A 552805-nucleotide genomic window follows, 5' to 3' on the forward strand; every position below is an offset into this window, starting at 1 on the left:
CTCAGCATAGCATTAGTATGCTAAAAAATACATTTTACAATGTAAGGGAACAAAGGTATCGAGGTGTCAGAAAAGGATCTTTACTATCTTTAACTCTTTTTGACGAGAAACAGAAATTTCCACTGGAAAGTAAATATATATTCATGAAAGGTTCAAGCCACGAGATGAGTTTCTCTGATTATGACAAAATTTCCCAACCACATTATGATGAGACTGTCATCCTGAATATGAGAAGGGAGGGGAGGAAATATGGATAGAGGTTTATTCTCTCTCCAAGCCAAGGGAGAATCTGTTGTAAGCACCTTTCACCCCCTCTTGGTGTTTCTAAAGCAGCACTTTCTGCTTGACTACCAATAATGAAACAGAACTCATGAAAACAATGAAACTCCTCCTTCTCTTTGCTATCAAACTTGTTTTCAGCAAAGAACAAGGGATATTATTTTTCCCATTAAGTATCCCTAAAAGGGATAAAATTGTGGTGTAGAATTACACAGACTCAGGAGAGTGTTATAAACTCAACAGAACTTCTGAATTTACTTGTACTCCAATAATACCAAAGTTTAAATACATCCAGTTTCTGAAATAAAATCCAGTATGGGCATCCAATCTAAATCCCTCTCAGAGCTTGTATTTCCCCCCAGGGGAGAGTCTGAAATTTGCAGAACAGGACATGGAGTTTAGAGTAAACAAAGAGTAAAAATTAGCAGGAAAACAAGGTATGAACAAAGAGAAAGTTCCATTTCACCTTTCTTTCCAAGTGTCTTCACAGAACAGGCAACAACTCTCTCTACATCCTTTTCTCATTTGCATTCAGACACAACACCAATTAGAAATACGTTTAATTACATCAACAGATATCATCTGGGTTTTTTGTTCTTATACTTTAGACATACTTCAGTAATAAGGGCACCTCCAAATTTGTCTTTTCAACATAAAACCCTCAGAATTTCCTGGAGACAAAAGAAAACCATTTTTTCCTCAAATCTCTAGACTTAAACAGCAAATCATTTTATCCTAAAGTGCCCATCTCCTTTTACAGCAGGGTTTGCCAGTTCACATCTCATTGACTGAGGTAACACAGTAAAACTGATGTAACCCAGCATGAATGATCACAAAACACACCAGGCAAGGAACACATGGGTAATAAATATATAAAATGTGCTATGGGACTCACAGGGATGCAGCCAGCAGTGAGAGGATACAGAGCATTTCAGCAAAGAACCACCTTCATCATTTCCTTTCAGACAAGTTTCACTGGAGGTTCTACAATGAAAGAAATTTTACTCCAGCATGCAGTATTTTCTTAGACCTACACAATATTTTCTAACTCTTAATATCAGTATTATTCCTACATCTAAGGCACAGTAAAAGTAAATTCAGTCACGTCCAGCTTAACAGCATCACACACACATCCCCTCTAAAAGCACAATCTGTACATCTGCTGTACAAAGAATTCAGACACACAATAGTTTTTCACCAACACTTACTGCACACACTCTGTGCCTACATTGCATCATTATCTAAGAAATTTTTCAAGACCTGATTGCAATGTCTGAAAAGCCCACCCTTAGGTGAATATTATGTGTAAAGAAACTCCCCCAAAAGAAAAGCAATACAACAAAGAGTACAGATCAACAAAAATGCCTCCACCAAAAAATCTTTGACCATGATTCAAGTTCAGACACTCATTTATTTTCCTTTAGTTTGTTACTCATGCATAAAAGCCTCACTTAACTAACTTGAAAATAGCAGGGGAAAGAAAACCTAAAACACAAAAAAACCAAATGAAACTAACAAAACCTAAACAAACAAACAGAGTCACAACAACAAATCAACCCACACAAACAAAACCAGAAACAGCTCATGGAGGGCAGTCCTAAAATTTGAAATCTCACTGTGTAGTTCTGTTATGACTAAAATCCTTAGATAATCAATTATAGAGACATGTGAATAGGAATTAGCCTCCTTCCTGTGCCTTAAATCCTGTCCTGGATTAATGTATGGAACAAGGCAGTATCACAAAATACAGCACCTATAAACAAGCTACAGTTGAGCCATGTAAATGCAGGCTGTAGCAACGTTCCTCAGTAGCAACCAGCAGTCTGATTTAATGGGCCATAAAGCAATCTTAAATGAAACAAAATGAAAGAGCAGTTTAATTTTTTGTTGTTGTTGTTGTTGCAAAGCCTTAAGACATTGACAATATTTACAGCCCACACACAGAAACACAGATTTGTTGTTGCAAAGCCTTAATACACTGACAATATTTACAGCCCACACACAGAAACACAGATGGGCAAAAATTAATCTGCCAAAATAACTTTCCCCAAAAAAGTGGCGGACTTGCTTGAGTGAAGGTTTTATTATTATATGATTAATAATGGTATTGAGAAGTACAGGGTCAAACACTTTTACAGTGGTAAAGATGTGGCTAGAATTACCTCTTCAGAGTAAGGAAGCAGATCACTCATTTTTACACAAATCTGAAATCTATACATCATTGCATGTTGCTTTTCACATCTATTCTTTTCACTGAAGCAGTGGACACTTAATGTATACTGAAAATGCTTGAATAAAAGACTCTATATGGTACAAATATCATTGAGTTTACCTAAACTGCAATGGATTCTGTGTTAATTTCCATGGCAGGATGAAGGGAAATTGATTATATTCTTTTGCTTTATTTAATAAACAGTTTTTAATGCTTCAAAGGTCAGTCACTTCCAGCAACTAAAATTAATCATCAAGTACAGCGATTTTTCCCTCCTCATCAACACATTTACATTTGTCATGCCATAAGAGATATTTCAAACTCTCAGAAGAAAGTACAAATTCCCTTTGTCATTTGTTCCTGTTGTGTGACTGAGATTCAATCTTGCATCCACGTACAATAATGTTTATGAAAAGGTTGTCCTAGCAGGTTCCACTTAGACAGGAGCTTACAAAAGCTTTGCTGCAAGCTGCTCATGTGGGCTGTACCTGAACAGCTTCCTCTTTTCAGATATCATATTGCCTTTTCTTACTCTATAACTGTCCAGCAACCTGTTTTATAAACTCTTTCTCAAATGAGGCTGCACTTAGGAAAACACAAGGCAAAGTCCTTACCACGTGGACTTCAGGCCATTCTCTTCAGCCCCCCCAGAAATCTGTAATTAGCAGAGACAACTTTTCAGCTCTATGACATTCAAGGTCTGAATTCCTGGGGAAAAACAAAATGCAACAGCATTTTTATTTCCCATCTCAAGGGATGTAGCTATTAATTTTTTTTCTCAGTTTACTAATGTACTTCATGGATGCTGTTATTGTTATGGTGATAAAGGATGACTTTAAAGTGAAAATGAAGACAGCATGACTAGAAACTTCAGAGGAAGATTTCTCTACCAGGGTCAGAGAGAGCAAGTGAAATACAGAATTAAGTAGAGTGTTGTTATAGCCCAGAGATCTTCTTTTCTTTCCCTTTCTCTTCTTTTTCTTAGAAAAATAATAATGCCTTGAAATAAACTGCCAGATTTCAAACAAAAATCTAGTGCCAACTTCAACTGTTCAGTGATTTAGGATGCCAAGGTAACCTTGAAATACTTGCTACTACCTTGTTTCCCTTTCCCTACTTGCTTTTTTACTCAAGAGAGTGATTTGAGGGAGAAAAAATAGGAAAGGAGAGGAAGGAAGATTTAATGTCACATTTTGATCAAGAGACTACCTCTGCAGTGCAAATGAAGCAACAATACAAGAAAAAGAGGAAGGAACAAATTCACTATGATCTTAAGTCTAAATTATGTGTCCAATGTCTTTACTAAATTTGAATTTCAGCAGGAAAATATTTACACATTTAAAGCATGTACTTCTGTCCTTTCCTGAGTCAGGGAATCTATTTGTAAATTAGACCTTGTCTGTAAGAAGATCTACTACAAAAGTTTCTAACATTTCTTTTTCCACAGTGTGAAAATAACAAGTTTAGGATGCTCAGCTTGATCTGTGGGCTGTGCAGACACAATGTCATGGGAGCTGATAAGCAACAAGTTGCTCACAGGTTTGGGAAGCACCATCAACAGAATATCACAGATCTATATCCACTTCTAGTCATATCCTCACCCTGGTAATTAAAAAATTGTGTCTTTTGCATCGTTTTTCTTATTTAACAGAACTACACTTCTTACCAATCCACACGGGCTTATACCTTCAGGTCACTGAGAACATGAGGTCAATAATCCAGTCAGACTCAAAGCTCAAACACATCTAACTCCTACTTTGATAATAACCTCTACATATCAGTAACTATCAGTGTGTGTAGGTATATACATCAGTATATCAAGGATTATCAGTACATGTATGTATACATGACAGTCAATTATCAGTATTATCAAAACAGATTATCATAAATGTATCTAATTCTCTCTCATGCTCTTTTTCTTACTTTTCCTGCTATATTCACTTAGCAATAGCTGCATTTTCTAATTCAGATTTTTGATCTATACTTGGCAGTAAAAGTTTACACTGAGATCAAAATTGGTTTCTTCTTAACACACATCTCTATGATACAGAAAAAGAAAGCTCAGAAAAACTATCTTCCAGGCTCAGATTGTATAATCATTCTGTCTCACATTCTTGTACAAAGATCCTAATGGACAATCAAGCATCAAATGAAGATGCCTTGTGTTGATTGTGCTTAAAAATTACTTGATTTGGGCTCTGTCAGCAAAATTCTGAGACGTCTCTGGATGATTTCCTGAGTTTTGGAGCTATGAAGATTTACACACATTTTCACTGGGTGGAAGCCAGTTTCTTCTTTACCCTTAGAAACTCTGACTCTGGAGTGACTGGGCAGAGATTCTGCACAGAGCTCCCTCGTGATGAATTTAGGTGAGACTGAGCTGATACCAGTAAACAACAATTTCTAGTTTTCCTCCTACCCTCTTTAAGATAATAGACACTGAAAATAAAACAAATACAAAGCTACTCCAAAATGTGCCAGGCAATTTTGCAATGCTCTGAGTTGGTGTAACTACTCAGAGCACTGAAGAATACAGCAAAGAAACCTCGTAATCTAAAGACAAAAAATGAGGCTGCAAACAGAATTCATTCCCCCAGGACATAAATAAGACATATAAATACAAGCATAAATACATGTCTTAGTTTAGATAGATGGCAAGAAACACAATTTTCAACGATTCTAAAATTTCCCTGAGCTGTCTTTCCCCTACTATGTTTAAACCCCAGTTTTAGAGCCCTAGCCCAGTTCCAGGCATTCAGTGGTATGTCATGAACTCAGTATTAGAGAGTACAGCACATTTCAGCAGTAGATTTTACACCACACAGGAACCTCTGTAAATAAAGTTAATTATTAAAACCCCATTTTTCATAATACTCAGAAAATTACTGTCAGAACAGTCCAACAACTTGAGCAAACAAGGTGCTGCCAGAGATGAGACCAGAATAATACAAGCAGCCTGGTCACAGATGTTTGTGCCAAGCCACAAACAGTGGGAATAGGAGTTGATTCTGCCCCTGCAAAAAGCACAGTGCTTGAAAAACCTCAGCTGATAATTTAAAATGACCTGGCTGAAAGGCTCAGCTCTGTGGTCACGCTGACCTAACCCTTTTTTTTTAAACAAATGAAGGGTTTTTGGAGGAGTGTTGCTTCTTCAAAACAGAAAGGAAAAATAATAAATTCTTCTTTAGAGCCCTAGTTTAGGAAGAACTAGATTAAAAGGATTGCACTGCCTCTAATTCCCCCCATGATCGTGGGTGTTCAGTTCCTAAGGGCTGGAATAAATTGAGTATTGTATCACTTCTCTGCCTCACAGTGGGAGCAGAATATTACAGCACCTATCCCAGAGCCTGAATCCTGGCTGGGACCAGCGCAGCAGCAGATGCTTAAGGAACAGCTTTCACTGCTGTATTTCGCCAGTTTTCATCAGTTTCCTTCAATTGTTTCATCTTCCTTAGATCTTACACAGTGAGAAATAGTAAATAATTATTCTCTATTCACTCTCTCCAGGCAGCTCATAACATTGCATTATTTGCCCTCTGGTAAATTTTTTTTCCCCAAGCTAGAAATCCTGCAAATGTTTAATCTCTTTTAGCAGGGGAGCAATTCCACATGTTCTTCTGCTTTATTGTTCTCTCTGCACTTTACAGACCTATGCTACATGTCAATTTTTTCAACATTTTGAGCTGGTAAAGTAAGCAGACATTCACAGATGTATACAATAACATGACAACTATTTTCTGTTTTCTTCTTTGTTATTTCCAAGTAATTTCTAACACCACATTAATTTTTTTGGCTGCATTAGCAAGAAACATCAAAAAAATATTAATTTTTATTAAATACGTCCTCCAATTTTCTATCAAATGCCACTGCTGGCTGAATGCTCTCCTTCTATTGTACCCTGAGCATCCCAGCATGCTGAGAGACTCGAATGATTGCATTCAAAAAAGAAGCCTATTTGTCTCTGCAAATGAGTCACTCTGATATCCTGGGGGTAATTACAGTATTAAAAGTTAGAAATTAAATTAAATAAGTGAGAGACTGGTTGAGAGTTAGCAGCACCCTGCAATGCCAAGTGCCAGTTCAGGTCAGGAAATTGAAAACATTGTGGTCAGCTGAAACAGAGAAAGGGCTGTGAACAAATGAAGCAGGCTCATCAGTGACTCCTCTGAGGTGCAGTCAGGTGCTGTTGACTGATTTCATCGAGTCAAAGCCTCACCATTTGAAAAGATACATGAAAATGGTGTCTTTGGGAGCAGCATGTTCAGGGTAAAGAGCCATGCTCTGACCCACATTTCCTTCCAGCACCACATGCTACAAGTTCCATGAGGATGGGAACCATCTCCTGCCATGAACTTCATCCACAAGTCAATAAAATACTGGCAGTGGCACGATTCCCAGAAATGCAAGTGGTGCTTTCTGGAGGGAATACACAGGGCAGGGAGCTGCAGTTCCTAAATGGCTCTCTGGGGTAGCCTCTCACAGTGGGAGCAGAGATCCACAAGGAGCTGAGATCCTGCTGGGAAGAGGAAAAATGGAGGGGAAAATTGGCAGAAGCTACAAGTAAGCACATAGACCAAATAGATATTTATTTTGGAGTTATATACTCTATCATATAAACTTCTGAGGAAAAGAAATCGAACAGCTCCAAGCAATTTCTGTAGAAACCTATTAAATGAAAAATATTTCTACTCTTTTTTTATAACAATTTCTTTATCTCTGTATTAGCTGAAAAGCACAACAATCTGCACCCAGCAATAGCCTCTCTGAACTAAACCAGAAGTTCATAAATGGGGGGGGAGCATCTTGAATATAATTAGGTCATACAGAATACAATCTGAAGGGACCACAACCAGTGGGACAGTCTGCACACAGCAATAGCCTCTCTGACCTAAACCAGAAGTTCATAAATGGGGGGGAGGATCTTGAATATAATTAGGTCATACAGATCACAATCTGAAGGGACCACAACCAGTGGGACACAAGTCCAGCCTATTCATTAAACTGCCTTTACAGAAAGACAAGATAGCAACGGCACGAACATGCAATTCAGCAGTCCAGATTTTACTACTGGGGACATGATTGCTGGAAAATACTTCTGTGACCCTTCTGAACAAGGATGGCAATGAATACTTGATGGAAACTTTGGCACTGCTTTGAATGTCTGTGTATGGCTATACGTGTAACATAAATTAGTTCTTTTCTGCTTCTTCTTTGTCTTGCAGTTCACTCAAAGAGATACATTAGCACTCTTTTTACAAAACAGTGAAAAATTTTAGTATTAGGGACAGATATCTTCTTTATATAATCAAAAAAGTAAATATTAAAAATATGGATTGCCTGGAATTATTTATTTTCTGTAAATAAAGGTAAATATAGGTTATTTACCACCTGCTGCTCCATGCAGAGCTTCTTCTCTGAGACAACAGACTGCTTCTTCTTTGTCTTGCAGTTTACTCAAAGAGATACATTAACACTTTTTAGAAAACAGTGAAAAATTTAAGTATTATGGACACTTATCTTCTTTATATAATCAAAAAAGTAAATATTAAAAATATGGATTGCCTGGAATTATCTAAGTATTATGGACACTTATCTTCTTTATATAATCAAAAAAGTAAATATTAAAAATATGGATTGCCTGGAATTATTTATTTTCTGTAAATAAAGGTAAATATAGGTTATTTACCACCTGCTGCTCCATGCAGAGCTTCTTCTCTGAGACAACAGATGAAAACACATACTTGGTTTGTAAAAGTTATTAAATGGAGGTAATTAAACCAGCTACAGAGACATCTTGGAATATTAATGCCTTCCTACATAAACACAGAAAAGAAAAAAAAAAAAAAAAGAATTTCAGCAGACCTTGGAGCAGTTCTCTTTTTTTAAGAACTTAGTAATGGTGTAAGACTTTTTTGCTGCACAGAAGTCTTGTGCACACATGAAAAAAAATCAACTTAGTCTAAAATAAGCATGCTTATAACCTAAATTTAGTTTGAAATACTTAACTAAATAATGTTTGAGTATATTCTTGAAGAAGAAAAGCAACTTATGCTTAGCAAGCTTTAGTTTTGAACAGTCATTTCCAATATTAAGTACAATATCAGTTTTAGAACTTAATTCAGGACCTGTATATGATCTCACTTGACAATCTATTGTGCAATGTTCAGTTTTTAACAATCATTTCTCATACACAATAAAATTATTTTTGTTTTAGCTGAAGGACACTTCAGAGTCACCCAGTGCTGCTCTGACACATTTAAAAGGCTTCATCATCAATTTCTTTGAATCAAATTGAGACACAATATTATGAAAGATCCATTTCCTTTGCAAGCTATTATTATACTTTTGAAATAATAATATATAGCAATAAATGTTAGCATCTATGTCTGGCAATAAAGGGAGCAAATCCCCCAGGAGGGTGAGGGAAAGCTTGAAGTGGCAATTACAGGGTGAGGGAGAGGTATAAAAGTCTGTTCATAATTGTGTCTAAATAGAAAAAAAAAAAAAAAAGTGACCTTTACATACTTAAACTTTTTTTTCATTTCAATCAAATCTTTCTAGCTACTATCAATAACATTATATTTTAGAGCACAGAGTCATGCAGCCTACCATCACACACTGTGGAGAGGCCATTTTTGCCATTATAAATGCTTCATGTATGCCACAAAGTTAATTTTAGTGGGATAAACTAACTTTCATTTCTATAGACAGAGCTTATTATGGTTTCCTGTAATTTTAGTACTGAAATTTAAAGAAGCAAGAAAGTTTAAGAAGAAAGGAGATTACTAAATATGAACATTTTTAAAAAAACCTTTTCTCCCTTTATATTTTACATCAAAATAGGATTTTGCAATGAGAATGAAAAAAGAAAAGCTTACACAACATCAGCACCTTTTCACTATTTCACCTTTCACTGAAAGGTCCTTCTTTACTAAAAGCATAAGTCTTTGTCTAAAGACAATTTTTGAATGTTTTTACAAAGTCAAATAAAAACACTGATTCAAGTGAAATATACCTAATTTATTCTCATTTCTGACTTTACTATGAGTGAATGAGAAAGAGCAGGAAAGCTTTGTAAGAGCTCATAAAAGCTTTTATAGATTGACAGTAGCAAAACACTGAGTTTGCCTACTGAAAAGGTTTATTTTATCTAGCAGACAATATTCAGCATCATTGCAACAATCAGCATGCTCACATATGGAGCATCAGCAAAATTAATGACCAGAAGGTCACACTTCACCCCAAGAAACAACGGCTGCTGAAACACCTGAGCAAGGTGTGCACTGGCAACTCCTTTATTCAGACTTTATAAATCAAGTCTGGCTTTCCTTCTGAAAAATATGTTCCACTTTATCCCCCAAACTGGTTGAAGTTTATGACCTGTATTGCCTCATGGATCAGCCTAGATAACAATGACAGTCTGTATAGGCCTTTAACACCAAAATCAAAATATTTTATTGATACTAATGATAATAATGTGGTCAAAATTCAAGGAAAGAGAAGAAAATGTCCTAGTTTTCAGCTGGGCTGCAGCCACACTGGTATTCATGTAGTCAGTAAAACATGGGTGGATGTTGCTGTCCTATTGCCAAGGTTCCATACCTTCTCGGTGGTTTCTCAGGCGCAGCTCCTCACAACACTGACTACCCCTTCTGAGCACAGCCAACAAACTCCATCTCCCCACTCCATCAGCCAACCTGCTCTTTTATAATACCCCTCTTAATTGGATCCAGCTGTGGCCTATTAAGAGCAGGCTTGTTCTTAATGCTTGATAATTAGCACAGCTGTAACTCCTTAGGGGCCAGATTACCTTCACCACTGTCTCTATTCTCCTACCTTTTATCTAACCACAATTGCCCCTTTTCTTTTAATTCCAAGTTTCCCATTCTTTTGAAGTCTTATAGAATGATTTCCAAGTGGCAGCCAAATCTACAGCTGCCTTGCCCCCTTTTTGACACTATATTTCACAGGGGTTTTTTTCTCTCTTTTTTTTTTTCTTCCACATATACCAAACAAACAATCTGTTCAGCACTCAATATGTTATTTTTCATTGTGCCCCCAGTGGCTCACCTGTACCTCAGGTGTCAAAATCTGTCAGGTCCAGATCAGGCAGCTTCCCCTGCTGCTCTCAGTGCTACGCTGGGCTCCATCTCCGGCTGCACCTCACCCTGCAGCCCACTCCCAATCACGTTGGGTTACTGTGGAGATGGCCACTACACAATTTTAGAAGGCTTCTCTTAGATGTTGTCTGTGCAGCCCTGACTCTGCCTCTCAGAGCTCCATGTTGCTGTTGTTCCAGTGCTCGTGTTGCAGTGACTTAGCAAACCTTCCCCCATACTCCTTGGGGGCCGTGCTATTGCTGAGGCACCCCCTGCTGCTGTGGCTATGCCAATTGCCACTTCTGTCACACAGCTTGTGTCCTGCTGCACACACTGCCATTCAGGGGGAACCCAGCACCATCCTGGGTCCTTGATCATGTCAGGGTCACCAATTGTTACTGTCCTATTGCCAAGGTTTCATACCTTCTCGGTGGTTTCTCAGGCACAGGTCCTCACAGCACTGACTACACTTTCTCAGCACAGCCAACAAACTCCATCTCCCCACTCCATCAGCCAACCTATTCTTTTAATTGGATCCAGCTGTGGCCTATTAAGGGCAGGCTTGTTCTTAATGCTTGATAATTAGCACAGCTGTAACTCCTTAGGGGCCAGACGACTTCACTACTGTCTCTATTCTCCTACCTTTTATGTAACACAGGTGGACACACTCTACTGGTAGGTTTTTAAATATTTTTATATCAACACCATGTGTACAAATCAATGAGGAAAAAAATACAGGTCCATGGGCAGCAGTTTTTCTGCACAGCTGATCTTTAAGGCACAAGGTGCAGTAAGACTGGAGCGCTGATCTGCATTAGATCCTGATAGATTTTAAATGACACTTTTAGTTATTCAAAGCATGTTGTGATCCTGACATGTTTGAGAATACTTAGAAACATGGGTGAGAATTAGAACTGACAAGCCATGCAAAGAATCTAAGTGGACTGTCATTTTTATTTATCGTGCCATTCTTATGTTACTGACATCATGATTAAGAAGACTGCATGTCACCACCTCTTTTGTGCATTACACAAGTTGCACTGTACCACTGAATGAGCTAAAGTGATTGATCCATTCCTTTTAGGAAGGATGGAGCAATCCTAGCAAAGGCAACAAGCCACTCTTCTAAGTACTAATACTATAAATTAACATATATCAAGTATCTCTGTTAATGACTTACAGAAATCTATTACTTTAGTAGTGAACTAACACTACTATAAAAAAGCATATCTTATTAGATATATAGTAATAATGTCTTTATGGTTCATAGTCACCCAAAACCCCAAATAAAACTAGCAAATATTAACCTTGTTCCACATCATCTTCCAGTTCACAGTCAAAAGGCTTCAGCCAGTAACACATCTATAGGTTTTGTTTCAAGTCTCAAAATAAGTCAGGAATAGGTCTCGAATCTGTTGAACCCCCACACTACACAAGAAAGTCCCTCATTCCTCCAATGAAGATGCTGGGGCACTTTTAGCAACCCCCCAGTTCTTCAGGATATTTAAGTAGCAAACATCTTCAGATGAATTAAAGGAAATAAGGAGAGGAAATGCAATTATTGCAGCAGACTTAGATCTGAGGTTTAGTGTACTTTGCATGTGCATTTTGAAAAAGTTTCAGACTTTTTAAGATAAAGCTTGGAAGAAGATCCTAACCATGCAGAACTTAAGTTGAGATTTTTGTTGCTTCAGGCACATAGACTTACAAGAGAAAATCTTTGACATTGCCAAGCTTTCACTGCTCTGATTCACCTGCCTTCCAAGTCTACATACCCTGTTTCTGCTGGATTTGTGTGGCATCCTTTCCTAAACTCCTGCACTTTTCCAGCCCCAGTATCTGTCTCCTGTTGAGGAGAGCTCCTCTCTCTGCCCATGAATCTCTCACCACACCAAACTTACCTGCCTCCCCAACTCACTTGTGGCAATGCTAATTCCTTCCTGAGCTCCTATCACCTCAGCACACCCAGATGGGTCTGTCAGAGCCTATCTGGGGACAGCACAGGCTCGTACCCATAGCACAGTGCTGGGAGAGGAGCTCCAGAGGCAATCTGGCTTTAGCAGGAGCTCTTTCAAGATCCTTCTGACTCGTGGTGCAGACAGCAAGAGCGAGAGATGACTCTGCCTGTGGCTCTGTGCCCTGAGGAGCTGAGCTGAGGCTGGTTTGTCACAACTGTGCACCCAGCTGCAAGAATTTGAGTTCCTGGAGGGGAGGGAGGGAGCTATTTCTGTAACATGCCATGGCAATCACTACTGATGCATACAGCACACTGTCCAAGGAGACAGGAAATTTACTGGGGGATGGTTATTCGCACTAAATCCTGCCTCTCTGCACACGTGTGACATCTTCCCTAGTGCGAAGTGAAGGTGAAGCTGGAGGGCGTGGGGATGCAGGGGAGGTGTCCCCCAGGCTCGCTGTGCTCCCACCCAGGGCTGCTCCCAGCCCAGACGCACACAGGGGCTCCTGCAGCCCCTCGGTGGTCAGGCCTGTGGCAGGGCATGAGCACCAGGGGCACAGCTCCACAGGCACAGGGCCAGCTGGGTGCCTGCGAGCACGCCAAGGCAGCCTGTTCACACAGAAAACAGTCAGGAACACGGCTTAAAGACTGGGCAAGCAGTCGTGACAGCAGGCAGTGCTGACCAGCAGCCTGCTCTCGCTTGACCAACCTTTTTTATCTCCCTGCTCTCTCCTTTTTCCGTGCTCGTTCTTCCCCCCATTTGCATCTGCCTTTCTTTTTCCCTGGAGGAAAAACCCACTTCTTGTGTACTTTTCCCATTGGTTCCAATTCCGCTATTCCTATTCCCACGTTTGTTGTTCCTGATCCCATTACTAGGTCATCTAAGCTTTCTACTACATGTTGACAAGATTACCCCAGTTGTGTCGGTGTTGTAAGATTTCACTCCCACAAAGACTGCCTCCAATTATCAGTAAATTTCACTGTCTCTCACCAAACCCCCCGTTAACCTTGACAAGATTACCCAAATTCTGTCGGTGTTGTAAGGTTTCACTCCCACAAAGACTCTCTCCAATTTCACTGTCTCTCACCAAACCCCCCGTTAACCACCTGTGAAATGCAGCTAAGCTCAGGGCACTGTCTGTACCCAAAGCTGGTATTTCTGATCCCATCACCGAGGCCATCTCATATTGTATAGTATTATTATTATTATTATGGCTATCTAGGTGCTGTTACAGCTATCTAGGCTTTGAGAGATTTCCTCTCCTGAAAAGTCCCCCTTGCAATTATTGGCATTTCTCATGTAATTGCCCCTTAGCCATCTGACCACAGATCAGACCATTCCCCACTGCAGCACACACCCTCACTCATTTCTGCTCTCATGTCTTCTCACACCTCTCCACACCTTTAGTTTTCCTTTCTGCTAAATCTGCCTATTCTTCCAAGTGCTTATCCCACTTACCCTTCCCTCCTGGCTTCAAGTCTGAAGATGGATACTCAGAGAAAATGAGATGATTCACGGAATGTAAGCAGATTTGACTTTCCCTTGGATAGGGTTGGAACTATGAGGTTTTTTACATATATTTATTGTCCAGCAAAGGAAAAAGAAACCTTATAATTTGTATTGTTAGTTACTCCCCTTCAAGTCCAGTGGAAACAAAGTCAGTATAGTCTCCTTCCTTTCTTTTGCCCATCAGATTTTTGCCTCTGTTAACAGGAAAACAGTCATCCATAAGAACTCTCTCCAGCAGATGTCAGTTCCTACTTCTGATAATGAGAATTTTGCAATGAAAACAAGCAGAGAAAAGGGGATGATGAAGCAGGACTCTTCAGTGTCAGGAAGATGAAAAGTTTCTCTTCCCATTTACTGGTGGTGCAACAGCTGAGCTCCCATTAGTTTTAACTCATGCACTCGGGATTCATGTCTCTGCTCTGTTAATCACTTCATCTCTCACTGGGAAAGCAGAAAGGCACACAGGAGCTGTTTTTTCTGATCATGACAAGATTCCCTTGTGCAATAAATTACATAGAAATGGGTGAATAATGCATAATTTTAAACTGAAATTGGCAAGATTCATTCATATTGATACAAATAACTATGCTTTGATGTTTCGGGGTACTTGCATGTGGCTAATGCAGGTACTGAGGGCAGAGCCAATTCCAAGAGGTGTCAATAAACCCCTGTGGCCTCTATCACCTATTGCTCTGACCTCCTCACATCACACACCAATTGGGTCAATCCTGTCTCCCAGCTCTCCAAATTCCTGCAACACCAAAACACAGTTGTGATCCATTTACACTGCAGAACCACCTGGCAGAGCCAGGATCCATTAGGAGCTGGCCTCACAGTAAGCAGAAATAAACAGCAGAGCTCCAGCAGGAGCACCAGAGTTCTGCCATAAAATGAGTGTTTTTGTAGGAATCTTTCAGCATGGTGCTGCTGTGCCCGGCCTGGTCCTGAGCAGGAAGCATCACTGTCTCCTCCTTCCCAAGTGCTTTGTTGTGGCCCAAGGCAGCCTAGAATCAAGAAGGGACCCCCCTGGTCACCAAGAATTGCTGGCATCCATGCAGTGAGTACCTGAACAGGCAAGGTACACAGACCCAATGCCTTCAACTTGTTTGAAATACGTGCAGCTCTGCAAGTAAAGAAACATCAACTCGATAGCAGTGGGAAAAGTATAGAAGATAGAATTCCTAAAGAGGGAAATGGGGGAAATGGGCAAACAAATCACACTCTACTGTGATTGTTATTTGTAAGTCAGCAGGAGTTGAAGGTGATTCAATTTTGTAGGCCAGGACTTTGCAGAGAGATATAATTTTGATCACATTTAATTTTGGGTACATTAAGATCCCAAAAGCTGCTTTCCAAAGAAATTTTTACTTCTGATAATCAAGGTTCCTACTTCCTAATTAGGCATCTAAAATTATTTTTTCAAAACCACAGCATTCATTATTAAGGCACAGTCTATTAGTGATCAATTCACTATGTCAACCCAAATTCTAAAGAATATTCATTTATTCAAATGATTTCTTCAGAGTCAAAACTGACAGTTAGGAACTCAGTATTTACATATACCCTTAAGCAATTGCTCTCTAATTATTTTTAAAATAACCATAGTAACCAAGTGTAATCATAAAACTCATATTTCAGATCTGCCCAGAGTGAGGACTCAGTTTTGTAAACACTGTAAGAGATTACAGTGCAAAGAGCATGGAGCCTGGGCCCACAAAACAGATAAAATATAGAGGAAAGAATATCAACACAAAGCAGACTGATCAAGGAGTTATTCTTGTTTCTTTGAAAGAAAAAATAGGTTAGTAAGCTAGGAATAAGCCAAAGAAGTAGCGGGAAGAAAAGAGGACATTGATGCTAAAAGCAAGTGAGAGAGAAAGTAAGGGAGGCAAGTGGGAGAAAAACAGATAAGGAAAGGAATTATAGACTGGGAAAGTAGGAGAGAGAAGGGATTAGGTAAAATGATCAGTTGGCACAGAGCAGAGGACATCCAGCCAGAGCACAGGGAGGTATTAATATTTTTCATATCTTAAATGGTAGCAGGCTCTCATAATTATTAATTTTGTGATATGGTACTTGAAAAAGAAAAATATGCAATCACTAAACAATGGTTGTGTAAAGTATGCCTAGATCACTAATTTGTTATTTTCAAAGTCACCTCAAGATTGGCTTTTTGTTCCTTTTCAAATTTTCCCACTGCTTTTCACAAGCAAGTCTCTGTGTGTTTTACATGTTCTACACCTTGCTGTATGTTTGTTCTACATTCACTACAACTGAATTTAGTTCACATTTGTGTGTCACACGTGTGAATGCTTCCTGCTCTCTTTATAACCCCTCTAACTGGTTTTGTACAGCTCATAAGGCTGTATTCCTTTGCTGACCGTGGGTTAGCTCGGGTTTAGCTCTGGTGTCCTGGTGTAGCTCTATTTTTGAGGCTTCTGCCAATAAATAGCTCAGTCCCCACAGAATAACTGCTTGTGATGACTCTGCATTAGTTTAAGGAAGATTCATAACGTTTGGTGTTCTGCTACTCATCTTTACAAAGCTAAGCAAAAGGCAAAAGGAGGTAGGTCATGGTCCTTTTGTCACTACAGAATCATCTTCCTATCTGCAATTTCCTATTGTTTCCCAGTTTAATATTATGAGTTTAGGTAAAATTTCAGCTGTTATTTCTGCTCCATGGACCAGGCTTGCTCTAAAGAGCATCTGTATATCTGGCTTGATTGGATCTTTTTCCCCATTAATATCCACCTTTCCTTTCTTTTCATTAATCGATTAGTAGACAAATTAAATTAGTATGGGTTATGTTCCAAGCCCCTATGGCAGGGGGTTGGAACTACATGATCTTCAAGGTGTCTTCCAACCCACACCATTCTATGATTCTATGATTCTCAGAAATCCAGATTAATAAAATCTGAAGCATTCAAGGACTAAAATGCTTTTAGACTTTTATTAATGAAAGATTAAACTCCAAAAGTAGAGTTGATATAGAAATCCTGAGTAAAGGAGTAAATATTCAAGCATATGCTCTTTCAGCAGTAAAAATGTTTGTCACCTCCACATAGCTCAAATAGGAGTCAGACTAACAAAGAATAAGATTATCTGAAAACTGGGACTGAGTAAGCTTGTTTGGATTTTTCTGCCTGTGTAGTCCTACAAATTATGCCTCAGACTTATCTATCTGCAAGAGTATCCTCACAGCTACAATGATTAAAAATACTCATGAATGGGCCCTGGGAATTTGAAAGTTGTTAAAACACAAAGAGGCTCATATCAAAATCCTCAGAAATAACTTTCTAGGAATCACAAGTCTGTAGGACATGGAACAGGCACAGGAAAAGAGCAGGAAGGGATTCCATGAATTTTTCTCTAGAACTCAGGCCATAACTTTGACCATTCAGTAGCCTGTGTCACACCAGAGCATTTCCTGCTGAAATTCTTTCAAAGATTTTGAGTTTCTCATGCTCCTTCCAGTGCCCTCAGAGCAGTGTTGTCATTTCCTTAACTAATATTTTAACTTAGAGATTTCTCTGCAATTCTTTAACAGAACAGTACAATCATTGCAATTTTTTTTCCTAAAAAATGCCTTATATGCAATATCTTAGAGTGTTTTCCTTTTAACAAAGGCTTATGAATAATTGTCAGTACCCCCTTTCTAAATCTTAGGGTGAAGAGTCTATAGCAACTAAGTTTGGAAGAAATACCTTGGAACTGATTTATTGAACATAAACAGCAAACTGTTCTGAAGCTTAGGGAATTTTATATTTTGGGAAATGATAAAGGGAAAATTCATTTTAGAAGACAGAGACAAGAGCAGCTCAACAACAAGATACAAGAGCTGTTCAAAGAGTGATTTTTATTTGCCATCCAGGATGATAAGGATTCATCTTAAAAATTTTCCACTTTTGTTGGAGTAGGTGGGGGAAAACCAGCCCTAAATGAGCCAAAGCTAAACAAGGAAAAAGGAGTGAGAAGAACTCAAGGGAAAAAAACAGAACAACAACAACAACAAAAAGAAACACACCAAAAAACCTGTTTCTGTTTGTTTCGACTCTATTACATTTCTTTCAAATCAAAGTTCTTCTGTCTAAGCCTCATAAAAGCTGGTTTCTCAAAGTTACTGAAATTCCCTGCCTGATTTCTGATGGAAGCTCAGACAAAACCAAAGCACTCCTAGGGAATGTTACAATTCCAAGGATGCAGTGTTTTCCAGAAGCAAGACAATTTTTCCAGAAGCTGTAAGCATTTTAAATATCAATACCAGTGTTGATTCAATTACTTAAGGTTCACATTTCAGTCAACACTTTTAAATATTGTATAAATTAATTTTCCTGCTAGACCCATAGCTTTGAGGATTTCAACTTAAAAATTAAATTCTGCTTATATTAAAAATGTTTCAGAATTCTATTTAAAAAACTTGAAGGAGAAGGCAAAGAAAGAAACTTCCCTGCTAAGTTTACTGCCTGTTTAAAACCTTGTGGGTTGTTGTTTTTTATTTCTTAGTGCTGGAAAATGGAAATGGCAACTCATTGGAAGGTCCAGCAGAGAAGCATTGGCTGTATATACACTGGCTTATAGATGTATTGGTAAAGGTTTTATACAGAACCCCTAAAAATAACCAGAAAAATCTCTCCAACTTCAGTAATCTTTGTGCCTATGCCTGATTTTATTAAGATAACAGTTTTGCCTTCTTTCCTCTCAGGATTTATTTTGTTTGGATTTTTTTTTTTAAGTACTGCCTTTTCTTTATATTTCTTTATGTTGTAGAGAATATTTGCATATTTGCTCTTGTCTGAATACTGGGAGTTTTATTGTGCCTTAAAGGAGTATAAATAAAGCTATTAAAAGAACATGTCTATTTCTCTTCCTAAGTCTCAAGGTGAAATTTATTTTCCAACTAGGTTTGTCCTTCATTTCTACTATTGTTTGAATATGCTGATTTTATGCAGATCAGAAGCTCAGCACTTTCTAGCACTTTGAGTTCATAATACAAGAAAAAGGTGTATTTTATGGGTGACTGAAAAGTGGTGAGCTCAGTTTTCACTCCATAGGAAAAGAGTACTGGAAAAGCCACAGCTCCAATATACTTGGCAAAAGGCAAGTGAATGGATTGCAGAACAGAAACTGGATGACAAAATAAAGCTCCTTTTTTTTTCTTTCCAGAGATTACCTGAGAATTTCAGCTTGTGAAAATAAACCATTCAAATAACCTATTTTCCATTGTTCTGAAACAGTCATGCATCTCTGACAAGCAAGAAAAAATTGCTTAACTTCCACAGAAGTTTAGTGACATTAAATACAGGCAGAGCCAATAATATGTTGTGACAAGACACCATATTATGCTGAATAGAAACTGACCTCAGTTTGCACAGAGAGAGCAGCAAAAGGCACCTCTGGCTGGCAGAGCTGTTGTTAACCCTGCAGGCTGTGATGTCCCAGCTGGGCACGCCCCACTGCAGAGCCAGGCTGAGCAAGGAGAGACATTCACTCAGTGCTGGACCTTACCTCCCCTTCCTGGCTTTTGCCTGTCTCTGCAAAGGGATTAAAAGCACATCCTCTAAACATCAAATGGGGTTTTTTCAACCTTAATGTCATCTGACATGTGGATCAGTCGTGTTTGAGTGTGCACAGCCATGTGCTGCTGCTTGGTCACGACAGTCAGGATGAAAATGGTGTCCTGGGCTGCCCTTGGGAATTGCTTTGGCAGACTCCTGATGCTGTCCCAGAAGCTCCACATCTCCAAACCAACGTTTGGTCAGTGCCACTTACTTCCATTTGTCTGATTAGACACCTTGAAACGTTTAGAATTATGTCATTAGATTGGTCAACAAATATGGAAAGCAGTGTCACTTACTTAGTATCAGTAATTTAGTACAAATTCCAGACCCCTTGCGAAATTATTTCGGTATTTTCTCTTGCTTCTCTCTTTTTCACTCCAAAGATTTCTTCTCTGTCCTTTTTCCTTAATTCCTGATGTTTTGTTTGTGCTTTATCATGTCACACCAAAATTGAATGCCCTTACAAGTCACCTGTTAGGAATATTCTTGCATATTTTTTCAGACATAGAAAAGCAGAAATACAAGAGCTGTTCCACAAGTGATTTTTATTTGCCATCTTATCTATGTGAAGTAGAAGCATTTGTTCTAATTGAAATAATCAAATTATAAGTGCCTTATAAAATGGGTCATTCTTCTGTCTCCTAAACAGAATTTTTCCATGAGCCTGCCTGAGAGCTGGATCTTTCAGAAGTCAGACATCACCTCAACATGTATTCATTTATGTAAAAGAGTATGCATTAATGCAAGGCACACAATGTCTACATTGGGGAAAGACAGTGGTCAGATGAAGGTGAAGACTTGATATTTAAAGGCTGTTGTAGCTAGAAATGAGAGAAACTGTCCTTACAGTACAGAACCAGCTCACAGGTATAGACAGAAACTCTTCTGGGTGTTTGTGAGTTCTGCAAAGACTTCTGAAGCAAAGATGTAAATTGGGACACAGACAACCTCAAAGTCCTGAGTTTGGTGGTTTTGTGCATCTAGGTTGTTTGTTTGTTTTTTAATGTAGTCAGACTGCAGGGACAGCAAAGCTTTGCCAGCCTTTAAGTCCGCAGAGAAATGCACATGAGATAAACAGCTGTCATTTTAAAAGGTGTTGCTGTATGTCCCTTCTTTGCCCCTCCCCTGAGAACACAGTGCCAGAGGAAAAGCACTGCAGTTCTGGACTGCCAGCCCAAGGCGTCAGCAGTGACACTTTCCCAAGCAAGGAAAAACCCAAGCAGGACACAGCCCCCCCTCCATACCCCTTCTTCAATTTGAGACCAGCCTGAGATCTCAGTTGAGCTGTTTCCAGCTATCAGGATAGCAAAATATTGATGAAGTTAATTTTGGGTTCTCATGTTAGGATAGCATACAGAGTCTGACACCTCTTGAGAAAACTGAGTCACATCAAATCACTAGTCTCTGGCAGAAACTATATTTGAGACATATGCTGCTACCATAAAAAGCTGCCTTTATTTCAGGAAGAGACGTTTGAAGCGGTCTGCACTGCACGAAGAACTACCAATACTGCCATATGCCCCCTCAAAGAACTGGTCTGAAAGCTGCCTTAACTTGTGCAGGAAATACTCTCCATCTCCTACAGGAGGTACAGTAGCACCAACTGCTGCTAGCTCAACCCGTGACTTCTGGATCTTGTTGCTCCAAAGCAGGAACGACTGCCCAGCACAAAAGCTGCTTTACCTCATGGATCAGCTGCAGCCCATCTTTGGCCCTGGCTGCCAAGGAAGCTCTTTCATCTCTGCTCAGCTGAAACCTCCCCCGATCTGAGCAATGAGACAGAAACCACGCTGAGGAGGGGGAGACCCGGAGGAGAAAACATCTTCCTGATTACAAAACAATAACAAAACCTCTCCCCCTGAAAAGTCAGCAGAGAAGTATTTCCTCCTTGCAGTTAGACTGTGTTAGAGAACTCCCGTGTCATTCTCGTGCTTTGAAATGGCCTCTCCAGATGTTCTCTCTCTCCATCACACATTTCGGAGCCTGTCCCGCCCCCTTTGCCTTGCTCAGCAGTCACAAGCAGAGCAGAGATGCACCGAACAACCTAGAGCCGGCTCCAGGCTCCAACAAAAGGACGGTGGGAGCTGGGAGATTTTAGAAGCCACATTTAGCAAATGTTTTGAAAAACTTGGCTTGAACTCCTTTCCTAAACTCTCTATCCTAACAGAGTATTTGGGAAAGGAGGAAACGTTTTAAAGAGAGAAAAAGATTACACTTCTGTGCTCTATTCTTATCCAAAAAACCCTTCTTTCACACATGATGTTACAGCATCAGTAAAATACAGCAGATTGCATGGGCAGATTCTTTAATAATTTGAAGGTTAAACTAATGGAGCAATTACAACATAACATATACATAAAGAACCCTTGTGCTCAAATTTTATGGCTAATAATATCAACATTGGTAAGAGTTTAAATGTTATTCATAATTCCTGGTTGTCTCTGAAGTGTAGCAGATATGAGGACCTTATCACCTTATCACTTTACCTCTGGTCAGAGGGAATTGGCCATTTTCTAAGCATGATTGTCCTCTAATCTGTGCTAAAATGTGATAATTATTTTGATTATTAGCTTGGCTGTTTACCTACACTCTGATAACTACAGAATTCCAGAGCCCCAAAACTCTCTTGACTGCTGCCTTTGAACAATTAGAAATAATTAACAAAAGACTTGTGCAGAGGTCAGGGAGGAAATTTTAAAATATTATATACAAAGACATCAGACTGTTAATAAATGCAAATCTGTAAAGGCTACTTGGAAAGACAACACACCTGCTTTTCACCTCTAACATGTCTGCTGCAAGAACTAAGCAAATCATGGGAAGGTAGGAGCTCTAACCCCAAATCTAATGCCCAGAATCAAACCCAGTGTCCCAAGATAAAGTGTTCTTTAGCTGATAATGTGCTCTGGAAAGCCAGATAAGGGCCCTTCCACTTGCAATGTGCCACCACACAGGAATTTGTTTCATTTTAATCCACTGCATTCCCCTATAAAGACTGTCTTAATCAAGTGAGCAAACTCTGGCCCTGGTTCAAAATCTTTCAGGGGCAAGACATTTTCAGCAATTGCTATTTTTAACATGTGTGAACCTGCTGTACTAAATTTCCTTTTGGCATTGTCCAAATAAACCTGCCTGAGTATGTAAATGGTTCATATGTTCTGCTTTTTCCATTTTTGAGCTACTTTGGATATCAAATGACATTCTTGTGACAGTTACAGCAGATTGTATTTTCTGGTACAGTAAAGCAAACTCTCTTTTTTTTTTTTTTCTGTACAGTAAAGCAAACCATTTTAAATATCACTGCATTTTAAGGCTAGAAGAGACTGAGATCCTCACCCAGCTTCCCACAGAATAAATCAGAGAATTTCATCCTGTGATTCCTAAATCTAACTCATCTCTGAAACTCATTATTCCGTTCACATCTTGAAGAATCTCAGTATTTAACAAGCAACATTCTTTTGACTTAAAGAAATAAATTAGATCTCAATTTATACTGTGGATCATTGCAAGCAAGAATCCAACACCCTCATAATTATCAGGCAGGGCATGTTACTGTAGTTCATTAAAACTAGAATCCTACCAGTATTGAAACAGTCCTTCGTGCTGTAACAGTAGCAAAAAGCCTCATGAAAATGTTGAGTTTACTTTGAATGGTTCCTTTCATGTTAGGAATTGGGATGATTCCCATTGCATTCCCTCCCTAGACAGCCCTGGAAGAGGGATCTTTGCTGTTAACCTCCTCAGGAACTGTGAAACAACAGGGTGAAAAAACAGATGCTTCCTGGAATTGGTAAACTGATAGGTAACAGAGCTCGACTGCATTTCACTTAGCATACAAGGGAGAAATTGGAGCTTGCTAAACTTGATTAATCCAACATTCAATACTCAGTTCCAGTAATGAGAAACGCTGAAAACCTGGTTTCACTTGGCGAGGTAAATGCATTTCAGAGGTCTTTTTGCTGTTAGTGAAAAGAACCTTTACTGATGAGGAGCAATAACACTGAGAAGAGGATTGATTCTGTGAGACAAACCACAGTGAGACCAGATCGGTGAAACTTCAAAAACCTCTGAGATTTGGCAGGAAAAAATAAGCTCTCTGAAGGCTCCTAAGAGATATAAAACTGTCTGGATAACATAATTTTGCCTTGCATCTCACCAGCCCCAACCATCAAAGCCACTTTTGGTCCTGTCTCAGTCAATATCTTCAGCTGGAGGGGAAGAAGGAACATACCCTAAATTAATCTATGAAGATAACAGGCAGTGGCTTCTGACTACCAGTCTTCGTGTTTCATTAAAAAATCAGATTACCCTGTTAACCTGCCAGAGACAAACAGAAGTCTCTCAGAATAACTTGAAACTTAAAAAATACCTTCTTAAACTGACAATTAATTCACCAGTGGTCAGAGGATCAAGGAAGGAAACTGAGAGGCAAATTGGCTATCTTGATAACAGCAGGGAAAAAACATAGCTAACACTTGAAGAAAAGAAGTGATCATTTTTTACACAAAAAACCAAAACTAAAACCAACCCAAAAACTCGAACAAAAAAACACCAAACAAAACAAACCAGTTATGGGTACAGGCTTGTTTTTAAGGACATTACAAAAAGTAACTTTCTCCATCTGGATCTGGAAAAGATAGCAAGCAACTCTTGTTCTTTGCTGCAGAAGCTGAGATAGGTGTGAATAAAGCCACGCTGCTAATTGGCAGGGGAAACAATCAGCATATAAACCTGATTGTTAATATTTACACAGCAAAATCATCCTGGCCATTATTAGAAGATTACTCAGAACAACATTTAAATACCACCACCTTCTGCTGATTACAAACTGACTGATTAAACTGAGGAGACAAGTGAAACTCACTGCTTTCCTCTGCCAGGCACCTCATCCTCATGGCCACACAGGGAAAAGTTACCTGGTCCTTGTTCAACGATCAGGGGGGCAGTGGCAGGCCCAGCTCTGGGGGAGAGGCGTCCTGAGGCTCCTGGGGATGGGGTGATTCCTGAGGGTCCTGAGGCAGGAGCGGTTCCTGAGGCACCCGAGGGTCTTGAGGCACCTGGGGAAGGGGCAGTTCTTGGCTGAGGTACCTGATGTGGGGGCAGTTCCTGAGGGTCCTGAGGCACCTGAGGTACCTGAGAAGGGGGGCAATTCCTGTGGCACAGGCATTTCCTGAGGGTCCTGAGTGTCTTGAGGCACCTGAGACACCTGAGGCAGGGGCGGTTCCTGAGGCACCCGAGGGTCTTGAGGCACCTGGGGAAGGGGCAGTTCTTGAGGCTCCTGAGGCACCTGAGATGGGGGCAGTTCCGGGGGGGGAGTTCCTGAGGTACCTGGGACAGGAGTGGTACCTGAGGGTCCTGAGGCACCTCAGAGGGGGAATGGTTCCTGACGGTCCTGCGTGTCTTGAGGCACCTGAGACACCTGAGGCACCAGAGAGGAGGCAGTTCCTGAGGTACCTGGGGCAGGAGTGGTACCTGAGGGTCCTGAGGCAGGGACAATTCCTGAGGGTCCTGAGACCCCTGAGAGGGGGTCCTGAGGCACCTGAGAGGGGGGGCAATTCCTGAGGCACGGGCATTTCCTGAGGGCCCTGAAGCACCTAAGATGGGGGCAGTTCCTGAGGGTCCTGAGGCACCTGAGAGGGGGGGCAATTCCTGAGGCACGGGCATTTCCTGAGGGCCCTGAAGCACCTAAGATGGGGGCAGTTCCTGAGGGACCTGAGTGTCTTGAGGCACCTGAGACACCTGAGGCACCAGAGAGGAGGCAGTTCCTGAGGTACCTGGGGCAGGAGTGGTACCTGAGGGTCCTGAGGCAGGGACAATTCCTGAGGGTCCTGAGACACCTGAGAGGGGGTCCTGAGGCACCTGAGAGGGGGGGCAATTCCTGAGGCACGGGCATTTCCTGAGGGCCCTGAAGCACCTAAGATGGGGGCAGTTCCTGAGGGTCCTGAGTGTCTTGAGGCACCTGAGACACCTGAGGCAGGGGCGGTTCCTGAGGCACCCGAGGGTCTTGACGCACCTGGGGAAGGGGCAGTTCCTGAGGGTCCTGAGGCACCACAGGTGTGTCCTGAGGCAGGGACAATTCCTAAAGCACCCGAGGCAGGGGCAATTCCTGAGGGTCCTGAGGCACCTCAGAGGGGGAATGGTTCCTGAGGGTCCTGAGTGTCTCGAGGCACCTGAGAGGGGGGCAGCTCCTGAGGTACCTGTGGCAGGAGTGGTACCTGAGGGTCCTGAGGCACCTGAGAGGGGGGGGCAATTCCTGAGGCACAGGCAGTTCCTGAGGGTCCTGAGTGTCTTGAGGCACCTGAGGCATCAGAGAGGGGGCAGTTCCTGAGGGTCCTGAGGCACCTGAGAGGGGGGGCAATTCCTGAGGCACCTGGGGCAGGAGTGGTACCTGAGGGTCCTGAGGCAGGGACAATTCCTAAGACACCTGAGGCAGGGGCAATTCCTGAGGGTCCTGAGGCACCTGAGAGGGGGGGCAATTCCTCAGGTACCTGGGGGTCCTGAGGCACCTGAGGCAGGGGCAGTTCCTGAGGGTCCTGAGTGTCTTGAGGCACCTGAGGCATCAGAGAGGGGGCAGTTCCTGAGGGTCCTGAGGCACCTGAGGCACAGGTGGTTCCTGAGGTACCTGGAGGTCCTGAGACACCTGAGAGGGGGGCAATTCCTCAGGTACCTGGGGGTCCTGAGGCACCTGAAGCACCTGTGGCACCTGAGAGGGGGAGAAATTCCTGAGGCACCTGGGGGTCCTGTTTCAGGGGCAGTTCCTGAGGCACCTGGGGGTCCTGAGGCAGGGGCAGCTCCTGAGGCACAGAGGTCCCGAGGCACTCGAGGAGCCTTTCCCTGGGAAGTGCCAGTGTGTTGACACAGAAGCCATTGACACAAAGGAACATCAGCATGTGATGTTCCTAACTTTAGACGCTTCCTTTTAAAGGTAGATGTGAGATTAACTGGATAATATTGGATGGCAGGTTGTACATCTCTACCACATAAAGGAATGGTCAGTGGCCTTGAAACAAAGTGAGACAGTAATGAGACAACGCAGTGGATTTGTGGGCTCATGGAAAAGTCCAGGTTTTCAGAAATCCCTGGGTCCAACGACCTGTTAAAAGTAGGGTCCCAGACCAGGTGAACCAGAGCCCATAAACCAAGTCTGGAGTACTTCCAGCAAGGAAAGAAGTTTCTACTGTTTTCTGGGCAATCAGTTCCTATGGTTAATTGCTCTAATGAAGATTTTTTTTTCCCCTTTTCTTCATTCCAGACAGAGCTGCCCCTGAAGAAGCTTGTCCCTGTTTACTCTTGTTCTCTCACTGTGGAACCTTGTGAAGAAAGAATGCTTGTCTGCTCCTCAGCTACCTTTTAAGTAATGGAAAACAAGTAGACAACCCCTTACCCTTCAAAAATCCCACGTTAATTTCTCTCCCAGTGATGAAATGTGTCAACACAGGAGAAACATACTATATAAACAAACCAATCCAAACAAATGGCATTTCTCTCAGATAAAATGAACAAAAAATACATTGCTATCCCTTAAAGTGAAAACAGAATAATCTGTTTACATTGGACCATCTAAATACACTAGCTCCATTTTAAAAATAGTTTTATCCAACAGAGAAGTCCCCAAAAGGATTAGTTAGCAGGGCTTGTATTAGAGGCACCAAGTGGCCCTCCAAAACTCAAGATGAAGGCTACTAGTTAAATACAAGTTTTAGGCTAAGACTGCAAGACATTCACTTACCCTGAAGGCTTAGATCCTTCCACAGAAACTGAATTAGCAAGAGCCTGAATTTCATGGATTTATTTTCCAGAAATCTATGTTACTTGTTCTTGACCATTTTATACAGAATCCAGAGTGAGCCTCAAAGGATGCACCTACATTAGTGATAGGTTTGGGTGAAGCACATGTCCCCACAGAAAGCCTGGATGTTCTCTGCTTAATTTGCTTGCACTCTCTGTTGTTATATGCAAATTTCATGGATTTATTTTCCAGAAATCTGTTACTTGTTCTTAACCATTTTATACAGAATCCAGAGTGAGCCTCAAAGGATGCACCTACATTAGTGATAGGTTTGGGTGAAGCACATGTCCCCACAGAAAGCCTGGATGTTCTCTGCTTAATTTGCTTGCACTCTCTGTTGTTATTTGCTATGTAGACATTCCACATCTAATTTGAGAGAAACTTACTTTAATACTGGAAATACTTCATCTAGAATCAATAATTTTCTTTCTCCATGCTCTTTCACAAGCATAATAGTTAAAAAGACATCTGTGGAAAATTATAGGAAAATCATATTAGCTCTGCATGACACAGATAATTACATTAGACTTTGCACTTTACCCTGCAAGTTTGGTAAATCAGGTTCATCATTGTGTTAAAGACGCACATATCACTGCAAGTAATTAGAATTAAAAGGGGTGCACAGGAAGGTAGAAGTTAATAGAACAGAATGTCTTTCCAAAGGGCACAAGGCATGCCATTTACAAGTGTAAGTCAACAGCAATCATTCACACTCTCCAGCAGGCAGAAATTCTGCCTTCCAGGCACATATGATACAATGCTTGGACTTGCTACCTTCACAGGGAAATAAAGTTATCAAACACTAGTGTCATTGGGCAAAAGCACTGAATTTCTAGGAAATGTAAAGATTCCGAACCATGGACCTCAAAAGGAGTGCTTTACAATGTCATTTCTATCAGTCAGGCCATGGCACTGCTGATGCAAAATGAATCAGGTCCCATGCAAGCAGCTGCTTTCTGACACTGCTGAGGACCTGCAGCTTTCTCTTAACTTCAAAATATTTAATGAATTTTTCTACATCGTGATCAATTTCCAATAATAGAAAAACTGCTGTCTTTAGCAGTTATTAGCTCCATACTCAGCTAATGAAAAAGCAGTGTCAATTACCCTCATGACCTAAATTATGTTATACAGGGTCAGCTAGCTTACCAGGAATAGGATGCAATAGTTAGCTGAGTCAGACAACCATTTCATTAAGATTGTTTTAGTTCCACGTTCTAATAAAGGCAATGGCATGATGAAAAAAATTGTATCATTTTTTACTTGTAAATCTTAACCTAAAAGTTCACATATAGACTTTTTCTGACATATTACAGAGAATCTACTGATGGCTTCATCTAACCTCCAGAGCATAAAACCACAGCAAAATAAAGTTAAGCCATGATAAATCATGACTGCCTGTGGGCACTGCAGAAATACGACTCCTTTGATGTTCCTGAACCTCCTCACCTTATCATCATTTTATGACACAGCAGAACCCCCATTTCTGTCTGGATGCTAAAAGCTTCAAGGTTATTGCTGGTTTTAAGGAGTCTTTCAGTCTGCAGACAATGCCATCCACTGCATTGCTAAGTGTGGCATGGAACATTAAGAGCTGCATTAAAGAAAACCAGACATTTATCTCTGTATTTCAGATATAAACTTTATATCACCTTTTACGACTATAGAAAAATATTTGACACGGATATGAGATGGTCCATGACTGTTTATAAGGTTAGCAATACCGTTCTGGCCAGCTGAGTTATTTTTACAGAAAGTGGGCAGGTACTGCAATACAGTACAAAGATGGGAGAGCCTGAGAGAACAATGGGAAGCAACTGCTGTGAAATAGCACTGGACAGGAGGTGAGAAAAACTAGCTGTGGGTGGAGACGGTGTAGGAATGAATTCCTAAACATTTGGGTCCTGTGCCCCCTAAATCAAGCAGTGACCACAACCCACTTTTATTTTCCTGTTTTTCAATTAAGCAACTCTTCCCAGACACACTGCTACCTGCACTAGACTGAAACTCCTGTTTCAAGAGATACTGGTTATTTAAGGAGCTAAGAATTAGAAAGTATTATAAAATACCTGCCCCCTCCTCTGATGTGACTGGTAACACACCTGAAGGTATTAATCCCAGAAAAAAACAGTACAAATCATAATTTCCAGGTATAAGAGGAGAAACATTAAAAATATGTTGCACAAAGAACTGTTGGGCCAGTGATGGTGAATTTATTACCATTCTGCAGACTTGACATGTGAGAGATGAGACTGTTTTGAAGACACCTGCTTGACATTTCACATCTCGTATCAAATGGGTAAATCCTTGACATGTTCCATGTATTTCAAAGACTTCTGGCAGATTTTATTATCCTGCAATTCTCAAAGGCTATTTATTGCACTTGGAAATAACCTTCAGTCTGTATCAGAGTAAAAACAAGCCCCTGAGAGGCAAATTACTAAATGCAGAGTTCTCCTTACCTATGATTTCTCCTGTAGCTTAGTTAAGGAACTGATTATAGTTTCATGCTGTATGGCCAAGTGTCAGCTGTGTTCTGAAAGGAATTAACATGTGGAGAACACCACACTTTAATTTTGACACATTACAGCAGTCATGATATAAAAAATTACAATGTACATCATGATGGATGCACATTTCTCAATAGAACAGTAATGTACATGCAGATAAACACAAAATTAACTGTTACTTTTCATTTACTTAATCCTGTACTTACAAGATCATCCAGCTGCCTTGATATTTGGGTGAAAGAAAAGGCAAGATGAACAGACCATTCACTCACCAAAGCCAGAAAAATCCAATATGAAGTGAAAATAGAATTCAAGAGGAATTTTACTCCAGTGAGTGAATTTGTGGATCAGTCAACTTGACAAAGGCAAAACAAGATTATCTGGAACACAATTTAGGGCATTAATCCATACAGAACAAATTTGTTGTACACAGACTTCACAATGCATTGTTCCAAATCTATTTCAGTTTAGAAATTTCTGTGTTGTTTGAGTTTGCTGGTGTTTTTGTTAATTTGATTTTGTTGTTGAGCAGTTTTGCAGGTTGTGGGATTGTTTTGGTTTTAGTCTTTAATCCCATTGTTACCTTTTTGGCAACTTTTCAGCAACCAGCCTAATTGCTTCCATTGTGCATAAAACACGGGCTCTTTCCTGCAAGTTTTATTACACAATAAAAAGATGCCCTGTCTCCAGAGGAACTTGCAATGCAAGTGTGGACACTTCAGCTGAGAAGGGGCTCAGCCCAGATGTCCCTCTACAGACACAGACACAGCTGGTGAGCTGCTGTTCAGCTACACCCTCCCTTTCTGTGACCATCTCAACTTTTTAAGGGCATGCTGCAAAATTTACTGGTAACTCCTAGCCCTGGAAAACCATCAAATTCACAAGTATCAAACTTTTAGTTTTTCACTGCTCATAATTTTTTTTTTTTGATCTGTCTCACAAAATCAGCAACAAACCTAGTGTGGTGCTCCTCAAACCCTGTGCCAGCTGTGAACAAAGGCTGTCAGGTAATTAAGTGTTTAGATTTCACTCAGTCTCAGGTTAAGAATGACTCAGTGGAGCTCAGGGTAATCATTCTTCACCTCAGACTAATCTGCAGTAACTGTAGTTAAAGATCCTTGGAGAATAATTAGCGACATACCAGTAATTAAGGAAATACTAACAACTAGTATGCTTTTGGTATTTTTACGCTCAAAACTTCAAAGCTTCATTGCTCCAGGTCAAAACTAAACTAGAAAGAAGCAGGATGAAATATTCAGCAGGTCATACATGCATTTATATCAGTTTTGAGGTTTTGCTCGTTTGGGGTTTTTTAGTTTGTAAACAGATTTAAAACACAATAGGGAGAAGTTCGTGCTTCTTGCGCTTCCACTGCCCCGTCTGTGCCCTGATAGGGCAGAGGAATCACTCCTAGTGGTGTGCTTCCATAAAAAGACTGTGGGTTAGGGAACAGCTTGGCAGAAACAAGCAGGAAGAACAAGTCAGGGAGGCAGAAGAGTAGCTGGATAGGTCTCTGGAAAAGATTCCAAGAGGGAAGGAACAAGTGAAACATTAGAAGCTGTTTCTTTAAGATGTTTTTTTACATCCTATTTCACCAAGAAAAATACATTCAGTGTTCTGAAACTACATGTTTGGTCTTAACTGACAGGAACATGAAAAACATGCTTTGTTTCTTCTTTCAGGGCTAAGATGACTGCTGCAATTAGAAAGACAACCTACCTTTCAAAGTCTGTAAGATATTTTTCCTAGGAATTTTCAGAAGTTGGACTTGAGCTAATGCTGAACTATAACTCTGTAAAAAACATCATTAATATAGTTCAAATCTTAAATAATGGTCATGTGACAAGATATTTCCAAAAAATTAAATTTAACAGTCTATTAAACACAAGTTTATGACAGTTATGTTATAGTTTAAAGGTTTAGTCGCATGGAAAGTTTCTTTTCTCTGCCATTCAACAGTAGCTGTTCCCATATGGTTCTTCTGAGATTTCATTTGAATTTCAACCTTCAAAACCTCTATTAAAACTTGGGCCCACTGACACAGGCCAGAACTTATAACCCACACACTCATAAAATCTACAAACTTTCAAGCAACTGCAGCTGAAGATTTACCTCTGACAGTTTCCACTGATAATGCAGGAACCTTGTGAAGCAAGTAAACAGTTTTTCTGCATTTGAAATACACCAAAAGAATTTACAGATGGAAATAAAAAACAGACAGTAAGTTATTGTTCTTACAGATTTTCTGTACCACCTCATATCTTTCATTTTTACAAGAGAACTAGTATCTGCAATAAACTTTGAAACATTTGAGATTGTTCTTTGCATTTGCATTCTTATTTTTAAAATTATAAAATTCATGTTTAAAGAAAAATGAGCACAGTAAAAAACTGGATGCATGGCCTGCCACTGTGTATTACCCACCAACAGGGGCTGGATTAAACCTCCTTCTCAAACCTGCCCTGTGTGATAGCATCACAACCCAAACCTAGGACAGAAACCACACAAGTGTGAGTGAAGTATGCAACTGCTAGCAAAGGAAGCAGAACTGCCACCTCTCAAAAAAATCCATTCATTACAAATGAGCAACTCAGGGTATGACATTTGGAGATTCCAGTTTGTGGTAGATTTTTCCACACATTAGCTGAACTGTAACCTACTTGGCCAGCAGTTTCTTCAGGCAGGGATTTTAATTTTTCATGAACACATTGCTCTAATAAAGTACTTGGCATTAGTTATGGCTTTTGAATTAAAATGCATTCATGACATTAAATTTTAAAACCTCTAAGCCATTAATTTTGATCAGCTTTTTTTTTTCTTTTCTGGTATAGTGTTTGCAAGAATTAGCAACTAAGTGCATATTTCACCAGCAAAAGAATAAAGGCTGTACTAACAAAACTTACTTTTGCACGTCCCTGTAGAGAATGGCAATATTTTATACACCTACTGCACAGCAAATGAAAGCCAAAAACAAATTTGCTGTTCCAAATTTGCTGTCAAATATAACATAATAGTTTAACTTATGATGAAGGGCAACTTAGCACACAATTTGCTATCTACATTTTCTTCTGAATTCAGAAATAAAAAGGTTTACAGCATTGCAGAACAGTTCCATAAATTGTCTAGTTCAAGCACTGACTTTAGTACCTATTTGTAAAACCATCTTCCTACAAAAACTTCCAGGTAATAGCTAAATAGCTGAGCCTACCCAGCTGAGGATGCTGATCTGCAATTTCTTCAGGTATGCAAGTCCCTGCAGTTGCCCTACTTGATCTTACAAAAAAACTCCCCTTTGGTTTGCTTTGTTCAGACTAACATTCCAAAGCTCAAATATAAATCACAGGTATTTTAGTTTTTAATATAAAATCATTACTTCAGATACAACTACTGGCCCCGCTAACCCTGTTACTAAAAGCAATAATCACCTGCTGACAGCATGTGAGCCCAATCACAGACTTCAAACCAGTTCTCAACTTATCATGCTCCATCTCACTCATCTCATCCTCATGAAACAGTGCAGAGTTATGACACTGAAGGTGTAGAACAGGAACAGCCAATTTCATTCTATTGTTCAATAAACTGCAGTCAGGGAAGGAGCTCAGCTATAGTTGGGCATTTTAATTGAATACAATTTACACACTTTATACACCTCTAAGTAGTGTGTTGAATTTGCTCAGCAAAAAGAAAGCAGCTCAGTAAAACAGATGTCTGCTCCTCCAGCTTCCCCACTTAGTATCAGTTTTCTTTATTACTCTACATTAACGTGCAGACAAATTAAGCATAACATAAGTGTCTAAAATTCCAGCTGTGTTGTAAAACGCTGCTGTAAGGCTAAATTTTTAAGTCCAAGTAGTTTCATAATCTATGTGCAGTTATTTATGAAGGCAGCAGGAATGCTATTCTGACAACCTAATTAAACTTCCAATAATGTCAGCAGGAATCTGATTGCAAAATGGCTCATTTTATAAACATCACTACTTTTATGACTGACAAAAATATGCACAATCAGGTGCCAGCTCCTTCACAAATACATATTGTATAACTTGGGTCACAAACTGCTTGCCAGTACAAAATTTTACGATGTTAAAGGTCTGTCCTCAACCCATAAAAACAAACACAGGTCACACAGATTTCATGGATATTGCCTTTCTGCCCATTCCATGTCCACATAACTTGAGTAGTTTCAGAGGAGTTAACTGCCAATAAATACATAAATCTCCATCTAAATCAAGCCATCTCCTGCACACAGTACTGGATCTGGAATTACACCTGCATTGAGAACACAAGCAAAGTACAGGATACAGAGAAGATAACTATCCCTTGCCTTCTGCAAACCCACTCTATGGTCTGCACATCACATTGCATGGGAAGCACACACTTGTTCAAATTTTACTTTTCAAGCTGATTGCCTAGAAGTCTCTTTAAAACAGCACAGGCCATGAAGTACTTATTAAGTCTGAAAAAATGACATTTCTATTTGGAAATGCTCAAGTTGAAAAGGCATACATGATATCTCACTGTTTAAAGAAGAAATGAACTATAAATTACTACCACATGGTAGCAGCTACAATTTTGGAAGAAGCCATTACAGCTTTGCTCTGGACAGTACAGGTAAAACCAAGCACTCAATGTTTCAGCCAGCTCTAGTATGACATGGACACATTTCTAATAAGCTTAAGTACAGGGAAAACATGGTAACAGGGTACTGCCCAACTGCCTACACAAACAGGAGACTTCCCAGAGGTTCTGTAGTGCCCAGTCTTCCCAGTCACCATACTGAATCCATTCCAAAATCCAGGGTCAGCTGCTTCTCATCTTGGGATTCACGGAGGGTTGTTTTGGTGGTTTGAGATTTTACAGTTCCATTAAGACCATTTGAAAATACAGTCTCAATATAGCAAGGATGGAAATACACAATTAAAAGTCAGTCCTCATAAACTTAAGACATAGCTTTAAAAACCTCTTATGGATATATGACTTTGGGTTCTATTAAAAATGAAGTTAACATCAAATAAAAACCAAAACAGAATAGGTAGAACATTTTATTTTTGTCAAACCTTAAATGTAAAGTATATTAAAAAAACATGGTTTGGAATTTCAAGAACAGGAATATAAACATGTATTTTCTATCCCAGAAAAAAAATCATGCAGGTGTTACAGTATTTGATCATTCTCTACATTCACTGGTATGCAACATCAACTTAACGTTATTCCATAGATACAGAGAAGCTGTAAATTGGTACAAATACCAGGATCCTCTGGCCTCACACTGTAGATTAAGCAAATCTGTTCTTTGGTAATTTGAGAAGGCTGATTTTCCATTCCAATGCAGGACTCTTGGGAGGCCATATTAGCCACTCAGCTCAGAAAATCACAACTCCTGTTGACAGTCTGAGCTACTTTTGTCACAAGAAAATAGTATTAGAGGTATAAATGCACAGAAGTTAAAATTATTCATTCCTTGTGGTGGCTGTTCCAAGAAAAAAAAAGAATCCAACTCTCTCCTCCTCTATTCATCATTTAATCTAGGTAACATTTAGACTCATATGCAAAGGTATTTGCTAGATGGGAATGTACACATGCATACTTTCAGTTTAAAGAAAGAGACGCGTGTGGAGAATGGCAATTTAGAGATACCATGACTTGAAGGTATGCCTATAATAAATTTTCAAGATTTAGTAAACTGGGACATTACAAATCCAAAAAAAGACTTAATAGATTTTTGATCTTCCCTTTTTCAACAAAGACTGACAGAATATACATATACAGGTTGACATTTTGATTTATCGAAAACAACTTTCACTTTGCTCAGTTTGCAAGTCCTATTGACTAAAATGTAATATCATTCACAACAAAATATTTTCAGTAAGTGAAACAGTAAGCAAAGAAACCCCAAACTAAGCTCAGAAGCTAAGTGGTTTAGAAAGCCTGGGAACACCTACGTGTGCCTCAGTGTGTCTGTAACTTTTTTGTACACTCTATCTGCAGACACACGCACACATTTATTTACACACGCCCGTGCGCACACGCGCACACGCACACACACGTGGGGAACCCGCCGTGGAGATCCAGCTATCACCTACTCGGGAACAAAACACATTCTTTAAAAATGTGGCTAATTTAACAAAACAGAGAAGAAACTGCTGCTATCAAAATATACAATTTGGATTGCAGACTAGAAGGCTAACAACATTAAAAAAATAGTTTTAAGCAAAACCCCCTTTGCTTCTGAATAACAGGTATTAACCTGCCATAGCATGAATCATCCAAATAAGATTTTATAAAAAGTTTAAACTGTGACCCTTCCTCATTTGTAAAGTTCTTGACATATACAGTGCGAGCTCTGGTCTCCAAACTGGAGCCCCTTCCATTTTTTTCAATCCATACTTCAGGAAATAAATGGCAGCTGAAGGATTTAGAATCTCAAGTGAGATTTGTGCTTTACCATATACCTGAAAAAGAATTAACAGAAGACAGCATTACTACCGTTGTGGCATTTATAGGAATTTTACTTGGAGGAATAAAACACCCAGGCATTGTTAAAAGAGAATTCTTAGGGAATTAGAAAGTTGCCAGAGAAACCCCAACATAACAATGTGTTGTGTGCAGGATTTGTCCCACTAAATAACAGCCTTGCCTCAAAGAAAACTCAGCTTTCCACGGCATTGCATGACCTCTAACACTGAAAGACTGTTGTAAAGACAACTAGTTCACCTGAGACTTTTAAATAGAAAGCCATGGAAAGTTTGATGATTGGAATTATTTTGACAATTCCCACAGGATTTTTTTTTTTCACTCAATCATTCAAGCATTTCACTGTGAATCAACATGAAAAAATTAAACATTCATGAAATGCATGGGCTTCTCCCTTGCCTCAATATTTCTTCAACTGCTTCATGATAATAAAGTTTCTTGCCTACAACATGAACCAGGTATTGCAGTGAACTTCCCCTTCAGGAGGGTTCTGACCCAGAGAATCAGAGTCAGAAGGTTGGGAATCATGGGACTAATCAATGATAAAGGGTGACTACCCCTCCTTTAAATCCACACTTTGGAGATTATTACTTACAGTGTGTTAACATATATACCACTATATTTTATTCACTGCATCGTCAGGGAAAATATCCAAGTTGTAAACAATTCCCTGGCCGCCAGAACTTTTAATTCCCACCAAAACCATACAAGCATGAACATCAAGGACTTGCAGCAGGAGCCATACCTGTCCAAAGTTTCCCAGAAGCGTAGGAATACTGGCCTGTCCAAGTGTCTTTTGTGGTAGCTGAGCTCTAACACTGTCACATCCCATTTCTGTACGTTGGGATCCAGGCGCACTTCATCGTATTTGAGATGAAAAGCTTTAACTGCAGCAAACAGGAGAGCATTTGGTACAAACATGAAGACTTTAGTGTTTCCTTATTGGTCAAAGAAAATTCCCACCCCCTCTTCCTTTTTCAGAATGAAGCCTGAGAGTAAAATTAACAAGCCCATAATCCAAAGAAGTCAACTACTCACTGAAGGGCACAGTTAAATATAGAGGTCAATGGCTCCCAGGCTACTCCAGGGTGAAGGGAAAGGGCAGCCCCTGCTTTTAGATGCACAGATTCCAAGGGAATAGCAGAAACACACTGCCAATTCAAGTACGTTCTCTTTGAGAAACAAAGAGGTTCTTTCTGAAAATCTCTGAGCTGTCAAAGAATTAAAAATAATAATCAAAAAGGTATTTCTGAGACCTATGAGTAGGAAGCCTGGCTATCTCCTAAAATAATCTGTAGAAGATTGATAGTAGAATGCCAGTGTAACCCCCAAATGCTGCATAAAGCATTCTGAGAAATTTAGTAACTGCCAATTTCCCTGATCTAGTACTCAGTTAAAAATGGTAAAATATTAACTGTTATTTTTCTCTTGGGAAGTATTGTCACATGTGAATTAGGTAAAGCCTAAGCATTTACACAGTGGGCATAAAAACCAACACACTTAAGCCTTGTACAATTTCTACCTGGTCTGAGGATTTTAGGTAGGTACCCAATCTGAGGATTTCAGTAGTATTGGAACAGTAAAACAAGCCATCAGTCTTGTGGAAACTAGTTATTTTTAATGTCATGCTTGTATCTTCTTCGGATACCACACTCTTAATTTTGCCTTCCACAAAATCAGTTCTCTTTTCCAGATCCATTTGGGAACTTCCTAGATGGCTGGTATGTGAAATTAGCTTTTTTTTTTTTGTTGACAAACTAAAGAAATGATCATCTGACTTGTATCTCTGACAGATAAATTTCCAGGCTTTGTGATTAAGAATACATATACATTATCTCCACTATACATTGTTGCACGTATTCATTTAACTTCAGAAAAACAAATTAAGATATACCAGGGCCACGCATTTACAGAAAACTCCATCAACACCTGACAGTCTCTGCATTCAAATTAAATGTTATTAAGCACAAGAGGATCCATTTCTGAACCTGAAACGAATCACTGTTAAAGCTCCCTCATGTGCTCTGGGAGGAACACCTTTAAAATGGTCAAAATGACGTTCATGAAACTGACAGCATGCAAAACTTCATCACAAACATTCACTTGTAAATGTGAAATTAGGCTGGTTTGGTGCATGAACATGAAACAGACAGGACACCATGCACAAGGAAAGCCAAGGAGCACAGTTTTAGAGACTCAGCTAATGAAATGTTCTGGGACAAAGCAATTGCTCCAATAAAACCAGTTTGGCATGCTCTGGCCCAGTACATCTTTTATTGAGGAGTTCTTTCTGGTAAGCTACCTGCTTGTTTTCCAAGTGACTTCAATACTTGGTAACCACAACAGACCAGAGACAGAGGAGATATGCAAACTGCAGATGAAACAATGGACAGCTGCAAATCCCAGAAACCACATTTGTGAAGACTATTGAATATGGCAAAACAATAGCTTCAGACAAAAATAGATACATCAAACTGGACTGACACTGTCTGTGCTCCCTTCATTCACCTGTTTTCATTTTAAGGATGAGTAAAGTCATTGGGGAAATCTCTGAAAATACACTTTATCAGGAAAATATTTTAAAAATTCCATGCTTTGAGGGAACAGATTGCATTTCTAAACTGAAGATCCATTTCAATGTAATTAAGACCAGATATCCCTCTTTCACTTGAAAAATGTAAGAATTTGTACACCTTCAGCCTGAACTGTGCAGGCTGTGATTATGATCTTTTGGCATGTTGAGACCAGGAATGTCAAAGCAAGTCAGAATAACTCCTACAGCCCTCCATACATACATACATAAAAATGATAAAATTCATAGGAAGCAGCATGTAACTGCTAGCAAGACCTTCAATATTTCACTGCATTTTTCTTGGCTTTGCTTTTTGCATTTTCTCAGTATCTTTATTTTGAAGTGCTATTTCCTTCTTTCATTAGTCTCTTTTGTTAAACTCTCTCCTGTGGCATAGTTTTACTTTCACAATGACTTTCAGGCTCTTTCTTTCCCTGCTCATCCTCAATTCCCCTTTAACTGACTCATTTTATTCTCTTGTTCACAGACCCATCCTTAGCTTTCTGTCCCACCCTTCAGTTTTTTCCTTGCTGCTCACCAAAGTAGCATTTTCTTTCCAAATTCTACATCTGAAAAAGAGGGGCACACACAAAGAGGGGGCATACACAAAACCTGATCAAACCTCTTTCCTCATCACATTGACTGCAAGATGCCAGAACTGAACTAAGGTGGGTTTGGGTCTGTTGCCTGGTTTTTGGGGTTCTTTTTGTGGGTGCATGTGTGTTGGTTATGTCTATATCTGAAGCCACAGGACACATCAAAAGGTCTGTTTTCTAAGGCAACTCCAAACTGAGAAGAGAAGCTGACAGACTGCTCAGATACTATGGCTCAGCTCTCTGTCAGATGGGTGAACTGTGCCAGGGAAGTGCCTCAAAGCCCCACAGTTTTGGGGACCCAAAAAACCTGTTCAGATCTACACAATGCTAACATCTAGCTCACTGGAAACTTCAACTTTTTAAAACTGAAGTTTTTGTCACACACCAGATCATATTTTCAATGCTTTCTTAGTGGTGCACTAGGTGATTAATGCTCTCTTCAAAATAGCACTAGAATGTGCAGCCAGCCTGTAAACCTGTTAGCTATGAATTGTAGGCATACACATTGTCTGTTCAGCCTTTTTTTAGAAGATTGGAAAGCAGATTTGTACACCAGCTATTTGTGACTCTTGCAGCTGACAGCTCTGAGAAGATTTCCATGAGCTTGCACAGATCAGAGCAGAACAACCACAACGGGCATGGGAATATTTGCCAGTGAGGAGCCCAAAGCCCAAAATCTGCTCAGCCACCTCCACCCAACAGCACTTTGGCAGCACTCTGTCATGAGCATAAACACCCCAAACACAACAACAAACCCCAAACCAAGGAACAAAATAAATCCCTTACTTTTTGCAAAGATATCCACAGGAGATCCATCCGGCAGGAGCCAAGGCCAGCCCTTGAACTGCCAGGCAGGCCCCTGGACAAACACGGCCACCACGCGGTCCCTGGAACACACAGAGGGAAGGGCACGGACGTGGGCATGGCCTGGGACATGCCAGTCACCTCTGTCCTAAACAGGCAGTGTGCCTTGGCACAGCTGCTCCTTTTATACAGCAGGAGAGCACCATTAACAACCACACCTCCAGCACAATTGCTTTTCCTCTTGTAAAGAAAAAAAATCATTGCTACGATGCCTCTGGGCTTTCAGCCCTCCCTGCCCCTTTGCAGAAGGTAGCTCAGTTTCTCAGCTTACAATTTTTAGAAGGCAGTGTTTATTTGTGGTCATCATTAATTTGCTTTTGAAAAATGCTCCAACATTTTCAGAGATAATCTTCTTCAAACAGCACTTGAAACTGAGATGTGCAGATTTAAAAGCCTTTATTCTCAACACTGCTGACTTCCAGGCTGAAAATTAGTGAGAACCAACAGATGCTAAATTTCTGCAAAGTAAAATTTCAGCTATTTTAAGAGCACACAACCATTACCTGTGGTCTAAGAAAATAAATTTGTGATTAAAATTAAGCTTTTGCATTAGTAAAATTTTAAAAACTCCACCTTTAAGAATAAATGACCTCCCCACATATGGTCTTTCTCTTGAACATTTACATCATCCAACCACAGCTCTTATCTACCACAACAAGTAATTACCTCTTTAATCTAATCCCCAAATTTAATCTATCATTAAATCCACTAAATCCCAAATGAAAAAGAATAATCAAGGTGAAGTCTTGTGGACTGGGTTTGTTTGTTTGGGGTTTTTTTGCAGGTTTTAGAATGGCTTCCTTGCGTAAAACCAAGAGTAAAAAACCACATACCACTTCACATCTTTGGCCAGAAGTACTTTAGAAAGTAGTTTAGATGGTACTTAAAGATTTGATCATTAAACATTTTAAGTACTATTTAATATGCAGAATTTTAAATCCACTGATTTCTGATTAATTCAAGTCCTAAATACAGAGAATAATTGGTTTAGGGACAGAATCTTTTAAAAGTATTCCTTTCCATTAAAATGTAATTTGGAAATGACAAAACCACCAAATATGTCATTGTCCACGTCCCAGATCTTCTCACTTGTCAGGGCAAAGTAAAAATGCTGCATCATGAATGTCATCAAATAACAAAAAGATGTCAAACAACAATAAAAGCTTCTCCAGAGTTTTTCTGTTCAAAGAGAGCTATTTTTATAGCTTTGTAAAATGGACTACAGAACAAATAATCCATTTCCAGCTTTTTCATAAAAGTAAAAACTATCTATGATTCCCTTTCTGTAACTAGGGCTCTTCCTTCAGAAGTAAAATTCCAATAGTTCCAGTACTGGAATCAGAGTTCAGTCTTTACTCTGTGATGTATTTCCTTTCTATAACTATTAAAAAAGATGGCATTTCAGATGCTGATGGCCTGCAAAAGCATCTTCCCAACAGACTCTGCCTCAGAAAGCAGACAGGAGAGGAGGAGTTTTCTTGCATATCATGGTTCAGTGACTTGCATGTTATACCACCACAAACCAGAACAACAATATGAACATATCTACTGGAATTTCTGGAACATTTCTGGCAAACCAAATAATATTAACTGTGCTGCTCACACTGTTAAAATATGAAGTGTTGCAAGTTTTAAAGATCTTTTAGATTAATTTAGTTTCATATTATTTTCAGCTGAAGACTCTTTTAGAGTTAATAAAATGAAGACTATTATGTCTGTACCTTCACTTTTCAGTAGATTTCAGAGCATTTTATTACTTCCAAATTCTGCATTGTCTGGGGTAAGAAGTGTTTTAAAGGGAAAGTTCTTACCAGTCCTGTGGCATGAGCTTCAGAGGCTGGTCTACGACCCGGTAAGGGACAGTGACGCTGACTGTGGTTCCCCCCGGCTGCATCTGGTCCTTCCTCCTCTGTATTAGAGTCTCGTTCTCTCGCTGACAGCCCTGCTTCTTCTTCTCATCTGATGGTACAAACCTTAGGGAATAACAAACCCCTCAGTAGACAAGGGCAATTTACTTGACGGAATCAGCAGGAAAAGTAACAGCTTTATCAGAGCCTGGCGTTAGTGACAGCAGCCACTGAAGCCACCTCGTGCTCACGATCCCAAGTCTCCACCACCACTCTTTCAGAACATCAAAAAAATGTAAGAATAATATTTCAGAAGGCCTCATGATAAAAACAGTCACACTAAAAGGTCCTCTGTGCCTCAAAAATACAGCTTGAGCCATTCTTAGACATTTGGGGCCTTACACAAGACATTTGCAGGTGAGGAGCCAGACCACAACCTGCAAACTGACCACAACTCTTAGTTTTAGTCACCAAGGGTAACCTGGGCATTAAAGCAGTTGCTTCCAGGAGCAAATTTTAAGATCTCTTGGAGCCATTAGAATTATTGCCAATTAGAATTTTCTCAAGAAAGCTGAGATTTTTTGATCAAAAATGGTTTGAGTGAGGTTTTATTTTTTTAGAGGATGGTGATTTTACATTATTATTATGCATCTGGTTACTATGATGCATGACACTACAGTTTTTTGGGGTTTCTTTCTTAATAGATTCTGTGATGGAATAAGTGCTTGTAAAATCCAGATAATGTGGCCCTCATATCATACATTACCTCCACATGACAAAAATAAATGCTAAGATGTGACACAGCTTCCTTCCTCCAAATAATTACAGATCCTTAATCTTTCAACCCCCTCACCTTAAAAAACAACTGCAATCGCATTTCAAGGCCCTCCTCTTTATGGGGACAATAAAATACCCAGAACAGGTCTCAAAACTGGCACCATAAATGTGAGAGCAGTGTAGACCTTTTTATAGATAAACCTCAGTGGATTTTGAGATAGAGAAAAGAAAGTTGCCAGAGTCATGCCTTTCACAGAACTGGAAGTGTGTCATAGAAAAAGGGAAGCTGATGTGACCAGCAGCACCTTCCAGGGCAGCACAGGAACAGAGTTCAGGCCTGTGCTCTAATATTCTATTCAGAGCCACCCAGCTGCACCACAACCCTGTCTGCTGCTGACATTTCATTGCCAAAGCTTCTGATGAAAATAAAACTCTGTTTCCCTTAACTGCAGTAGTTAGCAGCAGGATTTGTGGTACATTTTAAAAGCACAGTACATAGCTGGTAACATTTCTCTTCATTACAGTGCACATGGTGCTTTTGAGCAGTTTACTACATTTTTTGGGTAAGTTGTTTGCAGCATTTCTCTTCAATTTATTTCTATTTCAATACTAAAGACTAAATTTGAATGTGCTTTAACAGGCAGACTGCACTTCCTATTGTTGGATAAACAGGAAAAAAGAATGGAAGACCGAATATGAAGAAAAGTTCATTATTCAGTCAACTTGAAAACACTAGTTTTCACTACATATTCAGTGAGAAAATGGCATTTTTGGCGGGGGGAAGAAACAAACATGTTTTAAGCCAGCAGGTGAAAATTGTCAACAAACCTCCAAGCAGAACTGTTTTACTTTCCCAATGTAAATTAACAGATGATATCCCCTCTTACTCCTCATGATTTAACAGTGTTTTAGAAACAAAGTCAAAAGCAATTTCTGAAATGTGTGTCCAAATGCATTCAATTGATACAACTGCACTAGGAAATTAAAAAAAAAACATCACCTGCTAATAACTATGAATGGTGCATTAAAGCTGACTAGAGCTGCACATACTGCAAACAGAAAAAGCATCACAGGTGTTAAATGAGCAGCTATAAATTAAATTATGCTTGTCTCTCTAGTACATGTGAAACACCATCATTCTAAAGGAAACAGACAAAAAAGCTGTACAGGACACTGGGAGAAAAGTACATACTGGCCACCTAGAATATATTTCTTCAGAAGTTAAATAATAATTTCCCTAATGGCTGAAGTAATTAGCAAGCAGTTAATATTTACATACATTTTATCCATCACAACAGACTGACACATACAAATTGCACACTACACAGAGGCGTTCAACTGAGTTCTGCACTAGGAAAAAGCTCCCAGTGTGGCACCAGAATTTCAGCATTTCTCATTAATTTGCTAATTTAGAAACTTCAAAGTGAGGTGCCTTTGTCATGAGCACTCCTAATGGCCTGTCCTGCTAGTGTGTCACAGGCTTTGCTTTACCAACAGTAACTGATAGGAAACTCTGTAACCTAAAATGAGGATTTGCTTGGTGGTCCTTCAGCTTTTAAGAAAACTACTAATGAGTTTCTTAGTAGAAAAGTACTAATGAGTTTCTTCTTCTCCTCACCCACTACAATTAAAGGAATCTGGACTGAAAAGAATGAAGATAAATTTTAAAAAAAAAGCAAGCCCTAAAACACCTTTTATCCAAATGGCAATGTTTATAGGAAAAGCCAGGGTCACCTGAAATGCTATTACAATTAAAGGAATCTGGGCTCAAAAGAATGAAGATAAATTAAAAAAAAAAAAATAAAGAAAATAAAAGAAACAAGCCCTTAAACACCTTTTATCCAAATGGCAATGTTTATAGGAAAAGCCAGGGTCACCTGAAATGAAATGCAGCTTGAGGAGAATTTTGTTATTCTCCATCCCTTACATTAAACAAGAAGAAACTCTTAGAGAATATGTAAATAAAAACCAAACAGCCCTACACACATTACAGCAATAATCAAGTATTCATCTGAACAGGGATCTAAAAGGTCACATTTTAAATTTAATTTGTAAATGTGAAGAAGCAAACACATTTTAAATGGAAACAGGAAAGCAAAGCAGCCCTGCCACATGAGAGTAGAGCAATATTGCTGTGCTACAGAGTAACAACCTCACCACTCTTGAGTCTTCTCACATTCTCTGCTTTAAATGTTTCTGTGTTTAAGAATTCATTTCAACACCAGTTTTTGGCAGTTTCTGCCCATTTCAGCTAGAAACTGTGTCACAGCCATTGAGGCACCATTCACTTGTGCCTCAGTTATGTCCCTTCTAGACAATAACTTCAGTTTTATTTCCTGGAAAAAAACCAATTTTTGAGAGCAATTCTCTAGGACACAACACAAAGATACCTTGTTAAGGACAAACTATCAATGAGCAGATTCAAATGGCACAGCAGAGAAGACAACTGTCACAAAGCAAGCATTGAAGCAAGCACTTACATCCAGATACAAACACAGAGTACAGGAATAAAGGACAGCTTACAGAAAGTTTATGGAATCTCTGCCTGCATTTCCGGGAGTCATCGACTCAGTAAGCACAGTAAAAGTCATGTGCTCAAGAACTGAGAATCAATAGAAATTACCGTGTGATTATAAATATATTTATGGCCTATGTCATCACTACTCAGACATAAAACACAAGTGTAAGAAACCTGAGTATTAAACACCAAAAATCCCATCTTCTCTTGGAGATTATTTATAGTATTACTATAAAATACTATAGCCAGTGGCTTAACTACACATTTGTACTTGACAGCTTTTTAAACATCAGAAAATGGGTTCTGAAACCTGAGTGTGCAGGAGCTTACAGTTTCTTGCTGCTTCTCCAGATTACTATTCCCTATTAAAAAAAAAATCCATATCTACTTACAATGCACTTTTATGCCCTTTGTAGGGGTAGGAAATTATTAGTCCTGGCTGTTAATTGCCAAAATCATTATCCACATGAAAAATGGTGCACTCTCACTTTGTAAAGGCAGCAGGTCCCTTCTCTAAGGCAACAGGCAAGCAAGTGCACACCATCAGGATGTGGGAGGTAACTGTAGGACACCACCCACTGAACTGGCACTCCATCCCCTGGCAGCAGTGCCTTTCAAACACCTTCCCTGAGGTCAGATCAGCACCTTCTGACCCCCAGCTCGGCACACTGAAAAATGCATGAAAGGAGAATAAGGCAACTTACCAGCAACTGAGATCACGGCAATACACAATTGATTGTGTTCAGAACTGGGGACTTAATTCTACCACCCTCTCAGTATTTCTGTTAAATTACAGTATCAAAAGCTCTAGACACCTATTTTTGCATGAGAACAAAGCTTTTTTACATCATGTCTGAATCTGTCCCAGATACTTCACTCGGTATCAAAGCTGGATAAATCTCCAGTGACTTGCCTGGCCACAGATGGTTAAATGTATCACAAGCAGAAGCACCATCATAATAAAAATACATCATCACCATTTAGTCATTCTCATCTGCCTGATGGAATTCCTGCTTCATTTTGGCTCCATGTAAAGCAGAAGCCTTGTCTCTGAAAAGCCTCACTTCAGGTATTCTCAAACACTGAGTCACAATTTCACATAGTAATTGTGATATCCAGTGCTGCACTCAGATAGTGACTAAGAATAAAATGTATTATATAAAATATTTTAAAGAAGCATCACAACATACCAGAACGCATTGCAGTTCTGATTTTAAATTAAATTTTATCTTTTTACTATTTTAGAAGCTCTTCACTTTATGTTGTACTTGGCTCCTTAGAAAAGTAACCTTTCAAAAAAATATTAGCAAGAATATTTGCATATTATTTAGCAGGTGAATTGTATATATTACAATCACATACAGAAATATCTCCCTTCAAAATCCAAGTTGCAACAAATATATTGAATAGAGAAACCAGGTATCTTAAAAATAAAATCTTAAACTAGTGCTATGCTTTGGGTTTTTCATACGTATTTCCTTCTAAACATAATAGTTTTCCTGCTTTCCATATTCTCTACCTTAAAACAGAGCCTAATATAAGTGATAAAGTAAGATGCTAAACGTCGTACAAATGTCAGCCAAATTTGGCATGAAAAACTAATATACTACAGGGCTATAAAAAGGCTTAGTAAAAATCTTGGTATAATTAATAAGTTTCTCTCAGTTCTTGGCAATTCAATCTAAGTCCTACCACAGAACTGGATGAAGAATCTCCAGTTTATTTTACAACCACTACCTAAAATATCAGGCAATTATACTACAAATAATTTTTCTCATATCAAAAGTGACAATGCATTGCAGCCCAGTTCCATAAATTTATTTTTTTTTAAAATCCAGGACTGTAGACAAGAAGTATCCTAAAAGACAGATTCTCACCTATGATTGTAAGTTTTGATCTCTCTTTATCTTTAATTTCAGCTGATTTTTTTCCTTATTTTGTTTTAAGAAACATTTAAATGAACAGAATCACAGAAGCTGATTTATGAAACAGAAATTCATTCTTTATGATCACACACTTCACAGACTGTGTTGCCTCAGGGACATCCATATCCCAGGCACCATGGGGCATCATCCTCCCAGGCTTCTGCTACATTTCTTCATTCTCCCCTACAATGGCTCTTACCCTTCCAGCTCCAAAAATCTCTCTTCCTTCTGCTGCATCACCAATCCCCTCTGATGGCAAATATAAGCAGGCTGACTATCTCTAGAAACACAAGAAATGCAAATCTACCTGCATCTTCCTCCATAAGGGTAAGAGAGGGAACATTGATTTAGGTGTGTCTTTTCTACCTGGACAATAATTCTTTATTCCATAACTTGTGGCAATGAAAGAAGTCTCTGAAATCTCTGCTCTTCTGTCAAATTTAGCTGCAAGTGGGGAACGAGTTAAAGAAGATGCTGACTTGGAGGCAGAAATTAGCTAAGTCTTCTTCCCTTGGAAAACCATCACATATCTATCCATCACACTCCACATCAAGGCTGGCTCTACATTCTGCATACCTTAACAGTAAAAACAAACCCTGAAGCCATTCCTGAACAAAGTACTTCCATAAATCTGAATGCAAACACATACAGGCCAGGTGGCATATTTTCCAGAAGAGTGCTAGACCTGTCATGGCTAAATTAATATTTTACTCTTCTGAATTCTGCTATTGCACTTCTGATTCATTAACACACCTTTCTTCTCCCCTTTCCCTTTCACATGGGCTAACTATTCAGTGTCATCCTCTGAACCCCTCAACTTCCTTTCAGCTTGTTCTGGATCATGTTCCTTGCACTCTAAATACGAGCATCCTCTTGGGACAGGCCTTGGCAAGCTGACTGCTGAAAACTCTGACTCCTGGCACAGATCACTCAGACATGACAGGCCGATTGTGCTGGGTTTGCCTTAATTGAATTTTTGGTGAGCAGGAAAAAGGGTCAGCCACAGAAGTGACTTTCCCCACGACAAACATCACAGCTGACAGAAACAATGGCTAGCTGGCTCTGAAAACTGATACGCTGCTAAGCCAATTGGAGAAGCCGGACATGCCTCTATAAATCATATTTAAGAACAAAAAATCCACAGAAAGCTCTTTCTTCCTTCCTGCTTTCTAGAGAAGAGAGAAGGAGCCGTGTCCCCCCTCCCCTTCCCCGCCCCGGCTGCGCTGACTCCCGCAGCCGGGAAATGCCCGCGGAGCCTGGGCTGGGCAGCGGAGCCTGAAGCAGAAGCACAGCCAGTCCTGTCCCCAGGCACGGCCCGGGCCAGATTAACCTCTTCAGCGCTGAAAAATTCCATCTGAGAATAAATTAATCCGTGGATGCCAGTATTCTCCCGAGTCAGAGCGAAGGAAAGGTGGAGGCACGTGAAGAAAACAACAGGGCAACACCAAGGTCAGTGAAGGAGGGGCCGGAGCCCAGAGGAAAGAAGGAGAGGCAATGCTCCTGTTCAGCAGCTGCAAACCTTTTGCAAGTCAAGGTGAGAATATAATACACCAAACCATTTCCCTGAAAGTCATAAAGCGTATGGGGAGATGCAGTGTTCATCTGCAGCTCAGAAGAGAACTGGAGAATACAGATGTTGAAAGAAGCTGTGATCCGACTTGAACAGAGAGAGAGAACCTTTGCTTTAAGAAACAGAAGAAGAGAACCTTTGCTTACAGAGACAGAAAAAGAACCTTTACTTCTATACTAGAACTGCTCATCCTTAAAAAATTGCACCCCCTAAGCCAGTGACCCACGGAGGCAGTTGTGAGAAGACTGACAAAACGTGGGAGGGAGTTCAGGATTGCAGCTTTCCGGGCAGGCTGCTGCTCATGAAAATTAAAACCATGAGAAACTATTTCCTGTAGCATGGCAGCAGAGACTCCTCTCCCCAAGTGAATTGAAGAAAGATTTATTTTTAGAAGTGGTAAACTGACTCAAAAATCCCATGTTTTTTCTCTTTATGTTGTAGGTAGGAAATAGAAAGAGGCTGGGGGGAGGAAAGGTGTTCTAAAGGTTTGCTTTAGTTCTTATCATTCTCCTTTTAATTTTGTTAATAAAGTTTTCTTTACATCCTTTGAAGTTTTGAGCCTGTTTGGCCCCTAAAGCATTTTCTCCTAATCCTTATCTCAGCCCCATGAGCTTTACTTTACCTGGTTATTTTTCCCTCCTCTGCTCCAATTGCAGCAGAGGAAGATGAGTAGATCATTTTGTTGAGTGCACTGGCGTTTGGCCAGCAGTCCAGCCACTACACAGGTGCTTCATCCCTTTCTGGGTACACCTGTGCCAGGAAGTCACAGATTATACACCTGTAAAAGTCAGGGCTTTAAACAAGCCAGGGCTATCTTTTTCCCTAAATACGAAAAACCCACATAAACAAACACCCTTTGTCAGTCCCATTGGATCAGTGCTGTGACAGCTTGCACACTGAACTGTAATGTTAAAGCCAGCCTTCCCTCAAAGTATTTCAGAGGAGACACAGGGAGCCCAGTACACTCACTGGGCCTTTGATGGCCTGTGGCACCAAGATAGAACTGGAACTAGCTGTGGATCAGCAGGCACCTGGTATCCCAGAGCACAGCTTTAAACAGTTCTAGGGCAACTCCAGCAGAAGCTGTACCACCACCACAGCCTGGTTTGGATGAAAAGAAGTGTAATATATCATGAAAAACGAGTGCTGGAGGTAACAGAAAGATGATCCCTCCATTTTTTTTGACAACCTACATTTTTTTGACAACCTACAACAGTGCATTTCTCTGTCAAAATGACTGTTTCCAAAAAATTACCTGATATTTACTTGATTGGCAAGTCTAAAAACCATGATCTGTTGGACAAGCAGAAATATTCCTTCACCCATAATGAATCAAATCTCAGAATCAGATGTGTGATGTGATAAACAAGTTTTAGTAACTCACTGCAATTTCCCTGGATGCATTTGCATCAATACTTAATGACAATATGTGAACTTCAGAAAAAGTTTTTTGTTTGCACAACCAGCTGGGATGCTTGGCTGATACAGCCCAATACAGCCCATCTGGTCACCTTCTCCTTTACAATAACTGAGGTCCTTTCCCAATATCTTTTCTGAGCTCCAGGAGCTCCCTTGGCCAGCTTCTCTCAGCCTTCTTCCATGGAAAGGGTTCACTTGCACATGGCTGCACAGATGTTACATCAAAGAACAGGACTGCACACATTCCAACTGCAAAAGTTTCCTAAATCTGCCCACAGGTCACAACTGAGCCAAAAGTCTGAATTAGGTTTTTGCTTTTTTTCCTACTAGTCAAGAGGAATTAATTTCTTTTATACTCTGGTCTGGAAAACTAGCTTGTCACAAGAGACTAAATGAACCCTCCTGCTTAATCACTAATTAGGTGCTAGTACAACTTTGTATCTGAAAACAAATTGTTATACAGTATGTTCTAATCAGCTACTTACTTCAGATCTTGCAGAAGGTCCTTTGCATTAAGCATTGTTATTAAAGAGGTCGTGGCTGCTGGAATAATGATTATGGGAGTTCTTGATCCTGTAGAGATAATAAAGTTAGACTTTGCCTGGACAGGGCTTTTTGTTGTGTTCTGGTTGTTGCTTCCTCCTCTCCTCCCTTTTTTCATTAAAGGAATTGTACATAAAAAAACTCTTGCTTAAAAGGTCCCAGTCATGAAAAAATAGTAAAGGAAAATAGTGGTAAAGCTTTTCTAAAGTCAAAGTTTTCATTCACCAAAAAAGCAGATCCCTGTATCACAAGTCTCTCAACATGTGTGGGACCCATATATAGTACAATAGAATGCTATTATGCTATACAGAATACATGCTATATATTCCACTGCTTGCTTATACTGTTGCTTGTATTGTCAGGAAAAAAAAAAAAAAAGGAAAAGTGGGCACAATTCACACAGAAATTAAAAGGATCATATAACCAAAATTGACTCACCTTTTTTCTGGTTTGGAGGCGGTCTTGCTTGAGAAACTGAGAAAAAAAAAATAAAAATACAGCAGAATGACTAGGACATCAATCCAAAGGTCACTGCAAGGCATCTGTTTAATTGCAGGAGTGAGTAGGGAAGAGTCACACTACAGTCATTAGATCATTTTTAGATGCAAGACACTAAGATGAAGTAGGGATTTATCATTTGGGTTTGAGCATTCAGAAAACAAACAGCTTTTGACCATCTGAAGGAGATGTTAGGAGAACTGAGTCAATCTCTCCCAGTTGTACTGAAGCTACTCATCCCCCCTCCAACCTCCACAAAAGGCCAGGACATGACACCATGGACAAAAACTCCCAGCAATCCTGAAAAAAGCTGCTTGTAGGTCTTTAGCTCAGTGGTGCTGAACCAGCAGGAAAACCTTCACAACAAACTGATCTCTACACCTCACCTTTTCATTAGTAGTTATTATTGCAATGACATCCGTGGAATTTAGCTATCCCAAACAGATATAGAGCTTTCAACAATCAAAACCTGAATTTCACGCTTATTCAGGTTAATTTTGGATTGCAGCTTGAGTTACATGAGGTCTTCAGGAGCCAGGCACAGTCAAGTCTGACACTCAAGAGGAAAACCACCCAAGCAACCAAAAAAAGAAAAAGAAAAAAAGCAACCCACCTGCAAACAAAATTACCCTCAACCACCAAAGAAACTCACAAAACCACTGTTACACTGGTAGAAACCAAAGGACTGCCCCCCACCTCTCCAGCAAAATGTTTCCCCTTCAGTTTTCCAAGTGGTGACCACCTCACTACAGGAGACACTGCATCCCAAGAGTGGAAAAGCCTCTTTGTTTCTTCACGTTGGTGCTATTACCTGGTTACCAGGTGACCTGCCTGGTTTCCCCAAATAAACATTTTATAGTTCAGTTTTCAGGAGCCCTAACTTCAGGAGAGAAGTGTAGCACTTGATAATCATCACCATCCATGTTTATCCTAATTCAGAAAATGGTGAGTAGTAGAGAGATTGATGCAGACTAACTCAAGCCTCAACTGCTACTATGCATGACAAATTTCATTAATTGACTTCCAATTGCTTAGCACCAACTTGCTCATGTTTATTTATGACCAACTGTTTCAGAAACTTCCCAGAACAGTATAAATATTCACAGCACATACTTGCCATTATTGAAATATTGAGACCATATCCTTAATTATCTTTTCCTGACACTGTCAAATGCACAGATATAATTGGCAACACTATATTGAACTACATGAACTTTACCTACCCAGTGATTTTTAATTTTTTTTCTTTAATTTAGGTATCTCCTTAAAGTAAAAATATTCTTGAAATTATGGGCAGAGTCAGCTGTCTTAAAGCAAAAACATCAAAATAAAAAGGAGGGGGAGGAGAATAAGCATCTGTAAGAAATTAAATAGCTGTACAAAGACAGGTTAGGAGAAAAGGTTGGTAATGCAAAACGGTGCCAAGAAATATAATTTAAAAATGCATCTCAAGTATTTTCTTCAAATCACTACTGTCCAACAGTTTAGCCTAATTTAACTAATGCTTCCTATGGGCAAAGCAGTATCCTCCTGGAAACAGCAGGTTTTAGTTGCTTTGACTGCTAAGAATAGAACAGCTGAATTCTTAAAATATCCAAATATCAAAATGCAAAAATATCCCAGGACAGGCAGAAAGAGAAACCTCTTCTGACTCCACCTGTCTTCTTTATTCTCGCTTCAATTTCCAATGTAGATGCAAGATAATGGATGGGGCTGGCCTCAGAGCAGGGCAGTGTCAGTGTCACCTCTACCATGCACAGAGCCCACGCTGCTGGCAGGAAATGCCCAGGAAGTCACAGCCAGCAGCAGGAACTGTGACAACTCAGTCACATTTCCTTTCTTGCCACTTCTACCCTTTTCATACTGCTGTCTGTCAACTCCATCTGCATTAGGATGCTTAACAGGGCTAGTGAGATAAGTATGACAGGCAGCATGACCTTTCCAGTTCCAAAATAACCAAACAGAAGAATCTGTGCACAACAGCATTTAGGCATGCTGAGAACATTCAATATTAGAATGGATTTTGGAGGAAGAAGCAGCTTTACAATATTAAGTCTTAGCATTAAATCCTGCAAACAAATCTCAAGGAATTAGCAAAGCACACATTGCAAGCATTTAGAGTCTCAACAAGGATATACAGTATTCCAGCAGTACTTCTAGAAAAAGTATTTTCATTTTAACTGGTAGCTTTGCTTCCAAGCCCCCCAGAATGTCTCCAGGACCTTAATAACCTTATCTTGTCCTGAAATAGCACCTTTCACTTGAGACCTTCTCCCATCAAACCACTAAGCTCTCAAAGTATGTAAACCAGGGGCAAATCTGCACATCAGTTTGCAAATATATATATTTCTCCTATATACTGTTCCTACACACTTCTGAAAACTCATCCTGAGGGTTTCTTATTTAAACAAAGTACATTTATCATCCCATCACTGCATCAAAACTCAAGATTCAATCTGACAGGAAAATGGACTTGGTAGCCAAAATTTACTGAATGGAAATTAAAAACCCAGTTGAGGATTTTGGCCCTGTTACAAATATCTTATGTGCTTAAGAAGTGTGAAGAAGTAATGATAACACATTCAGAGTACTACTTATTTCTGACATATTAATCCTAGAAATAATAATATATCTCTTTTTGAGATTAGGTATTCTGTTTGTTTATCCTTAGAGTATTAACCAGCTCTTGTTAGATATTTGAGTGGGGATTTTGTGAAGTTTTAACTGCTGACATACCAAGCCCACAACCAAGAGAGGTTCTGCACGTTTTAATTTCAGCAGTGCACGCTTTCAATGGGCTAACTGGGCAACACACTGAAGGGAACGACCCCAAGTCCCATGGTATAACATGAAACAAAAGGCTATGGGTTTTTCCCAACACATGCAGTTAAAGGCCAAAAATAAATGACCTGTACTTCACTCTTGAGCTAACTAAAGTTCTGAAGAGAACTCCTTAGAAACTCATGCACGTGTGGGACAGAAGCCCGTGTGACAGTGGCCACTTACCTGGTCGTGGCACAGGCTGTGCTGCCGGAGTTTGTGTTTTTCGAGCAGATGCACCTTCCTTTGAAAAGACAGAAGAGCAACATGATCAGCTGAGCTTTGTGTCAGGTACACAAGTTTTCAAATGAACACAGAGGTACTGACAGTATCATCATAATGACAGCAGTATGTTTCCACTAAAGAGATGGAAGAAAATAGAGAAAGTATTCCAAACTCTTTATAGGTCCTGTTTTAGGTTTAGGGAAGACAGACAACCTCAAAACTTTTACAGTCTTACATTTTAACCAGTCATAAACTTTTTTCATAAATTTTAAAGAAACCTTTCCTATTTATAGTATTGTTTCATTTTACCTACTACCACCTTCACCAAGAGTTAGTAACATAAATATAAGCAACTGGCTGTAGATATTTCCAATCAAGATCCCCTTATGCTTTGGATAGAAAACCAGGACCAAGAAATTGCAATGCATTCCTGACTTGCCCAGAAATAGCACTCTCATGATAATTAGTTCTGCTCATGCCTTATCCAATTACCTTAATGTAACACACAAAAGACCTGCACTACTGTTTATTCTTGTTAATTCCCCAGAGTCAACACAGCACCAAAGAAAACAGTGAGGTCACATGTCTGCTTCCAAAGCAACGCAATTCCTGCAAGAACAAATTTTGCTCTCCGTTTCTGCTGTGAAACCTCACTGAACATAACACATAGCACCAACATGCTAAAAAGCTGCAGCATATTCCAGCCACTTCTATCTATTTGCAGAGCTGACAGGAAAAAAAACCTTTTTAACATGAAACCATGGATTTCAGCTGAAAATTACTTAAACACTATGTGAGGTATCCTACAAGCATGAGACACAGAAAGGTCAGAGACCCCACTCAGAGGAAAACCCATTGGAAAGGACTCCAATACGCAGTATCAGACTTCTATCTCCATGCATAAATAACAGCGTGTTTTGTAATGCAAAATAAAAGAAAGCTCATGAGAGGGCTCACTGCATGATTTAAATAATACTTAGAGGAGCTGCTTTTAAGTTTCCATCATGAAAGTTAAAACTCTTTATCTCATGATCTCTGAAGTACAAACAGAAGCTCCCACACAAGCCCATAGAAAACACAAATTTACTCAAAGCCTCTCTTCCCTGAGCCTTAGTGAAGCCAGCCATGATTAGTTACAATAAGCTGGAGCTGACATTTGGTGCAGTGAGCAGCTTTTGTAACTTTTACAGGCAGCAACCTCCCATTAATCTTTAGTAGAAGGATTTAACCCTACTCTGCAAGTAATGGGTCTATCCCAAATTTTACTGTACTCTCTTCTGATTATTGAAATACCAACATTTATGTAGGGCAGTTGAGTCAGTACCTGTTATTTTAAGATTTACTTTTATAGCAGCAGAGGAAAGGTATTTTTGCCAATGTCCTTTCACAATAATTACTCAGAAAATTATAAAAATGAAAATACTACCACACTCTAGAAGAAGAGCAGCACTAAATGCTGACTGCCTTTGAGACAAGCCTTGCAACTGAGAAACAGCACCCTTCTTTTTACCTCCACTTTCCAAGAAAACAAAATTAAAACATTTTGCACCTCTTTCAGTAGAAAGCTACCATGTCCTGTGTCAAAGAATGATTCTGTGCTGCACTAGTTACTCATTTTGAAGAAACCAAGAATTCCCCCATAACACTTCCTTAAATTCACAGTACTTGATGAAATGTAAAGGAGATTATCAAGCTAAAGAAACATCAACTCCTGCAATGCCAAGTTTCAAGTTTCTAAATCCAGTTCAGATGCATAACCATTCCTGTGTGCTGTCCCACACCTTCATTCCTCCTTCCACCCCTATGGAATGAGCAGTGCAGCCTTGCTGCCTCCCCTGCCAGCGCTGCCCATGGCTCAAACACAGCCTGCAGTGAAGGAGGCAACCAGGAGCTGCTGCAGAGAAACTTGTGAGCAATTAGAACCAAATAAGAACCAAAGCCAAAGCAGTGGCTTGAGCCTAATGAAGTAACTGGCAAATGATCTTTCTGGGGGTTCTTCACACTCTCCTCTGAACTGCCTGCTCTACAGTGATTTATGGAAAACTTAGTGCAGGAGCCTAAAATAAAACATGGCTTTGAGAACATGGCAACTGAAATAAACAAAATATACTGCCCCAAATGAAAAACAATGTACAGGAATAAACCCACATAAAAGTACCTGATTAAGAGTAGGAAATCAATTCATTTAAATGAGTAAACACCACTTCCATGCCTACGACCATTCTGTTTGTAAGACCAAATTCTGCAAATCAATAAATTATGGAGGTCACAGCTTTTACTTGTACAAATTGGTACCTTAGACTATGATAATCTCAGGAATGAACCTCCCTCAGCTCACAACTCCCAATATTGAGGTATCCTCAAAGCTCAGCTGTCACCTGACTGAAGGTGTACCATCAATCCTGTGGAGGTGATTTACACCCCTTCTCTTTTTACAATTTTCAGTGATCTAACCACTACCTCTTGTTCTGTAAAAGCTGCAGCCAGTGTAGCAAAAGAAACTCTGATCAATATTTCACCCCCACATTTCTCAGAAGATTTGTAAGGAGAAATGTATACTAGCAAGGTGAGTTAAAGAACAGAAGCACAGAGCTGTGGTGGTTGACAAGACCTGCCAGTGGAGAGGAAAACCTGGGGTCAGTAAGGAAGTCATTATCAGGATCATTTTGTTAGGATCTTCCTCTGTCCTGCTAAGTTTAGATTTAAAATTACTGCTTTTCAAAAGCATTCAGATAGAGATATAAGCTTTTCCTATGACAACACACTGATTTAAGACAAGCTCTGCTCTTAAGGCAGGTATAACCACAGAGAACTCCATTCCAGGATTTCTCCCAGAGAAAAAAAAAAGAGTATTCATCTGGCAGAGTAACTCTGTAGCTGCTTCATCCAGCTACACAAAGGGGGTGCTGCTGGTGACTTTTGGCCTCTCAACTACTCAGACACAACTCCTGGTTTGCACACTCATTCCCTGGAAATGCCAGAGTTATTTCTCACTGAGCACACACAAAGGTATTTCAAATCTTCTCATGTGAAATTCTTAATCTAAAAGTTACTCTTAAGTAACCAGCACACTGCAAATTAAAACTCCAGCTAAGGGAGCTTTTGTTCATGCAGCTGTACCCTAAGCATCACAAGCAGCAGAAATCACTGTTTAGCTATTTAAAGAACATTCATTTCCTCAAAATTTCTGAATACTTAGACAGTTTTGCTCGAAAATGACATACCTAATTCTCATGCATAAGCTGTTTGACACTGTTAAGGAGCATATTATGAATATTCATAAGTTGAAACTAATTTAGTAACAAAACCACGTAATTTGAAAAATACAAATCTTCTTTAAGCCAACCACTTAACGTTGTATTTTAATCAAAAACATATTACTTGGTTTACTTCTGCTAATTTACCATAGAAGGTTATATATATAGAGTTTACTTATGATTTACATTTTAACTATTCAGAAGCAACACCCTGACACAGAATGTCATCAGCTCCACACTTTCCTGAGCCTCACTGCCTCGTTTTTCCATCGTGCTGGATCTGCTTCTCTGTGGGACTCATTTTAGTGCTTATGTTCCCTGTCATTTCAGACATTTAAAATATCTCTGCCAAACAACGGTTTTGTGTTTAGTGTATTCCTTTTGCTATTTAGCATTGCTGTACCTAGAAAATACTGGGTGCACAAAGCACTGGATGAGTGGAAAGCAGCTCAGTAGCTGTGGTTATTACAGCCACGGTTGGGTTTAAGTTTCCCAAGAGTGCCTGGTGGGGGTTTGTTTGTTTCTTTTCTTTTAGACACCTTTCAAAACCTCTTGGTTTTAAACCACTTTCTTTAAACCTCTTTTTTTTAACCTTTCTAAAAATAACAATTTTTTTAAAACAGCTATTATGTGTATATATTTTTTTTTAATTACCCATTACCAATATTTACCAGACATCCATCAGGACCCAGCTATTATTTTCCTGTATTTTAGAAAAAAGTCTGTATTTTAGACACTTAATGCTTTTCTTGGGTTCAAAATGAGCATTAACATCCACAGTTAGGTTACCCTCATTTCCCAACTGGAATGAAAAATTGCCTGAACAGTAGCTTCTGATACACTTTAGAAAATAAACTCTCCTGTTTAAAACCAAATTATTAAAGATATCTTATGGCAGCTTTACAGGTCCAAATTGTGGAAGGAAAAACTATTTCATTGCGTATTCCCGTTCCCAACTGGTTTCTCTGTAGAGATCATAAGAGCCTGTAGTATTTTGACCTTTAAAAAAAATACAGGAACAAAGGACAGAGTTGACAATTTGATGCCATCTTGTGGTTTTAATTTGGTAAATTTAATTACTATCTTGTTCATTAATAATATTTAAATTAGTTCCAGAATTTCACCCAAAAATCTGAACATTATTGGGTAGCCTGCATGCTCCTGCCCAGAAGCAGTAGAAGCAAAAAGTAACATTTGATTCTGCAAGGAGTGTTAGCAAGTGCTTGCATGTAAAACACAGAGCAGCTTCCAGCCACGACAGAATTCACCCAAAGCCAGCTCTGTTTGTGAAGAGGAACACAGCAAAACTTGGATTCAAAAGAGAAAGAAAAGAAGTACACGTGGATGGCCAGCCTGTAAAATTATTTTAAAGAACAGACTTCAATGTATCTATTCAATTTGAGGTACAAGAGACAGTAAAAACCCACTTTAATTACCAGCAACTGTATTATCATTTCCTGACTTCAAGTATTGAACCTTTGAAAATTTTAGTAAAGCCAGCCTAAAAAACTATGAAAAAACCTAAAACAGCTACATAGTTAAAAAGAATACAACTTTTCTGTAAATTAAATATTGCATTTTTCAATGTATGAACAAACGGCCAAAACAAAGGGTTGACTTCAAAGCAGGTATCTAAAAATTGGTCCAGATGCCCTACTTGAAGCCTGATAGAAACATCTATTTCATATAAATTGGATTCTGAAAACACAGAGCTTTGTACAAAAAATTTAGAGCCCATAGAAGCCTTGGAAAAAAATCCAAGCTTTTCAAAAAGTAATGCAAAATAATCCAACTCAGTGGCTCTGCCTCTGCAGCCTTCCCTGTAATTCTCTGACTTCTGTCTGCATCAAGAAAATTTTAATAATATTTTAACTAGTGCTTCACATCATCATTTTATTTATACATCAAACTGCTATCATTTATTTTCATATTTCTATGCACACACAAATCTGCATGCAGTCCCACAAGACACTTAAATAATAAATTGCAAGCTTTTAACTGCCTTCCTAATGCTAAACTTTACTGTAAAAAATAGAATTTATTGTGCAAATACTTCTAATATTATAGTTACTTTCACTTCCACTGTTTGCAATATTAATGAAAAGGTCATTTCTACTGTTTCTATTGTTTCAATTTCCTTATTTTCTGCAAGGGAGAGTGGGAGTTTAAGGAGAATTAAAGATATTTTTACAGAACAAATTTTAACAGAAGAACAGTTTTACCAGTATTTATCAAAGGACTCCTATACCAACTACCTTAAAAAAATAACAGCACAGATTCACTTTTTCATACCTGGACAACCAAAAAAACTGATCTGACAAGACAAGGAGGACTGATAAAAATTATATAGAGCGTGTTTATTTCAAAAGACAAAAATGGTCATAGAGTCATTAAATTTGGAAAAGACCTTCAAGCTCATTGAGCCCAACCTTTAGTGTATTATATTAAAATGTATTTTACTGAAGGTCATGCCTTACCCAGCATAGAAGGCTTCCTATCCCAAAATTCATTTTCATGCCACAAAACTCAATGTCAATCTTAGAAAGGTAATAGAAGCCTCATTATAGTTTTCCAAATACTGAAGTACATATACCAAATTTCACAAAAGAGGGAAATCAGAATGAGCCCAGCACTACAGGGATGGAGGAGGGGGGAAAGGAGAACCAGGGAGGGTGGCACAAATAAAACTCTGCTGGTTCCACCCAGGAACTACCCAAACTTTAACACCTGTTGTACCACACCACGCAAATTCAACTTTCACTTACAAATCTGGTCCTTCATCAATTCAGAACAGAATTAAAACTGACAGGATTATTCAAATTCGGAAACCCTGACACTGTTAAACATGATAAACAGAACTGGTGGGTGTTTGCAGGTTAGACCTGGCAATGAGTGTCAATGAATGAAAAATATTAATTTCAATTTCTTCTTCATTACCAGGTCAAATGAGCTTTAAACGTGACTGAATTAACTGGACTACTTGTTGATATCTTAGGAAATACTCTGGTTCTGCAAAGAAAACAAACCAAATCACAACTGAATCTAAAAGAAATTGTAGTGACTAGTCAGCAACTAGGGACAAAAGCACATAAAAAGGCTGCAATAACAAATCAGAAATCACTGGAGAAGCTTTTGGAAATAATTAATCAAAGCCACAACTACTGAGATGCTTTAAAACCATTACCCCCAAAGTTAAGCTATCCAGCCCCTCTGAAGAGTCCTCAGAAGTGTGTTAGAGCTCCTCCCACCTTTATCCTTGCACAGAATATCTGTAAAATTAAGAACTTTGTCTTCAATTTACATCAGTCACATAAATTCAAACTGTTGCTATAGAAATAGCAATTTTTGAGCAGAAGAGGGTGACAAAGATTAAACATGTAAACATTTCCATTTTCCTGGGGATAAGCTGTTTTCATCAAAAACAACAACTCTTAATCCTGAGAACTCCAGAGGACTTGTTTGTTTGAAAAATAAGGACTTGTCTATACCTCCCCTATGTTCATTTTAATGATTCATTTCCATGAACTGAGTGAAAAGACAAAGGCAGTTATCACTAAAACATTATTTTTGCTTAGACTTTCCCTTTGGATTAGTTATCTAAGCCAGCCTCACACACATTACTTGGCAGCCAGGGAGGGTTTTGAGAAGCACAGTTTGAGCATTAAGGGATTCTTTCATCCTTCTCTAAAGCCAGGTGTAAAGTTTCTACCCTACTGGTTTTCTGCATGCCACAATCAGCCCAGGATATTTGTATTTAATTGTGAATTTACTGCAATTGGGTCATGTTTGAGTCTCTAGCTTAGAAACTTGACATATTCATAACTATCTAGTTCCAGTCCTGCCTCTAAGGGCAGGCACTGGTCACTCACAGCAAGCGCTTTTTATCAGAAATATCACAGAATATGGGGCTCAAGCAATCCATTTGCCCAACAGCACAACTGGCATGCAAATCCCAAACATTCAGAGAAGCACTATTGGTTTTGTGATCAGATTCAGCTTTGGAAATGGGATTCAAGGGAACAGTCACATTTACATTACAGACAATGTTGCTCAGTACAGAGCAGCAGGAAGAGCCCACTTACAGCTGCACCCAGTGAGCAATACATAAACACAGGTCTAAGTGACCTCAGAGGTCTGAGTGACAACTTCTGGGAAGACTCATGAAATGCTTTGTGTGAGAAGAATATTTTTAAAAGCTCTGCAGGTGCATAAATGAATACAGATGGACCCTTGACTTCTGTATCAAAATTTATCCAAAAAAATCCCCAAAATGAATCAAGACCCAAGTAACTGAATAACTTTGTGGGATGCTGTCAAACATCTCAATGCAACAGAAGCTGCTGAGGCTCTTTCCAGCCTTCCCCTGCTTATACTGACTCCCATTGCTACAACACAGGGGATGCTGGATTAGAATTCTAATACACGGGCAGCTATTAAAAGACCTTGGGTTATTTCATGATTGCTTGTTCAACAAATTATCCAGCACCAGTTGTTCCCAGTTGTACTTCATCCTGATGTGATCTTCTCCTTTCTATTCACTAAAAAGTAGTTTTAATATTATTCTTCTGTACTTCACCAGCTTTAGCAATCCCAGCACTATGCTTATATATTACATTATGTTGCAAGAAAATAGAATTATCATGGGTGGTCATGGGCAGAGAGATGAAAGCAATTTTCCAAGTAATCGCCCATCAAAACTTAAAATATCTGGGGAAAGATCCTGACACTGAATTCCTTGAGGAACCAATGTGCAAGGCTGAACAGCAGAGCAATGAACTCCAAGTTGTTTGTGCTGCCTAGAAAAACCACTGCTGAGTTCAAAGATGTGCTCTCCAGGATCAAAAGCTTTAGCTGCAGCTATAACAAATTGTAACAAACAAGCCAAGAGACCAGGGCTTGAGTGATGACAGCAATGGATGTGAGCATACAGGGGACTGTAAGCACTTGGATATGGAAAGGGCTATTTTGAACTGCCACAGGCCAGAAAAAGGGCTAAAAAATGTTCAGATTGCAGAGTGCCTTGGACTCCAGGCTCCCTTGATGAACAACAGCTCATCTGCTATGCAAATTCAGCTGAAAAAGCAAAGATACTTTTTTAAAATACCCGAAAGGTGATGATTGTGAGATCTGCTGTAACTGTAATAAGCTGCTGGTAATACTAAACCAAACTTTGGCGGTCACCAGTCATGAAACTTGTGCTCATGTTTCTTCTCAACTCTTGTATTTTTTACTTTGTGACTTTTACACAAGCACACCCCAAGAGATTCTTGTGGGGTGGCCACTGCTTCAATGGCTACAGTAAAGTCAAGTGACAGAACAGTAGGTTCTGTCACACGACTTTACTGAAAAAAGTTAAAAAATAAGTGTATTATAGTAATTATCTATGTCATTTGTAACTAGAGCAGTGAAACCCCAGCATGACATTGGTCAGAGCCCTCAGATCAACAAACTGTCTTGTTCAGACAGAGCAGATTGACTGTCTTGGCTGCTGGTGATAAAACTATTGATAAGATACTGAGACACAAGAGAGATCTGTACAACATGAGACAAAAAAGTTAGAAACAGAGTGGTAATTCTCTGCAAAAATTTCTGAGTTTTAGTCGAGCACAAAAGTGTTAAGATTTCTGGACTTGCAAATGCTGCAATTATCCACTCCCTGTAATTCCCCCAGACAGGGAAAACTGGATATTTTAATCTGCTTACAAGATAACCAGAATTCTGTCTCTGAACATTTGTCCTGCCCCAGCTGTCTCAGTTCACAAGTTCAGTTTTAGCTGTCATATGGGGAAAAAAAAGTTAAAATTAACCAAAGGAACACCACATTCACATACCCCAGATCCTATTCTGCTCTCACTCTACAGATTTTATTGCTTTAACTCATTTTTAGAAAAACAGACTGAAAGGAAGAAAATATGTTGTCTACCATGAAGACAGAAAGTGAATCAAATCAGGATGCAAGCAGAGTTTTTTTTGAGGACGGGGGCGAGAGGACAATGGGTGAGCAGACTTTTTTTTGTCCTACAACACTGTAGCTAAGCACCCCTGATCACAGTGGCAGCAAAAGGTATCACTTCACTTTGGTCACTTCGCCTTTGCTCAGATGCTGAACTTGAGCTCTGCATTTACAGCTTGCACCATTGGAACAGCCCTGTGAAATGTCTGTCAGGCACTGCACAGACACACAGCGTGTGCAAGGTTAAAATGCAGGGAACAGCGACAAAAGCTTCAAGCAAAGCTTTCTGCACCAAACCCACCTCCACCCGGGGGTGGCACCTCTCCCATGCTGCCACCCAGACTGTGCTCCCCATCTCCTTTCCCCATGGGCAGCCCCAGAACAGCCACAGAATCACAGAATGACCGGGTTGGAAGAGACCTTAAAGATCACCAAGTCCAACCCATGCCCCAACACCTCAACTAAACCCTGGCACTGAGTGCCACATCCAGGCTTTGTTAAACACATCGAGGGATGTTAAACACTCCACCACCTCCCTATGCAGACCATTCCAGAACTTTATCACCCTTTCTGTAAAAAACTTTTTCCTAATACCCAGCCTATACTTCCCTTGACACAGCTTGAGACTGTGCCTTCTGGTTCTGTCAGTGCTGCCTGGAGAAAGAGCCCAACCCCACCTGACTACAGGCACCTTTCAGGGAGCTGTAGGGAGTGAGAAGGTCACCCTGAACCTTCTTTTCTCCAGCCTAAACACCCCCAGCTCCCTCACTTGTTCCTCACAGGGCTAGTGTTCACAGCCCCTCACCAGCCTCGTTGCCCTCCTGAGCATCTCAATGTCCTTCCCAAAGTGAGGGCCCAGAGCAGTCCTTGCTACCAGGCTGATAATGAATGTGTTCACAGGAACTGAGCAACGCTCAGATTTTATCACCAGTAGCTGGAAAATCTGCGCCAAACAGGAAGTTGCTGGTCATGTTGTGAATGAACTTTCATTTCACTAAAAACACTAAATCAGAGAAAAGCAGCTGTTGTGAACACAATACATTTCCAATGGCCAGGTTTGCTGTAAGGTGCCCCATGAAAAAGCCTTATTTTGAGAACTGCTGTACTACATACACGACACACTATATACACTACATTTTATGACCACAGCTGACATTTGATTGCAATGTTTCTTTCTGCCCCATGACTTTACACATTTGCATCAAGTAAAACAAAAGATGTCAACGCAACATATCTATTGTTGAATTTAAATGTTTATATTCCTATTTCAGTAAGATAAAGACATCCTTGGAATAATTTTCCCATATTTTAAGACAAGGCACGGAAGCAATCTGGGATTCAAACACAAATTTCAAACCTAGAAAGTTCCTAAGGAGTGTATGAGAGTACCTTGATCTTAATATTACACTTTAGGAGTTACTTACCTGCAGCTTCCCAGAGGTAAGCTTAGATATTTAACACAATAAAACATCTTTGAAAAAAAACCTTGTGCTCTTCAGTGTCCTCAGATGGCTGCTCCCACCTAGAGTCAACATCATTAACCTATTTTTCTCAGTACAATATTCTGAAGTCAGCATTTCCAAAATTTGCAGTAATAGCATTCCTCTCACACCAGTCACAGCAGCTGTGACAAAAACTGCCTGCTAGACTACCTTCTCTTGGCTGCAGGATGGCCAAGTTTCATATGCAGCACCACAATCAGACACCCCAATAAAAATGCAGAGGGTTTGGTGCTGTTCTGTGCCATTTATCACCCTGTCCTGCAGCTCTCTCTGCCTCCAGCTTTCCCTGGGAGACCCACTCCAACACATATTTTCATTGCAGAACTCTCATTCCAGAAGTCTGTTTTAATTAAAATATTCTTTTATTTGCAATTAGGAGGCAGCACTCAAATTAGACCAATACATTTATTATTCCCCCTTCTTGAAGAAATTTCCACTGAGTGCAAGTGGGTAACTACAAAAGGCCTGGAGTTTCCCTCCCTGGGTACAGATGTAAACAGATGGAAACATTATTTTGGAGGTATCACTAGTACAGATCACAAAATCACACTACTGTGCATGTCAGCAGAAAGCCAGGCAGCCACCTGAACCCAAAATTCTGTATTTCTTTAATTAAGGCTTTATACTTGTCCTACAGATTCCAAAACTAAAGAAAACAAAGCCCAACCTAATAATCCCCAAACACAACAAGGACTTAAAGCCTTCTGGTTTATACCCAGAGAACAAACAGACAACATACATTAAATTTTCAGTTGTCTCCATTTCAGCATGTTCTAAAAGCCTGGCTCTTGGCCAAAAGCAATGCAGCCTATGGACATGGCTGATTTCCTTCAAAAAAACAGAATCACAAAATTAATCATCACCTAACAAAGCCACCTGGGACAGAAAAGCATTCCAGTCACACATCACAGATTCATATATTGAGGACAAACAATACAATAACATATACTGTATTTGCATCACAGCAACAAAGCTTCCCACTTGTGTGCTTCTTGAGAAATGGAGATGTTTGAAGAAGTGTCTTCAAGGTTTTTAGTGCTAGCATGGCTTCAGCAGGAGCTGTGTATTATTGCTGTAATACCATATACCAAAGAGATGGTGCAAATGGCTGCTGGTATTGGTATCCTGAAAAAACACATCATTCATAGTACCCTGCTGGAGAATCTAAAAGCTGATGATGTTACATGCCCATATCAAAAACTAACTGTAGTGGCAATAAATCATGCATTAAGTTAAAATACAGGAAGGCTTCTGGCTGGATCACAAAAGAGGAATTTTTCCATTTGGCCTTCTGCCTCTACTTTCAGCTTCCTTTGGCATTATACCTAAATTCCCCATTATTCTTCTTTCTTTAGTATAGAAGATTAAATTAAGCCCTTCTCAAAGCTAAGATGACAGCATTCAACTTTAATTTTTTCATTTTACACACAATCCATACACTAGATAGACTATCTCCAAGCTTCTAGCATTGCATTAGGAGAACTGGTTTATCACAGACTGTTCTCAGCTGTATTTTTGGTAGTGCATAAATGCATTCTCTTAAATAAAGGTCAACTGGCAAGATCTCGCATAGTGTGGGGCCAGCCTGTTCAAACATGAGAATAAAAGCTCCACAAAACCAACATATTTTAGGATCTTCCTGTTACACTGTAACTTTTATACAGGCTTCATCCATGGCTGCAAAAAAATCAGCCCTGACAAATGAGCAAACTCCAAAGTGCATCACAAAACAGGTTCTGAAAGTTTTCAAACGGCTGTGCCCTCTCGCTCTGTACACACACAGACACACAAATTCACGTTTAGGAACCTCTCACTGTGAATAGCCCCTGGAGATGACAGCCTGCCAGTCAGCACATTCACAGGTGAGCTCAGTCCAGCCATCCCTTCTGCTCCTCACATGTCAGCAGCCATCAGTCATCCATGGTGATCCTGGGGATTCACAGTTCATCTGAAGGAAATCTGCCATTAGCAGCGAGACCTCCTCAGCTCTCCTTCAGCCCTCACATCTGTCCTGGTACTCCAAATAGCTGTTTCACCTTTGAAAAGTCTAATGTCAGTCAGAAAAAAATAAATAAGTTTTTTTGGGTTTTTTTTTTTTCCCCTACAGCAATGTGTTTCAAAGTAAAATCCCCTCAGCTCAGAAAACTGAACACTAAAGTGACAGGAAATAAAAATGAGTAAACCACTAAGAGCAGACAATGTTTTGGAATGGAGTTAGGCTTTCAATGCCAAGATTTCAATGAGAGAAAAAAAGCCCAACACAAAGTGTAACAAGATTCCTCTGTTATGACACCCTGGAACTTTCTGTACATGCTTAGGATGGCTTTACCAGTCACAAACAGATTCAATTTCATAGAGACTCATCCAATAACTTCCTTGCCTTAGTTGGGTCGTGCTCTACTTTTACAAGAAAAACACCAAAACAAAATAGCAGCACCACCTTTTGAGCAAGGGCAGCAGAGTAATTTTACATGTAGCTCAACGGGCTGATAATAAGTACACAGACCAGAGACCTCACACTTTTCTATTTATTCCTGTGCTTCCAAAAAGACATTTTGAAAATGTAAGAAAAAACAACTAATCAAGAGTTAATGCCAGAATACATATTTCTTCCTTATTTTGTAGGTTCTGCATTGGCATATTCTTGGGGCAATGAATGTGTGCCTATTCTGGAGGAAAAGCAAACTTCATCTCCTCCAACAGAGATTTCTGTCTCTGACTAGTGCTTAGTTGGAAGAAACATCTGAAGGCACCACCACTATGAAAGCTGTTCTGAGAAAAACCCCAAGTTACTATCACCCAGACCTCCAGCAGCTGGGATCAGGTATTTCCAGGTAGCACATTTTCCACCAGAGATGATGGAGGTGCCTCAGGTTTCACACTTGCCTTAGCTCAGGGCAGCTTCTCAGAAGCACTGCTCTCTTCCTTGCCAGCCCCAGCACTGCCACCCAGCCCAAGCTGCCTCAGCCCTGCTGTGAGAGCAGCAGGAAATGCTGCACACACTCACCAGCCACCCAGGACCCAGGGCTGCACCAGCCTGCTCCGAGCAGGCTGCTGCATCTATTCCCACACGGCTGCCATTCCACAGGGCTCAGGAGATTCTGTGCATTATCCTGTGCATGCACACATCCAATTTTACTCTGGCACTGGTCCCAGCCAACCTGCCAGGGAGAGGAGATCAGGGATTCCAGAGCTGCCCTAACCTTTCTGCTGCACCCAGCATTTCCCACTTTACTGACATATCTCCTTGCTCACTCCCTTCCTCCCCTGCACCTCAGAGAAGTGACATTTAATTACATGGAATAAACAACCTCTTGTCATTAGGCAAACACAGCACACGAGTACAGATTGTGGCACATCGTAAGGAAAAAAAGGAAAAGACAAAACAAAGAAAAAGGCAAATGTAAATTTTTCACAGTAGGGAAACCTTTTCCTTATGTAGTGACCTAGATTCTCAAACAAAGGGAATCCCTTTCTGTACTGTATCCAGTAACCTTATTAAATAAAGAAGGAATTTTTATTCTATTTATTACTTTGCTTGTTACCTAGAAATACAATAGAAGGGCTTTTGATATTTGGCAAAATAAGGAATGCCAAGGCAAAGACTAACATGGAGATCCAAAGGTGTGAGGGAAAGAAAGAAAAAAATCCAGAAAAAAAGTGGGTCAGATTTGGTCTCATCAACAGTTCAATCTTTTGATCTGCAGTGTAAACCATGATACTTGCACATAGATAAAACAAGCATGCATTAACCAAAATCTACAGAAAAAGCATTTGTAGGAGTCTGAATGATTGATTACACAAATCCTCAAGAGGAGAAGACTTCAAAGAATCTACAACATGCATCATCCAAGGTCACGAGATTTTGGGGGGTTTTTAAGAGGATGACAGGTTTCTGTATGTTTCCAAGAAGTGGGTTGCATTTTTTCAGATTACAAATGCTCTCTATAAATTCACTTTAGCAAGACAGATCAACAGTAGAACTCTTTGCAGATGCTGATTATGAATTGCAAGATTATAAACCTAACAGAAAAATATAATTGTGTATTTTAGGCCAAATTTTAAGAATTCAGCATTATTATATTAAATACAACCGGTATTTTTTTCTTTTACAGACACACTTTCCTACAGAATGCATTGATTATTCTTAATATTACATCTTGAGGTGGACAAGATGCAAGGGAGCTGTCTCTGATTTCTTCTTCTGTTAGAAGCCACTAAATTACAGAAAATAAACCACCTGGAATTTCAGTTTGAAATATAGCTTCAGATAGTAGAAAATAATAAAAATTCTCTAGTTCTCAATCAATACTCTGTCAATTTACATTATACAAACCAGACCCTGAGGATTTCCTCTAAAAGATAGTAGAAAATAATAAAAATTCTCCAGTTCTCAATCAATACTCTCTGTCAATTTACATTATACAAACCAGACCCTGAGGATTTCCTCTAAATCAAGTATTTGAGGACTAGGAGTCCTGGTTACTGACTCTGCTACATCAGTAATTTATGTGAAAAAAAATCCTCAGGCTCACGAAATTAATCTAGAGTCTTACACAGATTACAGAAGGAATTATGAACCCAGTTATTCAGACAAAATCCATTATTTCTACAGCAGAGCTTCCTTTCCCTTGGAAGTCACTCAAGGAATGGTATCATTTAAGTTTAATGTGAATTTTAGAAGTGGAAAGCCTGCAGCTTAATCTCCACAGATTGGGAACTACAGCAAATTGAGGGAAACCTGAAGGTGGAATAACATTCAGTAAAATGGGGAGTAGCTGGGACACGTCCCCAGCTGGCCAGGCTGAAGCAGTTCAGCCAGACTGGGTGATGTGCAAAGAGTTTGGAGAAATTTCAGTCTCTCCAACATGTCAAAAAAAGAGCAGTAGGGAATTGCTCTTAAAGGGGGATTTATTCTCCATTTTATGATCCAGGTTTTCTGTTGGCTATGAACAAATATTGCTGAAATTTATTACACGAATAGGACCTGTTGAGTCACTGGAGAAAGGATTTTTTCCACAGGTTTTGTTGGTTTTCCTAGTTTAAGCATCTGTGCTAGAAGGAAAGGATTCAGGCATTTAAGGCACTTGCTAAATCGCTGTTATTTCTGCTATAAACCTTTCATGTCCCCCAGAATTAGCTGTAAATGAAGAAACCTACAGGATGGAGCTGTAAGAATTAACATACTAAAGCTACTGAGGAAATGTGACAGATGGAAAGAGTCAGTACAGGTCTCAACCCCAAGACACAGGAAATTCTGACAGCTCTGAAAGTCCAGTTCTTCAATTTCACATTATTTAACGTTCACTAAACAAATGCCTCGCTAATTTCACTACTAAAAATTTTGGAGGCAAACAAAATGTCTCCATATTCCTGTATAAACCATATACATGGGGAAAAAAACTAAGTGAGAGGATGAACAGTTGGAGTTGCTAATCTCTTAATTGGCCCCACACAAAAGAAAAAAAATATCTAAGTAGCTCCTCCAGCATGGAAGAGTGCTGGGCAGGATAGGATGGCTGCATCCTTTGATCAGCCTAACAAGCCAAGTTGTTGGGAGAGAAGTGTGGGATGCCTCAAGAGCCTGAAGGAAAAGGGGAAGAAAAGGCCTGGACAGGTGGCAGCAACTGGAACAAGACATTTTCCTTCCTCAGCATAAAAGCTGGTGCCTATTACCTCCAACAGGATGCCATCTTCCTTCATTCCATCTTCCATGCTTTGAAACTGGATATTTACTACCAGTTCTTCCATAAGAGTCCCACTTTCTGTAAGAACTGGAGTTTTTATTTCTAATTCTCATGCTGGGGTGGGTGTTAGGGGTACCTTGATCATAAAGGATGAAACAACCCACGAGGTAAGGGGAAAAACACCAGCCCATTTCCCACTGTAAAGTGCCTGTGAATGCTGGTACTTCAGCTGCTTGGCCTCCTCTCCCCTGCGGTGCTGAATCAAAGCTTCATAAAGTCTCTGCTCTTCTCAGAATGCAAAAGCAACACTTGTGACAGGCAGAAAATATTACTGCTGGCACTGGCTTCTCAGTTCATCAGGGGAGAACCACACAACCAAAACTCCTGCACAATACAAATGAAATTATGTTGCCCATCCCCTGGAAGAATAAAATCTGCATCTAGCACTTGAGATCAGCAATAATTGCATGCAACACCTGGGGAAGATACGAAAAATCAGATTCTGAAAAATCAGAAGAAAGCAAAGATATGATAAAGCAAACAACACAACATTGAAGAAATAAACACATCTGGAAAGTAGTCCAATATACGTTTGAGTAATACACAAAACCAGAACTGAATCAAAGCAGAACAAAACTTTATATTTTGTACTTTGGCTTTTTGAGTGAATTTTCAATCACTCCAAACCTGTGATCCTCTAAGGAAGCTGTAATAGGAGAACAGAATGAATTCTAGCTGGACACCTGGAAGATCAGTTTACTTTATAAAAAAATACAAGCTCTAAAATTATAGAACATCTCCCTGAAATGTTTCCCAAGAAACACCCTTCTGACTTGAAAACATCACTTGGACTTTCCCACCTCTCACAACTTTGTGAAGTTGGGGATATGCTTATATTCCTTATGGACTAAAACATAATAATCAACTGCATAAAACCTGATCCATGTTTTTTAATAACCAGGAACATTTTCTAGTTCTGTAGATTGATCTGTATTGCTGCATTCAAGTGCTAAAGTTATGACACCCAGTGGTTAATGAAATCATCAAGTTTATGGCTTGGGTGTTATTAGAACAGAGAGAAAAATCTTGACCATTTATTAAAAATGCACCTAGTGTAAAAGCTGGGTTTCACTACCAGCTAAGCAATGGTGAAAATCTACTAAGCAAAATAAGGCAGGCAATACTGACACTTGTGGTCATTTCTAGATTGCTATTTTTCCTTCACTTACAAACATGTCTGGCATAGCTAAGAAACATGTTGGGATCTCAAAGTAGCCAAGCAAATTCCAAGTATTTGCCAAACCTGTCTCTACTTTAGATGAACTACTGGAGGAATATCATTTTTGAAGAAAAGAGCAGAATGGCCACTGGCCATATACATAATAATTCTCAACATGGAAAATTAAAACTAAGCATTTATGACACTCTGTATTAACACATTTCCAGAAGGCAAAAATAAAGCTTAAAAACAAGAATAACCAACCTTGAAAATGTTGCCATTAATCATTCTGAACTGTCCCTTGAAAGGTTTTCAACACATTACAGTTGATATAATACTCCGTTTTACTGTGATAAAATGAACTTTGCATAGTATTCATGGAGTATCCAGAATGCAGGATTCCATATGGGAATAGTGATAAGTCACCCATGGCCTAAGTGTTTCAAGTCTCAAGGGACTTGTGCCACCAGGCAGAAGATGCCAAGCAGTACATGCCTCAATACTGCAATTAATCCAGATTAGTTTGAGGAATTTCTGCTGATGTTGTCAAGACAGAACTCTACTGAATGGCTCAACCCAAGAGTTTCTTATAAAACCAGTTAGACAAAGCTCTGTTAACACCCTCTAAAAACAACACAAAAAGAGTTTAAAAGTTCTTTGAAGAGAATATTCCAAGCCACCACAAGTTTGCTTTGCATTGGTACATTTTGCTCATTCCGAGTGGTCAGGTGCACAGGGAATTGTGAGCAGCCCTCTCCTCTCCTCTCTCCTGGACTGGCTGAGCACTCCAGTTCCTGGTCACAGTAACTCTGCCTGCTCCTCACAGGCTGTACATCTTCACTTGCTCCTTGGAGCCTTAATAGGTGGCAGCCTTTCAAACACTAACACTGCAGCTTCTAATTTGGGATGTAACCATAGTAACATTACAGAACACACTACTCCCTGCATGGAGAACAAGCAGTCAACTGACCCTTCGTGCTGAGACTGGGCTGAAATAAAGCTCATTCCAACCTCCAACCCAGCAAGATTACCAAAACCTGCAGCTCCTATTCCCAGCCCAAAGCAAGAGCTGCCCTCCTGAAATACCCACAAATGCACAGTGCCCTAACAAAGTAGCAAAGAACCAAGTGCTATAAAAGGAAAGGAAATTCTTCCCAAAACTTTGACTCTAGAGCTGAATCAGTCACTCCCGGATGAAAAGCACTACAAAAACGAAAGTTTTTTCTTACTTTTCTATAAGATGAGCAAAGAACTGCTCATACTTTACTTGGGAAAAAAAAAGGGAATGAATGAAAGAAATTGGGCATTAATATTTGAGAATTCAATACTCAATTTGTTCACAAGGCAAGATGACAATTTTTACACATACCAACAGACAACAGCTCTGCCTGAACTTTAGAGGCTACACACAAGGGATATGGCTATTTAATTAAAAGCCAGAGCTGATGTCTGTTCCCTTCTAAATTTACTTTAAAAAGGATTCTCCTTAGAAAAACAGCCCTCGGGATTTTTGTACCTTTAATATTTACTAATGAGCATTTACAGAAAAAAACAAACCAGATCTTCCCCTTCCAATATAATATATAAGCATGCTGCCTATAGGTCCCAAGCTTTAGGAACCAGGTACAGTGAAGCAGTAGCAAATAAATTAAATCTCATTCTGTTGAGCTCTGAACTCATTTCCCAAATACAAGGTTACATGTCTCGTCTGAAAATTCAAAACTCAGAGGCAGATTTACATGTTTGTGTTTGACACAGGCATTCCTTCCTTCTGCCTGGATGCACTGAGCACACGAATAACCCACCTGGTTTCCTACCCCAGCCCAGAGTGCAGCCAGCTGGGAGGACTCCTGGCCACGCTCTCACACGTTTGTGTGCTTCAGCAACAGACTGCACCAAGTGCTGGATATCACACAGGGAGGCACAAGACAGCTCTGTGTGTCTAGGTGGGGAATTGAGCCGTCTGGGCACATATGGGACATCTCAATGCACTGGTCCTCAATTGTTCACAAAGGTCCCAGATCGGTACATGGTGCTGGACACAGGCACTCTCCTCATGCTCTACCCCCACACTGACCCCTCCCCACCATTTTTTAAGCACTGATTTGTTTAGACTGGAGGAGATACAAAGTCTTTACTGATATGCACTTAATATTTATAATTACTGTTTAGGAAACATGCTCATGATCCTAAAATGTCCTCAGATAGGATCAAAGGATTTGTGGAAATTGTTATTAGGTTAGGAAACTCATGCATTACAAACAAGACTAAATTAATAGAGAAAGTTAGTGTACATAGATGATTTAGTTAGGAGGATCTAAATCTGATTATGTTTCTAGTAAATTATCATATTATGCATCTAGAATAATAAAACACACTGAGTGCCTGGGGAAGCCTTATTTCCCAGTAAGGGACATGCCTACCCCCAACACTACACATCAGACACACCAGGTAAGTCACAGTTTCTTTACTCCTTGGCAAAAAAAGGTCTAAAGAGCCAGTCATTAGCTTTTCAAAACAGAGTGGGCAAACACAGTGACTAATAAATGCCTGCGTAAGTATGCTGCTAGGTCTCTTTTTTCTCAGGTATTATGGTATTTTATTTATATAGGAAATAGAGTAAAAAGCTTCAGCAGAGAAGGGTCAGTCATTGAAAGGAGAAAAATTAAAGGAACACAAGTTTCCTTAGGACCAAAAAGACAAATTTCATTACATAGGTATGTCTGTAACAGACAAAAGACATTTTAGGCTCATCAATAATTGAAACGAAGTGCCCCTGACTTAGCAATGCCAGAGCATAGCAGAAAGCTATTAACAGCAGAGAGGCAGCTTAACAGCATGTTCTTATAAATCAGTGTTGATCAGCCCAATTGAATAACCTCAGATAACAAAAAGCAGCTTTTAAAGAGTAAGCATGTGTAAAGGAAACAGGAGGAAAGGAAGGCACAGACCATTTGTACTCCAAGAGAGTCAAATGGGTTAAATCAAGCTTCAGCATTTAAATGCTTATAATTCCCTTGCACTGCAGAACAGCTATTGGAATACGGGACTAGAACGTCTAGCATTAAAAATCTCCTAGAGAATCTAAGTTGCAGTGTCAAGGAAAAGTGAAAATAATCTGTAAAAACCCTTAATTTCTCACTTAACGATCATACAATTTTTATACAATTCACCTATCACTGTGCTTGAACTGAGTATGTATCATTTATCACATAAGAGCTAGAGCCTGTAAAGCTTCCTGTCTGCCTTTGGATTTAGTCAAAATGAATGCAAACAATCACGTGGGATTCAGCCAAGCAGTGACGTTAAATTCTGCTCTGTCAGAAGACAGCATCTGTCAAAGCCCACATTTAAACTGCTGCCTGCCTGTGCAGCAGCCGAAGAACTACGGAATGGATTTTATACACCACAATTCTGGGTTAAAACAACTCCAAACCATTTCTATTACTGCCTAGCAACAATGAAGGAAGGAGCAGAGGGAGATCCTATTACTGAAGACAACTGAGGCAGCAGGCGCTCGCACTCCCGGCTAACATTTGCAGCAGGAACATGGATCCTGAGGAGAGCAGAGCACAGCCCTGGATTGTCCGAGCTGCGAGGCGCCAGATGTGAGAGCCGGAGCGCAGCGGCTGCGAGCGCAGCCAGCCCCGAGCAGCCACAACTCCTGTCCTTTTGTCTGCAGCATGAACAAAAAGCCCCGAGCCAAGGACGCCGCCGGCCAGCGAGGAAGGTAACACGGACAGACAGATGGACAGAGCGGATCCCGGGCACGGCGGTGGCAGGAAGCAGGGCTGCCGCGGGATGTGCGCATGGTCGAGAGCATCTTTTTTTGCTGAAGTGATGGCGTGCCCAAACTATTTTCTGTGGGTATAATCCTGCACCATAAATGGCCTGACCAAGGAAGGTATGTCAAACCCTTGTGTGTGATATTCGTTCCCTTGTCTGTTACCTTTCCGACCATTAGAGATAATGATCGCTCCTCATTTGCAGAGCCCTGTGATAACAGTGGCTCAGAGCAGGGAGAAAGAATTCTAGCAGGTTTTGCTCTCCCCCAGCACAATGTCACTCCCTTACACTGACTAAATGCGGTGCTCTCAGCCTGCCAAGGCTGGTGTGGCTGGAGAGGGAGGATTAAAGGGATAATGGAGCTCCTGTAATGATTGCTTTTAACTGAGAAATTAAAAACTCAAACCCCTCCAATACAGAAAAACCAGTTAGAAATCCTCTCAAACTAGGTCAGAATTAATCCTTATCTGAAGTAATCTTAAAGCACGGCAAAATGGCCATAATGTGACATACCGGGAGCACCGAACCATCAAAACAGACCACACAGTCAAAAGACATTATCTTAGAAGTCCCCTCAGCCCTTTTTACACTTGCTTTTCTGCCCCCCAAACACAAGCAAAATGTCACAAGGGCACTACCAGCCAAGCATAAACTGGGAGCATGCAAAAGACTGGGCACGATTTAAACCATCAGCAGTGCAATCAGGCACCACGATTTACAAGTAACGTCAGGCTCCCTGACATCCCAAAAGGAAACCTTCAAACACTACACACTCAAAATGGTAAGCACGTAACTTATCTCCTGCCATCACTGCAATTTCTGTTTAATATGAAAACACTGACTGTTTAACTTGGATTGTAAAATGACATTCCATCTAATTGCCATCCGTTCCTATTTTTTGTTGAAATTTAAATACTTTGTCACTAGTGACAAAAGAAAAGGTGAATATTTGCAATACAAATTCAAGACCTAATCTATAGCAATTCAATACACTACATAAAGAAAGTGCTTATCTGCAGAATCTTCCAATAAGCTATAATAAATCATTACATGTCAATATAAATGTGCTTTCTTTGCCCAAGGCAATGCCAACATGAAATAAAACAACTGCAGCTGGAAGGAGTTCACAAAACAAGGGATGCAGCATACATCAGACACCGGTTTCAAATCAGTTTTAAGACATTTAGAATATAAAGTCACTTGAGAGAACTTTTAAAACAGCAACAAAAAAATGTACCTTCAGGCAACACTCCAGGAGAAGCACACCTGGCTAATGTAAGACGTTGGTATCAGGCATTAAAAACCTGCACATCAAACCTTATCCCAAATACTGTTTTGTGCAGAAGATTAATGGAGCTCGTAAGGGAAGTCAGGCACATTAAATGAGGCCCAATATTCAACTGCTGTTCATCAGAATACAGACTCAGGCTGCCTTTTGAACTCTTCCCTCTAATTTAAGAGTTTGCCCACATAGCTAATCAAAATATGAAAATCCAAGATGTGTGAATAGGAAGTCGAATGCTTCAATTTTCAAAGCTGTAATTACAGAGCAGAACTGCAAGTACCAGGAACCAAAACACCAGCAGAGCACAGACCACAAATAAAAATTCAAGAGGCATTCACAGTTTATGTATTTGGCATTTGATAATGCATCAGTGACTGCAATACTAGGTGCCAAAAATGAAGCAGCATTATCACAAATAATATCTCCAAAATGCAGTTACATGAAACAACACACTCCCCGAGGACAAGGTGAGTGTTCTAGAGACCCTCTGCTGTACTTAGGTTTTCTTATTGACTGTCAATAGTTGGTGCCTGTTCATAACCATTCTCTGAAATGGAATTTTAAGTATTTGGGCAAAAAAAAGTAATGCTCTAGCCCTAATTAAGTGAGAGAAAATAGTATTTTTACTATACAGTTAGATGGTGGGTTTAATATCTATTGACAGTTTTATACATTTTTCTTAAACAATACACCCTAGCATGTAGTATTTTTTCAAAGGTGCCATTGTTGTTGCTGTATTTTCCATGCTTAACACCCCACTGTATATTTTGAAATGTTCTACACACAACTGCAAAGAAAATGAGCCCACGTTATTTGGGTTTTTTCAGTCAACAGCTCTATGAAGCTGAAATACAGATGCATTTCAGCTTCACAGATATGGGTGCTTCCCCTATTCATAAAATGCTGTTTTAAAGGGCAAACAGAGACAGATTTTCTAAGACACTCCTACCTTGAAAAATCAAGCAACTACATAAAAAAAAAAATCAAGGAAATATGACTCTCTTAAAATATCTTCTGATTCTAGTTCTGTCCCTCACTGTAAAACTTATTTTCTAATGCATTATGTAAGCAGACAGCCTAATAAAGCAAGGCTTTGGCCATCGCAAGTGCCTTTGTTGGGACATCAGAGCATCAGGGAAACAGCACCTGCAAACCGCTGTCAGCTCACACAAATATTTATGGAGCTTAACATCCTCACTTTTGCCTGTTGCCTTATGGAAGGAGGCGCTCATCAAAACACTGCCTCAGATTAAACAAAGATTAGTAGGGCAGTGCACTTTTTGCTGAAGCGTTCCCATCTAATGACTGTAGTTTTGTCAGGGGAACAATTCAGAGTGACAAAATTAATGTGAGTTCTAGCTGCTGCTCCACATTCGTGAAATTCTAGCTTTGATTTTCTCCCTAAACTGTGAATGCATGCAATGGAACAATAATTAATCAAACATTGCCACTGCTGCCCTCCAAACAAACAATGAACTGCCCTGAGATCTGGGCTATCCTTTGAAGCGACATTTCTGTTTGCTTTTACAGAGATGTTCCCGAATAGCTGAGCGTTCATCTGCAACTCACTGCACACAAACTAACAATTACGAGTTTTGAGGGCAAGCTTCTGTTTTTCCAGCAGGTGCAAATGGCCACAGAAACACGAGTCTCACACGTTTGGGGCACATCTTCTTTTACATTCAAGTTAAAGCAGCACCAGCATGGAGCGTCAGGTTAATTCCTGAACCAGTTTAGACACAAGGGTTTATGATTTTTACAGAGACACCTGAGTCTCCGGCAAGGGGCACCAGCCCCGAATAGCTAAATAAGAAAATCAGAGATACTTTAAACGCATGGAAGCAGCCTGAGGGCCGGGCTCGGCCGCTCCCGGGCCGGGCGCGCAGCGTCGCCCCCTGGCGGGGGTCACGGGGCGCGGCGGGCCGTGAGGCCACTCCCGCTCGCTCTCCGCAGGGTGATGGTAAAGATACGGGCAGTAAGTAAAATAAACATCAGGTGTACCCCTCTCCCCACCCTTCCGAAACACAAATTTTCCCTTTCGTGAACAGGGCAGACTCAATGTTGCATCACACACATTCAGCTTAATACCCTATTATTCGATTGACATCTCAAATGAGTCCCTTACAGTGTTAAACACTGTAATTTCCCATGTAACATATCACTTGGTTTTTAAATGCACAAATTAATCCAAATATTAGTTTAAGAAGATAGCGAAGCAATTAATAAATCGCATATTTCTATTAGAAACAGCATTTTCTATGGACTCTTGTTCAGCTGTCATCCTTTTTTCCTATACAAGACCCTAGGGCCCAGGAATAAATTAGAGCAAATTGAAAATCACAAACGAATTGCTATTGTACAGTGAAAGTTCATTTACGAGATGATGTGATCAGCTTTTAATATGCAGCATCATGAAGCTGCCATATTGACTCTGCTGCTGAATATGAACAAAAATTTAAGAGAAAATGAAGCACAGACTACTTTGGCACTTTTTCCTACAGCTACAGCTGCTGGTCAGAATACTTGAAATTTCCAACTGCTATGTGCAGTACTTACATATACTTTTATAGAGGGGAAAAAACCCAACCCAGTATCATGATCATCAGATAGCTGGCCAGAAACTTAGTCCTGAGCAGTTTTATTTCCAGTTAACATGATCACTACCCAAGATCTCTGAAAATCAAGAGCTTGATTTTAATTCAGCTGCCTCTGAGGCTGGCACCAGAGCCCAGTGTTCCACTCAATGTTTTCCTCCAGTGCAGAGTAGGAGGTGAAAGGTGTGTGAGAAGTGACCAGGAGCGCTGTCCTGCACTAGCATCTGAGGGCTGTGCAGTGAGCTCACTGGACCCTGAAAATGAATTTTGACAGGTGCATCTTCTCGCTGACCTTGCTGGCACAGTGGGGCCAGCGGAGACGCGCCAGGCAGTGTCCTGTGACTAACAGAGCTCTGCCATCGCCAGCCCCGCGCCGTCTGTCCCACCACCAGGCACGGCCGTCTGCAGAAAGGGCTCTGAGACTGTGAGCCATCCCAGCCTCTGCATGTCAAATCAATTTTAATTAATGCCATTAAACCTTCCATCTGCCAGCAAGGCTTTCTCATTCAGTCCTTCTCAAACACTCTACAAAGATTTCACAGTCATGGATGTGAAGCTATTTACATCTACTTCACACTTTTTGCTGCTAACATGATCCATTTTTTTTGCCTCTTTATCTTTGGTATCCAGGATGTTTGTCGAAACTTTACCAGGCAAAAAAGCATTTTTAAAAGCCAACAAATCAAGTTAAAACATAAAACAAGGTTGGCTTTTAGCCTAAGTCAAATCTTATTTCCACTGTCATGGGCTGTTCTTTGAAAAAGTAAATTTAACTCAATTCTATGTTTATATCTAGTTTCTATTTGTAACTGTTTATATTACGAGTCTGTAAAATGAAAGATTTCTGATTTTTTTTTAAATTCTTTGCAGAGTGAGCCATTTGCAGACGATTGCTCAACTCAAAGGAAAATGAATACCAAAGAATAGCAGTGGATTCTAAACCAATTGGAGAAGCCTTTTCCTTGAGCATTGTCTCATACCCCATCACTGGATCCTTACAACATGCTTCAGTGGAGAAGACGACACTGCTGCTTGGCAAAGATGACCTGGAATACCAAAAGGTCTCTGTTTCGCACCCATCTCATTGGCCTGGTCTCTCTGGTGTTGCTTTTTGCCATGTTTCTGTTCTTTAACCATCACGACTGGCTGCCAGGCAAGGCTGGATTCAGAGAAAGCCCCATGTCTTACACCATACGAGGATTTAGATCTACAAGAAGCGAGACCAACCACAGCTCTCTGAGGAACGTGTGGAGAGACGCTGTGCCTCAGACACTCAGGCCTCAGACAGTCACCAACCCCAACAACACGGATCTGTCCCCGCAGGGAGTAACCGGTCTGGAAAACACCCTCAGTGCCAACGGAAGTATTTACAACGAGAAAGGCACCGGGCACCCAACTTCCTATCATTTCAGATACGTCATCAACGAGCCTGCCAAGTGCCAGGAAAAAACCCCTTTTCTAATACTGCTCATAGCTGCAGAGCCAGGCCAGGTGGAGGCCAGACAAGCGATTCGACAGACCTGGGGCAACGAGAGCCTGACGCCTGGCATCCAAATTGTGCGGATCTTTTTGTTGGGCTTAAGCACCAAGGTAGATGGATACCTCCAGAGAACCATCCTTGAGGAAAGCAGACAGTACCACGACATCATTCAACAAGAATACTTCGACACCTACTATAATTTAACTATAAAAACTCTGATGGGAATGAACTGGGTTGCAACCTACTGTCCACATGTTCCGTATGTTATGAAAACTGATAGTGATATGTTTGTCAATACTGAATATTTAATACACAAGCTTCTGAAACCAGAACTTCCTCCGAGGCACAAGTATTTTACAGGTTATTTAATGAGAGGTTATGCACCTAACAGGAACAAGGATAGCAAGTGGTATATGCCACCCGATTTGTATCCAAGTGAACGTTACCCTGTATTCTGCTCTGGAACTGGTTATGTTTTTTCTGGAGACTTAGCAGAAAAAATCTTTAAGGTCTCCTTAAGCATCAGACGTTTACACTTAGAGGACGTGTACGTGGGGATCTGTCTCGCCAAGCTGCGGATTGACCCCATGCCCCCACCCAACGAGTTTGTCTTCAACCACTGGCGAGTTTCTTACTCCAGCTGTAAATACAGCCACCTAATTACCTCCCATCAGTTCCAACCTAGCGAACTGATCAAATACTGGAACCACTTACAGCAGAACAAGCACAACGCCTGCGCCAACGCGGCCAAAGACAAGGCCGGCAGGTACCGCCACCGCAGGCTGCACTGAGGGCAGCGAGCGCCCGGCCCCGCGGCACGTGTACATGCACAGCATGGACAGGCAACACCCAGCAGCCCCAGCCCAGCACACAGTGCAGGAGGGAAATTATTTTTTTAAGTTAAAAAAAAAAAAATTATAGCTCTTGAGTATGGTGAAATTATAACCAAAAGGTTTTCCCGGCGAATTCGAGGTTAAGGAAAAAAAAAATGACAAGGTGGTATATAAGGATTTCTGTGTTAACATGCAATAATAAGCATGCACACTTTGGTGGTACAATTGCTGATTGATGTGCCAGTAAAATATAATTGAACATATTTTCCACACTAAGATTTTTATTTTAAGGAGTGCATTCATAGCTCTAGTTCTCTTCCATGTAATTTCTTATTGTCCAGAACTGCTATAAAATGAAAAATTAAAAACTACGGAATTGCACAAAGGGCAGATCAGTTTTACCTTCAAATGCCACATGACAATTATTATACACTAATGTACCACACATTTAGCAATGTCACAATGTAGTAAAACACTACCAATAAATTCTAAAGCACTAAGAATGTACTCCCTTGAAGTAGGTCCAGTTTTCAAAGTTTGCTTATTTGGTTTGGAAGGAGAGATAAATGAAGTCAAAGTTGCCAAGTTGCTTTGATGATTCTGAAGAATCATCTTCGGAAATTCAAGTGGTGTTCTAGATGCAACTTTCAGTTCACAAAGAGCTGACTGAAAGTTACTTCATTCTCTAGAAGTCACAGGGCAAGCTCCTAAGATCTGGTGGCATTCCACTTGGAACCTTCATGCAAATTCATTGGGTCTGCTATTAATTGCCCTACATAACTTCAAGGTAACTCAAAGGCTGATGAGAAATGTAAAACACAAGTTCCAGTCTTGCACCGATCTTGACAAAATTTCATTTTTTGCAAAGCGGGAGAAAAGTAATCAAACGTGTTGTTTTGCTCTTTCCTGTCTGACAGAAAGCAAGAGTCAGCCAAGTGAAAGCACATCTGCTGGAGAAAATTAAGCCCCACACCTGAGTTTATAGGTGGGGAAAACTAGGTCACAATAAGATTGAGAGTTCCAGCCAGCAATATGGGCAGGAACAAAACCCAAGCAATTTAAAGTCACAACACGTACCACTGAAAATAAATTGTGAGAAGTGGGTTAAATCTATTTACAGGTTTGCAGTTTTCTAACAAACAGAACTTTTAAAGCTTATTTTCCAACTGTTACAGCAGAGTTGTATCAAATTCAGGTTATTACTGCTTGTCACAGTGCCAGGGTAAGCAATACCCACCTCTGATCATCAGCAAATGATCAAACTGCAATTAGTTTTCTGTTTGATTGGGACTTATTAATTGGAGAAAATACAAATATTTGATGTACTTTTATTATTTAATAAAATTTATTATATTTATGGTCTTAAGATTTTACTTTTTCTGGGAAAGCTGCTCAGGAAGAAAGTAATGCTAAAGTAAGAAATTTCTAGGTTTTTCTAGTGTTCCCTAGTCCTTGAAGCCTGGTTTTCGTGCACAGTACAGAGATTAAAGCAGAGTTTTCTCCTTCTAATGAGAAGACAAATCATATTACTGACCATTCTCAGCAGCTCTTGGGCTGTCTGCAGCAAGTCTCACATGTCAACAGACTGCAAGGCACTGGATGCACCTCTGAAGCAATTCCAGCAGGTCCTCTGGAAGGTGGAGATGGGAATTTGCTCGACACCATTTTTTTGCTGATCTTCCACTAAATCTTTTCCTCTGCTGTATTTGAGGTGTGCTAATTGTACATTTCTGCATTTCCAACACACCTCAAATCATATAAATGTCTGGTTTTGGGCAAAGCAAATACCTGTAAAAGTAGTAACTCTCTTCTGCAGAGATTTCTGCACTCCACTGAGTTTACATGATGCCTGTTGGCTGTCATGTGAGAGAAGCTGCCCTGGACAGAAGTTTTGGGAGAGTGCTTTCAGCCCCCAGTGCAGTTCTCCCCACTCCAAGTGCTGCTCGCTCCCAGCTGGCACAGGCCACAGCTGGCATGCAGCTGAAGGCACCTGGTGGAGGTCTCTGCAGGCAGGCTCTACCCTGCAGTGCCAGCTCTGGACCCCAGAGCCAGTGTGGGAAGCCAGCTGCTGCAGGGGACTGAGCTGTGGAAGATGGCCATTCCAATAAGTGGCCCCTCCCCAGGCAGTGCTGGCCAAGGACACAATCCAGCCTCCTGGAGAGAACTTCAGCCCTGCTCCCAGGCCTTGGCACTTCCCAGCTCCACTGTGTTGTACTTGATTTTACCAATTCTGGCTAGTCCTAAATGCTCTTTGGCTTCTGGGTGCAGTCCAAGAGGTTAATACTAAACCTTAAACAGTTTGGCACTGGAATCACCAAGTTTGGCAGCCAAGCCACCTCTTGGGTGCGGGGCTTTGGAGCTCCCACACGGTGTTGATCTGCCCAGGCTTGGCAGAACCACAGCACAGTGCCCGTGAGTTCAGCATACCAAACCTCCTGCTACCTACAGCACTAGTGAGGAGCACCAGAATGCTAAATTAAAAGCCATTCTTAATGCCCTTTTAGGGCTTGACGTGCTTTTTTCAATTTGTATTAATGTTTGGGTGTAAGTTGAAACTCCTTTATAAACATACTTGAATCTTTATCAAGATGGTCAAAGGCTACTAAAAACATTTGCATCCAAGTACTGTTTTCATACAGAGTTTGTTGCAAAGCTTTCAGAAACAAAAGGGAATCATTTTGTATGATGAAATATGCAATTACAGAATGAACGCTCTACATTCTTTTCTCTGAATGTTTTACTGTTTTCTAGCTTGTGTTTAAGCTATTTGCTCACTCTACTAGAATATAAAAACAGTTCATGTAAAAAATAGTGCAATAATTAATTATATCATTAAAAGCTTGGACAAGTTCTCTCACTTCCTTTCCCCATACAGCAAGGGAAAAAAAGCATTTTTCATTAGCAATAGCATACAAACTTGTAGCTAAAAACATGTCTGCAATGCAGTAAAGGATATAACTATTCATAGAATACAGAAGTACAAGAGTTGATATAATACTTGCTTTAAATGTTTTTACTTCTCTGTATGTCTGCTTCAGGTTGAAAACAAATATAAAAAGTCATAATGGCTCAAAAGTTATGATGGCAGAAAAAAAATCATGACATCATCAGCCATTATTATGGCAAAGAAAAATCTTAGAAAAGCTGGCCTGGTAACAAGAACCAGAAATTGGAATTCCATCACTTCCCCATATTTGAAATTATATGATTTTTATATGAAATTATATTATTTCAGCTTAATAAAGGTTTACACATTGATACTATAGGACCAAAATGAAGTTCCACAAAAAAAAAGTTGTTATTGAACAACAGAACTGTTCCTTTTACATCTCCAGTTAAATCAGTGGTATGAGATATTTGCACATCCCATACCAGTAGAATTAGGAATGCAAAATGTGCAACTACAGGTTTTGATGTAGTAAAAGTGATCCCATCCCCAGTCACTGAGATATCTTTCATGGGTGAAGTTTGCAATCGTTCTAAATTTTCAAAATTACATGTCAAGGTACTTCCAAGCATCAGTGGTTGTTCTGAGAGAAAATTCACTGCCCACTAAGATCTTCACTTAAATTTATAAACTTAAATTATGGGATGGCAGTGATCTAGAAGAGATGAGACAGACTGCTTTTCAGGTTAACCTTACTAGAACAGCAATTTAGAATCTGCTTTTCTTTGCGGTGCAGGAATATTAAACGTGTCAGTCCTCATTTCCAAAATATTTTCAGAATATATCAACATGTTAAGACATGCATTAACTGTCTCGAAGCCCAAGCTAAATCAGGCACTGGAGGGGAGGGAAGCACCTAAAGGCCATTACTGCAGACTGCCTCCCTCTTCCCACTTATTTTCCTGATATGTTAACACAGTCCCTAATCACACATCAATCTAAAATACCTACATAATCCCACAGGGCAAGAAAACCTTTTCCCTTGAATGAATTCTCATTGCAATGCATGGAAACTTCCAAGGAGGAAATGAAAGGGAGAGGGAAGATGCTAATATAGGAGCTACTACTCCTTCCATTTGTGCTTTTGGAAAGAACAGGCTTGTAACTAATTTGCAAAAACACCACTTGTTGTTGCCATATTTTCCCAGTTTTAGATGCTATTTCTCAATCCCTCTTTTGCTTCGAATAGCACAAATAAGCAAATATTGGACAATCACTCAGTTCCACTGTGAGAACTGCACCTCTCAATGAAAAGCATGATTGTCCTTTTTATTTCAGATTGTCCTTCCAAAGCACAGCATCACCCCCTTGCTGAGCACATGTTCTGGACATGGCATTGGCTGTTAATTCCTACAGATCCCGTCTCCAGCCCTGCCTCCCTTCCCCAGCCACTGCATGGGCAGCCCAAGGGAAGTATCACCCCCTTGCTGAGCACGTTCTGGACATGGCACTGGCTGTTATTCCTACAGATCCCATCTCCAGCCCTGCCTCCCTTCCCCAGCCACTGCATGGGCAGCCCAAGGGAAGGAGGGAGGCAGGGAAGCTGCACGGCCAGCTCTGAAATGCTGCACTGTGCAAATGTAGGTCAGCAAGGACAGGATGTGGGCTCTGCTTCGTACCAAGAGTGAAGGCAAAGGCTTTCCAGGGCAGGAGGCTGGGGGAGGGCTCTAGAAAACAACTTCTTGTAGCAAGTCAGTGAAAAAAGGAGCTTGAATGTCAGAAAACAGAAGAGTGAAACTAAAAATGCACAGCGGATAACACCACACAGGTTGGAAACACAGGGCAGGCTCAGTGGCAGGGAAGAGTGTTACAAAAGCGAGGCCAAATGAAAGAGCAGGATCTGGAATTCTAGTCATAAATGTTCACACTTCTGCACTTAGAGAAGATTTACATAGGAGGTAGATCCATTCTTCTAACAAAATGTTTAGTTTGTGACTGCAGCACATGTGTTTTATTAAAGCCCAGACCAAATTCCAAGTCATGACACCATGGCATGAACAGCAGATCAGTAACTCCACAGAGGGTCTTTTACACATACTACGCAAGCAAACCAAGAGTAAATCAAATTGGAGCACTTGTGCTTAGGATTTGTATTTCATCTTCACACAAAGAGTTAAATTCAGCCTTCATTTGTTCCAGCTCAAAAGAAACAGAGCCTGGTACAATATGGTACCTTCCTTTCACAGTTAAAAGACTGCAAAGGAATTTAACTGAATATGGGATGTGGATGAACATTACCACGTTGCTTTTCTGATATTACCATGGCAACAGCTACAAGAGCTCTCTTAAGCATTTAAATCTGACAGTTTTCCTGATAACACTAACTGAATGATAGTAATGATGCATTTTGGTTCATGAGCTAACTGCTCTATAACCACAGGGTACAAACCATTCCCTTCACTTTTCTCAGGACTGTGCTTTTGGTCAAAATGTTCTGACCAAGACAGTAACCTTGAATTACCACTCAAAAAAAAAAAAAAGTCCCTCTAGCTCAGGGAGTACTCATGGCTTAAAGCTTTATGTCCTCTCAAAGGTCTCCATTGAATGGACTTGAGCAGTGTCCAGGGTGGAGAAGTCAAGGCTGCTGAAATCTTTGATGGGATTTTTCTCAAAGGGCTTTCATTAGCCTGGGAAGGCTGGAGGAAAAAACCCACTCTCTGAAGGGTGCAGTGAATTGGTGCTGACCTTCAAGATGTCATTTGCTCAAGAAAAGAGGAGGAGGAAAAAAACTGGTGTTTTTATACAATCTTGATCAGTGTGTAACCACTACACGCTTTTTTAAATAACAAAACCCTGCAAGCTGTTCTACCTCAGTGAAGGGCAAAGGGCACTGAGGAACACACAGTGTGCTCTGAGGACAAGGGCATCACAGCAACGCCTCCACCTCCTATTAGCCCATTTAGCTTTAGCTAATAATAAGTGGCATTTCAACTGTTTAATAGGAATATTCTGTGAACCACTCACTCTGATCCTCCAGATGCTCAGTGTGGGCATAATGGAGAAGTCTCTCTTTCTTTACCTCATTAAAAAGTGAAGTGTGTGAAACATGTTTGTCATCCTAACATTTCAAGGATACCAGCTTTGACAATGTCTTGCAATATATTCAACTAAAAGAGATTAAGATACTGAAAACAGTGTGAAATCTTTAAAAATTTCCCAAGATGACAAGAACTCAGATTTCAGAAGAAAAAGTCACGCTTGCAAGGATCTAAAAGAGAAATCTTTTCAACACAAAAAAAAGTCTTCAGAAGGTAGAATATTCCCAGTTCTTTTGCTGTTAACACTTTTTAAAGTTTTATACTAAATTAAAAATTAAAAACATCCATGCCATCCTAAAACCACCAAATCCCTCCACAGTCTTGAAAAACCACAACCCCACCACATCTTTTCTTCTGGAAAGGCCAAGTGTTCCCACATCTCCATCAGGCTCAAAGTTTATAACGAGAAAATCCAACTGCCACAAGAAATCCTTTGTTAAATAAAACACCAGACAAGACACTGAAGGAAACCAAAACCTTCCTCGCTGCCTTTCCTAAATATTTAACATACCCTGCATTTAAACAAGCTGAGGTCTAAGAACTATTTTGAGAATAAGAATAACCTGCAATCTTGCAGGTTTCATTCAGGATTTGTGTCACTGTCATCACTTTCAAAAGAAGCATCAATTTACGTCACATTTTAAACCCGTTTTGCCTAAACATACAGGTTGATACAGGATGACAAAACAAAAAAAGAAACACTGGTACATACCATCTGTGACTCAGTCAAAAATTTAGTGCTGCTACTTAATGCAAATGCCAGTCCTTTTATAGGCATTCTTCCAAAGTCCACCTAGACATTGATTTTTGCTGCCATAAAAATTCAACTCAATTATCCAGCCTTCTGAATGAAGAGTACCAATTTCCCATTGTATCATCTTTAACTAATCTAAAATATTGTATTTTATTGACTGGTTTTTAGTGCAGAAAAGGATAACATTTTTATGTCGCAAGAATGTAAAGAAATGAAACAATTCAGAGGTACTCTTAATGTTAGTCAAGACTCTAAAATAAAAGTAAATAACTCACACATACCTGAGGGAACAACCACCATCTCTATTGCTCAAAAAGCAGATTACAAAGCTTATGCTGTACCCACAGTGAGGTATACCAAAGGGAAAAAGCAAAAAACAACCAAAAACCAGCAAACCCCCAGAAATCACATTGCTCATATATAGAGGTATCTTAAACAGTATTTTCAATAATACCTCTAATTGATGGCATGACAAAATTCTGTCTTCCAAATCTGAAATGATTTTTAAAACCTGATGCAGCAGTTTGCTTTTATTATTCGATCAAATTTTGCATGATTTAACTGTTTTGGAAGTTATCCACATTAACTGAAAAACTAATCTTTTCACTGAATTCTCAAAATGGTTGAAAAAATTAGGGCAAGGATGATAGATAATCACAATTCTTTTACTTTACAAACAGTAAATTTTTTTCAGAGTTAAAAGCCATAGTCACTACTTCCTACTATCCAGCTGTGAATGATCCCCTTTTAAAAAAGCAGGCAAATCTGTTTGCTACATCCATCAAAGGTATGGGGTTTTTTCTAACCAAATTTCAGTTGAGAAATGGATGCTGCAAACAACTTCAGATATCCAACTTTCATTAATGTTAATAAAGGAATGACAGGCCTGAGACAATAATTTGGAGGCACTAAGCCTGAATGAAATATAATGCTGTCCTAGTCATTAAGAAGTGCACTGCCTGGATCCCTCAAACATTTTAGGGTTTTGTTTTTTTTCTCTTCCACCATATCCATATCTTCTACTAATAGAAGTTAAGCAGTTTGAATGATTTATTACCCAAATTTCATGCTAGCAGAGCAGAATGGAAAAACTAGAATAAACAGCACAATGACATTTCTTCACTACCCATCCTCTTATTCATTAAAAAAAATTTACACCCATGAGCACAATTCTGCATACATTCCATAAATGGAGAATTTTATGAAACACTACTTTGGTTTTGCCTGCAAGTCCTCTTGTGACAACCAGCCAAGTATTAATGTTTTACCTCTCCCAATTCTGTAAGAAAAAAAATAACTATGAATTTTGTAATTTTTTTCATTGTAAAATAGTTTACATGGAATAGAGTGATTTTTTTTTTCCCCATTTCTTATCACAACATTCTCCTGGACTTACGAGTATTAGCAGCTGAAGCACTATAATAGTCCTCTAATTCATCAGACCCTGATTTGCTCACAGAACAGATAAATCATAGCATGTTCATGACAAAACAGACGCTCAGGAGCATTAAGTGTGGTTTCTTTTTTCTCACAACAATGGCATTGCAGCAAGCAGTCCATGCTGACAGATCCTGGCTAGCACACAGCAAAGTCCTGCTCCAGTTCCAAGCGCAGCCATTTCAGCACACACAACCAGAATCCAGTTGAAATGTAACAAACTGCAGTTGGACAATGCCCACACTCTGAAAGGATGGACACTTCTCCCTCAGCTTCTTTGGGCAACCTGTTCCAGTGCCCCACCACCCTCACAGGGAAGAATTTCTTCCTGACATTTAATTGAAATCTAAATCTCCCCTTTTAGTTTATTTAAACTGTTCTTCCTTGCCCTGTCACTGCGTGCCCTTGTCAAAAGACATTCTCCCTCTTTTCTACAAAGCCTCTTTGAGGAAGGCTGCAGTGGGGTCTCCCCAGAGCCTTCTCTTCTCAGCCTGTCCTGGAGCAGAGGAGCTTCCCAGCACTCACATGGGTCTTCACACTCTTCATCATGCTCACTTGTGTAACCCAAGGTGCTGGACAACTTCCTTTTTTTTTTTTATGACACTTTAAGACTTGGGCAAAAATAGCTTTACATATTTGCTGAACATATTTCACACTGGCTTTGTCAGTTACTTGAAGTGAAAAATGATGACAATGAGATGTGTTGCCATAGAAAAAAAAAAAAGGGGAAAAAAAGGCTGCCTCCCACCACAGCCAACAAAAATATTTGGCATTTCATTTGTTTCAGTGGCCAATACAGATAAGAATGTGTTTGTCCCTGGATTTTGGGAAGTCAGAAAAAAAAGAGAATTATTTTTCCAATTGCCAATAAAGCTTTCTCTTCTTGCTGTCCTATTTCTCTTTTACAACTACCTCTTCACAGCTAGAGGTTTTCTCAAGTTATCAGATATGCTGTAACCCACTAGAAGTGAGTCTTTGCAAGATGCAGGATGAAAAACGAAGCATTTTCTGTACAAACCCCATAACAATCTCCCTCCTCACCCCAACACCTCAAAAACACATTAAATATTCACTCCCAGAGAAATTTCTAACTAGTCTTTCTAAACAAGTGAACACTAACTCCCTAAAAACCAATGACTCCCAGAGATGACACTAACCTGTCTCTTTCTAATAAATACCAAACTACTGAACCTTCTGAATTTTCTATAGAACATTTTCAAAGCTTACTAATAAGATTTAGTCCTTTAGAGAATTTTTCATATATTGCAGACCAACTCTACTTAACAGTGGCATCAGATGATATTAGACCAAATCAAAATTACTTGTACATTACTAATAAAACCTAAATATAAATAAATGTTGATTAGGACCCGTTACTATTAATACTCCCTCCCTGAACAGTTGGTAAAATTTAGCCAACAAGTCACAGAAATATTACCCAAGTTTCCCTATTTACTGAAAAAATATAAGGACAGAAGACAGAAATTCACCTAGAGAGATTCAGCTACAGGGATGTTGTAATCTAGGACTGTACCATCCTCCACACATGCAGAAAGGGAGCAGAAATTATCAGTACATTTTTTTCTGCTGCTGCTAACTGCATTAAATGGAAAATATTTTTAAAAGCTGGTAGAAATCCTGCAGAATAATGGACAGTAATTACAAACTTTGTAAGTTGTGACACTTGAGTAAGTATTGCACAGTACATCTCTTTCTATTAAACAGGGAGATAAAAGACGCAAAACCCACAAACTCACACTTCAGGGGAAATACACAGGCAAGACAAGCACTTAAAAGAGAAAATATTCTGCCCTAAAGAGCTTATGTAAGTAAATAAGTGGACAAATTTTAAGTGGTAGGCTTCAATTCATCAGTTTAAGTACTGGAAATGAGTGTTTTTTCTTGTGTAATGACAATTGAAGTAAAGTGTGAAAGCACTGACTATGCCCAAAAATAAACAGCCTATTAAGCATCCACAGCAATTTAATTTCCTATTCCTTTCTCAACTTAAACACCCCAAAGATAAAACTAAAAGCAAAACAAATTACCCTTGTGCTTGCCAACCAAAATAAAACCCAAAGTTAAAAATACCTTTACAATTTTTAACTCTACATATCCACACAGATCAAGTGCATTATGGAAAGCTTAGAAGGTACTGGATGTACTGCTGGATGTCCATGAGATCTAGAGGATCCTGAACTGTGCCTTGTGGAAAACATTCTGCAGGTTAGTTAATAAATACTGGATAACCCAGCCATTAGTGCCTGCAGGGAAGAGCAGCAAGTGAATCTGATTTGTGGCCCTGGTGCAGATCAAATCTGTAATCCCATGGTGGCAGCACCAAGGACTGGCAGCCCAGCAAGCAGAGGAGCAGCAGTCATGTATGGCAGCCTGGGGAAGCTGCTCCCACACTCAACGGCAGAACAAAGATCTGAAGGTTTATCAAGATTCAAGGAAAGGTGAGAAGTCAAAACGTATTAATTTAAATGCACTGAATTCCCATGGGAGTTTTCCAATGCAGAAGTAAATTGGCCTTCACTCACTGTAAACCAAGGAAATGAAACTACATACAGCTCAATAAATTAATTTTATTCCTAAAGACATCACCAGCCAATGGCAATTTAATGCATTATAACTTATGAATGTTGATGTTGAACACTTTGGTAATTTGCTTTAATTTGCTTGAGTGCCTTGATCTAGATATAGCCTTAAGGAATGCTTGTATATTGCCATTTTAGATTGCATCATCCATTGTATTAAGGAGAAAAGGTTATTTGTGAATGGCAGAACTATGAAGTACTTGCTTGAACAGGAAAACACAGACCATTATTGAAGGCTATTAGCTTCCTAATGACTCCCAGCCATGCTCAGGTGGCTACAGCTCCACCCTGCAAAGCCCTGATGTGTTTCACTACAAATGAAATATTAATTAAGATTTTAACCCATTAAAACAAATCTTGCGTTGGGGAGCTCAGGAGCTGCAACAGAAATCTGGGAGGAAGTTCCACAAGGTCTTCAAGGCCCTGAAGGGCACTGACTGACAGAGACACCAAGGCTACCAGGAAGAACCACGGTCATGTTTCAGACACAGGGAAGGCTTTTATCACCCCAAAGCTTTGCACAGATGATATTTTTTAATTGTATTTTGTGTGAGCACAAAGGCACCTCCAGAAACCTATTTATTTGTCACAAAATCCCTTCACAAGCCTGGAATCCAGGAGGATCCAGAGATGGGAAAGGAAGTAACTTGTCATTTAAAAATATTTAATAGCTCCCAGGTCAGCACCAGGCTGCAGCCACCACAGAGAGATGAGACTTGAGGGGTTGAGAATCAGTTCATTCCAAGGAGGGAATTCTGTGCATTCTGCTAGAAAGCACACAGGGTCCACCATGACTTTCTCCTACAAGAGCTGGGTCATAAGGAGTAAGCCAGACTGCAGCCAGGGCTCTACCAATAGAAAAGAAAAATACTAGAATATTAAGCAAAAGAACTGAAAACTAACTAAACTAAGTAAAATGAACTGAGATATAAATAATGTAGGAAAATTGAGTTTTAAATGTTTAGAAGTGAAAAACAAAGACGTAAAAAGCAAATAAAATTCATAGTAACACCTAAATTTATCCTGAAGCATAACAGATTCACTACAAATCAGTGTTGGAGTAAATGAACTACTAATACATAAACCCAGAATACATCTTTCTTTTTCCATCAAGATAATGTCAAAGAGCACATGAAACGTATTACAGAGAGGTATAAATGCCTTTCTGCAATTTAACTAGAAGCAAAACACTGCCTCCCACCTCCATTATCTTCAGACTTGCCAAAGGAGCTCATGCTACTTCCTTCACCCCCGAGAAAATAAAACATCTGCCCACCCCATCAGCTTTTAATCTTCTTATGGACAGAATTAATTGAGCTTCCTTCTGAGGAATGTGATGGGAGAGAAAACTGGCCAAGCCTATTTGAGCCAAAGTCAGTCTTTTGTTTAAAGGAGAAAAAAGAAAAAGAGAAGGGAGGAAGGGGGAAAAATCATAAGCTGTGAGCACTCTTTAGTTATGCCACATTTATTAAGTACCAATAGATTTCTACGCATTTTACCATAGTTTAAATAGGACTTCACTAAAGACACTCCACTTTACTGAACATATGGCAGAAACTCCCTGAAGCACGCCAAAGATTAAATGTCAGGTTAATCAATCACTTCCATTTCACCTAGGAGAGGCATCAGAAAAAGTTCCACTATTTCCTTAAAGGTATAATTTTTATTCATAACTGAAAACTTTCACAAATATTAGTATACTAATATTGGTAACATTATCCTAGTGCTTAATTTTAATCCATTCTGGATCTTAACCTGGAGGATATTGAGTATTTATTACCTTTTATATTCTATTTCTCTCAGCTCCACATAAAGGAGTAATAAAACAGTAGTTGAAAATATATTCTGTGTACTGCAAATTTCCACCTGTAAAATGTTCCCTGCATATGGATTACTGTTCTGGTACTCATTCTTTAAAATTATCTAATAGCCACATTGATGTTTGAAAGGATTACAATTCACAGTGTTTGGCATTACAAGCCACGTGCAGGCAGCTTTCCAGAGAAGAAAATAAAGGGACATTAAGAGTCTTGCTGAGCCCTGCCAGGGGAAGGAATATAAGAGACATATTGAATCTGTGGTTTTGTTGTGCAGTACAATACCACACATGCAAGCTACCCATATTAAATATTTAGCTCACCTTAGGTGAGCAAGCTGCCTGATTAGGCACTTTCATTATTCTGAATGGGAACTGTAACAAACCAGCAAACGCAGTTTTCAAAAGATTTCAGCTATGAACAAGGAAGTTTATTTGCTTATTAAAACTTCACCTTTGAAATCTGAGCCAGCTATAAACCTACCCTTTAAAATCAGATGTAGCATTCAGGCAGTTCAGTCCCTTTAGATTTTAATTTCTAAGACAGCATTAAAATCCATTTAGGATTTTAATATGTATTTTACTACTTTAATCTGCATTTCACCTGCTGTTCATGTCCAGATATTTTTGGAAGCATTTTCTTGATATCATTTTCCAGACATCATTATATATGTGAAAGCTATTATAACAACAATTATTTGTTACAGCACACATCATCACCCTAAAACAGAATGGCTTTTATAGACCCAGATGAGGTAGCTGCATATGTCCTGTATATTATAATATATTCTATGCATTATTAGCTACAAAATGTTTGTCTTAAGTCATTATAAAGCCTTTCCATCCCCAGGTCTTTTGTTAGTTAGCAACATGATAAAACACAATTAATCAGGCAGGTTATCTGCTTTACTGATGACTGTAGTCCATTTTTATTTCAGTTATATGTAAATCTGTTTGCCTGATTTACACCCAAGGTAAGTGGGAAATGGGGCTGATGGATATTGCTGCACAATAGCTGCACCCAAGTCTCCAATGCTAAAGCAAAAGCAGAGTTGTTTTTTCCCCACCTCAGCAAATAGAGCTCTTCACAGTCTGCTTCAGTAACACTCCCTCCCTTCTCCCACAGTATGGTTCCCAACTACTTCCCAATTTCAATAAAACCTGGAGAAAAGTTATTGCCTTTGTCAACTTTTATGAAAATTGCTGGCCAGGGAAATTAAACCCTCGAATTACTGCTCCCAGGGAGTGAAAGGCAGGCAGTGCTTTCTCTGTGTCTCCTCAAACAGCAGCACAAGCCACCCAAAATCCCCCAGTGTAACTCAGCAGCTGCACCTCCCTCCAGGCCAAGGGAGGGCACGAGGAGACACCCCCCTCACTTGAAGAAACCTAGAATTTTTTAACAATATTCTAAATTAAAAGTACTATGAATTTACAGCCAGTAGACTGACAGTTAACTACAAGCAAACTTAACACATCACTACATCACTTTGCTTAGTCACACCAAGTTTTCCTTCGCACTTGAACTGAATTTTAAAAGCATATCTGTTGCTCATGCACAAAACTGACTCATATATCTTCATGGAGAGACAGAAAGGAAGAGATTTAAATTCCAAAAATACGTCCTGAGTTTCTTAAAGCAGCAAACCAGCTGAATAGTTGGACTTCCTCAACCTTAATGTGCCAAACGCAATGGAAATGTAAGATTAAATGAAAACATGCTTTGTTAATATTCATGTTGTATGAAGTCTAGCTAATAGTTTTATAGGTGTGAGAAACAAGTTAGTGGGAATTGGACTTTGCAAAGTATTATCTGAATTGCTATTATAATGTTGTTAATATTAAGATAATTTATGATATAAAGAGGTTAATGTTGTCACAATAGCCTAGTTGTGAAATTGGTTTTTGTGAGGACAGTATGGTTTGGTGTGCTGCAGTGTGGGTTCATGAGTTTGCATTGGACAGATTGCTGCCAGCCAAACTTCTGAGCCACAGCCTCAAAAGGAGGAGACCTTCATCCAGTGGGGACCCTGACAGCACAGTGACAAAAGCACCTCGGTACCAAAGAGTGCCATGGGGTGAGACTACGTAAAACCAAAACTAAATATGCATAAAGCTGAAGCAATCCAGGGGATAAAAGGTGAAGACACCACTTTGTGCAAGAGCCTCTGGTATTTTGCCACACACCCAGCACTGTCCCTTTCGGTTTGCTGATTTTTTTTGTTCTCAATAAAACTTCTATAACTCGTTCACACTTGGGGTCTGGGTCATTATAACAATAGGCCATCTAATTAAATGATGTATTTGTAAAAAACAGTTGTTCTCAAAGTTATGTATAAATTTATTTCAATTTACCAACTGCCTTAGATAAATTTGACATTTTACGTACATTGGACAAACCTTCATTATTCCAAAGAGATAAGTACTACAGATGCATAGATCCAAGGTTAGCCTTTTACATTTTAAAGGAAAAGAAAAATGTTTGTCTCTCCAAAAAATTTGCATTCAGGCTACACATTTATTGATTCACAAAGGTAAGGAACCAGATTTATTTTTACCAGATCACCTTCTTCAGTGTTAAGTCCCATTTGCATGAGGCTCATGTTACTTAGAAAAGTCCCAAACCAAAAATCTCCAGAAAATCCCACAAGCCTTTTGGGAACAATGAGGTCCAACAGAGAAAGTGGTGAATGAGAATTAAACCAGCCAATGCATCATTCAGTGCCTGCCTACATGCACTTGCACACACACACATCTCCCCTTTACTCCTCAGCTCAGCTGAGTTTGAGATGAATAAAGAGCCAGGACCCACCCTTGCAGCAGCAGTGACGTGAGTGGTGTCAGCACTGGCAGATTGCTCAGTGCAAGCACAAACCCAGCTCCAGATGGCAGCCCAGCAGCTCACAGGTACATTCTGGCAGGAATGAGCACCGCTGCCCAAATGCCATGTGAGTGAGCCATAATTTATGCAGAGTTCATTTACCTAACAAGGAAGCCTGCACTGATCAGAATGTCACCCAGAAACACCAGGAGGAAACCTGAGTAAATCAGGACTTTGCCTACAGACATCCTAAAAGTGAGGATGCTGATTCAACAGCAACAGTGTGGCTGCATGAAAGATTAAATCCAGATTAACACCTGGATTTAGATAGAACACTAAAATCTCAAAAATTTTGAGACCTAAATATAGTCACTCTTAATCAATTACCTTCATAAATAGTGCAAGAAGGAGCTGCCAAAAAAGCTTAAAAATATGTTCTATTTTGCTATTCTGACTGGATCTTCTCATCAGCTATATTGCTCTACTTGGAAATAGTGCCCAATGACATCACTTATAATCCACCCCCAAAGGACTAAGGACCAGGGCTCTTGCCTCAGCATTCCATTAACATTTGCCTCTGAAGCTCCGTCTCAGTTCTGAGCTCTGCAGGTTTAATGCACTTAGAAAAGACTACCTTTGCCTTATGTATTCTGACTGAAGAACTGAAGGACACCTGCCCATGCCACACTGCCGTAATAACTCTGTACCTGTGAACAAAATCTGCCACACTGAGCTACAGATACCCTCTGGTATCACACTCCCAGCTACATACTGAAAGAATTCAATAGAAGGGAAAAAACCCTGAACTAAACCATAAAATAAACCCACAACTGCAAGCAAAAGGAAAAGAAGTGGACCTTTAAAAGAACAACACGAGAACACAGTCCACAAATTGAAACAACAGTCCACAAATTGATACAACAGTCCTTAAGCATGTTCAAAGAGGGCAACAATAAGGACTAAGCACAGAATGTACAAAAATAATTATAAACACATCATAAAGGAGAGTGTGCTCTAGCTTAACTGAGTAGTAGTAAATGGCATGAGTGAGATGTACATGAGCCTGGGCTCTGAGGCAGTTCCTATGGATATTGCTAAGGTAACAAGCTACTTTCCAAGCTCAGAAGGAGGTACGGCTATGACACTAAGATATAAGCAAATACTCCATGTAGAAAAAGCAGAAAACTTGTTTTCACAAATAATGAATTCTACATTACTCTACTACGAGCAAACAACTAAGTAGTGAAGTGTCCCAGGGCCTAGTGACAATGGTATCATCTCAAAAAGTGACCAGAGAAGGAAATCTTGACTTGGTTCTCACATGAGTTACATTAATTACTTAGATGATTGTTCAATTCTTTAACTGTAATTTTGATTTAATTACTGTATCATGAACTGCAAAGTGTGCTAGAAACCTTCAAAACTTTGTTAAAACTCTAATTCCAAGACAAGAGGATGGCTACCCATAGCCTGCAGGGAGAAGAAGGTACATTAAAGTGAATTATTTTTTGATCCCCCATCTGACACATGCTCATTTTTACTGAGTCTACAAGACCTTTACACCACCTTCAGTAGGTGTGAATAAATTACCACCCTACAAACAGCAGAACTGTTCTTTCTCCAGAACTGTCAAGTGAAGATGCAGCTGTTAGACATTCATGAGATCTTTGGAGATAATTTGTAGAGGGAAAGGTGTTGACCCAGTTGTTTAAAATAAGCTTGTGCAGTGCATGATGTGTGATTGCTCAGAACTCTTAGGACACAGTATAAAAATCTGTAGTTAAGGTTCAGTTGGTAGCACTGAGCAGCACCCTATTAAACTTCGATTAGACACAAACCCAAAGACCTGAGAAACACAAATTAATCTAAGCAGAACCCTACACAGGACTCAAGTAAAGGTGGACATCTAATCCAGAGAACACAAATGAAGTGTCCTAGGCAGTCTTATTTGGGGCTGTGTTTCCAAATGAGGGTGACTCCTGAAACATTTTTAAGGATCCCAGTCCAAGCGCACACGGCGCACATGGGAGATGAGTTTCTCAGGGGATACCCCTAGGGCTGGCAAATACACTCCTGTCATGCAGCTTTGGATCAAGACAGGTCCAGGAGGTCATCTCAGAGCTCATACCAAGCGTGCCTGAGGCTCTCCAGCCTTTTTAAGCAAAGCTTGCTGGATATCTAAAGCTCTCATTGAATGCATACTGAGAAATGCTCTGGGTTCCCCTGTCTGGCACTCCTCCATTCAAAGGTGCCAGCCAGACCTGGCCATGTCCTGAGTGCCACGAGCACAGAGCACAGCCACAGCTGAGCTGCACACACAGCAGTGCCCCAGGCACGCTCGCTCCGGGCACGGCAGCACAGCTCCAGCTCTTGCTCCCTCTTGTTCAGCAGCACGCTGGTGCCACACAGCAACACCCAACTTACTGATTATAAAACATCCCTGTCTTCACTTGAATTTGCAGTTCTTAGCCCCAACCTAAAGGAAAAGCTATTAGAGGGAACAAACCAGGCAGTTCTATTGTGCAGTGCAGTACAACAGTCAGGTATCTTGGCACAGATTTACAACCCCAAAGAAAACGAGTGCACTGTTGTTCAAGCTAACACATTTTCTTGAAAGCAGCATTTGTACGTGATTTTTCTTGGTCTGTATCAGCTTCACTATTTACACTAAAACTCTTTAAGGGAAAGCAATTTGATATTTGAAACACAACTGAGGCAATGAAATGCCATCCACTGAAACTCTTGTGTGGGCCTTAAATATAAAATACAGGAATAGTTCTTGGTGGCATTTTATCCACTCTCATTAGAGTAATACAGACACACAAAGCTTTCTTGTCTGCTACCCCAGAGCACTGTTAGGTTGTTGGCAGACTTCTGGAGAAACATCCATTTCTCCAGCTAAAGGATTTTATGAGTTCAGTGTTAGGTTATTGGCAGACTGTTCTGGAGAAACATCCATTTCTCCAGCTAAAGGATTTTATGAGTTCATGGTCATGTCCCAGCCCTTAACCCTAATGGACCAAGGACCTCATGGGTCTGGATTAGTTACAAAGCAGTATTCCTATGGTGAAAAATTATTTACAAACCCAATAAAAACAAGTGTCTACTTCAAGTTCACCTAGGAAAAACATCTGCCCTCCATGCAAATCTATGTAACTTGATGATTTTATGTTATTACAGTTTTCCTCACCTCCTCTTGCTGGTTAAAAACTGAATAGGATGCACAGAGAATTCACAGAATGCTGCAGAGGGGAGTGGGGGTGTAGGCAGGCTGCTGTTGCACTCACATTGGGAATAATGACCACCTTATGCACAGGCTGCACAGAAATGATGCAGCACTTGAGAGCTCATTTCAAATATTTCAAAGAGTCCATTGTTTTGCTGACTCCTCCCTCAATCCCACTGTCTCCCAACATTTTAATGAGATTAGGACATGACACAGAAAACTGCTGATGTGGATAAGCTGGTATCTCTCTTCCATCAATATTAAAGATGTATTAAGTTTTTATTTCTTTTTCAAAATATTATTTATCTGAACACTGAAAGACAACGTCCAACTCCCGTATGCTTCTAAACAGCCATTCTGAATTTTGGCATTGAATCACAAATTACTCATGATCAATTATAAGATCCTGTGGATTTAGCTCCTCACACAGAAGCATATCAGTTTTCTTAAGTCTTTTATATAAAACAGATGCATACACCATGTTCATGGTTTCTGCCCCAACCACTTCCTCTCCAGTGGCTCAGCCTGTAAAGTGCCATAATTTAGTAATTCCATTTGTTTATACTACACACTATTCCTCTGAAGAGACACCAGAGGTGGTTAAACAACCCCTCAGTTAAAAAAAAAAAAAACAAAACTACAGAGGTTATACCAAACTCAAGAGGTTCTGAGGGCAATAACAGTAAAATGCTTTGATTAAATAATTCCCCAAATCTGATACTGACTGAAAAATGCTGGTGCTGAACCACTCTCCAATTCTCCTGAAATTAGACCTGTTTGTACTGTGGTTTACATAGGGACTCCTTTTTAATTACTTGGTTTCTGCTAGGATTATGAAATGTATTTGTTGTAACTGAAATGTAGTGCATTTACTTTAATTATTGATATTCTCATATGTTTACTCAGAGCACTTTCACCCAGAGATTGCTGTAAAGCTTGGCAGTGTACAATGGTAAGAGGGATGTTACTTTTGTCAGTTTGGAGGAAAATTCACTCAACTCAGAAGCACTGAAAATTTACATAGAATTTCTTACTTACAAAGTTTGAATACACCACAGAAATTTGCATTTGAGTTCGTTTTAAGTGAAGTGCCTCCAGTGAAGTCCTCACTAACCATACTGATCATCCAGGTGTAGCTCCAGACTCTCTGGGAAGGCCATCAGCTCAGTCCTACAGGAGCTCCTGCACCTGCCTGTTCACTGAACAGGAAGAGGAAGAAATGCCAACAGTAGCTCTGGCAAATGTGCAGATGCTCAATGACACATTCCATTGCTAGCAGCAAAAACCAAAGACAAAGGAAGCTCCCAAGCTTCAGCAGCCCTGGATGCTAAAAGAAACCCCAAGTTAAAACCAGATTTTTCCAGCAAAAAAATAATTTCTACAAGGGCCCATTGTAGTGCTATGCAGTTCTTGTTCACTTGAACACAAGTTTCCAGCTCCCTGAATCACAGCTCCTGACCAGCCAGGGCACTCAAACCCAGAGGAAATGACCCTACAGAACTCCACAGCCTTTCATGTTATTTCTTCCTTTCATATTAAAGCCATGAGAACTCAAGGATAAAAGCACGAAGATGAGTAAAACCAGCATCACCATGACTATTACTGTAATGGATAAACAAATATTATTTGCAAGTGCACACAGTCAATACAAAGCATGCCCTCAGCCTGGAAGAGTTCAGCTTTATCAGGTGCTCACAGAACAAGGAACTTCTTCCTATCCTGCCCTAGGTGCAGCTAACTGGTCTGTTCTGATCTTTACATCTTGAGCTACATTAGGAGTTAAATGCTTCTCATATCCTAGTTAGAGAAATTAATATCCCAAAATTCCATTTCATTGTATGTAAAAGCTGAGACCCACCTTCTAGGCTTCCAGCAGATGACAGTGGCCTCCAAGTTAACATCACCCTTTGGAACAGCAGGAGGCTAAAGCCTCAAAGATGTCAAATTTACACAAGGAACAAACAATGTTCAGAATATCAGCTTAAGCATCACCTCACACCCTGTGTGGTACAGAAATACAAACATGCTTCTCTTCCAAAGACTGATCCACCTCAAACACCAAACTTTCCTGGATAAAAACCAAAGTTGTTCTGCTACACAGGGGATTCTGCTTGGAAGGGAAGCCTGCAGGGAGACCTGCAGGTTTTGAAAAGTCATGCTGACCAGTTTGCTACCTGAGCTGCTGGGGAACCAGCAGCAAGAGCTACCACCATCAGCTGACTTACTAATTCTCCAAAATATCACCAATCCAGGCAAACAGAAGGTGCCACAGGTATTAAAATAAGGAAAAAATATTTTTTAAAATCTTTGAGGAAAATGACTTGCTATAAACAATTCCAGGTCCAGAATAATGAGATCATACCTTCACAATAAAAATTCAATAAATAAGTCAGTTCTTCCTAAGAGGTAGTGTGCCAATCAAGCAAAAACCCTGTTACAGGGAAGAACTGCCAGCAGCACAAGTTATTTTAGCTGACATTACTTCAGAAAAAGCCCACCATTCACCATCTGCTCTGGCACAAATTCTGAAAGCTAACAAAGTTTCCAACATCACTGATGAAAAGAAAGCAGTCAAGATGAAGAAGTTTTTGTTTTGCTGTTAAAAAGAACAAGCATCTAGGACAGCTCACATTTCAGCAAGAACAAACACAAAACATAAGTTTTGCACATTTCATTAAAATCATTACAGAGAATTACAGCAAGGCAGACTGGAAGTGTAGGGAATATATTACAAACCAAAAAATTCTTCTACAAAATTTGTATGAGAAACAGGTGGGCAACTCCAAACACTGGATCACTTTACATGGAGGTAAGAACTGTAAGTTTTAAGGGAATCTGACTACAGCCCAGAAATACATTAATGGAAGCAAACACCACAGGAAAAATGGAGCCATCATATCAAGGAGAACAATGGCAAAAAAAGAAGCTTTCAATATGAGCATCCAGCTGGAAATCAGAGGTTTGAAGTTTGAAGAGAGCCTCTAACCAAGAGCTACCAGGAACTCTTAATTCCTTTGCAATGTTTGATGAGTTCCTACAGGAATTATACCAATGCTATGAGGACAGCAGTGAGATCATGCAGGTGAATGAACTCCAGTGCTATCCTCCATATTCCTATGATTTAGCCAATGAATATATTGTACTTTCCCATTAAACACCTAGGGGAAGTAATTACTTTCCCATTCCCTCCCTAATTTTGTCTAGCCTTAAAAAAATATAAACTAACCACAAAAATACCTTGAGTAAAAGCAAAATATGAAGCTTGGCAAGTGGCAGGAGATTAGTTAATCTCCACAAATATATGATCTGACATTAAGGGTTAGAACTGAGTGGTCCATCACTATGACAAAGTTTAGACAAAACAGATGAACATATTTAACAGATTTATTTCTCTCCCATCTGAAACACAAAGCCAGGATGTCACTGCAATTTATGAATGAGCTAAATATTGAGGGTACCTTTTTAATAGTCTGGAAAATAAGGCTCCAAAAATCCCTCACCAGTTATCTCTTAGACAAAAGCTGAGTAACAGATGGAGTTTTAATATTTCTTATGACACCAGATGATGCTTTATGTGCAGTCGTGCACTCTTAAACAGTTATTTTAAAAAATTCTGGTTTACGTTAAAAAAGGTTTACTTGTAATTTAATATGTTATATTTTCTTCCTAAATGGAAGAAACCAACAAGGACAGTTTAATAACCTCAAAACCGTAGGCAGTATGCTCAATACATGAGGTAGGATTCCTAGAACAAGAAAACTTACTTATTTTTATAATCTTTAAAACAACATATAATTTTTAGGTTTACTGTGCATCCCTTCACTTTTACAGACTTTACACTTATAAGCTTAAAACATTTCAATATTTCTGTTATACTATAATCATGCTTTTTCTCTTTCCTCTTACTTTTTCCTCCCCAAAAGAGCAATTTAAACAGAACCTATTTATTAACTCATTTCAAATCCCTACCCCTTGAAGCAGGTATGACATCCCATAGAAACCTGGGTTTGGTATAACAACACTTTGGTTCCTCATAAAGCAGCCCAAAACTCATGCAAAGTTTGAGAACAAATCTTCAGACATAACAGATTCTCTTTTTTCTTCCTCCAACCAATTTCTGAATTCATCTAGAAATTGCACCCTTTACTGCTAAGTACATTCTTTCCTTAAATATTCCCTTCCATTTTCTTTTACAGTATCCTTAGTCACGAGGAGTTGGGAATGAAAGACTTGGGAAAGGACTTTTGTCAAACAAAAAACCTTTGAATGTTTTTCAGAAATTTCTACTCAAGATCCTATTTTATGTTCAAATGAGAAGTGTAAACTAGAAGTAGTGCATGGGTTTAGGAGAGTGTTTAGTGCTGTCAATTCATCACATGTACATAGGTATGCAGCTAGCAAAAACCTTAAGGAAGGCACTACAGCAGTTTACTAGCATCTGTCATAATTACCATCAGATCAAAATAGCATTTATTTGAGAGCCTTCAACCCACTTGCACAAAAGCAGACAAACATTGGCCAAGGAAGAAGAGAATCTGTTGGAGGGTCTCTCTCATCTGTGAATGCTTCAGTTCCCACTGACAGCACTGTACAGCCAGACAACAGAAGTCCATCTCACCAGGCCAGAAAGCTTTAACACTAATGCTGAGGTCTAACTCTTCCACCACCAAAAAACCTTATTTTATCAAACGCAGAGTAGGAAACAAAGCACTAGTCCAAAATCCAGGTTTATTACTCCAGGTTTTCTGAGTATAGTTCTATCACTTTTGATTAAGATCACTTATGTAATTTCCAGACACACCTAAGGTCAGCAAAAACCTGGGTATGTTAAGTAAAACAGAAAAAGGCTGCACCTCAAGAAGCCTTCCCAGTACACCACACCTTTTTACTGCAGACAAACAAATCCCTGGGGCACAGATCTTTAGAACATGCAGATCAAACAAAACACATTATTGCTTTTCATAGACAGGAACTGTCACCAATTGTTACTCAGCCTAAGTGACCTCCCAGAGCCTAGGCCAGGAGGACAAGCTCTGTCTCCAAACATACATTGTATATACATTTACAATCATGTTTATAACACACATTTAAGCCAAGACGTCCCACTCACCGTCACAGACTTCAGAGTCATCCCGTGGTAGGTGCCCATGGTGTCAATCTTGAAGCCTTCCGTTTCTGCAGAGAGAAAGAAGCTTCTGTAAATCCTTGTGAGCACAGCAGGTCTTGTCTGAACGGACAACACCGAATCTCTCTGGAGTCCTTTTGTCAAAGGACACATCTTGCTGGGGTGGTGGTCTGGGTTCTGTTCCCAGTACAAAACCTGGGCAGTCACTAAGGAATCTGCTTTGTTTAGACCTTTCTCTAACCATTTAACATGTCTTATATTTGAATTAGTACAGAAAGTTACTGTGCCATTATTTGCTAATTATCAAAACTGTTTTATTTGCTACCTGAGTAGCTTCTAACTAGTACTTTTCCTCCTGCATGGAATAATCAGAAGCACTTCAGAACAAGGCTATAAACCTTAATCTTTGTGAGAATATGTTACAACTTGCATGTGGTCTCAGACATTGTCCACACTGCAAGACTGAGAAGCCCCATTCATATTGCCAGAATACATTACAATGCAACGTATTCAACCTGTATTAACGGAAAAATATACCTAAGAAACCAATCTACATGCCAACTAGAAAAGTGTGGTCATTTTAGCTTGATAAATTCACTTCTGGAGTGCCAAAGAGTAACACTGTCATATGATACAGAGGACAGAGTCTGCATAAATACACATACCAGACTAAAGGTTATAAAAAGGGGTGTTCTTAGGGTGGCTTTTTAAAATTAGTTTTAATTAGATTGAATTTAGGCTAAGTGCCAGAAGCCTGCAACTGCCCAATGACTAAACCTGCTGTCAGCAGTCTGTTTGCTTTTGAAGACTCCTTCCCTGTCCCCTTGGTCTCTACTTTAAGATCAAAGTAAGCTCCTGAATAGTGCCACCAGGACTGGCAAGAAAATCCTTTTCCTTTTGTGAATTCCCTAGCCTCATGCACCTACCATCAACTGATGCTATCATACAACCATCCAAACAATTTCTACCTAAAATGGCATGTAATCACCACTCAAACCATAACAAGCATTTGTCTACATCTAAGCAATTCTGGGCTATTACAACTAGACTTGGGTAAAGGTAACTGATCCTGTGCAGAAACAGCTACTTGGAACTGGTATGCTTTTGTCATTTCTTACACCCTCTTCATTTTGTGCACCAGCCCAAAATCATGGTAGACAAAGAAATAAGGCAGAACCAAAGCATGGCTCCTACCCGTTTCTAAAAAAAGTCCAAGATGAATATTGAATTTTCAAAACCATTAGAGCTTCTTGCTCTTATCATGAGTAAATTAACTTAAACTGAAACCCAGACAACCCTGAAAGCAATTCACATGATCTCAGAAACATCTGTGGTTGCTCATCCTTTCTTCCTTAGATGAGGAAGATCATCAGGCACTCAAATGAAACGAGGCCAAAAAGTTTCCCAGATTTAAGAACTCTCCAGTGCCTATAAAAAGATACTTCAGTTTGGGCTTTCACCTTTTCCCCCTCACTCCCTCAATTATGCCACCAGACCTGCCACCTACTACCAAGTCAAGGTGCCCCATGGCACTGACCACGTTTTGTTTTACAGTCACCCCAGTTCCAGCTCTTCTTCAGCTTCACTTCTCAAGGCCACCCCTCCCCTTCTGCCAGATTAACATTTCTGAACTACAGACATAACTCTGAGAAAGTAAAATGCAGGTGCAGACACACATGAATCCTGTCCATCCTACAAAAAAAAAAAAAAAAAAAAAAAAAAAAAAAAAAAAAAAAAAAAAAAAAAAAAAACTAAGCCCCCCCCCAAAAAAAAAAGCCAAAGAAAGCAGTCTAGCCTCCCTATAAAAACTGATACTGCCTCCCTATATAAACTGGTAGGCATTCCCACCTTTCCCCTCAACCCCAAGCTGTAACTATGCCTTGAGTCTTAGCTCAGAGGTCACACCACTGATATTGAGCTGAGGATGGTCAAGATGTGACTGCACAAACACTTCATGGAGAACAGGCTGCTCTGTGACTATATAGGTCACTGCAGGGCAGGGAGCATGTTAATATTTCAGGTGGTGCCTGGAGCCTTGTAGAACAGTCAGTAGAACTCCCTAAATTGAAAGGATGCTTTTGTTGACTTGGAGTGATGTAAATTCAGATGTGTCTAATCTAGGCTGACATTTGTTTGTGAATTGCAGAACATCACCACCAGAAGAACCTTTATCCTTTCCAGACTGACCTACTAGGGGTTCCTCATGCCTGTGACACAGAGCATTTCCAATTATTTTGGTTAGATATTCTTTCCAAAGAATACAGACACCCCATAGCAAGACCAGCACAGCACCATCCTCTGTTGTGCCTGGCCTGCTGTGGCTTCTTTTCTCTCTGCACAAATCCTGACTTTGTAATTAGTTCTCCATGTTTGTTCCCTGTCTCCATCAGCATTGCAAAGGGAATAAAGGCCCACAGAGCCAGCAGCACAGTCAGAAACTAAATCAAAGGGGAGAGAGGCACCTGGCAGGGAACAAATCTCTGCTCAACTGCCACTGGTTTCATCTTTTACAAAAGTCTTCTCAAGTCTCTCACAAAATCTGTCCTGGTTCATTTAATGAGCCACGGGAGCCACAAACCTCAGCTCTGGCACTCATCAGCTTCCTGCTCCCAGCCCTGTCCTGACCCTTCTTTCTAGCAGAAGTAACTAACTTGGATGAAGAGCCACTTGTTGCCTCCAGCAAACCCCAGTTTCCTGCCTGATGAACGTTCCCCAGCAGCCACACAGGGCCCCCAGTACTATTCAGAAGCTACTCAGGTAGCAAATAAAGCAGTTCTGATAATGAGCAAGTAATGGCATGGTAGCTTTGTGCACTAACTGAAATATAAGAATGTGAAATGGTCAGTGTAGGCACCCACACACATTGCTGCAAACAGTCAGTGCAGCCCCTACAGGAGCTACTGCAGGGCCCATGCTCTGCTGTCTGCAGTAGGGTGGGACCAGTAGAAGAAACCACCTCCCAAACTGGCCAGCAGCTCTCCAGCTTCCTGCCTCAAACTCTCCAGCGACTGGTGAAGTAGATTTCAGCATCTCCAGCTCCCAGAGGGGGACAGAACCCCCCTGAAGCAGGAACAGCAGTGACACATTTGTCAGAACACAGCTTTATTGATTCGATCCTCTCACACACCATGTGCTATTGTACCTGTCAGCCAGTCACTGCTCTTACAGAAATAAACACTGCTAGAAGCACGAGCCCTGCCCCTTGCACGTCTGTGCCATTTTTTTAGCTCTCAGTAGTTTGTGCATTTGGGCACATCCAGCAGTACCCTCAGCTCCCCTCACTGCGCACAGTCTGGGCAAAGCAGGAAACAAATGTTTCCAGCTCAGGGACTCCACAACTCCAGCTTCAGTCCCACTTCAAAAACTGCTGAGGGTGCCAGGCAGGTTAATGCTGCAAAGCTATTCAAGGAGCAGGCTATTCTCCAAGGCCAGGTCTGACCCTGACACAAAAGCAGACGTGGGTACAAGAGGAACTCCTGGCCAGTGCAGAGGAGCAGAAGAGCAGGAGCCCGGCCGTGCCCCCAGCACTGGCAGCACTAACGCTGTGCCACACCCTGCAGGGACACAAAAGCTTCTCCTCCCTCCCCAAGCAGCTCCAACCTGTGCTGCTGAGTCATGCACATACTTGGCCAAGGATTAGTTTATAACTCCAGCTTCAAAATCCCAGCTTCACTGGAGGTAACAGAAGCAGTTAAAATGATAAACCATCGACTAAGTAAAGGGTTTTTAAGAAAAAAGAGCTTCATAAATAAAGGTACCATGATGGTATGACTTTAGACCTTTGTTTTTAAGCTTGGAATTAGATGCAGAACAACTATTAAAAACCTTATTGAGGGTCATGTATACACTGAGAATTTTCAATGTAATTGTTACAAAGTTATGACACACATTTCCTTTAGGCATACAGCAGTCCATATTAAATGCTTCAATCACAGGTCTAACACTAAGGACTAAAGAATGCAAGCAAAGCCCAACAATAATTTTGTCATGAAAAACTGTACTGCAACCTTTTGTTTGCCAAATAGAATCAACTGTAGAAATATATGCATTCTTAGAAACACCAGCATCAACAGATGCCTTAAATCTACATCTTGAGAAACTAAACATAATAACTAGAACTGAATAAACAACTCTAATGGTTCAGAAACACAACCTATCACCACGTGTTTTTTTTTTCTTCTTCAGTCATTGCACGTATTATGGTCACAGTTTGTCAGTTCCATGACCCAAAGACTGGTAAAAGAACCATAAACATTTCCAGTGTAGGTCATCACAAGTTACCTTTCTAGCATCCCCATGCATCAATCTTTTCTTATTTAAAATAATTAGACCTAGAAATGGAAATATGAACTGAATAAACAACTCTCACAACCTATCACCACGGGTTTTTTTTCCTTCTTCAGTCATTGCATGTATTATGGTCACAGTTTGTCAGTTCCATGACCCAAAGACTGGTAAAAGAACCATAAACATTTCCAGTGTAGGTCATCACAAGTTACCTTTCTAGCATCCCCATGCATCAATCTTTTCTTATTTAAAATAATTAGACCTAGAAATGGAAATAGGCACCCTAACAGCTTTTTGGACTGATGATATTCTCCATCAGCATTTGGGTGCATGTTCCATTTCCTTGCATGTAAGCATTAATGCTCAGGGTGCCTTGCATATGCTTCAAGCCACTGCTCCACATCCATCTAGGTCACCCTGCACTTTGATTTGCACATTCTGCAGCTCCAGTCATCCAATCCAGCTGCAAACTTGAGCTCTGATACATTACCAAAAGAATAAAAGCTTGAAAAAGACTCAAATTAACCTGAATTTCTGGAAGGAAGTCAAGGAAATAACAACAGAACAAAGCAGCATGTCTCAGACAGTGCAGAGCTGAAGTTAAAGCCTTGGTTTGAATTGTGGATGAATAAGACTGAATAACCACTTCTTTTTTCAGCTGTATACTCTTCAAGCCCCAGATAGCAACACTCTGCATACTGCCTGGAAATGATTCACTACCCCACTTCACAGCCCCAGTAATTTAATCCCTGACACCAAACGTCACTCTGCATGAGACTTTACTGAGCACTCCTTTACAGTACTGCATCCTAACAAGTTTCACACCTAAATCTCCAAGTTACAGTAATTACTTTACAAATTCTCTGTACAGTTCATATCTAACAGCTCTGTAATAATCTTACCAGTAATTAACACCAACATCTTAAGTTTCTCACAGCAATTTATGTGTATTGTAAAAGCAATTTATGTGTATTTTCCAGCACAGAAGTGAATGTGCAGTGCTGGGAGTTTTTGAACTAGTTAGTCACACCAAGCCAGAAAATTCAGATTGACCACATTCTTTTTCCACATGTGCATCTCTTGCACATACCCTGTTAATGAAAAAAAAATCCTATAAATCTTAAAGTGAATGCAATAAATCAAACTTTAACCAAACTAAGTCTGACCAGTAAAACTTCAGAACCTTTTATCTCCTGCTACCAATTCTACTCTCCCTGTGTAAAAGGATATCACACAATTTAAAACAAAATAACTTATAATGAGAAATGCCTTATAAAGAAACTTTCTTAACAAGGTATAGAAGAGAGAAACAAAATGTTGTGGTCCAGAGTCACCACAAATGTAATAATTTCACAGTCCCCTGTTCCCTGGGCTTAGAATTTAGGACTGACAAACTTCTGGAAAACAGCAGCTGTGTCTGAAAATCCAGTAAAAATATAAGATGACAATACCAGGGAGTCAACAGTAAACTTTCCTGAAAGAAACACTTGAACACAGTCAGGAATATTCACCATTATGGTGAATTCACACAGCAAGACTCTGATTTACCCTAAACAGGACTGAATACTGCTGGAGGTTTTGGGGTTTTTCTGTTTTGTTTTGGGGGGAGTAGTAACAATTGGCTGCTACTATGTTGAAACTTTGAGAACAACAGGAACACTCCTGAAATAAGCCTTAAAGAGCTGACCTTGGAGCAGCACAGGGAAATTTGACTTTGCCATCCATACTGAGAGATGTGGGTCACAAAAACGTTACATCTGCAAGACTGCCATCCCAGCACTACTGCACACTTGGAAATTACAGAATGAGCATGTGAAAAAAATCTTCTGAGGTAAAGCCACCCAAGAAAATGAGGGGAAAGACAGTATAGCATCCAAAACATATATACCAATAATGTGTATCTAAATATCAAACATTAAGGCACACAGGAGAGAACACAAAATAAGCTCCTAAAGCATCAAATGGCATTTGAGCACAGGATTTTTAAATCCTGAACAAGATTTTAAAATTATGTTGCTCAAGAAGGTATGACAAATTGCAGTTTGGAAAAATTTCTCCAGTTGTAAAGATGCATATTAATAAAGTGTAAAAAAAACACTCAATAAGTAATAGAAAGGAAAGGAATAGGACTACCAAGGTAAAAGCAGAGGAAGCTTAGCACAGGATGGAGCTCTGTGCTGTTGAAGAGAAGATACCATCACTAACTGCCAGCATGGAAGAAAACCCAAAGCTACAGGACCCAAGGGAAGCGACTGCAAGCAGTTCACCTCCTCACCTCAAAAACACCTGAGCAGCTGGGCAGGATGGGTGCACTGCCAAGCAAAGTGTTCTTCCACTTTCCACGTGGAAATATCCAGGATGTGCAATTCCTACTGCCAACAACATTCTAATGCATCACAGAGCTTGAAGGATGACAAAGGAAAGGTTTCTCTGTCCAGCCAGACCCAAGCTGCAGGATCAAGGCAGCCCTGGAGAAAAGGTGACCAAGCCCTGCCCCTGGGCTGAGCAGGGCCACTGAATGCACCTGGAACTCACTGTTTGCTCTTCAAGAACAGCACCATCACACCCCCTCACACTGCCTGTGAAACCACTCTAGCAGCAAAGCATGGCCCATCTGGCATGAAAATTTTAACTTAGTCTACCAGAGAGGCATCCTGATACATTGCATCAGAAATAATGATCCACCACAAGAAGCAGAGAAATTTGGCTGCAACTCAACAGTTTACTTAATGCATGTTAAAATTCCTAAATTTACTCTCTTAGCTCTACAAGCTTTGAATTTCTTATGCTAAGGACAAGACAGCTAATGGAAAAACTCTATTAAAGCCCACAAATATTCAAAGGAAAACAGTTCACCTCTTTGCTGCCTAAACTTTAAATACTGTAGTAACATACAAAACTGAATACAGGCAATATGCCGCAATCCTGCTGCAACTAGAAGAGGACTACTGTGAACCCTTCCTAGGATTTCAGTCCCTCTGAGGAAAGAGCAAACAGGTGAGACACAAAGAAAAAAGCCAGGAGACATTGCCCTTTGGCTTTCTTTCAATGTTTAGCCAAGCCCACCACTGTGCCATTGTTATAAGCACCACACCATCCTGCCTTCCACAGTTTGCAGCCAACACAGGCAGAGAGGGCAAGGTGTGGAAACCCTTCAGAAATCTGTAGGATTCAGCTTAATCATAGGTGTTATCCACCATCACTAAAGAAATGTGGATACAATGGCATAAAGACTGCAAGTTATTATCCTTTGAACTTAATTATTTTTCTTTTCCTTCAGAATTCTTTTCCCAAAGTCCCAATACTGCAACGTTTCCATAAACAAGTTCTTACTCTACTTACTGTAAAAAACTAGAGTTTAATGAAAAAGAAACCCCTTATTTTATTTTTATTGATGACTTTTCTGCTTGTACTCACACTTCTACACTGAATATTTGGGAGCCACTGCTTCATTTTGAGGGCAACTAAATTAGAAATCCTATAAGGAACTTGTGACAGAGCTGCAAGTGATATGCATCATTCAGTTTTAAGAAAATAACATTATCTGTGCATTAATGCCTAATTATGACAGGAAAACCACTTGTACTCAGAGTTCCAGTTAGACTACAATTTAAAAGTTACTTGTTTTACAATAGAATACTCTAGAAGTAAATCAGATCTTTGCTATTTTCTGAAGTTAATTTGAAGCCAAAGAAGACCTCAAATATCTCTAGGTCCTCTCCTAAGAAATCCAGATGTTAATTACTAATTCTATGTAACTTCCATAAGTGATGTACCAATACCTTTCATAAGTCAATCTCATGTTTAAAATACCTTCTTTCCAACACCTCATTTTTATTTCCAGTGCTAGCCTACACTTAGCTAACTTGGTATTCTTAACCTGTGTATTTCTTGAAATATCCCTAGGAACCTGAAATACAAAATCAACTTTGTGTGACTACACCAAATATAAGTAACCAGAAAGCTAAGGCAGAAAAACACTCTCTGGAATGGAGTGTGACAGTGGGTTGGGCAGGTACAATATGACCTCAGCACAAAAGAATCTTTCAACTGGAACAATTGCTGCAGTCCAGTCAATCCCATCCCAGCACCAAGTGAAACCCCAACACCACATTCTGAGTCACACAGGAGGAAGAAGCAATTCAGAAATGTAACAACATTTGCATGACCTTCTGCAAGAAACACAAAACCATCCAAGCACAACAAACACAAGATTGCAAAATAAAACCACAGCAAGATATGAAAAGTGAAGTCACTGAACTTGTGCTAAAAACAAGATAAAAAAAGCAATGGGGACAACTTATCACTCAAGTTCAATGCTCACCATCTTTTAAAACTGGTGAGACTTCTTCAACATTGCAGATTGTTTCCTCTCCTCTCCAGGAGGGTTCTTGTGTTTTGCACTGCTGTTCCCAGTTTGTTTTTTAATTTAAATAGACACAACTAGATAATATTTACTTGGAATTACTGGAGGCAACTTTTAGAGGAACTGTGGTTATTTGAGGAGAAGGAATCTAATTACATATTGTGCACCTGACACTTATCCTTGTACTTGTGATTTTTTATCAATTGCATAGGACCCTCCAACAATTTTCTCCCCCACAAGAAGTTCTGGTTTTAAGCTTTCAGTTTGCTTCCTAAGAGGTAGAAATAATTTCTATGAAATAACACCTTTGGATTTTATTACTTGGAAAGCTACCTTTAGGCATAGTTACAGCTCTTTTTTTGTCTTTCCATAGGTTTGTGAAATAATAGCAGGGAAAATCCTCCAATATGAACTTGGGTGACTGGACAGTGTTGGTTCCCAATTATTTTTTTTTTAATTTTGAAAAAAGCATTGCAATCAACTTACCTTCTTTGCCTTTAAATCTTTCCTGATCATATCTGTTGTAGGCAGCTGGAATAGGTTGTTTATTTCGTAAAGTGGGATCCTAAAACAGGTCAAATAACATGTGTAAAACATACTAAAAGGTGTTTGATGGCTTTTGAATTTCATTAAGCATTACTTAGAACTACTCAAGAATATAAAACCAGTTCATTTTAGTAGGCGTTTCAATGCATTTGAAAATTTCTGATGTTTTCATTCAATATCCACTTAAAGTCTTACAGAAACAGTTTAGTACCGAATGCAAAGAGAATAACCTGAGGCAAAACTAAAATAACAAACAGTAACAAACTACATTATTAAAATCTCTACTGAGTTTTTGTTATACTTAAAGAATTACCAAGGAAAAAAAAATTAACTGACAATTCATGATTAAGGCTTCAGCCACACAAAATCTCCCTTGTCAGCCTGATTAAGATAAAATTTTGCTAAAAACAAATTTTGAGGGGAGAAAAAAAGGCATTCTGGGAAAAAAGTTTTTAAAAAGCACCAATCTAGAGGCACACTCAATATCAATTCAATCCTTTTTGTGGATAGCTTAGTTATGTATTCACATTTATTCTGAGTGGGACATTTGAATAATGCCATGCACAATTTAAGAAATTCAACACAAAGCAAATATTTACATGTTGAAATTCATCTCGCTATTTAAATTTAGTTCTTTGTTAAATGCAGCAGCAGCAAAAACAAAACACAGTACAATTAAAGAGCTTTTAGAGCAGACTACCACCATGTTCAAAGATACATTAGGTTTAATAGAACACAACAGTAAACACCACACTTCTAAACAAATCCTGTCTAATACCTGGATAGAAGTAAACAATACAGCTCTAAGTCTGTCCTGATTTATTACAGGCAAAAGAAAGCTGGTTCGAGCTGTTCCCACTCATGAGTCATGCTCCAGATTCTTAAACATTTGCTACCCTATCTGTCAGAAAAGCAGCAAAACATTTCATCTGAAATGGCAGCACTCTCATGGAATACACTTTTTGCAAATAGATGCAGCATGTGGCTAATGCTTGATAGATGCAGAAGCTGGCACTGGCAGATTCATCTCTCGCTAACAAGAGCATATTGAACTAATTAAACTAATATATTCAACTCTTTAAATACCAATAAATGCAACTTAAGTCAAAGAATAGCTGTGAAATTATGCTTGAAAAATAAGCATTTTTTGGAAGTAAACCCAAACAAATTGTGTGTGCAGTAGTGAGAAGACACTGTAGTCTCACTTGTGGTGTCCCAGCCCTCGTGTTCAGCCACACACACACACTGCTCTTACCGTTGGTGCTGTGTTGGGTGCAGGTCTTTGCTCAGGTGCTCGGCCTTCTTCTCTGGCTTTAACTGATTGAAGAATTGCAAAAATATTCTTGGCAAAGTTCTGAAAAAGATAGCAGGTACCCGTGAACCTTACTGACCACCTGCGTTTCACATAACCATCCAGATGGAACACACCACTTCCTTAACTTACATTTCACCAAAAACCAGAACTGGGGCACCAGTTTTCTAAAGAGCTGATTTCTGACCCCTTTTCTGAGACAGCATCCAAACATTAACAGGGTTTTAAGGCATCACTGCTACCCTCTATTCTTTAAGGCCCACACCTGCTAAATCTGTCTTCATTACATCACAGAGTAAACCAAACTCCTCTCAAAGCACTTGTAACCTATAAGGTACAGAGTTAATTGTACACAAAGCCTCCTACTAATTTCAATTTTCAGTAATGGTTCATCAGTAAAAGAAACCTTACTATCAATTAGGGAAAACAGCTTTTTTTTATCTGGTTCAGAATAATATAAAGTATGCACAAAATGCCAACACTGTTCCAGAGTATTGTATATTAACACTGAAGTGGTGTTAACATCACTGGCATCATGAAACAAAGACATGAATTACAAAACAAAGACTTCTGGAGTGAATTTCATAGAAATCACTTAGAGAGTTGTACTGCAAAGCTCCCCTAAGTCTGCTCACTTGACCTCAGTGAACATCTTGTCAATCCACTGCAAGCCACCAAGGGCAGGAACTGGAAAACCACCAGAAACCACTAATAAGGCAAAACCATCCCCTGAGCAAAGCCAGTTCTTTTGACAAACTGTGAAAGAACTCACACAAAACTGTATTTAAAGTTCTTCTCAGTCAGAAAAATCCTAGGGGGGGAAAAAAAAAAAAAAAACAAACCCTTGCAAGAGCTGCAAGCCATGCACATATCAATTATAAAATGATACTCAAAGTCTTAACTACAAGTTGTTACTGGAAATTCAGACTTCTGCCAAGCTGTGACCTGGGCATCATATTAATCAAAATTCTTGTTATTGCTGTGCTTTATCACACACTAAGAAACAAGGCTACTCCATCTTCTGAAACTCACAAGGAGGAGCTAATTAACAACAGGAGCAAGGTTTTAAGAGTGACTGTCCATGCAGAAGCCAAATCTCCCAGCACAAGGAGGTTACAACCAACATTCACATCCAGATTTTACTCACAAAACCTACAGTTAACACAGTCTCAAAGGGAATTTCAACTTCAGATGAGGAACTTTTCCAAGGCATTTAAACACATGGGATTTTAATAGCCTTGAATTGCACATCCTGGACCCAACTCAGGTAAAAACCCCACAAGGTTGTTTCTCCCATCTGCTGAAAACAAGCCACTAATAAGCACAAAATCAGAAATGTTCTTGCTGATATCTTTTTTTTCACAGCATGAAAATGCAAGTCCCCCAGGGCCACAGCTAATGACTGTTTGGAAGGGGATAAAACCAGCAGTGTTTTAACAAGCACTCCAACCAACATCATCTTCTTGCTGGTCACTGGCTTGGTCAGGGATATGGGATTATATTACTGTGACAGAAAAATGATTGAGCAGCAAGTGCACTGCACGTACCTGCTGATTTGTAAAGCCCTGCAGAGTTAAGACTGCTAAGGTTTCATTGTTCATCCCTTCAGAGATCAGAATATGAATATCCATTAGCTTCTGCCCTAGATTTAGTTAAACTTAGTTAAACCAAGTCCAATACTTTTACTACCAAAAACTTCTCTGAGGGACAGAGCAGAAGAGGGGAAAAAAAAACCCAAAACATCAAAATATTTGTTTCTCTGCACAGATGCTCTATCCCTTGCCAAGACAGTGACTAACACACATCAAATCAAGTTACTCTCACTGGTGGTGATTTAATGCCAGGATGTTTGTGGAGAAATCCCAGGGCCAGTCAGATCAGACTGCTCTGATGAGGAAGGCTTCATGAAGTCACATCACTAACTAAATTTCTTTTATAATAAAAATATTTCCATTGCAATATATCACAGTTTATTCTAAAAAATTGCAGCCTTTAACTTCTGCAGCCAACCACAACCCTAACTGCCATTAACAAAGACTGCTAGTCACTACAGCAGCTTCATCATGCTAGCAAAAATAGAGAAATATTTTTCTAAAAATAATCATCAAGGATAAGCATTGGTTTCAGCTTCATTGAAAGCAATTCTAGAGGAAAAAATAATTGAAGAAAAGTACACTTCATCTCAATCATCTGACAAAAATAAAACCTTAAATCTAGCATGTAAAACTACAAATATATACCCTGTTACACAATATGGCTTACAGTGCTTCAAAACTTTCCTATAGCTAAGTTGCAACCAATTTTTAATCAGATTTACACTCTGGTGTTTCACTGCAGAAAAAGAGGGGCCTAAGAAAAACGATATAAATTCAAAAAAACCTCTTATTTGAACTGACAGTAAGGATTTCTTGGACATACATCCCAGGAAAATCAAGAGCTATAAACATTGTCCAGACTTAGAGTAGGGCCGGAGAAGGAAGAATTGAGCCCCAACTACATTTCTTTACACATTTGCTTGATATGCTGAGACATACTGCTGAATCCTTTACAGCCATTGGCAGACTGAAAGGCACGATGCTGTGCCAAAAAGGCAATATTCCTATCACACATTTTCAGTAATTCCTATATATGGCATGACAAGAAAAACAGCATTGAGATGGCCTCATAAAAGTACAGCAGAACTTAAAACACTGCTCATAAGAAACATGAAGTGATAAACTGTATATTTAAAAGCAAATATTTTGCACATCTAAAATTAAAGCACATATTTAAATCTCAAATTCAAATCAAAAAGTAAAAAATCATTTAAGGCATCACTCTCATATGCCTTCAGAATATTTCTCTTCAATTTGCAAACTGTTCACCAAGTTTGAAGCTGATCTTCTCTCCTCCCTGCTCTTGTAATCCCCAACTGCAGGGAGTCTTGGTGCCCCTCAAACTGCTCTCTGCACACTCTGGGGGAACACAACAAGCACACTGCCACACAGGAGACTGCAGATTAACCACCTGAATAAAAAAGTGTTTGTGATCCTGCATTAGGACAATGGCAGTTTAAGAAATTCACATTACATACTGGAATTCATATTGCTAAACAACTAAGAGCACATGATGACTCTGTCAAGCTGCAGATGAGGGAGCCTATGAGAAAAGGTTGATAAAAATTGAACTTGTTACTAATTGTTGGGGGAAAAAATAAAAATCAGACACTCCTTTCACAAAAAGTTATCTGGGCATTTCTTTGTGTTCCACTCAATAAGTTAACTGTGTATTACCAAGGCTGAACTGAAAATACAGCTGTGAGTAGATCTGCTCTCTGTACAGCTGTGGACTGTGCTCCCTATACAGCTCCCTCTGTATTTGTGGACTATGTGTTCAGTAAAATGTGCAATATTCACTTGTTCTAGCTTATCTTCACTATTTTTTTATAGCAAGAATATTATATAAAGACAACTGAAATATTTAATTTGAAATTTTAATTCAGATGTGTGAAACAGCAGCAACACTGTAACAGCCTGAAAATACAGTACAGCATAAAATGGCAAAAATCCCAATCCCCTTGATAAATAATCTTAGTTTATTTCTCCTATCAATTTAGGATATGGAAATACATGATTTTTTAATAGTTATGTGAGAGTAGTGTTTAAGGAATTACTTTATAGCTGACCTAAATATTCTTTCAGGAAACCATAATGCTTTATTCTACAAATTTTTTGGTCAAATTCCAGGCAGGTAAGGACAAAACAAGATTATTGCTGAATGTAAATACTATTTTTAAAATCTGAGCCATCTTTCCTTTAAATGTACATTCAGAACGTTTGCAGTAGTGCCTGGCAGCAATAAAAGAACCTGCCTGGTTTTACTAAGGAAGCCAGTCCTGCATCAAGTGGAGTTTGGGCACTCGAGGTGCACGGTGACATTCGTGCACAGCCACTCCAGAGCCACTCCTGCTCCACCTGAAGGACTGCTGGGGACACCAGCTGCTCTCACCTGGCACACCTGGCCTTGTTCAATCTGCTGCTCAAGTCTCACTGCTGGGAACTGCACAGACGTGAGACAATTCTGCCACCTAGAGCCCACACATGAAGATGCTTTTACAATCAATTTCTCTTAAAATAAGCAAAATTTTACTCTCAGACCTCTTAGGTACGTAAAGTGATTTAAATACTATTAGTCTTGCTTCAAAATTGTTTTTCCAGCTAAATTATTGAAATTTTAATTACAACTGCAGTACTAACCTCCTTGCAGGTGACTTCACTGGTAAGAATGGTCAAGATTCATCAGAACAAAAATATGAGAACTGAAATTAACTGAAAACATAATTTCCCACATTTACTTCAAATACAGTAGTTACTATGAAAAGGATCAAACCTATAAAGAAAACATAATAATTTTAAGAATAAAATATGCAAGTACTAACTGCAGTAGTAATATTTTGCAGGTGGTAACACAAAACTATAAATCATGACCAACACAAAAATCAGCTACATACACAAAAAAAAAAATCAGTCCTGCTCTTTAATACTTGCGTACAAGAATACAGAAGACCACAAAATAACAACATTCTGGAATAATTCAGATGCTGTAGTAGATAAATTTGCAATTGTGGATTACATCCAAGGTAAAATAACACAAAACTATTAATCATGACCAACACAAACATCAGCTACGTACACAAAAAAACCCCAGTTCTGCTCTTTATTACTTGTGTACAAGAATATAGAAGACCACAAAATAACATTCTGGAATAATTCAGATGCTGTAGTAGATAAATTTGCAATTGTGGATTACATCCAAGGTAAATGGCACACAGCAGGAAAATGCCAATCCCTCTAGCTAGGTCAGCTATAAACTCCCATCTCTATCTCTCTCTCCCATCTAAATCCTACTCAGGTCTGGTCTTCTCTCACCATGCACACAAAAATAGCCAGAAGCTAGGGGTGGCACAGTGGGGAAATACAAATCAAAATTATGAAATTTAATACATAAAATTCACAGTCAAGAGCTATGAAAGTCTATTCCCTTCTGTATTAACTGAGCATCAAGTGACCTCCCAAAGAAAAGTACAGATAACTAGTACATTGCAACAGGGCTGCAATAATTAAAGATATAAAAGCTGAAAATCTATGAAGGCTTAAAAAACAAAGCTGTTTGTTTAATCAAATTACTTGTTATACAGTATAAGATTTCTATGTTTTCAACACAAAACTTAAAATGTGCTGGATAGCCCAGTTTGAGTCTTTTGCATAAGAACAGAGGATATATAAGGATCAAGGCAGGAAAATATTTTATTTTATTCAGGCTTAGTTTATACCTTATTAGAAAGAAAAAATAACTATTTTATATTTTAAAAAATCTGTGATTTAGAATATTTTCTTAAGGTTTTTTTGTATATATTAAGCAGGAAAAATACAACTACCCAGACTGCAAGAGAATCAAATTCACCAGCCTGCAGCAGTGAAGCAACAGCAAGAAAAAAAAAAAAGACTATTGCTTCAACATCTCAACCTTGACCTTGTAAGTAAGGTACAGTTAAAGGAACAAGGCTACACTTACAAAAAGATACAATTTCATGATGTAAAGGTTATGAAACTACAGAGACTCAGCTCCACCTAACTCTGATCCCATACCAAGTCTTAACAGTTTTTCCAATATAAAGAGTTACCTGCAGAAAGAGCCCACGCCCCATCATTCTTAGATTTGGTACACACCTAACTCCATCAGAAATGTGTACACCTGAAATGCCAATGTCTCCTGTCCAGCTTACATGGTTCTACTTCAGAGCTTTTCCCTGGACTGTCTCCAGGCAGGCAGAAATGTTAAGATGCCATACAGGTCACTCATTGCCATGTAACGCCTGGCAAAGTCTTCAGAAGATTTACACAAGGCTCAGGAGGAGAAAATATTTACAGATATGCTAAAAGCTGAGAAATGCACCAAAGCAGCAGCTGGGCCAGTGCTGACAGATGTGTAAATGTGTCTGCCTGGACATCACTTACATCAGGAGTGTGCAGCTACTGTTCAGCTTCTCAGCTGAGGAGATTTAGAAAGGTTGTGTGCTATAACCTTTAAGACTTCCCATACCTTTGACAGGCTGGATTATGTTATTTCCTTGTACAGAGGGTTAGAGTTCACGTGAGAAAACAGAATTCTAATATACTTGCAACTGTGAAAAAAGATAACTGAAGAGCGCTGGCCAAAATTTCAAGTTTTAGCGATAAACTGCAGCATTTTCCCATGAGCTGGGTGTGGCTGAGGTGGAGTTAATTCTGGAAGTGCTGCACTGTGCCTTGGTAGGCACAGAGATGCTGATAACAGCCCAGAGCTTTGGCTGCTGCTGAGCAGGGCTGGCCCAGCCCCAAGCTGCCTCCTCACCAGTCATGGAGCTGGGCAGGATCTTAGAGGACAGCCAGCCAGGACAGCTGACCCCAGGGACATTCCCCACCACACAACATCTGCTCAGCAGTAAAAGCTAAGAGAAAGAAGGAGGAGGGCATTTCTTGTTACAATATTTGTCTTCAGGAGCAACTGCTCACTGTATCCAAGTGCTGCTCCCCAGGAAGAGCCTAGAGATTTCCTGATAGGAAGCAGAGAATACATCTTGTCCTCCTTTGCTTCCCCACACATCCTTTGTTTCTAATAAACTGCCTTGATCTTGACCAACATATTTTTTTGCATCTTATTTTCTCCCAGTCATCCTGCTGAGGAGGGAAGTAGCTTAGTGGGCACCTGTCATCCACCCAACCAAGGTCAACCCACCACACTCCACAAAGAAAAGGATTAATTTATTTTTTTAAGAACATCCAAAATGCTCAGAGCTGCTCATATCAGAACACTGGTTCATTTCAAAAAGTTACAAAAGCACAAGGCCAGTATTAGTGCATATCCAAGATTCCAGCTTTAAGATTTCTCTACACACAAGTAGAGAATTTTGGGGTTTTTTTAAGGAACATCCAAAATGCTCAGAGCTGCTCAAAACAGAACACTGGATCATTTCAAGGAGTTACAAATTCACAAGGCCAGTATTAGTGCATATCCAAGATTCCAGCTTTAAGATTTCTCTACACACAAGTAGAGCACATTCAGCACAGCCCACCCAGTTACCTTGCTGCTTATCTAAGAAATAGTTCTGAGCAATCTGGGAAGATGAAAAATAAAATAAAGAAATATAAATCAAGTACACCAGCAGTCACAGACAAAAACACACTCTCGAAATACACCTGTGAATGCTACTTTAATTTGTTCCCATGGGAAAAATTCAAGTGCCAAATACATTTACAGTAGAGATGAAATGAGGAGGTTTTTCCTTCAGAAAATACTGCTCTTGCCTGCTACAAAAGATCATAAAAACAAAAGGATTTTTTAGGAAAGAAAGCTAGAGGAAGGATGTGAAAGGAAAGAATCAATTTCACTATAAACACAGGTTTTTTCCTAGGTGTTCAATGGTTTGTTTTACAAAACAGCCTCCCATTTATCTAAAAACATGAACACAACTGAATCCTGTGCAGAGCTCTAATGCAAAACTTAACATTTCAAACACTTACGATAGTAAATAGTTCATGTACAGATTCAAAACTCTTCCTGAAATTAAATTCCTTTGAACAACATATACTGTCAGAGAGTTCTAAATTACTGAATTAATTACTATTAAGCTACTATGAGAAGGAAATAAATCTTTATACTAAACACATGCAATTTGGCTCTGAAAAGTGATCACATAAAAATGCCACATTATTCATAAAAATCTAGAAGACTGCAGTACAGACTTGGGGAAAGGCAACAAATATTTAAAACAGAGAGAGCAGGATGATTCATCTACTAGCAATTACATCAAACACTGACTTTCCAAAAGAGGTAGAACTGCATAATAATCATACAGAAAACTATGGAATAAGAACTCAACAAAAAGTTTTAAGCAAAATATAACAAAAAGCAAGCAGATAAATGCAAATATAGAAATCTTAAAAGCAAAAGAGGACAAGTGAACCGAAATGTCTGATTTTTACAAACAGGAACCTCACAGAAACCACTAAAAGACATCCAGGGATCAACATCTGATCAAAAGAGGGCATCAGAGAGGTCACACAGACAAGGGACCTGTGTGATGCATTGCAGAAATTCTAAGGGTCAAATAAAGTGGCAATGACACAGCTGCTGAAGCACCTTCTACAACAGCAGCATCAATGCACTCAAATGACACATTCTCATAAGCCAAAAAACAAACTCACAGCCAGAAAAATGTCTATCACTGTAATTTCAGCAAGGGGAGATTTGTGACAATGAAGATTCTGGCAATAAAAGCAGCAGGTAAAAGGACAGAATACAAGTATCATAAGAACTTTTTTCAAAATTAAAAAAGAACACTACACCACCAGAGACTTAAACATCCTGGAACAGTTCTATAAAGCAAACTTCAGAGTTGGGAAGTGAGTCCAAAAGGAGAAACAGTAAATGCTTCAGAAATACAGTTAATATTTTTGACATCTATGAAGAATTTTGAGGAGCATATTGCTGGAGGAATCAATATTTTCTTCAAACATATTCAATCCAGAGGAAACCTGTCAGTAAGCTGAAAAGGTCAAGAATTTTTTTTTTGTACTGTGGCCTACTGTGGCCTTTTACTTTTGTGTACTTTTTGCATCTTAAGCTGTTTGTGCATCTTAGTTTATTACAGAGAACACTGGGAAAACTTAAACACACACGAGTGCTTCTCTGTGGAAAAGAGCCTCAGAAGCCTTGGACTGAGGCAATTTTTGCAAAGAAACAACAAAATTTACAATTAGGAGTGCTCACTGTTTGTTACCATTCATCCAGGAGTTCCAAAGGAATTCAGATATTAAAAAGGCATGCACTGCTGAAGTCAATTTTGGTTTTAAATACTCTAGGAGAGGATTCAAGAGAGTGCAGATAAACCCATACCAAGCAAATAGTGAAAAATTTCAATAAAAAGAATTATCGGGCACATCAGCAATTCAAATATCACATAGAAGAGTCAGACCAGCATTGGCAGAGCATTATCATGCTTCCCTGATCAAAATTCTTAAAAAGAAGAGGGAAGAAGGGAAGAAATTATTCGCCCGTAACAACATATCTGAGTTTCTTCACAACTTTCAAGAAGGTTTTTATAAAAGTTCATGAAACAGAGGGAAAAAAAAGGAAAAAACCCCAAAAACCAAACATATACCAAAAAACCCTCCCAACCAAAGTACAAATGAAAAACCTGAGCTGTTCTGGGATAAACCACAGCCCTCAGTAACAAGTGATGTTTCTCTATCTACTTACTTTCACTGCTACTTGTTGGAAAATATAAACATAAACACTCGGTGATTGCTGTCCAAGCTACCAAGAATGTTCCTGCAACCCTGCACAAACCGAAATAAAGATTTGCTGTTATGCCCATACACTCACCAGGCTGCCCACAGTAACTGCATGCTAGACTCAAGAACAAACTGCACCTTTTGTTTCTTGGCTTTGTCCCTGGGTCATGTTTTGCTTAAAGTCACTACCTCATCTCACTGTCACTACAGGGATACCACAACAAAGACATTCATCTCTTCCCTGCTACCTTTGCAGTTTCACTTGGAAGAAAAGCAGAGATAGGAATGCCATGAATGATTCACAAAAAGAACAAGAGCTACACAGATTCCTTTGGTACAAATCTTCCCAATGACTAAAAACATCAACACTTTTACCAGTTTATCAGATGCTCAGCAGTGAGGGCTGCTACAAATCTGAGATTCAGAGAAGCAACACTCACTCTGTAGGTGGCACACAGGAATGTGCCACATACCCAGTAATTACCCCATAATTCATGAATTGAATTATTCTACCCTGGGACAACACTGGGAAGTTGAGAGCTACGTAAAATACTGTTAAAAATAAGACAAATTAAGACAGTTCATTTACTTCTACACATTATTTTCCTATGGCAATACTTAAAAGTAATGAAGGCAAAGGATGCAGTTTGACAATAATGTCAGGAAAACAGATCCTTGAAATCTTTTAGAAATTGACTTACTGCTTCCTTGAGAAATTTAGTGCCAAGTAGCTCTGCAATAAAGAAAGCCTCACTGTCCAAAGAGAGCAAGCTGTCAGCTGTGCTTGCAACCATGCTCAGAACAGCACAGAACCAAGTGCAGCCCAAAGCACCATCAAGGGACAAAAACCTCTTCATGCTAACACTCTCTGGTTTTGTTCATTCCAGCATTTTTCCTCCTTTCTTTGGTGCTTTCCACAATGCAGAGGGCTTTGGGCTTTTAATGTACCTGCACTGTTCTATCAATTACTCCCCACTTTGGTCGGTTTCCAATCCATTCCTGGAGCCCTCCCCGCTGCAGGGCTCAAGCCAGCTTTGGTTAAGAGGCATTAGGTAATTACTTTGTATCTTTTAAATGGTTGTAGCAAGTAGTTGGAGATACAATTTAGATTTACTGTAACATAAGGACAAACGCTTCTGTCACTGTGCCAACAGCAAGCCCACCTTCACATGGAACACTGAGCATAATCCCCCTGTCAACTCTGATTAACAAATCAGATACAGAAAATAAAAATGCAGTTTGTCATAGGGATCATAACACCCAGCTTCATACCCAGAGCATTACCTTGCCTGTGCTTTGTAAGATTGTGGTTCTTGTCCTCCATACTCTCTCCCTGCTGACAATATCTCTAGTTACATCCACTTCAGCATCAACAAAACTTCTCTGTTTAAGAGCAGTTATGTCATCATCCAGATCAGTTTTGATAGTGGATCTTTTCTTTGCCATGATTTTGGCTTTGATAGCAGCAATTTTTTCCACTGACATAGCTTCAGACAAGGACCTAGATGAGCAAAAGTAACAGCAGAGACTGAATTATTGCACAAACAATTCTCCTGAAAGAATTTGTGAATGAATAACTTCATCCTGCCAAAGTTTAAGGCTGTGCTATAAACCACAAAACAGTCACCTTATATATACATTGAAATGTTATAGGCTTGGCATTGCTGTTTTGGGCATGTGAACCTGTTTTGTGACAAAAGACTCACAGTACTAACACAAAGACCATCCAAAAATCCCAACTATACCAAACAAAAATAAAGAATCCAAATGTAAAGCATCAGGACTAACAACTTCATTTATAACAACATCTGAATTTGGGTTCCCTGGTTTCTTTTAGTGGATTATACTTTTGCCAACCAAGCCCTGGCTGCTCTGAGGCTCTCAGAGCATGACTCTAAACCTTGGCTGAGGTGCAGTTATGTGGACTTGGTCCCTTGGAAGATGTGGCACCTTCTCAGACCGTGCAGGTCAGCAAACAACACATGGTGGAAACCTTGTCCACACTAATCTGGGTTTGAGAGAACTCACTCAAGTCCAAGAGTGCAACACCCATGTGTGTTTGTTTTTAATTGTAAACAGCATTGGGCTGTCAGTGAGCCCTGCTGTTTTGTAGGTGAGCTGAAGAAAAAAAGATCAAGGCTGAATTGCATAATACTAACTGTCCATACCAAATTTACTATTACATGGGGCTGTTTTTTCTTTGAGAATATATGAAAAAATTAATGCAAGTACTGGCTGTGAAGCATTCTCCTTTGTAACTATGTCATGGGAAATGGAATTTCATTGTGTTGCTACTTGGTGCACAGCAGGGTGAATCACGGATTTGAAACTCACCACCTGTAAATACTTGTATTTTTTTAAAGGGGGAGTTGTTTACATTCAGAGAATATAAACTAATTCAAACAACACATAGTAATCTTCCCTGTAATTGTTTACATTCAGCATTAAAAGAACTGATAACTAGAGAATATAAACTAATTCAAACAACACATAGTAATCTTCCCTGCATCACTGTAAAGTTGTAATGCTACATTCAAGGTAACATCCAAATTATCAGTTTATACGTCAGACATACTACTAATTTTTTTTTTTTAGTTATGCTTTTTAACCATGCCACAATCAGATTTTTTTCCCTATAGTTTCCTTTTAAGTATACATATAAGAGATAGGAAGAAATCATCCAAAATACATGTCTTTCATGTGGTTAGCTGTAATTATGGATTTCATAAATGCTTCAAATCTGCACATAAGTGTTCCAAGGTCTGACTCCTCAAACATTACTGAGAGCATCAAAAGTGAGGAAAATTTCCACTGAGAGCTGCTGGCCAGAAGCATAACTGGCAGCACAAGAACTGCTCTCCATCCTGTACTCAAGCACGAGGCACCAGGACAGCAATCCCACCTGATCTGCTCCGTTTGCACGATGCCCTCCTTGTGTCCCTCCAGCCGAGCTGCCAAGCGCTCCTTGTCGAGGCGCACACACTCCTCATCCTGGAAGGAACAGCCAGGTTTAATTCTTGTGCATTCTCTTTTCAAATATAAATACAGCTGGAATTAGTCAGAAGTATTTCCTTCACGTTTGCAAGGACAATCTTTATTTCCAATGCTTTTTTGTCTGGGCACTATCATTAAGTGCAGAGCTATTGGAAGTTTCCTTAAGAACCACAATTCTCCAAGTCTAACTTCTAACCCCTTCCAGTTCCCACTCCCAAAACAGAAGCTCTCTGTACCCTAAAGGAGAGGCAACCCAATGGAATTCCAACAAAAACAGATAAACACCCTAATTTACCTCCACCGCCCATTTGTATTGATGACAGTCACTGTAATTACCTCTATTCTTGGTTTCTTTGCTTCTGCTAGTATTTCATCTGCTGCTCTTTTAACTACAAGAAAAAGAGGACATTAAAACACAAGATTGTAGTAGATTTTTATAAAATAAACCTCAAAGTTATTAGTTAGTTAAACTGTACCTTGAGTGGATCGTTGAAGACCAATTTCAAGTGGAGCACTTCTGTCTATGCTTGATGAGGTTGCTGCATTCAAACAGAAGATTTAGTTTAAAAAGAAAATATTTACAATAATATTTGGGTATAAAAGAAAGAAGGACAACAGATGAAGTGCAACAATGGAAACTCTACATATTAGGTAGCAAAGGTGGTCAGACACCGGGACTAGTGGAACTAGTCAGAACCTGACTGAATGTAAAGTTAAATCATGTTGCTCAGGGTCATCTGGCCCTTCTCTGAAAAGTGGATTGGACCAGGTGACCTCTCCTAGTCCATTCCAACATAAATTAATTAATTAATGATTCTATGATCTCTATATATCACTTATAAAAGAAAACAGTCACAATGAGAATTAGAATCTAGAATCAAGACCTACTGGTTTGTCTTTTTTTAAAAAAGGCAACCTGCTGATCCCTTTAACATATATATATATACATAAATATATATATATATAAACATAAATTGATTTTACTCATCATATTACAGAAATAATCTCATACTCCAGGATACTTAATATCTACAAAGCAGAAGATCTTCCAAAGGTGGTATTTCTGTTTTTCTCAGAGAAACCTCTTTTCTCTGACTATTGTTAACAAAAAATTTATGATGAAATGCCAGGCAAATGTGCAGGACTGACAAAGCAGTGATTCCATATATTTTATTAAACTGAAGATTTCATCCCACACATTTCTTGCATTCAAAATCCATGTACTACTGAAAGCTTCCCATAGTCTGGAGAAGGAAAAAACATACAAGCTAAACATTCTAACACATAATTATTAACCAGAGTAGGTTAATGGTAATAATAATGTTCACCTCCAAACATGCATGTAGGAATGCATCTCCTATCCAAGCAAAACACTTAATTTAAGAACACAATTAAAAATGTAAGAAATAATAACTTAGTTTGAGAAGTTTCAGCACATTCAGCTGAGATGCAAACTGCCTGTTACCCAGCCTTCCTCCCCCTCCCAGCCCTCACTTGTGCCATGAACATGAAGCAGTAAAGAGCACTGTGTGTCCAAGTCAAAAGAACACATCACTTACATGTTTCCCCATTTAGGTATGCAAGCAAGTCTTTCCTATCAGGTCTTCTTACCACAGGAATGTTTTCAGTCTGAAAAGACAGCAGATGTGACATTAAACTGTTCTTCCCCCACAGAGACCCAGTGAAGATCTTTCACTTTTACAGAAAACTACTCATTCACACAAAGACATGACCATGTGTCCTGCCACCCAAGCAAGCTTAAAGTGCAACCACATCCTAAAGGATGCTCAGCTACACAAAATCAAACACACAGCTTGCTACAAAACTGAAAGAGAGGGCAGCCTTTTCCCTCCTTCCATCAAACTTGCCAATAAGATCAAGAACTAGCTTTTAGCACACACACAAACACTCCCCTCCAGGAGTCTGTGTTGATACACAGCAATGATGTATCTCAATTGTGTTGTTTCAACACAGCACTGCTGACTCAGGTAACAATGAAGCACCAGGAAAGATGAAGAGTGGCCTCAGAAAACAGTCAAACAGAAATTAAAAGGACTGTTAAAAAATTCATTTTTATCTTTATTTGTAAGGCTTAACCAGTAATTTTTTTAATAGGATTGCTTACTTCTAAGTCCACTCCAAAGCTGTTCTGCTTTTCTCCATTCTGCAGATCCCTGCCATCTAAGGCACTAAAGGATCATCTGGACTGGGATCACTCCACACACCACATGGACAAAAGTACTCGTGAAATTGTTTCCAGCACTAAACTATGTCCATAGACTATCAAGACAAATGCTGTCATTACTGTTAATAATTGGTTAACAAACTCTTGCTGCAAGCATAATTTGGTGGTTTGAAGGGATAATATGTTAGGAAGTGAATTGTCAAGAAAAATACTCCACCCTGACAGGACTTGTCATATGATCCTTCTGCAGAGCTGATTGTTTTCAAACATTCACACATGCTCTGCTGCATACCATTCTCACTTCCCCCAGCCAAATTCACACACACAAGTGCATTTATCATTCTCTGAAAATAACACATATAAAATATAAATAATAACACATATAAAATAACACATTCATCATCACAAGACAAAAATCACATTTTTTATGGTCTACTTACTGCAGCACGACGGACATACACAGGATGGGAAAGGTGCACATTATTGAGCAGGAACAAGATGGAATCCAAAGTGTAGTATTCCCTGGGCTGGCCCTCTTTCCCTGTCCTGTAACACAAGAAAAGTTTGTAGCATTTAATTTCTCCATCTCTGTCTCAAGCACATCCTCTTTTAGAAAAGGTCTCTTTTCTTTCCAGATGACAGTTGAAAAAGCAAGCAGGTAATATTATTATCAGGCAATATTATTATCAGGCTATTGCCAAACTAGTGAGCTCTCAATTGTGTTACAAAGTACAGGTGAGGGAGATGAGTTCTTGCAGCCTCCTTGCTGAATGAATTATTAAAAAACCTTCCCAAAATAAGAGTTGGATGTGTTGCAAAATAAACAAGCTAGACTTGGGAAATCGTAAGTACACATTTCCTCTCATTCACACTATTTATTCTGATTATCAAAGGAACTGTCTATCACATGTGAGACAGCCAGACAAACAGAACTGAGCTGCAAATGAAATAAAGCATTACATCATCTTCAGGTACAGCAGGCCAGAATGCTCAGCACTGGAGAAAGCATAGTGTGAACTTGGGACATATAAATTCCACCAAGTCTAGGGAGCAAAGGGCTCAAAACGGTGCCAAAAGATTAAAATAAGGAGGGACTACAAACTAATTGCACAAAAACCCCAGCAAAATGCTGAAGGATACAAAATCACAGTGAGCTCCCATACTGAAGTCAGACCACATCAGAGCAACACAACAGCATCAAGTTCAACCTCAGCTTTCAAGCAGCTTGTTTCAAACATACATCTCTTAATTCTAAAAGGAAACTTGTTCTGTGCAACTACTCACAAAAAAAAAAAAAAAAGGCCAAATAAATCCTGGCTCCATGTACACTGAACAGAATTCCCCCCTCTCACCCATTATGCTGTTACTACAAGAATTTGTAGGGGCAGCAATGCCTGTCCATGTTTCAAAAACCCCTATTCCCTAAACACTGCTCTGAGAAACAGCCCTGGCAGTCAGGAAAGCAGCAAGGGCAGCAACTCCACTGCCCAGCCCCACTTTGGGACGTGTCAAACCCCAGCTCCAGGCAGGACAGGGCTCCTCCACATGGCCCAGTCCCTGTCCAGCTGGCTCACCTTAAAGCCTGAGGAAGAGAAGCCACCACAAAACCAGCCCAAAGCTATAAATTTAAGACTGGTAGAGAATTTTCAACAAACAAGAGATTTCAGGAAGAAACCCTGCCATTAAAAGAGTTTTCCCTTTAAGTACAGTGGCTTTACTCATGGCTCATCATCAGCACCAAAACACACACCACAGAAGTGCCAGCCTCACTGGGGGAAGGGAGAGGAAATAAATAGTCAGTCAGAACTTTATGGAGCCTGAAAGAGCCACCCAAAAATCTACTAAACCAACAGAGGTGTCAGTCTGTTTTCTCAGTACTGTGGATTTAATGCCACCTACTGCTTTGCTTGTCATTACTTTTCTGAAATTAGCTAAGAGAGCTCAATAACCTGTTCAGAGCCCATTATCAGCACTAAAGTTCAAAACCTCACCTTCACAGTGAGGCCTGAGGAATCCAACAGGAGAATAACATGCAGAGAAAAGGGATTTAGGATACCAGAACTGTAGAACAAAGGGTCTCTCTTACCACTGTCCCTTCCTCCCAAAAACTTGGTCTGCATGAGGTGTTGGGTGCCTGTACTCTTTGTTGCTGTAGAGGAAAGGCAGCAGACACACAGGATTTTTCTTTCAACTGCTAAGAAGCCAAAACTTGGCTTGACAACTACAGGCAGCCACCAGAACTGGATTCCTCAGCAAGGAACTGTTTGAACAGGCAGCAAAGCAGTAAGGGTCCCTGATAAGGTGGTATCTAAACACATTGGAAGCACCAGCAGAAACAAAAGCTTCCTCTGCACAGGCTTGGCTCTGAAGCAAGCCATGATGTCACATGATACAGCTGTCACTTCATTTTAAAACAAACACTTCAGACTGTCTTAGTTCAGAATCACTCATTATTTCTTTGAAGTGTGCACTGAGCACAATAGAAAAGTCCAGCTGGTCATCTACTCAAACTTTACAATATTTAGCAATAAAGGACAAGTATAAAAACAAACAAATACTGGGGCATTATCTATTAATTGAAACAATACAGTGCAACAAAGCCACAGGCACTGCCAAAGCTCAGCAGGGCACAGCTGGTACCTCATCACTCCAACCACACACACAAGAATTGCCCGTGCTCATTATGGCTCTGAGAGGATGTTTTATTAGCAGCACAAGATATTGCACACTAACAGGAAATCATCAGATGGACAAGCAGTTGCACGCAAGGAGAAAACCTAAGCCTAAACTGACATTTCAACATCAGTGTGTGCTCCTGCTAAATAAACAGAGAACTAAAAACAGGCAGATCTGAGGGTAGCTTGCCTCATTCCATTGACAAACATCCAAAGTAGAAATAGAAATTAATTCTGTTATTTTTGATATTCAGTTATGGCACGAATTACTTAAGAAAAAAATTAAAATCTTAGGGGGCAGACCTCAACAAACCCAGTGACAAGCATTAAAGTAAAAAATAAGGAATGGTTGCATCTCTTACAAACTCCAGCTTAAAAATGGAGAAAATGTTTATATGACAGGAGAGAGTAAGTTTCACCTGCTCATTTTTAAAACCAGAAACTGACTTCTTTCTCATCCATTCACCTTCCACCTGTGGGCACCAGGAATTTATTCATTTTTAACAGCTTTATTTCCTCTTTCCTGTTTCAAAGCCTGAAGTTTTACAGAGGTACTATGGACCTGTATCTCATCCAGACAAACCCAAGGAGAAATCTTTAAAAACACAAGACAAAGCACACTGAGTATCACACAAGTGACAATACCCAGGGCCAGCTGCTCACTGTTTGAAAACTCAGCTGCATATCCAAGCCCCTTGACTAGCAAACAAAGCAATACATTTCTCTGGTACATTAATTCCTTCCTTTGGTTTTGAAACAGATTCATTAATCACTCTTCAGGGCCCATAGGTCAAAACACAAACCACTTCATCCCAGACCACCTAGCCTTTTTCACGTGCCAGCAGGAGCATCCCTGGAATTATTACCTAGAAACTAAACTGGATTAAAGTTGCTTTCCCCATCACACTCTTTTTTTTTTGTTTTTTCTCCAGCTTACCTTTAACTTGGCTCAATTCCTCAGCCCAATTCCCTGTTTGGGTGACACTTGTGCTAGAGAGAGAGGCAATGCAGGGCAGCACTGCTGACTTCTGCCAGCTAAGCTGCTCGAGGAGCCACAGCTAAATGTCTCCTGGGACTACTTCTAATTCTAGCAGGGCCAAATGCCACTGCTGCTCTTCAGCCTGGCATTACTCTCCTCAGGCTGGAGATGCAATTACAGCAACCGTGCTGGGGACACCTCAAACAGAACTCAGGGTTTGTTCTGTGAAAGATTAAGCCCCCAACACCTGCTCAGTGCAAGCATAATTTGGATCCTGCCAAGTGACCTGAATATAAAAGGGTTTGAATCTTGAAAGTTTTTTGAGAAGGTCCCTCCTGAGTGCAGCAATTACCTAAATTAGCAGCTCTTGAAGTGTGGTGTCCAAGCTGCTGAGCACGGCTTGCAGAACTGGTCTCGTTTTTACAGTGTCTTCAATTCAAAGCTGAGACATGCAAAATGCCACTGTGGCTGACAAGAAATGCTGTGAACTGAGAGCAGCCTGATCCTATCAAAAACTCAGGAGGCACTGCTCTAAACCAAGATTCAGCAACTCACCCCCAACAAACCCCTCGAATTCCACCACAGGCACCCCAGGAGGGGAGCACTGAGCTGTGGCAGGAGCTGCTGCTGTGCTCAGAGAACCCCCTGCTCACCCACACACCCTTCCTGACCTGAACAAAGCACAGTTTGCTCTCCAGCTGCTTGTAGGCTTTTGGTAACAATTTCTGGGTCTAATCCAAGCTCTCCTGAGCAGTACAGGGCTGGCATATCAGTTTCTTGTTCCCTGCAGAAGGGCAATGAACTTCTTTTTGGGTCTAATCCAAGCTCTCCTGAGCAATAGTAGAGGGCTGGCATATCAGTTTCTTGTTCCCTGCAGAAGGGCAATGAACTTGTTTGTCCACCTAACCACTACTTGTTGCCCCTTGGGAAAGGCAGCTTATAGCAGGGAAACCACCACATCTGTTACACAGTGCCCAGCAAAAACACAGCCAAGACTTTAACTGCTTGTCCAAATATTTTTCTTCCTCTTCAGTACATACCAGTATCCCCCACTCAGCCAGGAAGCACAAATAGCTCCAAAATTAATTCCTGAAAGCTTAAAACAGGTAATGAAAAAGCAGATTTCTAGTAATATATAAGGTGCAAAGTAAAATTAGCTATGAAAAGTCCACCTACAACTGAAGATAAGCAAGTAGGCTTAATTCCTTTCTCTCTCTCTCAATCTGAGGCTAGTAATAGTTATATCATAGTTATGGGGAAAAAATAATAATTGCTGGTCAGACTTGACTACAAGATTGGAGTTCTGTGAGAAATCTGCAGGCACTTCTGCTTTTCCACAAATGTTCACGGTGTCCTCGGTGTTCACGGTTAACATGTCCTCTTTGATCAGGACCTTTAAAAATAAGCATTTTTCCCTCGTAATTAAGCCTACTTGCTTTTCTCTCTCTCAATCTAAGGCTAGTAATAGTCATATCATAATTATGGGGGAAAAAAATAATAATTGCTGGTCTGACTTAACTACAAGTTCAGGGTTTTCTGAGAAATCTGCAGGCACTTCTGCTTTTCTACAAATGTTCACGGCGTAACATGTCCTCTTTGATCAGGACCTTTAAAAATAAGCATTTTTCCCTCTTAAGTTTGAAAAAGATTCATTGGAACCCTTCTAGTGAGGACACTAAGAAGCAAGCACCTGTTAAATTCTGAAGAAAGGCAAACAAAAAACTCCTTTGCAATGTAAGCAACCCATGGTGTACTAGGAAATTCAACAGGTAAAACCCCACATTTTCTAGAGATGCTCTACAACCGGGCATTTTATCTACTACAATCGTTTAAGCCACATAAACACTGTTTCCAGTTGTTTATTCCGGTAAGACCAATAGGAAACAGCCCGCACGAGGTCCTGCCCAGGAAGAGGCCTCAGGTGGGGCAGAGCACCTGCACAGCCCCTCACAGCGAGCGGGGCTTTGTCCAAGCTCCGGGAGACCAGCAGCAGCCCGGACAGAACCACAGAATCACAGCGGGAAGGGACCCCTCGGGATGCCCGGGTGCAGCTCCCGGCCCCGCGCAGAACACCCCAGAACCCCCCGTGTGCCGAGAGCGCTGCCCGAGCAACACCGCAGCGCGTCCTCTTCACCAACACCCGGACAAGCTCGGGAGCAGCAGCGGAGCCTGCTGCCCTCTCACGCGTGAGCCTGCGGGATTCCCGGCAGGAGCGCCGGGAGCCGAGCGCGGCGCGGCTCCGGGCACGACCGGGAACGTTCGCGAAGGGAGCGGCGAGCCCGCCCGCCCCGCCGGGCTGCCAGGGCACGGGAGCGCCGGCGGCGGGGCCGAGCGGGGGCGGCTGCAGCCCGCCCGCCCCGCCGCCCGCGCAGCGCCAAGGACGGCGGCACCGCCGCCCCGCGCAACTTCGGGGCAACTTCTCCCCCCGCCGCCCCTCGGCCCGGCCCTGCCGCTCACCCCCAGATGACATAGTTGGTCTTGACGTTCTTGGGCCAGGAGAACTCTCCGAAGATCACCTCGTCGCCCTTGACCACGATCTCCTTCTTCTGCGTGTTGTACTGCCGCAGCACGCTCAGCACGTCCGCCATCTTCGCCCGGCCGCCACCGCTCCGGCCGCCGCCCCCTGGACACGAACCATGCCCGACGCCGCCGCGCCGCCTACCGGGGCGACGCCGGACGCGTTGCCATGGGAGCGACGTGGGCCCGCCCCCGGCCGGGAGGGGCGGTGCTGGGGAAGCCACGCCCCCTGTCCCTCACGGCGGCCGCGCCCTCAGGGCGGCCCGGGCGGTGTGGGTGCGGCTTCGTCCGTGCTGAGCACGCAGCGCTTTCTCATGTTTTATGTGAAAATAGAGCTTCACACGCACAATCGCTGCCGGAGTTTATCGGCGTGCTTCTCCTCTCTGGAGCTTTGATGCTCCCGCGTGGCCGCCGAGTCACAGCGCGGGGCTGCGCCGCGCTCCGCGGGCGTGCTGGGCTGGTTTGGGCGGGGGAAACGACGAGTTTTGGTCTGGAGAAGAGATTTTAGAGGGTGCTGGAAGGAGTGTGTGGTGCTAGCGGGGCTTTAGGGGTGCCGGCATGGATTTGGGGGTGCTAATGGGGTTTTTCAGGGTGCTGGGAAGCATTCGTGGAATGTAAAGCACAACTAAAAAGGGTCTCAGGCTGAGGTCTGAGGGGGGTTTGGGATGCTAGGATAGTTGTGGTACACTGGGAGGCGTCTTAGTGAGGTTAAAGAGGTTTTTAGAGAGTGCTCAAAGGGATTTGGGGTGCTAATGGGGCTTCAGGGCATGCTTTAGGGAGGGGTTGGAGAGAGCTGAAATGGATTTGGGGTGCTGAGGAGGCTTGAGGGGTGTTGGGGGGGCTGGGATGGTTTGTGGTGTACTTGGAGGGGCTTTAGTGACACTAAAGAGGTTTTGAAGGGCCCTGAGAGGGGTCTGGGGATGTTTGGGGTGACACCTCAAGAAAACGAGCAGCAGGAAGCAGTGTCAGTGGAGTTTATGGTGAACATTAGGGAAAGGTTCCTCACCCAGATGGTGGTCAGGCAATGGTCCCACACCTGCCACAGTTCCAGAAGCTTTTGGGCAATGTTTCAGACACATGCTGGGATTATTGGGGTGTCCTGTGCAGGGACAGGAGTTCAGGTCCATGATCCTTGTGGGTCCCTTCCCACCCAGGGTGTTCTGTGACTCTGCGTCTCTCAGACACTGTGTTTGTATCTCACTCTGCATGCTGGAGAGAAAATCTCCTGTATCCGGGATATAAAGCTGGGTAAAACAAGAGCAAAGTCTCTGCTTTATCAATCATAAAAATTCTGATACAAATAAGCCATCAAAAGACCATAGCAAAAAAAAAAAATGTCATTAGGAAAATGTTGCCTGTAAATCTGAAGAAGGACAAACAGTAATGCCATGGAGCACATCCCATGTTACCCTGGAGAATTAGGATATAAAAAAAGAGCAAAGTCTCTGCTTTATCAATCATAAAAATTCTGATACAAATAAGCCATCAAAAGACCATAGCAAAAAAAAAAAATGTCATTAGGAAAATGTTGCCTGTAAATCTGAAGAAGGACAAACAGTAATGCCATGGAGCACATCCCATGTTACCCTGCAGAATTTGGGATCTCGGAGCTCAGTTTGCTCTGTTTGCTCACCTGAGCAACTGCACAGCTGCAGCTGGCACGTGCTCGCTCCATGTTCATTTCTTCTGCTCAAACACACAAAAACCAGGAGCACAGCATTCCCAGCAGAACCAAACAAACTGGTACCCCTGGGGAATTCTGATTGCAGCATTTGACACCCCAAAGCAAGCTCTCATCATGACTTACTCTAACCTTTGATGCTCCGAATTTTCTTAACACCCCCCCAACATTGGCAGAAAACATGATACCATCTTAAATTTGAAAAAGGCAGAATTGGGTCATTTTTCTTCTTGTAAGTAACATGCTGAGACTGAAAAAACAGACTAAAAGCCAACAACCGATAGAATTCCCTGTTTCAATACGTTAGTGATATTCCCATCTGTGTCAGAACAACACGCAGAGCACCACAAATCTAAAACATTTCAGATATGGTATTGAAATAGTCTAGCACACAAATATGTACTACAACACCCAGTAACGTGGGAATTATACCAATCACTGCCAGTATTTATTTGTCAATGGGTATAGAGAAATATTGATGTGTATAGAGTAATATTGATGTGTTTAGAAGACAAAGGCATAATGAATAAACAATATCATTTCCTGAACTGGATTTAGAATTATGACTGCATGAGCTAGAGCTCTGGAAAATTGGAACAGGATGTGAAATGCTTCCAGAAGGCTAAGTCCCATTTCCATGCCTCACCCAAAAGCCCCAGTGTATCCCCTGAAGCAGTGCTACCTCTTCAGAAACACATCCTGTACACCTGCAGCACTACAAGTAGTACCTGTGTTCAGTGGGACACACAGTCACTGTTGCAATGACACCAAAAAGCCCCTCATTTAGGAAAATTGGAACAGGACATGAAACGCTTCCAGCAGGCCAAGTCCCATTTCCATGCCTCATCCAAAAGCCCCAGTGTATCCCCTGTACATCTACTGCACTACAAGTAATACCTCTGTTCAATGGGACACAGTCACTGTTGCAATGACACCAAAAAGCCCCTCATTTCAGTTCTGCTCCCTTCTGCTGCTCAGGAGCTGGGAATGTCGCACACAGTCAGCTGCAAAGAGATTTATTTTCAGTTTCCAGAAAACTTTGTCATTCTGGTTCATTTTTTCATTCCAGGCTGCCTTCACTGGGGAGAGCACTGAAAAAGAAAGCTGAACAAGGAGTGTGTGCCCGGGCAGCAGCTCAGCAGGGACAAGCTGCCTGCACCTCAGGAGCAGGATCCCTGTCGGTGTGCTGCTCTGGGAGGAGGGAACAAAGCAGGGAGCGAGTTGGTCTCGCCCTGCTGGAATCAATGCAGGTGTGAAACAGAAGATGGAGAGGCACAGAGGTGCTGTGGTCATGCTCTGGCAGGAACAATGCAGGGAGCAGGAACTAGGCCAAAGGAATGACCCAAACCATGACCCAGCTTTGTGTCAGTACCCCCCTATATGCTCATGACTAAAATCAAACTCCACTTAAACAGGAAATTATGTCAGCCACAGCTTCACCTTCGCCTGTCACTGACTGGAAACAATATAAATACAGCTGTAGTGGTAAGGGAGGTCAGAGGAGACTCCATCTCTGATTCCTGGCACTGTCAGAGGGCTCTACCCATCTCCTCCCCACAGGAACACCTACTGGGTAAGGCTGCAGTGCTCGGCTGCAGCGGGTGCTTGCTGGGGAAATTCAGAAAGCCAGCCTGTGTTTGTGCTATACTCTTACTGCTACACTGGCACCTCCCCACTGGCTGTGCTTGTGGCTGGCTGCATGTGTTGTCATATTATTGCAAAAGTTTCATATTGTCATCTCCTTATTATTCATACCTTCTTGGGATCTTCTCGTGGGCAGCTCCTCAGAGCACTGACTCTCTCTTCCTCACCAAGCAGCCAACTGACTCCAATTCCTTCTCAACCTGCCAGCCCACTCTTTTATAGCACTCTTCTTCTCACTGGTCACAGCTGTGGCCTGTTAAAGTCAGGCCTGCTCCTAATCTTTGGTAATTGGCCCAGCTGCAACTCCTTGGGGCTGAGATTACTCTCTGCACTATCTTTATTTTCTTATCTTCTATCCCCCCACATGTATGGTTCATATTTCACGGGCTCACACACCCTTCTGCACACAGGGTACTCACCACCAGCACAGAACCACGGCGTGGGCTGGGTTGGAAGGAACCCCAAAGGTCATCTCCTTCCAGTGTCACACCAGCTCTGCATGTCTGCTGCTGAATTGGCCCCAGCTCAGAAGCCAAACCCAGCTCTGCCAGCCCCTCTGATACCTGAGGAGCAGCTGGAATGACAGGGGGGTGATTTTCTGCCACATTTAATGCAAAATTAGAATGGGTTTACTCTTAACCTAACGCTTTCATTACAAGTATTAACTGGGAGTTTACAAAATAGTTCTCACAGTTTCCATTGGGGATCATAGTGACATTACTAACCAACATTTATATCATTGAATCAGGATTTGATATGAAACTATTTTCATGTGGCATTAGATACCTGAGAGTTTATTAGTTTTATCACAGAAGATTAGGCTATAAAATAATTATCTGAAATGAGCAAGTTACCATTTAGCCAAATGAAGAAATATGACATGGGTAAAATGTTTCAATTGCATTTTCTCAGTACTTTAACAGGTTATACTGATGTTTTGTAGGAAAGCAAAATTAAGTTGCAAAGCATTAGACAATTTTTCATCATAGGTAAATTCATTTAAGATTAATCAACATCCAGAAAGATAATAGAAAGATACATCATGCATGAACACACATTCCCTTTTTCACAGATACACGTGACTGATACAAAACCAAATCAGTACATGTGTGCATTTCCTTGCAGTATTTTTTAAAACATAGGGCTGAACAGTGAGCAGTGATCCAGAGCACAATTTACCCTCTCAGCTAAGAGGGTGTAGAAAAGTTTCTCCACTACTGAAATATTTGTGAGGGGATGCTCAGAGGATATTCCCCAGGAAAGCTCTGCCAAGGACACTCGTTTGACCAGGCTCCACACCAAGGTATGTGGGGGGAAATAACAGAATATTGTTGAACAGCTTTTACTGGGCAGACTGAGGAAATTAAAAAAAAAAAAAAACAAAAACAAAAACAAAAAAACCCCCACAAAACAACAACAACAACAACAAAATTAAAACCTCCCCTTTCTTTATTTCTAGGAGCCACTAAAACATCCCACACATTACACGATTAGCCAGCTCCACTGACACAACTCCCCAGGTGCCAGGGGCAGCTCTTCACCCCCACCCATCACTCACTCCGTTCCCAACTCTGCTGTTTCACAGCTCAGTTTCTGACCGAGGAACTGCAAGGCGGGAGAGGAACGCGAGGAAGAACGGGCAACAGAAACGGGGACGGAGAAGATTTAAAGTAAGTTGTACATCGGACAAAGCAAAGGCACCGCCGAAACCCCCACGTCTGCAAGGCAGGAGGCCAAACGTCCCCGAGCTGCCCCACAGCGGGAGCGGCTCCGGGGCCTCTGGGACACCCAGCACCTTCATGCCTCTCCTGACCCATCCTGGGAAAGCTGCCCCATCCCGAGCTGCCCTGTGCTGGCCCTGTCCCTGTGCTCTCCCTGTTCCTGTGCTGGCCTGTGCTGACCCTGTGTGGCCCACCTGTCTTCCTGCCGCGGCCATGGCTCTGCAGGGGGCGCTGCGCCGCGTGGCGGCCGCCTGGGGGGGGCGGTGAGTGCGGGCCGGGGGCGCCCGGCCGGGATGGGAACGGGAACGGGATAAGGAGCGGGACACGGATAGAGACTGGGGTCGGGACAAGGACACCGTCCTGAGCAGGGACTGGGATCGGCACTGGGACTGCGGCAGGGATAAGGATCGGGATCGGGGCACGGATAGAGATAAGGAGGGACCGGGACCGGGACTGGCATCGGCATCGGGACAGGGACCGCGATCGGGACCGGAACTGGGATTGGGGTCGGGACAGGGACCGGGACAAGGACAGGGATCGGGACCGGGATCGGGACAGATACCGGGACAAGGAGAGGGTCCGGAACAGGGATCGGGACCGCGACCGGGATTAGGGTCGGGACAGGAACCGGGACAAGGACAGGGACCGGGATCGGGATCCGCATGGGGACAGGGACCGGGACAAGGACAGAGATCGGGACAGGGAGAAGGTCCATAATAAGGATCGGGACCAGGACCGCGACTGGGATTAGGGTTGGGACAGGGACCGGGACAAGGACAGAGATCGGGACAGGGAGAAGGTCCATAATAAGGATCGGGACCAGGACCGCGACTGGGATTAGGGTTAGGACAGGGACCGAGATCAAGGACGCGGGGATCGGGATCGGAACAAGGACCGAGTCCGGGATTGAGGTTGGGACAGGGACCGGGACAAGGACCGGGCCCGCGATCGGGATTGGGGGGACAGGGACCGGGACAAGGACGGGGATCGGGATCGGAACAAGGACCGAGTCCGGGATTGAGGTTGGGACAGGGACCGGGACAAGGACCGGGCCCGCGATCGGGATTGGGAGAGCGACGGGGTTGGGGATGAGGGCAGGGCTCGGTCGCGGGGCGGTGCCGCCATGTCGCGGGTGTCACACCTGTGTGTGTGTCTGTGTCTGTATCTGTGTGTCTGTCTGTGTGTACCTGTGTGTGTCTGTCGCGGGCGGCGCGGAGCGGTTCCCGTTTTCCCTAACGGCCCGCCCGGGCTGTTCGCGGCCGCTGCCCTTCCCTGCAGGCACACGAGCAGCGGGCTGGCTGCACACGCTGCAGCTCAAGTGAACTTCCATGGCGCAGTCAGTGGAAAACCGAAGCAAAACGCGGGGCCATGTGGCGATTCTTGGAAAGCTGGGAGATCTGACTGTCATTTCTTTTTAGTTATAGAATGGGGAACAGCCAGACCACCTCTGTAGGATTGTCGTATGATGCTGCTGTGAATCAAATACAGGTAGCATTATTTCTGTTGCTTTTACTGATTTTCAGCATTTATAAAAGCCAATTACTTTCCTTATTTACACAAAGAAATACTGTAAATAGTTCTGCCTGTTGAACCTGTTCCTACGTTCATTGTGGTTATCAAGGCAGTTTTGTTTATCCACAGCCCTGGGACCTGATCTTCCTAGGCTGCATCCATTTTAAGGGTTTGTTTTTTTTTTAAGAACTCCATTCAAATTCAGTGCTGCTGTCAACATCAGGGATAGAACCTTGTAAAATTATAAAATTACTGATACCAAGTAAAGTTAAATATTTTAGAAGTTGTGTTTTTTCATAAATTTACTGATAGTAAATGATAGCCTGAAACCCCCTTGAATTTACAGTAAAGTGATAAGGGTGTATCTTCCACCCACTGCTTTTGGTCACTGTGCTTGCCACTGGCACATCCCAAGTGCCTTAGGGACAAAGAAAACTCCTAAACAATTGAGGGGGACACAGGGAGTTGGGCAGACTGCAGAGCAGAGTTTGTACCACACACTCCACCATCCTTGTGCTGTTTTGGAGCCAGGAGCAAGTCAAAGCTGGTGCCAGCAGAGGTTTTCCTGCTGTTAGAGGTTTGCTGTTCTAACAGCAGCTTTTTAACTTGTGTATTACTTTCACGACTGTTCAATAGTGTTCCAAGTGCATCGCCTCGAAGCTCGCTGACTTCTAACTTTCTTTTGAGCACACAGGACATTATTTCACACAACTGTGTGGTGATTTTCTCTAAAACAACGTGCCCATACTGCAAAATGGCAAAAAACCTCTTTGAGGGTTTGAACGTGAATTACACAGCTGTGGAACTGGACCTAAATGCAAATGGAAGGCAGTTCCAAGACATTCTGGAACACATGACTGGTGGCAGAACAGTGAGTATATTCTCTTATACATGACAAGTAACAATTTGGGCTGCACACATCACTCCTGGGTTATATCCACAGCAAGTGCTTAATTGTTTTGAGACTGGTAAATTTGGGATACAAGCTCCTAAATTAAACACTGCAGGAGGTCTCTTCTTCTAGAACCCCTTTGGCTGTCCCTCAGAGCTGATCTTTGCCATACTGCCACTGAAATAATAATATCAAAGCCATTTTTCATTTGTATATTTAAATCACTGTGTTTAACACCTTTATTTTATTTTACATATTCTCACTTTACTCAGTTATTGGAATTTATTACAATAACCCATGCAGTGTGTTCATCCCACTTTTGAGGGGCACGTAGAGTTTCTCATCTCTGTAAATATTCTGGACAAGTATGGGTTGTACACTAATATTATACACACATCTAGAAGAACACAGTGATTGTGTGTACTGGAGTCCACATGGGCTTGCTTGAATGTTTACCTTTTTCCCAAGAAGAAACTAATGCAACTTTTGTTTTCTTGATAGGTCCCAAGAGTGTTTATCAATGGGACTTGTGTTGGAGGTGCAACAGATACTCAAAAGCTTCATGAGGAAGGCAGACTGCTTCCTTTAATTCATCAGTGTCAAATGAGAGCAAATCATCTCTAGCTTAGCTTCGTCTTCCTCTGTATGAACAGAATTTCAGATGAAATCACAAGATCACAGACACAGCATGAGCTGCACTCAAAAACTTCAAACCATGGCTTTCTGAATTACAGATCACTCTGACAGACTTTATGGACTTGGTGAATTACTTGGTGTCCTTGCCTCAGCTTTCCCACAACCCTGATGGTAATTAGCAAACATTATGTAACTCTTGGGGCTCTTAGTGAGACAGTGATGTCATTTCATGGTGATTACATCCTGCTCCAGGGAAGCCCAGGCTCTGAAAAAACAATCCTGTGGGTTTTGCTGCACATTAGTTTGCTTTCTAGCTTTGTCTCAATAAATTGTCAGTTTTATTTAATGGTTTCTTTAAATATAATCCTTCTCTGTCAAACTGAAGTGTGAAGCAAACCCAGTTTGTAGTGATATTGTTGTGTGCATGTCTGCCTCTCCTGTATTCCAGTGCCTGATCACCCAGCTCCCAAATCGTGTGTCCAATGGAACAGAAAAGGGAATAAAGATTCTGGCAGCTTTAGAGAGTGACAGCTTTCATCTTTCCTCTGCACTCTGAGGTCTCAGTCTGTACTGCCTTTCAGGAATGGCCTTCCAGGGGGCCAGGCAGCTGCAGACTGTGCTGATCCCACAGCAGCACAAAACACGAGAGCAAGTGAAGCAGGTCTGATATGCATAGAGTTTATTTAGTACTTAAATTCTACAGTCAGAATGCAGTTTACTAGCCATTTTAACTTTCAGGTAAATGTGTAGAAGAAATTACTAAAATTCCATAGTTTCAGTACAATGTACATCCAAAGCCAGACCAGGCAATGCCATACTCTTGGTTATTTCAAAGAAGTTCGTATGCAAGTGGAAAATTATATCCCATTCTTCAGTTAAAGGGACCATTACACAACTAAAGGTGCACATATTAGAATAAAAACATTAGTCAATTTTTTACTCACTTTTTGTGAATTAAGAATCCTGTTATTTCCATTGCTTTCAGCACTGCATGTACCTAAAGTACTGTTTCCCTCAAGGGAAAAACCATCGGTCTTTAATTCCAGCTAACTAGGACAGCAAGAGTATCATTTAAACTTGACAGCTTCATTTTTGTCAGGCAGGTTTGAACTAAGCTTAAACTGCATCATTTGTAGAAAGTCTTTAGTATACAGTTACCTGCATTGTGCACCTTTAATATGTAATCAGCTAATTCAACACACTGACCTTGTTTCATTTTAATTATTGCAGTTTACTGTGTGGTGCTAGGAAGTCATCAAGATGTGCATCTCTCTTTGAATTTCCACTTAATAAAGCAATTTATTTTGCACATACTGTCATTTAAGAATACCAAGTATTTTTTTCTCTGTGTAGAATTCTTCAGCCAGTGATGTTTTTATCAGAAGCTTAACAACAATTTTGTCCCCAAAGCTGATAAACCCATAATGTAAAAATAATAATAATAATAATAGTATGCAAAGGAATTTTTCAAAGACCTTCTCATTTTGTTCCCTGTTTAGAGGCTTGTTTTTTTAACCAGTAGTCTAAAATAACCCTTTGAGTTCCAAGTTCTGGAAATCCCAGGGCATTGTCACTTAAGGCAAATTCTCTTGCAGTTCTTGAAACAAGCTGTGCCTGCAGATGCAAGTGAGTGCCCCATTATAAACAGGATCTAGCTTAAGGCACCCAAAGGGTTAATTATGTTTCTTTTTAACCATATTAAGGCTCCCCATCCAAACAGGTTTTTCATTGTGTACAATTTCACAGAAAGTAGCAGCAAGACAGTGCCTTTGTTACTGGATGGCACAAAGCCATGTTATGCTTAAGTTAATTAACCATGATATGGCAGTTAAAGTGTAGTTCTAATCTAGGGGGAAAAAACCCAACCAAAATGAAGAACCTCAAGAATAGTCATTAAAAATGTCTTTTTTTTCCCCCCTCAGCATTGTCTCCAGGACAAAGCTGTTTATCTTAAAATATGCTTGTCCTGGAATGTAAATATTGAAATTTATCCACTAGAAGATCTGGATACCTGCTCATCCATCTTAAATCCCAAGCTTCTAAGAAGCAGAAGAAACTGGAAACAAACACTGAATTATTTAACGAAGCACACAGAGCTGTGAATGTGCCCATGTTGCTTCCTAAATACAGAATTATTTTTAAAGAGTAGAACTGCACTTTTACAGGAGAAGGAAAAGACATTTTATTTGTAACTAGTTGTGCTTAACTCTTAAGCTGGTAACATTAGGAAAACAGCTATTTATATTCATTATTTGTTAATGAAGCATTTGTAAAAGTTCTCAACATACCACATATATATGCAAATATATATATATTTAAACTTAAATTCAGAATGCAGAAACACCTAAAGAAACCACGCTTTGCAGTATCAGAATCATAAATCCAGATATGTAAGCACACATATTTAAAGACTTCTGCTGAAATTAGCTTATCTTTTGATTTCCCTCAGAGCAGAATATCCTTAAAACACTGTCCTGGTCAGTGTTTTACCTTTTCCCCAGAACTCTTGCTCAGCCAAGTGCACACCCCCCAGTGTCATGGTAAGATGGAATCTCTACCATCCCAGCAGGAAAGTCATTAGAACAGCTGCTTACAGCAGCTTCTCTGTGCACTGCAAACCACTGCAGACAGCAAAAAATCCTAGACACTGGTGGAATTTCTTAGAGACTAAATAAAAGGGTTAAAAGCAGAAGAAAGACAAATTATTCTTTACTTAGATTTACTTCTATAGCCTATTCTTTGAAGACTTTCTCTAGTCAATACTCCAAAGAAACTGCCTGTTTAGCCAGAATATTAACGGAAATGTTTTCCTAATTCTCCATGACTGCAGCTTGATACTGTTTAAAAGAATGAAAAATTTCAAATCACTAAACTAATCCTAGAAAAAAGCTTTAAATTTCAAAAGCCAATTTTAAAAGCCAATTGTAATCATTACATTCTTCAAATAAAGCCACTCACAGGCAGATGTAGGATTTTTGTAATAAATAAAGTATACTTTTGTAACTGATTTTTACATTGAGTTTTACTAAAAATCTGACAGATACAGCAAATTAGATTTTTGTAAGAGATTTATATAATTGAAGAACAGAAAAAATTATTCATTATTAGAAACATGAAATACTATGCCATCAGTTCTGGTGCAGGGAGCTAAGCAAGCACACTCAGTGACAGCAAGAAGGCAGAAGAAAAGAGGCAAAAAATAAAAGAGAAAAGGAATGGATGACAGCTTGTGAAAAGAGATTCAAGTATAGGCCTGAGGTGACAAGATGGAAAAGGAGAAAAAACCCCAATACTAACAGAGAAAAGGGGACAGCAAAAGAAGAAACAAAACAAATGGAACCAAAACTAAAGCTTCTGTTATGGTGCCTGTGAGCTCAGGACAGGGTTAAGCAGTATTTGCAATTCAGACAAGTATTTTCATAGTGTTTTTACAGTCAGAGCCATTATTAAAATACATTTCCCAAACTGCTGGTGTGTTTTTAAGCCAAGAATATGACTTTGTTGAATAGCCTTTTAAAGGCATACCCATTCATGGGCATCAGTTAACAACAGCAATGTGGAAAACCAACATAACCCCCCTTAAGCCTTCTGTCTGACAAACAGGTTTGACAGTGGTTTTAAGCACCAAGGTATTTTAGTGCCAGTTATTAGCAGCCCTCACACAGTGGGCATTGAGACTTGCCCTGCTGACCTCAGAACTACACCTACCTTTAGATTTCTCCTTTTTGAATCACAGACGACTGCAATCTAATTCTACAAGCACCTCAAACTCTCCTAACTCCTTGCTCCAGGTCTGAAATTCCTGACAAGAAATTATATTTCTTGGCAAAACTATTATTGTCATTATTGAATTTACTACACAATGCTGATGTACTCACTGCATTATTCTTAAAAACTCAAGGGCCTCCTGCCCTCTCCATGTCATTGTGTCCCTTCCATGAAAAACCTGACCTTGGATGTTCATTCCTCACAGGAGAATGTTTCACTTCTGCTGTGCTTCCAACCACAACATGCTTTTCTTCTTTCTTAAAGCTAAAGTGAACACATTACACTGTTCATCACAACAGTCTAATGCTCCAGAATTGTCAAGGGGGTCACAGAGAAATGGCAGTCAAACTGGAACCAGTTAACTGCTAGTATCAGGAAACCTGCATTGGCCTGGTCTACGGTTGCACTCTGCATTTAGACCTTTTTTCATTCACCATTTTGAATAAAATTACCTAGCTTTAAACTTGTCCCTGCTCAATGCTTACTGATAAACTGCAGTGCACAATTATAGCCCCTGTTCTGCTTCTCCAGTCAATATTCCTCCAATGCAAAGACCACTACTAATTTGAAAGTCTCCTTTCTGGTGAAAGGGTAGGTTGTTTATTGTACACTGAACTAAAGCTTAAGAGTAGCAATTTTGTCTTAGCTCACTTTTTTTATTCTTTTTCAAGCATTACAGTAATTACTGCCTCTTGACATGTCTAGAGTTGTTTTGGAAATTCCCAGTTTAATAACTGAAGAATAGAAATTGCATGTTATGGCAAGTGAGTCATGCTGTCCCCTAAAATTCAGTGTGTGGGAAGATAAAGATCCAGTCTATGGACAAGGAATATGCAGCATCATTCTTCTATGCCCCTTAATAGAAGAGAATAGCAAAACCAGAAAGAAAGGTCCACATACTACAAAATTTCACCTGTCAGTATTTACTTCAGTTTCCCCTCTCTGTGCAAATCTTGAAGGAGGAGCAGATGGCAATGTGGTCTGATCAGTGCTGGCTTTACATCCCAGAAACCACTGCCCAGGTTTTAGTCCAGGGTTACTATAAATGTTTAGGAGCACATTCTGTACCCCAGCAGGCATGACTACCTCTTATCACTGGGCACAGCTATCCAGTGTCAACAGATACAGGATCTACAATTTCTATCACTCCTACTGAAAAGTTCATCTTTACCTGCACACTCTAGTTCAAGGAACTGCATTTTAAACTGGACTGCTTCCAAAGATGCAACACCACTATAACCATACATTCAATCTGTTAGTAACTACTCTAATTTTTATTTGCAATAAATTTACTTGAACGTTACTTGAAACACCTGTTTTAAGTTTTCATTTTATATTTAGTCCAAAATATTTCCTATTACTTCACAAATACTACTGCAAATAAGAATAAGTACTTGCAAAAGATACTCATCTATCAGTTATTTTTGACATCTCTAGCTTAGAAGGAAACACCCTATCAGATGTTTGACTATTGTGTCATTTAAAATGCATTACTACCAAACCCAATCCCAAAACATCAGTGCATTTACTGGAAATAATTATTAATATGTATTGAGCAAATGAGTTGACTCCCCATATTCATTGTTTAGATGCTAAAAATGATAATTTTTCATGAGAGATGGCTGGTTTTCTTTTGGCCAACCCCAAAGTGCTATGTCTCAGCTTTTGTAGGAACACTTGGTTTGTTCTAGAACTCACCTGAGGAGCTGGTGGCAGTCCTGTGTCCCCAAGCATTCTGTGAGAGCACTGAGAATTCAGGAGTGACTTACATTCATGCTGGCTGGAAGGCAACACTACCCAGTTCTGTTGGCCCTGCTTCATGTCAGGAAAGGCTTCCCTCACTGGATTCATTATGCATTAAGGGAGAGTGGGAGGAAGTAGCAGAATACCTTCAGTAACATGTAACATCCTATTTTAGCACCAAAAGAGATATCCTGGCTACAGAAAAATGCAAGCTTTGAATTTATAATCAGTAGGAATGAGGCATAATGAAAAGTGTTACAAGTACCAAAAGTAGAGTAGGAATTTCAATTTTACATTTAAAAGCTTGGGTTTTAGGCAGAAAAATACGGTCTTACGTGTCATTTACCACTATGGGTAAACATGGTATTTTTATAAATCATAATTATTTTCAAATTAACATCAAATTCCCTGTTTAAAACAGTCTGCATTAGCACAAAAGAGGCTGAAATACATGTTTTAGAGGAAGTTGTAAAAGCATCACTAAAAACCTTTCAAATCTTGTAAGACTGATCTACTAACGAGATCTTTTAACTTCCCCCCTATACACACATATAGAAAACACAGAATTAAATACATATACACATGAATTGCTATCAACTTCTGTTCCAAAGTGGTAGAATACTCACTGGCTTTCTCCTTGTCACACTCTTACTATCAGACTAAAAATAAAAAATTGAAAGTAAAGAATCCAGTTTCAATCACTTCCTAAACAAGATTTTGTGGACATGAAGGAGGCAACTGTACAGTTCATAAAAGTTTTTAAGAATTGGTCACTATAAACTGGAGGTAGTTTTGAAATATGTTAGCTTGAGTTAATTTATGAAATCAGAAGTAACGCTAACCTACAAAAAGATTTTTAAAAAATGAAATACTCTCCTGTTAGGAAGATTGTTTCTGAGTCATTGAATACATTCTTTAAAAAAAAAAAAAAAGTAGCTTTTTGTTTCTGGTTGTTCCCACTCAGCTTTGCTGCGTAGGCCAAGACACATGCACTTGTTAATCTTGCTCACTGAAGGTGTGCTGATGCTTCTTGAAGTTGTGACAAGGACTGAATGTGACATCCCAGTCATTTCCAAGGTCTTTTTCTACTAAAAAACAGTTTTTAGAACTTCCTGTAAAGCATTTTTAATTCTAAACTAGTGCTTCTGAAATGGTATTGTGCAGAAACTGCCCCTCAATTTATCTCAAGAGAGATTTCCTCCTGAAAAGCCAGATGATAATCCAGAGAGAAAAAGATCAGCATGAGCTCCTGCACTTTCAGTTTTAGCAGTATAAAATGTCCCTGGGTAACTATTACACTGTATCACAGTCACATGGTCTCAATACATACCAGAAAAAACTTCTTTTGTAGATTTTAACCATAGCCATGGAAACCATTGAACATTACTAACACTTAAAATACAAAGATTTAAAAAAGCCCAAAGAAAAGTCCCTCTCAGTGAAGCTGCTGGTAAATTGCCATTATTAAAAATACTAAGCCCATTTGTTTCCAGCTCCATTCTAAAAGTAATTAATGAACTTATTCTTCCAAATAAGCATTCCACAGCAATGGGGGAAATTAAAAATCTCTCCATATTTATAGTCTATTATAAATGAAATTAAATTATATACTATGTAACCCTGTAACCACTTTTAGCAAACTTCTCACTGTTATTCTAAATTGTGTGCAACAGGAAAAATAAAAAAAGAGATTCTTCATCTGCTTTTCTTGTTTTCCCTTCACAAAAAGTTAATAAAAATCACAAAATCATGAGGGTTGGAAAAGAGCTCTTAAGATCAAGTCCAACCATCAACCCAACACTGCCACACCCCAGAGCCATGTCCCTAAGCACCAGATCCACGTGCTTTTGGAACACTTCAGGGATGATGATTCCACCACCTCCCTGGGCAGCCTGTTCCCATTCTTGGCTGCAAACAGGATTTGAGGTTCAGCCTCACCAGTGCCAAGAGGAACAACCCCTTCCCTGCTCCTGCTGCCACTCTTTCTGATCCAAGCCAAGATGTCCTTGGCCTTCTTGCTCAGCTGGGCACAGCTGGCTCTTGTTCAGCCACTCTTGACCAGCATCCCCAGGTCCCTCTCCATGGGGCAGCTTCCCAGGCACTCTGCCCCAGCCTGGAGCACTACATGGGATTGTTGTGGCCCAAAGGCAGGACCCAGCACTTGGCCTCAATCCATGGACCCAGCCTGTCCAGATCCCTGCAGAGCCTTCCTGCCTCCAGATCAACTCAGCCTGGTGCCACCTGCAAACTGGCTGAGGGTGGCCTCGATCCCCTTGTCCAAATCATCCAAAGATACTGAACAGGGCTGGCCCCAGCAGGGAGCCCTGGGAGCACCACTGGTGGCCAGCCAGCAGCAGGATGTGACTCAGCCACCACCACTCTGTGCCAGCCATCCAGCCTGTGTTCCAGCCAGCAAACATGCACCTGCCCAAGCCACAGGCTCCTATCTCCTCAGACAGGAGAGAAGCAGTGTCCAAGGCTTTGCTGAAGCCCAGGCACACCACATCCACAGCCTCCACCTCATGCACTGGGGAGGTGACCATTCACAGCAGATCAGGCTGGTCAGGCACAACCTGCCTTTGATAAAGCCGTGCTGCCTGGGCCTGATCCCTGGCTGTCCTGCTCGTGCTGTGTGCTCCAGATGATCTGTTCCACAGCCTTCCCTGGCACTGAGCTCAGGCTGACTGTGGCTTCCTGGATCCTCCTTCCGGCCCTTCTGCTCAGTGGCTGCCCCACTGGCCAACCTCCAGTCACCCTGAGACCTCCCTGGTTAGCCAGCATTGATGATAAATGGTGGAGAGCAGCTTGGGTGGATTCCATCAGACCCCAGGGACCTTTGGACACTTAAGTGGAACAGGTCACTGTTTCCTCCTGAATTACAGGGACCTCCTTTTGTTCCTTGTCTCTGTCTTCCCAAGGACAGCTGGTCTGACTATTAAAGGCTGAGGCAAAGAAGGCATCAAGTACCCCAGCCTTTTCCCATCCTTTGTGGCAATGCTTCCCCTCACATGCAATAAGGGATGGAGATTCTTTCCTTGGCTCTCCTTTTGTTGCTGATGTATTTGTAAAAACACTTTTTGTTATCTATTTCGGCAGTGGCCAAATTAATTCCTAGCTGGGGTTTCATTTTTCCAACCTTCCTGCATAACCTAACAACATCCTTGTAGTCCTCAAGAGCATCCTGCCCCTTCTTCCAAAGGTCTTTTTTCCCTGAGTTCCAGTGAGACCTCCCTGTTCAACCAGGCCAGTCTTCTTCCCCACTGGCTCACCATTCAGCACATGGGGACAGCCTGTTCCTGTACCTTTAAGATCCTTGAAGAATCTCCAGCCTTCCTGGACCACTTTTCATTCAGGATTGTTTGCAAGGGACTTTCTCAGTCCTAAAAGGCCAAGGTCCAGCCTCTGGGACTCTTCAGCTTCCTCGACATCCTCCTCAACGACTCAGAGGTGGTGCTCAGGGCTCTGAGGTGATCCACCTGCCTCCTGGCCCTGCTGGTCTCTGCTGCTGCAGTCCTGGGGACAGGAAGCTGGCCATCCTGCAGTGCAACCCTGCTCTGTGGCTGAAGGCAGCATGTCCTCAGCAGGTGCTGGGCTGCTGCTGCAGCACAAGAACCCCAAAGTCCATGAGGAGCTGGACAACACTGTGGCCCTCTTCACTTACCCTGCTGAGGAGCTGGATGTGGCCAAGCTGGTGTCTGGGCTGACTCCAGCACTGGTGGAGAGCAAGAGCAGGGTCAGCATGCTGACAGAAAGTGTTTGCTGTGGTGGTGTCTTCCTTGGGCACAGGCAAAGCCACCCTTCTCAAGGCAGTGGATGCTGTGGAGCTTGAGCACAACAGGGATGGGGTGACTCATGTGGTGCAGGCCAGGCTAGCCAGGAAGACTTTGGTGAGGCTCGGGGACCAAGGGTTTGTAAAGCACAGTGGTCCTGCCATCATCCCATCACACCAGCGGGTCCTGTTTACCCTTGGGACACATCCAGAGTGGCTGCTGCTGGCCCACAGGACTCAGAGCACACTTCCTGTGCTTATCACACAAGGGATGATGCTCTTTGGAGCTCCAGCTCACACAGAGCCCAGGCTGGTCAGGGAATGAAGTCCAACCACAGGTTTGAGTGCATGTAGAGGAAGAAACCAACTGCCTTGGGAAAAGGAGTGTGCTGGATACAAGGAAGGTGGCTGAGGAGTGGAGATGCCTTTCTGTGGAGCATGGAGCAGGGCTGCCAGCTGTGCTGCAGGACTCTAAGGGTGATGTGACTGCACTGCCAGCCATTACCAGGAGTGTCCAACTGCGCAGTGTGCTGCTGCATGGCGCCAAGTCCCAGGGTGACAGCGGTGACATGTGGCTGCCACCTCCAATGGCAGGAGGATCACTGACTACTGACAGTTAGTCTGACACCAGAGATGCCAGCACTGAGTTTCTCTGTTAGATTTGCATGAGACTGAAGTTGTGTTCAACCTTACAAACACCTTAGTGAGAAGCTCTAGTCAGAGATGCTTGAAGTGCCACCACCTTCCCTAACATTCTGATATGTATACAATATGCCATGAGCTAATAAAGTATATTTGGCTGGGAGTTCCCAGGGTGAAGTCTGTTGCCAGCAATGACCCACTGGGAAGAACAGATGCCTAAAAACCTTAAATCAAATCCAAGATGAAGTTTTGAAGGACATCCAAAGCTCCGGTGTCGAAGCCGCAGATGTCCAACATGCCTCTGTCATCCGGGTCCGCCATCGTGAAGCCATGGGAGGTCATTCCACAAACAACCAGCTTGGCAGGAATACCTATCTTCTACAGGAAGGACAGCAAAGAATATCAGAAAACACATCTAGAGTAAAACGTGTGCACACATGCAGTAACTTAAATATGCCAGAGGGCCAAATCTCACTTGCATGAGCCACTGTCTGAAGAGCTGTATTGACAGAAACAAGGGATGGCAGAATCAGAACTGCAGGATGCCTGTCAACACTGCAATGGCAGCTAACCTCAACTAAGGAAACCAAATTAAAGACTTTGGGTATTCATTTCAACAGGGTAGAAACTATGGAATGATTAAAGTCCATACACCTATGCCTGACAAACATATTTTTGCTAATTTAAAAAATATTTATTTAAAGCATAAAGGATCGTCTGCTGAATAAATAAGGGTTTCCAATAGCAATGTGCTTGGAGAAGGTATTTTTCTTTGTTCTACTGTAAAATTATAAAGCTGTACAGCTTAAAGCAGTCCCTTTAAAACACAATGGGCTTGCTTCCAAGATACTGTCACCTTATCCTCTTGACACTTGTCTTCATCACTTCATTGAAACATTTTGTCATCTACTGCAGACATCAAAGTTGAATTTAGCTCTGAGAGTCAAACACCATTCTGTAACAACTGTAAAAACTTATACTGTGAATTATATATAGGATGTAGGAATTCATGCAGCCCCTGAATAACAAAATTTCATTAACATTGGAGCACACCAAGCAGGGCAGGCTAATTACAAATCCCTTTAGCAATTCCGTGATTTTAAATATGCAAAATTAGTACAATACGTGTACTAATTCTGCCTAACTGCAGGACTGATAAGTTTTTAACCATATATAATTATTTACTGAAGAAAGCAACAACTAGTCCAATCTCTAAAGGATTTTTAGAGCTGGTACTTACTTTGTACAGCATTTATTAATCATAAACAGTCACGAGCATATTTACCTCTCTGTACTCTCTAAGGGCCACTGCAGGAGGAGTATTCCCAGCAAAGGTCTCGTTATCAGTAAATACAATGAAGATATCAGCAGCTGTCTGAGTTTTCTGAGCCCATATCATTGGAAGGGAACAATCAGTGGTACCCCCTGGAATCTTATAGAGAAAAAATAAATATACATAGAACACATTAACACAGAAATTACCAAACCATGGAAAAATCACTTTTGATGTAAGCTTTATGTTTTACAATGTGTTACTACACCAAGAGGCTTTTTTGTTAAACCTGTTCATTTTATCTCAGTTTGTCCAGGTTGTTTTTTTTTGGTCTGAATTTTTTTAATATTCTTTTCAAGCTAACGCATTGTGACATAGCACTGACATTCTAAATTGCAATGTTTAATATCCAGCAAATGAAATAACATTTGCTGGGCTTTCTCTAAATAAAATGCACAAAAAAAATCCAATCTTGTACTAGAGCTATACAGATTAAACAAAATAGTAGAACTGAATACAAAGAAAATACAATGTAATGCTGAGACTTTTTTTTTACATACTTCATACATTTTCACTAAAACTTGAGGTAAGGTCATGTCAGCCGTCACTGGACATGGGACCATTTCATGTGAAAAGGCAACAATTTGGGAATCCTTCTCAGTCCGTGCTACAACCTGAGAAAGTGAGAAAAGAGTGAAAATAATTCAGTTACATTCCTCTGAATTCTTAATATCTGAACTGAGCCATTTCCTACCAACACACAGCATGACAAATGCTTGTATATTTAAATCATCATGGCTGCTCATATACAGTAATGGTTCACTGTACACTTTAAATATTCTGTAAAATGCTGCAAATAAACACTGCAAAAAGAGCTGAACAACTGCTCTAATTACTGTAACAAATATACTTCCATTTTTCTTCCCTCTGACGTAAAACCTTGACCATTTTTAAGGGCCAACAAAAGTTCAACTCCTCTACAATGAAAGAATACAACAGAAGAAGCTTTAGAATATTAAACTGAGGGGAAAGTGATTGTGAATAAAGGCCACATTGACAACTCAAAAAGACATAAGAATTATCCCAATATTTCTTCATCTAATCTGTATTTTTCTATTAATGCTTTTGAAAAAATTAAAATGTGTAAGATAAAGTTACCATTTTTTACTTATAGTAAGCCATTTTATTATGGCTATCATAAGTGAAAAAGCTGCCCTGACCACTTGGATTTACAACAGAAATCAACTTTTTCACACTGACGTTTCTGAATGTGGTTGCTAGTAGCTTTCAGCAATGAGGCACAGGGTCACACCTTCTGTACCCAAAAAATATTATACGTAAGTGTCCTCTTGATTTCTAACCAGCTTTAGAGCACCTTTCTATCAAAAAAGCAATTCAAGCTGAAAACAGTTATAAATAAAAGAAATTGAAAGCCTCACCATACACATTACTGCTGCAACTGTGCTGGCATTGAGCACACTGCCCAAAACCTTTTGTGTCATTGATGCACTAACATCAACTGCAATTACAATCCGTTTTCCTGTTGGTTCCACTGTCTGAAAGAATAAAAGGCAAAAATATAACAGGCACACATAATTTATATATTAATTTCTTCTTCTGCTCCTAAAGAGGGCATTTTTTCCTCTTTCTGGGTAACATCAGGACAGTGCTGTTGTCAAAGTTTCAGGATTGTTACCCACCCCAGCAACTGTTCTTGATAAGCTTTCAGAAAACACAGAACTCTTAAAAAGCTTAACAAATTTGAAAACTATTATTACCTTGAAAGCTTTGTAAAATGAGGCATCTAAAGCTTCTAAAATGTCTTCATCAGGACGCCACCAAAGCTTCCCTCTGTTTCCATGTCCAGCTTTATAGGTTTCTAATGCAACCAAAATATGGAAGGGATGTATTCTACCCTACAGGCAGAAATGAAAACAAGGAGATGGAAATTTAACCTCCTTAAAAAAAGTAACAAACTAAATGTGAAAATAAGTTCCTACTACAAAAAAAACTCAGGTTTAGTATATGGTTACTTTGAATTTGTTCGATCTAAAGAGTTCATGCAGTCTTTACACAGTTGTGGGATGAACTGATACTTGTGGGTTACCAATAATGGACCTCACTCCCTTTCAAGAATCCTCTAATTAACACTAAATGGAATGGTATCGCCAGAATTCTGGTAAAATTTTGCAGCTCTATGATTGTCCAGTGCTATTTTCCATCACAGGCTTACAGTAAAGGAAAGTCCCTGCCCAGCTGAAGAGAAAGGAGCTGAGCAAGGAAAAGAACCAACTTAAAACTAGCTTTATACAAGGTATACTAACACTGGACAAGAAATTATTTTTGGACCGTAGCATTCATTTTTTTATGCTATAAAGGACTCCAAACTATTTTTTCTTCTGCTTTCCATATATGAACTTAACTTATACAACCTTATCAGCATTTTGCTATCTTTATACAAAAGGGGTGTTTCAGTCCTTAATCACTGCCAGCATCAAAACTCAGTAAATCTGAATGCCTGTGCATGGTCTATCTTCCATCAAGGTATTGCACCATGAGCTCTGCTCTCCCTTCTCCAGAAAAGGAATTGCAGTAGGATGGGGGAAAAAATGACTTCTGTTGTTGTGCTAAATTCAGCTCTGGTGCTGAAGAATTTCAGTGTCCTGGTTTTCATTTTCTCAGCTCACAAAACTGCTGCTCAAGACACTTCTCCTCTCTACCTTTGACTAAATACCTGAAAATTTTATTTTTTCTTTAGGAACCCTCTTTTCCCTCTTACTTTCCTACCACTTCCATGGACAATAAAGTAATAAGAGAAGAGGAAAGTCTCCTTGCCCATCTTGTTTTTCCCCTCAGCTGCTGTGCTATTTTCTTAACTCACTTAGAATTACAAGACTCAGAAGAAATTGATGAATTAGCAAAGCTTGCCACTGCCCTCATTTAAGAGAAGATCCAATAGCCAATACACTTATTTTATCAGAATATTTCAGAAAGCAGGTGGGGAATCAAATGAGAAATTATAAACAGAAGTTTTAAAATAAAATTGCAGGCATTAAACTGCAGTTTTTAAATAGAACACACTAAACATTAAAAATTAAAATCCACAGAGGCTGGCACTGATTATAAAGTTCTTACCTTTTTTAGCAGTTTCTCATTTTTCAGTTTTTCACATACTATTGCCACTTCTGAACCACGTGGTTCAAGCACTGAATTTGCTGTCAGCTTTCCTAAATTTCTCAACAATACAGAAATAGGCATCTCCTTGAGTAATGCCTTCCAAACCTATGATGAAAGAAAAGAGAAACACAGAAAGATGAGATTCTCAAAGTACAAGAACTGTTATCTGTACATTGAATAAGTATATTTTAAAATACATGTACAAATTATATTAAGATCTTAATTATTTTAAATTAACTATTTGGGTAAACTACTTTAAAAAAAGTGTAAGGGCTATTTTTAAAAGAAATCTAGACTTAGAACTGCATTACTCACTGTAGAGAATTCATACTTCTATGGAGAATTCAGCTAAGGAAGTTTACCCACCTCTTTAGATTTCAGATGGTTTGTCAGGAGATGCTCTCTAACTAGACCATATTCCTCTATCAAATGAATAACTTCCAATTCATCTTTTGTGCGCTTTACTTTCTCCACAGCCTCCAGATACTTCAAGAGTTTTTCAGTCTCAGCAGAAACTGCTTTCTCTTTGTAAGCTTCCTGGACATCTTTCCACCCCTTGGTAACATACTTAGTGACTATAGCAATTCCTGATGGAAAAGAAAACCATTTCTCAAGCGGGATTACCATCTGTATACTGGAATTCATCATTCTAGCATGCAAATGAATTAGCAGGTTTCACTCTCAGACCTGCCAAACACCTGTTGAAAAGGTCAGCCATAAACAATTCAAAGCAGTACTTTTAATTACTGTATTCATCTCCTTAGAAGTAAGGAGCTACATTGCCCAGAGATGCTGTGGCTGCCCCATCCCTGGAAGTGTCCAAGGCCAGGCTGGATGGAGCTCTGAGCAGCCTGGGCTAGGGGAAGGTGTCCCTGCCCATGGCAGGAGGGTTGGAAACTGGATCATCTTTACGGTCCCTCCCAACCCAAACCATTCTATTATCTTAACATTTGAAGTCAACCAATCTTCCCACATAACAAAAAAGTGTTATTTTAAGCAAAGAGAAACAAAATGAGGGTGTTATTTTGTCTTCTCTTGGCACATGGAAGAAAAGAAGGAACAAACTCTGTTTACCTTGAAGATAAACAGGTCTGTTTTTTTATATGATCACCCACACTTTTAAGATGCAATTTACAGGATATGATCACTAACAATTCATCTACAATGGCACTTGGGTTTCCAAAATATTTCCACAGTAAATATAAAATGTTTAAAACACAATATTTTCAGGTAAATAAAAATTTATTACCTTCACTGGCAGGTTTTAGGTGGGACAACCTCAGAAGATCTTTATGAGACCAACCACTTCTTTGCTTATATTTTGTAACTGCTAAAGCAAGAGCCATGCCATTCTTTCCATTGTACCAATCTGCAACAGCTTTCCTCAGAGCACGGCCCCACATGCCACATTTCATGCCCTCCTTCAGATCTTTTTTAAACTGGATGAAAGTAAAGAGATGGGTTGGTACGCAACACACCTCGGGGACAGCTTTAAACGCCGCTTGTTTTGTTTTGGCATCAGAGCACTGCGAGCAAACTGCCAGGGCAAACAGCAGGGGCTCCTGCTTCGCCGCTCTGCCCTCTTGACTAAAAGCTTTTATTTCTTCAACGACTTCGCAGCCTCTGCCCTCTTCAATGAGCCTCAGCAAAGCTTCTGCGTGCTCGAAGCCCAGCTTGTGCTCCTTGGCGTGGTAGGCGCTGCTCTCGGAGCCGAAGCAGAGGAAGCGCTGCAGGCGGGCGCTGTCGCCGGGCGGCGCGGCGGCCCCGCCCGGGGGCTGCGCTGGGCTCCGCTCCGCCGCCATCCCTCAGGCTCCCAGCCGCCTGCAAGAACAACGCGTGTTAATAACGGGAAAAGTGCATCTTACACGGCTCTACGCAGGTATTTACTGTACACATCGAGTTGTATTGAGCAGTGCTGTGTTAACATTTTAATAGTATGGTAAATGTAGTCTCTGTTAACGGGGGTCCTTTTTCGGGACCCCGGGCTTGTGTTGCCCAAAAAAAGGTACCCGGACGTCCGTATCTCTTTGTTTTTATTGTCTCACATTGTCCTAATCTCAATTGTTCAAATGTTATTACTCTAATTATATTACTATTTTTATAACCATTTTATTACTATTAAACTTTTAAAATTTCAAAAACAAGTGATCGGCGTTTTTCACACTAAGAACTACGGTTCACTGCTGTTTTAGTAAATGCATGTTGTCTATAAGTGTGTAATGTTAAGTTTTCCTTCATGAATTTAATCACAGCATACTCCAAGTGCACGGTAATGCACATCATGTAGAGGAAAAGAAATTAAAAACTCTCTAAGTTATAATCATGACTAACTTATTTCTTTAAAACCAACTCAGAAACTACTTAATCCCAGTAAGTGGCGCACAAAAACCATCTGGTGTTATAGCCTTTTGCCACTAACATATTACATCACTTTCATAGGTAGATTTTCATATTGCAGACTAAATGGCTCAAAATTCAGATCCTGCCCTGCTCTATTTTGCATAAGAATTGCTAATACCGACCAAATGAAGAAAAATGAGGCTAAAATGAACAACCAAGATATGGAAAAACTGCTTAGTTGGAAGACTTTGTGAGAGTTTATATATGGTAGGTTTCAGTGAGGCTTAGACAACAGCTTTTGAACAACTGAGCAGCTCAAGAACAAATTATCTCTGCTACGGGCTCAAATAGTCTGCTGCTCCAAGTGAGATCCAAGAAAACAGGGACATAACAGATTCTGTACTGCCTTACATTTGAAGGTAAGAAGCAAAAATCAGCACAAAAATTCACAGTCATTCAGGTCTTTCTATTTATACACTCCTGAGCTGCAAGAGAGCTGTAATACTTGTATGGCAACACCACTGCTCTTACTTGGAGAGCATCCAGCACAGTAAAATTTAAGCCATGACATTTAAAATTAAGCAAATGCAGGTGAAATTAAATTAGCAGGGGAAGGGTAAGGAAATTCCTCATCATCACTACCTGCAAAACATTAATAGCACGCAGAAAACCCAAACAAAAAATCCTGAAATCACAGTAAGCATCCATTTAGTTATCAGAAAAAAATGTGGCACATGAAAGATACTGAGAAACACCATTATCCTGAAGGAAAAATAAGAATGGGAAGCATAAAGGATCATCCATGGACAACAAGATGTCCATGTATATAAAATACTGAGAATGGTTTCTTGCTGTAGCTTTCATACCCCTACTATAATAAATATTACTATATTGAAAAGAGACAAGTGGGAAAACTCTTATGGAGCCTGTGTTACATCCCAGCCTCACAAGTTCCCACAGCTCTTCCCTCCCTTGGACCCATCCCTCTCCTCTGCCCAGACCTCAAGCTTATTGTTTCATTTAACACCTGTACAACAGAGACATCTTTCACCCTAACAGGTGGATAAATGCAAATGCTCACTTAGCATATGCTTTACTATAAACCACTCTTGACCTGCTGAGCTGCAGCAGGGAACTTGAATTTATAACACCTGTGCAGGATTTATCAACAATATTCTGGCTCCACAAGCACTTTCAGTTTCTGAACAGCAGGAATGCAAACAGCAATTCTTGAAAGTACCAGACTAGGAGTTTTATAACAAAAATTGCTAAACTAAACGCCATGGCTGTTCACCATTACTAATGAAAGAGAAAACCCACTAGATTTCAGCCACCATATGAATTTATAAGTAAAATATGACTTTGCTCTGAAACAGTCTATACACCAGTTACATGTCGAGTACTAAGTCAATATTTTTATGTTGCTGTACCATAGCATGATTCAGTTCTTTAAGTTGGCATTGATTAATTTCCATGACTTTCCCAAATTGCCCTAGCTTTCCTAAGAAATAAAATATCTGAAAAGTTACACAGATGGATGAAAAAAACTCACATAAAATATAAAGCTTTAGCAGCACTACAGATTCTAATCTAAGTCCTTAAGTTTAACTGCTACATTAACAACTAGTGACACTTTGTAGCAAAAGCTCATGGAATTAAACTTTGAAAAAGTCACATCTTTTATTAAAAAAAATTAACATTTTAAAGACAACTTCTCAAATTGCCTTTGAATACTGCAAAACCACTTCAATCTATGAGGAACTGCATTCTGCCTCTCTGCCCTCTATATTCTGTATAAGCATTAACCTGAAGACTATAAGGAATGTCTTAACTGAGCAGAGAGACCACAACCATCACATTGAGCTGTGCCTGTAACAAACCAGGCTCGTGCTACAGCTCTGACAACATAGTTCTCATAGTTCAGAAAATAAGCACTTCTGTGTCATCGGGGATGCCAGGAAAACACTTCCCAAAGCACCACTGGAGCGGTGGACGAGAGCAGCACAGCAGACACCCCATTATACGAACCACGTCCCAGCCCACGCATTTCTGCTGCAGCATTTGCAGGAGCCTGTCTGCTTAAAAACACGCACTGACTGGGGGGCAAAGGCAGCTTAGCTGACGCAGGGCAGAATCAGGAGACAGCAGCACCTAAAGCGGATACCGGAGGAGCTGCGATGGCAGCTGTCAGTCTCCGCGAAGACGATAAACACGCGTGACGCGGAGACCCGCCCGGGAACGCCCCGCGGGCCCCTCACGCCCCGGCGCTGCTCCCCGGCCTCTCCGCGTTCCCCCGCACCCCGGGGCCGGCCCAGGGTCCCGCACCCCGCTCCCCTGCGGCCCGGGAAGCGCCACTTGCCTGCGAGGCCGCGGCCCGGGCCCGGATCCAGTCCCGCGCGGCGCTTCCTGCGGCCGCCCCGCCTCTCCATGGCGGGGCCCGGCGCGGGTCCTGCCGGGAAGGGAGCGGCGCGGCTCGGCCTCGCAGCCTGAGCGGCGGCAGCGCCGCCATGTCCGGGGGCAGCAGCGCCGGCGAGTGGTGCCTCATGGAGAGCGACCCGGGCGTCTTCACCGAGCTCATCAAGGGCTTCGGTGAGGGTCGAGCGGGGCCGGGCAGGTGTGGGCGCTCCGCGGGGCTGTTCCCGCACCGCGGGGTGCGAGCCCGCTGTCCCTGCCGGGCGGGGAGGGGATGCGGGGGCTCGGTCGCTGCGGGGCCGGGAGGGCGCTGGGACGCGCTGCCGGTATCGAGCGTGCCTTCCGTGGTGCCCGCGGCGCCGGCCCGGCCCGCCCCGCGGCACGGCACGGCCCGGCACCTGTTGCTGTGCTGCGGGACGGACGTGCCGCGTAGGGTCACGGCGTCCTTTAGGTTGGAAAAGGCTTCTCAGATCACCCAGTCCAGCCTGTGGCCCAACACCACCTTGTCAGCCAGACCGTGGCACTGAGTGCCATGTGCCGTCTTTCCTTAAACGCCTCCGGGGGCGGTGACTCCATCGCTTCCCTGGGCAGCCCATTCTCATGTCTCATCAGCCCTTTGGAAAAATTCCTCCGAATGTCCGATCTGAACTTCCCTCACACAGTTTAAGACTTAAGGCTGGGAAGGTGTTTGGTTCCAGAGCCCCTGGAGTTCAGGGAAAGGGCTGTGTGCCTAGGCTGAGCTGTGGCGCTTGGCAGTGGCTGCATAGCCTGCAAGCGGCTGCCCGGCCTTCCAGGATGTTAAGTTTTCTGTTGAATTGCTTTTAAAATCTTTGGTGAAACTGTGAATATATGGTTATTACAGCAGCCAGGTTATTCTCAGCCAAAGAACCAAAATTATCTTACTCTATGTTTCATTGATTCATAATTTGTCGTGTTTTTTTCTCAGAAACAAAGTCCAGACACGCTTCTTTGACATTTTTATTTAGCTAGTAAATGAAACTTCCACATACTAAATATTGGAACCTTTTAGGCTGTGTATTATGCACGTGTCTTGCTTGAGTGTAGCATTTTCGATCTACTACCATAGGTCTTTGTCTGCAGACAGATGTTTAAAGTTCTGCTTTGGGCTTGCTGATAATACCTTTATGAACAGTGTTGTTCTCACTTAAGTGAGGGACATGAAGTGATCAGAGATATTTAAGCTCCTCTGCTTCTTTTTTAAATGCAACTCTGTTGTAAAGACAGTATCACTGTCCACGGGTTCAGAAATGCCTGAATAATTTTTCTCTGCCTGTCTTGTTTGGGTTTCTTTAATCAAGGTCTTTTAAATCCCACAGATAGACTTTTTCCATAGCCTGGATATTCTAGTTGTACATATTACATAATGTCTTTGTGTTTTCTTTCATAAGTCTGCCTTTGCTGGCTGCATCCTTTTTTAAATTAGTTAGTTGAAGATACTCTCTCCACAGGTTCAGAAATGCCTGAAATAATTTTTCTCTGTCTTGTTTGGGTTTCTTTAATCAAGGTCTTTTAAATCCCACAGATAGACTTTTTCCATAGCCTGGATATTCTAGTTGTACATATTACATAATGTCTTTGTGTTTTCTTTCATAAGTCTGCCTTTGCTGGCTGCATCCCTTTTTAAATTAGTTAGTTGAAGATACTCTATTTTTTCCTTATTTCAGGCTGTAGAGGAGCACAAGTTGAAGAAATATGGAGTTTGGAGCCAGAGAACTTTGAAAAATTGAAGTAAGGCACATGTTTTTTATTCACATTTGTTTGAAGTCCCTGAAAGAATGTGTACTAAACTCAGGTGTGTTTTTGGTGGACATTATGTTTGGGGAATTTAGTTTTCTTGTTTTTTCCTTCAGTTTCTAGAGAAGTTCAGTATGACTTTGAGTTAATGGAATACCTGGCAGTTAAATTGCTTTTCATTAAGTGCTTTGGTACTTAATCAGGTTTTGAAAGAAGTGCTGATAGTAGCTAGAATGTGGAAGTAGATTTCTAATGCTTTTTCCATTAGCTTGCCTTATAGCTCTTAACAAATTCTTGGGTGAATTTCTGTTCCTTGCTTTATCTCCCTCCCTCCTCACATCCCGTGATGTTGTCTCAGTTGTCTTAAATTATTTTCCAGTACTTAGAAACCTTTGTAACTCATTTTTCTTGCAGAACCACTTCCATATAGATGTGAAGGCAAATAGGCTTTTTATAACTGATAATGACTGGTGTCATGTGGAACAATTTTGCCCTCATTAAGCAACATTAATTCTTTTAATGTTTTGTCCATGATGTCCATAAACATATTGTTATCCATGTTTACATACAGGATTTTAAGATGAAAATATCATTTAACCTGGACCATACTCTTGTATCTTGTGCAAATATCCCATACTAGTAGGATTAATCTTTCAAAAGATGCAGAAGTTGGTACAGAGGATGTACTTTTAGAATTTTTGACTGAAGATATTTGACCAGCAACACTTGAATGGCAGAAATGTTGCCTATGGATTGGCTTATTTGCTGCCTGCACCATCAGAATATTTACCTGTTTGTTCATTAAGTGACAGCTTTGAACATCCTGGGCAATGTGTGTCTTTCTAGTCCTGAGGGATGGCCAGCTTCCATCCTCCCTTCCCACTTACACCTGCAATATTTTACACAATGTATAAACACTGGGAGAGAAAGAATATAGAAGCATGTTTGTTTTCTGAACAGCAGGCACACAGTTTGTGGTGATTGTGAGTGGGGCTGGCCCAGCCCCATCCCCAGTGGGTGCAGCTGTGAGCAGCAGGTGAGCAGCACTGACAGCAATGAGCCATGGAGTGCCCAGGGGCACTGAGCAACACCAAAGGGAGCAGAGGGCACACAGGGGCAGGGCATCATCGTGAGGGGGCAGAAGCTGGGTTAAAGAACAAGAAGGGTGGATGCTTGCAGCCTTCTGAAGTGGTTTGCTCCTGATGTGTGTGGGTTGAAGCTTTCTGATATTTTATGGTGATACTCTGTGAGCTGTGGCTGCCTCAACTGCAGCATGTGCTATGACACAGGTCCACTGAGAGAATGTTAAAAATGCATCTTAGATTTCTGGTCAGAGCTTAGGAAAAGTTTCTTGTGCAGTACAGGTATATGTTTGTCTTTTGTAGAGAAACCATTTGTGGCCTCTTTTTGGTGATGACCTAGATTTACGTTGATGAATAAGTTTTTGTCTTACAGTAACTGAAGATTTTTTACAGGTGTGTGTCTGTCTTTTGTAGAGAAACCATTTGTAGCCTCTTTTTGGTGATGACCTTAAATCTAAGTTGATGAATAAGTTTTTGTCTTACAGTAACTGAAGATTTTGTAAGACGTATTCCTTTATTGATAAATGTTTGTATTCTGGAAATACTAAATACAGTGCAACATGTATTAAAAGCTGTTTACTATTCAAGACATGCAGTCCAAAAGGCAAGACATGCTTTTACTAGAAGAGACAACTGGGTTTCTCTTAACTTGTTGGTGAGCTAACTCAAAGCATGAAGTTTTGGGAGAGCTCCTCTTTGGGCATTTTATTTGTGTCAAGAAGGATTACCAAATCTTTTGTTCCTGCTCTTGACTGACAAATGCTTTGATAGCTCTTTATTACTAACCAATTCAAAGGAGAGTTCTGCAACTACAAAAGGTGCAGTAACCAGGACCAGGAAAACTGGTCCTGACTTTTGAAAATTAGTGGCTAAATGCTAATTCAGATTGGGATTATTTAGCACAGAAGGAAGCTCAGATTGTCTTCTGCGTAATTAAAAGAGTGCATCTGAAAATTTCAGTGTAAGTTCCTGGTTTAGAAAGAATTAACAGAATTACCATACCAGCATACAGCTAAACTACAGTACAGAGAATTTCAATATTTTTTATCAGTACTTGTGACCTTTTTACTATAAATTTTGTTTTTCAGGCCAGTACATGGGCTGATTTTCCTCTTCAAGTGGCAGCCTGGAGAGGAGCCAGCAGGTTCTGTTGTCCAGGATTCCAGACTGGATACAATATTTTTTGCTAAGCAGGTATGAGAAATTCAGTAATTGTTTTAGCTATATAATGAAATAGAGCTTTTAATTTAGTAAAATAAAAGGTTATTTTTTTGCTAATATGTATACAAATCACTATTTTGCAAGGTAAAATAGCTTCAACAGATTGAGAGTAGGAGCTGTGTATTGACAAAGCAAATGAGTTTGATCTGTCAAGTCAGACAAGAATGGCAACTATGGAAGAGTAAAGCTCTTATTTATTTGTCAGCCCTCACCCATAAAGTAACTCAGTCTTCTGTGCAAAAGTGACTTGGTAAATGTTCTCAGCAGGATGAGCAAATTACTTCTTTTGAAACCACTTTCAACAACTTGTTGGAAGAAGTCTATTTTGGTCCGGTTTTTATTTCTCATTTTTCTCAAATGCTCTGAAGCTAGGGGCAGTATTATGTAGGATAGGGCTTTCCTTCAAGGGTTTGCAGACCATTTGGGCATGCAAGTTTTAAGTATTCAAATCAGAAAGGTGAATTTAAATTAGAAATCACTGGAAAGTTGCTTTAGCTGATGTAGTCCATTGTGTTTTATTAAATACAGAGTAGTACTGATATTTTGTCTTAGAGTTAACAGATTGCTGCATTTTTCACAAGAAAGAAAAGCAAGAGAAAGTGACCAGAATGAAAGTAGGAGTATTTAATGTGGGTATTTGTTACAAAACATTGACATCAAAGGGCAAATTATTAGGATTTCTGTGAAGACTGTTACATGGTCTAGTTCTTGGGGGGTTTGGGGGGCTTTTTTTTTGTTGGGTCTTTTCTTGTTTCATTTCCCACCACAAATGCAAGTTTTGAATGTAAATTTCAGGATATGAAAAATCTCTTCACACTTCCAGGTAAAAGCATAGAAATGTGGAAAACAATGCAAATAGCCATCCTGGCCACTCTGTACCTGCACTTCTGTTTTGTTCCTTTTATAATCATGCTGTTATGGATCAGCTTTTTCCATGCTGCTTCTCTTCATTCTTCCCCTGCTGTAGCTCTTGAGTCCTGCCAAGCACTGCCCACTGTTTTTATGATGCAGAGATCAGTAGCAGTTTGCTAATTGTCTTTATAGTTTGGTAGCTCTCATGGACACTGGTTTAGGTTGTGATTTCTACCTAACCAAATACATTGTTAGTGGCCGTGGGCTGTAGCTAAAGAACAGCCATGAGACAAAGAACTCAGAAAATCCTAGATGTGACTTTCAAAAGGTACTTACATGGTGGGAGGAAATTACTCTGATTGGAATCTAGAGAGGGATTTTTTTGGAGGATGTTGTTTTTTTATTTTAAAGTGAAGGTAAATCTTCCCTCACTCAAGGGATTTCATCTTGTTTCCTGTGAGTAGCTGAGGTTGTCCTAGAATTGCTGTTCTTGTGAATGCTGAAAAGTTTCAAAGCGTTTGAATGCTTGCTCCACTTCTTTTGCCTTTTCCACCCCCTTCCCTTTTTTGAAGCTTGACACTGTTTAAAGGCAATAGCTAAGAGGAACTTTCTTGAGCTTTAAGATGAGATTGCAGAATATATATCACAAAATTTGGATAATGTTAGATTTGATAATAAGCCCCACAAAATTAAAGGCTAACAATAAAAAGTCTTGTTTATTTTATAGTTTTACTTTGAAACACTCATATTTTAATGCACTCTTAAGCTGAAACCTCCTTTTTAATTGTCCCTTTCTTTTACCTGCTGCCTTTAAATAGGAGTACTGGAGTGACTCTTAATTCTAGCATGAAAAGCAATTTCTAGAAATGTTGACTCTTAGAGTAGTACTGCCTGCCACTGGCCACTAGATGGCATGGAATAGATGTTTCAAAAGTCATTTGCAGAAAGTTTAGAATTATTATCTTTTTCATTTTTTACTGTTATCTGTTAGTCAAGTGTAGTGGCTTTGCAAAATTAAAACATTCCTTGAAGACATATATATGTTTGTGTTTCATATCAGTTCAGTTTTGCCTGGACTGAGCTATTGTGACTGAACAACTAGAAATAGGTACAGAGAAATTATGATGAAAAGTCAACAGAAAGAAACTGTTTTGGATATTTTGGAGGAATCTGTTTAATACCAGTTTAGCTCTGATGACTTTCACACTGAAGAAAGTTAGCCTAGGTTAGAGATCCAACTCAATAAGCAAAGTTTTCAAGACTTAGAGTTTTCTTGAGCAAGTGTCTGATTTTATGGTTTGCTGCTGGTGAGGGCAGGGTGCAGTGAAATCCTGTGAGCCAGTGGAGCTCATCCCCAGCAGTCTGCTGTGCAGTTTCCTGGCTGGTCTCTGCTGTACTATGAGATGTGTCTGTTCAGCAAGTCTGTACAGGACAGAACTGCTAACAGGTAAGTGAGAGAGCAGGGCATTCTTTATGATAGTGCTGAAGTTACTGCACTTCTCAGAACCACAGTCTGGATCCTCTGAGTCACCCAGGAGCACAAAGCAAGATGAGCATTAGTGTTGAATATTTGTATTGTGAAAGAGCAAGTCCTCCCAGCCATCGTGCACCTGGGTTCATGTGTATTTTTTATTTCCTCTGTATGTTTTAAGCCAAATTTTATGCTTGCTTTGAGGGTCTTTCCTGAAGACTTTTTTCTTCATTACGAAAGGGATCATGTAAAATTACACTATATTCATTTGTAGGCTGGAATCCCACAACAAATAGATTGGTTAGGGCAGTTTTTATGACATTTAAGATTATTGATCTGTTGATCAGTATCTTCAAAACTGTCATGACACTGGAGCCTGAAAAAATCTCAAGTCTTTGCCTCTCTTTCTTTTCTCGCACATTTTCTTCTTTTAAATGTTCCCATCTAAAGACATGTGGTACAATTGGTTGTACTGCAGGCATGTTTTCAAGTGTCTTCCTGAATCCTGTGTGAGCACAACAAGGTTACTGTTAATATATCAAGAGTTGAGTACAGGAGATAAATTTTGTTTCTGTTCGACTCTATGATGTGTTCAATCTTAAAAATGGTTTCGTTGTGGGGAACTTTATTTAGAGGTAAAAGGCTACAGCTCTCAAACTGTCTAGTAAAACATCTTTAAAATTGCACTAGGAAACACAGTTTTGGTAAGAAGCTTGTGCATGCTCCCATCTTCCTCATTTCCACTTCCATAGTGATGTTGTGGTTGAATGCCAAATAGCAACTAGATCTTGCTCCTAGTTATATCACGACTGTTGGGGGGTTGAATTTTGAAGTCTGTCTTGTATGCATGCATATTAAGGGATGTTTTTTAATGGTCACTTTTATGTGCACTCATGTTAAATTTGGCCTCCCTGTTATGCCTAGGTATGGTTTGGTCCTCTAGTTGAGGCCAGAGAACTCTGGATGATGTTACATACCCTTTGAGCTAGGATACATAGGCACCATGAGGTGAGTTAAGGATACAGTTTCAGCCTTAACTCAGAATTCCTGATTTCTTTGTTGCTTCAGTGGGCCCTTGCTGTTGTTTTCACACACAGTGGATACATGATTACAGCTGCTCAATGTATTCATCTCCCTGCCACACTCTTTAGAGGAGCTGCATTCTCTGCTGAGCACTGCAGAAGTGTCTCTGGACATAAAAGAATGCCATTGTTGCAGATCTGAAACTACTTCTTTTGAGTTTAATAAATTCTTCAGCTTTTAGTATGGAACTATTGGTATCCTGCCTTTCCTAGGTGCCTTGTATTTATTTTATTTTGCATTGTCATGACAGAACATTAACTTCATTAATTGGGAATACCTTCAGAAGCAATGTCTTATAAATGATAGTTAATAACAAACCATTGGTCTCTAGTTATGTTTATGGCACTAATGGAAGTATATGTATTTTTTTACATTTCCAGTACTTAATTGATTTCAAACTCACATGACCTTTTCAGATTTGGTAACATTAAGATAGACCAGATATAGTGTTAAAGCTAAGTTTGGGGTAACAGATAACTTGCAAGTACAACTTCAAGACCTGAAACAAATCAGAAAGAGATTTTCAGTAACTGAGTATAGCTGCAGTAGGATCATATCTTTAATCCAGCAAGATTTAAATGGAAAAAATTATATTGGGTTTCTAAACAAGAATAAATTGTGCACCTTCATGCTAATGCTGAATTTTTCTTGTTGAGCTCTGTAAAACCAACTGTTCTGTAATGTTGGAATGTTTAGTGAGTGAATTCCAAGGATTTGCTGGTTATGCTACCAATTGCAGCACAGGCTTGTCCACAGCTTTTTTGAAAAGCAAAATACATAATCCATCAGGTAGATGTGAGTCAAAAATTTGAAGTCTTCTGTCTAAAGTTGATCCTGAAGGTCAGATCTGATCCCTAGAGAAAGGTGCATGCTTAGGAAGTAATGCATCTTACTTAGAGAGTACCTGTTGGTATTTCTGGACAGATACAGAAAATCCTCTTAATCCTCAAGTCCAAATAAAAATCTTTTGGGAACAACCTGCATTTATTATCACATTACCTAAATGCAAACAATGTTTTCTGCTAATGCTGAGGCACCTAAGTAAGAGGTACACTGGGAATTAGAGATGGTGTGCTGAAGGATTCTCTAGGTTGTGTGTGGGGCTGTGCTGAACTGGCTGCGTGCACGGATGGCACTGTGGCTGTGTGACAAATAGATCCCACACTTGCCTGCATTTGGTCCTGCAGTCACATCACTCTGCACTCCTCACCCTGCCTGTGAGCCACCACTAGCTAGAGATTCCCTTGTGTTCTCCTGTGTCATCTACATCCAGGAGCACACTGGATTTTTATGCACATCACCTGCATTTCCTTCTGTTCCTCTGCTACAGGACTGTTGTTGCTGCCTTTTCCTGGACTCCTGCCTCTCACTTGACTGAAGAGCTAGAATGTATTTCTATAACGTGTTTTCATTTCAACAGCTGGAGGCTGTTGCCCTCACATCCACATCTTGTGCGTAGTGTTTTCTAGCAGTCAGACTTTGTTTAGCTTGGTCCCTGTATACTTCATCAGACTTGTTTCATAATGTAGTTGGAATACAAAATATGTTTGAAGGCCAGTATTTGATGAGCCCATTAATTCTTTGCAGAGTCTAATTTTCCCTCTGATTTTATGTTCTGTATTGAGCTTTTGTATCCTGCTCTTCAGCAGTTTCAGTGTTGATCTTGCCTCTGGGCACAAAATCTTTCTCTTTCTTTGTTTTGAAGCCAGTATTGAGTTGTCTGTAAAGATAGCAACTGGTTGTTCCATCTGATTTTTTCAGCAAAATTAATTGCCATTTAGTCCTGTCCCTCCTATAATGCCCTGTATTAATTATCATTTACAAATACAATTTGTTGTAGTGACCCTGCCTTCATTGTAACAGCACTGTTCTAACAGTGCATCAGCACAGGAGTCTGTGCCTTCTCTTGCTTCTCTATCAGCTTAATTACACTGCATCAGCTGCACCCACTCTGAGCCACTTGAGATTTCCCTGCTTTCATCCTAGCACTACTTTACCACTGTCTCTGGTAACATTCTTTAGTTGGATCTCAGAGTCTTTAGTTCTTAGTTCTTTTTCCTGTGTTACAGTGCAATTCAAAGTATGCCCATCCTGCTGGTCTGGGGGTTTGAATGTTTCTGCTGCTGGTTCATTATTTTGCTGCCCTGGATGGATTTTCCTTCTATGTCCTTTATTTTCCATCTGTGTATTCTAGCCCTTAGCTGTGTATCTGCAGTTGGTTTAATTTCAGTTTTGGCTGCTGTAATCTGTTCTGTATGTGTAGTTGACTCCTTTGATTACTGTTTAAGTCAACTAGATTGTATTTTTCTTAAATTAAGAAGTGCTTTATTATTTACCATCTGCATATATACATAATCTGAACTGAGAACACCCTGAAGTATAGAGTATAGAAAATAAATTTATGATGAGCCTTTTAGTATTAACATACTAGGTTTTCCTTTGTTAGGACTAGCCTTGATTATAAAACAGGTTGCTTGGGTTTTCTCTTTTTTTTTTCCTTTCTTGTTGGAAGTGGTTTCAGATTCATGACCCTGAACTAATTTCCATATTTTTATATGAAAGTCACATCCTCTCTGGGAGTTTTAAGTAGCATTTTCAATTGCAAAATAGTCTCAAAGACTAATGATACATTACTCTTTCCTAACCTATAGCTCTCTGAGAAAAAAACTGCTAATATAAAGTCTTGTATTATGGCCTCATACCATTTGATTACAGTGCATTTAGTTAAATCTCAGATTACATTTAATAATCTTGGCAGCTTCTTTCTTTAAATACAGTGTTTTAGTTTGGTTATTAGTAAGCAACATTAAAGACATGGCTGTACTACAAAGGGGGTTGTTTATATTTTCTAAAAGTGGAATATTTAACACTGAAATGTCAAACTAGTAGCTTCAACTTGAAAAGGATAGTTATATTAGACAAGTATATTATTCAGCTAACCATCATTTAAACAGTATCTACATCTTGGAACACTTTTTATTAGTTTATCCCTAGAATACTTGAATTTTTTTTTTGTCCAATAAAACCTTTTAATAAAAATTTTAAGTTCCATAATGTGTTTTATTGATTCAAATTAAATTTTTTGACCTCTTACTCCTAGTAGGAGATCTGATTATTTGCACGACTTTTCCTGGGAGAGTTTACTTTTTTTTTGGGCCATAGATAACACAACTTGGGTAGCTTGCTTTGAATATTACTGTGTGTTTTTCCACAGGGATCCAAGGATTTTTGCCTTTTTTCTGTGCCTTTCATTCATCACTTCAGAGAGTGGGTGAGGCAGTGGAATGGCAGTTTCTGAGGACAGCTGTGAAAGATGAGTTTTATCTGTGAATTGTATATGAGAGCACAGAGCTGATTTTTTTCATAGCAAAGACTTTTCTGTAGCTACCAGGCAGCAAATCCAGGCTGTGTTAGGGTGCAGCTCTAATGTGAATCAGCATAGAAAGTGTGTGTGTGTAACAAAAGCAAACACAGTTTGGAGTGAACTTTTATCACCAGTGCTGACCAAATTCTCCATGCTTTTTTCTAGGTCATAAATAATGCCTGTGCAACTCAAGCCATAGTAAGTGTGCTGTTAAACTGTGCTCATCAAGACATTCATCTAGGAGACACCTTGTCAGAATTTAAAGAATTTTCCCAAAGCTTTGATGCTGCAGTGAGTGACCACTGTTTTCTGCATTTTGAGTGTCACAGTGTTACAGCTGTGGTGGTTTACAGTTGTTTTGTTACTTCCTTTCAGATGAAAGGTTTGGCACTGAGCAACTCGGAAGTGATTCGGCAAGTTCACAACAGTTTTGCCAGGTAACATATGTTTTAAATCTGGCCAAAATTTGAGCAAATCCTTTTTAATCTCAGGGGTTTTAAAATTTTCTTTGCAGACAACAGATGTTTGAGTTTGATGCAAAGTCTTCAGCAAAGGAAGAAGATGCCTTTCACTTTGTAAGCTATGTTCCTGTTAATGGGAGGCTATATGAGCTAGATGGCTTAAGGGAAGGACCAATTGATTTAGGTAACATTTTACATTTTTATTGAACACCTTTTATTTTAACAATGGCTTCTTGCAATAAATTAGTCATATGTTATAGGTTCAAAGCAAATTATTTATTAAAATAAAGAATATCTTGGAAGTTTTCTGAATGTGCTGTAGGTTTGTACTTCCTTGCAGTCATTTGTATTGTTTTAGTTTTGTTGGTCTGAAAATACAATTTTCTCCCTGTTTCCTCCATGTCTCTGATGCTCTCTCTTTTCATTTAGTAATTAAATGATCAGGTCCTGCAATCCCTTCTAAAACCTTGATAGCTTTGTTGCAAGACAGAAGTTTACATAAAGGGAGAATGTATACAGCTGACTCCAGACACTTTTTTTCTTTTATGTGGCTTGTGTTTACACACTGCTGTCTTTGTTCTTAGCAAGTGTTTCCCTAATGGTTTAAAAGAAAATAGCTTTGTTCTCTGTAAGGCAGGCTTCTGTTTTGTAATCTTTGAGATATGTGTGCCCTGTTGAGTCTTGAAAAGCTCTGCACTGCCTATCATGTGTCAGTAGTTTAGAGTCTGATACGTTGTCAACATGTTCTGCACTCCATTCCTTGAGTCTTTTCCCAGATTTGTTGACAATTTTATGTTTAGGCTGAGCAACAGCTTGCTGCTTAATTGTGTCTTTAGCCTGTCCAGAGATACTGTACAGTCTTTGGACCTAACATCATTTGTGTGGTCATAAGATCACGAGCCTCTAAATTTACTTTAAGGTCTTGAACTTGCAAAAGAGGCATTTTCAGCTTAGGAAATCACCTGTGGGTATCCTGTCATATATCTTGAAATCAAGTTCTCTATCATGTATCCTTTTATGGTTTTTCTTTCTGCCTGACTTTTAACAGTATATTGCATCCGCACAGACAAAATCAAGAGTTAATATTAAACAGCTGTACCTGCCCATAGTGTTTTGCTTTGCTGTCTACTTCAGTGTTGTCATACCAACTAATTTCCCTTGTGTCATAAAAATCTTACCTAACATACTTTTCCCCCACCCCATTATTTCTTGTTATGAGCAAAACAAATGTTAGCTGCTTATGCCCTTCAAATTTAGCTTTGTTCCATTGCTTTGGTCACTGCATTATGTAACTGTTGTTATTACTAAAACATCTTCCACCTCCTGAAAAACCACCTGAGTAATTTCAGACTGCAGTAGCTAATGAAAAACTTGTTATGCATAAGCCTGAATTATATGAGTGGACTTTGCAGTAAATTTTGCCACGATACTGAATTTTTTCCTTCATTAGATGTTGCAAAGATGATGCATTTTTCCTGTTTTGCCAGGTGCATGCCATCAGGATGACTGGATAAGTGCAGTGCGGCCCGTCATAGAGAAGCGCATACAAAAGTAAATGGTCGTGATGCCTTTAACATATAGCACCTTACTATGCTTGACAATTCCATTGTCTTAACTGCCTTCAGTTAAAGGATTTCTGCTGAATGTCTAAGCAATGGCACTTATGCATCATTTCTTTATGCATATCACTGTGTGGCTTGAGAACCTGTTGGCCAACATGAGGCAAATGTGATGATAGATAAATCTCAAATACAATTTGCTGCTGCATAATTAATCCAAGTAGGTGTCTGTGTAGTGAAGAGAGATCCTACGAGTGCTCTGGAAAAGAAGATTGTTATCTGTTGCACAGCTGTGGATCTTTGTGAGTGAAAGCTAAGAGTGTCATGACCATGAATAACATTTGCCTATGCACTTAAAATTGTTAGGTAGTCATTCTGTCCATGCAGCTGGTGTTTAGAAATCTGAAGTTTTTCTTAGGAATAGCTTGTCTTTGAAATTGAACATAGAAAAACATACTGTGGAACTTTCCTACTTCTTAACTCTGTTTCCAAACTGCAGTCCCAAATTTGTTAGAAAAAAAGTTGATTTTTTGCCATTTTTAGAAAACAATTCTAAGTTTTTGCTTGAAGACTTATGTTTTTTGATAAGCAAAACAGGACTGTCAAGCTGTTTATTGGAGAATTTGACCTCCAAAAGGCCAACTAGTCTAATTGTTGAATGTACTTCTCACACTGTGTGGAGAAGTCTCCAATATTTTCTAACATGAAATAGTAATGAGAAAGTAAAAACTATTGTGTGAAGCATCTTGTGTAAGTTCTGTTGTTGTTTTCTTTTCTTTTTTTTGGGGGGCAGTTTCAGTATTTGTTTTGTGACCACAGACAGGAATAGTAAATTTTGGGGAGAGAAGGTAATTAGGAGTTAGATACTGGATAGAGTTAATTTGTGGTCTGATTTTATTTTGTAACAAGGTTGGATCTGTAGCACAACTTAATTTAACAGACGCATTTAAAATTTTGTTTTCATTAAATGAAATCAAGGAGGGGGCTTTTGAGTTGTCATGTTAGAACTAATTTTGAAAGTGGATTGTCTTTGTTGTTTTGTTTTTCTGTTCCTCATTTAGATACAGTGAAGGTGAGATAAGGTTTAACCTGATGGCTATTGTGTCTGACAGGAAGATGATATATGAGCAGAGGATTGCAGAGCTACAGCAGCAACTGGCAGAGGTAGGCCATGGAACTGAAATTGCTAAAGTAGTTCCCTGATGGTTCTGTGTGTTGGCTTTACCATTCACTTCCCTCCCTTGCTCCCAATGGAGCAGTAGCAGAAAAGCAGGGAGTGCTTGCTAGAGATCTGTCCAGCACAGTGTGGATGCACTCAGTGCTGCAGCTCTGAGCTGAGCACTCAGCCCAGTGTTGACCCTGTCGTTTTGACTTTCTGCCTTGACTCATTTGCTGTGGTGCTGGAAATGTTCTTTTCCCAGTACCTGCTTGTAACTAACTGCAGAAATTCCTGGTATGTACCTATAATGGTAAACAAAACTGAATCTTTCTGTGATAGAAGTGCCCTTGAGACAAAACTTGCTTTCGAAAAAGTAAAAATTAAAAATGGAGTAACATCATCCATTTAAATTTTTGTTTTGTGGAAGGAGGAGCCAATGGATACAGATCAAAGTAGTAATGTGTTAAGTTCTATACAATCAGAAGTTGCAAAATACCAGATGTTAATTGAAGAAGAGAACCAAAAATTAAAAAGATATAAGGTATGTAGTCTTTGCTTTTCTGATGAAGTTATTGGAACAGTTGTAAGATAAAGTCAGCTTATATATGTATGGGAGCTGTGCAATGAATGTGAAGGAACTGGATGGAGGCTAGAAGATTGTTCAGCTTTATAATAATTCTGTTAATGCTTTTAATTTCTTTTTAGATTGAAAATATTAGAAGAAAACATAACTACCTGCCTTTCATCATGGAATTGTTAAAAACTCTAGCAGAGCACCAGCAGTTAATACCATTAGTAGAAAAAGTGAGTATTTCCTAGCTGATAGTATGATTTCCTATGATTCTTCACACCTTCTCTTTTAAGTAAAAGAGCCCATGTCATTTATTTTTCCAAGTTCTTTGGCCAGGGACAGCTCCTCACACTCCTGTGGCAGCCGTGGCACAGAGCTGGGAATTTGGTCCCTCTCTTTTCCCTGTTCCTGTGCTCATTTACTGGCTTGGGTTTCCCCTTTCTAAGGTATCTAGCCATGAACACTGATTCATTGCTAAGGTTGGTATTAAAACTTTAATAAATAAGCAAGGTTTGGCAAGATAATTAAACTGGTCAAGTACTTGGATTGTACTCAGCTCTGTGCTGGTGTGCACTTATGCTTGAGTCCCTGAGGCAGCATCCCTGATTTTATACTCACTGAGAAGGGATTTCTGAATTAGTATGATGAAAAAAGAGCTGTGTGTTATTTAATGAGTACATTCTGTAGCTGAATTTATTTAGGAAGGTACATTTGCAGGCTCAGAGTTTTTAAGAGAGTAAAGTTGTGAAGTTTTAATCCAGTTTCATGTGAACAGAAGTCATTGATGACACCCGTCAAGCTGCTTTCACAAGTAAATTACCAGGGAGTTGGTGGTAACAGATCTTAATTCTAATCACTGAATTAGATGCTGTTCTGTTCACTTCAATAAATGGTAACAAGCAGCAGCCTGATTCAAAATTAATTAATGTTTTGCCAGAAAGTTGTTGGCCAGTATTGCTTCTGAGTTGTCCCCTCTTCTTGCCCAATCTGTTTAAGTAAATTCCTAAGTGCCAGTTCTTTACCAATTGGACCTATTTATGATTGATATAAGTTATGAGAATCTGTCTACAAATATTTTGACAGGAACTGTTGTGGGGGTTTTTTCCACTTAGTTGAAAGATCAAAACTACTAAGATCTTGGTTCATTTCAGATTTTAATTTTGATCATCTCTATGTCTGAATGTGCTGTTTTCTTGTGACATAAAATGTTCCCATTAGGAAGTTTTTTCTATGTTAAATGAAATTGGTATGAAGGTACGAAAAATGAAAGTTTAAATTATGTTTTTAATATAGTGCTTTTCCCCTACAGAAGTTACCTAATCTCAGTTTCTTTTGCATAATTTATTTAAACCTGTATTTGTTCGTAAAAGGCTTTATACACTAACCTAATAAAATAGTAGTAGGATGCTTCTGAAGGGTCCAAATTTACATTGAAATTTTTGTTTTTCCAGCATATGTTTAATATTCAGAAATGTAATAGGTAGCCATTCAAAGCTCCAGAATGAGCTTCATCTTGCCCAAGCTTGACATCATCTCCCCTTGTTTCCTAGGCGAAAGAAAAACAGAATGCCAAGAAAGCTCAGGAGGCCAAATGAAGATGACTTTGCAAAACACATACAGTTACTTGCTTCTGATACTATTTTCATGACAACAAATAAAGCTTTTCATAAACTTCAATTTTTGTCCAGTGCACGTTTGCCAGTTGTAATGGTTTGTCTTGTACTGTTTGCATGGGTCTGACTCTGCCTTCCCTGCATCTTGTGCATGTAGTACTGCTGAGCAATGTTTAGGTTCTCCTGGTCATATTCAGTATTTAACAGTCTGCCTGAAAGCTTGGGAAGTGGACCCAGAAATGTGCAAGGAAAATGTCCCCATTTTGTCCCACTTGAACGTGATAATGATACAAATGCCAGAGGTTGAAGTATAAGCATGAGCTTTCTTTGCTCATCCCTACTAACAGTTACAATCCTTTCCAGTTATTCAGTGACATAGCCTGTGTCTTTGTTTTTATGAAGTATGTGTCTAATTTTTTTACAAAATGGAAAAGTATTGATTTAGCTGTAGAAACATTTGCAAAGACCAATGTATAATCTCAAAAAAAAAAACTGCATTGCTTTAGTAGAAAAGATAATAAATATTCCCATTTTTATTTTGGCAAACTTTTTTCTGTGGTATTTTATTATGGGACAAGATGATTAGGAGGATATGGAGGTCATCAGCCTTGACTTGAGTATATGCATTCTATATTTGAGTAGAAAGAAGGCACACTATTGTTTTGGGGAGTTAATATTCTTGGATATAAGGTATTCCTCTTCTGGAGTGTGTTCAATTTAAGTCTTTAAAGCACTGCTCTTTGGTTTTTTTGACTTTGAGGAGTAATATAAGGAAAAAGGTGTACAGTAGATTATTGTTGATGGCAACAGTGCTGTGGAAGACACTTGAGCTGTGTCCCATGGACCAGAGGAAATACCTGGGAATGGAGTTCACTGGGTGTCCTGCAGGCAGCATGTGAGCTGTGAACAGATTGTTTTGGTATGGATAGGAACAGGCCACTGCAACAATACACTGTTTGAATTAGTCACTGTCAGTGTACGTGTGTTTGTTTAGAAACTTCCAGTTTCTTCCTAAAAGACTAGGATAAGAAACAGAAAAAAAAAGGAAAAATATATAAAACATTCTGTTACCTGTGGTGCTTCGTATATATTGCATATGTATTTATATAAACAGGATAAACTTTTGGCCAAAGAAGTAAAACATAGACTGTGCTCTTCACTGCTGGAAGGAACTCCTCGAGGCATTGCTGTGGCTGGAAAGGTAAGCTTGGTTTTAGAAAAACCTGAGATCCTTACCTGTGTTTTGTACAAAATTGATCAGCTTAATGAGAACATAAACTCTTGTGAGAATTTCTTACTTTAGTAATTCACTGCAGCATTACTGTCCAAGGACACAGACTCTTACCGAGGGAGACATTTCTGCTTTTAAAATTACATTTTAAACTCCATTTCAACCTGTTGAAAACATTTGTCTGTCTTTTTGAGTGGTAGCCTGATGACTTGCTGCACCTTGTCATCCTTGAAGAATTTTGCAATTTGATATTAGATGTCAACTTAAATTTGTACTGAAGTAATTTCATTCTCCTCTTACTGGTGTGCTTGGGCACAAAAGGAAAAGGAATTTTGCTGAAGCAGATAATTATTTTTGCAATTATCAACAAATTTTAGTAGCAGTTGTTTCAGAAATTAGGAAACTATTGCAAGCAAGCTTTCTGGATTTGTGAATGGACAAAAAAAGATGGATGTAAAAATCAAATTTTAACAAAATTTGCTACTCTAATATTTAAGTGAAAATGCTTAGTTTTTTAAAAAGGCTGTTTAATGCAGAAGTATAATATTTCAAAATTAGTGTTTTCTGTTGTATTATGTTTTCCTCATCAAACTTCTAGCAAATTTTTTACTTTTTTTGCCAAATTTGTAGAACCATTTTTTCATAATGTGTGTCTAGGCTTTTTATTTGTATATTAGGACAGCATCACGTGAATGCAGAGCTGGACAGGAAGTTGACCCTGGCGAGGCTGGGATACAGTTCATTTTCTCCTTGGTAGCTGGTACGCAGTGCTGTTTTGGATGGAGCATAAGAAACATGTTGGTAACACACTGATGTTTTCAGTGGTTGCTAAGCCTCCCACAAGATCACAGCCTCCTCTCAGGCATCCCCCTCCTCTGGCATGGAGTCCTCCATGGCCTGCAGGTGGAATGCTGCATCCCCATGGACCTCCATGGGCTGCAGAGTCACAGCTGCCTCACCATGGTCTCCACAGGCTGCAGAGGAATCTCAGTTCCTGCTCCTGGAATGCCTCCTGCCTCTCCATGTCTGCTGTTCCTCTCACATATCTCACCTTGCTTTTCTCTGGCCACAACTACAACTGCACAACTTTTTCTTTATTCTTAAATCTGCTATCACAGAGGCATTACCACCATTTCTAATTGGCCCAGCCTTGGCCAACATCATCTCCATCTTTGGAGCCACCAGGGATTGGTTTTGCCAGACATGGAGGAAGCTTCTAGCAGCTTCTCACAGAAGCCACCCCTGCAGCCCCCCATGCCACCAAAACCCAGCCATGCCAACCCAGTACAGCTGGTTTCAGCCTCTGCCTCCCAAACTTTGTGAGTTTTAGCAGCTACACACAAGAGATCAGTGAATGACTCGTTTTGCCCTCAACTGCTTTTCAGTGTTTGACTCATCAGTGGAGGGTAGAAAGTTTTATCTTGTCTATTAATTATGCAAATAACTGCATACATGCCTATGTGCTTCCTGTGGAGGAAGTCCAAGGAGAAGGTGGGGTTGGTGTATGAAAATACAGGACACTCCTTTTCTTTCCTTTTTTCTTTTCCCAGAGCACTAGGTTAATGGAAACAATTATAAGAAAAACAGCTGTCTGGGAGAGTCTGTAACAAACTGCTACATAAACAACCTTCTGATACTGAATTGTTGAAGTCTAACTACGTTCAAATTGTAAAGACTAAGGACTTCAGAAGGAAGGTAAGTTATTTTATGGCTCATATATTTCATGCAGGTAACACATGTCTGCCTAGCAAAGCCACAGAAACATTGGGGAGAAACAGACTGGAGATACTGTGGCCTTATGTACGAGAACAAGAAGTTTCCCCAACAGAACAGAAAGTGTGCTTCTCAAAATAGCTGGCATTTGTTAACAGGCTGAGACTTGTGCATTCTGTGTGCCTCAATGAGCATATAAAAAGAATTGATTCATCTCTGAGAAATTGATGACACTTGCTAAAAATAAATGAGTTTAATATCTCAAAAAGAGCTTACATTGTGTATACATATCTGTGCTCACAGGATGTTCTGATCTTTTCACTGTTTTTTCTTTAGTAATTATATCAGTAGCTTATGTAGAAAAATAACATCAAAAATAGCTAACTCACGAAACAACAAATACTATCTCTTTCTGTGGTAATAAGAACCAATTCCAGCTAACTTTCACTCAACTTATGCCTTTCTTTCAGTGATTTTCCTTTTTCTTCTTTTGTAAATGTTTCTTCTTTCACCTGCTAGACTCAAAGAACAGTAGGGAACATCATTATGACAATATATTAGATTATAAAAGCCTTCAAGAAAGCATGAAAAAATATTTTATAAGCAATAAAAAGATAGCAACTTCTTTTTACAACATCTGTCATCTTCTAAGGAAAGTTCACAAAAAGAATAGTTGAAATACCAAATTAAAACAAAATCCTTAAGTGTTAAGATTAATGATGTAATTCTTGATGAAAATTTACCAAAACCAGAAGAACATACACAACAGGAACAAACTGTACTGTACATCTACAAGACAGAAATTTCAGTGTTTCCTGCTGAAATCAAACTGCTAGAATGATGTGTAACAGCTTTTTACCAGTACAGTAATGAGAGGAAACTGAGAATACTGTGCTGAAAAGAAATTTAAAATTGGAGGAGGAAATTCTTATTAAAAAGGTGGGGGTTTGCATGTGTGCCTGACCAAGACATGATATGTACAATTTGGTAAAAGACTAACAGAAATTAGCATACAGCTATGATCTCCAAAAAATAATCTCAGCCTACCTAAACAAATTTTGATGGATTTTCACTGAAAATAATATTTTAAACTGTTTTTCCAGGATATGCTGCAGCTCCATATATAAAAATATGTATATTACATATATATATTTGTGTATTAGAAAATTGATTTTTGTTCACATATCTCTTTTGAAAAGCCACTGAGGAGTTAAAAACATGTCCCTCTGCAACCTCCTGAACAACATACTTTTTAAAATAAAATCTCAGAGAACTGAGATCTGAATAAGCAGCAGTTCCTTGAGAGCCACACTAATATAAAAACACCTAAACATGCTTTATGCAATCATTCATGTGTTAGGATTAGCTGTGGTTGGCCCTTGCTATTCCTGTGGAAACTGACAGTCCTGTCTTGTATCAGGTGTTCTCAAACCAAACCAGTACCAAACTTGGAATCTTTATGGATAATACAAAGCAAGAATAATTCCAGAACATCATCAGCACATTTTCTTTTACTGCAGAAATGTGATGTGATTAGAGATGTACCTTTTACATGTGGTAAGAGTGCTTTCCCTGGGAAATCTGATTGGTAAAATTATTCAGATGGCACTTTAGTCATAATGTAATTACAGTATCTTGCATGAGAGTGGAGGATGCACAAGGTCCAGTGGTTGGAACAGGAGGCCAGACCATTCCTCATCTTGCTCTTCCTTGCTGTGTGAACATGAAAAGTTGCTCGACCTTTACAATTTTGCTTACCCTGCAAAGGCTATGGGTTTACATGCAGCTAAGCAAAGGTACTAACTGTATTGCCTCACCTGTCTCTCATTTTCTCCCAGTTTTATAGTACATGAGTAAACCTGCCAGAAAGGAACAAAAATTACCTTGTTCATTTAGGTGGTTTTCAGCTTTATACACACATGCACTGGAATTCTTATAAAATATAATTGCCTTAATTGTTTATCATCCCAACATATATGTTACCTTCCTAAGCTCATTAAGAGGCTGCAGTAAAACAAGATGCAGCAATGCTATGAAGGAAAAGACGAATTTCAACCTAAGTGCCACTGGAGCAAGGAAAGGAAATAAGGGGTCATACTTCTGCTTTTCTGTTGAGACAGACTAGAAAAGGAAATACAGCAAGGAGTGAAGTGCAAGATAAAGATGTGGCAGCATACAGCACTTGGCATAGGCTCCTGCCCAAGGGGACTCAGAAGGCAAGGAGATGGTTACTGCAGCAGAGGGCACTGGAGTGACAAGGATGTGGGGTGTGGTTGTGGTACTGGCTCTGCCTTGCTCTGCCTTAGTGGAACTACAGACTTGCTCTGCTGCAAATTCTGGTACTCTCTGTTGCTTCAAAATTTTTATCCCAAAAAGACAGGAGATGTGCTGAATGACACTGAAAGGTCTGGGATTGGAGCCAAGCAGGCAATGACACGTAAGCAAAAAAGGCAATAAGGAGGAGAATGTGGGGCAGGTACTCCTCAATCAGCATTCTGCATTCCACACCACCAGTGGGACCACGAGGATGAGATGGGGTGCTTAAGGAAGTGAAACCTCTAATGAGAAATCATCAAAACAAAGTTTCTTACCTTCCTTATAATTTCTTCTTTTTCCACAGCAGCTGCAGTCAGAGGATATATTTACACAGACCTTTTGCATTCCAAGTAGGCTGGAAACACAAACTTAATAATTGTATTGATATTCTACAAATTTATTATGAACATCATCAATGAACTGCAAAAAAATTTTTCAACAAATCTCATGTTTGGTGGGTAATATAGTATTATTTATTTGTGCAAATTGTGAAGTTGTGAATGCTTGGGAGAGAAGTTTTCAAGGAGGAAAACTCATTTTATAGATATGGACTTCACATTCATTTAGATGCTCTAGGCTTCTTTTATACACAGGAAACCAAAACCTTGTGTGTTATGTTGGAGATACTGAGCATGTCCACAGTGTAAGGCTGTATTTGGCTAACATTGTTTTATTATTTAAAATAAGCATATAAAACTAGCTCCAACAGTTGCATCTGTATCCATGGGCTTGGATGACATTCAGCATGCTCTTTAATGAACGTTGGATTTTTTTTCAATGATGATGTTGGATGGATAGAGTCTTCTGCTTTTTGTCAATGGAATTTTATAAGAGTGCAGGAGTTTAGGTTTTGTTAATGTGATGGTCAGTTTATTTAACATGATGGTCAAGCATATACAAGTGCAAAGGATTTTATTCTTTATTATCTGTGGTTTAGAATTTTCACTGTGTGAAATAACAAGGACATGCTTGCAGCCACCTGGAGAAGTATTTCAATCTTGCTTTCCATTCTGATATCACAGGTTTCAAAATGAGAATTTCTCCTCTATCAGCTTGACAAGTCACATTACTAACTAAAATAGTGGACTGAAATGCTGCCAAGACATTTAAAAAATACACATTTCTTTTTTTAAAGACAGCTATCCTGGTACCACAGTTCTAGAGCAGTTTTATATAGAAGGAGTAATATAAAAATTGAATGGTGAGATGATACCATTTGACAGTTACATTGGTATTTTAGGTATTTCTCTCAGTCATAGAGGCTAAAATGGGGAGTCATTTTTAATGTATAATTTGAAGAACATTACTAGTGTGGCCACAAATGTCAGCTCTTAGAACCATGCCTACACATTATCCCCTTTTGGATGGGAAAAAGGAGAGAGAAAGGAATTGAAAATTGAGACTATATGCAGTAGAACAAAAACTAATTCCTGGGGGCTTTTAGGAACATAAAAGAAAGAACAATGTAAACAAGTGGAGATGAATTATAGCAAATTTAATGATAAGCCAAAATGATATTTGAAAACAGTAATCGAAAAGACAAATAACATTTTGTGCTTCACATGCTAAAAGCAGTGTATCACACAGGAAGAAATGCTGCATAGCTGGGGAAGGCAGACACTAAAAATAATCTAGGTTATCTAGTGGGATCAGATCCCAACAAGAGAACAAGCTCATCCACAAATTTCTGAACTTTCAGGAAACATAACAAAGAATAAACATTAGAAAAGCCTGACTCTGATGGAAGTCTAAAGTGGGGCTTGAGAATTCAAGTGCTCATCTGTGCAGTGTTAGATAATAACAACAATAAGTGATTTCATATCCCACTTCTTTAACTTTCAACCATGTATTACCGTGGTAACTTATGCTGTGCTACTGAAAATTGTTGTTAGCATGTTCCTAGTGGTAATGCAATTAAATGTTGAGGGAAAACATAAACTACATGAAAAATAAAACCTTCCCACAATAAGGAACCAAAAGGCTAAGTGGTAGAAGTCCCCAGACTGGAATATTAAAACCCAGACTGAACAGAACACTGTACAATCACTTGCTAGAAACTAGGAATAACAGGATTCAGGCCCTGACCATTTCTAGCTGCTCTGACATTAAACCAAAGTTGCAAAGAACACCTACCATTTCAGCTATTCCTAATGCCATCTGCTTCTGATCAGGACACTCACAACTCCAACAAGGTTCACATTTCTACTGTAACATTTGAAGAGGAGTCTGCAAAAGATGGCAATTGCCGATTGAGAAGTTGCTGTGGTACAGAATATCAGACTGGTTAGGAGCACCTTAAAGCTCCTCTTGTTCCAAACCCTGCCACAGGCAGGGACAACTTCCACTAGCCCAGGTTCCTTCAAGCCCTGTCCAGTCTGGCCTTGGACATTTCCAATTTACACTGATTTTCTAGCTCATAGTAAAGCTCTTGCTAAGTCAAAGGTGCTCTTTGTAAATATCCTAATCTTCTGTGTTCGTAAGATCTCAATGCCTGTGACTGTGGCTAGAAAACTGTTTTCAGAAATCAATAGCTTTTCTTAGTACTAAATATTTTATTTAAACACTGATCCTTGATAAATATTTAGGTTGTTTTGGTGGAAAAGCCTAAATAATAGAGATTATTTCTTTAGTAAAACAGAAATAACACTTTTAGTTACTAGCACATTTCTTGTCAAGTTAATGAAAATCTGTCTATGGTCAGTACAAGAGTCAGAAATAGGAGCTGAAGAGTAACCTTGCCCTATGTAGTTTTTCCCTGTATGTAGGAATTTCTGCCTACATGTCACAGCCCAGCTTTCTTTTGCAGGCCTGCTCTCTCAAATCCCTGGCTCTGGGCGTGGCTACTTCTGACTTGACAATGTCTTGTTTATATTGTATTTCCAGGTCATGCAATGCTGCACTTCAGATGTTGGACTGACAATACTACACTGGGTGCTCCTCACAGTTATGCAAGGAAAACAGAAAAGCAGTGAGTCCCTGCACAGCATCCTGCACAATGGCATCACAGCAGGACTGATCCCACAGAGCCTCCAGCTGGGCTTAGATATGATAAAATAGGTGGGCAATAAAACAGGACCACTGAATACTATTTTTGGTCTTTAATTTAAATATGGTTTCCTTAGTGTTTTATACTATATAATGTTTCATGTTCTCATAAACAGGCATCAAGTGGATGTGCCTTGAAATATCCTGATGCTAAATAATTACTGCTTGTAACAATTTAAAACTGTCAATCGGTACATGCTTAGTAAAAGCTGCAATTCGAGTGACTGCAAGACATTCTATAATTGCGTTTTAAAATTTCTTCTGTATGCCAACCAGTTCTGACTGTGATACAGGAAAGCTTGGAGGGTCCCCAAATATCTTACCTGTGGTGTTGGTTAAAGCTAAGGATGATTTGTGTCCTGCAGCACACAAAGCTACGGGGGACCTTTTCCAGTACCGAGTCCATCTCTACGCCTTCACTTGGGACTGGTGGGCAAAACCCCGAAAGCTTTGCCCTGCACGGCCACGTAAGAGGGAACTTGATTTGCGTCATTTTCCCCCAAAGTCAGAAAAATAACCGGCTTGAAGCAGTCAGGTGTGATGGCATGAGGCAACCGCAGGGTCCAGCAACAGAGGTTCCTGAGGGAGAGAAAATGGCGGGCGGGGGCCCTCAGCAAGCTCCCAAAACACAGAGCGCTCCCCAGGAGCCACTCCTGGTGTGACAAGCCTCGCCCTCCACCCCCGAGCCCGCGAACTATGACAACAGGAGCTGAGAGGGGGAAAAAAGACCCCACCTGAAAGGAGGAAGGCATCTGACATTGGAGACCGTCCCTGACGGAGCGCGAGGTACCCTGCCCGAGACGGGCCATAGTTCGCCCGCTCTGCCCTCACGGGCTCCAGGCCGTGACTCGGCTATTTCTCCCCGTCCCGTCCCGTCGCGTCCCGGCTGCGGGGGGAGGCGGGCGCAGGAAGGGGCGGGTGGTGCAGGGAGGGAGGTGGGCGGGCGGCGGTGAGAGAAGCAGTCGACGCACAAGATGGCCGCTGCCGGAGTGGCAGCGGGGTGGCGGCGGGCGATGGCGGCGCTGCCCCGGGGCCCGCGTGTACTACTGGAGGAGCAGCAGCAGGGCGCTGTGGCAGCCCCGGTGTGCCGGAGCTGAGGGGGCCGCTGGGCGCTGCAGGAAGCCCGGCCCGCGTGGTGAGTGCGCTGCCTCCGCCGCGGGCTGCGGGGAACAATAGGGCGGGAGAGCTCTGCCCGCCTTGCCGAGAAAGGAGGCGGAGGGGCGGGCGCTGGGGTGAGATGATCTCCAGAGGTGCTTTCTACTTCTAACAATTCCGTGACTTTGTGCCTCGCCAGGCCTCAGGCTCCGGCCGGGCTCGATTTCCGAACGCCTCGGGCAGGCGGGGAGGGACCGCGGTTCGCTGTGCCCGATGGGGGCGAGGCGAGAGCGACTGGGTCCGGCTGGGGGTGGGGAGAGGCGGCATCGCCTCAGGCTGCGGCGGCCGAGGGACAGGCGGCTTTTGTGTGCCCCCTCTGCCTGTCGTTGTTTTTTTCCAGGGGCTCTGCCTGCCTCTCCTTGAGAAAATTCGTCCCTCTGTCGCGTTGAACAGCAGAGACGGAGGGAAATCAATGATAGAGCCCTACCCGTCCCCGGGACACCTCTCCGCCCTGGGTTGTGGCTCTTTTGTCTGTCGTGCCTGAGGGAAGAGCGAGGTGGCCGCGGCTGCCTCTGCATGGGGACAAACGATGGGGAAACCGCGCAGGATCTCCCTGCCTTGCACTAGTTTTTCCACCCTGGCATTGTTTTGGCTGTTGGATTACACCCACAGAGTGGGTAGGGTTTCATGCCGGGGGTGCGGTGTTGGTGTAGCTGGGATTTAATTTGCTTTGATGGTCGGGAATGTCCTGGTGTCAGGTTTTGTCTTCAAAAGCCATTGTGAGGTCTGTCTTGTTTTAAAGCAGGGAACTGATGCAGGCTTTGGTTTTTCCCCCTAGGAACTGGGAGTGTTTTGTTTACCTCTGCACGCCTTTTTGTCCAGAGTGTTTATCTTATTTTTTTACATTTTAGTCAAGTATGCGTGACAAATCATTTCTTCCTCCAGCAGAAGCTACGGTTTTCGGTGGTTTTTTTGCCATATTGAAAATGGCTGAAGTGGGGGAAAAAATTAAAAATTTGCAAAAATAATTAAAAGGTTCAAAGTAACCTGGATTGCAGCTGAGCTGCTTTAATCATTGTAACTGGTGTAGCAGTGCTGTCATTTAATGATTCTGCTGGAAGATAAATGCAGCATTTATGCTCTATTCACATTATTTGGTTATAGAATTGTGAGATAATACAGGAATACTCTGAGGCAGAAGTTAATGTATTCCTAAACTTGCATTTTCTTACTTCTTCCAGGCTTATGAGGATGTGGAGGTGGTTAATTTTGTCAGCTATAAATGTCTGTATTGCTGCGTTTGAAGTCAATGAAGCTAACGTGGGACTTCATGGCTGTATAAATAACCTGTGTTCAGGAGCAGCTGGTACATTATTGCCAGTCTCTAAGCTTCACCAGGAGCTCCGTGGCTTTCTGCAGTGCATTAAGACACAAGGTTGATAATGAAGTTATGGTTCCCACTAACATAAATAGAAGCAGACGTTATCAGGCACGTTTTCCTTTCCCTGTGATGGCTTGTGGCTTTGCCTTCCTGTCCTAGAAAAGGGTCTGTCAAAGCAGACAGCTTGACAGGCTGCTTGGAGGGAAATTTAGAAAGGCAGGTACCATCAGAGCAGTTTGTTTTGACAACCAGAGACTTGAGTTTGTCAATCACTTATGAGCAGCAGGAACCTTCATTGACATAAGTGGGAAGTAACTTGTATGGTTTCTGGTGTTTTGTTGTTTGTTTTTGTGAGGTTTTTTTTGTCAACTCTGTATCCAAACTAGCTTAATTTAAAGCAAAATATTTTAGAAATTTCTGATGGGATTGTTGTGTGCTGATAATTTAAAAAACTAATGTTCCAGTGAAGAGATGAATATATGAATGTGGAAATTGCAGACATTAATATCACAGAGTTTAATTCAGGGGCATCTTGAGGTGTGTATTATTATATAAAAGCGCTTGTGCTAAAGCTGAGGAGAAATGAGCAGGAATGCTTTTGGAAACTTCTGACGTGTTGCCAATGATTCACCAGCAATCTGGGTGGAACCATTATCAATCTTGTTGAATTAAGCTTCACAGAAGTTGAGATTCAGTGAGTGTATATTAAATAATGCTTTAATTACTTTGTATGGGGTTCAGAAGTCTTGGGTGGCACTGATGCTAGCTAGCTTTCATAGTGATGGCAAAAACTGACACCCATTTAATTGGGATCTCTATCTCTTAACTAACTAGTGCTGTAAAAGGTTGTTTTATGATACTTAGGAAATTGACCTTTCCCAGTCTGTAATATGTAGTGATACGAAGGATAATTACCTTTTTTTTATTACATTCTGCATCAAGAATTGCAGTTTACATGCTGGATACCCGGGGAAAAAATGTTTCAGCCATTTGAAAGAACTTGTGGAGTCATAGCTTTCCAATGGTGTGACATGTAAAGCTGAATTAGAAGGAAAGAACTCACCTGCATGTAGATTCCCAAACTTCCCAGGAATCTCAGAATAGTGATGGAAAAGCCACTGTAATGTATCTTTCAAGCAGGTGACCTTTATAAAACTTTGTATTTTTTTGCACAGCCCACTCATTGTTTAAAATTCCTCTCCCACCATGGATTCATGGAATCATTTTGCAGATGAAAGTCTGTGTGGTTTTGTGGTGGTTTTTCCCACACCCAGTAAATCAGGTGCTTGTTTGCTGGAGCATCCCGAGTAACATTGGCTGGTGGGCCAGAAAAAACAAATCTGACTCAAAGTACATGGCAGATAAAACATAGAATTAGTAGTTTTGAAGTTAGTGTCTTGGACTGTACTAGGTAACAAGTGGGAAACCATTATCATACAGGAATAAAGATATAATATGCTGCTATTGTGAAAGATTATTATATAAACACACTGCACCAACTGAAATTTCAGTGTGACCTTCAAGATTCCATGTAGGCTCTGTTACAGTAATGAAGTCTAGGGACTCTGCTAGGTGAGAAAGAAAACCACAAATGTTTACTTATGGTATATTACTTTCCTTTCTGAGCACAGGTTCCTCAGTGTGCCCAGAATTAGGTGCAGTTCCCATCACTGAGGCTGACCACTTGTTTTGCTGAAGATGTGCATCTCTTGATCATTACTTTTTGCATCAGTCTCATTTTCTTCATTACCAGTATGGTTAAAATTGAAATGGTATTAGATTTCCAAGGGCTAACTGATTTCCTAATGAGGTTTTTTATTTGTGGAAATGGGTTAATGGGTAAGAAGGTGCAAAAGTCCTGATGGCCTATTATAAATAGATTTTTCTGATATAAAAATAATTTCTGGTTAGAGCGCTTGAGGAAACAGCTTTCCTGTTACGCCATGGTAGCATCATATTTGGTGCTATCAGCTGGAGAAGAAGGAGATTCTGGTGATAGAAATAGCAGGAATTCTAAATAATTAGCTGTAAATGTGTGTTGTCAGGGGCAGTACCAGTTGTGCACTGCTCTGTGTTAGAAAGTGCAGAGGGGTGTTTCATGCAGGTATGGTGGGTGTGCTGGCCTCACATTGGGATTCCTTCTAATGGAGTGAGAAGGAAGGCAGCTGCAGGGGGTCTAAGGGAAGCCTCAGTGGGTAGAGATGATTTCTAATATGCATCAGGGCATATATGCATTTACAAAAGGACCTGGACATCCTAGGCAGACTTTTACATGAAAACTTCTGCCCCACATGCTAGGTTACCTGTTCTTCCCCCAGGGAAGGAAAAAAAAAAGTATTTTAGGAATCCTAAAAAATCGCATGGAGAATAAGATCTCTCTTTATCACTTGATTGTGCAAAGTAGATAGAGGCCTATGTGAGCTACAATGTAAGCTACCTTGTTAGAATGAAGACATTTTTAGGAATGTGGACAAAAATCTTCGTATGAGAGAGAGATGTGAGGAGGATTGTTTTGACACGCAAAAGGATTCTTCTTTTTCTGCTACATAAGAAATGGAAGATACGCAGTTAAACTGAAAAGTGGTGGAAGTGTTGCTGGAGGAGCAGATCTTTCACTTGCTTCACATAGATTGTGACAGAGTTGCCATGTAATTTGATACAAAGAACCCAGAAGAGAGTGTTTGTGTCAGGGAACACTGTGGTGAGCCTGGAATTCAATATTACAGAAGCAGGAGGATTTATTGACAGTTATGCCTTCCAGCCATGGTCACTAAAACCACCAGAAGGACGTGTTGTTCTTGCCTCTTGCTGAATAGACCCCTCTCACTACAGATTGCTTGCAAAACCACTTTTTGAAGTATTAATTTCCAATTACTGATTTTTCTGGTGTTTGTGGTGTGCATATTATATTGATCTGAGACAGGACTGCTTCAGGTACAAGAGAACTAAAGAAACAAAGTGTTTGGTGTAGCTGAAGTGTGCTAGCTTGGGAAAATGAGATCTCACAGGTGGTTCCTTGTTTATTTTAGTTTGTTTTTTGTTTTAATATGGAAAGTCTGGTTGGTCTAATCTCTCTGCTATTCCAGCTTAATAGGTGTTTTTAAAGTTGTCTAATTAAACACTCTTTCAAAGCAGGCTGTTAATCTTAAATAAAAATCTGGACATTCCAAATGTAATTATTTTTCAGGATGCTTCCGTGTTTACTAGACCCTGTGAGGATAAGCTTTGAAAGTTGAGGTATGGTTGCTTTTAAATCTGTTGTTGTTAACAAAAAGCTGGTTGATCAGCTGATGGAGCAGGAATGTTTATAGCTTGGATCTAAGGTCTTCTCAGCACTTTCTCCTGAACTCATTTTGAGCACTTGATAGTGAGCAAGTTGGAAGGGCTTTTAACTACAACTTTTAACTTCCTTGCTAGGAAGGAGACATCTACTAGAGTTTAGTTCAGATAGTGAGCAAGTTGGAAGGGTTTTTAACTACAACTTTTAACTTCCTTGCTAGGAAGGAGACATCTACTAGAGTGTGCAGGAATCTCACCTCTTTGCTGTGCATTGGAGGTTTTCAGAGACTTGCAACTAAATATTTTTGATAAATTGTGTCAGCCAGTGTTGGTCTCCAGCTCAAAATTAAGTGCTGTCTTTAGGGCTAAAGGAGTAAGGTTCAGGGAAGGTATTACAAAGGGAATGAATTGAAATTCACGCCATGGAGGATGGTCTTAATTACCTGCTTGTTAATGAACCAAGTTCTGTGGAACACTCCTGGTAGCATTTAACTTTCTCCCTGCTTTGTTTTTAGAGTAAACGTTACTCATAATGACATGGCACTCTTCACTTTCTGTAGCAACTGTGTTTGAATTAGTAACTTCTCTGTGTCTTACCACGGTCACTGTGTAATATAAATGCCCTTGAAAAGTGACTGAAAGAAAACTCTTACTGTTGACTTACTTTTCCTGTAAGTCACATTCTTTCATCTTGTTCTCCTTCCACCTCCAGTCCTTTTGTTACCACTTTAGAATGGAAGTCCTTGAGGTGCTATTTGATGTTACAACAACAAATGGAACTGTTAGGGCTTTATTATCCAGCCGCTCACAGTACAACAAGATAAAGTGTTTTGTCCTGTGTGGGTTTTTTTTTTTTTTCAGTTCTGTGCTAAGATGCAAGAACTGAAGGAGAGACCTTGAAATTAATGGAAACCAAATTGTAAAGCAAATTGTAGAAAGTGAGTTTGATTAGCTTATGTGGCATTCCTCAATTGTGGCATGTTGCATAAACATTATTTAATGACCATTAATGATTCTGGCAGTTACACAGGCCTAATGATCATTAAATCTCACCTTTCTGGATATAAGCTGTTCTCTGAGAGGCTTAGTAGAAAAAGTTCCCCTGCCTTTATAAGTGAACATTATGCTAATGAAATCTTGAAAAATCTGCTTATGAGTCCAGTGAAGCAATCATCTCTGTTTGTGGTGTGTCACAATTTAAAATTCCTATTTCATTGTAAGAAAATAAAGCTTGGGTTTTGTGCCACAGATTGAGGTGGTTTGAGGACATAGGAAATAGCAACATGCTGTCCTGCTTTACAATCTATGTATGGAAGGAAGAGTAGGAATTGTGAAGCAAATCTCAGCCCCAACCCTCTACAAGTGAAAAGTCTTCACAGCTGTTCATGATGTTGCATATGTGTTTCTTGAGCTCTGCTGGAGCAATTGTTTGTTTAACATAGCATCTGGGAAGTTGGTCCTAGACATGTCTGTGGGGCTTCATACCAAATCACCAGTCCCCTAATGAACTAATTCATCTCATTGGAAAGCTCTTGATAAATAGCTGTTTATCATCATGCAGGAATTGTCACTAGCACCTGCATCGTTGTTAGTCATTGTAAGGGTAGACAAAATCCAGAAAGTTTTGGAAGCTGGGAAATGGCTTGCTCTTATTTAGCAGCTCTGAAGGACAGTAATTCTTGGTCTTGCTTGTTTTGAGGGGATGTGGGTTTTGGATCAGAAATAGATGAGAACAGGGCAAAGTCTCATAAATTAGTAAAGCAATTAAAGGAAATAGCACTCTCTGATGTACCTTTCCAGACTTGAAATAACTTTTCTCTAAGGAGTCTTTATCTCTTTGCTTGCTAAAGTGCTCTGTTTTCTTTGTAGGACTTTTTTTTCCTGGATGCATGGTTATCTTTACCTCTCCTGTTCTCTTTAATGATCTTTCATTCTCTGGTATTCTCTCTTTTTCTTCCACTCATCAATTCAGCCAGCTAATGCAGGTAACAGAGATGGCTTATTGCCTTTTAGTTTCATTACTTTATATTTCAGAGTTGCAGAGTAGTGATTTGGATAATGGAGCAACCTGTGGTACTCCTTGTTCTTAGAATTTACTGAGGACTGTTGAAACATCACTGCTTCCTCTGGAACTGATGAGAAGTTAGGGAGCATTGTGACCACCTTGTTGCTGTAAATTTGAAGGGAGACGTGGAGAAAGATAAAAATAAGTTAGGCTAAACTGGCCTGATGAGATGGACTGGGTTAGTTAAACCAAAGGCACTCAGGCTGTCCTTCCTGTTTTGTGAGTCATTCTGTCATTTAATTGTGTTAGAAGGCCTCCTGTAGAATTAATTAAAAAGGAAACCTTATTAATGCTGCAAAACATATAGTCAAATTGAATGTTAGTCTTCGTTGTTTAAACCAGGCCTTATGGATAGAAGGTTGACACTGTAACTTCTTTGTAAGTGAATCATAACAGTGGAAAGAAAATGTTATTCAGGGCAGTGAGAATTGCTTAGACTTTGGTTGTTTGGAGTAGACCAGACTATTTAAAATGTAACTGTTTGTTGCCAGCTATTGTCAGAGTCTATTGAAGAGATGTGAGCCTGCAGGATTGTCTTCTGGGCTTTCTAACCTGTGTGGATTGTTAGTTTCCTGTACTTGTGCTGTATTAAATCATGCTAGCTGAATATACCTCATTCTTGCTACCTTTTAATGCTGCTTGTCCACTGTTTTGTAGTTTTTACAAAGCCGTTTCTTGGTTTGAAGACATCTCACTTTGATTCCATCTGGTTTTGTCTTCTGAACATTTTATGCCATTTTAAGGATATATTTGTGTTAAGAATCTTCAGGGACATGAATAATTTCAGTGCACAGCAAAGGTGTTCAAAGTAAGAGTTGGCTGTGTTTGGAAACTCTCTAAATCATCTCTTTTTTTAGAAGAGGTTCCCTGTTGATAACAGTATGAGAGTGGAGGTACATGGGATAACCAAGTTCTAACTCATGCCAAAATGCATTGGGAAATTGAGCTTTTTGGTTTTCCCTTCAGTGATGCTGCTTAGCATTTTAGTGGTGACCTGCCTGTAGGCATGAAAGTTCTGTTGGAGTGCAAGTTCTGATTTTTATTAAAATAATGAAGTGAAAGGCTGTGCACAAAGCTCTCAAACACCTTAAGTGGAAAGCAAAAAGGCACAGCCCACTTGGTTGCCAATCACAATAAATTCCTTAAGTTACACTGAATTTACCCCTTTTCTCTAATTATTACTAGACTTAAGACTTTATCTTCTCTCTGAGCAGTGTGATTTTTGCAGAATATATTCTTAGTGGGGGGAAACTTGGCAAAATTTTAATCTGTCCTTAATGCATGATGTTCTTTCTCATTTCTGTAGCATTTGCAAAAGGGGAAAATAAAAATAGGACTAATAAGATGGTATCAACACTGGCAAGTAGCTTTCAGTCTTTTTTTTTTCTTTTAACATTCATTGGTTTACCAGGAGTATTGGAAATTAATCAGTTAAGGCAAAATAACCTAAGTGTCAACATCTGCACTGTAGTTCATAGAAATGCAGTATTTCCCTCCTGATTTTCTGTAAATCTGAGGATTTACATGACTTCAGCAAACAGATCTGTAGTAAGCTTTTCTGGTCACTCCTTTCTCAGTGGAACTTTTCTGTCAAACGCTTCTAACAAAATAGCACTCAGGGGCGGGGTAGGGATGTCTGTGGGTGTATTTCTGAAGAGAATTCTGTGCTCACAGCAGTTTTGATGTGAGTTTTTAGATTCACTAGATCGGTTGAGAAGAGAACCTGAGCTCTGTCAAATTGAAGCTTGGCCATGGTGTGGGTGATTTCAGGACATACCAGGAGGAAAGGCTTCCACAGAAATCCTTGGTATTGGCATTTGAGGATGTGATGATGTGGCTGTCACATTACTACAGGAGAGGAAAGGGGTGTGGAGTCAGGATTACTCACAGGTATTAAAATAGTCACAGGTATATTTTAACTAAAATCTCAGTTGAAAAGAAAAAACCCAACCTTCTGCAGTGTCTTCCTATGACTAATACAGGTATTCATTCACCTGATAAATAAAAATGTAGCTTGTCCTTCCCCAGGAGAGGACAAAAGGGAGAAAAAGCCCTTGCTTATTTACCAGTTTATATGACAGTAATTGGGAGCCTTTAGGACAGGGAAGTGAGTGGCAGCAATCCTTTCCTTCAAGCACATCTGATAATTCATTAATGTAATTTCAGAAACTTGGTGTAGCTTTTGAGAAGTGGGAATAGTCAGTGGTGATGTGACAAGCTGCTATGTGAGTTGTCATTACAGAATAAAAATGGACAGTAAGCCTATGGAAATCCAGTGACTCGAGTATGCTAATAAATACATTTAAATACTTTGTTGTTAAGGTTTTCCTTGCTGAATAATTCCCAGTGCAAGTTATGAGGGATACACTAGTGCTATTCCAGCTGCCTCTGGCTTACCCATTTTTAGAATTTTCTCTTTTGAATGGTTTGTCATTAGGTTTTAGCATACTGTCATTGCTGTTATTCCAAAAACAGCAAGTGACTGAATACAGGAATATGTGTAAAGGAACTGCATGGGTGGTAAGAGTGTCAATGCCTAGTTTTCCTTTCCTGTGCCTTATCATATATTTGGATATCTGCTGCTTAACCAGACTTACACAGCACAAGGCAGAGGAAATTTAAATTATCAAATCGTGCAAGTATTGGCTGTGCATGGCTGGCTTGTCATTTGTCATGGCTTGGGCTGCAGTAACAGTGGTGTGATGGGCAGCTGAGTTCTATTTTTAAGACTCTTAAAAATAGGAAATTTGAAAAATGGAAGGATCTTTCTGAGTCGTCCATGTGTGCCATAACTGTAAAACATCGATCAGATGTACTTTGTACTCTCAAGGTACTGGACAAGGTGGCATTGCAGTCAGGGTGTGTAAGGCCCAAACACTTGGGAGTCTCATGGCAGTCTGGGACAATGCCTATTGAAATCTCATGGAGAGCTGTCACTACTTCAAGGAGATTGCTCATGGAAGTTAAGTCACCCAAATGAAGTACAGAGTTGCTTGATTTTGCTGCTACTGTTATTTTCTTTCTGAGCATATTTCAGTCTTGTCTTAAGATACTGGGCTAGATAAGCCTTATCTAGTCCAATATCTTAGTTTTCCTTGAGTCAAGTCTCATTTTCTGTGGGTAAAGTTCATTAGTGCAAGTTTACCCTTTGCTTTGAAGGAGTTAAGCTGGTTCAGCATGCCATGGAGATCTCTGTACGTTTTAGTAACACAACTCTGGCAGTAGTTTGTGAGATTGTATTCCATGTATTTTTTATTTTACATCCTTCTGGTTGCTGATACTGCAATAATATAGTTGTAATGTGTTCTTAGAGATGAATATATCTTTGAAGACTGGGAATGAGAAAAATTCTTTGTGGACTGCTCCATTTAGAATAAGTCTCATGCAAAGTAAGCAGTAAGTAAGAGGACTTCCTTTTGAAAGACAACATTCCCTGTTTGGAGGAGAACTTAAAAGTCATAAGCACCAAAATTCATCAAGTTGGCACTGGATTTTTAATAGATTACTCCCAGGATTATTGCATTTTGCCTTCTTGATTGAATGATTTTCAAGTTAGGTAACTTCAAATTTTTCTAAGTAGGATTATAATTCAAAACCTCTTCATAAGAACATGTAGGATATTCTTTTTCCCAGTTGAATTCAGGCTCCTACAAAAAATAAGTAAACAAACTTCTTATTCATTACTGGTAGGAAGATCATTGAGATGTTGGGGGTTGGGTTTTTTTCTCTTACACATGACTATCTCATGTTGTTTGCTCTATTAAAAAAAGAAATATAAGGCAACAGCTTTCATTTTTTGTGGTTAAGCTTGAAATGTTTGTTACTGGTGTAAGAGTAGGTGTTTAATGGAAACACTGAGACTTGAGCCTTTTGTTACCACTCACTAAAACTGTGGGTAATTTTGTGATGGGTTTGACGTTGGCTAGAAGCCAGGTACCCACAAAAAATAAACCACCCAAAAAAACCTATTCACTTTTTCTCCTCTGCTGTAGTTGAGCAGAAGAGAGGGGGAAAGAGCAACTAAAAGGCTCATGGGGTGAGATAAGGATTAGGAGAAAACAGTCTAAGGGCAAAACAGGCTCAAAAATTAAAAGATATAAAGGAAAATTTATTAACGGAATTAAAAGAGGATATAGAGAACTAAAATAAACCTTTAGAACACCTTCACCCCCACAGCTCTTCTTTTCTTGTCATTGACAGCACAAGGAGACAAAACATGGGGTTTATAGTCAGTTTGTCTGTTCTGAAAATCTTTTCTTTAGTTTGTTTAGGGGAAGAAGTCTCTTCTGTTGTGCTGGAGGGTCCTTCCCACAGGAGACCATCCTCTGTGAACTTAACAAACGTGGTTCTGATTTTCACAAGTAGCAGTCCTGCCCAATGTGCTGCAACGTGAGTCCCTCCCACGGGCAGAGCAGGCTTCCCACAAGTGTTTCTTGTGGGCCATTTAGTTTGTGGTGTGCAGTGTTTAAGGATGAGCTGTTCTAGTATAAAAGCAAGGGTCCTCTTCCTCTGTCTCTGGCAGCAAGGGTTCTCTCTGTCTCTCTTCAAGTTTCTCACTAGATTACAGCTTTTCAGCATCCACACGCTCTGGTGTGAGCACCTTATTTTTCCACTGACCATGGGTGAATTCTGCATCTCCCTCATGCACTTCATGAATTACAGGGAAACAGTTTGTTGTGTTACAGTCCTCACCATGGCTTGCAGAAGAATCTCAGCTCCGATGCCTGGAGCACCTCCTCCACCTCCCTCCTTTCCACCGACATTAGTATCGCCATGTTGTTCTCCTCACATGTCTTCACCTTTTCCTTTTTTATGTCTTGGGAGAGAGTTGGTGTCCGTAGGTTCCTTTCTTCTCAAATTCTATAAGCTGTAAAGTTTTTATAGAGTTCTGCAGCGCTCAAAGGTTGATTCCATGCAGGGAGTGCACCGGGAATTGCTCACCATGGCTCTCACTGCTGCCTGGCACCGTGTCGAACCTTCGATTCCACTCAGTGCCTTTCCCATGTGGGGCACCAAAAAAGAAAAGCTGCTTCTGCCCTTCTGCTTGCAGCATGGCTGGCTAAAAGCAGCTAAGCAAGTGAAGTTCATTGTGAGCCACGCCAAGATGGCAGCGGTCGTGTGGTGCCGTGCCGATTTTGACCACGCGGTCCTGGCTGCGCGGCTGCTCCCGCTGCTGGCCCCGGCCACATGGCTGCTCATGGTGCTGGGATGGTCCCCCCAGCAGCACGGCCCCAATGGCTGCACGGACCCAGTGGGCCCCCTCACCACCCCTCAGAGAGGCGGAAGAAAGAGGAATTGAGTTCCCTTTCTTCTTTTAAAATATGTCATCATAGAGGCATTGCTGACTTCCTAATTGGGCCAGCCAATATGTCCATCGTCAGAGCCTTTAGGAATTGGCTCTGCTGGACATAGAAATTTCGAGGAGCTTCTATTTCAGAAGCAACCTCTGTGGCTTCCTCCACCCCCACTAAAAGCCAGGTTGTGTTAAACTAACACAACTTCTAATGATGTTGTCAAGCTGTAAAGAAAATATTCTATTTTTATAAATCTAGAAGTTGAGACTGACACAAAGGCTGCAAAATATTTAAGGATGGGATTTTTTTCATGTAATTGAAGGTTGCATGAAAAGTCTAATTCAAAAGGAGTACCTTGCCCCTGGCTATTTTTGGCCTCTGGAACTGCTTTTTTTAGCAGTGCTACAAATTGAATCACCGGCTGCCAGTATCATTTAAAGCAAGTGAGGCTCAATTACATTCTGAGTCAGACGTACCTGAATTAACCTGCTTTTCAGCAACAGTTGTGTGACCTCTCCTGCTGCTACTTAAAGACTAAGCCCTGTGTGAATGGTAATTTAACACTCCCTAAAAGTCTTGAGCAGACTTGTCAGTGCTGAATATTGTTTGGGTTTTTACATCAAATCTGTTAGAGTTGTGGAGAAAATCTTGTCTAGTGCATTGACTAGCTAATTTTTTATTTATGCAATTGTTAACAAGAGAGCTGGAATTCTCCAGGCTCAGTGCCATTTCTGCCACAGCTGCCTCTTGACCTTGGATGACTCCAGAGCTGTAGTGTAGATTAGGTTGTGTTATTAGAACACAATTGCAGTCTCTGTCATGAAAACAGGTAGAATAAGATAACGAACATATGTTTCACAGATGAGTAATATTCCTGCTATTATTGCAAGTGAACCTATTACAGGACTCAACAAAGAAGTATATCTGGTTTTGTTTGGGCCCTGTAAGCTATTTTTGTATCAACTATTGTAGCATTTACAATTGCTTCCTTATTTGCAGCTAGGTTCTAGGGGTGCTAAGGCGATGTGAGTTTGGACTGCTAGAGCATTCTCTGCACAGTGCTTCACTCAGTGCTGTTACTGCAGTGAGCTGAAAGGATGCCTTTGACTGTATTTGCATAACTTGCACTGTTAAGCATTGCTTCAATCTAGCATTGGTTTTGAAACGAGATAATTTTGGTGTGGATTTAGTGTAGAGTAACAATTCCACTAATTGTTGCTCATATTCCTTATCCCGTTTCACCTACTCTCATCATTCCAAGCTGTTAGTGTAGTCATCCTTACTGTTAGGATTGCTGAATAGCATTTAGGTAGCTAGTTAAAATTTAGTCAGTGCTTTCAAGATGTCTTCCATTAATGAAGAAATGCATTAAGAGTCTGTGTTGCTCTGGTTGTGCCCAAATAAGCTGCTTCTGAAACTACACCTAAGAACTTGACAAGTCTACTGATGCTAAAAGTGTCTGCCTTGAAGTTCCTTCTTCTGTGCTTCCCACATCTTTTCCCTTGTTTCCAGGACTTCTTAACCATTTAACAGATCTGGAACATCTTTTGTAACCTTTTAGAAGCAAATGTGAGAAGGAAGAGGATTTGATGTGGATAGGCTTAGGTCCTTAGCAGGGGTGAAGCATGAGCATGGAGAGTACTTTCTGTGAAGTAGCTTAAACTTGCCCTGCTCTATGCCTGTGTCTTAAAATGCACTGGAAATGCTAAATAGATGAAGTTTCAGTATCTGCCTTCCTTGGTTGTAGAATGCAAATATGAGTCTGAGTGCTTGGATCATCATAAGGATATGGTGGTTAGCTCATATTAGTTTTTTTGGAGAGATTACATTCTATTGCTGCTGTGCTTAATCTCATTTGAAGTATCATGCTTGTAGGTAGTGGCTGGGATTTGCTCTTTGTTTACAGTTTGGGTATTTTCAGAGACTCAGAATGGATCAGGTTGGAAGGGACCACAGTGGGTCATTGGGTCCCACCTCTCTGCTCAAGCAGGGTCATTCCAGAGCACATGGCACAGGATTGTGTCCTGACAGCTCTGGAATAAAGTGAGAGAGACTCCACAGCCTCTCTGGTCTCTGTTCCAGTGCTTGGTCCCTGCACAGGAAAGAAGTTCTTCCTTGGGCATCCATTTCTGCCCATGGTCTCCTGTCCCATTGCTGGGCCCCAGGGACAGAGCCTGGTCCTTGCTCTGAGCCCTCCCTGCACACAGGGACCAGGGGGATGAGGGCCCCTCTCAGCTGGGTCTGCTCTTGAGGCTGAACAGCCACAGGGCCCTCGGGAGAGCTGCTCCACGCCCTTCCTCACCTCCTCAGCCCCTGCTGGACCTGCTCCAGGAGCTCCAGGTCTCTCTGTCCTGAGTAGCCCAGACCTGGATGCAGCATTCCCAATGGGTCTCACTAGGGCTGGGCAGAGGGGTTGGGATCAGCCCTGGAAGAGCTGGCAGTGCTCTTCCTAATGCATCCCAGAATACCTTTGGCCTTCTTGGCTACAGGGGCACTTGTTTAATTAATGTTTAACAGTTCTCTTAGCAGCTAGACTTGACTGATCTGGGAGAGAAATGAGGACAACCTGGATATCTTCTCTTAGCAACTCCTCAGGCTGCCTGCCTCAACTTTTTGGTAAGACTGCTGTGTTGTAGTGGGCACAAAAGCCTTTTGCTGTGCACGTTGTTTGTAAATGGGCATCTTTTCTCTGAAGCTGATGGTGCCATACCCTTTCATCTTAATGCAGAAATGGTATCACATGCTTGACTGAACAGCCTGAAGTAGAGGATCTGATTTATTGAAGGTGATATAGTTCAGTAATTCTGTATCAAAATCTTTGGGTCAACAGTGTAATGGATAGAAATACAATAATGCTCAGAGGGTGAGAAAAATATTCTTTGCCATTGTGAACTCTCACTATGATAAAATATATGTGCCATGAAAACAAGGTGCTCCATTGCATTTTGAAATAACATTGCAGTAGTCTAAAGGTGGCTTTGTATGTAACATAGGAAAAAATAGCCCTTCTTGTGATGATGATGTTTAAAATGAACTTGTACATTAAACAGGCAGGCAAGCAAGCAACTACATTGGTAGTTTTGTTAAGAAATTCATTAGTTTTTACTGCTATTGACTTTCTGCTTTTATTAAAAGATTTGATGTTTAAATGCAGTCTTCCAAAATAAATTGCTTTGAAGGTAAATAGAATAACTGAGGTTTTATTAGAGAGTAGTTATGTAAACAGCAGTTATATGTTATGAACGTGAAGCTGTTTGACATCTGTTTTAAAATGAGGGTGACATCTACAGTTACAAGAAAAGCCATCTCCCAATCACAGAAATGAGAAGCAAGAAGAAAACACTATAAAGAAGTCCTGAGACTTAAGTTATCAGGTGGACACTGAAAATATTTTCTGAATACCTATGGAGTTCTTCATAAAATAGAATTTTACATTTCCATTTTACACTTCAATAACAATGAAGTAGAAGCTTTTTATTGCCTATGCTGGGCAGTAGCATTTCTATTCACTTAATACTGCTCTTACAGTATATTTCAGCATCTCCTTACTATTGCACCTGGAATTTTTGTCATATAAGGTTTGGGGTTTTTAAGTCTGTCAGTCAGTTTGAAAACAAATAAATAGGAGAGTGACAAGTGTAATGCCAACACTTGGACATAAGGGGAAGGAGGTGGGGAGGAAGTTCAGACTGTTGCTCGATTCTTGCCTTGTAAGTTTATCAAATAAAAAAATTTCAGTACTATTTTCACAGTACACTACAAAAAAAGAAACATTTCTAGATTATTTTTTTCCTTTTGGAGACAGTATTATATAAGTTTGCTGGGGAGCAGAGGGTGGGGGATGATAATTAAAGGTTGTATTTTAAGTTAGAGGGCTTTTTTGAGCAGTTTTTGACCAGTATCTCCAGCCAGACTATCAGTCTCCCTTCTGTCTCATTGTTTGACATTGCAGTTGTAATGTTATTGTAGCTGGAGCGTCACTGACATCAAAGCAGAACTGGAGCTGCTGAATTAAGTGGGGAGAAAAGCTGTTTCTGAGTGGGTGGCAAGCAGTACTTGATATCTTTTTGTTAGATTGGTTTTTTCAATGCTTTCTTTTTCATTGAGTTGTGCTGGGTCTTTGCAGTGATTCATGACTAAGGAGGATAAAGGCACTGCAGTGACACCAAGATAGGCCCCTCTCCTTTCCTCACCTTTTCATTTTCATCTACCAGATGCCTGGAGTAAGTAGTAGTTGTCAGGTAGCTGTAGATTATTCCTGCCTGGAAAAGAATGATACTGGTCTGGGTGATCCAGACCACTACTCACTCCAATTGCCTTCCCCTCCTCAAGTCTACTGCTTGGGGTTATTTTAGACAAGCTGGTTGTGTGGCTGATTTGTTGCCTTTAGTTAAAATGAGGTATTGGTTGTGTAATTGCTGTCCACCCACATTTCTGCCTACCTGTGTTCATTAATAAAAATCTATGTTTAAAACTTCGGCTTGGACAACTATGCAACCAGTCCAGCTGGAATATCTTAGGAAGGAATGAGAAAGAAAGAGTAGTGGCTTCTCTAGCTGGCACTGAGAGGTAATGTCTGTCTGTACTATTGAATCTGAAGACTTATAAAAGTTTGTCTTTTTTATCTTTGCCATGGATTTTTTCAAACATATGTTTTCTCTGGGAAAAGCAAATTATTGGCTTACCTCCTTGGCAGCAGGGTTAAGAGCTCTTGAGGATTTGACCTGTCCTGAAAACTACTGTGAATTTTTCAAGTGCCTTCTGCCTTTCTTCTATTAATCTGTTTGTGTTTTCCTTTATTTTTTAAATACTCATTTAATCATTGTGTTACTGTTAGAGTTTTCATTGACAAATGCAAAACTTGTAATTTGAAGTGAAAGGAACATTCTGTAGAGCTGTTGTATGCTGTCAACTCCCTAGACTTTATCACCTACTGGTAGAAAAAATTGTCTAGGTGGTAGATTATATATATATATATATATATATATAATTTCCTCTTTTAAGTAAGTTGTAAGGGATGTATAATATCAACCAGCTGGTTCTGTATATCTTCCCTGGAAATTTATTATTTTATTCACATGCAGGTTTTATATTTTGGAGGATGTGAGCAAGAACATTTAGATTTTGTCTACACGTGTTGTCTTTTAATGTTCATGACCCTAATGATGGTTGGGTGAGAATAGGGGTCAAGAAAATGACATATTAGGTTTCATTCCATGTTTTTCCTGTTAAACACCATATAAATAACTTCATTCACCAGTTTTTTTTCTGTGGGAAGATATGAGGTCTTGCCCCACAGGATGTTGGGAAGCTTAAATCATTGTAAATTGCTTTCAGAGCTTCTGTTGGGGAGGTACCATGGTGGAGTTGTGATGTTGAAGGTTTGGTTTTCTTGTTTTCTTTGTGTTGTTACTAGGCAGGAAGCTTCAAATAAGAAATAACATCTTGTCCTTAACTGGTCCCATTTTCCTAAGGTACTTCACTGACTCTACCAATTAAGAGATTTTTGCCTGAAATTATATAAATTTCTCCCTTTTTTTTCGCAGTGAAAAATTACCGAGGAGAAAAGAAAGTAGATCTTGAATGTGATTAGCTGAGCTTCGCTTACTTTGGGACATAGTTTTGATGACGTTCATAATTTTATCTTAGCTTCTTTTTTTGAGAGCTTTCTTACCCTAAAGGCAGCTAACTGCAGGGAGGGCTGGGATGTGCGTTCCGTGCAGCTTGTGCTGCGGGGTGCGGCTTTCTCCGTGCGGCTCCGTGCTCGGGCCGCGCTCGGTGCGCGGGGTGCGCCGCAGTACGCATGCGCGCGGCCGCAATGAGGAAGTCGGGCCCTGCTGCCGCCGGGGTTTGCTGGGACCGGCACCGAGCAAACAGGAAGGGAAAAGCCCCGCGTCTGTCGCACACACACACACACACTCTGCTGGCCTTATGGGATGTGCTGTTCATGGAGCTTCCCAGGCACAGGTAAGAAGCTTTCTTCTTCTGCCTTCTCTTCTTTGGTCAGGTATGGACTTCCCCTCTCTCTTTAAAATTGTTCAGAGGTTTTTCTGTGGAACTGGATGTGGAAAACATTGCTAGTGTGATTTACCCTTTCTGCGGACCGAGAAATTGGCAGTACAGGGTGCTTGTAAGAAAAACACGTTACTTTTAGCTGGTCAGGGCTTCCCACAGGTTGTCAGGTTAGTTTTTCCCTAAAATGATATTCATGACTTTTTTAAGTATTTCCTTAGGGAAAAGAAGAAAGCTACTTAAGTGCCCTCAGAAATATTGTTTATTACAATGAGCCCACTGGAGTAGAAAACAAAAAGGTTCTGTGAAACACTGGCAAAAATGTGTCTGTTTGGCACTAGACAAGAATGGAGGAGGTTCAGACTTGTACTATGGGTATCTGGTAATCCTTATGAGTTAGGAGTTGCTTCACTGTTGTCTGTTAATTTAATTTAGGCTGTTGATTTATTTTTAATTTCAAGGTGTCAGAGGTTAATGTACCACAGAACCAGTCTCACAGAAAAGTGGTTACTTTTTCTTAGAAAAGTTACTTTTTCTCAGAAAAGTGTAAGTTATTATCAAGGAGTAAGAGTCTTTAAAAGAATTAATGAAATGGTGTTTTCTTTATTAGAATAAATAATGATTACTCAAGAGTTGTATCTGCATGAGCAGGTCAGTTGGCAAGCCTGAGTTTGTTTTGGCTCTGAAGAGCTGCTGTAGTGTTAAGCTTAGCACTAAATAGGCTTTGCTTGTGTTCACTGGTAACTGCGACAGGAAGCTCCGCTTGGTTTAGCCAGGAGTAATACTCAGCAAAAATGAAACCGCTTCAGCTTAACCGAATTCTGGTTGAGGTGATGATGCTGTTTGGGGCATGAAATGCTGTGGGAATGCATGAAACTGAGGAGGAAGTAATGCTCCTAAGAGCTGTATCTACTCAACTGGCAGGAGCTGAGCCAAGGGTGCCCCTTAGGTATGCTGAGTCATCTGCTTAAACTGTGACATGGCTTCGTGGGGACTGCTGCTGGGAGAGAGCACTGCCAGTGGTGGTGATGAAACAGCATGTGATGTGTCCCTGCAAGAGCGTGCTGGGTCCAAATAACATGTTTGTCAGAGAATTTGGGGTGTGCTTGGAACCTGCACCGAAGGAGTCCCTCAGAGTGCGCTTAATTCAAACTGAAAGCAGAGGAGTTTTCCTGTGTGTCATTGGGTGTGAAACCTGAGGCCAGTGCGCCTTGGTACAGACTGTTCTGCGTTTCACAAGCGTCTTTTTGTCAAGAGTTGGGTCTGCAGAGAACATGGGGAAGACTCTGGTTGCCACAGACATAGCACAGCTTGGACATGAGGCTACGTCAGCCCCTGCATTGTAGTCCAGCAGAGTAAGGATGGAGTGGTTGTTCCAGTGGTTTGTGCAATAATCCTGTCTTTCTCTAAAGCACTGGCAGGGTCCCAGGGGAGACAGGTCACCGATCTGATTACACTGTGACATTTCCAGTCTGCGTTGAAGGATGGAATTTCAAGGATTTTTTGGGGGCTGGGAGGCCCAGAACAGAGGAGGATTTTTTCCAGGTGGTTCTAGATGTGGGTAAAACAGCTTATGGAGGGGTGAACAGGAGGATGACACCTGCATACAGGTACTTTATATTTTCAAACTCAGAAATAACAAAATCAGTCTGTCTCTGGTTTCAATGTAGGATTCAAGCTCTGCCTTGGGGCATCTTCATTCTTAATTACACCTTTTTGCCTTCCAATTTATGGAAGATAATAAGGTGTAAATTTTTTGTTTTAGTTTTAACTTCTTAGTTTTTTTGCTTTCTTTGGTTTTGTCATGTCTGTTTTCTTTAATCATGCACCAAGAAGTGTGTATGGATATACATTTTACAGTGTTAGAAGCTACTGAGTGTGAAATACTTAGTGAATTGAGTGTGGGTTGAAAATGTAATATTATGGAGAAGTGGGCTATTTAAATAGTTATGTCTTTTGTAATTTTTTGCATTCTTTATGATTTTATTACCTCTGGTGTAATGCTGAAGATAAACATTTTTTTAAAAAGCATTGTACTATAAAAATGAATATACTTTTCCTACTGTACATGCTCAAAGCATTCTCTTTCTGTAGTGGTGATGGTTCCAAAGCAGACAGTGGTAGTGAAACTGTTTTATTTCCACTATTTTACTGCCATTTGTAATGTCTCCTGTTCAAAGTAGCTCTTTGAAGTTAGAGACTGGTTTTTTTCCAGCTATTTCTAAGGGCATAATGAGTCACAAACCTTGATACAAGGCACAGGTATCTTCAGCAGCTTCAGGTCTCTAAGTCTTTGTGCCTGGAAGAGATTTACAATGTATCTGGGTGCTTGGCCCTGCTCCCTTGGGCAAAGGTTGATCTGGGGTAAAACAGGGCCTTGTGTGTGGCAAGCTGTGGCACCAGCAGTGCTTGCTTGGTGCATGTGGCTTGTGAGTGCTCAGTCCTGTGATGCCATTCCTGTCTTGTGTGGGATCAGAGGGATTTCCACAGATCTGTGCTGATCTGCTGTGGAGGTTCTTTAGAAGCACGGGGCTCATTGTTCACCAGCTGTTCTTTTCTGTGGGGAAAAGCTTGGCTGCATCACACCACTGAGCCATCTGCAGCAGCTAGACTGCTGAAGTAGGTGCCTTGCTGAGGTTTCTCACAGCTGTATGTTCTATTGTCAGCGGCCTTCCTTTGGCATTTAGGCACCAGGACACAAGCTCAGACACTGTGGAGTCTCTGTGCTAATGTATGAGCTTTGCTTCCCTTGTTCCCCAGCCTTTGGAGACCTGTCTTGACAGGGGATCATGGATGCCACTAATTAGTTCCTTCATCTCCAGACTCCAAACTTCTCTTTCAACTGTTGAATTTGTAAATAAATGTGACCTATTTAATGATGCTAGAGGTACAGGTAGCAACAACATGGCTCTGTTTACTGGGTTTTGTAAATTAGTTTACTAACATTAAAGTTGCACTCAACTCCTTCCTTCCAGTTCACAGCTTGGGATAGTGGCATCTCCATGTTCATGTCTGCTTCCTAGACTGGATGGTACAGCTTCGTGTTAGCTTCTGGTTTTAAGTTTCCTCAGTTAGTAGAAAACTTCTTTTCTTTTAAATAGACTGCTCAGTTTGTTTCTGAATTGCAGAGGAGTCTGGAAAATTGTTGCTAGATATTTTAATAGCAGTGTGGTCAAAAGGAAGAACTATGGTTCAGCTCTTAAATTTTGATCCCCAGAGGATATTTCATAGCACAGCCATACATACAGTAGATTTACCAAGCTGTGTTCTGCTCTTTGCAGAAGGATTTCTGTGGAGTTTCTGGGTCATTTCTGTTGCAGATTTGGTTTAGAAAGGATAGTTCTAGCTTGAATGCTTGTTACCAAAGTTTAGTCAGTATATAAGAGGGCAGGTAGCCAGGGAAGGCTTGGAAATAAATTAGCTGAATGGTTTAGGACAAGATGGAAGGAAATGGCTGATTTGCCATTAAAGAGGTATTTTGGAAGGGGGAGCCCTGAACAGCCTTGACATCTTGTTGTGCAATGCTGGTGGTAGCATGAACCACATGTGGTGCCAATTCCTTGTGCCACTCTGCCTGGGTAATACTGATATTTTTAGTTGATTCCTTATTGTCTGGAAACCAGAGGCATTGTGTATTGTCTTTTGAAGGGAGAAATAGTTATTTTTTCCCTAGAATCATAAAGCATCCTGAGTTGGAAGTGACTCAGAGGGATCATCATAGTACAACTCCTTTTCATTAGCTTTAGAGCTAAGGTTAGGTGTTTGATGAAACTCAGCTAAAAGCTTAACTAGTAGCACTTCATTGTTTACCTTGGCAAAGCAATGTTAACTGTGAACAACGTTGCACTGAATTCTGAAAAAAAGAAGCCTGTTTTATTTTTTTCTAAACTAAACTAAAGTGGCAGAGGCTTTTCAGAGTCTTTATTTTAGCATTAGAATTTTTTTTCTGTTTTAAAATGTCTTGACTCTGAATTGCACAGGTCCTGATATAAAATTTCTCTCTTTGCCTTTAGAATTTACATTTTAATTGTAAACATTTTTTAAACTTAAGATTTGATAAATCATTGTTGTTTTGCTTATGGAAGAATTTCCTGTCAGAACAGACACTAGCAAGTGTGCAGTCCTTGGTTGGAAACTGAAGTCAGTGGTGTGTGGAAAAGAGAAACTAATATATATGGGTGGTTGGGGTGGCATTTTTGTTGTCATTTTGCTCCTTGATTTAAAAAAATTGTTTGTAAATCAGTTACTTGATTTTTTTTTTCCAAATTCCACTGGTGAATGTAAGCCAGGCATCATAAATTATTTTATTATCAATTTTCTTTTTTATAATGATTTTTTCATATCACGTGATCCATCTATTCTTGTACATTTCTCCTCCTATGAGTTCTGCTTTTTTCCTTCCCAAAGTGATATCTTATCTTCCATTCCCTTATAATGAGAACATTTGATCTTCTTATTATTTTGATTTGAAAGTGCCAAATAATAAATACTTCCCAGCTTTTCTTCTGTTGCAGTTTCAGTGTGGTTTCTCAACAGAGTGAAGATGTTGTTTTCTCTATCAATATAATCTCTAGGCAGGCAGTGGATGGTATAAATTGGAGTTACAAAAGGAACAGTTAAGGAACAGTTGTCAGTCATCCAGTCACAAATGAATACTAAAAGTGCTGGTCCAGTTTTTGAAGGATGGCAGACAGAGGGCGAGTTAGCAGTGCTGAATTGCAGCAGGAGTGCATGCAGATTGCCAGGGTCACTGCCATGTGTCCGTGTGGCACCACGGAGCTCAGTACACACCAGGTTGTGTGAAGGTGCTGGAGCAGCACACAGTGTCCCTGAGTGAGGTGTGAGAGCTGCATTGCAGAGTCTGGCTGACCCTGACATTCATCCTGTCCCCCTCGAGGCTTGGGCAGTCACTGTGTGCCAGTCCAGAGCAAACTGGACTCTGAAGAAAGGTTGCTTGTGATAGAGGCTTTGGATGAAGCCTTGTCTAAGCAAAATTAAATATTTAATTATGTTGTACAGTAGATATTGTACAAAAGTGGATTAGTGAAATTCTCTTTTATTCACATTTTGTTGATGTCAATTTGCTCATTTATAAAGAGAGAACATAAAAATGAAAAGCTAATTAGTCTTACAACTTCAATGTGATAGTTATCTCCCATGATTTATTTTAAACTCTGGAACCACAGAAGTGGTTTACACTGGCTTTTCCAGAGCCAGAGACTAGGTGGAATTAAAGCAAGTCGTGACTCAGTCCTGAGTTAATTCAGCTACACCTCGAGGAGTGGTACTTGCCTAGCACAAAGGAGCTCACGTGCCTGTTCTAGTACAGAATGCTAACTTTGTGTTTCTGTTTTCTTCTAGGTTATGTTTCACACTATGTGCAGACTGTCTGTACTTACAGAAGATATTTAAAACCAAACAGACTTTTTTGCAAAATTTTGATTCCAGTGGAATCTGTGCTTTAGGTTTTTGTCTTGTCATTTAACTCCTGAAGCAATGCCTGTACAAGCTCCACAATGGACGGATTTTCTCTCCTGCCCGATTTGCACACAGACTTTCGACGAAACCATCCGAAAGCCCATCAGCTTGGGCTGTGGCCACACTGTCTGCAAGATGTGCCTCAACAAGCTCCACCGTAAGGCATGTCCCTTTGACCAGACCACTATCAACACAGACATTGAACTCCTTCCTGTGAACTCAGCCTTGCTGCAACTTGTGGGTGCTCAGGTATCCCTGCTTTTTTTTTTTTTTAAATCTGTTTCAGTATTTTCCTTCTTTTGGGAGGACAAGTCAGGAATGATAAAGAATATGATAATCTACCTTTTGTAGATGTCTACAAGAAATAGTAAAGGTGCCTGGATCAATAGTTTAAATCTTTATTCTGCTGGTGACCATGACTTTTGTTAATCTAATTCCGTGGGCTGTCACCAGGACAGGTTTGGTGTGTTTCCTTCTTTGTTCCTCAGCTCTTACCTAGCCATGCTCTGCCAAAAGGATGAGCTTGATCAGTGAGCTTATTTTGTGGGAAGCCCTTTTTCTGTGGTAGGTTTTGTGCTTTACTATGTTCACCCTGTAAAACCTGTGTTTGGCTGTCCCAAAGCAGGAGGGGCATGTAAAGGATGTGGGACAGATCTCTCTGGTAGCAGCCTTTATACAGCCTTATTTGAAACTATGGGAATACAACTTCCTGAGATGACATCTTACTCTAAATCCATATTGGTGAGAGGGGAAAGCCTGCTTGAGACTCCCTTTTTTCTGGAATAGGTACTGGTGAGGTCAGTTGAAGTGGTGATAGGATGGGGATGAGTGACACTGGGACTGACCACAGCCCCAGCAAAGGGCAGGGATGTGTGGAAAGCAGGATCACCCTGTTCAGTTGCAGCACAGACTAAGCTGGCAAAAGCTTGTTGATGTTAGGTCTCAGGTAGCTCCCTGTGACCCACGCCTTCCAAGGCTTCTGGACAGGATTGTGGTCTTAGGAGAGGAGGGGTAATCCTGTCTAACTTGTGGCTGAAGAATGAAAATGTCAATGGGATCAGTTCCCATAAAGGGGTTACTGCTTTATTTTGTACTGCTCCAGTGTCTGGGATAAGTGAAATTAAATGCAGCAGAAACTTAATGAGACCTTTGGGAAAAAGGAAGGAATTGTGGAAGAGCTGTAAAAAGTGTGGAAGAAAGAGAGATGCTCTTATGTTGCTTTTTATTAGGTACTGAGACTTACAGGTCCAGGTGTGCTTTTGCCACTTCTTAGTTTATCAAGTAATATGGCTAATTTGTTGTTTCTCTTTTGTGGTGTAGGCATAGAGGTTATTTCAGAAGCTCAAAATCAAATGGTGTTTCTGGCTGTGCTAAGTGACTCATCCTGCTCTGCAGGAGGAAGCAGTGAGATTGTGCACTCCCATTTCTGTGATATGCTGCCATCTTTGAAGAGCTTCCAAGCAGTATGAAATCTATGGCTGAAGTCATTAAAAAAAGTTACATTTCTCTTTCTCTCTTACATGTTCTACCTCTCCGCAGTTTCTTGAATATTTCCAGTTGCATCTGAATGTCCACATTTGTGATAAATGTGTTCTCTGGTATTTTTTGGTTGTTTTGTGTGCACTTGTTAAGCTTTATGAGAAGCTGTATGATAGCTTCAATTTGACCTCTGACAGAATTTAAATTTTTATAAAAACAAGATTCTGTGGAATGAGATGGAAATCCACCCTGCTCTGTATAGGTAACTGAGAATTTTTTTTCTGGTTTTACTAGTTAGCCAGCCAGAGTTATCCACATTTTATCCATATGTGTGAGGTATAAAGAGAGGTTTTATAGTATAGTGTTGTCTTGAGAGCACTCTGAACTTTAGGTTCTGACTTTGCAGTGATGACATCATTTTGTGCTCCCTTTGTATCTGAAAATTTTGTGTGATGAAGATTCACAGGACCTTGTTTCATCATCACCTTAAAGCTGCAAATGCCACCAAAAGATACATTATTCCCACCCCTGTTCTTTGCCACTCATTTCTGATTGTTTGCTACTCCCAGCAGTCTGTTACCTGTGACAATAACCATGGATCCTAGCTGGGTATTTATTACTGACAGACTTTCCCCTTAAGAGACATTTGAACCACCTTCCCTGCCAGTTCCTAATTTCAAATGAACACATGAATGCAATCAGTGTTCAGTATAACTTGCTCTCCTTTCTCTTCCCTTTCCCATCCTGGCAGCTGCTGCAGTGTTTACCAGACACTGGACTACTAGGAAATGAATACAACCACTTTCCTTTGAAGGACAGGGAAACAATTGCCATTTTAAAAAATCTTTTTACAGAAAAAGGCTTGCTTGAGGATAAATTAAAAAAAAATATATATTTTAGAGAAACTAGTGATTTTGAACTGTCCCACTAAAGGAGTGCACTCTTCTGCTATTTCAGCAAAAATAGTCTGTGAGCAGCAATCCAGCTTTCAAATCATGAGTAGTGTCAACTTCAGTTAAAACCACTTCCATTTGTTTTTCTACTTCTGGGTTTAGTTTCAGGAGCATGTATGTGTCATTAGTGTCCCTTAATCTCCAAAAAACCTCTGTACACCTTAACCTGAGTCCACAGAGACCTGTAATATTTTATTTGTAAATGCTAAATTCCAAAAAACAGGTTTCATTTTGGAAGGAAATACAGTAAAGCCCAACTAAAGCTTTTATCTGTGAGGGGGAAGAACAGTTTGTTCTTTTACCTTTGGAGTGACTTCTGAGGAATTCACACATTTACACTTGTTAACTGCTTTTTTGCTGGAGGTGGAGGAGGAGAGCAGGCAGTTTAGAGAAACAAATCTATTCTGCTGTGACTGGCAGCAGTGACAGGATTCCAGGGCAAGCCACTTTGGCTTTTGCACAAGTACAGCAAGTGAAATAAGCAGGATTGTACTTCTGGGGAAAACATACTGGGTTTGTCACACAGGCACCCAGGAAAGCAGTAACATATTTCTCTGATGGTATCATTCTCTCTCTGGATAGAATTTGTCACTCAAATTTAACTAAAAGAGTTGATTTCTTACTTGAATTAGACTCTTGGTCAGTTTTCCCTCTCCCCACCCCTTTCTGAAACGAAACCCATTGCCCAGGTTTTATAGCCACTCTTCATGTGAGAATTAGCTGTTGCAGATTCAGATTTTCTACCTGCTCCCCTGTAGCATGGTTCCCATCAACCCTGGTTACAGGGGCTGTTCTGGAAGGCAGTGGTTACAGAACAGAGTAGAATCACAGCATGGCCTGGGCTGGGAGGGCCCTTGGGAGCTGTCTCATTCCAGCCCTGTGCTGTGGGCAGGGACACCTTCCTCTAGCCCAGCTTGCTCCAAGCCCTGTCCAGCCTGGCCTTGGACACTGCCAGGGATGGGATGTCCTACCCACAGCCTCTCTGGTTGGGTAGTTCAGACCATGTCTAGATAAGTTTTGCTGCATGAAATGAGGGGAGCAGAGAGATCATAAGGGGACAATGAGAATTATTATTCCTCTGAAGGCTGGACATAGTTGAGTACCTAAGCAGGAGCTGTGAGGGAAGGGAGACAGAATGGCCTTGGACATAAATTAGCAAGGCATTCATAGCATACCTTGCTTCTTAGACTTCCTGGGTAAGGGAGTCACTTGAGTTTGTTTCTGTGAGAATAAAGTTTTGAATTTTAGCTATTCGAGCATCCACATACTACTCACTGTATGTAACTATTTTAAACATTCACCTGGCTCATGTTTTGAAGTTACCTAATCATGACTCTGTCATCTAAGCTCTTCCCTCATGTTTCTTTTAACCATGAAACAGCAGCGTGCACATTCCAGACAGGTGATGTAGAGTGGCAGAAATGCCTGTGGTGCTTTAATTTTGGAATAATCTCCTGCTGGACATGATAAACACATTCTAGACATTGGAATTGTACATGATGAGAGACTGGGTGATCTTAACTTACATCCCTTTCAAGAGGTGAAGGTTGAAAGTGCAGAGCTGTTAGACACACGCGTGATAATTTTTTATTTTAACTTCTGATGAAATAAAGTGCCACAAAAGAGGAATTATCTGTGAAAACGTTGTCTTTAATGTACAATTTTGAGGAGCTAAAGACTGGACTTTGGGTTTTGTTTGGTTTCTCTTGGCAGGAAGCAAATCATTCATTTGCAGGAAGGGGGAGGGAATTTTTGCTAGAAACAGTTTTCAAACCATACAAAAAGGGGTTTGGTCTGTTTAACATGTTCTCATTCTGTGCAATTAGATGTCTAATGGTAATTACTGACAACTCAAGCTGACTTTCTTCATCAAATTACACTTAAATCACCAATTGAAAATCACTGCCTGGTATGAGATGATGCTTTAGCATTCTTTTCCGGTCCCCTTCCTTATGCTGTCATAACCTGTCTCTTCCCACAGCCACAAGCCATGCTGATGGGTAACATTCCACTGTCAGGATACTTCCAGTCATTGCCAAAGCAGATACATGCAAAACCATCACAGATTTAAAGCAATTAAAGAGCTGAGATCATTTTTCCTGTCTTGCTCTCATCCCCTTTGGGAGGTGTGGATTACATGATGTGAATATATTTGCAGTGGAAACTGTCATAAGGGTGTGATGTCTGAGAGAACAGAATATGGATTGAGTGTGAAAATAATGAGCTCACTCTGTGGGGTATCTATTCTGAGGCATTGAGAGGCATTGTAAACAGCAGTAACCATAGGGTCATGCATGCTATTAAAAGGATATTTTGGGAACGGGAAGTGAAAATGCTTTCGAGTTGAATTATTTCTCAGTTGTTCCTCAGCTGTTGCATGATGGAGCCAAAGTCAAAAATTCACATTTCCTGTCACTTATATGAATTATGTCTTTATGATTTTTCTTTTGGTAGATGCTATTCTTACAATTATTCTAACCCTAAAATATTAAAATAACTCTTGGAAGTGCACATAATACAATGAGCAAAAAGAAAATTACTCGTAAATTTTATTGTGAAGTGCACTGCATGAATGAAGTGTGTTTGCATGAGAACTAAATTCTCTTCTCCTGAACACTCCTGAAAACCACAGAAAAAACACGTTTTGCTCTTCAGTACTACACTTACTCCAGCTTCAGATAAAAGTTTAATCTCTTTTGGACTCATTTTGCAAACAGTGCAGTTGTACAAAGCATTTAGAGTTTTACATTGAAGCTTCCCTCCAAAAGAGAAGGAAAGGGAACAATATGCAGATAGTGTTTGAATAGCTTGATTAGCTCTTGGAAGTTTTTCTCTGCCAGCTTTTCCGTGGGGGAAGGGGAAGCTTTCTGTTAGTTGCTAGACAGTCCTTGTGTCTCACTGGTGGAGTTGTGCTGTGTCTGGCATTCCAAACCACTGCTTTGAATGTGTGCTAAAGCCACTTCAATTCAGGGTGGAAATCCAGGGCTGAACGTGGCTTCCTGTGCCACGTCTGTTCCGAGCCCCTTTGTGTGCCGCGGGTGCGACGCTGCGTTTGGGCTGCCAGTGGTGCTGGATGCAATGCTTGCAGGAGCAGCAGGAGTTTGTACAGAATGTGTGGCTGCAGTAAATAGGGCAGGGATGCTGCACTGTCTGGACACATACGTTTGAGATGTGTCATTTGCTCTGTAAGCCAGTTCTGCTACGTAACTTCCCTGGCAGAAGCAGACTGCTGAAATGGCAGTGCCTTTGAAAAGGAGGTGTGGAATATTCTGTTGAGGTGCAGGCAAATACTGCAGGAGTTAATAATAGTTTCCTAAATCCCATGAAACCACTCAAGATGAGGTTGTTGTGGCTGTTTACAGCTGACCACTCTAACATGCAGAGTTGCAAAATCTCCTTTTGCTGAAAATATTCTTGCTTACAGACACAAAAACTCCTCAAACCCAAAAACCAAAATATCCCAACCAACTGCTGGCCCAAAATTAAAACCAAAACCCCACAGAACATTACAAGTTAACTTCTATCAGTGATAAGTATCAAGGCTAACCTTGTTATGTTGGTTAGATTGAACTTGGGTTTTTCTCTTCAGTAGGAATAGAGGCCTGGATCAGACACAGCCTCTATCTTGTTTCTATTGGTTTGGGATGATACTATGTTAATTCCAGCTGATATGTTGCATTTTGAGACTTTTCTTTGTTACCTGCTGGAAAAGCAAGATAGTAACTTTTTATTTTGCTCTATGTGTCAAATGAGAAACTTAGCACAGTGACACGGTGGTCTGAGGAGAAGTGTGATTATATGCCTGAAGCATTGCTTTTTATTAAAATTTATATAAAAGCTGTTTACATTAGTGATGTCAACCATATATGTGTGTGTGTATATACATTTTATATGTATTTGCTGCTTTTATTTGGTGATGCCATCATAATGCTGCTCTTGCCATGGCTGGATTGCACACAAAGGTAAGCAGGTTTGTATCTGTATTTAACTGAGGCATTAAAGGCTTTTGCTTTTAGATTGAAGGCCTGGGTTGGTCCCTGTAAGCAGCTATGTGAGATTAACATGCTGTTATTGCCACTGGGATGGGGATTGACTTGGAAATAGAAGTCTGAGATATATTTGGACTTTGACAGCAAATACAAAAAGTGCTTGTGTTTAGTCTTCTGAGGAATTCCCATTCTCTGTACTGTCATATTGGGTTGACTGCTGAACAGTGATGTTGAGAAGTGTTAGTACAGTGCTATACTGCCCCCTCAAATTTGATTAAAACTTTAAGAATTTAAGAGGAAAGTAGAACCAAAATTATAACTTGGAGGGGTGTGGCGCAAATCCCTTGGAAAAATCCTGATTTCTGGTGAATGACTGGAAAAAGAAATAAATGTCACCTGACAAAAACCAGCACAAAACCCCAAGAACGTAGTTGGCGTCTGTCATCAGATAAATACTCACAGGGTGTGTTCATATGCACTACATAGGATAACTTGGTCATGCTTTGTAACTAGTCAGAATATGTTCCAAGGGTGTCTTATTGTATTTGCTGCTAAGTCTTTCTTCCACTAATCTTAAGTAGCTGCAGTCTTTTATCCCTGGATGATTTCAGAGCTGTGAGGCCATAGATACAAATTTGTACTTACCAGCAAACCAAGGTTCTCTTCATTTTTTTCTTCCCCCTGAGTTTTTTGGCCAGTCAGTTTTGGGGATGTTTCAATGTGTTCTATTTTTGCCAAAGTTTTATCGTTATAGGAAGTGCCATGTTCTGCTTCTAGTTCCTTTCAGCCACTAAATAAAAGAAGTCTCTTAAACATAAATCCTGTATTTTTGTTCATTCTCACTGGGGTTTCTTATGCTATTTATAGTTATAGGAAGTGCCATGTTCTGCTTCTACTTCCTTTCAGCCACTAAATAAGTCTCTTAAACATAAATCCTGTATTTTTGTTCATTCTCACTGGGGTTTCTTATGCTATTTATTCAGTAAATAAGCTGAAAAAATGCTAAATAATACAGAAAAATCACAAAACAGGAAACGTGGTGTAGTAATAAGTGTTTGTAAGCATGGTTGCCACTTATTTATGCATATTCATAGTGGATGTACATGTCATCTCTCTTCAGGTTCCTGAGCAGCAGCCGATTACTTTATGCAGTGGAGCTGAAGACACCAAGCATTATGAGGAGGGCAAGAAATGTGTGGAAGAATTGGCATTGTACCTCAAACCACTCAGCAGTGCAAGAGGTAGTTCCTGCATTGCTTCCTTGGAAAATGAAGCAAAAAACCAAATAAGATGCAGAACAATCTATCCAAATTATTAGTATGTTAGTATAAATCTAGTTTAGAAACAAATTGAAACAGTTTTCTTAAACATTAAGGTTATGTTTTCATGGAGGGGAGGGGGATGTAGAATTGAATTTATCAGAAATAATACAGAGAAAAGGCTGAGGTTTTTGGCCATGCCATAGTGAGTTGAGACAAACTTTGATCTTTGCAGAGTAAGTAAAAACAGATAATTTTGCCCTTTTTTTCAGTTCTGCTTTGTGATAACTGTAGTGGTGCAGCTGTTCTGTAGAGGATGAATAATAGATATGAGAAAGTCACTACATATAAGATAGATAAGGAAAATTATAAGTAATATTTTCTTTATACAAGGTCGTATACAAGAGCTGGGTCAATCTGGATAATTCTGAGTTAGCAAACCTGCCCTGTGTTGAAGAGTATGGATTTTATATATATCACATGTGCTAGATTTGGACAGTCTATCAACCCAAGTAGTGCAGTTGAGCATCATTGGCATTAGGTAATCAAAAATGATTTCTTTGAGAAGCTGTCTGAGTCTTTTGTGACCAGTGCAGTGTGACAGCAGTATCAGTCTGGGAATTGGTGGCCCAGTGAACAGCTCTGGCTGTAGAGCAAACTCAGCATGGCAGCTGTATGTCTAGTGAGTCACCTCTTCCTTTAACCTGAATTAGGTGGCTCTCAGCATGTTTGTGATTCAGAGTTTTGGCACAAAATTAATCATCACCCAAGCAGTTCAGGACTCCTGTAAGCTCAAAACCAAAACAGTGATGTAGGCAAGAAACTAAATGTGTTCTGAAAATAAACAAATGTCCAAGTGATCCCTGAAGTCCATGAACAAGGGATGAACTGGGAATCTGTGTGGGAGGGTGTGGGACAAACTATCAACACGGGAAAAGGATTCATTAGAGGTTCCATCTTCTTAAAAAGCCAGATCAGTCAATCACAAGATTAAGCCTGTCCTGTGGGGAAACTGACTACCAGAAAACTGCTTTTATTGCCAAGTGAAACAAACTTATGATATGCCTTGACTAGTACTCCCTTTGACAAAATGGACACCAGGGGAGCTAGATTTGCACTTGTCCAGTACAGTCACTGAAGACTGGCACAAAAAGAGGAGTATGAGATAGTTTATTATTCTGTTTCATTTTGTTTCGAAGGTGTGGGTCTTAACAGCACTACCCAGAGCGTGCTGAGTCGTCCCATGCAGAGGAAACTTGTGACATTAGTCCACTGCCAGCTGGTGGAGGAGGAAGGGCGCATCAGAGCCATGCGTGCAGCGCGGTCACTGGGTGAAAGAACAGTCACAGAGCTCATCCTCCAGCACCAAAACCCTCAGCAGCTCTCCTCCAACCTCTGGGCTGCAGTGAGAGCCAGAGGCTGCCAGTTCCTTGGGCCAGGTAGGTGACATCACAGTGTCACTGCTGTACTAGAAGCAATTTAGAATTGAGCCATTGATAAATGGCTGTCCAGTTGCCCAAGTGATTTCATTAAGCAACAGCCTAATTTCATAATAGTAATCTTCAGAATTAATTTTGTGTCTGTTGGGTTTTCTTTTTTTTTTAATGCTTTAAGTGTCCTGTAAAATTCAGAATAGGTGTCCTTCTGTTCTTATCTATTCCTTGAAGATGTTTCTAGAAAAAATAAGGTTACTGGAAGTGACTAGCATGGCTTTTTTTCCTTCTTAAGGCAATAAACATACAAAACAGTTGTGGGGATAGATTTGTTATGGTTATATGTACACATTTTTAAGAAGTTGTGCATTTGTAAATTAAATTCCTTTGCTTGAAATACTAGAAAGAAATCAATGTTGCTTAAAAAAAATGAAGTCTCATTGAAAATACAGACTTCACTTGTTGAGTCTTGAAATATGAAGCCAATTTCTTAATGAAAAAATAGTGAAGCTTCTCCTGGCTAAAGACTAATTTAGAGATACTAACTTTCATACCACTTGAGGGAAGAGAGAGGTTGGTTACATAGCAAAATAGCAGTGCTGCAGCCTGGTTGATTGGTGGGAGCACTCTTTTTTGTTTTACTTGCATTGAAATGAACCTTGGTCTTCTTTAGCCTGTCAGCTTTTTCTTCTGGGATAAGTGTGGGATGTAGGCAGTACAGTTTGAAAACTCATACTAATGATCAAGAGATGTACAGACAGAAGCCTTCTTATCAGATGATGCCCAAAACAGATGTTGTTGTAGTGGTAGTAATAAAAATATTAATATAGTATATAATAATAAATCGTAATAATGATAATAATACTAGAGGTAAAAAGTCCTGTTTTCCCAAGTCACTGTTCGGGAATCTAGAGGGGTTCCTTCTCTCTTTGCCCTCCCATCTTGCTCAATTCCTTTTTTTCTCTGTGGTTTTGTGTGTCTCTTGGTGTGAGTTTTTAGCTGTTATCCCAGTTGTAGGTGAATGAGAAACTGCAAAAATTTTACGTAGGCTTCTCTCATCCTTTGTCTCTTTTTGCATTTCTCCTGACTCTCAGCCATGCAAGAGGAGGCTCTAAAGCTGGTTCTGCTGGCTTTGGAAGATGGATCTGCTCTGTCACGAAAGGTCTTGGTTCTCTTTGTGGTGCAGAGACTGGAGCCACGATTCCCTCAGGCTTCCAAGACTAGCATTGGGCATGTTGTCCAGCTCCTTTACAGAGCCTCGTGCTTCAAGGTATGAAGTTTCTGCCCAGAGGTTTTGTAATGCTATGAAAACCATTGGTTTTCACCTTCAGTGTTCATTGTCCTGTAAAATTCAATGTGCCTAAAAATATGTGTAGTTAGAGGAAGTATTGCTCGTTAAGTCCTACATGAATTTAGAGATTTGTCATTCAGCTGTGGTGGCAGTGCAGGCTGAAACACCAACTTGAAGCTGTAAAGTTAGGTTTTGCCTCTGTCCAGTTTCATAGAAGTACTGTTACAAAACCTGGATGTAAAGCAGCATACTTACCTTCTTAGAAGTGTCTTAAAGCAAAAAAAAAAAAAATCACTAATTCTGTTAATTTAGTTGTGGTGTGGGTAGAATCAATGAAATAGGAGACTTTTGGGTGTCAGCTGTATGAAGAAAAACTACTTAATGTACTTCACAGTATTTAATATCTGTTACTAGATGCACAACTTAAATGTCATTCTCTCCTGCTAAATGAGTAGAAAAACGCTTTCGTTTTGCTAATTGTACCCTCGAACAAAATTCTGCAATGCAAACAAAATATCTTGATTGGAGGTATGGATACTGTAAAGCCATTTAGGAAGTGTGACACTGAATTATGTGAGTCAGGATCCAAGTAAACAATGTTTTGTGTCCATTTTGTAGTGGTTTCCCTGTATGAAGTGTGCATTGCCTTAGTAGGAACTGGTGTTCACTGAGTGGTGTTCTAGTCGATTTTAGTTTGGGATAAGGACTTAGTTGCTGACCAAAGACATCACTTGCCTCGGACTTCACATAATCTTGGGCTTATCCTGCTTAATTGTATTTGGCTCATTTCTCCTTCCTAGGTGACCAAGCGAGATGAGGACTCCTCCCTGATGCAGCTGAAGGAGGAGTTTCGGACTTACGAAGCTCTGAGGAGGGAGCACGACTCGCAGATAGTTCAAATAGCGATGGAAGCGGGGCTGCGCATCGCACCAGACCAGTGGTCCTCGCTCCTGTACGGAGACCAGTCTCACAAATCCCACATGCAGAGCATCATTGACAAGGTAAAGCCACCTAGAATCAGCCCAGCCCATCTTGTTTGCAGCTGTAGTAGATGTAAATGTTTGTAACATTGAACTTAAAAACTGTGCCCACGTGGACTTGCCTGTTAATCATTTGTCCTGTTATTTCAAAACCTGTTATGTCCTAAATAATTAGAATATATATTTGTAACCTAATGAATCTTGCTTCCGCTGCCATCTGGACACTTTTGCTACTTTACTTCTTTCTGCAGATGGAAACCCACAAAGTTTAGCTAAATAATTAGGGGGTGACCTTTATGAACAGCTGATAAGTGCCAGTGTAGTGACAGAGGCTAATGGTCCGTGTTTCCAGGCAGGAAGTTTGTGCATAAGTTGGAAAAAAAATGAGTTTCTCATGTCTGTGTCTGAAGTAAGACAGAGAGGTGGAAGCACATTTTGTAAATAAAATACCTAAACTCTGAAAATGCTGAAATCTCTCTGTGTTCAGAAGCAACACAGGATAAATGGGTTTTTAGATTAGGGGTTGCTTTTTTAGGTGCTTAAATTAGGTGGGAAGAACTGAACCTTGTTCAGTGGTTATGAAAGCTGTGAAACAACTGCTTTGGCTGCTGTGCGAGAGGATTGGCTTCAAGGTAGCTTCTGCTGTGTATTTATGCCTTTGCCCACCTTTTGAAGTGTCCTGCCAAACATCTCTTAAAGGATCTAGGTAGAATTAAAGTTTTAAAACTGGAATTGAGTGGTGTTAGGAGATGGAACTTTGCTAGCTCTAGGATCTAGAATTAAACGGTTTTAAAACTGGAATTGAGTGGTGTTAGGAGATGGAACTTTGCTAGCTATCTTTTCCTACAACCATCTTGATCTTTATTTTCTGCTTGCTATACTCAGTTTAAAGCAGTGTGCAAACTGCTGTGTCTAAGTGTATTAGACTCTCCAGAAATCTAAATTAAATGGTTTCCAGTATGGCCCATTTTTTTCTTCAGGTAGCAGCACAATACAAAAGAAATGGGTTTTATTGCTAGAAATAACACCAGCCTTCATTTTGTCTATTTCAAAGTGTAATTTAATGCAATGTCAAAGACCTGTGCTTTCTTAATAGAAAGAGTTCACTGGAATGGGCTTCTGTGACAGATGTTTATCTCCAGTTTTGGGAGACAGTTCTTGTGAGCCTGTGGAGTAGCCTTCAGAAACCATGAGGATTGCTATGCCTGTAGAAAGTTAATTATGATAATTTTTTTAAGTTGCAGACCCCAGCCTCGTTTGCACAGAGTGTTCAGGAATTAACTATTGCTCTGCAGAGGACTGGTGATCCAGCTAACTTGAATCGTCTTAGACCTCACCTAGAGCTCCTAGCAAATATTGATCCCAGTCCAGGTAAGTCTGGGTGTTTTTATGAAAACCTTTGAGTTTGGCAAAGGGATATAGGACCTAAGCTGTTGACAGAGGGGAGAAAGATAGAAATTGTTGAAAAAGTCAGCAGTGCTGTAAGGATGGACTACCTGAGAGAGATGGGAAGGGACAGAACAAAGTCCTATGGCTGAAGTTTTATTTTATACCTGCTAAAATTCATAAAATCAATATTACACATCAAAATAGTAAAAAGATGTAAAATACAACTTTGGGAGATGAAAAATTGTGCTTCATATTTGCTTAAACAAACAGAAGTTAAACTTCTTTTCCAGTGAGGACCAGTTGTACTTCATAGCTAAAGGAGATGCAGTGCTTTCTTCCCAAATCTTTCATACTGAAACAAGCTGAGGACAAGCCTGTGTACTGCAAATTTGTTTGCAAAAAACTGATATGGAAGGTGGAATCACCAATAGCCTCCCTTGATTTCAGTAGCCAAGTCTGGTCTTTGTGGTTTTTTCTGTACTGTTGAGTTGCCTAAAGAACAGCTGGGAAGCATGTTGAAGTGCTTTTGGAAGAATTTAGTCCCTGTGAGTGGAATAATGTCATTAATTCTGCTAAAGATCTTGAAAGGCTCTTTGAGGTACTGTCCTTTGCAGCAGAGTGTGCAGGCACACAGTGGGAGTGTCAGCTGCTGGAACAGATTCAAAAACTTTGAAAAAGTAAATTGACTAAAAAGAAAAGGTGCTCCTATAGAATTGAGACTGCAATTTATTCACAATGCTTTAGATGGTGGTCTGATTCATAGATTTGCCTTGTGATGTTTTTTCCATGTGAGAGGCATTAATTTCTGTTGCTGTTCTACATCTTTGCCTGTGTAATCAGGCCAGCCATGACTGTATTCATACGGAATAATTTTACCTCCAGGAGTCTGAATGCAAAGAGGGATTTTGAACCTGATGTTTTTCTTAATGAGAAGAGCTTGTGCAGTGCCTTTACTCTGGAGTTCTTGTGAGATGAGAAAGTTCTTGTAAAAGGAGATAATTTTACATGCTAATAATGATCTTACTGGCTCATTCAGTATTTTGTGCAGTTCCGTCTTAAGTTTATAGATACCTCTATTCTGTAAGAGGTAAATGTCTCAGAATTAAGGTGCTGAATGCTTTTTATCTACTGATGAAATGTTTTTTATAAACTTGGCTAGTCAAGTTTCGTGATTCTGATGTGGGATTTTGTACCTGGATTTGGAAAATCTTTCTGATTTTTCTTTTTGTATTTGGTGTTTGCTGTCCATGCTTCAGATGCTCCACCTCCAACATGGGAACAACTGGAAAATGGACTAGTTGCTGTGAGGACTGTGGTTCATGGCTTAGTTGATTATATCCAGAATCACAGCAAAAAAGGAACAGATCAACAACAGGTAAAAGCTAAATCATATGGGAAATATGTACCCCTAAGTTTTATTGGCTGTATCCTATAGTAGAGGTTTACTAATGGCATCTGAAAAGATTTGGTTTGACAAGGAGCTAATTGAAAACATCACTGCAATTCATATTTATCAAAAAAAGAAACAAGAAAGGAAAAAATGCAAAACAACACATATTTACTTCCAACACCTGTTGAACTGATTTTCACAGCTCACTAGGATGGAAGGAGACCAGTCTGATCCAGCTGCAGGGGAGTTCATTAGGGAAATGAATGACAACCTTCCTGAGCAGAGGGTGGGGAAGGGACACTGGTTGCTGCTGTGATTTGTGGGAATTTTCTTGGGTTTGTTTAAATGTGGCATATTTCAGCCAGTTGGCTCTCTGTTAATGAAATCATCCTTATACCTGTGCTTAGTGGTCTGTCGAGCTTGAAGATTTAAGAACAGTTGATATGAAGGTGCAATCGAAGATCCTGAAACAATTTTTTTTGTTTTCAGCAATGACAATGTAATTGTGTATTAACTTATCTCATAGTTACCTTATCACACATTCCTTTGATGTCATTGTATTGTGTTGATATAAATGCTGCTGAAGTACAGAGCTGCCTGTCCCAGTCCTACTCCTCCATCACTTTGGCATTCATCCTCTTGGAGAGCTGGTTTGGGGAACTCAACTAGTAAAAATATTATCTCTGCCAAAAAAAAAAAAGCAACATTAAAGTAAATTATTTCTGCTGTTTCACCTTTTTTTATTAATTGGGATGGATAATGAGAACTGTCACCAGCAAAAGGAAAAATAGTAGAAATGCATAAATGGGAATCTGGGAGGGGAAAAATCAAGAGTTTTTATTGTGGAGAGCCTGTGGTACATGCTGTGCTGCCTGGAAGGGAGCCCAGAGCCTCATGAGTAGGAAAGGGATGTCTGCTGAGTCTGGGGAAAGTTGCACTACCTGGCAACAGTGGCCAGTAAAAGGCTGTGTGGCTTATGTTCACTCTGCCTGGATCTTCTTACTGCAGTAGAAGGCAAAAAAAAAACCCCAAAACAAGCCAAACAAAAACCAAACAAAATAAATGCTCCCAAAAGCAAAAACAAACAAAAAACTCCCAACAGTTTTCAGGTGACTTCTGACAGATATACACCTTTTGGCTTCTAAGAAAGCATGTTGACTTTTACAGACCAGTCCTGTGGTGGGGAACTATTGATAGGGTATATCTGATTCTTGGTAATTTTTTCATCCTGTATGAGTTTTGTCCACTTAACTCTGCCCTAAAATGTACAACTGTGTTCTAGTCAAGCTCTTCAGTAAGCAGTTTGAATAAAAATGCTGTAGAAAACTGAGAGTGACTTGGTTGTCAGACCACATACCCTTGAATCTGTTGGTTCTGTTGAAGCACCAAACATAAATACTTCAGGTTTATTTCATGTCAGGTATTTTAGAAACTCTTGAATTAGAGGAATTATCAACAGTCAAACTTCAGGCCTTTGAACGGATGATACATTCAGCTTGGTTAAGTGCACTTTGATGTTCAGGTGTCTCACCTGGTTTCTTTAACCTTGTCAGCCCCCTCAGCACAGCAAGTACAAGACATACATGTGCCGAGACATGAAGCAGAGAGGAGGATGTCCCAGGGGGGCCAGCTGCACCTTTGCACACTCACAGGAGGAGCTGGAAAAGTAAGTGTTCTTCTACTAGTAGAAGGCAGTCCAGTCTTAGTTTCAACTTGTCTGTAAGAGTTATTTCTCATATGAATGATGGGGGAAAGGAGGTATAACGTGGCTGTTAAACTAGTAAGAAGTAATGTGATAAACTGGTAACAGTCACCTCTTAGGTTTTGGAGCTCCTTGTTCTTCTGTAGCAGGATATTTGCTTTGTTCATCAGTAATGCAGCTCTGAAAGTTTGATGTTAGATAAGTGTTATCCAAAGTTATTGGAGCTGGACTATTTTCCCTACTTCTTAAATGTGACCAAACATGCTGTGTGATGGCATTCACAGTGGCTCTTGTTTGGGGGTACTTCTCCTCTTCCCTTTTCATTCAGGTAGGTTGCTGGCAGTTTTCCAAATGTAAGGAATTTGTTGCTAGCTCTCCAAAGAGCTAAAAACAAACAACTGAAGATTTTTTCCTGCAATAGTTTTTTGTGCAATCTGTCAAAAAGTTTCATGCAGGTACCTTCTATTGGTTACATCTGTTGTTGTAGAGTTAAAAAAATGATGCTCATATCAAATCTGCAGTCTAGATCCCTTACAGATTTAGGAGGGCTACCAGTTATGCAAGAGCGAGATACTGTTGTTCTGCAGGTTGTTTTATTTTTTTAAATTAAAATGGATTATTTAGGAGCTAAAATAAATAAATTCAGTGTATTTTATGTAGTATATTAGCTTGTTACTTGCTTTTTGGGGCTACAATTCAAAGAAAAGGTGCTTTTTAATGAGAAGAATATTGCAAAGGCTCAGAAATGGCATGCAGTGTTTCTTTTTCATTTCTTAATCTGAAACTCAAATCATTAATGTCAGTTCATGGCCTGTACAGCCAGCATGCAGTGCATAGACAAAACACAAAGAAAGAAGGTCAGAGCATGTGGTGTTAGAATGACAAAGACAGTTATTCATATGAGCAAGGAGTGGGACCTCAGTACTTGTGTGCTGCAGAAACAGTTGAAGAGTATTTTGCCTTCTGTCACCATGCTAATGAAATGGAGATTGGTAGTGCTGCTTTGGGATGGTTTTGTTAACATGTCTTGGGTGGTGGGTCAGTGTTACACCTCTGAGCCAGTTCAGTATCAAGGACTGTCAGCTTTGCAGGGGGGGAGAGGCCTGTTGTGGCCAGGCTGATTTGCATGCCTTGGTATTAGTGTTGTCCTGGGTTGAAGAGAATGTTTGTTCAGTGTCTGTGGGTGGTTTGGGGAACTTGGGAGTTCTGATTGTTCCTTGTACCTTTTATCTTTGCTTAATTCCTTTAAGTAGCTATTGTGTTAGCACTCCTCCTTTTAAAAATGCTTAGTGTGACTAATATGCATTGCTGTTGCTGTGTGACTCCTCTATCTCTCTACATAGCTTTAATTTTTGAGAAAGGTTATGGGGAAATGTGTGGTAATACTTCAGATAGTATATTATAATCTAAATTTGCTTAAACAGCAGCTCATTCCCCTCTTGACAAGGGACAAAGGCCCTGTGTGCGTAGGCAAGCACTGAACTTTTTAAAAATTAATTTGTGTCTTACACATGTGGAGACTGCAACAACATCTAAAAAACAAAGCAGCCTCAACAGTAAAACCCCTTTTTACCTCTTTTGTGTTGCTGTTAATGCATGTGGGCAACCACAGAGATTATCTAAAGACGGAGTAATCAGTCAGTTGCCACCTTTTTCTGCAGTAATTTTTATACCTTCCTGCTCTGGGTTCCCATCTCACTTTGACTGTTATTTATGATATAAAAGTATTGGCTTCGACCCTGCTGAAGAAATACTACTTGCTGCTTATTCAGTGAGGGCACTCAGGTCTGCAGATATGCTCTCACACTTGCATTCTGAGCTAATGGCAGGGTATTCAGTGGAGGACCATGAACTCTGGAATTTGTTCTCCAGTACTGTTGGCCTACTGGTTTCTGTGGAACTTTGGTTAAAATGCCTGTATTTGTTCAGGCTTCAGTCAGAAGCAGCTAAATTTTTGGAACTGTTGCGTGTTCATAGAGTTTTTATCTCTGCAGTCACTTTATCAAACAGCAGAAATGGTGTAAGCTGCATACTGATATAGTAACATTAATCTCAAACTGTGCCTTAAAATATATCACATGGTAGTAAACACTTGGCTTATTATTGGACAAATAGAGCAAAAGGGTATAGCTTCATATTTTTTCACTTAAATTTTCTGCTATTAGTATCTTCTCTGAATAATACAGGCTTGAACAGTCTGTGATTGTTATTCTGAAACTTGTACTGTATTTTATGTGGTAATAATACTTTATGTGACACTTGGTTTTGGTTTTCTTCTCTTGAGATGCCTATATGTAAAGAAAGTAGGATTTGTAAATTTGTTGTGTGAAGTTTACCTGTGAATTCTTGATGTACTTGTCATTAAAAGTTCACCCTTGTTCTGATTGAAACTCCTATTAATAGATCAACTATCAGGGAAGTTTTATTCTATTAGGTATTTTCATAAGCCCCTTGAAGAACTTGAATAAAAGGAAGCTTTCAGCAGAATCCATGTTTGAAAAGTCTTGAAAGTCCAGCTCCTTTCACTTTTTTTTGTTTCAATTTTTGACATGTGGTTTTTCTTTCTGAAGGTTCCGTAAAATGAACAAGCGTCTCGTTCCCAGAAGACCCCTTAGTGCCTCCCTGGGCCAGCTGAACGAGGTGGGCCTGCCTTCAGGAGCTATCCTCTCAGAGGAAGGGGGAGTGGACTTGCCCAATAGGAAAACTTCTGCTCTGCCAAATGGAATTGTGTCAACAGGCAGCACAGTGACACAACTGATTTCTCGAGGGACTGACTCCGGCTATGAAAGTGCCCTGAAGCCGGGGAAGATGGACCACCTGAGTAGCAGTGCCCCTGGATCCCCTCCTGACTTGTACGGCTCTTCCTACCTGTTGTTCAGATTGCTCTGTGTGTGTCTGTCAGTGTGGAGTAGAAACAAAGTGAACCAGTTCTTTAAAAAAGAAGCAGAACTGGGGTTGTGGTTGTTTTTGTGTTTGGTTGGGGTGGGGGGGTGTGGTTTAGTGATTACATAGTGGAGTAGAAAGCTAAAGCTCTAAACTGTGTAATTCCCTGTTTGCTTATATTTTAATTGGAGAAGGCGATAGAAGCCTTCAGAAGGTGGAGTGTAGACAAATATAACAGTGTGTTAGAGTACAGTGTGCTATACCAGGTCTTAATGAGCTGTGCCATCTTTCCACTCCTTTAGGCTGGAATCTGTTCCCAAGAGCTCTATTTCTGCTTTGCCAGTGAACCCTCATCCTGTGCCTGCTCGGGTGCCAGCAGATCTGCCCTCGGTGTCTGTCACCAAGCAGCTGCAGATGGTACCACGAGGGTCTCAGTTGTACAGTGCACAACAAGCAGATATGTTTTATCAAGACCCCAGAGGGGCTGCCCCGTCGTTTGAGCCAGCACCCTACCAGCAAGGTAAGATTGACCAAGCTCTTTCATCCTCCTGCTGATTTTAGTCTTCCTTCCCACTCTGGTTTTTAAGCCCTTTAATTGAAGTTTTCTTACAAATTATGAAAGACACCAGTGATGTCATAATAAAATGGAAATCAGTAGGATTTTATGCCTCGACTGAGGACTTCAATGCAAGTGAAAACAATACCTGTATCTGTCCAAGTGTTGCAAGTCCTGTCTTCAGTTCTTCCTAACTGGGTTGGATGAGGTATCCAGTCTGGTAAACCTTAATTTAGTTGGACTCAGGGAAAATGGAAATAAAGTGTGTGTGATGACTAGAGATAAATGAAATTAGAGAAGGGTGTTCACAAAAAAAGAAAATGTCATGAAAAAGGAACTAAGAGGAAAAACTTAACTATAAAGAGAGCACATGGTGAAGGTGATTAAAGAGAGGAGATATGGCTATCTATATGAAAACTGAGAGTGATTCTTAGGCAATGTGAGGTTGCAGAGAGAAGTGAGATAAAGTGAGGTTAATGTGAAAGAAAAATAAGCAATATAAGACCGCAGGAAGTTAAAAGCAGAAAAAGCTCTAGAAAGGAAAAGCAAAATGGGGGAAGCCATTTCTGAGAAAGTTGCAGAGCATTTTGAAGAAAAACAAACTACTTACATTTGTTCATTATGTGCCAGTGAACATCTGAGTTGTCCAGAAAATTTGATGTCATGCACATGTTCGTGCTTATTTTAAAATTATCCAGAGCTCTCAGATAGAATAATAAAATCTTCAGGTAACCAGGCACTGTGATATTACAAGTCTTTCATGATTTACTGAAATGTCCTTCTCCTGTTCAAGACATAGAACAAATCTCTAGATGAATTTAAATCCTAATAATCCAAGTTCCTTTACCCAGACAGTGACTCTGGTATGTTGAGATAAATTGAATTTAGTTGCGTGGATGAAGATGTACAGACCAATCTTCAGTTTACTTTTTAGGTCTTACCTAGCTGAAAGCATTTGTAGCAATCTGCAGAGACATTTGGATGATTTATTTCTATTTGGTGCTGGCAGAGCACCTGTGATGGTCTCAGTCTCACCAGCTCTTTATCAGTTACTGTAACATTGACACTGTGCTGGTATCTTGGGTAATTACACTACATCACTTGAGCTTTGGATCAACTTTGACTTCCTCAGGGTTTTCTGCTGTCAATTTTTGTGGACAATTGTGCTAATCACTTTCTGTATCTTGTGTCTCCCCCCCTTGCCTTGCTGCAGGAGTGTACTATCCCACTCAGTCCGTGTCTCGCTTTGTCCGACCTCCTCCCTCAGCGCCTGAGGCGGGCGCGCCGTACCTGGAGCACTACGGGCCGTACCTGCCGGAGCGGGTGGTGAGCCCGCAGTACCCGCAGCCGCAGGGCTACCCGGCCCTGGCACAGCCCATGTACCCCCCGCACTACGACGGCCGCCGCGTCTACCCGCCCGTGCAGCCCTACCAGCGCGAGGACGTGGTGCGGGGCAGCCCGGTGCCCATCGACATCCCGCAGGCCGCTGTGCCCCTCTACGTGCCCGAGGCCAGAGACAGATACCAGCAAACAGAGCCTTATTGCCCAGTGGCTCCGCATCTTGGTCAGATCAGACCTTCGTGCCACAGGGTATGGGTTTACGCTGTGTTTTTGCGGTTGGTTTGAGAGGGGAACTGTAAACTGCTTGGGGAATGGAATGTTTTTGTGCTAAGGGGATGGCCTTTGTGAAAGTCTGAACTTAGGAAGCGGATGAAAAACTGGAAGGTAGTTTAGTTACTGGTCAGCTCTGCAAATGAAATTACATTAATTTGTAAAAGTAGGCTGCTTTAGTGCTCAAAATAGAAAAACATTCACTTTGGAAATCTCATAAGTCTCTGACTTCTCCAGCAGAGATTAGGCTGGAGAGGGCTACTCAAGTGCAGAGTAAATACAGCATGTGGAAATGGTCTCGTGTGCGTTCTTGTATTGCCCACCTCTGACTAGCCAATGCTGTACCTCAATAATAAACATTAAACATACCTGCCGTGATAAAAGAAGTAAAGATTCTGCTCTTCCGAATTTTTTCTAGTTAGATAGTTAACTGGAAGGTCTTCCTGTTGTAAGTTTACAAATTTGTTTTGTAACTATTCTAACTCACCAGCTGGAATTGAGTTCTGTAGAATAATTGGATTTAGGTTATTCAGATTAAAGGCTCTGAATCCTATTGCCGGGTACAAGAAGTGTTTTTAACATAACTTAAAGATTTATCAGTTTGAGTGTGCTATGTTTAATTCTATTGCAAAGTGAATAATAAATGTGACTAGAGACCCATAGAGTTCTATCAGTTTTCCCTACATGACTGTTATGGGAACTTGCCATGCTGAACATGTGCCAGTGGGAACTTTGCCAAGGTGTAACACATTGCCTCTTTGTGGGGTGTCTTGAACTAATACTGGCCAGTGTAGGAACATGTATGTCCTGTATGAAAACGTGTATGTCCTGTATGAAAGGTAACAGCTGGACTTTAACAAAGTGATCATTACTTGTTGCTTTAAAGATTCTGTCTGTCCTCTGTATTTCCCTCTCCTTGCAGTACATAGCTGCCTTATTTCATTCGGGTAAACAACACTTAGGAAATTATTCATTTTGAACTTGAATGCTTCAGGAGCTCTGAGACATTTTCTTGTCTTCATTTCAGCCTCATGTCAGCCTGGATGAACTTCACCGACGAAGGAAAGAGATCATGGCCCAGCTGGAAGAGAGGAAGGTGATTTCTCCACCTCCTTTTGCACCATCACCAACCTTGCCTCATCCTTTTCACTCAGAGGAGGTAAGCGTATTTTGACAAAACGTGAGTTACTGGCATGTTTAGAAAATACTTGGGCATTTACATGCTGACAGGTGCAGACAATAAGAAAATCAGAACAATACAGCACTGGCAGCTGTTGTAGAAAGTAGATTTCATGCCTAGCTGGGAAGCCCTGGTAGTATAGTCTTAGCTGGCTGTTGATCTACCAGTGGTCCTAAGCTCTCTGCTTTCGGTGCAGCCAAGAAAATTAATTTAGAGCCATTACTAATTGAAGTAATCGCTCTTCACAGTTACTAGACTTTACTCCTGACATATTTAGGATGAAGTAACAGCTTGATAGAGATTTATTTTTTTAACCAGTGTCAAAATATCACCTTCGAACTGGCCAAGTGAACAGTCAGCACTGGGAGTGTAGCCAGGGGCTCAGAATTTCACGCGCTTCATGTGTTCTCTGGCCTAATTCCAGACGATAATGTTTCTGATAAAAAAATAATCCTGGTGCTTTCTCAAGTTCCCCACTGTTGAAGTGAGCAGGGATGGCTGTGAAACTGCTTCTTCCCTTCACTTACAGAACCAGATTTTTGTTTTTGTACAGTACTTGGATGAAGACCTGAAGGTAGCTGGGAAATACAAAGGAAATGACTACAGCCAGTACTCTCCCTGGTCCTGTGACACCATCGGCTCCTACATTGGAACCAAAGATGCAAAACCCAAAGATGTTGTGGCAGCAAGGAGTGTGGAGATGGCGGTATGCAGGGATAAGGGGAAAACAGAAGAGTGGATATTTCTGTGGGTTGGGAAGGACTTCTATTTGCTTTCCAGGATGATGGCAGTGCTTTTATTTAAGCTCAGAAGTGCATTGCAGTCACAGAAAGCATTTGCAGGTGTGTGAAGCACTTTGTTTTCAAAGTTATGAACAGTTCTTGTGTAGCTGGTACACATTCTGCATATAGTTGGAGGATAACCTCTCTGCTCTGAAGCCATAGATAGCAAGAATATTGTGCAAGGATTATTCCTTGCACTTACTTGAAATGCAAAAATTATTCTGTCCTGGCAGCTTGTTAATTGAGCATGTCCATCTGTTGCTGCCTGTACTTCTTTCTGTTGGAGAAAGATGCTGTAACTTAACTTTAGGCAATTAATTCCTTTTAATGTGGCTGTTATTGCTGTTAAGGGTGTTACTAGTTTTTACTTCATTTTTTCTTTTTCTGTCTGCTGAACTGCTTTCCTCTTAAAACCTTGAAGCCACTATAGGAAATGGACCCCAAAAGGAGGCTTTCTCCTGAAAAAAGCAGAGCAAAAAATTGCATTTCATCTGCAGCTTTGACCCTTTTACCTGTCCTCTTGCTCTCAGTCCTATACAGTGTGGTTGCCTGGAGTTATCACACTGCCACGTTTGACCTGGAGAAGTACTGAGATTACTTGCAATCAGCTTATTGCTATCTAAGTGGCAGCATCCAGGAGTGATAAACAGCTCTTGGCTTTCATCCCTGCTGCTAGAAAACTGTGGAAAAAACCTGCAGCTCAATTACAAGAAGTAATAAGGTTCTGGAGAAGTAACCTCCTTTTTCAAGGCTCAACAAAGTATCCTTGTGCCCCAGAGCTAATTTTCAGATAAGCATAATGGGATCTCTGCTGCTTTTCAGTTTTTGTCTCCTCACAGGAAAAAATTATCAAGAGACCTTTACTGAATAAGTTCTTCCGTGATTTTTTTTTTTAAATAATTCATAAGAGATTCCTTTTTTGAAGGACAGGAGTAGTATCATCTGAGTGCATAATGCCGAATATTCTGCAGATACATGCAGCTTTACTGAGTAAATAGAAGAATATTAAAATTGGTACTAGCATCCTATGGCCTCAAGATTAAAATGTAACTTTTTCCAGAATTCCAAAGTAGATTTTCCCTAATGTTTCAGTTTCCAAGTATCACATTTCTTGAGTTTAGCTTCCAACTTAGTAGTTACTGCCATTTTCACCCCTTTATTCCTGCCTCAGATATGTTAACTGTTTTTAGCAATCCTTATCCCCACTGAAAGCTTGCAGAGTTTTATTTTATTATTGGACTGTATCTTGGTGTAGTGGTCCCACTTACCTTGCTCTTTTTGTTCTACTGTGCCCAGATTTACTACTTTAGCAAAGTCTTAACTTGATTTTGGCAATTTTTACCATGTTAAATTTTCTGGTAGTCAACAGATAGCTTTCCTATTTAAGTCAGCTCTTGGAGGAGAGAGTGAACACTTTCTCTCTTCATATGCTGACCCATTAAGGTGTTTGAGTCTGAAACTTGGTTAGAAACCAGGATGTTCCAAACAGTACTGCTGCTTTATGAAAAGTGCCTGAAAAGATATACCAGACATGTCCAAGTAATTGCAGTACTGAAAAATTCCCATTCTGAGTCATTTGCAGGCTGTTAGGTTATACAATTCTTAGCAGTGGGCTTCAGAGAAATTTCTGTTTGATCTAGAAGGAATCTGTATTCCTCAGAGATGTCCACTGATCTCTCCTTTGAGTTTATATGAGAGGGAGGTTTTCTCCCGCTTCTCTTCCCATTAGACTTTCTCTGTCACAGTTTCCATTTGCTGCTGCTCTCTTCTTCTGGATTTGATCACAATTAATTTTGCAGCTTTTTCACTGTGGTGTAGTAATGGTACCTAAAGGTAGACCATTAAGGAGACATCCCCACTGACAGTGGAGTTAGAAACTGAAGAGTAGAAAAACTAGTTGAAAAGTGAAGGCAATAGAGAATACAAGAGAAACTAACTCACCAAACAGTTGTGAAAGGAAAGTGTCCTGTTACTTTTGGAATGAGTTTTGCAGTGCCTTTTCCATGTCTGGTGCAGAATGTGGACAGTAAAGCCATGCGTGAGCAGCGACTGGACATGCAGCGCCGCGCGGCCGAGGCGGGCGACGATGACCTCATTCCGTTTGGAGACCGCCCGACGGTGTCGAGGTTTGGGGCCATCTCCCGTACTTCCAAAGCCATGTACCAGAACTCTGGGCCCATGCAGGCCATGGCAGTTCAGGGAGCTGCCACCAAATCCATCATTTCAGGTATGAGCTCTGGATTTTGCTGGCTGTCGCTATTTTCTGTACTGCTATGGTGTTGTACAGGTTGAAGACAAGCCCAGTAAATTTGCATCTTGTCTTAGAAGTACAGCTGTGGTGTGTGTTAATGCCGCTTAAAATAACTGCAGGTAGGGTTATACTGAGAAGACTGAATTCAGAACAAGGTTGCCACAGCTTTCTGAGGCCACTTGGTCTGGACAAGAGGAGACTGAGGGCAGACCCCCTAGCATCTACAGCTTCCTCTTGAGGGGATGCAGAAGGGCAGACCCTGATTTCTCTCTAGTGACCCATGATAGGACTTGAGCTGGGGTGAGCTAGGTTGGATGTCAGGAAAAGATTCTTCCCTCAGAGGGTGGCACTGAACAGGGAATGGTCACAGCCCCAGGACTGCCAGAGGTCCAGAAGTGTATGGACAGTACTCTTGGGTACAGGGTGGGATTGTTGGGGTGTTTGTGGAAGGCCTGGATTTGGTTTCTGTGGTCCTTTTGGGTGCCTTCCAACTTGGGATATTCAAGGATTCCATGTTTGTGTGTACACAGTGTATTTGTTAGTGATATGTTGTTGCTGTTTGGAAGAAGTTACTTTGTTCTGCCATTCCCTCTGATAGGAAGCTTATTTTAAATCTGTAGCAGCAGAATCCAGAAGCCTAGCACTTTCCCAAATACACAATGCAAAACCATCTTGATGAAGTATTGTACTGCTCCTCTCTTGCTTTATGGGTAGCTGCTGCTGCAAGCTTAATGCAGCCATTGTCTCATGTACTGTTAGGCAAAGTAAAAAAGTAGGAGTAGTTCAATTCCAACACACCTGTTTTCTAATCACATGTATGGCCTTCTGTCTTACTCCAAAAGATTGTCTCTTTCTTGAGGTACACTGAATAACCTTAAGAAAATATTGAATTATTACATTCCCCCAAACTTGCTTCTAGCTCTTTCAGGCAGTAATTTTTTAGACTTTATTACATATAGAACTCTGACTTCCCTGAAATTTTATTCTTTAAACTGTAGTTACCGAGGTATGTCAGATTATCAATGAACTCCTGAGTCTTTTAGGAACTTCAGTAGTAAAAATAACTGCAGTCATCGTGTCTGTAAGTTTTGTTCTGTGTTTGCTCCTCTGCCTGAGTATCTGAAGTCCTTCACAATCTCAGACTCTGGAAGGCTGTCCCAGACTGTTGGTCATACAGGAAGAGTCATGTAGCAGGCTTGTGAGACTGGTCACAGAGAGTATTTCTCTGTTCATTTAATCAGAAGAAATGTTCAACTTCTCATAACTAGAGGGCTGGCCTTTCTTCTTCTTCTCTGTCTAGTTCTGTGTTGGCTGAACAACTGAAAGGGTGATTTTGTAGTAATGCAATGTGGTTTTCTTGTGTTCCCTGGTAGACTACAGTCCTTACGAAACCCACGGTGGCTGGGGAGGCTCTCCATATTCTCCTCATCAAAATATACCTTCTCAGGGACGTTTCACTGACAGGTAGGATTGCTGTATTTTTTCTTTGCCTCTTTCTAAATTTTCTTCTGTGTATTTTTCCTGTGCCAGTGGAGTAAAGATTTTTTTTTTTTGCAATCTCCTTGTTTTCCAATGCCAAAGGGAGAGGCTGTCCATGTCGGATGTGGCTGGTCATGGGAAGCAGTTGCCCTCAGCTGACCGAGAGCAGCAGCTGCGCATGGAACTGCAGCAAGTTGACCACCAGATCAGCCAGCAGACCCAGATGAGGGGGCTGGAGGTTGGTACCAGCATTTGGAGCAGCACTGGGGGGTGGGATGGAGGGAGATAGCATTGGTGAAGCCTTTCAAGGGCTGACCTTTGTAGTGATACTCGGTAACAATACTTAATCCTGTGATGCCAGGCATCAGGGCTGTGGTGCAAGTGCCAGCCTTTCTGCTTAGAAGCAGAAAATTCCCTGCAGTCCACATGCACATCAACACCATATTTGAATCTGCAGTCTTTGCTCAGTCTTGTTTGCTGTCATTCTATTTTTCACTCCCCCTCTGTTCAGCTCTACTCAGAGGCAAACTTGGGGTGTAGGAGCCTGTTCATCTTGACTTTACTGCTGTTGGAAATGTCTTATTTTATGTGCAGAAAGCCATGAGCTTCATCTGTTTCATGTTTAGCTTTGTGTTTGTACCTGTTTCTTCCTAAATAGCACAAACCACAAGAGTCAAGAAAGTAAATATGTAATATATTTAGCTTGAAAAATTAAGGCTTAATATGTTATGGCTCTTTGCTTAGAAGAAATGTAGCATAAGGAAAGATGAGATGAAATATTTTGATTTTGTGAGGCAGGAGTAATGTCAAGCCGTAATGAATGAATAGTTTAAGAAAACATCAGTTACTTTTTTCCTCTTAGGAAAAGTCAGTAAATATTTACGAGAAAACTGTTCTAGGTACCTCAGCAACTATTTGTGTTAACATTTTCCCAGAAGAAATTGCTGTAAGTAGTGGATAGCAGCTTCTGCTGAAGCTATGGTTAGTTAAGAACACGTTACAGAGGAGGGTTATTGCAGATTAGTTTAAGAGCTCACAATTAAGTCACAGCAGTAGTTGCAGTAATATGCATTTGTTAGTTACTTGAAACATAGCTTGTGTTCTTGTGCTCTTGTTTGGGAATGAGAGGAGAAAATGTTTTCAATCTTGCATGTCTGCATTTGCCATAATACAAGAGTACTGGAAAGTTGCAAAACCTGTACATGGCCCTCTCTTGTTCATCATTGTGATTGTGTCAGTGTTAAATCCTACAGAGTTGAATGTTGAGCCCTTGGCATAATTTGAATTTTGGCATAGTTGGATATTTTGGCATAATATGAATTTTGCAGAATTAGTTATTTTGATGAAGTACAGCTTTCAGTTTATCTCTCATGTTTAAAGCTGCATGTAGATATAGATATCAAGGAGTCTTCACTGGTTTGCCTGTTACAAGGTTGCATCAATCAATTCACCCAGAGCATGAAGAACTAGATCATTTTGCTTTTGCATTGTATGAGCATTTCTGCTTAAAGACCAGCCAAATGCTGGGTTGTGTGGAGTACAAGATGATGTATTTAAATGCAGATCCCACGCTTGCAGAACTAATTCACAAGTGTTAGCACATTTTTAGAATGGCTGACATGGCTACTGGTTCTAGTAACTTGCAACTTGTGAATGACCATAGTCACTTGCCTCTCTCTATTCCTGTTTCCCAATGTGGGTCAGTAGAGACCTACATATTGACAACTACATCTCAAGATGCTGTGATAATAATTCTGGCTCTGTTGTGCAATTAGATAAATTCTACTGCTGTAAATAAAGCAGCAGACTTGCTTGTCTGCAATTTCTTTTGTTGAACATAGAGCTCAGAAGAGAGTAATGTTTTTGTTCATGGGCTTACTGTAAGTTTTGAGAAGGGAGAGACATATGAAGAAAACACATGCCAATTTATGACAGCAAGAGGTATTTAACACTGCTTGTTTAAAAATTAAAATACTTGGCCTTGTCAAGAGAAACATGTTGAAACTTGCATTGGAAGTGATTTCAATTGGGACATTGTGAAATGTGGCCTTGGTTTTGTAAATGAGCAATACTCTGGAATTATGGCCTTAGAGCTCTCTGTGCTTGGTGTGCTGTGTGCTCAGTTGTGTATGTGCTTGGCTTTATGCATTTAGGCTGTTAGTAACAGGCTGCTGTTGCAGAGAGAGGCGACTACCCTGGCAGGCCAACCACAACCCCCACCCCCACCTCCCAAGTGGCCTGGGATGATCTCAAGTGAACAGCTGAGCTTGGAGCTACACCAGGTGGAAAGGGAAATTGGGAAGAGAACCCGTGAGCTGAGCATGGTGAGTGCTGGGGGGCTGGGAGGCAGAGAGATGCAGTGGAGAGCCATGTACCTGGCTGCAGCCCCTTCACCCTGGCAAACAGGCTCCCTGCTGGATGCTCACAGCTGGAGTCATCCATCTTCCTCTTCACCTCTCTTCTTCAAAACCTCCTGAGGAGTTTCTTGAGTCTTCTTCATGAAGAAGTTCAATGTAGCCTCTTTAAATGTTGTTAATTTGTCACCATTTGAAATAAGCATGGTGTTGACTTTGATGGATACCAAATTGTCTCCAAGGTCACTGTGCCATGAGCTCTATAAACTGCTTTAACATAGGGAACATTGTCTGCAGGTACAGGCTAGTGTTCAGAAGTCTGTGTGCTGTTACAGTCTGTGGCCTTTGCTTGTTGTTACAAGGAGCATCCCTTCCTTTTGGGAAATGCTGTGTCCTGAGAGGATGAGCATATCTAAAAGTCTGGTTTTGTCTCATGGCTTTTGCGGGTTAAACTGTGTGACTGCAATTTACAGGCCTTCTTCATTGTCCCTAAGGCATGAAATCTCCAACTCTTTCAACACACTCTTAAAGAATTTTTCATCTGTTCTTTCTTTAAAGGAGAGCCAGTCTTCACTGGATATGAAAAACAAGCTGGGCACCACTAAACAGACAGAAAATGGACAACTAGAACCACAAAACAAGGTTCCAGCTGAGGACCTTACACTGACATTCAGGTAACACGGGCCTTCAACCTGTCTTTGTGTAACATGAGACACTTCTTCAGGGCCACTCTCCTGTTGAATAAATACCCTTGCCTCACATCAGCTGTGATGAGGAATCACCTACTAGGCAAAGAGAATACAAATCAAGATTTTATAGTGCAAGTATGAATTAAGGACCTCTCTAGCTGTGGAGTAGGTGAGTGGAATAAGACTATATAAATTAATGAAACAGAAGACTTGCAGAGAGGAATCCATCTGGTTAGTATTGGATGATTAGTAGGGAGAAGCAGGAGTTACACAGCCACCACAAAAGAATTCCTTATCTGCTGTTTTGGTTTCAAATAAAAGAAATCTCCCAAATGTGCAAGGTATTCCATCCTGCTAAGGTTTGTGATGTGGATGTTGTCTAGGAAGGCACACACTTTGAAACTAAGTTCACTTTCAGTTGTCAGTAGTGGACTTTTATCTGTGTAGATGCTGGGATTGATTTCAGTTCACATTTAATAGACAGTTGGAATAAGATATTGGTTGGGAATGCTGGAAGTCTCTACAGCAAGTATTTTCAAACAGCCACAAGCACCTATGTGTATTCAGGCCAGCACTGAACAGAGAAGCTTGCATGCCTACATAACTTCATGTGAGCAGTTTGGAATATTAGTATTTATTCAGAATGAGCATTTTCTGAATAAATACAGTATTGCTGATAAAGTCTGTGCCTCCTTTTTAACCACTTCTGGAGTTTTGTGCTGCGCCATCAGATTGTCACCTCCAGAGCAGGAACTAATTTTTCCATGTGGTGCTGTGAAAGTAATGAAATCAAAACAACTCTTTATATTTTTAATATCGGGGGGGAGGGATAAATTCTTTTTAGGTAAGTTAAATATTCTAGAATATGTACACTGAGGTCCTCTTACTTAGAAATAAAGGAAAAATCTCATTAATTGCTTCTTTTCACCCACTTCCTCTTTCTCCTCAACTTCCCTTCAGCAGTGATGTTCCAAATGGATCAGCTTTGACCCAAGAGAACATTGGCCTCCTGTCAAACAATATGGCATCTCTCAGCCTGTCAGAGGACCCCGAGGGAGGAGGAGATGGCCATGACTCCCAGAGAGGGGGAGTGACACCCGCATCTGCTCCATGAAGGAGGCCAGCTCACCCTGGAGTTTCTTCTGCTGGGGTGTTGGCAGCTTCCATCTTGTGTTTTTTTCCAGGGATGATTGGATAAACCCAGGAGCAGCAGTAGTAGCAGAGCAGCAGGTCCAGAGGCAATGTGCACAAACACAACTACTAGAAACAAATCCTGCACATAGTTCACATTAACACATTTTTTAATTAAAAAAATGAAAATTAGCAGTATCTGCAAGCAATTCAAATTAAATTTGTTTTTGTTCTGTGAATGAACTTTATTTTAATAACTTTGGACGCCTTGAATCCCAGGGCTTAAAAAAAAAGATATTATATATATATACTCTGTTTGATTAATTGTATGATCTTAATGAAGTAGGTTTTCTTTTATTTTGGTATTATTACATACCCAGTGCATAATTCCTTATTACCTTACTAAAACAATTTGGCCACTTCCTTGTATGGTTTAAGGGTAAACAAGGAATGAGGGTTGGAGAGTAGCTGTGAATTGCAGTGTCAAAAGATGTGCAGCAAACTTCATGCTTAACACAATTCCTCCCATTGTGGCCAGGAACTTAACCTGAGCTTCTTGCTTAAGTTGCTGAATTTAAACTACAAATGGCAGAGTCTTTGCAAAGGTGTGGTCCTTTTTAAAAGCTGGCATTATTTAAGGTCTGTGTGTTAGAATCTGACACCTGAGTATCAACCTGCAGCTTGTCAGGGCTGCAGTGAATCCACCCTGGATTCCTGTTTCATGGGGGAAGAGTTGCACCAAAGTAGCCACTGAAGGTGCAGCACAGATCTTGCCACAAGTATTGAGAAGTAAACTTTGCCTGATGGATCTAATACTTCTCCAAGTAGACACATGGTGGGCATAGGCCAGAGAAACCATAAGTGTCTTTTGATTATTTTTTTTAGATTAAAGATTTTGTTCTTGCTGCACATTTTTTTACTTTTTTGGCATACACTGAGGTAAGATCCTGCATATGCAGACCTCTTGAGAATGATTTTTCAAGTGCTGCTCCCTCTACCTTCTTGGCCTGTCCTCATTTTTTCTTTCTGGGTTAGACTACTAAGTGGGAAAGCACTGGTTATGTAATAAATTACTGCATTGCTTTGGTTGGGTAAAGCAAGAGTTAATAAATTTTCTTGGGTTTTAGTTTTTTTTTCCTTAACCTTAACTCCTGCTGAGGTTATAGCAACCTTGGGCTAAGCTTTGCATTCATCATACTGTTAAATAAAACAATAGGGGGGTGGGAGGGGATACAGTCTCACTATTGCCTACCAGTAGGAGAGTCCAAACAGAAGACTCTTTTGAGTAGCAATTATTTAATTTGCCCAGTCAAGGCACCGCGTTTATATACTATTTCACATTGAATTTGATTATGCCCTACAGACCTGGCTGGTCAAGGATTTGATACACATATTGGCTTGGGATTCGAGCTTTCTTTTTTATTTAAATAAAAATTTATATATAAATATATATATACATATATACATAGTTATATCTGTATATATATTGGGTATGTTTTAAGAATTTTTTCGCATGAGCGCAGCTGTTGTGATCAAATGTCTGGGAGGTAGAAGCACTGAATGAAAATAAAAACATTTCTCAGCACACCCCCCCACACTTTCCATGTGTCTTAACACAGGTTTATTTCCCTCTTAGTTGAATTTTGGCCTCTTAATTGCCTGGAGTAGTTTGAAGCTTGCTTTTTTCTAACGCCTCTTTTAACTTTTGGCAAAGAATCAACTTTGCACTGAAACAGCTTCATCTCTCCCTGCCCCTCTTCATCTGTATCTCCTACTTGAAGCCAAGCATTCCAGCCACTCCCCTCAGAGCTGAGCAGAAGTGGGGTGATGAAGCTGGGAGCCCATCAGGTCTGTTCCTCCCTTCTCAGCTCTGGGCATGAGGAGGATGAAGGTCTTTTCCTGGCTGCCTGCTTCCAAGTCACCTGGCACAGGCCCTGGGCCCTCTCATCCTTCAGTGCAGAGCACCACCCTCAGGTCAGCCTTCTCTTAATTGGAATTAGTTGGCTCCTTCCTGCTGTGTCTTTATTAACACAGGGAGCTCATCTTAGTCAAGATAATTAGTGCAATATTCTAATCTAGGAGGACAAGCCCAGAATGTGCCTTTTTTTGACTGTAGTAATTGTGGATGTAAAATTAGTTTTCAAAGGTGGTTATGCTAGATTGGACACTACAGATTCATTTGTAATACTAGGAAGAAAATCTAGAGGGGCAAAAACCTCTTTACCTTTTATTTCCTAGTTCCCTCACCAGGTTAGGGATTATTCTTTTCTCCACATTTTCTCCTGGAATTCTTCAGTAAGCACTATTTAAATTGCTGGCCTACATATGAATGCTTCCAAAATCTGTGGATTAGAAGGGGGACCTTACTGGGTTTTTTGTCTCCTGCATCCAGCTCTCTGTGCTGTACTTTGTGCATAACGTCCTTGTTGAGATCAGTGTGTCCAGGTGAATGCCCTGTTTGCCCAAAATTATAGTTTGGCTTGTTAAATAGTTTGCTTAGTATCTACTAACAGTATTGATTTTCGACTTTGTTCCATCCCCTCTTCCTCTTACCTCTTTTCTGCTTTTTTTGCAGAAGTTTAGTTGATTAAACAACTAAAACAGCAAAATACAGTGCATGCTCTTAAGTTTTTTTCTGGAAACTGCACCTTTGTGGAAAAACTGGGAGACCCTGGGGGACAGCTAGCTCTGTATGTAGTGGCAGCATTGATGTTTACAGCTAACAAGCATGAAAATGTCTGGAGTGACTCTGTCTTGCTAAACTCACTCCTGTAGCCCATCATTGTCCCAGTTGTACAGGAATTCTGGCCACCTCAGTGAAATTTGTCTTGGCTACCAAGTGGTTTAGTTCCTTCTGTTGGGCAAGAAGCAGTATTACCATGGTGTCAGGTGCATCCTTTGGTAGGTAGGTTAAGTTTTCTGCTGCACCAGACAGCTCTGGGTTTCAGCCAGATGGACAGCATGGACAAACCTTCAGAATAGGAAGCTTCAAGTGGTAGGTTAAGCTTCAGTGTGTCAGTGATTCAGTCAGTATATAGATGATGTCTGTTTATTCTGTGGTGTTATTTCCCTCCTTCTGTCAACGTCTCATCTGTCTGTCCTGTGACCTAGTTCTTTTTTCTTACTAACAGAAGTTTAAACTTTTTCTTCTGCCCTTCTTGCATGCTGTCCTATTTCAGAGTAGGACTTTTTTTCTGTAGATCAGAGCACCTTTCAGGCTAGCAGCACTTTTATCCCTGTTCTTCTCAAGTTCTTCTCTGTGTAGTTTTTTCTGAGCCGTCTCTCCCCTTTTTGTGTCTCTTTCTCCTGTGACTTGCCCATCCACCCTCCCTGATTGTGTAACAGTGACAGCTTGCTGCCTCAAAACAGAGCATTCAAATGAATTCGCTTAGCCAATAACTTCTGTGAAGTTGCCTTTTCTAATGGTGTTATTACTCAGTGATGCACAAATGTGATATTGCCCCTACTGGTAGGCAAACAGGGGATCTGTATAAACATGGTAAACTGCTGTTTTTCTTTAAAGGAGAGCCAAAGACTTGTGCTTTACACTTTTTTTCCCCTGGTGTAGCCATTTTGATTGTCAGACATTTGTGTAGGGTATTGTGAGTTGACTGTATTATCCTAATAACAATTTCCAGAAGTTAATGATTGTCAAGCCTTGCCCATGCATTGAATTGTGGAAAATCATTCCATTTAGTCATACAATTTGCAATGTACTGAGATATATCTGAGGTGTTGTGATGTGTTTTCAGTCTCTCATGCACTCTCTCAGCTGACTGAATGGCTCATTTAGAGAGGGAGAAGGAAGAAAGAAATGTTATAATCCAAGAAGCCTTGTTTTTAAGTGTTTCTAAATTGAATACTGATTGAAAATTTCTTCAGTTACAGTAAAAGATAAATCTGTGTTACAAATGTGACTGACTTTTAAGTCCACTGGGATGGAAAAGATTTGTGAAACACTAGCATTGCATTAAATTAGATGTGGAAGAACCAAACTTGTGATGATATTGTCTCTTGACAGCATGGACTGAGTAAGGTGGGGCAAATTTTCTATTGGAAAGGGTCAGAAGTGAGGCTTTTATTGATAATACAAGAAAGCTGCTGGCATTTCCCTTCCTTGAGCTACTCAAACTCTCAAGACTTGTTACTAAAGTTTTTAGGTTCAAAGAGGAATCTCTTCAAGTCCAAGTAGCATAAACCTTCATTTCCACTGCCATTTATAATTTTGGACTATAACAAAGCAGACTTACAAGATAGTTATCTGAAAGACCCCCAGTATAAAGTTTCTTTCCTGGACTGGCTCTTTCAGACTTGCTTTTATGGTCCAAGAAATGCCTTGCCAGTGTTCAGGAGGCTCAACAGCAGGGAGTGCCAGCCACCCTCTCTGCTCAAAAATGGGAGAAAAGACCCAAACATACACAGTGTGCAAGCTCTTGTGTTTGTCTCTGTGTGTATGGAGAAGTGGTTTTGGTCCTAGGACAGATAGAACACAGAGCAATGCTGCTGGGGCATGATGTTACCTTCATATGCAAATTTTGTCATCATTCACTTTCCAAAACACAGCCTTCCATTCCTGCCTCCTGATGTTGCTGATTTAAAAAGAACCACAAGAAGTTAGCCTGTCAGCAACTTAATTTCTTCACAATAAATCAATTCCCCAAGGGAAAAAGAAAGCAAGAATTTTTGAGTTGCCTGCATGGTAATGGAGTTATGAACTGGAAAAACATCCACCTTGCTTGAGTAAGTGTAAACTGAATTTCTGAGGAAAATGAAGCAGCTTTTCTAAGCCCATCCTGTAAAGCTATGGGTGGTTGTTATACAGATTATTATTTAGCTCAAATTGATTTGCTCTCAATTCAAATAGACTCTTAAAATGTCAAAAACTTCATTGGGAATTTTCATTTCCACAGTGAACTGTTACCAACTGCATTATGTTCTGTTGGAATGTCAGGGGATGACAAAGACTAGAGTTAATCCTAGTTATGCAACATAAGAAAGGGATTTGGGGAAATGTTATCCCAGCAGTGTCCTTCTACAGTTAACATGTGGCCTTTATTCTTCTGTAGGAAGAAGAGTGTAACTGCTTAGTGTTGTCACAGTCTTCAGAGCACTTCTTGTGATGCAGGTAGAGCCTTGGTTAGCAGAGAAAGGAGAACAAACTTAACATTTATTTTCTTTATAATTTTATTTCCTATTGGCAAGTGTGATATTGTTCCATGGGAAGTGTGGCAAGCAAAGAGGCTGCAGCTTTTTCTGAAATTTCCCAATATAAAGAGTGCATGGCAATGTGGATTTGTCTGCATCAGGAACATCACAGTCATTTCATACTTAAAATATGTGGCCATAATAATCAAAATTGCATTCCTGTAGCTTAGTAATGTGAGTAATTAACTGATCTTTCCCAGGCCATCTTTGCAATTCCAGGGAGTTTGTGTATGATTTTTTGTGCTAATTGCAAGGTGCTCAGCAGTTGGGAGGGTTTAGGTGTCTAACTTCATCCAGCAAGGCGTCTTCCCTTGGATATACTGGTTGGATGTTTTCATATGCCAGGAAACTACTGTTTTGAAGATCTGCAAGTTTTAGGAAAACACAATTGTCCAATTTGGAAAATACAATATTGGGAGAGACAGAAGCAACAGGTAGTGCAGTCTCTGGAAGTAAAAAGCATTAGACATGATGGAATTATATGTGAAATGTATATGGGATAAATGTATCTGTAAGAGGAAAAAAAAATATTATGGAGTATTTGATGCTCAAGAAATTATTTGCTTCTTCATAATGTTAAAAATATTTCGTTAATAGTTCTGTGGCAGACAGTACTCACAAGTCTTTGGCATCCAAACCAGATTGTATATCAGATGGATCCCACAACTGGATGTGTGCACTGACCTCTTTATTTGTAGCTTTTAAAAAAGAAATCTGGCAGCAGCCTTTTAATAATTGCATGAAGCAATCTGAGAGGAAGAAGCAATCCTGTTCCCATCACAGCTGCTGCACAGCTCAATTGGTGCCGTTCATCTGCAGCCTCTGTAAGTGAAGCTGATCAATATGGGCAAAACAAATCACTTGGAGAGTTTCCCCTAATTGTAAGGAGTTCCCATTCCCCCTTTAGCCTCTGCTTGCTGTGTAAGCAGCTTCCATGCTCAAAGGATCTTTCCTTCAAGTCAGCTTAGCAGCTGTTCTGTAGCTTGGCTATTTTTCCATATTTTCTCTAACTGGTAGCGTCGTGTTGAGCTCTTCCCCTCCTTGTATTTGTTGCTATGGGGAGGAAGAGGTGAAGCAGGATGTGTGAGAGGAGGGAGGAAGAATTGTGGGATCTATATGACAGCTCCCACTTATTTGAAATCATCTACTTCCAGTTGTGGGATTTCTCGATATATGATTTTTTTTTGTGGTTTTTGTAAGTCTAATTTTCTTTGATCTTGTTAGTTCCTTACAAGTCTCCCCGAGACATTCTGCAGTCATTATCACCTTTTTGGGTGGAGTTTATTTTATTTTTTTGGGTTGTTTGTTTTGTTTGGTTTTTTAAATAACTTTTTAACATTGGTGCATATATGCTTGGGATAGAGCTCATGTAATTATCCAATCGTATTGATTGTATGTGATTGTGCCCTGCAGAGGTATATTTAACAAAAAATAAAATAAAGGATAGTCTAGGTAATAAAGGAGACCATGAAATTTGTTGAGTCAGGTTATGAACTATTTCTTAAATTTATATAGGATACAAGATAAGTGAAATTCCATCTGCTGTTCTCATGAATCAGTGCTAAACAAAATATCATTCATTCTCTCCTTGTGTTTTTCCTTGCTTCTCCTTCTGCTGTTTTCTTCCTTTCCTGTTTCTCTTTCCCATAAACAAAAAATCTCAATCCATCCTGGGAGTGGCTGACTCTGGGTTGATAATGTGGATATTTATTGTTTGTAACTATCAAAACATTCACAGTAGGAGTAGAGATGAAGTAGAATGTATGAGAAGAATTCCATAAATTGAATTCTTTGCAAGTTCAGAGGAATTATGAAGTTTTGTACATGCAGGCCTGGCCATGGGGGAGGTGTTCAGAGGTACATGGGGAATTGCTGTGTCTTTTCCAGGAAAGGTTAGATGCTTTGCTACCTCTTGGGAAAAGTGAGATAACAAAAGGAGTGGAAGAAAATTCTCTATATCCAACTCCCTGTGTCTTTACTCCTACAATATACTTTTTAGTCTTGAAAGAAAAACATTCTAGGTACTCTGCTGAATTAGGACAGAATGTATTGAAGGAGGCAAAAGATCCAGAGATTTGAAAATCAGTATTGGTCTTCTTTATTTAATTCTCAAACCTATAGAGCTAACGGTGTCAATTTGTGTGAAAGAACAAGGGAGTGGAGACCTACTGTACATGCACAGCAGTTACATAGAAAAAAACATATTGAAATGCTAGTCCTTCTTGCTTTTTCACCTTGCTTTTCTCCCTCTTTCTCCCTGACTCCACCTTGCTCTCACAGAATGTCTAAGGGTCCTTTGAGCTGCAGATTGAACAAAAAAAAGTGGAAAAGTGATTCACTATGTGGTTTGTAAATAGATGGAAGTGTCTATAAGGTCTTACCTGTTTTTCTGTCAGCATTTATATTAAGTGATAAATTAATGAAGAACACTTTGAAGTATCTCTTGTTTTCTGTCTGCGATGACTGTACATTCTTCCAAATTTTATGTGAGATGTAAGTCTGTTGGACCATCTGAGTAAGATTTTCACCAGCTCAAGGTGTGTGTTCTGTGCTGGGCTGGAGCATAAGAGATGCCAAATAGCAGAGAAGCCACATGTCTCCTGGGTTTGGTGTGATGTCTTCTAACTTCACCTGCAGACAAAATAGGTCCTTCACCTGTTCACCAGAGGTGAACAAGAAAAGATACTCAAAATAATCAGGTTTTTTTAATTGCTCAGAGTGTACATATTTTAAAAGCAAACTAGACCCTTCAGAGCAAGCATTTGTCTAATGTTGAGCCTGATTTGGAACTTGCCTTAAAGTGAAAGTAAGTTTTGCTCCACAGTCTGCTTTGTGGTTTTTAGTCTTCTCCTTTCACACCTTTTTGTGGTCTTTAACAAGTCATTGTCTATAAATCTGAAACTGGATGAAGCTGCTGCTTCACTGAAGAACTGTTCCTGCTACTCCAGGGCAAGCAGAGCCTTCTCCAAGTTCTGTGCTCATTACTATTGTCCTCATTATTCTTGAGCCATGGATCATGGTAAGGTGTGTTTTGCTGGGCTGAAGCCCATCACTGCTCATTATTAGGCCTCCTGCCCCTGGAGTTTGTGCTCATTACTATTGTCCTCATTATTCTTGAGCCTGGGCACCATGGATCATGGTAAGGTGTGTTTTGCTGGGCTGAAGCCCATCACTGCTCATTATTAGGCCTCCTCACACCTGCACACTTACTTGCTAGATGAGTTAAAGCATTCAGTTCCTATAAAGAAATTGTATTTAGTGGGAAATCCAGCAGAAGACTATGTTTCAGTTGGTGATGGTTTCCTTACCCTTTCTCCCACTAGTCTGAGGATTCAGGGTTCTCAAGTAGTGACTCACTTCAGAAGGAAAAAAAAAAAAAAGAGCTGGATTCCAGTAATGGCTGGCTTTTAAATGGAAGATCTGAAGCATAAGAGTCAGATCCCTCTGGAAGGAAGTGGTGGATGCTCTGCATCAAGAGAGATTGGAGGAAACTTGCTGAGTTTCTTTATGTGGAAAAGAGAGGAGACCAGGCTCAAGTGGATGGTACCTGCTGGAATTTTTTCCCATTTGGATATGGAAAGCAGGATAGAAAGAATCTTGAAAAGGCTGGCTCATGAGATCCCTTGAGCCCATCTTGCTCTGTGAGTGCAAGAGTCATTTTCCCTGTGCCTATCCATGAAACTCAACAGTGAACACCCAAAGCAGAAAACAAAAGGTAATTTATGTTTCTCCTCGCCAATCTGGTATGTTTAAGGACTGGTTCTTTCCAGCTAGGATGTGTTCAATTGTTTCTGTAACATTCTTTCTAACTGTGAACTCCAAGTCCTTCAGGACTAAAAATGTGGGAGAGACTAAAACCAAAGCATGGTGCTTCATCTATCTTGCCACAGGCTGCCAGGCTTTGGTGCTTGATGGTTTTGAGCCTCTGATCTTTGCTTTGGGTCTGGGAGCAGCAGCTTTGGGAGACAAACAGCCCCTATATTAGAGCAAAGAAGGCATCTAAAAGTTTGGATTAAGACAGTGGCCATCTTGGCTGCTTCCTGGATAGCTCTGCTGGGTTGTTGCTTGGAGCTAAACCAACCATAAATGATCATTTACATGCTGCATTCAAAAGATAGATTTAGTCAGCTGCCCTAGAATAAGTGCCTTGGGAGCTCTGTGGGGTGTGCATGGTTGTTTGCTTTTGGTTTTACTGCTTTGAACTGCCTTTGAGCACTGGGTAAATGGAAACCTGTGCTTGGATGTCTGCATGGGTATGGAGCATCCCTAATCTGAAAACCCTGGGATTTGTGAGCATATCAGTTACCTCAAAAATTAAACCAGCAGCCGCCTGAAGTAACAAGGTACAATATGCGAGTCCTTCCTGTCTCATGGAGGACATTTTTCACAGTACCCTTAAATTTATCTCCACAATCTCTGTCCCATTTAATTGTCCCATACTGATACAGTAAAGTCTTTTACTTAACTCAAACCAGTTTGCAATTGCATTTTCCATTAAAGGAAAATGTTCCTCTCACTGGAGGCTCAGCACCTGATGAGCCAACCTGCTCCTGGGATTTGAAATTCAGAGGGCAATGGTGCAGGATTTGTAGAGCAGCTGCATCCTGGGTCAGAGATGGTGTTTAGTCCTCTGCCTTGTGAATCTGGACAGGAGTTGGGGGAGCTGCTGTTAATCCTCAGCTTTCCAGCTGTGCAAGGGAAAGGTCACGGAATCACAGAATATCCTGGACTGGAAGGCACCCACCAGGATCACAGGGTCCAACTCCTGGCCCTGCACAGACACTCCAGCAATCTCACCCTGTGCCTGAAAGTGTTGTCCCAGTGCTCCTGGAGCTCTGGCAGCCTTGGGGCTGTGCCCATTCCCTGGGGAGCCTGTTCCAGGTGAGTGTGTTTAAAATGGGATGTATTTGAAACTGCAGAATGTGAAGTGGGGCAATTTCTCCCAACCTGTCTGTTCAGGAAATGGGGAACAGGTGATAGCCTTGGGACAGATGGGGAAAACATTTTGCTTAGCTACGAGATCCCAAAACTAGATCTGCAAATAGCTTTATATAATTTTTACTCAAACTCTTGAAGGGTTTGAGGTTTTTCTCATGGGTTAAGCAGTTCATTTTCTGTTGGTAAAAACTGAGGGCATGTGGCACTCATGTGTGGTAGGTGGTCAAACTCTCCCTTGTCAGATTGAACTTTAAAACCTTTTTCAAACTAAACATTGCCTCTTTTTTTCCTACTCTTTGCTTAACCTTCAGCAGCTGGTCATCAGCCTTTGGCCTTAGCATCCTACTCCCCTCCCACCATCCCCTGCTGCTGTCTCAGCTCTGTTTGAGCACAGAAATCCAGTGGGAAAACAGCTTTGGGCTCAAGCAAGACTGTTCCCTCAAAAATTTGCATTTACCTCCTAAAAGCAGAAGGCTGGAGGTACAAGGGGCAGGTAAGAGAAACAGATTGCACACATCTTTCATTGTTATTTAATTCCTTGAAACAGCTCCTTTTCCCTTGGTAGAAGCCTATGAGTTTTAGCTGCTGCCAGAATGGCTTTTTGCTTTATTAGAGAGAGTCCTCCACCCTAGGTGTCATGAAGGCTAAATTGTCAGGCTTGACTTAGCCTGCAGCAATCATGGTGTGGAGGGCACTTAATGAAATCAGGAAGCCCTGAGTAATTGCTGGCTGCAAAAGAACACTGCTGGCTTGCTTTGGACTCTGGTTTTGGGGTGTGAGACAGTGGGGGAGGTTTCTCAAGAGCCTAAATTAATCTCAAAATGGTTTGAGCTATTTTACATTAGCTGGGCTGTGTAGCACAGTGTGTGAGTGCTGTGGGACATTCCCACCACTACCAGTAGCCCCAGTAGGCTCAGTAGGGTGAGTGCTGGGGCTCTGTAAGCCCAGTTAATCATCCTGTCCTGCAGCCATGGAAGGGTGGGATGGAAATGGTGTGTGCTGGTGAGAGCCCATCCGTGTTGCACAGCAGCCAAGGGCTCAGGGAGTTTCTCCATGCTTCCCCAGAGCCTTCTGATTTTGAGCTGAATCAGCAACTTCTTTCTTGGCTTTCTGCACTTTTTGTTCCTTCACCCTTGTAAGAACCTTTTCTAATTTCTACATTCCCCCTTGCCAGTAATCCTTTTCAGCCAGTGCTGCTGTGGGAATATTTTTGGCATCTTTCCAGGTTGACACATGTCAGTGCTCAGAGGAAAAGGGAGCATTTAAAAGCTGTAGGGGGAGGAGGAGTGGGTTTTGGCCAAATGCTATGACAAAGAGCTGGTCTAAGAAACAGCAGGGGCTCATGCCTGTAAGAAACAAGATTGGATGTGTCAGAGGCTGGGTCAACCTTAATGGATGGTAAAGTAGATTTAGGGTGTTAGCATAAAGTTGTGTATCTTCCCTGAATTGGTGGAGTCAGGGCTTTACTGCAGAGTGAAAACAGGGAGTCTTTCTCATTTAATGAGGACAGGGTGAGGATGGAGGTGCCCTCCCCACTCTTGTGCTTTGGCCTTTAAATATGAGATTAGATTAGCAGCACTTTGTGTGATGGCAAACACCTTGAGCTGCTTCTGGCTTGACAGGCAGGGTCAGGACATGGCTTTCCCTGGAGGTGAGTGGAGTGACAGGGCAGGGACCATGGTGAGGTTGTCCTTTCCATGGTGGGACTGGCCACAAGAGTGTCCGTGCTGCTGGAGCTGCAGGACCAAGTGTGAGTGAGGGAGGGCTGCTGCAGGCAGTGCAGGGCTCTGCTCTGGCCCCAGGATTGCAGAACTCTGGAGTGTGTCTGGCTTTTGTTGCTGGCTGACTTTTCCTGTGGGATTGAAAGCTTCAGAAGAACAGCACTTCCTGGAGTATTTTCAATTGTCTTAATATTTTTCCTTTCTCTTGGCCTGGTTGTTGATTTTTTGGTTTTGATTGGTTAACTTCCCTCCCTTTTTAGATTTTTTTTTCCCTTTGTGGTGTTGCATCTGTCCTAAACCTTTTGCAAGGTGATCTCTGTGTCATTACCAGCGAGAGCGGTGGCCATGGCCTGAGAGAGTCCCTCTTGTTTTGCTGTGCTATCACACAGCCTTGGGCTCCAGACAGTCTTGGTACCAGATGAGGTAATTTCTCTTTTTGCAGAGGAACTGGAGCACAGGTGAAGTCATTGGCCAAGAGCCAAAGAGCCTGGGGAGGGGGTTGTGGAAGAACCCAGAGGTGTCCTTCATTCCAGATCAGCCTTTGAGCCTGTTCCCATTTTCCTCTGACAGGTGCTGGCCCACTAGCCCTGGAAGATCACAGACATGGAGGTCACCAGTGTTAAATGCAGGTGACTTCTAATTTAGTTTCTCAGAAGTGCTTGGTAGCCATGGATGGCAGTGAGTATGTGAAGGCAGGCAGAGACTTACCTAACTTAGACACATGTTTGAAAAAGTGCCCTGTAGCAGGCAAGACCTGGGCAGGCTGCCAGCCCCTCCCAGTAGTTGTTTCCCAAACTGTTGTGGCTGTGGTGCTTGAGCTTCCTCCCACGGGGTACATAAACAAAGCAGTCATGCAAAGGGCATCAGAACCAGTGTGCAGGCCCTGGGGTGGCTCATGAGGCCTTGCTGCCAGAGCTGGTGGATGATGGGGTTTAGGAGGAAATTGTTCCCTGTGAGAGTGGGCGGGCCCTGGCACAGGGTGCCCAGAGAAGCTGTGGCTGCCCCATCCCTGGCAGTGTCCAAGGCCAGGTAAAACAGGGCTTGGAACAACCTGGGATAATGAAGGTGTCCCTTCCTGTGGGAAGGGGTGCAACCAGATGATATTTAAGGTTCTTTTTAACTGAAACCATTCTGAGGTTCAGTGTGCTTTAGCAAAGGGGGAAATACAAATTATCTTTTGTTGGAAGATTTTTAGAGAACTGCCTTTGCTGGAACACATTGATTACCACTGGCCTGCACTCTTTAGGTACCAAGGACAACCAGTTTGCATTGAGGTGGTATGAACTTTGAACAGGAATTGGTGTGATGCATCAGCTACACCATACATGCTTATAAAGTACATTTTTTGGGAATTAGAGATGCTTAGTCCACAGAGGGACCAACTTCCTTGGAGCTGGGCCAACTTATCATCTTTCTTCTCTGCCATGGTGTCTCCTACATCAGTAGCTGAAAAGTACTGTAAGGCTGAGGTGAGCCAGGCAGGGTCCTTACACTGTAGCCACCTCACTGGCCAGTGGGGAGGACTCAAAAGTTCAAATCATCCATTTTGGTACAAACTTGAAGCAGTTGAGCCTGCTGCTTAAAAAAGAGGGGCCCCAGGTCACTGAGAAAACACTGGTTTCAGTGTACTGCTTCTAACAGCATTGTGTGCTCACAGGCAAGCTTGTCCTTTCCTCCTGCTTGTCCTTGTTTGTCCTGCAGATGCAGAGCAAAATGATGACAGGAGGGGACTGTGGGGCTGTCACCACTGTGGTGCTGGCTGGAAGGGGCCGGGGGCCGTGGCAGCAGCCAGGTTTCCCAGACAGGCCGTGTGTCTGAGCTCTCTCTCTGGTTCCAGGACCATGCATCTGTTCCTGCTGTGCCTGCTCAGTGTCTGGGGGCTGGCTGCCCCGGAGCACTACGCCGTGGAAGACATCTGCACCGCCAAGCCCCGCGACATCCGCGTGAACCCCATCTGCATCTACCGCAACCCGGAGAAGAAGCCCCAGGAGGGGGAGGGACAAGAGCCAGCAAAGGACAAGCTCCCGGAGTCCACCAACCCCCGCGTCTGGGAGCTGTCAAAAGCCAACTCTCGGTTTGCTGTCGTCTTCTACAAGTACCTGGCTGACTCCAAGGACAATGGGGAAAATATCTTCATGTCACCCCTCAGCATTTCCACAGCCTTCGCCATGACCAAGCTTGGAGCCTGTGGCAGCACCCTCCAGCAGCTCATGGAGGTTGGTGGAGATTCCTCAGCCTTTTCCCATAGCAGGTCTGAAAGACAGGAAAGGTGATCATGGCTAATGGCTGCTCTCAGGGTCTCAGGATTTCTCTTGGGGAGGAAATCCCAAGTTGGAAGGACCTTAAAATTCATCTTGTTCCACTCTGCCGTGGGCGGGGACACCTTCCACTAGACCAGGTTGCTCCAAGCCCTGTATTTGGATTTGTTTAGATCCCAGCTCTTTCCCCTTACTCTCTATTTGGATCCAGCATTCCTGGGTTTGAGAGGTTAGTTTTTATCTGGAGGAAAGGAAGCCCATTTGGAAGGTGAGGGAAGGGAATGGCAACAGTTTGCTTCTTGCAGATTCAGCTAAGCTTTTCCTTATGTAAAAAGTAGGAAAAGCCATGGTATCAATTCCTGCTGGCAGAGGAACTTTTTCACATTCCTTCTCTCTTCCTTGGGACAAAAATCAGACACATGGGAGACCTTGCAGTCCACCTGACTTCCAGGGCAGGGAAGCCTGTATATGGGGAGCCTCTCCCTCTACCTGTATACTCAGGGGATAGTTCTCATCCCAGACTAAGAGGTAATTCTGAGTTCTGGCTCTTCCATGCAGCTAATTTAACTCCCTGCCTGTCCTAGCACCCTTCTCAATGTCAGACCCACTCACCTGCCATGTGGGGTTTGATGCTGCCCATACCTTTTTCTGCAATGGGAGACCTCAGCCCAGAGCAGCCTTTCTCCCTGCAATGAGGAGGTGTGGATCAAAGCCCTCTCTTGCTGTCCTTACAAATCCTACCTCTGGAACAAATAATGTTGCTGGTCTCCTGTCATTATCCACACAGCCTGAGTGGAGCAGCTATAACCACATCTCCAAAATCTTCACTTGTGTGCTCCCCTCTGGGCAGCCCTTCCCACTGGAAGGGGAACCTTCTCCATTGAGCCACCCACACCTGCACTCCTAACCCCCCTTTTCCCTATGAAACAGCTGGGAACACCAGGAATACCTTACAAGAAACAGTGCCAAAGGAGGTTCATAAAGAGCAATGTGCTGTGGGATTTTCTGTGCCTTAAAGCCCTGAGGTTGGATAGCAGTAGACAAATCATAATTGTCCTTCCAGCTGGCAGCTGGGAACAGATTAAAAAATTCCCTGTGCTGCAAAAATCTACCCTCAAAATGATGACTACATATTCCCATTCCCTGTAAAAATAGATAAGATGTGCCAGAAGTACTCAACAGGCCATGAGAATTCCTCCTGGGAAAGAGCAGCCTTTAGCATTTTCATAGGAGGGTTTAGCACATGTGAGTCCTCCCATGACCTGATATGACCCAAGAGCTGCTTCTAGGCCCTGTGGGTGCAGTGCTCATCTCTGGGGTGTGGTAAGGGGTTATGAACACCATGTTCATTTTAACAGCACTTAAAGGTCTTGGGCTGGCAATGTGTTGATTTTCCATAGATTTGGGTTCCCACACATGGAGGGTGAAGCTCTGAGGGCCTGCAGATTTGTTGCTGTTGAGGCAAAGGCTGCACCACCATTTCCTCTGGGGCCCAGGAGCACAAGAGCCTTCTCATGGATTCCCTTTGCTGTTTGGCTTGTCCAGGTCTTTCGATTTGACACCATTTCAGAGAAGACATCAGATCAGATCCATTTCTTCTTTGCCAAGCTGAACTGCCGCCTTTACAAGAAAGCAAACAAATCCTCAGAGCTGGTATCAGCCAACCGTCTCTTCGGGGAGAAATCTTTGGTCTTTAATGAGACTTACCAGAACATCAGTGAGATCGTTTATGGAGCAAAACTCTGGCCCTTGAACTTCAAAGTGAGTTTGACCTGCTCAGGATTTTGCTTTTTTTGTTTGGTTCCACCCCCTCATCCCCAATCCATCCCTGTGTTTTGCTCAGAAGTGCTCTGCTCTGGGTGTGTGAGACACCAGTGAAAGCAACAGGGAATCTGGGATGCAGCTTCTCTTACTTCAGCTCACCTTAACCACAGCCATGTCCCCACTCGTCATACCTAAGCTGCTTGTCCTCCCCCAGCACATACCCTTGTGAGCCTGTCTCCTGCAGAAAGGGTACAAAGAGGGGTTTAAAACCCTTGGCTTAACCTTTTGTTGGTCTCTTCCTTTAGGAGAAGCCAGAACTTTCCAGGCAGATCATAAATGAGTGGGTGGCTAACAAGACAGAGAAGCGCATTACAGAAGTGATCCCAGAAAATGGCATTGATGATCTCACTGTCTTGGTCCTGGTCAACACCATTTATTTTAAGGTAACAAAAGCTAACAGAACTAGGGAGCAGCACACTTCCCTGGAGGAGACATGGTGCTCATGTTTGTTTTCCCTGTCTCCTTTTTAGGGGCACTGGAAATCACAGTTCCCAGCTCCAAACACAAAACTGGATGTATTTCATAAAGCCAACAGTCAGACCTGCCAAGTCCCAACTATGTACCAGGAGTCCAAATTCCACTACGCATTCATCCCCCAGGACAAAGTCCAGGTGCTGGAGCTGCCTTACAAAGGGGACGATATCACGATGCTGCTGGTCCTGCCCAGTGCTGGGACACCCCTGGAGGAGGTGGAGCGAAACCTGACATCGGAGAAGCTGCAGGGCTGGATAGATTCCATGAAGGAGATGTCTCTCTTCGTCTACCTCCCTCGCTTCCGCGTCGAGGACAGCTTCAGTGTCAAGGAAAAGCTGAGGAAAATGGGGCTGGAAGATCTCTTCAGTCCAGAAAATGCCAGACTCCCAGGTGAGATGTGCAGGGTAGAGGTGAGGGGCAGCCATTCCTCCCTAGGCAGGGCAGTAGGTGCAGCAGCACATGAGGAACAAGCACAAGAAAGCATTGATGTGTTGCAGGGAGTTAATCCAGTGATGGATTCTCTGATGAAGTCCCACCATGGACACTCAGCCCTGCTCTGCATTGAAGACATGGCAGTTTAGCAGTCAGTTGGACATGAAAGAGGATGTTTTTGTTGTAGAGCAGCCATGCCTTCTGCCTGATCCCAGGATGGGAATGTGTTCTTTCTTGAGCTGTCTCTAAACTCAGTTTCACCTTTGTATATTTTTGTATTTCAGGTATCATTGCAGAGGGCCGCACAGACCTGTACGTGTCTGAAGCTTTCCACAAAGCCTTCCTTGAGGTGAGCCTTGTTTTGCTTTTAAAAACAATATTAAATGAAAAAAATAGTTCTGAACCTACAGTGTTCACTTCTCAGCAGTCTGGGGCTTTGGAGGGAGGCTGCTCTGTGTTCTGTGGAGGTGAAGGAGGGTGAGCCCTCTGCATGCTGCATATTGCCTCTATTTTAATCCCATCTTGTCTCTTGGCTGGCAGGTGAATGAAGAAGGCAGCGAGGCCTCAGCTGCTACAGCAGTCACCATCTCTGGCCGTTCCTTCCCTATGAACAGAAAAATCTTCAATGCCAACAGGCCCTTCCTGCTTTTCATCCGGGAAGCTGCCCTCAACTCCATCATCTTCATGGGCAGGATAGCTGATCCCTGCTCCTAAAGGGGCTGGTAGGGCCTCACTTCTCCCTCCTCTGCCTCGGGAAAAGGGGAGGTGGGGTATTGCCACAAAGTGTGGGCTGCTCCTGGGGTGGTTGGTCTTTCTGTTTGGTGCCAGCTGCAGGGAGGGACTGCATCCAGCTGGGCTGTCCCTGCTCCTCCCTGCCATGTCAGGTGAGGGGCTCACAGGTCACCTCACTGTCCTGTCCTTTGTGGCAAGGAAAGCTGAATTTCATCTGGTACCAGTATTTTGGTGGCACCCAAGTCCAGCATTGCTGTCCTTCCTGTGCCCAACCCTCTGTAACTCTGATCACTTGGTTCATTAAAACCTATAGATCTGTATGTAACAGACTGCTCTCTGAATGCACAGCTTACACTGAGCCACTTCCTAGACTTATTTAAATTCTTCTTTTCCAACAAATGGGGCTCCACACCAGAAAGGTGAGTGGGGCAGCAGCAGCCATGAAACTTGTGCTGGCTGGGCAAGGAACAGCCTTCTGCAGCTCCGTGTGGGTGGAAGAGCTGCCAAAAGCTGTGCCCTGCTTGCCAGCAGCTCTGGGGTGTCCTGTGTGCCCAAGAGCTGAGAGTCACTAGTGGCAGCCTTGAACAGCCGAGGCTTTGAAATTCTTTTTGATTGCTAAGACTTCATCTAACAGTTACTGTAGCAGCAGTGCCCATGAACCACGACAGTGCCCAGGTAAGGAAACCAGTACCTGCAGCTTTAATAAAAATAATTTATTTCACCTGCAAGTTTACTCCAGGAGCTGAGGTCTCCTGGCCTGCTGCCAGTGAAATAGCCACCTCTGTAAAGGCTTCTCTTGGCAGGAACTGCTAGAGCAGCCAAGCAGTGAGGGAGTTAACTTGGATAGAGTGGTGTGCCAGATCTTTGGTCACTGGGTCTCTAGATTTGGAAGCTATCAGGTGTTTGACTCTTTCCTGTTCCCAGTAGGATTGTTTGAGCATCTGTGCAAGCAGTGTGTGACTGGGACATGGAGAGCCACCTCCTCCATTGTCCCATGGGCCATGGCAAACTGTACACATGTGAGAGGTGTCCTTCAGGGGCTCCTACAGGTACTCCCTGGGGCAGTACCTTGAAAGAAACTGTGATGGGCTGGAACCCTGGGAGAAAAGGGGAAGCATTTTGAAAATAACCAAGAGTTCAAAAAGCAGCTCTTCCTCTCCGTGCCCTCCTCTGGCAGCTACCACTGTGGCTTTTCTTGCTGGATCCCATCTTCTGCCTGTGAACATCACAGAGAGACACACAACCTCCTGTAATCACTCCTTTTCCAGCTCTGCTCCAGGCTGTGGAGGTGAACACTGGTGAAAGAGGAGGGCTGAGGCACTGCCTGGGCCTCCCTAGCATGGCTCTGAACCAAAATGCTTCCCCTGCCATAGGCAGCTGGGAAAACATCCAAAGCTTGGCCTGCAGCAAGAGCACAGGGCTTGTTCCTCCTGGGGAGGCTGAAAAGGGCTGAGCCTGCTGAAAAGGTGAGACAAAACTCACCCAAAAAGGACAGAAGCCATCTGAGTTGCCAGGAACAGCAGCCTGGCACTGTGCAACCTCTCTCAAGCTGCTCAGCTTAGGAGAGTGTGGAGCTGCCCACAGCCAGGACCAGGCAGAAAATCCACATTGGGGAAGGACCAGTCAGCCATAAGACACAGACAAGGATCTGAGTATTAAACCATTTAATTCTCAAACCACTCACATGCATAATGTTCTTTTACACAGTGTTAAAAGAAAGAAGAAAATGCATTTTTTTAATACAAACAGAATTTCAAGTATACATTTATAGAATTTTCCAAGATTCTTACCCAAGTTGCTAAGTTCTCATTCACATTGTTCTTAAAGCTGTCCAACAAGAGCGCTTTTTGCTAAACTGCTTTCAATGCAATTGTACAGTCCCCTCTACCTTGGTTTTATTTCCCCCTTTCCCAACTCTGGTTCCCCTGCCATCCCTGCCCACCCCCTCCAGCAGTGCTGGCTGTCCCTGGACACAGTGGCCATGGAGCTTCTGTTTGCCAGAGCCTGCTGGAAGAGGAAGAGAAGCAGTCATGGAGGGCCAGTTTGGAAACAGCTTGGAAAATCACTGAAGAACAGTCTGATATCCACAAGTTACAGCAGGCTTACTCTTCAGCCTACTCCAGACTAGTCTGAACACTGACTTTTTTTTTCTTGAAATAAGGACTGCAACCAAAAATAAAATAAAATAATAAAAACAAAAGAATAATTAGTACAGCAGGAAATTTCTTAACTGTGAAAAGTAAGTCTTGAGTGTTAGGACACCTGTCCTAAAAAGGTTTGATTTATAGGTCACTAGTTGAAGGTGACAGCACAATTTCTGTTACAAATGGTTACTCTGCAAACCAGCTCAGAGCAGAATCAATGTGGGACACACAAACTTGGATTAAAAAAAAAAAAACAAACAAACAGAACTGATGAGGGCTCCATATTTATGTTATGGAAAAAGCCCACAACCCCAGCGACAGCTTTCTCCTGGCTTTGCTGCTCAGCTCAGCCCTGGGCTGCCAGCTGGGCTGTAACTGGGTGCAACTTCTGACCTGTTAAAAAACGGGGTTTCAATCTTCTTGACAGGCAAGGGTGGGTTTCTCTTGAAAGATTCCAAAGTCTCCTAACAGCCAGCAGCCCCAGCGGGGCCGCTCCGGGCAGCGCAGGGCCGTGACACCCGGGGGGCTGCTGGAGGTAGAGCTGCCATGGCCAGGCTGTGGCAGCATTGCTCCCCCCGAGCTGTGGCTGCCCAGGAGCTGCCTGCCTGTACAGCTGTGTCCCCAGCCAGCCACAGCTGTACTCGTCTGACGAGTTAAAGTGCATTGCGGCAGAAAAGGGTTTGCTTTTTCTTTTTTTTTTTTATTTTTTTAATTTTTTTTTTAAAGAGAAACCTATTTAAAGTGCTGTTCTAGTTTGGAAAGGGACTGTTTAGAAAAAAAATGGCACCTTTTTCACATGAGAGATTTGCTCTCTGTATGTGTATATATATATATAAATTTGCAGAGTCAGATCTGCTGACTAATGAACAACATATAAAAGTGTTTGTATTTTATCTTATTGCTTTTTTTTTTTTTAAAACTGCTGCCTGCTGCCTTGGAGGCAGGAGGGAGATGGATTCTCCTTTACCTTTGCCACCATTAACTAATTTCCCAGTGCAGGAATGTGATCTCACAGCTCCGGCCCAGGGGACAGTTCACTGTCATGCAGCACACAGGAGGTGACAAAGTCCCCCTGAACTGTCACAGCCCCATGGCCAACCTGCATAGGGTCACAGTATGGAACTGGAGGCCAAGAAGGACTGTGGACCCCAAGGGACTCCCATTGCTCCTGCCAGATGCCATTTTCATTAGAGTCACTTTACAAAACAGACTTGCATTTCTGAAACAGAGGTAAGGAAAACAAATCTCTTTAAAGTGAAAGCTTTGCTGCTAGAGTGTGTAGTGTGGTAACCTCAGCACTCCAAGAGAGAGAGGTAGTTACTGTCCTGTGAATACGCTGCTGCTTAATGAGACTCCATTTCTGGAGTGATTGCTCAAAAAAAAAAAAAGAAAAAAAAAAAGAAAAAAAAGAGGAAAAAAATCCTGTGCTCTTTATTAAGTTATCCCAGTTAAATCTTTCTGGTGAAGATATACTTGACTATTTCCTCTAAGAGGCTTTTGTATTTTAGAAATTGATTGTCAGTTAAGTTTGTTACAAGATGAAATTTGATTAGCAAATTGCTATACAAAGCCACTTCCCTTGTTAACTCTTAAAATTCTCTCTCCCACTACTCAACTATCCATGCCCTGTTTGGGGGTCATATCTTGTCTGCTCCTGCAGTAGGACAGCATTTCCTGCTCTGAGCAGTTTTAATGGAAAAAACCGAAGTTTAAAAAGAGCTACAGATATCATATTCACAGTGTTGTGCAGGAAAGGTGGGGTGACAGCAGGGAAATGAGGGGAGCTCTGGGGACAATGGGGACACAGCTCATGGGAGCTTCAGCTAGTGTTCAACACACTAAAGGCTTGGGAAAACTGCATTCATTCCCTTCCCTTTTCAGACTAAAGCAGTGCTTTGAATACCTTGCTTCCATTTCATGAATTACCATCTCATCCAGTCTTCTCATCCTTCGCTAACTCTCCCTGCAAGTGCGGGGCACGAGGTGAGGAATGTGTTACTGCAAGAACACACAGGTGCATGTTATTCTCCTCCTCATTCAGCCTCTAAAAGACCTTATTCACAAAGGTCTGGTTTGCCACCCAGGATTGCTCTTGCCTGTCCTAAATGTCAGCCATGTTACCCACCAACACAAAAGAACCATGGCTGATTTGAACAACACCACTCCTCTCTCCCTTCCCAATATTCCTTCCTGGCACTTGCCCTGTGACAGCACAGCCCTGGAAGCTGTCTGGTGTCAGCTTTCTGCCCAGGCCAGTGCCTTAGAGGGGAAGCCCAAGGAATTAGCTTTAAGTAAAGGGTATGACAAAATTCCACTCTCAATGCCACCCAGGGTGCTTCCCCCAGCAGCACAACCCTGGCTTAGGAAATCTTCTAACACAAAAGTGCCTGCATGCCACCTACACCCTGCATCTCTGGTGGAGATCCAGGCTGCTCTGTAAACAGCCCCTGCAAACAAACATGGACTGAAAGAATGCCCTGGGGCTGGGGACAGCCACGGTGGGGCTGGGGCTTCATGCTCCTTCCCAAAATCCAATCTGTCAGCCCAAGAATTGCACTGTCCACTTCTCATTAGTGTCACCCACTGCTGCCACCCTTGTCCCACCGGCCTCTTGCAGGCAAGAGCTGTGTTCAGTTACCAATGCACAGCAAGGAAGGATTCAAGGAAAGCTTCACAGTAATTCAGAGAGGTTCTTTAGACATGTAAACTCTCAGAAAACACTCTCGGAGGCACAAACCCCCATATCAAACCAATGCCCAAGACATGTAGATGAATGAGCCAGGGAAACCTCAAGAAACAGCTTTTAAAACTTGACCAAATGGGGAACCAATCAATTGGCATCATCAAGTTAAAATTTGTTTCTCTCAGACTGGTTTTGTGACTCCTCCCCCTGCCCTGGACTCGGTAACTTCTATTGGAATTCTAGCAGAAGACATCCCTGCCCATGGCAGGGGGGTTGGAATAACATGAGCTTTAAGGTCCCTTCCAACCCAAACCATTTTGTGATTTGAGTAACTAATTTAAACTGTATTTTATCTTTTTATACTGCCACTTTCTGTATTTTTTGTCCAGCAGTAAATGAATCAATCCAACTTAATTTTTCATTTCTCATTAGTTTCACAGTTTCACAGCCAATGATATTGGGTATGACTGCAAAGGTAATGGGAAAGTTTAAATAAATAAGCCTCACTGCAGTATAAAAATAATGCAGCCATTTCACCATAGATCTGAGGGGAAGGGTGTTAGGTACATTATCAAAAACTAAGCTGAAAGTCTGCAAAAAAATTAATGCACTGATTTTTTTAAGTACTGCCTTAGGTAACTGCAGTAAAATAATAAATCAGAGTATGTCAGATTAAACAAGGAACTTACACAGCAGTATTTAAAAATACCTGAACATGTTTCAAAAGCTTAACTGATACAAACTAGGAAGGCCAGTAAAGCTGCCAATTTTATATAATAAAACTAAAAAAAAGATAACAAAAATACAGCTTGGCGCAGTCTAATGGAAACAGGACTTTGGAGGCTGCACTCTCCTGTGATGGAGATTTCCCAGCCTCTCTGGACAACCTGATCCAATGCTGTTTCACTGTACTCATGGTGAGATAATGTCTTATCATACCTAACCTGATTTTCCCTTGTATAAACTGCTGCCTACTGCTGCTCCTCCTTCCACCGTGTGCCTCCAGGAAGGGTCTGGCTCCATCTTCTCTGCACCCTTCCCTGAGCTGTGGAGTTTAAATAGGAAAAATTATGTAGGTAAAGGAGAAAGCACTGAAACAAAACCAAACTTCAGTCTTCAACACTTGCTAGAAAACTCAAAAAATGGCACTTTGAAGTCTAGTACTGCCCTTTCCACCCTTCACTTGCCACCCTTCAGTTCCTTCCAATGGCATTTTTGAAATGCTCACAGCAAATCTTGCCCCCACAGGGGACTGAATGATCCCTTTTCCTTCTTACTATTCACAGTCCAGCAAGGAAAACACTGGTGCTGCTCAGCTGTCATGTGCCAGAATAGGCATCTTTGGACACCTGTCTCACAAGGCAGCAGCATCTCCTGCATGCTCCTGCCCCTGTGCAGGTTCTAAGCCCAGCATTTCCCTGCCCATGGCATGCCAGCTACATGCACTACCTCTTCCCAGTGATGCTTTGCTGCTGTTCCACCTTTCTGCCCATTCCCCTGTGTGGTTCCAGTGCCACCAGCACCAGCCAGGGCTGGAAACAGATAAGCTCTCTCCTTATTTCAGCTCTCTTCTGAGGAAGCAGAGCTGCTGCCAAGCCTGTGGGACATGTTAGAGGTGAATTTGTTCTTAGCACTTGCCAATTCCTCAGAAAGGTAATTACTCCCTGGCACAGAAAAACCAGCAAGATCTTATCTTGGAACTCAGTATCTCTTCCCATTGGTGACAGCAGAACACGTGCCTTCACAGAAGTTATTAACAAACCCCCAACCACTTCTAGACACCACTAAATAGCAATGGCTCATTTCCTAAAACTTTAAATTAGACACTAAATACATCAGTGGCTGGTTTTGTGGTTTCCTCCCCAGCTCCCAGCTGTGCCAGGTCACAGTCTGATTTTCTGTTTTCTCCCCTTTTATTTCTGGCTTTGCCAGAACGTCCTTGTTTTACAACAAAACTGTTAAGGATCATGAAGAACACCTTCAGAAGGCCCCACCATCCAACTTTACTCAGCAAGTTTCAAATCCTTTCAAGGCTGCAACTCACCAGCAGCACAAGTTCTGAAGTCTTACTCCTATCCATGTTTTTGTCACCAAAGACCTTTCAGAATTCCCACCTAAGAAAGGTTCCTCCTATTTCCGAGAGACATCATTTCACAAGCTGTAATACTTTGGTTTACAACTAGATTAAAATATAAATTAAATAAGAATAATGCTAAATGAGTTTATATTGAAACACATTATATTTGTTTCTATATATGTATATACAGGTATGTGTGTGTGCACTCCCTAATGACAGCTAGAGGAAGCAAAAGTCATTCTCCAAAAGCTTCTACTCTTCCAACTAGCATGGTCAACTTATCCATTGCAACAATTCCCTGTGCATAAAAGCTAATGAAGCACTGGAAGGTGGTGCTGGTGACCAGCTGGATCACACAGACATTCAGGAACAGAAAGACAATAAATTATAAGAAGCAGTAGTAACTTGTTCACAGTTGGGATGAGGATAATGTTATGGGAAACCTGAATTGTCTACAGTTCCAGGAATAAAAAGCCAAAGCTCACTGAAAGTTACAGATACATTGCAGTTAATCCTAAAAGCAAAGATCAGACACAAAGAAATGGCAGACATCATGTGGAATTTCTCCCAGCAGCCTAAACTCTTGTACCATCAGATTCAGCAGGAGGCTTTCTAATACCTCCATCAAAAGCAGAATTCATCCCGGGGATGCTCTGATCACTGCCTCCATCTCAGCAATGGACATTTTCCCAAGGAGGAAGATTCCTTGAAACCAACTCAATCCTACATCCAAAAGAAAATGCTCCCAGTCCTTTCTTGATTCCATCAGCCCAAACATCACACTCAATCTCTCCTAGTTCACAGCCTCTGTGTTTTTCTATGTTTGCCAAGCCAAAGCCTTTCAGCAGATGGAAATATTTTAGAGATGGTAGGACTCTTCAGATAATTTTATAACCCACTTGAGTGGGTTTCAGGTTAAGAATAACCTACATTTCTAGTAAGATTAACTGCAGCAAAACTTTGGTCTGCTGCATTTTACTGATTATAAAACAGAACAGAAACAAATAAAAAACCTCCACAGCAAGTCTACTCCAAATCTACTCTATTCCAAAATGTTCTGGTAGTTTCAAGAAGCAGCCAGTATTGTTTGCATAGTTCTAACTTCTATTTGGTTACAAATATATATATGTAAATATATATACACATATACATACACAGGTACATATGTATTTTATTTTAAAATATCCTTTGAATGACAGTGATTGAAATAAGGATTCTGAGCTCCTCTTTAGGCCCTTTAACTGCAGATATCAAAACTCTGTGCATGGCTCTCACCTTGTGACAGGAGCAATGCTCACCACAATTATTTTGCTGTGGCAGTGGATCCCAGGCAGTCCTGGCCACAGACTCAGCTCCTAGGGAAAACTCAGAGCCCAGACCCTGGCAAAAAGTCTCCTTGAATTATAGCTTCTTGACTTATAGAATAGCATGGGTTGGAAGGGACCTTTAGAGGCCATCTAGTCCAACTGTCTTGCAGGGACTTTTCCCATCTCCAAAATATTTCCAGGACAGCCTGAACAGCATTTCATGTCACTATTCTGCAGAAACATTTGGATGCTGACACAGCTAAATTGGCAGGCATGTCATGGATCAAAGAGGAGAGTTTTCTAAAGTTTAAATAATTTTAAAGGCTGTTTTTTGTTAGTTTTCAAGAAGCATGATCCTATCTACCTCCCACACCACCTTCCACCCAAATCAGTTAGACCAGCTGCACCTTTGCAGCTGTCTTCCTATTTATATGTTGGATTCTGCAGGAGAGATGAAGTCAGCAGCAAATAAAAGCTGACAACTCTGCTCTTGCAAAGGCCTTGTTAGGGCTGCATCACCCAAAAGTGGCAGGGACTCTACTCCAAAAGCAAACTGCTTGGAATCACTTCCTGAAGTGGGCATCCCACAGTTAAGTGACATTCCTGCTGCAGAGGTGTGGGACGGAAACGCAGCCACGGAGCTGTCACAAAATGAGAGCAGGACAAGCAGGGAGAGCTGTCCTGTCCATGTACTTCAACCTTGAGCTCACAGAGGGCTGAAATCCTGGCTCTGTGCCCTGTGTGCTGAGCCAGCCCCATGATGCCTTTCAGCTTGTTCCCAGTGCTATTCCAGCTCTGTGCAGCTGTCAGATGGGAACGGGGTCAGTCGCTGCCGACCTCTCTGGGTTTAAAACAGCAGCAGAGACACAACATGCTTTCTGTTCTTCCCAGCACCCAAACTAAAGTTAAATTATACAGGTCACAGCTTGAGGATATTGTAGAGAAGATGTAGGAAAGTCCAAGGACTGAACCTGATGGTGGATAATGCTGAGAGGATGAGGAGGGACTGCCCATTTGCACTGGCTGCTCTGGCTCTCACCAGGCTATCCTGCATCTTACTAAGTTAGCTCTAAGCATGTCCTCAGCCTCCTGCAACAAATTCACATTCCACAAAGCCTCTCATTCATCCCTCTCTAGCTGCTGGAAATACAAAGCACAATTTGTTCTCACATCCTCTCACTGCATTTTGGCCTTCTCCTTTTCCCAGCATCACATCAGTCATCCTCCTGAGACAAAGAGGTTTAGCTTTTCTCCAAAGCAGCAACACAGTATTAACACAATTCTTGCTATTTTCACAGCTATTCACAGGTAACCTGGCAGCAGCAGGGAACAGCCGTGGCAACCATCATGTCACTTGGCTGACACTTGGCACCAGGGCTTGCTGCAGGCTTAAGGAGATAACCACAACTCTTCACATTTGGGAGGTGAGTTCTTTGACAGCAAAGAACTAAGAAATATGTCCACCTCCAAGAAAGCAAACTGTAAAACCAGAGTGTGTTCTCCTTGTTGCCTGAGGCAAGAAATCAAATAGGTTAGTAAGCCCTAACTCTAAAGCAGACAAAAATGTTACGTACAGAGGTATTAAAACAAGAGTTCTCTTCACATCCTCCTTAAATCACAGTTGAAATCACAGTTTTGGCAGAACAAGATGCAGCTAGATGTGGGAATGCAAAGCTGTGCCTCAACCCATCACAGAAGCATTCACACTTGGAAAGTTGGCATCTGATTCTCCACAGCTTTGGTGCAAGCGTAAAGAGCCACACCAACGCAGAAGCAACAGGACACAGTATCATTCTGTTAGGGAAAGCACCTCTAAGTAGCTACACCACTGTCAGAAAATTCACATGAGGTTTCTCCATACCGTACAGGACCTCCAACCCCTTTTTTCTTGAACCTTGGTCTCATCTGCACTCAGGAAGTCGACCCTTGAAAGAAATGTTCAATAAGGCTTCCTTCAGCACTGGTTCCACTGTCTAGTGCGGATGGGCCTGAACTGGTTTCAGCACTGTTCAAGAAATATTAGACATCATGATTCCCACACATACATACACATCCATTAAATGTACAGAAATAATATCAAAATGATTCCCACTACCATACCTTATACTGACTCTAGCTACAAGCTATAAACTTCACCTCAGCGAGGCCTGGGCAAGAATATTGGCTCTTTTGCATGCAATCAGAAATGATCATTTATACAGTGGCAACCTCTGCACAAAAAAAAAAAAAACAACAAAAAAAAACCCCCAAAAACAAAAAGAAAAGCAAACATAAAGGAGGAAAAAATAAAAACCTTTCACAAGCTTTGTTTTCAGCCTAGTAAGGTATGAAGGACTAATTTCATGGTTTTCACCAGGCCACTTGAAGTAGTGAATCAGCAAACAGGACACGCTGTTGGCATCCTGCACTGTTTGGATGCTTCTCCGTTCACAGTATTGATACAGTAAAATAAAAACCTGCTCAGAAACTCACAGCTATGCCATGGGAACAAAGGCATTCACCATTTTATGTCAGCCCTTCTTCACTACGGTTGCCATCTGTCTCAGAGAAATGTTGCTTGTGTAGCAGTTACTGCACCTTCACCCTTCTCTTCACAGCAAGCTTAGCAGGGAAACTTTCCCACTATATTTTTATATAATATATGTATATAAATAATTTTATGTTTTTATAGTTTGGTAGTATTATTTTAAAATTTCTATTTTAAAACACTTAAAAATCTTTTAAGCAACTAAAAGTAACTTTTTATGCTCTCTAGTGTGAACAGGATAGGATTTCAAAGTTTTTAACTTTTTTTTTTTTCATTTTTGGTAACTTCAAAAGCTATGACTAAAGCAGCACATCTCCACTCCTCCCTGCACCTTGATTGCAACAAAACCTACCTTGGCCACCCTCTCACCTCATCCTCTGCCACTGCTCTCTGGCAACCTCACTGTTTTGGTACCGTGATGCTTGACCTTGGCCAGGAAACCTGACGGAGCTGGTTGTTTGGGTGGCCAAACCACTCCCTGTGTGATGGATGCCCTTGACAGGAGAGGAGGAAGAAGGCACAGAAGGAAAACGGAGGTGAAATACCAGTTTTCCTGTTTGAAATGGTCAATGAAATGGTACTTTGCAGGTACCCAGCTCAGAACACCTGCAAAGGTTCCTCTTGTAGGATCACATCCCTGTTACATGTGATACTGGCACCAAGCCCTTTCCCACACACAAAAACACATTAGAGCCACATCTCTTTTTGAGAGAGAGATGGGAGGAACAGTGAGACCCCTCACACTTAAAAAATCTATATATCAAGGCAAAAATACATCACCCTTCTCCAAATTATTCCCTCCAAAGGGGCAGGAAAATGATCCCAAGTACCAATTTGCAGATGGGGAAAGCAAGGGCTGGAGATGTTTCCATGTGCCCAAGACTGCAGTCAGACAGAAGGCCAAGTTTATTGTCACTTGGTCAGTCTCCTGCCTGTTAAGGCCCCACTCTCACCTCTCATCCAGCTTTCTTGCTGAAGCAAGATGAAGTTTATTTCTTTTTCAATGTCTCCTTGTTCCTCCCATCACCTTAGAGTTCAGAACTTCACCCTTCCTCATCATATACACATTATACATCCTCAAGAGAACTCCTTCACCAAACCTGATATGCACAACCTGTCGTCCATTCCCCCCCTTCATCATGAACAACTTGGCATCAGAACTAGAGAAAACTCTTAAAATATTGCATATTTTTTTAGAAAAAGATGTCAGGATATTTGCACTTATCTGCCTGTCCCATGCTTCTCTGGTTATGAACCACGTAAGCTCGTGCAAACACCTACAATACACACGCAGGCATGTCTCTCCAGGTTTGCTAAACTTGCTCTAAACATCAGAGCTACTCAGAATACAAAAATGTTAAGTCCATGCAAGGGGACAGAGTTGTGATTGCTCTAGGAACCATTCACTTTTAAGTCTCCTGAACTGTTATAAGGAAATAGAGTAGGGTTCTCTTTTCTTTTTGCGTTTCATTGATAAAAAAGTTATCAAACTAGTTTGTAGAAACAGGTTTAAAAGCAACCACCTGCGATTGCTCGGCTGTGACAACAGCATTGCAGTATTCCCATATCCCGTATTGCTGTTCTAAAAGATCAAGTGTGTGTCGAGGGGGGAGCAGGGGTGAAAGAGGACTTTGGTAGCCAGCCTCTAACTCTGCAATTCAGCAACTCCAGAAAATCTCTTCCTAATCCTTGGCACTACCTGAAGCATGGCAGCGCTCCAGCCAGGTCCTCAGACTGCTCTGAGCTCTCCAGATCAGCACCAGCAGAGGACAACCTCCTCTGGAAGATCCCTCCAGCCCTTCTCACAATGCATCAGAGTCTCATGCAAACCTCACAGCTGCTAAATTCCACTCTCAGTAGCTGAAGTACTTCCTTCACATTTTGCTGACCTCTGGAATACCACTTTGTAGCTGTGCCCACTTTAACAAGGGGCACCAGGGCTGCATGCCTGGAACGAGCAAGCCCAAAGCCCTAAAACAACAGTTTAAATAAAAACGTAAGGAGACACACCAAAATCAGACAGGGATAAATACACTCGGGCAAGGCAGGTTCCACCAGGAAAGTATTTTTGTTTGCTTTGCTGTGGCAGCTACCTGGGGAAGGGAGAAAGGCAACGGCCCCTTGCCCCTGCTCTCCCCTCGAGCGGGAGCAGTGGATATGGCTCTGTGGCTGAACCCGGCACCGCCGGCGGGACGCCCTGCTGGGCCACAGCGCTGTCCAGAAATACAAATGACTGCTTGTCCCAGATCACTACAGAACAGTAAAAAAATTTAAAATCCTGTCGATCCCTGAATAAGAAGTTGATTGACACAGTTGTTCTGTTTTTCTCCAAAGAGGAGGAGGAATAAGGGAGAAAAACATTTAACACTCTATGGGTGTGTGTGTGGGTGTGTGAGAGGAAGAGAGAGAAAGAGAGAGATTTTTTCTATTTTGGCAACATCTTGGGAGCTTCTTTCTGTTCAGTGGTGGCATTGCACTAATTACAGTACCAGCCTGCCGGGTGGGTGCTGACTCTTTAGAGCCAGGAATGGGAAGACGGTCCTTTCTCCTGGGGCTCCACAGCCGCAGTCAATCCGGCCCGGTTGTGGACACAGATCCCTGGGCCGTCTCCCCCACCGCCACAGCCTCCTCCTGGGGAGGAGATTCCTCCTCTGCCTGCCCCCGGGACGTCACGGTGGTCTCGGGGGAGATGCTGTGGGGCCCCTCCAGGGGCAGACAGCCGGGGTGGTTCTTGCGAAAGTGCTGGTTGAGGATGGCCTGGAAAGGGAAGCTTTTGCCGCACACGTGGCAGTGGAAGGGCTTGTTGCCCGTGTGCTTGCGGATGTGATATTCCAGCTGATCCTTGCGGGTGTACTTCTTCCCGCACATGCGGCACACGAAGGGGGTGATGCCCATGTGGAGCCGCATGTGCCGGTCCAGGCTGCCCTTCTGGTTGAAGGATTTGGCGCAGTAAATGCACGTGAGCCGTGGGTTGTAGCGGAACCAGCGCTCTGACACCTCCTGCTCCCGCAGATACTCCACGTAACCGCTCACTCCAAGCATGGCCGATTCCTCCCCCTGCCAAGGAAATGGCACCGATTTAAATAACAAGCAGCCTAAAACGAGTTGCAGAGAAAATCAGGCCCGGGTCCAGCCAGTAAGGCATGTGCCAAACCTCAAAATCAGCAGCACTAATGTCTGCAACCTCAAGCACACATTTAAGTGCTTAACTGGGGCCTCGGGGCTGAAGACAAACGAGCAATCAATTAGAAACCACTGCTGCTGGTGAAAGGCCCCTTCTGCCAAGCCATTCCCTGGATCTGGTGAAGAAAAGACAGCCCTTAACACAAGGGCACTTGGCCACCAATTCAGTTGTGGACCACATGTCAATACTTGTTACTTTTTTACAAATTTCTGCCAGTTTAATTAAAACACTTGGGTGTATCATCTTCTCTTTTTCCTTACTAAAGTCAAAGAAGCCAGTTGATGAGCTTGAAGTAAAACAAAGGAGGAGCAAACTACAAATCATATCTGAAAGTCTTCGGGTGCCATTTTACACAGGTATTTATTGAGATGTCACTTAGAGTTCACAATGAGTCACGTTTGCCTGCCTGGCTGTGTAACCCATCCCAGCCCCGTGGCATCGCAGGCAAGGATGTGCCTGACCCAGCTTGCACAGCAAAGACTCCTCTGTGTTTTCTGAAGTCACACAGACAAACAGCCAAGAGCAACCTGAGCCACAAGCCTGGTCTCAGGACAGACACTTCTGACCATGGCATTCAGATTGAGCAGAAACACACTGACTCCAGGATGCTGCTGTGCTGGACATGCACTGTCTGCTCCCCCAGTGCTGCTTCCCAGGGGTGCCACATGTGGAGAAGCAACCAGCAGAAGGGCATCTCCTCTGCAAGCCAGGGCTCTACAGGCATGAGCAGCAGTGTGCCTGTGCCAGGGGCTGCTGAATCCAGCTGTACAGGCATAGGGAAGCTGTTGAGGACTAAAGGAACTACACAAAGCTCTGCTTCTTCCTTTCCACTGCCATTGGGCAGGGATCAGGGGCAGGCTATTTTAGTATGGATATCACAATGCCAGGAGAGTGGAAGTTGATGATACTTCCCCATGGTGTGTAAAGCCTAAGGTTTTAAGTTTGAGGCTGTCTCACAATGGAGAAATAAGAGCACCTTTTTTTTGTAGGCAGAGCTAAAATTGCTTAATATGTCACATTTCCCCTAGAGGGTTGGTTTGACCTGAAATTTTTGCAATGTCTTCTGAGGACACAAAACAAAGCTTTACAAAACAGGAACAAAAAGGTATCTGTCATTTTATGGAAGTGTCTAGCAAAGTCAGCAGATAGCAATCTCAATTTCCCCCCACCTTGTTTCACTTGGTCTTACTCAAGAGCAAAGCAGCCTAGTACCTCCTTACCCACCTCCAGCCAAGTCCTCTGCTTACACACTGACACATTCCCTACCTGTCAGGCTCACAAGAGTCCTTCTGCACTCTGCTGGCTGACATGCTTGTGCTACAGTGGCACTGTGACCCTAACTGGGTGCAACTAAATTAGACCAAAATGATAAGGCACAGGCATTACTGCTGTGTCCCACTTTGCTGCACTCTAAGCCCACTGCCCTCCCATTTCTGTGCATCTCTCCCTCCTACCCCAAAACTGTGCCCAAGAAAGCAGAGAATTCAGAGCTCCTTTATGTTGCAAAGCCTGCTGTGCAACACAAGTCACTTGGAGAAGAGACAGAGACCTCTCTAAAACTCCACAGCTCTTTGACACTCCACCCCAGAAGGTTTATTGGTGTAGTGCCTGGAGGGCTTTTGGGACTGGTCTTGGTACCGGCATAGAAAGATTCAGCTGCTGTCACCCGTCTTGCACAGAAGCCAAGCCACACCTCCTCCCTCTGCTCAGGCATTTGCTGCCAGTGTTTGAGGGCAGATCCAGCTCTGCAGGCAAATGGGGTTTCTCCTCAGGAGTTGGTGGCCTGCCCAGAATAAGGGTGGATATTTATGCCCTCAAACAACAAGAGAAAATCCTTGTGTTCTCCAAGTATCTGGCCAAAATCCCAAACAACAGCCAGAATCCATTTTAAATCCTACTTGCCCAGCACATGTTCTCCTGTGAGCAGGTAGGTCCTTTGCCAAAGTAAAAGGTCCTTGTATCACACACATTATTGCTTGCAAATATAGAATATTACACACTTCATCACCACAAAGTTCCCTTCACCTCCAAGCCAACATTTACTTGCAAACACCTTGGTCTGCCTACCTGGGAGCTGGGCTGCTTAGGCTCATCCATCCGCCCGGGAGACTCGCTTTTCGATCTGTACCGCTCGCTCACAGCAACCATGCTGCCAGAAGGGCTGAATCTGTGGGGTGGGGCAGAGTGCAAACGGGATGTTTAATGGGCATCACGTCACCACAGTGTTTAGAGCAACGGGTGAGCAATAAAGGCACCTGTACAGCATCTCTTCATCCTCATCAGCTAACACACTGGAAGTGGAACAGTGCAAGTATAAAGGAAAAAACAAATCATACTGGTCTATGGCTTCAGTCTAAACATCTGAAAAATAAAACTGAATCATCTGGCTTCCAGTTCAGCAAGAGAGAGGGGTTGCTATCATGAATAAACCAATATGGGCCTGGTGACTCAGGAACTGTACAGCAGGACAGAAACCATTTCTCAGAGGACACCTCTCCTCCAGCACCCTCCTCCTCCATTCCCAGTGTGAAACATAAGGGATGTGATGGACTAGAGGTGGGAAACTGCATACAGACTACAGTGCAAAAGGAGATGCTAGAGACTAGCTGATCCAAGGAAAAGGGCTAAGGAAGTAGGAAAGATCACTCTCCAAGGGCCAGCTCAAGACTGCTCCCACTGATTGATTTATTAAGCGACAAGTGACAGAATATCCACTGCTTCCACATAGCTATTTCCCCATGGGATTGAGCTAGAAGAAAGGCAGATGTGAAGGGAAACCCTAGAATTACAACTCCCCCAAATAAAATAGACCTGCCCCTTATCAAATCCATTCTCTGGCCTGAGCCTAGGGAAAGAAAGGAAATGCTGGAGTGGAGGAGAAGGAGATGGATGGAGAATCCAAACACAGCAGATTTCACCACTCATTTTCAACAAAGGCTTTCTGCTCTCTCATGTAAATCAAAACAACAGTGGAGGCCACTGGGTTCCCCATTTCAACTGCCTCAGAAGATGTAAACCCAGGGCCCACTGCTGTCATGGACCACTGGGAAGAGCTTGACCTGCAGCTGCTGTCTGGCTTGTTTCTCAGGCAGATCTCTGGGCTAGAAGGCACCAGTGCAATGGAGCTATATAACACATATTGTATATGACCCCATTAATCCAAATGCTGAGTCTGGTATCTACTCAGGCTGAACTGAACATCTTGAAAAAAAAAATCTGACCTCAGCTGAAACACTGACAGGTAGAGATCCTAACCTCTACGAGCTAATTAAATAATTTTCCATGCTAGCCTGCACCTGGAGATCCTGGTCTGATCGCTACCCAGCCAAAACAATATTATCCAAACTGGACACACTTCCTAACACCAGGTACAAACCCTTTGGCTCTTATACTTAAGATAGCCAAAGGAAACAAAAAGAGGACCAAAGGAAATAGAAAGAGGAAATGTACCAAAGTGACTGACCCAGCCAGGTCAGAATCTTGCACAACCTCCTCTTAGAGCCAAGATGAATAACGAAGTTTAAGGAAACCCACCTGTCGATCTCACTGCTGGTGGGCCTGACCACTTTGGCTCCAGAGGAGCCCAAGGCAAAGGCCTCCTGGCCCAGCGATCCGTGGCCCGTGGTGTCAATCACCATGGCCGTGACCTCCTCGGCGCTGCTCCCGTCTTCTCCTGAGGGCTGGTGCTCTGTCCCCAGCCACTCCTCCAGGTTCTCCGTCTTAATGCGCACTCCTCCCAGCACGCGCACCTCCTCGTCGTTCTGCGCCCCGCGCTCTCCCACGCCCGTCTCCACGTACCACTGTCCCGCCCTGTTGATGCGCAGGATGGGCTCCCTGCCCTCCACATCGGAACTCTGCTCGATTATCTGGGGGCTGGTGGACTCCTCGGGCGGGCTCAGCTCCCGAATGTCCAGCACTGTGCTAACCTGGCCCAGGCGGCTCCCCTTGGCGGCGCTGTGCCGTGGGCTCAGGGAGCGGCTCAGGGTTGGCGTGGCCCGGTGAGACTCGGGCGGTCTCTCCTGATGCTTCGTCCTCGTCTGGCTCAATTCCGCCTCCACCTCGGCCACGTTGATTTTGAAGTGAATCCCCTCGAGTATCTGCGTGCATTTGTCTATGATGTGCTGCATCTGCAGGAAACTGGCAGCTGTCAGGTAACTGATGATGTCAGCCAGCTGCAGGCATATCCTGCCAGTGTAGCAGAAGGAGAGGAGCTGCTCGAACACGGAGGGGTTCTTGATGACAGAGATGGACACGGTGCTCATCTCGTTCAGGGACATGTGGTCACGGAAGTAGGGGGAGCTGGCAGCCAGCACCACCTTGTGCGCACGGAAAGCCTGGCCCTGCACGTTGACCACGATGTCACACAGCCGGCCCTGCATGCGCAGCTGGTTCAGGTGGCTCAGCACAGAGTTACTGAAGTTGGGAATCTCCAGCTGAATGTTCCCACTCTTCTCCATGGCTGTCCCAGCTGCAGGTGCACGACTCTGCTGGAAAAGGGGGAAAGGATCCTGTCATTAGCAGAGCCAATCATTTGAAATTAGGACTTTTTTCACCTGCTTCCACACAGTTTGAAACACTGGAGTTTTTAGAGACCTTCCTCACCCACTGAACTGCCACACACCTGGCAGCAGCTCTGTCATGAAGGAGTGTGTCTGAGATTGCCTAAAAAAGCATCCCAAAAGCTCTCTGATCTCTCCATGCTATGCATTCCCCTGCACAAGAGTTCTGCTCAACCAGTCCCCGACAGACCCCCATTCCCTGTGGCTTTAGCCTGCAAAACACTTCGTTCTGCCAGCCTCAATAAAAGCACATCTGCATGTGAAAAGAACACTAAAAATGGCACAGTTATTAAAAATAGGCACCTGATTGCATAATGGATTAAAATTCTCACCACTTGTACCTTCTAAGCATCTTGAAAGGAGAAAGTAATAGGGAAAGCTCCTTTGTAAAACAGGAACTGGGAAGGAGACACTGGGACCTAAATCCTCCTGAGACTTTTGAAAAGTTGGCCAGCACACATCTGGCCTCAAGTGCTTTGTTAACTTGAGGCACCCATCACATGTGGCACTTCTGACACATGCCAGAAAATATTTAACAGGAGAGTGAGAAACAAAGCTGGGGCCCAGGAGAGCTCAGAGGCCTCACTCGGGATCACTTTTGTAGGGTCCCAAAGACTTCACACTGGTCATCACTAAGTCCCATCCTGGCCATACCCATGGTCAGTAACTCCTGGACTCTTTCCCAGCTGGAGCAATAGTGGGATTGTTCCACGTGGGCTACAATTCCCAATGGTGCTGCAATCCAGGTCAGTGGTTCACCCAGGCTACACATGGCTCATCCCTTGTTTCCCACCTTGGCTGGGATGTTCCTCGTTGTTCCCACCTCTACAGGAGCTCCTGGCAGGCTCAGAGAACACCTCACAGCCCAGCTGGTGCAGTCAGGGCACCCTTCACCACTCAGCTGAGTCCACCAAGGCTTATCAGGAGATCCCAGAGCAGGGCCAGGGAAGGAGACTGGGGGATGCATCACCACATCATCACATCTTATTTTGGCAAAGTTTGAAAAGAAGCCCTGACCATATATGGTAAAAAAGTTGGAATGAATGAAAGTGAGACGTAAACTCATCCAAAAAAAAAAAAAAAAAGGAAAGGAAATAAGCTTGTTAAAGTCCACTCATAGCATAAGCAGCTTTCAAGCTGGATAGCATTTGAAATGTGGACTGAGCAGAGTCCTGAAGATGTCAGAACCATTTCAAGCAGGCTGGGAATACCAAGGCTCACAGTGCCCACTCTGAGGAATCTCTGAATCGAAGGGATTGGCACATGAAGAGCATGTCTGCCTTTGGAGGACTTTTTATTTGGAATTTATGAACATTGCAGCATAGCACATGTCCATATGCCCAAGCAGACTTTGTGCAAACTTGGCAAAGCCACTTACTAAACATGAAGCTGCAGGACAGCCTGTCAATCTTGTGGAGCTGTGCCAAGGGATTTCTGAGTGGTGGGATGGCTGCGTGTCCCTGGGGGAGTCAGACTGGAGTGCTCAAAGCTTCACAAGGTGCAGCTGAACACTGCCAGCTCTTAGGGCCTTTTCCCTCCTTCCCCTATCACAGAATGGCTTGGGCTGGAAGGGACCTTAAAGCCCATCCAGTGCCACCCCTGCCATGGGCAGGGACACCTCCCACTGTCCCAGGTTGCTCCAAGCCCTGTCCAGCCTGGCCTTGGACACTGCCAGGGATCCAGGAGCAGCCACAGCTTCTCTGGGCACCCTGTGGCAGGACCTCTCTACCCTCACAGGGAACAATTTCTTCCCAAAATCCAATCTAAACCTACTCTCTGTCAGTGGGAAGCCATTCCCCCTCGTCCTGTCACTCCATCCCTTGTCCTTGGCTCTGTCTTTCCTGTCAGCTCCTTCAGGCCCTGGAAGGCCACAGCCAGGTCACCCTGAAGCTTCACTTCTCCAGGCTGAACCACCTGATTCTCTCAGCCCTCCCTCACATCAGAGCTTCTCCATCTCTCTGATCATCTTGGTGTCTCCTCTGGACTCACTCCAACAGCTCCATGTCCTTCCCCATCTTTTGGAGAAAGCAACAAAAGCCACAAAAACCAGGAACCCACAGTGCCCAGGTCTGTGTCAGCACAGCACTGGGAGCAGAACACCCACTGCACAGAACAAGGGGAAACAGAAAACCCAGCATCTTACCTGGAGTGCTGTGAGTTACATGCAGCAGGAAGGAAATGGGGGTCCTGCCTTCTTTTTTTTCTTCTGATGTAGTAAGAAGAAAACTTGTTGCCCCCTTCCCCTTTAGGAGGTAAAAAGAAAGAAAAAATGAAGGGCAGGGAATTGGGTTCTTCCAAGAGCAGTTGTGAATATCCAGCTTTGTCATTCTTGGTTCTGCTGGAGGATCTAGCAGCAGGATTAGCTCACCACCTTCCCAAACAGCTGTTCCCAAAGCAGTAAGCCTCAGGGTACACTCTCAAGGAAGGCAAGGGTGAAACACCCCTGCCAAGGCCACGAGCACCCAGGGAGGCAACAGGGAGGCTGAGCTTGGGATATACAGAAAGAGAAGGGAAAGAAAATCATCAGACCTTAACTGCTGAGCATGGCTGTGGTGAGAAGGCAGCTGCTCCCCAGAGAGCCCAGCAAATTATCTGTGAGCTCCTGCTCCAGAGGCAGGGAAAATCCATCTGCTCTTTATAACCCACAGAACTCTGCTCACCCCAGTGCCAAGGCATGTTATGATCCACCCAGAGGCTGGGCAGAGGGAATCTCTCTTTTGGTTCAAACTACCCTGTCAGAGGCTGGTTTCTGCCCCTCTGAGTAAGGGATCTCTCAGAGGTGCTGCAGCTCAGCCCCAGGGCAGTGACATCCTGATTTGTCTCTGCTCTGGAAGTCCATCACCTCCAGCCACGTTTAGGAGCAGCTGAGCTGAGTCAGCACAGCACACTGAGACACTGTTTTGGTAATGCCATTTGAAGGGCTGAGGCTCACTCTTATCTCAGCAAATGCCTTCCAGCCCTGAGGCAGCCACCAGCAGTGGGTGGGATTCCTGACCCACCAGGTAAGAAGCAGAGACAAACCACAGCAGATGATGTCACCCTGCAAGCTGCACTGAAAACTCTCAGCTTTTGGGCTGACATTTACTGTGACTGGGCAACTTCACAGAATATCCTGAGCTGGAAGGGACCCACAAGGACCACTGAGTGCAACCCCTGGCTGTGCCCAGACACCCCAACAATCCCACCCTGTACATCTCTGGGAGTGTTGTCCAAACTCTCCTGGAGCTCTGGCAGCCTTGGGGCTGTGCCCATTCCCTGGGGAGCCTGGGCAGTGCCAGCACCCTCTGGGGAAGAACCTTTCCCTGACAGCCAGACTAAACCTGCCCTGACAAAACTCCAGCCTGTCCCTGGTCCCAGAGAGAGCTGCTTGGAATCCCAGAATGGTTTGGGCTGGAAGGGACCTTAAAGCTCATCTCACCCCAGCCCTGCCATGGCAGGGACACCTCCCAGTGTCCCAGCCCGCTCCAAGCCCCGTGCCCCCGCCCTCGGGCACCGCCAGGGCTCCGGGGGCAGCCCCGCTTCCCAGTGCCAGGGCGTCGCCACCCTCACAGGAACGACTTCTCCCCAACAAACCCTTCTGGCTGCTCGCACATTCCAGCGGGACTCCAGCAGCTCTGAGCCCACGCACAACTCCGGCGCGGCCCGAGCGGCGCTGCCCTCCCGCAGGCCCCGGCTCCCGGAGCCGCTGTCCCGGCCCCGGCGCCCCCGACCCTCCTGCAGCGGGGCCCGCGGCTCCTTCCCCGCTGACAGCCGCCCCCTGCGCCCCCGCCCCGCCCCTGCCCGCGCACCGCGCCCCGGTGGGCGTGGCCGCGGCCGCGCCACGTGACCGGTGCTATATAAGGCACGCGCTGGAGGCGCTCTCCCCTTTCCGCTCCTGCAGCCATGAGGGTGCTGTGCTTCTCGTGTGGCCCCGCTGGTGAGTGGGGGCAACCCTGCCCTCGGGGTGCGGTGCTGCCGCTCCGGGGGGAGGCCTGGAGGCCCCGCGGGTGCGGGTTGGGCGCCGATGGGCAGTGGCGAGGGAGGATTGAAGCGGATTGCGCGGCCGGGCCTGGTCCGCGGCCTAGGCCGCCGGGGCTGTGCCGCATGGCGGCCCTGGGGACGCACACGGCGGGTCCTGCGGAGCCCCACACGGGTTTGGGAGAGCACCGGCTCGGTGTAATGTGATATCTCGGGGTCTGGCCTTCGAGCCTGCTCCGCGTGAGACTGGGCCGTGCAATATGCAAACACAAGCGATAGGTTTGTGTGGGTTTGGATTCTTTTAACCGAGCTGAGCTCTAAGGAGCTTGTTATTGCAGGTAAATGGGAAAGGTTGTGTAAAGTGTAGTGGAAGGGTTGAGGATCCCCGCAGAGCTGAGCTCTGTGGGAGGGTTAAGGGCTGGCTGCACAGCCCCAGCGCTGCTGCCTTGGGCAAACATTCCCGCAGTGCTCGGGCACACGCCCCGGCTCTGCCTGTGCCTCTGAGAGCTGGACCCCGTGGTCCCTGTGAGTCCTGACTCGGTCTCGGGCTCTGGCCTGCTCCGCCTGACACGGGGCCGTGCAGTGTGCCGGGGTCACCTCTCCGCTGCAAACACAAGCGATAGGTTTGTGTGGGTTTGGATTCTTTTAACCGAGCTGGGCTCTAAGGAGCTTGTTATTGCAGGTAAATGGGAAAGGTTGTGTAAAGTGTAGTGGAAGGGTTGAGGATCCCCGCAGAGCTGGGCTCTGTGGGAGGGTTAAGGGCTGGCTGCACAGCCCCAGCGCTGCTGCCGACTTGGGCAAACATTCCCGCAGTGCTCGGGCACACGCCCCGGCTCTGCCTGTGCCTCTGAGAGCTGGACCCCGTGGTCCCTGTGAGTCCTGACTCGGCACATTTAAACAGGAATGGCTCACTTGGCTTCTGAATGCTCAGCACGTGATGAGAACTATGTTGGTAGGGACATCTGAGAGGGTGATGAATGCCAACATATCTGAGCTGGGCGTGGGATACTTCTGAGAGCCTGATCCGGGAAGGCTGGGACACCACTGGGCCTCTGGAGCCCCCGGAGTTCGTGCCTGCCTGGCTGCCCCGGTGATAACACACCGGAGTTCATGTAGGAAACAAAGCAGTGTAGCAGTCACATCCTGCTTAAAAATACTTAGTAGCAATTATTTCTGTGGCCTCAGTTCTTTAAAGAGCCAACATTTAGATTGCATCAGGGGAAATCTGAAGACTCGAAGTATTTTGGGTGTTGCTTGGATTTCTCAAAGTAATATTTGTGAATATTGCATCTTTTTTGGAAGAAGAAAAACTAATATGCTTTCTTGTTTTCAGTTCAGCATGTATCAGCTCCACGCTGCCTTCCTGTGGCTTCAGTGCAGGTAAATATTGCTTCTGAAATACAGGATTGAAATTAGCCAATGCTGGGTTTGTGTGCAGCAGCTGGACCTGAGTACCCCTGTATCAGGGAGCTGCAGTATCAGCAGCTGTAACTGAGGCATTGCCTGCAGTGTCTTGGCAGGCCTCACTTTTCTGCTGGGACAAGCCATCAGTTTATTTGTCCTGGAGAGTCTTGATGAGGCTGCTGTTGTTCATGAACTACTGCTCATGCTGTAACCAGACTGCAAAGAGTACCCCAGGTCCCTTTTTTCTTACTGCTGTTTCTTTGTTCACAGCAGTGAATAATGTTTTGGAAAAACTGCCTGGAGTATGTTGTAGAAAATGGGTAACTATGGGTGTTGATGCTCAGTAAATCTCAAAGCCTGTGATGGTTTCAGTCTAAGAGTAGTGGACAGAAGTGATTTCTGAAAACTCCATGCTGAGGCTTTCTCATGTGATTGCCAAAGAGGCTCTCTAGTTCTGCAAACATCTCCATGCAAGTCTTTTATCTCTTTCAGATTTGCCCCCAAATGTGGAGACCTAATACTTCCTCTTCCCAAGGTAAGAAATGATCATTGAAAGTTAAATTTAAAGTTGTGCTTAGTGTTTGTGTAGACAGCATCTTCTGCTCTGATGCTGTGAGCATTCCTTGTGTAAAGTTATTATCCCTGGTGCCACAGTGATGACACTTATTTGCTACTCTTGACCAAGAGAGTGATGAGCACTTTTACCACCATTACAGTTTTCTGAGGCACAGCAACTTTAAATTCCCCTCTGTGCTTTGACTGCTGAATAGACTGTTCACAAGTTTTTTACTCCTAGGGTTTGAATCCTGCACTTCAGAGCAATGCAGAAGGAACATCATCACCTGGTAAGAAATGTGTACTTCATGTAGAGGTGTCTTCCACAGAGCTGTTAAAACACTGCAGTAAGAAGGATGGCATGTATTTTATGATTCATTTCCACTAAGACCAGAAGCAATTTATACTTGCTAGTATTCAAACTTCTAAATATTTATTTTTTAATTGGGAAAATGTACTTGTCAGAGTAGTCCCACGAGGGGATTGCTTGGTACTCTGGTTACAGAGCAGATACAGTGATGACTGCATAGTTCAGCAGAATCTGCTGTGTTGAACACTCAAATGCTTCGCCCCTATCTGATGTATCTGGCTCTTGTGATCCCCCAGTAGGGGCTGTGGGCTTGGGCACAAAGGCTGACGGGACCTGACTTTGTTTTTTATTGTTGCAGGCACTGGGAGATTAAACTATGAGCTGTTGCAGGGTAAGTACTGCATTGCTGGCATCTGTGAGTGCTCATTTAATCCCTGCCGTCTGCAGAGGCTGCTGTGTGATGAGTGCATAGTTCAGCAGATGACCTGTGGTGACCACAGTTAGTTCTGATGCAGCCTCCTGTAACTTAGGCTAGTTCAAACAAATCATGTGGGAAGCTGAACGGGGATACATTTTTTTTGCTCTATGAATGTGTTTTTAAAATTTATCTCGGGAGACCAGTAAGTGGGTTAAGCATCAAAAAACTTAGCAAGATGAATAGAAAGCTAAGAGTAGAATGTGGTTGTGAAGTCAAGCACAAAATATAGCAGAATAAGGTTAATGAGGTGTTAGTGCTCCAGGTTCTAAAAGTTTCTTGTTGGTTTGCAGGTTGCCCTCAACAGAGGAGCCCCACGTCTCTGGTGTGAGAAACCATTGCGCCTGTTACTGATGTGGGTGAATACAAGGCCTCCCTAATTCAAGGTGATTAACAGTAAGCCTTAATTTCTTAGATGGATGTTAATTTTGTATGTGCTGCATTTGAGAGTTTGCTTTTAGAGATGCTTGCAAATTTATTTTGTTCTGAAAAAAGTGTGAGGCAAAGATTAGTACTGTAAGCATTCCTTCAGCTTCCTGTATTTCACAGTAAGAGCATCAAATAATTGTGGTGTTAGTAATCTCTAGAATTTTCCTGTTGAAACTAAATTGTGAGTGCCACATTACTGTGAATTTAGTGTCCAAAATGGTTTTGCTTAATATGCACGACTTGGGTGCACAAACCTCGAGTCACTGAACTCTGCAATTTCAGCATGCTCTGGGCTGTTGAAACTAAATTGTGAATGCTGCATTACTGTGAATTGTGTCCCAAATGGTGGGTGCACAAACCTCGAGTCACTGAACTCTGCAATTTCAGCATGCTCTGGTGTGAGGAATAAACTCTTCAACACCCTTCAGTGTTGAAGAGTGCTGGGGATGGCTTTACAGTCTGCCTTCAGAAGGGGGGAGATAGGAGTGTTGCAGCCTACTGTAAATGATGTTGAATCAGGTCTCTGATCCCCATGAGGAGGAATCTACCAAACCCTGATACAGTACTTCACTCAAACTGTTCTTAATGCTATAACTTCCTGCTGGACACTGCCTAATAGCCAATCTTTCTTTGCAGGCTTCCAAATGTTTCTCATTGTGAGGTAAGTACTTGTTTTTACTTCCCAAGTATTAGGATTTCAACGTAGGCCCATAAGTTTTTAACTGCTTGTCAGCTAGGGGGCATGGGGCCCATTGGCCATGGCTTGCATCTCAGCCAAAACAGGAGGATGTTTTAAAGGGGAGCCCAGTCTTGACAGACTGGTGTGCACTAAACTCATCACTGTGAGCTCCTCTTGAATTTGTCATTAAAAGTATTTGCCCTCTTGCCCATAGCAGCCTAGCCCTGTGGCAGGGCTGCACAGGGCTGACAGTGTGAGCTGCCTGTGTGATGAGATGTGACTGCCTTGACTTCAATCATGGAGGTCTGTAATTAGCTCTATCTGACTGCAGGCACCTGACTTGGGTTTTGTCCTTCTGTGCTTGTTTCTGTACTGTCCTAATGGTTTGCTTTGATGCAGGTGTGATGGAACTGGGACGTGAGGGACCTGGTAGTGCTGCCAGCAAAAGTAAGTTGCTAACACATGATTGTGACTGGTCAGGACTGTGTGATACAGGGAATGAGGAAGTTACTGCATCCTGGCTGTTACAGGGCTGGCTGCAGCATTAAGCAGGGTTCTTGATTTTATTACCTTTTCCAGGTAAAAAGCCTGGATTTGCCAGCAGCCTGCAGGATTCACTCCCCCTCAAGATGCTGCATATCTCAAAATAAACTGCTTTCTGTGACTAAAAAGAAATAGTGGTGACCATTTTAAATGTGTAACTGCTGTGGTCTACTTGAATTCCTATTTTATAAGAAACACTCCACGCTACCAGGTTGCCACACATTCTGGGTTGAGCAAATGCAGTACAATTACCTGTTACTAAATTTCTTGCTGTTTAAATTTAGTGGGCTCTTGCAGGGACTGGCACTGATCTTGTTTATCTAGATGGTTAGATCAGAGCTCTTAGGTGATAGATCAGAGCTCTTAGGTGAAGTGAATGAAGATGTGCTTGGGAGTAAGGTCAGATCCCCCTTTAAAGGGTTTGTCACAGAGATAACACCATTAAGCTGCTCTTGGCATGTACTGTTTGTGATGAATTCTAAGCAATGGGAATCTCTCTGAAAGAGGCTGAGGAGAACTCTTGTGCTGAAACAGTACCCACATTCACACTCTGAAACCACTGCCAAAAGTGTGTTAGTACAATTTCCCTTCTTTGCAGTGTGAAGCTTGCATGGAGTTGGAGAAACAAGATGAATGTGCCTGAGGTAAGTGTAGAATACATGGGGTTTAATAATTCCTGGAATATTGTCTTTGTTCTGAATGCTTATATAGTGGTGCCCAAAATTACTCCTATGAAATACCTGATTTGTCTTCCTTTTATTTTATGTGGCTGTTCTGTGGGCACTACTGTAATACTGCACTCTGGAATTAAAATAAAAACATCATGCTGTGGCTGTCACTTCTCAGAGTTGTTAATACTAATATTTATATTGGCTCTACACAAATTTAGCTCAAGTTCTAGATGATTGCTGTACAAACTTGTTTTCAAACAAACTGGAACACCCCAAACACTTTAAGAAATAGAAGCCATTTTGAAAACCTATTGGACTTGTATTTTAGCTATTTAAAATCATGAAATACAACATTTTTGGGACAGACAGTATCACAAAGCAAAGTAGTAGCTTTTTACTTTCCCTGATTCTTTCAATGTTAGTAATTCTGTATTTCCAGTTAAGTTAGGACTTGTAAGCTTTGTGTATGCTATTTGGGTGTTGTAAGTTGAACTTTAAGATGCCAGCTAAAAGTCAGTTTCCTTTTAGGTAAAAGTTTGGTGAATAGAAATGAATAGATAAATAAACTTTATAGTGCTGCTGTCTGTTATTCTTAAAGTACTTCTTTCTTCCTCAGGACAGGACTGTGCTGTTTGCAGTCTTACTGGGTAAGTCCACACAACAGATGAATTGTATTTAAAAACTTCTGGAAATATTTGTAGCCACTGATGAAAATGATTCTGCCAGATGAGTTACTGTGATATTACCCTTTCCGTTCCACTTCTGTCTGAGGTTACAAAGCTGTTGAGGAGCTTTTAGCAGTTGTTCTGCTGCATATGCTAACTGTGTTTTCTTGATTTAGGTGAAGAGGCAACTCAAACTGGCATATGAAGAATTGAGAAGGTGAGTGTAACTGCTGTAATGATGTATTTGTTGGAACAAGTGATGATAACCTTACCTTGAACTCTCTCACTGAACAGAGATGAAATCTAAGGTCTGAGATGTTCCTATCAAGTGTGTTGTGCTGGTTTTATACCTTATAACAGTTCTTATGTCTGTCTTAATAGGTGGAAGATTGCTGATGAATGGGTTACACTTGCATGAACAGCATTAAAAAAGCCAGTGTGTTTTTACCTCACTGGTAATGTTTGCCTGATGTTGATTGGAGTGAATAAAAATCTGTAAACTCTACCTGGTGTTGTGACCTCCTTTCTGGCTGAAACAACTTCATGCAAAATACCTCAGGCTGCTATATTTAAATTTAAAATGCTTAATTTAGAGCAGGGACTAAACTAGGCTAGATGCTAGTCTTGCAAGTGTCAACTGAGGCGTCAAATGCTGCTGGTGTGCAGGGACTGTATTTAGACAAAGCTAAATAACTTAAGGAGTATTTCAGGTCTTTTAAGGAAAGAACTAAACTTACTACTTGTGTATTTGCTACTAAAGTAATAGTCTACCAGTAATCCTGGTAATAAGTGTTCAGGTGCAGATCTCAGAACAAGTGTACAGCTTGGACTGGTCTTTTCCAAGGGTTCTGGATTTAAACAGCACAACACTTAGTCTTCACGAGGGGGAAAAAGTTGTAGAGGTGGGATATTGTGATAATTCTAATTTACAACAGTTACTGACACTTATGAGTCACTAAGGCCTGCTAAGATGTTTCTGCTTTCTAATGCTCCTTAATGGAAGCTTGCTTCTCTGAAAAAATAATTTCAATTCCTCCCTGGTCTCAGGGGTCATGTCAATATGAGGGAAGTCAGCTTATGGAGGTCAGTTATGAGCTCCCTTTCTGTAACACTTCAACTAGTGCTGTAGCACTTGCAATGAGAAATAAAGCTACATAAAATTCAGCAGGCTTATTTTCACATTATTAGTGCTGCTTAGAATCTTTCAATAGGAGTAAGTTTGTTATGTTTCTCACCCACTCCAGCTGGTAAGAGGTTTAATTACATTTTGGGGATGTTCTTATCCAGAAAAATACTTCATCCTAGACAAAATAAATTGGGACCTTGTGTCCATGTGTGAATTAAATCTCTTCTGCACTAAAAAGCCAATAATAAGGTCTGTTTTCATCCAGAGCTGATTAGTAACCTCTTAATATTACCCCATGGTGTTACTTTTTAAAATACCACACTTCATTATGCCTGTTGAAGAGCTTGAAGGGACTGTCATAGCCTGCAGTGTAGAAGAAGTCTTCGTGGAATGGTTGGCCTCTGTTTCTTAAGGTTCTGGCCAAGGCATCAGCTTCCTCAGCATACTTCTCTGGGGAGGCAAATCCGCCAAAGGACCTGGTACAAGTGAGAAAAGGAGATGTTTTGGCCCAAGCCTCTGGATTTATTTTCACAGAATGCTCAGACTTGGAAAGCAAGTTTGAGCACTTGTGCTGCAGTTTGTAATTAGTAGATTACCTATGCAGAACTAGCAGTGAAGCAGCATGGATCTTTGTTTTCAAAGGTAAGATTTAAAACAAGCACCCAAGTACAAACTGCCCTGTATGTTCTGTGGCAGTTCAGAACTATAGATATATAAAATAATATATAAAATTTAATATATTTAAAAGTGCTGGGAGAGCAGTTTAGATGTTACATAAAACTTGTCTTCAGAAGATGATTCTGGAGGCTGCATCTCTATGAAACTCAATGTGATATTCAAGCGTCTTTTAAAAAATCAGTGTTTCAGAACTTGGTCACTTGTTTTTGTGGTAAGACACCCAAACATAAGGTTGCCTAAGGGGTGGGTTTTAGCAATTAAAGCTCTGAACAGCAGGGTCTACCCACAGTTTATGATCTTTTAAGAAAGTGTAGCCCACTTAAATGAGGGCAGATCCTGCCTGGATTTCTGTGGTGTCAGCTGTGCTGGTTTTGCTTACCGGACAAAGAGAGCTGCTGCCTTCCGCTCCTCAATGAACACATCAGAGTCAGTGGGCTGGGGGGGGCAGTCCTGATGTTCAAATGGCACAAAGAAAGAGATCTTGAAGTCTGTGCAGCCTGATTTCACCAGGCAGGTCACTGGCACAGTCATATCAATCTTCATTTCTAGAGGAAAGGAAAACCAGGTATCTTAAGCTGCATTTCCCAGCTCTATTATTTGTGTTCATGAACTGCTTTTAATTCTTTCTGTTCAAAACCAGCATGGCCTACCTTTTTCATTCTTTCCCTGGATGTAGTGGAAGAGTTTCCAGAAGCCCTGGCGCATTGCTTCCTTCTGGGTTTCCCCCCTGATGACTGTGCTCACCCACTTGGCTGTCTCATACTGGCGCAGTTCGTAGTCCTTTGCCTGAAAGGTAGCAAAAGTCACAGTAACCATGAGATAGGTGTTGGCAGAAATTAGTAGCTACTTTTTCCAAATCAGCATGCAAGTATTGCTGCAGTTACCATTGCCTCTGCTGAGCTCCAGCGAGGGGACTGCAGGTCCAGGGACAGAAATGTTTGCTTGAAGGACTTGATCATCTTGCCGGAGCTGGAAGGCAGACACAGTTTGTTGGCATCTCTTACATTAACATGGCACCAGGGCTTTTCAGGTGTTGCTGAACTGGTGGAAGGCCTGAAAAAAGGCTGGAGACATTTAGCCCTGCAGTAACAGAGCACCAGGACCAAGAAACTACCTCTACTGGAGTAAATATTCTTTCAGGATACACTTCCCTTTCTTCTCCATGACAAAAAGGTATTTCCTGGCAGCAAAGTGAGATCCTGCAAGTGGGAGTTTTGTGGAAATCTGTAAGTCAGAAGGACTTCAGTCTGTTTGCTCCTGGATGAAAAAGCAGTAGTGGTGTGGTGGGTGATCTGGTGTTGACTGTGCTCTTAACTTTATTTGGCCTCTCATGATAGCTGATGGCTTTCTTAAAAGACTTTTAGCCTCAGAGTCCTGTGAATAAATGAGATTTTCTGCAGAACTATTTCCTTGATAGCCTTCACATGGGAGGAAAAAAGGTGAAAACTCAAAAACACTGTCCCAAACAAAGCGAGTGAAAATATTCAAAACCAGTGTTGAAATAATCAGATCTGGTAAAATGCTGAGATTTCAGTGGCCTCCATATATGACTCCTGTTGTTAACCAGGCAGACTGCAGTGTATGATGTACATTGTGACAGTCTCTGCCTTGTGTTTCATTACAATGTCTTTCACCTGTCATGTTGTGAAGAGCACATAATTCAGTGATTATCTGGATTCTTAGGACATAGAATGTCTTCTCAGACTGTAGCTCAATTACCTGTTTCTTGGGTAATGATGTGAGTTTTATAAAATCAACTACCTTGTGCTATTTCACTTTCTTGGCTGTTACATCTTGCAATACCTGGACTTCTCTTGAATTCTATTCATCCCCTTCTGTACCCTGCCTAGAGGTGACTACGAAGAGTTCTTGGCATCTGAAGTTGAAAAGTTTTTATTAAAACACACCATTAAAAATTGTGTTACATTACAATGTCCTTCACCTGTCATGTCGTGAAGAGCCCATAATTTAGTGATTATCTGGATTCTTAGGACATAGAATGTCTTCTCAGACTGTAGCTCAATTACCTGTTTCTTGGGTAATGATGTGAGTTTTATAAAATCAACTACCTTGTGCTATTTCACTTTCTTGGCTGTTACATCTTGCAATACCTGGACTTCTCTTGAATTCTATTCATCCCCTTCTGTACCCTGCCTAGAGGTGACTACGAAGAGTTCTTGGCATCTGAAGTTGAAAAGTTTTTATTAAAACACACCATTAAAAAAAGGCCACAAACCCTGGTGGTACTGGGTTCCTTTAGAGTCTGTAAAATAAGTAGTTTGTGGAGCCCCTTCAATGCTGAGCTTTTTCTAGCAGCTCTTTCAGTTGTCACCAGAGATCAAGGGAAGGTCAGAATCAAACAGCTGGATACAGCTGCTGGTAGTAAAGGCAGGTGCTGTTTCCTTGTCCCAGCCTGAAGGTACATCATGTCCAGCAGACCTGACCAGAGTGATGGTCACCAGGGGCTGCTGCACAGTTGTACTCTATTAATAGACTTTGTTCATGGTGTTCACAAATCAACAAAGCATCATAAAGCAGGAATCCTTATTGTTAGAAGCAAATATGAGCAATTACACTGAAACTTCCTACAACAATTGAAAGAAAATGCTGCTGCTTCACACTTGTAGTAGCTACTGGACAAGCTGGCTTCTCTTTCCTGGCTATAATTCCAGCTGCTTCCCAATGTACCTTTCCATAGTTATGGGGTAGACCTCTCAGCTCTGGATTTTGTAACTTTATGGCCAGTACTGTCAATGACTGCATGTTAGAAATATTTTTTTAAATTACATAAAGCAAACAGAAGAATCCTCCAGTTGAATTTTTTTAGATGTACAGGAAAGCTGAACTTTGAAATGTCCATCTATTCATATAAATACGTCTATAGGGTGTTCACTTTATTTTCTGCAGCTGTTAACACATGGGCCAAAGGAACAAGGCAGCAGGTTACACTGCAGCACAAGTAAGTACAGCCAGAACATGCCACTCCACAAACCACTAGTGCTGTTAAGGAAGTGGAGAAGGTAGACATACTTACAGTTTCAGTCCTTGTCCTTCCAGCTGTTGCAGTGAGTCCTGTGGAGGCTGCACATCCTCATAAGATGCTGCATGTCAGTGTTTATTTGAGTTTGGGCAAGCTCCTCCCATGCCTCAACCCTACTGGAGGGGGCTGCTGTTATGAAAACCAGAAGGCTGGAGCCTTGTGCTGCTCTGGGTCTCATTGGAGAGCCCCCACGCAAATGCCAAAGGCCCCACCTACTATCCACAAGGCAACACTGGGACTAGTGTGTGATCTGGCTCCATAAACAGTTTTGCACCCTTGTATAACTTCCCCTGTTTGCCATGGCTGTGTGCCCACTTATGACAGGGTCAGTGGCAGGTTTTGTGCTTTGGGAGAAAGGATTTCACATAAATAATGTGTCTCTTCCCCCCTCCTGACTTGGATTATGGGAGAGTGGTGCTGTACAGAATGCCAGCTTTTCCTTTTTACCACAGGGGTGAAGGGTAGGTAGAAATCTGGCTGCACACTCTGCTGAGACCATCCTCACGAGATTTTTGCTGGCATGTTATGAAAGACAGACAGTGTTCTCTGCTGGCTGGCTGTTCTGAGCGGTATTTGAGGTTAATCAGCCCTCTTAGCCCTTGGATATCTGCACAAAGGGGTTACACAAAGCTATTGTGAAATCCTGTCCTGCTCATAATACACACAGCGAAGCTGGGCTCTTCATTTAGCCAGCTGCAGCTCCAGACATAGTTTGGTACCAGCACAATAGGGCAGATTAAACTGCACAGTTTGTGTTCTGAGAACACCTCTCAGTTTGTCGTGGTTTGTGCAAATTCCTGGCAGCCAAATTCAGCTGAGCTCTCGGGGACATTTTACATCAATAGCTGGGAGTGACTTTTAACAGGAAACCCGCTTTGCTTGCTGAGAACTTCATCAGGATGCTGTGTAATACACTCCTGTTCAGAAAAGGGAAGTAAAACCATGCCAAAAAGCAATTGTGAATTTATCTCTAAGGCCACAAATCTCTCCAGAGCCACAGAAGAAGTACAGTCATTTGCTACTGGAGTTTATTCGAACAGGTTGAGGCCTGAAATGTGTAACTACTTCTCTGCATGCTTTGTACTTTTTATTTTACAGAGTAAAATATTTCTCCATTTTACCTGTGCTCTGCTTGGGTCAAACAGGAACAGCAGGAGTGTGTTTGGAGGAGCAGAAGCTGCTTGGTCTTTACCCAGGAGCCATAGGCATGCAAAGTCACGGGCTGGGGTAAGGTGAGTTGTCACCTTACCCTGTCACCCCAGGGATGGAAGTGTTTTTGAATACCTCCAGATATGAAAAACAATACCCAGCAACAATAGTTTGGCAAATCTCTACAAATTTGCCCCAGTGGTGAACACTGAGGAATATTGCCTGGGAAGGGGGGCAATAACTCTGTAGATAAGACAAGCCCACAGTGGATTCTCATTTGGTTTCTGAAGCAGAGAGGCCCAGAACAAACCCCCAGTGAGTTTGTGTGTGTCCAGCTGATGTCCCTGACAAAGAGTTGACTGTTCCTGGTGGAGCACCCCCAGGCTGGAGAACAATCCTCAGTGTTTTCCCAAGAGGTTGTTTTCCAGCACTCTTGTTTTTACACATAAACATTGAGAGAACATGTCAACAGCTGCATGAGACAGTAGGGCAGGCATGGGGACATATATTCTGTTTATATACATTCCAAAACTTAGAGAATAGGGATGGGATTATGGTGCAGCCTGACAAATATTATACAAAGTATATAAATCTGACACACAGTACCTCCAAATAGAGGAAAGTCAAATACACAGCAGCCATCGAGTCTCAAAGGTTCTGAGCCTTTTGACCTCTGTGTAATGTCATAAATATGTGTCTGGGACTTGGCTGGCATTTTCTAGAACAGCTAACAAAGCAGTATTTTCCTATTCTCTTGCCTTAAGGAGCAGAGATGGGGGCACAAGCAGATAAAAGTTGTAGCTTAATTTTGCTGTCTTCATCTGTGCAGGAACACTCTAATGAACTGGTACGTAAATAATAACTTTGATTGGATAAGGACAAGGACAAGCCTGTGATATGACCACTTGTGATTTCCACTTTTCCTCTCTGTAACAAGACCTTAAGCAACATTCTCCACAGCAAAACTGCTTCCATCTGCTGTGTGGCAGCGTTACAGCTGCTGCTGTCACATCAGTGCAGTTGTGTTCTAAGTTACCTTTCTCCCTAGAGGCAAGCACAGATTGTGTGCACAAGCAGGGATCTTTTCCACTGACCTAATTGTGTCAGGAATGGAGGAACCCAGGAAAAAAGGGTGTTGTTAACAGTGTGGTTAATGATATCTGAGTCCTGTTCTCCTATCTGGCAAGTCTGTAGTATGATGTGAAGGGTGGGGGTGTGAGGGGCAGACAGGGATGTGTGGCCACTCACATATTTTATCAAGTGGTCTCAACACAAAGATCCAGGCAGTTTTGCATTGCTGCCTAAGCCTGTCAGAGAGTCTTTGACAATTATTTTAATTGAAAAGAATCAAGTCTCTCCACATATAAATGGCCTCTACTTTTGTAAACACACGCTCATCTGATGGTGCAGAAGCCTCACTTCACAGCAAAGGACTTGAGCACATGATGTTACTGTAGTTACTGTCCAGGGCAGCAGCAGTGTCCTTCTGTGTTGTTAGATGAACTGTGGTTTACTGCAAATTCATCTCCCAAAAGAAGCCTCCTACCTCCTTGCTCTAAAGAAAGCCTCCATTTCATATCATATTCTCACTCCCAGCATGGAAAGTGAACAAGCAGAAACACACCATCTTCTAAAGAAGCAGCTGAATGTGCTGTAGTGCTGTTCCAAGGAGGTTCCTTATTATCCTTAGGAACTGTGGAAAGGAAATCTATGCCATAACTGCAGTGAGGTGGTATTTAGACATTGTGCTCTGACCTTCACATTTCATATCAGCAGAGGAATTTGTAACCATTGGATTCACCTTCAGCCAAAAGTCATCTGCTTTCTGGAAATGTGCATGTGGATTTTGTCCATGTTTTTGCCTAATTTCAGCTAGTTAGTTACATGTGAAACTACTGCATCTTCCTGCCTACTCAGTGGAAGTGTTACCTAAATCTTGCTGAAGGAGTGATTCTGTGCTCACTTCATCAGAGAACACACGGAACCGGCTGCTCTGGCCAAATAAAAAGCTTCCTACACCAAACACCACTCCAGAGCACTCCTGACTTGGCATTTTCCAGGATTTCTCTGCTGAAGCTCACATTTTGAAACCATTCCAGGTTTGGGGAATTAATCCTAAATGAATCCTTGCTTCCAGCAGCCATGGAAAACATTCTTAAACCTTCCTGTCTTCTGTGCACGGAGCCCAGAGAGAAGCTATTTCAGCTGTATGTACTGCTTTATTCACTGGTTTATTTCTACAATAAGGCTTGGTTTTTAATATAGATCTGTTCTGGGATCTAGCTACAAACTGAGCTCCACAAGCAATTGTCTCAGCAAACTTCAGCCAGTGAAAGAAGTTACTTAGACCCACAGAAACTTCCAGTCCTCTCTGAGTGCTGAGAGGAAATGAATTCATCTTCCCCTACAAATTATCCACATTCTGTTATTGACCGATTTTTCTCAGCAACAAGAACATGAAAAAAGGTAAGTTTTTATCTTAGAGATAGGAATGTCTCATAAAGGGAAAGAGGTAACAGTGCTTGCTAGGAAAAAAGTCTTGACACAAATTTATTGCATTGCTGGTTTTGCTTTTTTAAATGGTTTTGAAGAGACTTAAGCCTGAACTGTGACAGAATAGACCTTATTTGCAAACACAGCTCTGAAGAGGCAACAGCTGTGTGGGCAGAAACACAGTGGGCTCTGCATTTTCTTTCTTTGATCCCCCTTCCCAGAGTTTTAAAGTGATCTTTTCCTTCTCTTGTTCGTTACCTGCTTTGGCCCCCTCCTTCCCTTCCTCTCTCCCTCTCTCTCTCATTTCTCAGCCTACTCCAGTCTGTATGCTGCATGGACTGAGACCAGCCTGGCAGCTCCTCTGCCAAGGACCTGGGTTAAGCTCCTGATTCTGCTTAAGGGTTTTTCTGAAATTGTGGGAACAGCCCCACGTGTCTGAAAAAGACCCTAATATGCAGAAATTGCCCTTGAGAGCTCAGGATTTCCCTATGTAGTCCCAGGAGCCTGAGAACACGTCCAGACATGATGGAAACAGGCTCAGAGAGTAGGAGTTAATATGTTAAAGAAATATTTTCCTTAAAATAATTTCCACTTCCAAAAAGGCATGAAGAGGTAACTGGATCTGAGGGTTTATCTCCTAAGCTTCTTCTTCCTCTTACTGGCATGAGTGTGGTCCACATCAGAACTCTCCCATCATCTAACAGTGGGGATATTGGTAGTGGGTGTGGGCTTTTGGTGGGCACTTCTGTTTTTTAGATGATGTGAGTGAGGCTTTCAGAGATGGATTCTTCAAGAGCCTGCTCTCTCTCCCTGTCTGTCCCCAGAATGAGCCAGTGCTGCACTCTGCAGCAGGTGGCACTGTTGGCTGTGTTCAGAGGTGAGCTTTCCTTGAACAGGAACATCCCTGATCCTCTCTTGGGTGCCAGTGGTCACTTCGGCTCCAGTGCACCCTTATAGTTCTTTCTATTTCCAGAGACATAAATTGGATTATGCTCTTGTTGACTGCTAATGGGAAAGCATCTTACCAGCTAAAAAATTAATGACTTGGCATGTTAAGGCATCTTTCATGTGACAGATACAGCAACCTGAATCAGAGAATCACAGAACTGTTTGTGTTGGAAGGGACTTTAAAGAGCTTATAGTTCTGACTCCCTGTCAAGGAATGTCTGTGTAAGACTTTAAGAAAATGCTAAGTTAGGAAAATCCTCCAGGTTATGCTTAGCTCTAGAACAGTTAAACTGGCAAGTTTTCAGGTAGAATCAACAGCAAACTTAATAATTTAAAATGAAAATTTAATATCCGGGAGGTCAGTATTTCTTTTGATTTTTGCACATTTAGATTGAGAGCATAGTAAATGTAGGTAGCTAGGTACATACATACATACATACATACATACATAATACCACATTAACTCCCCAGTTGATGTTCTGAATACCAGCCAGCCATGATGGTATTTAACAGAATTTCATCACTTTAACAGGTACTGGCTTTCTGAATTTTTATTTAGGCTTCAGTACTTCATATTTCTCTGGAAATAGACTTGGGTCTGCCTTTGAAAGAAAAATATGTCTGGATCCATTTGTTTATTGCAGAGAAAAAGAGACAAGACTGTAGTGTAATTATACCAAACCAGAAGTCCCCTTGAGAAATGTGATAGCTTGGATGTAAAAGCTGTATATAAGTAGAGAGAACTGTGATTTGGGGAAAGTAGAAGTAAAGGACAGGGGTGCTAAGTTGTGGTCAGTGTATTGGAAAGTAATGGAAAGTCGGATGTAAAAGCTGTATATAAGTAGAAAGAACTGATTTGGGGATGTAGAAGCAAAGGACAGGGGTGCTAAGTTGTGGTCAGTGTATTGGAAAGTAATGGAAAGTTAATACAGCAACAACAAAAAGTCTGAAGGAAACTTCTCAGCTCTGAGGTGCTGAGAAGACGTTTAGAAATGCTTCAAACAGATCTCAAGCCTTTCTCAGTTTCCTTGCAACTGCTCTAGAACTCTTTTCTGCAGTTCTGGATTTCCTGCTTAGAGACAGTGCTAAAACTTTTTTGAAGCCCTCTAAAACCACTCTGAACTGCTCCAAGTTGATCTAAACATCCTACAGAGTGTTCTAAGCAGCCTTAAAGTCCTGTGAAACGTGCCAGAACTCTTGTAAAACACTAAACCCCTTTAGCTCTTCTAAACCCCTTCTCAGCCCCTCAGAGCTCCCCTAAACTGATCTAAAGCTGCTCTATATTGCTGTAAGCAGCACTAATATGTCTTTAAGTGCAACTAAAATGCCTCTAAATCTCTGCTGTACAACTCTTAACTCCTGCAGGCAGCTTTAAAATTCCTCTGAGGAGCTCAAAACAGCTCTAAAACCCTTTTATGCCAATCTGTGACTCCTACAGGGGTCTAAGTAGCTCTAAACCTCTCCAGGCTACACTAAAGGTTCTCTCCTGTGCTGTCAACACCATGAAGTAGCACTAAAATTGCAGTAAAATACTAAAGAAATATTGAGGGCTTCCTCTAAATGGCTCTGTAGAGCACTGGATTGTCTGTGAACTTCCAGAAATACACTGGTGCTTTGGGGAGGTGGCAGAGGTTGCAAGAGATGGAATTACTGAGCCTGGAGAAAGAGGAATTACCTGTGGGAATGGAGCAGTGTAGAGAAAGGGGATTTCTGGAGGAACAAGATGACCCTCTAAGGGAAATATATGTGCTTTGTAAGGAGCTGTTAATAAGGCAGAAACCCAGAGGGTGATCTCTGCATGCACACAGCCCACAGTGAGCATATTTTGGCGTGGAGGAGGAATACCACAGCCCCAAACTCCTGAGGTTATTATGTGAATCCATGGAAAATGTGCTCCTGAATCACACAACAGGGGATTGTTCTCTCTGCAGGCACTGGGTGCTCTCAAAACACACTCTAATGGAAGATCTGAAAGTGCACACTAAAGACAATTTTAAAAAATATTTTTGGAAGTTTATTGCTATGAATCTGTTCAGGGCAGAACCTTGTCTTAGGGGATGCTGGTAGTCTGCTGGGAGCAGATTTGAATGCTGGCCCAGCTGCAGTTCTGGTGGGATGGGGAGGATTGTGCTGTGCATGACTGCCATGGAGCCCACACTCCACAGTGGACTCATCTGGTAACACCTCATGTTGGGCTGCATGCAAGGAGCAGGAAGCCTGAGCTCCGTTTGCCTTTCTGACAGGGACATGGATCCGTCTGTGTGTCCCAGAGCAGGGACACTGCTGTCATTGGGAGTGCTTCCAGCACCTCGGCAGGGCTGTGAGGACACTGGTGAGGTATTTGGAAGAGCTCTCTCTGTGTGAGGGTGGGAGGCCCTGGCACAGGGTGCCCAGAGAAGCTGGGGCTGCCCCTGGATCCCTGGCAGTGCCCCAGGCCAGGCTGGATGGGGCTTGGAGCAACCCGGGATAGTGGAAAGTGTCCCTGCCCATGGCAGCAGGTGGCACTGGGTGACCTTTTAAGGTCCCTTCCAAACCAAATCATTCCCAGATTTTGTCTCCATCCTGTTATTTATTATTATTTAAATGTTCATTTATTTATTTTTATCTTTGCAGATAATTACGGATACCTCAAACCAGCCTTATCTCTTGCACAGAGCATGAGCGGTAAGGGGCCATGGGGGCCGCGGGGCAGACAGAGCATGGGCTGGGCGAGGGCAGGCTGGGTGGGGATCGGCTGGACACGGGCTGGACATGGGCAGGCTGGCTGGGGATGGGCTGGACATGGGCTGGACACGGGCAGGCTGGGTGGCGATGGGCTGGGCATGGGCAGCTGGATGGCGATGGGCTGGGCATGGGCGGGCTGGCTGGGGATGGGCTGGGCATGGGCTGGACACGGGCGGGCTGATGAGGAGGGTGTGTCTGGGCTGAGCGGGGCTGGCTGTGCCTGTGCAGCTCAGCTGCCGCCGCTGTCCCCGCCTCCTGCCCGGTCCCTGCGGCGGAGGCGGCCGGCCGAGGTGAGGGGAGCCGGGGCAGAGCCCCCGTTCCCGTTCCCCGGGAATGGCTCGGGCCGCTCCTCCTGCCCGCGGGTTCGGCTGCACGGCCCACGGGGCTTGACCCTTTCACAGAAGATATGCTAATCCCGTTTATACCTTTTTTCCAAACAGCTCGATGGCACCCCGAAAGAAGTTAAAGGGTCTCGTAGCTGCTACCATCACTCCAATGACTCCGGACGGGTGAGCTGTCAAAGTTGCACTGATTATTCTTTTCTTCCACCCCTGTTTTCCTTCTTTCTTATTTGGAACTGATCTGCTTGCTTTCTTGCCTGTTTTTTTTTATTATTTTTTTCTTTTTTTTTTTTTTTTTAATCAATCTCTGCTGGGATTGGGGGAACTACTAAATTTGTCCCAGAGTGAGATTCCCCTGTCTCTGCTTCCTTCTGTTGCCAGCAAGTACTATGGCTTTCGCTTTGGAGAGTTTGGATCAATCTCATATCTCCATTTCTGTTGCTTTGTAAGTGCAAATTAAATCATAGTACATGTGTAGAGCATTGCAGTGTTTTCATGTTTGTTAAGGAAAATTACAGTCCTAGTTACAGAGCTCTCAAGAGCTAGAAAATAATTGTCAGAATCTGAAGGCCTTTTAGACTTCTCTCTATCTTAGCTAAGTCATGCATGCAGTCATGTGTGTATGAGTACATAGAATTAGTTTCATTTGAAGAAAATACTGCAAAGACGGCACAGTTTTGAAAATAACACGAAATTGAAACTTGAAATTCAGCTTTCTTCAGAGCAGGCATGGCAAACAGAAGCCTCACTGCATTTTGATGTTGCAAGACCAAGTTGTTTGGAATCAGCAGAGAACCCTGAGCTCTCAGGGGGGGTGTGTCAGGATCTGTACATGCTTTTGAGAGACGGTGGAGATTTGCTAGTACAGATCTCCAAAAGTGAAATTTACTTCAAGAGCTGAAAAATAAGCCTCCATCCCAGTCAGGGAACTTATTCCATTGCAGTCACTGCTTTGATTCTTGCTTTAAAGGAAACTTATTTTTCTGATTTTTTTTTTTAATTATGACTCAAATGTATTGCAACATGGTATTTAGAGAGTGACCTGACCCTCTGCCTGGACTGCATGGTCCTTGTCAGATATGTTCTGGGAAAGCATCTATGTAATTTTGAATGTTGTGTACAACCTATCAAGGCACCAGAATTGACTTCCAGACCATAGGTTTGGTCTGTATTTTTGACAAATTAAAATAACAGTGAAAAATTATACACTAGTAAACTAAACAAATTTGTCTTGCATAGAAGATAACCCAAGAATTCTCCTTCCCCTCTTGCCAGGGAATTCTGTTGCTCTCCTCATCCTTTAATGAGAGAGAGAGGTCAAAGTCACATCCAGCGGATGCCGTTTCCCTCTCTGTATCCAGCAGTTACAACCATCCAGCAGTTTAACCATTTGCCAGCACTTGCACAAATAACTTTGTGCTCTCAAGAGGACTCTTGTTTCCCTCAAAAGAGGAAGAGGTTTTAGTGTCTCTTGTTCTCTCACATCTCCCAAAAAAGTTCTTTGCTGTGACAAGCCTGCAGCAATTCCCAATAAAAGTTTGGAACAGTGAACTACTTGTCAGAAGGAAGAGAAACTGCAAGAGAGAATTCAAGGCTGAGCTGCTACCTTCAGATGTTAAACAGATGTCAAGGGTTTCTTACCTCTGGGTAATCTGTGTGTGTACAAATGCAAGGCTTCAAAATACATGTTGGGGTTTTTTTTTGGTTTCTTAATCACTAAGTTTAAACTAGCTTAAACTTAGTGAGTGGGTGGGGACTTAATGGCTGCTGTGGTTCCTTTTATTGCAGAAAAATTAACCTCCCAGTGATTCGTCAGTACGTGGATTATCTGGTAAACGAGCAGAATGTGAAGAACGTTTTTGGTAAGGACAAACTGTGTCACAGCCCTTTTACCTGGATGGGAATCCTGTGATATCTTACCTAATAGGAGCTGTAGTGGGAGGGAATGTGGATGTGGGATCATCCTGGCCATTTTTGCTCACCAATGGAAAGACTGCAGGCATCTGGTTTTGCCCACACCCCATTTCTGTGGGGGAGAAAATAAGGTGCCTTCATAAGGTGACATTCCCAGAGATGAATGGATGATGTTGTGTTGACAGAAAAGACTGGTCTGAATGATTCTTCCCAAACTCAAAAATGTTAATTCTTGTCTTCAGTGAAACCAATGTGTGTAGGTGAGGCCTCAGCCAGTGTGTTGTGTTTTGTTGTGTTGAAACAGTGAATGGCACAACAGGAGAAGGCCTATCCCTTAGCATCCAGGAGAGGAAGCAGTTGGCAGAAGAATGGATGTGCCAGGGAAAAGACAAGTAAGTAACTGAGAGGAAATGGGGGCTCCAGATCTTATGTTATAATAATGCCTGATTGCAAAACAAAGTGTGCTGATGCCTTTTTTTTTTCAGTATTGTGTTGCTTTTCAGTATTGTATTGTTTGTTCCCCAGCTCCTTTATCACAGAAGTATGTTTTTGCCACTGCCAGTTAGCTGGTGTGTGTTCCTGCTGCTTAGAGAGCTTGTGAGAGTCCTTCTCTTTGGTACCCTGGGATGTGGGGAATGAGACAGGGCTTGGGAAAGAAGGGCTTATCCCCTTTGCTTCCTCTTGAGAAGAAATGCAAATAAAAAGCATTTCTGAACCTTTTAATGTATTACATTATTTGATGTGACTGAAGCTGAGGTGTGAAGTGCTTAACTGCTTCCCTAAAGGTACAGAATTAGTAACAGGAGAAAGAATTCAGTCTGGATCTGCAGCTGTGTATCCAGTTGCAGCTTCATTCTCCCCTTCTTGTACCAGTCACAGCCTTGTACCCCTCACTGTGCCTTTCTCTTGGATGCTGGGTCAGAGGATGTGCAGAGGTGTTTAGGGGGAGAAGGATAATGAGGAGAAGTAAACTGGGGTGAAGGATCACAGCCTTCAGATCCACAGCCTTTATATCCATGTCTCCTATGATATAAAGGAGAAAACCAGCAGTGAGGTTGATGGACTGGAGCATGGAGGATTCCCTTTGCAGGAGCAAACAAGCAGTCAAAGGTGCTGCTGTGAGGTTGAACTCTTCTGGTAGGTTTGCAGAGAAATAGGTTTAGAAAGTAAAGATATTACTTTGATTTCCTTTATGCTTCCCAGCCTTCCCTTAAATCCCTTATGTCTTAATTTCAATTTCCTCATAAAATGCTAAGATTCATCCCTCCTGATAGCCTTGCAAGCACTACAGCAAGAAGTCCCATGTGATTCATGTTTACAAATGTGTTTTCTTTCTTCCACCACCAGCACTTTTCACTGTCAGCATTTTCTCCATGTTTCTGGTCATCAGATCAGCCCAGGCTCAACTCTTTTTTTAGGTTCTTCTTCTGTGGCTGCCTGGGCTGAAGCAAGTAATTTTGGCAGCCTGGTAGTTCACCATCATTGAAACCTCCCCAAAATCTTCTGAATTTGTTTTTTTTTGTGCAGATTGGACCACGTGATCATTCATGTGGGAGCACTGAATCTGCCAGAGTGCCAAGAGCTGGTGTGTATAGATTTTTCACTCTGTGTGTGATAAATTGAAGCAGATGTACCCTCAGATACCTTCCACTCTGTCTTTTATAGGCAAGACACTCAGCAGCCATAGGTGCTGATGGCATTGCTGTCATAGCCCCCTTCTTCTTCAAACCCACAAACAAAGGTGAGTAGATGTGATTGATGAAGTCTTTTTATTGCCTTCCCAACATTGGTCACAGATAAAGGATGAATGTAATGTACTTTCTTTGGAATATATTCTGATCATAGTGTTTGCACAACTGTAATGGAAAAGCAAAACCTGCAAGAAGCATTTTTTAAAGAGGAGGGATAGCAGAATTGTCCTGGTAAGAAATGGGAAGGATGCCTTTTGGGATGTATTTTGTTAGCCTTTTGGAGGAAGAAGAAGAATTGCTTTTGGAAAGAATGGTCTAGTTAACTAGTCTGTGTTCTGAATGGATAGTTTGGTGTTCATGCTTGATCTGGGCCACACTAGGAAGAAGCTGGTTCCATGGTGGCCCTTGCTGGGCACTGACCAAATTAAGCAACTGCTGATACACAGATGTGGCTCTTGTTACTGAGGTGATCAGGTTTGGTTCTGTCTGTCTGAGGTTACCTCAAAACTTGCAAACTGAGTATTTTGTCCTTAAGTTCCTGACAATAACATAAAAGAACCACATGAAGTGGGGGGTTGTAAAAGAAATATTAAAAGTTGTCTGAATGAATTCTGATTGGAAATGTTCATATGAAAGCACCATACCCCAGGGAGGTGAACATGAACTTGATCCCTTGTCCTCTGTGGCACACAAGGGATCCTGCTGAGGCCACTTGGCACACAGGTCTGGCACATGTGAGAGCATGCCTGAGTTACACCTGTAAGAGAATGAGCAGGAGCTACTGAAACTGGTTTGGTTTAAAAGAAATACTGTTTTGCCTTTCTTAAGGTCCTCCCCTGATTTACGTCACATTTAATGTTTTATGACATGTGAAGGGTTTTGTATGACTTGCTCTGTGTGTGCACAAGCTGAGGCCTCTCCACAGCCCCTGTGCTGTGAATCTGAACTGTGTCTCCCTATGGATGGTCTCCTTCTCTTATGGGATCCTTGCTGGTTTCCTTCTAGATGAGCTGGTTGCTTTCTTACAGAAGGTTGCATCTGAAGCCCCTGAGGTGCCATTTTATTACTATCACATTCCTCCTCTGACGGGTGTGAAGAGTAAGTACAGAGTACAGATCTAGGGTGATTTGCTCTGGAAAGCAGGTTATATGGTGTTTCTGAAAGCATGGATTTATATTTAGTCTTAAATGTGTTGTTGCTGGTTCATTTCTAAACTTTTTCTGATCTGGTAAAAGAGTCTTACTCTTCATTGTCTTACTCATTGTTTTAGAGCTGTACACTTTACTGGGCTTAGGCTGAAAGTGAACAACTTGTAAAATATGAAGTCTTTCTCTTGGGGACAAGGCAGGGAACTGTCCCAGAACAGGCCTGAGTTCCCTCATATGAGATTGCTGTTCTCACAGTTCGTGTGGAGGAGCTGCTGGATGGGATAAAAACACAGATCCCCACCTTCCAGGGTGTGAAGTTCAGTGACACGGACCTCTTGGACCTGGCACAGTGCATCCACAAGAATGGAACAGGGGAGTTTGAATTTCTTTATGGGGTGGATGAGGTAAGAAGCTTCTCTTAAAAGTAATTTCTTCTAAGGTACTCTCTTGCTTCAGCCTTGGGGAAGAAGTAACCCTGGACACTCAGTGCAAGGCAGTTTTGCTGCTCCCTCCCACCACCCCTTTTTTTCCTTTATTTTATTACATGAAGTAAAAATTTTTTACTTTTTTTTCCTCCCTCCACCCCAAACTAGCAACTGTTGGGTGCACTGGCACTAGGGGCAAATGGAGCAGTTGGAAGGTCAGTATGTCTTGGACTCCTTCCCCTCACACATACACTGTGCTGTTTTATCTTTCACATCTGTATAGTATTTCCCTGTCTTCAGCCACAGCAGTGGAAGATTTTGCAGGATAGGGATGTACAGAAGCAAACAGACACATAATCTAGCCCCAGTCCTAGTGATGGGACAGTCATATAACCCAGGATCTCAGATTATGTTCCTTTGGGTGATCATTGCTGTGGTTTCTAAGCTGACCCAAAGGTTTCAATGTACTTTTATCCTCTTGGCAACTTTTGAAGTAGGTAATCACTTCTATCTGCATTGGGTGAGGAACCAAATCCCAGAGAGGTTAAAATTGTTAGTTCATATGAGCAGTCTGTGAGGAAAAGGGCTGTGCTAAGTTTAATTTCTAATTTATCCTCTGCCCCTCATATCAGGCTGGTGAGATGAATTACTGTGTGATACCATCTAGGCAATCCATTAAATGAACAAGCAGCTGGAAAATTAGGTGATTGACTTCCCTTATTGCCCAGTGATGTACCTTTATCTTTAGTTTTGGAAAGCAGTTCTATTTGGAAAGAACTGGGAAGAGAAATCAGCTCTCTTAATTCTTCCATGGAGCTTGGCATACTTCAGATGCTTGACATTAGATTGCACCCCACATAAATTCCACTAATTTCTCTCCTAATAATGACAATGTCAACAGCAAAAGCCTGTGGTTACTTCTTCTGTTTCACAGGTTTTAAGTTCCTTCTTTGCATTCACCAATTCTATTTTTGGTTGGTTTTTTTGACAGTACATACAACTATTTGGGCCGACAAACCAATCTGATGTTGCAAGCCTTTGCAAAGCCAGACTTTGCCTTGGCACAGCAGTATCAGGTACAGCATCTTCCCAGGGAGCAACCTTCTTTCTCTTTGAGCTTTGCTGTGGCTGTTCTCCATGTGGTTCTCTCATCCAGACTGAGGCAGCTTTATCAAAGAAAAATTCTTTCATCTCCAACCCCCCTTTTTGTTATTCATCTCTCCTCACTTTTTTGACCATTCCTCACTACCTTTAAACCAAGACCTTTTAACCACTTACCCTTCAACTCTAAGCTAACCCATGCAAGTGAGCAGTGATATAAGATATAAATGTAGTAGCTTTAGATGCTTTTACACCTTCAAATTTGAGGGTGTTAATAAATTATTGTCGGTCTTTCCTAGTTTCTCACTGGGGAATTTCTCAACTTTGTCATCAAACTGGGTAAGTAAACTGGGTAAACACTGCCTGTTTCCCTCTAAAAGTGCAAACTTTCTGCTTCTCAAACTCTCATGTTGCTGTACTCTTAGAACTTCCTTCCTGAAAGATTTTGCAGTGAAAAACTGTTGCATCTGCTGTTTCCCAACTTAGTAGCAGTTGGGAGCTCAACAAAGGGAGCTGACCAAGCACCCCTGACAGCTTCCACTCTCCCTTCCTTCCTTCTGCTCTGAAATCTCAGAGGTTTAAAGCTGTGACTCTGTGATTTACCCTTGTTCTTATCCTGACTCTTTCTGTGGGTTGATTTTTTTGTTAGTTTTTTTTTCTGTCAGTCTCCAAAAGCTCATTTCCAGCTTTATTTCTACAGTAATTTTTCTGAAATGGTGGTGCCCAAGTAGAAGAATAGCTCTCATGCTTCTCTCTCCTGCCTTGCTGTAATTAAACAGGAGTTTTGTTGAAGGCTGTACAAGGCCAAAACATTTTAAAATTGAATGATTTCTAGAAACAATATCGAGTTTAAATATAAAAAGCAATTAAAACCAAGAGAGTGGTGTAGGGAGACTGAAACAGACAGGAAATGTTTACATTAAATTATATCAGACATTTAATGAAGAGAACTGTTTACTGTGGGTTTCCTGTACCTATGCAAGCCCTGATGAATCTCACCAAGCTTTAGAGCCTGGTTTTATTTGTTGGGTTCAAAGTCAGAAGAATTGCATTATTTTTTAGCCTTTAGATGAAGAGGCAAACACTAAATATCCAAAGGTACATAAGAAGTCATGAGCTGTGGACAGAGAGCAGGATGTTGCTCCTCCCAGGGCTTGGCTCTGTGTGAGTCTGCACTGGGGGATGCTTACACATGAATAAATGTAGTAGGTGGGTGTAGTTTTTACTGCAGTGTCATTCCTGTCTGCAGGCACAGTTACCTCTTTTCAATTATCCTGTTCTCAACTCCCAGAAGTGCGTGAAGCCTGGTTGGTACTGGATTACACAGAAATCTGTACTGCTGCTTTTTTGGACACCTGTATTGAGGCTGCTGTAAGGAAAATGGTCTGCAAGTGTCCTGATTTTGCTTTTGTCTGCCCAGGGTTTGGTGTTGCACAGACTAAAGCTGTAATGACTTCTGTCTCTGGCATTCCCATGGGACCTCCACGGCTTCCGCTTGTTGCTGCCTCCAGTGAGTTCATTGCAAAGGCCAAAGCCAAGCTGGACAGCATTGTGTGGCCTAATGGTGACTGATCATGGAGTCATGGAATCATTACATGGAGAAAGACCTCTAGGACCACCAGGCCCAACCACTAACCTGACACTCCTGAGTGCACCACTAAGCCACATCCTCAAGTGCCACGTGTATGATGTTGTTCACTTCATGTCCATCTGGAGGTTTCTTTTCTGGGATTCTCTGCCATGTGACACATCCCCCACATGATGGGCAGGATTTCTTTCAGGGAACTGGCAATGTGCCCAAGCCCCTTCCTGTCAGGGCTGGCTTTGCTGGGGCACATGTGCCTGACATTTTACACTGCTCCCCTGGAGCTCTGCACGTTCCAGGACTGACTGGAATTGTTTAATTAAAAAATACAATTTTTTCCCAGTTGGAGGAGAATGCTGATGACTTTTGCCTAGAAAGGAGGAAGATCTGTCTCTACCCACTCTCAGCTGGATGGTGTTTTGTCCTCTCCATGAGGACACTACATTGTGGATTTAAACAACAGTATGACACCATCAGGTTGCTCAGGCTGGTATCTGTTCATCAGAGTCACTGGGACATTGTCTGTGCATGTAAAATCCTGCTTCTGTCTGATCTCTGTGTTTCTACACCTTAATGCAAAATTAAAAAAAGAAGTCCCTTTTGTGACAGCAAATTTTGGATCACTAATAAGCAGGTATTTCTCCCATTTTTTTTCCTTAGAACAGAAATGAAGCCACAATTGAGCTGTGCATCTCCATGTGGCAGTGCAGAAAGCTGTCATGCAGGTTAGGAAGGCATACAATCATAGAAACCTAGAATGGTTCCCATTCCATCTCTTGCCATGACCAGGGACACCTTGCACTATCTGAGGTTGCTCCAAGCCCAGTCCACCCTGTTCTTGGACACTTCAGGGATGGAGCAGCCACAGCTTCTCTGGGAAACCTGTGCCAGGGCCTCACCACCCTCACAACAAATATTCTTCCTAATATCCCATCTGACCCTGCCCTGTGCCAGTGGAAGCCATTCCCCCTTGTCCTGTCATGTCAGGCCTTGTCCCAAGTCCCTCTCCAGCTCTCTTGAAGCCCCTTTAGGCACTGGAAGGGGCTCTGAGGTGTCACCTGAGCCTCCTTTTCTCTCCTCAAAGCTGAGCACCCCCAGCTCTCCCAGCCTGTCTCCAGAGCAGAGGGGCTCCAGCCTGTGGAGCATCCTCAAGGCCTTCTCTGGACTCGCTCCTGAAAGGGTTAAAAGCACTGTGCCTAGGCATACTTGGGCAAGAATAAGATACAGCATAACCAATACAGAAGCCAGCAAATATTAAGCCACAAGCTAAAGACACAGAATTAAATTTGGCAAGAAATAGCGACCAAAACTTGCATAAAATGGAGGACAAAACTTACTAAAACCAGTGAGGAATCACTGAAACAGCTAACAAGAGAGTGCCCATGCCTGGAGGAGAAAGGTGGAAAGGGTACGGCGAGGAAGACTCCAGCCTTCATCAAAGGAGCACCGAGGGGGACGCGGAGCCTTCCTCAGCGCGGCCAGCAGGGTGCACTGCGCCTCGCGTGTGCTAATGCTAATCATTCTAAGAAATATTCTGCATAACCACGCCTTTTCTAAGGCAAACCATGAATATGTATGGACTGGAACCATATATTGTAACTTACTATGTGCCTGGGTGTGCCTCGTTAGGAGGGGTGATCCCCGCGCACCCGGCGCGCTGGGTAAAGCAAATACCACATTTGGACATTGGCTTGGAAGTGTTTGGGGCAATTCAGCAGCTCCATGTCCTGATGCTGGGGCCACAGAGCCGGAGGCAGCTCTGTAGGTGGGGGTCTCACCAGAGCAACTCACCTGATGTCAGATTGAAATGATTGGAATGTGCATTTTGTTCTGTCCTGCGCTGATCCTCTTGGTCTCTGATGATCCCTGTGGCTGACACACAAGGGGTGCCATGCCCTGACAACTCCTCATGAAAACAATGATTGCAGGGTGGCTGGAAGGGGGGGAGAGAGGACTGGTTTGTACTGGGGCACTTGAGTGGTTTTACCACAACCAGTGGCACCACGGATGACAACAACAGAATTGTGATGGATTGCGTCCAGAATTTCACTTTCAAAATTCTTCACAGGTAAAGCCTCCCTCTCTTCTCGGATCTGGAAAAAATGGTCCAGGACATTTCCAAATTTCCAAGATCTAAAAAAATCAGCCTGATCTGCTCCACATCTATACTTTGCCTCACTCCTCTACACTTCTTGTGATTGTTTAAACTGAAACACTTTGACCGCCTGAGAAGCACGCACTATTCAGCAGGAAGCCCATTAGAAGGTGGTTCAGACGGGCCCGGTGCAGCGGTGCCGGGGCCGGGCGCGCTCCCGCTCTCCCTCCCGGCCGCCGTCTGGCGCCGCGCAGGCGCTGCCGTGCGGAGCTGCCGCGGCCCGGCGCCGGCTGGAGCGGGCGGCCGTGCCCCGATGCCCCCGGCCCGGCCATGGGGGACGTGAAGAACTACCTGTACGCCTGGTGCGGCCGGAGGAGGGTGATGCCGGCCTACGAGATCCGCGCCGCCGGCGGCCGCGGCCGGCAGACCTTCCTCTGCGAGGTGCGGGCCTGCCGCGCCGGGGAGCGGCTGGCCGCCCTGTGGGGGATGGCAGCGGCTGTGAGGGGGCTCCGGGCTGTGCCGGGGACACAGAGGGGACTGGCACCCTCCTGGGCGGGCTCTGGGCGTATTGCCGGGGCTCTGTCGGGTGTCTGGGGGTTGTGCTGCAGGCCGTGACGGGAGCCTGGTCTCTCCCCGAGGGAGCTTGGGCCGTGCCGCCAGCACGGGTCCGCTCCGGGAGGGCCAGGAGCTGTGCAGGGGGTCTGAGCACCCTGTCAGGGGGAATGTGGGGCCCTGCCGGGGATCTGAGGTCCGCCGGGGATCTGAGGTCCGCCGGGGTCTGGGCTTTGCCGGGGTCTCGGGGTGATGCCGAGGATCGTGCCGGGCCGGAGCCGGGCTCTGCCCCCGGGAACGTGGGATCAGTGCCGGGTCTGGGAGCAGGGCTGGCGGCTCGGTCAGAGGAACCTTGGGCCCTGCTGGGGATGCTGCCGGGGCCTGGGCTCTGCCAGAATGAACCTGGGGTCGGCACCGAGGGTCTGGGGTCCTGTCTGGGGTCTGGACCCTGCCCGGCCTGGGTGGGAATCACTGGAAGCCGAGGCTTGGAGAGGGCTGGGGCACTTTGAGCCAGAGTGTCCATCCAGGCTGAGTGTGCACTGAGGTGTGAAAGGAGGGAGAAATCCCGAATGATGTTCTTACAGGGAAAACAGATTGGTTTATTTAAGGGTGGTGTGTCCCTGCACTGTGTGCGACCCTTCTTGCAGTTAAAATAGTTGGTGAGGGGTGTTGTATGTCACCTTTGCCAAGAGCTTTGGTCTGCTCTTGAACTTGAGATGAAGTGTATTAAAGAACTCTTTCGGCAATGGTTGCTACTCTGCACTGCTCTAATAGCACCTTACTCCTGCCTCTAGATACTGCGGATGTGGGAGCTGTGAATTTAGGTTGGCTCTGACAGGTAGCTGGCACTAAGTGTGAGGCCATGTGTAGAACAGATCAGTTCATGAGTGATGCCATGAATTTGCACTAAACACCTTAAATTTGCTATTTTAGCCTTCCCTCCCCTATTTGTCTTGTATGTCAGTAAGAAAACAGAGAAACACAGTGGCAGTAAAGCAGTTTTCAAGGTATCCTAACTGGTTAAGCAATACTCAGATAGAATGGTTGTATGAATAGATAGTTCACAGAATCGTGGAATGCTTTGGGTTGGAAGGGACCTTAAAACTCATCCAGTCCCACTCCACGAATAGATACATTCACAGAATCGTGGAATGGTTTGGGTTGGGAGGGACCTTAAAACTCATCCAGTCCCACTCCCTGCCATGGACAGATACCTTCCACTATCCCAGCTTGCTCCAGGCCCCATCCAGCCTGGCCTTGAATGCTTCCAGGGCAGCCAGAGCTGTATAGTTGGAATAACATGGAGCTGTGGCTGAGTGGACACACTGGCTGAAGGTCACTCCTGTCTTTGTTGTCCAAGAGTTTGGGATTTAGGTTGAAGAAAGTGACCTTGTGCAGAGTTTGCTGCTCTATGTTGCCAGGTTCCCTTCCTACACTGGTTTTTATTCCACAAAGTTTTGGGAAGCCCTTGTGCTCTGAGAGAAGTTCTCAGAATAAAAGGGTTTGCTTTTAAAAACTTACGGAAATATATAGTTATGATATGTAACAACAGTTAGTAATATTATTTCTCCTGTACTTAGCAGCAGCCAGGATTTGGTGTTCCTGTGGGTGTTGCTGGCCCCCAAGCCCCTTTCAGCTGCTCATGAGCAGTGTGTTGTTCCTTGCAGGTCCGAGTGGAAGGCTTCAACTATGTTGGCATGGGCAACTCTACCAACAAGAAGGATGCTCAGAGCAATGCTGCCCGAGACTTCATCAACTACTTAGTGCGGGTGAACGAAATGAAGAAGGATGAAATCCCTGCTTTTGGAGTAAGCTGCTCTTTCCCCTTACCAAAGACTGCTCTGTTGTTGTGCTGCCATGCTCCCAGGTGTGTTTCATCCCTGGAGTTCAGTCTGGTGCCCCTGTGCAGTGATGAATGTGAGGGATTCTTACACTACTGGAAGGCTGGGGCACATACAGAATATCATGGAATCATGGAATCGTTTAGGTTGGAAAAGGCCTTTGAGATTATCAGGTCCAGCTGAATGTTGTAGGGTGATCTGGTAAATACAGCTGCATGTTGTATTTACCAGATCAAATGATGCAAAGCTGAAGAGGCTGGAAAGAATTCGGAGTTCCTGTGAGATGCAGCCTGGCTTTCAAATTGCTGAGTACTCACACCTGACACTTTGAAGTCTTAAAACCTTGTTCTAATTATATATATAAAATCCTGTGTGCTTTAAAAATAACCAAAACCAAACCCAAAAATAATAATCAAAGATATATCAAACCAGACATTGAAAATCTGGCATTTCTAAACCTTAATTGCTTCAGATGTGTAACAGGATCAGTACTTTTTATGATATTTTGTGAACAGTCAACAGTGACTATCACTTAAAGGCAGAGGAAAAGGAGGGTAACTGTCATTACAGCAAGTTCAGAGAAATAAATAAAATATGAAGTCATGTGTTACCTGTTGAGAGGGAAGAATCTTCCTCTAGTGCTCCATTGAGGATATATGAGTTTTCTGAGTGGAAGCAGCCTCCCTGCCTCATCAGCCGTGGTGGAACCCAGTGGGAGCAGGACTCCTATTTTGGTTTTAATGTGTCAATTAGTTTCTTGGCAGTTCAGTGTTAAAATATTCACAGTTGTGTTGTTATTGGGATTGCTTTTGTGTAGTAAATATTGCATATTTACTGGGGATAACTGTTGCATGATGTTGCCTGAGGTCTTTAAACTTCCTGAACAGTTTCTAGCTAAATTGTAAAATGACTTGTACACTGCTGTGCTGAGGTTTTCCTTTATTCCCTTCCCTAGCCAGCAGCAGGTGATAACCACACTGCAGGACAGGAAGCAGCTAGAGGTGTCACTGGTTCCAGCTCAGCTGTGGGGGGACCTCTTCCTCCACATTTGCTTTTAAAAAGTGAAGTAGGTAAGACTGAAAATGGTAATTTCTGTGTACTTGAATGTATTTTGGTGGTGTTTTCTCACCCAAATTGCATCACTCTCAGACAGGACACTGCAGTCATAGTTTTGAGGCAGAGGTGTTGATGACTGCATGAGGTCTGAGGGACTGGCCATGGCCTGTCCAGATGGCCAGGCAATGCCTCTCCATTGTTCAGAACATGTTTTGGGCAGTTATTTTATTTTTCTCTGTGGTAGGCAACGAACCAGGTGCAGCACCTGGAAACTGTGGCAGTCATGGAGCTCAATGGGATCGGGGTGCAAACTTGCAAGATTATTATTCCAGAAAAGAGGAGCAAGAAATGCAGAAGGTAAGTCATGCAGAGGAATTCTCCTTTAGCTCTTAAAATAGGTATCTTTCATCCCCTTTAATTTGTTATTTGCATTTATAATCAAGGTTGTAGTTTTCTTTTGATATTTTGCTGTTAGTTTAAGCTGCAGATTTAAAGCTGCAGATATAATTGTTGACTTTTAATGAAGTTAATCGGTTTAAGCTAGGGACAAATAAATCACTCTGGATAATCTAAACATCCAGGACTTTGTATAGACATTTTATTCTGAAAATAAAGAATTACTGAGGACTTTTAAACATTTTCTGTGATGTTTTAAGTGTTTTATAGCATACAGGTGAATCACTTAATCTTTAAACTGGTAAACAATGCTCTTTTTTTCCATATTAGACCTCAGAGTCAGAAGTGGACTTAAATGCAGATCTTCATGGGGGTTGGACCTTGGAAAATGCCAAGGCACGTCTGAACCAGTTTTTCCAAAAGGAGAAGATCCAGGAAGAATATAAATACACTGAAATGGGGCCTGATCACAACAGGTTTGGTAGTTTTAGTCACTGTCTGTATGAAAGGTTCAAAATATTTTTGACAGTGGTTGTTCACACTTACTTGCCACACTCCATAGAGCCATAATGTTCTTTGCCAGGACCAACAACATCCCTAAATATTGATGTGGGGGTGAGAAGCCTCAGTGCAGAGATCTGAGGGATTGAAGAAATTCCTGAGAAATTCTGGATATGCAGCTTTTAAACTGATTTCTGTCCTCTAGTCAGCTGCTGGGGTGTCAGTTTCTGTGAAAAGAGAGCTCAACTGCTTGTGGTAATTGTTCTGTAAGTGTTGTTGCCTTTGTGCATTTTAAGGAAATATTAAATTTGCTTATGTAGCAATGTGCTTTAAGGACATTTTATTTATATTTTAATTTATATCTATATATTATTATAATAGAATATATATCTATTATAATTAACTTTTTTGGCAATAGAATCTTCTTTTGAAAAAAGCAGTTTGGCAGAATTATCCCAAAGGAGTTCTGAGAGTCTTAAGTTTCAGTTAAGACCAGCTGGATATTACTCCTTTTTGACTTTTAGTCGTTCCAGCAGAGAATTTGCACATGCTTCTCCCAAATTAAAGTAGTTAATAACAGGTTGTGCATAAAGAATTCATGTTTTTTATTATTTTATCCCTATTAGGAACCGTCTTTACAAATCATCCAGACATTAGGACATTGTATTATTTCTGGTGACATGTAATGATGTTTTGTGGCTGGAAACAATGGCATGCTGCTGCTGCTGGATTCTCCTGATTGGGTTTGGGGTTGGGCTTTTTGCATTATATAAACTTGTGTTCTGTGAGAGTTATATTTTTAGAAAGACAGGAGAATTTTCCTATTACAGCCTTTTCAAGAGAGTCTCACATGCAGGACTTATGGTATTCTTTTGTTAATGAGTCTTGCAATCATTTGGAACATGTAAAAGATGTCTGTTAGTACAGAAAATTGTAAATTCTCATTTAAAACCTGTCTTCCAAGTCGCTTCATGTCAATTTATGTGTTTCAGGCAAGGCCATTTCCTTCACTTAAGTGAGTGACATAAAAAGTTAGTTTGTACAGTACTAGGAATTTAAATTATGCTTCTTGCAGAAGGTTCCTTCTGTCCAGTAGTGTAGGCACAGAGTGTGTGGTGATTGTGAGTGGGGCTGGCCCAGCCCCATCCCCAGTGGGTGCAGCTGTGAGCAGCAGGTGAGCAGCACTGACAGCAATGAGCCATGGAGTGCCCAGGGGCACTGAGCAACACCAAAGGGAGCAGAGGGACACAGGGGCAGGGCATCAGCATGAGGGGGTAAAAGGCTGGGCTGGAGAATGAGAAGGGCAGAGGCTTGCAGCCTTCTGAAGTGACTCTGTATGGGTGAATGCTTAAAGCCTTCTGAAATTGTCTAATGATACTCTGTGTATCATGGCTGTCTCAACTTTGATATATGCTGTGACATTGTAGCTTAGGGATTATTTGTGTAGCTCCTTTTTTGTTGCATCTTCTGCAGCATTAAACCCCATGTATTTAAATTTATCTAGTCTCGAGCAGAATAAAATTAAACTGATGGCAGTATGTTTCTCAGCCTGGCTATTGTTCTCCTGGAGTGCATTTCAGAGTTTCCTAAATACTTTTTGTTCAGGGAAGCAGGTGTGGATTGCCCTGGATGGAATGGCAGAAGGGGCTATTCACTACCTGCTGCAACAAATCAAACAGGCATGAAACAATCCTAACATGCTGTAGGGCTCATTTAGAGACTGTTGGAAGACTGTTGGATTTAATCCTTTTGGTGTGTGTAACAGGAGAGGGATGTTCTTGGAGTTTTGAGGGCATAATAAAGTTTAGGTTGTTGGGTTTTCTTAAAGAAATACCAGTTGTGTATCTTGCTAAACTGTTTTGGGCTTTTTGAGGTAATGATCAGAGATATAGATTATAACAGATATCAGCCATGCTCTCAGAGGTTTGTGGTCAATTAATCATACTCATGGTCTAAAAAGTTAGTAATAGCTGGAAAACTTGAATTTGGCAACTTTAACTATGATAGGAGGGTATAAGTTGTAAATATAAAGATAGCTGTCCTAAAACACAAAGCATGAGCTCATGTTAAGGAATGGGATGTGGCTTTTCTGTGTTGGGATGCCTGTGCCTCCTTCTGTTCCTGCTGCAGACCTACACCACAGACCTGTGCCTGCTCACACACGGGCTGCTGAGGCTGGACTAGGGAATCATGTGGGATTCTGCTGCAAACTGATTTCTGGTGTTGCTGTTCTCCCCTCAGGTGGAGGAGAATGAGATTGAATGCTGACTGTAGGCCTGGCTGAGAAACATACTGTCATCGGTGTCTTAGGTGGCTGTTGTGTCCCTGAGAGCCAGTGGCCTTCGACCCCTGAAGCCACTGTGCCTGAAGGTCAGTTCGCTGATAGCACAGGAAGGAGGGCTAACCTGGAATTTAAATCACTCACTTAACCTTTTCTGTTGTTTGTTTGCAGCAAAAAATGAAGGATGCAGGTGCAAGGCACAGCCTCCACCTGTACAAATGCTAAGCCCTAGTTTCCAAAGAGGATCTCAGTTCAATGAATTCCAGTCATGCACCTTGAGTCACATTTGCCAGTTTAAATCCTGTCTTACAGGAATTCAGCTTTAATATTTCATGTGGCAAATACAGTCTTAGGTTTGGGATTCTTAAAAATATGGGTCATGATTTCTATTCTCCTCTGTTGAGGTTTTTTTTTTTTTAGCCTGAATTCTTCCCTGTGAGGGTGGTGAGACCCTGGGATAGGTTGCCCAGAGAAGCTGTGGCTGCCCCATCCCTGGAAGTGTCCAAGGCCAGGTTGGGTGGCGCTTGGAGCAAGCTGGGATAGTAGAAGGTATCCCTGCCCAGGGGATTGGAATGAGATGGTCTTTAAGATCCCTTCCAACCCAGACCATTCCATGATTCTGTGATGAATATGCCAATTAACCTTTAACTGAGCTGGTTACATGTCTACTAAGCAATCTGTTGGGTTTGCTGCCAGAGTTACCCTTGAGTAACTATTACTCTGTTACTCAAGTTTTGCTGTTTCTACAATATGGCAATAAGGGAAGGGAAATTCATGCAAATTCAAATATTCTGTCTCCTGTGCAGATAAGTTCCATGTTTTTGACTAAATGACCTGGTTTGGTTTTGTTTATGCTCTGAGTTGACCAAGTGTGTGGCAAAAGCAGAATAACTGTATTAAATGTTGCATCTATTCATGAAACACAGGCTGTTAGTGGGTTACATTAGTGTTATACCAATACTAATGTGGGATACAGTTAATGGTACATTGGGATGCATGTTAGTGTTGCATCCCACTTGCTTTATAATTGTTTCCTTAAACTTGGACAGCTCAGAGCATATTTCCTAATGATGTGGCTGTAAATTTCAGTGCTGAACAGTGGCATATTCAGAACTCTTCTTATCAGATGTACTGGTTCTGTTGATGACAGGTCTGTTACGTACTACCTTGGGGTTAAAGGGACTAAAAGCAGTAATACTTTACCTTGGTTATTGGTGAATTGAGAGTTTCTGATTGAGGACAGGGATCTTTGCCTAGAAATATTGGAAAGACTAAGTATGTTTGCAGTGTCAGCTTTTGGTAGTTGTACCTTTGTGTTCTTTCTTTCTTTCTCTTGCAGGAGCTTTAATGCAGAAATGAACATTTATGTGAGGCAGCTGGGCAGAAGTAAGTGCTCCTATTTATTTTTTAACCTAGCAAGAGACGGGTGTTGGTATAGAGGAACATTTGTGGGTACAGAGTTTGTTGTAGTTATGTGTTGGAGCCACTTCCAGAGGTAGAGGATCATTTGTGTGATGTTTCTGGGTGGTATTGGGCAATCATACTTCCTTAGGCACTGAATGCAGAAAAACTTCAAAGTAAAGTACTTTACTTAGCAGTAAAGTAACATCACACAGCCAGTGTGAGCTGGGCCGTGGAGGGGCCTGGTTGGGTTTTATGTTGGAATTCTGGATTTATCAAGATTTGAGGCTGTCCATGAAACCTGGTGTGAGTGTACAATCAGAGAGCCCAGTTCAGAGCAGTGTCTTCTGTGGAAGCTGCTTGACTCCTCTGCTGCTACAGCTGTGACCTCTGTGTGCTGCAGGGATTTTCAGTCGCGAGCACGGATCAAACAAAAAGCTGGCAGCACAGTCCTGTGCCCTTTCCCTGGTCAGACAGCTCTACCATCTTGGGGTCATTGAGCCTTACTCTGGGCAAACAAAGAAGAAAGAATCGGTGAGTTTGGCAGGAGGGACAGGAATTACTGCTTTCATTTCATAACACAGAAGCACGCTCATAAACAGGAGTGAGTTAAGAGTTTGCTCTCCATATTTAACATCTTACAAGTTAATAATAATTTTTATTCTTTAGCAACTGTTTCTGTTCTGGTGAGTGATTTGCATCACAAATTTAACTTCATGTGATTGGAACAGTAACTAATTTTACATTCTATTAAATGAAATAGGATTTGCGACAAGTGCTATTTTCAGTATCATTTTTCTACAAGCTTCAATATTTCTCTTTAGGCTGGTTGTTTGGATTGTCTGTCACATGATCATTTTCTGGCAATTCAAATATAGATACACGCACATACCAAGGTATTTGGTGTTTTGGTTTATTTTGGTAATTTATTTTGGTATGTGGTTACACGTTTGGGAACATGTTCCTCTGAAATTAAACTCAGATATTTTAAAATAGCCTACAAATCCTTATTCAGTGTGTGATCATTTTCTGGTAATTCAAAAATATATCTGCACACATACCAAGGAATAGATGTTATTTTGGTATTTGGTTGCAAGTTTGGGAACGTTTTCCTCTGAAATTAAACTCAGATATTTTAAAATAGCCTACAAATCCTTATTCAGTGAAAAGTTGGCAAAACATTCCAAGAGTGTGAATGCTGAACTGACGATACTCTTTGGCCTTGTTTCATGAGGAGGTGTTTGATGGTTCACCTGTAATAGTCCACAGTTGTGGCTTCCAGTGCCTGTCTTTCTGTGTATAATGACGTGTAGTTTTTTAATATTTCCTAGTTGGAACCCTATGAAGTGTCGCTGTCTCCTGACTTAGAAAATCATCTGCAAAAGACTGTACGGGAACTGTCCCTGGAGATCGTGCCTGTGGTGAGTGTGTGGTTCAATACTCCAGGTATGGACCATCACACCTGCTCATTTAATCATTTATCTGTCTTTGCCCACTCTGCTTTTGGATTTATAGCCTGAAGATCCCAGTAATCCAGTTCTGATCAATGTTGGAAAGTTGGCCCATTTCGAACCATCACAGAGACAAAGTCATATGGGAGTTGTTCCCTGGTCACCACCTCATTCCAACTGGAACCCTTGGACTGGCTGCAATATTGATGAGGGTCCACTGGCAAATGTAAGACAACTTAAAAAATGGATCTGTTGCTTGATTTCCCCATGCTTCCAGAACTTCTAAATGCTTCTTCTCCACCAGGATTTAAAGTATGAGCTGTTTGAAAGGACAAGACAGTCCACTGATAAAATTAATTCCCTTCTTGACCTAGAGGCAGAGAGTTGTGTTTACTTCATGGGTTATCAGGTCGTGACCAGCAGTGTCTTCAGTGTCCCAATTCTCTGCTTTGTTTCACCTTTTGCCTGCTATCGTGCACCCCATACAAAGTTCATAATTGAAATTACAAGGAAAGTTCATGGGCATGTCATTTATAATTCTCTGGCCTCTCTTTCCCATACTTCCATGCTCAGACCCTTGTTGTGGGAGGTGAAACTGCTCCAAGCCAGTGCCACTACAAAAGCAATCAACTACCTTACTTTTTGTCATTTCTAATCCCATTCAGCACAGAAAAAATGAAAAGCAACAGTGTGGCATGCTGAAATGAAGGAGAAGGGAAAGAATTACTGGTTTGCCAAGTTCAGAGGGTAATTTGGTCTGACTGGAATAAACTGATTTCAGGGCAGGAACTTGATTCTCCTACAACATTCAGATTGCTTATGGCCAAAATGATAATTTAATTATTTCTCTACTGGAGTTTTTTTTCCATAAATTGCATAAATTTAGTATTGATTGCAATACATTGATTTTTTTAAATTATAGGGAAGTAAAGTAAATTTAGCTGTTGCTGCAGGAAACACATAACCAATATGGACATTGCAAATTGAGCTGGTTTCAAATCTCTTCAGGATTTACCTGTGCTAGTTCTGACTGGAACAGCTGACTTATTTGTACTAAAAAGAACTAGCCCTTTGGTACCAAATTTGCATTTCTTCAGATTTCTTTTGCAGTTGTTAGACAGGGTTTGCCTTATGAATTCTCTTCAAACTTTTACCTTTTCAGCTACTGTTTAAAGGGTAGGTTTGTGTTTACATTAGGTCATTACTTATATTAAAAACTCCTGTTTAAATCATCTTCTTCTTGGCTTGCTGCTGAACAGGGTGTGCTTCTCAAGCGGTCAAAGTGTTTCAGTTTAAATAATCATTCTGTTTCAGTGTTGTCAGTCTTTCTGAGAGACTTCTTTGGAGATGCATGTTTAGTACCCTGGAATGAGGGAAATCAAACAGCTCAGAGGCATAACTGATTTCAGGGAGCTATGCAGGAAACCATCCTTTAGGGATCTTTGGGGTCACGATGTTGGTGTGGCTGATGTGATCCTGAAGTTAGGCTGTAGATAAGAAGAGGGGTCACAAAGCCTCAAATCACGTCTTGCACTTGCAGCTGACTCCGGAGCAAATCAGCGCGGATCTGAGGAGTGATTTCCTGCACCGTCTGGAGCAGGACCAGGAGTTACAGAGGGTAAGGGATGTCCTGGGACTGTCATCCTTGCCCTGGGCTCTTCATTTTCCAGAAGGGCTTGAACGTGACACCAAGTGTGAAAGGCTGGATTTCAGCACAAACACACAGCACGTTTTCAGAAGTGCTGGATGTTCCCCTGGGGTGGATGTGGGGGTGAGGTGTGCTGTGCCAGGAAAAAGTACAAAGTATGACCTGTTTTTTGGCTTTTTTTCCTTTGGGTAAGGAAAAAGTGTAGAGGAGTGAGGCAAAGTATAGATGTGGAGCAGAGTAGGCTGATTTTTTTAGATCTTGGAAATGTCCTGGACCATTTTTTCCAGATCCGAGAAGAGAGGGAGGCTTTACCTGTGAAGAATTTTGAAAGTGAAATTCTGGACGCAATCCATCACAATTCTGTTGTTGTCATCCGTGGTGCCACTGGTTGTGGTAAAACCACTCAAGTGCCCCAGTACATCCTGGATGAATACATCAGAACCAACCGAGCTGCTGAGTGCAACATAGTGGTGACACAGGTGAGGAATGTGTGGCCACTGCTGTTCTGTGGTGGATATAAGAAATCACTTATTGGTTAGGATAAAATTACAGAACCATGGAATGGTTGGGGCTGGAAGAGACCTTAAAGCTCATCTTGTTCCAGCACCCTTCCATGGTCAGCAATGCTCCCACTAGACGAGGTTGCTCCAAGCCCTACTGACCTGGCCCTGAAGGGGATTGAAGGATGTGTTGAGGAACCTTATTATCATGGCAGGACATGGTTCAGAAAGATACCTCCTCAGCAATATAAGTAGGAGAAACCTCAGCATCATGTGTCTTTTCATTTGGAATGTTACTCTGGCATGGATTTACAGTTTGGATAACCTAGCTTGAACCTTGCCCAGGTGAAAACTCTCAGCAGATCAAGGGGAAATGATTGGGGAAATAGCAGCTGGTAGTTGCCATATATCCTTATATCCTTCCTTGGTTAAAAAAAACCCCTGTGCTGTTACAATATTAATATTTAATCATTACTTTGTAAAGAAATCTTAGGACAGGACACCTGTAGCATTTATGATTTCCTTTGTTGCTTTCAGTGGTATTGTGATAAACTTCTAAAACCTCCTCATTAAGTTAGGAAAACTTTTGCCCTCTCAGCCCCGGCGGATCAGCGCGGTTTCCGTAGCGGAGCGTGTGTCCTATGAGAGGGGGGAAGAGCCCGGGCAGAGCTGTGGGTACAGCGTGCGCTTCGAGTCTGTGCTGCCTCGGCCCCACGCCAGCATCATGTTCTGCACTGTAGGTCTGTATTGCTTCCTTGTGTTTGGGTCTCAACTCCGAGTTAGCAGCAAAAGCAGAAATGTGGTTAGATTGAAATTTTTATTAAGTCTGCTTAGAAGATTTAAAAGGTTTTCTTTGGGTAAAAGTTTGCTGACATGCCATTGTGACATGAAAAATTAAGATTTTTGATCAGAAGTTTGATACTACAGGTCTGATAGCACACAGAAATAATCCCATTAAGAGATCAAATTGCCATATATTGATTGTCCTTAAAAAACAGAAGGGGAAACAACGCTGGGTGGGAAAGATGGAAGAGTCTCTCTTGTGTAATGCTTCGTGGCCTTGCCATCACTTGTACAAAGGAAAGGATGGCAATTAGAGATGGGGTTGGAAAAGGGGCTGTGCAGCCTGCACACTTCCTGATTTTTAAACCAAATGGGCTGGGAGGGGGAAGGTTGAACTGTTGCATGAACATTTACCTTCTGTCTCTGGTTTAGGTGTTCTTCTGAGAAAGGTGGAGACTGGGATCCGCGGCATTAGTCACGTTATTGTTGATGAGATCCATGAGAGAGACATTAACGTGAGTTAGCTGGTGATGACAGTCCTTGTCTGTATGATTCTGTTCTGTTTAACTTCTGTGTGTGTTTGTGTGTAGTAGCCAGCATGCAAGAGGAAACTGTCTTAGTGAGTGTCAGATGTGTGAGTTTTCCTTATTTGATAAGACTTTTAGAACTCTTAATTATTCCTTATCTAAGTAGCAGGGCAAGGACCTGTGCTTCCTTGCTGCCCTCTGATTTTCTCCTGTTAGGATCCCCTGTGTCCTGGTCCTCTCTGGAAAATGGAACACCACAATACAAGCCCATCTGTCCAAGTGGGGGAGCACTCTGAATGACTGTTATTTTGGAGTGCTGTTTTTACTGACATTTGTATTACTGGTCGTGTTCACAGAACCTGTGCAATCTTCATAGTGATACATTGATACAGGGTTTACATAAAGTGAAATACAAGTTGATGATAGAATTAGGAGAGGTATTGTATATAATTTGAAATGGCAAACATTTTCTGTTCCCTTGATTATTCTGTATAGTTTTCAGCTTTGTCACATCAAGAGTGAGAGAAACCATGAAATTCTGACAGGTTGTTTAAGGTTGTTTGGACAGAATTTGGGGACTCATTTGAATAAAATTGCAACACACATTTTTCTGATGCATCTCAATCTATTAAATGTATGTTAATAATGTAAAATACAAGTTTTGGAAATTGTGAGTGAGATTGGAATTTTGTCTGTTGACCTAAGTGCATGCATAACTGACTGCATGGCAGAGCTAGATAAATGCCATACTAGATAAAAGCAGAACTACAAACATCTTACACACTTACACTGAGTAATTCCTATTTATTTCATGAATTATGGCTGAAAAATACCTGGGGTTGTAATGTATTATTAGGAAGGAAGCAAACTATTTTTGTAGAAAAGAAAAACCCTTATTTACACTGGAAATCCTAAAATCCCAGGCATGGCAGTAGTTTCAAAATAAAGCACTGACAACAAGTCAAGCACTCTTTCTGGTTTTAGAACACTTCTGTTCTACATGTTACATCTCTTGCTCAGTAAGTGTGTAATTCCTTCTGGTTTCTTGGGAAAATACTGCTTTTTATAGCTGTGAAGTTAATGATACTCTTACTCTCTTTCTATGCAGACTGACTTCCTTCTGGTGGTGCTGAGGGATGTCGTTCAGGTGTATCCTGAGATCAGGGTTGTCCTCATGTCTGCCACCATTGATACCAGTATGTTTTGTGAATACTTCTTCAACTGTCCCATCATCGAGGTCTATGGCAGAACCTTTCCTGTCCAAGGTAAATCCTTGGTTGAGCTTCCAGAAACTGCTTGAGTTTTTATCAGCCTTGCATTCATACACTGAAATATCCTGGTTTATTTCAGGAGACTCTTGAGAAGTGATGTAAAGAATTATGTACCCTTGCACCAGCTTCCAGCAGTCAGTCCTTATCATCTGTCTGTCCTTGCAGATTATTTTCTGGAAGACTGTATTCAAATGACTCAGTTTGTCCCTCCGCCAAAGGAAAAGAAGAAGAAAGAGAAGGATGAAGAAAGTGGTGAAGATGATGATGTATGTTTGAATTTTAGTATGAAAAATTAAACAAGGGCCATTTTTAGTACTCCAGCTTGAGTGTAATTCATTTGGCACTGTTGAAGTGAAACGTCTCCAGCAGCTTTCTTATTTTTAATATCTGAAATTGCTGTTAACTTCAACAGTGGAACGAAATTTTCTTCTTGCCCCTGTAAACTGAAAAATTTCTTTTTCGTTGAAGCTAAGGTTCTCATATTGTGTCAAACTACTTCTCTTTAAAGCTAAAACTGAAATGCTTTTGAAAGTGAAGTTTAGTAACCTTGGAAAAAAAATAGAGAAATATGAGCTTGGTGGTACCTTCTCAGAGTGAAAATATAGATTCTCTCCCTTCTTCTCTTGCAGTTGATATTGTCAATGCTTATGTACATTGTCAAGAAAATAACTGTTTTATTCAACTTTTAATTTTGAAACTTTTGTTTGGGCCACTTAAATGAAATCTCTTTTTAATGGCCATTTTTTCTTGAAAGACATCTACCCACATTTCATTTTCTTATTTGCCTGGCCAGCCAGTCTCTGTAGTTTGAGTAAATTAATTTATATTATTTCCTTTGTGGTATTTTTCTTTTGTAGGCCAATTGCAACCTTATTTGCAGCGATGAATATGGCCCAGAAACAAAGCACTCCATGGCTCAGCTGAATGAGAGAGAAACTTCTTTTGAACTCATTGAGGCTCTGCTGATTTATATCAGGACTCTGAATGTCCCAGGAGCTGTCCTTATTTTCTTGCCTGGCTGGAACTTAATCTATACAATGCAGAAGCATCTAGAAATGAACCCACGCTTTGGTACAAGCAGCTATTTTGTAATATTTCTTTTCCCAAGGAAACTACTGACTGTGTGAAGATGGGAGTTGGATGAGTGGCTTAGGGAGCTAATTTATTGTGAGAGTGAATGGCCAGAAATTTTGGTTGTGGAAAGAAGAAATGAGATTCACATAACAGTAGTTACTAACCTTTTTGTCTTCCTGTTGTAGGAGGCCACCAGTACAGGATTTTACCTCTGCATTCCCAGGTTCCTCTGGAGGAGCAGCGTCGGGTGTTTGATCCTGTGCCTCCTGGGGTGACCAAAGTAGGGACCCTTCTCTGTGCTCAGTTCTCTTGGGCTTTTGGGGAACATATTGCTGACTTCTTTAATAAATTCTCTAGTTTATCTTGCTGGGCATTATCAACTTTTTCAAACCAAATAACATCCCTTTGCATTTCCTGGTCTTTATAGGTGATTTTATCTACCAGTATTGCCGAGACCAGCATTACCATCAATGACGTGGTCTTTGTTATCGACTCTTGCAAGTGAGTTATGAAGCAGCTTTTTGTTTCATAAACCCCTTGGGAATGCAAAAGAGGTTTTGGGAGTGCACAGAAGTGCCTTGTGTTCCCATGCTCCCTGAGCTCAGTTTGAGAACTTTAACTCCCTCAGGACAAATCAGCATTGTCTTTAGCTGGTCAGCACAGTGACACGACATGCTGGCATCTCAGGGGACTGGGTTGGTCACGCTGGCACTATTCGTGGGAGGTGTCACTGGGTCTCCACACCAATTTGGTAGACGTCATCTGCCAAAGGAGTTTTACAAACTCTCAGTGTCTGGCTGATGATAAAGAGGAAGGTTTTTGTAGTCTGTTACAGTTCCTGCCTTGCTGTGCATGCTCTCTGAGAAAACTACACAGAGAGCTCATGAATTAATGAGAACTTCATACTTTTTGGACAGTTGTGAGAGCATTATTCTGTGCAGTAGTTTGGGGCACTGCTTTAGAAAGAGTGTGGTGCTTTAGTTTCCAGACTGGTGCCTGACTAACACAAACAAGGGATGGTTGGCTTCTTAAAACCAGTGTGGCTGCAAGCCATAAAATATGAACTGATTTGGCAGGGCTTAAGATGAAGGCCACTTGATCTTTAGTGGTGTTTTTCCTGTGACAGGCAAAAAGTGAAGCTGTTCACTGCTCACAACAACATGACAAACTACGCCACAGTCTGGGCATCCAAAACCAATCTGGAGCAGCGGAAAGGCAGAGCTGGGCGCGTGCGAGCCGGGTTCTGTTTCCACTTGTGCAGCAGAGCTCGCTTTGAGAGGTGAGCTGTGATCTCCAGAAATACCTCAGGGAATTCTCCCAGAGCTCTTGGGTGCTGCTGTGGGTCAAACTGGGGAAATCATTGCAGAAAGCACAGAGAGGAGATGGATGATGTTGGCTCAAAAAAAATGTATATATGTTATGTTTTTACCCATAGTATGAGGTGGATACATAGTTCATGATTTTGGTATTGAGTGTCACTGCAACCTGCCAAACTTCTCAAGAAGAGAGCAATACTGCTTGGGAACTGAGGCAAAGGAAAGAGCTTTGTAATGAGGGCAAGGCTCTAGTTGGCCTTCAAACACTGGGGGCATCTGGCATTGCCATGTAACAGGCCATTTTGTCGTGAAAATGGTAAAAAGCAGGGATGGCAGATGTTAGTTTGCTCTCCATCCCCATTCCTTGGACAGGAAACCCCTTCATGGTGCTCTAGCACGTTCCCTGTTGCTGGAACTTTTGACCTCTCTGCCAGACTGTTTTTCCATTACTGGAGCCATGGAAATCTCTTTGCTGGTTGGAGAAGGCAGCACAGCTGTTAGTTACACTCTTATCTCTCTCCTGGAAGTTTCAGTGCCCCTTTCTCTGGCTGTTACAGCATAGCTGTATTTTGATGTTTAACTTCCTGTAACTCTTAAAAGCCTCAGTTGATCCAAAACTCTCATTGAATTTCTCAAATTTATTTAGATCTGTTTTTGAGCACAGTGCAATGATTCTAATTAATAATTTTTGACAGTGAACTGATTTTAGGCTACTGAAGTAATCCTGGCTTTAAGGTTGCCTTCCTTCAGAGAATATAAACCCAAAATATACAAGTTCCTTGGTGCTTAAGAAAGCGTGTGTGTGGGCTTGTACAGATAGGTTTTTGAGAGAAATCATCTAAATCTGGTGCCAGCTGCACCAGAAAAGTGCTTTTATGTAGAGCAGGCTGAAAGCAGGTTGTCTCTCGGGAGTATATAAGCACTTCCTTATCAGAGCAGGAGAGGATTGTAAAGGACAAATGTGGGGCTGGACACAGCCATGCTGCTAACTCTGCTCCAGCCCTGCAGGCTCTCTGTGGTCAGCTCATGCTAGAACCCTCAGTGGGCAGGGGAGATGTGAGGACTATTCCCTCTGCTTTCCCAATGTAAATTTGCCCCAAATGAGAATGGAGAAGTACAGAATTTTGTGGTAGAAGAGCCCAAGTTCCAGGAGCACAGAGAGAGCCGATGGGTGGGCTTGGAGACAGAGTTTACTTTGGAGGGCAGTGTTTTCTGCTGGTGGAATGACCCCTCATGGTGATCAAAGCCTGTGTTCACAGAAATGAGAATTTGTTCTCATTCCAGACTTCAGACTCACATGACGCCCGAAATGTTTCGGACGCCGCTCCACGAAATCGCTCTGAGCATCAAGCTGCTGCGCCTGGGCGGGATCGGGCAGTTCCTGGCCAAAGCCATCGAGCCGCCCCCTCTGGACGCCGTGATCGAGGCGGAGCGCACGCTGAGAGGTATCCCGTGTGCCCACGGGGCTGGCCACTGGTCCTGGCCTGCCAGTGGAACTGGCTCCAGGTGGTCTTCCATGTGTGTGAGCTCAGAAATGGCTTTACCACCTCGGGGTGGGTTGGTGGAGCAGCGTATTGTGGCTGACACAGCAACCTGGAGGCACCGTGTGGGTGGCAGTGGCTTGTGCAGCTGAAGAAATACTTAATTCCCAGTGGAGTGTCATTCCTTTAAGAAACTTGAGCCTTCAAACTTGAGGCTTGTTTTGTTGTTTTACCAGTAAGTTATGTTAGCTTCCAGCTTCCTGTTTTCCAGCTGTGGCACTGCTGTGTTTGACATAGACTCAGTCCAGTGCTTGAGGCATTTACAAAGCTTCTATAAAAGTACTGGAAAACAGAGGTTGGTAGTTTATTAAATAATTACCACTTTGTATGGTTTGCTGACCCAGTATCTCAGATTTTGTCAAGAAATTAAATCTCCAGTTATGAATCTGCATAAAAAACAAAAAAACTGACGTGTGGGTTAGGTTGTCTCTCCACTCTCTTCATAAACTTAACTAGACTATGAGTAAAATAGAGCAGGGAAGAACTCTAAATTTGTGCTTTAGATGTAAAGCATGAAAGTGACCTCAAATCTCAGCACACTTCATAAATGTCACTAAATAAGCACTTCCTACAATTTTTAACAACGGAAATATCTATTTCATTGTTGATTTTATGGAAGAATTGTGTGCTGAGCCTGCGTTGCTTGTATACAGGAGGGAGACCAGGATGAAAAAATATTGCTGGGGATATGTAGTCAGGTTTAATGACTTTCTGTTCTGAAAATTATTAGTACTTTTCATGTTGTGCAGCTGAGAATTGCAGAGCCAGGGGAAGAGGCAGATATTTTTGGTTCTAACAACAAATAGATGTGTCTTCAGGTGCTTCCCTTTTCTGGATGACCTTATGCTAGTATGCTAGAACACACTGCTAGTATGTTCTTAGGGAGGTGAAACATGTTGTTCTTCAAAGTATTCTTTAAGCTTTTGGGTTCAGTAGACACCAAGAAAGATTGATTTATGCTGGTCAAGGAATTCTTTGTCTTTCCTTTCCCATTTAATTGCTGAGGCTACAAAGCTTCTTTTTTATTTTATGTGAAAAAACCTTTGGTAGCTTTGAGGATGAATACAGGTGATAAATCTTAGGTAATGGGAGGAGGGCAAGGCAGGTAAAGCTTCAAGGAAGAGAGCCTGTGGTGTTCTCTTTTTGATGAAGAGGGTTCTGTGATTTGGCAGTGGCAATGAAGACTCCACAGCTGGTTGTGACAGGCAGAAATTCTGAGGCAGAAATTAGGTTAGATTCATTAGATAATAGATGGTTTAATAGTGTAATAGTGGTTTGTACAGAAGCAAACTAAAAAGGAATGGGAAATTATGTATGTGAATTACATTGTGATTATTCTAATTGCAGAGGAGGTAGCAAAAATTCTGTAAAGTAAAACTTGTCTGACCTCAAATCAGTTTTGAAAATCAGGTTGGTAACAGTGTAACCAACATTAAACTTAAATATGATTGGGTTTCAGTTTAAGCACAACTATTAAAAGTGTGAAATTCTTATCTAAAGATTTCTGGGGTTAGTTAACTCTCTTTGATAACAAGGGATCTTGTTTCAGAGCTTGATGCCCTGGATTCCAATGATGAGTTGACACCTCTTGGAAGAATCCTGGCCAAACTTCCCATTGAACCTCGTCTGGGCAAGATGATGATCATGGGCTGTATTTTTTAGTAAGTTGAGTGGTCTCAGTGGTCATGTTCTTGTTTCTCTGAGTTCCTGAGCCTCTTGCAAGGGAGTAAAACCAATATATCTAGATGAGCAATAAATGCTGCAGCTGGGGAGAGGTGACTGAATCTTCATGGGAGCAGAGAAGAAATAACTTCCAGTGTAGGCCATAAAGTGGTCATGAAATTCAGTAAAAGGCAAGACATCAGTGGGGGCTGAGTATTTCAGAATTCAGAGTGGGACTTGAAACACTTAGGTATAACAGTCAGCTAGAAGTGGGGAGGTATGGAATTTAACAATGAGGTAAGGAGAAAAATCAGTATCAATCTCCACGTTTTACTTTAGTAGATCTGTTCTTTGTCACTGTGATGGCTATAGGGTCCTGTGATTACTGTAGGGATCTTTCCACCAGAAGAAGGTGGTGTATGGATGATGGATCTCCACATTTTGCTCTGTTCTTTGTCACTGTGATGGCTATAGGGTCCCATGATTACTGTAGGGTCCTATGATTACTGTAGGGACCTTTTCACCAGAAGAAGGTGGTGTATGGATGATGGGGAGGGCAGATAGAGCTAATTTAGCATCCACTTCCAGGGAAGTGTTTCAGTGAAGAACTCTAGCAGATAAAGGCCAGATTCCTAAGGTCTCTAGCAGAGAAGTTTCCCCTGGTATCTGCAGGCTGCAGCAGGTGCTGGCAGCACTAACTCTGAATGATCCTGATCCCTTCTGTGGTTCCTTTCAGTGTGGGAGATGCTGTATGTACCATCTCTGCAGCCACCTGTTTCCCTGAACCTTTCATCAGTGAAGGCAAACGCCTGGGTTATGTCCATAGGAATTTTGCTGGGACCAGGTATTCAGATCATGTAGCTTTGCTCTCTGTCTTCCAAGCCTGGGATGATGCAAGGTATGTTGTCTGGCACAACAGGTGATGGGGGGTTACAGGTGAAGAACACAGGGTGAGCTTTTCCTTGCCTTGGTCAGGCTTCTAATTCTCTCTGGTTTTGTTTTTTTTTTTTTCAGAATGGGTGGTGAGGAAGCAGAGAAAAGATTTTGTGAACACAAAAGACTCAGCATGGCCACTCTTAGAATGACTTGGGAAGCAAAAGTCCAGCTAAAAGACATACTTATTAGTTCTGGCTTTCCTGAAGGTGATTCTGATTAAGTTCAATAATTTAATGATTGCACTTTTCATTCTGAGAGGATAACCAGGATAATCTGTGTTGAGCACCCAAGCACAAGGGGAGTATAGTGGATTTGCCTTAATACCACTCCATTTTTACAGCTGCATTCAGGTGAAATTTTAGTGTTCTCTCCTAAGGTTGTGATGGCTGTGGTGCACCGTGAAGATTTTGGAGGTTGAGGTTAGAACTGCAGGATTAAAAATCTATTAAACAGATGTCCTTAGAGCGTTACCTCCCTGACTTTCTTTCTCCTTCACTTGTTGCTCTCCAAAACGTGCTGTGCTGTGCTTTCCCCCTTCTTTCCATAGACTTAGTGGGAGTCTGTGTGATCTGAACAGTATTCTGTGACTTCCTGGGTTTGTGCTGCAGGAGGGGTGTGCAGCAGTGCCAGATTATTCCATTTTCTAGAGAAAAAATTCTTAAACTTGACTGGATTCTGAAATTTCCTGATGTTGCTGAGGAGCTCAGTGAAATGGCATGACTGCCTGGATTAAGCAGATGTTTATCTCCCTTCCTTTACTTTTTTTTCCCTCTAAATTCCTTTAATTTTTTTCTCCTCATGCTGTTAGGATCACTGCTGCATTATCCGTAATTTTTTTCTGGGCAAGATGACTTGAAAACAAGCCACCAGAGACCCTGGGGGAGATTTGTAACAAATGAACTAATAAAAACATCCATTTTAACCTCCCCCAAAAGATCTGTCTCCAAAACAAATGCAGTAAACACACTGTGGTACAGCACATTCTGGGCAAACTCATCTCTCCTTGTTTTTGAAGAGTTTGGGAGAGGAAAATATCTCTTTGTAGTAGTATTTTTCAGCTTTTCATTCTCCATTAAGAAATAAAAAATTGAATGTAGAACTTAAATGCTCTGGGTTCAGAGGTCATTGGAGATAACATCTAGCAGTTGATTCAATCAGAAAAGGCATTGATCCAGGCTCCTAAACAGCTTTGCATTGATCCAGGATCCTAAATAGCTGTGTTGTGCTCTCCTACGTGTCCCATGGATTTGAGCCATTCTTCTGTTCTCTGCCAACAGAATGTTTGATGACTCAGCCGTTTAACAACACTGGCCCTGATAACAACCTGGATGTTGTAATCTCCCTGCTGGCTTTTGGGGTCTACCCCAATGTCTGCTACCACAAGGAGAAGAGGAAGATTCTTACCACTGAGGGGCACAATGCTCTCATCCACAAATCATCTGTCAACTGCCCTTTCAGCAGCCAGGACATCAAGTATCCATCACCCTTCTTCGTTTTTGGAGAGAAGGTAAAGACTTCGGCTTTATTCTTGACAGGGATTTTGTCTTGACAGTCTGGATTCCCAATCCATAGTTCAGAGCTGTGGTGAGACTTTGCTGCTTCTTCACAAGATCCCAGGAGGGTTAGACCACCTTGACCATCTCTCTCAAGTGAGATTCCCCTAAACCCGGCAAAGAACTTTTGAGCTCAAAAGGTTTTACTTTATTAAATGAAAAGTACCCACAGCAAAGGGAGAGTGACTAAGATGGTGGCTTAAGAGTGGCTTAGACAGCACCTGGCTGAGGCTGGGATGCAGGAAGGATTTTTGTGCAGCTCTCTTCCTGCCCACTAGGTACCTCTTCTATTCCTCTTTAAACTGAGGGCAGGAGCCATTTAGCAGGGCTGTTATCTCTGGCTTGATGTTGTTCAAGTTCAAGCTCAAGGTCAGTGTAACATGATACATCATGGACATCTGGCAACTTCTTGAGTAGGAGCCCACTAAAGCTTTTCATCACAGCCTCAGTAACTGAAGGGAGGGAAGAAAACCCAGATGTGCTCTGGTCATATTAAGGCTAGCAAAGCATGAGGTGTCTCCTGCCAAAGCTGCATAACTGCAGACATGGAAAATGAATATTTTAAAATGGAAGATAGTTTTTGTTGAGGTTTTACACCAGCCTGTGCTGAATCCCTGTAAACTTCTGCCTGGCATTCAATTTTGTATATGCACACACTCTTCTAATTTCCTAACGTTATACCTGGCATTGTTGTGTGTTGTTTGGGGTTTTTATTTTAGAAAATTCTCCAGTTTCAGTGTCCAGAGGAAGGTGCAGAGCTCTGTTTTCCATTTCAAGAGTAATTTTCCTCTTTAACTTGCAGATTCGAACACGAGCTATCTCTGCCAAAACCATGACCTTGGTGAGCCCACTGCAGCTGCTCCTCTTTGCTTCCAAGAAAGTCCTGTCAGATGGGGAGCTCATTCTGGTGGATGACTGGTATGGATCTGCTTGGTGCTCAGAATCATGGAATGGTCTGGGTTGGAAAGGACAAAGCTCATCCAGTTCTGAGCCCCTGACTGAGGGGACATGCAGCTAATGCAGACCAAATGTCTGTAGAGCAGGGATCCAGAGCAAACTGCACCACAGGTGTGTTGGGAAGGCATCACCTTTCCTTCCTGTGAGGAAGGGACAGGTTAATTTGAGCCCTGTTTCATGCAGATTATCTGCTTGAACTGAAAACAGGACAAGGCAGTTTCCATAAAAACTGCTGGTTTTTCCCTCTAACTGCAAGGAAGGCACTATGTGTTTTTGACCTCTTCCTCAGGCAAAGACTGAGGAAACCTTGTTTTCAAGGCACAGAAACACAGCTTAAGGAGAGAAATAGAAATGTCTCTGCCAGTGTAAATTTTATGGTCATCACCAAATAACATCTGGATGGTTGTTTTGGTTTTTTTGCTTTTACCCCCTAGTTAGTAAAACAGAGCCAAAGAAATCCTTTAGCTTAATTTGCTAACAGTTTGAGGGTTGGACCTTTCAAAATCTTGGAGCCTAATGTTTTCAGTTTATTTTATATTTTTGTATCTTGCTGTTTTGATGCAAGAAGTTACATGTTGAATTTATCCCAGTATAGAATGATAGAATCACAGAATGTTTTGGGTTGAAAAGAACTTTAAAGTTCATCTCAGGTGGACACCTTCCAGTAGACCAGGTTGTTCCAAACCCTGTTCAACCTAGCCTTGGACACTCCCAGGGATGAGGCAGCCACAGCTTTTCTGGGAAACCTGTGCTGGGGCTCTCACCACCTTCATAAGAATTTCTTCCCCCAATATCCCATCTAACCCTGCCTTCCATCAGTTTAAAACAATTCCCCCTTGTGCTATCACTATCTGCCTGTATCTCCTTTTGAAAGCTCTCTTCAGGTACTGGAAGAGGCTCTAAGGCCTCCCTGGAGGCTTCCCTTCTCCAGGCTGAACACCCCCAGCTCTCCCAGCCTGTCTCCAGAGCAGAGGAGTTTCAGCCCTCAGAGCATCTTCATGGCCCTTTGTTAAATTTCAAGAACAAATTGTACCAGAAGAGTAGTTATGTTTTAACAATGCCAAATTTTAGGGGTCTTTCACATTTGCCTCCTGAATTTCTCAGCCCTTCAGTGACAAATTAGAACTTCAGAGATGAGAATGTAGGTTTGTGTCTCAACGAAAAGCCACTCTGCAGAACCTCTTCCTTCCCAGGTGCTCCCCTGGAAGCCGTGGCAGCTCTAACACCTCTTTGTGCTGCAGGATCAAGCTGAAGATGCCGCACGCGGCGGCCGCCTGCATCACGGCTCTGCGCGCTGCCATGGAGGCCCTGGTGGTGGAAGTGACCAAAGAGCCTGGCATCATCCGCCAGCTGGAGCCCGCCTACGAGCGCATGCTGAACGTCATCCGGCAGCTGTCCCGCCCTGCGGCCGCGGGGATGGCGCTCACGGCCGCCGGCACCAGGTGAGAGCCCGGAGGGGAGGGTGGGGACTGCCGGCTCTGTGTCAGTGCCCGTGAGGATGGGGACTGCCGGCTCTGTGTCAGTGCCCGTGAGGATGGGGACTGCAGGCTTTGTGTCAGTGCCCGTGAGGATGGGGACTGCCGGCTCTGTGTCAGTGCCCGTGAGGATGGGGACTGCAGGCTCTGTGTCAGTGCCCGTGAGGATGGGGACTGCAGGCTCTGTGTCAGTGCCCGTGAGGATGGGGACTGCAGGCTTTGGTGTCAGTGAGGATGGGGACTGCAGGCTTTGTGTCAGTGCCCATGCTCTGAGATGTGTGAAATGCTTGCACTCAAAGCCTGATGCAGTTTCATACTGCCTATTTGCACAAGGACACACAGCTCTCAGGAATGAAAACTGTCATCCCCTCTTCCAAAACACAAAACGCAAAATATCTTTTAAAGAAAAGATAATCCATATTTATTTTGGGCCAGCCTTTTGCTGGAAAGCAAACACATATTTGGCTGGGCTTGCACCCCTCTGTTTCCCCTTATTTCCATCCCTTGCTTCTGAAGCAAAGGAAACTTTTCTGAAGTGGAAAAGGTGCAAAAGTGCAACTGTAGTTCAACCATCGTATTGTGCTCACAGAAAATCGAGGTGGCTTAGCTGAGGATCATGCTCTTTCCCATCTTTTAGAGGTGCAGTTTGTAAGCTTGCCTCAGGTGTGTGGTGTTGTTCTTGCAGGTTCGGGGACGGCCCCCGCCCGCCCAAGATGGCTCGCTACGACAACGGCGCTGCCCTTCGAGGCTGGGGAGCTCACGGCCACAGGGGCAGAGGCTATGGTGGCTACTCCAGCTGGCACTCGGCAGGAAGAGGATACCCAGGTAGTCCTGGGGGAGGCTATGGAGGTGGGGGTGGCTGCCGAGGAGGAGGAGGATACCGAGGAGCAGGCAGAGGCTACCGAGGAGGCTATTGGGACACGGGCAGGGGAGGCTGGTAGTGATAGTTCAGTGGAGTCTTTCCACTTCAACAAAAGTGTGTTTCCTTCCCAAATTCCTTTCTTGCTCTTCCCAGTTTGTATGCGTTTTTTGGTTCCTTAGTACAAGTACAGCTCTGTAATATATCATGCCCTTAGGGAATTCCCTGCAAGTTGTATTATTTTTAATAAAGAGTTTGTTTCTGAAGACTTGAATGCTATACCCTTGATTTTGTGTTTGGATTTGAATTTCGAAGGCTTCTGTTGCTAATTGTGCTTGTTGGAGACTCAAAGCATTCAACCTTTTCAGTGTCTAAGACCATTTCCTGCCAAACAGATTCCAAACCACATCTTAGGCTCAGTGGGGCTTTCACTTCGTTGTCTAACAAGCTGTGCAAACAGTCTTTGCTGCAGTGGTTTTCTAACCATGCCAGGCAGCACTGGGTTCTTTCCCAGCCAGCCTCCTGCACGCTGTGTGACCCTCCATGGTGAGTTGTTTGGGTGATCCAGATCATGCAGGAACATGGAATACCTTTTCCAAGACATGCTGGTCTCTGCAGAACCTGGAGTAATCTCAGAAGCATGAATTGCTCCCTTCATCCAAGACAGTGTTCATTACTATTCCCAAACAGTCAGGCTTCATTCCTCCACATCCATGTGGAAGAGGACAGTTCTTTCATGGGAACACACTGGATTCCAGACACTGGAAGCTCAGCTGGCTGCCTGGTGCTCACAGAAGTATTGACACAGAGGGGGTAAAAAGCCTTCCAGCCCTGTTCTGTTGCCAAGTCTGACAAAATTAACCTCCCCACTAATGCCACTGCAGAAGCAGTAATTATTTGTGCCTGCTGAGAGATGGTTGTTGCAACACAAATCCAACATTTTTTGTGTGCTATCATGAAGCACCTAAAAACTAGGTAAGGGTGAAGCAGTGCTTCCTTAATCCAGCTCTGAATTATAGAGGATAGCTATTAATGTCCAAATTTAATTTAATGTGGAGCGTGTATTATCTCCTGCATGCTCTGCTGCAGTAAACCCCACACTTCTGCTGATGCAGACTTTTCTGTAGATTGACGAGTGAATTAATGAAGAATTGTCACTCCATGCCACCATTACAAAAAACATAATTATTTTTCTTTTCCAGTTTGGGCCCAGGAACAAGCTATGGGGGAGTCAACAGGGATGGACATTGGAAGATGTGCTATAGCATTAGCCACCTTCCCTTTGCACATTTGGAGTCACTGCATCCAGAAAAAATTTGCTTTCCTTGGCTTGCCCTTGACACGTGGTGTTCTCAGTCATGTTACTAGCACCAAACTGGAAGCATGAAGCAGAAGTCCAGTGGTTTTAAAGATGACTGCTTAATTTTACTGTCACACTTACAAGTCTGGACTAGTATCTAGTATCTATGATCTATGATCTAGTATCTGTTAAAGCTTTTTAATTTCTTCTGGCTGTAACAGGTCAGCATTTAAACAGGAAGCAAGAACTGGATGCAACGTGAGGAAGTAGAGTAGGATGCCAAGGATTATCAAGTATATGTACAATATTCTACAATACCAGCAAAAAATGGTTTTACTGGGGTATCTGATGTTAAGTCCTAGCTAAAGGGATTAAGTTGATCTTTCTCTAGTCTATTTACAGAATTGTTTCTAATTTGTAGCTGTAAAGCTATTATTTACTATTACTGGGAAGAAAAGATTAAAAAATGCTGCCATTAATACCCTACTGGTTGTCCTGGGAGGTCTTGCTGATTCTGGTACTGATGCAGTGATGAATTTTGTAGCTCCCCAAGCCATCTGTGCATCTTGGGTACAGCTCACCACCACAGCCCTGTTCATTCACATAAAGATCTAATTTATGTGATTCCTGTGCAAAGCCAGGAATTTGGCTCAGTGATCATTGTGGGTTCCTTCCAGCTCAGGATACTCTATGATTCTAATTTCATGTTGCTTTCAAGAACTGGCAGAAAAGTTAATGAGCTCTTAAGGGAACAGCCAGGTGTTGAAAAAAGTGAAAGTGTGCCTGGGAGCTCAGCTGCAGGTTGTGAAGGGAGAAGGAGTCATGGACTTCTTAGAATCTACAAATGACAAGTTGTGGTTTTATTTATGTGCTTAGTGCTTTACATATTAAGGAGTGTTGAACATGAAAGTACTGCTTAACAACATTCAGTCTGGTTTTTAATATCTAATCCATCATGGCCAGTTAAGTGGGGAAGCAATAATCCTTGCCTGCACTTGATGAATGGCACAATCTAAACAGGGATTGACATGCTAATGAGGAGCTTAAGCAGCCGGGATACAGAAGACTGAAAATTAACCTGAAATGACATGTACATTTTCCCAGTAGAGACAGAGCCAGCAGTGAGTTTACTGTGCCAGTGCATGGATCTGTGTTTCGCTTCAGAAACCCAGAGTGTCAGAGCACTATGAGTCTTGAGCAACATACTGAATTACTGAAATTCAAGAAGAAAGGACTGCCTGAGCCACGGTGCCGTTGACTGCTCTCTGCTGCACCCACCTGAGGCATCTTGGGTTTGTATATCACATATATCAAATATTTTTGGCTTTTGATATCACAGAGTTCTTATAAGGGGATTTGGAAACAATAATGATTTCTTCTGGTTTTCCAGTTCCAAGTGGAAGAGGAGAAAAGAAATATTAACAATAGCCTCACAACCATAATTTGAAGAATAACACTTGACAGTTATTTGAATTTTTATCTTGAAAATTAGGCTTGCAACTCACTAACTGATCTGTTTTTTCTGCCTCCAAATCAAAAGAGTGAGGAGTGCCAGCCAGAGGAAAGCTAATGTCACAGGTACAACTCGACCAAGGTGAGTGGCTTAGCATGAAAGATCATGAGGCTTTATTTATGTCTGAAAGCCATATGTTTGAGATGACCCCTCTAAATCTGGAACTGGCCTGCTCACCTGCAGCTTTGATGGGAAAAGTTCTGGAAATGGCTGTCTGGAAGCACTTTGTCAGTTCAAACATGGTCATAAACAGATTATTTGTTAAATAATCTAAGATTCTAATTTCATGTTGCTTTCAAGAACTGGTAAAAAAGTTAATGTTAGTTAATGTTATTTGATGTTAATGTTAGTATCTGTTATTTGAAACAGATTTGTCACTGAATTCCTGTTCTCTGAATTCTAACAGAAGTATTTTTTGCCTAGGCAGTAGCTAAGAAACTCTCCTCTGCTGTTTATTTTCTCACTGAAAGTTTTTAATCCCATTAAAAGCCCTGGGAAACTTAATAGTTCTCTATCATGTGCTGAGAACCATTAATCAGGACTGTGTTGAGCTATGGTTCATAAAGGTAAATTAGAAGAGAACATAATACCAAGGCCCAATGAGAATGTGTTTAGTTAACAGGGATAAGTTTACAGCCTCACATTCCCCTGGGAAAATGACCTCATGGTCTCCACTGTGCCACTTACTAAAGCCACATTCAAATTATGTTGCAGAAATGGAGGGTCTGCGGGAAAATCTTTCACCTCACAAAGTTGAGCATGACTTCCTATATTTGAGCAACTTTAAAAAAAAAAAAAGAAAAGTTTCCAATTTAAGAGCAATCTATAAATCTGCCCCACCCTGTTTCCTGCAGTCAGTTCCTTTTGCAAAGAGGTTTTAGATACCAAGACTGTGTTATAGAATTCCAAGTTTTCCTCCTGCCATCTGCAAAGAGATGTTCAGACAGACTATACTGGAAAATACATGGAGAACTGGGGTTTTTTTCCCCATAACTACTGGTTTCATGCACATCTCAACTCCTAACCTATAGTCAGTGCTTGATGTGTATTTCCTCACTTTTCCTCTTATTTTCTACTAAAAGAATTCATAGCCATCTGGATGTTTTGGGAGAAAGGGAGTAAGAGTTGTCCCAACTGCATCAGTGCATTTTCCAAAGAAGGCAAGTGCAGAAAATCTCCATTATGGTGAGCAGAAAGAATAATTATATCAATATATAAAGTCATGTGACTCTATTGCTATAATGATGGCCAAAATTCCTACCTATGGATGGAGAACAGGAAGTCAAAGGTCCAGTTATAAATCACAGAGCTGGTTTAGGTTGGAAGGGACTTTAGAGATCATTCCATTCCACCTCCCAAAGGTCCAGTTATAAATCACAGAATCACAGAGCTGGTTTAGGTTGGAAGGGACTTTAGAGATCATTCCATTCCACCTCCTGCCATGGGCATGGACACCTTCCATGACCAGCAGAACACAGTCAGTTACACACAAAATGAGCAAAACTCTCTTAAAGAGAAAAATTTGAGATCCAGTCACATTATTAGCTGTTCCAAGGCATCTCCCAAATACATCCCTGCAGAGATAAAGCTGAAGGAAGTGAGAACCTGTGAACTCTCTGCAAAGCCCACTGTGGAAGCAGAAGAAAAGGCCTGCTAAACTCGTAATATAAAAATTAAGCACAGCAATGGAAACTGCTGCTCTTAGGAGAAGCCAAATGAGAAGTTTTCTAGTACATCCCTGAATGTGACACAACTTTAGACTTCCAGATATTTATAATCTCCTGGAATGTCCCCATGCTTATAAACAAAGAAACCCAGAAGCCCCGGGGCTTGCACAGATTTATGCAGGAAAGGCAGAATGTGTATAATCAGACAAAAGTTTTCAAGTGTTACAGGTTTTGAGACCCATCTCAAACAGAATAACCAGTCTCCCACTGGACAGAACAACCCCAAATGAATGAACAAAATTTTGCTAATTCTCTAATTTGTAATGTGAACCTCACAAAGCCAGGAGAGAGCTTTGAATCAGTGACTCTCATGCAAACAACTCACACATCCAAGCTGCTTGGATCACTGGGAGAGCAGATGAGCAGCAGCGCAGGTGTTTGCTCCGTGACCTTTTACAGCTGCCATGAAATGGTTCATCCCCCTCCCTTATGGCTAGTGCAGACATTTGCTTTGGCTAGTGGAGCTGGCAGGCTGCTCACAGGAAGCTCAGCAATGCCTCAGGAATGGAATTTGGCTTTGCTCATCCTTTGGGCGTGGCAGCAGTCTGCCACAAGAGGAGAAAGAAAGAAGAGGGGGTAAAAAATATCACCCTTGTGTCTGTAGAGACCAGTTCTGTGCAGTCATATGGGAGAGATGCTCCTGTATGAGCCCAGCAGCAGCACAGTGGCCCTGCTGTGCTGGTAAAGGTGAGCAAGGGCAATGAAGCTGAGGGGCTAAGCCATGCTGACCAGAAAGAACAAACCAAAAATAGCCAGCAGTGGGTCAGCATCTTCATCTTGCACCAATTCTGCCCACAGCAGAGACCAGCAGTACACTTCCAAGGGCTTCCTAAGGAACTTGAAACTTTCCTATGCTAGGAGAAGCACTGGAGATGTGAGCCTCAGGAACATCTCTAGTGTATCAATTATAGAAGATACCATTGTTATATAAACAAAGATAACTTTGCTTCCAAAGACTTTTCCTTGTTTTCAATAGGAATGCCCATGGTAATGGTTCACAAAGCATCTACACCAGGACATGGATAGTAGGTAAAAATTGAACATGCAACACACATTGATATTGGTTTGATAGAAATCAGGATAAATCATGCAGAAAGATATTTCTCTGCACATGGTAATGACTGCTGAGGATCATAATCATCACCAGACAATGGGAGAATCAGAGCAAATCTCTGTATCAGTTTTCCCCAAAACACCAACACCTCTCCATTAAACAGGTGAGTAGAGGGTTCTGTAGGGCCCTCACCTGCTCTGCTGTGAGGTTGTGCAATTTTTTAACCTGGCTATAACACATAACAAAGAGTTAGTTTATCAATTATAGAAGATACCATTGTTATATAAACAAAGATAACTTTGCTTCCAAAGACTTTTCCTTGTTTTCAATAGGAATGCCCATGGTAATGGTTCACAAAGCATCTACACCAGGACATGGATAGTAGGTAAAAATTGAACATGCAACACACATGGTTTGATAGAAATCAGAATAAATCATGCAGAAAGATATTTCTCTGCACATGGTAATGACTGCTGAGGATCATAATCATCACCAGACAATGGGAGAATCAGAGCAAATCTCTGTATCAGTTTTCCCCAAAACACCAACACCTCTCCATTAAACAGGTGAGTAGAGGGTTCTGTAGGGCCCTCACCTGCTCTGCTGTGAGGTTGTGCAATTTTTTAACCTGGCTATAACATATAACAAAGAGAAAAACAAAACCAAACTCTGAGCAGAAACAGCTTAAAAGTTTCAGGCAGCTGTTTGATAATCTTTATTCAAAGGGTGCAGCACCAATGAGCAAAACAAATCAACAGCTGAATGTGAAAGCATTTTCAGGTTTGCAGACTCAAGACCTTCAGACTAAGATTTCTTCTTCTTCCCTCACTCAGGACAAAATCCAAGAATAATTTTTTCAAAACTCAGAAGTTTTGTGTTTGAGTGTTCGCTGTCACATGCACTCAACAAAGTTTTAAAACAATTTAGTTGGTTTTTTCCCCAGAGAAACATGTCTGGGATTCAGACTGATTGTGTCACCTTAAGTGACTGTAAAGTCACTTTAAACTGTCACTTTAAATTTATCACTGGGACAAAGCCAATGTTACAACAACCTTTATCTCCCTGACTGGCTCTCAATCATGAGATCCATCAGGATCCATGCCAATGTTGCCTACTTAATATTTTTGACCGAAAAGATGTTTTAAAATGTCCTGTCAGCTCTTGAGATAAATTGCTATAGCCTTAAAAATGCCATGCATGGAGAATACTAAAACAACATGGAACAGTTGCCTGTGGAATAACAAGAGCAAGGTGGGAAGCAGAAACACAGCTGGAGTGAGGAGAGTAAGGTCAGAGATTTCTGTACAGCCAAGACTGTATTATCTATCTACAAGATAGATATTTCTGATAGATATTTCTGATAGATATTTCTGCATGAGGTCAGCTGAGCCAAAGAAGTTTCTGAGCAATGTGACATGAACATTTCCAGGCATATGAAGAACCAGAGAGCTGGACATAGCTGTATGGTCTTGTGATTCAGCTCACAAAGCTACTTAGATGAATGGTCTGTAATGTAAACCAAAAATTAGCACTTGTGAGAACAGCACCTTATCCTTCTGCAGTTCTTTCCAGGTAGAATACTTGCCCAGACTCAGAAGTATTAAAAAATATACATGAAAAAGAATGTCTGCGTCAGGTAGCCATAGTAACCAACGTCTAGAAGTGGACAACAAAGAGCATTGAAATGCTGGTTTGTGCATTTACTTTTTAAAGGATGGCTCATTTTCTCATTGCCCACGACTTCATCTATCCAAAGCTGTCTAAACAATGCAAGTAACTTGGCTTTTTCCCACATTATGTAACTTACTTTGCTTCCAGCTTCCATGGAGCCTTTGCTTTTGGACTGAAGATTTCCAGGTTCAGCCTCAGTAAGGTGACCTTTAAACTGAGTAGAGACTCTCCAGCACAGACCCATGGAGGAGGAGCTACTGTGAACTTAAATACAGACTCAGGTCTGGTTTGTAAATGTCAGTGATCTTTGTCAGAAAGCAAGGTTAGTAAAACCACATCTTCAGAAAGCATTCTCTGAAAAGGGCTTAGAAATAACTGTAAATAAATAAGGGAAGAAAAAGACCTGAACATATAGTGGCTGCAAAGACATTTGTATAAAAACCATTTATATTATTTCTGTGAATCCAAATGAAAAGATTACTTCTAAATTGTACCCAAATCTCACATCCAGCATTTTTACACTGTTAAAAATTTGGAGAGAGTTCAAAGTGGTAACAAAGTATCTAAATTGGCAATCCCCACCACAGGATGCAGAGGGAGTAACACACTGGGAGAACATCTGCTATCCCAACTGTGACCTGGAAGGGAATGTGAGTGAGATACTTGGGTTAAATATAAGAAAAATGCCAAATATCTGCTGCATACTTCAAGGGACTAACAAAGTCATGTGCCATCCCTTTGTGCTGTGTTGTTCATTTTGTTTTCTCTGGAAAGCCAGATGTTGGTAAATTGGGACCTGGCCAGATGGCTTCCAGTTAGGGAATGGTTGTTGTTGCCTCTTGTCCTGAGAAACTGAATTTCTTAAAACTGGAGGTGACTGTACTTGTCCACAGGTGAGCTGGAGATGGGGTGAAAATGAGCAAAAGCTTTCCAGCCTGAGTTTTACAGGTTAACAAACCAGCAAAGTCTCCTGCTGCTTAGCTCCCTTGGGGCTTGTGGTCTCATATTGAGGAACAGCAAAGAATGACTGGGAGACATAAACACGAGGTGGGGCAAAAACAAAATAAAGAAAACTTTAAATATTGTAATACAATCATATAATCCTTGAATGGTTTGGGGTGGAAAGGCCCTTAAAGCTCATCTTGTTCCACCCCCTGCCATGGACAGGGACACCTTCTAGTAGACCAGGTTGCTCCCAGCCCATCCAGCCTGGCCTTGGACACTTCCTAAATTTAGGTGAGCTGAAAAGAACTCTTGGCGATTGCCTGGAAGCTTATGATGCCTTCAAGTACTGTGTGGGGAACTACATTTTTATTTGTGTAAATTAATTGGAAGGGAGCCACCCTGAGAGTTTTTCTGGAAAAACTCATTAAATCAAATTTATCTGTTATGTGATCAACTTCATTGTGAGAATAAATACGGGTAGTTCAGCAAAATAGGAAGAAGATGAATATTTCTGTGGATTTATAAAGCCATCAAGCAAGGGTATAAAATGAATACAGTTGTTATCTGGTGGTGTCAGCTAAATCAATAACATTCAATATGGCAGCCTTCCCTGCTCATGGGCACACCTGGGGAAATTTCTTAATTTTAACTATAGGAAAATGCAGGACAAACACATATAAAATCCCAATATGATTTTGGAGCTCTGGGAGTTGCACTGAAACATTGGTAGCAATGGTATGGTATCTATTATTGCATAAAGATGTTCATGTTCTGGAGCCTTTTTGTTTTCTTAACCTTTGAAGTCAAACAGTTCAGGTGGCAAAAATTTGGTTGTCACAAACCACTGGCTGATGGGGAGGTGTGAAATGTGTTTTGAGAATGACTCAAGTCAAAAGTAGTCCAACAAAAACTACATTCTAGGTTAAAAAAACACTGGGCAGTCACAGTGAGATGCTATTTTAAAGAGCATTCTGGGATTTAAAATAGTATCTAAATCTCCAATGTTGATTCAATGCTACTTAAAATACCTTTCACTGACAGGAATCTGAATCTTTGTGAGAAAACAGGAGCAGAAGAGATTGACAGTGCCATTCTAGAAAGAGGTAGGTTCTCCTCTGCAACCTCCCCTGGTGTTTATTGTAAGTTAACTCTATCACAAACAATTACAATTCATTGTTTAATAAGTCAACATGCTAAATCTTGATTTTGCTTTTTCATGTGATTTTAAAATAATGGGCTGGAGGTAATTTACTGTATCAAAGATGAATGTTGCAGTTGATCTACTCAGATGCTTTTAATACAATAAATATTCTGCTTTTAATATAATTAAACACATGATGTAAAATTTTTCCAGAGCTCCAAAATGGAAAAAATTAATAACACTTGCAGAAGCTACAGATTTCCTATTCTTTAAAGATCTGACAAGTAAATAACAGGATACAGGGTATAGAATTTCCCATCCCTTTAAAACCATTCAATTTTGCTGAACACTTGACTTTGTTCCTCTGATATTTCCATGAACTGAATGTCAGGGATGAAAATGTGGGTAATATGCTGAGGTTCCCAGAAAGCAAAATGCAGCCTACAGCTATAAACCCTGTGATTTTTCTTGCCTACTGAATTCTTATTTTAATAATAATAATAATTTTAAAATCTCCTGCTTAAGTAGTTTGGTAGTGGAACTTTAAAAAAAAAAAAGATACTTTACCAGGAAACAGTCTATTTATAAAGTATTTTATACATTTTCCCACTGTTTATGGTATGCAGTGATGAGTTTAAAAATATCATTTCCTTTCCAACAATCTTGATTTTCCTCTTTGCTTTGATGATCTGTAAGTGGCCATGTGAGTGTTTAAACAGCATTTTGCATACCTCAAACCAGCAGGAAAAATCTTCCTGTTATTAAAAAAAATTATGGGTACAGAAGGAAACAGGGATTCAGTTCCTCCCAATGGATGAGGTTCCAACATTCTGCCTTATGGATCGGGATTAATTGTAAATTAAGTGCTTTCTTTTATTTTGCACGTGCAATTTATATCTAAGCCACTGCACATATTTCACGGTGACTCTGTTTGATCTGAATGGCCATTTGACATGGGGATGGTATTGATGTGAAGAGTAAGCTTTCAGTGTTCTTGCAAGCATCTACCTAAGGATGGCTGAGTTAGAAACCTCTGAAAATTGCAGTTCATGTATGCTCTGTAGCTTTGCAAAGACTCTGTAGAGCTAATAGCTATATTTTAAGAAGATTCTGTTCATTCCAAGTATTTTTTTTTTCATTTTGGCTCTTGGCTACAGAGCCCAGACAGATTTTCCCTCAATGGCTTCTTTTGTCTATTTAGTCTTGGTGGCATGGGGGCTTTGAGTTGAGAGAATGTCTCTGCTGTCCTCTCAACTGCTAATTGTCTGAGAGCAATGCAGGGGAGGACATAGTGAGCTGGGGGTACCAAGACTAGAACTGGCACATGCTGACAGACAGCCAAGTACATGGGTGTGTGTCCCAAAAGCAGCCCTCTAGGTCAGATTCCTTGAAGCTGCTCACCCTTCACTGTATCCTTCCTGTCATGTGTCAGGGAAGCAGCTCTGCCTTAGTCCATGTGGGAGCACAGACAAATCGTGGAGATATGTGGGGAGGGACAAGCAGCTGGCACAGATCAGTGATCTCCAGATCCCAAAATTACATCTAGTGTTCCCAGCCTCCAGGTGGACATCCAGGTTTAACTCTTCTGGCAGAAGAGCAAACCAAACTGCAGCCTGCTTGTCAAGACAAACCATTTATTTAGCAGGAGAAATAGGAGCTCTGCTCATTCAAAGCTGGTTGTTGAAAAGACTGGATTTCTCCATCGACTGTCAGAGAAGCACAGGGTGGCTGCAGTTGGAAAAGAACTTTAAGGTCATCTAGTCCACCCCCCTGCAGTGAGAAGGGACACTGTCCACTAGATCAAATGTTTCAGAGCCCTGTCCAGACTGACCTTGAATGTCTCCTTGAATGGCTCCTCTATTAGATGATTGAGCTGACCTTGGCTAAGAGTCATTAATCATAGGAGTCCAAAGGCTAAGAGGGATCTTAGGCTAAGAGCATAAAGTAGACAAGGCATTACAGGTTTTTTACAGGAAAAAAAAAATCTAAAATAAGATGGAGTTTCTCAGAGACTGTTTTTTTTTCTTTTGTTTTTGAAAAGCAAAGGAAAGTTCATGAAAACTAGGCTTAAAGTACACCAGACTGCAAAGGTGAGCTCTTGTAATGAGGGAGACACTTGAAACAAGGTTACTCTCAAGAGCCATCATATATGAGGAAACAAAGGGTTTTACAAATGATAGAACATCACAATTCCCTGGTAATGAAATTATAGTCATGGCACGACTGATTGGCAGATGATGCCATGAAAAGACAGGCTGTGACCATAAATTATGAAGAACTGACTGGGATGGAAATTTCATCCCTGTTGTTACTTGGCAAATGAAGTTAGCCAGCTTTCTATTGAAACAATCTTGGGAATTCTGCTTGGAAAGCCAGGAAGTTGTTAAACAACCTCACTGTGGTCATGCACCCTACATGGTGAGATTGCATGACCACCTCCAACACACACCCCACTTTCTGGGATGCATTTTATCAGGCTTGGAAGATAGCTTCACTGAGAATGTTTGGTGTAGTGTAAACAGGCCCAGCTCATGTACTCGAAGGATTTGTGTAGCCAAGCAAGTTGGTGAAGAACAGGACACAGGCATTATCCAAATGGATTAGGGTGAATGTGTCCTGCTCTTTACAAAGCAAACTTCATTGGCATGTTGGAAACCTAAATATTGCTGGAATTTTTTGTGGCAGAGAATCCATCAGCAGACCCTGCAGTGCAAGGATGATGGTGGCTAAATTCTGAGAGAATTTAGTGTCTTTATACTATAAATTTAATACCATACAGAAATAAATCTAATGAAGTCCCCTGGTGCATTTTCATCCATGCAGTGCTGGTGTACTGTCTGAGAATGGGAGTGAGAAGGGAAGGGAAAAGAAATGCTGAGGAACATCTCTTCTCCAAGAGATCCACTGGATGTTTCAAGGCTGAACACACCTATCCATGCATGTCTCCTTCTCCATGGGAAAGGTGTGGGACAGGCAAGGGGAGAGCTCAAAGAGGGGATGGGAGTATAGTTTGGGTTGGCTCCTGATGTTACTGCCACGGTCTAATGTAGATTGCAAGATGTGTTTGATTAAATTCCACACGGGGTACACGGCAGAATAAAAGCAGGGAGTAAAGATAAAATATACAAATCTTATCTGCTAGGAATAAAAGATTACAAATTCAATTTATATACATGAGAATAGTTAAAAGGATGAGCTGTGCTTGAATCTACAATAGGAAGATAGAAAGCTGCACAGGCCTTTCATGTTTTATTTTTGTTTTAGCACATTTTTTCCCCAACATTACCAGTATCAAGAAGAAAAAATGAGGCTACATCCCAGACTCACTTGAGAAAAGAGGTAACATTTTCCACTTATATCTTTTATTTCTCCAGGGTTTGCAGAAACTTGTCAAGAAGGAGCTTACCTCACGTGAACAGATTCAGAGATATATTTTTATTCACCTTTACAGCAACTACCCACAGTTGCTGTACAAGATTATTTAGGACATTCTGCAAAAGAGTGATGAAGAAAGTCAATCCTAAATAAACAAATCATTTTATGAAACACCTTCTGCTTGTATGGCTAATAGCTCTGGTTTTCAGTTCTATTAATAAGATTAACTTTCTGCTTCCATAAAATCATGATGAGATATGAATATTTAGTAACTAGTATAGTTGTCTGACTTATTCTGTATTTGTACTGATTGTGACTACCTTGAGCCATTTACAAAAAAAAATTCACATTCCTTTCACACCTGTCCTTCATTGTGGAAGAATTTCTCCTAAGCAGGATGGCTTTAAGACTTACTTGAATATAAAATTGTGTATCTCATACACTGTGACATCAATCCTGTGCTGTGTTAGTCCCCAGGGCACTACTGGAGACTGCAGAGAGGTTTCTTTTTGCATCCACCTACCTGTAAAAGCAACTGAATTGTCACCCAGCCTTTCTGAGTTTTGAGTCATCCTCACCAACTCTTTGGTGGATCTGCTGACTCACTTGCTTTCTTTTAAGTCCTTTTGGCTGTTTGGTGGCCAGGGGGTGGCTGTCTGCTGTGATTACTGTTGTTTTTATTGGGTCTGCCAAGAAAAGTGCTGGGGCCAGCGGGAAGCCCCCTGCATGACAGAGAGCAGGGCAGGAAGCTGCTGGAAACTTCTCCTATTGCCCAAACCAGCCAGATTATGACAAGTGACATTTCCTAAACTTGCTTGGGTGGCTCCTCCACTGGCTGATAACTGTATGAGGCTGATGGTGAGCATGGGGCTTTTCTGTCCTTCGGTTTTTAGTGTAAATTGACATCTACTGGTAATGAAATGTTGCGGTGTACAACAGTTTTAATTTGGGGATCCTAAAACTATCTATTTACTTTTATTAGCAAAAGAAGGGGCTTTTTTCTCTGTGGGCATTACTCTTACGTGTTTTAATAATTGACAGACATGGAACACCCAATATCTGCTATCACAGTCTGAAATTTATGGGGTTTTTTAGCATTTTCCTTTCCTATCTGCACACATGTTGTCCTTGTACAAATGCTGACACTAAATCAGTATGGGAAAAGTGAAAATTAAAATGAGTGCTGCCCTGTGACTCTTGTGAAAAACATTCTGGACCTCCTAAGCCCCAAAGGGGTCAAATATCTTGGTGCATAGGTGTGCTAGCACTTGTTTTGAGCTCCTGTAGAAGGAGAGGCCAACAGTGCTCCTAATTAATTATTTCAACTTGCTTTTGGGCACACATAACATTGTTGCAATTTATTTTTTTATCAAAAGGAAAGAAAACACTGCTTTTCATTTTCTCCCTTTTTTTTTTCTTTTTCCTAAAAGGGTCTATTCTAAGAGGGAGACTGCCAGCCTTGGAAGTTCTGGCCTTCTGAGAGCTGACACAATTTCCTGTAGGAGTTGCCTTTATAAAAGCTGTTTCCTATCAGGTTTTTATGTTGCTTTTCCTTTTTTTGCAATTCTTCTCTTTGTTCTTAGTCTCTCCCCACTTTTTCTCAATCATTTAACCAATATGTATATGTCAGAAAAGAACTGAAGTAAGAACATACCCATTTAGACAACTAACTTACAGTAACAATTACCTTACAGTCCATGTGTGTGTCTGAGCCCAGCACAGTCATGAACCTTATCCACAAATATTCTTGTTTTACAGCTGGTTAACTGTGATAGGTGTCCATCCTATGAAATAGCATGTCACTTCCTTCCGGGCCACTTCTGCCACACAGGATGACTCACTCTGCATCAGGGGTGTTGCCAGCTGTAACAATTTATTTACCAATGTATTTTTAATATTATTCACCCTGTAAGCATTGCAAAGTCACAGAAGTTCTTTAGGTTCTGTGCTTTTAAGGTGCAGTTATTTACACAAGGATGTGTGTAAAACATCTGTGGTTTTTTCTGTGTTGGGAAGAAAATGGGTTTAAGGGGAATATGTCACAATGCTTTGATAGATAATTTCAGGAGGTAAAAAAGGAAAAGGAAAGCACAAATCATGTCTCCACAGGGATATGAGATTAATTCTGGTTTCAGTTAAATGAGTGTAGGTTTACTGAATGAAATATAACTGCATCACTTGATCTGTCAGTGTTTTAAGGTGATACTGCATTAAGAGTATGTACTGGATTTTGATAGCAAATAGTAAATATCAGCACATACCTCTTTGGCAGGATTTATTACAATCAGTACCATTAAAATGTCAGGGAGTACTTTAAATAAATTGTGGAGCATGGTCCTATACAGGTACTTTAAAATGTTGGAAAGTGAATAGTTAAAAACCCAAGTAAGTTACTTGGTTTAGGTACTAAGACTGACTATCTCTAAACCCAAGAATGTTGTGTGAAGCTGAGTTTTTTCCATTATCTATGGGAACCTTCTGCATATAGACAGATGATCTCATTGCATCCCTGATAGGGATTTGTGGCAACACCCTTTGATCCTGCTCGGAGTCCCTGCCCCCTTCTCACCTCTATCCTAATCCTTCCCTTCTTCCCTAAGCCTTGTTCCCTGTGCCTTCCTTGCTGCCCATCCTGCTGTGTGCACCCTGAGCTGCAGGCACCACCAGGCTGCTGCTGCACCTGAGGAGCTCCATCAGCACGTTGTTTTCAGAGCTCCTGCCCTGATGGCATCAGCTCAGTGCTGCTTTCACAACACACGGCTTGTTTTCAGAAAGGGAGGAAAAGTGGGGGAAGCAGCGGAAATCCAACTTTCCACTGGAGATGTGTCATCCCAGCCTGAACAATAGCGGGGCAGCGGTGACTGTGCTGCACTGCCTGTGTTCTGGGGGTGCAGGGGAACCCTCAGCACAGACATTCTCACAACAGCTCTGTGGGGAGGCAGCAAGAGGAATCACCCCACTGATGTGTAAAAACAGCCACACATGGAAAAACAGCTCCCAGCAGCAGGAGAATTTCCAGGCGTGGTGACCAGTGTGTGCTGTGCAGACCCTGTGAACAGCCTGGCTCAGGCTCTTAATGCAAGGATTTCTGTAGGATACACGTGTTTACTTTAAAACAACAATGTGCATTTTTTCCCAGAACAGACTGTATTTTTTCAGTTCTTTCAGCCACAGGCTGCATTCAGGCTTTCTCGGGATATAACCAAGTTTACAAGGCCTTTCCTTGACTCCCCTATCAATTTTTTCTCAAGGAGTTTCCTGTTTACTGAGAAGGCTTCTGGAGGCACTTTCTCCTGTAAAAGCAGTTTTATAGATTCACAGAATGGCTTGGGTTGGAAGAGACCTATTAAGGGTCATCAAGTCTAACTTCCTGCCATGGGCAGAGACATTTTGGCTTTACAGGATTTCTGGATATTACACAATCTTTACACAATTCCTCAACCTGAAAAGTTGTGGGGAGATCTTAGGATAGCTAAAAACTGTAATGCAGTCTATGGCCAGGTCTGGCAGAGCTGATGCCTCTAAGCAACAGAGAGATCTGGATCATGGTAGGGAAACAACCAAAAGTTTATGAAAAATTACAGTAGCTGAGGTGCTGTACACACTACAGTAGCTCTCAGATCTGCTTAGGATCATGTCCTTGGATGGCACAAACCATCCGGGTTTGGCATAGCTTAGCTGGGAACCCACAACCAGTTTTCTTGCATTTCTCAAGAAACTTTTTAAACATTTAAATGAAAAAAAGGACCTGGTGGTGGTGGTGGACAGCTGGCTGAACACGAGCCAGTGTGTGCCTAGGTGGGCAGGAAGGCCAGCGGCACCTGGAATCAGAAGCAGTGAGACCAGCAGAACCTGGGAAGTGATTCCTTCCCTACAGCCGCAATGTTGAGAGCTGTGTCCACTTTTGGGCCCCTCGGTTCAGGAAGGACCTTGGGGGGCTGGAGTGTGTCCAGGGAAGGGAACAGAGCTGGGGAAGGGGTTGGAGCACCAGGAGCGTCTGAGGGAGCTGGAAAGGGGCTCAGCCTGGAGAAAAGGAGGCTTGGGGGTCCTTGTGGCTCTGCACAACTCCCTGACAGGAGGGGACAGCCGGGGGGGGTCGGCGTCTTATCCCAGTAAACAAGTGACAGGACGAGAGGACATAAGGACGAGAGTCCTAAGCCGAGCAGGGGAGGTTCAGGTTGAACATTAGGAAGAATTTCTTCACAGAAAGTGTGATTAGACAGTGGAAGGGGCTGCTGAGTCCCCATCCCTGGAGGTGTCCAGGGAACGACTGGAGTGGCATTCAGGGCTCTGGTCTGGTTGACAAGGCAGGGATCGCTGAAAGGTGGCACTCGATGATCCTGGAGGTTTTTTCCAACCCAGCGATTCTGTGATTGTGTAAAAGGCGCAGCTTTGCGGGGTGTGCCGGTGCGGAGGCGCTGCCAGGCCCGGCGCTCTGCCGCGGTCACACGCATGAGGGCGAGGGCCAAACCCTGGCCGTCCAAGGGAGCGGGCCCACAGCCGCCATCGCCGCTTTAAGCCGGCACATTCCGCGAGGCGGGGGCAGCTCCAGCCCTGCTGCGCCGCGGGACTCCGCTCCCGGCCTGCTCCGCGCCCGCCCCGCCCCGCCTCGCCTCGCCCCGCCGGGCCTCGCCCGTCTCAGCCCGCGGCCGGCGCGGAGCGGTGGCACCCGGCGAGCGAGCGAGCCCCCTCCGTGCCCCCGCCGGCTCCCGCTGCCCGGCCATGGGGGGCGGCGGCGAGCGCTGGGCGCTGTGGCTGTGGGTGCTGTGGCTGTGGGTGCCCGCGCGCTGCGGCGCTGCCATGGACGAGTGCGCGGAGGAGCGGAGCGGGCGGGCGCAGCGCTGCATGCCCGAGTTCGTGAACGCGGCGTTCAACGCCACGGTGCTGGCCACGCACACGTGCGGGACGCCGGCCGAGGAGTACTGCGTGCAGACCGGGGTCACCGGCGTCACCCAGTCCTGCCACCTCTGCGACGCCGCCCAGCCGCACCTGAGCCATGGCGCCGCCTTCCTCACCGACTACAACAGCCCGGCCGACGCGACCTGGTGGCAGAGCCGCACCATGCTGGCCGGCGTGCAGCACCCCACCGCCGTCAACCTCACCCTGCACCTGGGTAAGGACGGGGAGCCACAGGGGGAGGGCACATGGGGAGGGGTTAGCCTGGGCAGCAGCGCAGGCTGGGGCTGAGCTGGGAGTCCTGGTGGACAGAGCGGTGTCCACGAGCGTGTCCTGTGCGCAGCGGTGTCCTCCGGTGTGTTAGGTTCGATGTGGTCAGCTCTTCCAGGGCTGATCCTGCCCCTGTCCTCAGACTTAGTGAGGCACATCTGGAGTGCTGTGTCCAGGTCTGGGCTCCTCAGGACCTGGAGCTTCTGGAGCAGGTCTAGCAGAGGTTTTGTGGAGATGATGGAGGGACTCGGGCATCTCTCTCACGAGGTGGGAGTGTTCAGCTTAGAGGAGATGGCTGAGAGAAGCCCTGTGTGTCCCTGTCTGCAGGGAGGGCTCAGAGCAAGGACCAGGCTCTGTCTCTGGGCCCAGCAATGGGACAGGAGACCATGGGCAGAAATGGATGCCCAAGGAAGAACTTCTTTCCTGTGCAGTGACCAAGCACTGGAACAGAGACCAGAGAGGCTGTGGAGTCTCCCTCACTTGGAGGTATTCCAGAGCTGTCAGGACACAATCCTGTGCCATGTGCTCTGGAATGACCCTGCTTGAGCAGAGAGGTGGGACCCAATGACCCACTGTGGTCCCTTCCAACCTGCCCCATTCTGTGCTGAAAGGTCACCTGCACGCCAGGCATTGCTGAGACCCTGCCTGGGTGAATGCCAGTAACCAGGCCCTGGGTGGTCTGGTGTTCAGTGGGTGTCATTGAATCCCTGCTCTGCAGGTCCTCAGCCATGTCCACCAGGTCTAAAGGAATGCTGCCTGCACCCCATGGTTGTGTTGGGATGTCCTCAGCCAGGGGTCTGGCCCTGCGCTGGTTCTTCACCTCTCAGCTGATAGCTTACATCTGCTCAGCAGTGCTTGGTAAACTTGATTTTCAGCATTCTCCAGTGAATATTGCAGGGGTAGCTCCATGCAGTCTGCACTGGAGGTGATGCTGGTTTGTGGGAGGAGAGGCCTCCCTGCCAGAGGCAGCTGGAGTGGAGCTGTTGCAGTGATTAAGTCCCCACCCCATGCACTAAGGATCATAGAGCCATTTAGGTTGGAAAAATAGCAGAAGGAAATTGTTCTCTGTGAGGCTGGTGAGGTACTGGCACAGAGAAGCTGTGGATGCCCCATCCCTGGAAGTGTCCTAGGCCAGGCTGGACAGGTCTTGGAGCAATGTGCTCTAGTGCAAGGTGTCCCTGCCATGGCAGGGAGTGGAGTGAGATGAGCCTGAAGTCCCTTCCAACTCAAGCCATTCCATGACTCTGTGAAAAGACCTTTAAGATCAAGTCCAACTGGTAACCCAATGCAGCCCAGCTCAGAATTGGATCATGGAGTTCTCCAGACAACAAGCTTTGGATGCAGGTGGGAGATGTTGGTTTGAAAAGTGGGAAATCACGTGTGCAAGGGCACATCTGCTGTGTATCCTCTCACCCCCGGGGCAGCATTGTCCTTTAATTGCTGGGTGGGTTAGTTAGCTTTGCTGCTGAACTGTAACAGCCAGTCAAATAAAGAACCTGAATTTTCTGATTGGTTGTCAATTCCAGAGGTTTCTTTGGGATAAAGTATTTTAGCCTTCACTTTGGTTTGTGGACGAGCTTTTCTTTTCTGTTCATTCAGTTATTCAAACTGTCATGACATGGAGGAAGAGTAATCATTTAATAACTGGAAGAGAAGCCAGCCAAGAGAAAGTTGAAACCACAACTTATATCCTCATGTCATTAAATCAAGTAAATATTAAAGAAAGCCCCACTGCAGCCATTCACAGCTTCTAATCAAGAGCAGCTGTTGAGCATTGTTTAGTATCAATAACAGTCTAATTCAGGGGGAAAATGGTGTTAGGGCTTGGAGAGCTGGATCTTGTGAGAGCTTGCACTTGCACTGGTGAGATGTGGTTGATGGCACTGAGTACTGTACCAGGGTCACCTGATGAGCACATCCATGTGCCCCAGAAGCCTCTCTGCCCTAAAGTGTTCCCTTGTGTTTGGAGCTTCAGCATAAATATACCACATAAGCATATCTAATAGTCTCTCTTTATTTTCTGTTCTTTGTACATTAGGATTTTTTTTTTCAAATTCTGGAAAGCAGAGATTTGATTTCAACTTCTTTCTTAATAACAGTCATTGTAATTCTCCTCTTTATTTTCTTTTCTTTGTACATTAGGATTTTTTTTTCAAATTCTGGATAGCAGAGATTTGATTTCAACTTCTTTCTTAATAACAGTCATTGTAATTCTCATTATCAAGGCCTGACTTACAGACCCATCTGTACTACTGCTGTCCTTGGTTTTGTGTATCCATGTGTATATGGGTGTTCTCTGAAAAACAGTACTGGGAGCAGTGTGCTGTGTCCTGGGCTTTGAAGAAGTGCACACATTTTGCTGAAAACATGTGCATCTTCAAAGTACTGTAGCACTGCAGCATTTTCACTTGTGTTCCAGGTTTGTTTGCAGGCTCTTGGAGCTTTGGGAATTTGCTTTGCCATGTTTTTTGAGCAGAGTACAACTTTAGAGCAGAAGCTGCCTGACTGACTTTGATATATTTGAGTGGGTTTTTTTGGTCTGATTTTTCCTAGTTAGGTTTTTGGGTGGGGTATTTTTAGTATAAAGCCTTTTAAGAATCAGAAGCTTGTTGTGGGCTTGGTGGTGGTGAAATTGGTTTTAAGATGACAACAGCAAAGCATTTATCTCTCTGCACACGTGCTGTGTGATTCTCTGCATTGCTGAGTTCGGGGCAGGTTGAAGAGCTGTTGAGTACTGACAGTGCCTTTTCAGCCTGAAATGCCTCAGACTTCTCTGCAGCATTGCTCTTCCCTGCTTTTGTGAGGTCTTAAAACCATCTTTGTTTGAGTGAGCTGCTGGGTGCTGCCTTTGGGTTCTGTGTGCCCGCAGGCACTATGGTCTGTGGGACACTTAATTATTGACGTCACTAAGAGAAAGAGGCACAGATCCTGGCAAGTATTTATGCACTCGATAGGACATAAAGGCATTCTGGGGCACAAAGCCCTTTCATGCAGTTAGTTCTGCCTGCTCCTTGAGGATTAAGCTCTGTGCTCAGACCCATATCCTTATTTAATGCTGCAATTGCCTTCATTTCTGAGAGCGTTGGTGTTCTGAATGGTTAGTGCTGTTTTGCACCTGGTCAGGACCAGCTGCACTGACTCTAGGTTTCATGTACATGCTGCTCTGTGCTGAGTTTTTTGGCAGTTTGAGATGCTTGATTAACATCCAGCGATGTTCAGTCCGTGTAGAACAGCATTAACATTTCAGAGGGGCCTGCAAGAGGTCAGTAAGAACTGCAGGTCTGTTGCCAACAGAATGTGGATTTCTTTGAATCTCCTTACAATGTGTGGTTCAAAACAAGATAAAAAACCTGCACTGCAGGTCTGTTGCCAACATGTGAATTTCTTTGGGAAATTCCCATTTCTTTGAATCTCCTTAAAATGTGTGGTTCAAAACAAGATAAAAAACCTTTAGTTTTGGGACTAGGTGCCAGCACAAGGCCTGATACAGAAAAATACAGCACAGATCACTACTACTGAGTTAAAGGCTCAGATCCTGGGAGTGTTTGGAGATTACATCTGTGTCCAGAAGATAGGATGCTCCCTGGGGAGAGGGGAATTGGGGTAATTACCACTCCTTGCACCAGGAACATCTGGAATTACAAAGGCTATTTCTCTTTGTATGAGAGGGTATTAAGACCCCCTAAGTAAGGGTAGGTAAGAGGCCTGGAGACATGAATTTGCAGCTGTAAGGAGAAGGGGGAGCTGAACCTGTTCATAGGGTGGTGTCTGGATAATTAGGTTAGTGAGTGAGAGGAGGGGACATTGCTGTGTCCTTTCTTCCGCATTTCTTAAAAGTATCCCTTGGCTTCCCCATTTTCCATTTCCTCAGAATTTATTACTTATTTAGACTTGACCCAGCCAGTCTTTTTTTTTTCTTACTGCTCTCTCACTATGTTCCCATGTATTCCCAAAAAAAGGAACTTTGAGGCAGTGGTGCCAGCTTTCAAATAGAAGATGGAAGCCAAGGCCTTACAGTGCGTTTTCTGCTTTGTTTTTGAAGCCAGGGTGTCACGTTATTTTTACTGTCTGTGCTGTTTGCTTGTCCTGGGAGCACTGGGATAGTTCTGGCATCTCCCCAGTGCTTTGTGTGCATACGCTGGAGCACAGCATTGCTGTAGACCCCTGACACACAGAAACATCGCTGTGTTGTTGAAGATGCTCCCTTGAACACTGGAAGAAGGGGAAAAGAGACAGCATGGAGGTACATGGAGTATTCTTGGTACTGGGTGCTCTTGCTAGGGCAAAGGTTTGCATTTTTTCAGATGTTGTATCATTTTTCAGAGCAGATTCTCACTATTTCCTTCCGCAGCTCTAATTTCTGTGTGCTTTCTGTTGTTCCTACACTTTCTTTTTAATCTACTTCTACATGTACCTTTGTGTTCCCTTCCCAACCAGCTCTGCTGGAGCCACCTCTCATTTTTCCCCACCACTTTTACTTTCTGGCCAGATCTGCTTGATTTCAGCTGTTGTGATTTGTGACTATCCCAGCGTTTTGTTCCTTGGATAAAGAGGAAGGCTCCTCAGTATGCTGGTGGCTGTTCCGTGGTGGGGTAACTCCATCTCCACTGAGAGCAGCTGTGCTTTTTATCAGCTGTGAGCCCAGGGCAGCCCAGTTCCTGGGGCAGGTGACTGTCCTCTGCATCTCAGCAGGGATGGTGTCCAGATGTGTTTGACTGATGATGCTGGTGGCCTCAGCTATGAATTCAGGACTATCAGGACAGAAAAGATCAATTCCTTCCTCTTCTGTTATTGCTTCAGGAGAGGAGATTGATTGGGTGCTGGAAGCAACCCTCTGGTAGGCTGCCTTTCAAGAAGAAAGATGAAATTGCTGGATGCCTTGGTTAAAAACATGTTGGCTCCTGAAATCCTTACTATAGACTAGCCTGGAAACTCATGTCACCAAGCTGGGTGGTGTCTTGTATACATAAAGTAAAGAAAAACTTGTGAAAGCAGTTGGTTGCTAAAGAAATGAATTGCCCAGCTCCTTCAGCTCCCCCTTTCCTCCCTGCTCAGTCCTTTATTTGGCTCTGAGGAGAGTGAGATGCTCAGTATACATAACTGTGCCGGCAGAGCATGGTTTGAGGCATGACTGCCATTTGAAGGCATTTACAAGGAAACCCAGGCGAGTTGCCAGTTCTTGTGCTCAGCCCTGGCTTGATTTGCCCGTTGTTTTTAGCAGACCAGAGGTTTTTTTGAGTACAGAAAACCAGTGGGGGTTTTTTTCAGAATGGATTGCTATAAAGTATGACTTAAATCAAGTAGATAGTTTATAGCACTGGGATGCAGTTCCTCTGTTCTATTCAGTGCAGCGATGCCCTCAGTTTGCCAGTTATCCCATTAAAACTTTATGAGGCTGTGGTTTGCTGCTTTCTTTAGGGAACCACCGTGGTAAAACCAAGTGCAAGTAAGCAGGGTGTATGCACGTGAAGCTTTGCCTAGTGTAGCTGCAATTTAAAATCTCAGTGGTAATTGAGGCGTTGGGAGGGCATTTCCAGCTCCGAGGCCGGCGTTCAGGGCGTGTCGGGAGCCCGGGCTTTGCCGTGGTATTTGTGGAGCCCTGGGGGAGACACTATTTTAGTTGGTCTCGCAAAGGCTTGATTTACATTTTGCAGGTTTCAACACGAGTACTGAAGAGATCGGGGCTTTTAGTGGCCAGCAGTTATTCAGTGCAGTTATATAAAGGTATCACTTCCTGCATACACTTCAAATTCCACAAGTTTTTCTCCTGCTGTGTCTCGGGATGCTGATGACCCTGCATGATGCCTTTGGGAATACTATACATGGCAGAACACTTACTTTGGAGGGTGGAAAGAGCTGGAACTATGTGGTATTTTGCTGCAAAACCAGCTGCTATTTGTGGTGCTTGCCCTGAGTTGGTAGAAGGAATAGTCGCAGGTTTTTCACACACTCGGTTCCTTTTGTAGGTTTAAACCTTCAAAAGTTTGCTGCTCAGAATTGTTAGCGTGCTGAAAAGCTTCTGGCTTATTAGGTACTGTTTCTCTTGTAGCCTGAGGCTTTGGGAGGCTCTTGTGGCCTCTCTGAGTCTGCAAGTGAAAATCCCAGGCTGCCTCTTCCCACAGAAATGAAATACAGGATTGCTCTGCAAACACCACTTAGAGAAAAGAATTTCCAGTGTAGATGGATGGGATGGGAAACTTGGATCTTGGGTTCACCGTAAGAAGGGCTGTGAGTGTTATGCTTACCACCTTTGTCTGGCTGAGACCTTCTGCTTGTGTCCTGGGGCCCTAATTCAATGCTCACTGCCACTGATGAGGCCATGCTGAGTGATTTTGCCCTCTGGCTGCATGTTCTTCCCATGGGTTAACTGGGATATGGGATCTGGCGTGTTAAACATCACATCTAAAGTCACCTCTCTGGTCTGTAATAATAACCTTTGGAAGCTCACCCTGCTCCCCATGGAAGCTCTGGCATGCGAGGAGCCATTCTAGCCTGCTATTGCACGTCTCTTAACCATGGGGTCTTGCTTATTGGTGGCTACCACGGTGTGTTTTGATCAGAAAATAACATGAATTTCATAATGAACTGCACAAATCTTGCTGGGTCTGCTGTCCCACCACACAGAAAGGAATATGTTTCCCCCCCAGATGCAGCATAGCCTCCTGTGTCTCAAATCAAGCTTTACAGCCTTTAAGTCAGGGATGAATGTGGCTGATTGTGTTGAGGACATCACTAGCTGTGTTTGAAGCTCTTTTTAAAATGAGGATAATCTCTTAGCCATTTCCAAAGGGCGTACTGGGGATTGCTCTCGTTGTCCATAGCATTCCATGAGAAATGTTGGGTTTTTAGCAGTGTGCTGATGATGTTGCTTGTCACATCAGCACAGCTGCTAACAAACCATGAGGTCAGAGAGCTGCTGCTAAGTAGGCATGTGCAGTTATCAAACTGGACCAGGAGTACTGAGAGGAGAAGCAGACCAAAGGTACAAGCTGCTGGTAGCCTTGGTGGGCTTTTAGGTACTTTTGAGGTAAAACATAATTTCTAGGAATTATTCTCATGTGGAAGCTTGGAAAATGGTGAAAACTCATCAGCTGTAACAGGATCTGAAATAACAAGGTAATTTTATTTAAATTTAAAGAAATCCTCAGTCTTTTTTTTTCCCTACCAGCCCAGCCATATTTGAGAGATCTTTCACAAAGAAAAACCCCAAATTCCCACCACCCTCCTCATATATTATTCAGTGGTCTTCAGCATTCTGTTTGAAACTGGGTGGCAAAGCACTTTTTGTTTCCATGCTTCTACTTGTTTTAGATATTCCAGTGTGATAGTCATCAAAGAGCTGTTTCCAGTGGTAATCATGCCTGCAGTTCTGACACAACACAGCTGTGTTCAGCAATGGAGAATTTCAAACTTTCCTCATTTAGAAACATTATCCAAAAACTATCCAAAAACTATTATTGGACTTTTTTTTTCTTTTTTTTTTTTCTCCTTTGGTAGGTAAACTAGTACCATCTTGTACATGGGAGGTACATTTCCAGGGAGCTTGAGGCCTTATTTGTACAGTTATTTGGGGGTTTGGTGGTTTTGTGGGGGAAGGGGAAGACTTTTAAGAAGTTTGTAGAGATGATATATTGAGAACTTGAAAAGGCCCAGGGTTTGTGGGTTCTTGGCTCAGCTTTCTGCAGTGTTCTCATTTCTGCTGCAGACTTTGGTGTGCTTGGAGAGCTGTTTATCTGGCTTGGCTTTGTAGTGGGTCCTGTGTTTTACAGGAGAGCAAGGAAAATGGCTATTTCATCTTTGGGGGCTTGAGGTGCTCCTGTGGGAAGGCCAGGGTGCAGAACCAGGGTTAAACAGCTTCAGGAGTGGCACCTGGCCTGAAGTGGAAAGCAGGCAGAGCTGACCCTTCCAGTGCTCTCAACCCTCTGTAATGGAAAGATCACCTCTTAAAAAAACCATCCCAAACCCCCTTAAACCTGTCAAATATTGAAACCTGCTTGGTAACAGAGATTGTTCATCACATGTGTGTTCAAGTGGGCAGTGGCTGGCTGAACATGGTAGCCCTTGGTTTCCCACTGAGTTGCCTGAAATGCTCATTCCTTTTGGTGCTCCAAGGCTGAGGGAATGCTGTGGAGTTGGGGCTTGGCACCAGCCCAGTTCTGAGCACTCTGCTTTCTTCTTACAAGTTGTTTTTTTTTCCAAAGTCTGCTTTATAGCTCAACCTACTTGGCATCAAAAAAGACCTTGTTCCTACCACAGTGAGCAGCTGCTTGTGCAACATGTTGCACTTGGTCCAGTTTGGTTTATTTTTGTGGAGGGAAAATATCAGGGCTGCTCAAGAGGTTGTTTTTTAATTTTTTAAAAACTTTTCTGTTCCCTGTATACTTTGTTTCAGGAAGGTGAATCTTTGTTATCTTTGAATGAAAAGATAATGTGTCTTGGAGTCTTTTTAAGGAAATGGTTGCATTGAACCTCGTTAAGAGGGATAAAGGGACTGTTTTCTTGATGCTTTCTTATACTCCACAACCTTGTAAACACAGTATAAATCATGTACTTTGAAAGGCTCAGTTTGTTTAGGATGTATCTCTTAGTGAGATTAGTGGAATGAAAAATCAGTCCCTTCTGGAAAAAGTACCATCAAAATGCTTCTTGATGTCAGTTTTGTGTGGGACTGTTTGACTGAGAGAAAAGAAAATGTTCTTGTCCTGGGTCAGCTCTGATTGCGATGATTATTTATAGTCCTTTCATCTGCAGTCCTTTGCAGGCTCCCATCTGGTGGGATATTGCAATGGGATTTTCTTCCCAGCAGCTTGCAGGGCTGGTCCCTGGGGAGCAGCCCTGGTCAGGCTGCCCTTGCTTCTCAGCTTCTGAAAAAGCATGGGTTGTTTGTGAGGATCCAGCGTGTCTCCCTCTGTCCTGCTCCTGCCTGTGGCTGTCAAGGTGCTGGGCTTGGCCCACAGCCTCCTTTTCTTGTGTGGCAGCAGCTGATGCTTCCCTTCCAGCTGCTGCTGCCTCTGCTTCTGCTGGCTGCCTTCTGGTCTCGTGGCTCCTGCTACCCTCACTGGACTTACAGAGGACAAGGGATTTCTCATCACTGAATCAAGAAGCTGTTGATGAAGTCTCTGGTTGCTCAAAGCTTGCAGATCTGTTTACTGTCCCCTTTCTCCCTTTTTTCTCCTTCCTGAAGCTCCTTGCAGTCTTCCTGGGTTTCCCCTCCTCCCCACTCCTGTTTTCCTGGTGCTGAGATGTCCCTGGGCTGTGCAGGTTGGGAAGGTAACCCCCTTTCTGGGATGAGGTTTTTTTAGCTGAGGTCTCCCACAGTTCTAGCCGTGGCAGCAGCCTTGGCCTGCCTGGGTAGCACTGCCTCTGCCCTTGTACACTCACTGCTTTGTGCATGTGTACAGACAAGCTGCTGGTGGTTTCATTTTGGTGAGACTGAGAAACACAGTGCCAAATCCATAAATGCTATTCCATAGTTTCTCATATAGTATTCTCAAATAATATTCCATAGTTTCTCATCTTGCACATGTTAGGGACTGGGTGGGGATGGGAGCCCCACATCAAAGGCTGTTACAAATTTTCCTCAATTGAAGCCTTTTTTTTGCTCATAAAACTAAATGTTTGTTTCTGTTGATTCCCAGCAGGGTTGTGAAGAAGTTACCAAAAGCTTGGGGTGAAGAGAGCTGGGGCTGCAGGGATGGGGTAGCTGCTGCAGAGCTGGTGCCACTGCCAGAGCAAAGTGTGAACTCTGAATAAAGCCACGGCCCACTATCATTGTGCAATGTCTACTTAATGAAATCTACTTTTTGCCCTGCTTGCCCTCCCTGCCTTGCTCTTCTGGGGTTGCAGGTGGAGCTGGGAGGGTTGCTGGGCACTGGGATGGCTCCTGTGTGCCCTCCATCCGTGCTCTGCAGGCATGAGTTCACCGATCAAGTTACGGCATTACACGAGTCACTGCCCTTCTGCTTTCTAAGCAGAGTGACTCTGCACACATCCCTGTGTGCTGCCCCTTTCTCACAGCCTGCCTCCCCACATTGCAGGGGCGTGAGCAGGACAGTCCTGGGGCAGCTAAACCCTGTTTCCTTGTGGAACAAAGTACAGATTATTTTGGAAGTGATGACACAGAGATGAGCTTTTCCAAAAGCTTTGTAGCACTTTCAGGAAGTAAGGGCCTTTTTTACTGTTGGCGACTGAAGATGTATTTTTTCTGCCACGTATTTCCTTGTAGCCCTATTTTGCTATGCTTCTGTTCCTTGTAAGATGTAGGAGCTGTGTCAGGAGAAACCCACAGCGTTTTGGGAGCTGCTGGAAAGGCTGTGAATCATGAACTTGGGGCACTCCTTTATACCCCACATTGGTTCTCTCAGTTCTCTGGCAGACTGCCACCAATTTTTGAGTACGAAGCACACAATTTCTAAAAAAATCCAAGAGGCACTCCTAGAAGATCTTTAATTTGATATCCAGTGATACATTTAGAACTCTCTAGGAAAATACATTTTTCTGTGGCTCTGAAAGGGTAGCCTTGGGAAAGAATATCACACGATTCCCAAAGCCAGGTTTGCTGCCTTTCTGTGCTTTGATCTTCTTCAAGCAAAAACGTGGCAGTAACATGGTTTTTTGATGGTAAGTCATGTTTTTCTCATAATTCATAGCTCCATGGTGTTGAAAATTGCTAGGAGCAGCTATGGTGCAGCTGTGGCATTGACAGCTCATGAACACCACAGTCACCAACTGGGTACAGGCCTTGTAAAAACAATCTTGTGTCAGGGAAGGCGCTGGGCTAGTTTTGTGATGCATTTGAAGCGGTTTGCTCTGGTTTTTGTTGTAGTTACTCAGTAAATTAATGGTTAATTTATCAAGGAGTTGGATATGCAGTTAGAGCAGTGCTGTGGTCTGACACTGATCTCTGCCTGGACAGTGACACTAACTATTGCGTGGAAAAGGTTAAAAATGTTCATAGGAATCTCAGTTCTTCCTGTTGTGAAATCTTGAACTGAATATGTCTCCTCATTAATTTGTCTGTGAATTTATCACCTTCTTCATATCAGCCATTCAGTCTGTTTTGTAACTTCGGGGCTGTGGTATGTTCTTTTGTGAACTGCATGTTAGAACATTAACATGCTGCTCTGGTGGGTGGGAGGGACCCTGTCTTCCAGCCTTTCTGTCCTACAAATCCTGACTTTCTTTATTGCTATTACCCAGAAAAAGTCAAAGTTGACTTGAAAGCAGCGGGAGGGAATGAAGAGTTTTGAAAGGGTGATGCCATCGATGGGAGCGGTATTGAATGCTGGGGTACAGGGACGGGCTGTGGGAAGAGAGGTGGTTCAGCCAAAGGCACAGCATTTGGAGTTGTTAATCTGCTTCGTTAGAGCTGTGTACCGGAAAGTTTCAACTGTGCCTGGCTAAAAATCGCGTGAGGCTTTGAAATTCACAGCGGTGCTGGCAGCCCGCTGGCGTTTGTCCTTCCTGCAAACAAACACACAGCTGTGGCACCAGGCGTGCCCGGGGCTCCGCGCCCCTCCGGGCCCCACAGAAAGCTGCTCTTGGCTTCTGGGAACCCCCAAGAGAGCAGAGGGAAGAGACCTCCAGGAAATGAGGTGGTGTTGCCCCTGGAGCCGTGGAGGACAGGAAAGCGTGAAGGGTTTGATTCACATCTCTGCTCTGTGTGTGTGATTTGCGTCACAGGGCAAAATGTTCTCTGTTGCTCCCCTCTGAGGAGTGACATGAGTGCTGGCTTGCTTAAAAAAATTGCTGGTAAGAGTCTGAGCTGTTGTTGTGGTTTGACACTGGCCAAAAGCCAGGCACTCATGAAAATAATGTACTTCTTTTCCTCTGCTTTAGTTGAGCACAGGAGGGGGAAAAAAAACCTGAAAGGCTAAATGATAAGGATTAGGAGAAAAACACTTGAAGGGCAAAACAGGTTCAAAATGAAACAGTATAAAGAAAATCTATTATTAACAGAATTAAAAGTGGGTAATGAGATCTAAAGAACGCCTTTTCCCCCTTCCAGCCCCTCCTTCCTTCCCACCAGCCATGCAGGGGAACAAAACATGGGGTCTTCAGTCAGTTTGTCACTTCTAAAAATCTTTCTTCAGTTCACTTAGGGTGAGGAGTCTCTTTTGCTATGCCATGGGGTCCTTCCCATGGGAAAGGAGTTTCCTGTGAACTTCTCCAACATGGTTCTAATTTTCATGAGTAGCAGTCCTGCCTGACCTGCTGGAGTCCCTCTCATGGGCAAAATGGTCTTCCCAAACTACGTGGCATGGGTTCTTTTACCACCATCCTCAGAAAAAGAAGAAATCTCCCCATCCCTCAAAAAAAGAAATAAAAAACTGCCCGTGTTATTTTTCCTTCTTAAATACGTTGTCACAGAGGCATTACCAGCTTCTCTAATTGGGCCATCAACATGTCCATGGTCAGAGCCTTCAGAGATTGACTGCTGGACACAGCAGAAGCTTTGAGCAGCTTCTCTCAGAAGCCTCCTCTGTGGCTTCCCTCATCCACCAAAAAAACCCCAGACTGTTTTAAACTAAGAGAAGTTGCCGCAGTGGTACTACAAAGTGTCTTGTCAGGTGTAAAATAAGAATAGCCTCAAAAACAAATAACAAAAAAATCCATGGTGGCTTTCCACATGTCCTGCTTCCTGAGGTAGATGCTGAAGCCACTTCCTTATTCTTGCATCTGCTTGCAGAGAAGAAAGAGCCTTTAGGCCAAGTGACCGTGATTTGCAGAGTGGAACATCATAGGCTTTTTATCACAGAGGTAATGATTAATTAATTAAGTTCTAGTAGGAGAGGTTTGCTTTGAAGTGTAAACAAGCATTAGGAGTTGAAAGAGTGTGGGTCTGTGTGCTTTCTTTGCATCCTTTAGAAAGGCATATTTAAAGATTCCGAAGGGGAAGATTCATATTCTTATTGGAAAAGATTACTGGTCATTCTGAATCAGTAATTAAAAAAGGATTAATAAATAATTAGTAAGGAATTCCTGAAACATCTTCATTTACTGTGCCTAAAGAACACATGCCACTGGTTTTTTTTGTTTTTTTTGAGGTATGTTGTCAAGGTAAAACAGTCAAATCATCAGTAAATTTCTTCTTTTCAGTACTTAATGGGAACTAATAAGAAAGTTGGGGACAGACCTTTTAATAGTGATAGGACAAGGGGTGATATTTTTAAACTAAAGCAGGGTTGATGCATTTAGATGTAAGGAAGAAATGAGGGTGGTAGAACAGTGGAACAGGTTACCCGGAGGGGTGGGTGGAAACAGTCAAGGCTGGGTTGGATGGGGATCTGAGCCACCTGCTCTAGTTGCAGATGTCCCTGCTTGTTGCAGGGGGTTGGACTGGGTGGCCTTGAAAGATTTCTTCCAACCCAAACCATTCTATAATTCTCCAGAAAGAAGCATAAGCGACAAGGTTGAGCTGGTGGGTGCTTGGTTTTCTGTCAGGAGCTGCTCCAAGACTTGCCACGTAACTCTGAACTGTATTGCCAGGCCATTTTTGTCCTGCACATCTGCTGCTTCCCCTCTCTTCTTCACTACCCAAGGCTTTCATGCTGACAGTCATGCTTTGTGCTCAGTTGCTGTGACAACAGAGTGCAAGGCAGAAGCATTTAGTGTGTGTGAATGTGCAATGCCCTTGCAGAATAGCTGTCCTGGGGCTCAGTGGAGTGCTTGAATCTGGGCAGCAAGGAATGAAGGTGTGACTTCACAGCCTCTCGGGGTGTACTGGTGTCTCCCAGCCCTGCCCACTTACTGCAGCCCTTGGGTGGTAGGATCAGTTTGCTTGCTTAAGTGCCAGCAGTTAATTTGATGGAAAGATAACCTTTTGGTGGCCTCGGTGACACTGAGGTGTGCCTGGGGCCAGGTAAGTGCTGGCTGCTGGGAAAGACACCAGGATGCACACCCAGGGATGGGGGACATACTTACACTAGTCACAGACAACTTTAAAAACATCCTAAAACTTTTTTTAGATGAACTTGTGTGATGAGAATTGAGGAAGAAATTCCTCCCTGTGATGGTGGTGAGGCCCTGGCACAGGGTGCCCAGAGAAGCTGTGGCTGCTCCTGGATCCCTGGCAGTGTCCAAGGCTGGGTTGGATGGGGCTTGGAGCAATCTGGGATAGTGGAAGGTATCCTTGCCCTTGGCAAGGGGTGGAACGAGCTTTAAGGTCCCTTCCAACTCAAACAGTTCTGGGATTCTCTGATGCTAAGACAAACTGAAAAGTGTGGTCTTTGGATTTGAAAGCTTTCAAAATTCAGATTTCTATAAAAGGAATTTGAAATTTCCACTTTTATGTCATGCACATGGGAGCAGCTCATTGGGTGAAGCAAGAAATGAGAAAAAGGTTGAGAGAGACCAGAGAACATTTCTCGGGGAGCGTTTTCTTAGAAAAGACATTCGTGTCTGTATTTAAGTTAAAAAACTGAATTCTTCCTGAGTTTTACTTTAAGCAAAACCTCTTTATTTGGAGATTGAGCTGTCCTAGCTTGTTTTAGCTGACCTTGCATAAGGAATAATAATGAGATATGTTTTTTTAAAAGAATAGCCCACTTAGTGGGCCAGGTGATATTTATGCACTTGCTTGACTAGGCTAGAAGCAGATTGAAGGGCAACAGATGGATCTAGACTAAAAAAGTAACTTGATAGATGGTCCACTTGTTTGTCTTCTTAAAGCTTTTCATCACAAAGAGCTGTTAAAAAAATAATGTGAAAGTAAAAATTTCCCGTAAATTATGCTGAAGATGGAGCTAGTGGATTCCAGTGCAATTAAAATTATAGGCTCATTCATTTTAAAATTAATAGCACCACAATAACTTGCTTTTCATTTGGCCAGTTCGAAGTTCTCATGGAGATGGATGAGATAAAGCTCATGAAGGAGTTTTGCACCTCTGATATTCGTTGCATATCTAAGAGTTAAACGCAAGGGGAGAGGAAGGCTGAAGTGATTTGGTTAATTACTAAACCAGCTCTTGCTGTTGCATCAGCATTTCTTTCTTTTCATCTCTTAGGAAGCTTTTCAACAAAAGTTGGCATATGTGTCTCCTAGGAGAAGGTTTTCTTGCAAGTCACCTGCCACCTGTACAGAGCTGCTCTTCAGAGGCAGCCAGTGAATGGTGATAAATCTTTGCAGTTTATAGTTATAAAAATGGTAATGCCTTCTGGTTTTGGGGACAAAAAAAAAGTGTTCTTTGATCCTGCAAATGAATTGTATTTATTGGTCCTAGAGAGAGGATTGAGGTTTTTTATGCAACTTTCACCTACTTGCTTAATCTTCCGGGTGCCTGGAGGAATGGAAAACAAGTTTAGCATACCTGAGGGCTTTTCTTACTGAGGTCTCCCTTGAGTTTGTGTCCTGCCCACACAGAGCTAAAGATGAGCAAGAAAACCCCCAGAGCAATGCATTTTTGCATGGGTATGCAGCAGTTCCTGCCCAGTCTCTCTTGCTGGAAAGATCCAGCCCATCTGCTGACCTGGAGCTGCCTCTGATGTGCTGGGAAGAGGTACTGAGATCCCCAGTGGGGTGTTCAGGTTCTGGGGTGTTTGTGTAGGGTGTGCACCAAGGGCATTTTTGGTTTAATCCTGGTTGGAAGCAGAGCATGTGGACAGATGCTCCTCCATCAGATCAGGGAAGGCTCCTTTGCAAGGCCAGGCACAGCATTGTAGTGCAACTTCATCTTTCCCTCTCACTCACATTTGGGGTGAAGAGTCAGCTCCCTCCTCCCCAGATAAGGCTTGAAAGCTGTCCCCAGTGGGCTTGGTTTCAAAAGCAGTGTGAAGTCATGCAAGATGTAAGCTGCAAACTCTTGCTGGGGCTTTTGGAGTGCTGACCCCTTCCTGCTGGGAGAAATTGAAAAACCTCTGGATCTTTTTAGTTTTGATGCTGAATGCATCCTTACCTCCAAAGGCAATGAGTTTGTGACTGCTCTGGAGCAGGGTGTCTCCAGCTCCAGCACAAGCTGAATCCTGCCAGCAGGGCAAGCAAGGGCTTGTTAGCTAAAGATAGTGTGCACACATGTACAGGCCAGGGGGGTTAGAGAGCTCTGCAAACACTCTGATTTACAGTCATCCTAGACATCCTCAGGAAAATTAAAGGAACCAGATGCATCCAATAAATAATGAGCCATTTAAGGTCAGCTTTATCCTTTATAGCACCTATTGTCAATGGCAGCCATACCAGGTGACACTGCATCACATGAGCTTATAGGGCACTGACTTTTGCATCAGATTCAACTCCTCCGTGAGCCCCCAGGAGACCAGGCATCAGTTTTTGGCATCTCTCCTGTCTTTGAGGCCAGTATATGTTTGTAATTCAGTAATCCCTGCAAATCATTTGGGCTGCCTGCAGTTGTGGCTTGTGCTCATGGTATTCGAGCTGGCCCTGGAGAAAGTTCTGTTCAGCTCTCCTTTAGTTATACTTCCTTTAGGTTTATTAAGTTGCTGTCTTTTGCGTGGATGGAAAATGTTAAAAATAGAGCACTCAGGGCGTGGCTATTGTGTTGGTGCTGACAGGTTCACTGAAAGCTGAAGCATGTCTTGTATTTTAAGAAGCACCAGGTTTTGGAAGGAGTTGTGCTCGCTGATGTCCTCTTGACCCCATACTAAGGAGCTGCTTTTCTGAGCTAAGGAGAGGCTGTCTCTTGGATAAATTGGGGTTTAGTGTGCTACTATTCACTAGGTCATGTGATTATTTTAAGAAATTGACTGAGCTTGGGATTTCTGAAGAATCGAGTTTTTTTTTCTTGTCAGTTGCTGTGCAGGCATATATAAGTGAACAAGGCACAAGGGATGATACAGAGGAAGAAATGACAGTGTAGTGATCTGTGCCATACAGAAAATAAGTTTTTGCAATTTTCCTTTCCCCAGTAGTTGTAACTGCTGTAAAGACCAAATTCTTTGTTTTCAGGACCCCTAACTTTGTTGGGGCTTGCCCCAAACCAAAGCCGTGCCTTTCAGATGAGGAGGTAAAGGCAGGCAAGACCTTTATTTGGTGGGATTCTTTAACTATGAAACTATGTCTGTCCCCAAACATAAACCTGAACTGTGGCCATCGTGGTTGCAGAGACAAGATTCCAGATGTAAATAGTGCATGGAATGATGGAGAGCGATTTCCTGATTCTCCCATCTCAAGCTGTTTCTTTACAACAGCTGTCAGCTGTTAATATCTGCCTTTTGTCATTGTGGAGATCTCAGCAGTGACCACACAGCTTTTATTGCACTGTGCCTGGCTGTGTGAGCAGATACCAGGCTTATGTCAGGCCTGCGTGGGCACTTGCCAGGTATTGGCCTGCATCCATCTGTCTGTCTGTCTCTTGTGCAGCTGTGAAAGTCACCTGTAACTTGTGTGGAATTGCAGTTCTGTGGGAAACTGGGACATGGAACAAACAAAAGGGAAAGGTAACAAGCTGTGGGGTTGTGCTTTTTTGTTTTTCTTTTTTGTTAGCCTTCCTAAAATGGTAGGAATAAGGGTAGGTTTTCTGAAGTTTGGGTTTTGGCAGCATAGTGATTGCTCCCTTCTGCCTTCCATTGCACTGCACAGATTTTTTTTGCCTCCTCGTCCAATGAGGATTCCCTCTGATTTAGTAGGATCATCTAATCTTGATAAAAAGAACTGGGTTACTTCCTATTGCTTACTGGTTGTGCCTTTGTTCCAAAAGTGCTGAAGTTTATTGCTTTGTTGGCCGTGGTTGGTGTGTGGCGGTGCTGAGGCTGGAGCTGGTGGGAAGCACTGCTTCCTGACTTCAGATGGAGCACAGCTAAATGTGTTCAGAATGAGTGCATGTGAGTGCATACATTCTTCAGAAGTTAATTGTAAAATTATTTTAATATATCTGGAGATTTTTAGTTGAAGACCTTCAACTTTCTTTTGAAAAATATCAGGGACTACAGTTTTTTTATGAGAAAATGCTGTTATGCTGAGGCTTTTTTTGGAGTTCAAGTGAGTAGCATGCTTCTGTAAGCCTTTTTTTAAAGCTTCTATTTATCCTTGTGATCGTAAGCTATGAAATACTCACTGCCATAGGTCACAATATTTCTGTGCTAAATTTGGGAATATAACTGGCAGCCTGCATTTTCCCTGGGAACTTTGTTGTCAGGTTGGTACAGCAAGCTTTAGCTCCTTAGCTGTCGAGGGGAAAGAGATTCTTCATTCCATTCCTTTTTAATATTTTTCTTTTTTGCTTCCAGTGCATTTCTGTTCACCACCTTTTCCATGGCTGTGGAAGACACAGAGACTCAAAGTGGTAGAGCTGTTGCAGCCACTTGGTTTTAGTGTTTGTCTTGCCTCTTGTGTCCAATGTTACCTTTCTTCTTTGTGGTTTCTCATTGTGTTTTGCCAAATCCCTGTATTTCAGAGCTGCTTCCTGCTTGTGGCTTTGTACCAGCTTGGGAATCTCCACATAATTGTTCTTTGCTTTTAGTGTGTGATAGAAGCAAAACTGTGCAGGAGGTGAACGTGTAGGAAGCAATGAAAATCTGTGAAAGAGATCCAGGGGTTTTCCGTGTTTCTTTCCAGCTTTTTGCATATGATCATTTTGCATTTATAAACCAACAACACTGTCTTATTTTTTTCCCCTGTGGTATTATAGCTAGTGAAACTTTTATTAAAAGAAATAAAATTTTAAAAGGCAGACCCAGAGATCAGTGGTCTTTACCTGGCTGTAAGTGCCTGGACTTCAACAGCCATGGCAAATGATGTGGTTTCTCTTGCAAGAGTGCAGTAAAAAGCCAAGCTGCTCTTCATGCCTTCCTCTTTTGTTTACTGGTGATTTTCCCAAAATTAAATGCTGCTGACGAAAGGGATTGCTCAACACATGGGAGTCTGTGTCCCACTGGGTCTGTGTATTGTCTGCCCTTCTGGCAGAGGCAGTGCAGGGCTCTCAGTGGCCAGGGCTTGGCTGGGCTGCAGCTTACAGCTGGGGCGTGTTGGAGCTGACACATGGTCCAAGCACAGGCAACCAGGGATGCTCAAGCATGAAACCTCTTCAAGGGTACTGCTCTGGTGAAAAGGATAGGAATGGTACTGGACCAGTTTAAACCTCAAGGCCAGGTCCATGCTATGAGTAGGTGGTGGGTGGAAAGCCACCATCTCTGGCTTGGTGCCCAGAGTGCGTGGTGTTGGAAATTCAAGTGTGCTGCAAAAAGTCCTTTACATTTTTTGCTTATTGCTTTCTGAAGGTCTCATCGTTTGGCTGCTGCCTGCACTGGGTTGGACACCTGAACAAAAAAGCACTCAGCCACCCCAGACTAGGTTCACTTTATCCACAGTGACCTAAGTGCTGTCTCTTAGCTGGAATACCCCTTCCCAGGCTCACCATGGCCCTCACAGGCTTGTAGGGTGTGTTCCAGGGGCCTGGTCCCCAGCCCAGCTGCCTTGTGGTACTCCAGCACACTGTTGGAAGCTAATAGGCTTTTCCTGAGAATTTCTTAAGCACACAGGCATTAAAATTCTCTCCTAAACCACAGGGAAAGAGTTCAGGGTAAAATCCTAGGAAAGGAGCCTGGCTGATTCTACTGTTTCTGGGATCTGCAGCTTTCCTGTTTATTCAGTCAGGCTTTCAAATTTTTGTCCTGCTGCTTAGAAGTAAAGTGCAACCCAAACCAGTATTTAGTTCCTTCTATTTTTTCTTTGTATTCTAGGGACAGCACAGCCCCTTGAAAGGAGGCTTTGCAGAGCTAGAAATTGCCAGGTGCTCATTATTACTGTGCTTTTCTGCTGGAGACTTGCTGCCTTTGAGGTGAATTAAAATGTTTAAAAATCTCTATTATTATATAATTATAAAGTCTTCCATGTGTGTGTATTGGGAATTGACATACCACTTCATTGACTGACCCTGCTCTAAAAGATTTCAATGGGCAGTGGAGAAGTAGAAGACCAATTGGACAAGACTGAATGTTCTTTAGGGCTGTCTAGTAACTGATCATCAAAATGTCCTTTGCCCCTCCCATCCCCTTGGTCTGTGTGGGTGAGGAGAAGGTTGTGATTTCTGGGGATCTGGGAGTGGCAGGCAGCTCTAAAGTTGAGGGTTTTGTCAGCAAGCTGAGATTGCTGGGGGCTCTCAGCTAGATGCTTCCTTCCTAACCTCTTCAGCAGAGCACTCTCAACTAAATGAAGTTTTGCCAAAATAAGCATTCCTGCTTAATAGCAGTGTATCACCAGGAATGACTCTGACTTTAAAGCCTTAGGAAGAGGAGTTGTCTGGACACTGCAGCAGGATGACATTTTTATATATTTACTTTTTAAAGCACAAACCTGGATTGCAGAGACAGGGTTTCAGGTTCTTGATCTGAAGTGAACCAGTAGGGAAAATGCCAAATTATTTTTCTGGAGTGAGAAATGTTTTGTGCCTCTACCCAGCCTACTCATGGGGTGATGCCCCTGGAAGGAGCAAGGTGCTGATCTACAACTGTGATAACTCATTACAGTTTTGTTCCTGAAAAATGTCAGGGACATTCTGTTTCTGTCCCAGAAAAAGAACAGAAACAAACTTCAAAACCTTGGAGGTTGCTATGAAACAAAGTGTCTTCCCCTTGGCTCTGTTAATAAAGCCTTTAAATATACTCAATGCTGAATTCCCTTGCCATTGCTGGTGAGGTACAGTGTCATGTATGGCTGGTAGGTATGTATCTTCTCTTGTCACCAGACATGCACTTGGTTGTGGATTCACTGAACTACCTCAGGCAGAATTAGGGTCCTTTGTGCTGCTTGTCCTGTGGTACTGGTGCAGAGGAGGGTGGTTTTCTGTTTCTGTTTTGTGCAGGTGGAGGAAAATAATTTTGATCTTTTAATACTTCATACAATTTTGAAAATATACTTATTTTAGAAAATACAACTGTTCTTCACATAAAACTTCTGGTTACTTTTTTTTTCTTTCTGGCTTTCACGGTTTCCTTAAAAGGGTTTGTGATTTCTTAGTGACTTACCTATGGAAAGCTTGATGCAGTTTGCAGGAAGGACTGTGTTACCCCAGACTCTGTTTTCCCTGCCAGACCCAAGGTAGCTGGCACTGCCTTTGCATCTGCTGCATGCAGACTTCCTGCAGGGGCAGGTTTGGGTTTGTGGAGCAGAGATGAGCTGAGGGTCGTGGAGCCAGCTCAGAGGATGCAGCGTCTGTTTCCATCTGCAGTGCTCAGCAGCAGTCCTGTTCATTTTGGATAATTTTGTGTAAAAATCCGATCTGAGCAATCTGTTCTATGAAGGACAACAGCCCTAATGAGGAAACCTCTCCGTGTGCTGCTGAGGTGTTTTGGAGCCCTGTGTACCCAAATGTTTGTGCTCTGCAGAGGGCTGTGGCAGTGAAGCACATTGCCCTGCAGCTGTAATGTTCTCTGGCTGTGTTGCTTGGGTTGGATCCCCTCCCAGGAGTCGGTGTCCATGTGGAGCTTAGGTTTGCTTTTGGTCAGTGAACCCCCAGACCCCTTCAGCTGACTTTGTGTGGTTGCTCTCCAAAGTCTCCTGGCTGCTTTAACTTGAGTGCCACTGATTCTCACTGGAGATCAGCCATGTATATTCTCAGTTTATCTGTCTGCAGCCGGGATCTTAATCCCTTTCTGCTTTCCTTCATAGTAGGGGTGAGTTTAGAAGGGGACACAGACCATTCTGGACTTCTAAACAAGACTTGTGCTTGGAGCAGGGTCAACGTTGAATTCAGGCCAGTTTACCCAGGGATTTGTCCAGTCTTACTCTGGAAATAAGTTCTCCTGACTCTTCATAGTAGAGGTTGGTTTAGGTGGGTTTAGAAGGGACCACAGACCATTCTGGACTTCTAAACAAGACTTCTTCTTGGAGCAGGGTCAACGTTGAATTCAGGCCAGTTTACCCAGGGATTTGTCCAGTCTTACTCTGGAAATAAGTTCTCCTGACATTTGTTCATGAAGTGATACAGTGATCATGAATTGATACATCAACACTCACACTGGTGTTGATGCCAAGGGTGTCTCCCTGTGTAGTTGTGCCTCTTTGGATTTGTACAATTTCTTCTTCATGACAATCATGATTTTCCAGGTAGTAATCACAAAGCAGACTGCCGAGCCCCTGCTTGTTAAGCATCAATTATCAGATGACTTTTCAGATTAGGTTGTTTTGGATTCTTTCATCTGTTTTACATGTAGATACTGCCTTAAGAAAAAACACTGAAGTGACTGGAAAGAAGGAAAAGGAATTGAATTGGTGACCTCTCTGCTGGGTCACTTATTTCTGTAGCTGACTGCTTGGGAACATGTCATTCAGTGGTTGTGCAAAGCACGTGCTGGGCAGGGCTGAGGCATGGCTTGTTGGCCATACTGGTCCCCTTGGTGGGATGTTCTTGCTTTGAAGGTCTCTGGTCTTGATGCTTTCCTACTTGAAGACTTTCTTGTCAATTTATATTTTCTGCAGAGCTCTGTGCATTCTTTCAAGGAGCAAACACCGAACTGATGAGTTTACAAAGCCGCATTAAGAAATGACAAATGTTCTTTAAGTGTTCCCTGAACCTCAGTTGCAGTAACTGTAGCAGTAAATGATAAGTGTGAATTGTCCTGGTCTCCCCAAAGGGTTATTAAACGTCTGAAAGACAGCAGTGGTGTTTGGGCCCTGGAGCTAGGGAGTGCTTCTGACGAGGCAGAGACTAACATGCAGGGTGAGCGTTGCACAACTGAGTGCTAAGAAAGAGTAGATGGAGCTGACCCTTCTCATAGGTGAGTGTGGTGGAGCAGCTGTTGCATCCTGTTACTGGAGCTTGGAAAGGACCTGAGCTGTTTTGAGGTGTCTAAAAAGCTTTAATTCTGAGTTTTCCTTCAGAGCTTTGAAGTTTTAAAATGTTTGAAAGGAAAAAGATGTGGCTAGAAAAAACCTGGAATGAAGTTTCTCCTTCAGGCAGTTCAGAAGCCCTCTCTTCATCACATCTTCCTGGGCTGATTTCTGCTACTATTAGTAGCAGGCTGATCTCTGAATCTGAGTTTTTCTACTGTTTTGGAAAGCAGAAACTGAAGTAGAAGTAACATCTCAAGAACAGTAGGAGGTGTGTATGGAGTGTTGGCTGAACAAGCCTATACTTTGTGTGTGTGTGTGAAGGTGAGGGTGATGCAGAAGGCACCTCTCCACTGCACATTGCTGGAGCCTGCTTCAAAGAGCTCACCCAAGCTGGAAGAGAGGGCTGAGCAGCCCAGAGGAACAGATGGTGCTCATTTCTGAATTTACAGTGTTCCCTCCTCTGTCCCCACCCCCTGCAGACATATGAAATGGTTACCTTATTAATTCCAGAGACTTTAGTAAACAGAATGTTTATATGTAAATACATATAAACATCTACTTGATCTGCTCTGGTTTGCCTGTCTAGGAGCAGTGTTTTACAAAACTTACCTCCCAACCTTGGGGGCAGAGGAGGAGGAGTGGGAGAAGGAGCTCAGGCATGCACCTCTTGGCTTTGCTCAAGTCCACCTCTAAAGCAGCCCCCTGAGCTGCTCTGGCAGCCTTTACCACGGGCAGGGTCACCCCTGCTGTTTCAGCTGGGCTGCGAGGCTTAAAGCCCATCTGCCCTTTTAAGCTTGGAATAAAAATGGTCTGTTGTGATGGAGTGGGAATGAGCCTTGGGCATGGTTTCATCTGCCTTCTTAGCATCCTCACGGTGGATCACTGTGCTAGTCTCCCTTTCCAGGTCACCATCCTTGTTTTTGCTGATGTTTTGGTTATTGCTGATGATGTTGAGCTCCTGAAGAATGGATGGCATCATTTAAATGGGTTTGTGCCACTCAACACTGCAGGTGACATTGGGTCACTTTGGTGACCATCTAGTTGGAGGCTTGACTTGGTGTAGAGCAAGTGATGCAAAAGCTGTTTTCTGCTCTTTGTTGCTGAGCCTCAGGTGGTAAAGTCTGCCAGATGCCAAGTCTTACCAAGGGAGGGCAGTCACTGTCCTAGTGAGTTTAACAGGTTTTGGGCACAGTTATCCATCCTGGGACAGAGGTAGTAGCACCTCAAGTTGTTCCAGTGATCTTAAGGGTTTTTTAAATGGAAGGCAAAAAAAAAGTCCATTTCCTTCCTAATCCTTCTCTGCAGCCAGGAGGGTATTTTGGTGAGCAGCAGGTTTTTAGGAGAGAGAAGGGAGAGACTCATGGCCAAGTTGTGCTGGGAGTATGGTGTAGGGCAGATCAGTGCAATGATGCTTCTGAAATTAACTTGCCCCTTTTCAGTGAAATTAAAAAACCAAGAAGTTTTCTAAGTTATGTTCTGGGATTAAAAAACAATTATGAGATTACTTGCTAGAGCATGGAGTAGGCTTGGAAAGCTTTTACACTACAGGTTTTGCTTGTGGTGAGAGGGAAAAACTGGTGCAGTCACTCATTAGAGGTTAGAAATAGGTTTCTCAAGAAGCTCTGTTGGCATCTGTGGTTTTTAATCTCTTTAGAAAGTGAAGAGGTAATATTTTCAGGTAATATAGTTACTGAAGTTACTGTTAATGAAGTTGGTTACACGGTTTCTAAGGAGCATAAAAGGCTGGAGCAAGATGAGATTGTTCAGTAGTACCTCAGCAGATAAAAATACCCCGTGGATGTGTTTTGTATGGCATTCTGGAAAGGAAATCTTGGAGTTATTCACTTGTGTTGATGAGATCTGAATTAGCCCTGGGAGAAACACTCAGCCATGCCTTACCATGCCTTATTTGGTGTAACTCCAAGGGTAAGTGGGTTTAATGCTATCTCAGCTCTAATTTTAGTAATTTCCAAGTGATAATGGGAATGTCCAGTGGCTCCTAACATAGTACCACTGTGGCTGCTCCACAAGCTTTGTGTGGAATCTGTAACTCTGAAGAGCTCTCTGCTGGTTGGATTTGGTGATTGAGTTTAAGAAGGTTTTTGGGGAAGTGAGGGGGTTGACATCATGGATTAAACTTAAAAAAGTTGAAGAAAGGAGGGGAAAAAATAAAACAAGGGGAAGACCTGAGATGGAAAAGTTGGTATAGGAAATGGCGTCTTGGGTGCTTTTGGGATTACCACAGTGATGTTGGATATCACTGGAGTCTCACTTCTGAGGTTATGGGGCTCTGGTAGCATTTGGCAGAGTACCTGGTGCAGAATACCTTACTGCCCATGGACCCCTGCTGTAGATCATTTAAACTCTTCTGACTTCACTTGAAATACCAGTTAAAGCTCTTGGGACTGACTCTTTCTGAGAAGACTGTATGTACCTGTACAGTCTCAAAACTCCTTCCTACCTTTTTCTGGAATTGGGATGGAGTGGATGGTAACTCACTGAAAGGAGCAGAACATCTTAAAACACTGAAGTGCTCCAACTGTTAAGCCAGCAGCATGATGTTGTGATTTGCTGGATAATGCCCTGATGTTAAACATAAAGTGCTTGAATGAATATGAAGTCTTCTGCTGTTTTTTGGGAGTAAAAAAGTGACCACCACTGCCCCCTATAAACACTTCTCAAAGGAGATGGCCATGTGGTCAAAGACAGAAATCTCTCTTGGCTGTCCTGCCACTCCTCGTGGGGAATGTGTAAGTCTGGAGCACACTGACTGCAGCACTGGCTGTTCTCCTGTCCCTGATCCTAGCTGGAATTGGCTTCAGCTCCCTGCATGTTTGGTAAGGGCCTGCAAGCTGAAGCTAGAGGAAGAGGGAAGAAGCAAGTGCTTCTCTTGTGCTGAACAGGGATGGGGCATGTCCTTTATGGTGACACCTCTTTCATTTACTCAGATTTGAAGGACAAGGGATTTATCTGTTGCTCATGGCACTTGGCAGTTGCCCTGTGGAATGTGGTCCTGCTGTCAGGATGGGCTCTGGACCCTTGGCTGGGAAGTTCTGGATCTTGTGCTCGGTGGGGTGGGGTGAGCTGTGGCTTTGGAGCTGACACGTGGGAGCGGCGATGCTGGATTTACTCTACGTGCTGTTCTGCAGCTTGTGGCCCAGTGGGGCTGCTGTGAGGAGACACTTCCCACTGCAGCTGCAAGTTTAAGGGGTAAACAGGAGGAAAACCAAGAATGTTAGTACAGTTTGTGCTGGATTGGGCTGTCCAGACTGTGAGTGATCAAAAGGGAGCAGATGTGGTGTGTCTGAGCGGATTTGGAAGCCCTGGTCCTGGAGCACAGCCCTTCGTGGGCTTGCAGACTCAGCTGGATGCTGGACATTAGGCTTCTGCCTCTGAACCACACTGCAAACCTGAATTTTATTCATTTTTTCCTAATTTTTAATACTTTCTCTTTGGGAGAATGGTGACTGTCTTGAGGAGTGGTAGTGATTTGTCTGAGCAGACCGAAGATTAAAGGAGCTCTTTGCATGCAAGTTCTTTATAAAGCTTTTGCTGGTTTATAATTTCCTTTTACATAGGTTTGAAGGTACTTTTTTTCCCCCTTCTGAATGATGTTTTATTTGAGTACACTTCTAAGATCTGTGGCTAGTGGCGGATATTAGGCTTGAGGGATTATCCAAAGAGCTGTTGGAGCGCTTCATTGTTAGACTCACAAGTGGGAACTGGGTGAATTAGTTGTTATAAAAGGATTTAATAGCAGTGTGAGAAAAGGGGGAGCTGTGAGTTTCCTCTCTGTGCTGGCACTCAGCATCCACCCAGTCCTGGAGAACAAGCTCAGAGATCTCATAACCAGGACTTACTGGTAATTTTTTTTTAGTTTAATGCTAATTTAAACACTATATGGAATCTATCCTGTGCAAACAGAATTGGCACAGCTTCATATTTGTTTGCTATAGAGATAGAAATATTTAGGAAAACTTTGCTTAGCAAATCCACCTTTTTCAGTTGTAAAAGTGTCTGTGTCAGAGGGACCTTGGAAACTCAGTGTGTTTTGGAGAGGAGTTGAATCTTGAGAAGAGCTGATTACAAAAACCCAACAATTACAATTATTTTCTGAATTGCACTGTAATACATGACTGCAGCTAGACAGCACAATGATTTTCCTCTGCATCTTCATGCTCACAGATTTATCTGCTGAAGTTCATCTTATTTCCAGAGCTTATTGGTGTGTCCATGAAAAGGCTGGGAACAGCCTGACTGTGTTTTCTCAGGAGCTGTGGGAGACTGAGCTGGGGGAGCATAGATTACTTTTCAACCAGCAAGTCTGGAGGAGGATATGCACATGTTGGGCAATGTGGTTTAAATTTGCAAGCTGTTACTATCTAGTCACTTGGTTAATGAAGCAGTGAATAATTTGTGTACTTAATGTTCCTGGGAGATTGAAATGTACTTAAGAAGCCAATCTGTCCAGCTGCCTTGTCTTTCTGCAACAGAACTTAGCATGAAAAGTAAACAGACCTGGTTAGGTGACCAGCTCAGTAATACCTGAGGAAATGAAGCAGTGTGTAATCAGCATAGTAACATATTTCTTTATCAGTGACCTTGACATGGATGAAAAATACTTTGTGTACAAATTTTTAGCTGCACTCCCTCAGACTTCCATATTTCTTGGTTTTTTTTATGATTTTTCCCCCCACTCATATTTACTTACCTTAGGTACTTAGGGGGTCTAGATAATTTCTACTCTTGGAGCTGAAGTGAGAGGTAGGAGGTTAAGCATGAATGCATCCTAAAACTCCCTGAAGGTCTCTTCCAATGTTTTCCAGAGTAAGCTCTGCTTACCACGGATGAAAAATACTTTGTGTACATATTTTTAGCTGCACTCTCTCAGACTTCCATATTTCTTGGGTTTTTTTATGATTTTTCCCCCCACTCATATTTACTTACCTTAGTACTTAGGGGGTCTAAATAATTTCCACTCTTGGAGCTAAAGTGAGAGGTAGGAGGTTAAGCATGAATGCATCCTAAAACTCCCTGAAAGTTTCTTCCCATGTTTTCCAGAGTAAGCTCTGCTTAGTCCAGCAGTATTTTGCTCTGTGAAGTATATGGACAGCTGTTCCCTTATCCTCAGCAAAATCAGCGGTCTCTTCCAATGTTTTCCAGAGTAAGCTCTGCTTAATCTAGCAGTATTTTACCAGAGTGATACTGCTCTGTGAAGTATATGGACAGCTGTTCCCTTATCCTCAGCAAAATCAGCTATTCCAGGAAAATGCCCCCTGTTAAATTGTCAGCACTTTCAACTTCTTGTCCTTCATCTCCACCATCATCACTGTCCTTCAGAAATCAGCAGTGCAGATCTGGATCTCTTTATACACTTGTTGAAAGAAATGTTAATTGCTTGGGTTTAGTGGACTGAAAATTAACTTTTTACTGCTATCCTTAGATTGCCAAAAGTAATTGCAATAAAAGTTCAAACAATTTCTTGTAAAACAATGTGATCTGGAAGTGATTAAATCATTGCTGGTATTGACATAAGGCTTTCTTCTTCTTTCTTTCTTGTTATTTGTGTGAAATCTAGTGTATCTAATCACGGGCCCAGAGCTTCTTTCTTCTTTTAATAGCAGTGTTTTTCTTTGCATTGGCTTGTATAGGGAGATCTGAAGTTAAACTAGACTGTACTTGAGTCTTTTTGTGTGTGTGTGTTAAGAAAATTCAGCAGGTATTGGGTGGTACTATGTGCTGGTACTGGAAATGTTGAATGACCTTCAAAATTACTTTTTTTTCCTGACTTGTAAAAGAAAATAGAATATTTACTTCGTAAAAAGGCTTTTTGAGGTAAAATACTACTTTTTTTTTTGTAGTAATACAAATAATCTACAGCAAATATAGGGTCATCACACCTTGGTGGAGGGAAATCTGAGCATACAACTTGTCCACTCATTTGAAGTACTTGAAGCCTTCTTTTTTGGAAACTGGTAACAAATCCATTCAGTAAAACTGCTCTCCAAGTCTTTGAAGGAATGAGACATCCAAGAAGGTTATCACAGTCCATTTACTCATCCAGAGGGAGGCTGCTCTATCTGATATTGCTGCATAACTTGGTATGTTAAAGCTTTTTTTCCTGACAGTGCCCCTGAGAGGTTTGTGGAGTTATTTGCAGTGACTCAGGCAGGCATGGCTGTTAGCTGACTCTGTGCAAACAGCTGTGTTCCTCTTGCTGGAATGCACTGCCCTATGGAAGTAACACTCACCTAAGAATTTGGTCTCTGCCCTGTCATGTCTTGCATAGTTTCTGAACCCTTTGCTCTTCTGCTTGAATGGATAGAAGGAAGAAGCTCTCCACAATAATGACAGTTATTTTTAGATTTAGGGAAAAATTCAGCCAAAGAGGGAGCTGGGATTAAACATCATCTCTCACAGCTTTTGGCTTCTGCAGTCAGATGTGACTCTGAAGATATTCTTGTGAAGTTGAGAAGATGCAAGACTTGCCTCCTAAAACTCAACCAAGAAGCTGACACATAGGAAGCCCTGTGTTATTAATTCCTCTGCTCCCAGGGTTCCTTCTCATCTTACTCCTCCTGTTTTACCAAAACTGGGAGCTCAATGTTATTATTATATTGGGTGGTTGGCTGCAAATGTCTCGCTTTACACACTTGGATGATGGCAGTCATTAGTATTTCTTCTGCTTGTCTTGTGTCCATCTGCTGCCTTGCATTTCAGGAGTCCTTCATAGGATTTTAATCTCTAGCAAGTCTTCTTTTCAAACTGAAGTAGAGCATGGTTTTTCACTTTTAATTTAGCATGGAGTTCTATAAAGAAAAGTTTGAGGGTAGAAGGGTCAGTGTTGGATGTGTTTGTGGTGAACCAAGATCCTTTCACCACTGGTCCACTGCATTCACAGCATTGCCTTTACATGGACAGACTCTGGGTGTGACTCATTTTTTCCTTTCACAGGCTCTTGCAACTGATGAATCTCCTGTTTTGGCTCTAAATTTTATGTCATTGAAGTAGAGACCCAACATGAAATGCATTGTGCCAAAAGAAGACAGCTCTCTACTATGGCTGATGTATGCTGCTCTTAAGGGTTTAAAATTAGCTTTTAAGGTTTTTTTGCCTGTGAGTGCAAATTTTGCCCTTTTAGTTGCTTTAAGGACAAGGACCGATGTTCAGTTGAAATTAGAAGTTTACTGGGAAGTGGTAAACTTTAAAAAATAATTAGCTAATCAGACCATCAAGGAAGCGCCCCTTTAGAATTTACACCATTTGATATCTTTTGGATTTTCCTCCATTTCTATTGCACTGTTCTACACATCTTTTTTTGAAGTGATACTGTGAAGAGTAACATTTGGGGTTGTGTGGTAGTAGCTTTCTGTGACTCCTGAGTGAGGCAGCTATAGAGGAACAGAGACATGGAATACTGAGGAGCCTTGGAAGTCTGAGCTTTTGGAGAAGCCAAACCCTCATTGCTCAGCAGTAGATTGAAGAGCGTGATGATCTTCATCTTTCTTGGGGTGTCTGCAGATTGAAGGACCACAGGTAGGTTGGTTTGGGTTTGACTTACCAGTAAGTTTAAGAATTTAGTGCTAACAAAGCCTTGAGAGCAGTGTATTGTTTGAGACTTCACAAAGACAGAGGCTTTACAGATGTGACTAAGTGTCTGTTTCTTTCCCTAAAAACACTATCAAAAGTGTCAGCATGCAAACTCAGGACCCTGAAAGGAGAGGGAAGAAGAATTTGCTTTACCCCTATTTTGTGGCTTCTACTGATGGGCAACAAATTTCTTAAAATTTTAATGCATGGTATTTTACATTACTGAGTTATGAGAGTTGTCATCTAACTTCAAATAAAGCTTTTCTGTCACCTAGGGATTCAGTATTTTTTAAATGAATGTTCTTAGCAGTAGTAATAAGAAAATGAATTCTAAAGTTTTTCTCCTGAGAAAAATATCTTCCCTCTGGTGAAGTTCCTTTGGCTTCACAGCTGTGTGGTGTGCCTGAAGAAAATCTCATCACTTGGCATTCGGTGCAAATGGTTAAATTCACTTTTTGTGCAGTGACCCTGTTTTGGGCAGTGCAGTGCTAAGGAAATCCCTGCCTGATGTTCTGCTTGAAGAACATGTGCAGGACTGGGGAGGGTGTGGTGTGGTGTGGTGTGGTCCAGCAAGGCTTGGCACGTGCTCAGGGATGTGGAGTTTGTCCTCCCGTGTGCACGATGGTCCTTGGTGTTTGTTGGGAGGCTCTGAACCATCTGGGCATGAAATGCATTGCTCTGCATAGCTCCCACCAGGCTGCTCAGCCTGTTCCTGGCAGCACAGCTGCCTCACTGCTCTGCTGCTAACAAGGTGAATTAATTGCACATCTGGAATTCCCAGGGTCGCATTGCATTCCTGCCACTGGGAACCAGGTGCTAACGTTTAGCTTCCTACCACTGTATGGCCCAAGTTTCAACATCACCACATAAGCTCAGAAAATTAGAAGTTCCTGCAGAAGGTCTTCAAATGCATTAATGTTTAATTTTCTTGTATCTGCTGGGGCTGATGTAGGAAAGCACTTTTCCCAGGAAACTCACTTGATGTTACACTGTCTCAGCAGTATCCCAGGCGGTGTTTGGTCCCACTTCAGCAACTCTGTTGGTATCTTCTCAATCCTTCCTTTACAAAGCAGCAAAGTAATATCTCAGTCTGGAAATCTCCCTCATACAAAACAGTGAGGAAAGGCTGTTCATGTACCCCTTATTTTTCACAGTTTTCTCTGTTCCTGGATGGGCAGCCTTTAGCCTGTAGAAGGAATTTTGATCTATAGGTAGCTTTCCAAATCAAGGTCTGGTGTGGATACATTGAGATGTTTTGGAGCCTGATGTGAAGCAGATCTTGATCTCTTCTAATCTGTCAATTAAATCAAGAGCTGCAGATCTTGCAGCTGGATGTATCAAGATGTCTGGACTTAGCATTACCTTTGAAGGGTCAGCAGGGAAGCATCCAATTTTATTCTCTCTGTTCGTGGTATTCCAAAATAATCTTACAGAATTGCTTCTGTCCCCTCATGCTAAGCCATGCTGCCTTCTGGAGTACTTGTGTTTTTTGGCTAAACTCTTTTCTCAGAAATAGCCACTGCATTAAGTAGTACTTTGTCCTTCATGTGTCTCCAGATGGGATGTGTGGGTGAACATGAACTCACACACTTGTGTGTTGTGACTTCCACAAGCACTGACAGTGTGTACAAATTATTCTCCAGAGGCAAAGTTGAAGGCATGTTCTGGCTGTTACGTGGGAATCAGGAACTGGAGTGCAGTTCCTTCTCTGCTTTAGTAAAAATTTGGAAGAGCTTTGCTTATAAATTCCCAAAACATATTTGAAACATAACTCAGTGGCAAGCTTTGTTTTGGAAATGACCTCGCTCCAGCAGTGGTTTTGTCAAGTCTGTTTATCTCAATTTCTTACCCAGCTTAATAGGCTGAGAAAGTAAAACCATTGTGTGTGGGTGGTTGAAAATGGGCTCTATGGATATTGCTGCAATTTGTGTTTCATAAATAATGGTAGCTTGTGCATAAGCCTGTAATTGACTGAAAATGCATTAAAAGTTAACATGAAGGCAGGTCAACTGCTGCTTGAAATCCATTGCTGGAGTCTCTTGGGAGGAGGGGAAGATGGAGAGGCAGGAGATATACAAACTGTGCAGCATTAAACAGCACGTTCAAATGTGCTCAAAGTCAGTTTTCTTAAATGTGTACTGAAGAGGGCAAAACTTAAATACTTGAGAAAAGAAAACTGTTGATTCTGTATCAGGCCAGGTGATGGATGCTCACAGCCCCAGTATTATCCCCAAATAACAGTGCTGTTAATTATGGCCTGTGTCTGAAAAAAATCTGGGGCTGGTGAGTGGGAGTTGGAAAGTCTGAAGGGAGAGTAAAACATCAAAATTCCAAATATTCAACGTTCTGTGTGAAGAACATTTCTGGCCTCTCCGTGGCTGTACAGCCAGCAGTGCGTGAGTCAGTCTGGAGGGTCATGTTACTCCCAGAGCTGCTGAACTTGCTGCTGCTTAGAGCACTCATTGTGTATAGACATATCATTTAATTTGTTCTTAATTAAGCTCAACAATACGAGCTGTGTGTTTTTGATATCTAATTCAGATAGGAGCAAAGCCAGGTGTTGGAGCTGTTGCAGGCTCTGAGCACATGTGGGTCAGGGGTGAGTGGGTAAAGTGCTGCCTTTTGACAGGGGAAAAGGCTTAAAAATGTTATTTAATAGAAATTAGTGGCTGATTATCATAAGTGATGGAGCCACTGAACTGGGTGGAGCAGCAGTGCTCCAGTGGGAGCTGGTGTGCCCACCTTCAGCAGGGCTGGGCCTGGAGCTGGGGGCATCTCACCTGCACATATGGGCACCATACAGAATAATTTTCATTCTGCCTTTGGTCAGGACATCTTTGGTTCTGATCACCTGGGTTTGTTGAACTTCTGAGACTGAAGCATCACATGCTTTGACTTTAGGTGTGCTGGTTGAAAGAGCAGGGAGAGGAGATTGAGCTGCAGAAGGGTGAGGCTCCTGGGAGGGCATGCAGAAGGAAAACAGGCCTCAGGAAAACCTGCTGACATTCCTGCGCTAACAACATTCACAAAATGCTTTTGATTTCTTTTTTTTCCCCCTCAGAGGTCAGTAAAATCTAGTTATTCTTTAAAGACATGGTTTCACAATTCTCACCAGATTATCTGATACTACATTTCTTGCAAGGTACTGCACTACAGTCTAATAGACTTTTTTCTTTTTACAGGAAATCGTGTTTTTGCCAATTGGCTAAATACCATTTTTAAAGAAGTTGTGACCTCACTTTTCTTTAGCTATTTAAACTTTTGGAATTTGAAAGTAGTTTTTAGTCTCTTTCTTCTCAGCTATTCTTCCACCCCCACATCTCCACCTGTGAAAAGGTACAGTTGGAGCTGAACATCAGGAATATTCCTCCAACACCTCCAACTGTCAAATTAAAATTTCTGAGGGGAAATTATTGAAATGATTTGATCTTTAAGTTGAAAACTACGAGAATGACTTGAAAGTGGGTAAGATTTGTTGCTTTCTTGTGATTCCTGTGGAGATGTGGTCTTACACAAGAAACATTCATGAGAGATTCTTTTCCATGTTGCTGAGGATCAAGGATGGAAAGTGGCCAGTTCAGTGGAAAGCTTTTGCTGCATCTTCTGTGGCCTGCTGCTGCCACCAGCTCTGATCTTTGTGGGGCTGTGGTGCTGGTAGTTGCTTGCTTCAGTTTTTACTGGTTGGTAGTTGTATCTCCAACATGAGAAAAACTCTTCAGAAAATGTAATCTTGCTTGGTCACCAAGGTCCCACAGTTTTTTGGAATGGATGGGAATTGTCAGTTTTCAAGGGTTGTTGTTACTGCAGGCACTGTTGGTGTTGTCATTGGCCTGTCAGTACTGAAGTGAAGGTAATAACTGCATTCTTCTGCCAAGAATAAAAGCAAAAGACAAGTTTTGTCTTTTCTGCATATATAATTTTTTCTGGGTTTTTTTTCTTCTTTTCTTTCTCCTGTTTTGTGAGAGTAAACTCCCACTTCCCTGTGTTCCTTCAGTTGTGGGAGTGACCTGTTTTCACCCATACCTATTGAGTATGGATTGTGGAGGAGCTTCTGGACCTTTGCTACAAGCAAATGAACTTTCCAAGGATCCCAACACACAGTAACACCAATCCAGCTTGTTTTGGTTCTGATACTGATGGCAGGAGGTAGCTTTGCAGTCCTGATATGTGAATGAGATGGAGCCCTCCCCAAAATGGCCCATGGCATCCTTGATCATCTGTGATCTGCTGCGTTTGCCAAGCATAAAGGGCCTTTTTAAAATGAGCTTTTATCATTTGTGCTGAAAAAGGACTTTGAGGCTTCCTGTGCAGCTAGGATTTTTGTGCTGGACATGGGATCTTCCCAGTCCCCAGTGAATAAACACAGCTGGCTGTTTTGGGAAATGGACTTAACATCTTTGCATCAAAGCTGTACAAATAAGGCATCAAGCTGTACTGAATTAATGGATAAGGTTTTCTGACTTTTACACTGACTTAAAAGTGATCAAATAAAAACATGCATTTTTCACAAGGCTGCCTTCAGCCCAGAGCAGGGGGAAATAAGCCTCCCCCCTTTGGATACATGACTGAAACAAGCAGCCTCGATGACCTATCAATGTTGGATTATCATGCAATAATTTACTGGGCAGCCTTTTGCTGTCCAGAGCCGCCCACGCTCAGGAGTCAATGGTGCCTTTGTTTGGGAGCGCTGGAAGAATGCATGATCTAATGGGGTGGTGGGAGTTTGCCTTCATTCCAGCATGCTCCAGGCTGTGCTCATTCCCCCAGTGTCCCAAACACATTTCCTTCCTCTGTCCCCATCTTAGAACAGGCTCCCAGAAAAAACAACCCATGTTTGTGTCTCTGTCAGGCTTTTTTAAAACCTTGTCTGTGTTGGAGCTCCACATGCCAGAATCTTTGGTTTGGTAGGGCATGGTTTAAGAAAAGACTGTTAAAATCCTTCAGGCCTTTCTTGTTCGTGATATATGCTCATAAATCTTGAGGCTCTTCAGGTGAGGACAAGAAAATAAACCTAAGATTTATTATTACTAGTTTGTGTTCCTGTAAAGGCCACAGCTCGGAATGTGAGAACTGCTGTCTGTGCTTCTGCATGGAGTTATTTCCCTAGTGGAATTCCTCAGAAAGTGGAAATCTTTTACATTCCTTTTTCAAATGCTGGATATTCCATTTGCTTGGGCAATACCAATGCTCTTATATTCCTTCTCCTCTACAAATTTTCTCAGAAAGCTAGGCTGTAGTTGTAAAAGGACATTTGCTCTAGAACTTCAAAATTTTCTTGATTTTGGTCATAAATGTGTTTTTTTCATGTACATGTGATGCAAGCAATATAACAACACTTACGTGTCTTGCAGGTGTTGGGCTGTTGTTGTTTAATGAAAGTACTTTATTCCAAAGGACCAAGTGTCTGCAGGTGTTTCTCACTCTTCTCCCCTCCTTATAAACTCTGTCCTGTTCTTGTTACCCATCTGGATGTTGAAAAATCCTATCCCATTGCCATTAGATGGGACAACTCATTCTCCTTAAGTACTGCCCTGTCATTTCTGCCCCTGTGATCCAGGAGGGAAGGCTCTGGCAGGGTTTCTAGCATGAGAGGCTGAACAAAATACTGAGATAGCTGAGAACTTGGAGTGGCCAGTTGGCTCAAGATGCAGTGATTGCTTTTGAAGAAGACCTTGTGAACTTGCTGGCCTCTGTCTGCTGACATCCAGGTTTCTGTCCCCTGCAGGGAACACACTGCTTGTGTTGGGTTCTGGGATCTGTGTGTTTGGAAGAATTGGAGCCAGTCTGTTTTGCTCATGGATGGTTCAGCATTGTGCTGGGTGCTGGGGGAGCTGATGGTTCAAGAAGGGCAGAGTTGAGGCAGGAATAAGGGTGAATGGCATGGAGCACATTTTGATCTAGTAACTGGGAAAGCTGGCATATGTTCCTGGGAATGATGGGGAAACAGGTCAGAAGAAAAAAGCAAAATGAAATGCCAGTTATATTTGATTGCTGTCTGCCCTTCACTGCAAAATGGAAATGAAATCCAGTCAAAAAGTACTAAGTAGGCTCTATTTGTTACTGAGTTTGTTTTCAATTATTTTAACCTTTACTAAGACATAGGTTGTCAGCAAGTACCTGTGTGAGAAAAGCTGCCTTGGAAGAGGAGCCAACCAAAAGAGAAACAGTAAAGTTTAACCATTTCATTACTGCTCAGTGGATTTTTTAAAAAACAAATCTGCAAAATGTAGTCTGCCCAATGCAGTCTTCTCAGGTAGATTATTTTTTCCCCTCAGCAAAGCTCAGTGGCTGTATGCAGGAGAGGTAGCATTGATTCTTTCCATGTGCCAGTCTCATGTGCGGGGGATTCAAGTGGACTGATAATGAAGGAGGCTGAGTGTCCTCTGGGCTTATCTCACCCAGGCATCTGCTCACAATTCAACACTTGTAGTCATTGTGCCAGCTGGCGGGACAGTTTTCCTGGTGTAAATTATCCATCCGTTCTGAGGGGCCTGAATACAAGGAGGTCTTTTGTGTGTAGAACGAATTCCTAACTTCAGGGAAAAGGGAGGAGTTTCTGAAGATCTAAATGGCATTGGCTTGTATGGGTTTTAGCATGGCACATTTCCTGGTGGACCTTGGGATACTGAATTTGGCGATGACCCAGCTGAGGGAGGGCTGTAATTGCTGATGACAGCTGGCCAAGCCCAGCAGTGTGAGCAGGCTGTTTGGGGCAGTATCCTCTTCATGAAACAATGCTGAACATTTTCTGCTGCCTCTCCGGGCACAGGACTTGCTCATTACTTTGAATATGTAATTGCAATATTGTCTTGAAAGCTTGTATGTGTGCTGGCTTACAGTAGAGAAAGGGATTAAAGATTTCTTTCGTCATCCTGAATTGTCAGAGGGAGCTGGTTATCATGTCACCTTGTCACTTGCTGGTGAGCAGCTCCATGCCTCAGAAAAGATGCATTTTTAAAATGTGTGGCTCATGATTTTGAGCTCTGAATGCTTTAAACACACATCAGATTGCACTTGTGAAGCACTAAGCTCATGGTCACTGATTCCAGCATCTGGAGTTCTTCCTGCAAAACAGATCTGTCACTTCTCAATACACCCAGGGAAATACTACCAGACAGTGGACACTATTAGACAGTTCTAAGCCAAACTGAGCTCCAAGTCAGTACTGGCTTCTAGGAAGAGGAGAACAATGTCTTTTTGTCTTCTGAATGTAATGTTTAAAAGTGGCTTTCACCTGGTTGTTGCTGTCACCATTTCTTAGCGTAATAGCTGTATATGTTTATTCAGCCTGGCAAGACATGAAAGCAACCTGGGCTGCTTATCTTTGCTAGAAAAAGTCTCTGCAGCCTCAAAGAACTGCCAGGCTGTTAAGCACAGTATTTATGTTCAGTGTGAACAGTGGGGAAACACATTTCCACACTGTGTCAGCTGGTCTTGGGTAAACTCCATTGTTCCAGCAGTATTTACCCAGCAAGGCACTGCACAGCCACTCTCTGTGCATTAACTGCATTCCTCTTTAATGCCATTAACTGCACTGCTCAAGGAGTTACACTGCCAGCTGCCATAAATGCCTTTTTCACGTGGGTTGCTCAGTTGGGAGGGATTTGAATGCATTTTCTTGGCCTGCCATGTAAAACTGGAGATGAGAAGGGGAGGGTCCTTGCCATTCAGCAGAAGGGGTTCCCAGGGATAATGTTTTCATGCTGCCCAGGGTGCAGTTGGCATGTGCTGTGCCTTTAGCTGAACTGGGGCTTTCACAAGGAGCAGTAGAAGACCTTGTCAGGAAACAGGGATCATAATTCAGTTATAGTGGAGATTGAAAAAAGTAGTTATTTTCTGGGGCAAGCAGCCTGTGACCCGGCCTTTCATCTAGAGCAGCAAGTTGTGTGTGTGAGTGAAAGCACATGCTCAGCCCCCTCATCATTCCCAGGATTCTTTTGAAGCATTTCCTCCCCATCTTGATGAAGCCTGAACACCAGGGGTTTTGCCTCACACCAGAGGAATGCAGTACTAGTAGAAAACTAACCACCCCAATTCAAAAGAGCAGGGTATTCCTGACAATTCAGCTGACACTGTTCAATGAAGTGACTTTCATTGTTGTCTCTGGCTTATTTTTTATCCCCTCTTGACATAGGGAATGGCTGCTCTTGCCTTGATGTTGATGTTTTGCTCTTGATGCCTTGCTCTTGATGTTTTCCTATTTTCACTTGTCATTAAAGTTGCCCAAAGAAATCCCACCAGGGCTGACTTTCAGTGTTAGATTTTGCTTTATCTTACCATGTGTGCTCTCTCATTAAGCTGATGACACTTTTACTAGTGATAAAACTATGATAGTAGCTGTGCTTTTTAGTTGCTCTCCATCCAAGATGTTGGTGAAGTTCTGGAATAGGCTGCCAAGTTGCAGGTCAACACAGTGGGGTATTCCTGCAGAAGAAGGAGGAAGTGTTTGCTTCCTGGGCCCCTTGCCTTTTACCTGGAAAGCTGTGAAATGTATCCTGAGTTTGTTTACCATGGACCTGAAAAAGATGTTTGTGTGTCTCCAGCCTGTTGTCTTGTGTCTGTCATGAGCATGTGCACTTTGTTCCTACCTCAATATTTTGCCTTCAGTGAGGCAAAGTGAAGAGCCCATATAGTAAGAGAAACAGGAAAGTTGGGATGGTCTGAGTTGTACACAGGATGTCTGCTTCTTACCTTTATTGCAGTTCATGAGAAAAACACTCCAAATGCACAGGAACAAGATTCATCTCTTGTATTGGGCAGGAAGAGGAGAGAATGCCTAAACTAAGTTAGTTCTGAGTGTCGATCCTTTGGAAGAAAGCAGTTTGGCATTAATGGTGGTGTTTGCTCCTCACTTGTCTTCTGTGTGTAAGAAAATCTCATTAAATAATCAACCCAAACCAACAGTGAGCTGCTACTGAGCAAGAGCCGTGACTGTGAATGTCTGGCTTCCAGTCTTGTGCTTAGGTCATCCATGATCCGTGCACACGTGATATAAATAGGAAAGGGTATTTTATAGGAAGTATCAGGGGGCTTGTATCTGTATAATGTCCCAGCTGTCCTGCATGTCACACACAGACAATACTATTTGGTGGGTAGTTTAAACACCAGATTGGTCTTTTTCTATTTTTGGGTGTCATGGTTTGATACTGGCCAAATGCCAGATATCCACATAGTTATAGCTGAGCAGAGGAGAGGGAGAAAAAATTAACAAAGGGCTCATGAGTTGAGATAAGGACTGGGAGAAAACACTTTAAGGGTAATAGTTACAAAAAAGTTATAAAGTAAATTTATTATTAACAGAGTGAGAGGAGGATGATGAGAGATAAAAGAAGCCTTTTAAAGTACCTGTTTTCCCCCAGACCCTCCTCCTTTCCCACCGACAGTGCAGGAAGACAGGGCATGGGTGTTTTAGTCAGTTTGTCATTCAAGATCTTTTTGTTTTCACTCAGGGAGAGGAGTCTTTTCTCTGCTATGCCATGGGGTCCCTCCCATGGGCAAATAGTTGCCCCAAAACTGTTGTGGCGTGGGTCATTTGTCCATGAGGTGCAGTCTTTTAAGGGCAAGCTGCTCTAGTTTGGAATCAAGGGCTTTTTCTCTCTGTCTCTGGAAGCAAAGGCCCTCTCTTTCTCTAGTCGGTCTCCCACTAGATCACAACTTTCCCTGCCATCACTTTTCCCATGGGCTGTGTGTGGATCTCTGCATCCCCTGTGGACTTCAGGCATTCCAAGGGGACAGTTTGTTTCAGTAACATTCTCACCACGCCTGCAGAGGAATCTCAGCTCTGACACTTGAAGCACCTTCTCCCCCTGTTTCTTTTCCACTGATCTTTGTGTCACCGTGTTGTTTTCCCTCACATGTCCTCATGTCCTCCTCTTCTCTGAGTAGAAGAAAAAACCCAGGCTGTGCCAAACTAACACATTGGGGGATATAATTTTTCAGGTGCTGTATAACTTGATTTTTACTTTATTTTTCTCAGGTGTGTTGGTTTCTGGACCCTTTGCTGTGCTTCTCCTGCTCCTCTGGCTCCTCCGTTGTGCCATACAGGCTTTGGGTGTGACATGCCTAATGCAGGCTGGCCCCTGGCCTAATCACGGGGGCCTGCAGGGCAGCTCCGTGGTTCGTGACCTAATTCATGGCTGTCGGGTTGTGCGTGTGCTCTTTGAGGACACTCTGTTCTTGCTCCGTGGTGCCTCTGCTCTGCTCTCACGTGTGAAGGAGGTGAACACTTCAGCAAGTGCCAAGCCTTATGTTAAAATTTAACATGGTACAGTTCATTCATTTTACGAGTTGGGGTTAAATCTGTGTGACTTTTGCAGGTTGAAAAAACCTGTTTCTTAATCAGCTGAAATGCTTCTAGTAGGTTTTTTTTTTGATCAGCAAAAGAACCAGTGATGGCTGTAAGTTCTGCTTAGAGCACTGTTTTTCTTAGAAGTGGTGGGAGCATAAAAGAGCATGGCAGGGACTAAACACCCGAGGTTTTATTCCAAACAAACTCAACGTTGTTTTAGCAAGCTCCCTACATGCTCCAGGATGTCCTAATTGTACACAGTCTGCTTGCTGCAGTGGAGCAAGAACAGCTGGTACACAGCTGTAGGCCTCCTCCTGGGAACCCTTGGCCAGTGTGGATAGCAGATGAAGGTGGCTGGACAGTGTTGTGGTCCTTTTCTCCTTAGGGGTTCTCTCAGGGCAGCTGGTTTGTGTGCATGGGGGTAGAGTCACGAGGGAGGATGATGTGCTGATTGCCACAGACCTAATAGGAGAGGAAGAGAGGGCAAGGAGGTGGATTTTCTTTCATTCTTCTAGGAGATGGAGAACATGGGTAGCTTGGAAATCATTGCTCTCTGATCTGAAAAATGCCTTGCTGACTTCAGTCAAATGATGTGGGAAACTTAAACCTCATTTTGTTTTTCCCAGGGAATGAGTAGAAGAGGGCTGTAGTCAGTGGGTTCAATGCTGGGGGAAAAGCTTTGTGAGCTGTAAAAAGAGATTAAGTTATTGTCTAGGGAGGAGGCAGAGGTACAAACTAGGCTCTACAGTGTGACTTATTCCTCTCTGGTTAATACTGTTTCTCCCGTGCATATATTTGGGAGAAATATCATCAAATGTCGTTAACTTGGGCCTGGCTTAAATACACACAAACTACTCATGGGTCTGATGTAGTCTGTCATCTGTTAGGGATGTACGTGGAAGAGAATTGCAGCTTCTGAAATGTGTTTGGTTGCACAGAAGCTTGTAGGTCTTAGGTCTCTTTATCTATCTATTCAGCTTGCCCTCCGTCTGCTTTCACAGTTCCTTCACCTTGTCTCTGTTTGGAGATACAAAGACAAGATACCAGATTGGAAAAGATACTTCTGGTGTTGCTGGACACGCTCATCCTTCTGCATAATGCTGGGAGATGTTTCTCCAGAGAGAGAAATGCAGCACAGCTCTTTCCAGTCTTTCTCAGTTTTGAGTTTTTCTCACAGGTGTGTCCTCTCCCCCACAGGAAAAGCCTTTGACATCACGTACGTGCGCCTCAAGTTCCACACCAGCCGGCCCGAGAGCTTTGCCATCTACAAGCGCACGAGGGAGGACGGCCCTTGGGTGCCCTACCAGTACTACAGCGGCTCCTGTGAGAGCACCTACCACAAAACCAACCGCGGCTTCATCCGCACCGGCGAGGACGAGCAGCAGGCGCTCTGCACCGACGAGTTCAGCGACATCTCGCCTCTCACCGGGGGCAACGTGGCCTTCTCAACGCTGGAGGGGCGTCCCAGTGCCTACAACTTTGACAACAGCCCTGTGCTGCAGGTATGTGAGCAGGACTGTCAGTCAGGTGGCCTGAGTTGAGTCTTCTGTTGAGTCGCTGTTCATGGTGGATTTGTGCCAACAGGGCTGCACTACAGCCCTTACTCATAGTGAAAGGCCCTTGCACAGCTGAGCTGGGGTGGACAATCCACAGAGACGCTGTTGAAGGAAGAGTTGAACTCTTCAGTCTGTTGATAGTAAGTTTATGGTACAAAAATGCAAACCTGGTGGCATTAAGGGTGGTTTGTCAGTTGGCATCGTGGAAGTCTTCAGAGAGTAAATGTAAATCTCTGCCAGCTTAGAAAGCAGCTGTGGACATTCTGCTGTTGTTTCACATACAAGGACACAGAGAAGGTAAAGTCTCAGTCCAGTTAATATTTGAGGTATCTGCATGTATAGTTCAAGCAGCAAAAAGTAAGAAATACAAGATTCTTCTAAATACATAAAGCATTACAGGAATATAATGCAGTTAATATATCTTCATGTATAGTTCAAGCAGAAAAAAAGTAAGAAATACAAGATTCTTCTAAATACATAAAGCATTACAGGAATCCCTACCCTGTACTCTTACATGTGTGTTGAAGCAGAGAAGTTTGATTTTTATCCCTGGTATTTGTCTCTTACAAGTGGCTTGGCAAGGGGATTTTGGCAGGGTTTTTTTTGTTGCTGAGCATTTTTGAATGTTTTTTTTTGCATTCACAAGAGTGGTTGGGCAGTGGTCAGAAGTATACTAGAGCACCAGTTTATCTGATTTACTTGGCAGTTTTTGTATTCTGCTTGACTTCTCCAGTTTATATTGTAACAAGGAGCTGAACCTGTGGCGTTTGCCTCACTGGGGTCGTTGTCTTCCTTTCAGAGCTGTAATTATCATCACTTCCCTTGGCTCTTAGAGTAGCAGGAGTAGTCTGAGACTACTCAGCAGGCTCAGGGCTTGCCTGTTTCCCATTCCCAGGCAGGAGAGCAGAATCTGGTGGGGTTGCTTCTGCAAACTAAAGTGAAATGAAAAAATAAGATTAATGGGAAAGGACAAAGAACTTCTGAAGTGGAAACGAACCAGTTTGTCCACCTCATTGGTGTAGCAAATCCTTACAGAAAACCATGTCTTATCGTTAAGGTGAATAAGGAGATTTCAAGTTAGCAATTTTCTGATAAGTGTCTCTATGTAAGGAATAGAGATCTGACCACCAGTTTCCTAAAATACGTACCAACCCCTGGTGTTGCTTTTTAGAACTGAAGTAAATGTATATATTGTGATTGGTATTTCCATGTGTTTACATCAGTGTTTGTAATTCAGTAAATAAACACTATGTTACTGGCTGAGCAGTGACACAGGTGCTGCACAGTTGTACATACAGGGTTGTTTCTTTGTGTTCTTTTTTATGATGTTTGAAGGAAAACAGCTTTGTAGAGGGTATAATAAAACCAAGGAGGTGCCAGTGTCAGTGGCTGGTGGAATGTGATATGAAATTTGGCAACAGGGGCTGTGTGTGCTGGCTGCTGCTGCACGAGGGCAGGGCAGCGTGTTACAGACACACTGTGTAAATATTATTAAAAACTCTTGTGTTGCAAGTCAGATCTGTCTGTTTTTCTTCCTCAGCCTCCCCCAGCCTCACTCATTTGTCTGTCTGTATCTTTTAGTCTGGTGCAATATGCCTGCAGACAAATGTACCCTAAAGCTTTTCCCATTGGTGCTGCATAGCTGTGCAGGAAAACTACAGCCAGACAGATACGTACAATTAGCAAGCTGGCATAATTGCCTGCCCTGCCCTTTCTGCTGGAGAGGTTATTCAGTGCTTCCCAGCTGAAAGCAGTCAGGGTGTGAAGAGGCATTGGAAAGGGTCTCCAGAGAGGAGAAAGGGTCAGGAAAAGCCATTTGAACCAAGAGGATGTGGCATAAGGCTTCTGGGGCAAGAGCATGTGAGCTCCTGAGGTGCAGAGGGGAAAACAATGAGGAAGGACCCAGCTGCTGAGGAATGACTTCATTAATAGAACTGCTAATGACTGCTACTCTCTCAAGGGAAAGGGTGTTTCATCTGATGGGATTTCTGTCTGCTCTAGGAATGGGTGACAGCTACAGATATTAGAGTGACCCTCAACCGTCTGAACACATTTGGAGATGAAGTTTTCAATGACCCAAAAGTTCTCAAGTCTTACTACTATGCAATTTCTGATTTTGCTGTGGGTGGTAGGTGAGTAGACAATAAAACTCTGTTCTTACTAAAGTTTTTGGTTAGTTTTACTAGACTGCTTTAAAGATACTAATTGTATTCACATCATATCAATAGGCTCTGGTCTTTACTGACTCTCCTAAATCAAGAATGCATTAGAATAAATTTTACATCATTTGCAAATATTGTGTATAAGCTTTTGTGGCTATAGCTTCAGAGCTGTCAGAGATCAATTTTTTTCCTTGATTAGATGAAATATTAAGTGATTTGAGAAGGCAAATAGTAAAAAGGACTAACTAAAATGAAAAACAAAAGAAGAAGTTTTTTTTTCTGCTGTGTGGTTTGTGTGGTTTTTAATGTGTTTTTAAATTATTCTCTCCTGTGTCCGCACTCTCGAACAGTAAGTAGAAAATCTCTGTCTCTACTTCACATATATTGAAGAAGCTATCTCCTTTGGAGGTCTGGAACATGGTTGTGGTTGTCCATTCCTTTTGCCAAAGTCTATTATGGAATGTTTTAACTTAAGTAGTTGACGATAAAATGTTTTACTCAATAGAGATGATACCACTGCAGGGTTTTGGACTGTTTGCGTATGGCGGTCCTGAGACTGGGATTTGGCCACATGGGGATTTATATTGGCTGCACAAGCAGTCTGGAGGTCCCTGGGCTTCTGTATTAGTCCCCTTTGTGCTATTTAATTTCCTACTGATATCACAATAGCCCATGCTCAGTGAACATACTGTGTTCTGGGCTCTCACAGGAGAGAAGTTGTGGAAAATTTACTGACATAAAGCCAGCTAAATCTTTGCTTCTCCTGCTCAGGTTAGTCTGAAGACTGCAGAGGAGTTAGTTGACTTTCTTCCCTTTCTAAATGCCTACCTACAGCAGGCTGCACCTCTTTGTTCCATAGTGTGGTTTGGTTTGGAAGGGACCTTCAGAGATCATCCAACCCCCATCATGGGCAGGGACACCTTCCACTATCCCACGTTGCTCCAAGCCCTGTCCAGCCTGGCCTTGGACACTTCCAGGGTGGGGCAGCCACAGCTTCTCTGAGCAACCTGTACCAGTGTCCCACCACCCTCATTGATTCCTTATGTCCAATCTAAATTAAAATTTGAAAGATGTTTAAAATTACTGCCCCTTGTCCCATCACTACAGGCTCTGATGGAAAGTTTCTCTCTGACTTGTGAACCCCTTTTAGATGTTAGAAGGTCTCCATAAGGTATCCATGAAGCTCCCTCTTCTCCAGGCTGAATCATAGCAGTTTTGTTCTCGATTTTGTTGTAGTCATTTACCTTCAAATTTCTCTCATCTCAGATCTTGAGATCTGGGCCCTGTTTTTTGGTGTTGCTTTGCTAGTGACCTGGAGCGCTGGAGTTTCATTACCTGTTCCTTACCTCTCCTGAACCAGGTGCAAGTGCAACGGGCACGCGAGTGAGTGTGTGAAGAATGAGCTTGGGAAGCTGGTCTGCAACTGCAAGCACAACACCTTTGGGGTGGACTGTGAGAAGTGCCTTCCTTTCTTCAACGACCGCCCCTGGAGGAGAGCGACCGCCGAGAGCGCCAACGAGTGCCTGCGTATGTGCGGGGACAGCAGGGTCCTGCCTCTGCTGGCAGCCACAGGCTGGCCCTGCCTTCTTTTAACTTCAGCCACAGCCAGCATTAAGCACAGCTCGTGGGGCTGTTGGTCATTCCCCTCCCGTCCTGTGGGAGCTTTCTGGTAGATCCCTACAAATGGGCTTCTCCTTTCTGGAGAAGGATGGGGACCACCCATCTTTCCTAAAAAAAAGAGGTGTTCTGCAAAAATGTACAGGCTTGTACTTTATAAGACCCATGGGGAAAATATCTGTTTACTATGCTGGAGTATAATTGGCCTTTCAAAAGCTCCTCATTTGGCATCAGTTGATTTTTGTGTTTGGGTTATTGGTTTTTACAGTTACTTGTTGATTTTTTAGCCTAATTTCCGGACGGCAAATGCAGGTCTTTGTCACAGAACACCAGTTTGCTTGGTGTTTTGTCCCAGACCACAGCTCCTGGTAGTTTACTTTATGGGGAAGCTTTGTCAGACAGAAAAGTTTTCTTCCTGTCTGACCTCTGTGTGTCTAGATAGGTCCCAGCTGTTTGTGGCTTCCCATTTAGCCTAATTTCCGGACCACAAATGCAGGTCTCTGTCACAGAAACCAGTTTGCTTGGTGTTTTGTCCCAGACCACAGCTCCTGGTAGTTTACTTTATGGGGAAGCTTTGTCAGACAGAAAAGTTTTCTTCCTGTCTGACCTCTGTGTGTCTAGATAGGTCCCAGCTGTTTGTGGCTTCCCTCAATGGGGTGGTGAAATTGGGATGTCCTGCTGTCTAGGGATTTGCAATCCAGGGGAGAAGCTCTCATTACAGCACGGAGTAGCCTCATGTTACCTTTTCATGCTTGTTTGCATGACAGGGATCCGTGGTGCTGTGTGGGAGGACAACATTTTGGCAGCCTGATGTTGAAAGAAGTGGGGTAGCAAATGCTGGTTTTCTTTTGGGCATTGATGAACATGGTCTCAAGTTTGTTTCAGGCCTCAGAATGGTTAAAAGCTCCTTCCCCAACTCATCTACAGCTGAACCGTGCAGGGTGGGATCTGTGCTGTGGGGACATCACTGACAGTGCCGTGTCTTTGCAGCGTGCGACTGCAGCGGGCGGTCCCAGGAGTGCTACTTTGACCCCGAGCTATACCGCGCCACGGGCCATGGCGGCCACTGCACCGCCTGTGCCGGCAACACCGCCGGGCCGCGCTGCGAGCGCTGCCGCGACGGCTTCTACCGCCTGGCCAGCGAGCAGGGCTGCCTGCCCTGCAGCTGCAACCCCGTCGGTGAGCACCGCTGCGAGCACCACTGCTTGCACACTTCCACGCACAAAACCCACCTTTCTGTCATGCAGCTCATTGCCAGCTGCGGGGTAAAAAGAGGGAGGAGTTGTTTGGGTTTCTTTCCTTTTTTTCCGCGTAGGAAATGTTTATTGGGTTGTATTTTGGGTTAAGTTATCCTTGGATCTAAGTGGAGTTAGGGTGGCAGGGGCAGATAGGTCAGCTCTGCAGCACTTACTCCTTTGAATGTATTCTGAAATAGATTTTTTTTTTCCACTGTGTATGTGTTACCCTAGATGCTCCCAGTACTAAAGAACTCATTTAAATTCTTAATAACCAAGATGATGTGAGTGGGTATTTCTGGAAGTTGTTCATGCTGAGAAATTGTAGTGAACTTTAGCTGCTGCATCAGTTTCTCCTACCGAGTATCCAAGCACTATAAATACAAACCAGTGAAACATTAAACACAAAAGGGCGTGGGGTGAGATAAAACAAAGTAAACTCAAAATATGTAGTTAAACTCCTTTTAAAAAAATGGGGATGGGGGTAATTCTGGCAGGAGAATAAATCTTTTGTTGTGTAGGGAACCACTTAACTTGTAAGGAGTGATCCCATAACTACACCAGCCCACAGCAATAAGGTGGAAGGAGGGAAAAGGGTAAGATATAGTAAGATATGATGTGAGGTTTCAAAAGAGTAGCTGACATAAGTAATTGCTTGCAGCATGCCCTAAAAGCAGCCAGGGAGAGGTCTGCCAGGGTGCATCTTCTATCTAATTTTGTCAAGGAGTCATTCAGTTATGAAATTTTTGACCAATAAAGGCCCTTTCTTCTGACTGCTTTCCTGAATCTTTGTGTTAGACCTTATTTTAAGAGGGGTGTGGGTTGGTGTGAGCTGAGATGGTTGAAAAGATGCAGGGAGGTGACTACTCAGGTCTTTAAGGACAGCTTTCAAAGGCTTTTATAACTTAGCTATTAGCTTGTGTGTCATGATGCACTGACACCCAGGGTGTATTTCAGTCTCCTGGATATGTTTGGATTGGTATTTTTTGTCAAGTACTCTTTTTTCCTAAATAATCTTAAGTGGGAGTGCAAAGGGGATTTGAACTTTGGCTGTATATGGTAAAGGTTTTGTGAGTTCTTCTGTCCCGCCCAGCCTAATAATCTTATAACTCTTCACTTTGCTGTAATCTCGTGTGGATTGAAGTGGAAACAAGCAATTATTTCTGTATATTAAAATATTTTTCTCCCGCTGGTTAACTCTTACAGTGCTGACAGCTCCAAGGCTGGCAGCTACATGGATGCTTGGGAGAAAGCATTTTGTCCACCATGGATTAAAGAAACCTGCTGCTGCTTTTTGTGCAAGACCACTTGAATGGAGCAGTACTGAGGAAGGCATCCTTCCAAAAATGAGGGTTTTGCTCATGAGTTTACTGGGATTCATAGTGGCACATGCAGCCTTGTTCCAAAGAGGTAGTTTAGTCTTTAAATGCAACTTAGGAATCAAGGAAGGAAATTGTAGTGTGAAAGGGAGAGGTCAGGGTAAGGGGAGATGCTGATTATGGAGAGCACAAGGGATTCAGGGAATAAAATCTTGGAAATTATATGTAGCAGAGTAAAACAGATGTGGAATTGGAGACATGCAAATGTAGCACTGAGGATGAAGCGAAGGCAATTTGAAGTTAAAATGATATTTTGTATATAAAAAGGTTGGTTGGTAGGAGTAAAAGGCTGAATATCATTTGGGAAGACGAGATAAACAGTTTATCTGTCTAGAGCTGCCAGAGGGAAAGTCCCTGTGGACTAGAGGCAGTCTTTAGGTAAGGTGTCACTCATCACCTTGAGACTGTGCTTCCTGCTTTCTTCTTCCTATCTCTTGGCTGTTTTGTAAAGTTTGAGTAGCTGATGGAGCCATGTGTGTGTGCTGAGGTGCCTGTCCCTGCTGTCCCCCCAGGCTCCCTCAGCACACAGTGTGACAGCTACGGCCAGTGCAGCTGCAAACCTGGTGTGATGGGGGACAAGTGTGACCGGTGCCAGCCAGGGTTCCACTCCCTCTCCGAAGCTGGGTGCAGGTAAGGAGGGTTGCAGCTCTCTGAAAGGAAAACCAGGCTTTTTTTAAAGCTTTCTCTGTGTGGCTCTTACTGAACTAACCTGTCTCCTGACTCTCCCAGGCCCTGTTCTTGCAATGCTGCAGGCAGCACGGGGGAGTGCAACGTCGAGACGGGGCGGTGTGCGTGCAAGGACAATGTGGAAGGATTCCACTGTGAGAGGTGACTTTTTCTTCCCATGGCTTTGTTTCAAGAATGAAAAATATTTGAGCGAGGACCTGGGGTTAAGCATCAGGGAAATGAATTCTCTTTCCTTTGTATCTTCAGATGCAAACCTGGATTTTTCCATCTGGAGTCCTCCAATCCAAGAGGCTGTACCCCCTGCTTCTGTTTTGGACACTCTTCAGTCTGCACCAGTGCTGTGGGCTACAGTATCTATAGCATCACCTCCAACTTCGAGTTTGGTAAAATTGAGCTTTTCTTTGTTGGGCTGTAGGCTCAAGTCAGAAGCTGTTAAAAACCCCCAACTCCTTTTCTGTGCAAGACCACAAACCGTGGGCAGGCAGGTCTAGGATCCCTCTTTTGGAAGTGCTGAAGCTTCCATGTCTGCAGCTTGTTTGTTCAGATGGGGAGGCATGAATTCACAGCTCTGGCCTCAGGCACACAGTTACTGTACACCGTGCAGGTGCAAGTGGGAATTGCAAATAGAAACCTTTTATAGCCTGAGAGGTGTGCTGACAAAGCAGAGTTTCTTCAGTTCTAGAACCAAGTCAGGACTTTCTGATTGAGAGGGTCAAAATCACTTTAGATTCAGGGTTTACATGGCTCTGGATAAAATACAGTTGTGCTTCCAATGAGTCTGTAAGCCCAGAAAAAATCAGTTTATTTTATGCAGTCAGTTTCATGGGTATGCATGTTTTCATGCTGCATTGTCTGAAAAGAACATATTTTTAATTAAAATTCTAGTGGAGAACAGTTCAGACAACAGCTGTAGTTCTCAACAAATCATAGGGGTCTGCAGGTTTTTCTGTCTCCGCTTAAGCTCTTTAGAAAAGAAGGTTTTGAACAAGTAGTCATCAGAGGGTTTAAAGTTCAGAGGTTTCAAGTCAGTACTTGAGTCAGGGGCTTAAATTGGAAAGATGGTGTTTACTGACTAAATTCTTCTGCCCAGCTGCTTTCTGCAGCCTGTCAGTGCCCATGCACATTAGATTAGCTAGGACACCAGCAACGTGATGCAAGAAGTGTGTGCAAATCTCCATCTTCCAAGGGTGTTAATTCCTGTCCATCTGATTCTTCAGGAGAGGATGAGTGGCGTGCTGAGCAGCGTGATGGCTCAGAAGTCTTGCTGCAGTGGAGTGCTGAGAGCCAGGATATCTCCGTTATCTCTGACACCTACTTCCCCATCTACTTCATTGCACCACGTAGGTCATTCCAAAAGCATGGCTTTCTGTGCTGCTTGTGCCCTTTGTGTTCTGTCCCCTGACTCTAAGGATTTCTTCTCCTTTCAGGCAAGTTCTTGGGCAACCAGGTTTTGAGTTATGGGCAAAACCTGACCTTCTCCTTCCGTGTGGACAGGCGGGACACGCGCCTCTCTGCAGAGGACCTGGTGCTGGAAGGGGCTGGGCTGAGAGTGTCCGTGCCTCTCATTGCCCAGGGCAACTCCTACCCCAGTGAGACTGTGCAGACCTACACCTTCAGGTACAGTGGGAGCAGCTGTCTCCTGGCTGGGCTGCCTTTGGCCTCTGAGCTCTTGAGGAAACAGAGATTATTAGGTTTAAACTTACGTGGGTGATGTTGCAATAGCACAGCGCTGTTGCAAAGGGAGCTTTTGAGAGGGTGCAGCTGTTAGCAGCTGAAAGCTGTGCTGATGATGCTTGGCTCTTCTCCCCAGGCTCCATGAGGCTGCAGATTACCCGTGGAGGCCTGCTCTTACGGCATTTGAATTCCAAAAGCTTCTCCACAACTTGACTTCCATCAAGATCCGTGGGACATACAGTGAGAGAAGTAAGTTGCTGAGCAGATTGTCACAGAAGAGGAGGCAAACTCATTTGTTTAGAGCTTGAGTTGCTTCATTGTAGGGCCCAGCCATAAACAGCTGTGGCAGCTTATTTGGCAAAGCTTGTGCCAATGGCTTTTCACCTGGCTTTCCTATGTAGCATCTTCTCCCAGGCCTCCTGAAGAGGATATGGGAAAAAAAAAGTGTTGTCTTTGAATTAAAAGCAAAACCAGATCCTTAGTTATTGCTGTGTGATGAAGAATTTTTGCAGAAAGATGCAAATGGATGAATTTGCATTTGGGAAAGGTGGGAAAACTGCAAGTGTTTTCAGAGGCGTGGCCCATAATGAGGAATGTGGAGTTGTGAAATGGAGGGGATGAAAGATGTGGAGCAAACCATCCCTGAGTGCTGTAGCCACTGCTGATATGTAGGAGCTGAGGCTCTGCTCAGTACACTGGGGATGCTGCAGTGGTATAAGTTAAAAGTCAATTATGTTGTGTCTGGGCTCTGTTTTGCTCCAGGGAAGGGGCTGGGAGTAGAGGAGGGAACTGCTGAAATGCCAGAGGAAGGAATGGCTTGAGAGGAATAGTTGAAGAGCTTGTCCTGAGGCATGGTTTGCAGGTGTATTAAAATTGCTAGAGACATGGTCTGTTCTGGCTCGAAAGCCAGGAATTGGTTTTGGTATTTGATTTGGAAATAGAAACCATGCACATGTAAAATATAACTTAATTTTAATTGACTGTACTTGCTGTTCTCATATTGTCCTCTATATTGTCATTCTCAGCTTTCCTACCCTGCATGCTCCCCTTGGTGAGCTCTAGTGCATCTTTGCTCATCTCATAAACCTTCCTGGAGGGTTTTGCATCTTGATTCATCTTACCAACTGCAGGCACCCCCTGTCTGCCCCTTGTACCGTTCAGCTGTGTTTGGGGAAGCTGTGATGATGGCCTTTGTGGTTACAGAGGGTTTGTCCCACTGTGCTTTCTAGGTGCCGGTCACCTGGATGATGTCACCATCACAAGTGCTCGCCCTGGACCCGGCGTGCCTGTGGCCTGGGTGGAGAGCTGCTCGTGTCCAGTGGGGTACGAGGGGCAGTTCTGTGAGCGCTGCACCTCTGGGTACCGCCGAGAGACCCCAAACCTCGGGCCCTACAGCCCCTGTGTGCCCTGCGCCTGCAACGGGCACAGCGAGACGTGTGATCCCGAGACGGGTAAGAGAGAAACAGGGTGGGTCTTCTTTTCTGGGTTGGACAAGGAAGGAAAACTCACGTCCCTCTCTGTTGCAGGCATGTGCAATTGCAGGGATAACACAGCAGGGACTCACTGTGAGAAGTGCAGCGATGGGTATTACGGCGATGCCACGGCCGGCACCGCCTCGGACTGCCAGCCCTGCCCGTGCCCAGGCTCCTCCAGCTGTGCCATTGTGCCCCGCACCAAGGAGGTTGTGTGCACCAGCTGCCAGGCTGGCACTACAGGTGTGTTCCTACACAAAACATCTTTTTCTACAGGCACATGCTTGTGGAAATGTGTCTCCTGCTAGTTCTTGTTCTCTGATCCACAGTGAGTAGCTCTGAAAGCTGCTGCAACTTCTGGTTCAAATTCTTCTCCCTTCCTCAGCCCTATTTTTTTCCTGTGTGAGGCTTGAGACTTCACATGTTTTTCATGCCTATTTCTTGAGAGCAAATGGCTTGATCTGCAAAGTCTGACCATTTCTGTGCTGTATGAGAACCATACTGCCTTCCAGTAGAGCTCTGATGATGGCATGGTGTTGGGCAGAAAATAGATTTAAAAGAGCCAGGAAGGCAGGTCAGACTGAAATAAAATTAGAAGGTGCAGTTTGCCAGCAAGTGAGGCACTACAGGATGCTTCCTAGGAAGAGCAGGAGGGCTGCAGTGACTCATGAAACGCTGCCCAAAAAATAGAAGATCAAGCAAGTGCTCAGCAATTTTAAGAGAAATATGTGAACAGATACTGATCTTTTTTTCTTAGCAATAAGCTGTGAAGTCCAAGCATGTAGCTGAGTTGTTGAGCAGAAACTTTTGTTCTGCCTGCAAACAGCAAGAAAGTCATTGGATGATTGGCAGCCTTCATGCTTCTCTGCTGATTTCATGCTTGGCACAGCAGAGTCCAAAGTACAGAATACCTGTACATTCTTGAGTGCTTAGGAAAGCCTCTGACCAAGAACATAAGCAGCTCATGGGGGTTCCTGTGGGTGCCACTGCATTGTGAACCAAAGCAGAGTCCAGGTCCCAGGTGCCCTTCAGCTCAGGTGTAGCAGCTGATCTTTCTTGTAGCTACGTGATTGCAGAGGAGTTCCTCCTGTCTCACACCACCCTTTTGGGATGTGAGGAAAAAGGGGGTTTGTTTGTGCAAGAACTGCCTAAGAAATGGAGCTCATAACTGGCTGGGGAGGTCAGATCTGCAGTACGTGTAGGAAGCTGCTGAATTGGATGCTTCACTGGCTGCCTGTGGAGGTTTGGCAGGTCTCATTGGCAGAGGAGCTTCCTGGAGCAGTGATGCCCCATGGAACTCTACCTCTTGGGATTCTTAAATTAACAACAAATTGCAGCGAATAGGTTTGGCTTAAAGGGATAGAAGGGGAAGGAACAATGGAAATAATTCATAATGCAAAGTTCCAGTGAAAAATCAGCTTGAATTTAGACATGAGGAGGGATTTGTGTCTGGCCCTAACAGAAGAGTGAAAGGGAAGAAGCTGAAGAGTTTACTTTTCAGAAGGGATTGCAAACGGGATCCAAGGGCTTTCTGCTGCAGCACCCGTGTCTGTGTTGTGTCCCAGGCAAGAGGTGTGAGCTGTGTGATGACGCCTATTTCGGGGACCCTCTGGGCAGAAATGGTGCCGTGAGGCCGTGCCGCCTGTGCCAGTGCAACAACAACATCGACCCCAACGCCGTGGGCAACTGCGACCGCCAGACCGGCGAGTGCCTCAAGTGCATCTACAACACTGCTGGCTTCTACTGTGACCGCTGCAAGGATGGCTTCTTCGGGAACCCGCTGGCCTCTGACCCCGCAGACAAGTGCAGAGGTGAGACCTGCTCCTTGCTGCATTTAGAAATGGTTTTGTCCCCAGGAGCTGCTGTCGGGCTGTCACTTGTGCCCATCGGCAGCAGTGTGTGGCTTTACTCTGATTTGGTGGTTTGAGCTTGCTAAAATCCTTGTGTTTGTGGGCACTTAGTGCTGTCAAAGCAAAAACATGGTGTGGTGCAGGGGCTGGGTGGCCATGTGGTGTGTATCCAGGCCCATTAGGGTAAGTACCAGCACCACAAGGGATTTCTAACTTTGTGTGTGTTTCTCCATACCTTTTTATTTTGGCAGCTTGTCACTGCAATCCCTACGGCACAGTGAATCAGCAGACGGTCTGCAATCAAGTGACTGGGCAGTGTGAGTGCTTGTCTCACGTCACTGGGAGGGACTGCAGTGCCTGTGAGCCTGGATTCTTCAACCTCCAGAGTGGACGTGGCTGTGAGAGGTGAGGTTTGGCTTGGCTTGGAGCAGAGACCCTGCTTTTGGAGGGTCTGTGCTTACATTGTGCAGGAATGTGATGTTTGTCACAAGTAACAGGTGTGCCTCTGCCACTGTGGGTGGGGAGGAGCAGTGGTCAAGGAGCAGCTACTAAGGCTGTGCAAAAAGCCTGACTTATAAATAGCTTTATAAAGAGCTCTAAATCAGGGTTTTAAATAGAAAACTGCCACATGACTTCGTGATTGTAGCAGAGGCTCTTGGGTTCTTTTTTTAGTGCAGGCAGCAAATGACCTTGCATGGTTCAAAAGCTCAGTGCCTCGCCTGCTGCATTTTCACAGCAAGAAAAGCGGGTTTTGGCAAATGCAAATGTCGAGCTGTGCTCTTCAGAGAAGCACTTGGCCCCACGGGTCCCTTCTGTGTCCCATCTGACATGTGCCTGCCTCCCCAGGTGCAACTGCCACGCGCTGGGCTCCACCAGCGGGCAGTGTGACATCCGCACGGGGCAGTGCGAGTGCCAGCCCGGCGTCACCGGCCAGCGCTGCGACAGCTGTGAGGCCAACCACTTCGGCTTTGGCTCCCAAGGCTGTAAACGTAAGTCTGAGGGGCCACAGTGAGGCAGATGGGAAGGATGTTGCACACCCAGCCCTGCCTTTGCGTTCCTTCTGCCTCTGGGAAGGGATTTTGTCACCTTGCTTCTCATCACAGCACTTTTATGTCCACACTGTGCGTGACAAAGTTTGATTTCTGTGCTACAGCTTATCCCCTTCTTATTTTGTTATTTTTTTCTTGTCTGACTTACTAGATATCCAGCTTAGTAGATATCTCTCTCTCCTTGGTGTAAATATATTCTCTGCATCTTGGCCTCCAGCAGCTCTGTTTCCTAATGTGTCCCTGCACAGTTACTCTGCAGGTGGTCTCAGTGTCCAGGTTCTGCCTTGAGGAGCAGCTGATCTTGTAAACATGACTGCAAAGCAGGTTGATCCAACCTTTCCTCATTGATATCCCTGCCTGTAAAGAGCAGCAAAACTAACTGCAGCTGGTTAAAATGCAGTGGGGTAGAATGATGCTTTGGGGGAGAGGTAATGGCAACACTGAACACACACAGTGAATGTTGGATCCTGCTTGTGAGAAGAAACACTGCAATCAGGAGGGAGGTCCAGCTGTGGGTTTGTGCCCCATAGCTCTTGCAGATGTTTTAGGGTATTAAGCATATCCTCTCATCCTGCGAGTTTTAGGGTATTTCTGCCTGTTCTGCAGTCTGACTGAGGTTTAACTCCCCTGCAGCCTGCGACTGTGATCCCGAGGGCTCGCGGTCCCTGCAGTGCCGGGAGAACGGTCACTGTGAGTGCAAGGAGGGCTTCGTGGGGAGCCGCTGCAACCAGTGTGAGGAGAACTACTTCTACAACCGCTCGTGGCCAGGCTGCCAGGAGTGTCCAGCCTGTTACAGACTAGTGAAAGATAAGGTAAGGCCACTGACACTGCTCGGTACCACTGGAGATGGTGGCACACGTCCGCTTGTACAGCATTCTGTTTGTTGGTGGCTGCTGAAAGCAGAACGGCTCAGGGTGCTTTGCTGTGTCATAGCTGTGCTCTGTCCCTCTCGTGTAGGTGGCAGAGCAACGTCAAAGGCTGCAGGAGTTGGAAAATCTCATAGCAAATCTGGGTACCAGAGAAGAAGCTGTAACTGATGAAGCCTTCGAAGAGCGGTTGAAGCAGGCAGAAAGAGAAGTTACGGAGCTGCTCCATGAAGCACAAAAGAGCAAAGGTGAGTTGACCTGATCAGACATGAACCAACTAAATGAGTTCTTTGCCTGCTGTTCCTGTTCCCATTGGACACAGCATGTTTTATTTCAAGCCAGTTCTGTGCTCCAGGATTGACAGCAATTTCAGGCAGCACTGAGCCAGTGAATGTTATAACAACAGTGGCTGTGCTTTTTATCCATGTTGTTCGACCAGTGGTCTTTGTTGTACATGGAAGTAAAGATCTGCCTCCTGCTCTGTATGGATGGAAGTGTTTGTGTGTTACCCTCTTCTCTTGATGCAAAGGAAGGTTTTATTTGTTAAACAAGCAGCAAACTTTCCAGCACACTTACTATGCTTTAAATTTGCTCAAACATCTTGAGTTTCAATCAGTTTTTGTTGTTCTGGTCATCAGCAATCAGAATGAAGGCTTCACAATTCTGATGGCAAACTTAATTATCCCACCATAAAGTGTAGAATATTCTGAAGAATGCTGTTTTTCCTATTAAACTCAGTTTTAAATTGATTCTTGTGTTGTTGCCACTAGCAGGGGATGTCTGTGAGCAGGATGTTTGTCATGTCTGTGACAGTGGTTTGTCCTTAGGGTCTCTTTAATGTATAAGATGATGTGTGTTTTGGAAAAGAGAACCCTGAAGAAGACTATTGACTTTGCAGTAAAAGATGTTCCCCTGGGAGCTGGTTCAGTGATTTCAGACCATTTTGGGAAAATTTGTCCCCTTTGTGTGAAGCTGGGAAAAAGCTCACACGCAGCTAATGCTGGCATTTGCTTGGGAAGATTCCTGCCAGTGAGAATGGTTGCTTAAGCTTTTCTCAGCTTTAGCTGAGGTACATTTACACTGCCTGCTTGGCATCCATGCCTAGATAATAGTCCCACGTAAGGGGGGTAGCACGGTGGGGATTGGAGAAAGATGAGGGATTGGATTTGGTTTTGTGGTGGAATTTTTGATTGCTCTCTCCGTCTTGGAATCATAGATTCATTTATTTGGAAAGACCCTTAAGATCAAGTCCAGCTGTTCCCTGCCCCCCAGCACTGCCAAGGCCACCATTAACCCCTGCTCCCAAGTGCCACATCCACCCAGCTTTTAGATCCCTCCAGGGATGGTGATTCCAGCATTTCCCTGGACAGCCCTTTAAGTGAAGAAAATTTTCCCACTATCCAACTAAAACCTCCCCAGGCACAGCTTGAAGCTGTTTCCTCTCATCCTGTCCCTGTTCCTTGGGAGCAGAGCTCAGGGGGGATCTTCTGGTGCACCCTCCTCTCAGGGAGTTGTGGATAGACAGAAGATCTCCCCTGAGCCTTCTTTTTTCCAGGCTCAACCCCTCCCAGCTCCTCCTCATGAGACTTGTGCTCCAAACCCTTCCCCAGCTCCAGGTTCTTCTCTTACTAAAAGGGCAAAGTAAATGCAATAAAAGCTACCCTTGCAAAAATCTATGCACCTGAAGAAGCTATTTCAGTTTTTCTGTGGTGGTATGTTTTTGAAATGTGTCAAATGTTCATGTTCAATACTTAAGATGTGCTGCAAGGTCAAGGTATTTGACCAATCTTAATTTTGGAGTTCTGTGGGCTTCTGCATGCACTTTGATTCTTGGTAACACTCTCAGCTTTTCCAAAGTAACTGCTTTGGTTGTGAGGCGAGGCTGTGATGCCTCCATTATTTAAGATGGTGTTGTGGGGAGTTACGTGATGGCACAAAAATTTTTTGAAGTGTGGGTGCTTTTTAAGTCCTACATATGTGAAAACCAAGGCTCTGTCCTGCCAGCTTTTGCCAGCCCTTTGGTTTGAGGAGACTTTGGAGTGGGTTTGCTATTCCACACAGCTCCTGGCTGCTCTGTATGAAGCTCCTTAGGTCTTTCTTTGGAGTAGCCATTGTTGCCCTGAGTGTGGAAAAATGTGTGTCTGCACTATTTGTCCATCTCTGCTCAATTTCTAGGAGATAAGCTAAAGAGAATTCACCAAACAGACATTTCGTACCTATTGAGGAACAGCTCTGTTGTCATTTCAAGTCAATGACAGAGGTAAAATGTGATTCTGAACGCAAAATCTCCCATCAGAGTCAGTTCCAACACCCAGCGGGATTGTCTTATTAGCAGTTAATGGCTTTTCATTTCTCCTGTTTGGTGCACATTCTGATTATGACTTTGATCTCAAGCTAAGTGACTTGTGAAATCTCTTCCAGCAGGGGATTAACCTACCAACATGGTGCCTGCTGTGTTAAGCTGCTGCTCCAGCTTCTCTTCCTGCTCTAATTAATTTTGCTTCCTCTCTTTTTTGTGTTTCAGATGTAGATCAGGGCCTCATGGACCGTCTCAAAGACATCAACAGCACCTTAGTGAGTCAGCTCAACAGGCTGAGAAACATCCAGGGCACAGTGCAGGACACGGAGAGCCTGGCAGAGCAGGCCCGGGTGCGGGTCGAGGACACCGAGGACCTGATCAGCATGGCTTCTGATATGCTGGAGAGGGCCAAGATGGCAGCTGACAACGTGGTGAGTGTGCTGCTGGCATCCCACACAGCTGGGAGAGGCTGGGGGCCTTTCCTTCTGTGCCTCTGGTGTGTTTCTCCACTTGCTCTCTCCCTCAAATAGTAAATTTGCATCGAGATCATGGGAAATCAATGAAGGAAGTTCACCACTGTCAGTCACAGATAGTATCTTAGCCCAAACCAACATAAAAGTCTTAAATAAATATTAGCACCATTGTTTTTCAAGGGGTAACCAGTGGTGGAAACTGCATGGACTTAAGAAAAACATGCAGAGAAGTGAGAAGTAGATTAGACACATCTCAAGCATTTAGATCATGACAATAAATATTTAAAGCAAAGCTGAATTAAATATGAAAAAAGAGCTTTAAGGGTTTTTTTTCCTTTCTTATTTTCTTCCAGTCCATTACACCTCCAGAGCAAAGTGGAGACCCCAACAACATGACTCAGCTGGCAGAAGAGGCCCGTAAGCTGGCAGAAAGGTAGGCTGTGGCAAGACACACTCATCATGGCCTGTGTCAGGGCCCTGCTCTTCTCTGCAAGGGCGAAGCAGAATTTCATTTACTGGCTAGGAAACACACACCCTTTGCTGCTTAAGGGACTGCTGCTGTGGGATGATGGCTGTGTAGCTCTGAGGGCAAACATTGCTCATGTGGATGACAGACATGGCAACCATCTTCCATTGCAAATGTTTCAGCATCTCCCAAATGTAAATTTGGGGGAAGGAAAGAAGGAAAAGTAAGAGAGATTATAATGAAGAACTGAGGAAAAAAACTATTGGCTGACAAATGTAATGGCATTGTTTTTCTTTTGTCATCAGGCACAAAAAGGAAGCTGATGAGATTGTTCGCACAGCCAAGGCTGCAAATGATACTTCCACGGAAGCCTATCAACTGCTGCTGAAAACCCTGGCTGGAGAAAACCAAACTGCAATTGATATTGATGAGCTCAACCAGAAGTGAGTCAGTAACAGAAAATTGTTTTTATTTCCTGACTTTAGAGCAGTGCTTAAAACTAAGACAACCCTCTGTATGCTTTGGATTTTGTGGGAGGTGATTTTTGATTTCTTAGCTTCTCTTACTAAGTTCAGTTCTACAGAAAATACTGTTGCATAACTGAATCCTTGGGGATTTTTTAGGTACAATCAAGCAAGGAATATTTCTCGAGACCTAGAGAAACAGGCCACCAGGGTGCTTGCGGAGGCAGAGGAAGCTGGAAACAGAGCCCTGCAGATATATGCTAACCTCACCAGCCTGCCTACTGTGGATTCCACGGGGCTAGAGGTACGTGTGGGCACCATCATCTGCACTGTTTCCTGAGGATTGCTGGGCTGCTGGCATACCTTACATGTGCTCTGCTAATGTTCTCTGCATAAGAATGCTCTGTGGGTTTCTTGTCCATCTAGGCATAATCCAGCTTTTATGCAATTGCAACATTTATGCAGGAGATGGAAATGCAGAAAACCATCTACATAAACCCCACCTCCCCCAGTTTCTGAAAGACAAAAATCTGAAATGTTTGCCAGACGTCTTGGCTTGAATGTAGAAGTGGAAAAATTTACCACCTGTTCAGGAATTCTTTAACATTCAGGAATCTCTGTGTGTGATTTCTACCTGCAGAATCAAGCAAATAAGATCAAGAAGGAAGCAGAAGAACTGGATCAACTAATTGCCAGGAAGCTAAAGGATTACGAGGACTTGAGAGAAGATATGAAAGGAAAGGAGCAAGAAGTAAAGAACCTCTTGGAGAAAGGGAAGACAGAGCAGCAGGTCAGTTCCACTTTGTGTAGGCTTTTGTTCCTGGTGGAAAAAAAAAACCAAGGAAGACAAGTAACTGGCCAGATGCAAATGATTTTGTCTTAGTCTTCACTTTGTGTAGGCCTTTGTTCCTGGTGGAAAAAAAACAAAACAAGGAAGACAAGTAACTGGCCAGATGCAAATGATTTTGTCTTAGTCTTAGTGTTATTTATTGATTATAAGAATGCTGAAGAATGGCCCCAAAAAGGAGATGCAGAGGGAGGTTAAAAGCAATGGCTTTGAAGCTGTGTGGGAAAATAGGAGATATTTGCCAGATGTGGTGTCAGCTTTGTGTTCAGAACAGTATTCCCAAAGTACAAACACTCATCTGGTCTCAGAGGAAGCACTGCTCTCCTGGATGGTGTTGTTGTTTGAGGCTTAACAGTGCTTTTTCAGACACTTGCATGATTGTCCTTCAGAAAGTGGGAATGCATTGGTACATGTCATGTCTCCTCAGACTGCAGACCAGCTCTTGGCTCGAGCAGATGCTGCAAAAGCCCTGGCTGAAGAAGCTGCTCGGAAGAGCAGTGGCACACTGCAGGAGGCCAATACCATTCTCAGGAACCTGAAAGGTAAAGAGGAAGCACTTCAATTCCGGTGTGATAAGTCACTTGGCAGTAGGATATTCTGGTTAAAAAGGCCCTGCTATTGCCCTTATCTGAGTATTGGGTGTGTTCTTTTGGCTCATTTTTCTTTAAAGAAAAAGTGTAAGCATTTTCAGGGACTGGAAATTTCCTTTAAACTTCCTTATTTAGCATCAGAAACTGTGCAATAGGAAGAGCTGACCCCAGTTTGCTCTTCATCCCTTCAATGTCTGGGCAGCCAAGCCTTGGGTAGCTTGTTCAAAGGAGCATCCCAAGGCTCTTCTGGAGCACATGGTAAGGATCTGCTTTGCCCCCTCAGACTTTGACAAGCGGGTGAACGATAACAAGACGGCGGCCGAGGAGGCACTGAAGAAGATCCCTGCCATCAGCCAGACCATTGCAGAGGCCAACAACAAGACTCAGCAGGCAGAGCTGGCACTGGGCAACGCTGCAGCCGATGCCCGCGATGCCAAGGCCAGAGCAGATGATGCTGAGAAGATTGCCAGCTCTGTTCAGAAGGTGGGTCTGCTGCAGCTCACCCCCTCTGAGATCCTGCTCTGGGGATGCATGAACTCCTGTTGCAGTATTTCCCGTGTGCTCTCTGCTGTATTCCCCACTACAAATGCAAAATATGGCAAGATAGGAAATCAGTGTGTTTTGATGAGAAGGACTGAAGGAAGTTCTGCTCCTTCACCACCTCTTTCCATCCTCTCCCACCTGTTGGCTGCAGAGTGCTGCTGCTACCAGAGCCGAGGCCGACAAGACCTTTGCTGATGTGACAGGACTGGCCAGGGAAGTGGATGACATGATGAAGCAGCTGCAGGATGCAGAGAAGGAGCTGAAGCGGAAGCAGGCCGATGCTGAGCAGGATATGAAGATGGCCAATGAGGTAAGTGCTGCTGGCAGGGAGAGCAGTGGCTAGGAGCTGCCTTCTCCCTGCTGTCCTGGCAATGAAAGCTTTCCTTCTGCTCTCCTCTTGCAAAGACAGTGCTGGGTCCAGCCAGTATTCTGACTATTCCAAGTTTTAAGTGGGACTGAAAAGGAGACAAGTTCTGGTGCATTAGCATAGGCTCCCTGCTGGAATTTGAGAGCTGCTTTTCCTTTTATTATAGCTAAAATCTCACTGTATAGCCCTATTGATTCCATCCTGCCCTTTACTGCAAAATCCTGCTCAGTTTTCAGGGATCTCCATCCTGAAATACTCAGAAAACTGATTACTTAAAGATTGTCAGTCTTCTCCCCAGCCCTGTGGTAAAGATCTTTGTGCAGGATTGTTATCCTGGGGTGAGAAAGCAGCAATGTGCTGACTAACTGCAGAGGAAAGGCAAAGTTTTGTAATCCCTACACCTTTTTTATGCTCTCTTTTTTTTTATATCCTACAGGCCTCACAGGCTGCCCAGGAGGCGGAAGACAATGCAAGAAAAGCTAAGAACTCTGTGAACAGCCTGCTCACTGTCATTAATGACCTTTTGGATCAGCTAGGTAGGACTATCTGTAATGTGCTGTATACCTTTGAGTGTTTTCCTGATGTGTGCTGGGTTTCCTGCCAGTTGTGTTTGAGGAACCAGATGGATCTGTTGATCTCTTGAAATGGGGTTTGTGTGTTTTTGGCAAGGACTTGGGGATTTTTTTCTTGCCCAAGTAGTCTCAGAGCTTGTTTGGCAATGCTCTGTGTTGGTTTTCAGCAAACTGAAGGCTTCTTGAGACAGTGGAGATGTCACCCATGTGGTTGGTCCTGTTTCAGATGCTGGAGATGGCCTGATGGAGGTCTGCTGTGGGCTCAGCTCTGTGAGCTCCCTGTGTCAAAGAGGTGCTAATACACTCCACTCTTTGCTTCTGGCTTTTCAGGGCAACTGGAGACGGTGGACTTGAACAAATTGAATGAAATTGAAGGTACCCTGAACAGTGCCAAAGACCAGATGAAAGACAGTAACCTGGACCAGAAAGTGTCTTTCCTGGAGAGAGAAGCCAAGAAGCAAGACGATGCGATACAGGCCTACAACAGGGACATTGAAGAGATCCTGAAGGACATTAGCAACCTGGAAGACATCAGGAAGACCTTGCCATCTGGCTGTTTCAACACCCCGTCCATTGAGAAGCCCTAAGGGTGTGCTGGGGGTGGGGGGAATGGCCCTGGTGAGCGCTGGTTCAGCCATGGAGTGCCTTAACACACATTACCTTCTCCAAATCCCCAACTCTTCGCTGCTCGCAGCCACTGTTTCCTTTCAAATCAGGATAAGTTGAAAGTTTTTTTTTGTTGGTTTGGTTTTTTTTATTTTTTGTTTTGTTTTGTTTGGTTTTTTGGTGGGATTTTTTTTTCATTTGTTTCTTTGTTTCTTTTTTTGGGGTTTTTTTTGAGAAGCAAATTAAATATCCGTCTTTGGGCATCAAAGGGGGTTTTTTTATATAGATTGTTTTCCTGAGCACTCCACCTTTGCCCCTTCCTCAGACACAGTTTCCCTTTGATTAGTGCAAGGATGAGAGATGCTCTGGACTTTTTATACTGTGGTTCAGAAATAACCATGTGAGCTGTATACAGCAAGGCAAAACTAACACAACTTTCTCTCCTGTCTTCTCCCTTTGACTGTAAAATCCTCAGTCCTGGAGCTCTTTGTCCCTATGAAGGAAGGGGATGGCTACCAAAGTATTACTGTAATGGCCAGTATAGCTGCACTCAATTCAGATCCTTCTTCCCAACTTCTAACCCTGTGAATTTATTTTTTTCATCAGTAGGTAGTGGCCAATCCAACAGTGTTGGTAGCCTTTGGCAAAATCGCTGAAGCCTCTTTCTGAAATGCTTTCTGTGATTATGCATTGCTGTGAGAAAAAGGCAGCCTCTGTTTAGGGCTCTTTGGGAAGATGGGATACTGGTGGAGTGGTGGATCGTGCCAGCCCCTTCTGTTCTCTGGAGAAGTTTTGGGTCTGGTCTGAAAGCTGCTGCCTGCTGGCTAGTCCAGACTGTCAGGGTGTGGAAGCCACGAGCTGCATTCCCATCTGTTGCTACTGAATTTCCAGAAGATCTGGTTTTCTGGGCTTGGAATGTCAGACTGACAAATGAGTTTGTTGAAGCAGCACAAGTCTTGCTGAAGAGGAGAGCTGCCATCAGAGAGTTCTGACAGCTGCACTGGCCTCCATGCTGAATGTCTTTGGGTGGGGAGGGAAGGGGGCACCTGAATGGAAATGGAAAGGTCCTTTTTTTTCACCCCATCTTCTTCCTGAAGGAGGACAGTGGGATTTTTATCTCTCCTGCCATTTGCCTGTTTTAAAGCTGGGAGGAAGAGCTGGAATTTCCTGGTGCCCTCCTTTCTTTTTGCCTCCCAATCTCCCAGTCACCACAAAGCTGCCACAGCACAGGGACCTCAGGCCAGGCTCAGGTGGCAGCTGTGCCTTTTACACCACTCCCACGGCTTCCCTGCAGGCTCCCTCCCCAGGCACTGGGTGGGAGTGGCAGGGAGCCCCTTGCTCCCAGACAAGAGCATCCTCTGTAGCTTCCTCCTTGCCTCCAGCCTGGCATCCCCCCACTTTCCCTGAGATCCAGTATATATCTATCCTTAAACACTATGCAACTTTGTACGTTTGCGTAGCGGGGAAGAAATTATTATCTGACACACACTGGTGCTATTAATTATTTCAAATTTATGTTTTTTGTGTGAATGTGATTTTTTTTTCCATTTTTTTATCATGATTATAGTGTGAGGAAGTCTCTCGTGCGTGTGTATGTGTGTGTAAATATACTCAGCCAGATTTCCAGAGTGGCACAGCCTGGCCTCCTCCATGTGCTTTCCCCTGTACACTGGGGCAGGTGCACCGTGTATTGCTTCTCTCTGTATCATTCCCTTCAAACCTGGGATTTCTCCTGGCTGGGCTCCTGCTTGCTTCCCTCTCCTGTATCCCAGCACCCATCCATAACCACTTTGCCTGTTGGGTGGATGCTCTCCAGCCCTGTCTCCAAAGCCAGCCCTGCTCCCCATGGTGCCTGCAGCCCCCAGCTCTGTGTCCCTTGTCCCCTGGGATGCTGTACCAGGAGTGGAACAGGGGCTGTGGCTTTGCAGCTGAGCTGGGAGGAGCTGTAGCACTGTTGGGAGACCAGTCCAGCACTGAGGTGGTCAGAGAGCTGCATCTGGGGACATCTTGATACCACTGTGCAAGGCAGGAGGCTTGGTGCAGACAGGGCTGCTGGGCAGGGGCTGTTCCAGCAAACTGCATGGCTCTTGTATCCCTTCCCTTAATGACTGTGGGATTTCCCTCCTGCCTGGAAACACCTCTGGAGGAGAGCTCCCTGTGCCTGCTCGCACAGGGACACTGGGTTGCTCTGGGAAGATAGCTGTGACCACATCACCTCTGCCAAGGCTGTGAGAAGAGCAGATGTGTGCGTGCCCTGGCTGACCTCAGGCCTAAGGTTTCCTGCTCTCTTGTGTTGTTTTTTTTTTTTTCTTAAGCCGTTTTTAACAGAATTTTATTTTTAAATAAAAAAAAATCTTTATAAGCGATCTGTTAATCAGTACTGCATTACAGCCATTATTCATTGTATAAGTCCAGTTATTTCTTTACGTAATGTGATGATGTGACAGCTGCTGGTGGAGTGCTGGGTGTCATGGGTGACACGTGACATCCCTTCATCACCTTATTCCTGACTGTGGCCCCCTCAGTATGTGCCTTCACTCCAGCTTTTTTTGCCTTAATCTGTGGTCTTGCTGTCTGGGGCGGTGAACAAAAATGCAACACTTGCAGTTTTTATGTATAAAACAGTATTTCTTATTTATAATAAAGTCTGAATATTTGTAACCCCTTATACCTGGGAATTCTGTTGAGTATTGCTTTATTTTTAGTGGTAGGATATTGATGCTGATGTGTCTCGATTGCAAGATTCACCTCTTGCTCCTTAGACAACCTGGTTTGGTATGGAAAAAAGGGAGAAGAAACTTGGAAATGCATGTTGTGGGATACAGATGACAAGGATGATGGTTTTTCCTTGTGTCCACTGCTCCATTGCCTTGGCTGTGATGGATTTTAAGCTGCTGGTTTTCCAGGGCTTAAAAACACACTGTGTTGTTGGTGCTGATGCTGTTGGAGTAGCACTGTCTTTCTGGGAAGCCCTGAGGAATTGGGCTGGAATCCTGTAAGGGAAAAATCCTTTTTACTAAACAGGTAGAAAAGGATAGGGCTCCTGGGAAAAGAAAAAAAAAATAAGCTGAATAAAGAAGCTGAAATTACTGGGAACTGCCACAAATCTGGGTGTTTTGTGTCGTTCCTGGGTCTTGTCTTCCAGAGCCTAGCCTGAATGAAGCAAATTTTTAAGGCCAGATTGCAGTTGTAAGAGACTAGACTGTTTTCTGCATTTACACTTGTCTTACAGCTCCTGCTGGATTTCTGTTATTTTTCTCAGCAGAGGAAAACACACAGGTCTCATTAACTTGCATCAGAGCTAATCCCATCTCAGCTGGTAAATTATTATTTTTGCATGTCAGTTTGTGTACTTTCAACCTTTCATTCTTCAGTTGTCACTAATGAATTTGTTTTCTAAAATATGTCTTCTTTTTTTTTTTATTTTATTTTTTCCTGCCAGTGTTTTTGGGAAGCAAATCCCAGCTGGTAAAATCTGGCTGAGGTTTCAGCTGGATTGTGGGGAGCAGTCCGGGGGCAGAAAACTGGGTGGTGGGACAGTTCTGACCTTGCATGGGCTGTAGGTTGACATGAGCCTCTTACCATTTTGAGGTGAAAGTGCTTAGATTAGGAAGCAAGTCTGTGTCCTTTATTTCATCTTCAGGATTTTTATCTCCAGAAATTTTTTGTGGGCGTTGTGCAAATCTATCTCAGAGGTGGTCTTGAAGGAGGATGACCCTCTTCTTCATGTGGAGGAGGACAAGGTAAGAGTAACCTGAGTGGATACTCAGAAATTTCTTACAGGGAGAAGCAGACCAGCTCCAAGGGACCGTGATAATGGCTTGCATGTTGCCAAACTGTTTTACCAATATTTTGAAGCCCATGTAGAGATGCCCTCCTTGGATGCTGCCTGCTCAGTGTAGCCAGTAGGTGACATCAGGGTGGGTGGGGAGGCACCTTGCTGAGCAGTGGCCTTAATTCTCCTTCAATTTCCTGTTCCCTGTTGGTTTCTCACTGCCCAGGTTCAAGCTCCATCTTCTCTCATGTGCTCTCTGCAGAAGCAGGAGCCTGGCAGGGGCCAAGGGGCCTGGTGAGAAGGTGGCAGTGGGGAGGGCTTGGACAGACCTGAGCTGGGTTCCCCCTCATTTCTGGGGAGGACAGGATATTGTTACAGGTTATAATGTGCTGGGAACAACTGCCTGGAGGGAGATGTCTCTGGTGTGTTTGTGTGGATCTGAGGAAGTGTAGGAGGTCCTAGAGCTGTCACATCGAGCTGGCAGTGTCCTGTGCTCCCCATCTACAGCTGTGACATGTTGGATCACATTCAGGTTAGTTATTTTTTGTAGTTGGCTGCTGGCCTGATACCATCAGTGCAGCCCCCATCTCAGAAACATCAGGAATGCCATGTCAAAGTTATCCTGCAGAGGCTGGGCACAGGGCAGAGAGGGGAATGGCAATTCCCCTCATTGCAATTGGATGGCAATTCCTTCTTCCTTCATCCTTGTTTGTCTCAGCCCTCCCTGGGCAGGGCACAGGCAAGGCCAGGCATGACAGCACTTCCTCGCTGTGCCACAGCTCCTGCCCTGCCCTGCCCCGCTTGCTCACTGCCGGCGTGATCCCTGCCTGCCTCTGCCCATCCCGGTGCCGCTGCTGCCTCACTGGTCTCTGCTCCAGCTGCCTCTGGCTGTCAGCAGGATTCTTCCCAGGGCACCCAAATGTCAGAGGAGAGGCTGAAGGCCAGGCTCCATCGCTGCACGGGTGTTTGGTGATACCAGCACATCGTGGTCTCTGATTTTCCACACTGTGAGGAAATCCCAGAGGATTTCCTCCTGGATGACATGGCAGATCAGATGGGCCCTTGCAAGAGGAGGCTTGGGGATGCAAGGGTTGACCTGGGCTGCAAGGGCTCACAGCGTCCTGGTGTTCATCTGGCATAAGTTACCAAAATGGGTTTTCTCCCTTGGTTACATTAATAAAACTGTCATTCCAGAGTTTTTACACATCCATCACTTTTCATCAGCAACCATCAGAAAAATTTAGATTACTGTGTTGTTCCAGACTGGTTCTGGAGCAGTTAATTCTGCCACAACCACATCGTCAAGGACTGATGGACATGTGAGCCTGCAGGAGCAGCTTTTTTGGCTCTGTTGGGAATGAACATAAAACATTTTCAAGAAGGAATTTTCTTGTGTTGCAGATTGAAAGGCAGGTTTTCCAGTGAAACAACACTGCTTCATTGCAGTGGCTGATGAGCACAGCTGTTCTTTATGCCTCCCATTGCTTACACTTTTGCTTACTGTAAAAGGTAAAACATCTCTATTGGTGTGAGACCTTTTCTAAAGGGTGCTGCCATAGGTTGCAGTGGGACATTTGCTCTGTGGAGGGTGGTGGGCAGCTGCTCATTCCAGATCTGATGTGTTTAGAAAATCAGGGCCCCAGGAAATACATTCCTGGTAGTCTCATGGCATGTGGTTTCCAGAGGTCCTGTTGAAGCAGAGTGGCAGATGGCAGGGTGACAGCAATCTGAGTCAGTGAGCAGAGATGACTGAGGAGCGAGCTGTCACGGCCTTGTTTGCACAAGTGAAGTGAGAGGTGGGGTGGCAAGGGTGAGATAAATGGGGTAACATGGGGGAGACATAAGGGAAAACTTCCTGCTGAGTAGGGCTGGTTTTCCAGGAGAGGAGTCAGCCAAGGATATGGTCTGGGTGAGGTCTAAGGGAACTGGTTATGGACCACACTGCTGGAGATGACCTTCCTGAGCAGAGGGGTCTCAGCAGGTAGGAAGGACACAGCAGTGGTGTTGTGGGCAAGTGATCTACTTAAGAGCAGAAGGCATTGTCTCCTCAGCGGTATGAGTGGATCCTAAGAACTGCTGAATTGATGGGAACACCATAAATAATGTTATCTCACCTGAAAACTAGTAATGAAAGCCAGATAAAAGAACATCAGATGCCAAAACCCACGAGGCCACTACTGCGTCTGGGAAGCCGTGGTCCTTGTTGGGAGCTGTATTAATATCCAGCAAGCGAAATGAAAAGGAAACCTCCTGTTTATAAAAGTGAGTTGAGTCAATCAGCAGGGGCAGGTACAGTTGGCAAAGGGAGGTGCAGAGATGTGGTGTGTTTGGGCTGGCTGCGCCCATGAGATCAGCAGGAGGCACAGAGGAAAGCCCTGTGAGTCAGCCCCAGGTGTCTGCAGTGTCTGCAGGCTCTTGGGCAGTGTAAGAGGCTCAGACAAGGAGCTCAGTGTTAATCACCCTGGTCTGTCAGGCCTGAAGTGAGCAGCATGTCACGCCTTGGATTGAGTTTGAGTCCCTAATGCAGATGGGGACCTAAAAGGCAACTTGTGTCTCTGGGGATGCACTTGTTAGGGGTTTTCATTCTATTCAAAGGTGCTCCTGGACCACTTGCAGTCACTTGTGATGTGAGCAGTCTCATGGCATTAGGCAGGGGAGCTGCTGTGGTGCAGCACGAGGGCCCATCCTCGCTGTGCCCCTCTGATGGGCTGCTGTCACAGGGCAGGTGGATATGCGGGGGTCCTGCTTGTCCTGGCGTGTGCAGGATGTGGAGAACCCCTGCCTCCAGATTGCTCTATTTCCCTGTAGGAGTGGTCATGCCCTCCTGCAAGGCAAAGGCAAGGAGAGGTGTGGAAGCATGTGGAAGGCCTTCATGCCCTGTGTGGCTTGTCAGCTACCCTTGAGAACAAAGCGCTAATGGGCCCGGGGCTGTGGGGCCTGGCGTCTTCCTGGCGCTGTCAGCAGCCTCAGACAAGCCTTTCTCCCCTCTCTGTGTCACTCCTCATCCTTCCTCTAGCATAAAAATGGTGTAGTAGCTGAGGCCAAGGACCCATCTAAGCTCATTTTCCATCTCGGGAGCAAAAGCAGACAAATGTGTGTGATGATTGTGATGATTTCCACCTCCGCCTCATTTCGAGGTCTGGGGATTTCCTGAACTTGATGATTATCTAGTAAATCCCAATCCATCTGCTTTCTGGGCATTTACTCAAGCTGATCTTGGGTCTCTTTGCAGTCCTGCTAGCCACCTGAAATAGCCCTGCTCCTGCAGGTTGGTTGGCTGGACCTGCCCCATCCACCCTCCGCAGGCTTCCCGTGAGCTCATCCTGCTCCGTTTTGTTCCCTGCAAGCCTGTGGCGTGCCCGGACAGCCCGGCTGTCCCCAGCCAGCCCCAGCAGGGCTGGGCAGGGAGCTGGGCAGAGCTGCAGCCGGGTTGGAGCTCCCTGAGGGGCCGAGCAGGAGCTCCCCGGGGCTCTGTGCCGCTGGGCCAGGGCCCGTCTGCGCTGCCTGGGCTGGGCCCTGCCCGTGAGTCAGCCCCGGCACCGCGCTCTTCCTGCTGTGGGAGTGACTCAGGTGGGGCAGCGATAAAAAACGCCCCAAAAAAAGGCACCTGGTGCGGAGCCCGGCGGAACGGGGCCTGCGCTCGGCGGCAGCGGCGATGGCCGGGCGCTGGCTGCTGGCCCTGGCCTGCCTGGCGTGCCTGGCGCCCGCAGCGCGGAGCCGCGGAGAAGGTGAGCCTGGGGCCGGGAGCTGGAGCCCTGCCAGGGCACTGCTCCCCTCCCGCCCTCGGGATTGCTGCTGGAGCCGAAGGGCTTCCTAGTTTTCCTCCGGGGTTAAATATCCCACGCGCAGCTGGGCTTCGTTTTGTGCCTTGCTGCTGTCGGTCGGAGCTTTGCTGCCGGGGCGGGATGCGGGTGTGAGCACAAGCATCGCCCGGCGGTGGCTGATCTGCCCATCCCCGCTGGAACCAAAACCTTCCCGAGCCTGAAGAAGAGCTGGAAGCATCCAGGATCCAGTTTGCTGGAGTAACCTGGTGGTGTTTGGGTTTTGTGCGGGTCTGTGGGGCTCACGGGGTGCCACAGCCCTGCCGCATCCTACGGGAGACAGGAGTCTCCTGCTGTCCACAGCTTTAAAAATCCAGCAGGTCCTCTTGCACATGCAAAGCTCATGTAGTGCAGAGTGTCGTGGAGGGAGATTTGAACATGTTCAGCCCAGTGGTAATTCAGCTATCCGAATTTCTGTTTTATTAGCCTGTAGTCTGGAGATGGGTATGTTTGGTCAAAGTCAGGTATTTGTAAATACTGAGTGATTTAAATTTCTTTTTGTTTCCAGTACTGATGTTCTGAAATAAGCTTTCTGGGCTTGAAGTTGAGTTTTCTGAGCTTGAAGTTGAATTTTATCAGTTTTTAAGTTTTGGTGCAATGGGAAGTAAGTGCTGAATAAGTGTTTTGGTTTGGATTTTTTTCAAAAGAAAAGAAAATATCTGCTTTGCTGTACATGTTCATTATTGGGTTCATTATTACATCACCTTAATTGCATCTAAGTTTTTAAATACTGATATCAATTCTTCCTCTGCTCCTTCCTAGCAGTGTGTGGGAAACTGCTGCTTTCGCAGGGACTCTTGAACCCGTTTCTGTGTGTATGTAAAGCCAGTGGTTGGTAACAGCTGTGATTTTATGCTGCAGCATAAAAATTTGAGTGTGCTCAGTGGTGTAACTGAGTCTGCTGATGGAGCCCTGGAAGCCCCAGGCAGGTCTTCCTGCAGTGAGGAACTGTGAGGCTGGGCAGTGGGGATGCCAGCCTTGGAGCAGCAGGTGGGACAGCCTGGTGGAGCACAGAGCAGGGAATGGCTCGTGTTGACACGGAGCCTTCACTGCATGCAAAGTTCTGTCGTTCCCCTGATGGAAGGAGGGATCTTTGCAGGCTGGCTCATGAGTACAGGGCTGTGGGATCCTCACAGACCCAGGGCCACCCTCATTGCCTGGTTTTGTGAATTTAAGGAGCCTGAAGCTGCCTTTCTCATGTGAGAATCCATCTGAGCACAGCCATCAAGCATTTTCCATGTTTTCTTCTTGGGTGGGAGCTGGGGAAATGGCATCCTGCTGGATATGTGCTGTAGATCTCCTGCATCCTGACGTAGCACTGAAGGAACCCAGCTGCAAAGCTTTTCCTCCAGTGGAGCCTGCTCTTTTCCATGGATGATCTCTGAGCAGAGCCTCAGGGCACCTGGATACAGAAGTGATCTCTCCTCAGTTGGTCCTCACCCTCCAGCAGCTCCTTCCTGCTCCATCTCGTTATCAATTCCAGTGCCTTGCTCTTGGTAAGGACTGGCCTGCCTGAGCTCCTGGGTTTCTGGGAGATGACCAGGAGCAGACACACCAGTGCAGTGGTGGCACTGACCCGCCACATTGCCTTAAATGGCTTTGAATCAGCGAGACAGGAATTTGTTCCAGGGCTGGTTCCTGACATGCTGCAGCAGTAGAGAAACACTCAAAGAAAGGTTTTCATTCCCTGGGGGAATGGTGCTCATGCCTGTAATTTAGCAACCTAGTAAATCCTCTGGATTGCGTAGACGTGGGGCGATGCATGGGTGGAGTTCAACTCAAAGATCCTTACGGGTCCCGTTCCAGCTTGGGATCTAGCTGGAGTGTGGAGGGATGGGGAGTGGGATCAGCCTGAGTGAGATCTTCCTGCTGTGAAGGCGAGCACAAATACTGGAAGACAGTCTCACACTGCTGCTCTCCATTGGTCCTTTGTGTTGTGCATGCCCTTTGGTCACTGGTGGTGCTCTCTGAGGCTGGAGTTGCTTTCCCAGACCCTAGAGGCAGGAATTCTGTGCCCACAGGTCCCCTCCCAGCAGGCTAGGGTGGCAGAACATCTCCTGATCTTGGTCTTGGGTTCCTGGCAGCCAGGTTGCGAGGGAAGAGCTGTGCTTGCTGAAGTTGGAAATCCTCTCTCCCTGTTTGCTGGCGCATGAGGTCATCTCTGCTCTTGGCAGGGGCGCTACTGAGTGCCTCCCTCTGGAATGCGGCGCCGATGGGTGTGTGGGAGGGCGGCGCCCAGGTGTGAGCACAGAGCGGGAGGCTCTGCCTGGTCCCGGAGTCACAGATGCAGAGGACAGGGACGTTGTGCCCTGGGGCTGAGCTGTGCCAAAGAGAGCGGAGGAGGAGGAGGCTCAGTGTGTGCGAGTACAAGGCACTCCTGCATCCATGCAGCACGTTTCTGCCTGGTTTTGGACTCCCTCCACCTCCTGTGCTCTCAGAAGTGGGCAGGGGTTGGGTAGCTGAGGATGGTCAGCAGTGAGCAGAGGTCCTTAGAGGGAGGTCGAGGCTCCCCTGGCAGCATCAGGGTAGTTTGGAGCAGCTCCTCAGCAGGCTCTGTGCCCCTGAGGACCTGGCTTTTCCCTTGGGATGTTTCTTTTTCCTGTCTGTCTTTGCCAACAATTCCCTCAGCTGTGCCTGCTCTCCCCAGTGATCCTGAGGAGCATGTCTGGAGTAAGTCCTCAGGATTAAATGCTCCAGTACTGGCCACTGAGGATTGCCAAGTAGGTGTGAGGTGGCTTCAAGAGAGCAGCTGGACAAGGCAGTGAGTGCTGGGGAAAGCAGGTCTGGTGAGATGCCCGAGTGATGTCCAGAGGAATCATCTCTCTTGGCTATAGAGGAGTGCAGAATCTCATGCCTGTTCTTCCTGCCATCCCTCATGCAGCAGTGTGGGCAGCTGCAGCTTTTCTTCACAATGAGGGAGGGTGGGGTCCAGTCCCACCCAAACCTTTTTTTGTTAATCTCCCTCGTGGATGGCACACTTCCACCAAACTCCTTGGATCACAGACCACTCCTCATCACCCTGCACTGCAGACCTGGGTGGGGGGACCTGGTGGAAGTTGGTTGAGCTTTTCCTACTCAACTCACTCCTGGGCAGGTGAAACAAAGGACCAGGAAACTTTCCCTTTTCCCCGAAGTCTCCAGTAAGGTTACTCATGCTTTTCTCAGGACAAGACTGGGGTTTTTTAAACCATCTCTGCTTATTCAATGTCCTGGTTGTGTTGCAAGACCTGTGAAAGAATGGAGAACAGCCCTGGCAGTGCTGTTGTGTGGACTGTGACTGCTTGGCTTGGGTTTGTCCATCCTCAGCAGTGAAATGGGGCATTCTTCCCCAGTGTGGGGATGCAGAGCAGTGTGGACACGGTGGCACTGGGGTGGCTGATGGACACAGCCGTGGGGACAAACACAAAGCTGTGGGGAGCAGCTCACTGTTAGCAGGGCGCAAAGGGGAGGTTTGCAGCGCCTGCACCCTGCTCCTTGCCCCTCAGGGGGGGATTGCTGCATCATCTGAGACGTGTCTGTGCTCTTCTCTTCCAGTCTGTGACTGCAACGGGATGTCCAGGCAGTGCATCTTTGACTGGCAGCTCCTGAGGGAGACGGGGAACGGGTACCGCTGCCTGGGCTGCCTGGGCAACACGGAGGGCGCGCGCTGCGAGCGCTGCAAGGAGGGCTTCTCCCGACGGCGCGGGGAGCAGTGCTGCCTGCCCTGCCTCTGCCACCCCTGGGGTACGTGCACAGTGCTGCTGGGCTAAGGGGGCCGAGGGCAGCTGCTGAGCACCTGGCAGGCCAGCCTCTGAGCCCCTACGCACCAGACTGCAGGTTGCAAGACCCACATTGTGGTAGATATTTTTTCCCCTGACAAAGGGGAGAGAATGATGAGGAGGACTCCATCTTATCAGAAGGCTAATTAATTACTTTATTACACTATATTATTCTATATTATATTACATTGTATTACATTACATCTAAACTGAATCTGCCAAGCACTCACTCTACACCCAACTGCACTCCACTGCCCTCATCTTGTGACTGTCACCGACAGCCCTGACACACACACACACCTGGCCCTGACAGGCCAAGGAAACAAAACACCATCACTTTGGGCAAACAATCTCCATATTGCATTCTACTTTTGCACAACACAGGCACAGCGAATGAGATAAGAATTCGTTTTCCTTTCTCTGAGGTTCTCCTTTCTCTGAGGTTCAGAGAATGTGAATCTCAGAAATCCTTGGGAAGAATTGTGCCTTGCTTTTCTCTGTGAAGAGAAATGCGGCCACACCACCTGCCCTCTGAAATAATCACAAACTCTCAGAATGATTTGGGTTGGAAGGTGCCCATCCCAACCTCTCCCTCCTGTCTTTCTGCAGGTTCCCTCGGCCCACAGTGTGACAGCGATGGCCGGTGCAGCTGCAAGCCTGGGGTGATGGGGGACAAGTGTGACCAGTGCCAGCCGGGCTTCGAGTCCCTGTCCGAGGCAGGCTGCAGGAGGAGCGGGCAGTGAGTGCTTGCCACCATCGTGCCATGAGGCCAGAGGGAGGGCCAGCCTCCAAAGCTCGCCTGGGGCCTGTGCTGGCTGAAAACAGCCCCTGCAAAGGCAGGGCTGGTTTCATAGCAGCTCATGGACAACCTTAAGCCAGCCATGCTAGGAGAGAGTGGGTTTGAGTGAGGCTGGACCTCCGTGCCAACCTGCAGGGCTTGGTGTCCTGCAACACCATCAAAATCTGAGCTTAGCCACTCTCTGAGGTGATGGTTTCATTACCCAGAAAATGCCCAGCAAGCTACAGCCCTGTAAAACAAAACTTGCCCATTGTGGGGCTGCCTCGTGTTGGTGCCACTCACGAGGAGATGCACATGCAAAGATCAACCCCTTCCTTTGCATGAAGCCCTGTTTAAACACCTTTAGAAATGTTTCTGATCCGCCTTCCTCAGCTGTGTCCTCTTCTTCCTCACCTCACCCTGCCATTGCTCCTTTGGGGCTGCTGACAGGCAAAGGGTGTTAGCAAGAGACAGCTGCCTGCAGTCCTGCTGCTGGGCCTGGCTTCTGCCCAAGCCTCCCCAGGGTGCTGCTGCTTGGTGGAGCTCAGCCAAGGTCTATTAAACTCAGCCAGGGTTTATTGAGCTCAGTGGAGCTTCACTTTGCACTTGTGGGCAGGTCTGATGCTCTGGGATGCCCTGGAGCAGTAGCAATGGGCACTGGCTCAACCTGGCACCCACAGTGCTGCAGATTTTGGAAAGAGGTGGCTGTGCAGCTTATGTCCCCACTTCTTGCATGGGAATGGTAGCTGGGAGGGTTCTCCTCTGTCTTGTGTAGTAGCAGGAAGCACTGAGCTCCCAGGCCAAACTGGAAATCCAGGTAGAGGTTGCTGCTGTGCCTTTGCAGGAGCCTGCAGTGTGAGTGTGACCCAGCAGGCAGCGTGGGAGGCTGTGACTCTGGCCACTGCGTCTGCAAGGAGAGCGTCACCGGAGAGCAGTGCCAGAGGTGAGGGTCAGCAGGATGTGCTGGACACTGCTTGGCACAGCCTCCTCCTCTCTGCAGTCACTTCCCTGGCAGTTCACCAAGTCTTAGAATGGTTTAGGTTGGAAAGGATGTTAGAGCTCATCTCATTCCACCCCTGCCGTGGGCTGGGACACCTTCCACCACCCTGGGTTGCTCCAATCCCCATCCAGCCTGGCCTTGGACATTTCCAGGGATGGGGCAGCCACAGCTTCTCAGGGCAACCTGGGCCAGTCCCTCACCACTGTCATAGGACAATTTCTTTCCAGTATCCAATCTAGCCCTGTTCTCTGTCTGGTTGAAGCTGTTGCCCACACCCATCTCGCCATCCCAGCCCAGTGATGACCTTAAACCCTGCTGATGGCTGTATTGCATCAGAGGATGGTTGTGTGGGCCAGTAAAAGGAGAAAACAACTTGAACATTGTCACCTTCTTGCATTTTCCCAGGTGCAAGCGACACTTCTATAACCTGGATGCCAGAAACCCTGCAGGATGCTCCCCCTGCTTCTGCTACGGGCACTCGGACACGTGTGTCAGTGCAGACAGCCACAGTGTCCACAACATCACCTCTACCTTCCAGCAAGGTGAAGCCCAAGCAGGACATCTCCATGGCTCCTGGGCGTGTTTGTTTGCCATGCCTTCTCTTCAGTGGGCTGAAGGAACCACGTGGTTCACAGCCCTGCTGGAAGTCAGCCTTGGGCTGTGCTTGCTCCTTGGATGCTCATCCAACCTTCCCATGGCTGCAGCAACCTTGCTTTGATGGGATGGCTTGGTCATAGGCACAGTATAGTCCAAGGGTTGAGGGGAGCATAGGATTTCTGCATTATGTCTTTCCTGCCCCTTGGAAGGAGGCCTCTGTGCCCAGCCAGGCTGATTTACAGGTGTGAGGGCACAGAGATAACTGTGCTGCCCCCTCAGAGGTCAGGGTGGGAAGCTGGAGAGTTTTTATAAGACACAACTCAAGAAAGTTGCTGGAATCCTGGAAACACCTTCCCTATCCATGCTGACTGCTCCTTGTTTGTGCTCCAGGTACTGAGGGCTGGCGAGGTGTCCATGAAAGCGGCTCCCCAGCCCAGCTCCAGTGGTCCCCACGCCACCAGGATGCCTTCATAGCAGCAAGGACATCAGAGCCAATATACTTCATGGCACCTGGTAGGCATGGGATCAGTGGTGGCCAGAGAGAACTCTTTGCTTGCTCTGATCCCATGGACTGAGCCTTTAGGAGGAAGGAAAGATTGCAAGCCTTTGATTTTCCCTTTGCAGCAAAATTCCTTGGGAACCAGCAGCTGAGCTATGGTCAGACACTCTCCTTTGGTTACCGCCTGGACCGAGGGGGACGCCAGCCTTCTCCACACGATGTGGTCCTGGAGGGACATGGCCTGAGAGTCACTGCCCCTTTCCTGCCCCAGGGAGAGGTCCTGCCCTGCGGCGTCAGCCAGATGTACACCTTCAGGTAAAGTGGGAAGCTGGGGTGCTTGGGGCAGGGGGAGTAAGAATGGTTGAGGCTTCAAGGAGGTCCTGGTTTCAGCTGTGGTCCCTTGGCGGTGACAAATGGCTGTCTGGTTTGGGCTGGGTGCATCTCAGGTGCTTCTGTCCTGGATGAGGAGGTTACTTTGTGAGAGGGGCAGCAGAAGATGTGGTTTGAGGTTGGGTTGGGTTCTTGGCTCTGGATCGGTTGCATGCATGGAGGTCATTCCCAAAGCCTCGAGCTCCCAGGAGGGAGATGGGTGAGGCCTGTTGTGTTTTTCAAAAGAGGCTTCTCAGTTTTTTAAAACCAGCTCCACTTCCTCCCTCTTCCACGGCAGGCTGGACGAGCACCCAAGCAGCAAGTGGAGCCCAAGGCTGAATCACTTTGAATTTCGCAGGCTGCTGGGAAACCTGACAGCCCTCTGGATCCGAGCCACCTTTGGGGAATACAGTAAGTGCAGAGAGAGCTGACAAGGCTGGCTTCTCCTAATTGTTGGAGACAACAAGTCTCTGGATGGGTACACCTTTGCTAAAATTTATTAAAAGATAAAAATAGTGAGTGCTCCAAGGGGGCAAAGTTAAATAGCAAAGAGACTGAGCAGCACAGCAACCGATGTGGCTGCTCCATTTGCCCACGGGCATTGCAATAGAAGGTGTGACCTGTGCAGGTCCTGGCTGTGGGGGCCGGGCAGGGGGAGCCGCTGTCCCGCGGGTGACTGCCCGTCCTTCCTTCCCCCAGGCACCGGCTACATCGACAATGTCACCCTGGTGTCAGCACAGCCCGTCCCCGGCGTGCCCGCGCCCTGGGTGGAGCACTGCCAGTGCCCGGCCGAGTACCAGGGGCAGTTCTGCCAGAGCTGTGCCCCTGGCTACCGCAGGGACACCCCCGGGCAGGGACCCTTCGGCATCTGCGTGCCCTGCAATTGCCAGGGGGGAGGAATCTGTGATCCCGACACCGGTAAGGGAAGGCAGCACCACACCGTGCTTGTGGGCTCTGTGGGAATGCAGGGAATGCCTGTGTGCCAGGAATAGAGCTGTGGGGAGCACAGACCGCTGGCTTCACAGAAAATTCTTCATGGAAGATATTGTAAGGGGCTGCCCAGGGAGGTGGTGGAGTCATCATCCCTGGAGGGGTCCTGGGAAGGACTGGATGTGTCACTCAGTGCTCTGGGCTGGTTGGCAAGGTGAGGATCTGCCGCAGGTTAGACTCAATGGTGTTGGAGGGCTTTTCCAGTCTTAATGAGTCTGTAGTTCTGTGGGTCACCTGTGATTCTGAGATTCTGTCTGTGATCATGAATCTGTGACTTGGGTCTGGAATGTGGGAACCATCCAAGACAAAACACCCCAGAGCCTAGAAGCACTGCAGTCAGATGCATTTGGAACAAACTGAATGCATGTTAGAGAGAGAAAAACTGTCTCCTGCTGTCCAAATAGCAATATTTCTTCACTTCTGACTTCTTATTTGAAAGTTAAGCATGGCAGTGCCTCACCTCAGGTTGGACAGAGCTTGAGCAACCTCGTTTAGTTGAAGAAGTCCTTGCCTATTGCAGGGGAGTTGGACTGGATGACCTTTAAAGGTCCCTTCCAACACTAACCATTTCATGATTTTATGTGGTGCATGATGTGGGCATGCTGGGGATCTGAAGAGATCTCATGGAGGTTTCTGGTTGCTTGTGTTGCTGTGGCTGGAGTGGTGGAGGATGTCCCACCAGGAATGTGAGTAAACTGCCCTAAGCCCTTTCCTTGCTCCTCCAGGTGAGTGTTACTCAGGAGATGAAAACGTGGGCAATGGTGCCAGCTGCCCCTTCGGCTCCTACCGAGACCCCTGGCAGCCCTCCAGCTGCAGGAGCTGCCCCTGTGGGCCCGGCCAGGGCTGCTCCGTGGGGCCGGGTGGTGAGGAGGTCGTCTGTGACCACTGCCCTCCTGGAGCTGCTGGTAATTCCCTTCTTGCTTCTGCTCTGCCTTTTCATACAGGTGTGCTTGGAGCTGGGCAGACCCACACCATCCCCTCAGCCCAGCTTGCAGCAACACTGCCCCTCCTGCCTGCAGTGGGGTGTTTGAGCCTCAAGGGTTGGGTAAACACACCAAGATCTCTGGGAAAAGTTCTCATCTAAATGTAACATGGATGGAGAAAGCACGGGTAGGAAAGGGAGGGGAACAAAAAATAAGTAAAAACAAAAAAAGAAATTACTTGTAGAAGGTCAGTTGTGGCAACCAGTTTTCAAGAGCATGTATGGGGCATTGTGTGCTGGCTGTGGTGGTGATGACAGCAGAGCAGCTGTTGTGCCAGCCCTGATGGTGCTGAACACCCCCATTTCTGTGGGACACAAGCCATGAGTCAGCCTCTGCCTCCAGGCACAATTAGCTTCTGCTCATCCCTCTGTTCCCAGGTGCCAATTGTGAGTACTGTGCCGATGGCTATTTTGGAGACCCAGCAGCTTCCCAGCCCTGCCAGCTGTGCCGGTGCAGTGGCAACGTGGAGCCCAACGCCGTGGGCAACTGCGACCGCCGGACGGGCGAGTGCCTCAAGTGCATCTACAACACTGCTGGCTTCCACTGTGAGCGCTGCAAGGATGGCTTCTTCGGGAACCCCATGGCCCCTGACCCTGCTCACAAGTGCAGAGGTGAGACCCAGATGCTGTCTGAGCTGGGGATGAGTAAGAAAACCCATGACTGACTTTGGAGTGGTTTGACGGGAAGGAGGATGCTGGAAAGTGGGAATGGTGAGCAGGAAACAAAGCACCGGGCTAAATGGTGGGAGGAAAGCAGGGAGAGATGTGGTGTGGCTTGAGGTGGGGCCAGGCCCCCCTGAACCTGTGTTGCTCTGACCTGCAGCCTGTAACTGCGACTCAGTTGGTGCTGAGCCCCTGAAGTGCAGGAGTGACGGGAGCTGCATCTGCAAACCTGGCTTTGAGGGTCCCCGCTGTGAAGAGAGTGAGTGCCCAGCTTGCTATGGCCAGGTGAAAGAGCAGGTGAGCATCTGTGCCAGCCCCAGGCCCACTGAGCAGCAAGGAGTGCTGTGATTTGCTCACCCTCATGGTCTCCCCCTGCTCTCCTCAAGCGCTCCTGGTGTGGGTGAAATGTGAATTCAAACCTTGGTACTGTACCTGATTCAACTGATCCTTTGTGTCCCATCCTAAAATGAGCCTTCATTTTGGTCTCTGTCCTCGAGCCTGAATGTGGCCCTGGTTCCCTCCTGGTCTTTCCCCTGTGGGTTTGGTGTGCTGCTGGCTGATGGCCTGGTCTGTGGTTGCAGATGGAGCTGTACCTGCAGCAGCTGGCAGAGCTGGAGCTGCTCTTGTCAGAGGTGCGAGCTGGCGGTGGGACCAGCCAGGAGCTGGAGGGGAGGATGCAGGTGGCTGAGGAGATGCTGCGGACCATCCTCAGGGAAACCCTGAGCCTTCAAGGTACCACCTGCCCACTGCCCTGGGATGGGGCCATCTGGGCTGTACCAGGGAGGGTTTTTGCACAGCAACAAGTTTTACTTCAGCCTTTGTCTTTCCTTCTCCCCAGCCTCCGACAGGTCTCTGGAAGGCCGTGTGGCCAGGATGAAGGGGCAAGGGTCCAGCTCCCAGAGTCGCTTGGATGAGGTCAAGGCAACAGTGGAGAGACTGAGGTCTCTGGGCAGCCAGTATGAGAGGCAGGTGCAGGAGACCCGCCAGCTGCTGCAGAGAGCCAGGCTGGACCTGGATCGCAGCGGCGCCGCTCTCCTTCAGGTGGTAAGAGCATCCCGTGTGCCACACTCCTAGTTCAGCTCAGGGCTGGGATAGCAAGGATTTAAGGAATTACAGACATTGCTTTGTGAATGTAGGTGTTCTGGTGGTCCTTCCTTTGGGGTCAGGACCTTGAGAGGAGCTGGCAGGGGTCTTTGGGGGCGGTGGAGGTTTAGCGTGCTGTAGTTGCTTCTTTCACTGCCAAATTGGATGGAGAGCAGGGAGGAGCGCTCACACCTCTCTTCCTTCTTCCCTCCTCAGACCATTCCTGCTTCAAGCTTTCCTGGGGGTTCTAATCAGTTCTTGCTGCTGGCCCAGGAGGCTCTGAGACTGGCCGACAGGTGAGTTGCTCCCACTATTGGCCAAGAGAGAGGGGAGGAGGACTGAGATCCTGCTAGGTGCCCAGAAGGTCCTTTTTGGAGGGCTCTGTTTGACACCTGCCAGCCCTGCAGCAGGGGAAGATGCAGCTGCTGGGCTGTCTTTGCTGCCCTATAGACTTGTCCTCAGCTATCTTTGAGGATGTAATTGGATGTGATTTAGAAACATCTTTGGGATCAGTTTTCCCCTTGGATATCCAGTTGGAACAGAGAGCTTGTTCCCTGCCCAATGCTCCTCTATCCTTGGGACATGCAGGAGGAACGAGCAAAATGCGGGTCGCCTTTGCAGACGCGCTGTGTTTCCCAAGGGGGTGTGTGTGATCCACCATCAGTGAATGCATCAATAAAGGAAGCTGGTGGAGCAAGCGTGGGTGGGAGCCCTTTCTGACGAGCCCCCTCTGTGCCCTGCAGCCACAGCCAGGCAGCCAGTGCCACTGAGCAGGCGGCGAAGGCGGCGCGGGAGGACGCGCGGCAGGCGCTGGAGCTGCTGCGCGCGGCCGCCGTGGGCTCCCTGCCAGGGCTGCCCGGGAGGTGAGCACGGCCTGCCCTGGCCTGAGTTCTCTGTGCACCTGGGAGGGAGCAGGGGGATGGCCAAGAATCTGGGCCCCCTTCCCTGCCTCGTCATCTGAGCTGCACAAGTTGGAGGCAGGGAATTCGCTGGCATGTCTGAGGGGTGCAGACGGAGGGTCAGCAGCTCTGTGGAGGGTTTGCTTCCCACAGAGCTCTTCCCCTCACAGCCCTCAATGCTCCTGGGGTCCTGCCTGCAGCTGGGCAAAGCATCACGCCACATGTGTGAACAGCTTCTGGAGATGATTTCCACATATGGTTGGAAATCTGGGCTGGGTTTATCCCAAGGGTGAATTTAAGCCCACAGTTTCTCCTTTGCTTAGACTTCACTTCTCCAAAGCCCTTCACAGTACTTTACACACCATGGGTGGGATGTGAGCAGCAGCCTTGAAAGAAGTTAAGAAGTTGAACAGGGATGTGCAGGAGAAAACATACAGTGGTAGGGCAGGGATTAGCAGAGCCACCATGGAGCCTGTGAGGGTTCAGCTGTATGAAACAACCTCTGATTTTGGAGTGGGAGGAAGGAGCCACAAGATGCTCTGCTCATTGGAGGGATTGGGATGCAGGGAATGTTTGCAATTGACTTTTTACATGGATAAATCTGCATGGGGCCTTGGAGAATGTGAACAAGTCAATGCAGATGGTAGTATTAATGCTGGGGTGGCAGCTTGGCTGGTACCAGGCTCTCTGACCTCACATCTGTACAGGTATGAGGAGCTCAAGTCCCTGGTTGGAGGCCTGAAGGCTGATGCTGATGGAATGGCCTCCAAGGCAGACATGGCCTATCAGGGCAGCCTGGTGCTCCTCAGCTCCCTGTCCCGCCTGACAGAGATGGACATCAGCTCCTTTCAGGTGAGGGCTTCCTGCCTGTCAGACCAGGAGATCCCCTTTTGCTCTTCCTGATGCCCTCCCTGCTTTTCCACCAGCTCAGCCCTTCCCAGGGCTCCATCCCTGTGGGAGAGCCACTAGATAGGCATCTTCCTACCCTTTTTCCCCTTTTGCCTCTGGTTCCTGGTGGGCGCTGGGGAGATGCTGGGGACCTCACTGTGTCTGTGTTTCAGGAGGAAGCCTCGAGGCTGAAGCAGGACTCAAGTGCCCTGCTGGGCCTGGTGGACACCTCCCTGGCCCAGTACCGGAGCCTGCAGAGCCGCGTGGGGCAGTGGGAGGAGGAGGCCAAGCAGCTGCTGCAAGGGCAAGAGGGCGAGAGAGCGGTAAGGGGCTGGCTGGGGAGGGCTGTTCCCCAGCAGGAGCTGCAGCCTGGGGGTGCCTGTGGCCCCACCACTGTCCTTGCCTGGCTGTCAAAGGTAGCTCTGCCTGCCTGGTGTGGGACTGGACCCTTCCTTGGGGCTGGTCTCAGAGCTCAGTGTGTGCAGGGAGCTGCTGGTGCAGGGTCTCGCCTGCACAGCTCCTCCATGTAAGGCAGGATGAAGACCTGCTCCTGCAAAGGTTGGAGCTAGGATGACTTGGGATAGAGCTGGAGCTGGCTGAGGAACACCACCACAAGCTTCTGATGGCAGATCAGCCTGTGGTGGTCTTGATAAGGGACAAGAGCAAGCATTTGGGAGCAGACTGATGGGTCTCTTCCAGCCCAGCTCCTCCCAGACTGCTCTGGGACCATGTGATGCTCTCATACCGTGTCCTTCACCCACCCTTTGTTTCCCTTGATACCTTGCAGAAGCTGACACAGCTGCTGTCCCGAGCCACCCTTGCCAGGAGCACAGCCCTGCAAGCCGTGAGCGCTGGCAACGCCACCTTCTACGAGGTGGAGCAGATCCTCAAGAGCCTCAAGGGTAGCACCCCAGAAACCCTTTGTTTTCCTTTCCATGTGGGATCTCACAAAGGTAGTGTGGCTTCATTTCTGCTTGTCTTTCTTCCAGAGTTCAACCTGCAAGCAGATGAGAAGAGGAGGCAAGCCAAAGATGCCATGAGGAGGCTGCCCATTATCAGCAGCATGGTCACCACTGCCAGGGAGAAGACAGACCGAGCCAAAGGGATCGTGGGCAGCGCTGCTTCTGAGTCCAAGGCAGGCAGCAGCATGGCAGAGGAGGTGAAGGAAATCACCACGGGGATCCAAGAGGTGAGGACAGACTCTGGTGCTATTGCTGTCAGAAAAGGATTTGGAAGGGGAAAAATATGGAAGAAGAGGAGATGGTTAGCAGCCTCTTGGTGGACCTGATGGGTTGATTTTTGAGCTGCAGTTTCTCTACAGTGGGTCTTGCAGATACCAGTTTGGCTGTAGGTGATTTCTGCAGGTACATTTCTTCCATGGGGACCTCTGTGGCATCTCACTGCAGCCACCTTTCAGTGACCAAGGGGATTTTTTTACTCCTGCAGCCAGAGTCACTGGCAAGCTTGTGAGGTCTGAAAACTGGTGTTTGTGGATTCACCTCCCAGATATGTGTTGTAATTCCCCAGGGATTTGCTGATGTATGAGGGAGGGATTGAGCCGTGAGCGTAGAAACATCTCTGGAGCAATTGGTGGGAGAACATGAGGACAGCTTGTGATCTTGTGCATCCCTTGTAGAAGGAACCAGTTTCTATCAATTCCCTATTAAAGTGCAGCCAGCATGATTTTGGTTGTGTTCTGCCCTCTAAAAGTGCCTTTTCCTGTCCACAACGCCCAGGAGATTGCCCGGCTGAGGGAGGAAGCCAACAAGACAGCTGATGGTGTCCTGGCCCTGGAGAAGGCAGTGGCCACCCTGCGGCACGAGGCCAAGGAGGTGGATGATGCATTCCAGAGGAAACTCTCGCAGGCCGAGGCGGACGCTGCTGTGATAGAGAAGGTGGGTCCCCATCTCCCTTGCCTTTCTCCTTCCCTGTTGACTTGTGGGCTTGGTTTAACCTTACAGCTCCTGCCTTTCCCCCTTCAGACAGCTCAGGAAGCTCAGAGGGTCCACGACAAGGCTGGCCAGGCAGGGGCAGCTGTGCAGAAGATGCTGAGTGCCCTGGAAGAGCTGCTGCGTCTCATGAGTAGGTTTTGTGATGCCACTGTGGGGTGTGGGTGGAGACAGGTCCCCACTGGGGTCTAGGCAGGGCTTCTGGGAGTTTAGTGGGAAGCTGAATTACGTGATGCCTGTGAACAGGCTGGGCAGCAGGGTGGAGATGAAGTATCTAGGAAGATCTAGTCCTCAGCCTCCATGCATGCTTTCCCATGCCTTGTTTTCCTTCTGTGCAAAAGACCAGCCTGGTGCTGTGGATGAGGACGGCCTGAGGCAGCTTGAGGCGAATTTCAGCAAAGCCAAAAGCAGAAGCAGGCAGCTGAAGGCGGAGATGTCGGAGCTGGAGCAGACGGCTGCCCTGCAGAAGGCCCGGGTGCACATGCTGGAGAGCAGCATCGATGGCATCCTGGCTGATATTAAGAACCTGGAGGATATCCAGAGGAGTCTTCCTCCAGGCTGCTACAACACAAAAGCCATTGAATTGCCATGAGCCAGCTCCAGAAAGGCTGCAGCACCTGCCAGGAGGGCCTCCCCAAATCTGGCAGAACTGGTTGTGTCAAACTGATCCTTACCCTCAAGATCAGTGGGGCAGATGACGTTCACAATGTTCTGCTGGCCCTGGAAAGTCCCTAATTTTTCAAAGTGCTCCGTCCCTTGCTCATAGGAGGAAGGAGACTCCTGGTTTGTGAAGGTGCTACTGTCTGAAGAACAGCCCATTCCTACAATAACATATCTCTGAGGGTTGGGTGCCAGCCTTGTGAGTTTGCACAGTTTGGACCCAAAGCTCATAACTGATAGGTTCTCCATCACCTGTGGATACCCTGTCCTGGTCCAGCACACACAGAAGGACCAGGGTCTCTGTCCATACTTTTGACACTGCCACCACCAGCTCCTCCTCCTGTTCTCCATGGGGTTTTCCTCACCTTCAGCAGTGACAGGGAGCAAGCAGCATGAGAGGCTGCTGGGGCAGATGAGTTCTGAGTTGGGGCACTGGTGATGCTTCATGAGGTGTCTGCTCCCAGGCTGGCAGCCCTCCCCTTGCTGGGAGTGGTGCTGGCATGCTGTGGCTCTTGTACCTGAGAACCCCATCCCATTCTGCTGCAGTGCCTGTAACCCGATTTCATTACCTTAAAACTGGTGAAGATGTCTTGAATGCATCTCCACCTCTGGTTTGGTGCTGCCTGTCCTCCTCCCTCCCTCATGCTATGTTCCTCAGAGGCCACCATCACCACCAAGGTAGCTCTCCACAGGGTTTCCCACTGTTCATCCTAACAGAGCTTGGATGAGACACAGTGCTCCCTTCACCCTTCACTGCAGCTCTCATGTGGGTCCAGCTGCATTCTGGGACACGGCACACTGCTCCCACCTTCCTTCAGATGCCATGCAGGGGAAGAAAGTTTCAGGGGAAATAAGTGCCACCAGGTGCTGGAAGCTGAAGCTCTGTTGCAGCCCTTGCCCTGTGTGCTGGTGAAATAGGAGGTCCCAGGTGGAGAAGGACACTGGGGACTCACTCCCCCCTCCTTATCTCTCAAGTCTCTGATAAAGTGGTATCTGGTAAAGCAGCATCTGTGCTTTTGCTTCATGATATACCAAGTATTATGTCTGCTTTACACTTTTATTTAAGTGAGATGTATTTTAGCCCCTGGCATGTCCCTTCTCCTGTTGTACAGCACAGGGACACCTATTAGGGAACCTGTTTTTCCATGAGTTGGCTTTTTTGAAAGGTAGGTGTAGGCACAGAGTGTGTGGTGATTGTGAGTGGGGCTGGCCCAGCCCCATCCCCAGTGGGTGCAGCTGTGAGCAGCAGGTGAGCAGCACTGACAGCAATGAGCCATGGAGTGCCCAGGGGCACTGAGAAACACCAAAGGGAGCAGAGGGACACAGGGGCAGGGCATCAGCATGAGGGGGTAAAAGGCTGGGCTGGAGAACAAGGAGGGTGGACTTTTAAAGCCTTCTGAAATGATGTTGCTGTGTGTGGGTTGAAGCTTTCTGAGGTTGTATGGTGATACTCTGTGTACTGTGGCTGCCTCAACTGCGACAGGTAAGAGGTCAATAAATGATGAATACTCTTGGCTAGATCTTGCTTATCACTTTCTTTTTTCAGGCTTCCTCATTTGGGGGGGGTTTGGCCATGGGTTATCCCAGCAGTGCAGGTATTTGCTCTCTTGTTCTGACTCAGTCTTGGGGCTGTTTTAAAATCACACCAGTAACATCTCTGTTTTGTTTTGTTTATTACATAATTTAAACATTTTGCTGATAAAGTATTTTTTGTCAATGACTATTCTTTCATATAGCAACAGAAAAAAAGAAAAAAAAGGCTCCAAAACTTTTGACAAAGGTGAAATTGGTGGCATGGCAACTTCAACCCCTTTCCCTCCCCCCTTTATTTATTTTCTTTCCCCAAAAGACATTTGAAGTTCATTTCACTTTCAGCAAATTGACTGTTAAAAAGTGGCGGTTCAAAGACCAAAACCCACGAGCTTCTTCCCATGCCTCTCCTGCACCCTGGAAACCCCCATCCTCACCTCCCCAGTGGTCACATGGATCATCACAGATGATTATTTTCTTCCCATGCCCACCCAAAGACATTTTTCCAAACCAGTCCCAGAGCTGAAGGCCCATTACAAACCCCCATCCCTCCCCCCATCCTGTGAGTTTTACTGAGTGGGTACACAAAGGTAAAGAGCAGCAGGACAGGACAAACTCCTCATCCTCACCACAGCTAAGCTTCACCATCCCAACCCCATGGATCAGGATGCCATGGCATTCCCAGTCCCCTTCTGGGAAGGGAGGGAGGATCAGAGATGACTTTCACACATAACCCCATGGATCAGGAGGCCATGGCATTCCCAGTCCCCTTCTGGGGAGGGAGGATCAGAGATGACTTTCACACATGGCTACTTTCTTTTTTCCCCCTCTCCGTTGTTTAATTTTCTGTCTTTCCTTGGGGAATAACCCGCTATTTTTGCTCCCCCCTCAGAGGTGTCGCTCCCCAGGAGGGTCAGTCCCTCTGTGTGTTCTGGAGGCTGGTTGCCACCAGTGCTGTGTCTCTGGCTTGGGGCTGAGAAACACAGGGGACACCTGGAAAGGAGGGGAGTTTGCTGTCTGGGATAACTCGTGTGCTGGGGTGCAGAGGGAAGGGAGGTGGCAAACAGAGCGTGTGAGAACAGCGGGTGGAGAGCAGCCCAGCGAGTGGCTGGCACACTCTGGGTGTCCCAGGGCACCCGGAGGTGTCACTGCCAGGGGAGCTCACTGGGGTGGGGGTGGTGACCTGGCTGAAGTCACCTGGAGCAGAGTCCCACACACACTCACCACCTTCTCTGCTTTGGCATCTCCATGTCTCCTCATCCTATGGGATACCTACCCTACCACCTGGAGGTACCAGAGCTGCTGGCACTGAGGGACTCAGCTGCCAAATCTAGAACAGTTCCCAAACCCATCTCTCTGTGCAGAGGGAAATCCTTGGCAAGGAAACACCTCTTGTGGCCTTTGGGTGAGTCACATCGCTTCTGCATTTCTGGGAAGGGCTGTGCCTTCCTGGGAAGTTGTCAACTACTGCTCCTGGAATCCTGTCTGCTGCAAGGACCCCGTGGCTGTCTGTTTCCTTGTTTGTCCAAAGCGGCTTGTTTTTTCCAGGGAAGCCAGCAGCACCCAGTAGGTCACCAAATTTAGCACAAAGTCTCACCTTTGGAGCTTGCCTGAGAGCTGCTTGTGACCCTTTATGGACTTCTAAGGGACAAAATAAATGAATTTTCACATCTTTCCTTGAAATACCCTAGAGGACTCTCAGCCACAGGCAGAAGGACTGTACCCAAGGTGATAAAATGTTACAGGGAGTGAAGATGAGGGCTAAACCTTCCCCATGGCTGTGACCCTGCCAGGAGCTGTTCAGGGTCCTTGTGCCCCAGGGATGATCAGCAGGACAAGGCTCTGCTCCAGCCACCCTCCTCTCCACAAGACTTCAATAACTGCTCCACATTACCTGTCCTGCTTTTACTGTGAGCACCTCCACTAGGATCCATCCCTGGCATCAGGGTGTACCAGAGGCAGGAGCAGGAGCCTGGCCTGTCCCAAGGGATGTGCAAAGTAGCCGTGGCTGGTTTGGGAGGGGGAGGTTATCATGCATTTAATGAACTCTTCAAGGAGAGGCAGAGAGTAGGGGTGGTGGGAGAAGATGGATGGAGCAGAAATGGAGATCTGGAGGGTAGAGGATGGGGATGGACATGGCCAGATTTGGGGCAAATTCTCACCACAGGCTTTGGCTCACCACCTGCTTCTTTCTACCCAATTCCATGGCTCCATAAAAGGCAGATCCCTTTTTAGGTGCTGTGGGATGCCCCCTCTGACACTGGGTAAGAGTAGAACACCACCCCAACTTCACTTTCTTAGGGAGTGGCTTCGGTTCTTGCAGCTAGGGGAAGGTGAGATGTGCATGCTCTCCATAATGCTTCAGCAGCAGTGCTTACCAAGGCTTCTGCTGCCTTTTAGAAATGCCCTCTCCATGGTTTTCAGGGGCAGGAGGAGGATTTTGTTAGCTGGGGTGTCTCATGGCTGGCCTGAGGAGATTCCCCTGCTGTGGGGCACTGAGCTGTTGTGTTACTGCTGTCTGCTGCCAACCAGGGTTTGGTTGGTCACTGGGCTGAGAGGCCCAAAGGGCTCACATGAAAATTACTTAATTAAAAAAAAAAAAATCCACCCCGATTTATTGAGCTTAGGTTGTGTAAGATGATGCAGAATAGGCAGCCCCTGCTCTGAGCATGCTGGGAAGATGGACTGAGGGGACCATTTCCCAGGGACATGCTGGGAGCACACGGAGCACGTCGCTCCCTGACCAGCCCCTCCTCCCTCCCCATGCACACAGGGCAGGGCAGTACCCCAGAAAAAGAGACCAAACCATTCCCTGGACATGGCTGCACAACAGTGTTGGTGCTGGGGGTGAGAGGCAGACACGGGCAGGAGGCCATGGGATGGGGAGAGAGATGGAGACACAGACTGAGAGAGAGAGAAGAGTGATGCAGAGCTGTGGGCAGGCGGGACACGAGGGCGGTCTCGCTGCCAGGGCTCGGGCACTTAGCCAGAGGCATTGATGTACAGCTGGCTCTTGAGGATGTAGTCAATGACAGGCTGGCAGAGGTAATCCACAACGTGTCCATCCCCGTGCTGCAGGGCCAGTCTGGGGGCGTGGGGAGAGAGAAAGGTGTCAGAGCCCACTTGGGTGGACAGGCTGGCTGGGGACACCCTGCTCTGTAGTGGGAGTAGCCCTGCTTCACTCACCTGCTTTTGGTGGAGCTGACAACTGACATGGGGTGGTTTGAGTCGTCCTTCACCACCAGGATGTTGTTCTGCAGGGGAAAGAGGAAGAGTGGAGGGATGGCTTGAAAGCAGATGTCTGCTGCTCCAGCCTCCCCACCTTTCTGTGCGGTGACCCATTGCTCATCCCATCCATCACCTGGGAGCACCTGGCCCTGAGAGGCTTTGTGTCCCATGACAAAAGTGTCCCCCTGGGTGAAGAGAGACTGAGTTCTCTCGCAGCCTTCCCTGGCCACAGGTGCACCCAGGGACTCACTTTGTACTTGCGGAGTATGGAGGAGTGGTTCATGATCCGCTCGGGGTCTGCTCCGTCCCGGGGCACCACCACGATCCCGAACTCCCCGACGATCACCTCCATCTGTGAGCAACACAAAGTGTGGAGAGCTCTACATCCACCCCACACCAAGCCTGCCGCTGTCTGCCAGCCCCACCCTGCCCCGTGAAAGCTGGACCACGGTCTGGAGGGAGATGGTGAGTGATTTGGAGGCTATGCCAACAGCCTTTGGCAGAAACATGGAATTATGCAGGAAAATGGTTGGCAGTAGATGAAATAAAAGGCTCAGGGTTAAATCCTATTAATAGACATTGAGGTCAGGCTTTGAGGAGAACTTGTGGCACAAGGAGGTGAGAGCAGAAGAGGTTGCCCAAGGTGAATGTGATCTCTGCCTCGCTGGAAGGGTTCATGAGCAGGATGGATGTGTTGGTCCTGACAGAGGTCTGGGAGGATTGTTCTTCCAAGCTTGTTTGGCCAAATTTGCTGCTGCATGAGGACTACTCCTAGTGCTCACACCTCTCTCAGATGAGACAAATCAGGCTCATCCAAAAGAGCTTTAGGTCAGTGAGTTCAGGCAGCAGGAGTCTGTGAGGAGGTGCTGCTGCAGAATGCATCTTCTGCCTGTGCTTTGATGTCATTTCTGCATCCTTTGTGCCAGGCTCAGGGTTTGGCTCGGCTTCTTTCAGTTTTTCCAGCCCTTCAAAGGAGGTGCCTGCTGCCTAAATGCTTTAAAAAGTTAAGGATTGAAGATGTGGTAACTGATTTTAGAAGGTTGAGAAGTTCAAGGAGGGAGGTTTGTTTTGACTGACTGATTTCAGGGAGGAGCTGGGGGTGCCCTCACAGCCAGCATGGCTCCAACCAGGAGCAGCTGATGGGTCAGCAGCCCAGCCCCTCTCCAGGGCTGGTGTTCTCCCATGAACATGGCTTCTTCCAGCAAGGACCAACAGTGAAAGATGTTGATTTGGCTCTAAATATGTTTAATTCCTAACAACTGGACTACTCCTGTAAATAGCTTATTTCCTACCTGCATACCTCACTCTGCTGGGATTGGCATCTGCTTGATACTGGCTCCTTCCAAGGGACAAGGAGTGGGAGCACAGCCTTTGGGATGGGCTTACCCTCCATCCCAGGTGACATCCCCTGCTTTAACAGGGTACAGGGCTTGGGACCAGGGCAGCCCTGTGGAAATGTGTAGGGGAGAGGACAGTCAGGGTTGGGATGGAGGGGGCAGTGGAGATGGTGGGCACAGCTCCTGTCACCCCAAGGGATCTGGTGGCTCCAGGAGCACTGGCTGTGGGAGGCAGAGGAGGAGGAGCGTGGAGGGGTGCCCAGCAGTGGTGACTCACATCTGCCTCGTTCCAGAGGCCAGGGATGCAGAAGGACTCCAGCAGGTCGCTGCCACAGAGCAGCAAGATGCGAAGCTCTGGAAAAGAGAGGAGAGAAGCCCAGAGGTGGGAGCACAGGGGGCTGAGAAGGAACCCCCTCTCCCCCAACAACTTAGAGGGCTGGCTTTGCAGCTCAGCAAGAAAATTGTGCTGTGGGAATTTTCTGCTCTGAAAGGCCCATAAAGATTAATTTATTTGCACAACTGCCCAATAAAAGCCATAAAACCACCCCAGAGGAGTGAGAAGATGTGGCTACATGGGAAAATGCCTCCTTGTTTGGCATTCCCAGGTGGCCAAAGCCTTTAGGCATGGTGCTAGTGCCAGGATGGCTGTAGTCCCAGGCTGTGTGTGAAAAGGGTCTCAAAACCACCAGCCAACTCCCCATGCAGAGCTCTGGGTGATGTCTGGTGGGGCTAAAACCCCTAAAAGTCTTTAGAGCAAGGGGAACTCTGGCTGGTCAGGCACCAAAAGCTCTTCTGCTGCTGTGTGAGGCTCTGCAGGGCTGCAGGCAGTGTGGACATGACGTGGCACCACCATGGGAGGCCAAGTTTGATGGCACTTGAGGGGACTCTCAGGAGAGGGTGCCATGGCAGGTCTGTGCCAGTGCTGGGAGCTGTGTCCCCACTGCACTCCCTTATTTCAGGCTGTTGTCTGTCAGCGGGTCTAGGCTCAGCCCAGTTAGAGTTGTTTCTGTTGCATTCCTGAGCCCCAGTAGCTGGCACCAAGGTGAGATGGTCCTGTGTGTGCCAGAGCTGTCATGCAGATGCTCCCAAGCCCACCCAGAGGAGTGGGAGCGATGTGGAGAGGGGCTGTGCACTCACCAATCTCCTCATATCTCATCACTGTCCCCAGGTTGGCGTTTTCATCTGAGAAAAGGCAGCAAAAGAGAGGTGCTGGTGCCCAGCCTCGAAGAGGGGCGGGGAGGAAGGGTGGGGAGTGGGTCTCTGGAGGTGATGCTGGACCTTTCTCTACGTACCCACAAAGGTGAAGCGCTCCATGGGCGGGCGAACACAGCAAATCCTGCTCAGGCTCTCTCCCACCTTCCCCAAGATCTTTGCTAAAGGGGAAGAAGGGAAATTCATGGGAGAGAGGCTGTGCAATCAACCTGTCCACGTGCTTCAGCCACCCTGGTTCTGCAAAATGCCCCTGTGCCTGGGTGTGCAACTACTCCCAGCATCTCCCAACAGCTCCTCTCATGGTCCTAACTCCCAAGAGTGCTCCACTGTGCCTTGAAGGGACCAGCTAGACAGCTAAAATCATGAAGAAAATCATAAGATGTCTATTTTAATGGGATTTAAGTAATGTTCCCTCTTCTCAGCTAACACCTTTATGGTGTGCATCCCTCTGTCTCGTCCCACAAGAGAAGGACTTGTCCTACAGTGAATCCCACTACATTATCTCTCCTGCCAGCATCCCTTGGTACCAGGCAGCCTTTCCTTTTGTTGCTCTCACTGCCTAGACACCATCCAGCTGAAGTCCAAGGAGATTTCACAGCTATTTTAAGCTGTTCTTGTCTTCTGCCCTTGCTGTGCTGGATGCTGACTCCTGCATCACACCCCTGCCCCACCCTGGACTTGCTGCATCAAGACTGATGAGACAGCTGTCCAAAAACAAGGTGATGGAGCACTGGTCTAATGTTTGGCAGCCCTGGCTGGAGGTGGGGGTAAGCAGGCATGCCTCTGTTCCCTCCCCCAGGGCCACCTACCCGCGGTGGGCTTGCTGGAGACGTTGTTGTTGTTCTGGTAGATGCTCTGGGAGGACTCGTTCTGGGGCTGGCCGATCACAGGGGTGATGGAGGGTGTGTTGACATTGGAGAGGATGCAGCCAGTCACTCTCTGCAATCAGGGAAGGATGGAGCTGTGTCACTGTGATATTGTATGAAAATCTTTTGCTAGGATTTTTCTCTCATTCTAGCTGAGAAGCCTCAGAAAAGAAATGTAAACAATAACTGTCTGATGGCTGTGGAATGTGGTCTGGACATTATTTACCAACAGATGCATCTTTGATTGGTCCATGAGAGTTGTTTCTACTTAATGACCAACCATGGTCCAGCTGTGTGGACTCTCTGAGAGTCACAGGTTTTTGTTATTCATTCCATTCCTTTCCTTTTTACCTTTCTGATGGATCCTTTCTCTCTATTCTTTTTAGTACAGCATTTTAATATAATATCATAACAAATCAGCCTTCTGAAACATAGAGTTAAGATTCTCATCTCTTCCCTCGTCCTGGGACTCGTGAACACAACCACATAGCTGGAACAGTGTCTTCACCCCAGCACCCTTGCAAAACCTTTCTGACCCTGTAACAAGCCTCTGCACCCCTGGTTCAAAGTTACCTTTTGTGACAGGTACATCCCAGCTCACTTTAGGGTCTCTAGTCCCATCTGACCTCACCAAATGGGCCTGGGGCTATCAAGACCCTGTGGATAATAACTTGTGTTTAAGGTGGTAGCAACTTTTTTTGTGTGGGCTAGCAAGGAGCATACATGTCCTCTTCTCCTCCACCCACCCCTGCAGGAACAGGAAGGTATCACCAGCAACTGCCTGGCTTCAGCACCACAGTCCCTGGATGCACTGGACATCCTGCTGGGCTGGCTAATGCTACTCCTGTGCCTCCTGTTGGGCTGTCCATGAGTTTGTACAATGCTCTTTCACCCATTCCCTGTCTTTGTTTTTCTTCCTATATCTGAGTGTACCAGCAGCTCTGCTGCCCCTGTCACCCAAGGGCAGCCACCTTCCTCCTTGGCTTTCAGGACTGCCTGGAACTTTTCCTCCTGGGACAATGCTCCAGATGCTGAATTTTCCTGTCAAATCTCTCTGTCGGGTTCACACAGTAGTTCTGGCTCAGCTGGTGAGCGGGGAGTCCCTCCCTCAGGGAGGAGGAAGCAGGGTGTCACTAATGATGTGGCTTATGCCCAGCCCTGCTCTGAGGCTCCTTAAGCCCTGCTGCCCTCCTGGTGTTGCTGGGTCCAAGCTGGCTGCCTCACCTTCATCAGGTCGCGGTGGTGCTCCAGCACGCTGCAGGTGGTCTGCCAGGTGTCCTGGTAGCACTCCCAGGGGTCCACCCTGCCAGGAGCACAGCAAGGCAACAGTGTCACTCACGGCCACTGCCTGGATGTCCTGCCCATGCCACCTCCTCCCCACTGGGCTGGCCAGCAGTGCCATGAGCAGCCATCATCAGTCCCTAGCCCTGGCATGGACATGTCCTCCCTCCAGCCCTTCTGCACAGTGACCCCTAACAGCTCTGGGGACCTGAACGTGTGCCTGGTCATCTTCCCATGCTTGGTACCCAATAACCAGCTTTTTTTTTTACTTGATGTGACTCTGTGTGTCATAACCCTCTTTCTGAGGGGAGCCCAAGATGCCTCTGGTGTCACTTCAAGCACCAGATGCCACATGGCAGTGCTGGGAAGGTGAAAGTCTGCGGGCTGGTGCTACATGTGTGGACAGGGCAGGTGCCACAGCACAAGGCTGGAGTGAGCCGAGTGACTTTGGGTATCACCCAGACACCACAGGCTCAGTGAGGGGCTTGAATGACCCCCCAAATCCTGAGGGCTCCCCTGAAGGGCAGTCTAACCCCCCCATCTGTTCTCTGCTGCACTGGGAGCGGAAGGTCTCTGATTTTCAGTCAAGCTCGGGCTGGGAGAAAATTCATCCTGGAGCTCTACCAGCTGGTGGCATCTCCACTTTGCATGCAGGACTTTGCCCCCACGGGGCAGGGAAGGGGCAGGGGCTGCAGGAGCCATGGCAGGAGCCAGCTGTGCATCAGCCACCCACCTGATCCAGTCGGAGGACTGCACGGCCAGCTGGCACATGGTCAAGCGGTGCCGGCTGGAGACCAGCCCCTGCACGAGAGGGGGAAGGAAGAACACTTATGAAGCCTTATGCTCTGGCCAGCCTGGGCTTGCAAACCCTCCTGGGGCAGAACATCAGGCTCACTGATGTGAGGCAGGCCAGAAGGATTCCTTCCTGCCCACAGGAGTTTGGTTAAGCTCCTGTTTGCTGTCAGGGAGGAGTCTCTGCTGGGCTCAGCCCTGGCTACGTGCTTGGCTGGTGAGACTGGCTCAGCAGCACCACTCCCAGACCTGTGCTCCAAGGGGGCCAACTCAGGGGGTGGTTTCTTGATGAAATTCCTCCTGCTTTCAGGAGACAAGTGAGCTCACCACTCCTAATTTGACAAGTGCTTCTAAAGGTCACTCATGTGCATAATTTTGATATTCCCGCACCCAACCCCCAAAAAACCCCCCAAATTGCTTTGAAATAATTCAAACTAAAAAAAACCCACTTAAAGCATCACCACCACTACTGTTTTGGGTGGGAATGTTTCTCTTTGCTGTCTAGTGCTTTGGCTCATTTTAGGGTCTCACTGCAGTTTTTATCTAAGCAGTAAAATGTTTCATCCTCTCCCTTCTCTCCGAGACTTTCCCAAGGCCAGGAGCTGCCCCAGGCAGAAGAGGGCCATGAAGGGACACAGGTGAGGCAGTGCTGCCCAGTGCTGAGCCCTGGTTTGGGTGACAGCACCCCAGAGGGGAGGCAGGAGGCGATGGGGACGCACCGTTTTCCCGTAGGAGTCGTGCACGGGCGAGACGATGCCGCCGATGACAATGAAGCGTCCGGTCTTGTGCAGGTAGTCCCGGGCTCGCTCTGGAGGGGACACAAGGAGAAGGGTGGAGGGGGTTTAGCAGGAGCCACTGAGCCCTGCACACCGTGGCAGCCCCCAGCCGTGGCCCAGCCAGGCCCTGCACAGCCCGTCCCTGGCCTGTGCCAGCACCGTGTCCCAGCCATGCTGAGAGATGTTCAGGTAAGATAAGGCAGATAAGATTGATGAGACACGAGAAAGTTAATTTTTTTTCTTCAAGATCTACAAAATATTTTGCATTTGCAAATAAAAGGAGCATTTCTGAAGTGGAGGTGGTGATTTCAGGATGCATCAGCCATCCCAAGATGTCACTGTGCATCACATCCTTCAGACACTGAACTCAGTGTCTGGCACTGCCCTGGGGGATGGTGAGAGGTCCTTCCTGAAGGGAGGGTGTTCCCAAGGGAACAGTGGCTGCCACATCCCTGGAAATGTCCAAGGCCAAGCTAGATGGGGCTTGAAGCAACCTGGGTTAGTGGAACGTGTCCCTGCCCATGGCAGGGGCTGAAACAGGATGAGCTTTAAGGTCCCTTTCAACCCAAACCATTCTAGGATTCTAAGCCCCTTGGGCAAAATTCTTTTCCTCCAAATTTTGAAATTTCTGCTAGGGAATATAATTCAGCTACTGTCAGTTAAAATAAATTAAGGAACTATAATTGCCATGGACTTTTTCCCCCACCCTTGAGGGCATTGAGCAGCCTCAGGCCTCTGTGACAGCCTGTGGGAAATTTGCCAGCCTTAATATAGCCTCTTCTCAGACTCACCTGAAATCCTCACTCTGGCTGCCTTCCCAGCTCTTGTGCCTTGGACACACCAGCCTCCAGAGAGGGAAAAGTGGGCTTAAATCATTTGATTGGTGCAGGGAGTAAAATTTGATTGCCTGAATTGGATGCACCAAAATTATCCTTCCTGCCCTCAAAATCCCATGAGAGCACATGCAGCAAAACACAGTATGCTTGGGTTTGGTTTTTTTGCACAGGTAGGGAGAAGCAAAGATTGATGGATCAGCATTTCCCTTTTTATCACAATGCAAATTAAAATGCAAATTAAAATGCAAATTAAAAGAAAAAGGAAATTCCCTAACAAAAAAGATACCATTGAATTTTAAATGAACACATCCTTTCATTATTTCCTGATTTGCCCTGACTTGATTTTCCCTGCCAAAGGAAGATTAAAAACACTGATCTGTCCCTCTTCACTATGACCCCTTTATAAAGTTCATCTTTCAGAGGAGCTGAACTCTTTGCATGCAAACTCTGCTTCAAGCTCTCAAGGGTAGCTGTTGTTATTAATTTGCCTTGAGTTCTTTGTGGCAAAAGCCAAAGGTTTTTCTGGCTACCAATATGGCAAGGTCTGTATTAAAGAGCCTGGCAATGCTGTTTAATCTTCAGGCAATGTGACCAGTGCTGCTGGCATGTCATCTCAGCTGCAGCTTCCAGCTCACACCAAATATCCACCACCACCTTCTGCCCTAACAGAGCATTTCTTGTGCAGAAAACAGGCACTGACACGGGATGCCCAGAGGAGTTTTGGATATCTCATCCTTGGAAGTGTCTGAGGCCAGGTGGGCAGGGGTTTGGAGCACTCTGCCCTAGTGAAAGGTGTCACTGCCCATGGCACTGATCTGAGGGTTGCTGGTGGCCTTGCAGCACTCAGGGAGGGCTCTGCTGCTGGCAGGAGAGGGGTGCTGCTGCTCTGTATTGCCATCAAAACTGCTCATTGGGGTTTTAACCTGCACAATCTGTAAAAATGAGGCTGCTTTCAAGCTGGGATCTGCATTCCCAAGAGCTTGTTGTCTACCTCAGAAACACCACTTATAATTTAAATATGCTTGGGAAAAGGAACATGTTTATTGACAATTAAATCCCTGCAAGGGAAGTATTTGGGCAAATGTGGGCCAAGAAGCAGAAGTACAGTGTAGGGAATGGGAAGACCTGCCTTCTGGCTCTGGCTTGCCCACAACTTGCAGAGCACCCTTTCACATCCCAAACTGGCCTGCTCTCACTGGTTTTGGGGCAGAGCACATTGTTTGCTTGCAGGGCTGCGTCTGTCACGAAACTCTGCAGCTTCACTTGCTCATACAACCATCAGCTAGGGCAGTCCTCACAGCCATCCACTTTGAAACAAAAGCCTTGGAAAAGATTGCATTCTCTTAAATAACACCTCAAATCCTGTTTGGAGAGCAGCTGTGTCACTGGTGGGGCTGGCATGGTGGCAGGAGCAGCTGTCCTCACTGCTGGGATGGTGGCAGAGGATCTGGGGCAGGAGGCAGCGTGGCTTCAGGGTGGCACAAGAAAGACTCTGAGGTGCTGGAGCAGGTCCAGAGAAGGGAACAGAGCTGGGAAAGGGAATCTGGGGCAGGAGGCAGCGTGGCCTCAAGGTGGCACAAGAAAGACTTTGAGGTGCTGGAGCAGGTCCAGAGAAAGGAACAGAGCTGGGAAAGGGTCTGGAGCACCAGGAGTGGCTGAGGGAGCTGGGTGGGGGCTCAGCCTGGAGAAAAGGAGGCTCAAGGGGGATGTTCTGGCTCTCTGCAATTCCCCGGTGGTGGAGACAGGTGGGAGTCAGGCTCTGCTCCCAGGGAACAAGGGACAGGACAAGAGGAAATGGGTTTAGATGGGATATTGGGAAAAATTTCTCCATGTAAATGGTTGTCAAGCCCTGGCACAGCTGTGCAGGGCAGTGGTGGAGTCCCCACCCCTGGAGGGATTTAAAAGCCATGTGGAGGTGGCACCTGGGGACGTGGGTTAGTGGTGGCCTTGGCAGTGCTGGGTTAAGAGCTGTACTCAATGTAAAGGGTATTTTCCAGCCTAGATGATCCCTGATTTTGTGATTCTAAAATTGCAGTGTTAGTTTGCAGCATCTACACGTGTCCTCTCTGCAATCATGCTGCTGTGTTTAAAGCTTATTTTTATTTTTTTACAGTTTGAATCTCCTCAGACTGATGCGCCCTTCAGTGGCTAAATGGAGAGGACAAAAGGCAGTCATAGCTAAGCCTGTCCTGACGTGTTAGTTATCAGGCCTTGATCCTGCCCTCTGCACAAGGCCAGACAAAACTGCTTTAGCTCTTGTAAGAGACCCCGGGGATGCTGGTGGCTCATGGCCCACCTGGGCTGAGGGGCAGTGCCTCCTGCCATGGTGTGTGCCCCAAGCTGGGGGAGTGGATCCCAGCAGCAATCATTCCTCTGGGTCTCTGGAGACAGAACACTGGATTTCATTGCTTCAAATGCTGTGGCTGCTTTGACTTTGCAGTGCTTGCTCCAAGCCCTCAAGTCCATGTTCTCAGAAAAGACCTTTTTCTTTCACAGAATTTGTTATGCCTTTCTTGCAAAATATGCTGCTCGTGGGGGTCAGGCTCATCTCCTTGTAGACATGGCTAGTGCCAAAGACACTGCAGCAGCTTTGTATTCCTGCTCTCAGGTGTATTCCTTGTGGTCAGCTGTCTGCAGCTCCCAGCCTTCCTTCCCTTCTTGTGCAAAGATTTTTGCCTGGGGAAAAGTAGATTGTGGCCTGAAAAGTCCCAAGTCTTTGGGATCTTAGTTCCACCCCTCTGACAATGAGTTGGGTATCTGGCCCATTTGTTGTCCTCGAGCTCAGCCCTCTGCCACAGCTTCCCATCCCTTTCCCAGCCCATTTCTTGCCTGTTGAATACCTGTGATGTGCAGAGATTACACCAGACCACAGAAAACCCCTCCAGTACTTTCATTTCCTACGAGCACTTTGTATCCTGCCACACCAGTGCAGGGATGTCAGCTCATTCCTTTTCTGGAGTAAATAGTCCACGATGCTCCAGGCAGCCTGGATGGCTTTTAGACAGTGTTGACATAAATAAACTCGGGGTGATGGCTCTGCCAAGACATGCATTAGCCCCCTGGCAGCCTACTTGTGGCATGGGAAGCTTTCAGCCATGGCTCTGTGCCTGGCAGCTGCTGGGTGACCACAGCCTGGCTGTGCTGGGGAGGGAAGGGACAGGGGCGACACTTGGACCCATCCCACATGGACCCAGCCCAGCTTTGCCTGCCCTGCAAGTGCACTTCAGGTATTTTCATCTCTGCTGCTTTCCTGAGAGATGGTGATAGGGAAAGCCCAGTCAGAGGATATGCTCCAGGGCTACAAAACTGATAAGTGATGGTTTTGTCCAGTTTGAATGAAAAAATAGCATCCTATTTCCCCAATAGGAAATCAGTCCTTATTTAAGAGATGTTTCTTTTTGGAGGTGCTCCCTGAGAATATTTAATCACAATGTTTGGGCTCCTCTGGCAGGGCTCCATCACCTAAATTGACGTTACTGAAATCAAATATTCCTCATGCTCAATTTTTCAAGGTGTAATTTCAAATTGTATTTGCTTTGCCTTTGCACCTGGTTCTGCACCCCTAAGACTTCCTTTTTTCTATTTTTGTTTTTCTTACAACAAGTAAGTAAAGCCACAGGCCAGCTCTGATTTATGCCCTTCCCCCCAGAGAGGATTGAAGCTGCAGCTTGCTCACACTGTGCCAGCTCTCTGAAAACACACACAAAGTAGCAGGGAGGCAAGAAAGCTCTGCACAGCCTTCACTGCACAGCCCTGAGAGCTGGGACAGAGAAGCTGCACAGCCACAGGTGATGGAGAAGGCAAAACCATTTCCCAAGTGTCTCGTTTTTATTTTCAGCAATTTGGCTTCTGACATCCTTGAACAGGAGGTGGGACATGGCCATTAAAATCCCTTCTTCTGCAGGAGAGAGTGACCCAGATATGCCAGCACACTTTGTTTTATTCTCAAGCTAGCAGCACTTGCAGGACCTAAATGGTGCTTCCAGAGCTCAGTGCGGGCAAGGAGCCAGCAGTTACTCTCAGTCTAATTGAATGATGTGTATGTATATACATATATATATAGATATTTAAAAAGAAAGCTCCTTCTGAATGCCAAATCAGGGATGTATTCAGCAGAGGTGTCCTTCTCCCAGAGCCCAGCTCTCCTGCCTACCCCAGAGCCTTGTCCTGGGTCCCAACAGTGTCCTCACCCACTGTCAGAGCTTGCTTAGAGCTGGGGAAACTACTGGCATCTCCCTTCCCTGGGCTCCCAGAAGAGACATTCCTACCAGAGCAAGCCCTGGCTGCTCTTGAAGAGAGGTTCCTCCTTTGGGAAGAAGCAGGAGACTGATCCTTCACCGTGGGGCTGGCTCTTCCCAAGGCAAGCCTGGGGAGATCCCAGTGTCCCACTGACCCAAATAACCTCGTGCTCAGCGCCTCTTAGCCAATTTCAGTCAGATTCTCAGGAGACTTCTAGCTGGTATAAAAATCCCATTAAGCCCCCTAATGATTTTTAAAAAGATTGTAATCTCTGATCTAATTGCTCTGTTACACTTTCCCCCACCCCATTAGTCCATAGCTGTACCCAGGCACTGTGGAAATAATAAATATGGGAAGGGCTTTGTGGGCACAGAGTGTGTGGTGATTGTGAGTGGGGCTGGCCCAGCCCCATCCCCAGTGGGTGCAGCTGTGAGCAGCAGGTGAGCAGCACTGACAGCAATGAGCCATGGAGTGCCCAGGGGCACTGAGCAACACCAAAGGGAGCAGAGGGACACAGGGGCAGGGCATCAGCGTGAGGGGGTAAAAGGCTGGGCTGGAGAACAAGAAGGGTAGACTTTTAAAGCCTTCTGAAGTGGTAAGGTGTTGCTGTGTGTGGGTTGAAGCTTTCTGAGGTTGTGTGGTGATACTCTGTGAGCTGTGGCCATCTCAACTGGCATGTGCTGTGACAGGGCTTCAGGTGCTGCTGCACATTCGCTTTATCAGCTTTTCATAAGCACAAAGAAAGCCCTGGCCACCAAATGTCTCAAGGTTTGTGGTGGAAGTGGAGGCTGTGAAGGGCTCTGAGAGGTGAAGCTGCAGAACCTGACCCTGCCAGCCCCACCTGTGTCCAACTCAGAGGCACACAGGTGATGGCTAAAAGAGACTCATGCTATGACCATCTGTTGACCACTCCTGGCTTCAAGCAGCAAAGTGAAACTAAGTGTTTAAAACAAACTAACTAAAAATAATAAAAGTAGGAGACTGAGTCACAGTAAGCTGACCTAGAAATAGCAGAGCATTTCCTGGAGCCCCAGCTAGATGGGGCCTGGGCAGGGGACCTGGCTGGTCCCAGAGAATCTGGATTTCCTCTGTGAAGCTGTAGAGGGACAATCTATTTGATATAATTGGAATAGAAAGTGAAGACATCCTATTTTTCCCTCTTTTATCAGAAGTGAGGTATTGCAAGAGTCAGTGTGTATGAGAAATTACACAGGAGTCCAGGAAGAAGAGCTCTCAGGCCCTAGAACTTAAGAAGGAGCACCTGAGGAAAAGCATGGCAGAACAACCCAGGCCAAGATGCTTTTCCCTGCTGTAGCTGCTACTTCTGCTGCTAAGGAGTGGGAGGGAGCAGGCAATGCCCATCAGGTGAGCAACGTAAGGAGAAGTACAAGGAGCTGCTTCTTGAGTTGCAGTGCCACTAGCTCCTCCAGAAAGGGACTGAAGCTACTTTTCTGTGATCAGCACAGTGCTGCCACTCTCTCCACCTGTACAGAAAAGCAATAGATTTTCTTGCTTGGAGACCTCACTCTGCTATCACAGGGAGAGCAGGAACATTCTCAACACCGTGCTGGATCTCACCTGAGGTGAGGGCAGCTGAGTGGGTGGACATGTGAAATACCTCCAGGAGATGTTCAACACCTGGGTATCTCAGAGCTCTTGGGCCTAAAGAGGTGAGGGAAAGCATCTAGTGAGGTCAAAGCAGTTCCTACCAGATAGTTGGATGGGGCTTGGAGCAACCTGGTCGAGGGAATGATATTGTAACAAGATGATCTTTAAGGTCTCTTCCAAACCATTCAGTGATTCTAAAAACGGATGAAGAAGAGACCTAAAGAAGGTTTTTTGAACTGTCATCTGCAGGACAGCACTGAGACAACATGCTTAGAAGCTCTTGGAGAAGGGTGAAGCCTCTCTAGGTGAGATGATTTTTTCTATGTGTGGTATTGAAGTGGAAAGTGAAAGGTCATGTACCTTTCCCTGCCTGGTGCATTAGCTGTCACCCCACCCAGCAAAAGGGTAGCAGCAAAAGGCAAGATTTTCATTATTCTGCCATGGCTTTATATTTCACTTTAGTCAAAATGTGGATATAAAATCCAAAATAGGACAGGAACCTTAATGCACATCCCTGAAGAGGTCCCAGTCCCCCTCTCGCTCAGGGAAATTGGTGTCACACAGTGCCTTGAAAAGAAAATGAAGGGGAAATAAAACCCCAACAGATTTTCACACTTGTTTTCCAGTGCCCTAATTTCCCTGTGGAAGCACTCTGTTTGTTTTCATTTCCAAGCTGTTGTAGCACATCAAAGGCAGTGCTTTTTACGTCCTGGCATGTGTGGTGCTGCTCCTTCGGGCTGACACGTGGCAGGATCACAATCCTACCGGGAGCAGAGGATTTATGGTTCTCAATTCCCCGTGCAGCAGGGATGAGGAGCCTTTGTCCAGCAGCTCTTGGCTGGTCTGGGCTGCCTCCACAGGGAGCTGACCCCCGTGTGTCTGACCCAGGCTTGCCTTTGCTGGCAAAGTATCTGAAGGTGCTGACCTTGTCTGGGATCTGCGTTGGCTGAAGCAGGACTGTGCAGGCAGAAACATCCCAGCTACAGAGAGGCAGAAAGGCTGGTGAGGGTGTGGGGTGACAGAGCCATGGTAGGATTCCAGGATTTTCAAGGTGACACCAGAGGGATGTCACATTCCCCTTACTGCAGCTGTGTAGCAGTGAAACCCTGTCTCTTTGCAGACTCATTCCCAAGACCCCATTTTCCCCAAACAGAAACATCCACCGTGTCTTTGCACAAAGCAGAGGTGCCAGAAGCACAGTTATGTGTTTAAGCATCCCCAACCCAGCTTGTCCTGGGAAAAGTGGATTTTCTGCTTTCCCTTGCCAATGAACCACGGAGAAACGTCATCTCCTCAGGGAAGGCTTAAGCTCAATTAGGGGCTGTTGGATTTTCAGAGAAAATAGAAACCTTTGTGTAGCAGGGGCTGTGCAAGTTCCTCCTTGCCTGGCTCGGAGGTGGGTTCTCCACCCATCCCACGGGGACCTCCTCTGCCTGTGCCTCCTATTCCAGCCCTGAAACAGGATTATCTCACTTAATCTTCTCCTGGGGCAAGCCCTACAGTGGCTTTTGAAAATGCACACTTCTGAAGAATCTAGGATTTTCTGTTCCCAAATATTGATTTAGCAAATTTCTGCTGTTATGACCAAGATACATCCAGTGGCTCAGGCTTACTGAAGAATACTAGTTGATGCTGAAAAGGGGGAGGGAAAAGAAGTGTTTCTGAGCCAGGTTGCCTTTTCCAGCAACAACAGTGTTTCAGTGGAATGAGAGCTTAGAGGTTTATTTTCAGGGTTGTCATGGGCACTACTGACTTTCTCCACACAGAGTATCTATTCCTGCTTGGCTGGGCACTGGTGGCATAATGGAAGTGCTTGGATTAAGGGGTTGTAGATACCACAGAGGGCATGCTCATGTCAAAATCCAGAGGTGTCCTGGCTTTGTCTCTATCTTATGCTGATTTTTCAGTCTTTAGAGGTTGTTGGGTCTTCACAGAGCTGCTCTGGGCTCCCTGGTCCCAGGTGGAGGCTGAGGTTATGGTTAGGATTAAGGGTGGAGGTACTTGTGCTGCACTTGAACACAAGTGGACTTCCTTGGCTCAGAGGACCTCTTGCAGCCCCCCAGCCTTGCTGCCAGAAGGGATTTTGGAAGCCAGAGCATTCAGAAGTGAGGATGCCCGTTTTGGGCCAGTTGCCACTCAGATGAAGGAAGATCAGCACAGTCATGACCCACTCCTACCCCTGGCCCCCATCACTGGGGTACCTGAGCCACAGCCTGGCAGCAGAAGGATGTGGCTCCCCCCACTGCAGCACTCAAACAGGTAAATGAGCTGCCCAAGGTTACATGAGAGATGTGGGCTGCTGGTGTTCAGCATGCAGCTAATTGATACCCTGGCACTGCACAGGCTGATGTTAAAAAGCATCAGAGAAGACAGTGCAGGAGGTGAGAGCATCACAGTGAGTGCAAATGGTTTTTAAATAGAAGCAGAGCCCCTGTTTCCTTCCTGAATGAGGTTGTAGGACTGGATTTCTCATGCCAGGTTTGTTTATAATCTGTGGAAGTAAAAGAAGGTATGTGGCACATTTTGGGAGGTGGCATTATCATAGAGCCAATGTGACGTCTCAGAGACTGTAATAAATACTGCTAAATATTTAATAGCTTATAAATGTTTTAAAAGAATCCCTGAATAGTTATTGATGGAGTTTAGTCACATGCTCGGGAAAACTCCTCACTCTGGGTCACAAAGAGGAGATGCTTGAGATGCAGGAGGCTGATGATAAAGGCTGTGAAAAATGAGTCTGTATGGGGAGCAGTGATGGGAATGGGACATCAGCTGATAGAAAAGGGTCCCCAGAAGAGCCCTGCTTTGTGCTCCCGGCACAGCACCGGGTATCTGCAGTTTCAGCGTGTCTGGGGCAGGTGCTGGGCGTGGAGGTGTGCTGGTGACACACGGTGACACCAGGGCTGGCGGGCGGGTGTCGCTGAGCCGGGGGCACCTGGCGCTAGGCACAGCTCACCTGCCCAGACCCCTCGCACCGAGGCAAGGCTCCGGCTGCTCGCTGTGCTTCCAGCGGCTCGGGGGTCGCAGAGGGATGAGCAGGGATGCCGCAGTCTGACACCTCACCCCGGGTGTTTTAAGGGAGCTCTGCCCTGCTCAAGCCGTCCCCATGCTCTCTGCCGGTGCTGCTGAGCTCCAAGCCGGGCAGAGCCCAGCCAGCCTGCCCTGTCTGTCTGTCCGTCCGTCCCCCCGGAGCCCCCCGCCCCATCCATGGATCCCTCCTGCTCATGCCGCGTTCCGATTTCAGCCGGGAGGAGATGGAGCCGCGGGGCAGCCTCAGAGGGGCCCGCGCTTCTTCCCCGTGTTGCACACAGCAGAGCAAAGTCTCTCTCAAGCGCCTAAAAACCTTTGGTTAGACGGATGGGGAAGGGATTTTGCTTCTGGCCATTTCCCGACGTATTCTTATTGAAGCAAAGGGGAAGGGTGAAGCTGTCAGGCCGCTCAGGCGTTTCTGCCAGCTCTGTCCCAGGCAGCGATGCTCTCATTAAACTGCTCTGCAGTCCAGTCATCTCAATCAAATAACAAAAAGTGATCCTTGAAATTCGGGATATTAAAACAATACATCATTAACAAAAGCCTCAGCTCCTGCCTCTTCATCCTCTTTACTTAGAGACTCCATCCTTTCATCTCAAATCCCTTGCTATGGGATGCAGCAGCCCTCGGTGCTGCTCCTCTACAAGGATTGTAGTGGATAATCAAAGAGCAGCCTGCTGAGAGTTTTAATTGCTCAAGTTTTCTTAAGAACCAAGCAAGAGGGTTTTATGTTTTTTAGCAAAGTCCTCTTTCATTGTTTTCCACCAGAAATGTTTTTTACCCAACTGTTGGTTGGGATATTAACTCTCTTCAATAGCAGATGTGCATAGGACCTAAGGAAAATTTAATTAAACAAAAAGCAAAGAGTAGTTGGGATTTGCTGACTTTCAGGATTCAGGCTATTTACTGGCAGTGTTTTTCTATGCAAGTCCAGGTCCTGGGCACTGTTTAAAATGAGGTAGGAGGGGAAACTCCATGGTCAAACAAGTTTAAAATATCTGAGGTACCAAAACTCCCTCTCAGAGGGCCATCTCACAAATCTGAATGACATCTCACAAATCTCTTCCTCCCAAAGAAGCTGACCTGGAGCAATGCATCACCCCATAAACCCACCTGCAGGAGATGAGGCAGTCTGATACAGGCAGATGACACAGATTTGATTAGAATCCTCTATTTGCCATCAAGTGCTTCATAGTACCCAAACCCTGGCTGTTAAAAAGCCAAGTGCCTGTGACTAAGTCAGATAATGTCCCATGTTTTAGGGGGGTTACCCAACCTGCTGCCTCTGAGACCAGCTCTGAACATCCCCATGGATCTCAAACTCTGCATTGCTGGACTCTGTGCATCCAGAAGGAAGGAAGGAAGAAAGGAAGGCTGAAATCTTCCTGTGCAAGAGCAGGGAAGCTCCAGTGAAGCTCTGCTCCTTGCAGGCTGAGAAGCAGAGGTGGAAAGGGGAATCAAGGGGTCATCCAGTCCCTGGAGAGGAAGCTGTTCTTAGAGCTGGGCAGAAATAAAACTGTGGTTGATGAGCAAGGCTTTGTGAATGAATGAAGACAGAAGTTTGCACATGAAAAGAATGGATTGTGAGGAATTTCAGAACTTTAAAAAGGCAAAAAAAATTGTCTAAAGTGCCAAAATAGGGGGTGTGGGCAATTCCAGAGGGGCCTTTTCTTCTACAATTGAAGAATAATTAATTAAAGAAAATAGAGGAAAAAAAATCAGTATTAAAACACAGCATGTTGATCAACCAGATGCCATTTTAGTCCACCAAAACCCTCATTTTGGTTTGAAGAAATCATCAACAATCCTCCAATTCTCACATATCCACAGGACAGTACAAGCCCTTTCCACTGCAGAACCTACAAAGAAACTACTCTCAGCACCTTCCTTCCAAATCTGGCTATTTTTTGGCTGTCTCCAACTCTGAAACACCACGACAGAGAACCTGGAGCCCCTGATCTTGTCTGGTAGTGCCTTTCATCCCAGCATTTTACCCAAGACCATCTTCAAAATGAACTATATTTTTTGATTGCAAATTTGCTTTCTGCCTTGCTCTACAGAGCTGCCTTTTGGTTTTCAAGATCTGCACGGTTGTACTAGGGCTCCCTGAGCTGGGGCCACAGGGGGAAGTGATTTAATTGTCAAAGCAAGCACGAGCTCGTTGTCTGGCAGAGTGCCAGCATGGGCTGTGTTGGGAGGGCTGCATGGATTAGGTTTTGCTTTTGACGTTGGTGCCTTGGCTTTTGTCCTTTGGGTGGCATTGCTTGCATGGGAAGGGGAGAGGAGGCCAAGATGGAGAAGATGCACTTTGGAGAGCAGCTCAGCGTGCCCCAGGGCTTCGTGCTGAGACCCAAAGGCAGCGTGGGGATGTCTCAGGGGTTCCCTCCTGAGCTGGCTGCAGGGAAAAGCAGCAGCCCATGCTCAGTGCTCCTCTGATGGCAGCAAGGAATGGAAGGGAGCAGCTTGGGGCTGGTGTGTGCTGGCTGAGGTGAGCAGGTGGGCTCCCTGCATCCAACACTGGTGGGGGTTTTATGTGGCTTTAATGCAGGACTTGGTTCAGAATTTTACTTTTCTTCTATTATTAAGATTTTTTTTTTTATTTGGCTCTGCTTTTTCTTTTCCATACCTCCTTAGGCTATAAATGAGGTTTAATTTTGGGTTAAAGGCCACCAATGTTTGTGTCAAGCTTTGGAAACAACCTTTGCTCTCTCTGTCCTTCTGTCTTTCCTCCCCACCACAGTAACACCCCAAACTTTTTCTCATAGCCCCATAAAGCTAGAAAATACAACTGAAAATTGTGATTCAGAACACCTCTCAAAGCACAGCTGATACCACAAATAACTCAGAGTGTTCTCAGGACTATGTGGGTGTTTGTCTCAACCCCTTGGTAGGGATGGCTGTACATGACTGTGTCTCACCTACTTTTCTGTTATATGTCATATATCTTAGGCAAAGTATTAATTTATATGTATGATATTAATTTTGTGTACACAGATACGATTTGGGGAGCCCCAGTGATGCAGAATTTTAACTGGCAGATGAAGCAGGGAGCTCTGTTGCAGCGAGTTCAGCTGCTCACAAGGTTCAGTGGTGGGATGCAGTTGCAGATTTGGGGTTGTAAGAAGAATCCCAGCTTTCTGGAATCCCAATGATGAGTCTTAAATTCATATGACTGATGGAAAGAATAACTCAATGGAAATCTTTCCCCCACTAGAAGAGACTTCCACATAATTAACTAATCCCCTATTCAGGCAAAAATCCTATGGGAAAAGGTTGGGTTTTGGTCTGAATAAAACATGGTAAAATCCACACTGAGAAAAATGATGGTTGACATAAAATGGTGTGTTTACAGTGACATACTTGAGCAAATATTGTTCTTTCTTTTGGCTTAATTAGTGCCATTTGTTAAAGAGATAAATTGTCTTTCTCTATGCTAAGCAAAAAATCCTCCTATTAGGTTCTCAAAGCCCAAATATTTGTCTGAATGATGATGACAATATTTTTGTCCGAATTCAGCTGTTTGAAATGCATCATTTACAGGATAGAGCACTGTTTTGGTTGGACTCTATGGTGCAGAGCTAGAAGAGCAACACAGACTTTTGGCTGAGATTTCTATAGCTTCACAGGATTACACTTTTAGACTTGTGGAGAAGTGTTCCTCAAACAAAAATGGTGATGGATTTAGAAGCTAAATTCTGTGTCCTTTACTCATGGAAGTCTCATTTGTCCCTATCAGGTATCTCAAGTATTGTATTCCAGGAGCTCTACAGGACACATACAAAGAAAAATTCCACATCAAACCACCTTATTTGAGCTAAAACCTCTCTTCCTGAAAGATGTCTGAGTATTCATTTACAGCCTTCACGTGACAGAGAATGCACCAGACACCCAGGTACTTTCTCATACTGCTTGATTACCTTCACTCAAACCCACACAACAGATTTGTAGTTTGAGGTGGTTGTGTGATCCACTCTTGGCACCTCACCCGTACTTGTTCTGCTGAGCAAAGTTCCCCACTTTCATCACATATCACATATCCCTCCTCTAAGCAGATCAAGATACCCCTTAACATATTTAAAGATGGATCTAAACTGAGACTCCCTAGTCTCCTGCCATAAAATCTGGCCTCCAAAACTGATGTAATTCTTCTCACTGTTCCTCAGAGAAGGGTTTTGCTAATGCTGTACATGAAAATAATACAACTCTTCTTTTTCTGCTTGATATTCCCCTGCTGATATCTACAAGGGTCACATTTGCTGCTTTATTTACAGCACCACACAGAGTTTGCATTCAGTGGGTAGTGCACAATCCCCCTCAGTCCTTGACACCACTGCTGTGTGGCAGAAGACATTTGCCTTTTGTTTATATTTGAAGTGTGTTCTTTCCTGCTGGACATATGACTTTGTCTTTGACTTTGCTGTTGAACAAGCCCTTTTTATCCAACAACCAGAGTTAGGCAGCACAACTGACTCATTACCAGCAGGAATTGCTATTCTGCCCACTTTGGGGTCATGGCCACTTTTTACCATCGGGGATTATATCTTTTCTTTCACATCTTTGATAAAGGTACTGAGGAGTACTGAGCAAAAAGAAAATCTTACTGCCAGTCTATAAGAACATGCACTGCATACTAATATCTCACTGATCCTTATTTTCTAAAATACATTTTGTTGCTTGTTGTTAGTCCACTGAATAAGGGCCACATGAATAGCTTTACTGTTACTTAATCAAAATAAGACTAAATATGAATTACAGAAATATTTTTCATCATTGGTTGCTTCTATCAACCAAGTCCTTGTAATTTAATTTAATAATTGTTTTTATTTTTAAATAGTTCCTCTTTGTTGGCAATTATTTTTTTTTGCTTAGGGAATAGGATTTTTTAAATTTTAATTTTCAAGCATATTGATGTCCAGGCCTACATTTTTCTGGCACTTATGAAATGGAATAACAATGTGATCCTTTGCATCTAGAAGACCATCCTTTTCTAACCTGATGTGCAACTCGTTATGTTCTACAAAAACAAGGTCTGATGCAGAAATACCCCCAGCTGATTTCAAGCATTTTTATATAGTTTATATATTTAGAAACTTATATGCAGCTTTTAGAAACCCCAGGGATGCTCCTCCACTGGTATCACACGACCTTCAGTATCTGCTTCCCAGCCTTACATCTCCTATCAGACATAAGGGCTGAATAGAAGGCTGGATCCTGTCTGTGCACTCCGAGGTGGTCTGCAGTGGGCACTTCACCCTCCCAGGACTCCTCCCCAGCCAAGCGAGCCACTGTTTGCACTGGGATTTCCAGGCATTTTGAGCTTTACCCAACAGTGTCTCGGGCATGTCAGACCGCCTTTGATGGAGACTGCCCTTCCTCTCTCGCTGCTTCCCTCCCTCTTGTCTTGCCAGGCTGTAGCAGCGATTCCAGCATCCCCATCCTCTGTATCATCGCAGGGATGCTCGGCAGTATCCATGGTCTCACACAAACGTTTCCCGTTCCTTCAACCGAGTATCAATCTAATGGTTGAGCACTCCAATATCTCCATTAAGCGTATTTTTGTTGACTCTTGCACCTGGCTGTGGCTGCTTGGCTCTATCTCCTCCCTGGTCAGAGGAAATGGAAGTGCTGCAGCGGCTGCAGTCTCGCAGACCCGAGGGCGAGCAGCAGCGGACAAACAGCGCCAGGAGGGCCCGGGGGCTGCGGGGCGGCAGCGTGACAATGTGAGTGCAGAGAGGGGACCCCTGCCAGGGGAGGGGACAGCCCCAGAGGGCTGGGGACGGCTGCCAGCGATGGGGAGCAGGTTCGGGAGGCCGCGGCTGTCCCCGCCCGCGGCGCCTTCAGCACCAGCGGCCGCGGACAGCGCCCGGGAGCGGAGCGGCGCCGAACGCGCCCCGAGCCCCGCATCCCCATATCCCCATATCCCCAAAATCCTCACATCCCACACCCCCACGTCCCCACCCCGCGGTGCAGCCCCAGCGCCCTCCCAGGCCTCCCTCCCTCCCTCCCGCCGCCGCGGCCACTGACCGAACATCTGGATGTGCCCCTTGGTGATGGGGTTGAAGCTGCCGCAGGCCAGCAGGATAACGTGGGTCTTGGTGGTCTCGGTCATGGTGCGGCCCTGGCCGGCCCCGCCGCGGTGTGAGGCTCGGTGCGGCTGCGGGAGGCAGGAGGGCGGAGGATGGAGGATGGAGCGGGGCCGGGCGGCTGCGGGGGCGGCGCCGCGGCTGCGGGAGCCGGGCCGGGGCCGCCCCTCGGCTCCTGCACACGCGTGTGCCCCCTGTGCACGGCACAGGGCACACGGGATGGGCACGCATCCCCTCTGAGGGCACCCACGCTGGCGGAGGCGCTGCAGGGACACGCTGGCATCCCCAGGAGTGAGGAGAGCTAGCGGGAGGTTTAGCCTGCAGATGAGGAGGCTGAAGGGTGACCTTATCACGCCCTGCAACTCCCTGAAAGGAGGGTGTAACCCGGTGGGGAGTCAGTATTTTCTCCAGGCAACCAGCGGCAGGACAAGGAAACAGTCCTAGCCCGACAGACAGGAGGAATTTCTTCACAGAAAAGGTGATTAGACATTGGAATGGGCTGCCCAGAGAGGTGGTGGAGTGACCGTCCCTGGAGGTGTTTAAGGAAATGCTGGACATGGCACTCAATGCCATGATGCAGTTGACAGGGTGGCAATCAGTCACAGATTGGACGTGATGATCTCAGAGGTTTTTCCCAGCCCCACTGACATGCACAGCTCAGTGCCCATGAGCAGCTACCTGTGTTCCTCCTGCTGCTCAGGTGGTCCCTGCATCATTGGACGTGATGACCTCAGAGGTTTTTTCCAGCCCCACCGACATGCACAGCTCAGTGCTCATGAGCACTGTGTTCCTCCTGCTGCTCAGGTGGTCCCTGCATAAATCTCCCAGCTGCTCCAGCCCCAGCACAACATTGCTGCAGCCCTTTTCTGGGGTTCTACAGGGACAATAACTTGTGGGGCTTCAGCTTCACCCAACACATCCATTTCATTGCCTGAAAGAGACCAACATCAAATAGATGCTATGCATTCACCAAAAGGCAGTCTTTACTGCAAGGCAAACTAGTACCAGACTATGCAACTGTCTAATTCTCTAAATGCCTCATTTTCAGGACTGCAGCATTGCTGTTCTTCACTAAAGAAGCTCCTTGCCCTGAGCAGGGGCCAGCAGAGTCCTCTCTGCTTACAGCCACTAAGAGCTGCATGCAGCTGCCTTCAGCCCCTTCCCGAAGGCTCTCCTGGCTTTATTTCTGGCTCCTACATACAGATTTTCCTCTCAGCAGGGAGTTTTTTACCACCAAGAGGTCTCCTTGCTACCTTCATCTGTCTTCCTCCTGTGTCCTTAAGAGAACACTCCCCAGACATTTATTTCTGCCTTCTCATGGCAGAGGCTTTTAGCCCTACCCACAGCACTGTGCTGTGCTTCTTCTTGTCCTGCTAAGATTAATTATTCACAGTCTTTTTCTTGAAAACTTTTCCCCTCTCAGCTCAGCCAGGTGCTGGGATACTCATTAGCCTGAGTGATATGAAGGAGCAACACCACTAGGGAACGAACCTGAGATGATGCTCTCAGCCAGGTGCTGGGATACTCAGCCAGGTGCTGAGTGATATGAAGGAGCAACACCACTAGGGAACGAACCTGAGATGATGCTGGATCTGCTTGTTCAGGGAACCCTTAAATCCTTGTTGTGGAGGCCCTGGCTGCTCTCACACTCTCAGAATCACACACTGATAGCAAGGGGTGGTCTGTCTCACTGCAGAGGGGTGGGGTAACACCTCCGGGGTTATATTTCTATCCTGAATTTTAATTCAGACTAAGCTGGTGTTGAGGGAGAGAGATGCTGAGACAGGTAGTGTGCTCTCCCCCTTGTTCTGCCGTTCTTACTGGCTCTGTGTGGTCATATGATAATTCAGTGGGATTAGATTTTGGGGTTGTGTTGGGCTTCTTCCTCTGCTGCTCCTCCAAGCTTACCCTGAAAAGGAGACCCTCATGGCTTTAGGAAAAAGAAGTGTCTCTGCAGTTTACCACTGGTGTTGTGCACAGCATAACTCTGCCTTTCAAACCACAGGTGTTGCCAGCAGGGAAATGGGTGCTCCTCTCCTGCACACTCCCACTAAGGATGGTGTCCTACCCCCTTTCCTTGGGGTGGTACAACTGCCCTGATATGAATTATGGGGATGTGCCCTTTATGAGAAGATTCTTCACTGATTCCTTTTATACAGAAGAGGCTGAAGTTGAGGTGAGACAGCTGAATTTTTCGTTAATCCTGACCCCATTCCCTGCTAATTTTGCACAGGAAATTTTGCAGGGGAGCATGTTTTCCCTTCTGCAGCTTATACAGCCTGCAGCTGTAGGAGCATTAAGTGCTGCTCTTGCAGAAGGCACAAGTGGACAAAACTGCCAGTGGCCAAGTTCTCCCACTGCCTGGTGATGCCAAACACATCCCACTGGTCCTGACAGCTCCTGCCATGCAGCTGAATCCCTCTGCCTGCTTTGTTTCACTCCAGGGTTTGACCTTAAACACCAGTGAAAGATCAAGCTCACCTGTCCAGACGTGGGTTACGCACTGCCTGGCCGTGGTGGGGACAAGATCTGGCCAGCACTGCCAGGCCACGGTGAGGATGAGGTCTGGGCAGCCCTGTCTGTAGCTCTTGCCTGGTTTCCTGCTGCCTGCTGGATGGTGAGTGATGTGGTAAATCAGCTGTCACTTAGCAACGCTGCCGGCTGGGGAGCAGCGGCAGGTTTTGGTGCAGGAGCGACGCCTGCAAGGCTGTGCAGTGGTTATTCCACCTTTTCCCCCTCAGTGTTTTCCAACCCAGCATGTGTTTTCTTTCCCTTGCTGCTTTCCCTGAACATGTGGGTGCAGGTTTCCCACGGCTGAAGACAGCAGCCCCAGCTGCAGCAGGCAGATGTTCCCTGCCAGCCCTGCCTGGGGTTGTTGTGCAGCGCTGGAGCACCCCGAGACCCCCAGAGGATTTGAGCTCCAACCCAGCCCATGGTGGCAAGCAGCCCTCTGCCACCTGCAGAGCTGGTCCAGCACGACACAGAGGGGGCAGAAGGATGATTAGCTGGGGTTTATTCTCTGAGGAAGAAAACAGCATGGACAAACACAGGGAGCTGCCTACACAGGGAGCTCATATCAGCACAGCACAATCGTTGCCAATGGGTCTCAAGGCCTGTGGCTCACACCAAGGTATTTCTGCACATGGATTTGTCCAACTCTTCACCACCTGCACAGCCAGGACTCGAGAGAAGAGGGCCATGCAGCAGCAGGCAGGAAAATCATGGCTGTGTTCACTGGGGTGAGGGATGGGGACCCCTCAGTTCTCCCAGCACGGCCTCTCACCTTGTCCCTCCTACTGGGAGCAGGAAGGGAAACCTTCCAAATTATGGCTTTTAAACTGACAGTTTGCAAACTCTTCAAAAGAACTTAAATCTATCAGAGAAATGGACAATTAGAGGGGCTTAAACCATTTGTGAACCCATCCTGGCACACTTCGGAGCCTTTTCTGATAAGGGCTAAGAAGCAGATTCAGTTCTGCTCCCCACATGCCAGCCCTATGACTCTAAGAAATTTTTGTAATGCAACAATGCACTTAAAAAAAAAAAGAAATAAAGAAACCTTTCCTTGAGAATTAATGAGCAAAAAATCTTGAATAAGGGTGTTGCTCACCTGGTGGCCCAGTTGGAATAAAACCCCTGGTTCTCACAAAAGCAGGTTTTTAGTTTATACCCATTTTTTGAGATATGATCTGAATGTATCTAGCCAAAACTTAGGCTTGCAAACCCAGCCCATGGGAGAGAAAGGATTTGCAAATATAAGGAAGCCAGACTGAGCTGGCAGATTGGGCCAGGCTAGACAGGCCAAGCTGACCCAGTTGCTCATGGAACAACGCCTTTCCTTGAGAATTAATGAGTAAAAAATCTTGAATAAGGGTGTTGCTCACCTGGTGGCCCAGTTGGAATAAAACCCCTGGTTCCCACAAAAGCAGGTTTTTAGTTTGTATCCATTTTTGAGATATGATCTGAATGTATCTAGCCAAAACTTAGGCTTGCAAACCCAGCCCATGGGAGAGAAAGGATTTGCAAATATAAGGAAGCCAGACTGAGCTGGCAGATTGGGCCAGGCTAGACAGGCCAAGCTGACCCAGTTGCTCATGGAACAACAGCACAGGGCAATAAATGGAAGCACTGGGAGTAGCTGCTGTGCTGGGAGCCTTGTTGAGATGGAGGGAACTGCCAAACCCATGGTGACCATTTCTGAGGCCACGTGGGGTGGGACAGCCTGGCCCAAAGGGAGAAATCTTCCATTTTGGATGACCCTTTGTAGGAGCAGACATTCAAACAAGGAGGGAGTACGCAAGGCTGAAAAACAGGAGTCAAAGACATTACTTATAACTGAGGTTTGAAAATTTATAGCTAGCCTGGGGAGCTCTTCTCAGGGCTTGGTTCATCATGCACTGGAAGAAGATGCCAAATGAGATAAAGCTGGAGATCTCTCATGGTTGAGGACTTAACACCCTGGTTGTGGCCTCTGTGAAGGGACCCCAAGTGCTGTGCAGTGTTTCTGGGACACTGGACTGACATTCGAGGCAATCTCCTGGGGAAGGTCAGCCTGGACACCAATTTCTCTCTTGCCCACGCTCAGCAACACCAGCTGAACACTGGCCACAGATGCAATTAACTTGGCAGCCCTTTTAATGTTTCTGAGGTTACAGTTGGGATCAGTCTGTGCAGGTGGGATTGTAGCTGAGTTTCTGGGATGGGCAGTGAAGCCAAGGCACTCAGCATGGATCCCCGGGAATGGCTGCTTGCTCTCTCCCTTCCAAAAGTGAGCTAGCTTTTAGTTAGTATGAAAGGGTACTTCTGCCCAGAATTATTCTCAAAAGATTAAAAGAAAATCCATTACTTTATGAATTATAAGGATTAGAAGGAATTTCTGTAAGAAATTAGGCCAATTTTATAACTTTTTCTTTCTTCTGGGTGATATTTGCAAGGGAATTACGAAGGCTTAACAAACCTCTACACAGTTGAAATTCATGAACTTTTACATACAGGTTATATTTGGGGAAAAGAGGTTATTATTAGGGTAAGATGAGGCTTTTGTCGCTAACAACTCAAAATCTAAGTAGGATAATCTGGGATGACAACAATATACTTAACTCATGATAACATAATTACCAATCAGGAAGAATAGAGGACAAAATTAGGATTGTTTAGGTGTCTTCATGCTTTGTTTCTTCCTTCAAATGCTGTCGAGTGCTAATTCCCCACAGCACAACATTTAGATTGAAATAATCACCAAACCTGCAGAGAATTTGATGTTTCATCATTCAGCTGTTGAGCTGTTCACTCACCTTTGCTTGACCCCAGGTTTTCAGGCCGAGCAGCAGGAGAATGTGATGTCCCAGAGACTCAGAAGCTGAAGTTTGGCACAGAGGGCAGTCCAGTGCCACTTCTGTGTGTGAAAACGGGGGCAGAACATCCACACACAAAGGAGAGACCTTGGACTCAGTGAGCCTCACAGGACAATTAAAGATGTTAGTGTTAATGAAGAAAGATGGAAGAAGCTCCACATGGTCCACCTCTCCACTGTTGTCTTCAAGGACCTTGAAGCAATCTCTTCTGTTCCCCTGACTATCTGGTAAAGACCATCTGGGGATGATGGTCCTTGCTCACATCTTAGAGGTGTTTTGAGGATAGATAAATGCATCCAAGGTCTGTGAAATGGTGACAGAGGCAGCTGCAGGATGTAAAATGGATTCACGTTTGGGACTACAAGACTTTCCCTCTGGAGAGCAGAGCAGCTTCACCCCTGGGCATTTTGGCTGCATTGTGGCTGAGGGCTGGGATTATTCAATGAGTTCACAGTGTCTCTGGTCTACCCTCTTCTCTGGGCACCAAATCCTTTCCCATGCTCTGATATTAATAAAATTATAGACTACAGTTATTGACCCATAAATAACAAAGAAGATAATACAAGTTGACCTCTATGAGAAATCTTCTTCTTTTATCACAAATCTCTTGGAACAAAACTAAGGGGAGATTGACTTGGAAGTCCCCCTGAAACAGAAGGGAATTATCCCCTTGTTGTGTGCAACAAAAGGCTTGAATTAGAATTTCATAAGAAATAGAGCAGAGCAATCAGCAGCAATGTCAAACCCCCAAAAATGTTATGTGGGACAAACTGATGGCAAATCTGGGGTTGTGAAAGAGACTTCTGAGAGTCAAGAAGAGAAGGTGTGGGAGAGAAACTCATGTACACATTGTCCTAATGGAGAGATCTATTTCAACAGTGCAGAAACTCAGAGGGAAGCAAAAGACCACACAACTGAGAGAAAAAGCCCTGAAAAACAAGGAAAAGTCTGCAAAGATTGTGACATCCTTTGCTTCTTTGTCTGGAAGATATTAAAGAGGAGTGAGAAAAGGGGAAGGGAGACTGTGACTGGGCAGGTTGTCCTGATGGACCACAGGTTTCTCCAAGCAGCTGCCCTTAGGTGCAGCTCTGCTTGGCATCTTACATTGGCATTAAGCAAGTTAAATAACACTGGCAGTGACACCCAACAGATTCTCTTGGAAATATCCAGGGCTGCCTGTTCTGGCCCATGGGAACCTCTCTGGTCTTTTGGAGCGGCTCTGAAAGTGCTTTGGACCCAGACAAGACCAAACAAGACAGCCACTGAGTTGATGCTGCCACTCCTTGCTTGTGCCTGACCCAGCACGAGCGTGATGCCTCCAGGGAGCACTTTGTGGTCATCAGGAAAGGATACAGGAACTGGGATTGTTCACCTGGAGAAGAGAAGGTTTTGGGGTGAGCTAATTGTGACCTCCAAGTAGCTGAAGGGAACTGGCTGGAGAGATGGAGAGGGACTTTGGGCAGGGTCCTGGAGCAACAGGACAAGGGGCAATGCCTTTATTCATACTGACAGAGGACAGGGTTAGATGGGATATCAGGAAGAAGTTCTTTCCTCTGAGGGTGGTGTGACACTGCCACAGGGTGCTCAGAGGGGCTGTGGCTGCCCCATCCCTGGAAGCATTCCAGGCTATGCTGGATGGGGCTTGGAGCAACCTGGGCTAGTGGAAGGTGTCCCTGCCCAAGGCAGGGGGGCTGGAAAGAGGTGAGCTCTGGCAGTTTGAAGCCATTCCCCCTTGTCCTGTCACTCCAGGCCCTTGTCCAGAGCCCCTCTCCATCTTTCTTGTGGGCTCCTTTGGGTACTGGAAGGCCACAGTCAGGTGTGAGATGCCCTGGTGGAGCCTGCTGGATGGGGAGCAGAAGGACAAGGCTCCCAGCCTGGGGAGAGGCCTGGACAATGTGCCCTGAGAGATGCAGCTCCTAAGAGCACTGATCCAGGACATGAAATCTCAGAGCAGGAACTGAGCCTGGTTCAGCCCAGGACAGGCTCTAGGCAGGCAGGAGCAGCCCCAGTTTGCCCAGTGCTGAGCCAGTTTGCTCCTGCTGTGCAGCTGAGAGGCTGCAGGGATGGAGCTGAGCCCCAGCCCCTGCTGCAGCACCTGCCTGAGGGGCTGCACAGCATTCCATGGGAGCTTTCCCATGGCTCACTGCCCAGCCCTGCTTGCACTGAAACCAGGAAAACCATTCTGCTCCCGTTTGAACACGTGGGGCCTGAAGATAATTTCCTTAAACACGTTCCTTTTTTCAACCTGTAAAAATGTGGGAGATTTATTTTCAAAACATTTCATTTTTTCCTCAGGTCACTTACAGACTCAAATGACACAACTTGTATTAGCCAGCCACCTCGTGCTCAGCCCAAAGTCTCCTCTGCCTCATTTCTTCAGGCTGCCTCATTTGCTCAAATAGACACTGAACTTAGTGGGATTTTTCCTGCCATAAAAAACCAAATTGGAGCACAAATCAAGTCACCAAGTCAGCATGGGAGGTGGGACACATGGGATAAATGGTGGAAATACTGTAAATATTGAGCTGTGACAGAATGTTGCACCCAGGTGCAAGGTTACTGCCTGATGTGCCCCTGTCCTGGCCCCATGCCGAGGTGACCCTGCCTGGAGCACTGTGTCCAGCTCCAGAGCCCCCAGCAGAGGAAGGACATGGAGCTGCTGGAGCGAGTCCAGACAAGGGCTGTGGCTGCAGAGGTGACAAGGCCGGTGGCAGCGGTGACCAGGCCGGCTGTGGCGGCAGAGGTGACAAGGCCGGTGACCAGGCCGGCTGCGGCGGCAGAGGTGTGCGAGCCGGCGGCAGCGGTGACCAGGCCGGCTGTGGCGGCAGAGGTGACAAGGCCGGTGACCAGGCCGGCTGCGGCGGCAGAGGTGACAAGGCCGGTGACCACGGTGACCAGGCCGGCTGTGGCGGCAGAGGTGACAAGGCCGGTGACCAGGCCGGCTGTGGCTGCAGAGGTGACAAGGCCGGTGGCAGCGGTGACCAGGCCGGCTGCGGCGGGGCCCGGCCGGCGGATGCAGGCCCGGGATGCGCCGCGGTTGCCATGGCGACGCCCCACCGCCCCCTCGGTTGCCATGGCAGCGGGCGGGGGAAGGGTTTGCCGGTGGCGCCGCCGGAAGTGCCGGCGGGGGCGGGGTCCGGCCCGGAAGCGCGGCCGGCGCGGCGGGAGGGCCGCAGCGGCTCGGCGGGGCGGGGACTCGGCCGCCGCGCTCCCCAGCCCCGCGGGCCGCCGGGCTCGGCTGCCGCATGGCCCAGGGCTCCCCAGCAAGGTCACGGCGGTGGGAGAGCGCGGCGGCTCCCTGCCGGAATTCCCTGCCGGAATTCCCTGCCGGAATTCCCCGCCGCTGCCCGGGCCTTGGGGTAACCCAGCGCTGCGGAGCGAGCGGCGAGCGGAGCCCGGCTGTGGAGCGGGAGCAGCGCCCGCAGCCCCGCGAGGCGCTCCGGGGAACGGGAGCAGCGGGAGCCGTGCCTCGGCCCTCGCCATCAGCTGCGAGTCCTCGGTCACGGCTGGCACAGCGGGCACGGTCAGCTGAGGGCTGGGAGAGGAGCGGGGCTGCCGGGGCTGTGCTGTGAAAGAGCCGCTCCTGAGTCCCTCAGGTGAAGAGCACACATAGCTCACGTTGGTACCGGCAGAACTTTGATAGGCTTTGGGGTGAACTTATACCCGAATGCTCGTTCTCCTGTGGTTTTGTAAACCAATGCCATGAGCTACAAATGGCTTTTCAGTAGCTGTAAAGTACTGGCTGTCCAGGTTGGTCGTGTTGTGTCGCCCCTGATGCTTCCAGAACACCTCCTGGAAGAGGAGTAGGAGTGCCAGAAGGGCATGCACATTCCTTCTGAGGAGCTCAGGGCTTGGGAAGGATTTAGAAGGAGTGAATTCAGTGAGGATTTTACATTTTGAAAGCACTTTGTCTACAAAGTTCTGACACACTTCAGCAGTCTGCTGGTCCTCCAAATTCCTCCCTTCCTCCTCATCTTGTCTTTTACCTCTGCTTCCTTCTGTTGTCCCAGATCCCACCTCAAGCTGATTTCTTCAAAAAAGAAAAAAATGTAATCTTTTTTATCTCATAGTGCATTTATGTTCTTTTGCCCTTCCAGGTGAGTACACCTGTGCTGTCATGAAACTTCATCCTTTCTTTCCTCTTACATTATGACAATGCTTTATTATTATCAATCTTCTATCAGTAAAAGACTTGTTTTTTATTGTAGGACGTGTCTTAATAATATTGTAGTATCTGGCTGCTGTCCCTTCTTGTGGCTGCAGGTGTCCTTTGGGTTGTGGGAGGCTGTGCCATGCTGCACATGGCCCTGCTCCTGTCACCTTCCTGCACCACCAGGCTCTGCCTTAGCATTGTGCTGTGCCAAGCTGGAAATCCTTCCTGCAAGCTGTGGGCAGGAATCACCAGTTTCTCCTCTCTTTGTTCCTCCCACACTTCAGCTCATCCTGGGTTGTTCCTGCTTTTTCCTGACTGCTTTGTTTATATTGTGCCAAAGCAACAGGACTGAAGCCTGTGCTCATAACTAAAGTGTTACAGTCAGTGTTTCTGTCACCAAGAACTTCTCTCTTCCTAAAACAACAGGGCAGTCCCCCTGCTAAACTTCTCAAGCATTCTTGAGATGTAGCAGTAGTCCATCATCTTCCTCCTGCCTCTGAGGACCATTTGGGTTTGTTCTCTGTGCAGAAGGTGTGCTCAGGGAAGGTTTCCTTGGAAAGCTGTGAAATGCTTCTTGCACCCACAGAAGGTACATATCAATTGTTTGATTTGCATAGGGCAGAAATGCAGCTGCAGATTACTGCAGCCCAGGCTCATAAAGGGAACTGGGAATTAAGCCTCAGACTCTCAGAGCCAGTTCTGTTAGTTCTCTGTCTTAAGGAGGAGGGCATCCTCCTTTTTCCTGTGGCAGGACAGGCTCAATCCAGCTGTAATGAAGGAGGAAGAGACCAAAGGGTAACCATGTGAGAGGGCAGCTTAACAAAACGTTGTGCTAAGTGAAGACATGAGGCAAGTAGTCTCTGCTGTCTTCATTGTCTTAACACTAAGGAGGGACAGAAAAGTTTCTGCAAGAAATCATTATTCTGTGTATTTGGATTTTAGACAGAAATGAGACAGATTTCTGAGGTGATCATGTAATGATTGAATATCTAGTGAAATAATGACTCTGCAAGAATCAAGCTGTTAAAAAGGTGAGCAAGGAAGAATGGACTTTCAGCTGGACTACCTTAACTCTTCCACTTTTGGGTTCTTGCTCTCTGTATGTGTGTGAATCAGCTATTTTAAAATGCTGTCCTTGAGGGACTGTGCCCCTTCAATCAACCTGTGAGAACTGAGGCACACAAGCCCCCTACAGAAGCCTTCCAGGAAGAGCAAATAAGGTCAGGCTTCATGTACTGAGTCTTTGGAAAGTTGCAGGACAGTCTGTTTTTTAGTCATCTTCCTATGCTGCAGTAGATTTTTGGAATTTTTGTTTTTCCAGTTTTATCCTTTTGAAAGTCACCTGTCAGGAGTTAGAGGGTATTCTCTCCCATCTGATTTCCTACCTACTTCATTGGAGTCATTGTTTGAGTCACTTCTCAAAGACTTGCACTGCATCTGGTGAGGTGAGTAGGCCTTTCAGAGGGTTCTTTTAGGAGACAAGAACAAAAAAGATGTTTTAGGAAACAGGGGCACTGTTCAGTCTCCCTGTTCCTGTGAATCTGTTCATTGCATCTGCCTGAAAATTTGCATCCATGCTATTTGTGCTGCTTGGGGAATCTACAAGTACCCCCCACAAATCAAATTAATCTCACAGGGCACTTGTCTTGAAGTAGACATTTTATGTATCCTGCTAGATGTAAAAGAAGTCACTTTTAAGCAAAATATCACTGGTAGGATTTCTAACACAATAGCACAGAAACTTCTGAGCACATCCATTTTATAAGCCAGTGTTGAGCTTTAGTCCACATTTATTCACTTTAGAGAATTGATCTTCAGTGCCAATTTTATGTGTTAATGCTCAAAAGGAGTTCACTAGGATTCAGAAGTTTAGCAGTTTGACATGTGATTGTCTCAACTGCATTTCAAAAAGATGGGAGCTCAGTTACCAGTTAAATGGCGTTGCTCTGGTAAACTGGCTTTTAGCACAAGCACAAATGTAGAACAAAAGCTGCTTGAATTACAGGGCTTGAACATTGCTTAGAAATTCCAGTGCTGATGAACCAGTAGGTAGTTTCCTGTAGCCTTATGACGAGGCTATAACCAAATTCATTAAAGGTTTGGCTCCTTTAATAATTCAAATTGTGGGTCTCTTTTTCAAAGACTCATCAGTAGCTCCATTAGCTGCTGTGTCTCTTCATGGTTACTCCTTTGCTGTCTGCCAGCCTGTGACACACCTCTTTGCAGTGTTTCTTCTCTGTTAAAGGAGGAGGCTAGAGCAGAAGTAATTGCAGTCTGTGTGTGAGCATGTTCTGGTACTCATTCCTGCTCAGGATGATGTAGAGGTGATGCTTGTCTGTGCTGGAAAGGCACCAGCCAGCATACTGCTTGCATGAGTCTCAGCGAGACTAAGTCAGTTATTTAATTATCTTGGGAGTATATGAAGGAAAAAGTTAGTAAAGCAACCTCTTAATAGAGAACCCTGTGTCCCTGCAGTGGACTTCTTGGATTTGGCAGGGTCACAGGGCTGGAGGAGAGGCCTCAGGAGGCTCACAGCAGGGACAGCTCTGGGCTCAGACCAAGTGCCCAGGGCTTGAAAACCTCCAGGGATGGAGACATTTCAGCCTTTTGGGGCAGCTTGAATATCCTTGTGGTGGAAGAGATTTTCTGTACATCCAGTCTGATCCTCTCCTGTTTTATCTTCTGCCCATTGTCTCTTGTGCTCCCACACAGAGAGCCTGGGTGTATCTTGTCAATCCCCTCCCTGGAGGCATGTGGCCTGTGTGGGTGCCCTGGAGCCTTCCCTGCCTCCAACTGACCTAGCCTGGCTCCACAGCCTCTCCTCCAGTCCCAAGTGCAATTGCTCTAGCCCTGACTGCTCTGGAGGCCTTGCTCCAGTTGTTCCACAGCTCTCTTGATTTGTCTTCCCTCCAGCTTTTTGTTTTCTGAAATGATTAATGCTACTTTCGTACAGTGTTTACTCTTGAATTTTAAGCAGGGGAGACATAGTGGGGCCTGCTTTGGCCTTCCACTAGACACCTCATTGCTTGATGTTTTCTTTGGGGAACATAGTCTCCCTTGTAATTTTGTCCTTTTTTTCTCTATACAAGATGTCTCCACCATTTGATAACTAGAATTTCTGCCAGTATTTATTATGAGCAACACTTCTTATTCTTCTTTGAAGGTGACAATAATGATTTTAAAAGGCAAAGATTGATGATGGCTGCTATTTACTTAGGATCAACAAGCTTTTGGTGGTGACCTGTGAAGTAAAAAGAATCACAATAAAAAAAAAAAGTGTCAAGCAATTCCCCACTGAGGTTTCTGCTGAAGGAAATACATCTTGCTGAGAGCCCCAAGACACACACCATACTCTCAGGTGTCTGGGCAGCAATTACTTGTTCCCTTTATGCTATCATGGGCATCCAAATGCCCATTCCTAGGAAGGAAACAAGGCTTGTTCAAGTGTGATGAAGTTGATTACTGACTTATAACGAGGTTATTAATAAGTTATTATAACTTAGTGAAAGTTAGCTGGCTAGGTGATGTTTGTGTGATCCAGATGAGTGAGAGAGAAGCAGGCAGAGCCCAAGTGGGGTACAGCAGCACTTGCAGAACTTCCCCTCAGCTGTGGTGAGCTTGTTTCTGTGCTGGGGTTTGAGCAGGCTCCTCTGTAGGGAGGTGACTGCAGGGATGGCAGTGCCTGTGCAGGTTTGCAGGTGCTGGGCTCGTTTTCCTGCTGGAGGGACTGGCAGGAAGGTGGACACGTGCCAGAGAGAAGAGGGCTGCTGCAGTAACCAGAGAATGTGACTTGCTTAGCCCTTGGCAGAAGCTTGGCCATGCGAGGGTGGCTTTTAAACTTGAACAGCTCTTGATGGAAGTTTGTCACTCTCCCTCACCCTCAACCCTGATGTGATGGCATAAGTTTATGGCCAAGTCTAAAGAAACTGAACTGGGGAACCACACTTTAGTGCTTTAGTTTTGTTTTTTACCCATGGGGTTTGGTCCAAGTTGGTTTCCTGATCCCATTCTGTTACTACAGATGTGCTGACAAAAAGGGGGAAGTTGTGTGCAACGGGATTGAAGCACTGATGGTTAAGAGTGGGGTGGGACTGCTGGAGTGATAGTGCTCATTACCAATAAAGTGCTCACTGAGCCACAACCCTAGTAACCAGTGTCCTGTTTGCTAGCATATGGCTGTAGCTGTATATGGAACATCATCCTTAGAGAATGTACCTGGTCTCACTGTCAGCAAACCATACCCCACTTTCCAGTCTGGACTGAGTCTCCCCTTGCTGCAGAACACAGTGTATGCTCTTACTGCACTCTTTGTGCTCTGCTGTGAGGTTACTTGCACCACAGTGTTCCAGTGACCTAGAAGTGCAGGTTAGTGTAAGTAAAGATACAGCTTTATTTATTTAGTTAGTTAGATATTTTTGATGGCAGGCATGATTCCTGTAGCAATTAGTTCTTGTTCTAACCTGCATATTCCTATGTAGCTTGATCTTTATTGGAAAAGAGGAAGTTCTGTTGTGGCAGTTAAACCAGGTGATGCTTGTCTGAGGTGGTAATGAGGGAGGGCACCAAAGCATTTTAAGAAGGCTGCCCCCATCCCTGAGTGTGGGGGTTGGAGGAGTTTTTTCCCCTCAGTTTCTCCATTGCAGTGCATGGTAAGAAGGTACATTTTCTTGGTGGATTAGCTGTTTTATTTAAGTATTCAGTGTAAAGTATACTGTGATATTCTGACTACTTATAAAGTCTCTTTCTTCTATCCTAAGAAGTCGTAACAAGTAACCATAGCTTGGTCCAGTGAGATTTTGGGTTCTAAATAAGCTGATGTGGGCACTGAATTGTATCACAAACTTTTAAGTTAAGCAACTTAAATCTGTTTAAATAAGTGTATCTGGAAACTGAAGCGTCGCTGCTTTTTTTAGTTTGCCACGTTGGCCATTGTGGGCATTTGCTGTTGGAGAAATAAAGGTTGGGTTGATGGGAGAAGACAGTGACTTGATGAATAAATGCCTTGGCATGTTCCCTGCCCTCTCAGGCAGCAAAAATGAGTATAGAAGAGGAGTAATTGCAGTTCAAGTGCATGGTGGCTGGGGAGGGAAAAGAGGATAATTTGCTGTAGGATCTGATTTTGTTGGATGAGAGCTGCTGGGGATTGTAGAGGTTTAAGGGTTCTTCATCTTCACAACATTAGCAGAGATTCACTCATAGCAGCGGGCTGGTAGAAGAGCAGTGAAAGAATGAAGCTATAATTTGTAAGGAATATATGTGGGAGGACACTAGTTGTTGCTTTCATTACTTTGAACTTGAGGATTGTCCTCATCTTACTGGAAAAGCTGCACAGCTGCTGTCAGGCAGGAGGGGAATAAACCCACAGATTTTTTTCCTTAAAATCATTAGAAGAGATGCATACTTTGATTCTGTACTTTTTAACGTATTATGAGGGAGGTCATAGATTTCAGTGGTGTTTGGGAAAGCACAGGTTTTCCTGTGCTCAGGGAGGGATATGGTATCTTATTTCTGTGGACAGAAGAGAGGAATAACAGATTGTTTGTTGTGAAGTGATGTGAGGACTCTGGGCTGTCGTTTCTCAGGATTCCAGGGTGGAGGGCTGGTGGCTTTGTTTGTGTGTGCCTGCTGAGCACTTGAGTTTTTGCACTGGGCAGAGTATTGCTGGAAGCATTACAGCTGTTCTGGAGTCATCACCAGCTGCCACTTCTGCAGCCCTGCTCCAAGTCCTGCCTTGGGGCCACATTTCTAGACTTGTCTGCCCACTGCTGCTCTTCCCTTTTGAATTTAAGACGAATTTTTAATTGTAAACCTGGGCACTTCCCAGATGACCAAATGAGGGGGAAATGGCTTAAACAGTGCTCTGATGCTGGGTATTTAAATTCCTCTGAGTTAAATCAGCAGGTACTTGTTCAGATCAATGTAATCCTGTGAGTTGGGGTGGAATAAACTTTTTGGAGTGACATTAGGTGTGCTTTCTCTTCTTTCTGTATTCCAGTCGGACTTCTCTTGGATTATTCACACTGGCTTCTACACTCAAGGGATTATCATAAGGAACCAGAAGGCTGAGGAGTCTGAATCTCTTGGGATTGTTACAGAGCTGTGGGTGACACACTGAATTTCACTGATGGGACTCAAATCAGAGATACCCTTGAGGTACTTAGGAGTCCTGCTAGAATTAATACTCTCTTCCATCTTCAGGGAAAACAAAGATAATATTTCTGAAAGTACTTACAATGTCCTGAATACATCAGCAGTCTATTTCTCTTTTTTTAATTTTATTGTTTTTTGTGCTGAAAGTGTCCTCTGGTGCTCAGCCTCATTGAACAGTTTTCTGCTTCATCTAGTGGTGGTATGGCTAAAGCTGAGTTTTATTTTATTTCTCCCCCTCCTCTCCTCTGAAGCATTGTCTGTTTTGAATCTGCAGGCCCTGCTTGGTTTACAGCTAAATTATCTGAGAGCTACTCTCTAGCTGTTAGAAAATGAGAAATTCATTCTGAGTGTGGAACCTTTAAGACTGATTCTGTCAAAGTAGTGTGAGGAACATTTCTTGAACTGCTTAAATGAAGCTACTTTTTTTCCCTCTGGAAAACAGAAAAACAGGCCTTTTGGGCATTAAACATCTTTATTTCAGACTTTGATGTTTCATGATATCTTGATTTAATGAGGCCTTGAGAGTTGTTCCTATTTGCTCAGGCTATGGCAAAGGGCAGTTTGTTTGGAGCCTGCCTGTTTTGGGCTCCCTGGGCCCTCCTGTAGTCTGTGCTGTTATTTACCACATCTTAACTTCCCTACACATGAAGAATAAATGAACTTTTGATTAGTCTGTTGGGAAGATCATTTTCTCCCTTTGTTTTATGATAGTTCTGTAAATTGTCTGTAGCAGTGAAATTCTCCTGGTATTTGATTTGCCATGTCGTGTGTTGGCCTTGCCATGATGTGGAGAAAGTAGTGGATATTGCTGTGTGTCAAACAGCTGTGACTGTGTGATGATCCTTTTTTAACCCAAACAGCCTTTGACAGCTTTGGTTCCTTCTGCAGACAGTACTGGTTTTGGCAGGGCCTTTGGGCATTCCTGCTCTTAATTCAAGGTACGCTTGGGCTGTTATGAGGGATCTTTAGGGCAGATTTTCCAAACTAGCCTAATAATAACTGAAAATGGAAATGCTAATCCTCTGTACCTATGGAGAAGGAAGAATGGGACAAGACTTCTGGCTGTTGAAGTTGTCTGTCTTGAAGTAGTGTAAATACTTGTTGATGACAATGCCATGACCAAACTTGTCACCTTGTGAGCAGAGAGACTTGATCCAGACAGATATTCCCAGGAAAAAGCCAATCTGTTGGTAAGAATAGTGTTCAAAGGATTTAAGATGCATTTATAAGTATTAAAGAAAGACCCAGACCCACCAAAAGTGTATAAAACCATGAAAACTGAAGCAGCTCTTAGAGCTCAAACATACTGCTTCAGTTACTAGAAAAACAAAGGAAATATTATGTCAATTTAAAAAAAAAAGTTGAGATTTCTATATTGGTTAATGATTGTAAATTCAGTTATTAAAATCTGCAGAGTAAACTTGCAGTAAAAATCTAGAAGGATTTAAATTTGTCTTAATACCATTGATAGGTGTAATGTTGAACATCTCTGTGAAATCTTTAACTAGAAAAGAAGTGATAAAATCCTTAATATTCATTGTTGACATGCATCTGAATTATTACAGCAGGCCTTAATTTATGAGCATGTCACACAGATTATGCCAGGGCATGAAGGTCTGGCAGGTATTCCACCCAGCTTGAACATACCATGACTATTTAACTTAGAGATTCATTTTGTTTTGAGGTAAATGGTAGGAGATATGGCAAAGATGTCTGCAGGGGATTGTGGCTTGCTCTGACTTCAGCTGGAATACTTGTTTTCTGGTTTTGATTTCAAGGACTAAAATAATCTTTAATACTTGAAAGTACCAGACATATTTCCAAATATTTCCAGTGTGTTTCTAATGAAGATGTCAAGTGCTTGCTGGTGCTGCTTGTGCAACTACAGACTGTTTTGGTCCCTTCCATCATAGGTGGCCAGTCAGAAGTCAGCACTGAAAAAGGTGCTGTGTCTGCCTTAACATTACATTATGTGCTAAGAATTTGGGGATCCTCATTCAAGATCAGTTAAAATTCTGTACTCTTTCATTAAAGATGATTGCAAAAATGTATCTTCTGTCCTGCATAACTGGTTGTGTTAATTCCTGAAATAATTCTTTGAGAACTGCTATGCTGGAGCATTAGGTGATGTGGGTCAAGAGTGTTTTGTCTTCAGGAAGGACAGATCCAAAAGACATAAAGATCTTTGGGCCTTTAAGGACTCGGGTGCAGGAAATTTTTTGTGTATAATGGAAAATGCTCTTGATCATTTGGATTTCAGATTTTGGTGTTAAAGCAGTATGATTCACCTCGTTTCCCTGCTTTATTGTTGAATGTTGAAGCACAGTGCCAAAATCATTCTATTTTCAAACTTTTTTTGGACATGCTGGTGTACTACACAAAAGAAATCACTATGAAATCCAGTCTGTAGTTGATTGCAAAGTGGAATGCATGGGCTGCATTGGCTTGTGCAGCCTGAGTAACACACAAATGTTGACTTTGTAACTGGTAACTATGTAGTCACATGTTGAATCTTTTGATGGCATTGTCTCTTCTTGCTTAATATGCCTCAAAGATTCAGGGAATGCCCTCTCGGAGTGAGGGACAGCCACTACCCTTCCCCATGTTGCAAAAGCAGCAGTGGGTTGAGCAAGGCTGGTGATTTTTGCTGTGGGATTTGGTGGTAGCAAGGAGCTGGAATGGGTGAACCCAAGGCACAGAGCAGTTCCTGAAGGCAGGACATAATGCCATGTGGGAATGGTTTGACAGTGTCTGGGGTGCTGCTTTGGGCTGTGGAGGTGACTTGGTAGGACTTCAGAAACAAGCAACTAAATGGTTGTCAGAAATAGTATCAGAGTGATGGAATGGGCTGTATAACCTTTTGAGGGCCTTTCTAGGCTTATGATTTGATCTTCAGGTGGGATGTGTTAATCCATTGCTATGGAGCCTTTTCTTCAGCCTTTGCAGAAGATAATGAGGTCTGGTCTGACTGCTGAAAGGGAGACTGCAGTCTGGAAAACTGCACTCATGTTATTCTTTTCTACAGTTTATGTTTAGTAAAGGTCTGCTAAGCTCCCATGTTTTTCCATATATGATTCATAAAGCAGATACTGATTTGTAGTCAGCTGAACATCATGTGAACTTTTCTGACATAGAATTAGAAAGGACTCTGTCTTGAGATTTAAATTTGAAATAATTTTTTTAAATAAAAATATTTAGGCCTTACAAGTAGATTTAACCTTGGGAGTTATAAATTTACTCAGATGCTTGCTCCTAACCAATCCATTAGTTTTCAAAACAGGAAAGGAGGTTACTGGTTAACTGGGAGTACCTGGCAGCACCTACTCAGTGGGGCAATGGTGGCAGCAGACCTGTTCAGAGGCAGTTTGGGCCTGCTGGAGCAGAGCTGCACAGGTCAGCTGGACTGGGGCCATGGAACTGCTTCTCTTCAACCAGGCTGGATTTCCTCCAGACCTGTTGGTGTTTGACAGGCCTCAAAAGCTTCAAGCTGCACCTTTCCTGGAGAGGAGAAGTCTTGTAGTAGTGTATCCATCTGCTTCCCTCCTTCTGTGCTAATAACATTGGCTAGATCTGAGGTGGTTGGATTGGTCATAGGTTGCCCCTTCAGCTGAATACAGAACAGAGTAACTTCCCATATTCCAGGAGTACCATGTGTTTTGGGGATGGACTTGGGTATTGTAGCCACCAGCCCTTCTGATGAGCCACTCCTGAACTGAGGAGAGCCAGCAGCAGAGAACTGCAGGTGAGTCGTGTGTTGCTAAGCCAGAAATTATTTGAATATTCTCTGCTTGGAAAGTAAGTTTATCTCAGAACAACATTGCTATGTGTTTGTGATAGAGAATGGGGAGCAGCTAATGAGACTCCTGTAAATGATTGGCAGTGATGTACTGAGTACCCATTTAATTATCATAAATGGAGGCTATCATTCTCCCTGACTGGTGTTCAGCCTTCTGCCATTGCTGTGCTTTCAGAGTATGGTTTGCATGTAATTTCAAGATGGAGAATTGAAAATAATTTCTAAGATGCAGTTTGCAATTAGGATCATACCCAGATGTAATCAGGGTGTGTTTTTTCAAGGCTTGTGTGTACCATGTGGTGTCCTTCCAAACCTCTTAATAATGAAAAGCTTTTTAAAACTTTTGGGTATGTCATATGTTTGTGCATAGATTTGTGTTTTGTGTGATGTAGACGTGATTGGGAGTTTATAAAATGAATGAGATTGGCAAAAACCAGTTTACAGTTACTGAATTACCACAATATTTAAATATCAGTCATTTTTTCTTTAAGGTTTATGTTTTGGAAGGCCTTGACTATCTGGGCATAGATCTTAGTATTAGGACTTGGAGAGCACCTGTTGAAAATGCTGAACTCCACTGTACCTGTCATAGCTAACTTGCTATAAACACAGTATGAGGGATTACTTGTGCTTTATTTCTGCCACCTCTGGTGGTACCATCTAATGGATTTGTTCTTTATCCATCTGCTGCTTAGCAATGAAGACAGTATCTCAAATTCCCAGTAACTAACACCTCTTAAATTATCATTTCTTCTGTGTTGGAGTCATTCCAGCCTTACTGAGCATAAAGGTCAGCATTTGCCTCTGTGCAAGGGGCAATTTGAGGCAGGGATTGAGAGGAAGGGGTTCTGTAGGGAACACCAAAAATGAGCAGGAGATCTGAGTTTTACATTCCAAGCTGTTAGTGGAGGTTGGAGGCAGCAGGAAACTTGTAGAGCTGAGAGTCAGAATTTAGATGCTGCAGTTGTTGCCCTCTTGATGCAAAGTGGAGTGGCCTTTCAGAGGGAAGTGTGTGCCGCTGCTCTCCAGCTCTGGGGGCAGGCGAGGGGGCACATTGTGTCAGCATGGCAAGTGTGGCGCTGAACTGACTGTCATTTCCTTCCTTTGAGCTGGATTCTCTGCACTTGTCTGGGACATCCCATGCAGTGTCCAGGGAGGGCTGGTATCTGCTGCCTGACCTGACTGGGCTTCTACAGGGCTGACCTGAAGAGCAGAACTTTCTGGAAGAGATTTGATCATACCCATGTGAAGCTGATCTCCGTGCTCAGATATCTGCATTTTCTGTAATTCTGGAAATGGTTCTCATTGCAAAAGCGGTTAAAGAAAGTGGTGTTCACTTGTTCTAACATCTGTTGTCCACAGTTTCCAGCCCCTTAACAAAAGTGGTTTTACCAAGTCAGGAACTGTCATGTAGCAAATTAGTGCTACTATAGATTTATAGATTTATCACCACTGAGACCTGATAGTGTACGCTCTCATCAGGGTTTGAAAGAGAAAAAAAGGGTGTGAGAAGCAACACCTCACTTCTTAAGATTTTAAAAGGTTGATTGAACCACAAGAAGGGACTGAATAAGGAAAAAGGGACTGTGCTGGGTGCTTAGCTGCAGCCAGAGGCACACCACCCCCACCCATAGCAATCCTTATTTGTGCTATTGATAAGCCAACCCTCCCCACACGCACACTTGTGCACAGGTAACTGTTCTGACCCAGCTCCTCCTTCATCCCACCTCTCACAGTCTGTGCAGTCCTTCCTGCTTGGACTTTCCCAATGAACAACTTTCAACATTACAAAGTTTATATAAAAAACCCACCAGCTCATAACAGACCTTCTTTTAGCCTTATAACATACATTTAACATTCGCGAGAGCCAACACCGCGCCATGCATTTATTACAAGGGCATAGTTCTGCGGGTTTTGCTGTTGTTCAGAAAATAATTCTGTTGCTTCTTCTTGCTCAGTCTCAAAACTTTGTGGGAATTATCATGGCAAGTCCAGTTGTAAACCTCTCACATCCCTCTTAGGGCCATAGTCCTAAGAACTGGTAACCCTTCTGTGTGCTTCCCCAAAGTTCCTTATTGTGGGTGGTGAGGAGCAGAGCTTTGTTGTGGTGTCTATCTTCCTTTAAGGGAGAGGCTGTCAATGACTGAGAGGATTGGAGGGCAATAATGAAGTTCTTGTGTGCTTATACCTTTAAGATTGCCTTAGATTTGGAAAATCTGTTTATCCAAGGAATGGTGTAAAGATTGGAGGAGATGTACAGATGGATTATGTATTTGATCTTAAATGTTTTGCCTTTCACTTGTTCTCAGGTCAGCTGCAAAGCTGACATCTTGTCAGCCAGTGTAGTAAATGTGGTACTGTATGGATGGATGTGCCAGGGTATTCTACAAAAGAAACTTTCCTACAACTTATTCTACAAAAGAAACTTTTTTACAGTTTCCTATTAAAATTTTTCTTTTGAAGGTGTTCCTTAACATGAAAATATATCAATGTCTTGAACTGCCATACAAATTAAGTATCCATTTATTATTTCCTGAGCATGCTTTTTTTACAGCTAATAAATGCTTATTGCTGTTCCTAAACCAGAATTTTTCTATACTGACGATAGTGTCAGGGTTACCTATGGAGCTACACTGTCAGGTCCTGGAAGGTAAACAAGGTAAAGGCGACTGGAGTTTTTGTGCTTTCTTTGTTGGGCAGCATCCATTTAGAGGTTATTTTTATCCCTGCTGTTTTTAATAAAATTCCACATAACTAGTAGGTCAAGATGATGGGTTAAACAACAGCATAGTCAGTGTTTTTTTAAATTACTATGGAAATACAGCTGAACTTTCCTGAGCTAGTCCTAATGTTATATTTATTGCCAGCTGTTCTTGCTTGACTTGGAAAGTACAGGTTGTTAGGTATATAGTTTTCAGGTTACTCTCCTGGCTTAAATGTTGGGGTTCTGTGGAACAGATTGAGGTATTTGCTGATCCTGAATGGCTGGGCCCCATTTCTGAGGCGCTTAGCCCACGTTCTGACTCCAGCTCGTGTAACGAGGGGGAGAGCGGAGAGTCCGGTGGAGGCACTGGGATGCTGGAAACCTGAGCAGTGTAGGAGATCTGTATTTCCCTCTCTGTGGATTAAATCAGAGATTAAGAACACATTAACTTTCCTTAGGAGTGCTTTTACCTTTGAGGCACATCATTTTAAAATCTTGGGACAAAGAAACTGACTTGGATGAAACTGGAGGAAGAAAATGAGTTTGAATGAAGCTGACTGCAAGGGTACTTCTGCCCTTATCCAGGGAGGAGGATTGTCAGCTCTGATCAAGCTTGGAAAGAGTTGCTTTTGGTGGCTGTGCTTTGAGGATGATTGTTATGACTTGCTTCTAGTAGAGGAGAAGGAGGGAAGATGGGATTAAGGAAAACTGTGCTCTGTGTCCCCATTTCTCAACATCCTCCTCAGCTACAGTGACAACACAAAAGGGATAGAGCAGGATTCCCTGTGGAGGGGGTTTGTATTCAGGTAGTGATTGCTTCACTATAATATCTGCTTGCAGAAGTGTAGGTTTTGGGTTTTTTTACTGTTGATGAAATACTTGTTTCTGTGGCTTTGATCTACAGCTATAATCTGATTAAACTGCAGGTCAAGGAAATTAGCTGTACCCTGGCTTCAGCTGCCTGTAAGAGGAATAATAAGATTTAAACTACTTAGCACATAAAATTGACAATAAGATGATTCTGTTAAAGGTGTTTTTCATTGGTGTGTGTTAGCAGTGGCCTTCCAGGGCACATGGAACATTTAATTCCATGACCCACAGGCTGAAGATACCTTGCTACCTCAGTAAGAGCTGACGTCACTCAAACCTGCCAGCTCCCAAAGCAAGCAATTCCAGAACTTTGTGCAAACTATGGTCATTTAAATTAGGTGGCAACACTTGAAAGTTTGGAACAGTAAGAACTTGTTCTATAGAGGTAAGGCTGTTAAAGTTGTTTAACAGTACGTGTCTGATGTATGAGTAGGTAGAGTCTTTACACAAATTAATAAGTAAAATCATTGTTGGATGCTATATACCCCTGCAAAATCCTGATTCCATCCATTTTATCCTTCCAGGAAAAGGTATGTGAGGCTGTTAACAGGAGCTGTTGTCTGAAGCCTGTTGTATTCAGGTCATGTTGAATTAATGGGTGGAGGAAAAATAAAAGATTAAGTTTACCCACAAGTTTGCTATTGCTGTACTTCAGGCATAACCATCTAGGTTTATGGATAATCCTGAGATTGCTGTAAAAATATTTCCTTGTGATGGGTCATAGTTAGAGATACAATTACTGTCTACAAAACAGTTTAGGGAAGTCAGAGTTTTGTTTTAGAATGCAACCTTTAGCAAAGTGTACCAGCTGTAGAGGTACAGAGAGTCTCTAAAAACTGAAAAGAAAGCTTTCAGTTTGAGCAAGTATTAGTGGTAAATCTTATGGATTGAAGGAAAAATACTTATTTTCCAAAAAACTAGCAACCACTTGTATCAGCGAGTTTTCCTCACATCTGAAGTGCTAAACTCCAGATGTGAGTGATGTCTTGGATACAGTGCTTGGGGGCTTCTGAACAACCAATCTCCCCTAAATATGGCATGGAATATTTAGTATCCATACTGTAAGTGTTTCCTACTGCTTCCATCTGCCCTGAATCAGCATGGGTATGCTTAAATACAGACAAATAAAGACAAAAATCCCACTGAGCATTAAAATTTTTGTTGAAGATGGCTGTTATTTTGAGGAAAATCTAAAATGGCAGGTTTTTGCTTTGAAGTTCCTTCTGCTGTGACCCTTGCCAAATATTGAAATAATGAAATTAATGAAATATTAAGTGTTTGACTTTTAGTATGCTAGCATAGAAAATTACCTTTTTTACCCAAAATGAAACATTTCCCATATTTATTCTATATATTCTCTGTATTTTTCTGTGGCCTTTCAGAAGAATTAAAGCTTTCTGGCAGTGCCCTTGATGAGCCCTGGGGATCAGCCACCTCCTGCTAAGGCACATTAGGCTGCAGGTGCTTTTCATTGTGGTACAGTTTCTGCACACACCTCCAGGAAAGAGAACTGCAGGAGTGTGAATTTCTGCTTGGAGTGAAACTCCTGACCACTTAATGTTTTTTAGATTTTAGTAATGAGATGGGATTCTGATGGCTTGTATAAGCCCAGCTGCCTGGCTTCATTGCCTCTTTTAGTCATGTAAATCCTCAATTCCTTATGGGGGGGCTGTGTTACTGAGATTTGATGAGGGAACTGATACAGCTGCTGGTGCTTAGGGCTGTCAGGGGAAACCCTGGTGGAGTTCCCCTTCAGGAAGGGTGAAAGCAGTGCTGTGTTCCTGTTGGCTTTGTGAGGTCTGGGGTTTTCCACGGTTTTGTAGAACTTGTCGTGCCACAGCAGGTCATGCCTGGTGGATCCTCACTGTGAAAATGAGAGAGGTGTGGTGTGAGTGAGGCTGGACTTCCAAAAATAGAGGATGTTAGCTGGGTAACACAAAATTGCTGCTTTGAGAAGCTGGGCTTAATTTCATTGGCTTATCTGTGCTTGATAATGAAGCTTGTTAGCAGACCCTGCTTCTGTAGAATGGATACAGCCCTATTAGAGATGCAGGGTGGTGTGTGCAGAACTGAAAATATGTGATTGAGTGCTTTGAATTATAGCTGCACTGAAGACAGATATTGGAACAGAAATGAGTGCTTTTGGGGACAATGGTAAAATAGATCCATTTGTTCAGTGATATGCAAATAGAGTTGGAAGTCAGATGGTAGCAAGAGGAAACTTGAATAGAATGGTTAACCAAAGAGGCTGTATGATCTTTTCTTATGTGATTTTAACAGCAAACTAAGCAAAGTTGCTCTAGTGTTAAAGAGAAGGTGCCACTGCATGATCTTTTGATGTATCTTTCAGTGTGATAGGGTAAACAATTCAAAATATATGTACAGGAGAGACATTCCAATATTTGCGGGATTTTCTTCCTGTAATACTTACCAGCTTAAGAGAAACAATTTGTTTTCTTATTCTGATCTGGAAAACTTAATTGATCAAGAGTGGTAAAAACTTGGAAGAGGGAAAACGGAATGTGTCTTACTTGTCTTTCTTTCCCAAATCCAGTGGTTCATTCCAGATTAAATGTAGCCTCTGAGTTCCAGCAAAACAGAACTTTATATACTCTCAGGTTCTTAAGAGAAGTTTCTTTTGTCTCCTGTGGGAGCTTAAATTTTTATTTATCTTATACCTTGAGAGAGGGTCCTGACTACTGTGTTTTAAAGTTTTGAAACTTTTCAATTTTATGAATAAAATGAAAATTCCTTTAGCTATCAAATGTTTTTACTGAATTGAACGGGAGGCTGTTTTATTTCAGTTTAAAGTTTGACTAAAGCACAGAGCTGAATCTACATATTTGGTTAGGAATATAAAGAGTAGCTGTTATGATCTATCAAGGTGGTATATGGAAATACATGAAATACAGTTTTTTTGAACTATGGTTTGTCCTTATTTGGTTTTGGACCAAAAAAACTTAGGGAAGCTTGACTGAGCTGCTGAGTTCAACTGGGCAAGGAGGTACCTGAGATTATTCTTGAAATGATATAATGTGTAAACAAGCCCTATCAGGTTTTCTAGCAAGCAACCTTTCTTGCCCCAGAATGAGTCATTTGATGTAAATTCAGTATGAGGTGGTGCAATAAAATATATGGCCAGGAAAGCTTGTTAGAAATGCTGGGTGAGAGAAGGAGCCATTGGCACTGTGAGAAACTCCTATCAGTTGTTACCAGTGAACTCCAGTCACTGCCCACTAGGAGTCCCTGAGCACCAGCACCAGCCTTTAAAAGGCCCATTTTAAAGTTAGTTTAGTGAACAGGCAGTGCATCTTCTCTCTGTCCTCTCTCTCTCTCTCACTGCTAATATTTTGCCACTGATGCAGAACAAGTTTTGTACCCAGGCTGCCCCCTCTTATCTTGGCTTAGAATGCAGCTATTTGAAGCGACCTGTTTCTAGGTGGAAATGAGAAGCAGCATACTAATGTTGAGTCAACTCTCCTAATTTCTTTGGCATTTAGGAAGTATTGAAATAATTTCTATACATTTTATTAAAAATTATAGTGACAATCTCTTCAGTATTGCTTGTTGCAATTTTATAAATTATACAAGACAGTCTGTGCTATGGCTGGGGAAGCAATTGATGCTCAAGTCCCTTGTTCTGTGTGACCATGAGTCTTCTCTTCCAAAAGAAAGTGTTTTTAAATAAGTGGTTTTGGTAGAAGCTCAGGTCTAGCCATATGATTAGGTCTGTGCATTGACAAAGAGTCTGTCAGCAGTTGCACTGATGCAGAGGCTGAGGCTTTCTTCACCAGAATTCTCTAGGCAGCAGTGGGAGCAAACATCTGGTGGGGAAAAAAGGGTACTTTGACATTTCCCCTTTTAAAGATTGTACTTAGTGGAAGGTAGTTCTGCACAAGTAATTTCCAGAGGAGCAGTTCTTAGGCCTTTGTGCCTGGAAGGGAATTCTGGGCTGGTGTCTGTGGGTGCAGTCCTGCGTGTCCTGCTGGGGCTGAGCCTCTCAGCATTCGTGCCTTGGGCAGCACAGATTGTGTTCTCAGCTCAAGGAGACAGCACTGGAAGATGTTTGAAGTGTGAGCCAGACTGTAGGAACTTGGCTGGCTGTTCAGAAAAGCGAGATTCCAGCACCTGAGCAAGTCAGCTTTTCCTTGGGAGCAGTGGCATCGCTGGCTGCCAAGTCCCAGCACCACAGCTCTGGCTCAGCTCTGTGCCTGACCAGACTTGCAGGTCAGCAGTGCAGGGGCTGCACAGCCTGCAGGGGAGATTGCTGTCCCTCCTTGTCTCTTCTTGGCTCCCTGGGGACAGGGTTTGCTCATTCCCATCCTGCTGGCTGCAGCCACAGGGAGCCATCACTTAGGTGCCTTCACTTAGGTGCCTTTTGTTACCTCTGTGTGGATGAGGAAGAAATGTTTCTTGGGCTTCCAGCTTTCTCCTGATAACAGTAGCTAAAATTTGCATTGCTTGTCTCTGTTATCTCTTCTTTGAGACAACTGAGAGTTGTCTTAAAATCATTAAATTTGGATCAGGTGAGGAACGTACAGGTTCACTTCTGATATCAGTTAAGATGTTCTTGACTGTTGTTCCTGACAATTAAAGCTTTTGGGACATCCCATTGCTTTTTAGATGGAGGTGGCTATGGTGAGATGCTATAGATAATGCTTGCATTGAATAAACAGAAATTTTGCAAAGGGACTTAACAATTTATATGTTCCTAATGTATATCCTATTTAATACCTTTTAAATTCTTATGTGGACCTCAAAACCTTCCCTATAATTTATGGCCAGTAGGTAGATCCCAGAACAAACTGAAAAACTGTTTACAGTCACCACAACTTCACATTGGCAAGAGACAGTGTATGCTGATTTCCACAAACCCTTTAGGGATTATGTGGTGCTCTCTCCTGGCTCTCCATTCTGTTCCAAGCTGGCATCTGACACTCATGTTAGGCACAGTGTGTCTTCCAACTGTGTTTTTAGTTTTTTTTCTGAGGCAGGTGAAGGGAGCATTTCATATGCATGTCCAGTGTGGAAAGCTGGCACTCTCCAAATCTGCATCACCACCTGAGTGCATCAAGAGCAGAGGGACATGTCCCATCCAAACCCAGCCCAACCAGGCAGCCTGGTGTCCCCTCTGCCAGCCCTGGGTTAATTGTGTCCATCAGACAGGCCAGCAGGACTGCTCCTAAAGCTTTATGTGCTGCTGGTAGTGCTTAACTGTAGCACCTCCATTGCCTGCTCCAGCCAGATGCTGACCATTCAGAAATATTTATTTATTGAGAGCTGCCCCAGTGTTCCTCTTTTTGGGAAGCTATTTGCCAGCCTCCACCAGCAGTGGGGATTTGCAGAGGATGCTCAGTGCAGGAGTTATAGGTAGTCACCTGTAGTTGCCATCCTGTCTGTGTGTACTGTGTGGGTTTTTTTCCTTGGAAACCTGATCAAAGCATTACTTAGGGATGCAGTTCAAGGAAGAGAGGCAGCTGGGGAAGCCATAGTCTTATCCCCTCTCCCTACAAAAACTTGTGCAGCATGGGGGGCAGGAGGGCTGTACTGAGGTGCTGACAGACACTGATGGGAGTTTGTGTTGCTCTGACTGTTGTCTCCTGCATTTCACGTGTGACAACTTAGAGTTGATATCAGGTTCCCAGGCAATTATCACTAATGTTGGCAGGACACTGCTGCCACATAAAGCTTAAAATATAAAGCATAATGTAAGCATTATTAGATTTTTTTGTTCAGAAAGAGGCATAAGCAGGGAAAAGTGAACAGTTGACTGCTGTTATGGGATGAACTAAAAGCAGTCATGCTGTTGAACAACAGTAGCTCAAATCCTGCATGGGGTGAACTACAGCAGAGTGACTTGTAAGCAGATTCACCATTGTATGAATGTGCTTTGGCAAAATTCAGTTACTTTGATCCTTCTGTTTCTAATTTATTGTCATATTGCTTTCTTACAGGCAGGCAGAAGTCCTGAAGGCTGACATGACAGGTAATTACCTTTATTATACAATTGATCTAGCTTATTAATAATATTTGATTCCTGGTTCTGTTTTCCTTTTGCTTATCATTCCTAAGAATTTTCTGTAAAGTGTGTGACCTTATGTTAAAGGCTTGTCCTCTATATATAAATAAATGGTATTTTAACAACTGTGCCCCTTTTGCCTGTACCTAATACATATTTTTGAAGTAGACTTTGGGTGTTCTAAACATTTGGAGATGAAGGTCATGTCTCTAGTTCTCACTGAGATTCTTGCCCAGACTAGCACAGGAACTGCTGTAGTCAAGATTAGCCAGGATTTGGGTGGTTTTAAGGAACCTGGGTGGGGAAATGCTGATCTGAGGCACTACCATGTGTTGTGAAAATGCAGCCCTAGATGCACTGAAATGCTGTGAGCTGTGATTTAAGCTATATATATTAATGGGAAATGGAAATGGTGTATATTAATGAATCAGCCCTGCAGTACAAGTAGCTTCTTTCATGAACCTTTGCTCAGCTGTGCTTGCCACCTGGGTGCAGTGAAAGTAGCAGGCTGGTGTAGTCCCCATAGGACAATAAAACCACCTGGATCCACCTAACCCAGCAGGAGTTAGGTGGATCCAGCAGGCTCCACCCTCAGCATCAGGATGGTTTCCCTGGGGTGAGGCCCTTCCCTTGTGTCCTGCAGCCCCAGCCCAGGTGGTTGTAGGAGCCATGGGAAATTGGGCTCTGTAACTCCATAGCAGGGAGCAGTGTTTGCACTCACCTCTGGGATGGAGAGCACATAGCTACTGAAGAGTTAGGAGATGGCAAGCATGCAGCAGTACTCGCCCACAATGTTCTTTAAACACCAGCAGTGTGTGTCCATGCACTGTCCTAGTTAGCATCCCTCCATGGATTTATTGTTTGCTAATTATTTTTTGGCTACACTGGAAATTTTTCCAAGTTCATCCAGTGGCAAGAAATTCTGCTGTTTAATAACTTATGGAGAACCACATCCTCCTATCTGTTTCCTTTTTTAACTTGCCAGCTGCTAACTTTGTTCACATGTAGGTCTGGAGTTGTGGGAGACTGCTCAGTTAAGCAGTGAGCCCTCAACCCCTCTGAAGTTCTTGTATTTCACTATTCTGAGGAAACTGATAAAAGCAGATGTTTGGTGGTGCACATCTTACACTGAGCTCTGTTCTTTCATTTGGTAAATGAGTGAAAAATCAGATTAACTCCATAAATTTATGTGACTTTGGTTTTTGTTTTTTTTTTTCTTTCTTGTTGCTCAGATTCAAAGCTGGGTCCAGCAGAAGTCTGGACATCCAGAAGTGTTTGGTGGTGTGCATCTTTCACTGAGTAAATGAGTGAAAAATCAGATTAACTCCATAAATTTATGTGACTTTGGTTTTTTGTTTTTTTTTTCTTTCATGTTGCTCAGATTCAAAGCTGGGTCCAGCAGAAGTCTGGACATCCAGACAGGCTCTACAGGACTTATATCAAAAAATGCTAGTGACTGATTTGGAATACGCTTTAGATAAAAAAGTGGAGCAGGACCTGTAAGTACCTCATTGAATTTGTGTGTATGTATGTGATCTGGGTTGGGGAGCAGGAAACCCTGAGACTTGCAGAAAAGCAATTGTATCCTATGGAATAGTTGTCTTATTTCCTTTAAAATGAGATCTGTGCTGTGGGTGAAACATGAGAATGCATTGCAGGGCTGATAAAGAACATTCAGTAGGTTAGTGTTTTACCTCTGGCAATTCAGAGGCAGCCATGTCATGCAGGACTGGGTTTTGGAGAGCCAGATGGAGGTGGAGAAGCTAAGGAGCACCAGTCTGCTCTGCTCTCGGGGAAGGGCTGAAGTCTGCATTTTCCTGAAAGGAGGAAATTTGCCTGATGTAATCACCTGGAGGTTTGAGCAAGGTCTAACAGGAGCTGAGTAGCTGCTGAACAGCAGTGTTTTAAGCCCTGTGAGGTAGAGCTGGGCAGAGGGAGGAATAATCAGGGTTGCTCATGGGGTTAATTAATGGGTTGCTCATGACACCTTACAAATCAGGGTAAGATCCAGCTGGGTTTTCTCCATGCCCTGAATCCATTCCCTGTTATTTAAGGTGCAGACATGGGTTGTAATAAGTTTAGTTAACAGAAGCATGTGGTTCTTTCAACATTGAGGGAAACCAGATGAGTAGGGTGGCTGAGTTCTCCTCTCCGTGCTTCCAGTCACTGAATGATTTTTAACCCTCATTTCTGTACTTCACACCTTGTTTTAGGGAGGGACTTCTGTGCTGCCTAAAATAGAACGTTTGGAGGCGAATATTAATGATGTTTGTATTAGTCATATACATATCTATGCATTTATGTTAGCTATATATATGTGTGTGTATATATCAGGATCTGTTTTCTTAGATGTGAGATGTGCAGAAAGGTGGTTATTCCATATTTAACATTTGTTCTCATCTGAATGTTGCCTGAATTTGAATATTCTTCATGTCTGATGCTATGTGATTAAACAGTTCTTTCCTGTTATTTATGCCATCTGCATAAGACACTTCCAAAGTAAAAAGACAAATGCTTCTTTTATTTTCAGTTGGAATCATGCCTTTAAAAATCAGATCACAACACTCCAGGGTCAGGCGAAAAACAGAGCAAATCCGAATCGGAGCGAAGTTCAGGCGAACCTTTCTCTGTTTTTAGAGGCAGCTAGTGGCTTCTACACACAGGTGAGTTGGACAAAGTGGAGGATGGGTGGAGGATCAGTTTTAGCTGGGTAAAATCTGTTCTTTGCCCTTAGCTTAGGAAACTGCTGCTGTATTGGATTGAGCAGTGCACATTGCTGACCGTGGTGCTCTCAGCAGGTGATACCTGCAGAGCTGCTGAGGGGCTTTCTTTTCATCAATCTTGAGCTGAAACTTTTGTGTATCTGGTAGTTGTTTTTGTTGCAATTTAGGTTCCTTTCTAATAGAATCTGCTTTAAAGCCTAAACCCCACTGTTTTGGGTAAGGTCAAAGGTCCATTTCTTACTGTGCTCTGCTGTGCCTGCTCAGAGCAATCATAAAGCAACAGAAAAGGGTAGTATGATGATTCTTTGCACTGTCTCTTGCCCTCTTGCTGTGCATCTATTCCCTTCTTGAACTACCATGTGTGTGAATCCTCTAACTACTAGAAGGTCTAGCTTTCACTGGCACTCCAGTCCCTCTTAAAGCCATTTACTCCATCTCTGCAGTAACCTGTGGTGAAGAATTTTGTCTTCTAATTGTGATGACTTAGAGAAATAATGACACAAAAAACCTCAAACCCAGCAGCTGAGTTAGTTGATGTTCTCTTAGTACTTTTTCCTGCTGTTTCTCTAAAAATTCCCATTTGGCTTCTCATTCCTATGTATGTCTTTGTGGGCCATTGCCTTCATTCCTTTTCATTTGCTGTATTAGTGAAGGATAAGCAAGGATGATCAGTTTGTTCTTAGATTAAGTTACTCAAGAACAGAAATATGTCCAGAAAATGCAGATGCACAGCATGTGTGTGATGCCCTAATGTTTTGTTCTTTGTCTCTTCCTTGTGACTCCTAACACCAATGATGAGCATTGAGGTGTAAGTCTTTATTTTCTACAACAATTAGAACAATTATTTCACTTCTAGGAACTTACCTTCCCCTAAAGCAAAACTGTATCGTTGGGTGCTCTTGGGCTAAGAGTCTTTTGCAAGGTTTTCAGTTAATTGCCAAAGGAATGTGATTCGTATTCATATACTTATTTCTTACTGGCATTTTTTTGCTTACACTCTTTCCTGTGTTAGATTTCATTAGATCTAAATTATGAAGAATAAGACTCAGTGTATGATAATGGCCTTAGGAAAGATAACTTGCCTTTCTTTCCTTTTTTCCCCTCATTTGGTGTCTGCTTCAACAACATTGTGGTTGCTGAGTCCTCAGTGTTCAGAGTAAACTTTGTCATGGCTAATTTACACTGTCTTCAGCTTACAGCACTCACAGTAGCTCATTTGTACTGTATCATTTCCTAGTTGGATTCCAGACATCTGCAATGCCAGCCCCAGGGTACCCTTGTGTCTCCCCTTTTTCCCTTCAGCATTGTTTTTTTTGTAAAGCTGCTTGTTGGAAGTAGCCAGTTTCACAGGCTGTCATGGTTGCCACGGGCGTTCTACCTCTACACTGTTTGTCTTGCAGAAGCCTTGTTCTTTCCTGCAGTGGATCAGGGAATTTTACTCTTTCTCAGCCTGACACTACAGTCTGGGTCATATTTCTCTGTTTGCTGTGACATTAATCACTTTTTCAGTCTAAAGCCTTGGCTCAGCCAAGGTACCTGTTCTCCAGCTGTGAGGCCTCCACAAGTGACATCTTTGAACAAGAGCATGAATTTTCTTAATTTGGCATCTTTGAAGATGTCAAGATGCTCTCTTTTATGCAGCTTTCATCTGTGAGATCTCTCTTGTTTGAGGATTTTTTGTTTACTCTATAAAGACAGACCCAAAGGGGTGTGAGGTGTAACACAAACCTCTTTCTGCAGCAAGCAAAAGCATCATGTCACATCTTGCTGACAGAGTATGTGTCTCTGTCAGCCATGGGCTTTCTCTGTGCCTTTATCTGCAAGTGCAGCCCTCCTGCAGGTCTGTTGTATTTGGAGACTGAGCATGTTCCCAGCTGGGAGAAAGTCTGTCACTTCTTACCTGCATTTTTTATCCTAGTAATCAGTCCAACAAACACTCTTCACTCTCTGGTTGCCATTACTTTGCAGAGTATTTGCTGGACTCCATTAGGAAAAACTTCAGAAGCACTAATTAGAATGGCAGACTTGAGGTTTTCTTTCAATCAGCTTTTGAAATATTTGATCAAGTAACTGATGCCTTGTTCCTTGAAAGAGTCTCAGTGTTGGCTTAGTGCAAATATTTGCTGATACCTCAGCCCCTGAACTGTTAGTATTGCCTTGTGTTGCTTACAAACTTGGTTATGTTCCAGCTTCTTTCTAAAGTTTAAGTTGGGATAGTGTGGTTTCTTATGTTGGAACAAGCTTCTTTGGAGGGTGAGGGATGTTCCTTTCTACTATTTTCAGAGAACTCTGTCACTTCTTGAAGGTATAAAACCCACTGTGTTCCTCTTGAGTGTCCTACTGAAAAAAAAAACAAACGAACAACAAAAAGACAAAGCAAAACCATAAAACCCAGCAATATCTGTGGATCTCCCATAGTCAGTCTCCACTGATAAATCCTTGGTGATTTAAATGTAATGAGGATTGAGTTGCTTACTGGTTTGGGATGCAGAGCTTTTTCTTACTGGGCACATGAACACAGTGGACACAATGGAACTCAGTGAATTCCATATGAAGAATGTATTGTAAAGTCTCATTTTCAGTAGCTTGAGCTTGTTCACCTCAAATACGTTTGGCTCATCTGTGGTGAGCACACGCCTCTGAGTGGCACTCTGTTAGTTTTGTGACTTGTTTTGATGCCTTTGCCAAGCCTGTGTGGAGCTGTCACTGACTGCCCCACTCTTGCAGTTACTACAGGAGCTGTGCACAGTTTTTAACGTGGACCTGCCGTGCCGTGTGAAGTCTTCCCAGCTGGGGATCATTAGCAATAAACAGACGCACACCAGCGCCATCGTGAAGCCGCAGTCCAGCTCCTGCTCCTACATCTGCCAGCACTGCCTTGTCCACCTGGGAGATATTGGTGAGCTTCTGAAGGAAAGGGCTGGCATGTGGGGTTCTGTGTTCAGCTTCTAGAGAGGGATCTGCGTGTACCACAGCAAGTGTGCTCCGCTTTAGTAGCTAGCTGCTGATTGCAGCAGGGGGAAAGACCTGGAAAGAAACTCTGTTCAGACTTATCTGGTGTGTGTTACACATTAACACACAGAGACAGTTAATCACTGGCTTGCTAGTGATCTGCTAGAGTCTGTCTCCTAGCATTTTAATCATGTTCTAGCTGGTAGGCACAGGGAAGTGCTGAAACTGGTAACTATTACAAAAGCTTGTTGCAGCAGGCTAGCACACTTCTCCATTCCAGAGCGCTAATATCTTGTGTACAAGGGCAGTTAGACATCCAGACTTTCATAAATGGGCTTTCTTTTTTACATTTAGTTCAACAGGTTTATTTCTTTCTTGATTTGAATAAAACATTGTGCTGTAGAAAGTTCTCTTTTCACAGGAATCTGCAGTTGCTTTTTGAACAAACTAAAAATAGATCTACTTGGTGATCATGCAAAGAGGGATGAAGAACATTTTTAGGCCCCTGTATGTGGTGTTCTAGCGCTGTTGTCCATAAGACAGTCCTAGGTCTGAGGCAAAACAGCCACCTCAGAATTGAGTGTGTCAAATCTTGCTGCTGTTTGGTGTAATTGTACATTCTTCTGATGCTTATTTCTGAAATACTAGTGAAATGCTCTTCAGCTGAGTTGCATTTTATGAAAGCAACTGCAGGTGAGTGGAATTCTGTGCCTTAACTTTGGTTTTTTGCTGTTTTCTTAGCTCGTTATAGGAATCAGACCAGCCAGGCAGAGTCTTACTATAGACATGCAGCTCAGCTTGTCCCTTCTAATGGTGAGTCTGGGATACCTTTTCAGTTCATAATTCCAAAGGAAGATTTGGGGTATTGTTGTCTTCTGTGGCAGTTGGAAACCTGGGCTTTTATAAAAATATCCCTCTCCAAATTCTCCACACAACCAAATTTAGTTTTTTAGCCAGTTGCATTCCCACTGAACAAAACAAAAACTCAACCCCCTGAAAGAAACAAGCAAACAAAATCAGAGACCCCCATACCCAATCCTTCTCCATCCAAAGTAAAAAAAAAGGCAACAAAAAACCACACCCAAACAAAAACAAAAAGACAAAAACCCAAATCAAAAACCAAACTAACAACAACAAAAATGCAACACAAGCAAACAAAACAAACAACAAATAAAAAACACAAAAAACCCTAAACAGCTGATGCACCACAAATTTAGAAGTTTAGAAGCTTTTTCACTGAAGTGGTGCAGATCTGAGGCTGGGGTGGAAGGGCCAGCAGATGCATCTGAGCCTTGTCTGTTGAAGAACTGAGGACTTTATGCTCCCTTTCCAAGTGACCACATGTACTCTGAAATCTAGCATGTTTTCCCCCAGGACAACTTGTTGGACAGCTTGTCTTTTTCTCCTTTAGGTCAGCCTTATAATCAGTTGGCTATCCTAGCCTCCTCCAAAGGAGACCACTTGACCACAATTTTCTACTACTGCAGAAGCATTGCTGTGAAGTTTCCTTTCCCAGCTGCCTCCACTAACCTACAAAAAGCACTTTCTAAAGCACTGGAAAGGTGAGACTAAGTAAATTATTGCTGCTCAGGTGAGTAGGAAGATACTTTTAGAAGAACAATCTGATTTGCTAGAAGTTATTTGTATGTGGCAGTGGAAAGAGAAATCCCTCAGCCCTTGTTTAGTCAGAGCATCCTCAGAGGTGTGTGGAACAAAGAATAGTTTGTGAGGCTCCTGACTGTGATTAGTGAGTGCAAGAAATAAGCATATTGTGCCAACATGATATATAGCTTTGCAGGACATTCCTCCCTGATTTTGGAGTAATTCTGTGGTGTTGTGTGCAGCTGTGTGTAATTCCAAAGACTGAATCAGGTATTTCTGTTCTACGTGCAGTCGTGATGAGGTGAAGACTCGATGGAGCGTGTCTGACTTCATCAAGGCATTTATTAAATTTCATGGCCATGTGTACCTGAGTAAGAGCTTGGAGAAGCTGAGCCCTCTTCGAGAAAAGCTGGAAGAACAGTTCAAGGTTAGTTCTAACAACATATTAATTAGTATATTGAGGAGAATCTTTTTAGTAGCTGAGTTCAGAAATTACAGTCCAGTAATCATTCTTTTACATGATAAAATACAGGAAGCTCAAGCAGCCAGTTAGGGAAGGTTTGCATTGCAGCTAACATTGGATAGTTCTGGTAACTTCTGCCAAGAGTAGGGATTTTTCCCATGTGACACATGCTCCATTGTTGGTCGTGATACAGGAGAAATCAGTGACTACTGTCAATTCTCTGCTCTTTAACCTGGGTAATTCTTGGATACCTGTGAAAAGGACTTGATTAATCTGTGAAGTCTTGGCCTGAGGAATTTAGAGAGCTTCATGTTTTGGATGTTTATCATTCACTCCCTGTGGTTTTTAAGGCTGCTTTTAATCTGCCTTGGGAAACCTGCCTCTCCTGTTAACAGTTTGCCCTTGAAAAGTGTCACATACAACCTTACTTTGTGCAGACTAGAACTATGCTGAACATGTTTTCCATGGAAAATCCAGGAGTCCCATTGGTTACATACCCAGCTCATTATGTTGGACAGTTCAGCCAGGATCAAAACAAACAAATTTTGTAAGGTATTTATGCAAAGTAATACAGTTTCAGAGAGGACATAGTGTTAACTGGTAAATGCCTTTTGGAAACTGCTCTGCTTCAGCTTCCTAATTTGTGGAAAAGCATCAGGGAGGATGGATATGTTCAGCAGAGCAGTGGATGCTTTTCAAAAATAGGAAAGGGGAGTGTGGTCTGAGCAATATAAAAAAATAATGAAATCAGAGACCCCCATACCCAATTCTTCTCCATCCAAAATAAAAAAAAAAGTGTCCTTTTACACTTTTTTGCCTTGAATTGTGCTGCTACGCACAGTTAGGTTCACACTGTCTTTAAAATAAATTCATAAAACCACAGAACGTTCTATGAATTAACTTCTGATGTGGGCTGCTCCAGCCCTGGCAGTCTGTTATTTCAAAATGAAATAATTTTATTTCTCTCTCCGTGTGTGATGCTGGCTGTTGAAAAAGTACTGCTTTTTCCACAGGGCTTATAATCAATAATTATGAGCATTGCTCAGGTATGTGGAACAGTCTTCATTTTCTGGACTGATCCAGGGTGTTAAAACAGCTAATTGAGCCCTGCTTTGTTGCTTAGATTACCTTTTTTTCTTTATATTATGCAACACAAGGTAATTAATCAGAGAGCAACTCTTATGGCTTCACCAAGTTGAATGTGGATGTGAAATTGGCTGTATGGTAGTGGATCAGTTCAACTTTGTGGCTCATTTTAACTCTGAGAAAGGTGTCTTTTCTAGTATAGTTACTGTGAAAGACATTTGTAAATAGCTCTCCCCATTTTAGTCCACTGAGGCATTCCATGACCCATGAAGTAGGTGTGGAATTAGTCTTTAATGCATAACCATGCAGTAGTTAAATTTTCTTGGGGTGTTTTTTTAAAATGTCACCTTCTCCATGCTGGTTCTTTGAAAGGCAGACAAACCCAGTGGATGTATGGGCCTTTGCAGTGCTGTCAGTGCACATTCCAAGCTGCTCTTGCTCTGGAAGAGAACCATATGCAAAGGGGATGTTGGTTTGTTATGTGTCTGAGCTGGTACAGTGGGGTCCTCCTGGGAAGCCCAGTGCTGTGCTAGGAGGGACCACCTGAAAATAAAATCCAGAATAAATGTTGTGTAAGAGCATAAATATTAGTCAAGCAGTAAAGGAGCAGCTACCAATCCATTCAAGCATGTGTTTTGCCATCAAAAAATATATGCGCCCTGTGTCTGTTGCAGAGGTTGTTGTTCCAGAAGGCCTTCAACTCTCAGCAGTTAGTCCATATTACTGTGATCAACCTGTTCCAGCTGCACCACCTGCGGGACTTCAGCAATGAAACAGAGCAGCACAGCTACAGCCAGGATGAGCAGCTCTGCTGGACACAGCTCCTGGCTCTCTTCAGTAAGTGTGGGAGCCAATTGATTTTTGTAGTTCTCTTGACTGTAATGTGGAATCCATTAGTAATTTCCTGTCAGGATCTAACTTAATGGCTGTCTGAAGTAAGTGCTGAGAATAGACATTAGGGAGAAAGTTGTGAGAGATGATGGTCACACAGGATCACTCATGTCAGCAGTGCTGACTAACACGGGATTTCTGTGTCCGGACTTACTCTTGTTTGAAGCTTTACAGAACTCTGCATCATTTTCCTGGTTCTGAAAGAGCATTTTAACTTGGGTTCAAAGCTGGATCTAGCTTGGCGGTGAGTAGTACCCCTCTTGGGGGCTGCTCCCCAGTTGGCTGCATACAGTTGAAGTTGCTTTGAATGGAACTGGTTCTGATTCAACAGGACTGAAGTTGAAGTTGAGTCAACCAGGACCTCAGCTACTTCTTTGCCTTTGGTAATATCAATCAGGAGATAAGTGAGAGTGCAGAGCATTTTAGACTCTAGCCACATAATGCTGATTTGCTTAACCTGATTCAGCCTGTTGTCAGCTTGGCCTTGTTTGTCAACACCTAAATTTCTGAATAGCTGGATGTCTCCAAATTCCAGCATGGAGTTGATTCTGAAGGCACCATGGTCACACGGGTGTGGTTACTCTTTCTCAGCTTCTGTGCTCTGAGGGGTCTGGGCTGGGTGCCTGCCTGCAGAGCTCCAGTGCATTTGTGTGCCTGCTGGTTGAAGTGAATAAAGTGGAGGTAGGTAGCTGAGTTGATAATTTCTGATAAATAGGTGAGTGATTGTTTTTGCACTGGGCTTGTCTCAGCTGATTTTTTTAACTTACCAAAATGACTTGCCATGACAGTTGAAGAGATAAACATCGAGATTCTGCTCCATAGTAGAAAACTGTTAAAAAGCCCTGTGTTGTGATCTGTTGGTGGACTGTTTAAGATGAGGTAGCTGGGCTGCCTTGTTTTAAAGAACTAGCTCTTAGAATAGTGGTTCATGGGGTGGATATGTTTGATTAAGTTATTTGGTCAACTTTGAAGTGTCATTCCCACATAATGGAGTTTTTTATTTTGCTTTTTCCTCTTACTGTGTTTCTAGTGTCATTTCTTGGAGTTCTGTGCAAGTGTCCTTTACAAAATGACTACCAGGAGGACTCTGGGGCTGCATATCCTCTTCCAGCTGTGAAGGTTTCCATGGACTGGCTGAAACTTAGGCCCAGTGTTTTCCAGGAGGCAGTGGTTGATGAGAGACGGTAGTGAGTGTTAATCTTTCTCTTGTTACATTTTGTTGCATGAAGGTCCTAATTACTGTTGATCCACAAATTAGTCATGGGAAAAGTGATCATACAACTCATCATTACAGATACCAAAATGACAGAAAGTGTATGTGCTAAAAAGTTCATAAAGCAAAACATGAGATTTGTTGGTTACATGAGCAAATTGATTCTTTTAATTGTCTTTAGGTTTGCTGTAAGTTTTTTACAGTCAGGGAGGTTGTTTTAAAATGTCTATCTTGAGCATAAATACTAAGTGTTTCTGTAGTCTTATCTAGTATAATGATTTCTCAGATTACTGAGGGAAGTGGCAGGAGAATACTTGCATTAATTTTGTGCACTAAACTATCACTTGGGCAGTGATGGAATGTAGTCACCTTAGAGTTAAATTCAGTTTAGTAGAGGGGCTCTTTAAATGTCAATGCAGGCATAACTGTTCTGGACTGTTGCTCTGATTTTTCACTAGTCTCATAAATTAAGGCTTAAATTGCTCAAAACTCACAATTTTTTAATAGTCTGTTAACTTTTCATGAATTACCATGATTCAATAAAGTGTTTCTGTAAGGTGATTCTTAGGATCAGAGTGACTGTTACTGATGCAGCTGGATCAGTATTGTTCCTAAGATGGGCTCTCAAAGAAAGCAGTGTGATGCATGGGGAACAGGGGTGCCTATAACTTTGGTTTGTTAAATAAGAAACAAAAAGCCCTGTGGAGTTTTGGGAGCTTAAACCACAGAATTCCTAAAGGCAAGATTAAGGAAAAGAGTTCAGATATGGTTTTGAGATGGTGATAACTATTGCCATTCACACATCCTGAAGGAAGACCTATGCCTGTATTTTAATAGACAAGATACTTACTTGATGTCAAGCAGTCTCTGCAGAGAGGACATGCAGGTAGTAATTCATGGAGTAAATGGCTTCAAGCTGAAAGAGGGTAGATTTGGATTGGTTAGAAAGAAATCCTTCCCTGTGAGGGCAGTGAGGCTCTGGCTCAGCTTGCCCAGAGAAGCTGTGGCTGTCCCATCCCTAGAAGTGTCCAGAGCCAGGTTGGATGGGTCTTGGAGCAACCTTGGGGTGGTGGAAGGTGTCCCTGCCCATGGCACAGCCCAAACCATTCTGGGATTCTCTGAAGGAACCAATTTTCTGGACAACATATTGACTTTACTTGCCTTATTGAAGACCTCTGGGGTGTTTTTTCTTTCTTTTGTTCTTGTCAGTCATGGGAAGGAGCTGTTGCTCAGTGTAGTGTAGAGAATAATCATGAAGATCATGCTGTCTGTGCCTGCAGCCATGCAGGAGAGCAGCTGAGGGTGTACAGTGCTGTTGGGGACACAATGTGTTCTCCCGGCCATGTGCTAGATGATGGCTGAAAGCCCTGCTGAGGAGGACACATTCATTTCTCCTACACTGAGCACAGTGGGCATCCTGAAATAGTTTTCTATTGTTCCTGTGGTGCCCATCAGTAAAGCAGAAAGATTTGTGGACTTTTGAGTGGGAGCTTCTAGCAAACAGGAGCAAGCAGCGTGGTGGTAGCAGTTAAACATTAACACAATGATCAGTGTGATTTTAAAATTGTTTGCTCCAGGGCACTTGGGAAGAATTTCCAGTCATTGCTTGTTACTGGTATTGTGAGGGCAAGGCAGGGGACTGCAAGTTCACCTCTAGTGATCTTTCCTGGTGCAGCTCTTACTTAGAGTCTCTTCCCTTGGTGGTAAATGCTCCAGCACTACAGTACAGTGTTCTTGTTCGCGGAGCAGAAGTACTTCTGCACAGCTGTGTCTGGATAAATCCTTTTGCTGCCTAAATTGATTTATTGGTTATGCCCTGAGACCATCAGCTTTGGACTGCAAAGCATGAGTTGCAGACAGGTGCTTGTAGCACTTGCTCATGCTCTGGTTTTATCTGGTTAAATTCACAACAGGCTCTCTGGCATGCTGGATAATGAACACTATGCTGTGAGAGCCTGGCTTCCTTGGGAACTTTAGGTTGGCTTTTTAGTAATAGTAATTCTTTCAAGAAAGTGGTCTTTTTACTGACACTTTGTGAGAAACTTCTTGAGAATCAGAGGATTAATGTAAACTGTGATGGTAACAGCATTCAGTGGTGTTTTAGTAAAGCAAACACATTCCATGTTATGCAGTTTTCACTCAGGGTTTGCCTGTTTTCTAATTTTTAGCATATGGCCCTGGCTGATCTCTCTTCTAAATAGTTTCCAGCCTCATGAAGAAGATCTATCCAGTAATAATGGTAAGGACACTTACAGTCTGTGCTGTAAAGAACTGTGAAAAACAATGTTTTTCCTGCTGATGTGGGGAGTTACAGTTGAAGAGCAAATAAGGAGCAGATAAGCAATAAAATACTGTGTTCAATGCTTTCATGCTTTCCTTATGCTGTTTACTGTCTATTTGCCAGCAACCCCACTTCCAGAGGAATTTGAGTTGCAAGGATTCCTGGCTCTGAGGCCCTCGTTCAGGTGGGTGACAGCTGAAGGATCCTGCACCCTTGCTCATGTCACGACTTCTACAGACATTGGCCTGTTCCCTACAATATCTTATCTCTGTATGTTTACTGCTGTATAGATTGATGCTGGCCTCTTCAAAATGACTGCAATGGATGGTGTAGCCATAAGAAATTCTTGAGGTTATAATATTGCTCATGACCCTGCTGAACCTCTGTAATGTAGATGCATCTTAGCAGATGAGAATTACATGTGTAAATCAGACATCTCTTAACAGCCGTGTTTTGAATAATGGCTGGTGAAAGTTCAGAGCTCTTAATAGAGCAATGCTGACACGCATTTCTAGAAAAATAGGATATTGCAGAGGGTAATTGTGTAATTAATATTCCCTCTTCTGCCTCAATACTAGGAACTTGGATTTTTCCAAAGGCCACCAGGCAATTACAGGGGATAAAGAAGGGCAGCAACGTCGGATACGGCAGCAGCGCCTGATCTTCACAGGCAAATGGATTGCTGATAACCAGCCAAGGTAATTGCAAGTACTTGGTGTTTCCCATGCTGCTGGAAGCTGAGGTGACATGGGAGCCAGTATGGAGTGTTATTTTTCTCTCTTCAACACAGCAGTTAGCTGTAATGTGAGCACAAGATGCTGACAGCACTAATAATATGTTCTGTGGGTCAGCATGCTACTCCTTCACAGACTGATTATGATAAGTAATGTAAGGTATGTACTTACTTTTTAATTCCTTGCTGTCTTTTTCAGGTTGATTCAATGTGAAAACGAGGTAGGAAAGCTCTTGTTTGTGACAGAAATCCCGGAGCTCTTACTGGAGGACCCTAGTGAAGCCAAAGAGAGTCTCGCCTTGCAGGAGGCATCCATGGCAGAGCCACTGTGTGCTGATGGGAGCCCTGGACTCAAATCTGTGCTGTCCTCTGGCAGAAGCCTGAGCAACAGCTGTGATGCAGGAGAAAAACCCATGGTGACCTTCAAAGAGAACATCAAGCCCCGGGAGATGAACAGAGAGCAGGGGCGCATCTACCCCCCAAAGGACATAGCGAGGGAGAGACGGGACTTTAGCAAAGGAATAGTAGCAAATAAGAATGATGGGAAGAAGGATAACAATAAAAGGAAGAATGAGACCAAGAAGTGCGGCTTGGATAAGATGCAGGAAGCAGGAAAGCAGAATGTGGCAGTTCAGGTAAGCCTTTAGCTCGGAGGGATGCTGTGCCTGAGACAGTGCCATGTTGTGTCAGGGCAGTCACTGCTTGTGTGGAGTATGGTAGAGCTGAGGTCTTGCTGTGGGCCCTGCAGCTAATGCTCAATAATATAAAATATTTCTACCACAAAGACCAGGTGATGGTGATCTTAGCATCTCTTTGCTTTTCCTTGAAGCTATCTCAAAAAGGAGAGAGAGGGAGAAAAATAGTGCAATGAGAGGTGCTATAATTGTCCTAAAAAACAGATTTCTACCCATTCCACAAATTATTTAGGCCACCAATGCAGTTTACATGTCCAGGTCGTAGTCATGCTCTTGCCATTCTGGGGTCTGTTGTGAAGGAACTGGGTACTCTGCATTTTCACTTCAGTTGACTGGTGCACATTCAACAAGCTGAACATGTCACAAAAGCACCAGATGTATGTATGTGGAGTAAGATCCTCTGTAGTGTGGGTGCAATCAAGTGTCTTTCTATCAAAGTAAGGAGAGCCACTGTGCTCTTAAATCGTCAATCTGTGCTCAAGCACTTGGTCAAAATGATTTGTTTTCACATCAGCTGCTCTTTCACCAGTTACATTTTTAGGGGCATGCTTTTTTATCTATTTATTTGAGCATTACATATGAAATACATCAAGTAAACAGTGAATTTGCTGGTCTGCCTTCCACTGAGTCATAGTAAATGAGGGTAGAGAGTATCAGGGCTGATCTGTACCTGGACAATTTGGCTGTGTCTCAGTCATTCCCTGGTGATGACTGGAACCATTCAGTGATAGTGATGGAGATTTCTGTTATTTCCCTAGAGAAACTGTTAGTTCTCCGCTGTTCTTGCAAGTGAAATTACTTCCTAATGCACCTTATGTCCCTTGCCTCTGTGTAAGCCCATTACTGCTGCCCAGGACAGGTCTGCAGAATAACTCTTCTTCCTCTTTGCAGCTGCTCCAAAGGCATGTGCAATTGAGGTCTTTTTCCCCAGGCTAGACAAACCGTCTCTTTCCATTTTTCCAGCTTGTGTTGTTTAGGAGCCTTGGATTATTCTCCCCGTTTTCCTCCTGAGGATTTGCTGTTGAACATCATGGTTATGAAATGGAATGTCTGAACTGGCAGCATTATTCAGTTGGTTTTGCAGGGGAGCCATACCTCAGGGTACAAAGGGTTTCTGTAAAGACTACAGAAAGCAGGGGGCAATAGTTTGTGAGTCATGGAACATGATTCTGGTATCTGAGAACCAGCATGGGTGAGTTAGAACAGCAGGTTTCTTACTTATTTGTCAAATGGACCTGGAATGTCATTGCCAGTGTGAGCATAACTCCCAGTTTTGGTCTTTGTGCTCCTGTCTTGCAAAATAAGGACTTCAGGTGGATAAAAACCTGCCAGATCTGAGGATGATGTGTAGCTTTCTGGATAGGGAAATAGCTTATTTATCAGAAATTTGCTTGATTTGGTCTTAAGATATAACAAAGCCAGGTGTAGCACCATCTGCTCTGATGTTGTCTGTTATTGTTTGTCTCTTCTTGAATAGAGATTGATTTTGGCTTTTTAACTCCATCAGCTGTATTTAGGGCAACAAGTCCAGTGAAATACCTCTTGTTTTGTATAATTTGCTGGGCTTGCTTATCCAGACCTGCTCCAGAATAGAGGGAGGGCTTGCTTCCCCCCACACTGAGATACCAGTGCAGGTTTCATACCAGTTGATGGGCTGTTTGTGTTCTGCTTTGGCACTCCTGACAATTTCATGCTTTATTTCCTGCATAGCTCATTGCCTTCAAAAGCTTAAATGCTGCAGTTCCTACTTTGCAAAAATGTGAAGAATGTGGTGCAGAAGTGATCAGTCCTGTTTGCAGATACATGGGAAACTTGCATGCTCAGGCAGGTTGTGATCTGGTTGAATCTGCTCTCTAGGGAAGATAATGTTAGGAACCAAGGAAGTTCAGTGCAGACTAACTCAAAGTGGAGCATACTCTTAAGAGGTCCCTGTGATAAAATGGTGCCTCTCCCAAGCACTGTAGGAACACTTAGGGCTGTTGTGGGGGTTAATATTTGGTAGCGTTGACACTTCTGAGGTGATATCAAATAGAAGCAAGGAAGGAACTGAAATTTGTCTTGATTAATCAATTTTAGTAATTTATGTTTTTATAAAGTTAACTGTAAATCATGCAGGGGGCCTTTTGGTAGCTGTCCTCTGGAAATGTGTCATAGCAATACTTGAGTTTTTGATGGATTAGAGCTTGAGTTTTAAAATGCCATGGCAGGAAGAGTGTCTTTGAATTCTCCAGCATTTATGTAAAAGAATGCATTGTGCTTGATGTGGGTTATAAAAATATTTGGCTTATTGTGGAGGGAAAAGGGACAGTAAGTTAAATATGCTGAATGTGATGGAGAGTGAAGAGATGCAGCATGAGCAAGGGCCTGCATTGTTCATGGTGCTTAGCATCAGCCAGAACCTTGAGGTGGAGTTCCCTCCAGACTTTTTCTAGTGGGAAATGAAAAATCCACCCAAATCTCACCATTTTACAAATGCAGAAAGAACCCTACACTCCCATAATTTCTAAATGGGGAAATTCAATTTGAAAAGGGACTCAAGAAAGGATATGAATGCATCTATCCCTTTACTACTGTAATTTGGCAGAAAACAACTGTCCTGTAATGCCTTTCAACTCAGCAGCACTAAATGTCTAAATAAACCCCACACAGTTATGGTGTGGGGGTTATTGTTGTTGTTTGGTTTGGATTTTTTTTAATTTGATCCCTGATACAACCCTTTCTTTCACTCACCTTTGAGGCTTGGTGTCAGGTCTGCTCCTGGGCCCTTTCTGTATTGCCCGAGTTCCTTGCTTGCTGTCTTTTTCCTGCCTGCTCCATCTTGCATTCCAGGCAGTTCTGCCGAGCTGAACAGAAAGGGAAAGTAGTCTTCCCCTCTGTCTTCCTCCCCAGGAAGACCCAGACCGCGGGAGACTCAGAATAAGGTAAACATTACATTACATTCTTCTCTCTGCCTTTAACTGGTGCAGCTCTTTTAACATAACACCCCGCAGTTACTCAGGAAACTGAATGAGGTGAAGCACTTCTGCTGTTTGTCTTGTATGCTCTGGGTCAAAAGAATCCCACAGTGTGGAGTTTGTGCTTATACATCACCGTATGGATTAGGCTGAGAGAGCTCCCCAGGAAGAATGTGGCAGTGTTTGTTTTTTAAGGTGCTGCAGGTAAGTAGCATAACTTAGGTTGAAGCAGTGCCCTAGGAGAAGCATAGTAGCATCTGCACTTTTTGTTTTTAAACACTACAGGTGAGCAGCGTGGTAAGTTCCTTGGATGGTGTGAGATACTATGTCTGCTTCTCACTCTCATGCTAGAGAAGGAGCCTCTTGCATCTTCTGAGTAAATATCCTTGAGTGCTTTTGTGAGGTGAGAAGTGCCTGAGGACATGCAGGGTAATCTGCCTGAGGTCAGTGAGGAGAGCTCTGTGTTCCAAATTTCTCTCAGTTACTTAGGGAGAAGAAAACAATTGCTCAGACAATCTGAGAGTTTAATTTTTGGCTTGAGACATTATTTGCTTAATGTGGAAATTTGGGACAAGTCATTTAATTTCTTCATACTTTCTTTTGCATCAGGTGAAATCCCAGACGGAGATGAGGAAGACTCCGGTATCTGAAGCCAGGAAAACACCTGTAACTCAGACTCCAAGCCAGGCCAGCAGTTCCCAGTTCATCCCTATTCACCACCCAGGAGCCTTCCCTCCCCTTCCTAGCCGGCCAGGTAATTTGCATCATTCTTTTGAAGTGTCATTTATTGTTGACTGAAGAAAATCCTGTAGTTATGGTCGGTACAGCCTCTGGAAGGTAGGGGCTCTGTTAAAGAACATGAATTTTCCAGTTGAACACCTTATCAAGCAGTAAAAAGGGGCATAGCAGAATGAAAATGAGATAAATAAGATTCCTTATGCTTTGGAATCAAGGTTTGTCATGAAATCTGCCACCTGCCTTCTGGTGTAGTGGGTGTGAGATCAAGGAACTTCACGCTAGGCCCTTCCTGTAGTTAGTCTGAACATGACAAAGCTTTCTGCTAGCACTGCTTCTGAAGCATTCCCTGTGCTTCAGACTCCATTACAAAAGATCAATCACACTGCTTGCTTTAAAACTCCCTTTCTTTTGTAGTGGTGCTCATGTTTGAAGCTGTAATTTGTGTGGTCTTACTTGTTGCTGTTGCTGCGTGTCCTATTGTGCTGTGGAGTCTGCCTGTCATACCTCGCTATCCATGTTTGCTCTTGGAATAACTGGAAGCTGTGTCTTCCCTGCACGTGTTACGTGGAGCTCCTCAATAAAAGCCACATGGGCATCTTTCCTGTCCCAAAGTCAGCATAAAATCTGACCTGAGAGACACAGGATTAAAGCTTGCCCTCCAAACCTGGCTTTTCAGTGTGAGCTACAGGGAAGGAATTGATCTTACAGATATGAGGGTTTGTTTGGTTACCATCTGTCTCTCTCTAAATTGATCCAGAGACTGGTGATCGTCTGAGAGGAGGCAGTACACTTATTGTATTGATTGCTTCTGTTTGTTCCTGCAGAAGTTTAGTCCCTGAAACTGTGTTTGAAGGGGAGGAAATTTTGGGGGCAAAGCATCAAAAACCCAAGAACAATGACAGGAAAAGGTAGTGGGGTCAGAAAAAGCAGGGAGATTGGGGGGCAGGGAACACGGGGATGTGGAAACATATGACCCTCAGACACTGCCATACTGACCACTATCAGTCCCTGGAATATTGCAAGGAAATGCCAAAACAAACTTGGAATTCTTGTGTGATCATAGCCATGCACGTGCCAAGGTGAGGAATGACATAGTGCATGTGTGCAGACTGGTGCCTCCTTTCCTCAATGAACAGCATAGGAAGAGAAACCCCCACTAAAAGTTTTCTGGAGGGAGTTCAAATTGTGTAAAGATGCATTTTTTTATCTTTTCCAGGATTTCCTCCTCCAACCTATGTTGTCCCCCCTCCTGTGGCTTTCTCCATGAGCACGGGGTACACCTTCCCAGGTGGTGTTTCTGTCCCAGGAACCTTCCTCCAGCCCACAGCTCACTCGCCTGCAGGAAACCAGGTGCAAGGTGGGAAACAGTCCCACATTCCTTACAGCCAGCAACGGCCCTCTGGACCAGGGCCAATGACCCAGGGACCTCAGCAAACACCACCTCCTTCCCAGCAACCCCTCTCATCTTTACCAGCTCAGGCAACAGCACAGTCCGCAAGCCAGTTACAGGTCCAAGCTCTGGCCCAGCAGCAGCAGCAGCAGCAGTCCCCCACGGCAGCTGTGCAGGGCCTGGGGAAGAGCCCGCCACACCACTCTGGATTCCAGCAGGTAAACCTGGCCTGTGCTGTATGCTGGGCCTAATTTAAAAATAAGTGGCAGTGTTCAAGACTTGTCTTCCTGGATTACCTTTCAAAATTGTCATTAAAGAATTTTTTGATTGTGAACTTCTGGGCAAATTTGAAAATGAGCTGAAGTTTAGTGGGTGCGAACGTGTGATGCTGTAACTGAAAGAAAGGTATGTACTGGAATGGAATGTGTTTTCTGTCATCTGTTTGCTCTGTGTTTCTCATTTAGACAAGGTATGGAGGCGTTATGTCTGTCCCAGGCCTTTCTAGTTTCCTTGTGTGAGTGATAAGGACTGAGTGTGAACCTCCACCTGCACTCTCCTTTTGGCTAACTGGTTGCAGTGTCAGTTCCCTTACAGCTCTTAGTTCCTTTGCTCACCTTGTGCTGGAGAAAATCTCCCTTCTGGCAAATCTGGACCCAATGGTGAGACCTTGCTTGTGTTCTGGGCAGCAAAATGCTGGCTCAGTACCTTACCAAAGGTTTAGTTTGTAGGCTTTTGGGTTAAAAGGTACTGGATAGAATAAGGATTATATTTGGCTGTTGGTTTAAAGCTTGACTAGAGAGCATTAGATGCCTATGGAAATGGCTTTTGATGAATAACACAGACATTCCACAAACATTCTGATTTGCTATCATGCATGAGCCAGGCTGACAGCTTGGATGGAGTTAGGCATTCAGGTAACAGGAATTGTTCCTCCCTGCTGGTGAAATCCTGTGTCTCTGCCTCAGTATCCACAGACAGACTCGTCAAAGCAGCTCTGGAACCCCCCTCAAGTCCAAGGCTCCCTGGGGAAGATCATGTCTGTAAAGCAGCCCTATTACCTGCAGGCCCAGGACCCTCTCAAACTCTTTGAACAGTCATTACAGCCTCCTGTGATGCAACAGCAACCTCTGGAGAAAAAAATGAAGCCTTTCCCAATGGAGCCATATAACCAGAACCCCTCAGAAGTCAAGGTGCCAGAATATTACTGGGACTCTTCCTACGGCATGGCGGACAACAGGGTGATGAGCCAGCAGTCGAGCATGGACCGCAGGGGGAAGCGGCAGGGAGTCTTCCGCTCCGAGCAGGATGCTGTCTCCAGGATGACCTTTGAGGTAAGAGCCATGCTGCAAGCGGGGAAAACTGAAGCTCTGGTATTCCTGGCAACTCTTGGCATGTCCCTGTTTCAGGAATGGGGCCTGTGGTCCCAAGTAGGTCAATGTAAATTTATTTAGAAGAGACCTGAGCGTCAGCACCTGGGGTTCCAGGACAAAGTAATGAGTTCCTCGTTTTAGTAGGCTGTGTGTAGTATGAGCCTCTTGAAGATTTGGTTTCAAGTAGATGTAAGTCTTGTTCAGTATGGATGCGACATCCATCCCTGTGCTGTGTCTGCCAGATTGAGAAACGTGGCAGCCAATAGTTTTGGGGAGATTCTTGTCTGCAACTGGTGAAAACCATAAAAGCCACCCAAATAATTGCAGTTGAATTATTGCACTTTAGGTGAACTCCTAACACTGCTATAGTGAATTGAATGGCTGAGGCTGCAATAGGCTGAGCAATCAAGGATGGTAGCAGTGGTCTTGTCTTGGATTTTTTTGGTTTTTTTCTTCCTGAAAATCCCACCACACCGAGAGAGCTAAATGGCTTCCTTAGCTCCCAGTTGCAGTAAATGGAATACTTCTGCTCATGTAATCGTGCTTCATGTTGGTGTTTATAAACCCCCCAGTCTCTGTTATTTATTAACAGTGCTGGAGTCATCTGTGAATGCTTTGGTGATGTTTATAAGGAGGCTTAAACAGAGGCCTTTTAAACCTTTGCCTGGGTGTGCCCCTCTAAATGCACTCAGCACATGGAGAGGGTCAGCTGATATCACTTGGCTCATCCTTCTGAGAGAAAAGCCAGACAATGTACAGGAGTACAGTGTACAGACAATGTACAGTGCTACCCTGCTGTCAGGTTGTGGTTTTCAGATGGAGACAGGGTCAAAGCCTGGTCTTCTTTCCTAAAAGGGAAACCTTGCCAAGGTGCCAGCACGTTGTGCTGCAGAAAGAAGCTATGCCTGTGATGCTTGTGCTTTAAGCATCCCTCCCAAAAGTGAAGATGTGCAGTGTGACCAGCACTGAGCAGATTTTACTGGCCTGGGGGATGATCAGCTGTGCGTTGGCATAGCAGCTATCACCAGTGGAAATAAGTCTCATGGGATTTAAACTCCACAAGCAGAGAAAAGAAGATGATGCGAACATAATTCTGCTTGAAACCTGAATTACTCACAGGTCAGCTGTAGAAGAATGATTATAAGATTTCGTTTGTTTCACGTGGGAGCAGGTTCAGTGTGTTCACGGGTGCAAGGGGAAGCACACGCTGTGCTGGTGGAGGCTCCCTGCTGTCCCCTGGGTGCGTGGTGCTCTCCCCGTGCGCGTTTGGCCGCGTGGCTGCAGGCTGTGTCTGCTCAGAGTTCTCAGTGTGTGCCTCAGCACCATTCTCACCTCGCCCTCTGCATGCTGCTTTCTGCCTTCCTCTTGCTGTTCTCTCCCGCTCTGGCTGTTCTCTCTGCCTTCTGTTGTCTCACTGTGCTCATTTCTGTCACTAGGACCCCAAGAGCTCCCCTCTGCTTCCTCCGGACCTGTTAAAGAGTCTGGCTGCCTTGGAGGAGGAGGAAGAGCTGATTTTCTCTAATCCTCCTGATCTTTACCCAGCTCTGCTGGGGCCTCTCGCCTCTCTTCCTGGACGAAGCCTCTTTGTATGTATTTGATGCAGTACTGCTGCTTCTCACTCTTAACTGGCATCTCTTTCTTCTGTGAAATTATAAGAAATGTGAAATTCCTTTCTCTCCCCCATATCTCCTGTCTACTTTCCTGCCTCACCTTTGAGCTAGTTTTCACAGGGCTGAAAACTATAGCTTTTAGGCTGAATCCTGGCCTGCTAATCTGTTCAGAAATCAGAGTAACTGTGGGGTATTTAAGTACAGTCCACAGGTGTTGATGCATTATGATACATCATGTAATGCACTTGCTCTTCTGCAGTTGTATGGGTTTAGTAATAAAGAGTGGGGGGAGGCACTGATAGGGCTGTGGGGAGTCATCAGAACCAGGGTGTAGTGACAGGACAAGGGGGAATGGCTTCAAACTGACAGAGGATAGGTTTAGATGAGATACTAGGAAGAAATTTTTCCCTGTGAGGATGGGGAGAAGCTGTGGCTTCCCCACCCCTGGAAGTGTCCAAGGCCAGGCTGGACGGGGCTTGGAGCACCCAGGGATAGTGCAAAGTGTTCCTGGGCAGTGGGGCAGAATGAGATGAGTGTTAAGGTCCCTTCCAACCTAAGCCATTCTGCAATTCTGTGATAGGATTCTGTGATTATAATCTGCACCTAAAAATTCCATAGAGGCAGGGGGATGCTGCAATACAGAAGAGATTCTTAAAAAAGAAAGATGTCTTTGGAAGAGAATAGCAATTAACTGGATAAATACACAATAACTCTTATAGAAATACAGTGATTTTTGACAGAGGGTTTTTTCCCCTACTTTCTTCTGTATTAAAACCTTCCTAGTTCACTAGCTGGGGGGTCTCAGAGCTGTTGAATTTTTAAATTGCCTCTGAAAGTGCAGCATGCCTTTCTACTATGGCTACAAGCATGTTCATTAAATCATACTCATTCAGATTAGTAGCTGTAACAAAGAATTATTTGAGACTACTCAAAATCTCTGATGAAGTCTCTTCCTCAGTTATTTTAGCTGCCATCCCAAGGAGCCAGTCGCAAAAGACACTCACTTCTGTCTCATTAGATAACTTTGCTAAGAAACTAATAGCTGCTGCTTTAGCAGCTTCCTTTGAAGCTCCTGCTGTTGTCTGCTGACAAATGGAAGGAAATCCTTCGCTGTGCAAGCTGTGTGGATATGCAGAGTGGGAATTTTGTCTGTCTTTTAAAACCTGCTTTCAAAGTAATGAGCTGTCACTTTGAAAATCTAACAAGCCAGGGGCTGCTTGCCAAGAAAATGAGGCTGTTTGTCTTAAGTTTACAGGATGAAAGCAAAAATATTCCAGGTACTGTGGCTGTGTTAAAGACAGAGAGATGCTAGTTCTGATTTTTGTGGTTTGAATAATAAATTTTTAAAATATCTGACATGCTGAGCCGGTGAGAGTGCAAGAGAGGGTTTATTTGTAACAAGGCTACAGCTTTTATTTTGGTTCACACACATTGTTACTTACAGTTTTACTAATTCTATGGCTTGGTGATGCAGATCCTAGATTTGGTGATGTTCATTGTCTACCAGCCAAGCTTGGTGATTTTTCTTTGGCTTCTGTCAGTGATAACTTAGCTGTTTTTTCTCTGAATAGGCTCATTTCAGAGACACTGTTTTTCACTCCTTGATCATAGTAAGAACCAAACAGACAAGAAATATTTTGCTGGAAATAACTGTGTGAGAGGGAGGTGGCATAGATGATGGTAAAATGTCATGGTCTGTAATATCTTCACATGGAATTAAAAAGTCCAGGGGGAGTTTTGGAACCTTTATTATAAACATTTGGGTTGGATTTTTTTTCCTTCCTGTCTACAAGTAATTTATAATAGAAATGAGAGAGTGCTAAATGATGCTTGGACTACTAAACCTGATTTTAAAAAGCACTTAGCTGCTCTCGCTGTCTAAGAATGTCTCTACAGCAGAACTGAAAAAATACTCTGTCAGTAGCCACATACAAGAGTCTCATCTTGTTTGAAGGAGTCCTTGTGTCACTGGGAGGGATCCTGTCTCACTTGTACAAGGTTTTACACAACCATAAGGTATTTTTGGCAGGAGTCTCCCCTTTAGATGTATCAGAAAATTAGACTTTGCATTTGAAAACCTGTTCTGGGTCTGAGACTCTCAGCTGTCATGTTTGTTGATTTGTAGATTGTTAATTACAGGTAGTAGGAAAACTACTGATTTTTTGCACTTGTTAGCTTGCCTCCCCTGTCCTCCAAGGTGCTGGAGCTAAAATGGAGCTAAAAGACCAGTTGTAAACGTGACCAAAGCCACTTGGGCAGTTTCTGATTACACACTTTCCTCCTGGTCCTTACACTGAGCACTAACTGTGCTTTTCCCCTTTTTTGTTTCTGAAGAAGTCCCTGCTGGAAAAACCATCAGAACTGATGTCTCAGTCATCATCTTTCCTGTCCCTCAGTGGCTTTTCTCTAAATCAGGTGAGTGAGAACCAGAGTCCAACACCTTTTGCTGTTTCAGCTTGTGGTTAAGCCAGTGGAAAACCTGAAAGAAATCCACATTGATGTGTAATTCCACTCTGCATCAACCCTAATCTTTGCCTTTATCAGTTTTCTTCCCAAATTCATCTTAGCTGTATCTCTGCAGATGTACTCTTGAATCTTGCTGTGTTCAGGAGCCCTCTGCTCTTAGTGAAATCATGAACTTGACTGAAAAGGTGCATCTCAGGGTGCTGTGGTGTGTAGGTTTTTATTTCCAGAGCAATGAATTGCCTGTTCCAGAGAATTGAGCAGGGTCTTGATAGAACTTTTCTGAGTACTGGGAATCTGAAGATTTTGTGAAGTCTTTGCAGTCCAGCCAGGAGAAGTCTGTCCTGATTCAGAATGTGATGCACTTAGTGTTAAATTAAATGGTCAAAGAAGATGAGGCTGGGAAGTGAAAAAGGAATTAGGAAATATTTTGAACTATAATTGTTTCCTTTGTACAGTCTCAGTGTTTGAAATAAGTCTAATGTCTAAGCTCTTACATTGTTTGGTTTTTTTTCAGGAAAGATATCCAAACAACAGCATGTTCAATGAGGTGTATGGAAAAAACATCAATACCAGCACAAAAACAGAAGTCACCCCTTCAGTTGCCCATCAGGAGACTTCACTCTATTCTCTCTTTGAAGGGACTCCGTGGTCTCCATCCCTTCCAGCCAGCTCAGGTAATCCTGGTACGGCATTTCTTGTGTCTAGTGCTTTAAGAGGATTTGAGTTCATTCTAAACCAACTGCAAGTTATTTGTAACTGGAAATTTAAAAAAAAAAAAAAAACAACCCAAGCTTGCTTGGCAAGATCTCTGAAGGTTTCTGTTTTACTTTATATATCTGCAGAAATACGAGGGGATTTTGTCATTAATACAGTGTAAGAACCTGGATTTTAATTTAAGTAGTTGAGCAGGATAAATGTTGTAGGAGGTGATAAATCCTGAAATCTCTTTAACTTGGTTTTCTGACAAGTAGTGCTTTAACTCAGACATCCATATATTTGCATTGCTTTTTTTTTTTTTTTTTTTTTTTTTGGAAAAGCAGGAGGAACTGGATTTCATAATGCAGATATTTGTAAAAGAAACTGTCTGAGGGAAGAGTGGAAAATATAACAGTAGTGGGTTTTGTTGTGTTTGTTTTTTTTACTGTTAAGTAGCCCATTAAGCAAACCAGCTTCTTTGTTAGTAATTATCTTAAAGGCATAAACCATACCTAATTTGTCATAATTTTATTCTCACTAAAAATCCAGAAGAGTGTGAGAGAGGAGTTAGCTGAATCTAAGAAAAGAGTGGATTTTAAATAACATCTGCACTGGATGAGATGTTTGGTGGGACTTGTGCAACCAACCAGGAAAAGCTGTTGTGGGTGAAACGAAGGGAGTTGCAAAGTGCTTTTATTCTAACAGGATTTTTGGCTCACATGGCTTCAGCTCCCTCTCCCTTCACCTCTTCATTTGTTCTGTTCTGCCTGTGGACAGGCTGCTTCATGCTCTCTCTCCTCTTTTGCTCACTGTTGGGTTCTGGTCTGAATTGTTTTAAGACGCACATAAGTGTAAAACATTCTCAGACCTGGGAGTTGAAGTTGTAAACTTGCAAACTACTCCAGGTATAATCTGATTTTTCTGTTGTTTGTCAAGCTTGGAGACAGTTATTCTTTTAGTTTGAGACAAGTTCTTCAAGAGACATGGGGGAAACTGGCTTTGCCTAGCCAGCCCTCATGAGGTGTCCTGGGTTTTGTTTTTCTTGTAAGCATTAAACAGTCATTCTGTTCTTGTAAATTTTTCACTCAGAATTTAGGAATTTGCATTACACTCATGTAATGGAGGGAATAAAACTGACCTTCAGCATTGTAGCAAACTGGGTGATGGCAGAATTTGCAGCAGCACTAAGAAATTCAAAACTGGGAGGCTCCTGCTGTCTCTGCTGACCTTTTTTCTTCTTCCATTGTAATCCCTAGATCATTCAACACCAGCCAGCCAGTCTCCTCACTCCTCCAACCCCAGCAGCTTGCCAAGCTCCCCTCCAACCCATAACCACAATTCTGTTCCTTTCTCCAACTTTGGACCCATTGGGACTCCAGACAACAGAGACCGGAGAGTTGCAGACCGCTGGAAAACAGATAAGCCAGGCAAGTGCTGGGTTCCAGGTTGGCATGGAGCTAGACACCATCATCTGATGATGCTTGTTTTGCACTGGTTTTGCCATCTCACTTTGAACTTGTCTTTCTGCCATTTTAGCAATGGGAGGGTTTGGTCTGGACTATCTCCCAACAACATCATCATCCTCTTCGGAGAGCAGCTGGCACCAGTCCAGTGCTCCTAGTGGTACCTGGGCAGTCCAAGGCCCTCCTGCCATGGAGGACTCCTCAGCTGTGCTTATGGAGAGCCTGAAGGTGGGTTTGGCTGGGGCTGTGCTCAGGGGTGGGTCTGCAGGCTGGACGATCAAGTGATGGGCGTTAGCCTGTTGGAAGTGTCAGAGTTCAGTGCCAGAAGCCCAGAATTGGAAGCCCAGAGTTTTTCCTGCAGATTCACTTACACAAGGCAGTGTGGGAGGTGTCACCAATGCAGGAAGATGTCACAAATTTACAGTTCTTGCTGGTTTTGAGATTTTGTGGAACAAACCCAGGCTGGCAGAACGGGAAAAAATTCTAACATTAGCTTTGACTAGTCTAAAATTAGTAATAGTTAATATGGGATGAATTTTTATGGTAATGAGGGTTCTGGAGGAGGATAAAGTTCTTCCAGGGAGCCTCTTTTTAGAAGGTCTTCTTTGAACCTGGTTAACTTTCGTGATATGCCAGGTATGAGTGATATAGGGGGAGCACACACAACATTGTGTTGGCTGTTTATTTTTAGTCCATCTGGTCCAGTTCCATGATGCACCCCGGCCCCTCGGCCCTGGAGCAGCTGTTGATGCAGCAGAAGCAGAAGCAGCAGCGCGGACAAGGTGCCATGAATCCACCACACTGAGACTGAGGAGGCAACCCTTGCAACGACGGCTCCATAAACCATGGCATGTTGGGTCTGTGGGACTGGCACACACAGTCCTGTGCAGGTGGCAGCCCTCTCTTCTGTTCCTTGCTGTCAGGAGGGCGTAAGTGCTCCACCAACCCACTGAGTGTGCACAAAACGTCTGCAGTGCAAGCAAACAACATCAGGAACTCTCCCATCCCCCGGGCCCTTCGGAGGAGAGAGGAACTGCTGTTTGGCTCACTCAGTAACCCAATATCACCGCCTCTCACCTTCTCCATTGTGCATGTCCCCAGCCACATGGGAAGTAAAAGCTGAGAGCAAAGGGCAGATGGGAGAAGCCAGTGAGAACTTCTCAATCCTTTTCTTCTCTTTGGGGAGATACAATAGGAATCCATTAATGATTGCTTCGCTGACTGAGAATGTAGTTGAAATTACTCCTAAACATCTTTATTACTATCTCAGTAGTAAGATCACACTGAATTCTGTACACAGACGTGCTTCATAGTCAGTGTGTAGCAATGAAAGCCCCAGTTGCTGCTCCAGTCACAGTGGGTGGTGATGAGGTGGGGCTCTGTATCCCGGACTAGCAAAGGAGTTTCATGAAAGAGAGTCTGGCACTTGGCACTGCTTCACCCGAAGGCTTTGGGTGGGTTAGAGACTCCAGCATGAAATGTCCTTCTCTCAGTAGGTGTTTGAGCTATGAGGGGTGACATGGGGCCTCACAGCACTTTGCTGATAAGCAAGTTAACTGCTATGGGGTTTTAAATTAATGTGTGATTCCTGTACATTTTACTGTAGCATAGTGGCTAGCCCCACAAAGGACAGGCTAGTCTGTGCATTCACAGCCTGACTCATTTTAATAGGTAGGTAGAAAGCTTTCAGTGGGGTTTTTTTTTTGTTTTGTTTCGGTTTGGTTTTGTTTTTTCTCTTTCCATCCTCCCATCTTCGCTGAACGCTCGTAGTTTCATTACCATGGCAGAAAATAATCAGGGGTCCAGCAGGGCTGGGTGAATCCGACAGCCAGCCCAGACAGCGTGGGGCATCCGCGCGCCCGGAGAGGCACAGGTCAGCTCTGCAGAAACCTGTCCCAGCTGCAGCCCCAGGCTTTCAGTGCCAGAAACAAATCCAAGGCACCCATGGACACACGGAAACAGCACAGTGCTGTTCGTAGATGAAAAGGTGCAGAAGGGAAAAGGAAAAAAACGTTTTATTTGCTATTTATTAGGGGGAAGGAAGACTGGAAGTTTTGTTAAAGAAAAGGACAGCGTTTTTGTTAGATTTCCCAGGGAAGTTACAGAAACAGACTCAATGTCCATTTGCTGTTTTTAGCAGTAGGGGTTTGTGTGATGATTCAGGATCTCTGGGCTAGAATTCAGCTGCAGAACAAAGCACATGCAGGAGCCGAAGTGACGCTGGAGTCTGGGCAGCCCCAGAGAACACAAAAAGGGAAGGCGGAGGAGACCCAATACCCTCGGGGGTGCGAGAAGCTCCCTACGAGCTCCACCTGAGCAACATCACTGTTCCGTGTTGCATTTCAAAGCTGTATTTCCTTTAACAAGTCCAAAAAGTGAAGTTCCCACCTGGTGGTAACCCGGCCCACCCTGTGTGTCCCCTCCAGCCCTCCCCTCCAGCTGTGTGTCCAAGCTGTGTGCCCAGGCAGCTGCGGCGTTGCCGTGTCCGCGCCGTCACTGACTCTTGCACCCCAGACGAGCTAACCAGGAGCACCATCTCACTCCCGGCCAGGGCCCGCTGCACCCTGCCACTTGTGCATGAGCACCCGGCCTCGGGGCTGCGTCCGACCCCGCCTGCCCTCCAGCACCTGGAGGAGCAGGGCAAGGGGCCCCCAACAGAAACTGGTTTGTGTTGTAAGCTTTTTTTGTGTTTTCTGTCTGTCTGTGCAAGAACTGCAGCTGCCGAAATCAGCTTTGCCTTTAATTAAACCATGTTCTCTCCATCCAGGTCTGTGTGTAGCGTTTATTTCCTGTGTGACTTGGCGTCAGGCCTTTAAAAATGCATTACGTTTCTGCAGAAGCCAGAAGAATGTTTGAAGTTGATTTTTTTTTTTTTTTTTTTTTAAATTTGAAACAGACCTAAATGAATCATGGTGATTCTGGCTTGGGCTTGGTACAGATAATTTGGTTGTGGTTTTGTGCTGCCTGTGTAGCGTGTTTTACATACTGAACTAAATATGTAGGATGGAGCAGCTTGCAAAGCTCCTCCCTAGTTTCAGACTCATCCTGGTACAGTGCGTGCAGATGGAGGACACAGATCCTTCTGCCAATGACTTGCCTGCAGACCAGGGTGTTCACTGTCTCCATGCTTCCAGGTATGCAACAGGAAACTCCAGAGGTGTTCTGGTTTTGAAATTACAGGTGTTTATTGCCTCCAGAATAAGTTCCTTTAAAAAGAAATGTGATACATAGGCGAATGGGGCAGTGAGGTTTTCTGAACTTGTGTGATAGAATCCAGAGTGTGGAAGCCCCTGCCCCCTCAGCACCTTTGGAGTAAAGCTCTGGGATTCCAGGCTCTGTCTTTCAAAGTTACTGTATCTTCCGACTGATCAGGAAAAACTCTGATGCGTGGGTCCCAATGCTGAAGATGATGTGTCTGCTTTTATTGGTGAGAGTTTTAAAGTCCCTGTAACTTTGAATTGTGAGATGGAGCAGGGTGAGGCTATGTGGTGTCTTCTGAGTTCTTGGGGTTGGCACTAATGTTTAAGGAAGCAAGTGCTTTCCTGGTCTGTGCTCCTGAACTTGCTTCCCCTTGGGGATCTCCTGGCAGGGCTGTCAGTGCAGGTTGCACCACCCTCTTGTGGGTGTTCCCAGCTTCTGGCATGTCTGTATAAAAGCTCTTTTAAGGATGGGGGAACATGGCCAGTCTCTTGGCAAGCATAGGATTTAGGGATGAATGTATCCCTCACAGGAATTAACAACTTCTTAACAAGTTCCTTTTTAAGACAGCAATGCAAAAGGTAAGAGAAAATAGAAAGCTTTTAATACGAGTAGCAGTAACATTTAAAGTTCATTTTCAGATGCAGGGATTAATATGCAGACTGCATAATGGCAACAGTTGAATTCTTAATTTCTCTCCACAACTTCAGGCTGAGATCACTTCTCTGGGTGTTCAGTGTTGTGCTGTTGAACGAATGCAGATGGGAAGATGCCAGTCCTCCCCTTGCACTGGCCTTCAAACCAGTCTTCATTCACTGAAAAGGAAATTGGCACACTTCTTACGACCCTGGGAATGTGCAGGAGCATAATGTGCTGCAGACAGGCTAAGATCATGTTTTATGGTGTTTCTGCTGATAAAACTTGGAGCTGTGCTAGACCCAGCAGGGAGTGGAATGTGGAGGAAAGGGAGGAATGAGGAAGAGAGTAAAGTGGTCAGGTAAGAGGGAATATCACATGGGGTGGGAAATTGGATCAAAATAGAGACTAGGGGGCTTGGAAACTGCCTTGAGTGGAAACAAAGTGAGCGTGGAGAGTGAGGAAATGATCTGATGCTTGTTCTGTCTTTTTCAGGATACATCTGAAGTGTTTTGTCAGCTATTTCTCATGTTCACATGACCCTGGGTTAAGTAAAGCCTAGGAGCTCTGGCAGTTTTGCTGTGGGGGAACCAAATGAGGCAAGAACCAGCTTTGTACTGGGAAATATTTAGCTCAGCAATGAAGGGGAAGGTAGGATTTTGGGGTGGAGGGGGTCATCAGTATTGCATGGTGAAAATCTAACCTGTCAAAGGTTAGGTGGGGGACTGGTTGTGTACTGCTGCCAAAGCCTGCCAGCCACCACAAATTAGTGACACAACTACAGACAGCTAAATATAAGGGGGTTTTGCCTTTAAAACTTATTCCTGATGTCTTGATTTTATTCGGAGGCTCAAATGAGATGGGGAATGTGCCCTGTGTATGCAATTCTTCATTGATCTTCCTGAGATTGTCTGTATTTAAGCCTCAATTCCCATAGAAACACTAAGGACTAATATTGAGCAACTAATGAAAGATTGTACTCTTAACAAGAAAAGTAGATTAAAAAAGGTTCCAGGTGGAAGGAATGGGAGTGAAAGCCTGTTCCCATTGTGGGGATGGCAGCTAAAATGAGGCATCTCCTTGAAAGAATCCACTGTGAGTTGGCTTAAATACAGCCCAAGTGTAACTCCTGTCATAGATGTTGGGGGGGGCTGTGGTGGAAACAGGAATGATGAAAATATGCTGGAAGAAGTGTAACAGGGATGTGTGGATGGGAATCCCAAGGCAGAGATGGAGGGGCTCTGCTGCTGCCACACCACCTTCCCTCTCACCAGAGCTGGGGGTCCCTCCCCTCTCCTGTCCCAGGTGGAGCACAATTACCTTTGGATAAAACAAGGATCATGTCTCCTGCCTGAAACTCCAGGTCTTCAGGCTGGGTGGCTTCATAACTGTACTGAGCTACAACATGGTTTGGTCCCGTCTCCCCAGGTGCTGTCTCCTGCAGTGACTCCTCTGGTTTGCTGTCTGGTACAAACCCCTCTCCCTAGGCAGGAGACAAGCTGGTGAGGACACAGCCTCTCTGTAGCAGGGCAAGAGAGATGAGCTCTGCTTCCCTCCACTCATTCTTTGCTCCTCTGCCTTTCATGAGGTTGCTGGCTTCTGTTGAAAGCCACAAACCTGTTCTCGTGGCAAGGAAAAGAAAGGCAGGAGGGAAGGCCTGCCCCCTGTAGCTGTCACTGACCTCTGTGCCATTGCACCAGACTGTCAGGCAGTTGTCCTTGCTCTGGCTCCAGGCTGCCTCCACATTCTCTGCACTCAGAATCACCAGCTCCTGGCCCTCCACAGGCTTGTACCTGGCGTGCAGGGGGTGCAGGTGAGGAGTGCTGGCACACAGCCCAGGCTCACTGGGGCTGGCAGTGCCTCACCTCAGCTCCGTGTGCTCGGGCTGCAGCTCCAGCTTCCTGCAGACCAGCTCCAGGAGCTCCCTGTGGGAGAGGCCTCGATCCACTCTCAGGGCCACTGTGAATTTGTAATGCACCTTGAGGACAGTTGGTTCAGCCTCCTGCAGGCAGGAAATGGGATGTCACCTTGTGTGGCTCGGCAAGCACAGGGCTGTGGAAGCTGTGGTTGCCTGAATTAGATTGTGCCTCCCAAGCTGTGCTGGACATCGGCTGGTTGGCAGAGCCAGGCTCGCCCCAGGAGAGAGCTCAGTAATTGATTAAGGACATGGCACCAAATAGTGGCTTTGGGGTGATCAAATCAGAGCTGTGTCCACCCTCCAAGCCCCTCTTTTTTTTTTTCCTTAGTTGGAATTGCTGTATTTTCCCATCTCTTCCCAGTTTCCCAGTGTGACCTGATGTACTGACCCTACCCAGGAGCATGTGCATTCCAGTCAAGCTCTCTCCTATTTCTCCCTTCTCATGTGCCTCAGGTTGACTAAGATGAGTCATTCAGTGGTCCCCTCGCCTGGGGCCTGGAGGAGAACTCCCAAAAAGCAGCCCTAAGTCTGGCAAATGCAGGTTTGTATCAGCAGCAGGACCTCGGGTCTGCTCGCAGGACCTCACCTTTGCCGTGTCTCTGGGCTGCACCACGGTAGCAGGAACGTAGTCTGGGGAGGAGAAAAAGGTGGCTCAGGAGGGTGGGATGGGATAAACATTGTCCAAACACACAGCCAGACCTCCTGCAGCCCATCACGATCTCCAGCAACACCAACCAGGCCTGGAGCCAGCAGGAATGCGACGGAGATGAGGCCTAGCCCTGCTCTCAGAGGGGAGGACGTGGCACCTCAGCCTGCTGGGGCTGATGTCACCCTGTGTTCCCCACACTGACCTGGCGCCAGCCGCCGCGGCTTCTCCGGCACGGTGGAGGTGGGTGGCTCGGAGATCTCCACTTCCACAGGGGTGTCTTCCTTTGGCACGGGAGGAAAATAGTGCTGTCAATCCCACCCTCCCCTCCAACCTGCTTTTCCCAAAGTCTGGGGTCTTGAACAGGGGAGGGGTGACTTGGCTATATCCATTATCTCCCCAGCACTGCCAACCACTGCTAGGGTGCCACCAACACAGATTCAGCAGAGCTCTGAGCTCACCATAAGGGGACCATAAGCCAGAAGAACCAACCCAAGCATCATGAGCGGGAGGGAGTCACATATATGGGTCCTACTGGGAGGCAGGTGTTGGGTGAATATTTTGAGATCTGCCCTCCCCAGGACACCATTTCCTCCTGGGCCGCCTCACCTGGATATGCAGCTTATTCTGGAGCTCCACGGGCTCGAGGAAGTTGCAGGGGACAATCCCTTTCTGCAGGGGAAGGAGAGATGAGCAGTGATTGCTTGGCAAGAAGGCAACCCACTGCTACAGGACACAACTGGATGTGTCCTCACCCTCCCCTGCAACCAGGAGGGTTCCTAGGCTCGAAGTTTAGTTTCTGCAGGTTGGGTGGATTTCACTGAACCCTGTGGCCTAAGCCAGGGTGAACATAAGACACCTCAGTCAGAAATTTGCTTAATTACTATTGGCAGGCCTCTGCCTCTGCAGAATCTCAACCATAATCTGCTCTCTGCCCCTCCTGTCCAGCACACTCCTGGTGTACCTTGCCATTGAACATCACTGTAGCCCAGTTGTCCTTCTCTTTCTTCAGGACAAAGACAATGTTTCCTGGCAGGACCTGCAGCTCCTCAGCGGTCTCGGGAATGAACTCGTACATGACACGGTGTGGCTGCCCGCTGAGGGCCCTGGGTGAGGGAGCAGTGGACAGGTCAGGAATGCTGGTGATGCTGTTTCACATCTTGGGGAGAATCCAGACCATGTTTCCACATCCCCCTGAGTTCTGGGTGCCAGCTGGATGCTCAGCTGTGTGAGTGCAGGATGGGGTTGTGCCTGGCTGCATGGGTTATCCATCTTTCATCCAGCTTACCTGAGGATTTCTGGGGTCTTGGGCCTGGGTGGAGGACCAGAGGCCTGCCAACAGGAAGACAAAAAGGAAAATACCAGTAACCCAGAGGATGTTGTTTGCTTTGCAGCAATGTCCTGCAGCCTTTTACCATGCCCTCCCCCAGCACTGTTCCTTCCTCCACATGCAGGTGCCTTAAGTGCCATGAGGAATATCACTGGCTTTGTTCCTTCTAAGGAACAGTTTCCACATTCTTCAACATACAGTTGGTTTTCAGAGGCACAATCCTCTTTTCACTCCTGATTTTCGTTTCAGTTCACAGAGGATTGAAATTGTCAACGCTGCCTGCATTGAGAAGGTTGCCATTTATCTTGTGCAGTGGTGCTGTGCTGTGTGTCCCCATATCCACCCAAAAACCTCCTGGAAAAACTCTTTAACATGTTTAGGAATGAGAAGATACCATTACATAATCTGGAAATGGCATGGGATATGCAAAGGAATTGTGGGATGAGCAGGAGGGTGCAAATCGAGATCAAAACTGCCATTGTTTGTTTCCCCTCTTGGGCTTAGGCAGAGGATCCCCAGTGAATCCTTTGGGGAGGGTCAGAGATGTGCAGACTGCAGATCCCTGCCCTGTGCAGGGAACCAGCTTAACCTCAGCCACAGCTGTGGGTGGGTTTGGGATGAGCTTCCCCGAGGTGTAGGGGGCAGTTGATCTGTGCAAGCAGTGCCTGCCTCCTCCCCACGGCAGAGTTCAGGGTGGTAAGGGTGCTGCTTGCTCCCCACTGTGGGTGACAGCCACCCCATGGCACCCTGCCCTGAGCCTGCTGTTCACTGACAGTCTCACCTGTGGCTGTAGGGGAGCGAATCCTGAGAAGTCATCCTTGTCCACCACAGAGGCCACCACCTAGAGCCACAGACAAATTGTGACTTGGTGCCCACAGACCCCGCTCAGCTCTCAGATCCTCCTCCTTTAGCCAGGCCAAGCTGCTCAGGATGCTTTAAGCTCAGGAGAGGCTATGATTTTAGGCTAAGCATCTTGAGCTAAAGGCTGTGCCTCTGGTTCCAAAGCTTCCCTCTCAGCTGTGGTAAGTTTTCTGCTCTTAGCCTTGCTGTTTCTGTGGTTTGAGGCATTAAAACCTAAAAGTTTCCCATTCTGTTTTAATCACAAATGTTGAAGAGAGCCAAAGTGTCCGGCTCAAGCCCATACCTCCTACAGGTGACCTTAAATGTAATTTAGAAAGTTGGTACATATTTTTGTGCATGTTTCTGGCACTCAAGGAGCTGCCTGGCTCTTGGCTGTCCCAAGTTCCTGGTTCCTTTTCTGGATGAGTGCTGCCTCCCAGGGCCTGAACCCAGAGGTGGTATCCCAGTGACTGGATTTTGCACTCTCACAGGAGGAAAGTGTGCTTGCTTGTCTGAGCTGAAAAGCCATTTTCAAACAGAGTGGTGGAAGGACTGGAGGTTGGTTGTGGGTGTCAAATGTTAAACAGCTCCGTTCCCCCACCCCTGAAAATGCCTTGGCTTGAGTTGAAGCTCCAGTGGGATCTTTCAGCTCATTGCTGACTATCCCTCATGTCTCACTAAAGAGACAAACTAGAAATAGGCCATGCCCAGCAGGAACGTGCTTTCAGCTCTTGTATTCTTTCAGTCTCCCTGTGTGCCATCCCTCTCTCCATGTCTGGAGGATCCCTGAGGCAGAGCCCAGCTCCCTGGCTCTGGCTGCCTACCAGGCAGCAGACAGCAGCTCAGAGGGATGATGAGAAGGCAGTCAACAGCTCTTCCCAGCCCACAGGCTTGGCCTGAATCAATAGTATAGATCTTTCTTACCATTGCCTTTCCCAGGTAGTCCTTCTTCTCCAGCTGAGCCACTTGCTTCTCATTTGGCCTGAACAGCTTCCCTGCAGGAATGGCCACCAGCTCACAGAGCTTCTGCTTCTACAGCACAGACAAGTCATGGAGACTTTGGAGGTGAGAGCAGGGACTGATGAATGTCCCTTCTGCTCTGGGCTTGGGGGCTGCTCCAGACCACCACCACGACAGCCCAATCCCACCCTGGGTATGCTCCATGGAATCCCACCTTCCCATCCCTGCCTCCCCAGTGACCCAAAGCTCTTCCCACAGACTTGTGTCCCTCTCCAATATCCATGGCTACAGCATTTTAATCCTGCCAAAAGGTGGATGTGCTGTCGGTGGGATTTCCCTCCCTCTCCCTGTGGGGCTGTGAGACCTGCTCCTCCATACCAGGATGGCTTCCATTGCCCTGTCTATCTTGTTGTGCTGGGGCTCGCTCTTCATGCTCATGGCCAGGGTCAGGTGCTCCTCAGCCTTCTCCCAGTTCTCTGTTGTGGCATACACCAGTGCAATGTTGTAGAGGATCTGCTGGAGGGATGGGAGTAAGGGAAAGAGCTCTTGGAGCAGCCAGAGCTGCCAGGAAAGGACAGAACAGCAGGGCAAGGGCACTGCACCCGCTTGCTTGGTTTGTGCAAGGTACAAAAGAGGCTGGCTGTCTCCACTTCAGGTTTCTCATGCTGGAGAGTGCTGAGAACAGACCTTTGGGCTCAAAGAGGTGCCCAGGCGTGTCTCACCTCGCAGGCAAAGAGGCGGTAGCGTAGCCCCAGGATCTTGTAGTCGATGAGCTGGTTGCCTCGCAGCTGGGCCAGCGCCTCTTTGAAATCCTCAAGGGCCTTTCCATGGCTGGGGAGCAGAGGATGAAGGAGTCACCAGCTTGTGGTGGAACCTGCCTGCCTCTCAGCCTGTACTCAGACTTGGTGAGTTCAGGGTCTCCCCTCTATCCTTGCAGTGTTTCAGACACCCCAGGGGAGGGGAGAGGTTTTGAGGCTCATGTTAATCCCAGGACTGTGGTGCTGAAGAGCAGGAGCCTGTTTGACCTCGACAAGTTTCAGTCTGGGCTCTGGGGCACCAACCCGCCTGGGGCCTGCCATCCTCAGGTGAAGGCTGGCATCTCTGTCAGTGGCAAAAAGGAAACTTGAAACCCTTCCACTCACTTCTGTCTCCGGTAAAACACGGTCCCCCGCTGGAAATAAGCCACAGCCAGGTGCTTGTCGCAGCCGATGCTCCGGGTGAACGCCTGCAGAGGTAGGAGTGGGGCAAAGGGGGGGTAAAAAGGGGACACCCAAAATAACTGAGGGCATAGAGCAGTTGTGCCTATCCTGCCTTAGCTGAGCAGCCCAAGCTGGGCTCTGTGGGCTGTGTCTCCCTGCAGCACTGGGTGGGGGAGAGCCTGGACCAGGCTCCTGGGGTTTTTTTGAGCTGGAGCCATATGCCAGCATGGTCACCTCCTGGAGAGGGGAGAGTGAGCAGCGAGCCGTGTACCGCTGCTGTGCCTCACCCCTGATTCACTGCAGAGCTGGTGTGGCAGCCTAGGGCTGTCCCCGTCCTCGCAGCTTTAAAATCCATCCTTTAGACCGTGATCCTGTCAATTCCTTCCTTGCCCACCACGTCCACGTATCAGGGAGAGGATGAGCGGCCCTGGGGGCTGTACCTTACCTGCTCCGCCTCCGCCAGCTCCCCCAGGACGAGCTGGATGCAGCCGATGTTAAAGCAGATTTTGGCAGGGGGGTTCTGCACGGCCGTGAAGGCACCCAGGGCAGCGCCCCACTCCTTCCTGTCCGCAGCGCACACCCCTGCTTGCCACAGCCGGATCGTCTCCAGCAGGGACATGGCGGGAGCGGGCTGCGGGATCCCGGCGGCGCGGCTCTCGCCCCTGTCCCTGTCCTTCCTTGTGGCGCAGCTCCCTGCTCGCTCCCGCTGCACTTCTGCCTTCCCCGCCCTGTCTCGACCCTGGCAGGAAGTGGCCGCGCTGCACGGGCCCGGGATGGGGAAGTGGGGCACAGGCTGCTCTCGGGCAGCCCCTCCTCGCCTACAGCTACTCAAAGATCTCCCGGTTTTTGCATTAAAAGCCATGGAATTGTCAGCTGGGTGGTTCATCAGGTCAAGTTTGAGGGTGCAGAATCCCAGGCTGGGCGCTGGGCTGCTGCTGCTGGGCTGAGCCCTTGGCGCCCTGCGAAGCTCAGCCTCATCATTGCTAAGGGCTCCTGCAGACAATTCCCGGCAGGAACAACGGCTCCCCTAAGTGGGGAGGTGAGGTAGAGCCCAAGGCACCGCCTGGGAAAACCCTGCTCCTTCCCGACCCACGGTGTTGTCCCTGTGTGAGTTCCACTGCTGCCCATGGAGGCTGCTGGGGCAGTGGCTTTGCTGCACCGTGTCCCTAGGGATCAGCCAGCATCACTTCTGTCCAGGTGTCTTAGGGCCAAGGAAGCACAACTGGCTCCGGAGCACTGCTGGGAGCACAGGTCCAAGATGAGCATGGGGCATGTGGTGACAGCAGGATTCTGACCTGCTGCTGACTCCTGCTGCTGACTCACAGGTTTGGAGCACATGGTTTTGAAGCATTTTTGGAAGTACTTTGCCTCTGCGCCATCTACCAGCAATGTGATGTATATTTTGTAAGAGCTTAAAATATGTCAGCAAGAGTCAGCCCTTGTGCCTTTACCAAAACTTCCCTAGCAAATTACATAACTCCAGCAGTGGGAGGGAGGCTGGGGAGGTGACTTCTGAGTACTGCTGATGGAGAAACCTGAGCCCCTGAGCAGCAAAAACTGGGGTTTTAATCCAAAGTAGGACCAAACAGAACTCTGAGCCTGGGGCCCTCTGGTTCTCCAGCTGTGTGTGCCCTCAGCATCCCAGCTGCCTCCTATGGGCTTCCCACAGGAGCATGGAAGACTCCCTGATCTCCAGGAAAGAAGAGGGAGATGCAACAAGCTGAAGTGATACCCAGGTGAAAGGGCAGGAATAACAACATGGTGAGTGTAGAAACACCCCTCTAGGTGCCTTTTCTGATTCCTGGGAGGGATGGAACACAATGGAGCAGCAAATGGTTCCCCTTATTGGAGGCTTAATTTCCTTCTCATTTGATTATCTGAATTGGTGCACTGCTCAGTCAGGTTTATCCCAAACCAGTACAAGGGGAGCTGGAGGAGGATGAGAGATTGTCCCCACTGTAATGCTCACAGCAGCTGTCCTTCTGCCTGGGTATCTGTAACCTAACAGTGAGATTTCATAGCTGTGATAAACACAGCTCTTTCAGCAAGAGCGAGTCTCTTGTTCCCCTTTCTCTGCCCTAAGCTGACTCAGTAGGTGAACTTGTTTCTTCTACGATAAGGTCCAACAGGAAGTGAGTAACAGAGATGGTGACATTTCCTGTGGAAGACTCCTGAAATCCAGCAAACCCAGACTGCCAATAGGTGGGTCAGAAATAGAGAAATGTCCAAAATCCAGTTGGGGTGCAGTGCACAGGTTTTGACTTTGTACAGCTACAATATGTACAAGTTTATAATTTCTGAAGAGTAAAAAAAACTGATTTAGGCACTAGGAACCCCCCATTATGCACGAGGGAAGAACTTTTTGTGAGCAGTTCTGTTGGGCAGGAGAAGTGGAGGAGCATGTCCAGCTCATTCCCAAGAAGGCAGGATGGAGCTCTCTGCACAGGACCCTGGGGTTTTGGCTCTTCCCAAATGGTGGCAGACACTGAGGTGGGTGTGAGGACAGCAGCAGGTCTTGACTGGCACAAAAGTAGGATGTGATGAGGAGGTGCCATTGCCATGTGCTCTGGCTAAAGCTGAAGGCAGCAGAGCTCTGCAAACCCTGTCACCCTCCCCAGTCTGACCTGCATGAGGCTCTCCATTGAAGGCTTCCCTCCTAACAGGAATCAGAACCCCTGCCATGGTGTCCATACCATCCACCAATGCAAGCAAGGCAGGATTTGGAGGAAAGAGGCTGTTTTTTAAGACTAGCTTTACTTTTTTCCTTCCTGTCATTCATTACCAGCAGAGCTGCCCCTGCACATCCTGCCCTATCCCCATATCAATGCATGTTTTAGCACATCCCTGAACAGAAACACAGATGTACATATTCTGTACATGTTCCTAAATCCATCACAGCCTCACCGAAGGGGATCTGCAGCACCTTAAAGACCATTCAATTTATTAATTTCGTTTATCTAATGCCATCTAGAGGCAGCTGATCTGCTCTGGCATCAATTGCTTTGAAGCAATACTTTCCACTTCTCTGGGATTACAGCTTATTTTTTTCAAATGAGGTTCATCAATGTCTTAACCCAGATCTGGACAAGAGGAAAGCAGAGAAGCCAATCACAGTCCCTGGCAGAGCTGTAAGGACAGAACCCTTGCTGCAGGACCAGGAGAATTTCTGTACTGTACAGATCTATAGGTGAAACCTGGATGCCTTCTGTAGCAAGGCTGGGTCTCCTACCTGGTGATCTCAGTGCCTCCTGTGGTTGTGCCCGTGTTCTTCTGGAGGCAGTGAGCAAGCAGAAGCACCCTAGGAAGAGAATCAGGGAGGCACTGAATGTTTTTGGGGTAACCATGCTGGTTCCTGTCTCCACTGAAGGCATGTCAGACACTGTGAGTAAATGTTCAGTGATGATTTATTGTCTGGTCTTTATTATTATTACAAAAACAAAGCAGATATCAAAAAACAGCAAAGATTTCACAAGGTCCCCAATAGTTTTACACAACTGAACTGTAGTAAAATAGTGAAATTAAAACACATATATTTCAGTCCTGGCCCTAAACCCTCTACGGAGATCCGTGGTCTGGGATGCCCTGGGCTTTCCTAATTGTTTAAAATTCTCTTTACTTGGGAACCTGACTGGCCCACTAGCTAACATGATGAGGCACAATGCAACAGGAATGTGAGCTGTCTGGTATCCTCACAGACCCTACACAACCAGAAAACAAACTAGGGGAGGCTCTGCAAGGATGGTGTCGATACCAGGATATGTTTCTTGCACTACCCCAAGCAGCCGTTTTGTTGTGCTTGACAAAACCAAATCACTTTCCAGCTCCTGAAAGGTGATTTGCTGTGTAAAAGCTGCTTTTTCTTTTTCTCCTCAGGATCTTTGCTCCCCAAAATAAGAAGAGTTCACTGGGCTGGGCTCCAGTGTAAATGGACCATTAACCTTTTAAATTCCCCTTTCCAAACTGCATGATGGACAACTCCATCCCACTGTGACCTTCCCACTGTGGACCCAGCATCAGACTGATGGCAAGGAACCTGAGCAGGTTAAGGAAAATACTCAGCTCTCTGGAATGATAATTGGGGTTGGAAAAGAGCTTTTTTTTTCTCTCCTATTCACAGATGTAGGGTCAGAGGTTGACCAAAGGCAATATGGTCCAGTTACCTGTGTTAGTAATAGCTGCCCCACTTCTCAAATACCAAGATTTTAGCTCAAAACACTGCTTGGCTAGCAAAAAATTAAGACATTGCCCCGTGTCCCTCAGCATTTGCTCGAGAGTCAGGTCCAAATCTGCCACAATTACACACAAATGCAAATCACTCTAAACACCAAATTGTTTACATCACTGAATATGTCACTGAAAGGCCGGCGAGTACCAAATATTCCCGTTAGAAGTAAAATTCCACCTTCATAATTTTCCAGAATTTAAGTGCAGAAGAGCTCACGACGCGCACCATTGGTGGGGAATGACAGAAGCAGCAGGGCGAAGGCAAAGCTGGGGCAGAGCTGCCCGGGGGGATCGGGGCTGGTACCAGCGGCTCCCTGCTGGGTCACACGTCCCTCCTGCTGGGTCACACTGTCTTCCTGGCAGTCAGGACACGCACAATGGACCCAACTCCTCCGGCAGCCAGCGCCTGCCAAGGGAAACGCGGCAGTGAAGAGCAGGCCAGGGGGCTGCAGCCTGGAGCTCCCTTCCAGGACCTAACAGGCTGACAGGAACGACGCAGAGGGACTTTGGATGTGACCTGGAGTGACAGGGGAAGGGCTTCAAACTGACAGGGAGCAGGGGTAGGTATCAGGAAGAAATCTTTCCCTGTGAGAGTGGTGAGGCACTGGCAAAGGTTTGCCAAAGAAGCTGTGGCTGCCCTGTCTCTGGAAATGTCCAAGGGCAGGCTGGATGGGGCCTGGAGCAAGATGGGATAGTGCAACGTGCCCCGGCCCATGGCAGGGGTGGGATGAGATAAGCTTTAAGGTCCCTTCCAACCAAAACCATTCTGGGAGTCTATGAAATTACTTGGATCATATTTATACTGCACATGAGTAGCTGCCTGCCCTCCATGAAACACCAGCAGCCAGGGTGCCAGGGTAGGATAATCACACTTGATTTCAAGACAGCTATTTAACTTTAATTAAGCTTTCATTTCTCTGCATAACCCAGCTGCAAATTTTGCTTCCCTCCAGGAAGAAAATTCTTCAGCCTATTTGAGTCTCTGGATGAAACCATTTTGTTTGCCTCGGTGTAAGAGAAACCCAAATTGTGACTGAAGGAAGCAGCAGTGGGCAGGAGCTATACCTCAGCTGTGAGCTCCAGGGCCATGCCTGGCACAGCCTGAAGCTGGCACCTGAGTCCCACCAGCCAGGAAAGGGGCTCTTGCCAGGCTCAGGGCCTGGGCACTCTGGCAGGAGCTGTCCCCATCACGCACCTTCTCGTGCCACTGCAGCAGCACAGCACTGCTGTTGTCAGAGGGGCTCTCAAAGCCCTTGTAGATGTACTTCATGAGCAGGTCCACCCCGTTCTTGTCCAGAGACTGCACTGCCTTCTCAATGTCGTTGGCTTTGAAGGAGATGAGCACCTTCAGCACGATGCTCTCAGCACGGTCCTGTCAACAGGCAGGCACAGACACAACCATCTGTGTGAGGCACAGCCAAACACTGCTTCTCTCTCAGACAAACTGAATTACAGCATTTTTCCTCTTTAACACTTCTGAACACGGCGTGTGAAGAGCTTGTCATAGCATGGTATAATAAATACATCCCTCAAGGATACACAAGGTAAGAGTTTAACACATCTGCCCCGCTTTAGTTTTTCTGCCTCTGTTAGTGTTTGCAATTCTGCACCCCTTAATTATGGCTAAATAGTACATGCTCATATGGAAGCTCAAGATCTATCAAGTTCCAAAATAATTATAACAATCAAGTGCTTGTCTGGCCCCCCTTCCCACCAGAGCCTTTTCCATACCCCTGTACTGGTTAACATGACACAACCATTATGATCCAGGGAAATGCCATTGGCAGAGGTGACTGCTGGAAGCCACGGGCTTTCCAAGCAGTCCCAGGCACACTGGATGCAGACTGGCCATTAATATTAAGAATTAATAACCATTGATCTGGATGTCATTTCAGGCCTGGGAATGTGTGAGGCGTGCTTACAACAGCAATTAGCCATGTGATCAGCAAGGAGCAGCTCCTCCTGTTCATCCATCACTAACTGAGGCAGGATGAGAGAACAATCTCAGCGTTGCTGGACTTCTGAATAATTCCATCACACAGACACCTCAGGCACCTTCCCCCTACAGAAACTATCAATGTCAGTTTTCCTGCCCAATTTAATATGCCATAATCACTTCACTTGTCACATGATTGTAAGTAAAATTATATAAGTTCTGAAGAGAACCAAAAATTAAGGCAGGTATTCATGTACAGTCTTTCTACCCTTTTCAATTCCACCACCAAGTGTATTCTTAAATCCTTCTAGACACCTCAGGCACCTTCCCCCTACAGTAACTATGGATGCCAGTTTTCCTGCCCAATTTAATATCCCATAATCACTTGGCTTAGCAACGCTTCTCACATGACTGTAAGTAAAATTATATAAGTTCCATAGATAACAAAAAATTAAGGCAGGTATTCATGTTCAGTCTTTCTACCCTTTTCAATTCCACCACCAAGTGTATTCTTAAATCCTTCAATAGAGGGCTAATGGAAACAAGTCATTAACATGAGGACAAAGCCACAGAGCTCTATTGGTAACAGCAGGTTCTCAGAGCTCTGTAAAACCCTTCAGGAAAGGGCTGGGGCTGCAGGAACAGCTCTGCCAGAGCCAAGGAGCAGGGAATCATGCCCCTGGGCCCCTCCTTGGGCAGGGAGAAGTGACTGCAGGCACTCACCAGCTGGGCAGTGCCATATCTTATCAGCCTGTTCCTCCCACCCCTGCAATCATGAGCTGTTCAGGATCCATCCTGGGGATACTCAGAAATGCACGTACCCAGCAGACTCCCACACTAGCACAGGGGGAGGGCTTGCTCTTCCTGAGGTTTTAACAGCTTCACTTTGATTGGATGCGACAAAAACCAATTCTTCCTTTTTTGTAGGCTCACTGCTGGTGGTTTCATTAGTCAGAGTGACAAGTGCAACCCTGGTTCCATGAGCACACAACGATCACATCTGAGAGCTGCCATGTGTGGGCTGAGCCAGACGCAGGCACCTGGTGACATCTGGGCACACAAAGCACAGCCAGCACTGGCAGGAGAACCACACCTGATCCAGCACCAAGGTAAAGGTACGTGGTACCTGAGCTATTTTGAACAAGATTAAAACACTTGTGGTCATGGATGCTTCCACATCAGGGAACACCCTAAATTCTGCCCCTCTGGCCTCCTCACGGTACAACTAGTGGCACAGAAGTAACAGAGACAGGAAAGGATTTTTATGGAGTAACCCATGAGCTAGCAGTCACTGTTTTACCTTCACTGCCTGGTTCTTTGTGTTGATGGGAGGGTTCTTCAGAGCTGCCTGCAGTGCAGCCATCATGTTCCCTGTGCCAGATGGTTAAGGACCAGACACCAAGTACATGGACATCAAGTACCAGGACACCTCTATCTGTAGCTGGCCTGTGCATGACTGAAAACACTCTGATGCAGGGATTCCTTCACCAGCTAAGAAGACATTACAGCCTAATTTTAAGAAGACATTACAGCAATTTTCAGGCCATTTGAGGCAGGAGCAGCATCAGCAAGCAGCTGTATAGTCCCAGGACTATTGAGTGGGCCTTTCCCTGAATGAGCGTCCAAATAAAAGAAACCATTCCCCATCACTTCTGCAATCTGCAGCCCTCGAGAACAGGTCTCAGCTTGTCACATCCAGCCCCAGCAGCCACTGGGACAGCAGCCCAGGGAAAAGTGACCAAGGGCCAGCAGGGCGAGGCAGCAGGCACAGGGACCTCTTTGGGCACAGGAACCCCCTGTGTGCATCCCCCGGGACACCTCCCTGAGCACAGCCCTGGGGCACTGTGCCTGCTGCGGCCAGGGGAGGAAGCTGGGCCAGGGGAGGAAGCTGGGCCGCCTTCCTGCTGCCAGCGCCTTCCCCCTTCAGCCTCTTCCTCCTTCAGCCCCTTCCCCCTGCCAACCCCTTCCTCCTTCAGCCTCTTCCTGCTGTCAGCCCCTTCCTCCTTCAGCCTCTTCTCTCTGCCAGCCCCTGCAGCCTCTTCCTCCTTCAGCCCCTTCGTCCTGCCAGTCCCTTCCCTCTTCAGCTTCTTCCCTTGTCCTGTCAGCCCCCTTCCCCTTCAGCCTCTTCCTCCTTCAGCCTCTGCTCTCTGCCAGCCCCTTTCTCCTTCAGCCTCATCCTGCTGTCAGTCTCTTCCTGCTGCCAGCCCCTTCCCCCTTCAGCATCTTCCCTTGTCCTGCCAGCCCCTTCCCCCTTCAGCATCTTCCCTTGTCCTGCCAGCCCCCTTCCCCGCCAGTCCCTTCCCCTTCAGCCCCTTCCCAGCCCTTTCCCCGGCAGCGCTTCCCGCCCGATCCCGGATCTTCCCCTACAAGGCCGCCCCGCCGGCGGCCGCGCCCGCCCCGCCCCCGCCGCTGCCTTCAGGATATTGTCGCAGGCACGAGTCCACCTCGCCCTCATCAGGCCCCGCTTGCCCGTCGCCCCCGTCCTCCTCATCCACGAACTTGTTCTCGTCGTACTCGTCCACGTCCACCCGGCGGAACCGCGCCGAGGACACCGTGTGCTTCGCCATGGCCGCGCCCGCCCCGCGCAGCCGCCGCCGGCCCGGCCCGCCCCGCCCGAGCGGCGCCGGCGCAGCGCTGGAGCGGCCTGCGCTGGGAGCGGCCTTGGAGCGCATCCCGCCCGCCCTGCCCGGGCTGGCACCGCCCCGAGCCCAGGCTGCTCCAGCCCCATCCAGCCCCGGGAGTGAGAGCCTGGCCTTGGACGCTTCCAGCGATGGGGCGGCCGCGGCTTCTGTGGGCACCCTGTGCCAGGCCCTCACTGTTCCCAACAACTTCTTCCCAATAGCTAATCTAAACTTACTGTCTTTCGGTCTGAAGTTTCACAGATTCACAGAATATTCTGAGTTGCTTAAGAGATGGAGGATTAAAACCAGTGTTCATAATCCATTATCTGAGACCCACAGTTATTCCATGGGTTAAATTTGGCAGGAGGCGATTTTATTGGTGTTTTTTGCCGTCTGTGATCTCAGTTTCACACCAAAAATTGGATGGATCTGCCATCCTCAGAGCAGATGTGTGCCATAGGGAAACACTTCAGAATCAGGACTTCCACTGAATTATTCCTGTGGCATTTTTAAATGCCTTACCATATTTCTGGGTCTGGGGTATAGCTGTTCCCTCTGAGAGGGCAGAAGTGCACCTGGGAAAAGCCCTCCTTGGCTTGGAGTCATCAGAGGAAGCAGACTGCCTTCCATGGCTGGTAAAGGCTGTTGGGAGGCTGGCTGAGAGAGGAAAAAGCCTTTAAATTCTGCTGTCCGCTGGCTTCCCCTGCATTCCTTGCAGAAAGGCTGTCCTAAAAGATGTTTTAATTTCTGTTAGGTTAATTTGATGTTGGTTTTGTGTACCTGCTGGCAGAGCTGGGTGATGAGGGGCTGCCCCTGTGATGCCACACACAAAGTGTGTTATACATAAATAATAGTGGACAGTCTCTTCAAAAAGCTAGTGGAACTTGTAGCAGCATATGGAAACTTGGTTGATGACACACAGAACAAAACTCTTGGAGCCTGGGGGCATTATTCACAAATCAGCCTTTTTGCTAAAAAATTAGTAAAAATTGTATCCCAGAGAGGAGAAACTGCTCAATAGAAACAGCCACACTTTTCAGGATTGTTACAGGTCATTCCATGATTCAATATGGCAAAAAGTCATGCAAACAACATAAAAAAAAAATATCTTTAAAAGGTGCAATTACCATGTCAGCAGGTCCCGCTCAGGGTAATAGCAAATATTTATCTGATTTCCTTCAGTGGCTTTTTATCTTTCCACTTTTGGGCAGTTGCAATCTTTCTCTGCAAATTTTGTGGTGCAGAAGAAGGTTCCTCCCTGGTCTGGGCAGTTCAGTGCAGTAGGATCTTTCCCAGATGAGATGGTGACAGCAGGCAGGTTCTTCTAGATGTTTCCAGGTGCCACTTTCTGGGAGACAGGGACACAAACAGAATTTGCCTTTGTGGGGCCAGGCATCTGTGGGAGTTGAGCTGCTCTTCTGTGCCTGTCAATATTTTTTTTTTCCATTTCCCAAGTGATACTGTGTGTCCAACTCCCAGGCATCTGTGGGAGTTGAGCTGCTCCTCTGTGCCTGTCAATATTTTTTTTTTCATTTCCCAAGTGATACTGTTGCCCTTTTTTATTAGTGAAGTTTTGTGACAAGATTATTGGAGCTGAAATCTGGGTGTTCTAAGGAATGTCCAGCTGAGCTTCTTGACAAATGATTTGTGTGTTTATCTGCCCGATGTGCCAGCTGGACAGAAAACTCCTGTCGTACTTCTGCACCAAGGTTTTCCCTTTCTTAGGAAGTTTGTGTCCCCCTCCCTGGGGCTGTAATTCCAGGTAGCAGTGAGCCATTCTGTGAGTCAGCTCAATCACGATTTGTACCAGGATGCCAGAGGAGGGCAAACACAAATTTTGTGTGGATGAACAGCTTTTGGCTCAAGCAGGACATTATTTGTCTTCACTGCTGCTCTCATTGCCCCTCATCATTCCTGGATCCAGTTTAATTCTGTTGCTGCTCCACTGTAAAATATTGCCATCTCCATATTTATCACAGCTCACTTTTGCATTCCACCCTGTTTTGCCCTCTGTCAGTATTTAATTTTTTCCTCAAATTCATCATTTCGTTAATTTGCTTTGCTTTCCACTCCTGACTCTATTCTAACTTCTGTATATTGTCCTCATATATTTTTGCATATATATGTCCTGTAGTTCCTTCCTGATCCAGACCATTGTGCTGTTTTAATTCAGATTTGTCCTGAAGATCAGCAATGTTCCATTTGTCATTTCTGGTGTTTCTGTACATTTTGGACGGTCAGCGGCGCTCTGTTCTGTGCAGTGCAGTGTCACCCTGGCAGTGCTGTGCCTCGGGAAACAGAAAATGCCTCTGCTCCCTGGCATAAAGGAGTGTTTTTCTTGGGAGAGGGGTGTCAGCAGAGGGTGGCACCCCCCGCCAGCTCTCCTGTAGGCTGCCAGTGCTAAAGACAATTGAAAAGGCTGGGAGTCTGGGATAACATTCCGGTTCCTCCTGTCGCTGCTGGTGCTCCTGCAGATGTGGGATGGCCACATGATGGCAATGTCGCACCTCAGGCATGTGTCTCGTTTTCTGGATGGAGCGATTGCTTCTCCAGCTCCGTTTAAGTGTCTCTAGAGGTTTTCAGCCAGAGGCACTGGAAATGTTACATCTCCCCCTGAAACTTGCCTCTTTTTCTTTGCTTGGTGCTTTGCCCTGATCAAAACCCATCGAAATTTCAATCTCCTCAATCAACAGTATCACATCCTTGCAGGATGGGAGTCAAATCCCAGACTGCCCATTGGATGGATTAATTGGAAGAGTGTTCCCACAACCAAAGTGCATTCCTGGATGTGCAGCACCAGCCTTTGGCTCCTTTGCCAGTGCTGTCCCTCTCCTTGAGCCACCATTCTGATACAGGAGATAGTGTCTGATGGATCACTAGGAACTCAAAATGAGTGTTAACAGATCCATGTTTACATCTATCTATCTATCTATCTATCTATCTATCTATCTATCTATCTATCCATCCATCCATCCATCCATCCATCCATCCATCCATCCATCATCTCTATCTCTCCAATTATACTTAAAATTATAATTCTATCTCTGCCCCTCCCAACTATATTTGGAGGGGACTGGGATATAATTAAAACTTTAAGAAATTATTTAACTTTTTGCTAAAATGCCTGTCTGGGGCAGAGGGCAGGAGGTACTGATTAGTGCCCCGTGACAAGGTACAAATGTTCACAGGAGGAGCTGGAGAGGAATGCTTTATCCAGTGAAAACCACAGGGAAAACAGTCTCTAATGACTCTGTCTGGAAGTGAGCCAGGGTCCAAGCCATATGTTCTGCATCTAGGGAAAAACACCCTAATGATCAGGGCTGGGATTTTCTTTTTCTTTATCCAAATGTAGATAAACTCTGGTATCTCTCCAGGCTAGAAAGCATACAGAAATTCTGATCCATCCCAACATGGCCAGCTTGGACCTGATTTTATTGATTTAAATTTGTGATTTTGGGATTCCTGAAGACGTCTTTTGGAAGCGAAATTGTGTGCATTGATTAGACAGAAGCTGATGTGTGATTATATGGAATCAGGATTTTTATTCCCCAAACTAAACCATGATCTGCTTCCTCAGGCTGGTAGAAGTGTTGCTGTGAGTATGGGGGGAAAGGGAGGCACACTGCACTCAGGACAAGGATGGTTCCTCTCTTTTGTGCCTCTGCAATGTGAGTGTTGAAATTCTGCTTCATTTCTTAGTACAGGCTGGTGCAAAGTAATCTCTGCTGGAAGCATTTTACACGTTTTGATTCAGTAGGGAGTTTATCTGAGTTCAAAGTCCAGAGCAGTCACATGGCCCTGTAATTACTTGACGTTCCTGTGCAGCCCTAAGGTTTAAAAAATAAGAAACAAAGGATATGAGGGAAGAAGCAAGATCTGCCCGCAGCTGCTCATGACCATATCCAGACAATCTGAGCCACACTGCCTGCTCTCCAGCTCACTGCACACAAGAGGACATGGGACATCTCGTGCCACAGGAGCGCTGCTCCTGGCTCTGCAGCGGGGCCCTGGCGCTCTGCACTCTGCCAAGGGGCCATAAAGATTAGCCAGGTTTAGGTCCTGAGCTGGGAATGTTTCCTGCTTGAGCTCCTCTGAAAGTCAGATCTTCAAAAAAACCATTCCAGCAAATTTGCCTCATGTGGCTTGTTTTGCTTCAAAGTGATTGGAATTATCACCTCGTTTCTAGAGATTTTTCTAGGGCTTCGTTATCTTGATTATTTCCCTTTCTATATGCCTAAAAAGAAGTGGTTTTCCCTTTTCTGTCTATTAAGAGTAGAATTGAAACCCACAGAGCAGCATGCAGTCTGTAAGGGAAATGGCAAATAAAGACATTTACATGCCATAGGGTAACCAGGTTAAATTTTAGGACAGCAAAAATCATAAGGAAAAATTACAGAAATAACCCAGGATTTTGATTATTAAAAGAAAAAATAATCCCATTCTATTGAGTGTGGCCACACCAGAGATTGCAGGCGGAGAAATTCTTATATGTTAATTATAAAATGTTATCAGGATGCTTTGTTTGTCAAACAATTGGACAGATTTCCTCTTGCCCTAAGAAAGAGCCAGGGAACTTGCCAAGAGCCTGTGTTTACAGATTGAAAATATGGAGGAAGAAAATGAAAGTTTAGAGATGGAAGGAGATGAGACCTTTCCTATATTTCACATAACAAATATATTTGACACATACACACACATATATATTATATATATAATATTCTGCTTCATCTTCTTTCCCTTTAAAAAAAAGATGATTTTTGGGACTCAAAGAGACATATTTCATTCCTAGAAAATACCAATTCAGAAAATACTTTAAGGTTTGGGGTCAAATGATTAGTGTGCACACAGATTTGCTTCCATGCTGATCAGTGGAGTTTGGATGGTTTCCAGAAGCACAGGACCAGGGAAAGTTTTACCAGTTACTGGCCTAAGTGCTGTGAGACAGACAGTAAGGGTAATTTTAATTTTGGTGTGAACTGTGAGCCCTGTACATGTAGAATATTGCACCAATGTTCAGTCCAAATCTGATTGCATTTCCACCTGTCTCCTTTCAGGCTCCTCTAGGAATGAGGAGAGCTGTGCTGGCAGAAAACCCACTGGGGCTGTGACTCTGTTCACAGAGTACACCAGGCAGATCCTGATTACCAGGGCAGGAATTACACCTACCACCTCCTCCTTCCAGAGCAGCTGCCTGGTGATTCCTATCAAACTGAAAAATGCTGGCTGTGTGTCAAGAAAAAAGAGAAGGCAGAGTTTGGTGTGCTTTGGGAACACCCAGAGCTGCTGGGGATGCTGTGAGCCTGGGCATTCCACACAACTCATATTTCTCTATCTGGATACCCCATTTTCTTTCACTATGCAGGGATGGGTGTTGGCTAAATAACATGTTTTAAGACTTGCTGTTTTCTAATAGAATAAGACTTTTTATAGTGTAGGAAAATCTGCTTTCAATTGCCATTGTTGTGCATTACTTTAGTCAATGAAAATAAAGTGTGCTTGGGAAGCTGCCTGGAAGCCATGTGATTTCAGGGTATTGCTATTTCCCTTTTCAAGAGGAAGGAAAGCCAACTTTTTTCTTTTATGTCATGGTTGAATCCAGTGATGTATCCAGTATGGAGGAGGGGAATTCACTCCAGCTCCTTTGATATGTGTAGGGCAGCTTTGTGTGCCCATTTCCAGGCATTTGGAGACCCCCAGAGCCACCTGAGTTATGCAGAACACATGGTGGGCAAGTCCTGCCTAGAACTGAGGGTCTGGCAGCCCCTGTTCTGTGGCTGCTGAAGGTATGATCCTCATTTACATCAATATGGAATTTGGGTTTAAGCTGCTTCTGCCAGCTTTGCTCTGAACGGAGTCAAACTGCACAGGTGAAGGCAAGATGTATTTATTTTCCTATATATATGTAGTACTTGCTGTGTGTTTGATTTGATGAATGTTTTTCTCCAGACAGTTTATTGTATTTGGATGTTTTGGGGTTTTCATTTTGCCCTGCTGCTTATGTACCAAAAACCAGGCCAATGCTTTGCAGGTATTTCTCTGCTGCCCACGTTCCCCTTTCCAAGTGACCTTAAGTGATTATATCCCATTCCTGCATCCCTTCCAGCCCTGGAAATGTCCAAGGCCAGGCTGGATGTGGCTTGGAGCAACCTGGGATAGAGGATGATGTGCCTGCAGGGGTGGAATGAGATGATCTTTAATGTCCCTTCCAAGCCATTTCATGATTCCATAAAAGAACCTCTGTTTGCTGGGCAATAATGTTCTATACTTCACTTGCCCCATTGTACATGTACATTAACAAAGATATTGAACCACAAAGTGAAAACACTGCTCTAAAGTATATATTTTTTTTAAAGTTGGCCTGTGTAGATAATAATTATTCTATTATTAATTAGGAAATTACACAGCTCTGTGAGGTTCCCATTAACAGAAAACAGCAGCCGTGGAAAAAAAAAATAGACACACACACACATACATATATATATATATATTTTTTATATTTTTTTTTATACCCACCACCACCCCCTTATTATGAGAAAAACAGCAGGTGGGAAGATTTATTCCTGTATCAGCCCTACCTGCAGGACCTCCTTGACAGAGGAGGAATTTAGGATATGTCCCATGTTCCACCAAAGTGGCCTCAGCTTGGGAAGCTGCAGTCCAGCTGGAGCTGTGGCTGCAGCTTGGGGACTGCTGGCATTTTCTGCTGGAAATTGGCTTAAGGGAACAAAGTAATTGCAGGAGGTAAATAGACTGTCAGAGAGTCACAGAATGGTTTGGGTTGGAAGGGACCTTGAAGGTCGTGTAGTTCCAGCTGCCTGCCATGGGCAGGGAGTGCTGAGGTTCAGGGTTTACTGCTCTGGTTTATGGCTGAAAGATGGAGGATTAAAACCAAAGTGTGTTCATAATCCATTATTGGAGAGCCATAATGGCCTTTTTGAGCTATCATTGTGTAGGTCCTCTCTCAGCTGTAATGGCACCTTTATTTGCAGTGAAAACATGACAAACTCCCAAAATTCCCTTTTGGTCTTCATTAACCATTTTTGAAGATAGCCTTTTCCCCACTTTGCACTGTTGCTGGCCTGAATACCTACTTCAAAGGAGACTGTAAAACAATTCCTCAAATAATTGAGCAGAAAAAGGCAAAACAGTGACCTAGATAAGATACTTTTCCAGCAGCACAATAAGCACCATAATGTCCTGGGAAGGGCTTCCACAGTCCCTTGTGTCTCCCTCCCCTGGAGACTAATTAAGTTTTGCTGTGGGTTCTCTTTTTTTAGCAGACCTGTTTAATATCTGTGTTTGATCTGGGTGGTGTATTCTGTTCTTGTATGAGCACAGAGACCAACAAAGATTAGAGAGGGCAGGTTAGCACAGGCAGAGGATTTGCTGCCATAGGATTGTTCTGGGAGAGGGCTGTTCCTGGAACTAGTCATAACATGGATGTGATACACGTATTTTCTTAAGACTTTTGATTAAACATGTAGGAACAAGTTCATTAGTGCCTTCTATGTTACATGCAGGGCATTCCTTTAATGTATTTTTATGTTAATCAACATTTAATGAGTTGAATATTCCTTTGGATTGTTTTTTCCATCCTTCTTGTCTAAATACTATTAGAGGAACGGCTTTCCTCGTCCCTCAACTGCAGCCTGAACCAGGGGAATCTGTCATTTGTCCACTGAGGAGGCTGAGAGCTGGCAACAAGGTTTACAGGGAAGGAAATCCACGGTGATTAAAGAAAAGGAGGCGGGAGAGGAGGAAGGGGACCCATCCTGTTATGGAGATGCAATCGTGAGAGTGTTGTGGTGACACAGCCTCAGGAAAAGGGCAGACCTTCAAACTTTGCCCCCCCTTGGAGGGGCAACGCTGTTCCCTTCTCCCCCCTCACTAGACCCTCAGTAGCCAGGCTGTTGCACAGGTTAGTCAGTGTTATCTGGATCTGATTAGTGATGAGAGGCAAGTAAAAAGGTCACCTTTTCCTAAAAGGAAGAAATTTGTGAAGCTGAAAAGGAAGGGAAAATGCAAGGCTGGAGTGTTATCCAGTATCACTGTCATAAAAACCCAAATATATATCCCTGTCTGAACCCAATTATCAGCCTTGCCTGACTTCCCTGGAGATTTAACTCTTGGGTCTCTTCCAGAACTCAGCTAT

The 552805-nt window shown here is 43.7% G+C and overlaps 18 protein-coding genes, 4 long non-coding RNA genes and 6 other non-coding genes across 71 annotated transcripts; 19 read left to right on the forward strand and 9 right to left on the reverse strand.

The window, feature by feature from the left end:
- Positions 1-34942: 34942 nt before the first annotated feature.
- Positions 34943-137195, reverse strand: CDC73 (cell division cycle 73). The gene is made up of 17 exons (XM_039726263.1): positions 137035-137195; positions 131364-131469; positions 130298-130367; positions 129215-129277; positions 129075-129127; positions 128647-128735; positions 127029-127245; positions 116374-116472; positions 115059-115137; positions 105905-105969; positions 54524-54581; positions 51458-51493; positions 50962-51049; positions 42232-42393; positions 40343-40443; positions 37134-37275; positions 34943-36366 (listed from the first exon to the last, which is right to left on the reverse strand). Exons 1-17 carry the CDS (start codon positions 137163-137165, stop codon positions 36330-36332), a joined length of 1596 nt encoding a protein of 531 aa, XP_039582197.1. The 5' UTR covers positions 137166-137195; the 3' UTR covers positions 34943-36329.
- On the forward strand, positions 75514-83515 carry LOC120510435 (beta-1,3-galactosyltransferase 2). The gene is made up of 2 exons (XM_039726264.1): positions 75514-76084; positions 80716-83515. The coding sequence occupies exon 2, from the start codon at positions 80848-80850 to the stop codon at positions 82114-82116; it is 1269 nt and encodes a 422-aa protein (XP_039582198.1). The 5' UTR covers positions 75514-76084; positions 80716-80847; the 3' UTR covers positions 82117-83515.
- Positions 137196-138090: 895 nt separating the features above from the next.
- LOC120510446 lies at positions 138091-141782 on the reverse strand. The gene is made up of 3 exons (XR_005629490.1): positions 140531-141782; positions 139673-139779; positions 138091-138338 (listed from the first exon to the last, which is right to left on the reverse strand). It is a non-coding gene; the product is annotated as an uncharacterized LOC120510446 (long non-coding RNA).
- Positions 141783-142343: 561 nt separating this feature from the next.
- Positions 142344-145700, forward strand: GLRX2 (glutaredoxin 2). 4 transcript variants are annotated; one of them, XM_039726295.1, is made up of 4 exons: positions 142344-142403; positions 143559-143628; positions 144347-144523; positions 145046-145700. In XM_039726295.1, exons 1-4 carry the CDS (start codon positions 142354-142356, stop codon positions 145166-145168), a joined length of 420 nt encoding a protein of 139 aa, XP_039582229.1. In that variant the 5' UTR covers positions 142344-142353; the 3' UTR covers positions 145169-145700. The 4 variants fall into 4 exon arrangements, with proteins under 4 accessions (XP_039582229.1, XP_039582230.1, XP_039582231.1 ...); XM_039726296.1 differs by lacking the exon at positions 142344-142403 and adding an exon at positions 142417-142480; XM_039726297.1 differs by lacking the exon at positions 142344-142403 and adding an exon at positions 142649-142717.
- Positions 145701-145844: 144 nt separating this feature from the next.
- RO60 (Ro60, Y RNA binding protein) lies at positions 145845-164273 on the reverse strand. 5 transcript variants are annotated; one of them, XM_039726284.1, is made up of 9 exons: positions 164252-164273; positions 160802-161373; positions 159919-160139; positions 159511-159657; positions 158154-158291; positions 157815-157931; positions 156936-157049; positions 156388-156534; positions 145845-155480 (listed from the first exon to the last, which is right to left on the reverse strand). In XM_039726284.1, the coding sequence occupies exons 2-9, from the start codon at positions 161352-161354 to the stop codon at positions 155328-155330; spliced, it is 1590 nt and encodes a 529-aa protein (XP_039582218.1). In that variant the 5' UTR covers positions 161355-161373; positions 164252-164273; the 3' UTR covers positions 145845-155327. The 5 variants fall into 5 exon arrangements, 4 of the variants coding, with proteins under 4 accessions (XP_039582218.1, XP_039582216.1, XP_039582219.1 ...); XM_039726282.1 differs by lacking the exon at positions 164252-164273 and adding an exon at positions 163921-164187; XM_039726285.1 differs by lacking the exon at positions 164252-164273 and adding an exon at positions 164044-164179.
- UCHL5 (ubiquitin C-terminal hydrolase L5) lies at positions 164274-181041 on the forward strand. 3 transcript variants are annotated; one of them, XM_039726292.1, is made up of 11 exons: positions 164277-164481; positions 165990-166053; positions 168230-168335; positions 175298-175423; positions 175508-175569; positions 175647-175777; positions 177081-177144; positions 178214-178316; positions 178739-178852; positions 179017-179115; positions 180433-181041. In XM_039726292.1, exons 1-11 carry the CDS (start codon positions 164400-164402, stop codon positions 180475-180477), a joined length of 996 nt encoding a protein of 331 aa, XP_039582226.1. In that variant the 5' UTR covers positions 164277-164399; the 3' UTR covers positions 180478-181041. The 3 variants fall into 3 exon arrangements, with proteins under 3 accessions (XP_039582227.1, XP_039582226.1, XP_039582228.1); XM_039726293.1 differs by lacking the exon at positions 178739-178852 and having other exon boundaries at positions 164274-164481; XM_039726294.1 differs by lacking the exons at positions 164277-164481; positions 165990-166053 and adding an exon at positions 171610-171693 and having other exon boundaries at positions 168264-168335.
- Positions 170661-189693, reverse strand: LOC120510445. 7 transcript variants are annotated; one of them, XR_005629485.1, is made up of 9 exons: positions 189535-189693; positions 189124-189379; positions 187889-187981; positions 186031-186110; positions 185257-185298; positions 184985-185152; positions 181353-181688; positions 180268-180428; positions 170661-171190 (listed from the first exon to the last, which is right to left on the reverse strand). It is a non-coding gene; the product is annotated as an uncharacterized LOC120510445 (long non-coding RNA). The 7 variants fall into 7 exon arrangements; XR_005629487.1 differs by lacking the exon at positions 180268-180428 and having other exon boundaries at positions 181567-181688; positions 189535-189692; XR_005629484.1 differs by lacking the exon at positions 170661-171190 and having other exon boundaries at positions 179124-180428.
- A 94-nt stretch (positions 189694-189787) lies between these two features.
- On the forward strand, positions 189788-251819 carry RC3H1 (ring finger and CCCH-type domains 1). Of its 13 annotated transcripts, none has more exons than XM_039726274.1 (20): positions 189788-189935; positions 213288-213653; positions 220946-221066; positions 222284-222523; positions 223612-223787; positions 224609-224809; positions 226033-226159; positions 227434-227552; positions 229121-229233; positions 231840-232121; positions 232455-232672; positions 233922-234298; positions 235347-235478; positions 236035-236205; positions 238298-238508; positions 239906-239996; positions 240114-240249; positions 242165-242335; positions 242924-243039; positions 244015-251819. In XM_039726274.1, the coding sequence occupies exons 2-20, from the start codon at positions 213423-213425 to the stop codon at positions 244166-244168; spliced, it is 3387 nt and encodes a 1128-aa protein (XP_039582208.1). In that variant the 5' UTR covers positions 189788-189935; positions 213288-213422; the 3' UTR covers positions 244169-251819. The 13 variants fall into 13 exon arrangements, with proteins under 13 accessions (XP_039582208.1, XP_039582203.1, XP_039582204.1 ...); XM_039726269.1 differs by having other exon boundaries at positions 226027-226159; positions 244015-244168; XM_039726270.1 differs by lacking the exon at positions 189788-189935 and adding an exon at positions 207608-207881 and having other exon boundaries at positions 226027-226159; positions 244015-244168.
- A 724-nt stretch (positions 251820-252543) lies between these two features.
- On the forward strand, positions 252544-262089 carry SERPINC1 (serpin family C member 1). The gene is made up of 8 exons (XM_039726289.1): positions 252544-254821; positions 256620-256678; positions 257887-258265; positions 259853-260068; positions 260377-260514; positions 260602-260995; positions 261322-261386; positions 261578-262089. Exons 2-8 carry the CDS (start codon positions 256653-256655, stop codon positions 261749-261751), a joined length of 1392 nt encoding a protein of 463 aa, XP_039582223.1. The 5' UTR covers positions 252544-254821; positions 256620-256652; the 3' UTR covers positions 261752-262089.
- Positions 262090-263418: 1329 nt separating this feature from the next.
- On the reverse strand, positions 263419-284000 carry ZBTB37 (zinc finger and BTB domain containing 37). Of its 5 annotated transcripts, none has more exons than XR_005629480.1 (6): positions 283824-284000; positions 282394-282493; positions 279226-280178; positions 277759-277858; positions 272877-275564; positions 263419-271985 (listed from the first exon to the last, which is right to left on the reverse strand). XR_005629480.1 is itself a non-coding variant. In XM_039726288.1 (5 exons), the coding sequence occupies exons 3-5, from the start codon at positions 280146-280148 to the stop codon at positions 275076-275078; spliced, it is 1512 nt and encodes a 503-aa protein (XP_039582222.1). In that variant the 5' UTR covers positions 280149-280175; positions 282394-282493; positions 283824-284000; the 3' UTR covers positions 263419-275075. The 5 variants fall into 5 exon arrangements, 2 of the variants coding, with proteins under 2 accessions (XP_039582222.1, XP_039582221.1); XR_005629481.1 differs by having other exon boundaries at positions 263419-267641; positions 271842-275564; XR_005629482.1 differs by having other exon boundaries at positions 263419-265911; positions 267541-275564.
- Positions 284001-284098: 98 nt separating this feature from the next.
- LOC120510470 lies at positions 284099-290443 on the forward strand. Of its 6 annotated transcripts, none has more exons than XR_005629504.1 (12): positions 284099-284166; positions 285541-285587; positions 286104-286146; positions 286408-286456; positions 286835-286867; positions 287245-287337; positions 288017-288041; positions 288459-288506; positions 289180-289246; positions 289890-289920; positions 290115-290155; positions 290320-290443. It is a non-coding gene; the product is annotated as an uncharacterized LOC120510470 (long non-coding RNA). The 6 variants fall into 6 exon arrangements; XR_005629508.1 differs by having other exon boundaries at positions 289201-289246; positions 290299-290443; XR_005629503.1 differs by having other exon boundaries at positions 289201-289246.
- LOC120510511 lies at positions 285131-285209 on the forward strand. Its single transcript, XR_005629527.1, has one exon. It is a non-coding gene; the product is annotated as a small nucleolar RNA SNORD74 (small nucleolar RNA).
- LOC120510508 lies at positions 285966-286032 on the forward strand. Its single transcript, XR_005629524.1, has one exon. It is a non-coding gene; the product is annotated as a small nucleolar RNA SNORD75 (small nucleolar RNA).
- LOC120510506 lies at positions 286258-286339 on the forward strand. The gene has a single exon (XR_005629522.1). It is a non-coding gene; the product is annotated as a small nucleolar RNA SNORD24 (small nucleolar RNA).
- LOC120510507 lies at positions 286677-286753 on the forward strand. The gene has a single exon (XR_005629523.1). It is a non-coding gene; the product is annotated as a small nucleolar RNA SNORD77 (small nucleolar RNA).
- Positions 289063-289138, forward strand: LOC120510509. Its single transcript, XR_005629525.1, has one exon. It is a non-coding gene; the product is annotated as a small nucleolar RNA SNORD79 (small nucleolar RNA).
- On the forward strand, positions 289973-290047 carry LOC120510510. The gene has a single exon (XR_005629526.1). It is a non-coding gene; the product is annotated as a small nucleolar RNA SNORD47 (small nucleolar RNA).
- Positions 290444-290594: 151 nt separating the features above from the next.
- On the reverse strand, positions 290595-294954 carry HEBP2 (heme binding protein 2). Of its 2 annotated transcripts, none has more exons than XM_039726352.1 (5): positions 294773-294954; positions 292627-292711; positions 292393-292528; positions 292122-292287; positions 290595-291540 (listed from the first exon to the last, which is right to left on the reverse strand). In XM_039726352.1, the coding sequence occupies exons 2-5, from the start codon at positions 292699-292701 to the stop codon at positions 291366-291368; spliced, it is 552 nt and encodes a 183-aa protein (XP_039582286.1). In that variant the 5' UTR covers positions 292702-292711; positions 294773-294954; the 3' UTR covers positions 290595-291365. The 2 variants fall into 2 exon arrangements, with proteins under 2 accessions (XP_039582286.1, XP_039582285.1); XM_039726351.1 differs by having other exon boundaries at positions 294777-294953.
- Positions 294955-301043: 6089 nt separating this feature from the next.
- NPL (N-acetylneuraminate pyruvate lyase) lies at positions 301044-310914 on the forward strand. Of its 2 annotated transcripts, XM_039726389.1 has the most exons (14): positions 301044-301709; positions 301986-302036; positions 302537-302605; positions 302781-302882; positions 304226-304299; positions 304656-304743; positions 305879-305936; positions 306017-306092; positions 307048-307140; positions 307446-307594; positions 307784-307830; positions 308607-308691; positions 309016-309055; positions 310137-310914. In XM_039726389.1, the coding sequence occupies exons 3-14, from the start codon at positions 302541-302543 to the stop codon at positions 310286-310288; spliced, it is 1029 nt and encodes a 342-aa protein (XP_039582323.1). In that variant the 5' UTR covers positions 301044-301709; positions 301986-302036; positions 302537-302540; the 3' UTR covers positions 310289-310914. The 2 variants fall into 2 exon arrangements, with proteins under 2 accessions (XP_039582323.1, XP_039582324.1); XM_039726390.1 differs by lacking the exons at positions 301044-301709; positions 301986-302036; positions 302781-302882 and adding an exon at positions 302301-302386.
- Positions 310915-312643: 1729 nt separating this feature from the next.
- On the forward strand, positions 312644-338866 carry DHX9 (DExH-box helicase 9). 2 transcript variants are annotated; one of them, XM_039726366.1, is made up of 27 exons: positions 312644-312837; positions 314616-314756; positions 315745-315859; positions 316090-316202; positions 316572-316717; positions 320363-320409; positions 320828-320958; positions 321756-321845; positions 321940-322101; positions 323416-323493; positions 323811-324002; positions 324622-324763; positions 325239-325321; positions 326442-326598; positions 326770-326870; positions 327462-327675; positions 327864-327958; positions 328106-328179; positions 328805-328957; positions 330279-330439; positions 332085-332196; positions 332934-333095; positions 333212-333339; positions 334411-334640; positions 335489-335604; positions 336885-337085; positions 337804-338866. In XM_039726366.1, exons 1-27 carry the CDS (start codon positions 312727-312729, stop codon positions 338057-338059), a joined length of 3711 nt encoding a protein of 1236 aa, XP_039582300.1. In that variant the 5' UTR covers positions 312644-312726; the 3' UTR covers positions 338060-338866. The 2 variants fall into 2 exon arrangements, with proteins under 2 accessions (XP_039582300.1, XP_039582301.1); XM_039726367.1 differs by lacking the exons at positions 312644-312837; positions 314616-314756; positions 315745-315859; positions 316090-316202; positions 316572-316717 and adding an exon at positions 318984-319112 and having other exon boundaries at positions 337804-338856.
- Positions 338867-344874: 6008 nt separating this feature from the next.
- LOC120510505 lies at positions 344875-350876 on the forward strand. Its single transcript, XR_005629521.1, has 2 exons — positions 344875-347290; positions 350703-350876. It is a non-coding gene; the product is annotated as an uncharacterized LOC120510505 (long non-coding RNA).
- Positions 350877-355425: 4549 nt separating this feature from the next.
- On the forward strand, positions 355426-421922 carry LAMC1 (laminin subunit gamma 1). Its single transcript, XM_039726251.1, has 28 exons — positions 355426-355816; positions 397668-397972; positions 400028-400158; positions 401549-401715; positions 402796-402984; positions 404932-405049; positions 405149-405247; positions 405353-405489; positions 406324-406446; positions 406534-406723; positions 406917-407029; positions 408010-408231; positions 408307-408495; positions 409818-410063; positions 410354-410507; positions 410949-411091; positions 411785-411963; positions 412109-412265; positions 414542-414747; positions 415143-415222; positions 415561-415698; positions 415879-416023; positions 416360-416509; positions 416994-417108; positions 417440-417639; positions 417851-418009; positions 418503-418602; positions 418969-421922. Exons 1-28 carry the CDS (start codon positions 355426-355428, stop codon positions 419223-419225), a joined length of 4803 nt encoding a protein of 1600 aa, XP_039582185.1. The 3' UTR covers positions 419226-421922.
- Positions 421923-426656: 4734 nt separating this feature from the next.
- On the forward strand, positions 426657-444213 carry LAMC2 (laminin subunit gamma 2). Its single transcript, XM_039726396.1, has 23 exons — positions 426657-426747; positions 430375-430563; positions 431208-431337; positions 432221-432319; positions 432782-432918; positions 433364-433486; positions 433598-433787; positions 434140-434252; positions 434541-434759; positions 435557-435736; positions 436192-436425; positions 436637-436773; positions 437058-437208; positions 437315-437520; positions 437776-437855; positions 438303-438422; positions 439166-439310; positions 439520-439669; positions 440134-440248; positions 440336-440535; positions 441083-441241; positions 441329-441428; positions 441637-444213. The coding sequence occupies exons 1-23, from the start codon at positions 426675-426677 to the stop codon at positions 441885-441887; spliced, it is 3501 nt and encodes a 1166-aa protein (XP_039582330.1). The 5' UTR covers positions 426657-426674; the 3' UTR covers positions 441888-444213.
- A 1866-nt stretch (positions 444214-446079) lies between these two features.
- Positions 446080-468944, reverse strand: NMNAT2 (nicotinamide nucleotide adenylyltransferase 2). Its single transcript, XM_039726394.1, has 11 exons — positions 468715-468944; positions 452921-453009; positions 452143-452210; positions 451353-451431; positions 450072-450201; positions 449343-449423; positions 449188-449232; positions 448328-448404; positions 446964-447065; positions 446672-446739; positions 446080-446570 (listed from the first exon to the last, which is right to left on the reverse strand). The coding sequence occupies exons 1-11, from the start codon at positions 468797-468799 to the stop codon at positions 446468-446470; spliced, it is 927 nt and encodes a 308-aa protein (XP_039582328.1). The 5' UTR covers positions 468800-468944; the 3' UTR covers positions 446080-446467.
- Positions 468045-471484, forward strand: LOC120510493. The gene is made up of 3 exons (XM_039726395.1): positions 468045-468410; positions 470779-470949; positions 471218-471484. The coding sequence occupies exons 1-3, from the start codon at positions 468048-468050 to the stop codon at positions 471356-471358; spliced, it is 675 nt and encodes a 224-aa protein (XP_039582329.1). The 5' UTR covers positions 468045-468047; the 3' UTR covers positions 471359-471484.
- A 26270-nt stretch (positions 471485-497754) lies between these two features.
- SMG7 (SMG7 nonsense mediated mRNA decay factor) lies at positions 497755-527911 on the forward strand. Of its 4 annotated transcripts, XM_039726256.1 has the most exons (23): positions 497755-497786; positions 499201-499318; positions 500350-500482; positions 503270-503441; positions 504236-504307; positions 504906-505056; positions 505388-505523; positions 507320-507482; positions 508567-508723; positions 510918-510988; positions 511154-511214; positions 511609-511728; positions 511963-512398; positions 516022-516166; positions 517367-517507; positions 517625-517758; positions 518506-518871; positions 520347-520496; positions 522855-522935; positions 523501-523660; positions 524939-525109; positions 525219-525373; positions 525837-527911. In XM_039726256.1, the coding sequence occupies exons 1-23, from the start codon at positions 497780-497782 to the stop codon at positions 525948-525950; spliced, it is 3414 nt and encodes a 1137-aa protein (XP_039582190.1). In that variant the 5' UTR covers positions 497755-497779; the 3' UTR covers positions 525951-527911. The 4 variants fall into 4 exon arrangements, with proteins under 4 accessions (XP_039582190.1, XP_039582188.1, XP_039582189.1 ...); XM_039726254.1 differs by having other exon boundaries at positions 517367-517758; XM_039726255.1 differs by having other exon boundaries at positions 508567-508720; positions 517367-517758.
- A 1014-nt stretch (positions 527912-528925) lies between these two features.
- Positions 528926-536612, reverse strand: NCF2 (neutrophil cytosolic factor 2). Of its 2 annotated transcripts, none has more exons than XM_039726326.1 (15): positions 536318-536612; positions 535816-535898; positions 535396-535504; positions 535052-535186; positions 534638-534745; positions 533655-533714; positions 532832-532875; positions 532508-532649; positions 532153-532215; positions 531749-531827; positions 531484-531527; positions 530845-530981; positions 530661-530772; positions 530300-530462; positions 528926-529158 (listed from the first exon to the last, which is right to left on the reverse strand). In XM_039726326.1, the coding sequence occupies exons 1-15, from the start codon at positions 536489-536491 to the stop codon at positions 529061-529063; spliced, it is 1551 nt and encodes a 516-aa protein (XP_039582260.1). In that variant the 5' UTR covers positions 536492-536612; the 3' UTR covers positions 528926-529060. The 2 variants fall into 2 exon arrangements, with proteins under 2 accessions (XP_039582260.1, XP_039582258.1); XM_039726324.1 differs by having other exon boundaries at positions 535052-535189.
- A 2642-nt stretch (positions 536613-539254) lies between these two features.
- ARPC5 (actin related protein 2/3 complex subunit 5) lies at positions 539255-544649 on the reverse strand. The gene is made up of 4 exons (XM_039726363.1): positions 544457-544649; positions 543333-543405; positions 541292-541468; positions 539255-540502 (listed from the first exon to the last, which is right to left on the reverse strand). Exons 1-4 carry the CDS (start codon positions 544597-544599, stop codon positions 540440-540442), a joined length of 456 nt encoding a protein of 151 aa, XP_039582297.1. The 5' UTR covers positions 544600-544649; the 3' UTR covers positions 539255-540439.
- Positions 544650-552805: the final 8156 nt, after the last annotated feature.

Source organism: Passer montanus, unplaced genomic scaffold (genome assembly GCF_014805655.1).
Source record: "Passer montanus isolate IOZ18808 unplaced genomic scaffold, ASM1480565v1 scaffold58, whole genome shotgun sequence".
Lineage (NCBI taxonomy): Eukaryota > Metazoa > Chordata > Aves > Passeriformes > Passeridae > Passer > Passer montanus.

Bases quoted from the DNA above. Each gene is read 5' to 3' on its own strand.
- SERPINC1 (XM_039726289.1), top strand. From the start codon at position 256,653: ATGGAGGTCACCAGTGTTAAATGCAG. The intron at 256,679-257,886 runs GTGACTTCTAAT...CTCTGGTTCCAG, and splicing joins GTCACCAGTGTTAAATGCAG to GACCATGCATCTGTTCCTGC. The intron at 261,387-261,577 runs GTGAGCCTTGTT...CTTGGCTGGCAG, and splicing joins TCCACAAAGCCTTCCTTGAG to GTGAATGAAGAAGGCAGCGA.
- UCHL5 (XM_039726292.1), top strand. From the start codon at position 164,400: ATGTCCGGGGGCAGCAGCGCCGGCGAGTGGTGCCTCATGGAGAGCGAC. The intron at 164,482-165,989 runs GTGAGGGTCGAG...TCCTTATTTCAG, and splicing joins CGAGCTCATCAAGGGCTTCG to GCTGTAGAGGAGCACAAGTT. The intron at 166,054-168,229 runs GTAAGGCACATG...TTTGTTTTTCAG, and splicing joins GAGAACTTTGAAAAATTGAA to GCCAGTACATGGGCTGATTT.
- RO60 (XM_039726284.1), bottom strand. From the start codon at position 161,354: ATGGCGGCGGAGCGGAGCCCAGCGCAGCCCCCGGGCGGGGCCGCCGCG. The intron at 158,292-159,510 runs GTAAGAACTTTA...TTCTGCCTGTAG, and splicing joins ATGAGAAACTGCTAAAAAAG to GGTAGAATACATCCCTTCCA. The intron at 156,535-156,935 runs GTATGTAAAAAA...TTTCTCTATAAG, and splicing joins TTTTAGTGAAAATGTATGAA to ATTCCAGGGGGTACCACTGA.
- LAMC2 (XM_039726396.1), top strand. From the start codon at position 426,675: ATGGCCGGGCGCTGGCTGCTGGCCCTGGCCTGCCTGGCGTGCCTGGCG. The intron at 431,338-432,220 runs GTGAGTGCTTGC...GTGCCTTTGCAG, and splicing joins GGCTGCAGGAGGAGCGGGCA to GAGCCTGCAGTGTGAGTGTG. The intron at 437,856-438,302 runs GTGAGTTGCTCC...TGTGCCCTGCAG, and splicing joins GCTCTGAGACTGGCCGACAG to CCACAGCCAGGCAGCCAGTG.
- LAMC1 (XM_039726251.1), top strand. From the start codon at position 355,426: ATGGGGGGCGGCGGCGAGCGCTGGGCGCTGTGGCTGTGGGTGCTGTGG. The intron at 406,447-406,533 runs GTAGGTCATTCC...TTCTCCTTTCAG, and splicing joins CATCTACTTCATTGCACCAC to GCAAGTTCTTGGGCAACCAG. The intron at 417,109-417,439 runs GTAAAGAGGAAG...TTGCCCCCTCAG, and splicing joins CATTCTCAGGAACCTGAAAG to ACTTTGACAAGCGGGTGAAC.
- NPL (XM_039726389.1), top strand. From the start codon at position 302,541: ATGGCACCCCGAAAGAAGTTAAAGGGTCTCGTAGCTGCTACCATCACT. The intron at 304,300-304,655 runs GTAAGGACAAAC...GTGTTGAAACAG, and splicing joins GAATGTGAAGAACGTTTTTG to TGAATGGCACAACAGGAGAA. The intron at 307,595-307,783 runs GTAAGAAGCTTC...ACCCCAAACTAG, and splicing joins TTCTTTATGGGGTGGATGAG to CAACTGTTGGGTGCACTGGC.
- SMG7 (XM_039726254.1), top strand. The intron at 520,497-522,854 runs GTATGTATTTGA...TTGTTTCTGAAG, and splicing joins TTCCTGGACGAAGCCTCTTT to AAGTCCCTGCTGGAAAAACC. The intron at 525,374-525,836 runs GTGGGTTTGGCT...GTTTATTTTTAG, and splicing joins TGCTTATGGAGAGCCTGAAG to TCCATCTGGTCCAGTTCCAT.
- NMNAT2 (XM_039726394.1), bottom strand. From the start codon at position 468,799: ATGACCGAGACCACCAAGACCCACGTTATCCTGCTGGCCTGCGGCAGC. The intron at 451,432-452,142 runs GTGGGTGGCTGA...TGCTCCTGGCAG, and splicing joins CAGTCCTCCGACTGGATCAG to GGTGGACCCCTGGGAGTGCT. The intron at 447,066-448,327 runs GTGAGTCACCAC...TGTTGCTCACAG, and splicing joins GCCTCTGGAACGAGGCAGAT to ATGGAGGTGATCGTCGGGGA.
- ZBTB37 (XM_039726288.1), bottom strand. From the start codon at position 280,148: ATGGAGAAGAGTGGGAACATTCAGCTGGAGATTCCCAACTTCAGTAAC. The intron at 277,859-279,225 runs GTGGGTTTCCTT...CCCACCCCACAG, and splicing joins ACCAGCAGTGAGATCGACAG to ATTCAGCCCTTCTGGCAGCA. The intron at 275,565-277,758 runs GTAGGCAGACCA...TTTCCTTGGCAG, and splicing joins CTAAGCAGCCCAGCTCCCAG to GGGGAGGAATCGGCCATGCT.
- ARPC5 (XM_039726363.1), bottom strand. From the start codon at position 544,599: ATGGCGAAGCACACGGTGTCCTCGGCGCGGTTCCGCCGGGTGGACGTG. The intron at 543,406-544,456 runs ATATCCTGAAGG...ACCATCTGGCAC, and splicing joins GTGGACTCGTGCCTGCGACA to AGGGAACATGATGGCTGCAC. The intron at 541,469-543,332 runs GTAAAACAGTGA...GCCTGTTGACAG, and splicing joins CAAAGAACCAGGCAGTGAAG to GACCGTGCTGAGAGCATCGT.
- LOC120510435 (XM_039726264.1), top strand. From the start codon at position 80,848: ATGCTTCAGTGGAGAAGACGACACTGCTGCTTGGCAAAGATGACCTGG.
- GLRX2 (XM_039726295.1), top strand. From the start codon at position 142,354: ATGGCTCTGCAGGGGGCGCTGCGCCGCGTGGCGGCCGCCTGGGGGGGG. The intron at 142,404-143,558 runs GTGAGTGCGGGC...ATTTCTTTTTAG, and splicing joins GCGGCCGCCTGGGGGGGGCG to TTATAGAATGGGGAACAGCC. The intron at 143,629-144,346 runs GTAGCATTATTT...TTGAGCACACAG, and splicing joins CTGCTGTGAATCAAATACAG to GACATTATTTCACACAACTG.
- RC3H1 (XM_039726269.1), top strand. From the start codon at position 213,423: ATGCCTGTACAAGCTCCACAATGGACGGATTTTCTCTCCTGCCCGATT. The intron at 234,299-235,346 runs GTATGGGTTTAC...TCTTCATTTCAG, and splicing joins TCAGACCTTCGTGCCACAGG to CCTCATGTCAGCCTGGATGA. The intron at 236,206-238,297 runs GTATGCAGGGAT...TGTCTGGTGCAG, and splicing joins CAAGGAGTGTGGAGATGGCG to AATGTGGACAGTAAAGCCAT.
- LOC120510493 (XM_039726395.1), top strand. From the start codon at position 468,048: ATGGAGACTGCCCTTCCTCTCTCGCTGCTTCCCTCCCTCTTGTCTTGC. The intron at 468,411-470,778 runs GTGAGTGCAGAG...TTCAAACCACAG, and splicing joins CGGGGCGGCAGCGTGACAAT to GTGTTGCCAGCAGGGAAATG. The intron at 470,950-471,217 runs GTGAGACAGCTG...GTTTCACTCCAG, and splicing joins CAGAAGAGGCTGAAGTTGAG to GGTTTGACCTTAAACACCAG.
- CDC73 (XM_039726263.1), bottom strand. From the start codon at position 137,165: ATGGCGGACGTGCTGAGCGTGCTGCGGCAGTACAACACGCAGAAGAAG. The intron at 131,470-137,034 runs GTGAGCGGCAGG...CTTGTGTTACAG, and splicing joins ACCAACTATGTCATCTGGGG to GACAGGGAAAGAGGGCCAGC. The intron at 54,582-105,904 runs GTGAGTGGGACG...GTCTTTTCAAAG, and splicing joins TGACTCTGAAGTCTGTGACG to GAAGGTGCATCTGCTCGAAA.
- HEBP2 (XM_039726352.1), bottom strand. From the start codon at position 292,701: ATGATCAAGTCCTTCAAGCAAACATTTCTGTCCCTGGACCTGCAGTCC. The intron at 292,529-292,626 runs GTAACTGCAGCA...GCTACCTTTCAG, and splicing joins GGAGCTCAGCAGAGGCAATG to GCAAAGGACTACGAACTGCG. The intron at 292,288-292,392 runs GTAGGCCATGCT...CCTTTCCTCTAG, and splicing joins CCAGGGAAAGAATGAAAAAG to AAATGAAGATTGATATGACT.
- DHX9 (XM_039726366.1), top strand. From the start codon at position 312,727: ATGGGGGACGTGAAGAACTACCTGTACGCCTGGTGCGGCCGGAGGAGG. The intron at 316,718-320,362 runs GTTTGGTAGTTT...TTTCTCTTGCAG, and splicing joins ATGGGGCCTGATCACAACAG to GAGCTTTAATGCAGAAATGA. The intron at 322,102-323,415 runs GTAAGACAACTT...TTGCACTTGCAG, and splicing joins ATGAGGGTCCACTGGCAAAT to CTGACTCCGGAGCAAATCAG.
- NCF2 (XM_039726324.1), bottom strand. From the start codon at position 536,491: ATGTCCCTGCTGGAGACGATCCGGCTGTGGCAAGCAGGGGTGTGCGCT. The intron at 532,650-532,831 runs GTAAGCTGGATG...TCCCTCACCCAG, and splicing joins AAGACCCCAGAAATCCTCAG to GGCCCTCAGCGGGCAGCCAC. The intron at 531,828-532,152 runs GTGAGGCGGCCC...CCCGTGCCAAAG, and splicing joins AGAATAAGCTGCATATCCAG to GAAGACACCCCTGTGGAAGT.